This window comes from Ornithorhynchus anatinus, chromosome X5, assembly GCF_004115215.2.
Source record: "Ornithorhynchus anatinus isolate Pmale09 chromosome X5, mOrnAna1.pri.v4, whole genome shotgun sequence".
Lineage (NCBI taxonomy): Eukaryota > Metazoa > Chordata > Mammalia > Monotremata > Ornithorhynchidae > Ornithorhynchus > Ornithorhynchus anatinus.
The window spans coordinates 57,498,220-58,074,935 of NC_041753.1; the positions used below are offsets into that span (position 1 = coordinate 57,498,220).

The window sequence follows — 576,716 nt, forward strand, 5'->3', positions numbered from 1 at the left end:
TCCCATCGATTGAAGGGTTTCACCTGAATGAAGTCACATAGAGCAAAATGCTCCACCCCGTCATGCGATCACGCAACAGTCTCTCTTTGATAACTCGATTCAAAGGAAGGCATTAGCAAGTGTATATAGCGGTGAAAATGTTGTTATAGATGGGTAGGCCATGAAGCTCCTTGAGGGCAGAGATCATGTCTACCAATGCTATTGTACTCTCCCAAGTGCTTAGTACAGTGGGACAACAAATTAACCCCCTTCCTAGCACCGTGGACCACGAGAAACAGAAAACCAAGGAAACACTTAACTTCAAGACCAAGAACACACTGGGCTGAGTCAGAGACCAAACATTTTGAATAGAAAAGACTGCAGCATGTTCAAGGATGAACTTTCATTTGTGGGAAAACAACACAGAAAACACTGGATAAAATTAAACAGTGAACATCAATTATTAGCTGTGATCATTTACACAAAGTCTTTGTTCAGGAAAACAAGTTAATGAAGGTGCAAGGCAGAGACTAATGAGCATTGGAGAGATGATAACCTCACATTAAGTTGAGGTTCATTAACGAGGCCACTCATCATCAATCCATAGGAAATGTTCTACATCAAGGCTGCTATTGTTATTTCAAAGTGAAATGACAAATACATCGATGTATGGATTTTCCTTTCAAATGGATACTTCCATTTCAATTAGTCTGAATGGTATTTCACAAGACCAGAAAATAAATAAGGATCCTCCTCAAAATGAATGGCCTCATTCTGGGTTCTTTTCTATTTCTAAAAAGCATAGCCGAGTTCAGTTCCATCCCTCGGAATGACAGTCTTCTGAAGAAAGCGATGGATAAACCTTTGGGATTGAGAACCTGTTACAAGGAATTGATTATCAGTGTAGTGGTTTGCACAGTGTGTCCCTCGCACTCCTTCATTCTTACCAGTCATATTCCCACTAGGACATGCAGTGCGGTGAGTGAGCTAGGCATGTGGGGCTGTAGGCTAATAATAATAATGATAATTATGGTATTTGTTAAGCGCTTGCTATGTGCCAAGCATTGTTCTTAGCACTGGGGTAGATACAAGGTAATCAGGTTGTCCCACGTGGAGCTCACAGTCGTAATTCCCATTTTACAGATGAGGTAACTGAGGCCCAGAGAAGTGAAGTGACTTGCCCAAGGTCACACAGCTGACAAGTGGCGGAAAGTTGTCGTGAAGGGCAGGCAAAAGGTTTTTAGGGATGAGCCAACTGGGGTAGGATGAGAAGAAAGAGTGGGGGATTGCCATAGTTCACTGTGTGTCTATTGTACGTAGCACTCGGGAGAGTGCAGTGTAATAGACACAGTCTCAAATGGCCTCTTACCTCCCTCTTCCTTTTCCCCTCTTTTCCGTCTCCTTTTTTCTTCTTTTCTTTGTTCTTCTGCTCTCCTTATTGTCACATCGAATTATCTGCATAAGGACCCCTCCCCACTTTTGGGTTCCAAAACTTTTGTCCAAAAGTGTGGCTACAGTATTATTTATTCATTCATTCAATCACATTTGTTGAGTATTTACTGGGTGTAAAGCATAAACTGTAAATTCCTTGAGGACTGCATCTTTTATATCGATTCCCAAGCACCTAGTACAGTCCTCTGCACTCAGCAGGCACTCAGTAAATGCAGATGATGATGGTCAGGATGGTGTTCTGTCGGAAAACTCTCTCTGTCTCCCATCTCCTCCTCGTTCTCCACCTCCTCCTCCTCCTCATTCTTTCCCTTCTTCTCCACCTCCTCTTATCCTCCTCCTCCTCCTCATGCTCCTCCACCTTCTCCTCCTCCTTTTCATGCCCCTCCCTCCTTTCCCCAAGCTGAAGTCCACGCATTACAAGTCATCCCTATAGAAAGGCTAGGGAGGGAAAGAAATTCAGAAAATTCAGAAAATTAGATTAACCAAATGACAACTTCGGCTGAAAATTTTGAAGGGAGCTTTACTCCAAGCATCTGCCACTCCAAAGAACAAACAGTTGAGTAGGTAGATTCTTCAGGAATATCTTTTGCTAAAGTTAGAGACTCCAAATGGCAGGTAGAACAACCTCCACCATCATTCTGGAGAACTATCTTGCTGCAGTAATATGTTATTTTGTAGTTTGATATGTTTTACATCATTAAAATGCTTTTCAAAATGCCTACTTGAATTGACCCCCTCCATCTGTGACACTAATAGTAAGGGTTAGAGGTGGGAAATAACAGACGTCCTTTTCAGATCTTTAATGAGAAAGATGAATAGGGGAACATGTTTGCTTTTTATTTTCAAAATGTTTTTGCCTGATCCTAACACCAGCTCTGTGTGATTGATAGATGCAATAATCATGCCTTTTTTAGAAATGTAGAAACTGAGGCAGGCTGGCTAACCTATCCGAGGTCCCAGATACCATAATTTTCAGAACTGAGGCTAATAGTAGCAACAGTAGGATTTGCTGAAAGCTTACTGTATGCTGAAAACCATATTGAGTCCTCAGAGAAATACAAAATGCACCAATTCAGTCCTGGTCCCTGTCTCAAAAGGCACTCACGATCTAGGTCGGGGAGGACAGCTACAAAATAAAGAGAAATAAAGTGTAGACATCAAGCCACAGACAATGGGAATGTTTAAAATACTGGAATCGATAAGAAAAAGAAGAGATTGGAAGATAAACTGATAACAGTTCTCAGAGGGGCTAGTCGTACTGATGAGAAGCAGCATGGCCTAAGTGGAAAGAGCACAGGCCAGTGAGTCAGAGGACCTGGGTTCTAATCCAGCCTCTGCCACTTGTCTACTGTGTGACTTTGGACAAGTCATTTCACTTTTTTGGGCCTTAGTTTCCTCATCTGTGAAATGGAGATTAAATGGCCTGTTATGCCTCCTGCTCAAACTGTGAACACCATGTGGGACACGGATGAGGTTTACAAATTGTATCTACTACCCCAGTGTTTAGTACAGTGCGTGGCACATAGCAAGTGCTTAATAAATACCACAGTTATGATTATTAGTATGTTCCTAGCTCCAGGGAACATATGTGGTTTCCAAAGTGTCATAGACCAGTCAGTGTTTCAACATTTTTAAAGGCAGACAAGTTGAATGTAAGCTCTGGCTGTTTCTGGCCTCTGTGTCCTGTGGGGGAGGCGGGGTCCGTACTAAACTACAGCCGAAGTCTCTTGGTTTCTAATGCTCTACTCAAAAGAATCTGGTCTATTATCTATCTTTCTCTGAAACTATAGTGTTAGACTCATAGATCAAGAGAAGGAACGTAATGCACCTTTCGCTGGCTTCTTCACTGTCCTCCTTTGTGTCTCTGATGGAGAAATTTCTGAGCCCAAAAACGTGTCAAAATAATGCTCAATTTATAACCATGGTTTCAATAATACTTTGCATTTTAAAAGCTTTCCCTTGTCTTAAGATCAGTGAAATATCCAGATACTGTAGGTCTGGGGAGGCATTAATAAAACCACGTTATTGACTTCCAGTAGCGACTTACTGAATCAAGCCTAGATAAACATGGCTCGTTTTTTCAGCAAGTTTGATCTTGAACTAAGGCTCACTTCCCCTTCTGGGCAAATAAGGGAGAACTTCCTCTGGCTCACTCCCACATTCTTCCCCGTCACCCTGATGTCTGTCCAAGTGAAGAGGTGAATCAGCTGGCTACCTCTGGTTGCCAGCGGCTGGCTGCGGTCAAGCCTCCAGCAGAACCTTGGGTGGGTTCAGTGGCAGGCCTCCGGGTGGCAGATAGTTTTTGGTTTATTGGCCGAGTTCAGGTGAGGTGAAAATGATCCAATTTGGGGAGGCAGGACAGTCCCACATTTAGGCAGGACCACCATTCGTGCTTTAGGCCAGGGTGACATGACAGAACCCCTCTGCTGTGGTCATGATGGCGATAGCCTCAAAAGCTCTATTTGCAGCCACTGTATAAAAGGGGCAGTAATTGTCTTTAGTAATGTCAGCAGTTATTTCCCCCCCTACCCCCCCCCGCACACACACTAACTGAACCGGCCCATCTGGACTGTTGATGGGAGTTTCCGCTCCCACCAGAAACATGTCATCTGGCCATGTCACGACTTGGAGAGCTGTGATTGCAGCCCACTGCCACCATTACCATCCATTTGGCTTAGGTGGTAACAGCACTGGTAGCCAGTGCTGTCCCCGATGTTCCCCTGGGGGGTGGAGGGGAGGCCCTGAAAGTGAACCCACAAAAGCCACAACCTACTCTAGCATAGTTAACCAAAAAAATGAACCAACACGCTAGGAGATCCAAAGCAATGTAGTTTACCGGATACAGATGCACCAGGCCACCCCACAGACAAACCAACCGGTGGTTCCCATCCTTTACTAATTGTGGCATTTGTTAAGGGCTTACTATGTGCTAAGCACCGTACTAAGTGCTGGGGTAGATACAAGGTAATTGGGTTGGACAGAGTCCCTGTCCCACGCGGATCTCACAGCCCTGATCCCCATTTTACAGATGAGGTAACTGAGGCCCAGAGAAGTGACGTGACTTGCCCGAGGTCACACAGCAGATAAGTGGTGGAGCGGGGATTAGAACCCAGTCCTTTTGACTCCCAGGCCCTTGAACTATCCACTAGGCCACACTGCTTCCTATTAGAGTAGAGCAGAGCAGAATAAAGATCACGGTTCAACAAGCTCCTTTCACCTCTGCCAACATCCCTCATTCCTCCCAGGGTAGGCTTTTTTGCCTCTGACATGTTTCAGAGGTGGTGGTCACATGCAGAGGAGGCTGGTGTAATAATTGTGCTATTTGTTAAGTGCTTACTATGTGCCAAGCACCGTACTAAGCCTGAGGTAAGTCCCCCTCTAGACTGCCGGGCCACCCCCCTCGACTGTAAGCTTGCTATGGGCAGGGACTGCAGTCTGTTATATTGTTATATTGTACTCTCCCAAGCATCTATTACAGTGCTCTGCACACAATAAGCGCTTAATAAATACGATTGAATGAATGAATGAATGAATGAATGAATAGGCACTCAATTATTAGGATCTACTGACTGACTGACTGACTACAAGATAATCAGGTCCCACATGGGGCTCACAGTTTATGTAGATTAGACTGTCAATGGGCAGTGACTGTCTCTATCTGTTGCCAATTTGTACATTCCAAGCGCTTAGTACAGTGCCCTGCACATAGTAAGCACTCAGTAAATACTGTTGAATATGTAGGAGGGAGACAGAGTACTGAATCCCCATTTTGCAATTAGGGAACCAAGGCACAGAGAAGTGCCTCAGCCAAGGTCACACAGCAGGTCCATGATGGAGGTGGAATTAGAACCCAGGTCCTCTGACTCCCAGACCCGTGCTCTACTAGGCCATGCCACTTCCCTGTGGTATGATTTCATTTTCCTCCCTCCCTTTCTTCGTGGATTCAATTGATGAATCAATCAATGGTATTTTTCAGCCACATCAGGAATAGGTGATGAGAGTGCCTTCCTTTGATCCCGGAGTCTTTGAGGTTAAGCTGAAGCTACTTTCTCTTTTCACCTGCTCTGGTTGTTGTTGCTGCTCTCCACTTCATTGTAAGGACGTTGGGGGTGACACGGGTGGAGTGTGGGTGTGTTTGTGTGTAGGGGTCTTGGGAGGTGGTTTGTGTAAGAATGAACTGAGTGCATGGGGTAGTGAAGGGGTCGGAGTGATACTTTCAGGTCCCTCAGGTGAAACCTTGAACCACAGAGGTGGTTGTTGTCTTGCTGTCTTACGCCGTGGAGTCGTATCCGACCCATAGCGACACACTTCTCCCAGAACACCCCACTTCCATCTACAATCGTTCTAAATAGATGGTCGGTGGGAAGGAAGTGATTCCTCTGCCCCACAAGGAAAAGCCCCATTGAGCAGGCCAGGGGAGTTTTAACTTTCCACACTTATACAAAGGGAAACAGGATTGAACAGGATTCTGTAAGTTCCCCAGGGCCCACTCGTATGTTTTGCACGTTGTCGGCCGCTCATCCTGATTTGTGATGATGATGATGACACCTGACTCCACATCCCATCCTCTCTGCATAAAACTATCCTGCCCAAAATTACATATTGAGAGTTGTATTCCTGTAGCATTTTTTCAAAGTTGCTAATATTTTCAACAAATCCATTTCCAAAGGCTTTTCTCTCCTAGACAGATTGCTCACTTTTCTCTCCAGCCCTTACCTACAGGACTGTGAGTTGATACTGCCATCTTTAGGATAAAACAGTAATGTTCTCCCTTCCATAAGTTTTTCACCCTCTCCCCTTCATTCTTATTCAATACTAAGTACAATGAAGTCAGCCTGGCAGGTAATTTTGCAAAATACTTAGGCCTGCAAAAAATTCTACGTGACTCCAGATCTCCACTGCCCACCCACTCTTGCCAATAGTTTTATCCCCTCATTGCCATCATGAATAGAGAAATTAAGTAGCATCATGTCTACCTACTCTATTGGATTTTACTCTTCCAAGCACTTAGTACAGTGCTCTGTACTCAGTAAACGCTCAGTAAATACCAATGATTGTTGAAGTATTGAATAAATATGGGAGTTTCTACACAGGCTGCAATGAGGTAAGAAAAAGTTTCTTTTATTTTGCAATGGTACCCTACCTCATATCAATCAATAGTGTTGATTGGGCACCTACTGTGTGCACAGTGCTCTAATAAATGCTTGGGAGAGTACAATAGACTAAGAAGACATGATTTCTGCCCTCATAAATATTAGAGGAATTTTATATCTGAGGCTTTTTGTGCTCAACCGGAACAAAGAATGATAGGCTATAAAATTATTATTTAGGACCAGCTATATTTGCAGCATAGTTATTACAAATAACATTAATATACTAATTACATTTTTTAATGTTTGCATTCAAAATTACAAGCTACGAGCTAAGAGTTATTTAACGTGCTGTCCAATGCCCATACAATTTTATGGGGGAAAGAATGGAAAGTAAAAGCATGTCACAAATATGTTGGAGGGACTGGGGTTTCCCAAGCTTAACCCTTTCTCCCCAAAATAATAACAGTGGTAATCTCGTCTTGTCTTAACGCCGTTGAGTCATTTCTAGCCCATAGCAACACCACGGACACATCGCTCCCAGAACGCCCCGCTTTCCATCTGCCATCGTTCCAGTAGTGGATCCAGACAGTTCTCTTGGTAAAAATCCAGAAGTGGTTTACCATTGCCTCCTTCTGCGCAGTAAACTCGAGTCTCCGCCCTTATCTCTCTCCCATGCCGCAGCTGCCCAGCACAGGTGAGTTTTGACTTGTAGCAAATTGCCTTCCCCTTGTTAGTCACTGCCAAAGCTAGGAATGGAATGGGTAGGCCTCTGCTTGACTCTCCCTCCCTTAGCCGAGACTGGGAGAGTACTGGAAACTCTCCAGGTATGACCCTGAGAGGGGTAACAATGATAATACTACTACTACTAATAATAATAATTGCACTAATATCTCAAGCACTTACTATGTACCAAGCACTGTATTAAGCACTGGGTTAGGTGGAAGATATCAGGTCAGACACAGTCTCTGCCCCACATGGGGTTCACAGGCTATGTAGGGGGGAGAACAGGTATTGAGTCTCCATTTTACAGATGAGGAAACTGAGGCACAGAGAAGCAAGGTCACTTGCTCAAGGTCACACAGCAGGCAAGCGGCAGAGCCAGGATTAGAATACAGGTGATCTGATTCTCAGGCCTGTGTTCATTCCAATAGGCCATGCTGCTTCTCTAAAAATTTAAAATCCAGAGTTTGGGTGTCAGACTATAATTGATGATATCTTCATTCATTCATTCAATCGTATTTATCGAGGGTTTACTGTGTGGAGAGCACTGTATTAAACGCTTGGAAAGTGCAATTCGTCAACAGATAGAGACAATCCCTACCCAACAACGGGCTCACAGTCTAGAAGTGGGAGACAGACAACAAAACAGAACAAGTAGACAGGCATCAGTACCATCAAAATAGATAAATAGAATAATAGATATATACACATAATTAATAAAATAGAGTAATAAATATGTACAAATATACACAAGTGCCATGGGGAGGGGAAGGGGGTAGAGCAGAGGACAATGGGGAGGGGAGGAGGAGCAGAGGGAAAGGGAGGGTTCAGTCTGGGAAGGCCTCCTGGAGGAGGTGAGCTGTCAGCAGGGCTTTGAAGAGGAGAAGAGAGTTAGTTTGGCGGATGTGAGGAGGGAGGGCATTCCAGGTCAGCAGCAGGACATGGGCCAGGGGTCGACGGCGGGACAGGCGAGAATGAGGCACAGTGAGGAGGTAGGCGGCAGAGGAGCGGAGTGTGAGGGGTGGGCTGTAGAAGGAGAGAAGAGAGGTGAAGTAGGCAGGGGCAAGGTGATGGAGAGCTCCCATACCGGAATAGCTATAGTTTTGTATTACTGACTAGAGATGACTATGTAGATTGTACATAATACGGTAACTCTCTCCTTTATTGTTGTAAATTTAAAATCTCATTCTCCAAACTATGGCCCACTGGCCAAAAGATTTATCACTGCTCTGATGTGTTCTCATCCTTTCCCTGACTTTGTTCCCTCCCTCTCATCTGTACCCTTCTAGGGTAGGAGATTATGGGTCAACGATAACGGGTGGGTGAGAAGAAAGAAAAAAGAGAAAAATCAAGAAATAATTTTGCCTTGAAAATTAGTTGTGAAAAAACTGCCCAGTTTAGGATGGTTCCAAATATACAAGTCAGAACACCGAGCACTATAGGTGATCTTGTCCAGTCCCCTGGGACAGTGGAATAACTAAACCATTCTGTCTCCAGATGGAAACTCCATAACGTCCCTTGGAAGACTATTCCAATAATTTCTTCACACTCATAATGAAAGCATTCTTTCTAACATCGAATTGAACTCTCTCCTGCTTCAATTTAAACACATTTTATTTCATTTGTCGAACCTGATTAACTTGCATATCTACTCCAGCGCTCAGAACAGCACTTGACACAATAAGCACTTAACAAATATAATAATAATAACTACGATCTGTGGACATGGAGGACAGATGGGGTTACCACCTTCTAAAACTTTTCCTATATTTATTTGAAGACAGTATTGTTAATTAGGTCGTGAGCCCTCACATGGGGCTGAAGAGCATAGGCTTGGGAGTCAGAGGACAAGGCTTCTAATCCCGGCTCTGCCGCTTGTCTGCTGTGTGTCCTTGGGCAAGTCACCCCACCTCTCTGTGCCTCAGCCACCTCATCTGTAAAATGGGGACTAAGACTGTGAGCCCCACGTGGGACAACCTGCTTACCTTGCATCCACTCCGATGCTTAGAACAGTGCTTGGCATATAATAATAATAATAATTATGGCATCTAAGTGCTTACTATGTACAAAGCACTGTTCTAAGAGCTGGGGAGGATACAAAGTGATCAGGTTGTCCCACAGTCTTAATGCCCATTCTACAGATGAGGTAACTGAGGCCCAGAGAAGTTAAGGGACTTGCCCAAAGTCACCCAGCTGACAAGCGGTGCAGCCGGGATTTGAACCCATGACCTCTGACTCCCAAGCCCGTGTACCATAAGTATTATAAAAGAAGCAGAGTGAAGAAGGTATGGGGGGGGGTTGGTATTAGGGTTGGGGTTAGGAGAGTGAAAGAGACAAGGGGGCAAGTGATTTTAGTAGCTAGGATAGTGTTTCACACTTGGACCTTCGCACCTAGGGGCAGAAGGGTTGTTAGAGAATCCAGGAGAAGCATAATGGCTTGGGACGGGTAGAGAGAGGGTCTGGAGACTGTAGGTCTCCGTGGTAGCCGAGGACAGATTATGGGAGCAAAGAGATGTGGTTGAGGTTGCAGGTTAGAAGGTTCTAGACAGAGAATGGAATTTCAGAGTTGGTAAAGGTGAGGTCCAGGATGGGGCCATGTGGATGTGCAGCTGATGTGAGGTGGGATTAGAGGTCAGCAAAACGGAGGGCAGCGTGGAAGTGATTCAGCAGGATCACCTCTGTGGATGTTGAAGTCCGCATGGATCAGTGTGCAATGAGTAGGTGAGAGGGGCAACTGGTTCTTGCAGAAATGCTGAGGCAAGGTGCTAGAGAGCAGTAGTAGCTCCACTGGGTGGTAGAGGTGGAGGATGTGGATTTTGAATGATGTAGAGGTAAAAGAAACAGAGGGGGTATAATGGTCTGGAAGGGAAATTGGGAGACAAACGACAAGCAATCATTCAACGGTATTTATTGAGCGCTTATTGTGTGCAGAGCCCTGTCCCGAGCACTTGGGAGAGTACGACAGAAACTTTCCCTGGCCGAGAGAAAGCTGACTCTTACATCTTTTCCTGTGAGCTGGGGGTAACAAGAGGTGAGGCTACCTCTGGAGAGTAGCGAGGTATGGACTAGTGGAAAGAGCACAGGCCTAGGAGCCGAACGACCTGGGCTCTAATCCCCTCTCTGCCATCTGTCTGCACTGTGACCTTGGCCAAGTCACTTACCTCACTTTCCTCACCTGTAAAATGGGGATTCACTATTTGTTCTCCCTCCTACTTAGAATGTGAGCCCCCATGGGGGACTAAGACTGTGTCTGACCTGATTATCTTGCATCTACTCCAGCGCTTAGCACACAGTAAGTGCTTAAATACTACTATCACTAATAAATGAAGTTAAAACAGGGCAGGAATAGGTCCGAGATCAAGGGGAGTTTGCCCATGACAGCGAGGGGTGCCGGATACCAGAGGGAATAGAAAAACTGAATTTTAGGGGGTGGGTGGGCAGGTAGTAGCCCACTGAATAGGAATCAGATGGCAGTTGGCATTGTTAAGGGGGATTTGGTTTGGGGTGGTTGTGAGAGAAAATAGGGCTATGTCCTAAATGATTTATTTACATTAATGTCTGTCTCCCCCTCCAGGCTGTAAGCTCATTTTGGGCAGGGGAACCTATCTGCTAATTCCATTGTACTGTACTCTCTCGGGTGCTTACGACAGTGCTCTACACATCGTGAGCGCTCAATAAACCCCCTCGACCGATGGATTGATGTGGTGAAAGGATGCTTAGGAGGGTGCGGAGTGAGTTTGCAAAGTAGTCGAGAGGGACTGGACCACTGAATAGGGATAGCTACCAACTCTGTTCATTCCTTCTGTCGTGTTTATCGAGCGCTGAGCATTTATTCACTAAGCGCTTGGGTGACTATGATAGAACAATAAGCAGACATGTTCCCTGCCGTCCTCTCCCAAGCGCTCAGAACAGTGCTCTGCCCACAGTAAGTGCTCGATAAATACAATCGACTGATGACCGGGGGAGGGCCAGGATGACATAATAATAATAATGTCGATATTTGTTAAACGCTTACTGTGTGCCAAGCACTGTTCTAAGCGCCGGGGGAGATACAGGGTCATCAGGTTGTCCCCTGTAGGGTTCACAGCCTTCATCCCCATTTTACAGATAATAATGTTGGTATTTGTTAAGCGCTTACTATGTGCAGAGCACTGTGCTAAGCACTGGGGTAGATACAGGGTCATCAGATTGTCCCACATGGGGCTCACAGTCTTCATCCCCATTTTAAAGATGAGGTAACCGAGTCACAGAGAAGTGAAGTGACTTGCCCACAGCCACACAGCAGACAAGTGGCGGAGGCAGGATTCGAACCCATGACCTCCGACTCCCAACCCCTGCTCTTTCCACTGAGCCACATCTGGAAAATGGGAATAAAGACTGGGAGCCCCGTGTGAGACAGGGACCGGGTCCAACCTGATTAGCTTCTATCTATCCCATTACGTAGCACGTTGACTCGCTCATAGTAAGCCCTTAATGGAAACCATCGTTTTTACAGGGGAAGCAGCATGGCTCAGTGGAAAGAGCCTGAGCTTCGGAAGCAGAGGTCATGGGTTCGACTCCCGGCTATGCCACTTGTCAGCTGTGGGACTGTGGGCAAGTCACTTCACCTCTCTGGGCCTCAGTTACCTCACCTGTAAAATAGGGATTAGCTGTGAGCCTCACATGGGACAACCTGATGACCCTGTATCTACCCCAGCACTTAGAACAGTGCTCTGCACATAGTAAGCACTTAACAAATACCAACATTGTTATTATTATTATTATTATCAGAAGGAGGGCGCAGTAGGGGAGGGAGGAGTGGGGCAGGACCCTTGCCCCTTTGTAGGCGATCGATGGTTCCGGAGGAGTCAACCCGGGACGATTGGGGCCACTCCTCCCTCCCACCCCTAAGGTCCCGCTGCCCCACCGTCAGTCAGGACATCGCTAGGCCGCGCTGGAGCCTGCGGTGCCCAGGGGCCAGCCGGTGGGCCTGGAGAATGGGCGCCTGGACCGGGCCACCTCCTCCTCCTCCAGGAGGCCCAGTGGCCCGGGAGCCGGAAGGTCATGAGTTCTAATACTCGTCTGCCCTGTGGCCTTAGGCGAGTCACCTCGCTTCTCTGGGCCTCGGTTTCCTCATCTGTTAAATGGGGATAATAATAATGCTGGTATTTAAGCGATTACTATGTGCAGAGCACTGTTCTAAGCGCTGGGGGAGATACAGGGTCATCAGGTGGTTCCATGTGGGACTCACAGTTAATCCCCATTTTTCAGATGAGGTAACTGAGGCCCAGAGAAGTTAAGTAACTTGCCCACGGTCACACAGCTGACAAGTGGCGGAGCCGGGATTCGAACCCATGACCTCTGACTCCCAAGTCCGGGCTCTTTCCACTAAGCCACGCTGGTCCACCCGATTTGCTTGTGACTACCCCAGCGCTTATCAGGCGCCACAGTTTGGGTTGTTATACTGACTGCGAGCCCTACGTGGGACAGGGACTGCGTCCGACCCGATTTGATTACATCCACCCCGGTGCTTACTACAGTACAGTTATGAGGTAACTAAGGCCCAGAGCGGTGAAGTGACCGGCCCAGGGTCACAGGGCGGGGATTCGAACCCACGCCCTCTGTCTCCCAAGCCCAGCCTCTTTCCAGGCTGCTTCTCCACCTCTCCCCCCCATCCCTCTTCCGGCTCTCTTCCCTCTTCCCCGCGCAGGGCCGTTCGAGTTCCGATGAAAGCGAAAGCGGACCGCCGGGCCGCCGGGCCGCCCCGGGCCGCCCCCGGCCGCCCCCGCCATTGGAGCCGCGGACAATGGAGGCGGGGCGGGACGGCGCAGGCGCAGGGCGAGTCCCGCACGCGCGCTTTTTCTGCGCGGGCCGGAGAAGTGCGGGAACCGGAGCAGCCGGAGCGGCGGCGGCCCGTTGAGCGGGATGGCGGCGCCGGCCAAGAGGAAGCCCGGGCCCGCGGAGGAGCCCCCCATCCCCCGCAAGCAGCCATCGGCGGGCGGCAGCCAGGTCCCCGGGGCCCGGCGCTCCCGGCGCCCCCCATCCCCCAAGTGGCCGGCGGACGGCTCCATCGTCCGCATCGCAATGGAGAACTTCTTGTAAGTGGGGTGGGGGAAACGACGGTGATGACGATCGGCAGGGCGCCGGGGAAGCGCTCGCCCTGTGCCGGCCATCGATTAATAATGTTGGCATTTGTTAAGCGCTTACTATGTGCGGAGCACTGTTCTAAGCGCTGGGGGGGATACAGCGTCATCGGGTTGTCCCACGTGAGGCTCACAGTGAATCCCCATTTTGCAGATGAGGTCACTGAGGCCCAGAGAAGTGAAGTGACTTGCCCACAGTCGCACAGCTGACAAGTGGCGGAGCCGGGATTCGAACCCTAGACCTCTGACTCCCAAGCCCGGGCTCTTTCCACTGGCGAAGGGCTGACCCTGCGCCGGGCACCTTGCTAAGCGCCAGGTTGTTACACGGAACTCGGGTGGGACCCAGCCCCTGCCCCAAGTGGGGCTCATAGTCTCCATCCCCATTTTACAGATGGAGAAAGTGAGGCCCAGAGAAGTGACTGGCCCGAGGTCACGCGGCAGACAGGTGGCCGAGCCGGGCTTAGATCCCATGACCTTCCGACTCCCGGCCCTGGGCTCCGTCCACTGGGCCATGCTACTTAGGGAACACAGACCGCTCTCCGGCCCCTCGGTCCATTTCCCCATCGAGATGGGGCCTCTGGAACCCCGGCTCCGTAACGGACCGACTCCTCTTCAACCGTGACGTCCTCCCTCCTAATTAGTCACTGCCCCTCTGCACGGAGAGATCTATGTGGTTCACTCAAAGGTCACTTCCCTAGGGGGCCTGGTTTTCCCCCATTCCTTCTGACTCATAGTAATAATAATGTTGGTGTTTGTGAAGCGCTTACTATGTGCAGAGCACCGTTCTAAGCGCTGGGGTAGATACAGGGTCATCAGGGTGTCCCTCGTGAAGCTCACGGTCTTCATCCCCATTTTCTAGATGAGGTAACTGAGGCACAGGGAAGTTGTGACTTGCCCATAGTCACACAGCTGGCAAGTGGCAGAGCTGAGATTCGAACCCATGACCTCTGACTCCCAAGCCCGGGCTGTTTCCACTGATCCATGCTTCATGAGGAAAGGGAGAGGAACTGTCCTGCCCCCTTGTCTTCCTGTGGCACTTTCGAACCATTTTACCCCCCAGATCAAATCAGTGGTGTTTATTGAGCGCTTACCGGGTGCAGAGTGCCGAACCGAGGGCTCGGGAGGGTAAGATACACCAGACTTGGTAGACACGCTTCCCTGCCCACAAGGAGCTCACGGTCTAGAGGGACCCCCAAACTGCCAAGCACTATGGTAAATAAGGGGATAAATACAAGATGATTTGAACCACCAGAGGCCCCGGGCCCCCCAGGCTCCCAATCCAACTGGGAGAAGACAGATTAGAAACAATACCAAGAGTGAAGTTCCAAAATAAAAATCAGTTACAAGTTAAAGACTGAGATCACAGTGGTTCAGTGAAACAACTAACGGTTGTTCCAATAAGTAAAATAATAAGTCCTGGTAGGGAGGGTTCAGTCCTTATCTGCTCCAGGCGAGAGGTTTTCTTGAAGCTCATGCAGGCTCTCCAGAGTTTTGCCCACCGTAAATGCCCAATAAATACGATCAATTAATTGGAAAGATCTGAATGCATGTCCTCCAGTTGATGACGATGATAGTATCTGTTAAGCGCTTACTATGTGCCAAGCAATGATCTAAGCGCTGGGGTAGATACAAGGTAATCAGATTGTCCCATGTCGGGCTCACGGTCTTAATCCCATTTTACAGATGAGGTAACTGAGGCACAGAGAAGTTACGTGACTTGACCAAAGTCACACAGCTAAGTGGCAGAGCCATGATTAGAACCCACGACCTCTGCCTTCCAAGCCCGGATTCTTTCCTCTAAGCCACGCCGCTTCTCCAGCTGTGCTGGTCTGCGGAGGGGTGACTGGTTTGGGCTTGGGGTAGACCTGGCTGGCCTTGCGACCTGCAGATCTTATCGAGGGGCCAGACCTTTTGAGTCCCTTGCCCCGACTTTTTGAGGGCCAGGGCTTCCGTCATAGTGATCTTCGCAGTAGCCCCGGAGCTTCTGATCTTGTAGGAGCTTTGACCTGATGTGGTTAACTCTTGACATCTGCACCACCTGTTTCTAAACCGTTAGCAGCGCCAGGGGCTTTTTAGCGCTTTGGGAATCTGGCATCATGTGGCCGGGGCTTTCCTCCAAGATCTCCCCGTCTAGACTGTAAGCTCGTTGTGGGCAGGGAAGGTGTCTACTAACTCTGTTGTATTATACTCTCCCAGGCGCTCAGAACAGTGCTCCGCACACAGTGAGTGCTCAAGAAATAACATCGATGATGACTCGTTCATTATGCATTGCTTACTCTCTGCTCCAGTGGAGGGGTGGGGAAGGGAGGGATTTAGCAAACTGAAGGGCTTGATTGTACCGTCGGGCCCAGTTGGATGTATGTGTCGGGGGGCAAGGTATTAAACGATACATGTTGTTTTGGGGGGAGGTTGTAACCCCAGTATGTCTTTACCCCATGGACTACTGCGTGATTTCTATTATGCAGTTGCTGTTCATCTCTTCCAGGAGCTCTGGGTAATGTTACGTGTCAGAGTAGTGGCATTTATTGAGCACCCAACTGGGTGCCGTCCACTGTACCGAATGCTCAGGAAGTACAAAACGAAACGATATTTTCCCTGCACAAATGGAGCTTACATTCGAAGCGGGGAGGCAGCCGGAAACAAAGTTTCAGAATAATCAAAATAATCAGATATACCATCGAATGATGATGTATACCGAAGTGCCGAGGGTGGGTGTGAATAAGAGATTTCCAGTTCCCTTGAGTGCATTCTCTGTTACAATGTGTCTCTTCTGGCAGCATTCAGATCCCTTCGTACTATAAGCCATGTTAAACTCTTTAGAAACCCATTTTCCACTTCCTCCCAGAATCCTCTGTTGCCTTATGTCCCTTTGCCTGTGGCATTTGTATTCCTGTCAGCAAAGCATGAGAGCACTGTGACATCAAACGTGTAGGATGTGTCACTCCTCTTGAAGAAATGATCTCACAACTTTTTAGCAGTGGCCCTCTGTCTGTCTTTATAATAAATCCAACCCCTCTGGGTCTACCTCTGTTGTTCTCCTTGTTCCCGAGGAAGAATCGATTGTTGTTCCCCTTGGCAAGAAGCTCTTTGGAACCCTCTGTTTTGTATATGCCAACCATCTTTGCTTTACCCTAGCACTCCTATCTACCGGGAGGTCTGATGAAGAGTTTGTGTATTATGATTTGCCTTGAATAGTTTGATTTCTCTGGCTTTAACTATTGCTTCAGTGCTGTCCAGGTGGTAGATCTTGCTTGGGCCCCTGTTTTATGCCATTTTGAGCAAACTTCGTGGCTGCTATTCCCCCTCCATTTCAGCCAGGTGGGTCCTTGATGCCCCTTCTACCCTGGTCTCTACATAAACACCTTCAGAGGTGGTCAGGCCCTACCAGAAGATGCACTTAATAATTGTGGTATTAAGCACTTACTATATGTCAAGCACTGTTCTAAGTGCTGGGGAAGAGGTAATTAGGTCAGACACAGTCCTTGTCCCACACAGGGCTCACAGTCTAAGTAAGAAGGAGAGCACGTGTTGAATCCCCATTTTACAGATGAAGTAACTGAAGCACGGCAAAGTCCAAGTGACTTGCCCAGAGCCAAGCGGTAGAGCCGGGATTAGAACCCACGGGCTCTGACTCCTGGGCCTATGCTACTTCCATTAGGTCACATTGCCTCATCTTCATTTTGAGGGTGAAAATGTTGCTTAAATGGGCGGTGGCACTTCTTGGTGCTGTCTAGGACGAGGTCATCGAATCACTTCTGTTTTGCTTCATAATGACTGGAAATGATCTTGGGATGTTGTCTTTCAGAACATATGATACTTGTGAAGTATCTCCAGGGCCTCACTTGAATATGATCATTGGCGCTAATGGAACCGGAAAATCCAGCATTGTTTGTGCTATTTGTCTTGGATTGGGAGGAAAACCATCTTTCATAGGACGAGCAGACAAGGTAAATTGACATCATCACGTGCTTTTAATATCAAATCGGTTTCTGGATTATTTTTCCTGTGGGTCAGCCACACGTATTGGACAGATTTAAAAGTCTTCTGAGTACTACAAGCCTTTAAGTTGCCCTTTTGGATTATGAGGTGACTAGACTACTTATAGGCAGTAAAACTAGAGAGAAGTGAACTTGTGTTTACAAACATCAGGATTTTGAAAGTTACAGTTTCCGTGTTTACATAGCTAAGTGCATAATATTTACCCAACCTGGATTTAGGGTGTCTCTTGAGAGTGTCAGTACCTGCCCTTTGCTTTCTGTGCCTTTAGCCTGCTCTCCTCAAACTTCCAGGTAAACCCCGGGTTGAGGGCGGGAGGGTGGGCTACTGCACTTGGGTCTGAACTTGCTGGTTTGGGGGCCCAACGACAGCCTTGTCACGGATCTAATGAGGCTAAGTTGCTTCCCTGCTACAATCAGTCATTCGATCAGTGGTATTTACTGAGCGCTTAGTGGCCGCAGAGCACTATATTAAGGGCTTGGGGGAGTACAGTTAGAGTAAGGAGACCATTCCTCCCCTCAAGGCGACTCCCATTTGTGAATCAATCAATCGGTGGTATTTATTGTGCATAGAGCACTGCACTGACTGCATGGGAGAGTACAAAGCAACAGAATTAGCAGACAGGTTCCCTGTCCATAATGAGCTTATGGGAGGCTTAAATGGGTTTGGGAATCTGGGGTACTTGGCTCTGTGTCGGTGCTGGGATGGGGCTTGTCTTGCTCCTGGCTTATCAAGCGGCCTTACCCCCAAATTTGATAGAGTGACACCAGTGTGCATCAGCGGCCATGCATAGCCAAGCTCTGGTTTGGGGCTAGGCCACATCTGGATGCAGAAGTTTGGGAGAGGAGCCAGGAACAGAGCCCAGTCTGTTCCAGAGCCCACCAGTTGGGAGCTGGACCACGGTCAACATGCAGGGCTCCCAAACTTCGGTTTGCACTTCAGGGGGTTCTTTGGCTTAGACTAGGCCGATCCACGTCGGTTGCTTCTTGGGGGCAGGGACGGTGTCTTCATTTTTAGACCGTAAGCTCGTTGTGGGCAGGAAATGTCTGCCAACTCTGTATTGTTCTCTCCCAAGCGCTTAATACAGTGTGCTCCACCCACAGTAAGCGTGCTGTGAATACCGTTGGTGAGGATGAGGACCTCCCAATCACCTAGGAAGACGCTCTGCACCGAGGGGCTCAAGAAACTCTCATGATTGACTGACCTGTCTTCTAGCTGGTTGTACAGTTTCCCCACTCGTGGGGAGACTGGTTTGTTTCTCAGCCAGCCCTTGGGGAGCAGGGCCACTTGAGGAGGGGCTGTGGAGCTCTGCTCTGCCCCATTCTTGACATCAGAACAACCTAGCCTTTTCCACCCAAAGCCCCTCATAGATGGTTGAAGCAGCTGAGAGAGAACTGCCAACTATGGAGTCCTGCTTCCGCATGCCAGCATTGTTGAGTGTGCCAAGTACCTTTCAGCAGAACTGAAACTCTTTTGTTTGCCCATGAAACTCTTTGCTCGTTAGCAGGCTCAAGATCTATTTCAGTATTTTTTCATTCTGTCCCGAGCCCACTTGTGGTTTTATTTTTCTGGTGGAAATAGTTGCAAGCACTAGATACACTTTCAGAGACTGAGGTTGACAGGATTCTTGTCTTTGTCACTTATTCACTGTGAGACCTCGGGTGAGCCTCTGCCTCCTCATCTTGCTGACCTGAAGTGAATGAGAGTATCTGATAGTCATTCATTCAGTCATATTTATTGAGCACTTACTGTGGGCAGAGCACTGTACTAAGCGCTTGGAAAGTACAGTTCAGCAATAAAGAGAGACAGTCCCAGCCCACGCCGGGCTTACAGTCTAGAAGGGGGAGGCGGACATCAAAACAAGCAACCAGGTGTCAATATAAATAAATGGAATTATAGATATATGCACATCGAAGCAAATAAACAGACATCAATATAAAGAGAATTATAGATAGATATATAAGGGCTGTGAGACAGGGAGAGAGTGTCAGTAGTGCAGATGTTCAGATGGAGCCATACTGAATTTTCCCTCACCTCACTTTTCCTATAGATGTGATTTCCCAGTATCCCAATAATAGAATTAAAAAAAAAATGTCATTCGGTCACAGTCTGATTCCCTGCCTAGGTCCTAACCTAATGTCTTTCAAATGCCAGACCAAATGCGTCCATCCTGTTGGGCATGAACATGTATTTAGTTTTAGAAAATAGGCATTTTGAATTAGTTGAGACATTAGAAAAAAATGTTACTCTTTAAAACAGTAGTTCCCCATCTTTTCTCTCCTCAAGATGGGGTGGGGAGGTTTCCCCCTTTAAGGCACATCGGTGAATATTAGTAATATCTAGTGATTTTTCAGGTTCGAATCACATCTTCCATAATGAGCATTCAGGATCATCAAATTTTTCAAAGAAAGCTAAAGTCCATTTGTAAGTAGTACTTCAGTTGAATGAGTAACTTGAGCTTGAAGGCCCTGGTAGGGTGGGAGAGATATAGAAGCACTGAACCAAGAAATAGGGAAAGGATAAATGCCTTTATCCAGTCTGTGTCACGCTTGATGGATGTTGCAGAACACTAGTGGAGGAACTCTAATGCTCTGAAGGATAAGAAGCTCAGTGGGGGGTGGATAATATTCTTAACCCAATGGCAGGCTACCAAAACTGCCTAACTCAGGCTTTCATTATCATGGAGGGAGCCTATCTATTTGTGGGGCCTTTGAAAACCTTTATTTACTTTATAATGGTATTAGGTGGGTGCTTACTGTGTGCTCAAGCACTGCTATAAGCACTGAGGTAGCTACAAGTTAATCAGGTTGGACACGGGTCCCACGGGGCTCACAGTCAAAGTAGGAGGGAGAACAGGTGTTGAATCCCCATTTTACAATTGAGGAAACAGAGGCACAGAGAAGTTCATTCAATAGTATTTATTGAGCGCTTACTATGTGCAGAGCACTGTACTAAGCGCTTGGAATGTACAATTCGGCAACAGAAAGAGATGATCCCTGCCCAGTAAGGGGCTCCCAGTCTAAACAGGGGAGACAGAGAGCAAAGCAGGACAGAACAAAACAAAGCAAGTAGTCTGGCGTAGATATCACCAAGATAAATAGAATCATAGATATATACACATCATTAATGAAATACAGTAATAAATACTGTATACAAATATGCACAGTGCTGAGGGGAAGGGGGAAGAGCAGAGGGCGGGGGAATGGGGAGGGGAAGGGGAGCAGAGGGAAAGGGGGGCTCAGTCTGGGAAGGCCTCCTGGAGGAGGTGAGCTGTCAGTAGGGCTTTGGAGAGGGGAAGAGAGTTAGTTTGGCAGAGGCGAGGAGGGAGGGCATTCCACACCAGAGGTAGGACGTGGGCCAGGGTTTGGTGGGACAGGCACGAACGGGGGACCGTGAGGAGGTGAGCGGCAGAGGAGTGGAGTGTCTGGGGTGGGCAGTAGAAAGAGAGGTAGGGAGGAGAGGTAGGAGAGGGCAAGGTGATGGAGAGCTTTGAAGCCATGAGTGAGAAGTTTTTGTTTCTGGTGAAGGTCGATAGGCAACCACTGGAGGTTTTTGAAGAGGGGAGTGAAAGACCCAGAGCGTTTCTGTAGGAAGATGATCCGGGCAGCGGAATGAAGAATAGACTGGAGAGGGGAGAGACAGGATGAAGAGAGATCAGAGAGGAGGCTAATGCAATAATCCAGCCGGGATATTATGAGAGCTTGTACCAGCATGGTAGCAGTTTGGATGGAGAGGAAAGGGCGGATCTTGGCGATATTGTGAAGGTGAGACCGGCAGGTGTTGGTGATGGATTGGATGTGTGGGGTGAATGAGAGAGCCGAGACAAGGATGACACCAAGGTTGCGGGCCTGTAAGACGGGAAGGATGGTCGTGCCGTCCACAGTGACAGGGAAGTCAGGAAGAGGACAGGGTTTGGGAGGGAAGATAAGGAGCTCTGTCTTAGACATGTCGAGTTTTAGGTGGCGGGCAAATATCCAGGTGGGGATGTCCTGGAGGCAGGAGGAGATACGAGCCTGGGGGGAAGGGGAGAGAACAGGGGAGGAGATGTAGATTTGGGTGTCATCTGCATAGAGATGATAGTTGAAGCCTTGGGAGCGAATGAGTTCACCGAGGGAGTGAGTATAGATGGGAACAGGAGAGGGCCAAGAACTGACCCTTGAGGAACCCCTAGAGTTAGTGGATGGGAGATGGAGGAGGAGCCCGCAAGGAGATCGAGAATGAATGGCCAGAAAGATAAGAGGAGAACCAGGAGAGGACAGAGTAGACAGTGTCAAAGGCAGCTGAGAGGTCGAGGAGGATTAAGATAAAGTAGGAGCCATTGGATTTGGCAAGAAGGAGGTCATGGGTGACCTTTGAGAGGGCAGTTTCAGTGGAGTAGAGGGGACAGAAGCCAGATTGGAGGGAGTCCAGGAGAGAGTTGGAGTTAAGGAATTCAAGGCAATAAGTGTAGACATGTTCTAGGAGTTTGGAAAGGAAGGGCAGGAGGGAGATAGGCTGGTAACTGGAAGGGGAAGTGGAGTCAAGAGAGGATTTTTTTAGGATGGAAGAGACATGGGCATATTTGAAGGCAGAGGGGAAGAAGCCATAGGAGAGTGAGTGGTTAAAGATGGGAATTAAGGAGGGGAGGAGGGAAGGGGGCGATAGTTTTTATAAAGTGAGTGGGAATGGGGTCCGAAGCATAGGTGGAGGGGGTGGCACTTGTGAGGAGGGAGGAGATCTCCTCTGAGGATACTGCTGAGGAAGGATGGGAAAGTACGGGAGAGTGTTGGGAGCCCGGGTGGGCAGAGATGGAGAAGTGGGAGGGGTGACTTTTTGGGGAGCTCAAACTTGCCCAAGGTCACACAGCTGGCAGAGCTGGGATTAGAGCACAGCTTTAAAGCCTAGTCATAGCTCTCTTGCTTGATATTCTAAAAAATAAAGATTTCCGACATCCAACACTTCTCTACCCTCTGTCCCAGGAAGCTTCAGTGTCAGGGCGTAGCACCTTTGTGAGATCCTAGAACACCTGGAGCATGGTGCCTGTGAAAGCATTTTTGTCAGTTTGGGTACATCCCTGTAAAATAATGGTAATAATTTTTGAATTTCTCTGCCTTCCAATTGACCCATTGGACCTGATTTAATCACTCATTTGACATTTTTGGTTCCATAGGTTTCCTCTTTTGTGAAGCACGGTTGTAACAAAGGCCTGATTGAAATTGAATTGTGAGTATTGAAAAGGTCCAAAGTACACTTTTCCATTCAACCTCTTAATTTATGTTCATGGACTGCAATGCACTACAGATGTTGGCTTTAGCGAGGGCTAGCAATGTGGATCATATTTTGATGGTAACACTTTAAAATTGTCAGTATATAGATCATTTTTCTTTGATTGATTACACCACTTGCTTCTCAGGAAATACCAATTGAAAGCTTCAGTTTTTGCCCTAGTAAGTCAAGGAGTGTTTTGTTAGAGGAAAGGCGTATTTTTAAAAAAAGTATACGTCATCTCCCTTGGCAAGCGTAATCTCAGCTGCCGTTGCTATTGCAGGCGTCTTTTCTTTCCACTACGTAAGCTTCCAGAGAAGATAACAAGTAAAGCATCCCATCATGGTTAAATATTTGAGAATCTGCAATTTGCGTGGTGATGTGCTACCCAAAGAAATAGACGTGATCTTCGATGCTGACCTTACAAAATAGGTAGAGCGTAGACTGGACATGAAGAAGCACTGTGATCTAGTGGAAAGAGCACAGTCCCAGCAGTGAGGAGACTGGGGGAGTGAGGAGACTGGGGTTGCAATCCCAGCTTTGCAGGTTGCCTGCTCTGTGACCTTAGGCAAGTCATTTAATTTCTCTGTGCCTCCCTTTCCTCTGTCAAATGGGAATTCCTCAGCAGTCCTTCATCCCCTTGGACTCTGAGTTCCCTGTGGGACAGGGAATGTGATCTGATTGTAGTATATCTAGACCCCATGACTTAATAGGTGCTTGGCTAGTGAGTACTTAATAAATACCCCCCTCATTATTAGTTTGCTTTGTTAATCTGTGGGGAAACCCTGAGGCAACTGGGCAGGTTTATAGCCTGGGCTTCCAAAGGAAGCCACTGCTTTGAGGCGGGCTCCATTGCTACTTTACACCTGCAACTGGTCACTCCTGGGGAGCTCTCCAAAGGGAGTTCCAGGTAAGAGGAAGGATGTGGGAAAGGGGTCTGCGGAGAGATCGAGGTAGAGGGTAGGTTGATGTTAGAGGAGCTGAGTTGAGCTGGGCGGCAGAATGAAATGTGGACTGGAGTGGGGAGAAAAAGGAAGCGGGGAGGCTGGCGCAGTAGTCAATCCGGAACAAGATAGATGCTTGGATCAGCATGGTAGCAATTTGGATGGAGAGGAAAGGGCGGATTTTAGCAGTGTTGTGAAGGTAGAATGGATAGGATTCGGTGACAGATTGAATATGTGGGTTGAACGAGAGAGCTGTGTCGAGGGTAATGCCAAGGTTATGGGCTTGTGAGTTGGGGGTGGTAGTGGTGTCTACAGTGATGGGAAAGCCTCGGGGCGGACTGAGCCTGGGGAGATGAGGAGTACTGTTTTGGATCACGTTAAGTAAGTTTAGAAATATGGTCTTAATTAGTTAAATTGAAGTCTTCTCAGTTCATGTAAATGGAATAAAAGTAATTGTGTAAAAATAATCTTGCAAGTAAATTTTAAAAAATATCAAAATAAACAAAACTAAGGTGTCCAGAAAGAATGAAAATTGAGTTAAATTTTGTTGAGCCTTTTCTGTGGTTTCTGGCCCTTGTAACTAATTACTTTTTTGTTAACTAGGTTCAGGGCTTCTGGAAATGTTGTCATCAAACGGGAAATTCACATAGCAGGCAATCAGTCTTCCTGGTTCGTTGATACAAAGCCTGCAACTCAAAAAGTAGTAGAAGAGCTGATTGCAGGCCTAAATATCCAAGTGGGCAATCTTTGCCAATTTCTACCTCAGGTATGAAATAATTGTAAAGATTGAAAAATGATTTGTGTAATGAAAAAATGCATATAGTTTTGAAGTAGAGTCTTTGTTAATCTGATAGGATATTATAAGATGTGTCCTTATTGAAATTTGGTAGATATTGCTAGTAATTTTTGCAACTGCCTTTAGTGTTTAGGCTATGATTTTTTACAATTTCAACTGCTCTCATTAAGAAAAATTAGAAACAGCCTTTATTTGCTGCTTTCATTTTTACTACATAGATTTTTAAAATAATGAAGAAAGTCTTTTTTTCTTTTCATGGTATTTAAATGGTTACTATGTGGCAGACACTGTACTAAGCGCTGAGGTAGAAACAAGAGCATCAGGTTGGACGCGGCCCCTGTTCCACGTGGGGCTCAGTCTTCATCCTCATTTTACAGATGAGGGAACTGAGGCCCAGGGAGGTGACTTACCCAAGGTCAATTCTGCAGACGAGTGGCAGAGCTGGGGTTAGAACCCAGGTCCTTCTGACTCCCAGGCCCATGCTCTAGCCACTAGGCCACGCTGCTTCTCATGGCCTATGTGTTCCAGCTCCTTCCTTGGCCAGAGCTCCACCCTCGGATCAGCCTCACTTTGTCTGGAGGCAACAAGGGGGGTACTTGTGGGGGGCACCCTCTGGCCCGCTCGCACCTCATGGTGGAATCAAAGAGCTTTATTCCTCTGCTCCTCCCCTGATGCTAGTAGTTTCAATGGGGGAGGGGGGAGAGGGGAACAGATTTGCATAATCTTTTAAAAAAATTTTTCCAATGTTTTTATTTTTAAAGATGATGATATAAAGATTATAAGAAAAATTCAAATTCTTTTACAGTGGATTAAATATTTCAGGAAACAATCATAATTGAAAGGTATAGTGAGAGACTTTGAGACGGATGAAAATCCTCCCCTTATAAGAGGCTCAAAGGAAAGTGCAGCGAACTCTAATTCATCCAAAGATAATGAGGAGTCAATAATAACTGGGTAATTGAATTCGCACATAATGCTTAAAATTCTCAAAAATGTATTCTAGTTTTTCAACTTCTTTTCTCTTTTTTTTTTTTTTTAATACCCGAATATCTTGCCAGTAATGAAGTTGACTGATGTGAGTTTCGGTTTGAACTTCCTGCCTCTGTTCCCCCTCCGATGGAGGAGCTAAGCATAAGAGCCACCAGGTGGACAGCAGGAGCAACCCACAGACTGTAGTTGAAATACTGCTACTTGCTTTTCTCAGAGATTACAATATCTGCTCGTACCATTTATCGTGATTTGTGTTAGGGTTAAATTGGAATATTAAAGCAATATACATTTTAAAGTGTTACTTTTTGGTTTTTGTAGTTGATATTAAAAGGCAAATAAGTCTTCCAGGGAAATGAAAGTGTAATGTTGTCATGCTTCATGATTCAGTCGTATTAATTGAGCGCTTAATGTGCAAAGCACTGTACTAAGCGCTTTTGCGTAAGTAAAATGTGAGCTGGTTGTTACACTGCGTGATTTGACTTAGCCATTAAAATAGCTTATTCAGTACATGTGGTAAGCACAGAATACCTGCAAGGCCTAGAGAACTCATCAGAAGAAAAACTTAATTTAATCTTCAAGGTACTTATTTTTTTAGGGGATCTGTTAAGCTCCTACTATGGGACTCACAGCTTAAGTAGGCAAGAGAACAGGTTTTTAATTCCCATTTTACAGTTGAGGAAACTGAGGCACAGAAAAATGAAGTTACTTGCCCAAGGTCACACAGCAAGCAACCCAGGTCCTCTGACTCCCAGGCCCAGGTTCTTTCCATTAGTTTGCATAACGTAACGGAACTATGAATACATAGTGTTCTGTGACCATGGGTTTTTTAAAGGAACATTTTAAATAGGTTTAACTTTCAAATGTAACAGTTTATTTTTAGTAGCTTCTTATGTTCAAAGCTTTTCACCTACTAGACTCATTTTGTCTTTCTACTTCTAGCACAACTAATATTCATTCACAGATTGACCTGAATGAAGCAAGTGTGGGTGGCTCAGTCATCGAGCTAAGTCTGCCGTCCTTTGTAATTTAGTCAGTTTACGGTTCTTCATGCTCTGTCCTCTTTCTTCCTTCATACTGTTTTCCTGTAAGCCATTTCACTCGTTATTTGCATCTTCCCCCGGAGCTCCGCTTCACGTTAGCAGCTCTGATAACATGTTTGGTGGGAAGGGTATCGAATGACTCTTAACTAAAAGTGACTGTCCATTTCATTTCTCTGTCCCTTTCCTGTTGTGTCCTTGTTGACGGCTCAGGCTTCATAAAAATTCTTAAATTACTCCCTGTTCTTAACCCAAACTCAGGCAGATTTCCAAGATCGCTCAGTGATGAAACACCTTTACACCTGCAGTGCCGTTTTTCAGAGCTCCTTTACAGATAGTGGCAGAACACAGCAAGATAAAAGGATGGAGTTTGGAAAGGGGATTGCCTTATCGGCATCCTTCTTTACCCTCTGAGGAGAGCCGTAGGGCAGGAAGCAGTTGGTCTTAATCTCAGACAGTGTTGGGGGTGATGCAGGGTGGGAAAACGTTGATTTTGATTCAAAGTAATAACACTTATGGTATTTGGAAGCGCTTACTATGTGCCAAGCACTGTTTCAGCGCTGGGGTAGATACACACTAGCACAGACATTTGGTTTACTATATGACCACTCGTCTCCTTGACTTAGTTTCACTCTAAGACTTAGGTGTTTTAGTAGGTGGTCAGAGTGATTAAATCTTGAACTAAGTGGTTCTGTATTCAGAACTTCTTTTTCTGGATTAACTGTTGTGCTCTGCCCCTTGAAAAGCATCTATTCTTTATCCCTGTTTTCCCTTTCGAAAGTGATGAAAAAGCTCTCTGTGATCCTTGGAGGGAGAAACAGTAGAAGGGGCGATGTGTGATGTTCGTGTTTGCTGTGATGTTATATTCAAGTAATCATGCAGATGTTTAATTCTGATCTTCTAGGACAAAGTTGGGGAGTTTGCAAAACTCAGCAAGATTGAGCTTCTTGAAGCTACAGAGAAGTCAATTGGCCCTCCGGAAATGTATAAATTTCACTGTGAGCTCAAAAACTTCAGAGAGAGAGAAAAAGAACTGGAGGTATTTAATATCAGTAGTACAGAGAAAGCTATCATTTTCAGTTTCTGGGATTGATCTTGCAGATGGGTATCTGTCATTGAGAACGTCTCAATTGGTACAGCTATGGAGAGTGTTTGAATTCATTCATTCAGTTGCATTTATTGAGCGCTTACTGTGTGCTGAGCACCCTACTAAGCGCTTGTTTTGTTTTGGCTATCTTCCCACTCCCTAGAGACCTCCAGTCTGGCATGCAGTCCAGCACTGGTAAACTCTTTGGGCTCGTAGTTCAGTCGGCATGGCATCTCATAGAATTCAAAGTTCTGTCCCACTGAAGGCTGTCAGCCGGATTCATGGCCAGTTTTGAGGCTAGACAAGTCCACCCACTTCACCTATAATGCAAGGGTTGAGTTTTTGAGAAACCTCACTCCATAACACTCTCTTGTTCCAGTGTCCTACACTCACATGCACAGTTTCTTTAAGAACAAGGCCCACCAAGCCCCAACAGGCTTGTGTTGTCCAAAGAAGAGTTGTGGTTTTTGTTAACCGCTTACTATCATGTTCCAAGAGCTGCACTAAGTGCTGGGATGGTTCCACACGGAACTCACAGTAGGAGGAAGAACAGACATTGAATCCCCATTTTGCAGATGAGAGCACTGAGGCCCAGAGAAGTGAAGTGACTTTCCCAAGGTCACACAGCAGGTGAGTGGCAGAGCCAGGATTAGAACACAGGTCCTCTGACTCCCAGGCCTGTGCTCTTTCCACTCGGTCCCGCTGCTTCCGTAATTCCCTAATCCGTCATTCAGTCATGCTTATTGAGTGCTAACTGTGCATAGAGCACTGTACTAAGCGCTTTGGAGAGGACAGTGCAGCAGAGTTGGTAGACACGTTCCCTAATCGCATTCTAGCCAAAACACAAATCAAAAACATGCATTGTGGCCAAATTGACTTATTTCTGGGTTCCTGTAATTGGCATTTGTTTTGCTTTAATATCCCATCCCTTTTGGATGCATAACTTTTGTGTGATGTATTGCTTAACGCTCTTCATTTTGCCCAAGGTAAATGAAGAGTTAGAGCTCTGCATTTTAATCAATCATATATTTAATGTATGTTTGGGTAGAATTCATATAAGGAGAAAAACAACTTCCTGGATAAAATGAAACATCAAAATGAGCGATATAAGCAAGATGTGGAGAGGTACTATGAACATAAGCGTCATTTGGATTTGATCGAGATGCTTGAGGCAAAAAGGCCATTGGTGGTAAGATTTTTTTTTAGACAAAGTAAAAGCCCACATCCTCCGTTTAAAAAAAAAAAAAAATCGATATGTTGACTAAAACCTGCCATCATTTGGGGGAAATCCTCTACCTGTCATATTTGCATCCTTCTCTGTTTTTTTGTTCCCACATTAGTCCTTGTATGTCTCTAGATTCGCCTTTACATTTTGAGCTCAGTTTGATCCCCTCCTCTTCCTTTTTAACCCCTCTGAGCCCCTGGCCTTATCCTCCTTGCTGGCCTCGCTGAATCTCCCAATTTGCCACCTTTTGGTGCCTTAAAATCCCTTCAATTTCATCCTGACTTTTCTGTGAGCTCTCCCACCTTTCTTGGCCATTCTGAGTTTCTCCCCCACCCCCACCCTTCTCATTTCTGCTTTTCTGACTCATCTGAAGCCTCACATGCCTAACTTTGCACCAGCCTTCTTTTTCAGTAGTTGAGGTGTGACGGAACTTAACTGGCATAATGGATAGTATGTAGCAAAAGAGGTAAAGATTGCACCATTCAGCTTCTTTTCATTTTTATTCTTTGTCGTGTACTTGACCCAGACCGAGCCATTCTTGATCCGTTCGGGGAAAGTAAACCATTGAAATTCAGGAGCATCAGAATACCTACTGTGTGCACAGCACTCTGTACTTATCACTTGGGAAAGGACAATAGAAGCTAACCCAAACCCTGCCCAAGGAGTTTATGAATTAACAAGTAGAGTTGTAAAATAATATAGGTGGGAGCCGGGTGGGGGGTGGAGAGAGTGCACCATGAGGTCAACTTGGAAGAAATGGAGTGTGATCTGGGGTGCAGTAGGAGAAGAGAGTGGATAGAGCGGGGGAGTGAGCTGATGAAATGCCTTAAAGCCGATGGTCAGGAGTTTCTGTTTGATGGGAAGATGAAATTACATGATTTGCATACCCCATTATTTAAGCACATCTCCCATACTTATCCCCCTTTCCTTCCCCCACCTGTAAATTATTTCCTAGTGTATATCTCCCTTGCTAGATGGTAAGCTCCTTGGAGATCGGAACCGTGTCTATTGTACTCTCCCAAGCACTGCAGTGCTCTGAACATATAATAGGTACTAAATGAATACTCTTGTTTGAGTTGATTGAAGGGGTAGCCATTGGAGGTATTTGAGGAGTGGAGAGGCTTGTGCAGAATGACATTTTTAGAAAGCTAAACCCGGTGAAGCATAGGGAGCAGGCAGGGAGACCAGTGAGGAAGCTGAGTCAGGCCGGTGCAGGAAGGTGTTTGGACCAGGATGGTGGCTATTCAGATGGAAAGTATAGGGTGGATTTGGGAAATAACATGGAGGAAAAACCAATGAGATTTTTCGTGAGAATGAAAAGAGAGCGAGAAATCGTGCCACGGTTGCGGGCTTCCAAAACAGGAAGGACGGTGGTGTTGTCAACTCTGATGGGCGAGTTAAGTGGAGGAGAGGATTGAGGAGAGATGTTCAATTCTCTTTTTGACATGGAGCTTGAGGTTCTGGCGGGACATCGACATGGGGATGTCTTATAGGCAAGAGAAAATGCGAGACCGCAGATGGTGGAGAAAAGGCCAGGGCTAACAAGATAGATTTAGGAGTCTTCCACATAGAATTGGTAGCTGAAGCCATGGGAATGTTCCCCAAGGGAGCCGAGTATAAAGTAAGAAGAGTAGGAGGAGACTGGGAGGGCCATCCACAGTTAGAGCACAGTAAGTGCTTAATATGACTACTATTACTAGAACTAGAAAGAGCAGCTGGAGAGCTAAGAGGAAACCTAAGAGGGAACTGTGTCAGTTGAACCAAGATTAGGTTGCATTTCCAAGAGCAGGAAGTGATGAAGGAGGGACTAGAAGCCATTAGATTTGGTGAGGTATTGGTTTTATGGGCACTTTGGAGAGCGCAGTCTCAATGGAGTGAAAGGGGGAGGAAACCAGATTGTAGTGGAGTAAGAAGGGAGTTGGAAGAGAGGAAGCGGAGGCAGAGAAGGTTATTCAACCAACTCATTCCAGGAATGAAAGTAGGCAAATGGGGCAGAAGCTGGGGCTCCAGTGGGATCCGGAAGAGGCTTTTTTAGTAAGGGGGAGAGGTTATCGTAAGCAAGGTTGAATTTGAAGTAGTCAAGGTTAGCCTGGTGCTTGGATTTCCTCCAGGAGCGCTGTGCGGCAGGAATGACCAAAGCATAAGGTGATCCGGAAGTTAGGGGTTCCTGGTACAAGGTGGGTGGAGGGCTAGAGGAGTAAAGAAGTTGAATTGAGTGGAAGGGTTGGAGTTGAGGAGGTGGATTTTACAAATTACACTGTGTTTGTTTCAAAGCCTAGACTGAGACCACGTTAAATCCCCTATTCTGAATCCTTTCAAGGAATACGAACACGTTCGCAAAGAGCACGAAGAGGCAAAACAAAAACGTGACTCCAAAAAAGAAGAGATTCGAACGCTTAAAGAAGCACAGTTCCCCTTAACACAGAAAATCAGTGAAATTGATCAGCACAGTAAGAACCTGGAAACCCAAATCAAGGAGACGGTACTGTGTTTAATATGGATTTCTAGCCAGATACTTGCCTGTTAAGCAAGGCTAAAGCTGAATGTGGTGCATGGGATATGTTTCTTTTACCACTGTACTCATGTGCCAGCCGGAGGTGCACTTGAGTTTTTGCAGCGGTGGTGATTATTTGCCCTGAGCCATCCACGTTCTCTCTCCTAATCACTTAATGCCCAGGCCCTTATTTTTATTTTTTAATTTAGGGTATTTGTTAAGCACTCACTATGTGCCTGGCACGGTTCTAAGCACTGGGGTAAATACAAGCTATTTAGGTTGGACACAATCCATGTCCCACGTGGGGCTCTCAGTCTTAATCCCCATTTAGCGGATGAGAGACCAGAGGCAGCGAGGAGTTAGTGACTTGCCCACGTTCATACAGCAGGCAAGTGGTGGAGCCGGGATTAGAACCCCGGTCCCTCCGATTCCCAGGCCTGATTATTTGTCTGCTCTGTGACCTTGGGCAAGTCACTTAACTTCTCTGTGCCTCAGTTTCCTCATCTGTAAAATGGGGACTAAACACCTGGTCTCCCTCCTACTGAGATTGTGAGCCCCGTGTGGGACCGGGACTGTGTCCAAACTGATTATCTTGGACCTACCCCAGTGCTTAGTACAGTGCCTGGTACCTAGTATGGGCTTCACAAGTTCCATAAAACAAAAAAGCAAAACTGGTCAGTGTTATAATTACAGCCAATTTTCTTCAGATATTATTTTCCATGTGCCCACTGGCTCACCTAGTAGTCCTAGAATCATATCCCACCAACTCTGTCGCGTGTAGTAGTGAGACAATTGGATTTCTGTCATCCGTGTTAATTCAGAATCCTTATTTTAGTCACTGGTTTCAATCTACTTCCCCACCAACCTTTGTCTGTAACTCGTGATAAGTAGCAAAGGAGTTGAGCTTTAGTTTTGATTTTTTTATTATTTTTTTTTCCCTCCTTGGTACCCACTGGTTAAAGTGCTCATAGGAGTGAGCTGGCCAAAAGCAGGCAATCAGGCAATCAGAGGGAAAAAGAGATGATGACCCAGAATGTCTGGACAATCTGTAGACTGGATAATCAGCCCTTGACTCATCAGGTTTTGGCCGAGTATAAGCATTTTGAGAACATAAGCTATAGGTCCAAAGATAGGTGATGTTTTGGTATTATTTCAAATTTATGATATTGCCCTGACATTTTAAAAATGTAAGTTAACTCACTGAAAGCAATTTGCCTCAATCGCTTTTGGTTTAATCTTACAGACAGCAGCTGCCAAAGAAACATCTCAAAAGTGCAAAGAAAAGCAAGATGCCATGGAAAGGAAAGATAAACAAGTAAGGAAACGTAATGAGATGTTGCTTCTGTAACTTGATGATACAGGTATTGTGACCTCACCCTAGAGTGTGGACTCCTTAGGAGTGTGGGGACCGATCTGGAAACCCCTGTACCTTAGGGGGGTATTGCAGCGATTCCCTGAGCCTTGCCAGGTAAGCTCAGAGAGTCCGTGAATTCCTTCTGAGCTCATTCTGGGCTAGGCATTAGCTTTAGGCTTGCCTGACTTGAGTCGGGATGGGTTGTAGAATGGTGCGGTCTAGGCTTGGCCCAGCCATGCACCTATCATAATAATTAGTAATAATTATCCTGGTATTTGTTAAGCATTTACTATGTGCCACACACTATCCTAAGTGCTGGGGTGGATACAAGCAAATCAGATTGGACACAGTCCCTGTCCCAGGTGGGGCTCACCATCTCAATCCCCATTTTACAAATGAGGGAACTGAGGCCCAGAGAAGTGGAGTGGCATGCCCAAGGCCAGCAGCAGACAAATGGCAGAGTCGGGATTAGAACCCAGGACCTTCTGGCTCCCAGGCCCATGCTCCATCCACTATATCCTTCAATCAGTGGTATTTATTAGCACTTGCTATATGCCGAGCCCCTGAGTACCAACCGAGTTGGTAAACACCTACCCTGCCCACAATGAGCTACGTAGTGTTTCCCCTCCACCTGATCAGGGCTGTCGATGGTACCAAGCCAAATGCTGAGTCTCATGATTTTGGCTCACTTTGTAGCCCTCTAGCTCTTTCTCCCTTATCAGGCTTCTGGCCCATTTAATTTGGGCTGTGCCTTGTCTGTATTTGGCAAAGTGCAACAAAAATCAAAGAGGAGGCAGATTTTTCAGGGAGGCTCTGAAGATTCAGAAGGATGTCATCTGCTTTATTTGAACCTGAGGCAGGAGGCTTGACGGTGAGGTTCAGTACGGCGGTTAGCTTGGGAGGAACGAAGGGTGAAGAGAGCAGGTGTATAAGAAGAGAAATGTCGCTGGAGAGCCTTAAAGTCAGGAACATCTCTTGGATGGGCAGGGAGATGGAGAATTTTTGGTGCACAGCATGATGCGTTCCGAATGCCATTTTAGGAAGAAGATCTGAGCCCCCGAGTAGGGTAGATTGAAGATGGGAGCGGCATCAGAAACCATTGAGGAGGTCCATAAATTATGTCCCTAAATTATTTATATTAATGTTCATCTCCCCCTCTAGACTGCAAGCACGTTGTGGGCAGGGAATATGTCTACCGCCTCTTGTACTCCCCCAAGCATTTAGCACAGCACTCTTCACTCAGTTATTGACTGATTGGAAAATGCCTGTCAATTCCCAATATACTCAGCTTCTCAAATTCTCAGGTACTAGGATTTTTTAAATTGTGTTCTTTCAAGCACTTAGTACCACACTTTGCATGCTGTAAGCACTCAGTAAATGCCATCGATTGATGGATTGATGATTGGAAGATGTCTGTAGTCCCCCATATACCCAGCTTTTCTATTCCTCAGCTACCAGGACCCCAAGGAGGAGGGCTGGGCTAGCAGTGCTCATGTTGGTTGCAACTGCTCCCTTTCCCTCCTTGCCTCATCCCAGCCAATATCTAAAGAAGTCAGAGTATTTTCCTTCTTGGAGAAGCGGTGTGGCATAAGTGGCAAGAGCGCAGGTCTGGCAGTCAGGGGACCTGGGTTCTAATACCAGCTCCACCACTTCCCAGCTATGTGACCGTGGCCAAGGCCCTTCACTGTGCCTCAGTGTCCTCATCTGTAACATGGGGAGCTCTTCCTTGTACTCAGACTATGGGCTGTTTGTGGGACAGGGACTTGAAGTGTCTGACCTGATTATCTTGTATCTACCCCAGCACTTAGTACTGTGCTTGGCACATAGTAAGGAGTTAACAAATGCCACAATTATTATTATTACTATCATTATCATAGTTATTATGATTCCCCCGCTGTAATATCTTTCTCTAAAGCTGTGGCCCTATCTATAGCATAGGGAATTCTTCAGTAGTGAAGCTTTCACACTGTAACCCTACTGTGTCTCTTTTGCCACTTGAAGTATAAATTTAGGGACTGTGAAGAGTGATTATGTACTTTCTGTGTTCTTTTCAGAAAGCTTGAATCAGTCAATTACTGGTATTTATTGAATGCTTACTGTGTGCAGAGCACTGTACTAAGCGCTTGGAACAGACAGTATGACAGAGTTGGTAGACACCTTCCCTGCCCACAACAAGCTTATAGTCTACAATAGTTACTGTCTCCTTTAGTTGCTGAGGCGTAAACAAAAGCCCTTGGATACCTTTGTTGTTTAACTATTTTAATGTACCACTAATTTAGAGTACAAAGGATACAAATTAAATGATAGCCTGTGGAAAATATTTCTCCTCTTAATAGATTGAAGAAAGTCAGCAGGCTTTAAAAATAAAGCAAGTCCAAGAAATGGCCCGTCAGGAGAGAATCAGCAATACTCATAAAATGATAGAGGACTGGCAGAGTGAACTTAAAAACACAGGAAGCAGTGAGAATCTTCAAGCCCAAATTGATTTGGTTAATAACGATCTGAGATGTTTGGAAGCGGAAAAGGCAACAATTGATGGTGAAATCGCTGATCAGCAAAGAGAAAGAGAAAATCTAGAAAGAGAAAAACAAAGTAAGTTTTCTTCATCCTCTCTTTACTGGGCAAGCATGGTGTCTCTAAGCATCCTAAATTTTTACTGATGCCAAAGGTGAAATCTGGATGCTGAAGAGGAATGTCATCTTGAGCCTGCTTGGCTCTGAGTAGCGTAGGGGAAAGGATGACAAAAAAACTCAAAACCATATTGTTGGGGAAGGGAGGGCATTTTTGAAGTCCAGAGGAACACATCTGGGAGGGGCGACAGGTTTCTATCGTGGAGGACGAAATAACTCTCACACCCCCACCCTGGCCCCCGAGAGTCCTTGCTTGGGTGTCCCGGAAGGCATTTGAGTCCACATAGGCCAGGAGAGGATCCTAGCCCATATCTTTCTGAGGGCTTCTCTGATTGTGGGTGACTTTATAGTCCTACATGTTTAACGAGCCTTGAACAGCCTCTTTTCCCGTATATCAGATGAGTACAAGCCCCAGCAGAGAGTTAGTACCTCGACTCTAAACTCTTGTTCATACCTGGCACAGTGCTCATAATGAGGGAATGTAGGAAAAGTGCAAAGTTTGGCTCTCTATCTAGAGACCTATATTTTTGGACCTGGATGTCTCTAAAACTGGTTCGACTTGGGTCCTGGGGCTGGCCCAAGCGTCAGCAATCCTTGTTCCTCGCTACCTGTTTGTCCCTGCTACAATAACAATAATAATAATAATGATAATTGGTATTTAAGCGCTTACTATGTGTCAAACACTATACTAACTATAAGAGTAGATACAAGATAATCAGGTCCTACAGTCTAAGTAGGAGGAAGAACAGGTATTAAATCCCCTTTTTTGCAGATGAGGGAACTGAGGCACAGTGAAGTGACTTTCCCAGGATCATACAAAAGACGAGTGACTTAGGTCCCCTGACTCCCAGGCCCAGGCTGTATCCACTAGTCCATGCTGCTTCTATGCTCACGGCCTCACTTTCAGGGACTAGAGAAAGCAAAGCTGTTTGACTTCTATTCTTCCGTATTTGTTGGTGTTTTTGCATCCTTAATGACTTGCTGCATATACACCTCAGACAGTAGCTGGGTTGACATTCCGTGGTTGCATTAAGTACCGTGATCATCTAATTCTCCAAACAAGGTTTTCAAAAAAGTGTTGTTGTTTTTGATTTTTTTCCCCCCTCCAAAAAACACCACCAAAGGTATGACCGATCATATTCAAAGTTTGGAAAACCAGATGAGTCTGAAGGAAGAGAAGTTAAAAGGGAGATACCCGGACACATATAATGCTATAATGTGGTTAAGAAAGAACAAGGACAGGTTTAAACAGATGGTCTGCGAACCCATGATGCTTTTGGTAAGAAAAAATGGTTTCCTTTTTGCAACAGCTGCTAGTTTTTATCTCTACAGTCACAGGCCCATTTTGATTGAAATTCTTACAACAGAAATTCCTCAACTTCCAACCATTTGAGTTATGACAAACAGCACGAATGTCATTTCTGAATTGGTGCCTTTGTTTCAAGTTTCCAGCCCGAGAGCCAACTCTACAACTTCCAGTTTGAGTCTTAAACTCCGTCCCTCCCCTCATGGTTTTCCTGTCTCCCCCCGCCACCCACTCCCTCTTGATCAGTCCATTTCCGTCCTTCCCTGCCATCGCTACCATACAGGCCCTGCACCAGTCAGGCCCTAGAGGCCGAGAGGGACCCAGGGGTGGTGGAAGAGCTGCCGGCTGCCAAATACTGTGCTGTTTAAACAGTTTAAACCAGAGTAATTGAGGGGGATGAGGAGACGGGCTGGCCTCGGTGTGAGGAGAGGAAACAGGAAAGGGTGGGGGAGAGCAAGTAATTGCTGCATCAAGCTCCACAGCAAAGCTGTGTGAAAAAACTAGGTCAGAGTTCAGAGGGTACATACAGCTCTGTATTTTTGACTCTTATGTGATTTGGATGCCAAGAGGATCGCTCTTTGTAATACAGAATTCATCAGTGAGGGTATATTGTTCACCTGTAATCATCCGAGCACAAAATTCTAAGTCATTTTGGTAAAAAAAAAGAGTGCCTGATCTTGGTTCATGAACCAATAACCCACGCATAGTGTTGTCCCTCAGGAGAAAATTGACTCACTTCCAACATTTCATTCATTTAGTCGTATTTATTTGAGCGCTTACTGTGTGCAAAGCACTCTACTTCAGCACTATATAACAGTAGACACATTCCCTACCCACAGTGAGCTGACAGTTACAGACTGTAACATTTAGACTTAAGACTCACTTTTCAGGAGCTAATTATGCCATAAATCTGAGCAGCACCTGTATATCAAAGCTCAAACACTTTTACGTACATGAGGTTATTGCAAACGTGCTTAATGCACATTGCAATTCAGCGGCCAGAGTGAGTATTTTGTAAGAATAGCTATAGTGTGGTATAGTCTCTTGCTGTCTTTGATGTTTCAGGTAATAAAAAATGTTTGATACTATCTGTGATCGTTTTCTAAAGTACTTATTGAGCTGTGTCTGTCAAAGACTGGAAAATAATAGCCATAAATGCTATAAAATGGTGAAAAGAATGAAAAATATTGTAAGAGGAGGCTCGTGACTAAAAATTGACAATGAAGCAAGAATGACAGCAAATTCTGAACTAATATAAAATCAGGCAGAAGTAATGTTTTTGAAGAGCTGTTGGGTGTCACCCCTGTTCTTTTCTGAGAACTGTTGACTTAACACCTGGAGCTTCTATGAGCTTCTTCCTAGAGCTGTTCGGCGGTTTGTTGCATTTAGGATGTCTGGCATACACTCTGAAATCACAATCTAAGCCACTTAAAAAACACGAGGAAGCGTTAAGAAATTAGACCAAATGGGGAATTTTTGATGATCGAGTAGCTGTATAGAGTGAGTTAGTGCATTTCTGAGTGTGAGCAAAAATGCTTAACCAAAAAACACCACCTTAGCTCCCTTTTTAAAACCCTGAGTTTTTAAAAATATAAATGTAGGGTTGACTATATCTGGACCTTCTTTGGAGAGTGCGTATTCAGCAAGGATTGTTTTCTTCATTTTGGGCCTCAAGGTAATAGCAGTTTTCCAGCTGTCTTTTGATCTACAAAAGATTTGCATTTCATTTGTTACGAACACTTTTGGGGAAGCCATTTGATGGTCACAATAATAATTATCTGTGATATTCTTTTTATCCGATTAGATCAACATGAAAGACAATAGAAATGCCAAATATGTTGAAAATCACATTTCAGCAAATGATATGAGAGCCTTTGTATTTGAAAATCAAGACGATATGGAGACATTTCTCCAAGAGGCAAGTATTTATTGATACAACGTATTCAGGCCAAGACTTCCTAGGCTCCACAAACCTCCCCTCATAGAAGGGGCAAGGAAAATTGTTCTTTCAGGGGCTGCAGAGTCTTGTAACTGAAGAGGCGAATTTGGGAATCAATCATATGTATCGAGCACTTTGTGCAGAGCACTGTACTAAGCACTTGGGAGAGTTGAGTAAAATAGTCAGTAGGCCAAAGGAACTTATAGCCTAGAGGGAAGAGGACGGATGGGGTTTTTTTCTTTTTTAGCTATTTCTGTCTCTTTTCCACTGCCCACTTGGATATAGGGGAGAGCAGGGTGAGCAGACAAGGCAACTTGTGTCCCTAGGCAATAAATAGACCAGGTGGGCATGGTCCCAAAATGTATTCACGAGGCTGTAATCCCTTGGAGGGCGGTCACTGTGGGGCAAAAGGCAGCAAAACCTGACTCTGATGTAACAAAATAATTACCGTCGACCCCAGTTTGACATCTTTGATTCGGCTGTCACCCTAGGTGTAATAAGAAGAATTCTGGTATTTAAGTGCTCACTATGTGCCAAGCACTGTACTAAGCAGTGGCCCCAAAAGGAACTGGAGTTATGATACGCATTTCATATTCGATTTTAATAGGAGGAGTTAATTTCTCTTGATTTGAAAAGGCATCTAAAATGGGAGGAAGCAGCATGGCTTAGTGGAAAGAGCACAGGCCCAGGGATCAGGAGACCTGGGTCCTAATTCCCGTTCCACCACATGCCTGCCTTGTGATCTTGGGCAAGCCACGTCTCTCGTGTAAAAATGGGGATGAGATACGAGATGCCTGCTCTCCCTCCTACTTAGACTGTGAGCCCCATGAGACATAGAAGCTGTCTGATCTGATGGCACCAGCCCTCACTCAGCACAATGCTTGGCACAGTCAGGGCTTAACAAATGCCACAGTTATCATAAGCAGAAAAATAATGTACTGAAGGTTCCAAACTACTAGAGATGTACGGTAGCCTTATGAATTCTTACCATGGAAACATTTACTTCAGTGATGAATTTATTTCGTACATAAATCTGTGATTTAAAACCAGATTTTTCTTTTATGTCATTTGGTTTGGTTTCCTTACGTTTAGGTGCGTGACAATCAACATCTGAGAGTCAATACTGTAATTGCTCCCAATAGCTCACATGCAGCTAAAACACCATCAAGATCTCTGGACGAGCTGCGGTAAGTAGTAAAACTATTGCTTTAAATTCTTTACTGTTGTTGACTGAGTGATATTTTTGATTTTTACGTCCACTCAGTTCTGCCATACCGCATGTTTTCACTATGCACTTTGGCTAGAATGTTGTTAGGGAATTGGCATGTTTGGATATAGCATGCTGAAATGTTGGAAATTAGGCAGTTCTATGCCAGATAGGGTGAGTAGCCTGGATTTTCCTTGATGTGAGCTTCTGCAAGCATATAACTGACACATTATGGGAGAATGGGGGGCATGTTTTAAGTGTCAATATTCGTGATTGTTCTTGTGTTAATAGTGTAGGGCTGGGCTTTTTATGTAGTCTTTGTTTTGAATTTATCAAAATGCTGTAGAAAAGACTGACTCATCTATATGTGACATTCTTTTTTATTTCCTCCCTCAGGCAATATGGATTTTTCTCTTTCTTGCGAGAACTATTTGATGCTCCTCAGCTTGTGATGAGTTACCTTTGCTTCCACTATAACATTCATGAAGTCCCTGTAGGAACAGATAAGACCAGGGCTATGATTGAGCAGGTGAGGAAGTGCTAAATCTTGACTAGAATTATGTTTCTGTGGACAAGAAACGCCATTTCAGGTTTGAGTCTAAGTAGAATTGCCAGGTGTTAGGTAGGATCTGAAGGAGAATTTGTGTTCTCCCTAGGCTGAATTTGGAGCTGTTTCTCCATATACCCATAAGCCGGGATCAATCCCAACGATCCTGTATAAGAATCGAAGGAAACTAGAGATTTAGAAATCCCATCCAGGATTCCATTCATTTAAAAAACAACAAAATTTCACTGAAGTCTTTGCTGTTTTCCACTGGTTTCATACAACAACATGGTTAGGGGGATGTTGTAACTTTGTGAAGGAATCTCTTTATAATATATGGGTGGGGGGCATTGTGGGGGGAGAAGCTGATAGGCTCTAAAATTTTTCTCTTGTCCTTTGACTGTTCCATTCCCTGACCCATCCAAACATCAGGCAGGCAGTTGCCATGCAGCCTTCCTTTGCTATCCTCTCTTCAGTCTAGCCTACATAGAATTGTCTGCTCAATTCAGTCAGTGGTATTCATACCTCTTCATATACGACAGGCGATCACTCTCCCCACCTTCAGAGCCTTATTGAAGGCACGTGTCCTCCGAGTGGCCTTCCCTGATTAAGCCCTCTTTTCCTCTTTTCCCACTCCCTTCTGCATCACCCTGATTGACTCCTTTAATTCACCCCTCCCTCAGTCCCACAGCACTTATGTACATATCTGTAATTCATTTATTTATATTAATGTCTGCCTCCCCCTCTAGACTGTAAGCTCGTTGTGGGCAGGGAACGTGCCTACCGACTCTGTACTCTCCCAAGCGCTCAGTACAGTGCTCCGTACACAGTTAAGTGCTCGTAAATACAATTAACTGATTGATACAGGGCGAGATAGACTTTAAAATTAATTCATTCAATAGTATTTATTGAGCGCTTATTATGTGCAGAGCACTGTACTAAGCGCTTGAAATTACAGATCATCCTCCTAAAATGATATTCAGAAACTCCCGATCATCCCTCTAGACCGTGAGCTCCTTGTGGGCAGGAATTTTCATACTTTATTGCTGTACTGTACTTTCTCAGGTGCTTAGTACAGTGATCTGCACACAGTAAGCGCTCAGTAAATACGATTGAATAATTGAATTTCGCTCCAGGCTCTACTCCAGATTTCTCTTCTTCACCTTCCCCCCTCTTGTCTTCCACTGCATTCCAGTTCGTTCTGATCCCTCTTCCCAAGCTAACCTTCTCACTGTTAATCACTCTCACCTCCATGCCCTCTCCCCACTGGAAACTCCTTTCCCCCCACGAATCCACCAGACCATGTCCCTCCCCACCTTCAAACACCTCCTGGAAGTAGTCCCTGACTAATCCCCACCTCTTCCCCAACCACGTCATTCCATAGAACTTATACAGATATACACTTATTTAGTCCTCATTTACTTTCATTGTTATAAATTATATCTTTCACCCTTGTTCTTACGAAATATATACTCTCTGTGTGACTTTCTGCCTTCTATCTCTAATACACTCTGATGTCCAGATCATCTTCCTAAAACATCACAAGCCTCGCTCTTGACACTCTTGCTTAAAAAAAATCTTTGCTCACAGTCTTCCTCTCCCTGGAACTTCCCCCCATTTTGAATCTTCCAGACCAGATCACAGCCCTCACTATCTTCAGAAGCCTCCTGAATTTCCACCTCCTCCAGGAAGCAGTCCCTGATTGATTAATTTTAGTAGTGTTAACTGAACAACCACTCTTAGCACTTATTTATATATTACTCTATGTATTCCGCTGATTTATGCAATACTCTTAGCATTATTATTATCATTATTATTGTATTCCTTAAGTGTTTACTATGTGTCAAGCCCTGTCCTAAGTGCTAGGGTAGACACAAGTTAATTAGTTTGGACATAGTCCCTGTCCCACATGGAGCTCACAGTCTAAGCAGGAGGGAGAACGGGCATTGAATCCCCATTTTGCCAGTGAGGAAACTGAGACTCAGAGAAGTTAAGTGACTTGCCCAAGGTCCCACAGCAGGCAACAGGCAGAGCAAGGATTGGAACCCAGGCCATGGTGCCTCACCTCTTTCTTGCCTCAGCATCACTGATTGTAAATAATGTGTGTTGACGTGTCTCCTGATAGAGGGTGCACTTCTTGAGGACAAGTAGGGAAGTAGCGTGGCCCAGGGGAAGGAGCATGGGCCCGAGAGTCAGAGGCTCTGGGTTCGAATCTAGGCTCTGCCATTTATCTTTTTTTTTTTCTTTTTAAGTGGTATTTTTTAAGTGCTAACTATGTGCCAGGCACTGTACTAAATGCTGGGTAGATACAAGCTAATCAGATGAGTTAATAGATAAAGTCATTTGCCCAAGGTCACACAGCAGACAAATGGTGGAACTGGGATGATAAACCAGGTCCTTCTTACTCCCAGGCCCATTCTCTTGTCACTAGGCCACACTTCTTCGCTTTGCCTGCTCTGTGACCTTTGGCAAGTCACTTCACTTCTCTGTGCCTCAGTTCCCTCATTTGCAAAATGGGGATTCAGTGCCTGTTCTCCGTCCTACTTAAACTGTGAGCCCCATGTGGGACCTGATTAGCTTTTATCTACCCCAGTGCTTTGTACAGTGCTTGGCACATAAGGGCTTAACAAATATCATTAGTAGTATTATTAAGGACCATGCCTCTTTCTTAGATTGTATGCTCTCAAGCTCTACTAGGAGGAGGAGGAGGAGGAGTTTTTATTAAGCACTTATTGTGTGCAGAACAGTGCACTAAACACTGGAAAAAGAAACTACAGGAGGAAATTAAGACACAGACCCTGTGCCTCAAGGGGCTTGTAATCTAGGTGGGGGAAAGGACTGGAGACAAAGGCATCGGGATCAATGAAACAAACATAAAAGCAAATACGCAATAAGCAAAATAAAAACCAAAGTCTGTAGGGACCTGTGGTTAGAGGAGCAGAATGCAGAGCGATTCAGAGTCCACAGCATACCTTTATCCACAGCAACGGCTACCACAGCCACTAGCTTTCCTCAGACTCTCTGAGGTCTCGTGCTACAGGTGCTGTTCACATTCCCACTGGGGCAGTGGAAAGTGGGGTGGGATGGGGGTCTCCTGAATGGGGCGGAGGGGAGCCTCGGGGAGACAGCGTGGCTGGGGTACAGAGCAGGCTGCAGGCAGGGGCCCTGGCTGGTGGGGAGGGAAGACAGGTCAGACGCGGGGGGCCGCTGCTGGGGCAGGCGTGCCAAGGGTGTCCCAGGACACGAGGCTGGAGTTATCAGATGTTTGACGGAGCCGAAAAGGCTCCCTTGCGGCTTTTAATAATGTTGGTATTTGTTAAGCACTTACTATGTGCCGAGCACTGTTCTAAGCGCTGGGGTAGACACAGGGGAATCAGGATGTCCCACGTGGGGCTCACAGTCTTAATCCCCATTTTACAGATGAGGTAACTGAGGCACAGAGAAGTGAAGTGACTTGCCCACAGTCACACAGCTGACAAGTGGCAGAGCTGGGATTCGAACTCATGACCTCTGACTCCAAAGCCCATGCTCTTTCCACTGAGCCATGCTGCTTCTCTAATAATTATGGTACTTGTTAAGCACTTAGTATGTGCCAAGCGCTGTTCTAAGCGCTGGGGTAGATACAGCTAATCAGGTTGGACATAGTCCCTGTCCCACTTGAGACTCATATTCTTAATCTCCGTTTTACAGATGAAGGAATTGAGGCACTGAGAAGTGAAGTGACTTGGCCAAAGTCACACAGCAGACATGGGGCAGAGTCAGGATTAGAACCCAGGTCCTTCTGACTCCCAAGCGCATGTTCTATCCACTAAGCCATGTTTCTATCTGTCCTGGGGCATGCCAGGGAAGGCGGTTCACTTGGCTGCCGTGGAGGAGGTGGGCGAGAATGAGAGTGCGCAGAGGCTGAACTGCAGAATCTGGATGTTTCACTCAGCCATGGTGGTGGGGAGGGGCCGAGAAGGCAAGGCAACTGCTTTTTACACCATCAGTTGGCCCAGTGCTCTGCAGACGGGCATCTCAATAAATAACTGTTGACTGAGATTGCAAACTCCTCGAGGGCAGGGACTTTGTCTTCTGATTTCAGTGTATGCTCACAAGCACAGGTAGAGTGCTCTGCACACAGTAGGAAATTCATGCATTCTAATGATTAATCAGATTAATTATAAAATGGTAATTTTATAGAAAATGAATTGATTAATAATAACAACAATGCCATCTGTTAAGCACTTACTATTTGCCAAGCACTGTTCTAAGCACTGGGAAGGTACAAGGTAATCAGGTTGTCCCACATGGGGCTCACAGTCTTAATCCCCGTTTTACAAATGAGGTAATTGAGGCACAGAGAAGTTTACTGACTTGCCCAAAGTTACACAGATGACAAGTGGCAGAGCTGGGATTAGAACCCATGACCTCTGACTCCCAAGCCCGTGCTCTTTCCACTGACATAGTTCTGTAGACGAGCTGGAATTAAATTCTTAGCTCAGATATTTCTACTTAAACTTAGAAGCCCCAGGAGATGCTATGACTTCCCCCAAATTGCATGACTTTTTGGTATAGCAGAATTTTCAGGTCTCTTTTAAAAAGAGGCTTTAAAAGCCTCCAAAAATCTGTCCTAAACTCGGCCAAGATGTCTCCGAAAATAAAAATGACCTAGGGATCTTGGCTAGTTGCAGTTCATCCCTCCAAAACTTAGTTACTAATTTTCGTTCTATTCATCATCCTTTTAAAATATTCACAAGGCATAGTTACATCTCTGTTTAATCTTTGTTTTTCACTTGTAGGTTATACGGGAAACCAACTTGAAGCAAATTTATACAGCTGAAGAAAAGTACTCACTGAAGACTTCTTCATACTCAAATAAAATTATTTCCAGTAACATAGCCCTAAAAGGGGCACAGTTTCTCACCGTTTCTGTGGATGCCGACAAAAAAAAATATTTGGGAAAACAATTACAGGTTGGTGTTTCAGTTTTGATTATTAGAGAATGATGTTCAGAGCAGCAGTTGGTAATGAAAGATATCGTAGATGATGGAGCAGAAGGAACTCCTTTTAAAATGTATCTAAATTTTTAATCTCTCCCTTTTGCAGGAAATTGATAGAAAATTGCAAATACTAAATACAGTAATAAAAACTTTACGGGAGAAGCTCAGTTGTATGGAACCCAGAGGCAATGAACTCCGGCTGCAAAAGAAAGAGCTTCTTGAAAAAAAAACAAAGAAGAGACAGCTGGAACAAAAAATTATTTCCAAGCAGAATAGGTATTTTCACCAAAAACTCATAATGTTATTGTTTTTCCTCCCCCGTTTGGGTAAATGATAGATTACTAGCCTAAATCTACTCAAACAATGAATGATATTTTAATTCCCCGAGTCAAAGGTTTTGATGAATGATCTTAATCCAGTGCCTGTGATTGCTATTTCAAGGTTTTATTTTAGCAAACTGCAAAATGTCATGTAGGTCTCTGGCGAAGTTAATTTAGAAACTTTGACTCCAGCTAGGGATTAGCAACCTGGGCCTAGCAGGCCAAATCTGGGTGTGGATCTTAGATATGAGTCTGCTTTACCTGAAAACATCCGAGGGGCCGTGTGCCCACCGTTCAACCCGGTTACAGTCCTTGAAAATGTGGTTACGTCGTGGATCACGCTGCACTTAGAACAGTGCTTGGCACATAGTAAGCGCTTAACAAATACCATCATTATTATTATAAAATACAATTAGATAGGATCTGTTCCAGATCCAGCCTCGGTGGGATGACCGAATACTACCCGTAAATAAAAACTGCTTTTTTTCCCACCCCCCTCTGACCCTTCTTATCCTTTTTCTTTTTTTATGATATTTGTTAAGGTGCTTACTATGTGCCAGACACTGTACTAAGCACTGGGGCAAATACAAATTAATCAGGTCCCTGTCCCACATGGGCCCTCCCAGTCTTAATCCCCATTTTCCAGATGAAGGAACTGAGGCCCAGAAAAGTGAAGTGACTTGCCCAAGTTCACACAGCAGATAAGTGACAGATCCGGGGTTAGAACCCAGGTCCTGACTCTCGGGCCCTGGGCTCTATCCACCAGACCACACTGCTTCTTATCCCTCCCGACACTGTTTTCCTTTCTCTCCATTCCCTTCCTAGATCCCGGCCTTGATCTGTCTCCCTGGTCCCCATCACCTCTCCCATGCTCCAGTGATTTTCTTTTCTTTTGAAAAGCTAACCACAGTGACAGTTATTGCTGCAAGCAAAGCCCCCATCCCCCCACCCCACACTTCTTCTCACCTGCTACACCACTTCCTCTTTACCCTTGAGGGGAAGGAGGAGGAGGAAGAGGAGAAAAGTCAGAACAAGATAACCCAGCAGAGACAGTCCCATGCCAAGTGTAGAAAGAAGAGACTAGATAGGGGCTAATTCACTAACTGCCTATTGAATATGGTACTTGGGAGAGAGCAGTAGGAAGAGTAGAGCAGTTGGAAGTCAGAGGACCTGGGTTCTAATGCCGGTTCTACCACATGTCTGCCGTGTGACCTTGGGCAAGTCACTTCACTTCTCTGTGCCTCAGTTCCCTCATCCGTACAATGGGGACGAAGACTGGAAGACCCATGTGGGACACGGACTGTGTCCAAACAGATTATCTCAGATCTACTCCAGTTCAGGGCCTGGCACATAATAAACGCTTAACAAATACCATTAAAAAAAGAAGCAGTCAGATGGGTAGGAGGAGAACTTGGTGAGCACCATATGGGTAAAGGCCAAGGTGAGAGAGCATTTCCAGGAGTAGGGAATGGTCAGTATTGTTGAAGGTGTTCAAGAGGTCAAGGAGGATTTGGGCAGAATGTAGCCCATTGGACTTGCTATCGGAGATGGAGATTGATGACCTCGGGGAGTACGGCCTCAGTGGAGCCAAGCAGGTGAAAACCAGATACGCTCCTCCACTAGATTGTAAGCTCTCGGGGCAGGGATCGTCCCTATCAACGCTTTTGTATCGTACTGTCCCAAGTGCTTCATGCAGTGCTCTGCACCCAGTAAGTGCTCAAAACATACCATTGATTGATTGATTGAGAGTTGATGCAGCTTAGAGTGAAGGCAACGGGGATATACAAACTGTTCAAGGAATTTGGACAGGAGTAGGAAGGAGCAAGGAGATTGGGGGTAGCCACTAGGTACCGTGGGAAGCAGTGTGGCCTAGTGGAAAGAGCACGGGCCTGGGAGTCAGAGGACCCGGGTTCTAATCCCAGCTCTGCCACTTGCCTGCTATGTGACCTTGGGCAAGTTACTTAACTTCTCTGTGCCTCAGTTCCTTCATCTGCAAAATAGGGATTCAATGCCTGTCCTCCCTTCCTACTTAGACTGCGAGCCCCATGTGGGACCTGATGATCTGGTATCCACCCCATGCTTAGTATTCATTCATTCAATCCATTTGTATTGATTGACGGCTTACTGTGTGCAGAGCACTGTACTAAGCGCTTGGAAAGTACAATTCAGCAATAAAGAGAGACGATCCCTGCCCACACCGGGTTACATCATAAGTGCTTAACAAATCCCATTATTATTATTATTACTATTAGTATTCTTATTATTAGAGAGGGCTTTTTTCCATTAAAGAAAGGCTTGAGCATTTTTTGAAGGCAGAGGGGAGAAGCGAGGGGTTGAAGATAGCGATGAGAGTGGGAGCAGTGTAAAAGGGCATGGGGTCCAGGGCACAAGTCAAAGGGGAGCAATTTGGGGAGCAGGCTGAGAGACCTCTTGAGGCAGTTGGGACGGAAAAGAATAAGGGCATAAGAGCGCCCTGGTGAAGAGAGAGTTAGTACTTGGGGAAGTTCACTCCCAATGTAAAGAAGCAGCATGGCCTAGTGGCAAGAACACGGGCTTGGGAGCCAGAGGTCGTGGGTTCTAATCCTGGCTCCGTCACTTGTCTGCTATGTGACCTTGGGTAAGTCACGTCACTTCCTCTGTCCCGCAGTTTCCTTATCTTGGGGATTGAGACCGTGAGCCCCGTACGGGACAACCTGATTACCTTCTATCTACCCCAGTGCTTAGAACAGTGCTTGGCACATGGTAAGCGCTTAACAAATACCATAGTTGTTATTAGGTATCTCTTGCCAGTTAAGTAATCGGCAAAGTCATCCAGAATTAGAGAAGGAAAAAGGGGTAGGGTTCCTGGGAGCTTGAGGTGGAAGTTAAAGGTCTGGAATAGTTTGGTGGGGGCTACAGGCATCAGTGACAGATGTGTAGGCATGTGGCTGAGTAAAAGAGTTGGCTAAACAATAGTAGACCAGGGTGAATTGAAGCAGCAGCGTCGAGCCCCACGGTACTTACACACACTGTTTCCGCTGGCTGTGATTTATTTTACCGACTCGTGTGCTTTCCCAAATGCTTGGTACAGTGCACAGCACCCAGCAAGCACTCAATAATGAATGCCATTGAGGATGGATTGAGATGGATTCTGGATTCCCACCACCAATGCTCAGCCGCACACATGCGGGACCGGGGCAGAAGACTTGGGAGAGTGATCCAGAGCTGGCGGGTGGTGGTGCCAGAGTGACGGGGGAAAAACGGAGGATAAGGAGTTTAGCAGAAAGGCGGTGTTGAGGGCATAGATTTTAGCATCAGGGGAGGGTGGAAACTCTAGGAGTATAATACCGAAAACATAGTCTATACCTAATTAAGAATTTCCAAACAGTTGTGAAACTCTTTATAGGATGAAAGGAAAATTCAAGGTAATATTTCTACCCTTTTTATTTTTTTTAAACCAATTCTGATAGTGGTAATTTATGATAGAGTTACTGGTAAACCTTTTTGTTGAAGCATTTCATGATCACATTAATGAGGTTTCTCATATAGTTTAAAGCTGATGGAACAGGATGTCTTCAACCTTGAAGAGGCGCAGCAGGAGACAGATGCCAAAATCAGAGAAATTAACATCCAAAAAACAAAACTTGTTTTTGAACAAACACAATTGATTAAGGTATGGCTTTCTCTGAACTTCTGTGTCTTCTGAAAAGCAGTGGGGCCTAATTGAGAGACCAGAGACCTGGGAGTCAGCACACCTGGATTCTAATCCCGGCTCTACCACGTGTCTGCTATGTGACCTTGGGCAAGTCACTCGACTTCTCTGTGCCCCAAGCTCCTCATCTCTAAAGTGGGGCCTCAATACCTGTTCTTCTTCCTACTTAGACTGTGAGCCCCATGTGACCTGATTATCTTGCGTCTACCCCAGGTCTTAGTACAGTGCTTGGCACATAGTGCTTAGCAAAAACAAAAATAATAATCCCATTATAATTAAACAGGCTTCAGTGTATCTGGAGAAGCAGCATGGCCTAGTGGATAGAACACGAGCCTGGGAATCAGAAGGACCTGACTTCTATTCCCGGCTTTGCCACTTGTCTGCTGTGTGACCTCGGGCAAGTCACTTAACTTCTCTGTGCCTCAGTTATCTCACCTCTAAAAGGGGGATTAAGACTGTGAGTCTCATGTGAGAATTTTTGGACTGTGTCTAACTAGATTATCACATATCTATCTCAGCATCTAATACAGTGCCTGGCACATAGTAAGTACTTAAATACAAGAAAATTAAAAATATACTCTTGTGAATTTTTGCATGAATATGTATTTTATAACTTGAAATGGCTGGTGTTCAGTCTTTTCATTTCATGTATGTATCTCTTTGAGAGTTAATTTCCTAAAAAATATATCCTTTAAAATTTGGCTGCAAGAAGCGGTTGCATGGTCAACCACAAATGAAGTGCATTGTAAAATTATTCATTTGTTGTGTTTGATTCCTGAGTTCACCATGTATGAAAGAGGTAGACGTGAGCAAGGATGCCTTTGTCAAATCTGAAGACATTGTTTTCTGGTTTCCTTTTCTAGACGTACTTGAAATTGAACATCCGTAAGATGAACTTGGTTCTTCAGAACACTAACGTGATCTCTGAGAAAAATAAAGTGGAAGCTGAATATAAAGCAAGAAGCTCACAACTTTATATGTTAGAGGTAGGTTTTGACCTTTCATTCTTAAAAAGGCACGTTAAAATACAGCAGGTTAAAATTTCACTGTGCAACTGGCTACTGGTTGTTTACTTATTAAAATCAGAAGTGAAATATTGATCACTTTGCTCAAAATGTGGAAATTTTGCATCCTTCCTTTAAAAAAACTCCACCACTTGAGATAACTAACTAGATCGTTATCTGTGTTTACATCTCATCCCCTGGATACTGAAGTCTTCAATCAATATGTACTACCTGATAATGTATTTGATTGCTGTTTCTCTATCCTGTAATTACAAGTGAACAGCAAATTGCTGCCTATTTTTCAGCAGCACCTTTACCTTGCCTTTGTTGGCTTGTTTCAGGGGCTTTAGTATAGTGTCAATTTAAATCCATTTCTTATATGTTTACTGTGAAGATACAATAAAACCCGGGAAAACACACTAAAGTAACTCTAGAGAAATCATCATCAAAATCCAGAGATGACTGTCATCTCCATAGAGAGTTTTCAGAGGATAGAATGTCCCTAAAGTCTTGGATTATATTCTGGGATTACTGCTTTAGATGATTTCTAATTTTTTAATTTGTCCCTTTATTTTATAAATTATAGAAGTGAGGTTTTACAGGATAACATTTTGTTGGTTCTCTAGGAAGTGCCAAACTGAGTCAAGCCTGAGTCTCATTACTAACTCAGCAGCTCCTTCATTCTGGGGTTTTGAAGAATGCATTCCATTCTGTGTGTTTTTACCTTTTTTTTTAATATATAATTGTAAATTCACTGTGGGCAGGGAGCGTATCTACAAACTCTGTTATATTATGCTCTTCCAAATGCTTAGTGTAGTGCTCTGCACACAGTAAGCACTCAATAAATAGGATTGATTGCTCAGTAACTGTTATGCTCAAGATTCCAGTGAAAAATCAGGGTTGTGGATTACACGGCCTTGGGTGTGATTAGCAAACTTAGTGGTGTGAGATTAAGAAATCAAATCAACTGTAGTAAAACATTTAGGCGGTCCACATAGGCAAAGCCCAGAGCATCTGTCTACGGTAGGATCTCCCCCTCTAGACCAGAAGCGTCTTGTGGGCAGGGAACGTCTCTCCCGGCACTGTAGAGCTCTCCCAAGTGCTTAGTACAGTGCTCTGCACGCAGTAAGCACTCAGTAAATGCCATTGATTAACTGATTGATAGGTGAACTAAGCCAACATTTACTGGGCCCCGTTTAGACATACCATTGAGTTTGCTGGAAAGATTGCTCAAGAGTCAGTGGACTCTTGGTATAAGTGCCTTAGTATTGCACCTGTCAAAGGAAAGCTGGTTTTGAGAGCTGAGCTGAAATATGGCTGAGAAATAAGGGTTGATGCATGTATTCTCGATAATAATTATTATTATGGTATTTAAGCGCTTACTATGTGCCAGGCACTGTACTAAGCGCTAAGGTGGATACAGTCAAATCGGATTGGACCCAGTTCCTGTCCCACGTGGGGCTCACGGTCTCGATCCCCATTTTACAGGTGAGGTAACTGAGGCACAGGGAAGTGAAGCGCCTTGCCCGAGGCCCCACAGCAGACAAGTGGTGGCGCCGGGATTAGAACCCATGACCTGACTCTCAGGCCCGTGTTCTATCCACTATTGCCAGGTTGGTTAGGGAGATGACACCCTGGTCCAAAGTTCCAGGCCCTGCATTCGTCTCCCAGGAACACCAACGGGTCACAAAGTGCTGGGAGTGGGCCAAATCCAGCCCTCCAGTTGGTTTCATCAGGTTCATGGGCCAGGTCTGGACCACCCAGTCCTTTCACAGAATTGCAGCCGCTTCCACCTGTGGCGGCTGCTACTTGAATCCAAGCGGCAAGGGCTACATCCAGACCCACACGCCACTACTCAGAAGCAGTGTGGCTCAGTGGAAAGAGCCCGGGCTTGGGAGTCAGAGGTCATGGGTTCTAATCCCGGCTCCGCCACTTGTCAGCTGTGTGACTGGGCAAGTCACTTAACTTCTCTGTGCCTCAGTTACCTCATCTGTAAAATGGGGATGAAGACTGTGAGCCTCACGTGGGACAACCTGATTACCCTGTATCTACTCCAGCGCTTGGAACAGTTCTCTGCACATAGTAAGCGCTTAGCGGGTTCAGGGTTACGGCATGCCCGAGCAGCTGACTGTATCCATGGCTGATTTGGAGCCAGGTAGGAACCACTGTGGCTAGAAGCAGCTGCAGTTTAAGCCCCCTCCTTCTACCCCCTGGAAGCCCTTCACGCTGAGAGGCTAGGAAGGCAAGTGGGGTGTGGAGGAGAGAAAACCGTGTATAGTTGAAAGATGAAACTGCTTAAGAGGTTGGGCGCTAGGATGAGCCAAAAAGTCTTTGACTTGGCCCTCTCCTGACACACCCTAAATTGAGCCCCAGTCTAATCTGGTCGGGATTAGGAGGAGGCCAGACCTCTCTTTCCAGAAATATGGAAGGAGGGTCTCCTCAAGAAAGGCATTGGGGGCTTAGGGGGAAGAGCATGGGCCTGGGAGTCAGAGGACCTGGGTTCCAAACCCGGCCCTGCCGATTGCTTGCTGTGTGACCTTGGACAAGTCACTTTGCTTCTCCGTGCCTCAGTTTCTTCAACTGTAAAAGGAGGAGGGGTTAAATCCTACTTCCTCCAATTTAGACCAAGTCCCATGTGGGACAGGGACTGTGTCCACCCTGACAAATTTGTGTCTACCCCAGAGCTTAGAACAGTGCTTGACACATAGTAGGCGCTTAACAAATACCATTAAAAAACAAACAAGAAAACCCTTCATTTTGAGTGCAGGTTGAAAAGGTGATGGGGACTTTAGGGGACGAAATGGGGGCTCAAGGCTTGTAGGAGCTAAGAGGCCAGATAGCCATCGTTTTGCGTCTCCTCAGAGACAGGCGCTAAGCAGGGCTGAGGGTTTAGCTCAAAAATATGTGGAGGCCATTGTCCCCATGGAGTTGGCATTTATGGTCTGAAGACCTGCACAGTGAAAGTTCTGAATATGCCAGACTTGGGGAACCCAATCCAATCAGGGCCCTGACCTTCCCCTTTCTCCCCAAAAAAGGGTGGTTTTTTTTTTCATTTAGCGGTGATGTGGTATTTATTGAGTGCTCACTGTGTGTAGAGCACTGTACTGAGTACTTCCAGTGGATGAGAAGCACTGTCTACATGGGCAAAAGTGAAATCTTTGAAACTGACCTGCATACCATGCTACAGTGAAGTACCCTCTGCATATATCTGTTAATCCTCCTCACCTTTTCTTCCTCTGCACTGTCCTCCTCAGAGTAAAGCCAAAATAGAAAGTCAGAACTGATTGATGCTGTGGTTACATTTGAAAAGATTCAGGGAAGAATACCTGTGCCTGTAGGTAATAATGTTGGTATTTGTTAAGCGCTTACTATGTGCCGAGCACTGTTCTAAGCGCTGGGGTAGACATAGGGGAATCAGGTTGTCCCACGTGGGGCTCACAGTCTTCATCCCCATTTTCCAGATGAGGGAACTGAGGCACCGAGAAGTTAAGTGACTTGCCCAAAGTCACACAGCTGACAAGTGGCCGAGCCGGGATTCGAACCCATGACCTCTGACTCCAAAGCCCGGGCTCTTTCCACTGAGCCAAGCTGCTTCTCTCAAGTGAAGGTGCAAGTGAAGCTTGGAATTTTCCATTACTCAATTCTTTTGGTTTACAGGATACACGTAGAAATGCAGATGCCCCGGGTGGACCGTAAACCTATGCATCAGAGCTCTGAGTTGAGAATCTTTGTGTTTTTTAATGGTTAAATGCATTGTTCATGTGCCTCACTTCAGCCGTGCTGTAACTGAAAAATTCAAGCTGATTTGGGAAGTGAATTGAACAACTTTGTCCTGTGAAAAGTTTTCTACCCAATTTAGATTGGTAGCAAATATTTTATTGAAGGCATTTATTCGTTCTCCCACCAGAGGGCTCCCAAAGTGTAGGTTTTTTTCCCCTTTCATCTCAAACCCGCCTGCCCACGATATTTAGTAAGAATGATTTTTTTCCCAAGAGAAAACAGTAGTAGCAGAGAGTGAAATCCAGAACGGCAGGGTTTCAAACAGTGGGATCGCTTAAAGCTACCTGGGCCGGGGGTGGGGGGGATGGTCTCGGGGGGTCTCAGACCTCCCCCACCCCTGGGTGGTAGTTCACAGGGATGCTAGAGTCCTTTGAGGGCTACCTTCCCAGCAATATATGTCTACCCCACTTTGCCGGTCTGAGGTCATTATATGATGTATGATCAAGCAATATGTGTGTATTTTTAGAGATGTGTTCTTTCCCATGCTAATCGCAGTTCTTGTCCTGGTTTGCTGTTGCCGGTAAAAAAAAAAAAAAAAAAAAGACCAGTTGAGACGTCCTGGCTTATGCTGTCAAGTCATTTCCAACCCATAGCCACTCCATGGACACATCTCTCCCAGAGCACCCCACTCTCCATCTCTGCAAATCGTTCTGGTAGTGTGTCCATGGAGTTTTCTTGGTAAAAATCTGGAAGTGGTTTAGCACTGCCTTCTTCCGTGCAGTAAACTTGAGTCTCTGCCCTCGACCCTCTCCCGTACCGCTGCTACCCAGCACGTAAGTTTTGACTTGTGGCAGATTGCCTTCCACCCGCCAGCCACCGCTCAAACTAGGAATGGAATGGGTAGGCCTCTGCTTGACTCTCCCTCCCATAGCCGAGACTGGTAGAGTACTGGAAACTCTGCAGATGCGATCCTGAGAGGGAAGTCGAGACATAGTAGAAAGCAATTTTAGAGATGTTTTTCCTCCTTGTAGACAACAAGCACAAGTAGAGGATGAATTTATGGCTGTAGATAATTTGATTGCCACATTCTGAGCCGAAAAGTTCATGCTGAAAACTCCCATCTTTGCCAGAGTATATGTACTCCAGCAGTTCCCATTCTTTGGGGATGCTGCCATGCTTTTCCCTGCTTTCCACTTGTGGTGACTTTGCCCATCTGTTCCTGAGCTGGAAAAGCTGAGTCTTTGAAAGACTTCTGGTTGCACAGCTCCTTGACACTCAGAAAGAGGCCTCCGAGAATTGAATTTAGAATTCACTTTTTCCATAAAACACATTTATTTGGAGTGGTTTCGGTCCTGACCCATTTTATTAGTGGAGTTTGCATGTACTACATGTTGAAGTCTTTCCCTGATCTGTGCAAGTGTTTATCTATGATTCTCAAAAAGGCCAGAATTCAAACTTTGCCCCCGCCCCCACATAAATTGGAGAAATGTCTACTTAGTTATGCGAATTTTAAAAGTGAAATATAAATTTCAGCTATATGTTGAAATACTCTCTTTTTCTTTCAGAATTGCCCCTTTCAGTAGCTTGTTTTGGCCGAGTAGAGTCCTGGATTTCCTGTACCTATTGAACAAGAAGGCCTTTGATTAAAAAAGGGGCTGCAGTCCAAATCTCCAAAGCAATTTTATAACTTTCAGATTTTTCTTTTGGTTACAGCAACAGTATGTCGCCTTGGAAGAAAAGAAACGAAAATTATTGGAAAAGTGTAGAGAACTTCTAAGGAAAGCTAAGAATGTGTGTAACCTTAGCCCAGAACAATCTGTTCCTGTGGAATATCAGGCGGTAAGTATCTGTAACGCATAATGCAAAATATTGGTGCGACGATGTTACTAAGCCCGATCACTAACTTGGTTTATTTAAAAAGTTGATCTCCTTCTTCCTAGAATGTAGACAGCACTGATGTATTTTATTCCTCCCCTCAGCACTTAGGTATAACACTTATGAATAACTGTATTTGAATGCTCAGTTGCATATTCAGTTATTTATTTCATCCTGACATACTTGAACACTTTCTATTATATCCTCCTACTCACACTTTCATTTGTGTCTGTCCTTCTCTCCTATTCGACTCTGAGCTCTTTACTCTTTTATAATCTCCCAAGCGCTTAGATCTACTTATACCGTGAGCTCCATGTGGAACAGGGACTGTGTCCAACTTGATTATCTTATATCTACTTTAGTGCTTAGTACAGTGTTTGGCACATAGTAAGCACTTAAATACTATTATTATTATCATCAATCAACAAATGGTATTTGTTGAGCACTTCTTTGTGTGCAGAATGTTGTATTGAGCACTTAAGAGTTGGTAGATACAGTCCCTGCCCACGAGGAGCTTTCAATCTACAGGAGGAGATAGACATTAAAATAGACTAAGGTTAAGGGAATAGTAGAGTATAAGAATATTTACACAAGTACCGTGGGGCTGGGATGAGTATCAGAGTGCTTAAGGGGTACACGGCCAGGCGCGTCGTCGACTCAGGGGAGGATGGATGGGGAAAAAGGGTGCCTGACTGCATTTTCATGGACGCGCTGCGTGAGAGGTTCTCTCTCTGAAACACTCACACTCACGGATGTAGTTTTACCATCAGCAGAATAATCTAAACATCAACTAAAGGAGGTACTTAATGTCACTGCTGCAGTTCTCAACAGAAACAGAGTTAAACACAGTTAAGGCACCCAAGGAAGAATTTTTTTTTGCCACTCCTACTTTCAGAATGATTCATTTCACTCCCCAACTGTGTCATTTTAAAAATCCAAATTTTTTTTTTCACCAAAGATGTCCATTTTATCTTAGTATAAATGGCTGTTTTTGCTAAAGTTTAAAAGCTGGGGATGATGTTTCCTCAAGCCGGGGGTTGGGAACCCTAGGGTCATTGCAGGGGGATTTGAAAGAGGTCATAGAGACTGAAACTACAGAACCCTAAAGAGCAACAACAGGCAGGAAAGTTGTGCATGAGGTGAGTGTCTTTCTCTGGGCACCTTCCTTCTCCACTCTCCTCCAGCCTTCTGTGATGTGAATAATTGGGATGGGGGTTTTGTTTTGTTTGTCAGTGACGTTGTGGAATGTGACATGTTGGGATTCCCCCAGTCTTCTCCCAGCTGAGAGAACCCCAAGGTCATGGGAAAGAGAGCTCCTGGTTGCCTGATATCTACCAGTGTCCAGAAGCCTGCTGGCTTTGTCCCTTCCTGGGACAGAATCAGTCTTCGGGAGTCCATGACCCATACCTCTGATTTCACTGTCATCACCAGCTGGATTTTTCAGTTAGACCACACAAGCCAAGTCAAAGTCCAGCCAGCACACTCCTCATTCTAGACTGCCACTGGTGATAGCTCACAGAGATTACACACATTCCCCAGTGGAGTTCCAGTAGAGCATGTCTCTCCACAGTAAGCTTGGGTCCTTTTTCACTTCCCTGATACATCCACACCCCCAGATGAGTTACAATAACCAGTTTTGAGTGTGTGATGTGCAGAGCCAAATAGCAATATAAGAGAAATCAGTTGCACTCTACCTTAAGCTTAGATAGTTCCTGTTGCCACTTCAACTCTCCCTTTCACCCCAGCACCTTTCTTACGCCCCACTGCGAGAAATCTGGGGTTGTCTGTGGTCAGTCCATATCTGCAACTTGGCAATTTCATTGGCAACTTCCACCTTCTCAGGGGCAGCTTTCTTTGGCTCCATCCTTCCAGAGGACCAAAGGAGGTCAGAATTTCCATTTTTCTGCTTCTGTTTCATACAGTTGTCTTTTTTCCTGGCTGGTTCACTCCGCTCTTTCCAAATCCTCAGATTGGTTTTCCATGCAAGCGCTAGACTGTAAGCTACTTTTTTTAAAAAAAAATGGTATTTAAGTGCTTACTATATGCCAGGCCCTGTACTAAGCACAGGAGTCGATGTAAGCTAATCAGTTTGGACGCCATCTTAATCGCCATTTAACAGATGAGATAACAGGCACAGTAAAGTTGTGTCTTGCCCAAGGTCACACAGCAGGATGAGTGGAGGGGTCGGAATTAGAACCCAGGTCCTCATGATTCCCAGCCCCATGCTCTGTCCGGTAGGCCACGGGATCATCTATGCATACTCTTTTGTATTGTTCTCCCAAGTGCTTAACACAGTGCTCTGCACACAGTAAGCGTTCAGTAAATACCACTGATTGATTGTCCAGGAAGAAATGTTTGACTCCTGAGGCGGACTTCTTTTCTTATAGGATGGATATTTTCCTGTCCTGCAGTTTGGGTGTGGGAAACAGACTTCACATATCTCTTCTAACCACTCTTCTATCGATACCTGATTTCCTGTTCTCAGAGAATTGCTAGCTCTCTTTCTTCCAAGCCATTTTGGCTTTTACTTCCCACATTGTGACCTACTGTTAAATCGGACTGACTACCACCTAGGGGATAGGGGTGCTGGGATACCTTGAACTGGTTGAGTAATTGCCAGTTTGAGGTTGCCATATGGCTCAGTGGAAAGAGCACGGGCTTTGGAGTCAGGACTCATGAGTTCGAATCCCAGCTCCGCCACTTGTCAGCTGTGTGACTGTGGGCAAGTCACTTAACTTCTCTGGGCCTCAGTTCCCTCATCTGTAAAATGGGGATTAAGACTGTGAGCCCCACGTGGGACAACCTGATTCCCCTGTGTCTACCCCAGCGCTTAGAACAGTGCTCTGCACATAGTAAGCGCTTAACAAATACCAACATTATTATTATTAGTTTACCACTCAAAATATAATTTAAGGAAAAGTCACTATTTTACCAAAAGTGAGTACAGCTGGTTTGTGAAAATATGCAGTGCTTACTTCTGAAGGATATTAAACAGGCTAATGAGATTTGCGTGGCTCAGTGGAAAGAGCCTGGGCTTTGGAGTCAGAGGTCATGGGTTCAAATCCCGGCTCGGCCACTTGTCAGCTGTGTGACTTTGGGCAAGTCACTTAACTTCTCGGTGCCTCAGTTACCTCATCTGTAAAATGGGGATTAAGACTGTGAGCCCCACGTGGGATAACCTGATTCCCCTGTGTCTACCCCAGCGCTTAGAACAGTGCTCGGCACATAGTAAGCGCTTAACAAATACCAACATTATTATTATTATTATTATTATTAAGTCTTGAACCTGAGATTCATCATTCGTTCATTCAATCAGAGCACTGTACTAAACACTAGGGAGAGCACAATACCTATTTACTAATTTACCCTTAGTGTCTTTCACAAAAGTATGGGGAAAAACATGATTGTTGGGTTTAATTCATAATATTTTATAGTCTTTGGAGTCTCAAGTGAAATGGGTCAGTATGTTTTAGTGTAGCCCCAAAAGGAGTTATTTTAGTTGGATAATGCTGCACCTACTCGTGTTACTTTCCCACCTAAGTGGCCACTTCATGGGGACAATAGGCGAGGAGAGTAATTGTCTGTCGGATCACTCCCATCCAACCCCTTCCTTGGTTACTAGTCCATCCGGCCCCTTGGAACCGGAAAAGGACCTCCAAGAGGCCTTCCCTGACTAAACCCTCCTTTCCTCCTCTCCTTCTCCCTCTGCGTCGCCTTGAGTTGCTCCCTTTATTCATCCCCCTCCCAGCCCCACAGCACTTTTATGTACATATCTGTAATTTATGTGTTTTATATTAATGTCTGTCTTCCCCCTCTAGACTGTAAGCTCACTGTGGGCAGGGAATGTCCCTGTTGTATTGTACTCTCCCAAGCACATAGTAAGCACTCAATAAATATGATTGAATGAATCAGTGAATTACTGGAGATGGAGCCAGCAGGACACAGCTACTGGACTGATCCAAGAATCGTATACATTAAGACCCTTTAAGGCACTTACTATTCACCTCCACCCTCAGCCCCACAGCACTTATACTGAAAACTCATTGTGGGCAGGGAATGTGTCTATTATATTGTGTTGTACTCTCTCAAGTGCTTTGTACACTGCCCTGCCCCCACACAGTAAGTGCTCAATAAATACCACTGATTGATCCAAAATTTACTGTCTGCCTCCCCTTCCAGACTGTAAGCTCTTGGTGGGCAGGAAATGTGTCTGCTAACTCTATTTCATTGTACTCTCCAAGCATGTAGCACACAGTCATCATCGGTGGTATTTGAGTGCTTGTGTGCAGAGCACTGTACTAACCGATTTACAGTACAGCACACTGTAAGCACTCAAGTACCACTTATTGATTGATTGAACCTGTGGGGTTTCTGTGGTGAGCTAGGACTGTTCATCCCTCCTTCACCAATGCCCCTGGGAGGCAAGCCTCCTCCGCCAATGTCAGGCTGGCACAAGGAAGGGGTTGGCTTGGCCCCATGGGCTCTAGAGCGGCTTCCGGCCCCGGGGTGACCAATGAACCTAATGGAGAAGGAAAGGGAGGAGAAGGCAGAGGATGCCAGTGCCGCATTTTGGGGGTCTCTCCAGGTCTTCCACAAGAAGAATCCACCCACCTGGCTCCATCCTGAGTGGTACGTGCTGGCCGCTGGGGCCCCGTGCTCTGATCCCGCCGCCGTATCGTGGACCCCCTGCTGCTCAACGGGCCACTCAAGTCACCGTGCTCCTTTTGAATCAGGGCAGACAACCTCTCCCCGCAGGAGTCTGGAGTGGTGGGGGGTGTAGGGGGTGAGGACAAGAGAAATTGCCCCTTCTTGGCCGAGCGCACCCGAGCAGCCCTGGAACGCCAACATCCGGCCCTTCTCCCATGGGCCGCTTGCACCCAGACCCAGTTGCCCGGCAGTGGAGGACGGGGAGCAGCTCACCCCTTCGCCGTGGTCTAGTGGAAAGAGCCCAGGCCTGGGAGTCAGAGACCCTGGGTTCTCATTCCGGTTTCACCACTTGTCTGCACGTCACTTCACTTCTCTGTACCTGTTCTCCCTCCTACTTAGACTGTGAGCCCTCATGAGGGGCAGGAACTGTTTGACCTTCTTGTCTTGCATCTGCCCCAGCGCTTAGTGTGCTTGGCACATGGTAAGTGCTTAACAAATACCCCAATCAGTATGGTTATTATGATTTAATAAAAGTTGGCTCTCCTGTCTTCTCAAAAGCATTTCTTTTTCTTTCTTTCTTTAGGCATTCCAAGATCTCCCGAACACATTGGATGAAATTGATGTTTTATTAGCTGAAGAGAAATCAAGAGCTTCCTGCTTCACAAGCCTAACTGCTTCGGTTTGATTTTATTTCTCGCCACCCCTCGGCCCCCTCCCCACCCCACCACACACACACACACACACACTCTTGTGCTTACCTCCCACTCTGTACTAGAGCTCTTGGTAATAATAAGCTAGACAGCAGGGACAATGTGCTGTAAATGCCAGATTCTGAATCTATTAGAATTTTAAATAGATTCTTCCAAAAGAACAGAATGTTCTGTGCCTTTCCTTTTTATAAAGAATAGTTGGGCTAACCTGAAATGCTGAAATGTCTAACTTTTTTTTCTTCAAAAGACAAAAATGTCTTGTTTTTCATACATAAGGACTGCATAAGTTAATTGCATGTAAACAAATGCAACCCAACCGGGCATTTTTCAGTTAAGATTTTAATTGACACACATTTTTGTCTGATGTTTTGTACTCTGAAAGACTTATCTTAAAGTGCCTTTTGCTGCTAGGTTGTTGAAGAATACAGGAAAAGAGAACAGGAAATACAACAGTTAACAGCGCAAGTGAAGAAATATGAAGGTGAATTGGATAATTATAGGCAAAATATTACCCAGGTAATAATGCCCACTCTCACATTTTTCCATAAGGTGTTGCCGTCGTTAATGTAAATGTAAAAAAAATGCATAGGTGGAGTGATGTGCTGTACTTTAAATGGAATTCAATATTTCAAGGCATACTGATTGTTTATAAAAAGAATCAAATTGTATGTAGACGTTGTTTCATATAAGCGTTCCTATAGTGATAGAATCATGGTTCTTCTTGATGTTGTTTATTTTCAGGTTAAAGAAAGGTGGCTTATTCCTTTGAAACAACTGATAGGAAAAATAAATGAAAAATTCAGCAACTTTTTTAGTTCCATGCAGTGTGCTGGCGAAGTTGATCTCCATATGGAAAATGAGGTATAATTCACTCGATAGGTTTTTAAGTGTTACCTTTGTAAATTGAAGTTCTACAAAGGAGTTAGATGGCAGTATTCTTCATAATGTAATTTTATATAATGGAAAACTATAGTTTATTTTAAGATCTCAATTCTTCCACTGACGGTTATTGTACATTAATGGTAATTTTAAAACATACATATATGTTGTTCTTGGGTTTAGTCAGCTGCTTAACCGGAGATTTTTAAAGACTAGTAAGTATGTAACAAAGAAAGTTGGATTCTCAGGCATTTCAGTCTCCAAAAGCACAGTTTGAGTGATGACAAAAATTCCTTTACTGACTTGCTGAAACTTGAAAAGGTGGTTCTTCCAACTATTATTGCTGCTCCTGCTTTCCTCCAAGCCCCAATTTCTGTTGGGAACGTGGTGGTAGCCAGCCTTAAGGCAGAGTATTCGGCTGATACTCGCATTTGCTCTGCATTTCCGGATTCTGGGAATTGGCCCCCACCCTGTGTCTCCGATGAGGAGAAGGTAATAATAATAATAATAACAATGATAATGGTATTTATTAAGCACTTACTTTGTGCCAAGCACTGTTCTGAGCTCTGTGGTAGCATCGTGAATGAAGTCGGGGTGAGTTGAGTTCCACCAGACTCTCGGGCAGCTGCAAAAGTTTCAGGAGATTGCCAGTGGGTTATATGTCAATGTACCAAAACAATATGGAGCTTTTGCGGATGTGAGCCCCAGGAGGAGCAGGAACTGAGAAAATTCCCACTGTGTATTTTTTCCCAGTGCCCAGTTCAGTGCCCTGCACACAGTAAGCACTTAATAACTACTCTCACTCTATTACTACATGGGATTTGGGATGTGGTAATAGGTAAATGCCCATTTTCCAAGATCCCTGCCACCCTCTGTTGTATGCCCTTCTTGGGTTTCACATCTTCAGCCCCCAGCTTTTTGGAATAGCCATCCAATAATGAACATCCTCAAGTTCATTAGTCCCATTTTGAGGGGGCTGGTCATGAGGACCTGGCCCTAACTTCTTTCCCTCCTCTCTCCCGCAACAAAAAAAACCGTGTACCGTGTGTTTAGCTTCACCCCTCATGGCTTTTTGGGCAGAGCAGGAGCAGAGGCAGCATGGAGTGTTGGAAAGAGCCCAGGCTTGGGAGTCAGAGGACCTGCGTCCTAATGCCGGCTCCGCCACTTGTCTGCTGTGTGACCTTGGGCAAGTCACTTTACTTCTCTGGGCCTCAGTTGCCTCATCTGTCAAAAGAGGATTCGATACCGGCCCCCATTTCCCCCTTAGATTATGAGCCTCATGTAGGGCGGGGGCTGTATCTGATCTGATGGTGTTGTATCTTCTCCAGTGCTTAGTACAGCTCTTGGCATATAGTGGATGCTTAAATAGCACAGCAACAATAATAATAATTAGTAGTAGTAGTAGTAGCATGATTCTTAGTATTATTACTAGCAGAAAGGCATAATTAGCCCACTAACGAGGGTCAGCCGACCTGAGATATTAAGCCGAGATAGCTTAATTTTCTTAGTTATTGATTGCAATTGTTGAGCACTAAGCGCTGCAGAAAAGCACAAGGGTGAGCCCCATGTGGGACATGAACTGTGTCCAACCTGATTACCCTTTATGTACCCCAGTGCTTAGAACAGTGCCTGGCATATAGTAAGTATTTAACAAACACCATTCCAAAAAAAAGTGATCATTTAGCCATGTCCCTGGCCTACAAAAGGCTCAGTCTTTAAGGGCGAGGAACTAGAGACACACAAGGAAAGAAATGGCATAATAAATGCAGAAAAATAATAAATTTATAGCAACAATGACTAATCAAAGCTGTTCAGTATTGTCCAAAAGGCGCAGCTTTAAGGTTTCTCGTTAGTCCGGCAGGGTCGTACGAAGTTCAGCCGTCCCGGCCCTCCCGGTATTCCAACACTCCCCCCGTGGCTTCAATACCACCTCTAGGCGGGTGACTCTAAACTCTACCTTGATAATCCTAACCTCTCTCCTCTGCAGTCTCACATTTCCTCCTGCCTACACATCATCTCTATTTGGGAGTCCTGCTGCCACCTTAAGCTCAACTTACCCCAGACGGAACCACCTCCACCTTCCCTCCCAAGTCCTCTCCTTCTCCTAACTTTCCCATAACTTTTGACACCGCCACTATCCACCCGTCTCTTAAATCCATACCCTTGGCATTGTCCTTGACTTCTCCCCCCTCTTTGAAGCCCCAAATTCAATCTGTTGCCAAATCTCGTTTTCCACTATATTTCTGGCATCCATCCATTCCTTTCCTTCCAAATGACCACCACGCTGGTCCAGACATTTGTCAGATCCTGACTTCACAACTGCATCAGTCTCCTTGCTCACTTCACTGCCTCCAATCTCTCTCCTCTGCAGTCGATACTTCACGATGCTGCCCAGATCATTTTTCTGAATTGATATTCTGCGTCTGTCTTCCCAACTCCTCAAACACCTTCAACGATTGCCTGTTCTTCTCCACATCGAGCAGGAACCGCTGACCGTTGGCTGAAAGGCAGTCACATACCTCCCTCCTATTTATCCGCTCTTTTCTCATTACACGTCAACTTAGTCTTCTCTCATCTCAAGCCCACCTGTTTACTGGGCCTCGTTCTCATATCTCCTGAAGAGGTCAGTCAAGCAATCAATCCATGGTGTTTATCGAGTTGCTTACTGGGGCAGGGCACTGTACTCAGTGCTTGGGAGAGTCCAGTGTAATGGAGTTGGTAGACAGGATCCCTGCGCACGGGGAACATGCAATCCAGCTCCTGCCCACCATGATCCTGTGGGGCAGGTCTTGACCCTAGCAGTGATGAGCAGGGGAAAGCGGTGTCATGTCGCTTCGGGCCAGCAGGCCTGCAACTCCAGAGATGGACTGGAGGCTTTTCCAGATTTGGCCTAAGTCATCTGTGCACCAGTTGCCCCGGCCTTGCTCCGTACCCCCTACTGTGCATCCACAGTAAGCACTTAATAAATACGACTACTCCTATAAACGGGAAGGCCCATTGTGTCTTCAGTCACTCTTTGCATCGAGCATCTAAATTAACTTTCTTTTCAACCTACGGTCGGAAAGAGTGGGTTGGGAGGGGAAAATTCATTTGAAGTGGTAAAGGATTTCCTTTGCTATCCCTTGGGTGGAGTCATCAGAATAAGACTACTCTCAGAGTAGAGAGGGCAAATTTTCAAGCTTCTAGAACTCTGGGTGGGGCTTATGGGATAGAGGGCTTCCAGGGTCTGAGTTTTAAAATGACCAGTTCTCCCTTGTAAAATGATGATCAAAGCCTTGCAAGTTCTTATACTCTCTTCCCTAGCCGTTTTTTTCTCTCCTTCTGCTCTCACCGACTCACTGTTCTTGTTTTTTCCCCCACTCCCCCATGTTTCTCTGGTTTTTTCCTTCCTTCCATGACTCTTCTCCTCTTTCACCCCCCCCCCCCCCCGGCCAATCCCTTGCTCCTTCCTTCTCCTACTTATTCCTCTTCCTCCTGGGCCCTCTCTTCACATCATCGTCATCATCGTCAGTGGTATTTGAGCACTTAACTATGTGCAGAGCACTGTGCTAAGCACTAACATATCAGAGTTGAGCAGACACATTCCTTCCCCACAACGAGCTTACTGTCCATATGGGGAGACAGACGTCACTATAAATAAGTAATGCATAATAAAGAATTTGTAGATACGTACATAGTGCTGTGGGGCCAAGGTTGGGCCGAATATCAAATGCCCGAAGGTCACAGATACAAGAGCATAGGCGATGCGGAAGCGAGAGGGAGCTGGGAAAAAGATCGGGGGAAGCCCTCACCCTTGGTTTCCCTTTCTGGTTGCCACCAGGCCATGCTGCCTCTTATCGGGGTCCAGGTGGTGGGAGGGGCCGGTGTAATCTGGAAGCCCCAGGCACCAGCGTGGCCCAGAGAGCTGCCACTGCATCCTAAGGCTTCCTGAAGGGTTAGGCTAGACACAGTAATAATGGTTGTGGTCATGGTAAGTAGTAGTAAATAGCATTTATTGAGCAATCACTCTGGGTGCAGTATATTGTAAAGTACAAAACAAGCGACTCATTCTGTGCCCCCAAATGACTTATCCTGTAATGGGGGAGACAAAAAATAAATATATTCAATCGTACAGTCAATCGTTTTACGTATACTCACATGCTGAGGATGGCTATAAAGAGAAACATAAACGTTAGGGAAGGCGGATGAGTTGGTGAAACGTGGGATGCTGGGAATTAATTGGGGAAGGCAAGATTAGGGGAGGTGGAATTTTAGAAAGGCTTTGAGTATGGGTCTGAGGCAGAAGTAGATTCCCCACCGTTGTTTAATTCTGTCGTACTCTCCCAAGTGCCCGTACAAGTGCTCTGTATGAAACAGGCACTCAATAAGTACTACTGGTTGATCGGTTGATTCTCTATCCCTTCCCCACTCGCAGATTGGAAAACCGGCCATTAAGACTGAAGGTAGCGTGTACCCCTCGCTATATAGCTGCATTAAAATTTTCCCGGTTCTTGGGGAAATGTCCAAATTGAATGGACAGCTAAAAGCAAAAAAGGCATTCCCCGAGAGCTGCCTCTGGGCCATAAAAGCTCTGATCATTCCAGTAGCAGTCGGCACTCCTTGAGTTGATGATTGCTCCTTGGTTGAGAAATATTTTTCACAAAAACCTGTCTGCTTTTCAGGAAGACTACGATAAATACGGAATTCGAATTAGAGTTAAGTTTCGCAGTAATAGCAAGTTGCACGAACTGACTCCCCATCATCAGAGTGGAGGCGAGAGAAGTGTTTCTACGATGCTGTACTTGATGGCCCTGCAGGACCTCAATAAGTGTCCATTCAGAGTGGTAGATGAAATAAATCAGGTACGGGCATTGTCTCATGAAATAGCCTACCCTCTAAAGAGTTATCGTACAGTACGGTGAGTGGATTTTTGAAAATTATTTTTTGTCGTTCGTAAGGGAATGGACCCGATAAATGAGAGGAGAGTATTTGATATGGTTGTGAAGACTGCCTGTCAGGAAAGCACTTCTCAATACTTCTTCATTACCCCAAAGGTAAGTAATGGGTAGCGTGAAAGTGCCTCGTTTCTCCCTAGGGAGTAGCAGGGAATGTCTTGATGGAGGAAAGAAGTATGAGAACTCATTCTTATTGTCTTGAGAATTCTAAAAGGGTGTTGAATTAGGGAATACTTAAATTTGAGGGCCAGAGAGGCCCTATTTAGTCTCACACCCTTCCAGTCTAATTTCTTTTTTCCTAATTTCAAAGTCTATGGGATTGAGCAGAGCCCTTTTGTCCCAGTCCTGTGCCCCACCCACCCACTGAACTTTGGCATATATTTAATTCAGCTTTCAAAAAAGGAGAGGGTTGAGCCGAGAGTGAGAGATGCACTCTTCAAAGCGTCACCCACGGAAGCTAGGTTGGGCTTTCTTGTGTGAGGTGCAGCATTCAATGCCAAATGACTACGATCTTATTTTCCCTTTTAGCTCATTTACCTCAAGTACAATTATATTATTCAAGTTACCACTCAGGCGTGTTTGTCACCATGGCTGTGACTAGATAAGTGGCAGACAAGAATGGAGAAGCTTGTTGAGGCTGTCACTCATAAGTGTATGGTAGATGATCATCCGCAGTTCATGTGTTAATAAGGTGCTTATTTCAGGGGCAGCAAAAATGATCCTCTTTTTTGTTGTTGCTTTCAGCAACAGCTGGAAAAAAGAAAAAAACCAAAAACTTCCCAGTCCATTTGGGCTGTCCCTAGCTCAAGTGAACACTACCGGTTCAACAAATCATCCCAAACCAAATGCCCAAAGATCATTTAACAACTCTGTTTTCTAATGTTCAGTCATCAGTCAGTACTGGAGAGGAGGAACCTAGAAGGAAGCTTGTAGGTCCTCGGTGATAAATACTATAGAAGCGTGGTAAAGGACTTCTGTTACGCTAATGTTATGTGTGTGTTTCAACATTTCAGCTTCTGCAGAATCTCAATTATGCTGAGAAAATGACAGTGTTGTTTGTCTATAATGGTCCTTACATGCTAGAGCCTAACAAATGGAATTTAAAGGCTTTCCGTAGAAGGCGAAAGCGGATGGAAGATAACCCCCTGGATCAGTAATGAAATCTGAGGCTTTTGGACTTTTGCCGTAAAACTGTTTATAATTACAGAGCTGTTGAATGATCAAGAGGACACTTGCTTAGATGCAGTGAGTCAAATTTAGCTTTGGAAACCTCATGTCAAATAGAATTGGTTTGGTAAATTTGGAACTTTGGAGTTAATATTCCTCCTCCTCTAAAAACTGGTGGGTAGTCTGAATTCTTGTTAAATCTGGATCCCTCATACCATGGTGTTAGGTTACTGAGTTTCCCCAAGGTATTTTATCAGGTGATATAACCCATAAATTACCGAGGGTGTGGTTGGGGACCGTCTTCAAGAATTTCAATTGACTTGATAACCTTGAGAAATTAGTGTAGAAAAGACTTTGAATCACTGTTTGAACTAGAAATGCCTCTGTTTTCTTCCAGTAATCATGTTTAATTGATAAGGAAAGAGTGGAGGTAAATGTTTTGCCTTGAATATGCTCACATGACTTTGTACATCTACATCTATATATGTGCGTGTGTGTGTATATATATATATATACACACACATATATATATATATATATATATGTCTTTCCCCCAAAATGTGAGATTTGGGTCTGTGGTCTCTTCTTTTTTTTTTTTTTTTTAACAGAATGAAATATTCAGTTTTGAAAATGGTAGAGGAACTTTTTTTAAAGAGCCACAAGCTGGCTACTGGGGGTTGAACAAAACAAAACTAAAAAGGACAATTCTTTGGACTAAAAAAGCAAAGAAGAATTATGGGTGTTTTGTATAAAATGAACTGTTTTTCATCTTCTAAAATTGTTTAATTTAGTTTTTTTATAAGAAATATATATTTTTATAACCACTGAATAGGAAGGTTAACACATACTCATTCTCATTTCCATCTGCAATTTCTCAGTACTTTAAAACTTATTAGTTTAAAACCTGAAGACATGTTTTAAACTTATGATTGTGGTATTTCTAAAACATTTTCAGTCAGCCCAGTGCACTTGAAATCTACAGCATCTAATCATTCCTTTCATTTTTGTTTTTCCACAAAAGAAATCGGTTCATGACATCATTAAACTCGTCTTATTCCAAATGATAATATGAAACAAATTCTGCCCCATTTAAAGTACATAAATATGAGGAACTAGTTTATTCCAAAGGCCCCCTCCCTATTTTTCTGACCATAGGTTTGAATCTGTCAGCGGTGGCCAAGTTCTCTTCTGGTTGGCCTGGCCTGTAAGTTGAATAAGTAATTGAACTCAGTCTAAAATATAGCCCACAGGGTTAACATTCTCCCTAAAAGGCTCAAAAACTGAGTTTATCCTGTCTCTTAGAGGTTCTCTTTGGACGATAACTATTTGAACATATTAAATCTCTTAATGTTTAAAAAAAAATGAGGAGCATCCTTTTTTCAGCCCAATAAAATAACTGAAAATCAGTCTGTCCATCAGTGGTATTAAGCACTTTCTGTGTGCAGTGCACTATACCAAGTGCTTGGGAGAGTACAATACCACAGAGTGGGTAAACATTTTCCCTGCCCACAGGGAGCTTGCAGTCCAGAGGAGGGGACAGGCGTTAAATTACGGATGCTGGTTCATTCATTCGTATTTATTGAGCACTTACTGTGTGCAGAGCACTGTCCTGAGCCCTTGGAAAGTACAGTTTAGAGAGAGGCAATTCCTGCCCACAACGGGCTCACAGTCTAGATGGGAGAAGACAGACATCACAACAAGTAAACAGGCAGGGTAAGTGCCGTGGGACTTAGTGTGGGGTGAATATCAAGTGCTTAAAGGGTACCGATCAAAGTGCAAGAGTGACACTGGAGAGAGGGAGTAGGAGAAATGAGGGCTTAGTTGGGGAAGGTCTCTTGGAGGAGATGGGAATTAAGTAAGACTTTTAAAGCAGGGAGAGGGAAGGGAATCCGTGAAGTAAGTTCTTTTGGATATCTCTTTGCAGAATGGTTTGATATTTACCTGTTCTCTATCCTTTCTCGCCTCCGTCATACCTTGTGGAGTGGGATTTCATCAGGAAAGAATTGTTCTAATGTTGCTAAGTAGAAAATTCAGAATTTCAATATTCATTATCCTATGAGAAGCAGCTTGGCTTAGTGGCAAGAGCACGGGCTTGGGAGTCAAGGGACATGGGTCCTAATCCTGACTCTGCCACTCGGCTGCTGTATGACCTTGGGCAAGTCACTTAACTGCTCTGTGCCTCAGAACCCTCATCCCTAAAATGGCGATTAAGACTGTGAACCCCAGGTGGGGCAGGGACTTCGTCCAACCTGATGAGCTTGTATCTTCCCCAGTGCTTAAAACAGTGCTTAGCACATAGTAAGCGCTTAACAAATACCCTAATTATTATTATGTAAAGCACATAGGAGTTTTTGGTGGATGGGTAACCACTGGGAGGCTCTTGAGGAGTGGGGAGGCTTGGGGTGAACTCTTTTAGAAAAATGATCCAGGGTGCAGAGTAAAGATTGGAGCGGACACAGAGACCTTTCTTTGCCAAGTTGCCTCAAGTGGCCCAGGACCATTTTACATAGGAACCACTGGCTACTGCCCACCGGGACGCAGAGAACTCATTCTTGATCTCCTGGAGCTGAGAAGGATCCATTTCTCCAGCGACCCTCCCTTCGTTTTACCTCTTCCTGCACCTACTCTGCCCTCGGCCGTCTGACGTCTGATGACACAGTGAAAAACACAAGACAGGTGTGACTGTCACCCTGGTGACCGAGACTGGCCTTTTTACTTGACATTATCAACAGCTGCCTGCCTTCAGATCAACCCAGCCACCTGTTTACTCCTAAATAGTCTCCCCTTCCTCTCAAAGACCCAAGGACTCGCATTTAATTCAGGCAGTTAGTCAACGGAACCACCATATTAAGCTGTTTTTGCTGCTGATAGCCTCTCTTATAACCCGTAACCTCTGACCTCACCATGTTCCCTCAGTTCCCCCACTCTAATCAGCCCATCCCTGTCCTTCCTTCCCACCCCCTCTCCTCGTTCCCTCCCTCCCCCATCCCATTCCTGTCCTCCTTTCCCAGTTTCTGAAGTCCTCTGAATCTCCAGGGTAAGTTTTTTATTAAAAGTTGTAACTTTCCATCTTTGCTGAGTGGGCAATTAATACAGGTGTAATTTTGTTTATATTAGTGCCCGCTATTGTTTTATTATTCTCCGCAAGAGGGGCTTGAGGGAAGATCAAAAGTGCAAAATAAAGTGGTCAATTACATTTCAGTTACTTATGAGAATTGCTTCTTCATTTGCAAATATTCAGATTTCTCTACTGAGTAGAATGGTGTTTTTTTCCCCCCGAACGCTCAATAAAGAAGGGTACATTTCGTATCATCTTAGCACATCATTGGAAGGAGGAAAATAATCTAAGAAGGGGACTTACCTGATGTGTCACTGCAGCCATGTCTCTATCTGTTGCCGAATTATACATTCCAAGCACTTAGTACAGTGCTCTGTACACAGTAAGCACTCAAATACGATTGAATGAATGAATGAACCATGTCTTAAGTCTAGCTAGCACCAAAAAGCAAAATTGCCTGTTATTTGTATGCAGTTCATCCAATAATCAGATAAGCATTCAATAAACACATTTGATCGAAGATGCTCACTGTGGGCAGGGAACTTGTCTGCTGACTCTGTTCCGTCATCTGTAAAATGGGGATTAGGACAGTGAGCCCCATGTGGGACCTGGACTGTTTCCAACCTGATTATCTTGTATCTACCCCAACGCTTAGTACGGTGCCTGGCACATAGTAAATGCCTAGCAAAAAAAAGTCTGGCTCAATAAGCTTGTGGGGGTGATGCAAATTGACTATGCCCTTGGCTGTGTACCTCCTAAGCACTTTGATACTCATCCCAGCCTCACAGCACTTATGCACATATCCTTCTAATCTACTATTCCCTTTAGCTGTCATTATTTTATTCATTCATTCGATCGTATTTATTGAGTGCTTAGTGTGTGCAGAGCACTGTTGTACTAAGTGCTTGGAAAGTATAATTCAGCAGTAGAGATGATCCCTACCCACACCAGGTTTACAGTCTAGAGGGGGGGAGACAAACATCAAAACAAACAGGCATCAATATAAATAAATGGAATTATAGATATATACCTGTCTCCCCCTCTGGAGTGTAAGCTCCTTGTGGGAAGGGATCACATCTACCAATTCTGTTATATTGGACTTTCCCAAGCACTTAGTACAGTGTTCTGAACACAATACGGACTCAATAAATTCCATTGATTAGCTAATCGATCAGTCCAGATGGATTCTAAAGACCAAAACTATACACTTTGGAGGCCTGAATGATCTGATTGGGCTGTCCATTTGGAGAAGTAAGCTAGAAAATTGAGTTTCATTTGAGTTGCCGTAGCCAATAAAATCTCCCTAAGGTTGTTCTAACGTCAATTCAAACTGCTCAAGAAGTAAGGCAGAAACAAATATCACACTTTCATAGACGAGGCCACTGCCACAATAATAACTTTGGAGCTATAGACTAGCAATTCAATGAAATGTATTAGTCTAGGGAGAAAGTGTTCTTTGGGACGGGTGCCTGTGCTAAATTTGGACTTTTTTTCCACGTTTCAATTAAATCCAGTTTTCCTAAAATGCAAGGGCTGGGCTCTTAACCATGCATAACAGAAAAGTCATGCTGAAGTATTCCCAGGGTTTGTCTCCTCATGCATACATGTGTGTGTAAGCTCTTTCTTCCCACTACGACGTCCTGTGACCGAGCAATCTTGCGATGTCAGAGAATTGTTCCTTATTATCATCATCGTCGTTGGCAATTATTCAGTACTTGCTGGGGGCAGAGCACTGTATTAAATGTTTGTAAGAGTAGAAAAGAGTTAGAAGACTCAGGAGCTGCCCTCAAGGAGCTTACAGCCTAGTGGGGGAGACCTCCATTTAAATCAATTCTCATAAGGGTGAGTACCAGAATATAGAAGATATGAACATAGGTACTATGGGGGCTGTGATAACTAGAGTGCTTAGGTGGTGTGGAAAGGATATAAGGCAGAAAAATTAAAGATGATTTAGGGACAGCCTCTTGGAAGACATGTGAAGAAGGACTGAAGTGGTAGTTGGATATAAAATGGGGAAATTAGAGAGTAATCAGTTCATCCATTCAAGCAATCTGGGAGATCTGTGGTCTGTCAGATATGAAGAGGGAGGGAGTGAGCAAAGGGTCAACAGTGGGAGAGATGAGAATGAGATACACTGAGTAGGTTAGCTTGAGAGGAGAATTAATATTGCAAACTGGATGGTAGTGGAAGAAGAAAGTGGATAAGTGGGAGAGAGAGAGAGAAAGCTTATTAAGTCCCTAAAAGTCATCCAATAGAAATTTCTGCTTGATGTGGAGGGAAATGCGTAGCCATCGGAGGTGTTTGAGGGATGGAGAGACAGGCAGAGAATGGTGTTTTAGAAAAATAATCTCAGCGGAATGACGTATGGATTGGAGAGGGGAGAGACCCGGGGGTAAGGAAATCAAGCGAGGAGGCTGATGCAGTAGGTGGAATGTGACAAGCACCAAAACCGCTGTGATGGCAGTTTGGGTGGAGAGGAAGGAGTGGATCCTGGAAATGTGGGGGAAGAAGCGATGGGATTTGGTGACAGATTGGATGTGGGATGGGAAGAGAGGGAGGAGTCAATGATGATGCCAAGGTGTGAGCTTGAGAGAAGGAGGGGATGGTGGTGGTGTCGAAAGCGATGGGAAAGTGAGGTGGAGAGGAGGATTTGGGAGGGAAGATGAGGAGTTCATTTTTAGACGTTTCCTAATTCCCTAAAAGCTTTCCAGCCAAAACGCATAGTGAAACCATGTGTTCTGGAAGAACTGGGTGTACTTATAACTGCCTGCTTATATTTCATTAAACTTTCCACATATTAAAGAATCACCTTTTGGGATAAAATTCGAACAGAATTTGCAATAGGCAAAAACCCTGCCCAAGAAACCATTTGAATAGCAATTCGGAGGCAGCGAGGCCTAGTGGAAAGAGCACTAGGCTGGGAGTCAGGAGATCTGGGTTCGAAACCCGGTTCCTCCACTTGCCTGCTGTGTGACCTCAGGTGAGTCATTTCACCTCTCTGTGCCTCAGTTTCCTCATCTGCAAAAAGAGGATAAAATACCTTCTATCTAAGGCTGTGAACTCCAATGTGGAACAGGGACTGTGTCTGATATGATCTTGTAGCACAGTGCTCGACTCACAGTCAGCGCTTAATAAAACCCATCAACATTATTCATTCGTACCTTAATTTTTTCATATTCAAATCCATGAAAAATGGTGTTTTGAGAAATTATCCAATATTTCTCCTTGCTGAAGAAACTATTTTCTATGTAAAAATCGATGGCTTCCTCCAACAGCCAGCTGTGCAGATTTTCTTCCTACACTGCCCTCAGAACTGTCACCCATTGTTCCAAGAAGGTTAAACTGCTGGGCTTGATCCTTTGCAGAGAAGAAACAAAAGACAGTGATTTCAAATTTTCATGAATGCAGTGTTTGTCAGTGACTTCTAATCCTATCAATCCTGGACGTTCGAATTAGCCATGTAAAATGTAACGATAATTAGGGTGGATATTCATTCCTCAAAGAACCGTTCAGTTCATCCATTCAAGCAATCCTAGAAATAGCACATTGTCTGGGAGTGTATGCTGAGCGAGGTGTTGGGGTATTCCAAGGTGCTGAGATGGCCATCCCTGACACTGCGTTGCTATCCGGAGCCATGCCACAGCTCCAGAAACAATTAAGGACATTTTCTAAGCCTAAGGCACATCCTCCCGTTCTTTGAGCTCTACCTAAAAATAGCCCAGCCCTGCTCTGCTGTAGCTCCAGCCCCACTGAGCCTCTGCAGCAGAACGGGGCTGGGCTATTTTTAAGGCTTGGAGAAACACCTGAGAGGTGCCCTGTGCCTCATACTTGAAAAGGGCAGATAGCAAAGTTATCCTGACTTGCTAGCCTTCCTGCACCTATTGTTGGGACTTCTTGCTAGAGGGCAGACTTTGCTGGGGGCTTAGTACCCTCTGCTCTTTTTTCATTCCCAATGATTTCCAATCAATCAGCATTTATTGAGGGCTTCCTCTGGGCCAGGGGGACTGTCCTAAGCGCCCGGGAGAGTACAGTCCAGTGGAGTCGGTAGATTCGATACCTGCCCTCGAGGAGTTGACAACTGGGAGCCTCAACTGTCCTGCCAAGCCTCCACCTTGGCTCTCAGGAAGGTGGGAGGTGGCAAGAGCCATTGGCGAGAAGCAGCGTGGCCTCGTGGATAAAGCACGGGCCTGAGAGCCAGAGGACTTCAGTTCTAATGCTGGCTCTCCCATATGCCTCCTGTGTTACCTTGGACGATAATAATGACAATTATGGTATTGGGTAAACATTTACTGTGTGCCAGGCGCTGTTCTAAGCACTGGGGTGGATGCAAGCAAATCAGATTGGGCACAGTCCGTGTCTCACTTGGGGCTCCCAGTCTTAATCCCCATTTTATAGATGAGGTGACTGAGGCACGGGGAAGTGAAGTGACTTGCCCAAGGCCACACCGCAGACAAGTGGCAGAGCCGGGATTAGAACCCATGACCTGACTCCCAGGCCTGTGCTCTATCCACTATGCCATGTCACTTAGCTTCTTGTGGACAGGGAACGTGTCTATCGACTCTATTGTATTGTACTCTCCCAAGTGCTTAGTACAGTGCTCTGCACACAGTAAGTGCTCAATGAATGCAATTGATTCTCTGTGCCTCAGTTTCCTCAACTATAAAATGGGGGTTCAATACCCGTTCTTCCTCCTACTTGACTGCGCCTCCTGCAGGACAGGGACTGTATTTGGCCGGGTTAACTTTCACTCATTCAGTCGTATTTATTGTATCGAGGCAACAGTGGGAGAGATGAGCTGTTCCTTAGCCAGGGCCTCTTTAACCACTGGCAAGCTAGGTGGCTGCCTAGGGCCCCCCCAGCTTATCCATGATGCTGACTCGTCAGATCTCGTCTCATTCCCTCCACTCCCCCAACCTCCATCACTCGATTATCTTACCACTCTGCTCTGTGGTAGGCCAAAATCTCCCCAGAAATCCCCCAGGCGAGCCAGAGAACGGAGGCCGTGAACATGGCCGTCTGGACGTGGCCGCTCCGGGACGTGGAACTTTGGCCACTGGTTTCACAGTACAGCCTCAGCCGTGCTGCATACTGGCCCTGTCCCCAGGTGATCAGAAGCTGTCTGAACAGGCTACGGCAAACCTTGCGAAGAGTAGTTCGCCCTGAGTCGAAACAGTTTAGACTGCAGGCTGATTTTATTCCTTGGCCGACCTGTGAACTCCTAATGAGAAGGGTAAACTGAGTTCAACATCTTGTACTTATTTGGAAGGGAAAGAGCAGAAAATCATCACAGAGCCCAGAACTAAGCTTTACCTCACATTAGGGTATGCCCTGATAGAGATTGCAGTGTTAGCTGATACTTCTAAAGGTACCAGCAACTGCAAATGAAAGAACCATTTAGAGGAAGAAGTTGGGTCATTGAAGAGCTCTGAGAATGGCATATTTTAGAGATGTACAGATATGGATATATCTAAATTATTTACATTAATGTCTATCTCCCCCTCTAGACTCTATGTTTGTTGCGGGCAGGAAACACGTCTACCAACTCTGTTGTACTGTACTGGCTTCCGTCCCCTCCACTCTACCGAGACTGCTCTCTCTAAGGTCACCCATGAACCTCCTTCTTGCCAAATCCAATGGCTCCTACTCCATTCTAATCCTCCTTGACCTCTCAGCTGCCTTTGACACTGTCGACCATCCCCTCCTCCTCCACACCTTATCTCACCTTGGCTTCACGGACTCCATCCTCTCCTGGTTCTCCTCTTATCTCTCTGGCCGGTCATTCTCGGTCTCCTTCGCAGGCGCCTCCTCCCCCTCCCATCCTTTAACTGTTGGAGTTCCTCAGGGGTCAGTTCTTGGCCCTCTTCTGTTCTCCATTTACACTCACTCCCTCGGTGAACTCGTTCACTCTCATGGCTTTGACTACCATCTCTACGCAGATGACACGCAGATCTACATCTCTGCTCCTGTCCTCCCCCCTTCCCTTCAGGCTCGCATCTCCTCCTGCCTCCAGGACGTCTCCACCTGGATGTCTGCCCACCACCTAAAACTCAACATGAGCAAAACTGAGCTCCTCATCTTCCCTCCCAAGCCCGGTCCTCTCCCGTGGATGGTACGACCATCCTTCCCGTCTCTAGGGCCCGCAACCTCGGTGTCATCTTTGACTCGTCTCTTTCATTCACCCCACACATCCAATCTGTTACCAAGACCTGCTGGTTTCACCTTTACAATATCGCCAAGATCTGCCCTTTCCTCTCCACCCAAATGGCTACTTTACTGTTACATGCTCTTGTTATATCCCGGCTAGACTACTGTGTCAGCCTTCTCTCTGATCTCCCTTCCTCCTCTCTCGCCCCGCTCCAGTCTATTCTTCACTCCGCTGCCCGGCTCATCTTCCCGCAGAAACGTTCTGGGCATGTCACTCCCCTTCTTAAACACCTCCAGTGGTTGCCTATCGACCTCCGCTCAAAACAAAAACTCCTCACTCTAGGCTTCAAGGCTCTCCATCACCTTGCCCCTTCCTACCTCTCCTCCCTTCTCTCTTTCTACTGCCCACCCCGCATGCTCCACTCCTCTGCCGCCCACCTCCTCACCATCCCCCGGTCTTACCTATCCCGCCGTTGACCCCTGGGTTACGTCCTCCCGCGGCCCTGGAATGCCCTCCCTCCTCACCTCCGTCAATCTAATTTGCTTCCCCTCTTCAAATCCCTACTTAAAGCTCACCTCCTCCAAGAGGCCTTCCCAGACTGAGCTCACCCCTTTTTCCCTCTGCTCCCTCTACCCCCCCTTCACCTCTCTGCAGCTAAACCCTCTTCTCCCCCCTTTCCCTCTCCTCCTCCCCCTCTCCCGTCCCACCCCCTCAGCATTGTACTCGTCCACTCAACTGTATATATCTTCATCATCCTATTTATTTTGTTTATTTTGTTTAATGAGAGGTACATCACCCTGATTCTATTTATTTGCCATTGTTTTTATGAGATGTTCTTCCCCTTGACTCCATTTATTGCCATTGTTCTTGTCTGCCTGTCTCCCCCGATTAGACTGTAAGCCCGTCAAAGGGCAGGGACTGTCTCTATCTGTTGCCAATTTGTACATTCCAAGCGCTTAGTACAGTGCTCTGCACATAGTAAGCGCTCAATAAATACTATTGAATGAATGAATGAATGGTGGAAAGAACCAGGCCTGGGAGTCAGAGTACCTGGGTTCTAATCCTGGTTCTGCCACTTGTCTGCTTTGTGACCTTGGGCAAGTCATTTCACTTCTCTGGGCCTCCGTTTCCTCATCTGTAAAACGGGACTAAAACTGTGAGCCCCATGTGGGACAGGGACTGTGTCCGACCCAACTATCTTCTATCTACCCCGGTGCTTATTACAGTGCCTGGTACATAGCAGATACTATGGTTATTATTATTATTGTGTGCTTAGTACAGGGCTGTGCATACAGTAAGTGCTCAATGAACACCATTGATTGATTGATTAATTTTAGGCTTTTGACAAAGGAACGTGGAGTGTCGTCATGGCAAACCAACAGTGAGAGGAGAGCTTTTCCCTGAAAGTGGAGGGAACCTGGTTCAGTGAGTTTGGAGGAATCAATAGGTGGCCAGGACTGCAGTCAACCTTTGTGGATTGAAATGTTATATTGGGGAAATGAGCCATTTCCCTATTTCACTCTCTTGAAGCTCTACCCTGGAGAAAGATTCCCCCTTGGACCTCGTACGGGGACCCACAAACCCAAGTCTTAAGGAACAAGGCCATAGGGTGAAGTAGCAGATACAACCAAGTTACTTTAAGATCTGTTTCGTGAGTATGGGCACGCACCCGTTTAAACCGTTAGGCGATACAACTAGATAAATACTATTAAATGTGTTTCTCCGTTGATGCTGATGCAGTGTGTAGGTACGATTGAACAGACTCACAGATAATTCACTTTCCACACTGGGATTACACGTTATCAGCTGTTGCTCAGGTAAAGTGTCGTGGTCCTCTGCTCATAGGGTTTGAGGTTCCGCAGATATTTCCAGTGTATCATTCCTGATCCAAAAGAGCCCCTGTCCTCAAACCCTTGGGACTGCAAGTGGTGGAAAAAAACAGACTTGTATATGGCTTCAAAAAGGCTGTTCAGAAATCTCACTAGCCTTTTGCATGAGAGTCTTATTGATGTTGACGCTCACAGTCATGGACATCCCTAGCTTGAAGAAGGACAGTCAACTCTGGTGGGTCTTATTTTCAAGTTTTATTAAAATTCTTGCTTGCCCACATCCTCATTTCTCTAATAAAACCATTTTTTATACTCGAAAGCATTCTTTGTTGTTTCTCTAAGACTCAGTTTCTCCCTCCACATATACAGTTATTCTGATTGCCTCCACCCATCTCTTCAAACAGAAATGGGCCTGGGAATGTGCAATACAAAATTTGAAAAGCATAACAATAAAATCATCTCGGCGTTGGCCATCAAATTCTTGGGAGATCAGGGTCAATCGGGCTTTTTCCACTGCAGTAACTGAGTTTTTGGTCTTCACCATCACACAATACCTCAGATTTCTCAATCCATCTGTACATTTTATTATGCCTATTTGGACAGCTTTATTTACATATGTACAAATACCTACTGTCTGGATACTTTTTTTTTTTACAATTTCATTTGATTTACAAAAACAGAACCGCAAAATAACTTAGGTTACTAATACTGTACAAAAATAAAACTGATTAAAACAGTTGTGAAGATTGGAATTTTACAGTGTTACAGATCATTCATCTTAAACAATCTATCCAGGATAAATATGTGCTAAATATCTGCAAACGGACAACTAATCTGTTTCTGTAATTATACACTACCAAATATAGTTCTCAAAAGAAGCATGATGAATAGCTATACCTTAAAGTCATAGCATCCTTCCACAATGGTGAAGAGCTTTCCTTTTCCTAACCCAGAAGAGCAATTATCTTAACACTATTGATTTTCCAGAATATGACATCTACCTATAGCATTAGACAAAACTATTTTCTTCCTTTTTAACACTTGCAAGAGTCTTCCAAAATTCAGTTTGGTTAAAAAAGTAAAAAATATTACTATCCTGTGGTTGGATTTTTACAAGTTAAATCCATGGTCTTTTTAATATAAAAAGTAACCGTTTCATAGTTTTAGTGTTCAATGAACTCTAATAATCCTATTTGGACTACCTCAAGATAATAATAAATCTAATTAGAATGCTGGTTCCTATTTGTGAACTTTTAAAGCAGAATTTATCACAAAGAATAAAAAGTAGCCTTGAGTTTATACATCATTAAAACGTATAAGATCATATCAAGTCTGCGTGTTTTAGAACCACTTGTGAAAGCAATTAGCAACATTTTGGGGAAGTAATTGTGCATTTTTTTTTACAAGTGCTCCATTTGCCCAGATAACAATGCTGGACGAGAGCAGTGCTCCTTTTCAATCTATGAAGATTGGTCTGTCTTTGACTTTGTTTCGCTTTTAGGTTATTTTCGTTTGGTTTTGGGGTTTTTTTTTGTTGTTGGTTTTTTTGCCTTGGGGGAATTTGAGCTTAAAAAGGTAGTGAGTCGTTCCCTACTGGCAAAATTCGCACCCACTTTAATAGGTAACATTAAGAATATCAGAAAGCAGAATTGTTCCATTAGTTCAGCAGAAAATAGGCTGCATACCTATTTTACATGGAAGAACAAATGTCCTTAAAACTTACTTTGGACACCAGAAATTAAAGTTTGGTTTTAAAATAAGTGTTTCAAACAGCTGAAACAGAGGTAGAAAGTGTTCTTGATTTTCCTGACATGTTTTCACGTGAGAAAACTCATTCATTTTTAGTCCATTGACTGCGTAAAAGCAGTTCTCTTCAAAGGATTAATAATAAAATTTCACAAGTAAAAATACTATTGCAGGCATTTTATTTTTAAATTGGAAGCCAAATAAATACTACTGTGACATTTTTTCCTCTGAGCATCTCACATCTTTGTTTTTTTATTGGAAGAGGCGAAATGATCAGTTAACTGCAGGAATGAAACCTGACTTCAACTCGTTCGCACCCCGGATATAAACTCGGGTGTAATGAAATTACCTGCTTTAAAGATGTGCTGACAAAGATGCTCAGAAATTTTATTTCTGCAAAGAAAAATGTAAACATATTTCCCCACCATCGTGCTAATGTGCCTCAATTCAGGTCTCTTCTGGCATTTACAAGGCTGAAAATACAATTCTTTTTGTTTTTAAAAAAAGGCTCACCATTTATCTTAAGGATCAAAATAGACGTCTTCTCCTGTTATATAATTGATGGAGTGATGTAGTGGTCTTAGTTAACGGTAGACACGCGAATACAGCATACAGAGTGGTGAGGTCTATGCTGGAAACGATCCTCTGGTCTATTTGGTGGATTGTTGAGTAGTTCCAAATCCCTTCACTTCCTCCATTAAAAAGGGCTTTGTTTCAAGATCACACAGCTAAGATTATGTCAAAGGAGCCTCTGAAATAATTGAAGAAGTTTTCACTGGTTTTCTTTCTGCCTCTAAGTTCTATTTTTTAAAAATTCTCTCTCCTGTCAGGGGGAGTTTTGTATGAAGATGGGAAGACCGTTTAGAAAATAACAGTTAGAAGGACTCAAATCAAAACCAAGTCTATCCGTGGTGCTCTGGTACAGTCAGTGATGGGAACAGAAAAGACTGGAACATTTGAAAAAGTTAATAGTTAACACTTTTAGCTTGGAAACATTTTCTCCTCCAACAACATTTGCATTGTATAGTCCTGCTCTCTTGCCTTGTCCCTGCCATGCTCTCGTAGGGTAACGTCTGTTTAGCCTAGCAAGTAAAATAGAAGCAAATTATAATAGGCTGTCCCCGTCCCCCCCCTAAATTTTTGTTTAACTTTAAAGCATGTGCTTTACTTATATGACAGTTTTACTAGAAATTTTTAAAAGTGCAGCTTATGATCAAAAGTATACTTCATACAAAGGAAGCTTTAAAGGTTCTGTACTTAACAGGTTGTTTCTAGTTAAAAATTCAACTTCTGCATACCAATCAACTATACGTAACCCATGAACTTGTTTTCAAGTCTTTAGACGACAGATCATGCTGGAGTAGATGTGGTCTTGCTTGCGTAAAGACAGCTGTGCTATGGCGTTTTTTCTTTCAAAAGTTCAGTTAGTCGGAGGGTGGTTTAGGCTAAAGAAATGTAGCACAGGCAGCATTGCATTTAAAAAAAAAACAACACACACTCTTTGACAGCAAGCACAAATAGCCTGGAATCACTCGTATGATGCCCAGGTCAACCCACCCAGTCAGACATATGTACACCATTGTTGATTACAGTATACTCTCGATTATCCGGCCGCAGAAAATCCAGGGAGTTGAGAATTATCTGGGCCAATTTTTCAGAAAAAAAAATTGGCGGGGGGCGGAGGGGGGTTGTTATTTTGGGGTTATCTGAAAGCACTTTTGAATTTTCCAATACTGTACAAAAGACGCTTACAATCACTACGAATCTGGAGTCAATTCTACGCACAAACGCCGAAGGGTTGGAGGATGCAAGCTGGCAAAGGGTCGAAAGGAACCCATCCTCTGCTGGCGAGCAGGGCTCGGGAAGTGCAGTCAGAGTACTGTATCTTGGGCGGCAGGAATCCTTCCTCCTGACTGACAGCTCGTCCCTTGCGTTACTACGCATACTCACTGGGCAGTGAGCAGATCGGGGTGCGGGGGAGGGAAGGAAGTCGGGGGGGGTGGGGTAGGGGGCGGGGGACGGTATCCTGTCCCAGCAATCCGGGGATGTCCCGTTAGTTTCCACATGCAAGTCTCACCGGGAGAGTTTAATACTGTTCAGGGCAGAGCGCGTCCGCCGCTCGGGCAGCAGGAATCCTTGCTCCGGGTTGCCGGGGGTTCAATCTGGCCGGTCGGTACAGTAGAGAGGCAGTCGGTACAGTAGTCACTTGACCAACCCCTTCTTAAACATCAAGAGAAGTGAAGAGCAAAAACACAAACACGTCGTCATCCTCATGGAGCCAAAGCCGGAAGTCACAGCCAAGCTTGAGAAAGGGTCCTCGGTGAACTTGACGAGAATGGAGCTATTCACCATCGGAAAGCCGACGGTGCGCGACATTACAAAGCCGAAGACTGAAATCGCCAACTTCGTGCAAAACTGCCGACGGCTGAGGTGTGTTAAAAAAGCGGAAGTCCATGAAAGATCACTCACTGCATATGGAGCTTAACCCGGCTCTCTCTGAAGGGTTTCGCCCACCACGAGCAAATGGGAAGCCTTATCGCAGGACCGGCACTTGTAAAACGGTCAGATGTTTTTGGTTTATTTTTCCACACCCTAGGAATGGAAGGAGAGTTGGATGTATCTTCTGGTTGGCTCACCAGGCGGTAACAGCGCCGTGGCCTCAGAGAGTTGAGCAGCGATGGAGAGAAGCCGAGGGCTGACACGGAAGCTTTAGAGGACTTCATCAAAGAGTTTCAAGATTTCATTGCGGAAAACAACTTTCAACTGGATAAAAAAAACACCATGCAGATGAAACTGGGCTCGATTGGAAATGCCCTCCGAGAAGAACGTCGGCACTTGAAAACAAATGCCGAGCCCTCGGTTCCAAAGCGTCAGAGGAACGTACGACACTCCTTGGTTGTAGCAATGCAACAGGGTCCCGCAAGATGAAGCTGGCAGGTGTGGGCAAAGCAGAGAAGCTTCGCTCATTCACGGATTCTCCAGCCTCCAATCTACCTGTCAGCTACTTCAACCAGAAAGGAGCACGGACGGATCATACAATTAAGGATCGGCTCCACCTTAAACAGGTGCCGCAAACCGAGACCCGTTTGGGGGAATGTGGGCTGCCAGAACGGGCTGTGCTGCTTCTTGGCAATGCCCCATCCCAGTCTGATGCAGAAGAGCTCACATCTGCGGATGGGAACATTTTCGTGAAGTACCTGCCGCCCAACATCACAGCCTTGATTCATCCGAGAGATCAAGGTGTGATTGACTGCCGAAAACTGCAATATCATGGGGCCCTGTTGCAACGCCACATTGCCAATCAAACCTCCTTCAAGATTTTCTTCCAGAACTTTTGTCTCTTGGAGCGCAGTGGAGCATAAGTTCCTTGAGGGCAAGAAACATGTCCTTTTAGCCTCCAGTATACTCTCTCGAGCGCGGAGTACGGGGCTCGGCGTACAGTAGGCACTCAGCAAATAACACTGATCGATTCATCGCCTATTAGGCGATCATGGCAGAAGATCTTGCCTGACCCTGGGGAGGAGACCAGAATTGCTCAACCTGGTGGGGAGGAAGTGGTCAAAAGTTTCACTGAAGGGTGTCAATGGCTTGAGGACAGCAAGCAAAATGTGCTGGAATGGCTACCCTTGGATGGCGGTGACTACTGCTACAAGGAGGTGCTGACAAGTGAAATCACAGTCTACATCCAGGAACCTGAGAAAACAGCTCCTTCCGACGAAGAGAAAGACATCAGTGAGCATCTCCAAGACTACACTTACACTATAGAACAGAAACCACCGAGCTTGAGGTGGATGAAATATCAGTTTGAAGGTGATCAAGATCTATTGTTTTCAGCTGAAGCAGGGGATCGAAAAAAGCCTGAAAGGCAGGCTTCTACCAAAAAAGAAAAAAAAAACCCAACAAAGCCCCAAACAACAGGCTTTATTCGATTTTTTTCCCCCCTAAACCATGATGGTTTTCATACCCTATTCTACTATAGCTAATCACACAGTCCAGTTTTTTAAAATTATTCCCTGGACTATAGCAATATATTGCCGCCGGAAAGTAATGAGACATCAGTGAAACTACCAACTTCGACTAGGCTGTATGGAGCACAATTTATTTAAGTTTCTTGGATTTCCGGTTCAACCGATCCAGAGTTTAGCCCAAATAAGCAAGAGTATACTGTACTTGAGAAAATCCATCTGCCTCCCTCGAGCCAGAACTTATCTGCAGCCTTCCAAGGGGACCAAATATTGATTTTCAACTTCAGCTACATGTGCTTTTAAAAAACGCAGGAGAATTTGACTGTACAGCGGTGGAGTTGCTGTGAGATCAATGTGCATCTTTTGGGGGTGGCTGTTGCAGTTTGTCTTTGTGGTATTGTTTTGACAGCGTCCTTTCCACCCGGGCCTGGTCCATCCCTCAAAAGAGGGTAGGGTTGGTCTTTTTAGACCGCTTGATCATACTTGGGTGGAACTCGGTGTGGCGCCGGGCGTGCTTTGTCAGGTGGTCGCTCCTCATGAAGCGCTTTTCACAGAGTGGGCAGCGGAACTGCTTTTCCCCAGTGTGGGTTCGGTAGTGGCGGGTCAGCTCATCTGAGCGGGAAAACTTTTTAAGGCAGTCAGGCCAGGTACAAGGAAAGGGGCGTTCACCTAAGAGAAGGGAATCAAAACAACATTTTCAAGACCACGCTAACCCTACAGTTAACTTGAAAAAAGACAAGACTACTTGATTTTTCTGGGCCACATCCCCCAAGTCCCCAATCCTTCACTCTCTAGGTGAGTCTAGGTGACGGGTGAGTCATTCTGTGAGCGAACCAAGTTGTGTGGACAAATGGGAGTCTGGGAGGTGGGCTAGGCCTTTTGCGTCTCCCGCTTGATTTAACTGTTAATTACCCAGTTCCCCACGGAGTGTGGTCGGGAAACGCCGCCGCCCAGGCCTCAATCCTGGTTCTGCCCACCGCACTGCCAGTTCGGGTTCACTTCAACCTCAGTGCAGCATTGCTAATCGCCTCCCGATGCAGGGGATTGCTCTGTGTTTTTCCAGCGAACAACTCGAGACAATTATCTCCGGAAGACTGCAGCCCCAGATGCGAACAATGTTAATCTTAATGCAAGGAGGGAATGTTCTCCTAGACCTCTCCGATGAGGAAGATTGCTTTTCACCAATGGCACCGCTGGGGTTTTCCCAGAGGCCCCGCGATCAAGTGTCGGAAATGAGGTCCATTGAGTGCTATTTATTATCAGGACATTTTCAAGTTCGAATTTCATTATTGCTCCCCTGATGGTTGCCTTTTCTTAAGTTTCCTCTTTCTTATTCCTTCCCATGTACCCATTCTTCTAGATCATAAGGATAAAAGAAATGCCTGGGTCAGACCAATGGTCTCTATATATACACCAGTATTCTGCCTTCAAGAGCAGTAACCAAGGCGACTCGGAGGAACTCTTTGGTGCTCTTCTGACACCCATCCTCATGACTGGGAGACAGCAAGACCTCCTGGAAGAACGTGGGACTAGGCGTCCAGGAGACCCTGGTTTTGGTCCCGGTTCTTCCACTGGCTGTGTGACCTTAGGCAAGTCAACGTGACCTCTCTGGACCTCTTTTCCTCATCTCTTTAAACACGGGAACGACACCTGCTTTCCTACCTCTGGGACTGGGAACCCCGTTTGAAACAGAGACTGTGTCCGACCTGATTATCTGGTATCTATCCCAGCACGTAGCACAGAGTAAATGCTTAATAAATACCACTATTATTACATACCTTTTCCCTCTTGAAAGTATTTTCCATGAACCTATCTAAATCTTGCTTGAGCCTTCCATCATCCCTACCTTTCCCTCTATTGATCCTCTTTGGGCCTATTCTGCTTGAATTTAGCCAACTCTTCTCGAACCTATTGATGCAGTGAACTTATTTTTGCCTGCACAAATTCTTGGAGGAAAGAATTGCATATGCTTACTGTGGGAAAAAAATGTTTCCTTTTGTTGGTCTTACACCTACCAGTTCAAGCTATAGCCTCCTAAGGGTATTCCTTGTTCCCCCTGTCCTCACCCTTCCTGACTGTGCTCATTTCAAATCTGTCCCCTCACAGTCTTCATCTTTCCAGAAGAATTCTAATCTTTTCCGGCCAGCCTTGTTCAAAAGCTGCACCAACCCTTCTCTCTACAAATTCCCTTCTTCTGAAGAGTGTGATAGAGAGAAGAGAGAGTCACAGGTTTCGGGGAAGGATCAGGGAGAGAGTGAGAGCTTCCTGAAATCTGTGCTGGGCCAAATTTTGGAGAGAAATGTATACTCCATAGTAGTGGAAATGATTTGCTTCTAAATTGGTAAGCAGATTCTAAGCACGGGACAATTAATCAGTGATATTTATTGAGTGAGCAGTTATTGTGTGCAGAGCACTGTACTAAGTGCTTGGGAGGCTACAATAGAGTTGGTAGACACGATCCCTGCCCTCAAGGAGCTTACAGTTTAGTTTAGGGAAAGAGACACTGAAATAAATTATCGATAGGGGAAGCGGCAGAGTATAAGAATATATACATGAGTGCCGCAGGGGTGGGGGCGGGGTGAATATCAAAGGCTTATGGGATAGACCCAAATGCATAGATGATGCACAAGGAAAGGAGAATAGGATGGCCAGATGAGAGGTTAGTCAGGTGAGGCTTCTTGGAGGAGATATGATTTTAGTAGGGCTCTGAAGATGGGGAGAGTGGTGCTCTGTCGTATTTGAAGGGAAAGGAAGCTCCAAGCAGGAAGGAGGGCATGTGAAAGGGCTCGACGGTGGGATAGATGAGATCGAGATAGAATTGAAGGGGACCCAGACCTGACTCTCCAGGGGCCCTCATGGTCATGGAATGGAAGGCAGAGGAGAAGCCGGTGAAAGAGAATGACTGAGAAGGAGCAGCTAGAGAGAGAGGAGAACTAGGGGAGGATAGTGGCAGAAGTGGATTTGAACACTTTACTCCTATCTGAAGAACTTCGAGGAAGACCAATAGAAACCTGGATCCAAGTCCCTATCTTGATCATTTTAGGGTATGCCTAATACCTAACATCCATTTTTTCAAGGAAAAGGGGACAGGTACATTCTCTGCTGTGTCAGTAACATCAAACAAATATACACATTAAAGAGAAACTTGGCATAGTATCGTGAATGGTGGGAGCGAAGTTGGAGTCCTAAGGAAGTAGAAATTAAAGTGGGAGGGAAGGAGGGAACAAAGACATCTTCCCATGACATCAAACTCCCAACAGGGGAACAGAGGTTCGTTAACCTATGACCCAGACTTGGCCATTTTCGTTAGGGAATCCATTTGGTGACAAAACATCATTTCATGAAGTAATTCTCTAACCTGCCTTCCCTAGTACTTAACAGCAACAAGTCAACTGTAAAATGGAGATTAAGACTGTGAGCCCCATATGGGACGTGGACTGTGTCCAACCTGATTAACTTGTTTCTACCCCAGCGCTTAGAACAGTGCCTGGCACATAGTAAGTGCTGAACAAATACCACAAAAAAAAAACCCCAAAACCAAAGTCTGGCCGGACCCTAAGCACTGCCTTCTGCAGAAGGTGGACATATGTGCTACCTCTGCATTAGTACTTGACTTCTAGCACGAGAAGGAATCCTTTAAACTCCTGTGAGATTCTGTAAACTCCATTTGGACCTGTATTAGATGACAGCATCATTAGTGGTCAGCAGTGTTCAGCATACACAGTAATCTGTTCCCAAAATGGCTTCTGGATCTTTAGCTTTCATTTCCCCTCTGTAACTTCAGAAGGAACAGATGGAAGGCAGAGGGTATGTGACTTTCATTCAAAGGGATAGTCTTCTGGATAGGTCCCTCCCTATGCATTCTGACTTCAAAGGATGCTTAATTTTTTCTTTTAAGAAAATAAGTCTCTTTGGAGATGATTCTATTTTGTGATTGGCTGATTTTTCTCGATAAAATACTGATTCTGAAGTTCTGACATTTCCTCACTTGGTGTAATGGATGGGTTCCCCGCTCCAAAACGGAGAGGAGAAAAGTGTTTGATTAAAATCATTTCTGGGCCTTCTATGTGGGCCAGAATATTTTGCCCCTCGGGCAGGAATATACTACTTCAGAGGCTGTCCTCCCAAATTCATTTCCATTCCTTTCCCCCCTTTTTTCCCCTCCTCAAATCTAAATACACACCAAAAATCTGCCCTTGGTCATGGAAAGAAGATTTAAAGACCTAGTATTTCCATTTCATGGTGTTGTGGGAAGGGACTCTTGTGAACAGTGTTTAGTTTGAGAGCTTGTATAACTTTTTTTTACGTGGATACTCCTTCCCTATATGTGAAGAAAGCCTCAATCTATACAAGGAATAACCATTTCTGGTGGAATTGAAAAATAATAATAATAATGATACTTGTTAAGCACTTACTATGTGCCAAGCACTGTTCTAAGAGCTCGGGTAGATGAAAGTTGATCAGGTTGGACACGGTCCCTGTCCCACATGGGGCTCAAAGTCTTAATCCCCATTTTACAGATGAGGGAATTGAGGCACAGAGAAGTGAAGTGACTTGCCCAAGGTCACACAGCAGACATGTGGCTGAGCTGGGATTAGAACCCAGGTTCTCTGACTCCCAGGCCCGTGTTCTTTCCACTAGGCCATGCTGCTTCCACTAAGAAAGACTACGACCTTTTCTTGAGAGAGCCTGGACATTTTCTCTTTGCTTGAAGGCAGTTGAGAAATTCAATGCAAGTGAGAAATTCCTCACTTCACTCCAAGACGCCCCTAAAGTCCATCACGTTGAGCAGACGAGATGTTTGGGAAAATATTTCCACTGGGTAAGATTACCTTCTATTTGGAAATGCCGGGAATAGTCAGCGTATTCAAGCTGGCAGATTTGAACAGGGCTTCTCTTTTTTTGCCATACTGAATAAAATTCCAAAGTATAAGACAAGGCTGATTTTTCCTATGTTTAGTGCATCTGGGGTTTCCTCCTCCTCCTCCTTGCCCTCCTTCTCCTCCTCCTCCTTCCCCGCTTCCTCCTACTTTGGTATTTGCATTTGTAAAAGGAAAGTAGCCTCAACTACAGTAAAAATAAATCCTCCTTCAAGCCCAGAGTTGCCAAGCAGTCGTGCCAATGTTGCCAAACACAGAAGAGCACAGATTGGGAAGCTGAGGAAAGAGAGAAGGCGGGGGTAAAGAGGGAGAATTTAGGGAAAAGGACCAAAAGTTCTTGTCTCTTTTTGATGGCTGCTCCAGGTTTGGAAGTGCAGTAAGAAATCAGGCCAGCTTGGGGATCTGAGAATTTAGAAATGCAGTTATCCATTAACATCTGGCAGGCTTCCAGGAATAAGGTCATCGAGTACACAAAGATGGAAGTGAAATTTTCAGAAACTTCGTGTGCAAAACCAATCCAGTAAACGGCAGATGAGGAATTTTGTGGTACATTCAGGAATACTGCATATAACTCTCTCCTTGATGCATATCTTTTCCATTCATGTTCATTTTGAAAATCATCAGGGAATAGATTAGCCCGCTAATAGGAATAGACATTTGTTCTCCTGGAGAACTGATGCCTTCAATGCTGTGCATGCCTTGGCAATAATCAAATAGTTTGCTCTCTATTTTTTTCTATAGTATTTGTTAAGCACATACTTTGTACCAGGCACTGTACTAAACACCAGGGTAGATACAAGTTAATTAGGTTGGGCACAGTCCCTGTCCCACATGGAGCTGACAGTCTTAATCCCTATTTTACAGATGAGGTAACTGAGGCACAGAGAAGTGAAGTGACTTACCCAAGGTCACACAGCAGCCCGGTGGTGCAGCCGGAACTGGAACCCAGGTTTTTCTGACAACCAGGCCCATGCTCTCTCACATTACCTGGATATTATTCTACTCTCTCGTTTTCGGTTGTGAGAACCCCTTGCTTCCTCTCTTTGGCTCTACTATATAGTTTGCTACTTTTTCTACTTGCCTCCAATTAAAATGGCCCAACTGGCAGCTCAGTCACCAAATATTTCCTAGTTGGCCAGTTCTCCCTACATCCTTCAAATAACAGCTCTGAGTCGGCCCCCGGGGTGGGATGGTGGATCCTAGACTGCACTTGTCTACGGACAACAGCTGTAAAGCCTGTGAGCCCGTCATTGGGCAGGGATTGTCTCTTAACTGTTGCCGAATTGTACATTCCAAGCACTTAGTACAGTGCTCTGCACATAGTAAGCGCTCAATAAATACTATTGAATGAATAAATGAAGCCGCTTGATATCACCTGTGTAGAGACAGGTGATAGATATAACCTCAATCTTTGTGATCTTAACATAATATTCAAATGGGACACATGTGCATACATAGCTTTTAGATACAGTTTGTCCCAGAGTGCTCTCAGGATGTTACTGTTCAACCCAAAGCCACTGCCCCAGTGTATGAAGGGAAATGTCTACCAACTCTGTGCCGCGTGTGAAATAATGATCTGTGCCATTTGTTATGCACTTACACTGTGCATGGCCCACCCACTGAAGAATGAAGTGAGGCTTTGTGGGGCCCGGCCAGGTATCAGGCTGGGTGGATCCAGCTTGGCCGGGCCCCACATTTTCAGCCCGGAGAGGACTCTGTGTAAGGCAGAGCGTGGTCCACTACAACTAAGCAATCAATCGTATTTGTCGAACACTTACTGTGTGCAGAGAACTGTACTAAGCGCTTGGGAGAGTACAATGCAACAGAGTTGGTAGACACATCTTATGTATATTCATATATATTATATAGAGAGGGGGAGACAGATAATACAAATAAATGACAGATATGTACATGTGCTGCGGGGCTGAGGGAGGGGCGAATAAAGGGTGCAAATCCAAGTACGAGGGTGACGGAGAAGGAAGTGGGAGAAGAAATGAGGACCTGGTCGGGGAAGGCCTCTTGGAAGAGGTGTGCCTTCGATAAGGCTTTGAAATGGGGATGATGATCGTCTGTCGGATATGAAGAGGGAGGGGTTTCCAGGCCAGAGGCAGGATGGGGGCGAGAGGCTGGTGGTGAGATAGGTGAGATCGATTGAGTAGGTTGGTATTAGAGGGGTGAAGTGTGAGGGCTGGGTTGGAGTAGGAAATCAGGGAGGTAAAGAAGGAGGGGGCAAACCGATCGGTAGCTTTAAAGCTGACGGGAAGGAATTTCTGTTTGATGTGGAGGGGGATGAGCAATCATTGGAGGTTCTGGAGGAGTGGGGAAACATTCATTCATTCAATAGTATTTATTGAGCGCTTACTATGTGCAGAGCACTGTACTAAGCGCTTGGAATGTACAATTCGGCAACAGAGACAATACCTGCCCAGTGACAGGCTCACAGTCTAATCGACGGGCTCACAGTCTAATCGATGGACTGAATATTTCTGTAGAAAAATGATCCGGGCAGCAGAGTGAAGTATGGACTGGAGTGGGGAGAGACAGGAAGCAGGAAGTCAGCAAGGAGGCTGATGCAGTCATCGAGACGGGATAGAATAAGTGCTTGGATTAATGTGGTAGCAGTTTGGATGGAGAGGAGAGGGCAGATTTTAACGATGTTGTGAAGGTTCAACTGACAGGATTTGGTGACAGACTGAATATGTGGGTCGAGTGAGAGAGATGAGTTGAGGATAATGCCTAGGTTAAGGGCCTGTGAGCCCGAGAGGACAGCAGTGCTGTCTACGGTGACAGAAAAGTCAAGGGGAGGACGGGGTTAGGGTGGGATGATAAGGGGTTCTGTTCTGGACATGTTGAATTTGAGATGTCAGTGGGACATCCAAGTAGAGATGTCCTGAAGCCAGGAGGAAATGGGAGACTGCAGAGCGATCGAGGCTGGAGAGGTAGGTTTGGGAATCCGAACCAAACCTACACAGGAGGCTACCGCGCTGTTTGCACTCATGGGCAGTGTGTTGGGAACAGGAGCCGAGGTGAAATCAAGAAAAGATTCCTGGGAATGGAAACACAGATCTTGTATTCTCTATCTTGGGAACCACGGGTGACAGTAAGATCATTTTTGTTAGACAGTATATCCAAAGGGATCTGCTGCCGGTGATGTATTGGAAAATCTGCTTCCTCACCTCTCCTCCCCACACTGGTAAAACAACAGTAATAGGTCCCGATACTGCAATTTACAGTTGTGTTCATGTAGGGTTTTGAGGCACTCCTGTACACTACCACACTGGGGGGTTTGTTTTTGAAGGAGATGTTAGCAGGCTCCAATTTTTGCCCAAGGGGATTACTTTCTAGATTTTTCTCAGCACTACTGTACCCTGAACCTCTTTTTGAATTTCTGTGTGCATTTATAAATAATGAATTCAGCCCTGGGTCGAGTAGGACTCTATTTTCGGTTAACATATATTTTATTTCTCTCTCTGAGCAAGTTTTCAAAAGCAGCTGAAATGGTGAGCGGGAAAGTGGTTTCGTGGACCTGCCCCCTCCTTACGCACAGAACCATTAATCTGGCTACAGCGTTAAGTGCTGAATTCAGAAGCACTTATAATCATTACAGTCCAGGAGTTACAACTTCAGGTTCAAGCCGCATTTCGTTGAAATTTATGTACAGGTGCCCTTTCTCGAGATGAGTTTTTTCAAAAGTGGAACAGAATAAAAGGTTTTGAAAATTACTAAATTACTCAAGTATTAATATTACTCCTACTACTAAAAATGATCATGGTATTTGTTAAGGGATTACTCACCAGACACTCAGGTAGCCAGACACTCAGGCTAGACACTCAAGGCTAGACACTCAGGTAGCTACAAGGTAGTCAGGTGGGACACAGTCCCAGTCTGACGTGGGGTTCACAGTCAAAGTAGGAAGGAGAACAGGTATTGAATCCCCATTTTACAGATGAGGAAACTGAGGCACAGAGTAGTTAAGTGACTTGCCCAAGGTCACACTGCAACCAATTGGCAGAGCCAGGCTAGGAACCCAGGTCCTCTGACTCCTAGGTCCAGGCTCTTCCCGCTTGACCAAGCTGCTCTCTGTTTAAACTGGAGATCCAGAGCCTAGGGTTTCTTTTGTGGCAAACCTTTCTAGACAAGGGAAAGACCAGGCTTGCCTAGGACTAGTTTAGGCTCACGAGTGACCAACAGCCTTGAGGGAGGAGGAGCGGAGGGTGAAAACGGGGTTGTGGGGGTGTAGTCTAACTCCAAGGTGAAAGCCACCAAGGGGAACAGTGCATCATTTCTCCCATCTCTGGATCCATCCTGTTCTGACCCCACCCGGGGTGTGGGAGCCCGCGGGAGGGATTCTGGGAGATTGGCTCCAGTCCACTTCTGGATCAGACCATCTCTGGCTGAGAAGTGCAGGGTTTGGGGCTGGTATCATCCTCCTCCTCCTCTTCATCATCACCATCTTCATCATCATTATTTATGATACTGATTAAGCAAGTACTATGTGTTAAGCACTGGGGTGGATTCACGATCACCTAGATTGTAAGCTCGTTGTGGGTAGGGAGCGTGCCTGTGTATTGTTGTATCGTGCTCTCCCAAGTGTTTAGTGCAGTGCTCTGCACACAGTAAGTGCTCAATAAATACAACTGATGGAATGAATGAATGAATCAGATCAGATCCAGCCCCTGTTCCACAGAAGGCTCCCAATCTAAGAGGTAGGAAGAGAAGGCATTTAATCCTCATTTTACAGATGAGGAACTTGGGGCACATAGAAGTGAAGTGACTTGCCCAAGGTCACACAGCAGACAAAGTGGCAGAGCCGACATTAGAACCCAGGTCTCCTGACTCCCAGTCCCGTGCCCTTTCCACTAGACCATGCTGCATCTCCCAACTCGGTTGAGCCTGGGGTCCTAGGCTGAACTGGATCCCCTGGGATTGCCAACTAGAATGAACCTGAACCTCCAGGTTGACCTTGGGACCAACCTGTTTGGGCCTCCCTGGTCTAGGCTGCTACTTCCAGGCCTTTCTTTCTTTCTTTCTTTCTTTCTTTCTTTCTTTCTTTCTTTCTTTCTTTCTTTCTTTCTTTCTTTCTTTCTTTCTTTCATTCGTATTTATTGAGCACTTACTGAGTGCAGAGCACTGTACTAAACGATTGGGAAAGTACGATATGACAATAAACAGTGGCATTCCCTGCCCACACCGAGCTTACAGTCTAGAGGAGGGGAGACAGACATCAATACAAATAAATAAAATAACAGAAATGTACATAAGTGCCGTGGGGCTGGGAGGGGGGAAGAGCAAAAAGAGCAAGTCAGGGCGATGAAGAAAGGAGTGGGAGATGAGGAAAAGTGGGGCTTAGACTGCGAAGCCCTTTTAGAGGAGTTGTGTCTTCAATAAAGCTTTGAAAGGCAGGAGAGTAATTATCTGTTGGATTTGAGGAGGGAGGGCATTCCAATTGAGGAGGGAGGCGTGGTCAATTTCAGATCGGCCTAGGGCAGCTGGGAGGGAAGGAAGCGAGGGAGGGTGGGAAGGATGGTCCTTGCCCCATGGTGTTCGGTGTCGGCTCACAGGAGAAACAGAGGGCCAAAATGAATCAGGGGTAGAGGCAGTGGGAGGGGAGGGTCACACCCTAACCATAAAGGAATTGCCACTAGCCTCCCAGCCCCTTGGCCTCCCCTGAGGAGAGTGGAATGGCATTCCTAGCCAACCTCCTAAGGGCAGTAGAGTGACCATAAAGGAACAGAAGAGGGTTTCCAGGCAGGGCTCAAGGGAGGGCAGGGGAACCTGTCGGGGTGGAGTCAGGGAAACTCGCGGGCTCAGCAAGGGCAAGGACTGCTGCTAATTTTCCCGGTTTGCCACTCCATCCTGGAAAGGTTGGGGAGGAATGCAACTGCAGTCAGTTGGGCTAATTCATTCATTTTTGCTTTATACTTGAAGTTAGGGCCATGTGAGTCCAACATGTAAATGTATGCAAACTAATATGCAAATCTGCCCTTTGAGGCAAGAGCCCTGACCTTTTTTTTAAAACAGGACTATTCATGTGGATATGTAAGTTTTTATATTTGGTATCTCAGTTGTCAGACACTGAGATGTCCAGAATCTCCCCAGTTACCACTCATCAGATCTATGATTTAGGCAGGGATTATCCAAAATCTAAGCTTTCTAGTAATACTGTCATGGCATGATGAAGCCAATTATGAACCTTGTTCAGGTTCTAGTATTTTTCCTCCTCTAGACTGACCTCTCGTTCAGGACTGAAATGCTCTGCATGAAATGTAGGATTTCTTCAGGGAGTGGGAAGCCTCTAGACTGTAAGCTCCTTGCGGGCAGGAGATGTGTCTACCAACTCTCTTTTACTGAACACTCCCAAGTGCTTAGTACAGTGCTCTGCACACAGTAAGCGCTCAATAAAGACCACTGATTGAAGTCAAGGCGCCCAGACCTATGACTCTCCCCTTAGCCTTCTGGTAGATACACTACTGTGATTCCATTACCTTCCTCTGACTCGCAAATGAGTTATCTCTGTGAAGCCCTGGAACTGCCTTCTGTGGGAAGTCCCTTAAATCAATCAATAGTATTTACTGAGTGCTTACTATGTGCAGAGCACTGTGCTAAGCATTTGGGAGAGTACTCTAGATACAACAGAATTGGCAGGCACGTTCTCTGCCCGTAATGAGTTTACGGTCCCAAGGACTCAAACCAGGATGAATTTCCTGTTGTCTAGGATACTTTAGGCGTGGTCCTCCCTGGAGGCAAGGCGACGTCCATCTTGTTCTCCCAAGCCTGTTGAGCCGATGGTCTTGGTACACAGAGCACCAAACTCCTCCACTACTTGCTACCGGGGAATGGCTAAATCCAATTTCACAGGCTCTGAGCACCGTCAAGCATTAAACCAGATCTGGGTAAAAGGAAAGGAAGTGGGAAAGCTGCTCTGGACCATCAGATTTCTTTCCCTTTTTGCACGTGAGTCACGTTCTCTCTGAGAACCATGCTCCTTGCTCTTGCCCACCTGCTACTACCAGGATCGTGTTTGGACCCTCCAATTCCCAGCTGGAGGTGGGTACACTTGCTTAGAGACAGGAAGTTTTGGTGAAGCATGAGGAATAGGTGGTGGTGAAGAGGAGTGGGAGGCACCACCATGGACTGAAATCGTTTCAATACTACAGAAATTAAGCACTGAGGCATCAATTGATGGGTTGGAAAGTAAGTTCATACGAAGATGGTTGAGGTCATTTTTCAGGACTTGAGGATGGAATAATAGAAAAGTGACACCCAAACATTTTCCCTCAATGAACTCAGTGAAGGACCATTGTTCTCTTCTCTCACATGTCATATAATACTTATCCCTATGATAAATCATGGAGTTTTGCACAAGATGTTGTGGTAGGATGAGTTCTTGGAATACAACTGCAACTTTTAAACTGGAATATAAATCTGACCCCCATTTCAGAATCCAATAACACATTTTCCCCTGCTTCCATCCTTGTTCCTCCTTCAGATCTAATAGTATTGGGGTATTGTGATAAAAATGATAACTTTGGGCTCTAACTAGACTTTGTTTCCCATGAGAGTAAGCAGTAATACAGATTAAATATAATCTATAATATAGGTTTTGATGGTATTGACGCCTGTCTACTTGTTTTGTTTTGTTGTCTGTCTCCCACTTCTAGACTGTGAGCCCGTTGTGGGTTAGGGATTGTCTCCATCTGTTGCCGAATTGTACTTTCCAAGTGCTTAGTACAATGTTCTGCACACAGTAAGCGCTCAATAAATACGACTGAATGAATTTTAAAAATCCACCTAAGCAGGGAGGTCTTAGGTTATTCAAACTGCATCAGGCATGTAGAATATGGCATTTTATTTTATTTTATTCTACTGTTGTAACCTTCTCTTTCTCCCCTAAGATCTCAGAGAGATTTCTGCAACAATAAAGAGTATAATAATTGCCTCTGAATAGGTGTTGTTACTAAAGAGTTCAGTATATCTCTTGTTATTCTTATTATTCTTACAGCTCTATAGCTCTAAAGACCTATAGGAAGCTTAGCATCAGGATGGTGGAAGCAGGGTCCAGAGGGTGAGCAGAGGGCAGAGAGTGCATTATCGGGGGCAGAGGGGCGGTTACTGTCCAACTGCCGTTGTCGCTGCTACGACAGATGGAGGAACAAAGCCTAGAGCATAGATCTTAGGCTGATCCTCTGCCTGGGCCAGGTAGGGCCAGGTCCAAAAAACTCCCTGACTGGATCTGGGGCCAGGTTCAGATTAGGGCATGGTGACCGCCCCCCCCACCCCACCCCCACCTGTCCTACTGCTTCAAGATAGGGTGGGGCACCCCAGTAGGCATTGATATGGCACTTAATAGCCCCCTTCAAACCATAGGCCTAGGGCCTGGGCCTTCCTCAGCATATATGCCTAGACTGTAGACTGTAAACTCCTCCTTGTGGGCAGGGATCGTGTCTACCCACTCAGTTATGTTGGACTTTCCCAAGTACTTAGTACAGAACAATGCCCACAGTAAGTGCTCAGTAAATACCATTAATTGATTGACTGATGCCTAATGAGACTCTGCTTTAGTCTCTATCTGTATCTATACCTATATCTGTAATTAATTTATTTATATTAATGTCTGTCTCCCCCTCTAGACTTGCAAGCTCACTGCGGGCAGGGAATTTGTCTGTTTATTGTTATATTGTACTCTCCCGGGCACTTAGTACAGTGTTTTGCACACAGTAAGCACTTAATAAATTCCATCAACTGACTATTAGGACCTTGGCCTGTAGCTAAGAGCTGGTACCCTTTTCTCCCTTCTGCTAGAGGGGACAAGAAAACCTTGAATTCAACAGAACACCTTAATGTATTCCACAGAATCCTTTTAACATTTATGAATTTAGCTACCCCCTCCTTAGCATTCATGTATTTATGCCTGCTTTATCTGTCTGCCTCTCTAGCTGTAAACATTTAAGCTGTTTATGTTTGTTTCCCCCCTTAGAATGTAAACTCCTTGTGGGCAAGGACACGTGTCATTTTATTATCCTGTACTTCCTAAGCATCTACTGCAGTGCTTCGCACCAAGGGGATACTTAATCGACCAATCATATTTATTGAATGCTTACTGCATGCAGAGCACTGTACCAAGTGCTTGGGAGAGTAATAAAGCTTAATGCTTACTTCTACTAGTAATATCCTGAGGAAAAGTTGGGGGGAAGAAAGAGAGCGAGAGAGTGAGAGATCAGAATTATATTCCCATTCTGGAGGTGAAGCAGAAAAATGAAATGACTTGCTCCAGGCTGAAAATGGAGTCTCAACTACAGTTAGAGCCAAGATTAGGTCAGTGGTAATTTCTGCGTATGGTTGAAGCGGCCTTCCGAAACCTTGTTCCAGGGCATGAGTAGTGTCTGGGGCGACAGCCACCAGAAATACAAAAAAGGAAGCTTGGATTCCTGAGTTACTGCCAGGCCGTCCCGAGAGTAGGCCCAGTTGGGACAATCACCCTGGGCCTTGCACCCTAAAGGCCCTCTACCTCCCGGCCAACAGACCTTTGGAAAGCTGTGGCTTCGTGAGGGCAAGGGAGAGGCCATGAGGGCCAAAACTCCCCACAAAAAAATCCCCCCAAACTCCTTGGGGCAACCGCTCTTCAAAATCTCCCATTCTAGAGGCGGGTGGAGTCCCGACAGGAGGAGAGGGGTGGGAGGAGGCTGTGGCAGTGGGGGGGTCTCTTATCCTGCTGCTGCGGAGCATCGCTCAGAGAAAAGGGTGGGATAGTGTGAGAGAATCAGGGTGGAGGGCCCACTCTCTAAATCCTAGATACCTCCCTCCATCTCCCATCCCCTTCACCACACTGGGTTACTTGGCCTTGCCCCCTGGAGCCCCCCACCCCCACCCCCGCCCGGGTTACTCATGAGTTTAGGCACACTCTCCTCCTCGCCCCTCATTATCTTATATTTCTTCCTGCTCCCACCCGATCCCTTCCACCACCACCATTTAGTTCTGACACCCGTTTTCTCAGAACACAACAAAGGGTTAAGATTCATTGCTGTTTGTTTTCTGGCTCTTCAGTTCAATTTACCAATGGACAGCAGAATTCCTTACTAGCATTGTCATTCAATAGTTACAGAGAGGCTAGACTTGTGCCGTGAATGTAACTGGCACTTGAAACTGAGGAACATCTGACTGACTGACTGACTGACCTACTGACTGTTGATCTGGTATGTGGTTCCATAAAGAATAGAGGAAAGTCGACTGACACCAGCCAACAAATCTAGGTTTCCCACGGTAATACACCATAGTTTGGCCAACAAGCGTGACTGTTTTGATTACTCTTAGTTTGGAATTGGGACTTAGCCATTTCCTTTCCCCAAAAGGAGACTGAACTGAGTGTTATTTCCTTTTCCACTAACTACAATGTACATTTTCCTGGGCTGAAACAAGGCTAATTTTTAAATGGGCCCTCTTCGGTGTTCAATGCTGGTGCATTATGAATCTTACTATGGAAACTGCATGGGCTTGGCAGTCAGAGGACCTGGGTTCTAATCCCAGCTGTGCCAATGGCCTGCCGTGTGACCTGAGACAAGTCATTTAGCTTCTCAATGCCTCGGTTTCCTCATCTGTGAAATGGTGATCAAATACCTGTTCCCCTTCCTACTTAGACTGGGAGCCCCATATGGGACAGGACCTGTGTCCAACCTCATTAGCTTGCATTTACCCCAGCATTTAGAACACCCAGTAAAGCACTTAAGAAATATCATTTAAAAAAACAAAGTATCTTCCCCAGGGAGCATACAGAATCCATCTACATCGCTAAACACAGAAGAGATGACCAAACTGGAGGATTCAAAACAACCTTCTTTTGACACTTCATTACAGGAATTTGGTCCACACACAAGGACTCTTATTTTATGGGTTTGTTTTTTTTTTTTAACCTGTCTCTTGCTCCCACATCCCATTTACATGGATCAGTGTTTTTTAAAAAAACCCATTTGGGTCCCACCCATTCACACATAAATACATGACACGTGCAATCAAGGGTAGACTTTAGCACTTTAAACTACTGATGATTGTTAGTGGAAATATTTTTCACGACGGAGTTAATGTTTCACTTCATCTCGCCCCATCTTCTAATGGGTAAAACATCCTATTGAGCTGGTTGAGGCTAGTGCCTAATGGGCGATTAAAGAGCTAGACCCAGAAAGGGGCAACCATATTTGAAGGAACTGTATGCATTTGGAAAGCCACCAGATTGATAGGCTTGGGGTAGTGCAGTCACAGGTCACACCCCTCCCCCGGCCTGCTCTGCTGGTGAGCTTCAAATCCAGCCAGGGTCCACGTTCCTGAAACCTGAAAGGAGAGTTCCAGTCACAGATCCATTCCAGCCCCAAACCTCTCTTGGCTAAAACTGTCTGGGGGAGCTGATGGGGACCCCTGGCCATCAGGAACAGGTCTGAGATTCAAGACCACCCAAACAACTGTCAGATGGTAACAATACCCACTCAAGTCCAGTGATCTAGATTTGTTTAAATCAGTGATAATGACAATACTAATCCCCAAGTCTTCCATGCTCCTGTAGGCACAAACTTTGAAATGTCACAGAATATATATATATATATGTGTGTGTGTGTCTGTGTGTATATATATATCTATCTACATATACCATATGTATATCTATGTAGATAGATATACATGTATATATGTATGATAAAGGCAAATGAAACACATTCTTCTATTTGCCGGTGAAAGGAAGAGTTTAACTTGGGACACTAGTTCTCCTGCAGAAGCAGTCTTCTACTGAAATGTAAATAGGGGACACTATGACCTCACTTTCCTTTCCTTAAAGGGATTTTAAATCGGAAAGGATGAGTGCATCCCCTTGGAAGACTCAGCTTATTGCATTAAAAATTCTACTCGGTACATCTTCACACGAACCAAACAGTCTAGAGTGCCATAAAAAAAGAACAGAGAAGGTAGTTTCATTCAAGGGAGGGCCTGGGTTGCTGCATCGGGAGGACGGCACTCTAAAGATGGTGGATTATTGTATAAGAGTATTAACCACTTATCACCTCTCCTTGGCACGTCTTATTTCGTAGAACCAGATCTGGCTCATTCATTGTCTTTTTACATTGCCAGGGGAGGAATTTACCCTGTCACTTGGCCGGATCTTTGCTCTGTTGGCTATTCTGTAGTCTGCATTTTAATCATCTCGGAACTCAAGGTTCACATCATTGGCATGAAGAGTTCGCAGCACCGATCATCCAGACCTGGCCCGGGAAAGTCCCCCTCCCTGAGTGAGGCCCTCGGTGTGGGGGAAGGTTAGGGGTAAAAGCCCAAACTCAGAGGGGCCAATCAATTGCAGCTCTGAAAGTGAATTTCATAACCAACTATGAATCCAGCTCATTATCCATTATTTGGTCGAAATCCTCTGCGGTCCTCAGCGGTGTTATTTTAAACCTCTCAGGAGACTCTTGGCCAAATTTAAAGCCATTTTGGCAAGCCCTGAAAGTAGCAAGCATAAAGCTAAATGGGTACTTAGCCAACCCTAAAAGGCTCTGTAGAAAATGAACGGCTTCCTTTTGGTCTTTGCTACCCCACTGCAGTCCCACAAGGGTGTTTTTCTCCTTCCTCCCCCCCGACCCCCAATTTTTCATTTGCTGACTCGATTTGACTTCTCTGTTGAGCTGATGGTCTTCCCAGGTAAGGTATCCCCAGTTTGGGGTGGGGGGGTGGGGAAGGGAGGAGATGGCTGGGAGGGGAGGTTGGGGGGGGCGGGGGCGGGGGGGAGGGGAGAAGCAGCTCCCCGAAACCTCACCTTCAGAGCCATAACCGGATTGCTCCGTCACCCCCGGCACTCTCTACACCACCTGCCCGGATGATTTTTAATGATGTATACAGAGTAGCTTTAGAGGCGGGATGCAATAAAAAGGAGAGCGAGTTCGCAGCCCGCAACAGGAGCGAATCCTCTACAAATGGAGGCGGGAGGAGAAGAGTTAAAATAGTAACAGGGTAACGTTCCTTAAAGAGTTCGAGATAGGACCACCGCATTTTTTTTTTCCGATCGGTCTCCACCCCCCTCGCGCGCCCCCTCCCCCCTCCCCCACACTTCCCCCCTCCTCCCCGCCACATTTGGGCCACCGGAGGGTCCAGGACTGCGAAGCGGGTGGCACGGCCAACCCCCGCCAGCACACTTTCGGTAATTGAGAGATGCCCGCTAACCTGTATGCACTCTGTAATGGGCTTTTAGATGGGAAGATTTTCCATAGACTTTGCCACAGCCACTGTAGGGACACTTGTGTCTCTTTTCGGAGGCTAGTTTCCCCTTGGCGGGCACTCCGCCGTGAAGGAGGGAGAGCGAGCCGGGCACGCCGCCAGAATCCTGCCTCTCCTCGGGGCTGTGGGAAGGGCTCGACCCAGATTCGGTGGTCACGTCGCTGTCCGATCCCATATCCTCATCGGGACTCTCTATGCAGTCGCTGCAGATCGAAGGGGTCTGGATGGGTCTGTATTTGTTCAGGTCCAACAGACTCTTCGCAATCGCCACCAGCGTGCAGTAATCCTTCCACGCATCCCCGGGCTCGGCGTGCGGTTCCTTGGCCGCTTCTCGCTCGGGCATTCGCAGCCGCTCCGCCTCCTGAGCCCCTAGGTCCTGCACCGCGGCCCGGTTGGAAATGGACACCAGGCACTGAGCGGCCACGAAATCCATATAGGCAGCGGCCGACATGGTGAGGGAGAGCGACCGCCGCGCCGGAGAGCCCGAGGCCAGGCACCCGCACTTCGCTGCCGCGCCTCCCGGACTTTGTCAGATCGGGAGACCGCTCGTCCTCCGGCTGCGGGAGCGGCACACGGAGGGGAGTTGCGCTTCCAAGCCCGAACCGGCCGACTTCACTCCCTCATTCTTTACGTAACAATCGGTGACTTCAAAATGCAGCATCGACCACCTAAGGCTGCACCGTAGAGTCTCTCTCTCTCTCTCTCTCTTTCTCCTAGCTCCCTGATCTGGGACTCCCGGGACCTCCGGCTTGCAAAGCGAGCCCACCGACGATCAGAGCGGACTCTCTAATAAGCTGGTCTTGGAAAGAGGCCACACGTGGCGGTTGCAAGTTATCCTATAGAAAAAAAAAAAAAAAGCACCGAAGGTGTTCCGGGGGGGGGGGGGGGGTGAGGGAGGGGGAATTGCAGGAAGGAGCTCCGCAAATGTTTCCCGGCCGCCGTGTCTTCGTTAAAATTCTCAACGCATTCACCCAAACCAAAGGGACGCGGTGTTGAAACACCAGAATAAGATCCAGGTCTAGAAGACGCTTCCCCCCCCCACCCCCCAACCCTGGCCACTGACTGATTCACTCCTCCCCTCTCCTGCCCGGCCTTACTGTTCCGGCATTCTCTCGCTCGGTAACAATTTCGCAGAATCCCATCACGTCACACCCCCGACTCCCTCCAATTGGCCACGGGGGAAAGTGATTCACCTCTGTTTACTTTTTCTCCCTGCCAATCACAGTGTCCTTCTGGGGGAGAGGTGTGCCTAGAAGGCAGGCGGGTGGCCAATCGAACTGCTCCCCTTCGATGCCTCGTGTTACCTCTCCAGATTCACTGCCGGGATTTAAAAGGGCGATGGCCAGGTGAGCTCCAAACGGTGCCCCGCCACGCCTCCCCTATCGCCTCCAAGTCCCTTCCTCCCGGCCACTAGCTCATCCCGCAGCGGATCCCCGGCCCGTCGCATCCGGCCCGTCACCCGCCTCGCCTCGTCAACGGCAAGGAGGGCCTACGGTCGTCGGATCGGGAGGGTTTTTCGGTTTTTCTATGGAGTGGAGAAGAGGTTAAGTGTCTCGCTGCAAACCCTCCAGTCCCAGCAACCCGTCTTCCAATCAAAAGTAAATCGGCTGATGTCACAGAAATTGGCTCAGCCAATCGAGGACGACGTCCCCCCTCCCCCCCCCCCCCCCCCCAAAGCGAGTGCTCAACGTTTGTAAATCTGGAGAGTTGTAGCGAGACAGAACCGGAGCAGCGTTTTGCGTCTGACGGTAGTACAATCTGGGTTTGAATTAGGATGTGGCTGGAGACGAAACCCAGACTAAAGGTGTAACGTCAGACGTGTCGCTTCAACCGCGCTGGCTGCTATAATCCCGAAACCAGGTGGCACGCTATCGAATTAGTACTCCGGGCAAGCACCGGGGCACGGAAAAAGGATGATCTAGATCTCAGAACGTCCCGAGGGGGCAAAGACGATAAGAAAAAGAACCGAAAGTGATTAGCAAACATTTGGGAGGAACTTCTTCTGAGAAGTTCACTTAAGAAAGTATCATTCCACCTAGCGAAACCATTGACAGGGTCGGTTGATGACGTTATAGGCGCTTTTGTTTCCAATTAGAGTATCGGCACAGCGTGTTTCCAGAGCTTTGGAAATATTAAAAGGTGAGCATAAGCGAAAGGTAATCCGGGGCCTCAAATTCAAGGGGCGACCGTTGGATATTGGGACCACTGTTGGGTAAATCATTACTTTTTTATGGTATTTGTTAACCACTTACTTTGTGCCAGGCACTCTTCTAAGCCCCGGGGTAGACACAAGATAACTGGGTTGGACACAATCCCTGTCCCATATAGGGCTCCCTATTTTACAGATGAGGTAACTGAGGCACAGAGAAGTGAAGTGACTTGCCCGAGGTCACACGACAGGCAGGTGGCGGAGTCCACATTAGAACCCAGGTCCTCTGACTCCCGGGCTCGGGCTCTTTCCACTGGGCCGTGCTGCTTCTCTTTTAGGACACATTTATTGGCATCTCCCTAAACAGTCTCCTGATCTCAGCGCCGAGAGCCGAGAAAAGCTACCGATGTCAGTAGGACTTATCAAAAAGGAGGCAGCAAGAGAGGGGAGGAGGAGAAGGAGGAAGAGGAGGGGAAGCAGAAAACGTGGATAATTCATCAACCGCATCCAACCTGATTAGCTTCTCTCTACCCCAGTGTTTAGTTCAGTGCCCGGCACATCATAAGCGCTTAACGAGTACCTTGAAAAAACCCCCAAAGCAAAACTGGATAAACAGTCGGGTATAGATGAGATTTGACTGTATGTTACCCTTCAGTCCCTTCAAGCCCTGCTGTTGGTCTAGTGGAAAGAAAACTGCTCTGGGAATCAGAACATGCAGGTTCTTGTCCCAGTTCTGCCTGCTGGGCTATGCCGTCAGCGGTGAAGTTTTCGGTCCCAAGAACCACCTGAAGTGTTCTGGGCGGTATACAGGCCCAGCAGGGGTCCTGAAAAATAGCTAAGTGGGTGGCAAAGACCACGGCGGCTATCAAAGCAACTGACTGCTGGACACAGGGTTGGCGTTAGGCTGCGGACCCTTGGGCCATAAATGGGCCCTGGAAAGGGTCCCCAAGGGAATCCTGGGGAAAGACAGCATGGATCGCTGGCTCACTCTCCTCCTTGTCTCTGGCCACACACTGTACTACGTCTCCCTGGCTGGGCTTGCCACTGGGGGCTGCTCAATAGGAGCGCTCTGCCTGAATACTGAGAGGGATACATCTCACAATCACCCCTCCAGGTAGCCCCTCAAAAGGCTGCCCTGACGACAGCTTGCTTTCCTCCACAGCTGCAGGGAGAACTGGGCTTACTGTGATTAAAAATGCAGCATCACTTCCAAATGTTAATTGCCCTTAAAGCCTTTCCTCATAAAGTCTTGCCTGGGAACATTAAGCCTTGAAATTGCCATCAAAGACTTTTCGTTGACCATGTGACAAACACGAGGGACAGGAAAAGCAACCTAGCCTAGGGGAAAGAGCACGGGCCTGGGAATCGGAGGAGCTGAGTTCTAATCCTGGCTCCACTACTTGTCTCCTATGTGATCTTGGGCAAGTCATTTAACTTCCCTGTGCTTCAGTTTCCTCATCTATAACTTGGTGATTAAAAACTCCTCCCTCCAATTTAGACTGCAAGCCCCATATAGGACAGGGACTATGTCTGACCCGATCATACGCTTAGTAGAGTTATGGCCACTTAACAAATACCATTGTTATTTGCTTGTTATTTATTGTAATTGAAATGGCTTTCGATGGAACCTAGCATCTGGCATGGGGTTGAAACCCAGTGACTAAAGAGGTGGGCCGGCAGCAGCAAGCGGGGTAGGATGGGAGTTGAGAAATAGACCAAAATTTAGGAGAGGTGATTAATGATCAGCATCGACCTTCAGTTAGAAGTTCTGCAGGAAAGGGAGAAGAAAAGTCAGTTGGTAAAGTAAGACGATGTAAGTGGCATAGAATAACTGATGTGAGTGCGGAGTTAGGCATGAGGTGTTTTCTGAAATTCCTCATGCATGTTGCAAAATGTTTGGAATCAGAACCTCTAAACCTCGAGGTGCCTGAAAAAATTAGGGTAGAGAGGGTAGGCCAACAGCCCAACTGATTATTTAGACCTAAATCTAATATGATTTGTGGACAATTCCCCCTCAGAATTTTTTTTAAATGTATGTGATTTCTTCAGCACAGATTTAGTAATCCTGACCCTTTCACCTTGTTTCTTATAGATTCCAGGGTGGGTTATGAAACTCAAATACCCCCTAAAGTAAAAGAGATGGACAATTGCTATTCAAAGTAAAAGTCTGTTTTCCTTTGGATACGGAATGTGGGCACACGATTCAGAAAATTTGCCTTAGTTTCAAAAAGATTTAGGTACATTACTGCCTTGACTCTCTGATCATGAAATAGCTAAATCATCATTTACTCGAGGACCTGCTTTATAGAGCTGTGTCCCAATTTTTGTTTATGTAAGTAGAGGAAGGCAGTTGATTAATTCCATGATTTAATTTTGATTGAACTCAGATTTCTAATTCTGCCTCTGCCTCACAACAAGCTCGTCATGGGCAGGGGAAGTGTCTGTTTACTGTTATATTGTACTCTCCCAAGTGTTTAGTACAGTGCTCTGCACACAGTAAGCGCTCGATAAATATGATTGAATTGAATGAATGAATGTATGTACTGTGGTATTTGTTAAGTCCTTACTATGTGCCAAGCACTGTACTAAGTGCTGGGGTAGATACAATGCAATCAAATCAGATCAGATCCAGTCCCTGTCCCACATGGGGCTCCCTACTTTTACTTTAATTTCCACCACTCCTTAACTAAGACTGTATCAAAACAATTTGATCGGTTGCACAGAGCTGTTCGCATGGCTGCACAAATTTGCAGATATGTAAACTGTTGATATAACTTTGGTGGCACTGAAAATTTCCCTTGGAAACTCAACTCGACAGCCTCCTGTAGACTTCACTTATTCACATACGCCCATCCGTAGCACTTATGTATGTGTATGTGTGAATATACATGAGTATATATACGCATATGAAATATATATATTTTCATTCTTCGATGATGCCACTGATGGTGAAATCTGCCTGTGAGTGCATGTGTGGCTGAAAAGGCCCAAGTGGGATTCACAGTCCCGGCCACACTGTGCACACAAAAGGGCAACTCTTTTGCACCCCATTTGCAGTTCCTGGAGCTGTTTTCTCTTCTGCCTCCTATCTCTCTTTCCTTACCAGGCGTCTTCTCGAAAAAAGCCAATCGCCCCTCCCGAGCCAAGGAAACAAAAATAGAAAGAATACCAAGAAATACTTGCACCAACTAAAAGACCAAAATGGTTTGCCTATCCTGCTGCCCTTCCTCTGCCTAGATCTGGCTCTAGTTCTGGCTCCAGGTACGCAGTGGGCCAGTCAGGGGAATGGCCAGGGACCAAAGATAGGCAAAGTGGGAGAAAGTTTTGTGTGCTACTGGAATATAATAATAACTGTGGCATTTGTTAAGCACTTACAATGTGCCAAGCACTATAAGAAGCGCTGGGGTAGATAATCGTGTCCCACATGGGGCTCAGAGTCTAAGCAGGAGAGAGAACAGGCATTGAATCCCCTTTGCAGATGAGGGAAACAGGCATTGAATTCCCTTTGCAGATGAGGGAACTGAGTCACAGAAAAGTGAAGTACCTTGCCCAAGGTCACAAAGCAGACTAATGGTGGAGCCGGCATTTGAACCCAGGTCCTCTGACTCCCAGGCCCATGTTCCTTCCACTAGGCCACGGCTGCTTCTCATTCTGGTAACGCTCTGAGTTGCATAGCTCTGACTCAGGAGATCAAATTCCCTAATGCATAAGCTACTATGGTAGTATTCGGATATTATTCAATAATAATGAATAATAATAATAATAATAATAATATAATGATGGTATTCATTAAGCGCTTCCTATGTGCCAAGCACTGTTCTAAGCACTGGGGTAGATACAAGGTAATCAGGTTGCCCCACATGGGGCTCACAGTCTTAATCTCCATTTTACAAATGAGGTAACTGAGTCACAGAGAAGTTAAGTGACTTGCCCAAAGTCACACAGCTGATAAGTACACATTCCTGCTCTCAGATGCTACACAGGTAATACAGCGTGAAGCAGCATGGCCTAGCGGATAGAGCACGGGTCTGGGAGTCAGAGGTCACGGGTTCTAATCCCAGTTTTGCCACTTGTCTGCTGAAGGACCTCAGGCAAGTCCCTTCACTTCTCTGGGCCTTAGTTATCTCATCTGTAAAATGGGGATTGAAACTGGGAGACCCATGTGGGACGGGGACTGAGTCCAACCTGATAAATTTGTATCTACCCCTGTGCTTAGTACAGTCCCTGGCAAACAGTAGGCACTTAACAATTTTGAGAAGCAGCGTGGCTTAGTGGAAAGAGCACGGGCTTGGGAGTCAGAGGCCGTGGGTTCTAATCCCGGCTCCACCTCTTATCAGCTGTGTGACTTTGGGCAAGTCACTAGCCTTCTCTGTGCCCTCAGTTACCTCATCTGTAAAAGGGGGATTAAGACTGTGAGCCCCACGTGGGACAACCTGATAACCCTGTACCTACCCCAGCGCTTAGAACAGTCTTTGGCACATAGTAAGTGCATAACAAATATCTTCATTATTATTATTATGATTATTACAGCTTCCAAATGACAATCAAAATGTATGCCAAGCTGGAATGTGAAGAAACTCAAAGGGCCCCACCAGGAGTGGACTCTGTGGTTTACGATCGGGTGGTATAAAAAAACCTCTCCCAGTAGGGGCAACTGGAAGGAATGACAGACCGAAAGCCCCTCTGGAAAGCTGCGTTCATTCTTTCAAGCCACCAGGGTATTTTACTTACTATTCAGTAAGTTACTGCTTCAGTGTACTACATAAATAGTACCCTGGAGACCTGAAAGAGGACCCTGCAGTTTCCAAAGGTGCCTGACTTCAAAACCAATAGCTCAGGCACTGACAGAATCTTGTTCAAAAATCAATACCCTGGGTAGTAGTCTAATTAATGGAGTTTGCACTGCATCTTGCCGGGCGGGAGTTAACTCTGCATTCTAAACCTATAAAATAAATAAGAGGAGGTACTGCTACAGAGGAATAAAAGCCCTTTCCCATCCCTTTCTCGCTAGTAGCATTTAAAGTAAACAGTCTGACTTGTCCACCTGTTGCGTATAATTGGAAGAAACCGTCAATAAAATAAAAAACCCAGAGTAAAACAAAACAGTTGATTTTATCTGCTAAATGGATTTCAGTTAGATTTGGAGATTTGAAGAAGGAGTGCAGGAAAAATTTGTTTCTACAGAAATTTGATTCTTACCATAAGAAACTAGCACATTCTTTTCAATATTGATCTAATTCAATTTATCTAACTCCCGAGGTCCAGAGTTGAGGTACAAACCACCTAACTTTCTTTAGTTCAGACTTACCAAGAAATTTCACCCCATTTCCCTATGGTGGTTTCTCATCCTCTGCCCCTATAAACCTTCTCCCTACTAAGATTTACACAGTATCTATTCTTCCTATCCGAGTCTTCTGAGTTTCCTCTCCAATCGGAGCCACTCTTGCCTCACTGACCCTGGGAATAGGAAAGGCGTTGACTTTCGGAACCTATCGTAATAAGAAGTCTTAACGAATCAGGCTCTTGAGTTTACTTGACTCCATTGATTTTAATCCCAGGGGGTTATGCATTTTTATTATCCAAAATAACATGTCGGCCTGTCAGGAAGAGCTGTGACTGTAATAGAATTAATCTTAAATTTTTAAAGTGACTAATTTCACACGGTAACTATTTCAGTTTGCTGTTCCACGGTACTACATTATTCTTTTTAACTACAACTCTAAAATCCACAGCAAAAAAAAAAAGTGTGCTAATGTGATGGAATGTAACATATAAAAAATGTATTTGGTGTATATAAGCATATCTAGTTATTTACTAAAGTGTTTCTCAAAGCATTTATCTAAGTGCTCAGAGCAGCGCCAAAGGGCCATGCTTCCTCCTGACCGGTTTCTCTTTGCAGTTTAATAATTATTTATCATCACCACTAATGAGTATTAAACATGTTGACTGCTGATGGTTCTCTGCTGTTTTTCTCAGGGTGTATCAATAGAGCCAGTGGCAAGCAGAGGGTTTTAACCCCCCCCCCCCCCCCAACTTTCTTTGGGATATGTGAGGTTTCCAATTAGGTGAAAAGGAAAAACGGAATGTCTTTAGGAGTTCCGCATTAGTATGTAAAATACAGGCAGCCACAAAATTCAGCAAACCCATGCGAGAAGGGAGTGAATGCTCTTCTTTGTGTACGAGGTACCATACTTTCTTGGCTTCGTCCGCTTCCCCTCCCCCCCAAACTCTCCAACTCATCAGGGAGAGCCGTCGCGGTCATTACTCCTGCCTTGTCTGCTGGGTCCCTTCCCTGGGCTCCTCCATACGAAGAAATCTCTTTTCCTCTCGATCCAAGGGAGCTAGCAAGCAGAGGCAAGAACTCTGCCTCCCAAGACCACTGGTCCCGGGAGCCGCTGTAACAGCTGAGAGGCTGCCAGGGTCCCGGTGATGAACATGGAGAGCGGGTGGACAAGAGGAGAAGGAGAAATCCGCACAGGCAACATGCATCTTTTATCAAGAGGACCTTGCATATCTTACTGGGGCCTGTGTCATTCATTCAATAGTATTTATTGAGTGCAGAGCACTGTACTAAGCGCTTGGAATGTACAAATCGGTAACAGAGAAGCCTTATGTTCTCTGTTCTCTGGGGCCTCTGTCTTATGAGAAGCAGCGTGGCTCAGTGGAAGGAGCCCGGGCTTGGGAGTCGGAGGTCGTGGGTTCTAATCCCGGCTCCGCCGCTTGTCAGCTGTGTGACCTTGGGCAAGTCACTTCACTTCTCTGTGCCTCAGTGACCTCATCTGTAAAATGGGGATGAAGACTGGGAGCCCCACGTGGGACAACCCGATTAGCTTGTATCTACCCCGGCGCTTAGAATAGCGCTCTGCACATAGTAAGCGCTTAACAAATACCAACATTATTATTGGATCCGTTTTTCTACTACAAAATCAATGCAGAGGAAACCCTTAGTCTTTTTAAAACCAAACTTCTTTGGTGGAAGCCGCTGATAAAAGGCTCACCTTGAGCTTTCAACATGGGGCTGCTAGGGACATGATAACGCAAGCTAGTCGGCAATACTTTATTAGTATCCCATTAAAAAAACACCAACAAACGTAGAAAGGCTGGGGGTAGCGTGGGTATGTGCGTGTGGGGGGGGGGGGGAGTGGGCATGGCGGGGGGTGGGGGGGAGAAAGGAGGAGAGAGAAGATGACATAATTCCCGCTTGCTGCACCATTTCCCAGCAGCCACACACACCCCCACCCACGACACCCCACTCAAATCCCTAGACAAGTTCCAACCGGCCCCGCTGTGCGCAGAGTGAATGACGGTGGAGGTCGGCGGCAACTCTTCCCTCGCAGCCAGACGGTTTAGGGCGGGCAGGCAGGGCGGGAGCAGCGGCGGCAGCGGCAGCGGCGGCGGAAGCCTTCTGCCATCGCCCTTTTAAAAGTGTTCCGCAGGCAGCAGCGGCAGCAGCGGCAGCAGCAGGGGGAGGCGAGTTCATCTGAGGACAGTCCCAGTTCTCAGAAATCCCTTCCCCGCTGGAACACCAAGCTCTCTTTACTGCAGTTGAACAAACTGCCCTAGATTGGGGGCTGGAGAACCCGCCCCATACTCGTGCGAAGAGCTCAGGGCGCCCGGACCCACGTGAGCGCTCCTGGAATCAGCACCTACACCTCGGAGATGAGGCGGGGCGGGGTGCAGCGCGCTGCTTTTCTGACAACTCAGCCTTCTGTCTGATTTTTGGCTCCGGGCCGCGTTGGGTGTGTTCTAACTCTCCCTATGTCCCTGTTTCATAACTTCATCTTGGGTATCTTGGGTTGGATATTTCTGACTGTTGGCCCGTCCTTTCCCCCCCCCCCCACCAAGAAAAAATACATACACACACACCAGCACCACCCAGGAAAATGTAAGCCTCCCATCTGCTCACCCATTCGAGAACTGCAGAGCGGGGAGCCTGGGTGACATCAGCGTCTATACATAGCCACCACGCACCCCCTGTTCCAGGACTGGGAGTGAGGGCGTTGGAGGTGAGGGTGAGAGTGGGGGCGGCGGCAAGGGGAACCTAATGCAGATGGGGTGGAGGGAGGCTTTGCAGGAACCGTGGTTCCCGTGGTTAGAGGCACATAATACAATTCTCTCCGTTGGGCTCATTACCCCCCCCCCCCCGCCTTCTCACACACACACACACACACACACACACACACCCAAACAACGAAAGAGCTTTCCAGTCTCATGCATTTTTAAGGACAATAAAGCCATGGATTTTGCTCCCAGACACACTTTCTGGGAGTCGCACGGCTCCCCCTACCCTCTTGACCCCTGCCCCCCCAATCTGTGCCTTATGTATAAGGTTGCGCGGGGCTCGTCGCAGCCCGCAGCTCTCCCTGTGAGTCAGATTGATGTGTTTCCTGTGGTTGTTGTTGAACAGTTTGTCCTCCCCCCCACCCCGGCGCCCTCCCCCCCCCCCTTTTCCCTTCCATCTCCACCCCTTTGGTAAATATAGCGCTCACGTTTCATCATCTCTTTGTCCAACTAGCGCCAGACAGCGGGCCCGCCTCGCCTCCCCCAACCCCACCGCCACGATCCTCCCTCCTCCTCTCCTCCTCTCACCTCATATAACCCCGAGCTGCCTGCCAGTTCCCGCAGCTCCCGCCTCAACTTCGTATGCCTCGCCTCCAGCCTAAGCCAGCCCCCTTCTCTCCCGCATCCCTCCCACCCACCACTAATTCTCCGTCCACCTCCCTACTCCCCTTCCCTCCCCCCCCCCCCAACTTCCCAGAGGAAGACTCCCACCGCAGCAGCAGCCCCCATTCCCCATCCCTAGGTATCCCCCCCTTCCCCATCTACCCTGCGCTTCCCGGGCGGGGAAAAACGCTGTGGAGAGAGGGGCGATCACCGGGCTCTGCCTCTTCTCTAGCCTCGGGGCGGCTAAAGAGCCGATTTTCACCTCTCTCCCCTTTGCCCGTCTCTTCCCCGCCCCCATCCCGCTGTTGCCCTCACGGAACCGCACGCACATTCCGCTAAGCCTCTGCTAGTCACCGACAGCTGAACCAGTCTCCTTGGGGAATGGGGGGCACGGGTCGCTGTCCACCCTCGGGGTGGGGGCGAGGGGTGGGGAAGGGGATAAAAGCAGCCCCTCTTCATCCCTCCCTTCCTTTCCCACCTTTCCTCCACCGCCCCGCCCACTCCCCTCAGTTTTAAAATTTTATTTTCCACGCGGCTACCCACCCAGGGACAGGAGACGGCTGGTTTTCTGCGAAACCAGGCAACTAGCTCTCTGTGGTCGCCTCTGTTTATTTCCCACCTCCTCTCCGGGGGCCCCCTCCTTCTTCCCTGTCCCGCCCCTAACAGCTGTGAAACCTGCAGCGAAACACTGCAGTCATGAGATTTCCTAGACCCGAGGTGTTTACACTGTCGTGCATCCTCCGGCGGGACTGTTCCTTCTTGAAAAAGACAATCCGGCTCATGGCCTGAGGAACGAAGAGGAGGAGGGGGCAGGGCGGGAAGGAAGAACTTGTCCCCGTACTGCCCTTTCCCGTAGGCCTGGTACACTGAGTAAAGGACCTGTTGGGTTCAGACGGGCTGCCCTCTTAGCAGAGTGCCCATCCCTCGGAAGTGGGTGTCCGTCACCCTCTTGTAGGGACAGGGTAAGAACTGAGATCCCCCAAGGGAGAGGCTGCACTGGTTTCCAGTGCTACTCCAGGAAGCCATTGTGGGGCTAAGGGGGCTCTGAGGTGCCCGGTTGCCTGAGGTTCTTAGTTGGGACCAAATGATTGATTCCCCAAGAGACTCTCCTTTCTGGCCAGACCTGAAAGGTCTCTTTGTGTAAGGTTTCACGCCAAGCAGTTGAGCGCTCGGCTACTCTGCCTCAGCAGAGGCAACTGACCCATGAGTCGAGGCTGCTGGAGTGCGTGTGCTAGCCAGAATTTACCCTATTAATCCATTTCAGCATCACCACCTCCTTCTCCTCCTCCTCCTTTTCTCCTCCTCCTCCTCCTCCTCCTCCTCCAGTAGTACTGTGTGAGCCACCACAAGTGTATCCTGTTCCTCCACCCAGCTCCAGCTTCCTCCTTTCATCAGCACAGTGTTCCTCAGAGGCATTCTTCAGGACACCATCTTTAAAGACAGACCTAATGTAGGTCACGACCGGACTGCCTCCTTAACCTCATAGATTTATAACGGGGTAAGGTGAGTCCACTTTCTACAGCGTATGAAACTCCCACAAAAGATTCCACACGGCAACACTGTCCATCTCAAAGGGATGGTCCTCTCAAAAGCAGATTCTAATGGGGCAGGACTTTCATGTAAAACAAGGGGATGAAAAAGAATGATTTCAGATCACTTCAATCATTTAGTGGTATTTATTGACCCTTCCCTTCCTGTGGAAGCCTTGGTGCACTAATGCATTTCTGTGTCCCATCTATATATGCCAATTAAAAAAAAAAAGAAAAAGGTGAGATTTAGGAGCAGGAGCAGCTTAGCCTGGCGGAAAAAAGCATGGACCTGGGAGTCAGAAGACCTGGGTTCTAATCCCTCTTCTGCCTCTTAACTGCTGTGTGACCTTGGGCAAGTCATTTCACTTTGCTGTGTCTCAGTTTCATCAACTGCAAAAGGGGATATAATATTTGTTGTCCCTGCTATTTAGACTGATAGCCCCATGAGGGACAAGGACTGTGTCCAACGTGATTATCTTGTATTTACCCCAGTGCTTAGAACAGTGCTTGACACATAGTAAGTGCTTAACAATACCATAATTATTTAGATCAATCTTAAGAAATCCCTGTCAAGTGGTCAGCTGGGGAGTGGGGACCTATTATCCATGATTTCCAGGGATTGGCAAACTTTGGAAGGGGAGAAGGGAGGAATCAAGGAGGCACAACTTTCTGTGGTATTTTTATAAAGGTAAAGCTAATGTTTGGTGAATTCCCTCACAGAATTCCCTTGGAACAGTGACTCTACAGAAAAAATCCCAGGGAATTGCCTTTAATAAAAGCAACATAGACACCTGCATCGAACCCCACACTTGAGGTGACTTCCCTCTTCCCCATGACCAGTAGTAGTAGTAGCAGTAATAGGATTTATCTCCCCTCTAGATCGTAAGCTCCTTGTGGGCAGGGAACACATCTACCAACTCTGTTATATCGAGCTCTCCCACGTGCTTAATGCAGTGCTCTACAAACAGTAAGCACTCAATAAATGTGATTAAGTGCTTACTGGGTACAGAGCACTGTACTAAGCTCTGGGAAAGAATTCTCAGGTGGGAATTAGATGTGATGATGATAGTATTTGTTAACCGCTTTCTATGTGCCAAGCACTGTTCTAAGCACTGGGTTCTGCCCCTCAGGAGGACTTACAATCTAAAAATAAAAAGGGGGAGGGGCATCGACTGGCAACAGGTACATAAAGAAAGATAAAATAAAGTGCTAAGACAACATGAGGACAAAAACAGAGATCGGTAGGGTACTGGTGACAAGAGGGGCAGAATTTCTGGCCCTTCAAGGCTCAGAATCCAGTCACAACTGTGGCCACAGTGACTGCTACAGAAGCAGACTTCCTGAGTCTTCCTGAGTTTTTGTGGAGGTGGCAACAGGCTGTGGCTGCTTTTTTTATCCTGCTGGGGTGGTAGGGTGGTGGTCTGGTAAAAGAGGACGTCGAGGGCCCTGGATGTTGCAGTGGGAGGGTGGCAGTTGTGGAGGATTCGCATAGCTGCCTGGTGGAGAGAGGCTGGGCGAGCACCCTGGAAAAACGGCCATTTTCGTGCAGAGAGAGGCCTGGGGCATGATCTGCAGTGGCTTAAGTCCACTCAGCCGGCGGTGCATAAGGCATGCCGGGAGCAGGATCCAAAGTTCACTTCTTCCTGACCTCCCCAGAATATATTCTTGGGTTGATCTCCGGGAGTGTGTTGCCAGGACTATTTTAAACTCAGCGGCGGCAAAGGTAATAGCCAGGAGGATGGTTGAAGGTGTGCAGTCAGAATGGCCACTGCTTTAGCCCCCACCCGATGGCTCTGATAGTTCCCCTTTGTCAGTTTATGAGGGACCCCAGAGAGCAAGGGAGTTTCAGGCCAGGGGGAGATTGTGGGCAAAGGGGTGGTGGCAAGAGAGATGAGAGTGAGGTATAGAAAGTAGGTTGATGCGAGAAGAATGAAGCGTGTGGGCTGGGTTGTAATAGGAAATCAGCAAGGTAATGTGGGAGGGGGAGAGCTGATCGAGTGCCTTAAAGCCTTTGGGGAGGAGTTTCTGTTAGATGCAAAGGTGAATGGGCAACCACCAGAGGTTCTTGAGGGATGGGGGGATGTAGACCTAGTGGTTTTGTAGAAAAATGATCCAGGCAGCAGAGTGAAGTATGGACTGGAGAGGGGAGAGAGAGAGAAGGCAGGGAGGTCAGCAAGGAGGCTGATGTAGTAATCAAGGCTTGATATTATCAGTCAGTCAGTCAACGGTATTTATTGAGTGTTTACTGTGGGCAGAGGCACTGTACTCAGTGCCTGGGCAATTATAATGCAGGAAAGTTGGGCGACATGATCCTGGCCCACAAGGATCATTCAGTCTTCATTTACAGCCCAGAAGTGCTAGGATCTGCATGTCGTGAAAGTAGAATTGACAGGATTTGGTCACAGACAATATTTCATCTAAACTTCCAACCACCAGTCTGAAATCAGCTTTATGTATCAATTTATGATTGGTGGGTGGGAACTAGTACAGGACAGGGCAATCGTCCCCTTGGTCTCCTAAGTGCTTAGTACGATTGACTGACTGACTGACTTGATTAGTAGGACCAGCTTCAGCTGGTAAGCCAGGTAAGCCATCACCTCAGGGGGTGATGTCAGAGTGGGCAGCTGTATGGCCCTTAGCCAAGATGCTGGCCAGATGGTACTGCTCTGTTAGTGGGGGGCCTAAGTATATGTATAGGAGTCCTTTGTATTGAAAGAAGACGCCACTGATAATGAAGTTCACCGACGAGTACACATGTGGCTGAAGAGGTCGGCATGAGATCTACACTCCTGGCCACGTTGCACACACAGGAAGGTTGTACCTGGTTGTGTTGTGGTTTTTAATGCTTGCAGTTCCTGGCACTGTTTTCTGTTTCACCTCATTGTCTCTTTTTCCATGAGAAACGTTTGCTCAGAAAGTCACTCCCTTCTTGATGGCAGTGCACCCTACTGGGCTGTCCTCAACAATCCACTCCCAGTTTTCAGTTGGGTTGCAACATCATCCCAGACTCTGTTTTACCGTGTCCTTAAAGTGCTTCCTCTGTCCTCTTTAATAATAATAATTACAGTGGTATTTGTTAAATGCTTACTGCGTGCCAAGCACTGTAGTAAGCACTAGGGTAGATAAAAGATAATCAGGTCCCACGTGACGTGAACAGGTATTGAATTCCCATTTTGCAGATGAGGGAACTGAGGCACAGAGAAGTTGTGACTTGCCCAAGGGCACACAGCAGGGAGTGGTGGAACTGAGATTAGAACCCAGGACCTATGTCTTGCAGGCCTGCACTCTTTCTACTTGGCCACACTGATCCTTGCCTTTGTTTCTTCAAATTTGGCTGTTCACAATACAGCAGCTGTTTGGGTATTTTGCTGTCACTCATTCTCCTCTCATGTCCCATCCTGCGAACTGCATTAAGGGGAGCACCGCTTCAACGCTACGCAACTGACTTGGTTCCAGGACTTCATTGTTCGTGATCTTATCTTGTCATGTGCTATTGAGCCTGGCCTGCAAGTGACGCCGGTGGAACTGCTCAAGGAGCCGGATGTGGCATCTGTGCAGGGTCCAGGCCTCACAGCCATAGACAAGGTGAGCACGTGTGAGTGCCGTAACATAATGACAGCCCATGGAACAGCGGCGGCTGATTTTTCCCGCCTCAGGGCAGCGGACTGTCTGAGACTGTGAGCCCGTTGTTGGGCAGGGATTGACTCTATCTGTTGCTGAACTGTACATTGCACTTAGTACAGTGCTCTGCACATAGTAAGCACTCAATAAATGCGATTGAATGAATGAAGATGACCCTGGTGATTAGCAAGATTTCTATATGATAACCTTCCCTCCACTCCCCAGTTTCAGATTTTATCCTCGGAGATCCAAGTGTTTGACCCCTCTGGTTGTAACTTCATATGTTTACCTGCCCTTCCTGAATAATAATACTTGATATATTAATGTCTGTCTTCCCTCTAGACCGTAAGCTCGTTCTGGGCAGGGAATGTGTCTTTTTATTGTTGTCTTATACTCTCCCAAGTACTTAGTACAGTGCTCTGCACACAGGTGTTCAAATAAATACAATTGACTGACTGACAGTAACACTTGTGGTATCTGTTAAGTGCTTACATATACTAGTTGTTGAACTAAGTGTTGGGATAGATACAGTACAATCAGATCAGACACAGTTCCTGTCCCACAACAGGGTATGATGTGTCCTGTCAAAAAGAGAGGGAGAACAGGTATCTTAGCCCCATTTTTACAGATGAGAAACTGGAGGTAGAGAGAAGGGACTTGCCCAAGGTCATGCAGCAGGCAAGTGGCAGAGCTACTGACTCTCAGGCCCATGTTCTTTCCATTGTATCTTAGGTTATTTTATAAAATTAAGTGATTTTTTTGACTGCAAGGTACAGAGTCTTTTACAAGTATATTTGTCCCAGTAGCATTAATTTCATGGCAACTTAGATCTGGCATTTTTAATTTTTTATTTGGATGAGTACCAGGCAAAGGGGCTGGGAAACACACATCCAGAGATCCACATCCACTTAGTTTTTGTGTCAGTAAAATCTTCCATGTCCTGCTATTGTGCTATGGTTGGGTTTTTTTGGTGGGGTTTTTTTTTTTTTTTTTGCTTTTTGCTCACTCTCTCTCTCTTGAAGGCCCGTTTATTCCTCCTGTGCATTTATTTTCTGTTACAAGCCTACCAAAAGCAATACCAATAATATTCTCCCCAGGGTATCTGATAGCCAAATTTGGAAAGATAAGTGCTCAAAACATTTTGGATTGTATCAATGCCATTAAAGTCTGGCAAAGAAATAAACAGTCAAGGGAATGCTAGGGACTTAGGCAGGAAATCGAGACACAGAAGGGATTTGGAATGTGAGGTGATTCTATTTGGAGAGAAATGTCTAGCTAGACAACTCTACCCCAAACGGAAATCAGTATAGCAGCCATGGGAGGGTGCCCAGAGAGATCTCTATCTGTGGGCACAGATGGATGAACTTCAACTTCTAGTTACTGAATCAATCAATCAATCAGTTGTATTTATTGGGCACTTACTGTGTGCAGAGCATGTACTAAGCACTTGGAAAAGTGCAATATAACAGAATCGGTAGACAGGTACCCTGAATCTCTATGAACATGCTACCAGGTTTAAAGAAATCATAACCGTAGTTGTACACGAGACCTCCTGACTGTGGAAAGCACAGGACAGAAAAATAACAAAATCAAGAGCTCCATCTTTGAAGGCGAAGACTGTTATCGGACAATGGTCTAATCCAGAAGTGGAAAATGCATGACTCCAGGGACCAGGAGATCTGAGTTCTAGTCCTGGCTCTGTACGTCAGGTGATTCCTCCTGGGGCTATGCCAACAACGTTGAAGGCTGCTGACTAAAGGGTCGCATAGGGTATTCTGCAAAATGGACAAGCCCATTTTAACATAACCTGTTGATGTGGAGGGCAAAGATTGCAGCGGCGACCAAAACAACTGCATGCTGGGTTATGGCCCTCACCAGTGGATCTAGGACACAATGCTGTAGTCAGTAAATGGTTCCTGCCTGCAGAAATCCTTTCTATGTACTTTGCCAGATGCTGCCCGCCTGCCCGCCTACTCACTCACTGCATTCTGGACTCCAGCAGAAACACCATTAGCAGGAATGAGGGAGCGCGAGTGGCGCTGTGCCACCCGCGAGCACTTTAATCCATTTCTCTGTGCAGGTTCTCAGTCTAGAAGGCTCATGCTCACCACGGGGCCAGGGTATTTTAGGGGTGGTAATCTAGAGTAAACCGATCCCAAACGACAGCCCCAATCCAGGACTTGAGTTGGGGATAGGATTGAGCAGAGAGGGGTGATTCCTATGGAGTCACAGACACCCCTCACCTGTCTCAGTAGCCCTCATTTTAGCAGATCCAGAAGACTTTCATTCATTCAATAGTATTTATTGAGCACTTACTATGTGCAGAGCACTGTACTAAGCGCTTGGGATGAACAAGTCGGCAACAGATAGAGACAGTCCCTGCCGTTTGACGGGCTTACAGTCTAATCGGGGGAGACGGACAGACAAGAACAATGGCAATAAACAGCGTCAAGGGGAAGAACATCTCGTAAAAACAATGGCAACTAAGTAGAATCAAGGCGATGTACAATTCATTAACAAAATAAATAGGGTAACGAAAATATATACAGTTGAGCAGACGAGTACAGTGCTGTGGGGGTGGGAAGGGAGAGGTGGAGGAGCAGAGGGAAAAGGGGAAAATGAGGCTTTAGCTGCGGAGAGGTAAAGGGGGGATGGCAGAGGGAGTAGAGGGGGAAGAGGAGCTCAGTCTGGGAAGGCCTCTTGGAGGAGGTGAGTTTTAAGTAGGGTTTTGAAGAGGGAAAGAGAATCAGTTTGGCGGAGGTGAGGAGGGAGGGCGTTCCAGGACCGCGGGAGGACGTGACCCGGGGGTCGACGGCGGGATAGGCGAGACCGAGGGACGGTGAGGAGGTGGGCGGCAGAGGAGCGGAGCATGCGGGGTGGGCGGTAGAAAGAGAGAAGGGAGGAGAGGTAGGAAGGGGCAAGGTGATGGAGAGCCTCGAAGCCTAGAGTGAGGAGTTTTTGTTTGGAGCGGAGGTTGATAGGCAACCACTGGAGTTGTTTAAGAAGGGGAGTGACATGCCCAGATTGTTTCTGCAGGAAGATGAGCCGGGCAGCGGAGTGAAGAATAGACTGGAGCGGGGCGAGAGAGGAGGAAGGGAGGTCAGAGAGAAGGCTGACACAGTAGTCTAGCCGGGATATAACGAGAGCCCGTAATAGTAAGGTAGCCGTCTGGGTGGAGAGGAAAGGGCGGATCTTGGCGATATTGTAGAGGTGAAACCAGCAGGTCTTGGTAACGGATAGGATGTGTGGGGTGAACGAGAGGGACGAGTCAAGGATAACACCGAGATTGCGGGCCCGAGAGACGGGAAGGATGGTCGTGCCATCCACGGTGATAGAGAAGTCTGGGAGAGGACCGGGTTTGGGAGGGAAGATGAGGAGCTCAGTCTTGCTCATGTTGAGTTTTAGGTGGCGGGCCGGCATCCAGGTGGAGACGTCCCGGAGGCAGGAGGAGATGCGAGCCTGAAGGGAGGGGGAGAGGACAGGGGCAGAGATGTAGATCTGCGTGTCATCTGCGTAGAGATGGTAGTCAAAGCTGTGAGAGCGAATGAGTTCACCGAGGGAGTGAGTGTAAATGGAGAACAGAAGAGGGCCAAGAACTGACCCTTGAGGAACTCCAACAGTTAAAGGATGGGAGGGGGAGGAGGCGCCAGCGAAGGAGACTGAGAATGACCGGCCAGAGAGGTAAGAGGAGAACCAGGAGAGGACAGAGTCCGTGAAGCCAAGGTGAGATAAGGTGTGGAGGAGGAGGGGATGGTCGACAGTGTCAAAGGCAGCAGAGAGGTCAAGGAGGATTAGAATGGAGTAGGAGCCATTGGATTTGGCAAGAAGGAGGTCATGGGTGACCTTAGAGAGAGCAGTCTTGGTAGAGTGGAGGGGACGGAAGCCAGATTGGAGGGGCTCCAGGAGAGAATGGGAGTTAAGGAATTCTAAGCATCGATTGTAGATGACTCGTTCTAGGATTTTGGAAAGGAAGGGTAGTAGGGAGATAGGGCGATAACTGGAGGGGGAAGTGGGGTCAAGAGCGGGTTTTTTTAGGATGGGGGAGACGTGGGCATGTTTGAAGGCAGAGGGGAAGGAGCCCTTGGAGATTGAGTGGTTAAAAATAGAAGTTAAGGAAGGTAGGAGGGCAGGGGCGATGGTTTTAAGAAGGTGAGAGGGAATGGGGTCCGAGGCGCAGGTGGAGGGGGTGGCACTTGCGAGGAGGGAGGAGATCTCCTCTGAGGATACTGCAGGGAAGGATGGGAAAGTAGGGGAGGGGGTTGGTGGGGGGGAAGGAAGAGGCGGAGGGGTGACTTTGGGGAGCTCAGACCTGATCGTGTTGATTTTCGTGAGGAAATAGGTGGCCAGATCATTGGGGGAGAGAGATGGGGGAGGGGGAGGAACAGGGGGCCTAAGGAGAGAGTTAAAGGTCCGGAACAATCGGCGGGGGTGACGGGCATGGGTGTCGATGAGGGAGGAGAAGAAGCTTTGCCTGGCGGAGGAGAGGGCAGAGTTAAGGCAGGAAAGGATAAATTTGAAGTGTGTGAGGTCGGCTCGGTGCTTGGACTTTCGCCAGCAGCGCTCAGCAGCTCGAGCATAGGAGCGTAGGAGGCGGACGGAGGAGGTGATCCAGGGCTGTGGGTTAGTGGAGCGAGAGCGGCGGAGGGAAAGGGGGGCAAGAGAGTCGAGATGTGTAGAGAGGGTGGAGTTGAGAGCGGAGACCTGATCGTCGAGAGTGGGAAGAGAGGACAGGGCGGCAAGGTGAGGAGAGATGCTATTGGAAAGACGGATGGGATCGAGAGAGCGGAGGTCTCTGTGGGGCAGTAGCGAAGATTTGCAGGGGGAGGGAGTGTGAGAGATGAGGCAGGTGAGAAGGTTATGGTCAGAGAGAGGGATTTCAGAGTTGGTGAGGAAGGAGATAGTGCAGCGGTAGGAGATGACGAGATCGAGGGTGTGACCGAGTCGGTGAGTGGGCGCGGTATGGTGGAGGAAGAGGTCGGCAGAGTCGAGGAGGGATAGCAGGCGGGCGGCAGAGGAGTCGTCGGGTACATCCGTATGGATGTTGAAGTCTCCAAGGATCAGAGTGGGCATGGAGAAGGAGAGAAGGAAGGTGAGAAAGGGGTCAAGGTGGTTGAAGAAGTCGGAGGTGGGACCGGGAGGGCCGTAGATGACGGCGACAAGTAACTGGAGTGGGTGGTAGAGGCAAATGATATGGGCTTCGAAGGAGGGGAAGGAGAGGGAGGGGGGAGGAGGGATAGTGCGGAAGCGGCAACGGGGCGAGAGGAGGAAGCCGACGCCTCCTCCCTTACCGGTGAGTCTGGGGGAGTGGGAGAAGGAGAGGCCTCTGCTGGAGAGAGCGGCGGCGGAGACCGTGTCTTCGGGAGAGAGCCACGTTTCCGAAAGGGCGAGGAGGAGGAGAGAGCGAGAGAGGAAAAGGTCATGGATGAAAGGTAGCTTACCTGTAATAGAGCGGGGGTTCCAGAGGCCACACTTGAAAGTAGCTGTGGGTGCAAGGGGGGGAGGGGGGGAAGGGCGCGGGGAGGGGGGGAAGGGCGGGGGGCGGGAAGGGTTTGGATGGGAAGGAGGTGGCGGGGCCCTGGACGGGGAGAGGGGGATGAGGGGTAGTGGTGGGACAAGAGGACTGGGATGGGGCATGGGTGGGGAAGAGAGAAGGGGGGAGGGGGTGAAGAGGGGGTTTGGTGGGGGGAAGAGTAGGGGGAGGGGGAAGAGGGGTAGTGCTGGTAAAGTGGGGTTCTAGGGCGGGAGAGGGGAGCGGGGGAGGAGACAGAGGAGAGAGCGGGAAAGAGCTGAGCGAGAGAGGGGAAGGGGAAGGGGAGGACAGGAAGGGGCGGGAGGGGGGAGGGGGGAAGGAGGGACATGGCGAGGCCAGAGAGTGGGTGGCAGCACTGACAACAATAAACAGTAATAAACGAAATCGGTAATATAGCAACATGATACAGTATGATACAATACGGTAGTGCTAATATAGCAACATGATACAGTATGATACAATATAGTCGTGTTAATAAAAGGGGTGATGATCAGGGTCGGGGGTAGACTCGATTAAGGGGCGACCTGATCAAATTCAAAGTCTGACGACAATAAACAATGACAAGCGAGATCGCAAATATAGCAACATGCTACAGTAAGGCACACTACAATAGTGTTAATAAGCAGGCGATGACCAGGGTCGGGGGACGAGCCGACCCTACCCGATCAGACTCAAAGTCAAGCGGCCAGCGGCCGAGAGAGTCCCAGAGCTCATGACCAAATAACCCTGTGGCGGCGGGGGGGCCCTGAGGTTGTCCGGGGTGGGTGGCGGCCGTAGGCGGCGGCTAAGGTAAGGTAACATGGTGAGAACAAGGACGTCGTCGCCTGGGGCGGGGGCGGGAGAGATGAATCACCTCAAGAGGGAAGAGGGAGTGAGGCCTTCCCAAAATGGCCGCCTCAGGCAGAGTGGGGGCTTCCCAAAATGGCCGCCTCGGGCGGGGTGGGGGAGCGGTTGGGGAGCACAATGTCCCCGGGCCCGAGCAGGGGGACACAATGTCCCCCGAGGACACAATGTCCTTGGGGCCGAGAAGGGGAGCACAATGTCCCCAGGATCGAGAAGGGGAGCGCAATGTCCCCGGGCCCAGCGGGCGGGGGGGGCGGTGGACTGGAAGCTGGTGGCTGGGGGTCTGTGGGGGCGAAGATCCGTAGTGTCGGAGTTCCCGAGCGGGGGTGCGGAGGTCTAGGTTGCAAAAGGCTGAGGCGGGCGCAGGTCCGGACGGTCCGAGGCTCAGCTCCCCGGTGGAGGGGGAGGAAGCGCAGATGAGTCGGCGAGCGGTAGGCGAAGGGGGGCTTGTCGGGAATCGGGGCCGGGTGGGCCGAGGCTGCGCCTCAGGGGAGCAGAGATCCCGAGCCCACGAGGTAATGGCTCCAAGGGTCCGGGCGATGACAAGGCTCAGCTTCCCGGGAGAGGGGGGTGGTCTCGGCGTGGATGAGTCGGCGGTCGGCGGCCAAAAAGCCGCTAAAGTTGGCGGTCGGTGGCCAAAAGGCTGCTAAAAAGCTAGGCTGGAAACGGGGGGCAGGCAGCCCAAGGAACCACCACCTGGGAGGAGAGCTCCAGAGTCCATGTGGTGGTCGATTCGGCTGGGAAGAGGGGGCCCGGCGGTCTTAGACTTACCCCCAGGGGAGCAGAGATCCCGGGCCCACGTGGTAATGGCTCCAAGGGTCCGGGCGATGACAAGGCTCAGCTTCCCGGGAGAGGGGGGTGGTCTCGGCGTGGATGAGTCGGCGGTATTCTGGGCTTTTCTAGTCCAGCTGTGTCACCCATCCTCTGTGGGTAGGGAACGGGCCTACGAACTCTTTCATTCATTCATTCAATAGTATTTATTGAGCGTTTACTATGTGCAGAGCACTGTACTAAGCGCTTGGAATGAACAAGTCGGCAACAGATAGAGACAGTCCCTGCCCTTTGACGGGCTTACAGTCTAATCGGGGGAGATGGACAGACAAGAACAATGGCAATAAATAGAGTCAAGGGGAAGAACATCTCGTAAAAACAATGGCAACTAAATAGAATCGAGGCGATGTACATTTCATTAACAAAATAAATAGGGTAATGAAAATATTTACAGTTGAGCGGATGAGTACAGTGCTGAGGGGATGGGAAGGGAGAGGGGGAGGAGCAGAGGGAAATGGGGGGAAAAGAGGGTTAAGCTGCGGAGAGGTGAAGGGGGGGTGGTAGAGGGAGTAGAGGGAGAAGAGGAGCTGAGTCTGGGAAGGCCTCTTGGAGGAGGTGAGTTTTAAGTAGGGTTTTGAAGAGGGGAAGAGAATCAGTTTGGCGGAGGTGAGGAGGGAGGGCATTCCAGGACCGCGGGAGGACGCGGCCCAGGGGTCGACGGCGGGATAGGCGAGACCGAGGGACGGCGAGGAGGTGGGCGGCGGAGGAGCGGAGCGTGCGGGGTGGGCGGTAGAAAGAGAGAAGGGAGGAGAGGTAGGAAGGGGCAAGGTGATGGAGAGCCTCGAAGCCTAGAGTGAGGAGTTTTTGTTTGGAGCGGAGGTCGATAGGCAACCACTGGAGTTGTTTAAGAAGGGGAGTGACATGCCCAGATCGTTTCTGCAGGAAGATGAGCCGGGCAGCGGAGTGAAGAATAGACTGGAGCGGGGCGAGAGAGGAGGAAGGGAGGTCAGAGAGAAGGCTGACACAGTAGTCTAGCTGGGATATAACGAGAGCCCGTAGCAGTAAGGTAGCCGTTTGGGTGGAGAGGAAAGGGCGGATCTTGGCGATATTGTAAAGGTGAAACTGGCAGGTCTTGGTAACGGATAGGATGTGTGGGGTGAACGAGAGAGACGAGTCAAGGATGAAACCGAGATTGCGGGCCCGAGAGACGGGAAGGATGGTCGTGCCATCCACGGTGATAGGGAAGTCTGGGAGAGGACCGGGTTTGGGAGGGAAGATGAGGAGCTCAGTCTCGCTCATGTTGAGTTTTAGGTGGCGGGCCGACATCCAGGTGGAGACGTCCCGGAGGCAGGAGGAGATGCGAGCCTGAAGGGAGGGGGAGAGGACAGGGGCGGAGATGTAGATCTGCGTGTCATCTGCGTAGAGATGGTAGTCAAAGCCGTGAGAGCGAATGAGTTCACCGAGGGAGTGAGTGTAAATGGAGAACAGAAGAGGCCCAAGAACTGACCCTTGAGGAACTCCAACAGTAAAAGGATGGGAGGGGGAGGAGGCGCCAGCGAAGGAGACCGAGAATGACCGGCCAGAGAGGTAAGAGGAGAACCAGGAGAGGACGGAGTCCATGAAGCCAAGGTGAGATAAGGTATGGAGGAGGAGGGGATGGTCGACAGTGTCAAAGGCAGCAGAGAGGTCAAGGAGGATTAGAATGGAGTAGGAGCCATTGGATTTGGCAAGAAGGAGGTCATGGGTGACCTTAGAGAGAGCAGACTCGGTAGAGTGGAGGGGACGGAAGCCAGATTGGAGGGGGTCTGGGAGAGAATGGTAGTTAAGGAATTCTAAGCATCGATTGTAGATGACCCGTTCTAGGATTTTGGAAAGGAAGGGTAGTAGGGAGATAGGGCGATAACTGGAGGGGGAAGTGGGGTCAAGAGCGGGTTTTTTTAGGATGGGGGAGACGTGGGCATGTTTGAAGGCAGAGGGGAAGGAGCCATTGGAGATTGAGTGGTTAAAAATAGAAGTTAAGGAAGGGAGGAGGGGAGGGGCGATGGTTTTAATAAGGTGAGAGGGAATGGGGTCCGAGGCGCAGGTGGAGGGGGTGGCACTTGCGAGGAGGGAGGAGATCTCCTCTGAGGATACTGCAGGGAAGGATGGGAAAGTAGGGGAGAGGGTTGGTGGGGGGGAGGGGAGAGGCGGAGGGGTGACTTTGGGGAGCTCAGACCTGATTGTGTTGATTTTTGTGAGGAAATAGGTGGCCAGATCATTGGGGGTGAGAGATAATAATAATGTTGGTATTTCTTAAGCACTTACTATGTGCAGAGCACTGTTCTAAGTGCTGGGGTAGACACAGGGGAATCAGGTTGTCCCACGTGGGGCTCACAGTCTTAATCCCCATTTTACAGATGAGATAACCGAGGCACAGAGAAGTGAAGTGACTTGCCCACAGTCACACAGCTGACAAGTGGCAGAGGCGAGATTCGAACCCATAGACCTCTGACTCCAAAGCCCGGGCTCTTTCCACTGAGCCACAGATGGGGGAGGGGGAGGAACAGGGGACCTAAGGAGAGAGTTAAAGGTCCGGAACAATCGGCGGGTTTACGGGCATGGGTGTCGATGAGGGAGGAGAAGAAGTTTTGCCTGGTGGAGGAGAGGGCAGAGTTAAGGCAGGAAAGGATAAATTTGAAGTGTGTAAGATCGGCTTGGTGCTTGGACTTTCGCCAGCAGCGCTCGGCAGCTCGAGCATAGGAGCGTAGGAGGCGGACGGAGGAGGTGATCCAGGGCTGTGGGTTAGTGGAGCGAGAACGGCGGAGGGAAAGGGGGGTGAGAGAGTCGAGATGAGTAGAGAGGGTGGTGCTTAGTACAGTGCTCTGCATGCTGTAAGTAAATGCTCAATAAATAGTAATTATAATATTAATTGTGCTATCGGTTAAGTGTTTACTATGTGTCAGGCACTGTACTAAGCGCTGGGGTAGATACAAGCTGATCAAGTTGGACACAGCTCCTGTTCCACGTGGGGCTCAGTCTTAATCCCCATTTTACAGAGGAGGTAACTGAGGCAAAGAGAAGTTAAGTGACTTGCCCGAGGTCATACAACAGAAAAGTGGCAGAGCCAGGATTGAAACCCAGGTCCTTTTGACTCCCGGACCTGTGCTATATCCACCAGGCCACCCTGCTTCTCATTTCTGTGTAAGTGCAATAATACAGTCAAGCAATCACTACTGAGTGCTTACTGTGGGCAGAACACTGTACTAAGTGCTTGGGAGAGGACAGTATAACAGAGTTGGTTAGACACGGTTCCTGCCCACAAGGAGCTGATAGTCTAGAAGGGGAGAGAGACACTGAAATAAATTACAGATTTGTACATAAATGCTGTGGGGCTGAAGGTGGGATGAACCTCAGATACCCAAAGAGTACAAATCCAAGTGCAAATACAGGAAGTGATAAGTGCTCCAGTGTGCACGTGAGCATCAGCAACCAAACCGGCCTCTTAATTTTGGGCCATCCTGTAACTATAAACTCTTCTCGAAGAAGCATCTTCCAAATAAAACTGTCTTTCCCTCCTCCTCCCCCAACCTCCAACCCCACCACAGTGTGATTTTACATGGTGGCCTGGGTAAGAAACCTTATATGGCCTTAAAAATGCATGGTCTTCTGGAAAACTAATAGGGCAAAGACCCTACAGTTGCTTTCACGGAAGACATAGTAAGCTAGGCTTTGGTCACGTCAATTAATCACCACTGTAACTCTGTATGGCTTGTTCAGCTGCGGTTCACAAAAAGTTGGTTTATCTTGAGAGCAGCATTTGCCACAATATAAACACTGGCGAGTACAGCCTGATCCGTCTGAGCAAGGAGGAGCACTTGAGGAAACTGGAATCTTAACATTACTTATTTAGGATCTGGGCTCTGGTTGGTGCAGAGGTTTTTTGAGACTACTGCAAATTTTAATCGGTTGAACAGTTGCAGACTGGAGCTCCTGCCCGAACATAAATTCCTCTCAGTCACCACAGCTGGAAAAGTCCTGGAAAGAAAGCGTTGCTCTGGCAAAACTAGGGAAAACTCTTTGCAGGAAAGCAAAGACAGCAACGCGCCCCTCTTGTCAGTAGCCGCGGAGGCTCTCGGAGCGTGACCTCGTGGCCAGGCGGGACGCAGGGTGCAAGTTCACTCTGAGGTTTATGAGGTGTGGTGTTAGTGGGTGGCACTTTATATTTCGGTAAATTGCTCTGCAGTCATTTTGATTAGTTATCCCAGCTGTTGTTCAAGGAGCTTCCTGCAGTCTGGCCTTTCTTGGTTGTCTCGAAATTTGCTCCATATTGACTCATGTTGTGAAAAAGTTCCACCTGCTCTGAACAGCTTGCCTCTTCAACTTCAAATAAATAACCCAAACCCCTCAGGAAAGCAGGCATTGAGGTTCACACCTCAAGGTTTATAGGGTTCAAGCATGCTGTCCCACTGCCAGAGTAGGGTAAGGTCCCGGCCCTAGAGTTGGAGTGGATCAGGCTGCCCCCTCTTTTCCCTCTTGTCCCCGATCCTGAATCGCACTTCTCTTCACACCATCAAATTGAAATCACAGCCCAACAGTTCATAGCAGTATTAGAGCACAAATGAATTCACAAGATTTCATTCCTCCTTGTGTTCGCACAGTAGGCCAGCTCTGCACCCTAGGTCTCTGGGAGTAGGAAACCCTGGTGAGTGGCCATTGGATTTTCCGGGGCGACCCTCAGTTCCATCATATTTCAAGAGGGAAACTGATGTCATCAGTTCATTCATTCATTCATCCAATTGTATTTATTGAGTGCTTACTGTGTGCAGAGCACTGTGCTAATGCTTTGCCATGTTCTTGTAGATGTGCAATTAGAGGCAGAACAGAAGGTTGATTTTGGGGAAGCTAGTGGTGGATTTCAAAACCCACAGCAATGATAGGGTAAGATGGATCCTTTTCTCCCCCTGTCAATTACTTGCTGTCTGACCATGGGCAAGTCATTTAACTTCTCTGTGCCTCAGTTTCCTCAATTGGAAAATGGGGATTCAATACCTGTTCTTCCTCCTACTTAGACTGTGAGATCTTAACTTGTCCCTACCCCAGAGCTTAGAACAGAGTTTGACACATAGTAAGTGCTTAACAAATACCATTAAAAAATATTGCATAGAAACAGCTCTACAATACATTTGAACAATCAAATGTAAACCAGGCTCAACTGGAATGCTTAGATGCAATAAGGCTGTATCTTGAAAACTGAAGCTTTCCGGAGTTCTCACTTTGCAAGACCTTCAGTTGGTTGTATTAGGAAGAATCGGAAGTTAAAGGTAGAATACAGATTGGAAATGCAGGGAGGTGGTTGTGACAGAGGGGAGAGAAGGGGCTGCTTCAAAAATTCAGTCTGGCGGGTTCTCAGGTGTGTGAGTGTGTGTGTATGCATTTGTGCAAGCATGCCTGCCTGCTTATCTGAAAATCAGTCAATCAATGGTATTTATTGAATGCTTACTGTGTGCAGAGCACTGTACTAAGGTCTTGGAAGAGTAGTGGATAGAGCACAGGCCTAGGAGTCAGAAGGAGCTGGGTTCTCATCCTGGCTCTGCCACTTGTCTGCTGCGTGACCTTAGGCAAGTCACTTCACTTCTCTGTGCTTCAGTTACCTCATCTGTAAAATGGGGATTGAGACTGTGAGCCCCACATGGGACAGAGACTGTGTCTAACTCGATTTGCTTGTATTCACCCCAGTGTGCTTAGTACAGTGCCTGGCACATAGTAAGCACTTAACCAATACCACAATTAATATTATTATTACTATTACAGCACAATAGGTAGACACGTTCCCTGCCCACATCTAGTTTACAGTCTTGAGGAAAGGGCATGGTCTGAGAGTTGGTGGACCTGGGTTCTGATCTCTGCTCCTCCAGTTGCCTGCTGTGTGACCTTGGGCAAGTCAATTACCTTCTCTATGCCTCAGTTTACTCAATTGCAAAACGGGGATTCAATATCTGTTCTCCCCCCTACTTGTGAGCTCCATGTGGGACAGAGACTCTCTCTGGCCTGATTAATTTGTATCTACCCCAGCACTTAGAACAGTGCTTGACACCTAGTGACCGCTTAATGAAAACCATAAAAAAGGAACTGTGTCCAACCTTATTATCTTGTACCTACGCCAGGACTTAGTAGAGTCTTTGGCACATAATAAGCGAATAAAAAATATCACAATTCTTATTCTTCCTTCACCTGAACCCTAACCCCTCTCCTCCTGCTCTGCCCCTGTGAATTTTTCCTTTTGGCCTTAATGATGACCGAGGTACAGCAAAAAAAAAGGGAGGCTGTTGCTAGCCCCTGCTCACATGTATTATTTCCACCTGTCAGCTGTTAGAGATGGGGCACCCTGACTTCACCCTCCCGGGGGCATGCAATGTGCCACGCTACCATTCCCCCCACAACATGACTGCACCGGGCACATTTTTTTCTACTTTAAAGCTCTGCCTAAGTCGTTGACCAGGAGTCGGCCCCTTGGAGTCCTTGGAGTCCACGATTCTATGAAAGTGGAATAATGCCCTTACGTGGTGGTTAATAAGAGAGAACGGTGGGTTGTGCTCAGTTCGCCTGTTCGTTTGTTGCAGGACTTATTTTTAAAAGGGAAAAGTTATTTATAATAAGCTGAAAAAGGGTTTTGTGCTTCAGGCCATTAGGGTCTCTAATGGCATCACGTCCTCTATAAGAGTTACTTCATTGTGATGAGACTAAGTCTAGCAGAGGCAGGAGTTGGTATCTTGCCAGTTTTACAGTGAGCATGTCACTTCCCGTTCAGGTGGATTTGTGACCATACATGCCTAAAGTAGAAGGCTCTGGGACCCCAACCACTCATGCCCAAGTGATCAATGCATAAGCTGAATGACAAGGTTTTCAGGTCAGGGGCACCTGTGATGAGTTTCCCATTGTTTCAATAACACCGCCTTTTCAACAAAGACTAGAGCGGATATAACCGATGCCATCTGCCATGGTTCTTTAAATATCCAGCAAGGTTCAGAACGTATCATTTGTGAATTCACAGATGAGTGTTTGAGTAGACAAATTGGATGAAGTCCTTTCTACCCCACCAGTTCAATAGAACCTAAAGGCGGTTGCCAGCTGACATCTGTTCAGTGACCTGTTTGAAATCAGTGTTGGGGAACCTCAAATTGAGACGCAGCGTGGCCTAGTGGAAAGAGCACGGGTCTGGGAGTAGGAAGACCTGCGTTCCAATCCCGGCTCTGCAAATTGCTTGCTGGGTCACCTTGGGCAAGTCACTTTTTTTCCAATGGTCTTTGTTAAGTGCTTATTATGTGCCAGACACTGTGCTGAGTGCTGGGGTAGGTACAAGATGACCAGGCTAGACGCAGACCCTGTCCCACACGGGGCTCACAGTCTTAATCCTCATTTTACAGATGAGGTAACTGAGGCTCAGAGAAGTGAAGTGACTTGCCTGAGATCACGCAGCAGACATGTGGCGGAGCTGGGACTGGAACCCAGAGTCCTTCTGACTCCCAGGCCCGTGCTTTATCCACTAGGCCACACTGCTTCTCAAGTCTCTTATATCCCGTTCTCGTTATATCCCGGCTAGACTACTGTGTCAGCCTTCTCTCTGACCTCCCTTCCTCCTCTCTCGCCCCGCTCCGGTCTATTCTTCACTCCGCTGCCCGGCTCATCTTCCTGCAGAAACGATCTGGGCATGTCACTCCCCTTCTTAAACAACTCCAGTGGTTGCCTATCGACCTCCGCTCCAAACAAAAACTCCTCACTCTAGGCTTCAAGGCTCTCCATCACCTTGCCCCTTCCTACCTCTCCTCCCTTCTCTCTTTCTACCGCCCACCCCGCACGCTCCGCTCCTCTGCTGCCCACCTCCTCACCGTCCCTCGGTCTCGCCTATCCCGCCGTCGACCCCTGGGTCACGTCCTCCCGCGGTCCCGGAACGCCCTCCCTCCTCACCTCCGCCAAACTGATTCTCTTTCCCTCTTCAAAACCTTACTTAAAAATCACCTCCTCCAAGAGGCCTTCCCAGACTGAGCTCCTCTTCCCCCTCTACTCCCTCTGCCATCCCCCCTTTACCTCTCCGCAGCTAAACCCTCATTTTCCCCTTTTCCCTCTGCTCCTCCACCTCTCCCTTCCCATCCCCACAGCACTGTACCCGTCCGCTCAACTGTATATATTTTCATTACCCTATTTATTTTGTTAATGAATTGTACATCGCCTTGATTCTATTTAGTTGCCATTGTTTTTACGAGATGTTCTTCCCCTTGACGCTGTTTAGTGCCATTGTTCTTGTCTGTCCGTCTCCCCCGATTAGACTGTAAGCCCGTCAAAGGGCAGGGACTGTCTCTATCTGTTGCCGACTTGTTCATCCCAAGCGCTTAGTACAGTGCTCTGCACATAGTAAGCGCTCAATAAATACTATTGAATGAAGTCTCTTAGGTCACTTAAGTTCTCTGTGCCTCAATTTCCTCAACTGTAAAATGGGGATTAAATATCTCTTCTCCCTCCTACTTAGACTGTGAGTCCCATGTCGGACAGGGACTGTGTCCAAGCCGATTAACTCGTAGCTACACCAGTGCTTAGAAAAGAGCTTGACACATAATAAGCACTAAACAATTAATAATAAAAATAATAACTGATTAGGTCTCTATCCCACAAATATTGCCATCCATTTAAATCTCAACTGGAGGATAGGGCCCCAAGCCTCTGTGACCTCATTTCCAAGTTGCCTCATGGGTGGGTGGGGCCTTTGGCAGTTGTAGATCACTTGGTCATATAGTTATGGAGCTCCAAACCTACCCTGAGGTGGGAGTGTACTGGCTAAGCTCCAGAGCGCCTAACTATGCAGGCTACAGGAGGAACTCTGAATGTCACTCTTGTATCCCTGACCAGGTCTCCCATTGTCCTGGTTTGGGGATTTCCAGTAGGAACACTCAGCTGCGCAAGTGCAGAAGTGGGCATGTCACGGGCACAGAAAAACACAGATAAGTCTCCGATTCCTGATGACTCCTCCCTCTTCCTCCATCCCTCCCAGCCCTCACCCCCATCACAGACCCAGCAGTGCAATATCTCTGCGGAGAAGCAGCATGGCCTATGCACCCAGGAGTCAGAAGATTTGGGTTCTAATCCCAGCTCTTCCACTTGCCTGGGGATTCAATACCTGTTCTCCCTTCATCTTAGACTGTGAGCCCCATGTGGGACAGGGACTGTGTCCAACCTGATTATCCTGTATCTCCCCCAGTGCTTAGTTCAGTGCTCGCCATGTAGTAAACGTTAAACAAATAACATAGTATTATCATTATTATCATTAGTCATATGTCAAAACTCTCAAGCCCTAATCACTGTCCAGGTTAGCAGTAGCTTCTGTAGAGTTTAACTTCCCAACTCTATAACTTTTTGAAACCCTGCCACATCGCCTTTTAAAACACTTTTGCCTCCCCTGAAATTCTCATTACCAACCCTGATTTTGACGTTTTTCCCATGTCCATGTGGCATGCTTAGTCCTTGTTAATTGAAGCAGCGACATTTTCTGTTTGCAGAAATCAATCCTTGTTTTTCAGAGACAAGCGGTATGAAGGATTCTGTACTCTTGGAATAAAATTGGGGAAATGACTTCTATTTGGGCAGCCCAATTCAGTTTCAAGGAAACCTGAGGAGATGGACTTAATTTCTCACCTTGCAACTTGTTGAACCTTTGAGAGAGTGTTAGGTGATAAATCTTTGGATTCCCTGCTGGTGTCATCGATTCCAAAGAGGGTGTATGTGCATGTTAGATGTATCAGTGAGCATACGGAGAAGACGATGGCTGTGCTATGGCTAAAAAGGGGCAGAAGCCTATGGAAAAGACTGTCAGACAACCCACCAATGTATCCCCTTGGTATATCTGCATGTGCTGACTGTGACATGTTCCTGGATAAGCATCCAGAGGAGGAGTGTGGATAACAGAATGTGCCCTGGGTAAGAACACTCCCTGATATTTTGGTACCTTCCCAGAGGAGTTGGTAATATTGGAAGGTCAGCAGGAACTGAACCAGTCATTTCCAGAGAAAGATAGGATAAGAAGAGATAAGATAAATATCTAGCACATAAGCGGCTTGAACACTTATAGAGAAGTAGGCTATATAAAGAAGGCTTGTGGACTGAGATCCTCAGAACCACTCCATCATCTGAAGTTCTGTGTCTGGTGGTTTCCCAGCTGCATATCGACCTCTGGCCCTTAGCCTGGCTAGCTAAGGGTGTGAGGAGGTGTGTGTGTGTGTGTGTATGTGTGAGGAGGTGTGTGGGTGTCTGAGCATGAGGAGGATTGTATTTGTGTGCGAGGTATGCGTGTGTGTGTTAGTATGAGGAGGTGTGTGTGAGGGTGAGGAGGTGAGTCTGTGTGTGTGACTTTGAGGAAGTATGTATGTATGATTGAATGTTGAGGAGGTATATATGCATGTGCGAGGAGGTATATGTGTGTGTGAGTGTGAGGGGGTATGTATATGTGTGTGTCTGTGTGTGTCTGAGTGTGAGGAGAAATGTGTTGTGTGAGTGTGAGGAGGTATGTTTGTGTGCGTGTGAGGAGTTTTGTGTATGAGTGTGAGGAGGTATGTTTGTACGCGTGTGACGAGTTTTGTGTATGAGTATGAGGAGGTATGTGTGTGTGTGTGTGTGTGTGATTATCTCTCTTTATTGCTGTATTGTACTTTCCCAAGCGCTTAGTACAGTGCTCTGTACACAGTAAGCGCTCAATAATACGATTAAATGAATGAATGAATATATGTGTATATTGCGTATGAGGCAGTATATATATATATATATGTATATATATGTGTGTGTGTGTGTGTGTGTGTGTGTTTGAGTAGGTACGTATGTGCGAGTGTGAGGAGGTATGAATGTGTGTAGGGGGTATATACGTGTGTCTGTGGGCAGGTATGTTTGTGTGTGCGTATGAAGAGATATGTATGTGAGTATGAGTGTGTTAGGGAAGCATATTCTGGTATATAAAGAATAGATCAATAAAATTGTGATTTGCCTGTAGAAATACAGTTGTGTTGCTTGACTCAGGCTAGCATAACTGATCTGGGGTAAATCTAAGAGTGCCAGAAGATCCAGATCCCAGTGTTGGGGTGACACTGGCTGCTAACTGAGAAAGGAATGAGAGGTAGTGAATGGTTCTCTACTGTCATATAAACTTGCCTGGGCCTGCCATATCTTTTTAAAAAAAGTGAAAGGTGAGACAAATGAATTCAAAGACGTTTGTCTTTGACACTGAATAGCTATTGAGCTTCAATTCTCCTGGTGCCTATGTTTATTCCCTAATGTAACTTAGGCTTTGGGAAGAGCATTAATATTTTTCATACCCCTGAGTGTATGTGGGGCGGGGGGGGTGGGGTGGAGGGTTAGTTCCATGCATTAAACTCTGTGCAGTCACTAACTAGCCTAAGTTAATGTTCCTTCTGAAATGTCTAACTTCCTCTTGATACCTTTCCCACCCCAATCAGTTACAATGGTATTTATTAATAGTGAAAAAAACCTGCTCCCAAATGCTTTTTGTCCCTCTACCATATATGGCACTCTTCCAAAGTGCCTTCCTCTTTGCCTTACCCTTCAACAAGATTCACAACCAGGATTTGGGACAAAGAACAAGGGAAGAGGAACACTAGAGGCCTGGAGGGATCAGGGTTGGAGAAGAAGCTAAGGAGTCCTTTCATTCAGCACCTCAGGGTCAGTGAACTCTGTAGTCTAAAGCAGTGCTTGTCACTTTTTTTTTTTCTGAGAGTACCTCTGGTTGAAAAAATCCAACCTCTCTCCCTCTTAGATTATAAACTCCTCAAAAGCTAGAACCGGGATTGACTTTGTACAGAACACTATACTGAGGGCTCTGGGGAATTTAAAAACAAATTATTGCTCCCTTTGAGGCAGTGAGGTAGGTGAAAAGCCTTGCTATAGCCTTTTTCTTATAAGAAGTTCAAAGATCCTTACAAGCATGATTTTATCACTCTCTGATATCAGGTTAATAGTACTAGTAGTAATTGTATTTATTAAGTGCTTCCTGTTTGCAGAGCACTGTACTGAGTGCTGGGAGAGAATACAGAGGTGGAAATTAGATCCTGTCCTTCGGGGCACTCATAATCTAAAAGTGAAAAGAAGGAGAGGGAACTGGCAACAGACCCATAAGGAAAAATGAAAGAAAATCCCAAGACAACATAAAGGCATGGACAGGTCCATAAAATAAAAACCCAAATCGGTAGGATTTGTGTCTAATTCCCACTTGTATACTATTCCCCAGCTCTAGTATAGTGTTTTGTGCACAGTAAGCACTTAATAAATACAATTACCATTACTGCTAGTGCTCTTGTGGCTAGTGGAGCAGAATTTCAGGTTCTTCTCGACTTCAAGTCCAACAGTCACAGACACAGTGACTGCTACAGAGGCCATGAAGCTGATTTTCTGTCTTGCTGGGGTGATGGAAGGCAGGTCAGGATGCGGGCTCCTCGGTGATGGGGAGGAGAGCCGGTACTGGTTCCTGGGGAGGTACCGTGGAGGACCTGATCTGGTTACGTGCTAACCGAGGCAAGGGAGAGGAAGCGGTTTGTTCAAGGATACACAGCAAATGCAGACACCAGTGGCCTAATTCCCTATCCAGATCAATTGATCAATCATTCGTATTTATTGAGTGTTTACCGTGGTCAGTGCACTGTACTAAGCGCTTGGGAGAGTATTCATTCAATAGTATTTATTGAGCGCTTACTATGTGCAGAGCACTGTACTAAGCGCTTGGGATGAACAAGTCGGTAACAGATAGAGACAGTCCCTGCCGTTTGATGGGCTTACAGTCTAATCGGGGGAGACGGACAGACAAGAACAATGGCAATAAACAGAGTCAAGGGGAAGAACATCTCGTAAAAACAATGGCAACTAAATAGAATCGAGGCGATGTACAATTCATTAACAAAATAAATAGGGTAATGAAAATATATACAGTTGAGCGGACGAGTACAGTGCTGTGGGGATGGGAAGGGAGAGGTGGAGGAGCAGAGGGAAAAGGGGAAAATGAGGGTTTAGCTGCGGAGAGGTAAAGGGGGGATGGCAGAGGGAGTAGAGGGAGAAGAGGAGCTCAGTCTGGGAACGCCTCTTGGAGGAGGTGAGTTTTAAGTAGGGTTTTGAAGAGGGAAAGAGAATCCGTTTGGCGGAGGTGAGGAGGGAGGGCGTTCCAGGACCGCGGGAGGACGTGACCCAGGGGTCGACGGCGGGATAGGCGAGACCGAGGGACGGTGAGGAGGTGGGCGGCAGAGGAGCGGAGCGTGCGGGGTGGGCGGTAGAAAGAGAGAAGGGAGGAGAGGTAGGAAGGGGCAAGGTGATGGAGAGCCTTGAAGCCTAGAGTGAGGAGTTTTTGTTTGGAGCGGAGGTTGATAGGCAACCACTGGAGTTGTTTAAGAAGGGGAGTGACATGCCCAGATCGTTTCTGCAGGAAGATGAGCCGGGCAGCGGAGTGAAGAATAGACTGGAGTGGGGCGAGAGAGGAGGAAGGGAGGTCAGAGAGAAGGCTGACACAGTAGTCTAGCCGGGATATAACGAGAGTACAATATAGCAGAGTGAGTAGAAGCGATCCCTGCCTACAGTGAGCTTACAGTCAAGAAGGGGATGCAGACATTGAGACAAATAAATGAATTACAGATATGTACATAAATGCTGTGGGGCTGAGTGGGGGTGAATAAAGGGTGCAAATCTAAGTGCCAGGGTGACACAGAAGGGAGTGGGAGAAGAGGAAATGAGAGCTTAGATGGGGAAGGCGTCTTGGAGGAGATATGTTTTTAATAAGGGTTTGATTGTGGGGAGAGTGATCGTCTTTTGGATATGAAGAGGGAGGGTGTTCCAGGCCAGAGGCAGGATGTGGGTGAAAGGTCGGTGGTGAGAAAGACAAGGTCAAGATAGAGTGAATAGGCTGGCATTAAGGAAGTGAAGTGTGTGGGCTGAGTTGTAGTAGGAGAGCAGTGAGGTGAGATAGAACAAGGCAAGGTGATCGAGTGCTTTAAAGCTGATGGTAGGGAGTTTCTGTTTGATGTGCAGGTGGATGGGCAACCACTGGAGGTTCTTGAGAAGTGGGGAAACATGGACTGAATGTTTTTGCAGAAAAATGATCCAGGCAGCAGAGTGAAGTATGAACTGGAGTGGGGAGAGACAGGAGGCAGGAAGTTCAGCAAGGAGGCTGATGCAGTAATCAAGGCCGGTTAGGAAAAGTGCTTGGATTAATCCAGATGGGAACTATTGGCTTATGCCAGTTCCCAGTTCAGGAGCACCTGGGTTTGTTGAGCTGTGTATCATTTCATTAAACCAATAGGTTCTGCTATCCCATATGGTTTTGATATACAAATTGGACATATAATTTGGGGATGGGAATATCTGCTGAAATAATGTACTAGCAGTTTCTTCTAGCCTAATAGCTTCCTGAATTCTCCTGTTAATCTTCTGAGTCCCCTTCCTTTCAGGCCACCCAATCCTCATCTTTTCTTGGGGCAAGATGCCTTTTTACCAAAGTGATTGTTTGAGTGTCAGGCCTACCACTACTGCCCTGTGTATCTCTCTTGGAATAGCACCCTAGATAATGAATGAGATCTTGTGGAGATGGCAGTGAAGGTGAGCCACCACTTGCAATGGGTTTTAAACTATCTTACCTAGCAGTTTGGGGATGTTACTTGGCCCTATAGTCAGCACCCAGCCCTCATGTGCTTTGGGGACGTAGGAGCTAGGAGAGGGAAAGGAGGCGGGGAAGGTTAGGGAGACGGGGAAGGTGCTTCTTGGGGGTTGGGCTTGGCTCTCTGCTTCCTGCTCCTTCGCACCCCAGACGACCTCTCCTTCAGTCCCCACCTGATCCACTGAAATCCCGAGGACTAGAGAGCAGGTACTCTGAGCTGGAACAGCTTGTGTGTGTGTGTGACGTGAGCAAACAGTTTCCCAGGGTGGTGGGAAACACGAGTATTGCAGGGGGCCTGCTTACAGATGAAATCAGCGTGAGAAGCAGGGTGGCCAGCGCCAGCGCGGTGGGAGTGAGGGTCCCGGGGGTTGGAGGGCCTGAGTTTTGAGAAGCAGCGTGGCTCAGTAGAAAGAGTCCTGGCTTGGGAGTCAGAGTTCATGGGTTCGAATCCCGGCTCGGCCACTTGTCAGCTGTGTGACTGTGGGCAAGTCACTTCACTTCTCTGGGCCTCAGTTCCCTCATCTGTAAAATGGGGATTAACTGTGAGCCTCACGTGGGACAACCTGATTACCCTGTATCTACCCCAGTGCTTAGAACAGTGCTCTGCACATAGTAAGCGCTTAACAAATACCAACATTATTATCATCCCAGCTCCACCTCCCCTTGCCTGCTGTGGGACCTTGGGCAAGTCACTTTTAAACCTGATTTTCTTGTAAGCTTTCTCTAGACTGTAAGTTCCTTGTGGGTAGGGAATGTGTCTACCAACTCTGTTGTATTGTACTCTTCCCTAGAGTTTAGTACAGTGCTCTGAACACAGTAAGCGCTCAGTGAATAACGTTTTTTTAAGCACTTACTATGTACATAGCACTGTGCTAAACTCTTGGGAGACTACAATATAACCTAGAACCCAGATCCTCTGACTCCCATGCCTGTGCTTTTTCCAACTAGGCCACACTTTTTCCCACACTGATTGTCTTGTGGGCTTGGGAATCAGAGGTCTTGGCTTCTAGTTCCGGCTCCGCCACTTGTCTGCTGTGTGATCTTGGGCAAGTCACTTCACTTCTCTGGGCCTCAGTTCCCTCACCTGGAAAATGGGAATTAAGTCTGTGAGCCCCACTTGGGACAACCTGACTACCTTGTATCTACCCCAGCGCTTAGAACAGTGCATATCTACACATAGTGAGTGCTTAACAAATACCAACATTATCATTATTATTACCCCAGAGCCTAGTAAAGTGCTTGGCGCATAGTAAGTGCTTTACAAACATCACAGTGATTAAGGAAGGAGGGAGAGGTGAGGCTGGAACATCACAGGCATGAATAAAGTCTAGTTTTTATTAGTTATACAAAATATATAAGCTACATCCTGTGCATGGATTCATGAAGCTGAAAGAAAATACATCCCCTGACACTATATGAATGTAACAGACCAGACCAACGAATCTCATTGGAACCCACTAAATCCCTTTCTCTCGCCATGCTACTGATCCTGACCTTGCTTTTTCCCTTTTGTTTTCTCCCTCTGCTCTGCCCCCCATGCATGAGCACATTTGCCTGTTGAATCCTCGCTGCTCATTCAGCCTTCGTGAAAGAGAAAATTTCCCGGAAAGGATGACAAAGGCAACAATTGAAAACTCTTCAGCTCCATTGGCCATCCACTTAAGGACAACACTATAGAAACGTGACACTTAATATCAAATGGCAAGGCAGGCTCTCAAACAGCAGGGTTCTGGAATATAGTCAGTTTACCGATCGAGAGGCAGTGTTCATCACAGGTTTGACTGGGTGGGACGTGCAAAGGGAATGAACAGCAGAAAAACACCCAAGTTGCTGTTAGGTGGAGTGCTGAAGGGAGACGACTCCAAAGTAGCCCTATAGTAGATGTAGTAGACAGTACCGTTTATGGCAATCAGGAATGGGGTGGGACATTTTGAGCAGAGGCTTCGGGGTGTTCATGGTACCAGAAAATAAAAATGAAAACAGATCTAGGCACTGCATGCAAATCGCAAATGTAACAGTACAGCACAAAATCCACTCTCATTACATGCGACCCTTGCCCACATTCTCTCTCAGCCTGGAACTCTCTTCCCCTCCCCCTTTGACAGCCCACCACTCTCCCCACCTTCAAAACCCTCTGAAAATCACATCTCCTCCAAGAGCCGTCCCACCCTTTTATTTCTCCCATCCTCCCTCCCCTATGAGTCGACTACACACTTGACTGTGCAACCCCTTAAACACTTCGATGCTCACCCTAGCCCCACAGTACTTGTATAAATATTCTTATGCTCTACTTTTCCTCTCTCCATAATCTATTTTAATGTCTGTTTCTCCCTGTAGACTGGAAGTTCCTTTTGCTCAGGGATAGTGTCTACCGACTGTTGTATTTTCCCAAGCACTTAGAACAGTACACTGCACTCGGTAAGCACTCAATAAATACCACTGAACGATTGATTGATATGCAGAGTGGTTAAGGAACCGTTGATTTGTCTTTTCAGTCAAACCAGCACATACAAATAAAAATCTAAATCTCAGCAGTGTTAACATGATGTGCAAAATGCATGTGGGTAGGAGAAGGAGGGGAAGCAAATAACCTGGACAATCAACCCATAACAATGAAGAACTGTCTATCATTATTGTCCTGAATCCCTTCATCATTTCTGTTAAAAGTGATTCAAACTTGTTATTCATACACACTGATCAGTAATCAGCTAAAGTAGGTTTCTGGAGCCTTGGGACCTCTGATCTGTTAAGAAGAGTTTATTCTGAAATATTTGAATGGCATTTAACTAACCATATTGTTGACTCCCTCTGTTTCTTGCTGGAGAGATTATGGGTGGAGCAGCCGTCCAAAGCTCTAGAGTTTTCTTGTTGTGTAGTTTAATGAAGCATCTTAAATATACTCAATTACATTTTCATGTTTCGCCTGCATAATTAGTCATAACTTTGATGTACCCAAGTAAAAAAAAATCATCAAAACAATTGCTCCTGAAGTTTGTCCTAGTTCAAGCAAGAACAAACTTTCCAGGTCCCCTTGCTCTCTTACAGAGGTTTCTGGTTAAATAATGTTGGTATTTGTTAAGTGCTCACTATGTGAAGAGCACTGTTATAAGCGCTGGGGTAGACACAGGGGGATCAGGTTGTCCCACGTGGGGCTCACCGTCTTCATCCCCATTTTACAGATGAGGTAACTGAGGCACAGAGAAGTGAAATGACTTGCCCAGAGTTACACAGCTGACAAGTGGCAGAGCTGGGATTCAAATCCATGACCTCTGACTCCAAAGCCTGTGCTCTTTCCACTGAGCCACACAAGAGTCCCTTTCTATGAACCCATTGTACAGATGAAATCACTCTCTTAACAGGCAAGAGGAAATCTTACAGAGAGGGCAAGAGCACTGTAATGAATTCAAACATTCCTTCCACCATCAAGGAAGTGTTTGTAGGCTTCAAAAACGTATCAAAATATGAAGGAGTGACCATAGCCTAACTTTTGAGAAAGAAACTTCCACAGTCAGGACTATGAAAAATAGAAAAGCACCTTGAACTGAGGGCATTCCTGCCAAAATCCACAAAAGTGGGAAGCGAATCCTCAGACCTCTCAGTGAGATTCTCCTCAACATTTTTGAATGCCAGGAGAAGAGAGGATGACATTAATACAGAAGAGAAACCCAACCTGCAGGATTGTTAACCTGATCAGGTTAAGCTAAGCATGTGAGTGGGTACCTAATGGGAATTTGTCTTTAGATTTAGAATGACTTCTACATCCAGAGGGCCTTGACACCATCACTGCTATTTGCTGGAGAGAAGGGAGAAGACTGGAGTCACAGTGTGGGGATAATACTAGGCTGATATGGCAGAGAATGTGTCTACCCACTCGGTTATACTGAGTTCTCCCAAGCGTTTAGTACAGTGCTCTGCACACAGTAAGCACTCAATAACTAGTATTGATTGATTGATTGATATGGATTTAAAAGGTAGTTGGCAAATTAAGGAGGTGTTAGAGGAGAAGAGTAGATGTCTATTTATTGTACACTGCTCAAGTGACGTTTTCCTGTCGGGAATGACGGATGAACTTTGGTCCCGAGACTCAGAAACCAAGAACCTGCACGGAGGAACTGATTATGGTGCCGGTGGCCTGAACGGCACCTTTTGCACTCTCCCTCCTTGGTGACTCGTGTTCTCGCTGGGTCACAGAGGGGCCACGAATGAGTACCTGGGCAGGGGGGCAATACATTATGAAGAGCACACAAAGGTCAAGTCGGGGACACAAAGTTCGGGCAAGTCACTCAGCTGTTCTGAGCCTCAGTTTCCTCATTTGTAAAATGGGGATTATAATACCTGTTCTCCCTTCCCCTTAGACTGTGAGCCCTATGTGGGACAGGGGCTATGACCAATCTCCTTATAGTGTATCTACCCCAGTGTTTAGTACAGTGCTCAGGACTAATAGGCACATAACAGATACTACAATTATTATTAGTAGTAATAGTAGTAGTGAGGGGTCAAGAAATTCCAAATTGATCAGTGTTTTGTGTTGTCTTTGACACTCCTGGCTTTCTGGCATGACTAACTTTTTGTTCATCAGCCCTAGACACAGTGTTTCATCTGGATGCAGTAATAAAGTAATTTACGGAGCTGCACTAGTATTTACACTATGTTCAAATACATGAACTCAGTTAAAAAGAACAACTTTACATAAATACATTTGTGAAGCTTTTTCTTTTAAATAGGATATGTTTTGTGGACTTCTAACACATCACTTCAGTTTCATTAACAAAAGCAATTCTAAATTGTCCTCAGATGTTGCTGGTATGCTGAGAAGTGTCTGTTTACTTCCACCCTACAAAGATATCTTTAGTTCTATTTTCTGTTTCCTTGTCTATCATCGTATCATTAATCTGTGTACTACCTAAGTAAAAAAATGATCTGCAAGTATCTGTTTGGTGTGATTATGGAATTGGTTAAGTGCTTACTGTGTACTAAGCACTGTTTTAAGCACTGAGGTAGATTTAGAGCATGGACTTGGGAATCAGAAAGACCTGAGTTCTAATCCTGTTTCCATCACTTGTCCACTGTGGTAGGAAAGTCACTTAACTTTTCTGTGCCTCAGTTTTCTCAACTGTAAAATGAGATAAAGCCCTACGTGGGTCCTAAACTGTGTCCAACCTGATTAGCTTGAAGTCTGCTCCAGCGTTTAGTAAGAGCTTAACAGATAACATTTAAAAAAAAAAGTTAATCAGGTCAGACATAGTCCCTTAAAGTACTTTGGAATCTTTTTCAAGAAATGCATCATACAAATGTAAATAATAGCCACAATTAATGCAGACCAAGAGACTTCTTAATTAGAAAGCGAACAATTCTTGGGAAGCTAATGATCTCATTAGCTAGGTTTGCAGCTGAAAGTTATCTGCAAATCAAGGCGAAGTATGTTCTAATTGTCTTCAGCATTCCTCTTTTCTATGCAGCTGTCAAAGGCAAGTCTTCATTAACTAGGAAAGGGGCACTGACCTATTTCTAGTTCGCTCCTTTCATCGCCTGCACTCAAGCTGGTGTATTGTGAGGGCTTGGCGCTGTTCCGGAAAGGTTAAGTCACTGATTTTCTTACTAAAGGGTAAGTGTTAGCTCCTTCTCCCTACTCCCAATTTCAGGGATTACTTCTAGGTAGACCTGTAAAAGAAGGGCAATTTATAAGAAGACATTCCTCTGAAGCTTAAATAGAAAATGGGAGTACAGATGCAGATTGACTGTGAGTGTGAGCTGGTTGTTGGGCAGGGATTGTCTCTATCTGTTGCCAAATTGTATATTCCAAGTGCTTAGTACAGTGCTCTGCACACAGTAAGTGCTCAATAAATATGACTGAGTGAATGAATACTGGCACATCACGTAAGAGTGGCTTTTAATCCACAACAGGCATTTGAATGAGAATGTGTGTGTATGTGATTAGAAACTTTCTCTTTCATAAAACAATCCAAGGATTGAGGAGGATTTGAAAGCATTAAGAGGAAGGTAAAAACATTGTAGTCATTAACTGATAAAAGTGATCAGCTCATGAAAATGAAAGGACCAATCCATACAAAAATTCATTGCAACAATCAGCAAAGACTCTGTGCCCTATTATAAACACGCCTCTAAGAATCTCATAGCTAACTTCTCATCAACCCCTTTTCTGTCAACAGCATGTAGGCTGATAAAAACCCATTGACACCGGTATCTTTATGTATATTTTGAAAACAGGGATAAAGGGATAGGTCCTCTTCATGGAATAAGCAGGCAACAGTTGCTGCTACCCTTTGTTTCAAGGGTTCTGATTCCTGCATGGATTGTAAGAGGCAGCCAAATAATTTGTGTGGAGGCCTCTAGAAAGGGGGTGTCACCTGTTAGTTTCCAGTGAGTTACATGGGACATAAAATTGCCAGTGGAGCTAAAACTGAGAGGTCAAGTCAAATTGTGAAGGGAGCTTTTTGTGGCTCAGTTGTTTGCCCTACTTTAGTTTCTGTCTTCTTGAAAGCTGGTAGTCATCAAAGATAATCTTGGAAGGTTTCAGAGAAGATCCATTTGATCATATTTATTGAGCACTTACTGTGTGCAAAGCACTGAACTAAGAGCTTGGGAGAGCACAATACAACAATAAACAGACCCATTCCCCGCCCATGACGAGGTTACAGTCTGGGGCTGGGGGCAAGACAGATGTCAATACAAATACATAAAATTACAGATATGGACAAAAGTGCTGTGTGGCTGGGAGGGGGAAGAGCAAAAGGAGAAAGTCCGGGTGATGCAGAAGGGAGTGGGAGATGAAGAAAGGTGGGGCTTAGTCTGGGAAGGCCTCTTGGAGGAGATGTGCCTTCAATAAGGCTTTGAAGGTGGGGAGAGTAAATATTTGTCGGATTTGAGGAGGAAGGGTGTTCCAGGCCAGAGGCAGGACGTGGGCTAGGGGTCGGTGGTGAGATGGGTGAGATCGAGGCATTGTGAGAAGGTTAGCGCTAGAGTAGTGAAGTATGTGGGCTGGGTTGTAGAAGGAGAAAAGTGAGATGAGGTAGGTGGGGGCAAGGTGGTGGAGTACTTTAAAACCAATGGTGAGGAGCTTTTGTTTGATGCAGAGGTGGATGGGCCGCCACTGGAGTTTTTTGAGGAGCAGGGTGACATGTCCTAAACATTTTTGTAGAAAAATGATCTGGGCAGCACAGTGAAGTATGAACTAGAGTGCAGAGAGACAGAGGGCTGGGGGGTCAGCAAGGAGGCTGATGCAGTAATCCAAGTAGGATAAAATAAGTGATTGTATTAACATTGTAGCAGTTTGGATGGAGAGGAAAGGGCAGATTTTAGTGATGTTGTGAATTTGGGTCCAACAGGATTTAGTGATAGATTAATTATGTGGGTTGAATGAGAGAGAGGAGTCAAGGTTAACACCCAGGTTACTGGCTTGTGAGACAGGAAGGATGGTGGTACCATGGACAGCAATAGGGAAAGTCAGGGGGAAGACAGGGTTTGGGTGGGAAGATAAGGAGCTCTGTTTTGGACATGTTAGGTTTGAGGTGACGGGTGGACATTGGAGTACAGATGTCTTGAAGGCAGAAGGAGATGCGAGACTGGAGAGAAGGAGAGAGATGAGGGCTGAAGATGTAGATATGGGAATCGTCCATGTAGAGGTGGCAGTTGAAGCCATGGGAGCAAATGAGTTCTCCAAGGGAATGGGTGTAGATGGAGATTAGAAGGGGACCCAGAACTGAACCTTGAGGGACCTCCACAGTTAGGGGGTGGGAGGCAGAGGAGTAGCCCTTGAAGGAGGCTGAGAATGAGCGGCCAGAGATACAGGAAAAAAACCAGGAGAGGACAGAGTCAGTTGAAGCCAAGGTTGGATAACGTTTCCAGAAGGAGGTGGTCCACGATGTCCAAGGCAGCTGAGAGGTCAAGGAGGATTAGGATGGAGTAGAGGAGAAGATCTCATGGAAGATGGGAGATGCCACCTTTCATCTGACCTGGCTGGGTCAAGTGGGGGGATGGTTGTGAGGAAGGGTATGGCTGTGGCGATATCTGCAATCCTGGGGTGGGTGTATTTGCCTTCGTATTTGAAGAAGATACCACCGACGGTGAAATTCCCCTCTGTGTATGTGGCTGAAAAGGCCAGTTCATTCATGCATACAATCGCATTTATTGAGTGTTTACTGTGTACAAAGCACTGTAATAAGTGCTTGGGAGAGTACAATATAACAACAGACACATTCCTTCCCATAAGGAGCTCACGGTCTAGCCAATGTGGGACCCACAGTCCTGGCCACACTGTGTACTAAAACAGCTGTCCCTTGCTGTGTTAATGTTTACTATTTGTAAAAGCTCCCTGTTTTCTCTTTTACCTCCTTGGTGTGGTGGTGCACCAGTAGTCCTGAGGCCTGTAGAGTAACTTAAGGCTGTGATATAATGGTGGTATTTGTTAAGCGCTTACTATGTGCAAGGCACTGTTCTAAGCGCTGGGGGTGGGGAATACATGGGTGATCAGGTTGCCCCACGTGAGGCTCACAGTTTTTAATCCCCAATTTACAGATAAGGTAACTGAGGCACAGAGAAGTTAAGTGACTTGCCCAAAGTCAAACAGCTGGCAAATGGCGGACCTGGATTAGAACCCATGACCTCTGACTCCGAAGCCTGGGCTCTTTCCACTGATTCACGCTGCTTCACGTGACATTGTTGATGCCGTGGGGCAAGTTAAAGTGGCCAGTAATAATGATGGGATTTGTTAAGTGCTCACTATGTGTCAAGCACTGTTCACTGGGCACTGGTCTAAGTGCTCATGGCAGACACGGTGGCAGTCATCCATCAAATCCCAACCGTCAAAGCTTAGGAGTGGAAAGTTCAAAACAAGCCAAGGGAGACCCTTCTCGCAATAGGCTGAAAGCCTGTGGAGTCTGTGTAGGCGGAAAATATCAGTGGGCCCAAGAAGCATTTGAGCAAATCAATAGACAAGAGGTTCATAATGGGTTATGAGTGGGGAAGTTAGCAATGCTGGAAGGAAGGCACATCCCTATCCACGAGTGTGGATGGCCAGGAGGGGCAAGCCATTATGCCGTTTCTCCAGATTGCTACCTTCAGACAGAAAGCTGGGCTGAATAGAACTATGATTGTCATTTCTTGGGTTCCTTTTCTCTCATTTAGTGGTGTTTATTGGCAAGGGGAATATTTTGAAATGATGCAGGGAGTTAACTGCACACACCACTGGAAAGGGCTATTTGAGTTCCCTTCTTAAGTCTTTTGCATACTTAAGACCTTGATGATTCAATTGCTGAGCTGCTCTGGGATCTCTGGTACCAGTTAATTGCCCTCCCTGCCTTTCTCCTGCCTCTGGAAGCTAGCCAGAGAGATTGCGTCTTTCCTCCCAAATGCATGTCTCCCTCGAGTGGAGTCAGGCATTCTTGACTTGACGCCTACCTGAGCTTCTTTTCTCTAATGCGCTCTGCCTGGCTATACAGTTGGAAAAATGCCACAAGGTCATTAGTCCAGGCAGAGAAGGTCCCTAGTGCTAATCATTGGTGGAAAGTAGGGGTGAGCTGGTCCACGGGAGCAGAGAAAGACCAGAGTTCAGCTTTTCTGCAAAAACACTTTAAGGTTTGTTGTTTGCCTTTAAGGTCCTGGGTGGGCAGGAGTATTTAATCACCTGAACATTTCTCTGCTCTCCTGGCTTCCCTTCCTCCCTCCCTCCCTCTTTCCTTCCTTCAGCCCTTGCCTCCCCATCCTGTGCTCTGGCCCGATCTTGGAACTAGGCTCTTTTTCTATTTGATTTCTGGCTTAACTGAGTTAAGAAATGATTTTTATAACTCCCCTTGGTGACCTGCCAGGGCCTGGATTTGGCAGCAATCTGGGTACAATGCTAAGTGTTTGTATTTCCTCTAATTTTTGGCTTAATGTGCTTTGTTTTTGTTTCACTTGTATGGTTTACTGTGCTTGATTTAAGCAGTGGAGTCGGGTCACTACTCTCTTGTGTAGTAGCTGCAGTAATGTGGCCTGCAATGCCACTCAAAAGGCCACTTGTGTGACTTGTTTTCAAGTTTACAGGAACCCAGATCCTGAAGTGATAAAGAATATTTGCATTTATGCATAATAATAATACTCCACTGCTCTGTTTCTACACCACCGGAGCCACTATTGCTGACTTCTCTGGTGGCTTGACTCTGCCTTGCAGATTGGTTTGGGGCCCGAAAGAAATTAGGTTGCACTTAAGAGAAATCGGGCCGTGAGCATATGCTTGATAAAAAACAATCGAGAGATGGTATTTGAGCACGTGTGCAGGGCATTCTACTTAGCACCTAGAAGAGTACAACACGCTAAATTAGGTAGACACGATCCCTGCCCCCAAAGAGCTTCTTATCTATTGGGGAAAACATTCAGTAAAATTTATTACAGGGAGGGGGAAGCAACCTACTACAAGGATACATAGGTAAGTGCACCCAGAGCCCTGGTTCTATGGTTTATTTATTGTACTGATGGTGCCTCATTTATCAGTTGCATCATCTTTAGGCCTTTGGCCCTGGCTTGGCTATTGCATCTCCTGCCTCCCAGACCACCCTACCTCCAGTCTTTTAACTCTCCAATCTGTATTTCACTCTACTACCCAGGTCATCTTTCTAAAACAGTGTTCCCCACTCCTCAGAGACCTCAATGGTCACCCATTCCTCTCTGCATCAAATCAAATGGAAACTCTTGACCATTGGCTTTAAGATACTCAGTTGGCTCTTTCCCCCAAAACCCCAGCTTGCATGCTTTGCTCCTCTCAAGCCAAGCTATTCCACCGTGCCTCTTTCTCTTCTCTCTCACTGCCAACCCTTTGCTCAGACTCTCTCTCCCGCCTGGAATTCCCTCCTCCTGCACACCGCTGGTCTCTGTAACTTCAAGGCCCTTCTGAGATCACATCTCCAGGGGACCTTCTCTTATTAATCTCTCATCTCTCTATCTTATCCCTCCCACTATCACTCCAGCACTTACAGGTCACCTAAGCACTTTGGTACTTACTCTTGCACTTCCCCTCTTCTCCAACACCCCCAACATTGCACTTCAATGGATCTCTCTATATTGCTTCCCCCTACCTGTAATTTATTTTTAGTGCCTTTTACCCCAAACTAGATTGTAAACTCCTTGAGGGCAGGGTTCATGTCTACTAATTCTACTGTCCTGTCTCAAGTGCTTAGTACAGTGCTCTGTACAGAGTAAGTGCTCAATAAATACCATTGATTGATGTATGCCAATCCATTAGTCTCCAGTGGTGGCAAAAGAATAATAATAATAACAATAATAATAATTGTGGTATTAAGCACTTCCTATGTTCCAGGTACTGTACTAAATGCTAGGGTAGCTACAAGATAATTGGGTTGGACATGGTCCCTGTCCCACATGGGGCTCACAGTCTTAATCCCCAGTTTACAGATGAGCAAACTGAGGCACAGAGAAGTGAAGTTACTTGCCCTAGGTCACTTAGCAGACAAGTGGCAGAGCTCTGACTCTCAGGCCCGTGCTCTTTCCACTAGGTCATGATACGACCAGTCATCTAGAGTATATTCCAGGGATGGACAAGGCTCATGGACTGAAGAGATGCAAACCCCAAAACATAAAATCCCTTTAACTAGAACGGTGAGCAGGTGTTCCCGGGATGAGTGGTGAAGAACAGGCATTCTTGGAGGTGGGAATGAGTAGTGGCTGGCATGTGTTCTGGGCACTGGGTTTGTGTGAGTGGCAAGAGCAGTGTTCCCAGGGGTGGCGAGGGGTGTGGTAAACAGAAGTCATCCAGGGAAGGGAGTGAGCCTGGGGCGAAGCCCAAGCCTCTCTTGGCCTGGACATCATGTGGGCTCAGGAGCCAATCTTGCCACTCCTGCTGCAAGAGTTGGACCAGTGGCATACTGCAGTCTGCCAGAGAGACAGCAATGAAATAAGAAGTAATAAAGCATATGTCTGCAAGGTGCAGAACAAGTAAAGAGCTGCAGCTTGGGCCCCCTGGTATACTGCGTCTTCATTAAATGCTCATAGGGCCCCAGGGTCACCCGAGGCTTGAGAGTTTGGGCTGGATGAGCCTAGGGGCCGGCATTTGTCTGCAATTTTGCTGGGAAGGATCCGATCCTATTGTCTGGGCTCTCCAGCTGGGGCTTTGGTGCACTCTAGAGCCAACTCCAGAGGCCTGGACTGAACTAGGCTAGGGCCCTGGTGACTGTTGTCTCTCCTGAGGATGCCAAATCTCACTCCTCTTGGTGTCAACACTTGCGATAGCTAAGGTAGTGACTGATAGACTTGCAAGCTCTCGACACACCTTTGTGCACCACAAAGTAACAGTTGACCATGTAGAGTGGCTATTTAGGAGAAGCAGCGTGGCTCAGTGGAAAGAGCAGGGGCTTGGGAGTCAGAGATCATGGGTTCGAATCCTGGCTCTGCCACTTGTCAGCTGTGTGATGGGCAAGTCACTTAACTTCTCTGTGCCTCAGTTACCTCATCTGTAAAATGGGGATTAAGACTGTGAGCCTCACATGGGACAACCTGATTACACTGTATCTACCCCAGTGCTTAGAACAGTGCTCTGCACATAGTAAGCGCTTAACAAATACCAACATTATTATTATTAATTGTTTACTTTTCAGCTGGCCTATCCCCTGCCTGGTTCTAGTATGGAACCAGATGGTTTTCTCTCTTTTTTTTTTCGTGGTATTTTTCACGTTACTAAGCGCTGGAGTAGATATAAGTTTATCAGGTTGGGCATAATCCCCGTCCTACATGGGGCTCAGTCTTTATTCTCCCTTCTACAGATGAGTAACTGAGGCACAGAGAAGTTAAGTGGCTTGCCCAAGGTCACACAGCAGACAGGTGGCAGGGCTGGGATTAAAACCCACTCCCTTCAGACTTCCAGGCTGTAGCCACTAAGACACACTGCTTCCCATTTTTAAGTTTTTAAGTTTAAGAATCGAGTCTCCTTCCTCTGTGGCAGAGTTGCTGCACTAGACTTCACACTGCCCTGGGAAGGGAATGGAGAGGCTCTGGAGCAAATGGATATTCAATCAATCAATCAATCAATGGTATTTATTGAGCACTTTCTATGTGCAGAGCACTATACTAAGTGCTTGAGGGAGTATAATCAAGTAATTAGACCCAATCTCTGCCCTCAAGGAACTTTACTATCTAGTGGGGGAAAAAGATAGTAAAATGAGTTACAGGTAGTAGGGAAGCAACAGAGTATAAGGATATGTTTATAAGACATGAGGGGGCGAGGTGAATATTTAAGTGCAAAGGTGACCGAAGATCAATCAATTAATGGTATTTGAGTGCTTACTATGTGCAGAGCACTGCACTAAGCATTTTGGAGAGTACAACAGAATCAGCAGACACGGTCCTTGCAAAAGAGAGAGAGCATAGGGTGGGGAGGTGAGAGGTTAGTCGGGAAGGCTTCCTGGAGGAGATAGGATTTTCATTCAGTACACTACACATAAGTGCTCAGTAAATATCATTGATTTAATAGGGCTTTGAAGATGGGGAGAGTGGGCTGTTGCATATGGTATGACAGTATTTAAGTGCCTACTATGTGTCAAGCAATATTCTAAGCCCTGGAGGAGGGAGTTCCAGGCCAGAGGGTGGATGTGAGCAAGGGGTTGGAGATGAGACAGGATTGAGGCACGGTAGGTAGGTTGGTATTAGAAGAACGAATTGTGGGGGCTGGGTTGCATGGGGAAAGGAGAAGGGATAGGTATCGATCAGCCAATCAGTGGCACTTATTGAGCACTTGCTATGTACAGAGCACTGTACTCAGCACTTGGGAGAGTACAGTACAACAGAGTTGGTAGACAAGTTCCCTGCCGACAAGAAGCTTACAGTATAGAAAGGGAAATAGACATTAAGATAAATAAATTACAGATATATATGTAAATGCTGTGGGACTGTGGGTGGGGTGGATATCAAGTGCTTAAAGGGTACAGATCCAAGTGCATGGGTGATGCAGAAGGAAGAGAAAATAGGGGAAAAGATGGCTAAATTGGGGAAGGCTCCTTGGAGGAGATATGATTCTAATAAGGATTTGAAGGTGGGGAGAGTGGTAGTCTGTCAGATATGAAAGGAGAGGGAGTTCCAGGCTAGAGGGCAGATGTGGGCAATGGTGATTGTGGTCAGCGGTGAGATAGATGAGGTCCATGTATTCTGAGTAAGTTGGCATTGGAGGAGCAAAGTGCTCCTTGTGGGCAGGGAACATGTCTACCAACTCTGTTATATTGTACTCTCACAAATGCTTAGTACAATGGTTTGTACACAGTAAGTGCTCAGTAAATACCATTGATTGATTGACTGTGGGCTGGGTTGTAGTAGGAGGTAAAATAGGAGTGAGAGAGAAATGACTGAGTATCTTAAGTCCAGGGTTGATGAGTGTCTGCTTGATGATGATAATTATGGTATTTAAGAGCTTACTAGGTGCCAAGCACTGTTCTAAGCACTGGGGTAGTTACAAGGTAATCGGGTTATCCCACGTGGGGCTCACAATCTTAATTCCCATTTTACAAATGAGGTAACTGAGGCAGAGAGAAGTTCATTCAATAGTATTTATTGAGCGCTTAGTATGTGCAGGGCACTATACTAAGCACTTGGAATGTACTATTTGGCAACAGATAGAGACAATCCCTGCCCAATAACGTGCTCTTGGGCTTGACCAAGTTCACACAGCAGACAAGTGGTGGAGCCGGGATTGGAACCCATGTTATCTGACACCCAAGCCTGTGCTTTTGCCACTAAGCCACCTGTGCTTTTGCCACCAAGCGACGTGGCTTGATGTGGAGATGGTTGGGTAGCTATTGGAGCTTTTAGAGGAGCGGGGAGAAAATGATAAGGGCAGTCCATATGTCACTGGAGAGGGGAAAGTCCAGAGTCAGGGATGTCAGCGAGGAGGCTGATGTGGTAGTCAAGGCATAATGTAGCAAGCATTTGGACCAGTGTGATAGTCCACAGAGGAAAGGGCAGATTCTAGAGACGATGCAAAGAAAGAAAAGACAGGATTTGGTGACTGACTCAATATTCGGGTCGGAGAGAGATGAGTCCATGGTTCACGGATTCTAGACTGTAAGCCCATTGCGGGCAGGGATTTTCTCTCTTTACTGCTGAATTGTACTTTCCAAGCACTTAGTCCAGTGCTCTGCACACAGTAGGCACTCAATAGATACGATTGAATGAATGAATGTGGTAATGCCAAGGTTGCAGGCTCATGAGACAGGGAGGATGATGGTGTTATCAACAGTGAGGGGAAAGTTGTGGGGAGGAGAGCACAAGTTCAGTTCAGTTTGGGGGCATGGTAAATTTGAGGTGTTGGCATGAATATGCTTACTTCTGGAAGACGCTACCAGTTACAACAACATCATGTTCTGCTTCGTGCCCAGCATCACACGTGATGTTACTTGCATCTCTTTACTGGACTATGGATATCACTTCCCTCCTCCCATTCTCCCATGCCCCAGAGTCATTGTTTCCATCCAAGCCATGCGATTCAGAGGCAGTAACTGAGGTAGAGGCAGGCTGGGCACTCAAAATAAAATGCTGGACATAAAAGCGTCCAGTGCTGTATCTACACTGGATATGAGAGCCTCCGGTTATAAACTGGGTAACGAATTGCCACCATTTAGATGACGGAAAGTTTAGGAAGTGGGATGATAATGGGATGGGGGTGGGACAGATGACAATCATCACTAGGCTGGCTGAATCATTTTTATAAGTGTTATTTAAGGGCTTACTAGGTGCCAAGTGTTCGCGGAAGATACAAGATAATAATAATGAAGGTATTTTGATAAGTGCTTACTATGTGCCGAGCTACATTCTAAGCGCTAGGGTAGATACATGGTAATCAGGTTGTCCATCGTGGGGCTCACAGTCTTAATCCCATTTTACATCAGGTTGGACATAGTCCCTGTACCACCAGGGGCTCACAGTCGAGGAGGGAGGGAGAACAGCCATTTAATTCCCAATTTACAGATGAGAAACTGAGGCACGATGTGACTCAACTAAGGTCACACAGCAGAAAAGTGGGAGAGCTGGGATTAGAACCCAGGTCTTCTGATTCCCAGGCCTGTGCTCTCTCTACTAGACCTCTCTGCTTCAGAGAACTCTTCGTTGTCCACTGCCAAAAGAGTGTTCAGGGTTGGCTGACTAACTTAGACCGGGGAAATGCCACATTAACACCCCCCTCCCCCAACCCCACACACAAAAATTCTAATATAAAAACCCTTCTCTCACCTGAGCATGAGATCCTGAATAAAAGTTTTCCTTTTCCCCAAGGGAGGCCCTTGCAGATTCTTTTCACTTTCAAATGCAAAGCAGTTTATTTCAAATCTCCAAATTTCTTAAACTCTGTCCTGCTTTTAGGGTCTTCCATATCCTTGAATAGTCAACAGTGATATTTTTAGGCCTCAGAAAAACTTGAGAACAGGAAGAAAAGTTTTCTCTCTGCAGCCTTGTCTTTTTTTTTCCCAAAGTCTCAGAGAAACACCTCGTCTGATGGAGATGTCATTAGATTACTGACCATCTACCCAAAAAATAATGATGATGATGGTATTTATTAAGCGCTTATCATGTGTTAAGCATCAAGTCAAGACTGGGGTAGGTACAAGACAGATCAAAAACAGTTCCTTTCTCATCCCCATTTTGTAGATGAGGAAACTGAGGGCCAGAGAGGTTAGGTGACTTGCCCAAAGTCACACAGCAGACCAGTAGCAGAGCTGGGATTAGAACCCAGGTCTCCTGACTCTGTCTCATGCACTTTCCACTAGGCAACATTGCCTGCCTCAGTGAGTCAACGGATTTAGAGGCGCTGTAGGGATATTTTCAGGAGCACAAAAATAGACCAAAGTGACTTTTCTAGCTCTCTGATTAAGTGACGATGGAGTCTTCCATCAGGAGCATAAGCTTCAGAGCACCACCCCTACTTCTCTCCCTCCTGCCATTCGTGCTTCCTCTGACACACAGGGTGCAACAAGAAAGTGAAAGGAGGCAGGCAGGAGTGCAGCACATTATGAAGTGCAAGTATGTGGTCTTTGCCCACATTAGCCAGCCTCGTGTACACCTGGATCTCCTGACTCCCTGAGAGGGGCTCTTTCCACTGGATCAATGGCAGGGCTCACCGAAGATAGCAGAGGTTTGAATCAAAGTGCAGACACCAAAATATACTGGAAAACCTCCCAGCCTTTCCTGATCGGCAGTGCCCGAGGAAGTGGGACCGGGTAGGGGTGGGGGGGGAGGCAGTAGGGGGAGGAGGGGATTTCTTTCGGTTTCCTTGGAAATGTTTTGGCTAAAGTTACACAGAAGAAAAACCCAGTAACTTGCTTAACACTTGGCAGAAAAGAGGTAACAATTAAAGCTACTCGAGCAGAGAGTTGGTTAATTCCCCATCCTTGATCCCATCTCCATCTGTGAGCAATCTTTGGAGGTGCTGCTACTGCTGAGCTCATGTTGTTGATCTTGTTTTACAGCAGCCCTGCCTGTTGTGCAGAGTACAGAATGTTCTCTTCTGTGAACTGAGGTTGAACTTCTTCAACCCACTTTGTTTTAGGAACCACACGGATATACTGGGAAAGAGAAAGAAGAGAAATTCCCCTCACCCCCCAATCAACATGTTCTGCTCCAGTTTTTTTTTTTTTCTGTGTGTATCCTATTCAAGTAGAATTAAAATTCTCAACAATATGGATCTCTGAAAGGGCAAATTGTGTAATTTCAATGGACTGCAGACCCAAGTAAGGATCTAAAATAACTTTAATCAGAGCAGTCTGACAGTCTTGGATTTATTTTTTTCCTAAAATGCAGGTTTAAAAAAACACTCCCACCCTCCAAGAATAGCAAGAAAGAGGCTCAGAGTGACTGTGACCTCTCGTCTAGCCATTGTCAGAGTAGCCACATTATTGTAAATGCTGGTTCACACTATGCTGCTTGAAAGTAAATTTGAGCTGGGGGAGGGCCTGTCTCTTTGAATAGATGGGGAGGGAGAGGGGAGGGAGGGCATCTGAGCTGTCCTAGAAGCCTATAAACTCGGTTGCCAAATTTTAACACCTGATACATAGGTCCTGTGGGCTGGCTGGCTGACTGGTGGATCAGAAGGTCTGGCGAATGAGCCAGAATCCTAGCTCCCTGCTGGTAGTTTTCAGGAGCTACATCCACACAAAAGGAAGTCACCCACTCTTCACCACCAGCAGTGAGCCAACTCTGGTCTGAGGTCTCCCAAGTAGCAGAAGAGCACCTATTGGTGGAATCCTCAAGACATTTTTGTCAAGAAACAGCACACGGAGTCCTGGCATTTTAGTGAGATGGGACCCGGTTCTGATCCACTTCACCCTATCAACCGATCTGTAGTATTCATTGAGTGCTTACTGTGTAAAAGAGCACTGTACTAAGCACTTGGGAGAGTACAATTCAACAGAGGTGGTGGACAAGTTCCCTGCCTACAAGAAGCTTACAGTCTAGAGGAGGAGACTGATGTTAAAATAAATTACAGATAGGGAAATGGTGGTGGGTAGGGATATGTTTGTAGGTGCCGTGGGTCTGAGGACGGGGTGAATGTCAAGTGCTTAAAGGGTACAAATCCAAGTGCATAAGTGACCCAGAGGGGAGGGTGGATCGGGGAAATGAGAGTTTAGTCAGGGAAGGCCTTTTGGAGGAGATCATAATGATAATAATGATGTTATTTGTTAAGCGCTTACTATGTGCCAAGCACTGAGATGTGATTTTGGAGGGGCTTTTGGTCTGTCATATATGAAGCGGGAAAGAGTTCCAGGCCAGAGGGAAGATGTGCGAAAGGGGCTGGCAGTGAGATAGATAGGATTGAGGTACAATGAGTAGACTGACATAAATTATGTGTACCACATATCAAACAGTGTGCTAGGGGATGGGTCAGCTGTTGGACTATATTGGATAGTGTCTCATCAGCCTTGTGATGGTTTGGGAAGCATGATTCACCTAATAAATGTAGGTGCTTTGCATTAAGTTCTGGAGCATATAACACAATTCCCAAGCCAAGTTTTAACTAATCCAGCTAAACAGCAAAGAAGGAAGAAGGTAAATAGTTTAAACAATTGAGAGGTAGAAGATGAGACTGCTTTCTCATTCACTACAGTACAATAGGCCTTTATGTCCCATTGTTTGTACAAAGTGAAATCTTTTCATTTTTGTACCTGTTTGATATTTATTCAGTTGTCTATATTGTCCTTAAGTTGGTTTCGTGCCAAGATTGTCTTTCTAAACTGTAAACTAGGAGAGTTCAGGAATTTGTACGTTAAAATGTTTTGTGTCGCATCTACCTAGACGGGTGTCAAGTACTACTTGTTGGTCAGGATAAAAGCAATCAGTCAAACAGTGGTATCTGAGCACTTACTGCATGCAGAGCAGTATACCAAGCACATGGGGCCATACAATCCACTTGGTAGACATGATCCCTCTCTTCAAGGTGCTTACAGTCTGAATAACAGTGAAACATGTGCTTACACTAAAAAAGGTAACTATATAGGATAGGGGGAGGAAGAAGGTCAGTCTAGAAAAGAAGAGGTGTGAAGAAGCTATGTGACCAAGCTCTCTTGTTCCACTTAAACTCCCAACTACATGGCCTATAGCAAAGCCCAACCTGTCCTCTCACTGATCTAAACCTTTGTGTAAACACTCCATGAGACTAGAATGTGAGCCTGTTGTGGGCAGGTATTGTCTCTCTTTGTTGCTGAATTGTACTTCCCAAATGCTTAGTACAGTGCTCTACACACAGTAAGCACTCAATAAATACGATTGAATGAATGAACTTCAGATCATCCTGAAAGTTAAGCCTTCTTTTTGAGTCTGCCCTACCTGCTCCCTGGATTTTACTGTATCAGCCTCCTTGCTGACCTCCATGCCTCCTGTCTCTCCCCACTCCAGTCTATAATTCACTCTGCTGTCTGGATCATTTTTCTGCAGAAATGTTCAGGCCATGTTTCCCCACTCCTCAAGAACCTCCAGTCGTTGTCCATTCACCTCCATGTTGAACAGAAACTCCTTACCATTGGCTTTATCATCTTGCCCCCTCCTACCTCTCCTCGCTACTTTTCTATTACAACTCAACCCCGACACTTCACTTCTCTACTACTAAAGTACTCACCACACCTCTATCTTGTCTATTTCTCTGTCTACCTCTTCCTCATGTCCCGCCTCTGGCCTGGAATGCCCTCCCTCTTCATAAATGATAGATGATTACTCTTCCCCTCTGACCTTTTAAGGCTTTATTGAAGGCACATCTCCTCCAAGAGGCCATCCCTGACTAAGCCCGTTTGTCTTTTTCTTCTACTCCCTTCTGCACTGCCCTGACTTCCTCCCTTTATTCATCCCCCTACTCTTCCCCCCACCAAACCCCCTCCTCACCCCTCCCCCCTTCTCTCTTCCCCACCCACGCCCCATCCCAGTCCTCTTGTCCCACCGCTACACCTCATCCCCCTCTCCCCGTCCAGGGCCCCGCCACCTCCTTCCCATCCAAACCCTCCCCTCCCCCCGCCCTTCCCCCTCTCCCCCCCTTGCACCCACAGCTACTTTCAAGTGTGGCCTCTGGAACCCCCGCTCTATTACAGGTAAGCTACCTTTCGTCCATGACCTTTTCCTCTCTCGCTCTCTCCTCCTCCTCGCCCTTTCGGAAACGTGGCTCTCTCCCGAAGACACGGTCTCCGCCGCCGCTCTCTCCAGCGGAGGCCTCTCCTTCTCCCACTCCCCCAGACTCACCGGTAAGGGAGGAGGCGTCGGCTTCCTCCTCTCACCCCGTTGCCGCTTCCGCACTATCCCTCCTCCCCCCTCCCTCTCCTTCCCCTCCTTCGAAGCCCATATCATTTGCCTCTACCACCCCCTCCAGTTACTTGTCGCTGTCATCTACCGCCCTCCCGGTCCCACCTCTGACTTCTTCAACCACCTTGACCCCTTTCTCACCTTCCTTCTCTCCTTCTCTCTGCCCACTCTGATCCTCGGAGACTTCAACATCCATATGGATGCACCCGACGACTCCTCTGCCGCCCACCTGCTATCCCTCCTCGACTCTGCCAACCTCCTCCTCCACCATACCGCGCCCACTCACCGACTCGGTCACACCCTCGATCTCGTCATCTCCTACCGCTGCACTATCTCCTCCCTCACCAACTCTGAAATCCCTCTCTCTGACCATAACCTTCTCACCTGCCTCATCTCTCACACTCCCTCCCCCTGCAAATCTTCGCTACTGCCCCACAGAGACCTCGGCTCTCTCGATCCCATCCGTCTTTCCAATAGCATCTCTCCTCACCTTGCCGCCCTGTCCTCTCTTCCCACTCTCGACGATCAGGTCTCCGCTCTCCACTCCACCCTCTCTACACATCTCGACTCTCTCGCCCCCCTTTCCCTCCGCCGCTCTCGCTCCACTAACCCACAGCCCTGGATCACCTCCTCTATCCGCCTCCTATGCTCCTATGCTCGAGCTGCTGAGCGCTGCTGGCGAAAGTCCAAGCACCGAGCCGACCTCACACACTTTAAATTTATCCTTTCCTGCCTTAACTCTGCCCTCTCCTCCGCCAGGCAAAACTTCTTCTCCTCCCTCATCGACACCCATGCCCGTCACCCCCGCCGATTGTTCCGGACCTTTAACTCTCTCCTTAGGCCCCCTGTTCCTCCCCCTCCCCCATCTCTCTCCCCCAATGATCTGGCCACCTATTTCCTCACGAAAATCAACACAATCAGGTCTGAGCTCCCCAAAATCACCCCTCCGCCTCTACCCTCCCCCCCACCAACCCCCTCCCCTACTTTCCCATCCTTCCCTGCAGTATCCTCAGAGGAGATCTCCTCCCTCCTCGCAAGTGCCACCCCCTCCACCTGCGCCTCGGACCCCATTCCCTCTCACCTTATTAAAACCATCGCCCCTGCCCTCCTACCTTCCTTAAACTTCTATTTTTAACCACTCAATCTCCAATGGCTCCTTCCCCTCTGCCTTCAAACATGCCCACGTCTCCCCCATCCTAAAAAAACCCGCTCTTGACCCCACTTCCCCCTCCAGTTATCACCCTATCTCCCTACTACCCTTCCTTTCCAAAATCCTAGAACGAGTCGTCTACAATCGATGCTTAAAATTCCTTAACTCCCATTCTCTCCTGGAGCCCCTCCAATCTGGCTTCCGTCCCCTCCACTCTACCAAGACTGCTCTCTCTAAGGTCACCCATGACCTCCTTCTTGCCAAATCCAATGGCTCCTACTCCATTCTAATCCTCCTTGACCTCTCTGCTGCCTTTGACACTGTCGACCATCCCCTCCTCCTCCACACCTTATCTCCCCTTGCCTTCACGGACTCCGTCCTCTCCTGGTTCTCCTCTTACCTCTCTGGCCGGTCATTCTCGGTCTCCTTCGCTGGCGCCTCCTCCCCCTCCCATCCTTTAACTGTTGGAGTTCCTCAAGGGTCAGTTCTTGGCCCTCTTCTGTTCTCCATTTACACTCACTCCCTCGGTGAACTCATTTGCTCTCACGGCTTTGACTACCATCTCTACGCAGATGACACGCAGATCTACATCTCTGCCCCTGTCCTCTCCCCCTCCCTTCAGGCTCGCATCTCCTCCTGCCTCCGGGACGTCTCCACCTGGATGTCGGCCCGCCACCTAAAACTCAACATGAGCAAGACTGAGCTCCTCATCTTCCCTCCCAAACCCGGTCCTCTCCCAGACTTCTCTATCACCGTGGATGGCACGACCATCCTTCCCGTCTCTCAGGCCCGCAATCTCGGTGTCATCCTTGACTCGTCTCTCTCGTTCACCCCACACATCCTATCCGTTACCAAGACCTGCCGGTTTCACCTCTACAATATCGCCAAGATCCGCCCTTTCCTCTCCACCCAAACGGCTACCTTACTGTTACGGGCTCTTGTTATATCCCGGCTAGACTACTGTGTCAGCCTTCTCTCTGACCTCCCTTCCTCCTCTCTTGCCCCGCTCCAGTCTATTCTTCACTCTGCTGCCCGGCTCATCTTCCTGCAGAAACAATCTGGGCATGTCACTCCCCTTCTTAAACAACTCCAGTGGTTGCCTATCAACCTCCGCTCCAAACAAAAACTCCTCACTCTAGGCTTCAAGGCTCTCCATCACCTTGCCCCTTCCTACCTCTCCTCCCTTCTCTCTTTCTACCGCCCACCCCGCACGCTCCGCTCCTCTGCCGCCCACCTCCTCACCGTCCCTCGGTCTCGCCTATCCCGCCGTCGACCCCTGGGTCACGTCCTCCCGCGGTCCTGGAACGCCCTCCCTCCTCACCTCCGCCAAACTGATTCTCTTTCCCTCTTCAAAACCCTACTTAAAACTCACCTCCTCCAAGAGGCGTTCCCAGACTGAGCTCCTCTTCTCCCTCTACTCCCTCTGCCATCCCCCCTTTACCTCTCCGCAGCTAAACCCTCTTTTTCCCCTTTTCCCTCTGCTCCTCCCCCTCTCCCTTCCCATCCCCACAGCACTGTACTCGTCCGCTCAACTGTATATATTTTCATTACCCTATTTATTTTGTTAATGAATTGTACATCGCCTTGATTCTATTTAGTTGCCATTGTTTTTACGAGATGTTCTTCCCCTTGACTCTATTTATTGCCATTGTTCTTGTCTGTCCATCTCCCCCGATTAGACTGTAAGCCCGTCAAACGGCAGGGACTGTCTCTATCTGTTGCCGACTTGTTCATCCCAAGCGCTTAGTACAGTGCTCTGCACATAGTAAGCGCTCAATAAATACTATTGAATGAATGAATGAATGAATGAATCCCCCACTCCAGACCTACAACATTTATGTGCATATCCGTAATCTATTTATTTATATCAATGCCTGTCTCCCCCTCTAGACTGTAAGCTCATTGTGGGCAGGGAATGTGACAGTTAAATTGTTATATTGTGCTCTCCCAAGCTTAGTACAGTGCTCTGCACACAGTAAGCACTCAATAAATATGATTGATTGATACTAGAAGAATGTGGGTGGGTTTGCTCGTGTTTTGAGAGAATTTGGCCTTCATATGAGGTGAACAGGAGAGTCATTTAATTGCTAGGAGAGCAGCAACAGGTGTTCATCATACCTAAGGGGTGGAGAAATTTGGATTTGCTTTAATCTCTTTCTGCATTTCATTTTGGAATACAGTGGACTGCAAATGGAGGTAATCTTTAGTGTTCTTAGATGCACATTTTCTTTAATATTGGATGAGAGCCTAATTCACTTCCTGCACCACCCTCCATCATCTCTGAGGCACCCACTGCTTCCCATTCATTTTATCTTCTCGAGGAGCTAACGTGGCCTAGTGAAAAGAGCACAGATCAGGAGTCAGGAGACCTGTGTGGTAATCCTGTCTCCATCACTGTCTTGCTGTGTGTGATTTTGGGTGACTCATTTAGCTACTCTATGCCTCAAAATCTTCATCTGAAAAATGGGGGTTACATACCTACTCTCTCCCCGGCTCAGACTGTCAACTCCATGTGGGACAGGGACTGCGTCTGATCTGATTTGATTGTATCTACATCAAACATTAACAGAGTGCTTGGCACATAGGAAGCACTTAACAAATGCCCAAATATTATTTTATCTGTTGTCAGACTGTGATAGATACGTTAATCAGCTCAGACACAGTCCCTCTCCCACATGGGGCTCATGGACTGAGAGGGAAAACTGGGATTGAAACCCCATTTTACAGATGAGGAAACTGAGGCACAAAGAATTTAAGTGATTTGCCCAAGATCACACAGCAGGCAAGTGGTGGGGCTGGGGTTACAACCCAGGTCCTCTGACTCTCAGGCCCGTGATCTTTCAGCTAGGTCCTGCTGCCATCAGTAACATTTATTGGGCACCAGTGTCCAGCTAGTTGTTCTTAATAAGGTTCAAAACTCATCCTGAGTTTATCTTTCCCCCCACCCCATAGTTCAGTAGTCAGGTATTCGATATGTCTTAAGGGTTTTGGCTGTACTTACCGGTTCAGTCAGATTCACTCAGATAGGAAATCGATAACACATCCCTCACTCAGTGCTGCACAGCTCATTGTTTTCAAGGCATCCTAGGTCTTAGTAATGATCTTACCAGCTCCAGAAAAATGACCAGAGGCAGTTTCTAATCAATCATTTGTATCTGAGTGTCTGTTTTGTGCAGAGTACTGTACTAATCACTTAGGAGAGTATAATAGAATTAGCGAATATTGTCTCCATGCTTGAGGAGCTTATGATCTAGCAGGAGAGACAGTCACTAAAATAAATTACCAGAAAGGGTAAGGTATGTTCATAAGTGCTACTTAAGTGCTAAGGTGAATGAAAAATGGTGAAATGGCAGTTGAGAGATAAGATATGGAGACTTGCCAATCAGTGGTATTTATCGAATTCTTACAGTGTGCAGAGCACTATACTAAGTGCTCGAGAGCGTACAATGTAAGAGTTGGTAGGCAAGTTCCCTGCCCACAGGGAGCTTACAGTCTAGTGGGGGAAACGGACATCAAAATAAATAATGGACTTGTACTTCAGTGCCTGTGGGGATGAGGGTGGAGTGACTATCAATTACTTAAAGGGTACAGAGCCAACTGCATAGGTGATGCAGAAGGAAGGCAGAGTAGGAAAAATGAGGGCTTAATCGGGGTTATCCTCCAGACCTCCTGGAGGATATATGATTTCAGGAGGGTTTTGAAGATGGGATGAGCAATGGTTGACAGGATGTGAATCAATCAACCGATCAATGACATTTATTGAGTGCTTGCTGTGCGCCAGAGCACTGTACTGAGTGCTTGGGAGAGTACGATACAATGGAGTTAGTAGACGCGTTCCCTGCCCGCAAGGAACTTAGAGTCTAGAGGGGGAGACGGACAATAAAATACATTATGAAACACCCCTTCCTCTTCACCCAGCCAGCCAACGACCCTGTTCCTGGCACTTGTAATATACTGACTAGACAGCTGTCTCAGCCTCCTCATTGGCCTCTCTGCCTTCAGTCTGTACTTCACTCTGCTGCCCAGATCATCTCTCTGACATAATTCTGTACACATTTCCTTAGGTTTTGAAAACCTCCCCTCTTGTTTTCCACCACACCTCAGCTTGCACACTTCGTTCTTCTCAAGGTAGCTTACTATGCTTTGTTTGTGTCTCCTCCCCTCCTGCCAAATCTACCATACCGCAGTTTTGTCTACCTTTAAAGTCCTTTGGAAATCTCACTTCCCCTGGGAAGCATTCACCGAATTTAACCTTTCATCTCCCCAGATCATATGCTCCCAACTACCACCCCACAGATTTTGTACCACAATCACCCATAGGGCCCTTGAACTTGCAGATTTACCCACTCTACAATTTAAGTACTTACTCATCCACATATCCATCTTTCTATTCTCTTTTCCCCACTTTGGTATCCATAACTCTCAGTTTGTGCCTGCCTTCCCTATTAAACTGTTAGTTATTTGAGTGCAGGGATTGGATTGCATCTTCTAGGTCTATTGTACACTACTCTCATAAAGACTTATTCTAGAATGCTGCACTCAGTAGGTGTTGATAAATATGATTGATTTTTAATGATGGTAGGCCCCAAAAGTAAAATAACCAATAATAATTGAAAGTGCTTCCATCTGGTAATAAACTGGAACAGCAGGGATGTACTCTAACCACCTTCACAATACAACTTTCTAGCAAAAGTCTAAATAACCCGTTCGACACTATGTGCTTCTATATTTGAAGACATTCTTGGCCTGTCTCAGTCTTCTCTTAGCTGATGGTAAAATTTAATACCAATTTTACTAGTCTTAATGGGTGCTCACCTGTACACCCACCTGGCAAAGAAAAATCTTTTAATATTTAACTTGGTGGATGAGTGAACTGTGAGGAAGTAATAAGAATTTAAGTGAACATAATTAATTTTGTTCTGAATTGCTCCAAAATAGGGATGGAAAGAACATGCAGATTCACCTAAATTAACCACTATGACTTGCTGTTTAAAATCCTCCTGGCAGCCGCAAATCTGAAAATAAACTACTTGAACTACATCCAGATGGTCTCTGGGGATCCATGGATGAAATATGGTAGCCATTTTGTTGCTACATATGAAAACACTTGGGTAATCTTTGAAAAATTCTGCTGTTTTGTCAAAGACAGATTGTGTGTGCTACTTGTACTAATGTGGTACCCCATCTCTGAATTGCTCTTTTTTCCCTAGCTACTGTGTGTGTATGTGTGTTTTGGGTGGGGGGGGGGCGGGGCGGTGGAGGGAAAGCTGTAGCATGTCTTGTTGGTCTGACACACAATGATTCCCTGCCCCAACCTCCAGGATGAGAACCAATTTTTCCTTGACTGAGATTCTCTCTGGTAAAGGTTGATATATATTCTGGGCTGGTGTGAGGACATTTCCTCTGCTAACTTACTCTATGGAGAGGGATAGGATCGGAAAGGGGATGAAAATGAATGAAACTTCTTAGCCTTTGAAGCTCTCGGAAAATAGGACAGATGGTGACAATCCAAAAAACTGAAGTCACAAGCAGGAGGAAGCCCTTCATTCTTTCCCCTACTATTTCCACTTTTCCTCCTCCCACTCTCCTCCCTCCCTCTCCCCCACCCCCGCCTCAATCAATCAATCATATTTATTGAGTGCTTACTGTGTGCAGAAGAGCACTGTACTAAGTGCTTGAGAGAGTACAATAAAACAGAGTTGGTAGACATTCCCCTGCCCATAAGAAGCTCTAAGGATATTGAAAACCCTAGTTAGAATCAAGCTACTAGCGGGGCTTTGATTCTCAGAATATCTCAGAAATCAGAATGAGTGTATTTTTTGACTATTGCAGTATTTCACAAGGCTTTGTCTTATACTTCTTAGTTTGGAGGGAGGTGGTGGTAGTGGTGGTGGGGATGGGATGTGTGTTTCCAAATAACTATTTCCAACCACAGAGAAATAATCCAGAAAGAAGGGATGCCACATCTCCGAGTACAGGCTGACCTTTTCAGATGGCCACACGCCACCATCTCTTCAGAAATCTACAAAGCTCATAAAACCACATGACCGTAAGCATGCCAGGTGTCTACTGTGAATGACCCAGCCAGAATATTGTTAACCCACACAGCATCCTACCGGAGCATTCACAAAGGCATCCTCCCTCTGTGCTTCTAAATTCAGGCCCACCTAAGCCAGGGAAAGTAAATCAACAATCTGTTGTTACCTGATGCTCTGCTTTAGTAAGACAAGTTTTCTGCAAAAGGCCCCACTGCTACAAACTGCAGGCAGTATAAACATGGCTCTACCAAGCAGGAGTGGAGTTAAAAGGCAGGCTGCTTTTTGGGTTGATGTTTCTTTTTTCTTTTCTTTTTTGGTTTTATTCTGCTCAGCATCATGGAATTGTTTGGGTGAGGGCTCTGATCTCTGAAAGGAGGTAAATAGACCCTTGTGAAATGGCAGTCTCAAAACGGGACCAGGACCGACAGGTTGAGGAACATGGTTATCATTAAGAAGATAAGCTAGCAGGCTTGACTGTCTGGTGTTCAGGCTGCCTCTTAAGGTTTTCAGTACAGTGCTCTGCACACAGTAAGTGTTCAAATACCACTGACTGATTGTGACTACCCTGGGCAAGTTAAGAGCCATGAGCTCACTTCCAGGGGCCTATCCACGCATGGATGGGTGCCATGGATGCCCTAGTATTAGGGTGACAGCAAAAGCGGAAGACAAGTAAGTGTTGGAGAAGCAGGATAGCGTAGTGGATAGAGCCTGGGCCTGGAAGTCACGAGGTCATGGGTTCTAATCCTAGCTTTGCCACTTGTCTGCTGTGTGACAACTTCTCTGTGCCTTGGTTACCTCATCTGTAAAATGGGGATTGAGACTGTGAGCCCCACAAGGGACGGGGACTGTGTCCAACCTGATTTGCTTGTATCCACGTCAGCACTTAGTACAGCGCCTGGCACATAGTAAGTCCTTAACAAATACCAAGATAATTGTTATTATTATTAAAGGTCAGGGTGGAAATGACCTTGAGAGAAGCAGCTCAATAGTCAGCAGTCTTCAACTCTGAGGTGTGCCCTACCCTCCTCTGGTACTTGAATGCAGATGATGATTAAAGCTTCCCTATAATAATAATTAATAATATTATTATCTGAGAGCGTACCATATAACGGAGTTGGTAGGCACATTCCCTGCCCATAAGGAGCTTACAGTCTAGAGGGGGAAACAGACATTAAAATAAATTATGGGTAAGTACTTCAGTGCTGTGGGGCTGAGGGTGGGGTGAATATCAATTGTTCCACTACTTATCTGCTGTGTGACCTTAGGCAAGTCACTTCACTTCTCTGTGCCTCAGTTACCTCTTCTGTAAAATGGGGATTAAGACTGTGAGCCCCACGTGGGACAACGTGATTATCTTGTATCTACCCCAGTGCTTAGAACAGTGCTTGGCACATAGTGAACACTTAACAAATACCATCATCATTGTTATTATTATTCTCTAGGCCTCAGTCACCTCATCTGTAAAATGAGGATTAATACTGTGAGCCCCAAGTAAGTCATGGGGCTTACTTAATATTTTACTTACTTAAATATAACTAGCTTATATTTACCCCAGTGCTTAAATTTTTATGGTATTTGTTGAATGCTTACTATGTACCAGGCATTGTACTAAGCACTGGATGGATACAAGATTGGATACAGTCCACATCCCACAAGGGGCTCACAGTCTTAATCCCCGTTTTACAGATGAGGCAACTGAGGTACAGAGAAGTACATTCATTCATTCAATAGTATTTATTGAGCGCTTACTATGTGCAGAGCACTGTACTAAGCGCTTGGAATGTACAAATTGGCAACAGATAGAGACAATCCCTGCCCTTCGACGGACTTACAGTCTAATCGGGGGAGACAGGCAGACAAGAACAATGGCAATAAATAGAGTCAAGGGGAAGAACATCTCATAAAAACAATGGCAAATAAATAGAATCAGGGTGATGTACATCTCATTAAATAAAATAAATAGGGTGATGAAGATATATACAGTTGAGCAGATGAGTACAAAGCTGAGGGGGTGGGACGGGAGAGAAGGAGGAGGAGAGGGAAAGTGGGGAGAAGAGGGTTTAGCTGCGGAGAGGTGAAGTGGGGGGGTAGAGGGAGCAGAGGGAAAGAAGGGGGAGCTCAGTCTGGGAAGGCCTCTTGGAGGAGGTGAGCTTTAAGTAGGGATTGGAAGAGGGGAAGAGAATTAGATTGTCGGAGGCGAGGAGGGAGGGCATTCCAGGACCGTGGGAGGACGTAGCCCAGGGGTCGATGACGGGATAGGCGAGACCGAGGGACAGTGAGGAGGTGGGCGGCAGAGGAGCGGAGTGTGCGGGGTGGGCAGTAGAAAGAGAGAAGGGAGGAGAGGTAGGAAGGGGCAAGGTGATGGAGAGCCTTGAAGCCTAGAGTGAGGAGCTTTTGTTTTGAGCAGAGGTCGATAGGCAACCACTGGAGGTGTTTAAGAAGGGGAGTGACATGCCCAGAACGTTTCTGCAGGAAGATGAGCCAGGCAGTGGAGTGAAGAATAGACTGGAGCGGGGCGAGAGAGGCAGAGGGGAGATCCGAGAGAAGGCTGACACAGTAGTCTAGCAGGGATATAACGAGAGTCTGCAGCAGTAAGGAAGCTGTTTGGGTGGAGAGGAAAGGGCGGATCTTGGCGATATTGTAAAGGTGAGACTGGCAGGTCTCGGTAATGGATCGGATATGTAAGGTGAACGAGAGAGATGAGTCAAAGATGACACCGAGGTTGCGGGCCCGAGAGACGGGAAGGATGGTCGTACCATCCACGGGAGAGGACCGGGCTTGGGAGGGAAGATGAGGAGCTCAGTTTTGCTCATGTTGAGTTTTAGGTGGTGGGCAGAAATCCAGGTGGAGACGTCCCGGAGGCAGGAGGAGATGTGAGCCTGAAGGGAGGGGGAGAGGACAGGGGCAGAGATGTAGATCTGCGTGTCATCTGTGTAGAGATGGTAGTCAAAGCTGTGAGAGTGAACGAGTTCACCAAGGGAGTGAGTGTAAATGGAGAACAAAAGAGGGCCAAGAACTGACCCCTGAGGAACTCCAACAGTTAAAGGATGGGAGGGGGAGGAGGCGCCTACGAAGGAGACCGAGAATGACCGGCCAGAGAGATAAGAGGAGAACCAGGAGAGGACGGAGTCCATGAAGGCAAGGTGAGATAAGGTGTGGAGGAGGAGGGGATGGTCGACAGTGTCAAAGGCAGCTGAGATGTCAAGGAGGATTAGAATGGAGTAGGAGCCATTGGATTTGGCAAGAACGTCAGGGGTGACCTTAGAGAGAGCAGTCTCGGTAGAGTGGAGGGGATGGAAGCCAGATTGGAGGGGCTCCAGGAGAGAATGGGAGTTAAGGAATTCTAAGCAGCGAGTGTAGATGACTCGTTCTAGGATTTTGGAAAGCAAGGGTAGTAGGGAGATAGGGCGGTAACTGGAAGCGGAAGTGGGGTCAAGAGAGGGTTTTTTTAGGATGGGGGAGACATGGGCATGTTTGAAGGCAGAGGGGAAGGAGCCATTGGAGATTGAGTGGTTAAAGATAGAAGTTAAGGAAGGGAGGAGGGCAGGGGCGATGGTTTTTATAAGGTGAGCAGGAATGGGGTCCAAGGCGCAGGTGGAGGGGGTGGCACTTGCGAGGAGGGAGGAGATCTCCTCTGAGGACACTGTAGGGAAGGATGGGAAAGTAGGGGAGAGGGTTGGTCGGGGGGAGGGGAGAAGGGGAGGGGTGACTTTGGGGAGCTCAGACCTGATTGTGTTGATTTTTGTGATGAAGTGACTTACTCAAGGTCACATAACAGACAAATAGCAGAGCTGGGATTGCAACACAGGTCCTTCTGACTCCCAGGCCTATGCTCTATCCACTAGGCCATGCTGTTTCTCTACAGAGAACTCTACAGAGTTCAGTAGACATGTTCTCTGTCCACAAGCAGCTCACATTCTAGAGGGGGAGACAGACATTAAAATTATGGCTATGTACATAAATCCTGAGGGTGGGGTAAATATCAAGTTTTTAAGGGGTACAGATCCAATTGCATAGGTGACGCAGAAGGGAGGGCAGATTGGTGAAGTCAATCATTCAACTGTATTTTTGAGCACTTACTGTGTGCAGAGCACCATATTAAGTGCTTGGGAGAGTACAACGTAACAGACTCGGTGGACATGTTCCCCGCCCACCGGGAGCTTACAGTCAAGAGGGTGAGACAGACATTAAAGTAAATCGTGTATATGTACATAAGTGCTGTGGGGTTGAGGGTGGGGTGAATAAAGGAGGAGATGTGATTTTTAATAAGGCTTTGAAGGTTGGGAGAGCAACCACCTGTCAGATACGAAGGGGGATGGAGTTCCACACCAGGGGGAGGACACATTTGAGGGGTCAGCAGTGAGATAGATGAGATTTGAGGGACAGTGAGTAGGTTGGTGTTAGAGGAGCAAAGTGTGCGAATTGGATTATTGTAGGAAATCAGGGAGGTAAGGTAGGAGGGAGCAAGCTGATTGAAGGTTTTAAAGCCAATGGTGAGGAGTTTTCTGTTCAGTGTGGAGGTAGATGGGCAGAACTGGAGTGGGGGAAATGTGGACTGGATGGTTTTGTAGAAAAATGATCTGGGCAGCAGAGTGAAGTAAAGACTGGAGTGGGGAGAGACAGGAGGCAGAGAGGTCAGCAAGCATTGTTCCAGCATCACAGCGCACTGTATCCAGGCAGATATGCCTAATTGGTAAAAAGTTCCTTAATTCTGGATCACGTTCTATCATTCATTCAATCATATTTATTGAGCGCTTACTGTGTGCAGAGCACTGTATTAAGCACTTGGAATGTACAATTCGGCAACAGATTCTATCCAGAGTATGTAGTGAGGTAACATGTTGTGGTAGAACTGAGTTTACAACCAACCTGCTTCAGGAACTCTGAAGGCAGCACACTTGTTTGTTCGATGGAGAGACTGAAGCTTACACTTCCACTCCAGCCTCTTCCCTTGCCCCACTGCCTCCTTGGGGAAGGAGGAAAGGTTCAGAGTCATCTCCCAAGTCCAAACAAGCTGGTGAGGATGGGGGAATCTTGTTCCCCTTCATCCTGATTGGGAAATCAGACTAGGTAAGAAGTTTAGACCGATCACTAGCTGCTGCTGAATCTTTAACTGAGGTAAGAGTCCAGGGTTATTAATTTATGGAGAGCTATTTTGTTTAATAAAATGGGGCTCTTCTTCCCTCAATCCCCACGTAAACTCTAGTGTCAAAAAAAGAAAAGAGTAAAAAAAAAAAAAACCCTCTCAATGACGAATCCTTAAAAATTATCCGGAAGGCGGTATGGCCTAGTGGAAAGAGCACAGGTCTCGAAGTCAACAGTCCTGAGTTCTAATCCCAGATCAGCCATTTGCCTGCTTGTGACCTTGAGCAAGTCATTTACCCTCTCTATGTCTGTTTCCTCACCTGTACCTGTCTCTTTCCCACTTAAACTGAGAGTCCCAAATGAGGCAGGTACTGTGTCTAATTTGATTATCTTGTATCTACCCCAGTGTTTAGCACAATGCCTGACATATAGTAAGTACTTAGTAAGTAGCTTAAAAGAAAAAGTAGTAGCCAATTAGTGCGGGCAGATTCTTGGGCCAGTCAGAGTACATTCAAGAGCTCACACCCTCCCAATATGACTTTTCCTCCCTTGGAAAGTCAACGTGCAAATGCATTTTGTGCTTTCTTAAAACACTTTTACATTTCTACCTGAAGCTGCTCTTACCTCTTTTACCTTGCCCCACTGAAGGATGTGATTTTTCTGGAAAATGTTTTCTCTTAGTCCAATCTGATATATCTGGTTTTGGAGAAAAATGCCACCCCAACAGTTTAAATGATTTGGCTTTTACGACTGATCAATAAGATGCTTTCTGAACCATGTAAAATATTTTGCTTCATCATACGAAACTGGAACAAGTTCAGAACTTCAAAGGATATAATCTTGATAGGAAGTAGTAGCCTTGAAGGAGGAATTTTCTCGGTGTCTGTGAAGGCCCACCTAATTGTTTAGAGAAAATTGGATACTAATGTTCTGAGCAATCACTTTATTGGCATCTTGGTTCCCAAGGTTCACTCTGGTTGGGTTAACACCTTATCCAGTGGCCATCAATCACTGTTTTAACTTGGAAATGAGCATATGTAAAGTGTGAAAGTGTTGCAGTGATGAAAAATGTGGTAGGCTCAAAACATGGCTACTATAGCAATGACAAATGTTCATTGCAGTGCTGTCTCCACTTCTAGAATATCAGTGCCAAGTTCTACGATGAAATAATTCTAGGACACAAAACTATTTCAGCCTTCAGATGAGACAACCGAATGGTGATTCAATAATGACATTCACATAATGCAGGGCAAGAAATTGAAAAGTCCTAACAAACGAAAAGTAGAAGAACATCAAAGTTTAGTTACTGAAAAAGTCAGAAATCACAGTCAATCGATTGCTAGTGCAACAGCCTGGATCCTCAACCAGTCGACTGCAAGATCAAGCTGATTAAACTTGAACCAGACCTCTGCCACTCTGGCTCCTGGAGCAGGGACTCCACTTGCTACTGCTCCTCCATTTGAGTGGGGTCTGTCTAGTCCCTGGAAATTGGAGTCAATCGCTTTCTGGAAATCTGGTTACGGTGTCCCTGCTTATCCTTCTTTTCCTGCCTCTAATCTGTTTGCCATTTTTTTTTTAAACGATACTTGTTTAGCACTTACTACGTGCCAGGCACTGTACTAAACACTGAAGTAGGTACAAGATAATCAGGTTGGACACAGTCCCTGTCCCATACTGGGCTCACAGTCCAAGTCAGAGGGCGGTGGATTAAATCCCCATTTTACAGATGAGGAAACTGAGTCATAGAGAAATTGAGTGTCTTGGCCAAGATCACACAGCAGACAAGTGGCTGAGCTGGAATTAGAACCTAGATCCTCTGATTCCCAGGCCCATCCATCACCATATTTCCAGAAATTGATTGACTCCAATTTTTCCATTAGGCCAAGCTGCTTCCCACACTGGGCTGGGCTGGGGCTGTGGATGATTGGACATTTCATATTTTATCATTAGTGGTTTGAAAATTAATGACTTGTCATTATAAAATCATCTTCACATATTTGAAATGATTATATTCGTGTGTGTATGTGAATGATGATAGCTGAGCTCCATCTTCACAGAGAAATGTTGTCTGGGCAAAGAGACATAATAATAATAATAATTTTGGTATCTGTTAAGCGCTTACTAGGTGCCGAGCACTGTTCTAAGTGCTGGGGGAGATACAGGGTAATCAGATTGTCCCACGTGGGGCTCACACACTTTTAATCCCCATTTTACAGATGAGGGAACTGAGGCACAGAGAAGTTAAGTGACTTGCCCACAGTCACACAGCTGACAGGTGGCAGAGACGGGAGTCGAACTCATGACCTCTGACTCCGAAGCCCAGGCTCTTTCCACTGAGCCACGCTGCTTCTCAAATTTGACCTGACCTTGTAGATTGTTAGGCTCAGAATGGGCTACTGACGGTGGCTGTGGAAATAGTTTCTTGTGGATCTTTAAAAATAGGAGAGATACTCCAATTTAAGTAGACTCCAACCTGAAGGCATGGGGCAGACTAGGTAAACATTCAAGGACTCTTCCACTTCTTGATCGTATGATATAGAGTAGAAAGGAAGCGATAGAAGCTGGAAGCAAATGTTGATTCCACACCTGGCTCTCCATGCCAAATTTTAAAATGGTCTTGAGATTAACTTCTCTTAGAAGTCATGAAAAACGACTCGTTGACATTGAATTTGAAATGTCTTTTTACCTTGAAAGAACGGCCTAGCCAGAGCCCTGCCTTTTTGTTCTTGAGGATGGTGGGATCTGAGGGGTTATTTTTACCAATCATGGATTTCCCCCCACCCTTTTTCTTTTGTCCTTTTCCTGTTTTTGTGAATGTAATGTATGAAGTGAAAAATCAATTGTCAACATTATAATTGTTTACCGGCAATTTGCTCCCATAGGCTTTGTGACACAGTCTAGAACTGAAAGATCGCCCCCGTCACTGCATTTGTATAAGAAATTGAACTGCAGTTCCATATTCTAGTTGCTTTTTTCTTGAACTTCATCGCCAACTTTTCCATTTGCTGTTGGCTTCACTACACCGGATGGACAAAACCAGCATATCTGGCAGATAAATCTTTGAGCTACTGATTAAAAGCTGTGCCCACTGCTAATCTCATCCCTTCATTTCCTGAGAGAGATTGGGGACCTTTGCAGGTTGAGTTCCAAGTAGGATCCACTCTGTGCAGATGATCAATCAGTCAGTAATCTTTATTTAATGCTTACCATTTGCAGAGTACTGTAATAAACACCTGGGAGAGTACAATACAACAGAGTTGGGAAATACATTCCCTGCCCACGAAAAGATTACAGTTTAGAGGTGGGGGACAGACATTAACATAGAGTACAGATAAGTGTATAAGTGGTGAGGAGCTGAGGGCGGGGTGAATATAGGGTGCGCATCAAGTGCAAGGGTGATGCTTGCTTCTCTGATGCTTTAAACACCAAGTAAAGTTGATTGAATGAGAGGACTAGGTGGTGATGTAATACCTTTAGGGGGGGAATTCCTGCACCATTCATAGCTGCCCAACAAAGACCTCCCCACCCAAACCCTGTCCTACCCCTGTCTTTCTTCTCACTCTAGACACCACCACCATCCTCCCTGTCTCACAAGCCATAACTTTGGCATTATCCCTGACTCGTGTCTCTCATTCAACCCCCAGGTTCAATGTCACCAAGTCCTGTCGGTTCTGTGCTTCACAACATTGTTTAAATTAGCCCTTTCCTCCCCATCCAAACTGCTATCATGCTGATCCAAGCACTTGTATTACACCCTGGCTACTGCATCAGTCTCCTTGCTTATCTCTTTGCCTCGTGTCTCCCCCTGCCCCCCAAACACTCCCAGCTCTTACTTTAGTTTGCTCTCTGGATCTATTTTTCTAAAAAAAAGTTCAATCCATGTTTCCCACTCCCTAAGAGCCTCCAGTAGTTGCCCATCCACCTTCACGTCAAACAGAAACTCCTTACCATTGACTTTAAAACGCTTAATCAGTTTGCCCGTCCTATCTTACCTCACTGATCTACTACAACCCAACTTGCACCTTTTGTTCCTCTGACGCCAACAAGATCACTGTACCTCAATCTCGTCTAGCTCACGGCAGACCCCTTGCCCATGTCCCCACTCTGGCCTGATACTCCCTCTCCTTTCATATCTGACAGACTACCACTCTGCCCACCTTCAAAGCCTTATTAAAATCACATCTCCTCTAAGGGGCCTTCTCTGATTAGGTCCCCTTTTCCCTCTACTCCTCTCCCTACTGTGTCACCTATGCACTTGGATCTGTACCTTTTAAGCACTTGATATTCATCTCACTCCCAGCATTTCTGTATATATCCATAATGTATTTTAATGTGGACAGGGAATGTGACTACCAGCTCTGTCTTATTGTGCTCTTCCAAGCACTTAGTACAGGGCTCTGCACACAGTAGCTGCTCAATAAACAACTGTCTCCCCTTCTAGACTGTAAGCTCTTTGTGGGCAGGGAATGGGTCAACTGACTCTGAGGTTTCAGTGTGGTTCAGTGGAAAGAGCCCAGGCTTGGGAGTCAGGGGTCATGGGTTCGAATCCCGGCTCTGCCACTTGTCAGCTGTGTGACTGTGGTCAAGTTACTTAACTTCTCTGTGCCTCAGTTACCTCATCTGTAAAATAGGGATTAAGACTGTGAGCCTTACGTGGGACAACCTGATTACCCTGTATCTCCCCCAGTGCTTAAAACAGTGCTCTGCACATAGTGCTTAACAAATACAAACCTTATTATTATTATAAATCATACTCTCTCAAGTGCTGAGTATAGTGCTCTGCACATAGTAAGTGCTCAGTAAATACCACCGATTTATTGATAGAGTTGTTCTTCGGTTCATAGATGAAGCAGCATGGCCTAGTGGAAAGATCACAGGCCTATGCCTCAGTTCTCCTGTTCTCCCTCCTACTTGAAGGAGAAGAAGAAGCAGCGTGGCTCAGTGGAAGGAGCCTGGGCTTGGGAGTCAGAGATCATGGGTTCTATTCCCACCTCTGCCACTTGTCAGCTGTGAGACTTTGGGCAAGTCGCTTGACTTCTCTGTGCCTCAGTTACCTTATCTGTAAAATTGGGATTAAGACTGTGAGTCCCATGTGGGACAACCTGATTACCTTGTATCCCCCCCAGTGCTTAGAACAGTGCTTGACACATAGAGCTTAACAAGTACCATTATTATTATTACTTGGACTGTGAGCCTCATGTGGGACAGGGACTGTGTCTAACCTAACTAACTTGTATCTACCCCAGCACTTAAATCAGCCTGTGACACACACAGTAAGTGCTAAACAAATGCCATAAAAAAAAGGACTTGGTTTTTACCACCCAGGTTTGTGAAATAGGCAAATAGCTTGGTGCATTACCCACTGGGATGCAGGCCAGGGGTTGTCAATGTCTGACCTAGTGGAAAGTTGCCCATTTAAAAACAATGATTTCAGTGAAATTAGTTACTTGAATGTCTTTCTTTTTCTCCCCAGTGCTCTTTAACCAAAGTTCATTTAATATGCCTGTTGGTGAAGTGCCTTCCCTGGCAACGGTTAGGAATGGGCACTGTTTCAAAATCATCTCAGTTTATTCTACCACTGGATAATAAGCTGAATTTCTTAATTAGATTTAGCTTTTGGGGAATTGTTTTGGTGGCTGTTATAAATAATAGAATGTGGTCCACATGAAGAATTTTTATAATGCATTTCTGCTACCTGGAGCTGGGTGTCATCATTACTGTGAGGTCGTCTATTGGCAAATGCAGTACTATTGAGGAGGTCCAGTTACTAAGGTGACAGCTAGTTATGTGCTACTCTCCATGGAGAGTGATTTGGATCCAGTCCCGCTGACAGACATGACAGCATTCCTGTCGGTGAATTGCTCTAGAGTTTTCTCCATTTGAATCAATTAAATTCCTTCCCTAATTTATGTAATCTGAGAAACTGCCTCCGACTCTATCCCTATTCCTGAGAAAAACTGCACATTCATTATCTTTGCCATGATTCACATTTATCAGTCTGATAAATGTATTTTAGTTGTCGTCATGCCCCTTGTGAATGGCTCCTGGGGTCACATAGCAGAGCCCAGAGCAGTTTTTGCTTTTCCGTTGCAGCTAATAGTTTCTCCCATCTTCATTCATCAGTGCCGTTTTTTCCCTCAGGGCCACACCTCACGCAAAATCAGAGCAAGCTACATTTTGTCTCTGGAACTTTATTCCAATATTCTTTCATGCTGGGGTGAGATTCTGATGGACTAACACAAAGTGGGGGTAAATAAGTCAGATATTACAGGGTGACAGTAACCAGGCTTGGACATACAGAATTTTGAGGGCAGATGTCTAATTCAGAATTAGACATTCAGCAGGTGTTCAGGAAATATTCTGAAATGTAACCGGAAAAAATTCAGTGGGTGCTCAAAAGGTGGAGAGGTACAGAGTTTCTGAAGCCAAACATGGACTTTTAACATTTAAAGTAATATCAAAGTTCAGGTTTGAGGGCTATTACTTATCAACCTTTCCAAGGCAGTGAAAATCTCCTTACTGAAGTAAAAAGTGAAGACTGGCACCTTGGCAGGTGGAGGAAAAAGTCATTTGCAATGGTAAGTTAGAGCAATTTGTTCAGCCTTTGGGGAAAAATGGCCTTTCTCTGCATTTTCTGATCACGCTGGAGCACTAGGCTAAGTTGCGGAAATACCAGAGAGAAGGCCAATTGCTCTTATAATAATTTCTACCTTTTGAAGCAGGGAGACCTAGAAATATTGCAAGAATGATTTTTTTTTTTAATTTAAAAGAGCTACTTTCAGTCTGAAGAAACAGAGTCCTGTACTGGCATAGGAACCAACCTAAAGAGATGAAGCACTATCATAATAATAATAATAACAGTGGTGTTTGTTAGGCACTTACTATATACCAAGTATTGCACTAAGCACTGGGGTAGATACAAAATAATCAGGTTGGATACAGTTCCTGTCCCACTTGGGGCTCACAGTTTTAGGGGGTGGGAGAACAGGTATCATCCCCACTTTTACAGTTGAGGAAACTGAGGCCCAGAGAGGTTAAGTGACTCACCCAAGGTCATATAGCAGGTCGGTTAATGGAGCTGGGATTAGAACCCAGGTCTGCTGACTCTAAAGCCCGTGCTCTTTCCACTAGACCATGCTAAAAATATTTTGTTCATTTTATCAGTGCTTGTGAGAGATGCTCAGAGACCACCAGTAAATATTTTTTTGTTTGCTTTTATTTCAAGCACTGACAGAATTATTGGGAAGGGTAGGCAGGATGGTAAATTTTTGTATTCCCATGGACAGGCCTTAACAGAAGTCTGCTGGACTGTCCTCTAGAGTGTAAGCTTGTTGTAGACAGGTAATGTGTCTGTTTATTGTTGTATTGTCCTCTCCCAAGTGTTTAGTATAGTGCTCTGTACACAGTAAAGGCTCAATAGATACGATTGAATGAATGGACAGAAACCAGCAGATTATTTGGAAGTAGTCCCTATCCCATATGGGGCTCACAGTTCAAGGGAGGAGGTTTTAATCCCCATTTTAAGATGAGGAAACTAAAGCACAGAGAAGTGAAGTGACTTCCCCAAGGTCACACAGCAAGCAAGTGGCAGAGCTGGGATTAGAACCCAGGACCTCTGACTCCCAAGCCCATGCTCTTTCTATTAGGCCATGCTGCTTCCCAATATAAGATACAGTGTTGGTTTATTCCAACCTGGTGTGTGGGAGATAAAAAATTGTGTGATTTGTGAATTGTTTCAACAAGGTGTGGGTGTAGGCCGCAAAACTGGGGAGAGAGGACACAGAAGTATCTTGGTGTGGCACTGTAGAGAAATTGAGATAAGATCAACAAATGTCTTATGCTGTCGAGTTATCTCCAACCCATAGCGACACCATGGATACATCTCTCCCAGAATGCCTCACCTCCATCTGCAATCATTCTGGTAGTGGATCCATAGAGTTTTCTTGGTAAAAATCCAGAAGTGGTTTACCATCGTCTCCTTCCACGCAGTAAACTTTGGTCTCTGCCCTCGACTCTCTCCCGTGCCACTGATGTCCAGCATAGGTGAGTTTTGACTTGTAGCAGGTTGCCTTCCACTCGCTAGTCACTGGCCCAAGCTAGGAATGGAATGGATATGCCTCTGCTTGTCTCTCCCTCCCGTAGTCGAGACTGGTAGAGTACTGGAAACTCTCCAGGTGCGATCCTGAGAGGGGATCGATAAATGTAGGCTACTCAAATCCAACCATTACATTTTTGTCGACCCTGGTGCAAGTGTCTGAAAAATGGTGGCACCTATTATTTTTTATGACCTTTTCCCCAAGAAGCTCATTAGAATGGCTCATAATTTAGCTGACTCAAAGGTTGTGAAAATCTGAAGAGAATATGTGCATGGGAGAGAAAAGAGTGGGTCCAAATTTTTTTTTGGTGTTTAGAGCTCTAGAACAGTTGATTATGCCAGTCCAATGTTGGGATGACTGTTACTGCAGCATGTTCTTGGTTATATGCTGCATTTCTCTTTCAGGTGCTTTGCCCCACTGGCTCCTACTTGGCAGCAAGTGTGATGGATGATTCAAAGCTAGTCATTCTTTGCATCTCATTTGTCATCTTCCAGCTGAGTGTAGCCAATTCCCCCCCTTTTTAAAAATAAATAATTTGTGTCTCAACTCTCTTCTTCACCCCTCCCCCCACCACCCCCATTAGATTGTAAACTCCTTGAGGACAGGGATCATGTGTTTATTTATGCTGTACTTTCCCAAGTCCTTAATACAGTGTTTTGTGCTCAATAAATACCATCGATTAAGTTGAATTTTACAGCTACCATTTGTCAGCTTTTATTTTTTCCATGGGATCAAATGTCTTTTGAAGGTTTCATTGGGTGGAGTTGCACTTCTTAATAGTCCCTTAGCTGGCACCTATTCAGATTAATGTTCTCCATAGGAAAGTGAGAGGAATTAATGACAGATTTCATTGAACAACCACTAAGAAACACCACAAACCAGCATAAACAATCCAATACATGAATGTCACCTAGGAGAGATAATGGGGTAAATGTCAATATGTGGAGATGGATTTAGCCTGTGTAGCTTTATGCCTTAGAGTTACATAGGGAAGAAAAATCTGGCCACAGGCAAGAGTCCTGATGCTTCATCAATTTTTATACTGGAGAGAAATAAGAGAAGTTTACGTAAATGAGTGATTATCTGGCAGTCCCTAGACTGAGGCAGGCCAAACACTACACACTAAGCCAAACAGACAGACCACATGAGACAACTGGGTTTTTTGGCAACTCTTTGAGTTGATGGATTAGAATCCCTTGAGTTTTCAACAAGGTTCGAAGTTGTACAGAGCAATAGGCGGCTTCATTGACCTCTTTTGAGAACAGTTTTACTCATCCTTAATTTCAAACCTGAATGTCTCCATTCCATTTATGTCTATAAAAACCGAGAGGGAAGAGAAGAGGCTGTTTGTTTTCTTTGATGGTATTTAAGTGCTTCCTATGTGCCAGGCACCGTACTAAGCACTGGGGTAGATATAAGCTAATCAGGTTGGACACAATCCATGACCCACATGGGGCTCACAGTCTTAATCCCCATTTTGCAGATGAGGTAACTGAGGCCTAGAGAAGTGAAATGACTTGCTCAAGGTCACATAGACAAGTGGTGGAACCAGGAGAAAATCATGAGGAAATATTCATTTAATATTCATCTCTTCTCTCCTGACCCCTCCTAATTTGGAGGCCTTCAATAGACTTGATCCTTTGAGTGTCATCTTTAAATCTATATGCTCCATAGGAGGCGTGGTTGTGTTTGCCTGAAAGCAAAGAAAGTCAATGCAGCTTTGGAGGAGAAAATGATTCTTAAGATCTGACAGTGAGGGAGAGATGCCAATTACTGTATAGGAAAGAGTATTTCCTTCAGGGGAAAATGATCTGAAGAGCGGTGAGCAGGAGGGAAGATGAATCCAGTGAGTTTGGAAGCTCGGTTCCAAACTGGCCACAGGTCATGATGCCCACCATCTGTATTCTCTCTCCAGCTGCTTTTGATTGCCATCAGCTCTCCCTGGCTATTGTGTGACTGCCTAGAGACGGACAGACTCTTAGGATAGGATTAGTCTGTGACTGCACTCCTACACCCACAGTGTTCAAAATAGTCAAACGGGAGCTCCCAGTTCCTCGACGGGGTTAATATATGACTCATTTCCCTAGAAATGCATTCCCTGGGGGAGAGAATATGCCCACTAATAACCGATAGGATGAGATTTACATTTCAAAAAGTTGGGAGTTGAAATCATCCTTACCACCATCTGCAGCCCCCTTTCAATCCTTACTGCTCTCAAAATCCGCTGCCCTTTCAGTCACAATTATGAGTAGAGTTTTCATGTCAGAGACACCTGTTCCCTAGTTCTCGGACTGAGCGAGGATTTGCAGCTGACCTGGGTTGGAAACGGTGACAGACCACTAAACCTTTTATTTCACCCTGTAAGTAATCTGAGGCGCATGTAAGCCAGGAAAGCGGAAGAAATGATTTGAAGATGTAGCCAGGCACCATCTCTAACGATGGGGGTGGGGTCGCTCTCTTTGAGTCAAGGCTTCAACAGAGATTGATGGGGTGCTGAGAGGTGGCTTAAACAGGGGCAGGCCCTGTTTGGAACAGATCTGTTATTGATTTATATTAATGTCTGTCTTCCCGCTTCTAGAATGTAAGCTCGCTGTGGTCAGGGAATGTGTCTGTTTATTGTTGTACTGCACTCTCCCAAGTGCTTAGTAAAATGCTCTGCACACAGTAAGCACTCAATAAATACCATTGAATGAATGAAAGTGCTGGGAGAGATATGAGATCAATCATATTTACTGAGCACTTACTATGTGCAGAGCACTGTACTAAGTGCTTGGGAGAATACAACAGAATCAGCAGACTCGTTTCCCACCAAGTGGGTTGTACACGGTCCATGTCCCATGTGGGGCTCATCGTCTTAATTCCTATTTTGAGGATGAGGAGCCAAGTTTATTTCCAGGGCTGGAAAGATGATACTTGCAATGTTCTGATGGGCTTCAGGGTAATGGCTTAAAGCAGAAGAAATGGTAGACCCCAAAGGCTTGGTCCAAGGCCATGAAGACCAAAAATAGAGAGACGGGAGGGGCAAAAAAAGAAATAATTACAATGAATTTTCTGTCTTCTATGTATATTCCTTAGTACTAAGTAGAGTGTGCTAAATCTTGCTATTGGTTTAGTGGTTACAATAATAATGTATTTGTTAAGCGCTTATTATCTGCTTAGCATGGGGGGGAGGAGGAGGGGAGGATAAAAGGTAATCAGGTTGTCCTACGTGGGACTCACAGTATTAATCCCCATTTTACAAATGAGGTAACTGAGGCACAGAGAGATGACTTGCCCAAAGTCACAGAGTTGACAAGCGGCGGAGCCGGGATGAGAACCCTTGACCTCTGACTCCCAAGCCCGTGCTCTTTCCAGTGAGCCATACGGCTTCTCTAGCACTGCTCTGGGAAACAGGAGGCCTGGGTTCTAGCCCTGGCTCTACCTGTAGCTGGGAAGCATTGGTGTGGTGTGGTAGCGTTCATCATCCCACACTGCTGCCAGTCTACTTGCTTATTGTACACTGTACCTTGGAGATGACACGACTAGCAGGAATGAGAAAGTATGAATGGTGCTATTCAAGCCGTTAGCACAAGAGTTGATTCAGTGGCACAGGATGTCGAGGCTCATCTGTCATTCTTTAAGGGAGACTCCATCCAGCCGAATACGTTGGATAAAAGTCAGGTGTTTTTTTTTTTTGATGGCATTTGTTCAGTGCTTACTATGTGTCAAACGTTGTTCTAAATGCTGGGTTAGATACAAATCGATCAGGATGTTCACACTCCCTGTCCCACATGGGGCTCACGGTCTAAGTAGAAGGGAGAACGGGTATTAAATCCCCATTTTACAATTGAAAAAAAGGCATAGAGAAGGTTAAGTGACTTACCCACGGTCACACAGCAGGCAAGTGGCAGAGCCGGTATTAGAACCTAGATCCAAACTCTTTCCACTGGACCACACTGCTTCCCATGAAATTCCAGAAATTAATTAATTAATTAATTGGAGAAGCAGTGTGGCTCAGTGGAAAGAGCGCGGGCTTTGGAGTCAGGGTTCATGAGTTCGAATCCCAGCTCTGCCACTTGTCAGCTGTGTGACTGTGGGCAAGTCACTTAACTTCTCTGTGCCTCAGTTCCCTCATCTGTAAAATGGGGATTAAGACTGTGAGCCCCACGTGGGACAACCTGATTCCCCTATGTCTACCCCAGCGCTTAGAACAGTGCTCGGCACATAGTAAGCGCTTAACAAATACCAACATTATTATTAATTTCCCCAAATTAAGAATTAATAATCCCACACCATTTCCACAAGGCTTGCTGTTCTGGAATGAGTCCTAATAATATTAGTAGTCAAGATTATGGTATTTGCTAAGTGCTTACTATGTACTAAGTGCGGGGTCTACAAGTTAATATGTGGGCACCCTTTGGCTTTTAATGCAGGGGCAAGGGTGTGGGCAATTGAGTATTCACAGCTGCAGTTTCAGGACTCTTATGGATGGTAAAGTGACCAGGCAGCTCACTCAAAGGGTCTATCAGATACACCCTTTTAAACCTTTGGATGATGTAAGATCCTGAATATACATCCCGGTCTCAACAGGATTATGGTACTGTACCTTTTAAGGACATAAAGAGGAGGGGAGGAAAAAAAGTGTAGAATCTATTCTAATTTATCTACCTGGGATTGCTCCATTTTCCAGGTGTATTTCTGGACAATGACCATCTGAAGTTATGAGCCTGGACTCCTAGGACCAATCTCCCTGGATCTTTTAAGGTAGGTGGTCAAGATATGTTACTGCAAGGCTAATGAAGTACCATCATATAACGTCAAAACATATGAGAGATCTGTTTTAGTAAATGTGCCCTTTTTGACCAAAAACAGTGTGAGAAGCAGTGTGGTCTAGTAGATAGAGCACAGACCTGGGAGTTAGAAGGACTGGGGTTGTAATCCTGGCTCTGCCACTTGTCTGGTGTGTGACCTTGGACAAGTCACTACCCTTCTTTGTGCCTGAGTTACCCCGTTTGAAAATGGGGATTAATACTGTGAGCCCCACGTGGGACATGGACCGTGTCCAACCTCATTAGTTTCTGTCTAACCCAGCGCTTAGTACAATGTCTGGCACATAGTAAGTGCTCAACAAATACCATTAAAAAAAAATCATGTAAGCCTAAAGGACAGAAATGTCAGCGACTGACAAAAAGGACTCGAGTTTTCTCAGCCCATGTAGTCTCAGACACATCCTTCAGAGTTGATGTATCTTTAGTCACCATTCTTAGATGAGTGCTGCCGGTTTTTTCTAGGAAATCTGGCAACTCATATTTAAATACTGCTTTGCATAAATTTGCATACCCCCTTCAGCAATCCTTAAGTATATGAGATAAACTGAATTAGTGCTACCTATGGCAATGGTATTAAAGGCTAACATTTGATGATGGAGTCTCTCATCTGCAATGAAGGATGAGCTTTGCTCCTGAAACATCAATCAATCATTGGTATTTATTGCTCACTTGCTATGGATGTACAGTACACTATACTCCGTGCTTGGCAGAATCCAGTACAATAGAGTTTTTCGATGTGATCACTGGCCTTACGTAGTTTCAAGACTGAGAACCCCAGCGCTTAGAACAGTGCTCGATACCTAGTACGCGCTTAAACCATTAAAAAAAAATAAGCCAGCCAAGGAGAATTAATTATTGTGCTAGGGGTTTGTGTGGCCTCTCCTCCCTGCCAGTCATGTTTCTGTTGGGTGTGAGTAGGCTGGAGTAATTCTTCACCCAAATTAGCTATGAATAGGCAGAACTGGGACTAGAAGCCAGGTCTCTCGATTTCCAGAGCAGTCCTCTTTCCACTGACCAACAGAAGAGCCTGGGCCAATGGTTTAGAGCCACCATTAGCCTTCAGGATAAGGAGATGGCATTTCCAGAACCATTCCTAAAATCGATTACATTCTGGGGACACGGGGACAGCCTATGTTGCAATAGTAACTGTGGCATTAATTAAGCACTTACTATGCACCAAACACTTACTGAGCCCTGGGGTAGATACAAGACAATCAGGTTGGACTCAGTCTCTGTTTCACATGGGGGTCATAGCCTAAGAAGGAGGGAGAACAAGAATTTAATCCCCATTTTACAGATGAGGAAACTGAGGCCCAGAGAAGGTTTTTTATGGTATTTGTCAAGCACTTAATATATGTCAAGCACCGTTCTAAGTGATGGAGTAGATACAAGTTAAACAGACTGGGCACACTCTGTCCCAAATGGGGATCACAAACTAAGAGGGAGAACTATAATTTAATCCCCAATTTTTACAGTTGAGCAAACTGAGGTACAGAGAAGTGAAATGACTTGCCCAGGGTTACACAGCAAGCACTTGGCACAGTCAGGATTAGAATCCAGGTCCTCTGACTCCCAGGGCTGTGCTTTTCCACTAGATCATGCAGCTACCCCTCTGACTTGACCTACGTCACTCAGCAGGCAAGTGGCAGAGCCGGGATTAGAACCCAGGTCAAAAATCGGGTCTATCTCTGGAACATGGGGATGTCTTGTAACTCTACTCTCGATGCCACTCTTCTTATATTAGAAGGGTTCACGACAGGAGTACGATCTGCATAATAGTCATTTGGTTAGCTTGTTGGGCGTAGAGAACGTGCCTACCAACTCTGTTATAGTGAACTCTCACAAGCACTTAGTACAGTGCTTTGCACACAGTACGTGCCAAATAAATATGATTAACTGGTTGGATGACAAATTTGGGCATCCTATCGATTCTACTACTCATTAGTAGAAAGGGTTGACTTACAATCCAACATGGCACCACCTCCCTCTGCCAGTCATATGATGCAAATTGATTCCACTCTGGCCCCCGCCCACCTCTCCTCTCTCCCGTGTGTGTCCGTGCGGCCATGATGAAGGTATGGGTGCGGCCCTGCTTGGTTGGGCAGCGGCTACAGAACTCCTCCATCTGTTGGGGGTGGGGGTCACCCCCTGTGCCGGACCACTGCTGTGTGTGGGGGATGCATTTTTTTTTTGATCGGTGTTTTAAATACAAAGAAAACAAACACGAGGCATGTCGTTGCGTCTCCTCTCCCTGCTCTGGGACCAGGGCCAGAAGGGCCATGAGCTGACACAGAATTGCAGGTGCTTTGCTGTTTTCCCCGCTCTGGCCGCCTCTCCAGAGCCCGGACCATCTTGAGAGATTTTTGCCTGATTAAGGTGCTGTAGTGAAAAATACACCAATCTGTCGTGGAATCTATTCCAAGGACACATAGTCATTAATTCTTGATTCAGTCGGCATTCCCTTCGGTTTTAGGCCGACTGCACTGGGACTTCGCATCAACATGAATTCGTAGCGAATAAATACGCCAGGAAGCTAGAAAATGTTTTGAACTACATCCTTTTTTATTGCAAAACATCTGTTACAGAAACTTCAGAAAGTTTTACTGCGGTAACTGCCAACTTCTGCTTTGAATTACATATCTAAACACACAAGCTAAAAGTGCATTGTGAATCCAGTAGATCTTTTAAAAAAGAACGGATTTCTATGTATCGGTAGATATGTAAACCCATATCTACCCATATACGTAGAGGAAACAAGAGAGGTGGATCTAGATTTAACAAATCCAACTTCAAAACCTTCTTATTTATAGGAATTCATTTAAAAATGGCATTTTAATAATTTCTCTCTTTACAAACTTGTTATAGCATTTACAAATGAGAACCCAAATGAGATCACAAAATTGCCATGCGTTACAGCATACTGCGTACACTGTTCCACACAGCCATAGCAGCATTTAAACTCCTTAGGTAAGTCAGCTGCAATGGTGGAAGGCGGACAGACCTTTGATCCAATGCTCCTTCACCTCCTCCCTAATCTCCTTCCCAGCTGTTTAATCTACCCATCACGTGGTGTTTCACAACCATTGGATAAATGCTAAAAGGAAAAGTGATCCAACAGCAGCAGTGACACTCTTCCCCTCCTCCCACCCGTCCCTCCCCCCAGAAAGTTGTGACCGGTTCTCTACCTCCTCCCTCCCCCTTCCATTAACTCTCCAGATTGATCTGGGAAGCAGGAACTTTGCCAGCTGAGAGGAAGGAACTGGAGCGCCGCCGAATGGCAGTGCCGAGACGTAGGCTAATGGTGTGCCTCAAATGAGAGGGGCCCAAATGCTTCACGGGCTCTAATTTCCCTGGTGGGGGGGTGCGGGGGGGGGGGGGAGTTAGGTCGAAAGTTGGGACAAGGGAGCGATCTAGGCTCTTTGGATAGTTGGGTCAGAGAAGAGATTGGGAGCTGTGAAGGTCCCACACCCTGGCCAAACTATTTGTTTGGGACTGGTCAAATAAATAGCATTTTAATGGTAGTGGGCCTTTTTCGAAAGAGGCTGGGATGCTATTTAGTACTCAGGTGGTGGAGAAGCACTCCAAATGGTACCGTGTGAAGGGAGGAGAGCAGTAAACAGTGGTCCTGGCAGGAAATGATAGAGAAGACATATCCAACCCAGGCCCCCTCGCCTTGTACGCTGACCTTTTCTCCGGCACCTTCGGCTCACGTTATTGGAGGTTAGATGGGGGAGGTGGGGCTGGGGCTTGGGCTCAGTCTGAGGTAGCGCTCGGGCAGCACACAATTAGCCACCTTATGCTCTTTAGTCAGCCTGTACAATTCGGGAAATACACTTAGGGTTTGAGTATAGTGAAGATAAAATTTTGTGCAAAATGGCAGAAAAAAAAATGTCATGGCGGTTTAAGGGAGAAGATAGAAAAAAATTGGCCCAGCCCATAGGCCATATCACAACTCACCATCCACAAACTCCCCGCAAAACTACTTCCTGTGGAAAACTTGGAATGATTGCATCCCAGTTTCCCGAGCAAAGATAACCAAAATTAAATGACCTGAGCAAATGTAACATGGCTGTCTGCCTTGTTTGTCTTGGTTCTCTTGAATGTGACAGAACAGATACAGCGAGCATTTTCACTGGCCACTTCCAAGCTGGTAAAATGATCACTTTGGCCTTAGGGAGAAAGGGCAGCCCATTTCCCCTGCAGTCTCCAACTGCAGGTGGTGGACTACAGCTTTCTGTTTGCAACGGCACTCGCTGTATGACCCGTCCTCTGCGAGGCTCAATGAACTAGCTCCTATGCTTCCACATGTTGGGTAGCTTTCGGGAAAGAAAAGATGACTTCTCTGACATGAATGAAATTTACCCAGTCACCTACATTTTTCTCTGACCCATTCACCTGCCCATAAAGGCCCCATCCCCTTCACCAAAAGGCTTGAAGGAAAACTGTAAGCTACCACTCTAATTTCTGAAGCCTTTTTCAGTGATTTTTGTCCATTGTGGACTAATGAAGTTTTTCTACACTCTTGTTTAAGTTTAGTCATTTAAATCTTGTTGTCCTAAGCTAGCAGACAACTGTGTCCAAAATATCAATGAAGCACCTTAACCTTTCCACACCTGAGAGGTAGCTGTCTCAGGCGTCTGGTTAGATACACACCCTATGGTTAATACTTCATTTTATAATATTTGATTGTAGCTTTTAAAAAATAATAAAAAACTTGGTTACTTTTTTTTAGTCATTAAAAATTGAACCTAATCAAAAATCGTGTAAGAAGCCCAAAGACTTGAATTAATTCCTAACTGGTTTCATCATAACAGGCAGGCAATAGTAAACTGTTAAGCCTCAAAAGTCCAAAGAAACTCATGGAGCAGTGCATGCATTTTCATCGACACAAAGTAAGACTGGACTTAAGGAAGAGAAACTTCTTCAGTTATGTCACACCGTTATTATGAAATAATGTACTATGATGCAATATCTAGGACAAGTGTATATCCACCTACATAATAGCATCACTTAAACTAGATACAACAAAACAGATTACTACATGAAAATATTTGTAAAATAGCGTACACTGCTTCCTTAATTGGTCAGTAGATGTAAACCAACAGCTAATTTAACCGAGTTTCAAAATATTCACTGAAATTAATTTCTTAGTCTTTTGCATCACATGCCAAGTCATCTTTCACACTAGCACAACTCACCTATCACAGCTCACAGCGGCTCATTAGAGAATTATACATCAGCTCTTACAGACACTTACAGTGGAGCTACACAGAAGAATGTGGAAAACATTTAGCAGTTACAGATTGCAAACAAAAATGCATATTCCATACATAATGCTAATATCGTGGGTTTGAGAGCATAATTGTTTCTTGCAACATGGGCAGCTTTATTGAATGTTACAGATTTAGAAACACGCCACCTTACAATGCAACATTAAAGCTGTCCTGTAACGTTCATTAACACAATCACATGTCACAACTATGCTGGCTTTTATATGGAATACACATTTATATGTTTTAAATATTATACAGTATATCGCTCGGCATAGGCTATAGATATAACATGATTGACTATGGGATAATATTTATCGTTGCTAAAGAAGTTATAACAGTCCATGACATTCAGTAAGCAGACAGACTGTATAGCCTCAAAAGGAAGAATAAATGCACTATCCTGGTATCTATCATATTATCTATAGAAGCCGCATTTTAGAATATAACATGGTTTTTTTTTTTTTTACTATGGGCACTCATTTTTCACTGGTTATTATTTTAAAGTGGGAATTTTCAAAGTGCTTAGAGTCTTGTATTTCTAAACCTGGATTTTAAAAATCTAATTAATTAAAGTGCTGTATTAAAATCACTTCTTACAGCTTTGGACTCGGAAACACACATAAACTAACCATGAGAATCACAGAAAGACCTCTCTCCATCTTAGTCTCATTCGGCAATGAGAGGGTCACTAATGAATTAATGCTTCTAGCATATACCGGTTTTACCGAGGAAGGTGGAGTGTGTTAATCTGGAAAGCTCCATGGACATGTTCGTAAAACATTCTTAAATTGGGGAAAAAAACCCACCATAATGAAAGAATGACCTGGGACAAATCATGAACAGCAGGATACAAAAGTTGGCACATTTGAAGCAGATCACTCAACCAAAGCAGTTTCATCTCTGGTCCCTGGGTTTGGAACTACTTTATTAACTCTGTTAAATAATCTGCTCTCCACAATCATCTTAATTTACAGATAGGTAATAACTGTACCCTTGATCAGCAACATTGTGTTTCACATAAGCTGGTCCCAGACTTCAACGTAACAGACTCAGTTTAATACCTAGGTGGAGGAAAACCAAAAGGAAGGTTCCTCCAAGAGATGTGCATCACTGCAGTGATGTGCCTACATGAAAGAAATGATTAGGAAATGTGGTGCTTTGATTTTTGTGTTCTCATAATACGTCGGTGTATTTCAAAGACTTGATTTTTAATGCTGTCTCTAACCAAAAAGCTCCTTGGTCAGGACTGTTTAGTTCTTTGAATTAGGGGCAGCTTTCTTTGGGACTAATAATAGTCACAACATAAAGCTGAAAATTGATATTTCTGGCCCATGTTCCACCCCTTATCCTACTCCTCTTCCTCCTCCTCCAACTCCTCAGGCTCTCTTCCAACCTCAATTCCGTTCAAGAATCGATTTGAAAAGAGACCGTTTTTTAAAAAGGCTACCGGCATTCCCGGGATGCCCTGGTGTGCTGGGTTCCTCGTGCTCATTTCCATTTCTTATGTAGGCCTTCTGCTCTACGTGATCCAACCTAATGGGCACACATATTATTTCATCCAAACCATGGAAATGAACAAGTAGAAGACTTGTCCCAGCAGTTAACATCTATCCATCGATGAAACCAAACTTCTAAATTTTAGGAATGAATTTTCAAAACGAAAAGTGCACCTTCGAAATATGTGCCTTTTGTACATCAGGCGGGTGTTTGGACATTTGTCAATCAGGGACAAAGAGAGGTCCCAGTCGCTTCGCCTGGAAATTTCATATGTGCAACTAAGGCACTGTGTGATGCAGACTGAACCCTCTACATTTATGATCTCATCCCTGTTTACCTACCCAGGCCAGTCTGTTTATTATTATTTTTTTTTAATTTTTCTTTTTTCTTTTTATTTTTAACACTCTTATTTGAAAAACTAGCTTCCCCAAATCACTCACCCTTAGGACTCTACCTTCACAACCTAGTCACGTCCCGACTGTGACATCACTTGGCATTTCAAACCTTCCCAAGAGAGGAAGCTGTATCTACCTTCTAGTAACATACTCTATATGAAGATGCAGAAAACACATGCATCTTATATACATATACGTGTGTATAGTGTAAAACTAGTGATATGATTTATCCGTTTTGTATTTTGATCATTTGCATTTCTGAATATCTTTGTTAAACAGGAATAATTTTTATAGCATTGGTAGTGTACCTGCAATGATGGCCTTGAGTGGTTACCAACTGTTCCACTTTCACTCACCTCAAAACCCATTCATTGCTTTGAAACATCCCGGAAAAGATGCTTAGATACACCAACTATAAAATATATCAGTCTCCGAGAGACTCCAGTTACACTCGTGCCAAAATAAGAAAAGACTTATGTAGGTCTGAAAATGTCCATATGCAGTCATGTTCTATTATACAACATGGTCACATGTCAATATACATATGAATGGCATGATGAATTGGCAGTGGGATTTTAGAATAGAGCAGGTCACCTAACAGCCACGAGTGAATGAGGAATGAAGTATAGTAATGAACTGTACACATTACAAGGAGAAGCAGTGAGACTAGAGCTCACGGTGCTGGCGGTGATGATTTCTGCCCTTATTCTCATTGTCCCATATCATCATTTAGTGAGTAAATTCAATGGTGAAAGGTATGGTAAAAAAATAAATATACAATATTAAATTACATTCATTCTGAGCTTGCTCAACTGTACTACAATGCCCATTTAAGACCACAAAACACGGGACAATTACAAAATTATTTGTTCTACAGACGCTTTTTTTTTCATTTTGTTTGCTATACAAAAGGCATTTCTTTTGTTTCCTTTCTTCAAAGAGATAAACAGTTGTGGCACTAGAAGTGAATACAAGAGAGACAGGTGAACTATGACTGTTACCTTGTTTTTCTTTATAATGATCAATTACAGAAGTGTTGGCATGTGAAGGATGTGGGACGCAAGGACTGCTTGCTGCCGGCTTATACTGAATAAAAAGGATGCTCTTCATCAGTCACCACAATGATGGAACCAATGTAAAAAGAAAACAGAATGGAAGTTTAGCATATCAATCAATCAATGGTATTTACTGAGCGCTTATTGTGTGCAGAGCACTGTACTAAGCGCTTGGGAGAGGACAATACAGCATAGCTCATTTGCACGCTGGTTAGTTTTTCTTTCTTTTTGGGGGGCCAATTTAAGTCAGCAATCAAGATATGCCTTCTAGCCAAGTCAGAGCTCTGAATTCCTTCATCCACCACAACTCCTGACTTCATAAGGGGGTTGCCTTTCTTTAAAGAAAATCACCACACTTTTTCTCTCTCCCCATTTCTCCCTCCTGCCCTCCCGCTCTTTCCTTTCAAGTTGTGAGCATCAGTTTAGTCAAGGTTCCAAAACCTAGCACTTGGCAGTGGGACAAACTCCATTTGGACCTGACCACTGGCATAGAAGCCAACATATCATGACGGGATGCTTGTTTTGTTCTACTAAGAAAAATTGTTTGGGGTGCAGGATGAAGGATTAGGGATTGTGAGGGGTGTGGGGGAGGTGAGGATATGGGGAATGAGTCTCAGAGTTCCTGGGATGCTCATCTTGAAATGTAAAAGGTTTAGTTGTGCTTGCTCTCAAAGCTTTGGAAGGCTGCCGTTCTGGACAGTCTCCTCAGGGACACGCTGTCCCCTCTACTTTCTGGCCTGGAGGACTTACTCCTCTGGAATGGGTTTCGTAGGCCCACAGCGTTACGCTGCCTATCGAGTTTATCGCTGATTGATAGGCTCTTCCTGGTGTGTGCATAGAGGGTGCTGGGCTCCTCTGCCGAGTAGCTGTTGGCCCGCTCTATTTTAGGGAGGGTGATGTTGTTGGAGAGTGTTCTGGTTGAGCCACTGCTCTCTTGGGAGGATAAGGCATCCCCCTTCTTGTCTTTAGCTTCATTCTCTTCATTGTCAGAGCTGGGGTGACTTAGCTCGGCTTCTCTCTCTGGGTGGCAGCATACCAAGTCCTCCACTTTGTCCCCAAGGCCTCCGGGGAAAGTCACCCTGTCTACGATGGCCTGGGGAGCGTTGACGCACCTGGTATCTATACAGTCGGTAATACTTGTGTATTCTGCTGTCTTGACCGGTACCCCGAAATTGACGTAATAGCTCCGGGAGGGTGAAAACATGAAGCTATGAGATTTCACAATTGGGGTCTCCTCGAGGAGAAATGGAGCAGAGGCCAGGTAGCGGCTGCTCTTGGACCGCTCTATCGTGTGGTATAAGGGAGGATCCACGTCCCAGGGGTTTTGGCCCTCCGGGAGCTGGGTGTAGTCTGAAGAAAGCGACCTCGTCTCCATCATAGCGATATCCTCAAAGTCGATGCTACGGCTCGGAGGTCTTTCCACAGGAGTGAGCATCACAGAGGCGCCGCTGGTTGAGGTGGCAGACAGTGCTGGAGCTTGCAGGGCGGCCTCGCCGATCCCAAGGATGTTCATGGAGGCGTCCGGAGGTTCCAAGTCACCACAGTGGAGCTCATCCATAGCCGACACGTAGATGTCTATGCAAGAAGAAGGCCTTCTGGAGTCAGGGATGATGGACAAGGTGCTTAAGGGGACTGGAGGAGCCTTGGTCTCTTTGGACACAGAGTGGGAGCTAGTAGCCCGGTGAAGGCTCAGGGACCTTTCTTTAAAAATACTTTCCAACTTTTCTATCCCATTTTTGTCTTTCACATTCACCGAATAGAACGAGTGGCTTCGCATACGGGGCATTAAGGTGGGAGAGGTTGGGGACATTGACTCCTCACCTGCAGGGTCAATACTTTCTTGGAGCTTGTAGGCGTTCCCTTCCTGGCTATTGAAGCTGCTCTGTCTCACAATGTAGGCGGTGTCTGTACAGTCCGAGGAGGTCCGAGACCGTATCTTGTTGGACTCTGCCCTCTCCAGGCCAGTGAGCCGCTCCATTGCCGTGGCCATGCGTCCAATCAGGTCTTCCAGCTGCGCGAGCCTGATGTCGACAGTCTGGAGCGAAGCCTTCATGCAGTGCTCCCGTTCGTTCACCTCCTCCAGGCGCATGGACATATTCTCCACCCTTCAAGAATAATAATAATGATTATAAGATAATAAGTGCAGATAAGATGAGAACACATGGGTAATGAGCAGCAGCCCAAGGCTAAGCCCTGGTGCGGGAGTGGGGGTGGGGTCAGAGGGCAAGTGGGACAAAGCGGCAATGGGATTTGGTGCCTCCAGTTTCTTCTGTCAGGGACAAGGGGGAGACAATTATTCCACACTAAGGGTTCTGGAGTCGAATTCTCAGCCCAGTCACTCATCGCTGCTTTTAGTCTCTCAGGGACTGAATGTGTAAGTCAAGTCATACTTTATGTGTAATCCTATTTTTCAGTTGCTTAAGTGAAGAAGGAGAACGGCAACCCCACCCAAAGCTCGACTCTGGCCTACATTTTTCCCTTTTCAAAGTTGGCTCCCAGGCAAATCTTTTGGAAACAAGAGTGTGCCCCATTCAAGTGCTCTCCTGGAGAAGAAAAATGGACCTTTCCTCCCCCCACTCAAATCCATACAGGATCCTGGACAGGAAGAATGCAAACGGCTCAAATGTAAAACTTGAGCTCTCATATAATAGTGAAAGTAGTAGTATGGATCCCCATTTGACAAATATTTAAAAACAACTCATTTTTGTCTGGGTCCATACTTCTGGTTAGAAAGTGTTTGAAAGACTGTGAGACACCTTGGGTTGCCAAGGGACCTTGGAACAGGCCTAGAATGGTCCTCAACTGCATCTTGGCTTGGGGAAACCCTGGGCCCAGAGTGGATCAGACTTTCAGAAGCTGCTCTGGACTAGCAGCCCTAGGCTTGACCTGGCCTGAATGTGATGTGCCTAGGATCCCAAAAAGCCTACTTCAGGTGAACTCTGGGCTGTCTCTCAGAGAAGTCACATTACTCTGCCATTTGCCTCAGTGGGTTAACAAAATGTCTCAGGCCAGTGTACACGTGAGGGGCCCTTTCCTGGCTGGCGTGGGATCGGGCAGAGGTCACTGTGTCCTGCACGGCTCCAAAGTCTGTATGTCCAGGCAGAGGAATGAATCACTTTGTGAAGAGAAGTCAGCCATTGGGTAGACCAAAAAAGACACTCATACAAGAGGCAAAGGAGGTCTGGGCTGAACAGGGCAAGGATCATGTCGACCATTTTCTAGAAACCTACTCTAGGGTCCACCAAATCTTCTTTATGCTAACTAGAATACAACTAGTTTGCTCTCTGGCATTACTTAGATGGACACATCAGGACCTAATTAATAATGATCATATTTATTATGCAATTACCATGTACAAAATGCAGGCATATATGCCAGATAATAAGATCAGACACAGCCTCTGTACCACGTGGGGCTTGCAATCTACTTATGCCTCTGGTTGCATTAGCCAACAGTCCATTTAGATCGACTGCATGCTGAGACCTGATGACAGGGACTGTGTCAAAATATGAAAGATTGCAGTGCTGCTAAGTTGTTTGGGGACCAATTTTGGTTACGCTATGTCTAGGCTTTCATTTTGAAATCTGGTTCACAAGAAAAAATGTTCAGCTCCTTGAGCTCCCTAGCCGATGAAGATCATCTAGTAAAGGTGTGATGATTTCTTCTCTGCGAGCATAGCAACTGTTCATAAAGCATTACAAGGTGTAAAACATCTATGCTGTTCTATGTTTCCAGAGTGTTACCTTTCAGACGTTACACGTATCCTCTCGTCATTGGAAGAATTGAATCGGTCATCTTTTTCTCTGAAATATTCTTCTATGCACTGTTCTTCAAAGTCATGCACTTTCTTGAGCTCGTCATCCGTTATGAAAAGTTCTGTAAAAGCAACAGGAGGTATGAGGGACCAACAAAATAGAGAAAAAGGATGCTGAGTATCATTGGATTGGTTACGAAAATCCTCTCTTGCTGGGCAGACTGGCCCGGTTTCTTGACTGAACCTTGAACTAGATCTGCACTTTTCAGTCAGGCCTCTCTGGGTAACATTCATGACCCTCCTTCAGATTTCTGACAGGCTTGAAATGCAGATCTGGCACTTCTCCTGGGCTGGATGTTGGTCTTTGACTTTACGAATCCAAGAGCTTAGCTGAATCAGGAATGGGGAAAGGGATCACCTCCTCCTACCTCTGAAGGTGCCAGGATCAGCTTTGGACTAGCCTAGCAGGAATTCAGGAAAATGCACATGATGAGTGGACAAACCCAATGTTTGGTTTGTTAGAAGCCGGTGGAGGGGGAGAGGGGAGGTGCCTCCATCCAGTCTCTAATTCCACTGTCAATGACAGCCCATGGGCAGAAGAGATTTGAGGGTGGTGTGGGGCCTGGATAGGTGTTATTGCAGGCCTTCCCACCCTCGCCACAACCATCACCTACTCACACCTCCAGCGGTACTGAAGTAGCAGGATCAATGGGGCCATCGCCAAAGTTTACCATTTTCTAGGCCTCGGTTCTACCCATGTTAGTTGAGGAACAGTGGTAGTAGTGACATAGGCTTTGTAGCTTTATTGAGACCATACAGTTTGTGACTTGAGGCAGAAGTAGAGACTTCTGGAAAAAGAGAGCTTTGGCAACCTCCAACTTGGGAACAGGGACGGCTGCCATGGCTTCCATTTTTCAGCCCTTCCCCTCTCTGCTTCCCCCTGGGCTTCTGAAGCAGTGGTGCCCAAGCTTCTGTCCTCACCTTTGTCCAGCTGGCAGGATTTGGGTCCCTCACCGAGTGTGGGGCTAGGTAGAATTGGCCTTCTTGCCCCTTGGTTCTCCTTCCTCCTTCCTATCATGTGGAATTTCTCCACTCTCTTGGAGAAAATCCCTCCACTGAAATTTTGCCCTTAGGAAGTGCCTCTCACAGAACTTGGCCTGGACTGCTCTAACTAGCTACGTCAACCCCATCTAGTGTGTGAAAAATCAGAATACAAAATCAGGAGAGAATAAGGTGGTCCCTCAAGAATATCGGCCACCCCTTTGCTGACCTCCCAATCAATCAATCAATCATAGTTATTGAGTGTTTACTGTGTGCAGAGCACTGTACTAAGTGCCTGGGAGAATACAATATAACAGGATTGGTAGACACATTTCCTGACCAGTCTAGCGGGGGAGACACCCCCCCCCCCAACCCACCCACTCACCAAACAAAGGACAGACCAAATGGCCACCCTATCAGAAAAGGATGTGCCAGTAGTCAGACACCTTTCTTTCAAATGGAGTCTCCCTAAAAGAATAAATTGTTTTGGAGAATTTTTTTATGGAATTTTTTTTTAAGCACTTACTATGTGTCAAACACTGTTCTAAGTGCTGGGGTGGGTACATGTTAATTAGGTCAGACCCAGTCCCTCTCCCGCATGGGGCTCACAGTCTGAGTAGGAGGGAGAACAGGTATTTAATCCCCATTTTACAGTAGAGTAAACTGAGGCACAGAGAAGTTAAGTGACCTGTCCAAGGTCACACCGCAAGCAAATGGCAGAGCCAGAATCAGAACTCTGCTCTGACTCCTAGGCCTGGGGTATTTCCACTAGTCCACGCTGGTTCCCTAATTTGGAGAACGATTCTGTGGGAAGAGGAAGATGGAGTTGGAAGAAAGAACTAGGTGGCACATGAGCAAAAGTAAGACAAGACAGTAACTCCAAAGGATGAGCCCAACACCCACTCTTAGCTCCTGTATATTTTGTTTCTAGCCTTAGTACTCATCTACAAATGAATCATTTTATAGACATAGTTTTAGATATTTATCAGCACATCAAATTATATTGCTTCCTGCTTTGTCCTTGATTTTCCTCTGGCCTTCACTTATCTATAAATAATTCTTGTGTGTCTCCTCCCTGAAAATTGCAAGCTCCTCGCAGGCGGGGAATGTGTCTCTTGTTACTGCTCTACTCCGCCAAGCACTTAGTATAGTGTCTAGCATTCAGTAGGTGCTCAAAAATGCCACTGAAAGATTTCACTAAGATGAACGGTATAATGTGTTGCTCTGCACACACTGCTCAATAAATGTGATTGAATTTCACACTAAAAAGAGTACAAAACCTTCCACTATCTTCTTACACAGGGAAAGAAAACAAAGTATAGACAACAGCTTCTCCCTTTGTCTTTGCTTTAATCTAGCTTTATTGTTCCTTCCTTGAGGGTAGAGATTGGGTCTTCTGTCAACTGTATTCGCCCAAGGCTTAATACAGTGCTTGGCACAGAGCAGGTGCTCAGTAAATACAGTGGTTGGATCGATTTGCTTCAAAAAAAGAAAAACAAGGAGAAAAATCTATTGCAACAATAATGATTGTGCTATTTGAGGATCTTCAGGAGCTTGGCATTTGAGGCCACTGATGATAGTTTACCACCTCTGCCTAAATGCTGAGAACTAAAGTTCTGGTTAGCTTGATGTAATGCATAGGTCCATTACCCTGTTTACTCTCTTTCACATGTTTCATGTTTCACCTTTCCTAAATCTCTTCATGCTCTGAATTTCTCTTTGTGATTTCTTCCTGCTTCTACTCTCTTTGGGTAGTTATTTCCATCCCTTGCACACTACTGAGGAATTTGCTGCAACTACTAACAGAAGCAAGAGAAATATTCATGCAAAAATCCACCCTAGTACTAGAAGAAAAACAGTAATTTGTCTAAATTATTCAATAGCATTGGCTCCTCCTAGGGAGCTGCCCACTAAAACAGTCCCTCTACACTGTAAGCTCATTGTGGACAACTTGTCCGCCAACTGTGTTGTACTGTACTCTCCCAAGTGCTCAGTATGGTGCTCTGCACACAGTATGCGCTCCACAAATACCATTGACGAGAAGGCATCAGGCCCAATAACTCAAATTTTAAGACTTATACGCCTCCACAAATGCCCCAAATTCCTGGACCTGCAAGTGCAAAGGTCCTTCCCCAGCCCCAGTTTTTTAAAGGTCCCTGTTTATTTGGAATTACAAACTGAATTTGAGAATGGCCAATCAATCAATCATTTACAGAGCACTGTACTAAGAGCTTGGGAAAATACAGGGTTGGCAGACACGTTCCGTACTCACAACCAGCTTACAAGTAGCTTCCTTGCAACACGGCTGTCCTATTTTAATAGCTAAATATATGGAAAAACCCCAAGGATTTGTAGGCCGGAGAAGGGTCGACAAACTTCAGGACTCAGCAAAGGAGGAGTTGTTAGCACCTGATTCTGAGTACTTGTCACCAGAATTCCTGCCAGAGAAGCAGCATGGCATAGTGGAAAGGGCACAGGCCTGCGAGTCAGAGGACCTGGGTTCTAGTCCCAGATCCTCCACTTGCTTGCTGTGTGACCTTGGGCAAGTCATTTCACCTCCTCTGTGCCTCAGTTTCCTCATCTGTAAAATGGGATTAAATACTCATCCTCCCTCCTCCTTAGATCGTGAGCCCCATGTGGGACAGGGTCTGTGAACAGCCTGATTATCTTATATCTATCCCAGCTCTAAGAACAGTGCTAGGCACCTAGACACACTTAACAAATGCCACTATTATTATTATTATTATTCCTACAGGAGCCTAGATAGACTCTCCATTTAGTCCTGGGTGAGAAGAACGTGTCGGATGAGGACCTTCTGTTTTGCTCTCTAGGGTTCTGGGGCTCATTTTTTTTTCCAGCTGGAACCCTGTGAGGCCAGGTTTGTGTAGCTCTGTCCCCTTATGGCCCTTCACCATTACTTTCCTTATGATTGACCGCCCCTCCCCTCAACCTCGAAGTCCAGAACCAGTTTGCAGTCAGTGGCAAGTGAGCGGAGAGAGCAGCAAGTAGATGCATCTTTCTGGACTATGAGCAGGACTGGTACTAGAGATATGGTGGCCGATCACTCAGGCTCGTGGCCCTTCTTCCAGGTTCGGCACTGCTTCCGACGGTGGAGGTGGAAGGTGGGAGGTGGTTTCAGAAGCAGAACTATTTGCCGGTGCAGACGTTCTGCTTCTTAAACTGCCTCCTTTCTCACCCGCCTGCCGACCGAACCCGAGATCTCTTACTTCCAGGAGTCCTACACTGCTTTTTTCCTCTATCGGTGGCCCTTTGAAAGTCAGCAGCTCCGGGTGACCACCAGCTTCATCAGTCCCCAAAACCTATTTGCTCTCATCAATATGAATTCCAGTTTTGTGGTTTTTGAGGCTTACTCAGTCCGTAGTCTCTCTCATCCGGATCGCTTTCGTGTTTCCGCCATCGACAACAGAGGTGCTGGAATATCATTGTCATGTGGCTGAAGATGATCAGAGGCGGTGGCAGGACTGGCCTTTCATGAAAAGTCATGATCAGCTGATACCTCTGAAACTTCCACACTTGGTTGGATATGGATTTCACTTCAAAGAACGTATTGCTGAAATTAGAGAAAAGGGAAAACGGTGAGACTCCATCCAAACTCACTGTGGGTCTGCCCAGGCCAAACTTCTGAATACAAAATGTCACTTACTTAAAGACAGCAATGAGGAGGTTGACCAGAAGGATATTTGCCACTAAGAGGTAGCAGGCCATGATAGCTGGCACGATCCAGGCTCCGGTTTTGCATGGGGGCAACTGGATTATTTTGCCATCTTCTCTGGTTTCATTTTGTCCACAGGGAGCTGGAGGAAGCAACATAGGAAATAAATGAGAAAGCACATTTAGCTATTGGAGCTCGCTTCCCGAGGATTTGATGGGTACTGATAGTTTGCAAAGATCTCATGAGCCTCCTATGGGTTGCTACTCCATAGGAGGTTCCATTAAGGGCTAAGCTCATGCTGTTATCCAACATGTGTTCAAAAGGTTCAAGAGTGTAGGAGCTCCTGGCTATGGACACAGCACCCTAGCCTCTGACCCACCCTGAATCTGTCCTCAGGAAGCCTAGGGGGGCACTATCAGTGGACAGCTGATTTGTTTAGTCTCTGGTGGAAAGGCCAAATTACTTTCCAAACGGTTTTGTTTGTGTAAACAAATGAGAATAGGGTGCCTGCTGGTGTGGAGATAACATTTATTGATTGAGGATTACCACTTGAGGGGTAATGCATTTGCCTTTAGGAAATGTTTTACTGAGGTTCCTACTAAACAGAAAAAATGCAGCCCTCTTGGAAACTATTCAAAGTGTCTGTCATCTAGTAAGTTTGCCCTGGTGGGATTTTGTGGCCTGGAGAAGAGGCAAAATGGGACATAGCTGTTGAGACCTGTGAACAGCAGAATTGTCCCCTTATGAGAGTAAACCGACCTTTCGAATATGCTTTTCAGGGCATTCAAAAGAAGCCCAGCCCCATATAATGAATAAGAGGCCCAGAGGGCCCTGAGAAAAAGAAGCAATATGTGGGGTAGTGAGATCATAAATAAATATGTTTCTGAGTTCTCACAGTGATTTCTGATTTAAATATTAATGTGTGTCTGACTGGGAGCCGGGGAAGATGCAGGTGAGCTTGAACAGTTTTAAGTCTCAGTTTGTCACAGTCGTCTCTTCAGAAACAGCTGGAGAAGCTTGAACAGCTGACTAGGAGGTGAGGTTCACCCAGCCTTCACAGCATGTTGTTTCAATCAGACTAGCTCAGGTGGCTTCCTGAAACAGTTCAGAGGGTTGGATGGTAGAGCAGAGTGAGTGGCGTCTGGCTCACCTTGGGGTAACAAATGCCTTTTTTCCTTGATGTTTTCCTGTTCTGTCAGTCACCTTGTGGAATAGCAGTTGAGATTCCAATTGTGATTTTTCTCCAGGAAAGACCTGTTTTAAAGGCTGTTTGGTGTCACCCTCCTTTGGTGTACTGGCCCTTCTTTTTGTTCAGTCTCTTGGGTAGGTTAGGAAGGCTGAACTTTCTAAGCACAGTGGTTTAAAGGGACCATACCCTTTGCCAATAAGCAGATGTTCTGTTGCTCACACAAGACCCCAGTTGCATAGGGCAACTGGCCATTTGCTTCCTCACATTAAAAACCCGGGGATGAATGTTCTTGGCAGCCATTTCCACAATCAGTTTTGTTTCTGAAAGGCTTTCATGATACCACAAAAATTTCAACACCCATAATGGGGTCCTTGTGGAAGGGAAAGAAGTCAGCAAGGCCAAAGTAATGAACTTTCGAGCAGCAAATTTGAATAAGCTCAGGCCTCTGGGAGGAAAGGTTTGATGGACGGCAAATTTAAAAAACAAGGAAATTGGCTTTCCTATTACAACAAAAACAAGCAAATGCACTGTTCTATGTGCACAGAAACATACATATCCTTTTGGTCTCTCCTAAACACCAATCTCTCAGTACCAAATTAGCTAAACTCTGAACTATACAGAGATTTGAAGAGCAAATGGGAAAGCTAAAAAAGTGGAAATTAGAGCAGATCACCTTAGGGAAGGGCATTGAAATGGCACGATTGTGTGTAGAGAAAAGTTTAGAAAAGCTAAAGCCAGAAAGTGGATTCTCCACTCTGAGATATCAATCAATCAACAGTGTTTGATAGAGCACTTATTCTGGACAGAGTACTGTACTAAGCACTTGAGAGAGCACAATATAATAAGTAGGCATCATACCTGCCCTCAAGGAGCTTGCAATCTAGCAAAGGAGACATACATTAAAATAAGTTGCAGGTAAGACAAAGTGAGAGTTTAAAGATATTAATGGGTGCAGGGGGGCAGGGCTTAGTTTGTGTAGAAGTGCTGAAGTGGGGAGAGATATAGAGTGGGGAGATGGAAGATTTATCAGGGAAGGCCTCCTGGTGGAGACATTAAAAGTAACAAAAAATCTTCAATTGCATTAAGCAAACAAACAGGACCACAGAAAATCGCACCTATGTATTAGAAAGGGAAAGTGGAAAATAAATGCCTGAAAAGGCAGAGGCTTTTAAAGGCTTTATACAGACTTTCATCTTCATGAAAAAGATGAAGTGTGAACAGATGACATACATCATAAGGTATTTAAGGAATTGGCAGATGACAAGGAGATATTATTGCTAGACACTAACCATTATCATTATGAAAGATAGGAGTAGTGTTTGATGGACAAATGAGGTACCCACCTTAAAAAACTAGGGAGCTACCAGAACAAATCATCAAAAAAAATCAATTTGCAACTTTTTTGGTAGCGACAGGTGACGTAGATTACATCGACTGCTCCTCCCTTGTCTATTTGACTTCTGCAAGGCTGTTTTATCCCATTCTTCATGATCTTGTCCATAAGCTAGGGGAATAGGGTTAGACCATACTACCGATAGGTGAATTTACAGTTGGGTGGAGGGTTACACTTAAAGCGAGCAACCTGGAATATGCTGAGGGCAGTGGACAAGACCACGGACTGGAATCCCAAAAGAATGGGTCGTGTGGCTTTTTCTACTCAATTTGTATGGATGACCTAGATGAAAGGGTTAACAGTTTGCTCAAACTTGCAGATGGTACTAATTTGGAAGATTGGAATGAAATACCAACTGATTGAGACAGAGAAGAAAAATGACCCTGCTTAAACAGGATGAAATACAATAGGATCAAGGTAATGCACCGGTGGGCAAAAAGCAAATAGCAAGAGTCCAGGAAGAAGAAGGACCCACACTGGCTGGACACCAGTACAACAGAAAAAGACCTAGGTCATTGTTATCAGGAGCTGAATACAACGCAGTGCTATTTTTAAAAGGAGCGATGGCACTGGGGTGAAGCATGAAAGTCCAACCCCAGGAACTAATCCTTCTACTCTACTTCGTATGACTCAGTTCTCATTGTAACCAGTTTTGGTCAGTACATTTTAAAAAAAGAAGAAGATCCAGAGAAGAGCAACAAAAGCGAATCAGGAAATGGAGTTAAATCCTCTGAGGAAAAGTTAAAGAAATTGGAATTGTTTAGCCTAGAGAAGAGGTTTAAGAGAGATTAATCAATCATATTTATAGTGTGCTTACTGCGTGCAGAACACTGTACTAAGTACTCAGTGTTTACAATCTAGCTGGGGAGATGGACATTAAAATAAAAAATACAGGCAAGAGGAAAAAAATGAGTACTGTATACTCATACAATATAGGTACATAGGTGGTATCGGGGGAGGGCTGAATTGGGGGAGGGTACAAGATTGTTGACGTAACAAGGAAATCCTGAAGTGGCAGTTGGAGGGGAATAAGGTGGGAAGATAAGAGATTGATCTGCTGGAAGAGAGAAGATTTCGGAAGGGATTTGAAGATGGGGAGAGTTGTGGTCTACCAAATGTCAAAGAGGAGGGAGTTTGAGTCAGGAAGGGAAGCATAAACAAGGAGTCAATGGAAAAGCGGCACAGTGAGTAGTCTGGTTTGGGACATGAAATAACTGATATCAAGTAGAGGAAGAATGTTTAGTAGGATGATGACTAGCTGTTTTCCAGGTTCGCTAGCAAGATAAGTTTTGACTCGGCGAAAGGGAGAAGTTCTTTACACTAAAAGAGTTGTGGCATCTCCTTCCCTCAAGATCCTTAAGGAAATCAATCAGTGATATTTACTGCAAGCTTACTGTGTGAAGAAGACTGAACTAAGGGCTTGGGAGAGTACGATACAACAGAGTTGGTAGATGTCTTCCCTGTCCACAAGCAGTTTTCAGTCTAGAGGGGGAGATGGACATTATAATAAATTATGGCTATGGACAAAAGTACTGTAGGGCTGAGGGTGAGCTGAACATCAAGTGCTTAAAGGGTGCAAGTCCAACTGCAAGGTTGATGCAAAAGGTAGAGGAAGTAGGGGAAATGAGGGCTTAGTAAGGGAAGGCCTCTTGGAGGAGATGTGATTTTAGTAAGGCTTTGAAGGCGGGGAGAGTGAATGGTGGTCTGTTGCATATGAAGCAGGAGGGAGTTCCAGGCCAGAGGCAGGACATGGGTAATGTCCAGTCACTGTTAGCACTTACCTCAGGTTGTCTGTGTTGCAAAATTAGGCTATGAGCTCACTGGCCGGGAAGATGTCTGTGCCTATGTTCAGTCTTCCCAATATACTGTAAGCTTGTTGTGGGCAGGGAATGTGTCGTAGTCTTATATTGTATTCTCCCAAGCACTTGGTGCAGTGCTCTGCATAGTCCAGGAAGTCCAGTCCATAGTCCAGTGCGTACGACTGACTAGCAAGACTTCTTTAATAGTGAATTTCAAATAATAATATTAATAATGGTATTTGTTAAGCGCTTACTATGTGCCAAGCACTGTTCTAAACACTGGAACAAACAGTTTAGGTATAAGAACCAAAACCATTCCAATTTTCCCATGTTGGCTTTACTTAGAGTGCATTTGCAGGCATCATGAGAGAGCAAAGCTACTGAAGCCCCCTTCTCCTCTTCTTGCCCCTTAGGAGTTTCAAACTCTGTTGTCCCAAGGACAAGAGTAGAGCCCAGGGACTCCTTGGCCACCAGAGTTCCTGGTATCTCCCTCCTGCCATTATAAAAAAGGCAAAATCTCTTTTTCTTGATCAAGGGAAGCTAAATTTAGCCTCTTTCCTTCTATAAACCTTGTTCCTTGTGGTTCTTTCTAATGAGATCCTACTACTCTGATAATGGAATCCAGAATCCATGTGGGCTAATACAATTCCAGAAGGAGGTAAATTCATTACTGGAAGCAGAGTAGCAGTCAGTTCAACAGTGACAGCTTACCTTGAGGAAAACTACTTCCTTATTCTCTGGATGTCCCTGATTGAAAATGCAGTGAGAATGAACTGGGAGAAACTTCTAATTCTGAATAGAAGGGACTCGATTCCCTAGAACTCTGGCAAGCAGCTTTGCAGAGACATCATCTTGGTGGAGAGAAGAAGGAATGACTGAGAGGGTAAGTCTCAAATTTCTGCCAAGGTTTTCACCATCTGTGAAAACTCCAGTGGTTGCCCCATCCATCTCGGCATCCAACAGAAACTCTTTACCATCAGCACCGAAACACTCAATCACCTTGTCCCCTCCTACTCACCTCACTGATTTCCCGCTACAACTCAGCTCGCGTACTTTGCCCCTCTAATGCCAACCTACTCATTGCACATCAATATTGTCTATATCATTGCCAACCGCTTGCCCAAATCCTGCCTCTGTCCTGAAACGCCCTCCTTCCTCAAATCCGGCAGGCAATCACTCTCCCCACCTCAAAGCTTTATGAAAAACACAGCTCCTCCAAGAGGCCTTCCTCAAATGAGCCCTCATTTCCTCTTCTCCCACTCATTTCTGTATCACCTCTGCATTTGGATTTTCACCCTTTATTCACTGCCCCCCAACCCGCTGCCCCTCCCCCAGACCCAACCCTACAGCACTTATGTACATATCCATAATTTATTAATTTATATTAATGTCTGTCTCCCACTCTATACTGTAACCTCATTTTGAGCAGGGGATGTGTCTACCAACTCCGCTCTACTGTACTCTGCCAAGAGCTTACTACAGTGTTCTGCACATAGTAAGCGCTCAACAAATATGATTGATGGATTGACAGACCAAATGGGGCAAGCGGGTAGGGGTGGGAAAAGGCTGAGGGGGATTGCTGTCTTGTCTGTCTCCCCCGATTAGACTGTAAGCCCGTCAAAGGTCAGGGACTGTCTCTATCTGTTACCGATTTGTACATTCCAAGCACTTAGTACAGTGCTCTGCACATAGTAAGCGCTCAATAAATACTATTGAATGAATTGCTGTGACTGGGACCTTTAGTTCCATATCTGAAACAACCACCAAATTCTCTAAGTAGGCTTGAAGAGTCCTCCCCATGTGAATTTGACTCTTCATGATCCCATGTTTTATCTTCCCCTGGGACCAACTGGTATGTGTGAGGGTCCTTGTGTGGCCAGATGAAGGCTGAATGGGGCCTCTGAGTACTGAAGTGTACTATTAATATACATTGATATAACATATCAATTAATATATAACAAATATAGTGTGAGGTTTGTTCCACACTGGTCACCAACTCATGCCTTAGGAGTTGAGGCCATCCTTGGCTTGAGTGAGACCCAATCTGCCTCAGGCCCTATAACACTGCACTGTAGCCCTGGCTAACCATCTCACCATGTATGTCACTGTGCAGCACTGTCTCAAGCAGGAGTGTGGATGGTACAGTGCAAGCCACCCTCACGCTGAACAAATCAAGTGTGACTTGCTGATGGTAGGAAGTCCCCTGGGAGCATTGGCTTTAGGAGCAAAGGACAATTATATAAATAGGGGTTTCCATTTACTTCTCATATTGGTAGCTGCTATAAACATGATCTGCAGTCAGTCAGTTATCGCCATGACAGTCCTAATTGGCTAATTGGCAGCCCTGAATTCCAATAATTGATGTATCTGTTTAAGCATTTACTATGCCAAGTCCTGTGCTAAGCACTGGGGTTGATATAATCAGATCGGACACAGTCCCTGTTCCACATGGGGCTCACAGTCTAAGGGAGAGGGAGAACAGATATTTACTCCCCATTTTACAGATGAGGGAACTGAGGCCCAGAGAAATGAAGTGTCTTGCCCTAGGTCACACAGCAGGCAAGTGGCAGAGCCAGGATTAGAACCTAGGTCCTCTGACTCCCAGGTCCATGCTCTTTCCACTAGGCAATGCTGCCCCCCGGTTAAAATTCTAATAGTGACAATGGGAGACTGTGCAGGCCAAGAAAAAATGGAGCCTGGGTTCTAGGGAACTTGATAAGACTTCAGATCCTTTTGGTTTTCCTTTTAGTATGCTGCAAAATGTCTGTCATCCAAGGAATGAAGAAATGTTTTATGGTTGATTGATTATATTGCTGCAGGGTCTGATTTTCTATTTATTTCAAGTTCACATCTAGTGCCACCTTTAACCTGCAAGAACAGTCAAAAGGAAACAGAAAAAGAGCAGTGTTGCGTACAATTGTCAAGGGAAGGGAATCCTACTTGGCCCTTAGGGGAATAGCAGAAAATCTCATCCATGAATTCTGGACCTCAGCAGAACACAATGGTGCCAAATCCATGGGGTAAATCAATCAATCAGTGGTATTTATTGAGCACTTACTGTCTGCAGAGCACTGTACTAAACGCTTGGGAGAGTGCAATATAAGAGAGCTGGCAGAGACATTCCCTGCCCACAAGAAGCTTACAGTCTAGAGGGGGACACAGCCATTAAAACAAATTACAGATATGAACATAAGTGCTGTTCATAAGACAGGATGAGATTGACTGAGGGAGATATATCCTATCTAAAGTAGCAGGTGTCCCTCCAAAGGCATATCATGGACTCTTGTTTTATTTTTTGCCTTTGTATTTTCATTTTCTATAACAAAATGCTTTGAACGCATCTGGAGAGTAAATGAGCATAACCCTTTCCCAGGTTTGGCTGTAGGGAAGCATTGATTTATATCATTACGTGCTCACAGTATGCAGGCCCACATGTCCAATAGGATAAAATGCTTGGGATCCAGTCATAAAACACATACCTATAAATAAGATATATAAAAGACCCAACCCCCACCCAATATAATATGATCTATAACATCCTTATAAAAATAAAATGAAGAGTGACAGTTTCTGATGACTGTTCTCCCTCCTGACTAAGGAAATGTCTCAGAAGCCTCCCTCCTAGAGTAGGCAGCAGGAATAAAAAGCTTAGCCCAGGCACTGACTACGTTTATCCTATTTTTTCAAGAAAGGATTTTCAACTAAAAATCCAACTTGAAAAGATAACAAGACAAAGAAGATTTCTCCCACTCCTTTTGAAAAGCTATACAGTCTGTCACTGAGGCTTTAGAATGTCATTAACATAGCTCCTGCAGCTTTAAACCATGGATGAATTAGATTTAGATAACTTTTCACTCATTTCCTTTGACAGAATGCTATTCTAGTAAAGTCAGTGTGGAGGGTTTTCTTTTCTATCTGTTTTTTTTTCCAGGACAGCTTTCCAAAGGAGCCCCCTGCTTATGTACATAATTGGAGCCAACTCAGATCTCCCTATGGTCTTTCTCTAGCCAACTTTCAATTATCCGAGGCATTAGGGGACAAGAGGAACATGGCTAATTGAAAACGCAAAGATAATCCAAAAACCTCAATTTGGCCAACCGTTTTGACTTCCTAACCAACTCTATGCCCATGCCGATCTTTTAGCGTGGAGCAAAATGGATCGATGGCAGTTTCTCTTCTTTCCCTTCTCGCCCACCTACCCTCTTTTGGGTGTTCTAACAAGCATGGCTACAATGATGGAAGGAGAAGGAGCAGAAGCGAGAGGCCTGAGTAGTTCACAAAATGGGAAATTGGACCCTGGATACCTGAGAATTCACCAAATTTCCTTTTGGCAGCTGCTGCCCTGTGGACAGGATAGCGCTCTCTACAGCAGCAGGGGAAAAGAAACATGCAGAAACCAGTCGCACACGCAGCTGCTGCATAGTGCTCCCTGCTGCTCAGGGACAGTGTCTCCCTGCCAGGGGAACTGGGTGCCTACGCACTGACTGCTTCAACTTTGAGCTTTGAGCTATTTGGAAGAAAGGCATTATATAAATCCAAGGAATCTTAACAACTGCTATTATTATAATTATCATCACAGAGTGCTGAGGCTCTGGGGTGGCTTATTACCCTGGGTTCCTTTGGGAAGATGAATGGTAAAACTTTGGGGGTCCTTCTGAGACTGCTATCATTATTTATTGGCTTACACAATAACAAGTAAAATTCCCACTTCTGAGCTGCCAGTGCCAGGATGTGTGAGATTTTGGGAGTTAGAGGGTGTTTTTTAACACCACGGAAGTGTTCTCGGGCTCCTGCTGACTGGCTGTATTATTGCTCCTAAGGAGTTATACTGCATCTATTAAAAAAAATCAATACGCTCAAAAATATTTATTATTCCTTATAGAACAAAAAACCTTGAAAGCTCCTATTGACAATTTCTTACTAATGAACTTAGATAGATTTACTGCAGTGCTTCATCTTCATAATTCTCATCCTCTGTGTTCATTTTTTCTCCCTGTTCTTCCTCTTCCACTACCACTTCCTCCTCTCGCTTCTCCTCTCATTTCCCTGATCTTCTTTCATACTCTGTTCTCTCTGCCCTTTCTCTCCATCTTCCTACCTGTCATTCTTCTAGTTACCCTCTTTTCTCATTTTAACCAATGGACTTCAAACCTCAAGGAATGGGCGCAGATTCAGGTCATGTTCAACGCTGAACTTGGAGGCGTTTTGGTGGGGTAAGAGGAGAAGGGGCTGAAATTTCAGGCAAAACAATTTTTTCAGTCCTCTTCTGAATATAATAAATATGTTTTGTATAGTTTTCTACAGCAGGATTCTGAGTCAAAGGCTGAAACTGCAGGGGGAGACACCAACCTTCATTAAAAAGCAAATACAAGCTCCAAGTACAAATAATAATGTTGGTATTTGTTAAGCACTTACTATGTGCCGAGCACTGTTCTAAGCGCTGGGGTAGACATAGGGGAATCAGGTTGTCCCACGTGGGGCTCACAGTCTTAATCCCCATTTTACAGATGAGGGAACTGAGGCACGGAGAAGTTAAGTGACTTGCCCACAGTCACACAGCCGACAAGTGGCAGAGCTGGGATTCGAACTCATGAGCCCTGACTCCAAAGCCCGTGCTCTTTCCACTGAGCCACGCTGCTTCAAATGACAGCTGACAGTCAGGTGGACATGCTTGTATCAAGATGCTCAAGCCCAGCTAGAGGTTCTCAGTTTTGAAGACATGCCTGCCTGCACCAGAATTCTCCCCACAAGCCGTGAGAATTAGACTTGCCCCACGCATATTGTGTTACAAGTGTAATTTTCCATGTGAAATTCTTTTCAGAAACTATGCTTTGCTAAGAGCAGACTGAGCCAAAATGAAATGGGAAAATAGTAAATTAACCAAACAGATCAGTCAGGGAAAAAACTTCCACTTTGAGCTCTTCATAACCAGCTGTCCATTTCATTTGGTGTTGGGTAAGCTTGGCCTTCTGTCATCAGAGCTGTGCTATGGTGACATCACCTTAATTATAACTCTTCTCTGTTGGGTTTTTAATCTGAAATTAATAGCTTCACTCTTCTCCCTTCCAACCAGTTCATCAGTGGTATGTATTAAGTGTTTATGGAGTGCAAATCATTGTGCTCAGCACTTGGGAGAGTACACCAGAAGCAGGAAGCACATTCTTTGTCCTCAAAGAGCTTACAATCTTCCTGTCCTGCTTGACTGCCCCTTGATTGTCTTGTCCTATGCTTCTCTAGAGGCTTTAAACAAAAAATGAATAGTCTTCCACTGCCAGATATCAGGAAAGAAAAAGGGAAACAACTGCATGTACTTTCCTTTTCGGACTTCTTTAGACATTTCCAGATGCTCCCATAACTCACCTCAAAAAAAAAAAAAAGGGTTTGGGAACTACCCTGCCTTGTGTAAGTGCTTCGTGGCAGTCTTGCCTACATTCTGAAGCAGCCACCATCAGAACAAAAGCAGCCTTGCACTCTGACTTTGGGGGAAAAGTTTGTATTTTTTTTAAAGTTATTTTTTTAAGAGAAAGGGTGAAGACAAACAGGCCAGGTCTTTGCTAGCAAAGTACAGAAGAGAATTGGGGCAACTGCCCCCTGGGTTGCCTCAATTATCTGGATATTACAGAAGAAAGTGGATTTTTTGGGGGGGGGGGCGGGGTCTGACTTCTACATAAGCAAAGTTAAGTGGAGATCTGGCTGCAGAATGACTCTTCCTGATGTGTCGAGATCAGTAAGTGGAACAAATTGATGGCTTTGGAGCACATTACAGGCCGGCCTCGTTCCAACTGAACTGCTTAATTCTCACTGCTTAGCGCACACGGTTTGCATGCAGCACCTGCCAGACCCAAGTCCTGTTACTTCAGGTGTAGAGCCAATAGTCTCAAATTCCTCAGAGAGCAGGAACACAACAGAAATCTATGGTCAGCACTTTGACTGGGAATTTTCCACAGACATTTTCACACCCCAGCAAAACCCTGAGAAATGAAGCATCTAAGGGCTGCCTCTTTTATTATTTTTTTTAATTTTTCTTTTTCACAAAAGATAGAGGTTGTTTTTCCACCGACAAAGCGAAGTGGGCTGTTTATAAAACCTCAGAGCACACTGTGCTTTTTGTAGGGGCCCAAAGGCTTGTTGGCTACAATACATGGACATGCTGAGGGTTTTGCAAATAATGAGGTTGGCCTGCAGAGAAAGCACCATGTTCTCTGGAGTTTTCACAAATACTTTACATTGCCAGTGGAGAACAGCAGTCTATAAGCTAAAGCAAGTTCAATGGGAGGTCTGGCCTGAAATTTGTTTTTAAAGATGATCATAATTGACCATAAACTAGTGATTGTGTGCAGTGCCAATTTGGAATGATGATCCTAGGGTGCCATTTTCTTTGGCCATGAGAGTTCAAAGAAACCTGTGGGAAAGTTTGAGAATGAAACCACAAGCAGTATAAAAATTGGCTGGTCTCAGGGTCCCACACAGAAAAACCACAAATTGAGTTCTCCCTAGCTAAATCCCTTGTCTCACTGTTAAAGAAAGCTGTTTTGGGGACTGAATAATTCCCCGAGGGACCTACAGATGGGGCTTCTGCAACTGAATGTTTGGCTGGGCAACCTGCCTGTATGCTAGTCTATATCTCATACAGTCATATAGCAATCGTAGTAATGAAAGACATTTATCTTTCAAGCTCTGAACTACTCTCTCTCAAAATTTCCCTAGAAATCGGTACTTTGGGGAAGTCCAGATGAATTAATAAATGAGTGACTGCAGAGCTGCCACCAGTACTGTTTTTCCAAATTTAGCCAATGAAAAATCTAGTAAAATCTGTGCACATAATATACAAAACAGATACAAAAAGTCTCCCACCCCCATTATCCTGCACAAGTGGGTATACACATGCACACACACACACACACACACACACACACACACACACACACACACACACACTCCCAGGTTGTATGGAGGCAAGAGGAGCTTAATTTATAAGTGTTTTCCCCCAGTCCATTTGTCCTCTCTTCTTACTCTCCCAGCCAACTGCTTCAGAACAACTCCTGAAAAGGTCAAAGTACTAAAGCAGCAGTGGGATGTCAATCGTACTTGCAACTCCACACAGGCTCCAACTACACAACTCCACTCTGGATCTGGCACATACGGTCTTGGCCTGGGCTATAGAGGACCAAGACCCTCCAGTACAAGCTGAAAGAGACCGTCTGGCACTTGGACTCCACTTGTCCACACCCGGCTCAAACACAACATGCTTCAGGAACAATCATGGGCTAATCCTAATTGTATCCATTTTTGCAGATTTACTCAAAATGGATATACTTCAACAGCTATCCTCTATCTGTGAAATTCTAAAAAGATTTGATACTCTGTTAGAGCGGCAAATGGGATATGAGTGGCAATGTGGATCTGGGCTGCAAGTCTCTCTGCCCTGGCCACAAGTCGGGAATGGGAGTTCTGGGTCCTATCCATTCCTGGGCATGCTTTGGTCCCTACCCATTCACAGACTTGACTGGGGACAGGGCACTCCACTGCCTTCTCTGCTTATCCCCTTTGCCTTGTGTTTCTGTATTTCCCCCTTCTCAACCATCTAAATGTTTATATCCCTCATTTGTTCCCAGACCTACCCCCACTACACCCTTGAAATCCTGCCCCAGCCTCACCCACGTCCTCACAGAGAAACTTTGGCATTTGCCAGATCTTAATGTAGACATGCCAATGTGTCACATATTTCATCACAACTGACAGAAGAGTTACTGTATTTTTCTATGTAATAGCATATAATGCATGTGGGAGAGAGTATATTGCTCCCTTTTCAGGAAGTGCATAGATTCTCTCAGACTATGAGGGTACCCTTTAGAGGACTGGAAGAAGTAATTTGCTAAAAGGACCCTTGAGTCCTGAAATAATTCAAGGTACCTGGATTGGTTGTCTATATCCCTCCAATTCACCACATAACTGCACCTCTCCTCTTCAGTATGGGCTGGGCTGATTTGGCTCCAGAGGGAGTAATTAACTTAGGATCAGGCCCAACAGTTATGTATAACTGAAGAGGCTCAATGCTTTGAGTAGGCCCCCTACTTTCATACGGTCATTCAATATGATTTAGTAACGGCTGATTATTTTACAGCTAGATCTTAAGGGGGTGAAGAAATGGACAGAGAATAGACCACATACACCCAGTTCTCCTATAATGCTGGGGTTATGTTCTTGGAGAACCCCACATTAAGGAAAACTCACATAGTAATAGGCACCCAGCATCTGACACACAACCATTTCTTCCGACACCACGTCACGCTGAATCCAGACAGATGGGCAGTGTCAGGAGATTCTCTAATTCTGCCATCACATTCTACCCAAAATATAGAAAGAAATCACCCATTTGGACAGAAATGAAAGTATTCGGCAGTTATTCTGATTTACCCTCTGAGCAGGATGGTGGAGGGGAGTGGGAGGGCCTAGCAGAACACGGTGGGAAAGGGGAAAGGAGACTTGTTTTTCCACTTGGGAGTGAACAGAGCGACCCTGCATTAGGACTATTCTGTTATACCTGGCCCTTCAAGCACTACTAAAATCATATCTCCTGCAATAAGACTTCCCTGACTAATCTCTCTTTCCTCCCCACACCTATTTCCCTCCCTTCTGTGTTGCCTATGCACTTGGGTCTGTGCTCCCTAAGCACTTTGACATTCACCCGACCCCCAGCCCCACAGAACTTGCATACATGTCCTTATATGCTGACCCTTCTCCGGTCTGTAGTTTATTTGAATGTCTGTCTCTCCTACTAGATGGTAAGCTCCTTGGGGACTGGGAACAGATCTACCAACTCTGTTGTATTGTACTTTCCCAAGCGCTTAGTACAGTGCTCTGCACACAGTAAGAGCTCAATAAATACCATTGATTGAACAGTTAAATTGGGGGAAGGCAGAACTGCTGGGAGCTGCAATGTGAGTGGAGATTGATCCCATCCTCCTCCACCCTTTAGTTCCCTTGCTCAGCTTGTAAAATGGCACAAAGCAGCTTTCAAGTCAGTGCCCAAAATATGTCCTGACATCACGGTACTGATTCTCTCTTAGAGTTGGGTACAACCCGGCAGAGAATCCTGGAACTTGGGTGAAGGAAGAGGAGAGCTGTGCCTCTATAAATGGAATCTTTCTTGGACCATGTTGGGGGCATGACTGGCTTTGTGTGGCTTCGTAAATGGTTGTGACACATACTACTGGTTTTTGTGATGGTTGTCATGGCTACTGAGTGCTCCAACTGGTCCCAGGTTACAATAGCAACCACAGATACTGAGTTTGGAAATGTCAAGCTAATAGTGTGGTGTCCTATGTGTCAGCATCCTTAGCAAACCCATTATTTTCTTTCTCTGAGGCAAATGAAGAGGAGTGTAACTATATTCATATCCATTCAGAATATAATCTAATCTGTTTAGAAACAACTGTGGCAGGTTTCCAGTGACCATCAAATGTTCTCACATGTATCAAATTAGCAGTGAATAGATTATCTGTTCCACAGCAGTAATGACATTAGTTTCCCCTCATCACCTTGCTTCCAGCTGGGAATCGCTGCCTTAAGTTTCAGTATTTATCTGTGGGAGATGGACCTGACTTAAGATATTGGCCCTTAAACAGCTGGTTGTATGAGTTTGATTGGTCTAAATGGTTGTTCTGAAATTTGAGTGGTCTGAGGTAAAGATGTCTTATAGCAGCCTTAATCAGCACATTGCTGCTTGGTTCTACCCAGAAAGTAAGCCTGGCTGCTGCCAATCTGAATGTCACGAGTTGCTATTTCATCATTAGACTGTAAGCTCCTTGCAAGCGGAAACCACATCTTAAGTACTTTCTGAAAGTTGTCATTAGTTATTACATTTGCTGAGCACTGATCCTGAGTAAAACACGATACTAAGTCCTTGGGGAAAGCTCACTGCACCAGAAGTGCTCAATAAATACGAATGACCCTGATTAAAATGAACACCCTATCCTCACTATGAGGAACTTATTTTGGGGCAATAGCTCCTTCAGGTCCTTAGGGTACTGGGACATTAGGCCATGTGCCCTTAAATGGTATCCTGTACCCCTTCTAAGGAGTTTAGTTTGTGCCCCAAAAGAAACTTATGCCCAGTGTGGCTCTAGCAAACCCTGCATGAAATTCTCTGTCCAGAACATTTCTGGGGATGTTGCATGCGTTATGGTTTCCAAAAACAAGCACTTCTCGCTAGTTCCAGTTCACTGCAATCCCCTTCTGGAGTTTTGTCCTTCATTCAATATTACCGGTTTCACTGGCACTTATGTTTCATTTCTGTCATCTTCTGTTTCCTCTGCTTGCAAGTTCAGAGATGCCCCATTAATCTGTGTGCCTACTCCATCACCTCTGTTACCAACACTTCAGTGATGGACGTCATTTTGTCATAAAGTCAGAGATGGGCACTTTATAGCTTTCCTTGGGAGACTCCCTGCCTTCAAAACCCCGAGTGGGGGTACTGCAGAGAAAAATATCTTCCAGTAGGAAATGTTAGATGGGCAACTGGGAGATACCTCCTTGTTATGTGACCAGGGTCATCTGGGAGTCTGTTTCTGTTGGCCTTTAGCTCTTTGCTGGTGGAGAAAACTCTCCTCCTGCACCACCAATGCCTCCCATCTACCTAGATTGTCAATGCTCCAACAGCATGGTGTTCCCCACTGAAGCCACAGTATCCCATTTCCATTTGTTTACACAGTCAGTCAACAGATATTTACCGGGTTAGGCACAGTATGCCTGGCAGGACACTTCAGGATTAATTCAAGGGTTTTATAGCCAGTTTCAGCTGTAAGAGGATCATAATTATTAAAAGTGAAGCCTACCAAAGGAGACTCTCCCTCAGAATAATGGTCTTTGGCACCAGTACAGGTCTCTGGGATGAGAGTTTACTATCTAAAATTTATGCTAAGACAATTCTGACTTCCACTAGAGGTGATCTGGATGGATTTCATGGGAGAAGCAGGATCCAGGTTTCTGACTAAAGAATCACCCAGGGCATTCTGCAAGGTGGACAGTCCCAGCAGGAGTTTTGAAAAATGGAAGCTCATGGTGGCAAACACCACAGGGGCTACCAATCCAACCCCCTGCTGAGTTGGGATGCTATAGTACAACATCAACCCTATGCTGTGGTCACTTGGGCCAGAAATGGATCCCGCACTTTAAAAACCTCTCGAGTCACCTGATAGTATGCTGCACCCGCCTACATTCTTAATAAGCGTGGCTTCCGTTAAGCGCTTCCCACATGCCAACCACTGTACTTAGCGCAGGGGTAATTTCAAGATAATCAGGGTGGACGTAGTCCCTGCCCTACATGTGGATCATCATTTAAGGCTAAAGGAGACCAAATCTCCATTTTGTACTTTCCCAAGTGTTTAGTACAGTGCTCTGCACACAGTAAGTGCTCAATAAATACGACAATGAATGAAGATGAGAAAATTGAGGCAGAGAGAAGTTAAGTGACTTACCCAAGGTCACGTAGGAAGTAAGTGGCAGATGAGAAGCCCGGTTCTTTGACTCCCAGGCCCGAGCTACTTCCTTTAGGCTATGCTGCTTTCCCCATAGCATTTGTTCCAGTCTGTGACCCACTGAAAACAGGACTGGGTGCGATTGAGATGGTGCAGAGTAGCACCGTGCAAACCACTAAAAGGATATCCAATTCAATGGTGCAGATTCTTGGTCCAGAGGTCTCAGGCCTGAGGCTCACCCAGTGCTCTGGACTAGAGACTTTATTATCATCATAATGTTCCTCCAGTAAGATGGGATGTGGTGAGACTTTAACCTTCCTAAGAGTGGTTCTGTACCAATTCACTTCTCAGATGCAACTGACTGTTGCATAGAATCTGTATCATCCTTAAAAAGTCAAGCAACAGACTGGGGTCTCTGTTCTAAGGGCTCTGACATTTAGTAAAGCCGTACCAGCAAGCAACATGTCCCAGCTAGAGCCAATGGCTTTACCAAGTGGAACTATTCTCTTATTTTGGATGCAGTTAGATATTCAGGAGGAAAATCCAAGAGCCACTTTGACTGACCAGCTGTAGGACACTTCCTTTTTCCTCACCTCGGTGTAAAACCGAAAACAATTCTGTCACCTCTTTGAAAGGGCAACGGCAGAGCAGTTTGCCCAGACTATGATATTCCTTGCGAAACGGCCAAGTTTTCCCTCGTTTAACTTGAGAAGTCAGGAGCAGAGACTGGACTTAACCAGGATCAACTAAATCCTGGATGTTCTAAAGACAGACTTCAATCATTAGCTGCTTCTTGTGCTTCATGAAACTCAAGGTGGAATTCCTCAGGCATCAAGATGGTGCCAAATGACAGAAGAAATAACCTGTGTTACCTATGCCCATCTAGATAGTGTAACCAAAGTCGCTGTGACTTTGTGGTTTGCAGCCACACGCTGAAGTAGTAGAGGACTAAGGTGAAATACTTTAATGTCTGGCAAATGCCTTCTCATTGGTTTACATGCTTGAGGGTTCAGACAGATGTCAGTACTTGAGAGTGAATTTTGGCCTAGTTTTGAAGGCGCATTATGTGGAAAAAGGCAAGCTCCTTAGGGCTTTGAACTTTTAACTATCTACGGATGGCACCAATTTGAATCACTCAAAACTTCCACTACAGTTTTAATCCCAGTGGTAGTGTAACCCAGGACACAACATTCAAGTCTAAAATGGTGTTTTAGCGTTATCCTTTTAGCATCAGCCATCACACAGTTTGTAGAAACATCATGGGTGCCACTGTGAGAGATAGAACACGGTCCTGGATGAACCATTGGTCTGACCCAATAATGACACTGTTTACGTACATTTACAATCTTTGAACTATTAATGACCTTCCTTCGGCAGCCAGTTAATTGCAATGGAACTTGGGGATTGACTGGAGGGCATGTACTTTAGGGTTTCAGAATTATTTGGGCTCTGTCAACCTGAATCAAACATGTTATGCAAATAGCCTCCTTAAGATGCCAACCAATGCCAAATTTAACCATGGCTGACCTACTTTTCAGGGGATAGAGCATGGGCCTGGGAGCCAGAAGTACCTGGGTTCTAATCCCAGCTCCACCACTTGTCTGCTGTGTGACCTTGGGCAAGTCATTCATTCATTCAATCATATTTATTGAGCACTTACTGTGTGCAGAGTAATAATAATAATAATAATGTTGGTATTTGTTAAGCGCTTACTATGTGCAGAGCACTGTTCTAAGCGCTGGGGTAGACACAGGGGAATCAGGTTGTCCCACGTGGGGCTCACAGTCTTAATCCCCATTTTACAGATGAGGGAACTGAGGCACAGAGAAGTTAAGTGACTTGCCCACAGTCACACAGCTGACAAGTGGCAGAGCTGGGATTCGAACTCATGAGCCCTGACTCCAAAGCCCGTGCTCTTTCCACTGCGCCACGCTGCTTCTCTAAGTACTGTACTAAGTGCTTGGAAAGTACAATTCAGCCTTAAAGAGAGACAACCCCTGCCTACACCAAGCTTATAGTCTAGAAGAGAAACAGCGTGGCTCAGTGGAAAGAGCCCGGGCTTAGGAGTCAGAGGTCATGGGTTCAAATCCCAGCTCAGCCACTTGTCAGCTGTGTGACTTTGGGCAAGTCACTTAACTTCTCTGTGCCTCAGTTACCCCATCTGTAAAATGGGGATTAAGACTGTGAGCCCCACGTGGGACAACCTGATCACCTCGTATCCTCCCCAGCGCTTAGAATAGTGCTCTGCACATAGTAAGTGCTTAACAAATGCCATTATTATTATTATTATTAGAAGGGGGGAGACAGACATCAAAACAAGTAAACAGGCATCAATATAAATAAATGGAATTATAGATATGCACATATATACACAAGGGCTGTGGGAGTCACTTCACTTCTCTGTGCCTCAACTACCCTGTCAGAAAAATGGGGATTAAAACTGTGAGCCCCATGCGGGACAGGGTTTGTGTCCAACCTGAAAAGCTTATATCTATTCCAGCGCCTAATACAATGCCCGGCACATAGTAAGCACTTAAATACCATAAAAAAATTGTCAACACAGACTGGATCAATTAGAATCTTTTCAAAAAAATAAAACATTGTGTTCCTGCTTTGGATCAACGACAGACTGGGCTTGGTTTTTCTTTCCTAAAGTGCTTTGTAAAGTAATATTGTTTGTCCCATGAGGCACAGTAACCACTGTTGGCATGGCAAGCTTCTACACTGGCATATCCTTCTGTACACTATCTACCATGTGTCCATGGTGTCAGGCATGTTCTGCTGTGGATGTTACTTGGGCAATCAACACAGTATCTGTTAGTTCTTGTACATCTTTTTCCCCATTGCAAACTGTTTTACTACTGTAGATTTACAACTAGAAGGGTGTGGTTTTCTGTACTGGTGCCATGGTTAATCTATGACAAAAGACTACAGTTATTACTCCCTTGAGACATTTTCCTAAACCCATTTGAAAACAAGTGCTGAAGACTTTACGGGCTCTCAACATTTCAGTGCTGGCTACTGCCTTCCTTTTTAAGAGGTTCAGCTCAGTTTTATCTGGGCTCAATAACTCTAGGTTCCCCTTTAGTTTTTGGGTGAACTATGAATCCTGAAAATCTGGCTGACTTTAGGAAACAATAATAATAATAATAATGATGGTATTTGTTACGTGCTTACTATGTGCCAGACACTGTAGTAAGCAATGGGGTGAATACAAGCAAATCAAGTTGGGCACAGTCCCTGTCCCACGTGGGGATCACAATCTTAATCCCCATTTTACAGATGATACAGCTGAGGCACAGAGATGTGAAGTGACTTGCCAAGATCACACAGCAGACATGTGGCAGAGCCGGGATTAGAACCCATGACCATCTGACTCCCAGGCCAGTGCTCTATCCACAGCATAATATGCTCTGATTTCATCAGAGCAATATTTTAACCACTTAGCATTCATGGTTGTTTCACTGAATTGGTTGTCATAGAAGTAGATTTTCTTTGTATATAAATTCATTATGGATAGGGAATGTGTCTATCAACTCTGTTGCATTGTACTCTCTCAAGTGCTTAGTACAGTGCTCTTCACATAGTAAGCACTCAATAAATGCCACAGATGGTGATGAATAACCAACAGTGAAAGGTCATTACCTGCTGACCTCCAACTACTTTACCTGAACTGCACGAACAGCACTTCCCAGAGAGGCTTTTCCTGGATTTTGGTGGAAGTTTCTTGGGTGGAAGTGGGGCTCAATTGGTAAGCTACTGTAAACAGCATCAGGACCTCTCATTGCAGCACCAAAGCTGGGAATGGCAGAAGGCTAGGACCATCTTGATTTGGGTTTTGCCATGAGACTCAGCAGCGGTGAAATGCAATGGGTAGGAAACCCCGAATCAAAAGAACAATCACGTCCATCCAGAATCCCATTAGTGTCCGATCCCATTACTGATAGGGATAACCTTTGACTTAACTAGCTATTGTGCTTTAGGTAAGTGGCACAGTACCAGGACTGCAGGGACTTCTGCATGACTAGAATTTTCCTCTAGCTCATAAGTGAAGTCGATAGATCCTCTGCCGGAAGGCAGAATCTTTTGCAGAAGGAAACTCCATTCTGCGATGGAATCGACTACTGCCCTGGAAGTCTCCTCTTTTGTGATGGCCCAGTTAAGCCTTAATGATATCTGTACTCAGGTTCACCCTGCTCTTGGCTCAGGACACCCGGGGCTCATTTGAAGTAAACTGCCTGGGCACTGAAACTGGCCCCAGACACAAGTCCCTAGGAGTTTGGCACAGAAGGTGTGGAAGAGGAGACCCTGCACCAAGTGATTTCAAAGGCAAAACTACCCTCAGGCTGCTGGGGGGCAAAGTTCTACCAGAGAGCCTAATAATATTCATCTAAGAGCTTAGCGATTATTAGCCAAGTTAGCGAACATCACTGCAGTAACTGCTGGCCATGCACAGTCCGAGTGCTAAAAGAAACACTGGACTGTGATCTGGGTGCAGCTGGTTTAGAAGTCAGGAGGGAGGGGAATTCTAGATTTTTTCTTCACCGTGTTAAGAGCTCAGCCTTTTGGGAATAACTATGGTAGTGGAAATAATGAAAACTGCAATAATTTACCAAGTCCTTGCAGAGATTTCCATGCAGATGTTTGTGTTCCCTTGAAACCCTGCCTGCTCTACTTTGCATAAATAAACAGGAAACGTAAATAAACCTGGAATCTCCCTTTTCTGTTCCTTGATTTTCAAGAAATATTCTACAATTCCTTAATAGAAAAGAATGACAGGCCTTCCTCATTTTGGCTTTGGTCTGATAGGATGCTGTAAAGAAGTGGTGGGCATTATATCTTACTAAAATTGTTTGGGAGCCTGTCTCAAGTGACTCTTTCATTAGTTCCCTGATTCTGTTGCCCAAACCATTAAAACTCCTGGGTCTTCCCCCATTTTGTATAGCTGAGTTCACTTAATTATGCTTAATTATGAATAATCACAGCATTCTTAGGCTTGCCCGAGTTTCAGTTAGACTTTCAGAGTTGAAAATTGTATACAATAGATGGATGGAAAACATCTGCACTGAAGAGGGAAGATGGTCCCAGTCTAATTACATCAAAGACAAGGAAGAAACTTGACATGGCCACACCTTTTCAATAGTCTCTAGACTGTAAGCTTGTTGTGGCCAGGTAATGTGTCTGTTTATTATTATATGGTATTCTCCGAAGTGCTTATTACAGTGTTTTGCATACAGTAAGTGTTCAATAAATATGATTGAATGAATAGTCTCTATGACACACGTTTTAATAATAATAATAATAATGTTGGTATTTGTTAAGCACTTACTATGTGCAGAGCATTGTTCTAAGCGCTGGGGGAGACACGGGGGAATCAGGTTGTCCCACATGGGGCTCACAGTCTTAATCCCCATTTTACAGATGAGGTAACTGAGGGCCAGAGAAGTGAAGTGACTTGCCCACAGTCACACAGCTGACAAGTGGCAGAGCTGGAATAATGTTGGTATTTGTTAAGCGCTTACTATGTGCAGAGCACTGTTCTAAGCGCTGGGGTATACAAGGTAATCAGGTTGTCCCACATGAGGCTCACAATCTTTATCCCCATTTTACAGATGAGGTAACTGAGGCACAGAGAAGTTAAGTGACTTGCCCACAGCCACACAGCTGACAAGTGGCAGAGCTGGGATTCGAACCCATGACCTCTGGCTCCCAAGCCCAAGCTCTTTCCACTGATCCACGCTGCTTCTCTGTTGAAGGCTTATGTAGATACAGCACCTTTATACATATCCAAAATTCATTTCTATTAATGTCTGTCTCCACCTCTAGACTGTAAGCTCCTTGTGGGCAGGGAACGTATCTACCAACTGTGTTGAACTGTAATCTCCAAAGCACTTAGGAGAGTGCTGTGCACACAGTTACAGCTCAATAAATATCATTGATTGATTGAAGACAAGAAGACTGCAAAACCTAGAAGACCTTCCAACATGCAAAGACATGGCACTTGCACCAACTACTGAGGAAATCAATGCAGCAGGAAAACCATGAAAAATGGTATACATCTGGAGCTGATGGCATAGCCACTGAGATCTAAAAGCTTGGAGGGGACACTTTGCTTGACCACTAACACAAGGCCTTCTTCAACATATGGAACTCTGAGAAGATGTCACAGAATCTCATGGATATCACCATCCTCATCGTCTTCAAGAAGAAAGGTGTAAGCTCACTGTAGGCAGGGAATATGTCCACCAACTCTGTTTTACTCTCCCAAGCATTTAGTAAAGTGTGATCTGCACACAGCAAGCACTCAGTAAAGACGATTGATTGAAAAACATATTATTACTCTCCACTGCTGGCAAGATCCTAGTCAGAGTACTCCTGGATAGACCACTAAAGAATGTTCTTGACCAATGCTCCCCAAATCACAGTAGATATGATCTTTGTAGCACGTTAGATACAGGAAAAATGCAGGGAGAAGCACCGATACCCCCTCTTAAAGACCTTACAAAAACATCATCAGTAGATTTGGAAACTGGAAACTACATAGCAAATTTTGATCCTCTGAAAATGTTCACTAAGATTCTGAGACTACTTCATGATGACATGGCTGTCCATGTCAGAGCCAAGATGCCCTGTCCAATCTATTCCCTGTCGCTAATGAGGTGAAGCAGGGATGCATACTGGCCCTGGTCTTGTCCAATTTATTTTACACAGCCATACTGGAAAATACAACAAGAGACCCCCTTAGAAGTTGAGTGGCCTAGTGGCCTGGGAGTCATTGGACCGGGTTCTAATCCAAGTTCTGCCACTTGCCTGCTATGGGACCTTAGTCAAGTCTTTTCACTTCCCTATGCCTCGGTTTCCTCACCTGTACTAGGGGGATTTAATAGCTGTTCTCTCTCCTATTTTGTGTGCTTCATGCAGGGACTGTGTCTGACCTGATTATCTTGTACCTACTCAAGTGCTTAGTGCCGTGCTTGGCACATAATGCACACATAATAAATACCACAATTATCATTATTGGTGGCACACACCTAAGAAAACATTCAAATCCATTTTGCCAAATCAGCCAGGAGTTATGGGCCAACAACAGGCCCAAAGAAAACTGAGGTAATGTATCAGCCTGCACCCTGACTAACAATACAATAATAGACAAGGAAGCCGAAAACCAACTAGAGAAGGCCAGCGGATCCCTTAGGAGACTGCCAAAGTAGTAGAAGCATGGTATCAGACTCCAGACCAAATAAAAGAGTAGTGCTTTCCAATCTTCTCTTTGGCTGTGAGACATGGACTCCCCATCCAACTCTTTGAGCAGTTCCATTCGGGTCCCTTATAGGCTACGCTCAACACCGAAGGGCAGAAGAGGACACAAACAATGAATTCCAGAACAAAGTCACTTTCCTGTCCTTGAAATTATGCTTCAAGAACCTCCAGTGGTTGCCCATCCACCTCGGCATCAAACGGAAACTCCTTACCACCAAATTTAAAGCACTCAATCACCTTGCTCCCTCTTCCTTTACCTCCCTGTTTTCCTACTGCAACCCAACCTGCTCACCTCACTCCTCTAATGCCAACCTACTCACTGTATCTTGATCTCGTCTATCTCACTGTCGACCTCTTGTCCACGTCCTGCCTCTGGCCCAGAACACTCTCTCTCTTCATATTCAGCAGACAATTACTCTCCCCACATCTTCAAAGCCTTATAGAAGGTACATCTCCTCCAAGAGGCTTTCCCTGACTAAGCCTTCATTTTCTCTTTTCCCATTCTCTTCTGTGACAGCCTGATTGCTCCTTTTATACACCCCTCCCTCAGCCCCACAGCACTTATGTACATATCTATAATTTATTGATTTATATTCATGTCTGTCTCCCCCATCTAGACTGTAAGTTCATCATGGGCAGGGAACATATCTAGCAACTCTGTTACACTGCACTCTCCCAAGTGCTTAATACAGTGCTCCACACAGAAAGCGCTCAATAAATACGATCGATTGATTGCACAATGTGGTCCATACTATGGGCCCCGCATTAGTTTTTTCAGTCACGTGTGTTCACTCATGGGTGAATTTCCCCATCAGTAGTGTCTTCTTTGAGAATGAAGGACAACTCTGTGTGTGTGAATGTATCTCTGCACCTCTATTTATATACTGGCTTTGGCTTAAGTTGCCCACATTAGTCAGCTATTTCTCAAGATTCCTGCTGGGCCTGGCCACTTTGCAGAATGCCCAAGTGGTTCTTCATCAGAAGCTTTCACCAATGAGGGCACAGCCCCTAGAAGGAAGAACTGGGCATAGAACCAAGGCCTCCTGATTCCCAGAGCTGGGGGTCTTTCCACTGGACCAATAGCAGGTGCTGATGGAGTTTCCTTTTGAGAACCTTGGATGGGCCTCAGTGGACCAACAGGGTTAGCTAGTAAGGTACTCAATAAATTGATCACATTTATCGAGCGCTTACTACGTGAAGAGCACAGTACTCAACACTTGGGACAGTACGATTTAACAATGTAATGGAGTTGGTAGACACATTCCCTGTCCATACGAGTTTACAGCCTAGAGAGGGGAGACAGACATTAATGTAAATAAATAAATTAGTGATATGTACAAAAGTGCTGTGGAGTTGAGGGAGGGAAGGATTGAGGGAGGAAATCAGGGAGACAGAGGGAATGGGAGAAGAGGAAATCAATCGATTGTATTTCCTGAGCACTTACTATGTGCAGAACACTGTACTCAGCGCTTGGGTAAGTACGATACAACAGAATTAGCGGACATGTTCCTTGCCCATAATGACTTTATAGGCTAGAGAAAAGAGGGTTTAGTCAGGAAAGGTCTCTTGGAGATGTGCCTTCAATAAGGCTTTGAAGTGGGGGAGAATAATTGTCTGTCAGTTATGAAAGACAGACAAGGTAGGAACTAGGAGAAAAAATTCACCACTATGGGACTGTTTAAGCAACCCTGGCTACATTGTGCAGCCTTGCTGCAATGCACTAAATAGTTCCTTAGTGGTCAGAAAGGGTTAATATTCTTTCCAAAGTGCCTGACTTACAACCACATAGGCACCAGGAGAATTTGACTCACCTCTTAGTGTTTTGCCATTTACCTATCATATGGGCATATGTAATTTAGAAATTATATCTTTTGAGTTTCCTAATTCCATACAGTTTGGGTGGAGTTTTGTGTCTTGAAAGGAGGTTCCGACAATAGAGCTTTTAGTTTGGCTCACATGCCCGCCTCCTACCTGCCTTTCTAGTTTACTGACAAAAACAAAATTTTCATCCCTGTCAGCACTGCAGAGCCAATATAATACAAAAGAACTGGGCTGTATTCAAGTCAGTCTCTTGCATCATCAGTGAAACTGCTTGGTTAGCTTCTATTGTAGATCTCATGGTGATGATTTTCAGATGCAAGGTTGGTAACTGGCAATGGAATAAAAAATAACTTGTAAACTGGGCAGATTTGATGGGCAAACTGGGATGGAAGAAATGGACATAAAACACTAAGAGTTGCTTTTTAGTTCATTCATTCAATAGTATTTATTGAGTGCTTACTATGTGCAGAGCACTGTACTAAGCGCTTGGAGTGTACAATTCGGCAACAGATGAGACAATCCCTGCCCAATAACGGACTCACAGTCTAAACGGGGGAGTCTCTTCCTGCATCCTAATTTGGGAATTTTATCTAAACTAAATATTAAGCAAGGTGGGGAACATACATGTAGATGTCTTTTAAGGCTTCAGTGAGCATGATTGCCTCTTGCTCCCAGTTTAGAGTGAGTTTACAATATGTGGAAGATTCTAGATTGATGCTCTGAGCAGGGAAACATATTCTCTGTTTATTCAGAGAAAAGAGAAGCACCTGAGTTCAGGGATTGAGTCTACCCACTGCACTGTACTCTCTTCCAACTGCTTAGTATAGTGCTCTGTACAAAGCAAGCACTCAATTAATAACACTGTTCAATTGACTGATTGAATGATTGAGCTAGGGATTCCATTCCTTGCCTGCTTTTCCCCTTGGCCACCAATGAATAAAAAGGGATCAGATTTCAGGTCTGGTGAGATTTCGATTAGACTGTAAGCCCATCAATGGGCAGGGACTGTATCTGTTGCCAATTTGTACATTCCAAGCACTTAGTACAGTGCTCTGCACATAGTAAGCACTCAATAAATACTATTGAATGAATTTCCCCCAATTTCAGCACTGGCCTTGGCAGGAGTGGGCATTTTCTCATTTTCTCTTTTATTAAAGAGAAAATTATCTTGATTCCAGGACCCTGGCCACTTCATCTCCACTAATGAAATGATGGCTCCATTTTATGATTGGTCCATTCCTGGATTCAGGAGAGACCAGGATGCCAATGAGCAAGTTTGGACATTCAAAGCATTTGCATTTCACAAGGGCTATTAAACAGCCACTGAAGAGGGACCATACTTGGTCCATGACAATCAAGGCTGGATCAGACTGATTGGGAAACCCAGAGCTGGTCTGCAATTTGGAGTTGTTCCCTTTGCTTTGTCTTTTGAAAGCTTGATTCAAACATATTTGGAAGGTAACATTAAGTTAATGACAATGCCAACTGGGTATTCGCTAACCGCTTACTTTGTGCTAAATTCTGTGCTAAGCGCTGAGGTAGGAATGATATGATTAGATCAGATTCAGTCCCTGTTCCACATGGGGCTCACAATCTAAAGAAAAGGAAGAACAGGTATTTAATCCCTATTTTATAGATGAGGATATTGAGGCACAAAGAAGTTAAGTGACTTGCCCAAGGTCACACAGCGGGCAAGTGGCAGAGCTGGGATTAGAACTCAGGTCTCTTGACTCCCAGCCTCTGCTCTTTTGCTTTTTAATGGTATCTGCTAGTGCTTATTATGCGCCAGGCACTGTACTACTACTAATAATGTTGGCATTTGTTAAGCGCTTACTATGTGCAGAGCACTGTTCTAAGAGCTGGGGTAGATACAGGGTAACCAGGTTGTCCCACGTGAGGCTCACAGTCTTAATACCCATTTTACAGATGAGGGAACTGAGGCACAGAGAAGTTGCCCACAGTCACTCAGCTGACAAGTGGCAGAGGCGGGATTTGAACCTATGACTTCTGACTTGCAAGCCCGGGCTCTTTCCACTGAGCCACGCTGCTTCCCCTAAACCAGCTACTATGTGCTGGTTTAGATAACAAGATAATCAGTTTGGACACCGTTCATATCCCATGTGGGGATCACAGTATTAATCCCCATTTATTCAATAGTATTTATTTATTGAGCGCTTACTATGTGCAGAGCACTGTACTAAGCGCTTGGGATGAACAAGTCGGCAACAGATAGAGACAGTCCCTGCCGTTTGATGGGCTTACATTTATAAATGAGGGAACTGAGGCACAGAGAAGTTAAGTGACTTCATCCAAGATCTCACAGCAGACAAGTGGCAGAGCTGGGGATTAGAACCCAGCTCTTCTGACTCTCAAACCCGTGCTCTTTCCACTAGGCCACGCATCTCTCTTGTTCCGGAATGTAACGTTACGTTTGACACACTTTTAGCCAAAAAAATCAGCTAACGCTACTGAAAAAGTATTATGTCTCTAAGGATATATCAATGCAGAACACACGGACTCCCAAAAGTAAGATTATCAAACTGCTCTCACCTCTGAGTTCGAAGTCATAAAGTCGTATCTCAGAGCCCACTGTTATACATACATTCCCATTAAGATATTTCTTTTTGTTGTTTTGTCGTTCATGAAACGAATGCAACCATTTGGGGATAAAAATATATCGACACAGAGCACATACACCACGCTAGACATGAGTGACTTTGGAGGGGGGTGGTACGATGGGAGTACAGCAGTTTGAAAGAGGGAGAAAAAAGCCTCCCATAATGAGCAAGTACACTGAATGGGGAGACCATCAGTGGGGGTGGATCCAGGAGGACGCTAGATCAGAACACGCTGAAGGCATGCTTCACAAATCAACTTAAGCGTGGTACAGAAAGGAGGCAAGATAGGTTAGAGTAACATACTCAATTTGTACATTTCTCAAATCTCTCAGCAGTTCCCCAGAATGGGTTGGAACATGCCCCACTCCCAGAGAGCCCATCTAACATGTTAACGTGAGAGGAAATCATTAATTGGATTGTGTTTGATGACCTTGTACAGGTGGGATGGCAGATTTTTGGGTCACGCTTTCACTTCCATTTGAGAAAGTACAAATCCTCCATAGATCTTCAGACATAAAACAATGGCTGATATAGCTTAGAACAGAGTGGAGTGTTTTTGGCAGTCAATTTTTGTACTATGAAAAGGAAGGAGGAGTAGGGGGTGGGATGTCAAGAAGTTAACACCTAATACTGGGTCAATTAATCAGTGTGTTATTCTCTCCATTCCACATAATAGTAGCAGCATGTTGGGAGACAGTTTTATCCTCACACATGCATGGTCCAACAGATCTAATTCATGCCACAACATAAGAAATCTATTGCCATACTCCCCGCACGTGAAAAGACTCCCTTCTCTTTCCGTGGGTTTCAGGGTTCTAAACTACAATCAGCCCTTCGTTAAAAGAATAATAATAAAAAAAAATTTTAAATGGTCTCATTCAGCCAGACTGTTGCACTTGTTGCACTATGCTGGATTTTTAGTACAACATCAATAAATGGCCACTTGTAGAGGGACAGACTGCCCAATTCATAAAAGGGAGATACATTTAATGCCCGATGGATAGATCGTTAGAATACCCATGGGCCCAAGATAGTTTGTGGGAAGGAAAACAACCCCAGAGAGAAAAGAAATGGAGCAAAGTAGAAAGGCATTGTCATGGAGAAATGAGATGTTTTTCTCAAAAGCAATGGATGATTCTAAAAGGACTTTTCCTTGTTCTCTTGGATGGTCACCATCCAGTTCAAAGTGGGCAAAGGGCATGGGGGTCTTTGTGAAGGATGTAGGTGGACAATCCTCTGTCTGGTGTAAAAAGAAGCTATGGAAAGGGCTGAGTTAAATCCTTCTAGATGGGCAAGCTCCATGAAATGAACCTCTGCTCCCAGTAGATGGTCTAAAAAGCTTCTCTAACTGCAGGTAACTCATTCCTAGAGGGATAGGATTTTCCAAATACAGGGAAAAGGGGTATGGAAAGGGAAGGCCTTAAAGAGGAAGTAGGAGCCAAATATAGGCTGAGATCCCCAGTTCTCAGGTGGGTGGGTAGGTGGCAGGGGAATGGTTAGGGTAGGAGTGGGGGAGGCAAAAATCCACTGCTCCCTTTATACTTGGCCTTCACTTGCCTCAGCTGGGCCCTCAAAGTAATAGGTCACTGACTATTTTTAACTTTTGCTCTTAGTAAATCACAATTTCGGGGTTTTTTTTAACCTTAATCCAATTGATCGGCATATCATTAACCACAGTGTAAACTCAATCAAGTAGAAAAGGTGCTCCTTCTGGGACTAAACTCCCCAGGGAAAATTGGAAAGTTTCACTATGGGAATTAAACTCCTCTGTGCTGAACAGGGCTTCATTCCAGATGCCGCAGGAGTTTGCTCTCCTCCCAAGGGATTCTCCATGCCTGCTGGGCCTCTGTATTTCTTCCAAGTCAAAACCAAGTACTGTAGCAAAAAGATTCTGGATTTCTTGCATTTCTAAGCCACACTGAAGAGGGGCTACACCTTCTGAGAGTCAGCTTGCATTAAACTGGGATCTGCATGGGTCCTTCTAGCTTCTGTCCTCACTTGGCATCATTTCAGCAACTAGATGATCTTTCTAGCCAACAGATACATTGCTAACCTTAGGCTTTTCCCCCACCCTTACCAGCCAAATGAATATTCTGACTTTGCAGGCTCCAATGAGTTGCAATAGCACATGATTTAAGATAATGGGAGACTGCTGGTGGAGGAGAAGTTTCAGAGCAAAGAAAACACAGTGAATTTCCCCCACCCTGTATACTTATGACCAAATTGGGTGACAAATATTTGTTTTGAAATCAAACCCATGAAGGAAAAAGGAGGGGAGAGCAATGGTCCAGATATGTCAGTGCACTCGACACATAATCTTAAGAACCTTTTTCACCCTCAAAGGATTTAGATTTTTTAAAATGATGGATTGCTTGGAAATGACAAATTTTGGTGTTTTGGATTTTTGCCTAAATCATTCAGAAGATACCATTTGAATTGAACACATTAACCTGAGAGGAAATCATTAATTGGATTGTGTTTGATGACCTTGTACAGGTGGGATGGCAGATTTTTGGGTCATGCTAACGCTATCTGTGCACCTTCTGTCCCATTTTTTCCCCTCCAAGTATCCTACCTCTGAATCAGTCCTCTATCTTGAGCCATTTATTGAGAACAAACATATGATCTCAAAAAAAAACATCACCTGACAAAAGTTAAATACCTGACTGTGGTGTATGAGAATCATAAACTTGCTTACGGTCTATCTGGTCTGCAAACACTTCCCCATAGATCATCCAGTAAGGCATGTAAAAGATGTTCTTTGCCAGCTTCCATGAGGGCTCCTCGTTGGGAAAGAGAATCGCTTGTCTGGCAACCCCGAAGCTCATCAGCACCACCAACATGATGATGACAAAATACATCATGTCTATCATCTGGAAGGAGTGAAGAGTAGGACAAAAAAAAAAGAGAAAAAATAAGAGCGTTAGGGGCCACTCTGAAGGTGAATCAGCCACATACTGAGTGCCTTCTGTGCATGAAACACTGTACTAAGCATTTGCAAGAGTATAACAAAACACAAATCCCCTGCTTCTCAAGGAGTTAAATCTAACAGGAGGCAAAAAGTATTCACAACTACTGGAAGCACGAGGAAGAACAAGGATATAATGGAAAATATCACAAAACCATCAGGGTGAAATAGCAGGATTAATAACTGACTATAGAAATAAAAATATCCTTGATGAAATGGGAGTTCTGTGAATAAGATGGTTGCAAATGAAACTGTGTGATACAGATGAATGCTCTTGACAAGTTTCTGGGCACTGAAAAGAGAGATTTGGATGGATGGACATGTTTATATAAGAGCTGCCTTAGACTTTAGAACTAAATCTGGATGGAATTTATAATTCAAAATTTAAATTTTATTCCTTGATTCAAAGCTTAAGGAAAAAACAAAAAACAACAATCGAGCCCCAAACCCACCACTCAACAGAGAGAAGAAAAACATTTCATTTTTCACTTCTTTTCATCTGGCCAGTCAGCAGTATGAACAGGAGCAGTCCCTAGATGGCTGAGTGGGGGACTAGAATCCAAGAACTCATGAAGGCTCATTGTAGATCTACAACTAACTGGTTCTGGGTCTGGGGGAAATCCCAGGAACGGAGCGGGGAAACAAACCTTTCTGTGAACCTCGGCCAGCCCTAGGGACAGGAGAAGGGGGCAGTGGCTCCAAAAATAGGGAAACAAGCCCATCCCCTGTCTGACAATTATAAATCTGAGAAATGCTTGGGGGTAAATAAAACCTTCCTCCTCCCATTCCACAATATTATGGGTGGGGAAGGAGCAAAGTCTACTGCTGCCCAGTGCTGTGGTTTGGCTAAAACTAACACTCTTGGCCCTGGTGACCCACCTCCTTCAGCTACAAAATGGACTCAATGTAGGGATCTAATGTAAATATGTTACACCAGGATAGCAAAAAGAGCTTGTGAAATTCCAGATGTTCAGACAAGGCTGAGAATTCATTTGAAAAGTTCCTAAATATGGTGTGGTTGTTCAATTCCCTTAAAACTTTGGAGAAGTGAAAAATGACAGCGTTCATCAAATTCCCTTGCCTTTTCTCAACACTAATGCTGTCCATTTTTTCACTCAAGCATACCTCTTCTTTTCCCACTTTTATTTCCCTGACTTGTCCTATGATAAGCACATCTCTAGAACCACACACTTTTTCCCATGCACTAAGCCATCTTGCTTCTCCATCCAAAACACATTTCAAAAGACACCTCATCGGGGAAGTCTTGGTCAATGATACCTTACCTAGCCACCTACTCTCCCACCCCGACCCCAGCAAGTCTACTGAAACCTACTGGTGAAACGTAGAACTTTCTCTTTTTTATTTATCTATGAACCCTTGATTTGTTTCTTTTGGTATGGGCTTTCCTACTAGTTCAGTGTGTTGCCCCCACCTTTATTGAGTTAAACACTTGGTTTTTTTCCACAGATAATGGAGCAGCAAAATAGAGTGAGTCCTACGTCATGACCTATTGCTTGGCACATATGCCTTTCTCATTGCAGGCCTTCTCTTGACTCATAGCATCCAGGCCCAAGGTTGCTGTGGAGCAATTCCTTGGGGAAGGCCCAGGATGCAAGTATGAACAGGAGGAGTTCTGGGGAAACTGCTTTGTCCAGTGTTCTGCACACAGCTGTTGCTCAATCAATACTATTGATTAACTGGACCTATGATCCAGTTAGGACCCCCAGGAAACCTTGCACCTTTCTTTACACTTTTTCTCATTCCTCCGGCTCCCACTCCTTTAACTGACATTCTACACTCTATTTTTCTTATTTGTAGGAGTCGGGGTGGTGGTGGTGAGGAGGGTGAGGGGCAGGGAGGAAGCTGCCAGAGGCTCAGCTTGAGGGAAGAGAAAGCAAACACTTTCTTAATCGTTTGCTGGGTTCCACCCCCATTTCCTCCACAGAGACAGGGGAGAAGGATGAGGGAGAAAATAAAGTGTCCCAGCTCTCAACAGACCCAATGAGTATTTGTGAATAGTTACTTTCATCATGATTAAATAGCAAGGTTTGTTTTTTTATCAGTAAAAATGGCCAAAAAGAAACCTTTGTCAGTTTCTCAGCAAGATATTCTTTCCAAAACTTGATTCGTTAAGGCACTAATTGGCTCCTCCATTTGATATTGATTTAAATTGATGAAAAGGAGGGTGAAGATATGTGTAACATGGAAAGGAAAGGCTTTTTTGTTCAGTTCAATTTTGCCAGTAAATGAAAAACTAGCTCAAATGAATGGCTGGCCTTTTCTCGGTGCAGGCTGGCTGTGGGATCTGGCTGGTGGGATCTTCACCCAAGATCTAATTAGATAAGGAAACATCTTTCTCAACCACCTGTCTCAACACATCTAGATGGAGTCTCAGTTTCCACACATATATCACTGCTGGACCCAGGTTGAGAAAGTGGGATGTGGGAACAGAAAAGTCATTACTTCAGGAATGATAAGCTCCAAATCTAAATATGTAACATATTATAATTTATTTTCCCTGTTGATTTTTGACTGACTCATGGAAGAGGTAAGAACTTAGGCAATGCAGTGAATGCTTGTCACACAGTTCTTACTGCTCTGTTTCCTAGGAATGCGAGAGTGCCATTTCTTTCCATTCAGAAGAGAAAAGCAGATAATTATATCATTCTGAAAATAGAAGAGGTGGATTTTAAACAATCAAACTGATCTGGTGTGCTATTTCTCTCAGTTACTTTAACAAATACCTATTGGCAGTGCCAACCCAGTTAGCAGTGTTTTTTTGTTTAATTGGTCTTTTTAGTTTCATGTAGAAGAGTTCTTTCTCATTCCAATAGTAACTCCTTGAGAAGACTTGACTGAATACAATTTGGAATTTCCTACTGATTCATTTGAATTCGCTTAGTACTAGTTCTATGGGGCCTGAAATCCTGATCAAAATCTAAAAATCTGTGGTAAAATATACCTGGAAGATGATTTGTAGTTATGTAGTGTGTTGGCATGAACAGAAAGAACAGAATAAAAGTATGGTAGTGGATAGAACACGAGTTTGGGAGTCAGGAAGACTTGGGTTCTAATCATGGCTCTGCCACCTGTCTGCTGTGTGACCTTGGGTAAGTCATTTAACTTCTCTGTGCCTTGGTTACCTCATTGGCAAAATGGGGATATGGACTGTGTACAACCTGATCATCTTGTAAATACACCAGTGCTTAGTACAGTTACTGGCAAGAGGTAAGTGCTTAACAAATAGTACTTTAAAAAAAGTTAAAGACTCATTTATAGTCCAAAATTGGTTACTGAACAGGGGTGAGGCCTCTGGTAACCTGTCCCCTATGAAAATTACCAAATAAGCCCAACGTTCTCTTTCAAATACCTCTCCTTTGCTTTTGGAAAAAAGAAAAACAAAAATAAAACAATTTTCATGTATTTTTGGAGGGGCTGATGTCTCCTGGAATGTCTGGATTTTTAATTATCATATGTATTAAGCATTTACTATGTGCCAAGCACTGTGCTAAGTGCTGGGGTAGGGTTCTATTAGTAGCTTCAACTAGGTAGACTTAGATCAGATAGAGGTGCCCAGGCACATCTGTAATCCAATCAAATATCTCTTATGCAAATAGTACCCCTATAGCATACTCCTCTACTGACAGCTCAAGATTACAGTGAAATGGATACTACAGTACATAAAGCTTTTCTCCTCTAAAGTATATAATTAGCTAAAAACCATATTTAATACTTTTCATTCTGTTAATTTTGTCCTCTTAATTTATAGGTAATGGAATAAACATAAAAATATGAAAATGGCAATTATCCAGAATACCCCAGTCTCTACGCTACCCTCAGTGCACACTGTATATTCAATGTAGTTGGAGGTAATAAAGATCAGATAAATATTTATTATTACAAATATGTGTTACATTAAAAAATACTAATCCTGTAATTCAATCTGGCAACAAGCTGTCTGCAGCCTCGTGGTTGTGAGTTCTAGTTCCAATGTCACTTCTTACTCAAATATTTCTCTTGTATATAACTGGATCTGTTTATACTCTCTCTCTCTCTCTCTTTCTTACTTTCCTCTTTGCCAGTGTGAGTCGCCTGCAGCTCAGTTTTCTTACCCCTGGGGGAAGGAAAGTCCACTCAGAAAATGGTGAATGGGTGAGGAGAATCAGCTTGTGGATAGCAGCAGCAGAGAAATCTAAGGATGCAAGGGAGAGGAAACCACCAGTACAGTGGTAGCCTCAGAGAATCCCGGGGAAAACTGTTCTTGCATAACAGTGGGGGTAGAAGCAGCAGTGAAATTGCCTTGAGTAAGGTAGGTGGGAGAGGGACGGGTTCATTTTCTATCATTCATTACAGCGAGGTTATAATTAAGCCACTCTCACTGTAACCCTATACTTTTTCCCCACCTGCAGTACTATTTTTCCATGCCTTTTTTCTCATACATAATAGGGTTATAAACCCTATCTTCTACAATGAGATTTCATCCTTAAGAAAGATTGCAACACCAGTATGACGGAGGCAGGTTGCTTGTGATTTAATCCAGCAAAATAGCAATGGGTGGCATGGGTGTAAAGCATTCTGCTAGTGGTGGACAGAACAATGATATAGGAATTTGTATTAAAAAATGTCAGTCCCCACGGTAACCTTGAACCATTTACCCTCTAATCCACTAATTCCCATCAAATGAATGGGTACTATAATGCATTTTCCCATAACACGAAGGCTTTTTTTTTTTTGACAAACCCAACTACTGTTATAGCAGATAGGACTACTCTTTCCAGGGAAGCAAGCTATATGTCCAATTCATCCCCTCTCTTTGTGCCTTCCCATGCCTTCCCATGAGTATGGAGAGCTATGGAGGAATTTCACTGGAGTCCTTCTGGATTTTTAACCTGGGAAGAGGGGTAGGGAACCAGGGAAGAAAAGCCCTACTCAGGAATGAATGGAATAATTCTGTGCAACTCCATTTGGCCCAAAAGGGGATGTATTGAGGATATCTAGGGGGAGGGCTGGCAGCCACAGCTAAGTGGAAAGTTGGCCACTTTGTGAGGTCCTACTCTGCCTCCCCGGCGGGTGCCTATCACACCACACTGATGAAGAGGTACATCCAAGCTCATCTTGGAATTCTTGCAGAGAATTCCCAACTGCAGTGGGAGACTTTTTCTTTTCCATGTCCAAGAAAGCACATTCCTATCCTCCTCCTAGATACGTGGGGGAGAACTGAACTCATTAAGAGTTTCAGGAGCAGACACTTTCAGGAGTAGATACCCTGTGGAAGTTGGCCGTTCGTATGGCTACACTTAAGCTGGAGACGGAGGCCAGAAAAACCATCACCAGACCTAAGATATATTTTGAAAACAGTAGCTAAGTCCCTCTCCTCTTTTTCCTGCCACCATTTCTCTCCCCAAATTCCCCAACAGGAAACCCGAAGTCTTTTCCTACCATTTTTCCAATCATCATGACGTACGGTCCCAAGTACTTGTTCACACCGAAGATGTCCAGCAAGCGGATATACCAGTAAATGATGTTGACACAGTATATGACCCGTCCGTCACTCCTGAATGGCTGGTCTTGTAGACGAAGGATCATCCCAATGGAGAACAGGAGGATGGCTATGAGGTCTGTGACGTTCCAATATTCCTGAAGCCACACCTTTACCTTCTGTAACAGCTTTCCAGGTTCTGACATCAGAATCTAAATCACAGGGAAGAGAAGGAAAGATTGGTTTGATTTCTTCAATCAGTCAATCAATCAATCCATTAATCAATGGTATTTAAAAGTGCTTACTGCGTGCAGAGGTCTGTACTAAGCTCTCGGGGGGAGTACAATATATTATGGGTTGGTAGACATGTTCCCTCCCACAACAAGCCTTCCCACCTTTCTAGCTCCATGAGAAGGGTCCCAAATGGCCCTTTAACTTGTTCCCCATTCTTTTAAAGTTATACCACTTCAGCTTCTGGCTGGAGGCATGCTTCATCATGGGCTATTTTGCTTAACATTGTTAAGGTGTACACACATAGGAAATTCTAATCGTTGGTCTCTGAGTTGACTAATTTTTGTTCCTTCCTGCCACACATGTAGATGACAAAGGTTTGAACACTGGAAAACTCTCCATCCCAATTATCCAAATCTAGACACCTTACTGATGGTAAATTCCATGTCTATGTTATCTGTCCTAATGATGATGGTATATCCCAACTGGAATGACAGGCAAGCCTTGATCCTAAGACTTCAGGACCAAAAATCTGCGCAGAGGAATTGATTATAGTGCTAGAGACCTTCAACTGCAGCTTTTGTGAACTCCTGAGATTTCTCTTCCCAAAATTCTTACTGCCTACTAAGTTTACTACACCAAATGTGGCCGTGTGTGAAAAGGATGAGGAACCAGAAAGGAATGGGTTCAATCTGAAAGTGCCACTTCATTCAGTCACTCAATCATAATTATTGAGAACTTACTGTGTGCAGAACATTGTACTAAGCACTTGGGAGAGTACAATATAATAGAGTTGGTAGACATGATCTCTGCCCACCCTTCAGTTTCACCTCATGGCCCTCCATGGAGGTCAAGGACACCAGTAGGGTGGACTCTGGAAAAGCTGGCCACAAAGAGGCCAGAAAGTGGGAAAAATTTGGGAAAAAATGTACCTCTCAAATTCAGCTGTCCTGCATTCCCCCTGGACTGAACCCAAATATCGTGTCTTCGCAGTAGTGGTGGTCCCAGCTTCACCACCCCTATGCTAAATAATTTTTGGAAAATTGTAGAAAGAATAGGAAATGAAGTTAAGGGAACAAGATATTTGAGTGGCAGAAACTGTAGTGATATGGCCGAAAATGGAAGGAAAAGAGGCTAAAAGGGGGATTGGGGACTAGATGTATTTATTGGTAAGTTTTGATTTTTGTGTTGTGAAAAATATTATATTCAGTTTGATATGGTATTTTAAACATCTTTGGTTAGTAGTTGAAAATTCAAAATCCACTTATGACATCTTCCCTTGGAGGCTCCACTGAGAAGAACATTACAAGAGGAGAGGGAGGGAAACATGTTCCAACAGGAAGTTCTCATTTATGAACTCTCCTGAAAAGTTTAACAGAATAATAAACATGTTTTTCCCAAAGAGTATCCAATTGCAGGACACTCCATGACAACGTCACTCCTTAATAGTAATAATAGTGCTAGTAGTAGCTTTGACTGAGCATCCACTTGGTGCAGTTCTCTCTACTAGGCGCTTGGGAAGTGCAAAATAAAGAAGTGACAAGATCTTGTCCCAGAGAAGTGTCTCCCTTGTAGAGCTAAGTGTCAAGGACTCAGAGAATAAAATGCCCTAGATTCCCAAAAACTCCATCCCCATATTATCATTCTGAATCAGACAGTGGTCACTGTCTCACTGTGGTGCCCAGTAGTCTGCACAGTATTTATGTATTTATTTTTATAGTCTGATGCTCCCCCTAACTGCAATTTATTTTAACGTCTGCCTCCCTTGCTAGACTGTAAGCTCCTTGGGGGCTGGGGACATGACTACCAACTGTGTTGTACTGTACTCTACCAAGCGCTTAGTACAGTGCAGTGCCACAAGTGCTCAATAAATACCACTGATGGATTGATTGATGAGTGCTTTTCTGAAGAAGTAACTCCTATCCCCTTTGCATCCTCTAAACATGTGGCATGTGGCATAAATTTTCCCCAGGCTGCGTAGGAATGTTTCTATGTGTGTATGTGTGTGCGCGCGTGTGTGTTTCTGTGTTCCATGTGTCGGCTGACGGGGTTAAATTCCACCCTGGGATGGATTTCCCAATGGATTTGTTTTCTCATTTTCTGTTTATCAAGTCAATTTAAGGATTAAGGTAAAAAAGAGAGAGCAGCTTGGTTTAATTCTCAGAGTTCTCAGTAATGGTGGTTCCGAAAGGAAGGAGAGAGCCTCAGATTCAAGAACATCTCTCTTTTTGGAGATTAGCATTTTAGCCCCCACCCTTTTCTCTCACAGTAGGTTAGTGATTGTGCCAATACTCCTTTGACAAATACAGGGCAACTTTTGTCCAAAGGACCTCAAAGGACATTAGAAATTGCTAGGTGACAGTGGTATTCTTCATCCTGCATCATAGATGGAGTTTCCATGGACTTGCTGTTACCTAGGTGATTGATGATTGGACCCTGGATGAAAATTAAAGAGGCAGTTTGTAGGTTAGCCATGGGCAAGGCACTTCCTTTTTTCTGCAACAAGTTTCCCATATGCAAAATGGGACAGGACTACAAGCTTTCCACCCAAAATTAATTAGGTTAACAAGATGCTGAAGGCATTAGAGCAGCTAAGAAATCAACACAAAACTACAAGAGATTGTGATCACTTGGATAAGGTACTTATGGCTTGATTTCCTCCTTAACCATCTACTGCCGCCAACTGTATTATACTTGCCCAAGCATTTAGTACAGTGTTCTGCACATAGTAAGCATTCAACAAAAACTATTGATTGACTGATTTCCAAAGGATGGCAGGTTTTGATATAGAGTAGGAAACTCTGTATACAAAAACTGTGGCTAGAAAAAGCCTTATTAACTAGTATGTTTCTACCAACTCTATTATATGGTGCTCCCCAAGCACTTAGTACAGTGCTCTGCACACAGTAAGTGTTCAATAAATACCATTGATTGACTGATTAGAGGCAGGTGAAGGCATAGAGGCAATAAGTAAAGAAGGGCAAAGACTTCAAGTAGGGAGAGAAAAGAGAGAGAATTTCTCGTCAATACATCTGTCCTACGGACATACTTTAAAAAAGTCATCAGAGAAAGCCACAGATCAGTAAAGACAGGAGGAAGGTATGGCTAAACTCAGCCTCGGCATGGGACACAGAAACACAAACACACAAATAGCAGCGTGGCTCAATGGAAAGACCCGGGCTTGGGAGTCAGGTGTCATGGGTTCGAATCCTGGCTCTGCCACTTGTCAGCTGTGTGACTGTGGGCAAGTCACTTAATTTCTCTGTGCTTCAGTTACCTCATCTGTAAAATGGGGATTAAGACTGTGAGCCCCACGTGGGACAACCTGATTATCCTGTATCTACCCCAGCGCTTAGAACAGTGCTCTGCACATAGTAAGCGCTTAACAAATACCAACATTATTAAATACACACAGACACTCAGAGGAACACATTCCCATGTTTCCTGAAACAAGAGATGAATTTCATATCCTGACCACTAGGGAGAGAGATTTCCAGACTCCAAGAGCCTCAGTTGAAAAGCCAGGGTTTATTAGGGGAATTCCGTGGCTAATCAATCAATGGCATTTATTGAGCACCTACTATGTGGAGAGTACTGTATTATGAACTTTGGAAAATACAATTGTGTAAGGAGACAATAATAATAATGTTGGTATTTAAGTGCTTACTATGTGCAGAGCACTGTTCTAAGCGTTGGGGTAGATACTGGGTAATCAGGTTGTCCCACATGAGGCTCACAGTCTTAATCCCCATTTTACAGATGAGGTAACTGAGGCCCAGAGAAGTGAAGTGACTTGCCCACAGTCACATAGCTGACAAGTGGCAGAGCCGGGATTCAAACTCATGACCTCTGATTCCCAAGCCCAGGCTCTTTCCACTGAGCCATGCTCACATGATTTCTGCCCTCAAGGAGTTTACAATCTAAGAGACTGAAACACATTCTGAGTTAAGAGATGATAATAATGATCCAAATTATAGGCTATGAGCCTCATCAATCAATCAAACAATGGTATTTACTAAGCACTTACTGTGTGCAAGGCACTGTATTAAGCGCTTATGAGGGACAGGGACTATGTCCGATCTTAATCTTGTAACTACCCCAGTGCTTGGTAGAGTGCTTGGCACAGAGTAAGAACTTAACAAATAACTCAATTATTGTCAATCAATGGTATTTATTGAGCACTTACTGTGTGCAGAGCACTGTACTAAGCACTTGAGAAAGTGAAATGGGACCTCGTTGTTGGGTAGGGATTGTCTCTATCTGTTGTCGAATTGTACTTTCCAAGAGCTTAGTACAGTGCTCCGCACACAGTAAGCGCTCAATAAATACGACTGAATGAAAAGAGTCGGTAGACATGTTCCCTGCCCACAAAGAGCTTACAATGTAGAAGGGAAGATGGACATTAATATAAATACATTTTGAATATGTATGGAAGTGCTGTGGGGCTGAGGGTGGGAAAATATCAAGTGCTTAAAGGGTACAGATCCAAGTTGATAGGCAACAACAGAAGGGAGAAGGAGTAGGACAAATGAGAGTTTAGTCAGGGAAAGCCTCAGAGGAGATGTGATTTTAGTAAGGCTTCGAAGATGCGGGAGAGTGGTGGTCTGCTGAATGAGGAGGGGAAGGTAGTTCCAGGTCAAAGGGAGGATGTGGGCAAGGGGTCTGCAGCCAGAGAGGCAAGATCGAGGTACACAAGTGAGTAGGTTAGTGTTAGAGGAGCCAAGTGTGCAGGCTGGACTGTAGTAGGAAAGCAGGTAAGGTAGGGGGGGTGAGTTGATCGAGTGTTTTAAAGTCGATGGTATGGAGTTTCTGTTTGATGCGGATGTTTGACGTGTATAACATTATTATTATAATAATGTTCCTCCTGAACAGCTCAAAGCTCTCACAACCTTTATCCCATTTACGGCCCCAACATCTCTCTGACTTAGTAGCTCTTGCAAAGCCCAGTAGACGCTAAGGCAGAGAAGACCTAACAAAGAAGGTCTCTGATAGTAAGTTAGACAAACACCATCTCATTACAACCTTTCAAGCACAGGGTCCTTTATGTTCCTTTATGATTTTCTTCCTCTTCGAATTTACTGGTTTTTGGGGAGGGGAATCTCAGGTAGTGAGACTTCAGAGCCCTCTTGTGGCCTTTAAGGTTTACAACATCCATTTCAAGCAGGGCCCGGGCAGAGAAACAAAAACCGATTGTGGAAGAGGATTTTTCAACTTCTTCCTAATTTTTCAATGAGTGTATTTTATGGCAGATTATTTCTAAGAGATCCTGAATGTCATTTTGAAAAGCAAAGTTTATGGTGAGAAATGGACAAAATGAGGGCAAAAATAATCACCCTGCACCCTAAACTGGGTTGGGACTGGGGCACTTGTGGCTAGTCACGTGTTAATAGGGCCACCATTGATGTATCTCAGGAATGTGACATAATGTGAGTTAGCCTGGGCATGCAGTTTAATATGATGATCTCACAGGCACTCTCTGGCGAAGGAAGCAGCATGGCCTAGTGGATAAAGAACGGGCCTGGGAGTCGGAAGGACCTGGGCTCCGATTCCGGCTCTGCCACGTGTCTACTTTGTGAACTTGAGCAGGTCACTTAACTTCTCTGTGCTTCAGTTACCCCTTCTGTAAAATGGAGATTAAGATTATGAGGGCTATGTGGGATAGGGACTGTGTCCAACCTGATTGGCTTGTATCTACCCCTGTGCTTAGTACAGTATGTGGCACATGGTAAGTGCTTAACAAATACCATTAAAAAAAGGATGTCGAAGTCTCAGTTTGGCTGATCCCAGGGTCTTTCTCCAGGGGATCCCTTCACCTCCACTTGCTCCAATGCCATTTCATTCCCCTTCCAGGTCTGTCGGAACTTCTGTGCCATGGTGGTGCCACAAAAGTTGGCAGCAGAAGCCATGGTGGAGGGAGGCTTAGCACTGACAATTTAAAAATGGACATTAATGCATCCAGTTCTGTACCTGTACAGATGGAGGTCAGGCCAGCTGAAAACATTAATTGCCCAATATTAAACGGGAGGGATGAATTGCCACCCTACATGTAAGGGCCAATTGGAAGTGAGATGAAGGGTAAAGATGCAAAACAGGTTCATTTGAGGCCCTCGTGTCTAACCAAAAAGCCATGAGTAACCTTAGGGGCATTCCGGGAAAGAGAACAGTGTTAGAATCTCAAACAAACAACCACTCAGCACACCTTGGCAGACAAAAATAAAAAAAGCCTGAATGTGAAGCTCCCTCAGGGCTTATCAGTGTTGGAGAACTGCCATCCTGGGAGAAATTCCATTATTCAAGTGACAGCACCAGGAAAAGTAGATATTTGTTAAACTTTAACCTCCCTCCACATCCCCACATAACCATAAATGTAATTAAAAATCCCCTTCTCTTTTTTTTTCAGTCACATTCTCTCTTGAGAAGGGAGTTACCTCTCTCATCTTCTCTATTCCCAGTGTGAAAATGTAGGAGATGACTATCCATTCCTGGACAGAAGGCCAACGATCCATCTTCACCAGCACAATGTAATTGAAGAGCATCAGATATCCGATGTATGCCAACTGTTAGGGGACAAAAAACATCCCTCATCAACAATTTCGGGGCTGGGTCTCCTCAGTGACATGGGCTTAATTTATAATCCTAAACAGTTTTCTTTGACTCCAAAATGATTTTGTGGCAATAAATAAATCGGAGATCATTCTGAGCTGTTTGCTCATTTCCTGTTATTCAATGTAATAATTACATATAGGATTTTAAAGGGTTAAATAGTCAAATAAACCCTTTCTGGTCTATTTTTCCCCTCAGGCTTTCAGTCCTGATCAGACCCTCACTGCTTTATGACTCTTAATCTTGTATCTTTTCTCCATCCGTGTTATTCCCAAATGGGCCAAATCTTTTTGCTTGTGAGAAGTCACTAGAATAGGCTAAGGCCCCTCAGATAATGGGCTAAGTGAAAAACACAGTAGGGGCTCAATAAACATCAACACTGAACAGCAGAACAGCAAACAGGACAAGAAAAAAGGGATTTCTTTGAAAACAAAAGGCAGCCTTAACCCTGCCACCATCAGGTTTGGACCCTGGAATGCACCATTTTAGGGACTCTTTTTTGAAGAAAAGCAAGCATCCTGTTACTTTGGCATCTAAGACAACTTTGAGTTCTACTACATCATTATTCAACTATTATCTCTCCAACATTTAGCACCAGCACTCCTGATCCCATTCTCTCCTCCAGCTATCCCAAGTGCCAAATTTCCTATATTTAAGGTAATTAACTTGTCCTGGACCTCTTTCTCACAGTGCCCCTGATCTTCAGTAGTTATTTAATCTCTTGATCCTCCCTTAGCCTTTTGAACCACACCATGTGGCCTGGGATCCCCCTACACTTCACCTGCTGCTCTGCTTGTCTTTTACCTTGTCTTTATTCCCTTCTCAATCCCCATCCTAATATGCTCCCTTTTCTTCAGCTCCAAACCAAGACAGAAGACTCTTGTTTAAACCTCAGTATTGCAATTGCTTTCATCAGGGCTCTTTCCTCAGCCTTTCCTCATTCATTTTCAGAATACACCCACTCTAATGGGGCCTCCTTTTTCCTTCCATGATGCTGTTATCTACTCCAACCTCTTCTCCAAAATTTAGGTTTTTAAAATTGGACACTGCGATCGTAAAATAGGACCTTAGGAGTCTTCTTCAGCAGAACAAAAGAAGCCATGGCTATCGCCATGTCAACGATGTGAATAGAATTCAGCGAGTAGCAGCATTATCTAATGGAAAGAGCACAAGACTGGAAGCCAGGAGACCTGGGTTCTAATCCTGCCTTCATCATTTGCCTGCTGTGTGACCTTGGGCAAATCACTTTCCTTTTCTGTGCCTCAGTTTTGTCATCTGTAAAATGGGGATTAAATAACTATTCTCCCTCCTACTTAGACTGCGGCACAGGGACTGTGTCTGGTCTGATTTACTTTAGTCTTTGGCACATAGTAAGTGCTGAACAAATATCTCAATTATTATTGTTCTAAGAATCTTTTAACTTGTGCTGGGGATTCAATGTGGTTCAGCTTACTCTCCCCGAGAACTCTCTCACCTTTCCTGGTGGCCATCCCACTGAAACAACTCTTACTTTTCTTACCTTAGCTCTGATTTTTTTTTTCATTTTTGCATTTGCAGGCTTGAAGAAAACTGTAAAACAGTGAAGAGTTACAGCCACCTGACTCCCATTAATGTCATGCTGATATTTTATTTCATTATTTAGTAGCTTAATTTTTTTCTTTATCCAATTTATAGCCCTGAAACTACTAAACATACAGTACTGAGATTGTGATAAACTACCACAATAGGCTTTGTATCTTTTTGGATTGAGCTTTTTTCCTCCCTCACTGGGGAGAAGAGATACATAAATTTTGTTTTTCACTGAGGGTAAGCAGTTGGTCACAGTGGTTTACAAGCGGAGTATGTAGCCTTGAGTGCTGGCTTTCCTTCCAGTTTTTAGTCTGGATTTCTCCCAGTTGAACATTTGATATTGGATCTGACTTTGAGCAAGGCAAAGGTGGGGAAGCCAATTGGATGACAGCCCCTTTTCCATTTGCAATCTGCTCCTTATTCCAACACGGTAAAAGGGGCCCAAAGGTTATGCCGTTTTTCAAGGTACGGTATCATTTATCCTGAGACAGAGAGGATGTGTGGGGTGGTGGAAATTAGGTGTCCCATATTTTTCAGGGCCTGGGAAAAAGTGGGGGATATGCTTCAGAGTGGATCTCCTACTGGAGAGAGCTTGACCTTAAAGGAACATGGACTTCCAGATGAATCCACATTCTTTAATGAGTCATTACAGCATGCTTTTAGAGAGACAGAGAATGAGATAGAGACAGTGTGTCTGTGTTTCTGTGTTTGATACACCCCTCCTATGTTTTGACCCCCAGTCTCAACCTACCCATAAACTATTCATTCATTCATTCATTCATTCAATAGTATTTATTGAGCACTTACTATGTGCAGAGCACTGTACTAAGCGTTTGGAATGAACAAGTCGGCAACAGATAGAGACAGTCCCTGCCGTTTGACGGGCTTACAGTCTAATCAGGGGAGACGGACAGACAAGAACAATGGCAATAAATAGAGTCAAGGGGAAGAACATCTCATAGAAACAATGGCAACTAAATAGAATCAAGGCGATGTACATTTCATTAACAAAATAAATAGGGTAATGTAAATTTATACAGTTGAGCAGACGAGTACAGTGCTGAGGGGATGGGAAGGGAGAGGGGGAGGAGCAGAGGGAAATGGGGGGAAAAGAGGGTTAAGGTGCGAAGAGGTGAAGGGGGGGCGGTAGAGGGAGTAGAGGGAGAAGGGGAGCTCAGTCTGGGAAGGCCTCTTGGAGGAGGTGAGTTTTAAGTAGGGTTTTGAAGAGGGGAAGAGAATTAGTTTGGTGGAGGTGAGGAGGGAGGGCATTCCAGGACTGCGGGAGCACGTGGCCCAGGGGTCGACGGCGGGATAGGCGAGACCGAGGGACGGTGAGGAGGTGGGCGGCAGAGGAGCGGAGCGTGCGAGGTGGGCAGTAGAAAGAGCGAAGGGAGGAGAGGTAGGAAGGGGCAAGGTGATGTATAGCCTTGAAGCCTAGAGTGAGGAGGCAGCGTGGTCTAGTGGAAAGAGCATGGGCTTGGGAGTCATAGGTTGTGGGTTCTAATCCCGGCTCCACCACTTGTCAGCTCTGTGACTTTGGGCAAGTCACTTAACTTTTCTGTGCCTCGGTTCCCTCATCTGAAAATGGGGATTAAGACTATGAGCCCCACGTGGGACAACCTGATAACTTTGTATCTACCCCAGTGCTTAGAACAGTGCTTGGCCCATAGTACGTGCTTAACAAATACGCTTATTATTATGAAAGACTGGCGTTAGTACATCAAAAACCTAGAAAGATGGAACTAAGAAAAAAAGACATGGTCAGCTCCAGTATAACACATGTTTTTGCTATGCATTTTTTTCTGGAATGTTGTTCCTTCAGAATTAGGAACCATTTCTCAACAAAATGTGTTTAGATCGATTGCAGCACAATGCCAGAAATAACAGCTTTATACACTTGCCACATGCACAACCATTTTGTCCTACATTGAATCAACTTGTGTCCATTTGTGGCTTATGTTCTATCCAAAGCATATTTATGTTGTGGGACAATGTTCTCTAATGTTTCCATCACAGTATATCCAAATCATATAACGAAAGCATGTGTTCTAGCAGAACTGACTGCTAGAACTGCTAGAGAAGCAGCATGGCTCAGTGGAAAGAGCCTGGGCTTGGGAGTCAGAGGTCATGGGTTTGAATCCTGGCTCTGCCACTTGTCAGCTGTGTGACTGTGGACAAGTCACAACTTCTCTGTGCCTCAGTTACCTCATCTGTAAAATGGGGATTAAGACTGTGAGCCTCACGTGGGACAACCTGATTACCCTGTATCTACCCCAGCACTTAGAACAGTGTTCTACACATAGTAAGTGCTTAACAAATACCAACATTATCATTATTATTATTATTAGCTGACTACCCCAAAACACGAACATTACTTCACACCGGGTTCTTCAGGAACATAACCCTCATATTATAGATGAACTGACTATCTTTGAATGATGGTAAAAATCATATATCCATCCCCCCAAACTTCCTTATCTCCTGCTGCTACTAACTTCCCTTATGCTTGGAATATTACACACTCTGCAGACTGACAAATCTAAAAATGACATGGCAGCAGTCCAGAGCCATGATGAGTAATGCTGTGAATTGAACAGGAGATGTGCTGTCTAAGTACGGCATTTTACACAGTTTGTGTCATCTTGAGCTAAGTTAGAGTGGAAAGCTGAAGTAATCAGAGAAACAATTCAGGAAAAAAATCAACACTTTTGCCTCAATCACCTGCATTTTATGAAGTCTTTATTTGGTCTGACTCATCCAGATAATTTCCTCAATTTTCCACCTCGCCTTGCTGGTGTAGACTTATTCTATGTGTGGTGATTGAAAGGTGACATCAGAATGGTTTAAACTACTTACCTGAATTTCCCTGTGCTGTCTATTAGTCTTAGTGATTTGGGGCTTTTAAAAAAAATTCTTAATATTAAACTTCTGGGAATTTTAATTTTCCTTCTAGGTTTTGAAATGTTATTTTCCATTTTGGATGTTTCTTGACCTCCCCTGCATTTTGGAGACAATTCCCATCTTGGTCAGTTTTATTTGATTCCACACGTAGGGACCTACTGTAGCCAAGATGGCATAAATAGTAGGAGGAGTTATGGCAAAAATCTATTTTGGGGATTAAAATATCAGCTACAGGACCAAGTAGAAAAGCAACCCTCTAGTCAGGAATGGACTAGCCAAGACTGCCAAACTTCTACTTAAGTAGAAAATCTTTTCTTGATCTGCATATTGCACATTAAGATGAAGCAAAATTCTGGGCTTTGATGAGCAATGTTTATATTCATCAGGCTACATACCGTCTGACAGTTAAGGAGCGATTGAATGTTGTTTGATGATACATACCAGATTTGGATTAGTCAGTCACAAATGCTCCCCGTTAGATTTCCATTTCTGTTGATTTGAGGTTGACAGTGATGCTCTGAATGATGGTTAAAATCATATATCCATCCCCCGAAACTTCCTTATCTCCTGTTGCTACTAACTTCCCTATATAGGAAGTTAGGTATATTTATGGGTTTTGCCATAAAGCTCCCAAAGATACCCAGGGTCTTTACCAAAGACAAGACAAAAGCTTTTCTGACTCCTTGCTGAATCAAGAACAAAGGACATATACAGAATTATTTGTTGGTTTGGAGATAATGCTGCTGATGGTGTGAGATTGTATCCATCAATGTAGTCTGTAAACTCATTGTGGGCAGAGAACATATCTGTTAATTCTGTTGTATTGTGCTCTCCCAAGTGCTTAGTACAGTGCTCTGCACATAGTAAGCACTCAATAAATACCATTGATTGAATGACTGATTGATGAGTGTGGGTATGACTGAGAGAGAGAGAATTTTTTACAAACTGGCTCCTAAAAATCTAAAGCAAAGTCATTCCTGAGTCCGTCCATCTCTGACAGTGGCACACTCTGCTAGGGGGAACATAGTGAAGATGGCTGCTTCTTAGACAATTTATAGGAATGGAGTTTGTTTGCCGGATACAACCTGTTTTACTTTTTAAAAAATCTTTATTATCTGTTTCTCTTCTTTTGGCTCTGGGAAATATATAACTTGTCTTCTTGATCTGTAGAGGGGAGTTAAGCTCATTCCCCCTTCCTCCTGTATTCTCCTTGAGCTTGAAGGATACGGGTTTAAGCTTCCCTCAGTGGGTTTAACTGCAGCTGAATATCTGGTGTCTGGGTAAGAGACTTGGTCTCATTTTATTTGCAATTCTCTTTCATTTACCAAAGGCACAGCAAAGAAACCAATCTCAAACTTACAGTGATTGCCACAAATCAAACATTTGAAAAAAGTAAGGCCTCTCAACTTTCAGTGTTCTACCGGTTCTTCTGTTATGAAACTTCCACAATGATAATAATAATAATTATGGCATCTGTGAAGGGCTTACTATGTGCCAGGCACTATACTAAGTGCTGGCGTGGATACAAGCAAATTGGGTTTGGATACAGTCCCTGTCCCATGTGGGGCTCACAGTCTCAATCCCCATTTCACAGATGAGGTAACCGAGGCCCAGAGAAGTGAAGTGACTTGCCCAAGGTCACACAGCAGGCAAGTGGCAGAGCTGGGTTGAGAACTCATGACCTTCTGACTCCGAGGCCCATTCTCTATCAGCTAGCAACGCCATACACATAAATCTGAGACATTTTGTTTAACATTTTGTATTCATGATCAATAGGAAAGATAGTGGGAAAGATACTTACAGTGTAAAACCAGAACTTCACGATGGGTGCATTGTAGAATTCATATATCTTTCTTCCGAGGGGGATTAATCTGTGCCTGCTATGAACCTCCTCTTCATCCTTCTTCCGGGATGACTCTCCATTGTTTCGCCCCAACATTGCCTAAAATGAAAATGACAGGACTGAGATGTTTCTTTATGAATCCAGAGATACCTCTGCGTGGCTTAGTGAGAAGCAGCGTGGCTTAGTGGAAAGAGCCCAGGCTTGGGAGTCAGAGGTCATGGGTTTGAATCCCGGCTCTGCCACTTGTCAGCTGTGTGACTGTGAGCAAGTTACTCAACTTCTCTGTGCCTCAGTTACCTCATCTGTAAAATGGGAATTAAGACTGTGAGCCTCATGTGGGACAATCTGATTACCCTGTATCTACCCCAGCGCTTAGAACAGTGCTCTGCACATAGTAAGCGCTTAACAAATACCAACATTATTATTATCATTATTATTATCAGGAAACCAACCTCAGAAGGAATTACTACTTATGGCAATGAGAAAAGGAATTTGTCTTGAATCTTGCTTTGACCACTTTGTTTTCAGCTTAGTCTTGGGTTGTTCATTTGGTATATTGCAGAAGAGGGAAACTGCACATTCCCAGGAACTGGAGACACTGGACAGATTGTTGCTGCGTTCTGTATGGGTTCTGTGGGCCTTGCCTTGATATTGGCCTCCCTGGTCCCCCATCTCCTCATCTTTGGCTCCCTCTACTCTTCAGCCCCGACCCCTAGTCCTAGTCGAGTCTGAGCCCCACCCTCACTCTCTTAATCCCAAAAGTCACGTAGGTGTCACTGCTGGCTCCCTGCTCCCACTGTTGAGATGATGGGGTTGGATCCTATGCAAGTGTGGAATCTGGCACAAAAGTGCAGGACTTTGTTTGGGAGAACTGGTAGAAATGCCCTTCTGACTCCCTGAACTTGCCAATTCAATCAGTAAGTCAATCGACCAATCGATGGTATTTATTGAGTGCTAAAAATGTGCAGCTCACTCTACTAAGTGTTTGGGAGAGGATAATAATCTCATTCTAGGTCAAGGGCAGATGTGTTTTCTATTTCTAATGATTCTACTCAGGGCTATTTCACCACTGCAAACACCCCCAGAATCTTTGGGAAAAGTAACAAAAAACAAAACTGCTTTTTTAGTGTTTGGCTTTAATCAAGAGTTTGGATTCAACTGAGGTTAGTCTAGAGGTTTATTTTTGTTGGAGGTGGGAATTGTCTGAATAGTTTTTTTTAGTGGCTATCTATAGCAAAGGGGGCTAGTGTCATTTCAAAAATCAGCTAGAGTCATGATAGATATAGGGAAGTAGGAATCTGAGCAAAGCGCGAGGCCAGATCATTATGAATGTTGTCCCCAAATGAACCCCTATGCCTGCCAACAGAAAGGATTATTAAGCGCAGAACATGCCTAAGCATTTTCAAGGCAAGCATTTTCAGCCATTCTGTATTATTTAATTCAAAATGATTTGCCCCCTTCTCCATTTAGCCAGTCTACACTCTGCACTAAAAATTGGTTTGAAGACTATTTTCTGTCAAAAACAATATACATCAACATTGCAGGTTGCCCCTAGAAGGTTAAATGGTTTTGAAAAACAAAACAGAACAAATCTAGGGGCCTCTCTAGTGAAATTGTAGGCATCCTGGGGTTGCCTGGCCTAAACCCAGACCTATCCCCAGAACAGTGCACACTAAATCCCCCACTATTGACTCTAAAGAGTTATTGCACTTTCTATGTATTTAAAATTCCTGTCAAGGAAGGACTTTGGCTCTGGCAAGAGCCCCAGCACCTCTTTGTCTAAATCATGATTTGGCAGTCTGGCAGAAGAATGCTGTCTCTTTTTGTAATTGAGATAGGAGATTGAGATAGGAGATTAGGGAAGCAGTGTGGCCTAGTGGGAAGAGCACAGTCAGAGGACCTGGGTTCTAATCCCCACTCTGCCTGCTTTGTGACCTTGGACAAGTCACAACTTCTTTGTGCCTCAGTTCCATCATCTTCAAAATAGGGATTCTATACCTGTTCTCTCTCCTACTTAGACTGTGTGCAACATGGAGGATCTGATTATCTTGTATCTACCCTGATGCTTAGTAGAGTGTTTGGCACACAGTAAGCACTTAATAAATACTACCATTATTAAAGTTCTGAAGAGTCTTATAATATTATCATAGTTCAATGAAAGAATGAAAAGCACGTGAATAATATCACTGTGAATAGTGGAACTTATTTAGGAAATTTCAAATTTTACCTAAATTTTTTTTTAAAAAAAACTACCTTGAATTTTCAAGAGTGTCTCAGAATCCCTTCCCATACAAATACTTCCTGACAAGGATAATTTTTACCACTCTTTCCACCCCAATTACTTGTTGAAGTCAAGCATACTTAGACCAGAACTCCATAGCCAAAGCGAAGTGGAGCTAAGCAGTTATCTGGATAACTCAGGCAAAAATTCCAGTACTTGCCTTTACTATTCAGATATTTCAGAGTTAAGGCAAGTTGAAAAGTCTTTTTCTTGTGATTTTAAGATTTATGGCATTTATTAAGTGCTTGTACATTTAAATAAAAACTTGGGGAATTTAATAAGTTCAATTTTGAGCATCTTACTTTTCATTGTTTTCTGGAGTTAAATGTTTTTGGGTTTTGTTTTCCCAGCTTCTCCTTAAGCAGAGTAATTCAAAAGCTTAAATAAAGTTCCCTACCCATGAAGAGCAAAAACTCTGGTTTCTTGGCTGGGAGATTGTGAAGTGTCATAGTGGTTGAACATAAGTGGGGCCTATTTTCTATGGGCCTGTGCTCATGGTTGCAGATACGCCCACACACCCACAAACATAGTTTATAAATCTTCATTTGAAAAATGAATTCTATTTGGATTTAGGATGTGTGAAATGTCTTCCCACAGGATAGTTGCATCAAATAAGCCAAGCTTGATATGTCTGTGCATAATTTTGGAAGAGAAAAAATCGGAGCAGGCCTGACTATATTCTGTTTTAAACTAGAGAACATATTCGTGGCTCAGTTATAAACCCCAGGAAAATAGATTTCAGGAGCAGACAGAAATAAATCTCACAGGATCAGTGGTAGACTTCTAATTATTTTCAGGTTGATACAAATGCCCATGCTCCCAAAGCTCAAATACACCTCTTCTCACACAAAGACACACACACAATGATTCATACTGTAGCATTATAAGATGGGTGGTTAAAGGAACAGTTGGTCTGGGTGTATTCTTATCTTTAGGAAAACATTACCCTGATTTCCTCCCTCATTTTGGAGTGGGTGGGTTGGTGGTTTGAACTCTAAAAACACACTCTGTTCATCGTGAGGCATTTTCCCCATGGAAAAGGGAACTAATTATCCAGAACCACGGAGATTCTTTCATTAGAGAATCCCCTTTAGTGACCTTGGCAGTGGTCGACGCTCCACGCTGATCTCACCAGTCTCACTGTTCAGCTCCTCATTTAGTGTGCTTCTTTATTATGTCTGTGAAAAACACAGATCCAGGAACTCCACCTCTTGGGTTCTTTGGTTTGTTAAGGGTCAGATAATGACTGAAATTATTGCCTGAGTGGGATCTGGAAATAATCAGCCTAGCAACCTTCAGTCATTACTTCTACTCAAATGTAGATGGAACTGCAACCAGTCTCATATCTGGGAGTTCTACTTCTGGAGGCAGTGGGTCCCAGAAGTCACTCCTAGATATCTGTATGCCAGGAGTAGCTAGAATGCTTCTGGACTCTGGGAGGCCCTGTGGGCCTAGGTGGGCTGAATCAAAACCCTGAGGTCATAGAACTAGAACCCTCTTGGGAGGTAGGTGGACACATTGGCTGTGTGACCTTGGTCAAGCCATTTCACTTCTCTGTGCCTCAGTAACGTCATCTGTAAAATGGGGAATGAGACTCTAGGTCCCATATGGGTCAGGGACTGTGCCCAACCCGATTTGCTTGCATCTACCCAGTGCTTAACAAATACTACAATTATTATTACAGGACTAGCCAAGGCTTTTTGTCTGGGTCACTGGGACCAATTGCTCTCAGAAGAATCCTGCAGCAGCTGGGGACCAAATTCAAGCCTAAGGGATATGGGGAGGAATTGGTCAATCAATCAATCAGTTGTATTTATTGAGCACTGACTGTGTGCAGAGCACTGTACTAAATGCTTGGGAGACTATAATATGTGGCCTGCCCACAACGAGTTTACAGTCTAGAGGGATATGTTCAGCAGTGGAAGAAACTGAACACCTCGGAGAAGGAGACCATGTTTTGCTCCTTGAATCCAATGCTCGTTCCCAAGTCGCAGGAGCTGCCTGATTTAGGGAATGCTGCCATTCTGGAAGATACACGCTATAGCCCCACCACATCACATTCAACCCTACAGGCTTTCAGTGACTCACTGGCTACCAGTATGAGGAAAGTTTTACTGCTCAAAGTTAATCCAAGGAAGTTTGGGATCCATTTCTGTACTAAAGAGAGATTTCACCTCACACACAATTGCGGTAGAACTGTCCATCCCTCTTTTAGGGGATAAAGCTCTCATCAGGTTTTTAGAGGAGGAGGCAGGTCATCTGGTGCTGAGAGAAACCTTGCCTTTCTCAGAAAGAAGACTGGGACAGCAGTGCATCCTTTTTGTGTGTGCAGTGAGGAAAACCCTAAGGGAAATACATCACAAGCCAGGAGGAGGAAGTGCTCCCATCTCAGGGATGGGCTATACCCACCCTCTTCAGACTTTCATGCACAAGCCAGACTGCAAATTGCTTACTGGATTTTAATGAGCTGTGGATCAGACACTGACAGGAATCAATTGTGAAAGTGAAGAAGCAGCGTGGCTCAGTGGAAAGAGCACGGGTTTGGGAGTCAGGGGTCATGGGTTGTAATCCCGGCTCCGCCGCTTGTCAGCTGTGTGACTTTGGGCAAGTCACTTAACTTCTCTGGGCCTCAGTTACCTCATCTGTAAAATGGGGATGAAGCCTGTGAGCCCCATGAGGGACAACCTCATCACCTTGTATCCTCCCAGCACTTAGAACAGTGCTTTGCACATAGTAAGCGCTTAACAAATACCAACATTATTATTATTATTATTATCTTCAAGGGAAGGCTTTCCACCAACTCCGTGCCAGTTTCTGATCTTTCCCGAGGACAAGATCTTGCCTGCAGATTCAGTCCAGAAGGCAGGAATGGGCCTGTTTGGTTTTTTCTTTTTTGATAAAAGATGAATTAAGAAGCACCTATCAATTTACTGTACACGGTTGTCAAGGAAGCTCTCAGCAGACTTTTACTCGAAGTTTCAAAAGCTTTATGGCCTAGGAAAAAATGATTTTTTTATTGCTTGGACAGAGTTCAATGGAAGTTCATTTAATCAAAGTGGGATGATGGCAAAGTATTAGACTGCCTTGCCTCTAGCTACCTGAAGCCCAAAGCGCATTCCTCAATCAAGAGAAACAAAGTAAGTGTAACACCCAAACCTCAACATTCAATTAGGACTATATGTCTTTACCCTAGAATGAATGAAGAATAAATATGTGATCAGCAGAGCAGCATCTGAGGACTGAAATTGGCTGCCACTAACAGTATACAAGTGTCAATTCCTCCCTCCCCTTTCCTTGATAATGAGATTGCCAATCAGCCTGGCTGTTAGCCAGGCTCACTTATCCTAAGCTTTGGGATTCTACATTCTTGATTTTCATGTAGTAACAGTAGTAATAGTATTTAGTGAACACCCACTGGGTGCAATACACTGTACTAAGTGCTTGAGAAGTACAAAACAGAACTAGATATGCTCCCTGCTCATTAGGAGTTTTACCCTTTAATAGGAGAGACAAGCCCAGAAATATTTACAGAAAATAAAAGTGAGTAATTGAACGTATAATTGAATAGCATATTTACAAATGTGCTTAGAATGGCTATAAAGAAGTGCACTGGGGCTGGAAATGGCAGGTGGGTTTCTATGACAGAACGGTAGGAACTAATCAGGACAATTAATTGGAAGAGGTGGGATTTTAGGAAGGTTTTGAAGGTGAGGAATGCCGTGATCTCTCTGATGTGGAAAGGGAAGGAGTTTGAAGCCAGGGGAACAGCGTTGGTGAGGGGACAAAGGCAGGTGAGACAAAAGGGAGAGGGCTTGAAAGGCATGAAGAGAGTGAGCTGGGGAGTAGGAGGTGAAGACAGCAAATATGTAAGATGGGGCAAGTTGGTGAAGCCCAGGAGAGAATTTTTTTGCATGTCTGTCTCCCCCTCTAGAGTGGAAGGTTATGGTGTGGGCTCTTGTACTGTACTCTCCCAAGCATTTGGTACAGTACTCTGAACACAGTAAGCACTCAATAAATACTATTGATGGATTGATTGACATGGGAAGCCAGTAGAGGGTTTAGAAGAGTGGGGACTTGTGGACAGGAGTGCTCCAAGAAGACGATCCATGTAGCAGCAGAGAGTATAAATTGGAGGCTGGGGCCAGGAGTTTGACTACAGCTTGGACCAGGGTGATAGATGTGTGGGCAAAGGGAAAGGGTGGACTCATGAGGGAATACATAGGAAGAACTGGCAGGATTTGGCAGGATGTGGAATGTGAAAATTGAAAGACAGCGAGGAGTTCAAGACGACACTGAGGTGACAGGCTTCTGGAACAGGGAGGATAGTGGTGTTATCGATAGAGATGGGGAAATTAGAAGGGGTGCTTTTAGAGTGGGAGTGGGAGGAGATGAGTAGTGGCACTTTAGCCGTATTAATAATTATAATACTGATGGTATTAAGCGCTTACTATGTGCCAAGCACTGTTCTAAGTGCTGGGGTAGATACAAGGTCATCAGGTTGTCCCACATGGGGCTCACAATCTTCATCCCCATTTTACAGATGAGGTAACTGATACCTAATACCTAATGAGGTATTAAGTTTGAGGTGCTGCTGGGACATACAGGTGGAGATGTCTCGGAGGAAAGAGAAAATGCAGAACTGTCTAGATCCTTCAGAAGGATTCTGCTGTATTAAGTCAGTTATTTTAATATGAGGTGCTTACTATGTGCCAGACACTGTATTAAGAGCCGGGGTAATATTAGCTAATCAGGTTGGACACAGTCCACATTCTTCATTGGGATCATAGTGGTAGTCCCCATTTTACAGATGAGGTAACTGAGGCACAGAGAAGTTAAGTGACTTTCCCTAGATCACAGAGCAGACAAGTGGCAGAGCTGGGATTAGAACCCAGGTCCTTCTGGTTCCCAGGCCCATGCCCTATTGACTAGGTCATGCTGCTCCTCATGTATTCTTTCTTCTTCCCAAGTACAGTCACCCACTGGGTGCTCAATGAATGCTATTACAACCACTACAGCTACTATTATTACTGCCAAGATTACTAATACGCAAAGAGTTTACAATCTAGCGGGGGAGACTGGCACAAAATAATTTATAGGTAGGAAGAAGAGAATAAAAAGATGGCTACATGGCTGCGTAAGTGCTTAGTCAATATGAATAGAAGTGCTACAGATGGTTGTGAGTGCATAAGCGTGGAGGTGGTGCAAAATTGCCAAGCCAAAGGAACTAGGCTATCCCCGTCAAGAAGCACCAAGGAGGAGGGAACAGAGGATTTCCAGCATAGCGAGTAGGCGGATAGTTCTTCAATTACCGTCAGTTCCATGTCCTCCTCCTCCTTTTCCTTTGCGGGCTTCTCTGGCTCCTCTGGCTCCTTCTCTTGCAGGTGGATTTCATGGGCCTGAGACATGTAGGGCATGTCATCTTTGTTCTTGAACTCCAAGCTGAGAATTGAAGGAGGAAGTAGAATTCCTAGAATTACCTAAAGCAATGATAATGATAATAATAATAATCATCATAATTAACAAAGTAGGATGACAGCAGATGCTTAGTATCAAAGGGAACAGGGCCTTTGGGCCTCATGTGCTTGTGGGTCTGGATGTGCGTGTGAGTTTGAGAGGAGAGGGACACTCCGCGAACAGATGGGAAACATGCTGCATTTTGGAGCGCAAGAATCTCAAAGCTATTTACACACGAGTTAATTCACATAATCCTCTTTGATATTCACTTGGAAATGGGGAGAGGGTGGTGAAGAGAGGCCAAGTGGCTCATTTGTCATGGTTATGGGTCACCTTGAAACGCGAGACAACACTCCTTTTTACAATAAAAACAGTCAATAGCATTGCTCAGTGGTAATGCTTTCGCTATTTTGGCCAGCGGTGTGAATTATTTGTTCTTTCAGATGCTTCAGTGATAGATTTTATTCCCAATTAGACATTTGGTACAAGGAAAGGGCTGTCTACTTTAGAGCATGTTTCTAGCTGGGGTAATTAAAAAGCAGTACACAGGAAGTCCATAATTGAGAGTTGATACATTGTCCCTAAAATGGATCAGGCATTCCACACTTTTCTCCAATAAATGGAATGTGCTTCTGTCTCTGTGACAAAAATGGGAAAACAGACTGAACTATGAAAAAGTTAATTGTTTGAGTCAAATTACCAAAAGAAATGCCTTACCTTTGGGCTAATATAAAAGCTTTCCCCTGTTTATGTGTTCCCAGCCTCATTTATCAGCAAGGACTGGTGTTAACCCAACCCACAAGCCAAATATGGATCGAAACTCCCTTCTGGTCATGATGCAAGATGGTAGAGAATCGTTGTGGGCAGGATGTATCTGTTATATTATGTTGTACTCTCCCAAGTGCTTAGTACAGTGCTCTGCACACAGTAGGTGCTCAATAAATATGATCAATTGCTTGATTGAGGAAAAAAACAAAATACCCTTTCTGACATTTTCCAAAGGACTAGAGAAAGATAATGCTTTAAACAGGAAAATGCTATAGGGAAACAGTGTAGCCTGGTGGAAAGAGCACGGGCCCAGGAGTCAGAAGAGCTGGGTTCTAATCCTGACTCCACCACGTATTTGACGTGTGACCTTGGGCAAGTTGCTTAACTTCTCTGTATCTCAGTTCTCTCACCTGTTGTAACTTTGTTGTGGGCAAGGAACATGTCTACCAACTCCGTTATATTCTACTTTCCCAAACGGTTAATACAGTCAGTGAATCAGTGGATCAGTCAATTGTATTTCTTGAGCACGTTCTATAATAATAATAATGTTGGTATTTGTTAAGCGCTTACTATGTGTCGAGCACTGTTCTAAGCGCTGGGGTAGACATAGGGGAATCAGGTTGTCCCACGTGGGGCTCACAGTCTTAATCCCCATTTTACAGATGAGGGAACTGAGGCACAGAGAAGTTAAGTGACTTGCCCACAGTCACACAGCCGACAAGTGGCAGAGCTGAGATTCGAACTCATGAGCCCTGACTCCAAAGTCCGTGCTCTTTCCACTGAGCCACGCTGCTTCTATTCCCTGCTACACTGAGCTTACAATCTTGAGAGAGTAGAGTGCTCTGCGCTCTGTGAATACGGTTGATTGATTGATTGCAAATGGGGATTCAATACCTGTTTTCCCTCTACTTAGACTGTGACCCCCATGTGGGACCTGATTATCTTGTATCTAACCCAACACTTAGTACAGTGCTTGGCACATAGTAAGTGCTTAACAAATACCATAGGTATTTTTATTATTGATCTTATTACCATAGATAGGGAACTTTACACACATGTACACAAGGCTGACCCTTTAAAGAGATTAGAGGCAGGAGATTGTTTCAAAGGCAACTGCTGTATGCAGAAATTTGTAGGTGAGGGTCTGCCCATCCCAGGAAAATTCCTTTTGGCTCTGAGTCTGAAGGCCAACCCCCTCATTAAGTAACGTTCCAGGTAAGGAGAGTTGTAGATGCTTTTCTTTCTCTCTATCCAGGCTCCTCCCCACCTCCCACCCCATCTCTCACTCACCTTTCTCCTGACTGATACCCAAGGTGGGATTTGTGGATGGAGGTGGGCAAGCAAGATATGCAAGACCAGAGAAGACTTCGCAGTGGCTATACTGTGTATGGGGCACGGCACTGGGTGGGATAGCAATTCAGCCTAAACAACAGGACTCTCCTAAGCAGTGGCGACCGTTGTGGCACCTTGATACTCTTCTGGGAGCTATTCTGAGTGGGGACCATTGGGTGGGTCCCCTCCTATCCCAGCACCTCAAACGTGCCCTTTCTTCCACCCATAAAGCTTAGCACCCCAGGCGGTTGCTTTGGCGGCCTGCCCTAAGATTTGACCCTGTCAACTTCTCTCAAAGCATCTAGCTATGTCTCCCTTCCCCATCTTTCCAAGGTGACTCAGAACTTCCTCTTCCCTTCTTTTTCTCATCATTCTTCCCTTCTTTCCCCCCTCTTCCTACTCTCTCTTTTTCCACTTTTATTTCTGTCCTTCCTACTGTTCCTTCTTTCATTTTTCCCATGAAGTTGCCAGCATTCTGACATAGAACAGAAGGCACTAGTTTCATTTGAGCAGTGTTATTTATTGAATGCCTACTGGGTGCAGAACATTGCACTAGGCATTCAGAGAGTACAAGAGTACAACGAAGTACAAGACCCAGTCCCTACCCTCAAGGGGCTTAAAATCATACCCCTCAGTGAGGGGAACAAAGACTACGCTGGCTATCAAACAGCATCTGGGCACGTTGGAGGTGTCTTTTTTTTTTTTTAATGGTGTTTGTTAATAGCTTACTATGTGCCAGGCACTGTACTAAGCCCTGGAGCTAATCAGGGTTGGACACAATCCATGTCCCACATGGGGCTCAAACATGAATCCCCATTTTAGTCAGTCAATTGTATTTATTGAGTGCTTACTGTGTGCCGAACACTGTACTAGGCACTTGGGAGAGTGCATTTTAACAATAATAGCAGACACATTTCCCACCCACAAAGAGCCTACAGTCTAGAGGGGGAGAGATGAGATGGGCCTCGGTTACAGATGAGGTAACTGAGGCCCAGAGAAGTTAAATTAAGTTCAGGGTCACCCAGCAGACAAGTGGTGGAGTCAGGTTTAGAACCCGGTCTTCTGACTCCCGGGCATATGCTCTATCGACTAGGTCACGTTGCTTTGTAATGTGATATGTATGTTTATGTGATATAGTTACTGCTGGCATCAATTAGGCCTGCAAAGAATAAACACAATTTTCTTAATAGTAGTTTAAGTTAGCCAGTGCTGACCTTGAGACCCGAATTTTTGCGCATCCGAAGTCGGCCCATCCACATGTCAGTGAGCAGCATCTGGCTGCAGGTGTGAGCGATGAAGTCCCGGTGCTTAGCCGCAACGGCAAGCTGCAGGCAAGTGGCATTGCTCCAGTTCTTCAGTTCATAGGTCAGGAGCTTCATTGCCAGCTGCTCGTCCTGCTTGTAGGACTGGTCCAGCAGCTCCACGGCCAGTTGCCCAAAGTCCCTGCAAAAAAAGAAACCATTTATATGAGTCTCTCAGGCTGGAGCAAAGGGAAATGGGACTCAAAAGGAGCAGTGTTATTGGTCAGTTGAGCTCTTGTCATGAACTTGCAATGGGAAGCCATCGGGCTGAGCTCGTTGTGGGCAGGGACTGTGTCTGTATATTTTTCTATTGTACTCTCCTAAGTGCTTAATACAGTGCTTCACACACAGTAAATTCTCAGTAAATATGATTGAATGAATACGAGCTCTGTTTTACTGTCTAGGCCAAGCAAGACTGTGGAGGTTCAGCCTCAGGCTTTACCAAAGGGCTTTGGGTACCATCAAAAGGATGACTAAATCATTGAAAAACAGCAGCAAAGGGTAGACATCAGGCAAGATCTCCCTAAATTCCCCCCTCTTCCTCTCCAGTCCATTCCTCCTCTTGCCCCTTCTTCAACTCTCCCACCTTTTCCAGCAGCATCTCAAGGCAATCCCCCATCTCCTCTCAAAATCTACCCTCTCCACCTGCACCTCCGACCCCATCCTTTTGTACCTTATCAAAAAAAACACTTGCACCCTCCCTTCTCCCCTCTTTGGATGCCAGCTTCAACTGTTCACTTTCCAATGGCTTCCCCTAGCTCGCTGTGGACAGGGAAAGTGTCTACCAACTCTGTTATATTATTATATTGAACTCTCCCAAGTGCATAGTACAGTGCTCTGCACACAGAAATTGCTCAATACATATGACTGATTTCCAACACGCTCGTGTCTCCCTTATCCTACAAAAATCCTCCCTTGACCCCATCTCCAAGCACTGCCCCATCTCCCTCCTACCACTCCTCTCCAAATTCCTTCAGTGAGTTGTCTTCACCTGCTGCTTCCACTTCCACTCCTCCAGTTCTCTCCTTGATCCCCTCCAATCTGGCTTCTGTCCTCTTCACTCCACCAAAACTGCCCTCTCAAAGGTCACCACTGATCTCCTTCTTGCCAAATCCAATGGCCTCTACTCTATCTTAGTCTTCTTCAACCTCTCAGCTGCCTTCGATACTGTGGACCACTAACTTCTCCTGGAAACATTATCCAAGCTCAGTTGCACTGACACTGTCCTCTCCTGGTTGTCCTTCTATCATTCTGGCCCCTCCTTCTCAGTCTCTTTCACGGGCTCCTCCTTTGTTTCCCACCCCCTAAATGTGGGAGTCTCTCAAAGCTCAGTGCTGGGTCCCCTCCAACTATGTCTGCTCCCTTGGAGAATACACTGGCTCCCATGGCTTCAACTACCATCTCTCTTTAAATGATTCCCAAATCTACATCTCCAGTGCTGATCTTTTGCCTTCTCTTCAGTCTCATATTTTCTCCTGCCTTAAAGGACATCTCCACTTGGATGTCTCGCCGACCTCTAGAACTTAAAAGTCAAATACAGAACTCCTCATATTCCCACCCAAACCCTGTCCTTCCTCTGACTTTCCCATCACTGCAGAAAGTCTGACCATCGTCCCTGTCTCACAAACCCACAACCTTGTCATTATCCTTGACTCATCTCTCTCATTCAACCCACATATTCAATCTGCCACCAAATCCTGCTAGTTCAACCTTTACAACATCGCTAAAATCCACCCTCTTCTCTCTATCCTAACTTCTACCATTTTGATCCAAACATTGATTCTATCCTGCCTTGATAACTGCATCAGCCTCCTTTCTGACCTCCCTGCCTTCTGACTATCCCCATTCCAGTCTATATTTCATCCTTCTGCCCAGGTTATTTTTCTAAAAAAAAGTTCAGTCCCCGTTTCCCCACTCCTCAAGAACCTCAAATGACTGCCCATCCTCATCCATATCAAACAGAAACTCTTTATAATTGGTTTTAAAACACTCAATCGCCTTGTCCCCTCCTATCCTACCTCGCTGATTTCCTACTACAACTCACCCTACACATTTTGCTCATCTAACTAGGCTACTCATTGTACCTTGACCTTATCTATCTCGTCACTGACCCCTCGTCCACGTCCTCCCTCTGCCCTGGAACTCCCTCCCCTTTCAGATCTGACAGATCACTACTCTCCCCACCAAGAGGCCTTCTCCAACTAAACTCTCATTTCCCCTTCTCCCTCTCCTTCTGTGCTGCCCTTGTACTTGGATTTGCACCCCACCCTCAACCCCACAGCACTTATGCGCATATCCGTAATTTATTTTCAAGTCCGTCTTGTCCTCTAGACTGTAAGCTCCTGGGGGAAGAGAACATGTCTACCGACTCTGCTGTATTGTACTCAAAAGCTTAATACAGTGTTCTGCACCTAGTAAGTGCTCAATAAATATGATTAATAATTGATTGATAGAGGTACTGAGATCATTTAGCCTGAAGGGAAGACTGAAGGTGATTTTATCACAGTCACCACTATTCTGAGCACGTGCTAAGTAGTCATCAGGCACCACACCCTTAGAGGGTGCAGAAATGGAAATCTCCAGCTCTGTTAGTGGCCTGGCCTGCAGTCAGCACTTCAATCGATCAATTATAATTACTGAGCTTTTATTCAGGGCACTGTACTCAACACATCCCACATGTTCCATCATGACTACTGCTTCCTGATGGGAGGTATGGATGACCCTAAGGGAAAGAGGTGCCTGGAGACATTTATGTGCAAGCTTGCATGAAAGCAGGACTTTGGATCATAGCTTTGATGATAATAACACTTTTAGTACTTATTAAGTGCTTACTTTGTGCCAAACCCTGTACTAAGCAATGGGGTAGATACAAGATAACCTGGTCCCACATGGAGCTCATAGTCTAAGTAGGAGGGAGAACAGATATTGAATCTCCATTTTTCAGATGAGGAAAATGAGGCACAGAGAAGTTAAGTGACTTGCCCAAGGTCACACAACATTTAAGTGGCAAAACTGGGATTAGAACCCAGGGCCTGTGCTCTTTCCATTTGGCCACACTGCTTCCAATAACACAGGGATTACTTTCTAGATGAACAACTGTGTTAAAGAAAACTCACATTCTAGTACAGCATTGTGTGCAAGTGCACAACTGTTTACCCTGATATTCCATCCATTTCTATCCAGTTAGATGTGTATTGTCAGAAGGATGCTCCCTAATACCCTAACAGCATGCTATTCCAGATGAGTAGTTAAAAGTATAGTTTGAGGAACAGAGGGTGAGAGAAGCAGCAGCATGGCTTAGTGGAAAGAGCCCGGGCTTGGGAGTCAGAGGACATGGGTTCTAATCCCGACTCCACTGCTTCTCTGCTGTTTGACCTTGGGCAAGTTACTTCACTTCTCTGTGCCTCAGTTACCTCATCTGTAAATTGGGGATTAAGACTGTGAGCCCCATGTGGGACAACCTGATTACCTTGTAATAATAATAATAATAATGTTGGTATTTGTTAAGTGCTTACTATGTGCAGAGCACTGTTCTAAGCGCTGGGGGAGACACGGGGGAGTCACTCCAGTGATTAGAACTGTGCTTGGCACATAGTAAGCACTTAACAAATACCATTATTATTATTATTATTCTTATTAAAAAGCTTTTCACCTGTATCTGTTTGCCTCCTCCTCCCCATCCCAATCTCTGTAAACTTCTTGAGGACAGGGATCATCTCTACCAACTCTACTGCATTGCACTCTCCCAAGCACTTACTAAGTGCTCAGTAGGTACCACTGATTGATTGAGGTACCACTGATTGATTGATTGATTGATTGATGGACTGATGGATTGCTAGCCTATCTTGAAGGTCCTCTGCTATCCTAGCTTGAGGGTCTCCCTTCACACAATAACCAGACCAGAATTCTGTTAAACAGTGGCAATATTTATAGAGCATGGGCCTGGGAATCAGAAAGTCATGGGTTCTAATCCCTGCTCTGCCACGTGTCTGCTGTGTGACCTTGGGCAAGTCACTTCACTTCCTCTGTGCCTCAGTAGTTACCTCATCTGTAAATTGGGGATTGAGATGGTGAGCCCCACATGGGGCAGGGACTGTGTCCAATCCGATTTGCTTGTATCCACCCCAGTGCTACGTGTCTAAGAGTTTAACAAATACCATAAATTGAGAAGCAGCATGGCTTAGTGGAAAGAGCATGCACTTGGGAGTTAGAGGACATGGGTTCTAATGCTGGCTATGCCACTTGTCTGCTATGTGACTTTGGGCAAGCCACTTAACTTCTCTGTGACTCAGTTACCTCATCTGTAAAATGGGGATTAAAACTGTGAGTCCCATGTGGGACAACCTGATTACTCTGTATCTACCCCAGGGCTTCCAACGGTGCTTGGCATCATAGTAAGCACTTAACAAATACCACCATTATTATTTAGGACATCCTTTTCTCAGTCACCTACACAGCTTTCTAGATGTTTCCCCAAATCCCCAACGGCCACATGCTAGATCTAGAGAAGTTCAGAGGGCCTCTGCTTCCCCACTTCCTGGACTCCCTTGTTGCTTTCCTTCACTTCTAAGGGTACCCTCTATTCCAGGTGATTTCTATTCCCAACTCCACCAGTGTGCTTTCTCAGAGGGATTTAGGCTGTTGGTGGAGAAACTGGTTGCAGAAGATGGTGGTGACAGGGAGCTGAGAAAAGCTTCTTCAGACCAGAACCAGCTGTGGCCCTGTTCCAGGCAGTGGGGAAATGTTTTCTGATTCCTCACCCTGAGTCTCCATCCGATCTATTAAAATAGCACCTTGTCTTTTCCTGGACAGATTCTTGGGGATTTCAAGCTCAACCCTCAACCTTGGTCCAATTATCCATTTCTATTGTCAAATGGTGCCAATTTCTTTTCCTGAAGTCTGGATCTAATTTTTATAATGCCCCTGCACTTCTCTATTACACCCAATCCATGTAGGACAGGGACTATGTCAGAGTTGACTGCATTATTTTGCTTGGCACAAAATAAGTGCTTAATAAGTAAGTCATTATTATTATCATTATTACCCTGGGCCTAGTCAAAGAGCCCTTCAGGCTTGGGATGGTTGCATTTTCTGTGGGAATTCTGGCCTCAATACAAGCCTTAGAATAAGGCAGTGGAAAATGGTTATCCTCTTAGGAAGCCAGTCTCATTCTTCACTTCTGCCCCTAGGATTAGCAAAGTGTATATAGAAGGAATTATAATAATTGTGGTATTTGTTAAACACTTTGTGTCAAGCACTGCAGTAAGTGCTGGGATAGATACCAGATAATTAGGTCAGACACAGTCCCTGTTCCACATGAGTCTCACAGTCTAAGTAGGGAAGGCAGGTACTGAATCCCAATTTTACGGATGAGGAAACTGAAGCACAGAGAAGTAAGTTACTTGCTCAAGGTCACCCAGATGGTAAGTGGCAGAACAGGATTAGAACCTAGATCCTCTAACTTACAGGTCCGTGCTTAGGCATCTCTAAGGAAACTTTGCCAAAGTTTCCTCGCTTTGTTCTAGAAGATGTTAAGTGACTCTGTTAATGTTTCCAGATATTAACTTTTCATTGGTTCTGAGGGATCAAATGCCTTTTCTCACAAAACTTTTAGTATCTGAAATGATTTTTTTTCTATTCCCTCCTCCCTTTTCTTCCTTAAACAACCCATTGGTTTTCACACAAAAGTAAATCAACCTGGAATTGTGGTTCAGCTCCTGGGATATGTCATCCACCATGTCATTCTCTGATGCCTCGTGGGCCATTGCTTTGCAGAGCTTACAGGCCACTAGGGCCTTCGCCATGGCCTCCTCCCCATGTTGCCAGAAGAATAAGGCCATCTTCTGCCTCTTCATTAGGACAGCCCACACCATCAGCTCGTGGAAAGGAAAAGGGAAGTGATTGATCTCAGGGTCATCCAAATCAATGTCCACTTCTTCCTCTCGTTTCTTGGTTGTTTTCCTCCCTCTCCTCAGGGGAACATCATCCTGTTAATTGAGGGAAACAGAATGGCTTATGAGGTACAAATGGATTGTACACAGTCTTTCAGATACTGCACTCTAGGGGAAACAATTTGCCTTCTATCTTCTTTCCTTCCTTCCTTCCCTATCTTTTCTAGTTTTTCTGAGCTTGAATAGTCAATGAGATGAGTTTCTCTCAGTGCTCTAACTTCCTACCAAGGTCCTTATCTGTAGCTCTCCAGCTACTCCACACTTTCTTTGATACCAGGGGAGTGAAGTTGAATTTTATTTAAATAAACCAAGAGAAAAATTGATTTACGTGTTAACCCTCTTCCAACCTTTTTATCGAAGTGACCATCAGCTTTAACTGGGGCTTGACTTGTGGTTAATGTAATCAATGATATACTAAGGGGTAGAAGAAAAGCTGAGAAACTATGGTAGGCTGCAGGTGAATTTGACTAGGTTAATTTAAATTTGACTGGAAAACTGGGTTTATTATCCAGAGTGGGACATTTATGAACATTTCTTCATAAAATAATAAAATGATGAAAAACAAAACAAAATTGAATACCTAAGAGTCCTGTTCACTTTACACTTGAGCCATCCACAGGGACATTTATAAACCTCAACATGAGAAAATTGATAATGATTGTAATTAGAGAAGATTGAATAATATAAATGATGAAAAATAAAAAAAGAAATAGTTCTTATATTTTCTTTAACAAAAAATTGACAAATGAAGCCAAACCTTTTAATAAGTGAAAAATTCAAGCTCCTGTGTCAATCTCTAGGCATTCTCAGGTATAATTTTTCATATCTCTGAGAATCATGTAAAGGACTGTAGTGAATTCTCTTACCATATTAAAATAAAAGCATGTCAATATATTAAAAGAGGACTGGACATATGCATCCTTACATTGAAAATGCACCTGAAATCTATTATGTAAATTGGATCCATCTGTCTTTTAAGATGCTCTTGACAAAGAGCAGCTCATTAGCAGTGTGAGTCTTGAAATCTAATTGCGACCTAAGGAGGAAAAAAGCCTCCTGAAAAGGAGACAATTTAGCCTAAATGAAACTTGTTTAGGATTTTCCCCTTCTGTTTGAAAGGGAATCATTTCATTTGAAATGCAAGTAGATGTCAGGTACCTCTTTTCTTTTCTCTTTTCTCTCCCTCCCTTCCTTCCTTTCCTTTCTCCAATCTCTATTTCCTTTCTTCTTCTTTCTCCCTGTTGTGCTGTCCCTCTCCCTTAACCAACCTTCTCACAGCATCTGATTCTACACCATTTTCCCGCTCTGCACATACCACACTTTTTAGCTTTCCTCTCTCCTTTCTGCTGCTCCTTTCTTTCCACCAGAAGAACATTACCACCCTCAAGCAGAATTGATTTGGAATCCCCGGCTAGGGGTTCCCTAGAAAAGGGAAGAGGCAGACACTGCATCCTAACAGTTTATCTACCAAACCCTTCCCATATCCAGATACTTCCCATCAGAAAGATTTTTCTGGAGCTTTAGAAATTTTAATATTATATTAAATCTTGATTGTAAGAATGAACTTAAACTTCCAATTGCCCTCTGTGCGTGCCTCCACTTATAAATAGCCTCATGCCTTTTTTAATCCTGTCCACCTCCTGCTCCTTCTCAACTGTCCTCTTCTTTCATGGTCCAGGATTAGAAGTCAGCTAACAGTTTCCCCAGTACCAATCCTGGGTATCATCAAAGCGAGTGAGGAAAGCATGGTATTCTGTCAAAGTGTGTATTTTAAGTCTTTTAAAATGCTGGTCATTTTCAAACCTACCTCAACAGATTTCACCAACTAAAGTTTATAGTTGTTTTTTAAATTTTATTAGCCAAAATTTCTTTGTACATTTGCAATAAGGACAAAGATTTAACTTTTTATCCCAAGCAAATAAGCCTTTCTCACCCTGGAAAGCTATTTCCTTACACTGGGCTGTGCATCAAGATTGAAGATGATACTCATTTGATTTAGGGGAGGAGAAGGAAAGAGAATGAAATAATGGTACTTGTATTTTATGTAATCACTCACCTCCATTCCCAGCAGTTTCAAGGCTTTTGGCTGTACAAAGAAAGAGTTAAAAAGTAAGTTTTATATGTTTCTCTCTCTATATATTTTCATAGATAGGAAAAATTCCTATCTGAAACAAATAGGAAAAAGTCACAATCAAAATAAAGCATTATAAGGGGAGTCATATGATTTATTTCTAAATATTCTAAAGATTATAAAGATAGGTGGGAATTTTTATAAAACACAGCAAGCTTTAGGGTGGGATGGTGGTGAGCTGGGGAATGGGAATTCCTCTACGCTCCTTGGAGCTTCCCCGTTGTTTCACTGAGAGTAGGGATCATTTCTACTAATTCTATTGCACTCTCCCAAGCATTAAGTGCTATGTAATAATAATAATTATGGTATGTATGCACTCAGTACTCAATTAATACCATTGAGGAAATTTCCATCAAGCTCCTTGTGAATGGTTACTTTCTACTATGGTCAAAGGCTTTCCCTATCCCTGGCCTGCCACCTCATTCTGGGTGTTCCTGGATGGTAGGAAATGAAGAGTGGATGAAGCAATTCAGATTGCCCTCTCTAGCGACAGTTCACTGTGAGTCCAGCTGATGGGTCTAGAAGATAATATCATCAATACAAGGTATTTTATCCATGGCAAGTGCACACGATTACAAACATACACACTTTTTGGGTTGGGATAATGTGGTCATATAGACCGCATAATTTGACTAGGATCTGACAAAAGAGCAATGAGTTTGTTCCATTTTTTGAACTATCCCAGAATGGTTGGTTTGAATGTTAAAAATGTGTTAAGAAAATGGTTAGTTCCCTTCCAAAGTTTAGTTGGCCCTTCTCCACAACTTCATACACAACTCATTCATACTTCACACACCACATGGTTAAATATGCTAATTTTTATTGTTTCATTTTTACCTGACTGTAAGCTCACTGTGGGCAGGGAATGTGTCTGCTTATTGTTGAATTGTACTCTCCCAAGCACTTAGTACAGCGCTCCGTACACAGTAAGCACTCAATAAATATAATTTGATGAAAGAACATGACATTTTTGTTCTCCCTCACTACCGGATGTTCAGTTGGTCTATTCTCCGGTTCTAATTTGGTCCAGGAAAAATCTGTTTGGCCTCAGACCAAGGGCAAGAGCTAATTTCCAAGACTGGTTTGGTGGGAAGACTGGAAAGTAGGGGGGAGGCAACAACCTATAACTAGCTGGCTGAGTCATATCAGTCAGTATCCTCAGAAGAAAATGAACATGCCTCACCCTCTTAGGTCCAAACAGGTTGTGGTAGAGGGTTCTGAATCGCTTTCGAGTGTAGTTGCAGCGATAAGCTCCTCCCATCAGGTACTCAATCACCAGCCCAATGTCGATCAAGCTTATCCTGTAATCCGGAGGCAGGTTCCCCTATACCAAGAATGATTAAACAATAGCAAAAAAAACAAACAAAAAACAAAAAAAAAAAACCAAAAAAAAAGGAAACAAAAAAATCCGAGAGACAAGGATTTACTAGGGATCCTGTTCCATGTTTTCTGTAACTATTTTAGAGTAAAAATAATTAACAAAACACACATATGAATATATTATTATGCTGGTTAATTAATTCACCTTAAAATAGATCCAACCGAAACCTGGATATTCTCGCTTGGAAAGAAGACACAAGTTAAATAAGAAGGTGCAATAATCGTTGGCAATAACAGAACATAATGTCAAAAAACGGTATTCAATTTCTTCAGTGGGGGAAAAACACTACTACAGCATGAAAAGCACAAAGACTAGACATGGTTCAAAGGTCACTCCCACCTCCTCCAACTTGGCCCACCCCAACAGCTCACTGGCTCACTCACACTACTAGAGTGAGTTGATATTGCCACTGTTCATTTTGCCTTTTTAGTGTTGGGGAGAGATCACTGGGAAGGAAGATTCCAATCAGTTTTGTTTTCTGTCGCGAATTAACAACCGTTGGTAGCACAGAGACCCCTTTTATTTCATCACATCCATCATTAAGTGATGCACTCATTAACTGAAGTTCCTCTTCCCCCATCCCAAATGCATTAGTTAAAATTAGAGCTTAAATCCAGTGGGACCTCTGAGCTAGTAGCTATCTTTCTGATTGTTTTAATTTGCTGCCTTTATGTGGGGAAAAGAAGGAGGTCCATTGAGAACCCCCTTCTGATATTATGAGGTAATGATGAGGTAATAGAGGTACAGAGAAGTTAAGTGACTTTCCCAAGGTCACGCAGCAGCAAAGTGGCGGATCTGGGATTAGAACCCAAGTCCTTCTGACTACCAGGCCCGTGCTCGTACTAGGCCACACTGCTTCTCTATCCTTATTGGTCACCAGCTACTGCACTTTTATTTCTGTGTTTTATAGCAAAATAGTGAATGGTGATATTTGTGTCAGTAGGGTTCCTAGAAAATCAAGAGATCCTTAGAAATTAAAACTAAAGGTAGCTGAGTTCTGAATAGGAAGAGGGCCATTTGTCTGAAACATACATAGGAAAGATAACTATCTGGTAATCATTTCCATGGAAGGGGTCTGAAAAAACAGAATGGGTTACTCATGTAGGTTATGCGATTACCTACTATAAAGGTCTTGAAAAATAAAATTAGAAAAACCATAGATTTGGGATGTTAGAACGGTTCCATCTGAAAGCTGTTCGATGGAAGCACCAATCACAGCTATGAGTTCTCAGGGACTAAAATTGAGCTCACTCTCCTGTGTGCATGCAGTTGAATAACCACAAAGGGGCGATATCCACCTATAACAAAAGTAACCAAATTTCCTTCCTAAGTATGAGTGCATTCTTTCAATGATAGTGCGAAGAAAACAAATAAAATTGAGGGATTTCTGGAAAGGGACAGGTTCCTTCATTAAAATCATTACCGATAAAGGTAAAATGCCCTTTGTCAAATAATATGCATCACAAAACTGCTTATTATTGTGATCGTTAGTTTTTCTTCCTGAAACCTTAGGAAGCAGATAAACGAGTTGAAAATTTTGTTCCAGAACCTCTGGAAATACCCAAAGAAAAATTGTACTTTATAAAATCAAAAACAAATTGTCTACAACATTGATCTTCTCTGTAAAATATCCTATTTCAAAAGAAATCGTGGCATTAGGAAGAAATCTTAAAGACTTTTTACCAATCATTGTCAGAGAGGAAAAGTTTAAAGTAACACAGTATTGTAAAATGAATTCAGATTTTTTTAAAAGTATTTTCCTCTCTTGCAAACGTTCACTTTGGATTAAGTAATTAGACATTTTTCATAATTATTTTTAATTCCATGGTAGACTAGGAAAAGTAATTTAAATGATTTAAGCTATGAAATAAAGCAACTGGCTCATGTGAGAATATGCATTTGGGTCTTCTGTAATGCATGGGCTCACTACACACTCTGGACAGAACGCTGTGAGGGAATGAGGGAACATTCTTCCGACGATGCGTATCTACCCAGCTAGAACGTGACTTGATATCAGAACAAATGACTGCACAGATGGGCGTCGAGGCGGTGTCAATGCATACCATAAGGTGTTTTTTCCTTAATGCAGGGGCTGTCTAGAATGTGACCCCCATATTATAGGAGAACTGAATACATATTTGGCTGGCTCACTCACACTATTAGAGTGAGTGGCACAGTGGGACAGTGACACACTACCCAGTGACAGTGACAGTGACAATGACAGGACAGTGACAGTGTCCAATGGCATAGTGGGCTCAATCAAAGTAAATACCACTGATTTGATTTGGCAGGTTCTCCCTGCTTTGTACTTAACCCAAATGGCAATGTATTATTATTGTCACCTCTAGTTTATACATCTATTATGAAAGAGTGCTTTGAAATTATATATAAATCTCAAGTTTACTTACCCTGCTAACAAGTGTCCCTAAACTAATGGATCAGCATTAAACACAACTACAAGCCTCTGACATTCAAAATGAACCCCTTCATCTGTCAAAGTCTGACATAATCCAGTAGGCCTCCATTTCCTATTGAAACCTTTTCATTTTAAATCTGTGTCAAATCTCCAAAAGATTGATGGAGTGATGGGGTAGAATAAAGTATCGGTGAAAGCAAGGGCAATATAATGGCAGGCTGTTGGATCCCTTCTCAAATGACTAAAGTGAATGTTCACCCCGGGAAAGGGGAAAAATGGGCTAACTCTAGGCCAGTGAATGAATGCCATTGGCTCATCGGTAGGAGGTTCCCATAGCCACCACCAGTCTTTGCCCTGATAGCCATCAACAATCACAATCTACACTGTCAAAATGTGATTTTTCCATGAATTAAAGGTCATCTTGAACAGAATATGCTTTTAAAGCTTGTTGCATTTGCGGCTTGGGAGATCACTTCCTTAAAATATTTTCAGTAAAATATTTTGGCAGATGGGGTTATGAAAATCTTGTCCTAGAACCTCTGGAAATACCCAAAGAAAAATTAGGCTTCATAAGATCAAAAACAAATGGTCTAGGACAAAATCTTATCCAAATGGGCATACAGATACATTTTGATCTGTATATTATAAAGTTTTCTGAGCCTTTGAGTTACAGGTACATTCATTTTAGATTATCACCTTTGTATAACACCACCTCTTTACAACACTCAGAATCAGCCTGCATAGAAACCTGGTTGTAAAGAGGGTGCAGGGAATTGGAAAGAGCACATTTAATCCAAGAAACAGAGAGTAAAACTTCCAACATTGAAAGGCACACAATGAGTGGACAGTTAACCATCAAAATGTCAGCTTACATCTCACAGAGAAGTACAGGAAAGCAAACATGGAGGTCACTCATTCCTGATGTGGGAGCTTGACTACATCTGAGGGATTTATGCATGAAAACGACTCAGCTCACATAACTAGTTTTCATGACTTTTTTTTAATGGTTTAAGTTCCTGATTGTTAATGAGTACTAATCACTTCCCTTCCACCAACTTCTCCTCCCTGCTAAATAAAAAATTCAAAACCCATTGAGAAGGAATTCTTCAAATCTGGGTAACTTTAGTCTTGGGTGGATTTCTCTGGTTCCTTCATCACCTTTGACCTGCATTCTCTTGTCTGGCAATTATAGCACAGAAGCTCGAAACCAGCTCTGAGTGCTGAAATGGCTCTTGGGGAAGATCTTTATTGCTAACACATCCCCCACTTGTTGACTGGCTTATGGGAGTCAGGAGAGGTGTGAAAGGGGGAAGAAAGAGGGAGACAATTTCCTTTCAGAAACTTTCTAGAGACAGTACTCTTGTCCCCTCTGTCAGAAACAGGGAAAGGGCTGGGTAGTAAACTGATGAAATGCCTTTCAGGCAGGCTTGCCTGCCCCTCAGCACTCCGATGATGATAAACTTGTGCACTCCCAAGCCAGTCATGTTTTACAGCCTATACTAGCCAAAAAATATACAGTGCAAGCACTTAGTACAGTGCTCTGCACACAGTAAGCGCTTAATAAATATGATTGAAGGAATAAAAAATAACAAGAAAGGCCAACAGTCAGTGAAATAGGGAGTAGGGATTCTTCCCAGGTGTTATATTATGGGGTGACGCTTTATTCTTCAAGGGATACATTTCTTATGGAGTAACCCATTAAAATGGTGAGGTGGCGTCCTAAGGCTCAGTAGTCTCTTGCTCACTCTTGCTGAAGTCCTGACTTTATTTATTTATTTTTTTAACAAAACGAGAGGCTGAGGTTTACAAAACAAGCTTGCCAAAAGTCTTTCAAGAAGACCGGAATGAGGCCCGAGGGATGATACGGCCACATCAATGTGTCAATATGCTTTCACTGAGGTTCTGCTTCAGCAGATTTATATGGTCACTGATCACACTGCCGTGGGCAATGGAAACATTCACTTTCCGTGCCCTTTGGCAGGAAAAACAAAGGCAACTACTGGAGTCCAAAGGTCAGTGCCTCATCTGAAGTTGGTGACTTCAGGGGAAGTTTTCCAACGAGAAATGGGTGCAGGACAGGCACTTGAAGTACCTCCCACCTAATGAATTGTTAAAAAGTAGGCATCTAATTTCCGCTTGGGTCTATGGAATCCAGATACTGATAATAGTATTGCTTTACTATTGCTTCTTTTCCTATACCATCTGGGATGGAAATGTTTTGTGCTTACATGACACAACTAAAACTGCTGCAGTGAGTTAGGATTCAGCAGATGGAGGTACATTTTACAGGCTAACAACATGGAGACTATCTTTCAAAAACAATGAGGGACTATGTAAAAACACCAACCACAGCATACTTTCACATGGCATGAAGAAGCCTACAATTCTACTAGCCAGAAGCACTGTGAACCAATAAGCATCGAAAACCACTCAGACAGCAAGCCCAGTTGCTTGGTCATTGCTGCACGCTCTGTGCAGATGTGTCAGAGTCAATATAAACATGAACTGCGATCTGAAATGGGGCAGGAGAGGGGCAGAGAGGAGAACCCTCCAACCAGAAGCTCATGCAGAACAGAGACTGACTTTAAAGGCATGAAGCGGTCATGACATGGCCTCTGACCTGCCGTCAAGAGGGTTCTTACCTTTTTGACATCCCTGACCAGGTGGTACAGAGTGTTGGATGGCCCATGTCTCTGAAAATGACAAAAAAAATAAAATAAAAAAATAAAAATCAGTTTGTTTGCCAGAGAGGCTACTGTTTAGGGCAAGATGGAAATTTAGGGAGGGATCCAGTTGGCATCATCTAGTCTTTATTTAGAGATAGTCATTATCCCAGTTACTCCGTTTTACATGGGGTTTCCATAAACCCCACATTTGCAGGCCTTCACCCTGTATTTCTACCCGAGTTAACAATACTGATGTAGCAGGTTCAAGCAGCCTGGGTGTTCCATTTTGGAGAAGAAAGCCAAGGAGAGGGTTGACAGTTTGGCTAATGTATAATTTAAAGGATAGGTTTTCAGCTAGTGTGGAGACCAACTAACTGGAGTTGGGCTCTTTAGAACTTTTGCTTTTCCCACTGTGAATTGCTATTTATTAGCCCATTATGGCTAATTATATGAATCATGGGCATGGTTCCTGGGTCCCTACTCAGCTCATTGCAAATGGACAGTGGCATAAGAAGCAGCGTGGCTCAGTGGAATGAGACCGGGTTTGGGAGTCAGAGGTCATGGGTTCAAATCCAACTCTGCCACTTGTCAGCTGTGTGACTGTGGGCAAGTCACTTAACTTCTCTGTGCCTCAGTTACCTCATCTGTAAAATGGTTATTAACTGTGAGCCTCACGTGGGACAACCTGATTACCCTATATCTACCCCAGAGCTTAGAACAGTGCTCTGCACATAGTAAGCACTTAACAAATACCAACATTATTATTATTATTATAAAACGTCAGTATCATGGGTCAGAATAGTAGCCAAGGCCAACAGAATGGTATCAGTTGTTTTCTGTCTTTTAGGTTATTTCCAACTGTTCCCCATGCCTTCCACAGTGTGCTCTCAACACCCTTGCAACCCTGCAATCTGCTCTAAACAGAGGGGGAATTAACTAAAGTATAAATCCCCAAAGCTTTTAGTCCTGCCGAAGTTTGAGTTCTTTTTCTTCTGAGGGGTGCTTATAGTGTTGATTGTTGACAGACCAAGTAGGTGAAACATGACAGACACCCTTAACGTATGTCTCCCATCTGAGGGAGCGATGCAGCCAAGTCAGGTCTGTAGAAGAAGAGTGAAGTAAAATAGTAGAGACAGTGTGAGGGGGAAAAACCATGGCTTGTTTCCGTCACGGGTGTGAGTTAAGAGCAATGGGGAGAGGAAAGCGAACAAAAACAAACAGAGAAAAAAGAATTGCCTTAGCTTGGCCCTACCGTATTGTACAGTTCCTCTAGCCTGGAGATGGTGAGAAAACGATGCATGCTTACTCCATTCTCTATGAGTAATTTCACAAAATCCACTCTGTCCAACACCAGAGCATCCAACATCGCTTGCTCCAGGGACCCCACCTGCAAATCAAGTCTCTGGGTTAGACTGTCCCTTAGTCTGAAGGGGACAGCTCTCACTATGCTGGCACAAGGTTGACACTGGTCCGGTATTCCCCTGGACAGCCCAGAAATCAGGGTTTCATTCCAGTGCAGGCAGCTACCAACTGACAATCCAGGAAAGTATGCTGGGGCTGGAAGCCCCTAACTCCACCTCTTCTGGCACTGGTTTTTCCCAGACTTTTGGGCTGTCTGGCTGACTGGAATGCCGTGGTGGTGGATGGAGCTTTCAGCTCCAAAGGCTCTCCCTGGTCCCACCCATGACATTCTGCTTTTCCTGGAAGCTGGGGCAGACGGGTGAGGAGGGGTGGCATGTACTGGAGAAGGGAAGGAGCTGGAGAGGCCACCTCATCTATCAATCACCTACATCCATGCCGAATTCTACCACTCCAATCCTGGGTTAAAATTGGCCCTCATCACAGCTTTGACATGTACTCCTTGGGCTGAAAGGTAATGGGCCAAATTAGCACAGTGGGCTTTACAAGACCCGTATGAACTCTAGGTGGCCTGATTGGAGGGGCTGGTTGGCGGAGGGGAGGGGTGTGGAGCGGGTAAGGGAAGGGCTGGGGCGGGCCAGTGATATGAGGATGTGAGGCTCCATCTAACCAGTAGAAATAACTAATTGGCAAACCAAACTCAAAATCCATCACGTTTCCTCTCTCAAGACCTGGGGACAATTCAATTCTCTTTCTTTTTCATTAGACCCCCTCAGTGCCCCTCAATAGTACAGTTCCTCACTGTTGCTCTGACTTTTTTTCCCCCACTCTCGAGGGACACCAGAAATGCTGGGTTTAATCATTTAATGAGTTGATGAAGACAGTGTGATAGCCACCTAGTTAGGGACTCTGTGAGGGAGCTGAAGTGTAAGAAGGAAGGTGCTATCAGGCGTAGGAGAGGTTCTGTACTGCCCATTCATCCCGCCAGGCTGCACACACAACCACCCAAAGTGAGGGGTGACAAGGTTTCGACATTCAAATCGGGGAATCAAACCAAGTAGAGTTATATAAAGCTCAGCTTCCTTTTGTCTTGTTCTCTGGAAGAGACAGAAGATCCTGTACTGTGACATGTGGTACCAGATGGTACCTGTCATATCTCTGGGAAGCCTGAGGTGCTAAACCAGAACACAGCTCAGGGTCTTCAAAGCCACCAACCTCTTCCATCCTGCACCCCTCAAACCCCAATGCAAAGAAAAGTCACCCGCAACTCGGTTTCTTCCTTTTTTAAAATGGGATTTTTTTTTGGCTTTAAAAAAACCCCCAAAAAAATCCATGTCTGTTTTTGCACCAGAAGGTCGGAAGATGAAAATTGGCAGCCATGGAGCCTGTCTGGCATGGGTGTGCTTCTGAGTCTTTGGGAGGTGTGCTCAGCGGATGTTTCCACTAGATGGTGGTCTTTCCCTAAAGACAGGGAAGAGGCCATGTCATGCAGCCCACCTACAAGTGCCTGCCCAGGCCAAGAACACTGTGTGTTCGACTCAACTCGGAACACGTTGTGGGGGGGCTTTCGGAGCCCCTGCCTGAGGCTGGTTAAATATACTCCCTTGCTGGTGAGAGACATTTTAAGCCTTTTCAGTAGAGGATGATGTATACTGTACCGGCCACTGTTGCCCATAAATAAAGATCTGACTGCGAGCGATGTCTACCCTGTTCCAGGCTAATGCCAGGCTCAATTGGTCCGGAGCAGAGGCATTAGCTCCTGTAGACAGATGGGAGGGGAAGAAAGAGAACATAAATCAGGTACACAAAAGAGGGACCAGTCCCAACACCACCTCCCACCCAGAACCTCTCCCTCCCCCTTGCCAAGAATATCATTGTATTTGTGATCATATTTTGCATTCGTTAAGCACTCCTGAGGCTCCAGACAGAACAAACCAAAGACAGTTTCTTGGGGACAGGTACGGATTTCAAAGCATCATACTAATCGGTTATCGACTTCATTTAGCGGGGATGTTAGGAGGGTCAAGAAGGGTTAAATAGATACAAGGATGATGGGTTCATGATGGGTTATTAGAAGGAAACGTTGGGGATGTTAGAAAATACATCCCTAACTGGGAGGACAGACGTCGAGGAGGGCAGTCGTCACACTGTTCCTCCGAGCATCTTTCATCAGCATGGTCAGAGGCAGAATACTGTGCTGGGTCAGCCACAGGTCTGACCCAGTGTGAGACTGCTTATGCTCCTACAGCTGTCGCTCTAACAGAGATAGTGGGTCAGAGTCTTACCCATATAATTAATGAAGACGGTAACTTGATTCAGAGATGGGCAAACTGAGGAGAGAACATTTGGACTCTGCCTCTGCCCTGCTCCTAGTCTCATACCCTAGTGGCATCGCTTCAGATGTACTTCCCGCTCCCAGGAAATGCTACACCTCTGAGCTCAGCCCATGGCTCGGCACCAGGGAGACTGGCTTGGCCTGCTGAGTGGAGGTCATCCCACACTGAAGTTTTTTTTTTTTTCTGAGAGACGGCAGTTTTGGGGCCAGTTTGGGTGGGCTGTGTTGGTCAGCTGACCTGCTGTGACTTTTTAAAGGTTCCTTTCAGGACCTTCGCCACTATCCAGTTTACACACCACCAAAAAGAATAAGGCAAATTTCAGTTGCCACCAGAGAAACTGGGCATGCAGATTAGCAGGGGGCTACGGGCCTGCCAGAAAGAAATTAGGCTAGGCCTAAAAGAAATCAAGCATGACAAAAGCAGGAATTGTTATAAAAATTGAAAGTACCTCACAGAAGGCTGGTACAGTACAGCTTCAGGCAACATGCTTTGTTGCCATGACAACGATCAGTGTGAAAAGGGCAAGTGAAAATCTTGCTGGTTTAAATGTTTGGGGATGTTTGGTTATCAGTAGACTCAATAACCATCAATTCAGTAAACAAGGCTCTTCTGTAATAAAAAAATAATAATAATTTCCTGGAAGTGGGACAGGAAAGTGAGTACGGCTTTGACTTTGGTTTCTTTCCTGATTCCAGTCAGCATTATAGTGAAGCCTGGTCCTATGGAACTATAAGAACTTTGAAGCTGCCAAAGAAATGAACACAGGCCCAAAGGACCGGGGCCTGAAAGAAATGAGGCTGTGGGCAATTTCAATGAAATGTTAATTAAATGAAAGCGAGACTCTTAATAAAAGCAGATGCTCTGATCTACAGCCCCAGTACTGATGGTCTGGGTGAGTGTGGCTCCCTGCTTTCAGATACAGCATTGCTGTGAAACCAGTTAGGTGTGAGATGGGCTGTCCTGCTTTGCATTTGCTTTCCTGAGCTTTCTCTGAACATGTGGAACCCGGAGCATCTCACAGATACCAACATTACCACAATCTTTAAGAAGGCAAATGAGAGGACAGGCTGCATTATCTAGCACAACATCACAGGGCTCTCCATTGCTGGTAAGATCCTGAAAAATATCATTAACCAGGAGCTCCTGGAGTTAGAAGTTGGCTATAGACTGGAACTCGAAACAGTAGACATGGTCTTTGGAGCAAGTAAGATATAGGAGTAGCACAGGGCATAGCACCAACTCCTTCATACTGTATTCACAGACCTTACAGACGTGATGGACACCATCAATAGATTTGGGCCTGGAAACCACTAGAAATTTCAGCTGCCTTGAGAAATTCACCGAGATCCTGAGGTTAATTCACAACGGTGTGATTGGTTTTATCAAAATCGAAGTCGCCTGGGCTGACCCTTTCCCCACCTCCAATGGGCTAAAACCAGTTAAGAAATATATTCAGTTTTGTCCAATTTTTTTCACGCAACTCTAAATCGACTCTTCTCACTCAACAGACTAGGAGCATCATCGAAAGTCCTCAAATCAGTCATCCAGGAGTGGTTTCAAACACCCAAGAAGACACGGGTGAACTGTTCTCCCACACTAGCCCAGAGGTATGGACTGATGATAAACCTTGAGAAAACCAGGATAACCATCAGTCTGCATCAGTGAAACCTGGCACCCCTCAAGAGGATTTCACCAGCACCACAGAGCTGAGATTTGCCAGAGTATTCTGATATCTGGGCAGCACACTGTCCAAGGATGCACTGAGAGATGAAAAAGTAGAAAATTGAGTCAAGAAAGTCTCCTTTGGGAAACTCATAGCCAGAACCTGTTGACATTTCGGCATCAAGGTCAGACCAAACCTAAGGACTAGCTGTCATGCTGGCCCACCTATGTGGCTCTGACACTTGACCCTTTCCCAGACATTATATCTGGATCCTTCAGCAGTTCCATTAGCCTACCTACATGCTGTAGTCAACATCACATGGGGAGGCAGGGCAACAGATACAGAGGTCCTGGAGTGCAGTCAGTTTAGCGGATCTGAAGCAATGCTCATTGAAATTCAGCATTGTTCAGGGAGATGTCTGCATAGATCACGTGAAATTATTGCTGTATGATAAGCAGAAGTGGGTTGACCGAAAGCAGAGAGGACAGAGAAAATATTTGGAAAATAGAGTGCAACACACCTCAGACAATGAGTCATGGCAAGAGACTGTTGGGAAACAACAGTGGCAGACAGACTAGTCTAGTAAGCGAAAATTAGGAAAAGGGTGACTTTTGAGCCAAGGCTTTGGGAGGGTCAAGGCACTGAGAGGCAAAACTGAAAACAGCACCAGGGACTGCCAATTGCAAACACATCAGAACTACAGGGAACAGTCTGTATGTGTGCACGGTATGGAAGGGACTGTCAGTCATGCATTGGGTTTTTCAGCCAGACCCAGACACATGGGAAATTTTTCCTCAGTGGTGTCGCCTTTGAGTATAAGAAATAGAAAAGAAAACCAAAGACATCGATTTGCCACTCTATGGACTATGGTACAGCTGCACCTGGAATAGTCAGTGCCGTCTGGTTGATGCATCTTAGAAAGAGCATAAGAAAGCCGGGGAAAACACAGAGAAGGCTACCAAGATGATTGAGGGATGGAGAGGCTTCTGTAGGGGATCAATGGAAGGACAAAAGCTAAGTGGGGATGACACAAATCTACACAGCCTCATGAGATGTGTAGATAGGGTGAATGTGGAATTGTTCAAAAAATCCCACGCCACCTGGGTAAGGGGCACCCTCTGAACTTTGAAGAGAGAAGTTTTCAAAAAACCAAAAGAAAACCCTTCTACCTAAGATGCCCAAACATGGGTTTCGTTACCATAGGAAGCTAGCTGTACAGTTTTAAAAACATTAGTAGGTTCAAAGAAGGATTTGGATGAATTCACTGAATTCACATTCATATTGTGTTACTAGAGGAAAAGTGAGGGATGGGAGAGGAAATAGGTAGGGCTACTAAATGGTACATCCTTAACCATTAGGATGGATGTCCAGGAAGGCAACCATCACACTGTCTCTTCAAGTGTCCTGCCACCATAGGGGTCTATTGGTTTAAACCAATACTGGCAGGTCTCATCTTCTAGAACCTGGTGTCAGGACACCTTAGTGGATCTCAGAGAGAACTCTGTCAGATCCCTTATATTTTAGCTACCCTGCTAAAGGGAGACAGAACTATCTCCTGTACTACCCATTTTAAGAATATGCCTAAGGAGAATTGAGGACAGGGATCGTTCCTACCAACTCAGTTGTATTGTACTCTCCCAAGTGCTTAGTGCAGTGCTAGGCACTCAATAAAACCACTGATTGATTGAGCATTGTAGTGTTTCCATGGAATAGTGGTTCCCCAAATTGGATTGGAGACCCTCACAAATCCACTTTTTGAGGTCCCCTCATTCTAAAGTATAATTGAACAGGCATATTAAAACAAATATTTTTTCACTGGGACCCATTTTTAATAGGTACTATTCAAATTTATTGCAATGATCGTTAAAGTCGGCCACAAGCTGAGATCTAGGAGAGAATGGAAGGAGCCTACTCTCCCCTTTCTGGGTCCTTAGCATGCATTACTGCTTTTGGGAGAGCTATTGGGCGCACTGAAAGTTGCCTCCATCTTTTCATGCATCTTTGTGAGTGAGATGCAAGGGTTTGAGGGGATATAAAACAGGGGTGTCTTGGAGCCAGCGTCCTCGCATTCATTCTTCCACTCCTCTTTTCTCACAACAGGGGAAAGATACAGTCCCTACCTTGGTGCATGATCTTTCAAAGAACAAGAAAAATTTGGATTCTTCAGATAATAATGATCTGATTGATCAAAGGGTCATATATCGTGATAAAAGAAAACAGTTCAGAGGAAGTGCCAGGTTCTGATGGACCAGAAAAGCTATACATTATCATGCCAGAAGACAAGGTCTTTTCCCAAATCAGTTTTAATTGTTTGAGCCCACAAGCTAGGTTCCTCCAAGGTATCCCCAGAGTACTTCTGGGCACTCTTTTTCTGAACCATTTCTGTAGAGAAAGAAAACGGAGAAAGGTTTAGCACCAAATAGGTGCATTTAAACAGCCAAATGTGAGGACCAATCACTGAACAATCTGTGTAGGGGAGATTCAAAATATTAAGCATCTAGTTTGGCCAAGTAAAAGAAAAAATTGGAACTGCATTTGCCTTGAAAAGAAGGGTTAAGAGATAAAAATAGTTGTTCGGTTGAATTCTCAGGGGCTTTTCCCACCCCATAAGTCTTGGATTTTCAGGAATACTGTCACTCACTGGGTTGCCAGTTCTGGTTAGAATGGTATTGTGAAGCTTTCCTTCTCTCTTGGGTATCTGTATCTTCTGTGCGCATGCGCGTGCCCACACACACACAAACTCACTTACACACAAACACACACTCTTAGGGGGCCATTTTATGGCCTTTAGTTGTGTGACATATTCGGAAATGTGCTACCCCCCATCAGTTTATTTTATTAAGAGTATAAATACTATTTTATTATTGCAAATGAGATCTATGGCATGTCAGTGGGGCTTTGGTACTTCTAATCAAAATTAATCCATCCTTTCGTAAATCAGTTTGGCACTCGGCATCTGATTCTCTGTCTTCAAGAAAACCATTAAAGTGGAAGGAAATGAAATCAAGGGAGAGGCACTGCTCTGCAAACTGCCATGTGGTCTGTGTTGCTAGGAAACACTTTCAATTGTCTGTCCATGTTGGAAAGCTGCCTGCACTGGTAAGCAACTCATGGGAATGTTGCCGCTACATCAGAGGAAAACAAAATGAAAGGTCTAAAATACACGTTTAGAAGGTATGGGGATTTCAGTGTAATTTAGTCTTTGCTCTATTTTCTTGGCCCCAAATCATGGAAATTTGTTTCTTCCTCATAGAAACAATTTACAAATTCTCTCAAGAGGAATTTCTAAGAGATTGTGAGGACAAAGTGAATTCAGTTCTACTTGGGCTGAAGAAATTCATTTTTAGCATGCAAGGGACAAATGAAGCCCAGGCGGATGGGTGAGAAAAGCAATTTAGTGAAATGGGTCTTCCTCTATTGGCAGGATTTTCAGTCTTTCAGTTAAATACCAAAGTGACAGTGGTGTCAGCGGCAGTGCAGGCAGTAGCAAATGGGGGTCCTGAGAGACGATCAAAGCCTCATGAACTCCACCCCGCCGAGCTTCGTTCTCCTCCCTTCCTTCACACTTGAGGGAAGACAATAGGGAAGACAGTTCAGCGTGAAGAACAGCCATTTGCTCCAGTCTTTGCTCACCTTCCACTTTGGTCCTGCTTTGATGCTGGAAGTCCTTTAAACCAAGGATGATTGTTGAGACTAAGGTGGACTCCCGAGGGGTTTTGGATTAGAACTCATATGCCCCTTTCTCTCTTCCTCCTCAATCCCTTTCTCCCCTCTCTTTCTCACCTCCACCCGGTGGTTCTCACTGGACCCATTCCACTCAGCTACATAGAGTTCTTAATTCGCTTTAAACTCTTGGTAGGACTGAGTCTCTCACCATTCCAAAGAAGGAGAGTCTGAGCTCTTGTAAATGTCCCCTGGCATGGCCAGTTCAAGACTGTAAGCTCATTGTGGGCAGGGAATGTGTCTGTTCATTGTTATATTGTACTCTTCCAAGCACCTAGTACAATACTCTGCACACAATAAGTGCTCAATAAATACGACCGAATGAATGAATATTATTGGGTGAAGGAGGGAGGAGATTGTTCTCTGTTTTTGTGGTGGCATATGCATGGAGCACCTCAGTCCTCAGAGTCCTGTGTTCTGTGACATGCCTTGACAATTCCCCTTGGTCCCTATGCAGGACTTTTCTTATGTATATACATACAGTACACAGGGAAAGTCTTACTGTGGAGGGCAGTCGCAGGGCTCTTGGATGGGGTGAGCTTCTTCCCCCTTCAGCCGAGCATAAGTAAAAGGTCTAATTGGAACAAACCCACGTTTTCCCTTCACCATAAGTTCTTTTTAGCATCTTAGACTTTGACAGTCAGCGATCTGCCAAGTTCACCAGCCCTGCCCTCAGAAGTGACCAATATACTTACTCTTGGGATGGTGGGCAACAGCTGTTTGCATTGTTTGGAAGCCAACACTTAGAGTCAGAGTACATGATTTAAAAAGAGAAAAACAATCTCCCTAAGAGGATTAAACTGTCTTTAAGTAGGAAGATGAAGTGGAGGCAGGGTGATAATCCAGAAAATGGAAGAAATTGGGGCCATTATATGGTATAGCCTGACTGGACATTCCTAGAGGTGACCAACTGGCAGAAATATCAATCCCCATAAGTTTAGCTTCAGGCAAAACATCTTCAGATTTTTATGGCTGTAGCTGATATAGCTTATCACATTCTTCAAATCTGGCATGGAAAGAAATGCTGTTCTGCACTCTGCAGCTATGCTGTGTAGTCAGAAATCATGACTTATTAATGAGCTGCAAGTAGCACAGAAGTGGCAAGTTTGCATTAGCCTAATGTGCAAATCACTGAACACATCCTACATGGAGTGTGCTATTTCCAAGATGCAAACAAGTCCAAAACCCAGAGGACTCTTCCTCGCTAGGTGTCGTGGGAGCTGAAAAATGAAGCCACCTGCCATCATGCTATGGGAGCCAGTTTGTGAAACATCACTAACTCTGGAAGATGGGTCTTTGCTGAACACCCGAGTCTGAGTCAGTGGGTGCTGTGAGTTGTCTTTCAATTTCTTACTCCTTTTTCCTGTATTTCCAAAACTATGGGCACTTCAGGTCCTAGTGTTACAGGGATGACACTTGGGTTTGCAAGAGCTTTGGCAAGGAAAAAAAATTGCCAGATACACTGTCTCACTGAACGTTATTTCTCCAAGTGCTCAAGAAAGAGCCTCCAAAACCAAACTCTTTAAGAGAACAATGGTGCATGAATCATAAATTGCTGTGGCAACTATGAAGAATACCTTGAATGTTTGTGTGGAGACCACGCCTGACACTATTTTTATAGTGTAGTAAATTAGGCCAGAGAAAGTGCTTCAGTCAAGGGAAGCCAAGATGGTACCTTGTCAGAGGGGCATACAGACCAGCTGTTACTGACCAGAACATCAGAAATCTCCCTCTGGTTGCTAGCTGTTGTCCAGGTGAGCCATTAAATCTTTTTCTTTACTTTCCCTGCTCCTCTTTTCCCACTCCCCTCCCCCAAACTCTGCCCATTTTTTTTTTTTTTAATTTGTAGCTGCCTTTCCCGCCCCTTTTCTGCCATACCAGTTCCATTCCAGCTCTTTTTGTCTGGGTCCCCCCAAAGCTTCACAGTGGTGGAGATGGGACCAGAAGTGGCTGGGGGGGGTAGAGGAGAGGGGAAGGCAAGCTGGCAACTGCCTCTGTCTTTGCTAGCTCCCTCCTAGGCCTCACTCCCCAGTTCCTATATAGCAGGAACAGCAACCCTCTTGCCCACCTCTCTGGCTTTTGCATGGCTTTGGGGCTGCAAGAGGACTGGTGAGGCAGGGATAGGAATGGAGTTGGAGAAAGTAGGAAGGATTATTAAAAAGAAAAGAAAAGTGAGTGTGGCTGGGGGGATGGGGAATCAGGGTAGGTGTCTAAGGAGAGTAAGGAAAAAAAAATTAATGGCTTACCTGGGTGACAGCTGGCAGCAACAGGAAGATTTCGGGTGTCCTGGCCAGCAACAGCTAGCCAGTATGTTCCTCTCACAAGTGCCAAGATCACCACAATAAATATCAGCAATGAATATTCATTGAACATCCATAATGTTCTAAGTGCAGAGTGGAACAGAACATAAAAGAAGGTGGGGCCTGCCTTTGAGTTGGTATTCTCATGAACGGATACTGTCTTCAAGAAAATGAGGCTTTCAAATGTGTCTCTTGGAGTCGGTTTTAGGGATGGAGAAAGAGAACTATCCCTGGGGCTCTGAAATTTAAGGGATCGTCGGTTGGCTAAGATGCAGTGTAGATTCCTGGGAATAAGAGATCCTAGCTCAGTTTGGGGTGGGAGGGGAAAGAAGAATGATGATTTATGGAGCAGAACTACTCCACTGACAAGTAGTTCCACATTTGAAACCTTTTGCCTGTTCCTCAGCCTCCCCCTATCCAAAGTGATGTGGTTCCAGCCCAGGAGTGGAGAATGATCTGCCCAGGGCCACCAAAATGTCTGGCACTGACCCTGTGCCTATGGCTAAAAGATTTTTAAAAATGAGAATACTGTTTGATAGGGGTTTAAAAGGCAAACATCATGTTAATTATGAATCAGCTAATCATGACAGCTTTCACTTCCCAAAGTGATTCTCAAATGTTGCTTTGCTACTTGCTAGGGGGAATATTTTATCTTGGTTTCTGGTTGTCTCTCTGACTCCATTTCAACTGTTTCCCTTTGCTTGGTCATAAAAAATTATGGCAAGTCCCACCCATGGAAATCAGCATTTAATATGGGAGGGAAATGAGCATTCCGCTGCACCTAGGTAAAAAGAGATTTCTGAAAAACAGAGAGAGGAAGGGAGAAGGGGGAGGAGATGAGGATGTGTGCTTGTGTGTGAGAGAGAGAATGGTATGCTTAATCAGGAACAATGAGTTTAAGGAGATCTTTTGCAAAGAAGTGGCAGTATAACAGTGCAATTTCTGTATCACATTGTCACCCTGTCCAGGTGTCTTGTGAAAATCGGTGAGCAACAAAGGGTGAATGATTTTTTTTAAAGTAGTTCCTTATTAACAGATCATGATTTCTAGCTTTTTGAATGTGGTTATGGCACTCAGACATTTATTTTTCAGACATATGAAAAATTCTTATACCTACGTTTATGACCTACTGTTCTCCATCTTTACTGAAACAAGAGAAAATGGAGCATCTTTGCAGGATGGTGGATGAGTTAGGTGGAAGGAAGGAATTACTGAGAATGAAAGTTCTTAGGGGATGTGATAAGCCACTGAAAGAGGTTGTGGGATTTGTTTGAAAAAAACAGGAGAGGATTTCCTCTGAGACCACTTAGACATGATTTCACTTGATGATCAAGGGAAGTACCACTCAAAGTCCCTTTGAGCCCTAGGAGTCGATGTGCCTAACTCGGTGATACAAATTATTCTTCCTGCCGGAAATATTGAGCCTTGTGGTTCCAGAGGGCTTAGCCATATAGGGGGGTACAGTTCTCTATCATTCTGCCTTTGAGGTAAGGCAGGTCTGGTATATTTCTGCCTCTACTTTGGGTTTGGAGGAGAAACTAGGCTCTGGCTGTGTCGAGTGAAAGCAGCCAGAGCCAACCATTCTACTGTGGACCTAGCTAGAGTGGCAGTAGGAATGGTATTTATTAAGCACCTACTGAGTGCAACAAAGTCTATGAAGTACTTGGGAGAGTACAATAAAAAGCAAAAAAAAAATTCTCTTCCCACAAAGACCTGACTTTGTAATGGGAAAGACAGACATTGAACATATTTACAAATAGAGGGAGTAGTAGGAAGAAGGACTAGATAGAGAGCGAATGACTACACCAGGGTGAAATATCTGAATCAATCTGAAGAAATAACTGAATGTGCACTTGAATAGACATGATTACCTAGGTCCTGAGGATGGTGATAAATCTATGCATGCTAGGGGTGGCCATTGGTTTGATATGATTTAGAGCATTAGGAATTACTCATGGAAGACATCCTGGAGGAAGTAGGATTTTTAGGAGGGCTTTGAAGCAAGGAAAGGCTGAGGTCTGGCTGATTTTGAGTCGGGAGGGAGTGGAACAGTGTGAGCAAAGGGGTCGACACTGTAAGACGTTTAGCTTGAGGGGGAGTCATGAGCTAAGCAGGGTAGGAGAAGAGAACTGATGCGTAAGATGGCGAGAGCTGGTGGAAAGCCTTAAAGCCAATGGTAATGTGGAGAGAGATGGGCAGCAATTGGAGGCTTTTGAGGATTGGAGAGATGGGTGCTGAGCAACATTTCAGGAAGATGAGCCAGGTAGCGGTGTGGAGAATCAACTTATGCGGGGACCAGCTGGAGGCAGAGAGACTAGTGAGAAGACCGATACAAGAGCTTGAATCAGGGTGATGGTGGTTTGGGTGAAGAGGAAGTGGTAGCTCCAGGAAAGGTTTTGGAGGACAAACCAACAGGATTTCAAAGTTGAATGAGTGTGAGAGCTGAAAGAGAGTCAGGAATTGAGCACGACGCCAAGATTATGTGATTCTGGGGCAGGGAGGCTGGTAGTCCTTATCAACACAGATGAGAAGGTTAGAAAGAGAAATGGGTTTAGGAGGGAAGATGAGCAGTTCAGTTTGGAACGTGTTGAGTCCTAGGTACTAGTGGGACATCCAAGTGGAGATGTCCAGGAAGCAAGAGGAGATGAAAGATTGACTAGTAAGAGATAAGTCATGTGGAAATCACCCACCTAGAGGTGGTAGCTGAAGCCATGTGAGCACATGAGCTTCCCAAGAGAGTGAGTGTAGAGCGAGAAGAGTATGATAAGAGGTCCTGAGTAGGACCCCTGAGGGGATCTGAGCTGAGACACACCAGTTCCTGGTTTTGAGAGCCCCACAGTTTCCTGGAAGCTCACAGGATCCTGGACCAGTTCTTTGACAGAAATGTACCTGGAGGAGTGGGAAGAGGGGGCTGGTTCTGAGACTCTGTCCCCACCACCCTGCAGATCCTCTGAAACCGGGAGCTGGTTTGGCTCAGTAAGGCTCCCCCTGAGAGTAGAGCTCTCCTCTAAGGCATCACCAGAGGCCCATGGTGCCTTGGGAACCTAGAGGTAGGTGTTCAGGACTCAGGGACTCTAGGCCCCCATGCAACATCAGTAATGCATCAAGAAAGGCATATTACTGACAGTGCGAGAAAGGCTTCTGGACAGTTCTGCTCGTATGGCAAGATGACCACTGGAGCAAAGTGGCTACCTGCCCCTGGCCCCGGGCCCAAGTGGCAATGCCCGCTGTCTCAGGGGTATTCAGAAATGAAGAACAGGGCCATCTTCAGGTGGGAGACCCAGTCTCTCTTCCCATAACAATTAATGGAGGGCGTCCATCTTGCATGTACATACTTTCATTCTTCCCACTTCACAGGAAGGGCACATAGCTCAATCAATTTACGCTAGGGCTGATGTTGGATTTTCATTAGTCCCACCCTGATTTCTCAAAGGCCTTGGGTTAGGGGGCCTTAATGCTTGTTGTCATGGCTAACTCCTGCAGTTTCCACTAACATCCTCTCAGTGCCTTGGTTTTCTCAGCTAAAGGGCGAGGATAATCATTTTGACCTTCACAGAGACATTATGAGAATGAGCTAATTGAAAAGCAATATGATTGCAATAAGTGGTCAGCGGCACTGAGTTGTAGCAATCAAAAGTTGAATCCTGCTCCATGTCTTTTAAAAGTCAATGCAGAATATGTTCTTTTATACAACAGCACATCTTATGCCACACATAGAATGTCAGGTAAAAGCATATTTGATACTCTCTCAGATCAAGAGGATTTAGACCTTGGGACATTTAAAAAGCTGTCACAAAACAGAGCTGACATTATAATCTTTTAGTGGCACAAGCCTCTGTTTAGCATCAACTGCTGCATAAATAATGCTCATTACAGTAATTGGAATAGATATTTTCTTAGCGCAATCATAATTTCTTTTAATCATCCATGATGTGTACTACCAGATAAATCTCATAGATGACTACACTTGGGGGTCCTTATTCGAAGTCCCTTGGGGTAATCCAAAGAGAAAGAAACGACAATCCATGGACGAGATTACATAGGGCAGTAAACCCAGGGATGGGTGGAAAGGAAGATGAACAACTTGAGACAAAGCAGGCTTCTTAATTTTACGGCCAATTGTGATATTTCCTGGCTGCCAATTGGTTTCTCTTCCAAGAGACAGTTGTAATTTACTGCTCCTTTCTTTTGCCGGGACAGGAACATACCCTGCAGTATGAAGACAGTCAGCTGCCTCGGATTTTTGCTCTCATTGATAGGGCTTTGATGGAAGGAGAATGGTATCCAATCTATGATAAGTGGCTCATTCCATGGTCATTAAATTGCTCCCTCCACCGTATATGTCATCTTTCATTTCATCTCAATAGACTCTTAGCAGAAATGCTCAGAAGTTAAAGTGTTGGAGGCGGAGAGCGGCAGCCCCACTTCTGAGTTCAAAACTTGGCTCTGTCACCAAGGCACTGGGCAGCTTTGCACAACTCCCCCAGTCATGGTGTGCCCGATTCAGATACTTGAATGTGCAACTTATCTTAACCACAAATGGCTTCTGAGGTGCAAACGTGGTGGGGATAATGACCCAAATGGAGTGAGAGAAATGGAAACCAACGATTGCTTCTTGTTTATAATCTACAATTCAAACCCTATCCAAGCAGCTCAGACAACACAGACCAGAGGCAGGGATGGACTAGGGGAAACGCAAACTCATCTCTGTGTTCTAAGAGAACCGAGAGAGGGGAAGAATCACTTCCTCCATTCTCAGGGAGCGATCCTGCATATGGGCTGTCAATAAAGGAGAAAGTTGAAGTAAGCGATACCCGGGATGGCTTCCGAGAATATTTACGGGCTGGACAGGTACCTCCAGTCATCTGGGGCCAGTCAAGTTAATTCACTTGGATTTTTTTGGAACTCACTGGACAGACATGAACATTCTTTTACCTTTGAGCAAAGCTGTCAGGATAGCTAAATCAATGTCCTGGTGTCCTTCCGATCCCATCCGAAATACCGTAATCTGCAATTTGAAACAAGGTGACCATTAGAGACCCATTTTTTTTCTAATCCAGAAATTAAATCAGTAAAGCACCTGAACTCAGAAAACCTCAATATGGATAAAGGGCTTTTTTGAACCAGCTAGCAATCACACACAGTGAGTGCAGCAGTCAACCCAAACATGATGGGATTGCCTCCACAATTCATTAAGAGGATTGCCACAGTATCAACAAGGTAGCCACTATCTAGTGATGCTTTTTACATGTTTACAGTTGTGTCTTCTATAAAATTAAAACAATTACTCTGAATGTAGCTGTTGGAGGCCAGGTTCCAAAAGAAATTGCAAATCCACCTTCTTGGATTTGCAAGTAGTTTCATATAAATAATAATAATGATAATAATAATAATTGTGGCAATTGTTAAGTGCTTACCTCAGTTCTAAGCACTGGGGAAGATACAAGGTAATCAGGTTGACATCGTCCGTGTCCCACATAGGGCTCACAGTCTTAATCCCCATTTTACAGATGAGGTAATTGAGGCACAGAGAAGTGAAGCGACTTGCCCAAGGTCACACAGCAGACAAGTGGAGGAGCTAAGATTAGAGCCCGAGTCCTTCTGACTCCCAGGCCCACACTCTACTGCCTACTCTAAACTGAGAAATCATCATTTCTAGGAAGAGCTAATTACTTAATTCTGACAAAGTGGCATCTCAGTTCCATCAAAAAGCAACCTGAGTCCTTAGGTAGTCAATAGCAGGACCAACACATTCTCTCAGGGGCCTTAGGGCCAGAGATAATTGGAGATGGCCCGGAACCTTCAGGGCTTTGTCAATCACAATAACTTCCTTCAACTCCCATCCCAGCCCATGTGCCCCCTCTCTGACTCCCAGCCCCAAAGAGCCACCCCAGGCTGGAAGAGCCTAGACTGTAAGCTCACTGTGGGCAGGGAACATATCCACGAACTTTGTTATATTGTTTATATTGTACTCTCCCAAGTGCTTAGTACAGTGCTCTGCACACAATAAGCGCTCAATAAATGAGATTGATTGACTGAAGAGTCCTGACACAAACTCAAGGAACTAGTCTGCCTTTATGAGTGTAGCAGTAACTTTGTACAACTCCAAAAATGGCTGGTGAAGAAAACAATTGATCGATAATGTGCTCAATTATCATTATCATTATTCATATTATTAACAATTATTAAGTGATTGTTTCCAAAGCTCACAGCTAAGCATTATGGGTAATTACATGCAAATCAATTAAGAAACAGTCTCTGGCCCCTATGGGATCCATAATCTCAACTGGGGAAAACAGACATCTAGAACACTGAAATACACTCCAATCACATGTGAAAATTCAACAGTTCAAAAATATCAAGAGGAAAAACATGGTAATGAAGCACCTTTAGGAGAGGACAGCCTTCAGGCACGACCAGTGAGACACTGCCTCAACTTCCCAGAAATTACTTACATACTAATTACCTTTTCCTGTCACTGTGGTCTCATCTTTCCTCCTTTCCCTGTGTTTTTATTTATCTAATTTTTTTGCATGTCTACTTTGATTGAAGGTTCCTTAGGTAGGTCCCATGTGTAACCATGCTCACTGTTGGAATTCAAGGAGCCCAGTTGACTTCCTGTCACCATTCCCTCCAACTAACCATAGGTACAAAAATTGTTTGCAATAAGGAGAAAGTAATTTGCCTTCCTGAGCACTGGAGGAGGGTTTATGGGGTTTGGCTTCTCCATTAAAGTACAGATGTACCCCCAGGATGTCACATAGAACCTCTTATGGAAATCAGCAGACCCTACAAGATGTCCCCAGGGGCACCCCTGAGGCCCTCCCCCACCAATGCTACCACTAGCTCTAGAGCAGTTTCAATCCCTCTCAAGATCCTGTACTTATTCCTAGCCGTGGGACTCAGCAGTAAGGCAAATGGAGGATGGGTGTTTCCAGGACATAAAGGTGTCCAGTGCTATTGCCTTACCAGACAATAATAATAATAGTTACGGTATTTGTTAAGCACTATGCGCCAGGCACTGTACTAAGCGCTATGGTGGATAGAAGCAAGTCGGGTTGGACCCCGTCCCTGTCTCACGTAGGGCTCAGTCTCAATCCCCATTTTACAGATGAGATATCTGAGACACAGAGAAGTGAATTGATTTGCCCTAAATCACACAGCAGACAAATGGCAGAGTCAGGATTAGAACCCATGACATTCTGACTCCCAGGCCTGTGCTCATCCACTATGTCATGCTCCTTCTCATGCCAGTGGAAAACCGGACAAACGGCCACCCTAATTAAAAGGCTCCCTCTCTCAACTGCTAAAGAGTGAAGTATGACTTTATTGTGAGGAATGCCAAGAACAATATGGGAAGGGAATGATTAGAGGCTCTTCTCCATTCTAGTGTTCAGCTAGAGGAGAAAATAAGAAAATTATATCAATAAGAATACTAATCTTCAAAATAATAACATTTGGTTATATAAGACGAGTTACACTGGAGAGAACTGAGGAAGAAAAATAAGTGCCAAATAAATCTGTTCATCCAATACAGCTCTAGCTTCCTTTTAACAAACAAGCCTTGGCCTAGTCTGCTTGGGACAAAGCCAATGCTTGTTTGAAAGAAAATACCAAACCCACCTGTTTTTTTTTTAAGGTGAAAACAGCTGTGGTCTTGTTTTCAAGAGAACAAAAGGGGGATTTGTAATTTGTTCTTTTTGTTGTAATTTATATGGATTGGCTGAAAGACATTTCTGTGAGGCAGTACAGATGGGGTTTTTACTCTATGAAACTGATTTTGACTGTAACTTCCTATTGGGTCAGGGAGTCTTCAATCAATCATTCAATAAGTGGTATTTACTGAACACTTTGTGCAAAGCCCTGGAAAGTGCTTGGGAGAGTACAATAAAACAGAGATGGCAGATTTGTTTCCTGCCCATAAGGAGTTTACAGTCAAAAGGAGAGATAGACAATAAAATAAATTACGGGTAGGTATATTAGTGCTGTGGGGCTGAGGGTGAGATGAATATCAAGTGCTTAAAGGGTAGAGATCTAAGTACATATGCGACACAGAAGGGAGAGGGAATCTTTCTGCTGGTGTTCCCTCTTTAGAGGAGATACTGCAAGATGCAAAACAGGTTTTTTTTTTGCCTTCTGATGGTCATGACTTTGTTGCTCTGACACAAATGATTCCACATGACTTAGGAGTTATCTATTTAAAGTTAGGGAATGAAATGAATCAGGTCCTGGTGTCCTTCACCCAGTAACAGGGACAAAGTCAAGAGCAATGATCCAATTCCCAATTGGTAGTGGTATAAATAGTTTGGAAGAAACAACTGTGAAAATGTAAAGGGCACAAGCAGAGTGGGGTCAACTGGATTGGGGCTTGGCCTTCAGCCAGGCCATGATCACCTAGGCATAGACTCTCACTGATCTTCAGCAACTCCTCTCCTGTTCTCCCTCAAACTGTCACATGATGCTGCCTCTTGCTTGCTCCATATCATAACCAACCTCTCTGTTCCTCTATCTCCCAAACTAGCCCCTTGGTGGGTTTTTTTTTCCTTTTCTCCTAACCTTTTAACCTAGCCCTCACTAGCCTGTCTCTTTCCCTTCCAGTCAGTTCAAACACTTAGTGTAAGCTTCCATCTTATGTTCCTAAGCTCCTCGTACAGAGCTCTGCCCACAGTAGTTGTGCAATAAATACTGTTTGTTTTTGATGATTACTTCTTTTCTCATTTTCTCCTCTATCCATACTATAAGCCAGTTGGTTCAATTCTTCCTTAACAATATTTCATGGGTTCACCTTCTTCCTGAAAGAAATGCAAGAGGTGAAATCCAAACTTGACAAATACAAAGACCTTTCCTAAGAATCACAGATAAATGTTATAGTTATATGTGAGCCTAAGGGTCAGGGAGTGAATGCAAATTAACTCTACTTACTGTACTTCAATCTCATTTACCTCATCGCCAACCCCTTTCCCATTTCCTTCTCTGTCCTGGAACTCCTTCCCCCTTCATATATATATATGACCACTGCTCTTCCCACCTAAAAAGCTTTCCTAAAATCATATCTCCTCCAAGAGGCCTTTCCCGACTAAACCCTCATTTCCCCCACTCCCTCTCCCATCTGCATTTCCTATGCACTTGGATCTGTACCCTTTAAGCACTTGCTATTCACCCCATTCTCAAACCCACAGCACTTTTGTACATATCTCTAATTTATTTTAATATTTTAATAGTATCCCCATCTAGACTGTAAGCTCTGTGAGGGCAAGGACCACATAATAATGATAATTATGGTATTTGTTAAGCACTTACTATGTGCCAAGCACTGTTCTTAGTGCTGGGGTAGATACGAGATAATCAGATTGTCCGACGTGGGGCTCACAGTCTTAATCCCCATTTTCCAGATGAGGTAACTGAGGCACAAAGAAGTTAAGTGGCTTGGCCAGGGTCACACAGCAGACAAATGGCGGAGGCGGGATTAGAACTCATGTCTTCTGACTCCCAAGCCCGTGCTCTTTCCACTTAGCCACACTACCAACTCTGTTGTACAGAACTCTCTCAAGTGCTTAGTTCAGTGCTCTGCACAGAGTATGGGTTTAATAAATACCATTGATTGATTGATTGTAACTGCTGTGAAGGCAATGATATTTTCTTTGGGATTGAAATCACCAAACCATGTAATACATGATCAGTGATGAGGTTTGATGACTCCTTGGTTTTACTGGTGGACTCCAATATTTTTATTTGCCCTTTCTTCTTAAGTAATGTCTTAGAAAAACTGGCCCCAATTTAACATATATATGACTAAAGGAGTGATTTAGCACACAGATAAATTAAACTTAATTTAGTTTCTCAGAACTTGTTTCACAGTTCTTTGGGGAAAACATTTATAATTACCATCTGTGGTTTTGGTTTAGAGCAACTAAATTTCTTATCATGCTGTTTTTCATTAATTTTATAGAACAGACCAGGGAATGAAATCTATTATGTTTATGTTATGATTATGTTTAACCATATTTTATGCAAGCTTTGCATTATCAATAGCAAATCACTCAGGTATGTTTCTTGGGACATTTATCAAGTTAAGTAATCATTTTCTCACTTGAGCCTTTAGCAAACATGTTTGGCTTAAGTTTGTTATAGTTTTACCTGGTTTCCAACAGGCTAAATTACATCTACACATTATGTTCTTGACCACTTTTTTTGGTCATGATGATTAATTTCCTTTACCAACAGAAATCTGTCTGTAACAGGCTCCCTTAAAAGCACGTCTTCTTTTAGGCATCATTAATTCAATCCACAGTTGGATGTTTTTCTCTGCAATCGGATAAACACACAGCTCCTTTGAGTTTGAGTCTGTGTTCCCAAATGCAACAGTTCAACCACAGTCAAGTGGCAGTGCCTTTGCTGCTCTGTTGCGCAAGAGTGAGAGAAACAATCCAGAAGCAGAAGACTCAGTGGTAAAACCGCTGATGAAAAGCCTTAAAGACAGGTCACAGTGTTCCAACAATTGGCTACAGGGACACTAGGCACCAGTTGAAAACCAAGAACCATCCCAGGCTAAAAGGGACATCTGAACATTCTAGGAAAAGGTTACACAATATATACTTAGAGCCAGTGGCTGGAAAGAAAACCTCTCCACTAAAAAAAGCTAAGAGGAGGGGCAGCTTTTCTTAAAGTGCCCACCACTCTTCTGCCATCGTCAAACAACTATTTAGGGTCACCCTGTCCTGGCCTTTAGGGTGAATGATATTGAGAAAATTTGCCCTCTTCTCCATCCTCGTCTCGCAGCCTTGCTCAGACGCAGAAAATCAAGAGTTCCAGATCCTTATTCTGGAGAGAAAAAAGTCCTGGATGCTACCGAATCAAGCTCCCCAATAGGTGGTGCTATGTACATTGGCTTTGCTCCCAGAAATCCCCTCTTCTCCTTCTTCTCTTTCTCTAACAGCCACGAGAAAGGATTAGCCGGGGAGGACTGAAGGCTTCAAATATGAATAGTGGCTGGTTTCAAGCCTCATCCTTGACATTAACGAATGCATTTTCTCATCTAATTTAGTACACCCATCTTTACTTCTTTCTCTAAGCCATGCTTGCCAATACCCAGAGCTCTATCACGCTGGGCCTGCTTCACTGAAAGAAGAGTTGCAAATTATATAAATATTCATGGTTGCAAAGAGAGGTTCAGTTAAGGGAAGATGGCTGTCACATTATGCAGGGTTATTGCTGTGGATCTCTAAACCTCATTCACAAAGATCAGCACACTAAAGGAAAAGGGAAGTACAGGTCTTGCTCTACATACAAGAGGTAACATTGGTTGATTGATTCAAGAAGATTAGTGAACTATTGCATGGGCAGAGCCCAAGTTATCAGTGGCTTCCTATGCAAGCAATCAATCAATTCATCCTATTTAATGAGGACTATTTGCAGAGCACTATACTAAGCGTTTGAGAGAGCATAATACAACAGAATTAGCAGACCTGAGCTTACAGTCCAGAGGAGGGGACAGTCATTAATATGAGAGCTGGATCAAGGCACCCTAGGCCTCCCTGGAGACTCCCCTAATTACTTCCCTCTCAGGTCGGGATCCCAACCCATTCTCTTCTTAGTGGTGGTATAATCAGTGGGTAAAAGCTACCTTCTCCCCAGGTCCCTCGCATCTTCCTGGTCCTTGGGTGTTCTATCTGGCTCTCTGGCATTAGTCCCTCCCATCTTTGCTGCAGCTCTCCATAGCTCTGAGTACAAGGAACAGTCCATCTGATGATTAAGAACTGAAGGCTGCTCTGCACAGAAATTACTGGAAGTAAGAATCCCTCTATCATAAATCATCATTATCATCACTAGGAGATATTTGTTCAACACCCACAATATAACCAGGTGGGGGAAGGAGTAGATGCCAAGACACTTGAGAAGAAATGTTGACTAGGACAGGACTAAATGATTGACCTCCTGGCTACATTAGCATGCAAATCAATTCACAATATGTAAATTATTTAACAATGATATCATCCGGATTTCCAGATATACTCATTTTCATTTCTATCACTGATGAGAATTGTTCCAAGTTCCCAAGAGTGGTTCCAAACAAATCCTAGAGAGGAGAGGTGGAGAAAAAGGCTTTTTCCCAAGAGTAACGTACAATGCTTGCTTAGTTTAAGGGAGAAGGCCAGAGGGGAAGCAGATCAAACTTTTCTCATGCCATTTCCACAGGGAAATGTCAATGTGGCTCTCCAAAGGGGAAGGATGTGGCCAATAACCTATCACCTACTGTTGGATAGGCTTATATATTTTCTGTCTAGTAATGGAGTCCACTTTTTTCATTAGTTTAAAACCTTGGAATGCAAAACCTCAGATGGTGAAGTTGACAGATGCTACAGTTCTAAGGATGAAATTTCCAAAAGCTTTTAAGCTAAAGGTCCTTGTTAATAGAATCAAGAATATTTTTTAACAGCCAGCTTGTCAGCCAACCATATGGGTGAAAATTCACTTTTACTCAGGGCAATATTTTTAGGTTGCAGGAAGGAAGATATTAGATTTGGAGATATTTTTGTGGGAATTTAGTTCTTACGTAAACTGATCGGCTCTCTGGGGAGATTTCTCAGCCCCACATATGGCTCTTCTGTGCTGGTGGTCTCTACTGATTCATTATGATTCTTAGCTTTCCACTGGGGGATTGGGCTGAATGGGCCTTGGCATGGAGGTCAATTTTATTAGTAGATGTGATTCTTCTCTACCTGCCTCCCTACTTTGAGAAGCGACCACAAGACAGTAGCAAATAAGCTCCATGAATTGATGGAAGAGATAGAGGCAACTCAAAAGTGGATTGACAAAAAGGGACAAGGGACTCTTCAGTTCATGCCAGTGGAAGAGGCATCCCTAGTTTCTCTTCTTCATGACACTCCCCCCCCCCCCCCCCCCGGACACACACGCAGATGCAGGTAAGAAATACTGCCATGTGTAAGTTTTTTGAGAGCATGGATGGAAGTATTCAGATTTCTTTTCTATCTAGTGCATACCCTAACCCAGGCAGGAAAGCACTTGAGTAATATTCCTTCTGAGCTGGTGAGACCACACTTCACTGAAGGCCTGAAAGAGTATTTTTAGGTTTATTATTTGCTTTTATATGTACAGTACACCTGGTAAAACTCTTCCAATCTGATGCCTTAACAGGTTTGCTGTATTTTATTACCAATTGGTTTATTTCTCCAAGTCATTCAACAAGCAGGCTGACCAGTTTGATTTGAGTGTTTTACTTAGCCTTATGGGTCAAGACTGTCTTTAGATTTATGTTCTACCACACAATGGTGTGATTGGCCATAACAACTGCCTTCTTTTTGGCCCAACAAGGCACCTAATGGGAACAAACATCACCCTTGGGATGCAATTTCTTCTCTGCCCTTTCCTCTCCATCCAAACTGCTACAATGTTAATCCAAGCACTTATCCTATCCCACCTTGACATCAGCCTCCTTGTTGACCTTCCTGCTTCCAGTCTCTCCCCACTCCAGTCCATGCTTCACTCTGCTACCCGGATCATTTTTCTACAAAACCGTTCAGTCCATGTTTCCTTAAGAACCTCCACATTTGCATCAAACAGAAACTCCTTGCCAAAGGCTTTAAAGCACTCGATCACCTTGCGCCCTCCTATCTTACCTCCATGACTTCTTACTACAAGTCAACCCACAAACATCTCTCCTCTAATGCCAACCTACTCGAACTTTGAAATTGTCTATCCCACAACCGACCTCTCACACACATCCTGCATCTATCTTGGCATGCCCTCCCTTTTTATTCATTCATTCAATCATATTTATTGAGCACTTACTGAGTGCAGAGCACTGTACTAAGTGCACAGGGAAAGTAAAATACAACAATAAACAGTGTCAGTCCCTGCCCACAACGAGCTCAAAGTCTGTCTATAGCCAACAAGTGATCCCTTTCTCCACCTTCAAAGCCCTATTAAAAGCACATCTCTTCGATAAGCCTCATTTCCAATTCTCCCACTCCCTTTTTCATTACCCTTCCACTTGGATTTGTACCCTTTATCTACCCCTCCCTCAGCCCCACAGCATTTGTGTGCATATCCATAATTTATCTATATTACTATCTGTCTTCCCCTCTAGGCTGTAAGGTCATTGTGGACAGGGAATATATCTACTAACTCTGTTATATTGTACTCTCCCACACACTTAGTAATTGTTCAATAGATATGATTGCTTGGTTACTTGATTAGAATTGGAAGTGGGAGAGTGGTAAATGGGAACTAGACTAGTGGGGATCAGTACAGTTAGAATAGGGCAGAGCAAGTGCCAGGCCTGATGAATGTCCAAATGCCATCTCCTATGAGGGAGGCTCGTCCAGTTTCAATCCAGCTACGGAGGAGTTGTTTCCTGATTGTTCCGTGCTGTTAATTTTACTATTATTATTATTACTAGTCTTGTATTTGTTAAACATTTACTATGTGTCAAACACTCTTGTAAGTGCTGGGGTTGATACAAGGTAATCAGATTGGACACAGTCCCTGTCCCACATGGCACTCACAGTCTAAGCAGTGGGGAGAACAGGAATTAAATTCCCATTTTACAGATGAGGAAACTGAGGTCCAGAAAAGTTAAGTGACTAGCTCAAGGTCACACAGCAGGCAACTGGCAGAATGGAATTAGAACCCAGACACATACTCTTTCTTCTAGGCCACGGTGCTCTAGTACAGATTGCTAACATGAAGGGTAGGGGATAAGGCCATTTTCTGATGTCCATCATAGGTTTTGGGTCCCCTTGAAGGACAGCCTGAACATTCTTTGCTAACTGCCTTATCTCTTCCCCCGTTGTTCCAGGTCTACCCTTGAATGTACCTTAGTATGGCGATTAGTCAGTGCTCTCCACACAGTACATGCTAAATATGATTGATTGATGGATCTAAACTTCTAAGACTGGGTGCAATCAAACTGGCCAGCAGAGTGAGGGTCAGGGAGAGGTTCATCAGGGGATATTCTCTCAGCAATATTGGATTTCTGGTTAGGAATCAGAGTTTGAGCAGCTAACCGATTTAAATGGCCTAACCAGACTATTGGGTGGTCAAGAATATGAAATAATTGCCACTAAAATGGGGAAGAAACAATAATGTTCACTTCTTCCCTGTTCTTAAGCAAGTAAGCTGTCCTCATTAAAGAAAACTAGATAGGCATCCACTAAGAGCTATTCTCCTTTCAATCAATCATATTTATTCAGCACTGTATTAATCGCTTATTCTTTATCTGATAGGCAAGGTTTTTTTTTTCCTCTAACAAGAGAATCGGAGGATTTCTTTTTGCTACTATTATTTCTCTGCCGCATATAATAGTCATCAGGCAAGTGGAGATAATCCTTCCAATATATTCCCCCTAACAGAGAAGAAACAAAAAAAACTTCTTTTCACAGAAACTCTGGATAACTCTCACTTGGGTCAGTACACGTTTGTTTCTGACACTGAAGAGAACAGACAGAAATGCTTGGAGGCAACAGGGAAACTCTTAGTACGTCATTTGCTGCATCCCACCACCATCCTTCCTGCCAGGATTGATAGTTCCCTTCGGTGTTGAAAACCTTGTCTAGGTTAGTTGAAAGAGACAGTTCTCTCAGCATTCCCTGAGGCTTCTATTCTACTGCCTCCATCACCTCTCACTGAAGAATTTCTTTACTACCAGGCAGGCTCATTTCCCTCCTAATCACATTACTCTAAAGGAAGCCTCCTTGGGCCACAGATACTTTAGTCTTTTTTGTTTTGTTTTGTTTTTTTACAACTCTGTTTAGCTTTCCAATGGTTGGTGATCACTGTGGTTTGGACACATTTTTTGTTATTGGTGTATCGTTGATTGTATTCTGGGCTGCCAAGCGTTTTGAAACAATATATTGGCTAGATGCCAGTCAAATGCCTGGATGTATAATTTGTTTAGTGTTTGAAGATTTCAGCATTCATTTGCAAGCCATATGGAGAGAATGCTTTCCTTTCGGAAATATCTCGGTTAGCAAGTGATACTCTTTCTTGAAGCTTTCCCAGAGTAAATCCTCCTGATGACAATGACCACCAATCACACTGCTTTCCCGATCGATTAGAGGGACATCTGCATAAATGATGGGCATGTTTCCATTACTGGGTTACTATGGTTGGGGCTGCTGCACTCTGAGCTGCCAGAAGCTGGAAACTCTACTCTTCTGGCCACAGTTCCTTTTTGCTTTTTTGCGTTTATTTTTGTATTTATTCCTGGCTGTGTCTTTTATTTTTTTTCTTTGCTATTATTGTATTAATATTTTCTTAGGTGTCTGTTGCCAACTTCTTTCTTCCTTTTTTTTTAGACTGTGATGCCCCAGAGGGTCAGGGATGGTGTCTAATTCTAAAACATGTATTCTTTTCCAATGCTTAGTATAGTGCTTTGCATCAGCCGTATACTGCATAAGCATCAGCCGTATACTGCATAAGCATCAGCCTACCTCTGCCTCAGCTTTTGCCACCACGTTCCACAGCTCAGAAGTGTTTTTTTTTTAATTATGGCATTTATTAAATGCTTAGTATATGCCAGACACTGTACTAAGTGCCGGATTAGATACAAGACATTCAGGTTGGACACAGTCCCTGTCCCACATAGGGTGCAGTCTTAATCCTCATTTTACAGATGAGGTAACTGAGGGCCAGAGAAGTGAAGTGACTTGCCCGAGGTCACACAGTAGACAAGTAGCAGAGCTGGGATTAGAACATGGGGACCTGCCAAGAGAATGCAATGGCTCTAGAACAAGCGTGTATATAGTTGTCGGGGGAGGGCAGGGGCCCAGACCAGAGTTTTTGGCAGCCTCGGGCAGACTTCTGCCAAATGGTGTGCATACCAGCATTACATTGAGCTGACTTGACATGCAACTGTGTGTCTGGAATCCACTAAAACCCTAATCCCAGTGTTCATATGGCTGAATTTAACATTGAAACTCGAGTACTATAGAGCAGTGCCACCTTGATTTTATGTTAATTTTTACTCTGAAATCGAATCTAGCAGAGAGGTTTAGCTAGTGGAAAAGAATGAAGTAAACACACATTTTTAAGGGATGCCTGTTTGCTAAGGGAGCTAAAGAAAAATGCTCTGGGAGGCCAGCTGTTAGCCACTAGAATTTGTATTTCTCTATTTGAAAGATGAGAAAGAGAAGCAGAAAGCAAAAGGAAGGGAGAGGGAATGTTCGAGCATGTTTGAGACCAGAAAGGCAGGAAGCAGATGTACTCTGAGTTAATTTGTATCTGAGATTAATGGTGTTAGTTTCAAGTAAATAGAAAGTTGAGGATTTGGCCCAAGCAGCAACAGTGTCAGGGATATTTTTTAATGATGAGAGAGGCTGGTAAAGTTCCTCTGTTTTAAAATCATTCATGCAACATTTCCTCCATTCCTGTTTAAAATGCATTCTATTGGTCTCTTATTCTGTTCATTCAGGAAAGACGATTCCTAACCCTTTTTTCCCATTCCTCTGCTTCCTCTTCCTTGCAGTTTGGAATTGCAATACCCCTCACTTTCACGGCAAAACACACAAAAATCAAGTGCTTGCCCCATTTAGGACAAAGACTGTCATATCTGCATACATAGTATCTACTCCAGTGCTTAATACAGTGCTTGGCAAATAGTAAGCATTTAACAAATACCACTATTATTATTATTATGATTTTTTGCTTGTAAAAGAAGAAACAGGGTTATTGAGACACTCTGAAACTGTTCTACATTTGTTAGAAGAGAGTTAAAGGGCTCCAGTGCATTCTAGCACTGGTATTTCGACGCAGTCTGAATATTGAATGGAGAATTCTCCCCATACCTGACAGCAGCAACAGATGTTAATAAACACAATCCATCAAAAAAGGTCAGTTTTGAAAAAATAAGGAAAAAAATGTGGAAAATAACTTTTTGGCACTGACTGTGATCCAGTTATTTAATTGAAGAGAGGCTGCTTTGAGTACAATTTAATCATTTTCCACCCAGAATCTTCCAGCCTTAGAACCTAGCTATCACTTTGGGGATTCCGTCCTGGTTATATCACCAGGAGTAGGGATTTCTAATTTTTAACTGATTCCTCACCAACAACCTTTTGCAGTGAAATATCCATTGTAGTTTCAAACTGGATAGTTTCAAACTGTCAAATCCCAAAGATGGCTTGCCCACTACCTACCAGGAGCTGCTCTTTCTTCCGACCTCATTTTCAAGTCACTTATGAGGTGATTTTGTACCCTTTTTTTAATGAATGGCATTTGTTAAGCGGTTTCTATGTGCCAAGTACTGTTCTAAATGCTGGAGTACATACAAGATAATCAGGTTGAACACAGTCCCTGTCCCACATAGGGTTCACAGTCTAAGTTGGAGGGAGGTGGATTTAACCCTCTTTTTACAGATGAGGTAACTAGGCACACAGAAGTTAAGTGACTTGCCCAAGATCACCTGGCAGACAAGTGGTGGAGCAAGGATTAGAACCCAGGTCCTCTAACTCCCAGCCTCATGCTCTTTCCCCTAGGCCATGCTGCAGAGTGGATTTGAGAAAATCCAATGTTGCTTTTTTTCTTATGTCTGAGACTATGGATAATTGTTGCCAAATTTGCAGCCTCTAATTTAAAGGTGCCTTAAAAAAAACGAGTTATCAAACAGATAAAAAGAAGTTTTACTTGAATTGTGAGAAAAGTTAGGAGCCTGAGATGGCCTGAAATGGGTATCTTGTTCTCTTTTTGAGTAAAAAGGGAAGCTGAGATAAATGGGACCTTCTTCAAGACTGACCACTCACTGGTATTGTAGTTTTCTCCATTGCCATGAGAAAGGCAGTTGTTATATGACCAGAAGAAAGGTCAAAAACATTTTCTGCTAAAATTACTTAAAACCAGAAGCAGCAAAATATGTCAGTAGCAAATTGGAAACAGAATGTAGTGGTAGAATGAATTAAACATTGTGATCTTACCTTTTTGGAAGCTCATTAGAATTCTGAATAAAAGGAAAATTTGTGGGTATAAAGGAGGCCTAATGGATAGTCTTACCCTCATGACAGCGGAGCAGGTTTCTTGTTCACTTGGTACAAAAGAAAAGCAAAATCACTGGGCTTAAATTACAAGATTGCAGTTGCTGAGAAACTTTCTCTAAAGCAAATGGGATCCAGGCATTTAAGACATGAGACATCACAGTTCAACACTGCCTTACTGATTAGCTTGACTTTGTAGAGTCAAGGTCAGGAAAAAATAAGGGGAAAAAAACCCAATATCCTAAAGGGAATTAGGTGGTGGGTAAGACTCCTGATCAAAAGGGAAAACGTAAACCTCGAGATTGCCTAAGCAAAAGAAAACCCAATTAGATGCTATTATATATAAAATTTGCTTCTGGTAGACTTCACTTGGTATTGGTTCAGCTTGCTTTTTTTAGGGCTTAGCATATGGTGCCTAGTCAAGTGGACACTTAAGAAACTAGAAAAAGAAGGTGAAGGAAGAAGGAGGAACAAGGAGAACTGAGACAGATGAGGAAGGAGGAGGAAGGTGAAGGGAAAGAGGAAAGGAGAGAAAGGATGGGGAGGAAGGATGAAAAAAGGGGAAGGGGGAGGGAAGTAGAGGGAGGCAGAGGGAGGAAGGGGAGGAGAATTCAAAAGAGGAAACAAGAGAAGGGAAGACAAAGAGGAGAAGACAGCTTTCTGGAACCCAAATGAAACCCAAGGGAAAACTAAGAGTTTGATTTATCAACTGAGGAAACTGCTACCCAATAAAACTTTAATGCAGTAAATAAAAGTGGGTCCTTTGACACAGTCTAATAGCATTCAACATCAAGTTTAAACAAATGTGTTTAAACTTTCTTCATAAAGCTTATACCCCATCTCTATTTCATCATGCATAGATGCAAAGTTAGTAAGATCATGTCAGGTAAGTATTTTTTGAATGACTATGGTGAAACGTTATTTTTTTAATGGTTTTTCAATGAGGAAGCAGCCTGGCCTACTGGAAAGAGCATGGGCCTGGGAGCCAGAGGACCTAAGTTCTCATCCCAGCTCTGCCCATTGCTTGCTGTGTGACCTTGAGAAAGTCACCTACCTTCAACGTGTCTTGTTCTCCTGTTCTCCCTCCTACTTGTACTAGAAACTCCACAGGGGACAGGGACCGTGTCCAACCTAATGAACTTGAGAACCTCCAGTGGTTACCCATTCACCTCCACATCACACAGAAAGTCCTTACCATTGGCTTTAAAGCACTCAATCACCTTGCTACCTCCTACCTCACTTGGCTACTCTCCTATTACAACCCAGCCCACATGCTTCACTCCTCTAATGCTAACCTTCTCAGTGTACCTCAATTTCATCTATCTCACTGCTGACCTCTCTCCTGCATCCTGCCTCTGTCCTGGAATGCTCTCCCTCTACATATCCAAGAGACAATTTCTCTCTCCAACTTCAAAGCCTTATTGAAGGCACATCTCTGGCCATGAGGATTTCCCTAAATTCTATTTTCCTTTTCTTCCACTCCCTTCTCTGTCACCCTGACTTGCTCCCTTTATTCATCCCTGCTCCCAGGCCCACAGCGCTAATGTACTTATCTGTAATTTTATTTATTTATATTCATGTTTGTCTCTCCCTCTAGACTGTAAGCTCACTGTGGGCAGGGAATGTCTCTGTTATTTTGTTATATTCTCCCAAGCACTTAGTAAAGTGCCCTGCACACAGTAAGTGCTCAATAAATACACGACTGACTGACTATCATAGTCATATCATATCGTAGTGCATAGAGCATGGGCCTGGAAGGTCAAAAGGTCATGGCTTCTAATGCCGGCTCCACCACGTGTCTGTGGTGTGACTCTGGGCAAGTCATTTCTCAGTTACCTCAACTGTAAAATGAGGATTGAGAGCGTGAGCCCCATTTGGGACAGGGACTGTGTCCAGCCTGATTTGCTTGTATCTACCCTAGTGCTTATTACAGTTCCTGGCACATAGTATGCGCTTAAATACCATAATTATTATTATTTTGTACCTACCCCAGTGCTTAGAACAGTGTTTGACATATAGTAAGTGCTTAATAAATACCATAAAAAAGAAAGACCATATCAAAACATAAGGGAAAATGCGGCCTCATATATAGAGGAGGGAAAATCTCCACATGGAGAGCTTTTTCATCTCAGCTGAAAATGTGTGCAGTGAGGGTCAGTTATAAAGGAAAAGATATGCTTGATGAATATAATTAATAGATTGGGGATTGCATTTGTCCCCAAAGCTGCTTGAGTTAACACGGCAGGCACTGTTATAGTCTTTACACATGCCCGAAGGGACTGTCCTCCATTTACTATGTGCGCCCCCCACTGTGCTGGGTGTTGGGCAGTCCAAGGTCCTGATGGCACTTGACTTTCCCAGTGGGGGTTCACTGAGGGAACTTATTTTCTCCTGCCACAGGCCACAAGCCAAGCATTAGTTGAAGAAGTAAAGACCACAGTATCAGACAGGTCACAAGTGGCTTCTGTCTGCTTTTGTTTCACTTTACACAAATAGTTTCCACTGAAGTGCAGATTCCTTCCATCTCTGACAGCAAAAAGAACAAAAATAACATGAAGCTGGGTGCTGTCTTGGGGTTTAAAAAACCCTAAGCCTATAGCTCTGTGTATTTCCAGGTCCAGAAGGAGAAGGACCCTACTAAGACTTAACAGGAAACCGAACAGCTTGGTAATTGGTATGTTAGCACCCAGGAGGTTTATTGTGAATCAGTTCATTTCACGTTCTAAATCTGTTAGAATGTTTTGATGGGCGAAGGGCCAGTTGTTCTCACAACCACTACTGTAAATCGCTATTTCCCCAAGTAGTCTCTTTTCTGCCTCAAATCTTCATTACCAAAATAAATGTGGTTCCCAGTAGCTGTAATCCTGCTTAAAGTCAAATTTTGTCACTATGGAATGTTCCATTTCCACAGAAAAAAGCACTGTTTCACCTATTTCACCTCAAGTATTCTATTGGTTCATGAGATTTTTTTAATCAAAAGGGCATTAGAAGTTTTGATGTACTATTATTGTTATAATAATAATATTACTGTTATTTTTAATGTGAAGAGGGAGATACTGCAATAAAGAAGCAGGGAAATAGGGAAGCATCATGGCCCAGTGGATAAAACACAGGAGCCAGAGGACCTGGGTTCTAATGTTGCCTCTGCTACTTGCCTGCTGTGTGACCTTGGGCAAGTCACTTAATTTCTCTGTGCCTCCGTTTCCTTAACTGCAAAATGGGGATTCAATACCTGTTCTTCCTTCTCCTTAGACTCTGAGCCCCATGTGAGACAGGGACTGCATGCAACTTAACTTGTATGTACCCCACCGTTGAGAACAGTACAGGGGGCGGAAAGGAAGAAAAGAGGTTTCTTTCAATATGTCTGAAGGATTTTAAAACTCCTCTCATGGAAAGAAATCTCCTAACAGAGCACTTTAAAATACCATTAAAAAATGTACTGTGTTCTGGGAGCAACACACTTGGTGAAAGAAGTGTCTGCCTGGGGTATACCTAAGGTGCGACTGAAAAAATGTCATGGATTCAGGTACATCTTAATTGTATGTGACTCCTTTTCCCGTTAATGTTAAAGGAATTTAATGCCAGTATTTTTGTTGCAATTCAGCACTGTAGGGATAAAAAACAATCAGTGGCAGCCACCAAGCAGACGGGATTTTGGATGTGTTTTGTGTCCTCCTGGGTATTTCCTAATGGGCCTGTGAATCTGGCTGATTGACATCTCCTCAGAGGTGCTGGGCTATTCCTCTGACACCACCAGGATCCTGGTTGGACTCTGGGACTTGTCTTGAGGCTTCTTAGATAGTGGTCGGGTGAGGAAACACAAACAGATTGTGCTGTCAGGTTTCCCAAAGCAGGCTTTAAAGAAGAGATAAATAGGCTGTGGTTCATAAAAACCTTATCCTGCCTTCATGGTTCAATCCCTGTTGAAGTTGACTTGGCACCTCTTATTTTACCTGCCTAGTGTAGAATTGATCCCCAAACAGCATTTTCTGTGGAAAAATTCTTTTAAAATATATACCAGGCCCTTAATGGACTTGGCCTCTGTTCACTCATTTCCTGTATAAACTGCATTTCTGGACAGCATCTAAGTAGGGAAAGGGAACTCCATTCAGATATAATATTCCTAAAGCTCAAGAAACTGCAACTGTTAAGAAATAAAGAGAAAAGGAAGGTAGATGGGGCTGAAGGGAAGAAAAGAAGCTTCTTTCAGTGTCTGAAGTATTTATAAACTCGTCTCATGCAAAGCTCTTTCATTTGAAGATGAACCTTGGCACATGGGGTGAGGGGTTGGGGACTGAATCCATTTGGTCATCCACTAAATTCCCACCAGAGCAACTCCAGAGGGTGCCAAAAATTTGTCAGGAGGAGTCTGGGGGAGTGGGGAACAGGATGACGGAGCCCTTGATGGGACTCTGCACTGCTTTCTCTTCAAGTAAGCTGTGTCTCAAACTTATTTTATGAGACCTCTGCACGGGTGTGACAGAGCAAAAATTGTCATGTTGGACACGACGAGAAAAATGCCTTCTGGCTTATGATCTGACCCAGCTAAAATCACCACTCCCTTTCAACGGTGCTCACCACAAATTAGCTGTTTCCTGCAAGATGCACTCCAGGAAGCCAGCAGGGAGGTGAGATCAGAAGAGAGTTTGGCATTTTTAAGGGCAGAACCTTGAGCAACCCAGATGGATCTCTGACAGTCAATATAAGAGGCAGCAGAATCTTCATTCTGTGGTCCCCAGTTAGGGGGAAATTAAGGGTGAGGGACCTTGATTTCCTGTACTTTGTTCTTAAATTTACATTTAATTCTTAGGGATTGTTCCTTGGGAACTGCCACTACAGGGAATATATATATAGATATATCTGAGAAGAAGCTGCAGGAAAAATCCCTGAGAATTAAGTTTTTCCTTCAGAAACAAATTATGGACAGCTGTTGTCCTCTTCCATTTCATTTGCTTTCTGCCACTCCCCTATCCACGACCCCTGTGGAAGATCTGTTATGGCTTCACAGTCATATTTGCTTGTATTTTGACCACATTATTTTTCAACATTCTCTATCCTAGGCTTGTTGGTAGACATGTTTTTATTGCCCTACTCTCATCCTAGAGGAGAGAGGTAGGCATTTACAAAGGTGACTTTCCTCCTTTTCTTTTTATGGTACTTGTTAATCACTTACTAGGTGCCAGGCACTGTACTAAGTGCTGGGGGAGATACAAGATAATCACGTGGGACACAGTCCCTGTCCCACCTGAGGGTCACAGTCTAAATGGGAGGAGGATTTAATCCCCATTTTATAGATGAGGAAACTGAGGCACAGATAAGTCATGACTTTCCAATGGCCACACAGCAGGCAGGTGGCAGAGCTGGGATTAGAACCCAGGTCCTCTGATTCCCAGGCCCATGCTCTTTCCAGTGGGGTACACTCATTGCCATGACTAGACTTTGCAGTCACTAAAGCTTTAAACTGGGTCCAGAGGCCTCACAGAGTTTTAAGATCCTAAAAAAAATGCTAGCAGCATCTAGATACTTTCCAGAGGCTGGGGTTAACTTAGGCTAATATTGGGCTATTGTTTTTACCGGAGATTACAACTTTACATTTAGTGGCACTGGGGCATTGTGGTTGGGGCAGACTGGTCTTAGATTGTGAGCTCCAAGTGGGTCACGGACTGTGCCCGACCTGATTATCTTGTATCTACCCCACTGCTTAGTACAGTGCTTGGCACACAGTAAATGCTTAACAAATTCTATATTTATTATTAGTCAAGTCAGATCCTGATGGAGTTGCCATTTACTGGCACCATGCTCAGGAGAGTTCAGGTTTCTTATCAAGCTTCATGCTTCAGTCAGATTATGAATTTTGGGAAAAAACTTTTCAAGGGGAACTATTTCCTGATTTTATCAGTTTCCACTGAGCTCTGATCACATATGCCCATGTTTATTTGTTTACTGCTTGAGCTGTGTCTGGCATCTGTTCCACCAGTTTCTGCCTTTCCCAGTTCCCTTGGTGCTGGTGCCCAGAGAGTGTCAGTGTGTGCTTGTCTTTGTGCGATGAGAATGTGTACAAACACAACCCGCTCACGAAGTCTTTCTTCTTTGAGAGTTCTGAAGCTACAAAATGATCCCTGAACCTACTGAGGGTTAGGATACATCTGAAGGAGAAGAAAAAGCAGCTGAAATGGGATTTTCTGCTATTGAGAGGCAACAGAGGGAAAAAAATGGTTTGTTCCGGGGCAATATTTCTGGTCCAAGTAGAAACCTAGTTTCTGGGAAATTTGCCTTGGCTCAGCTGTGCCACAACCATCTGTAATTCTGGAATGAGATTCACATGAATAGGTTAACCCATAAGATTCTGGCAATTACCCACTTTTGTGCCCAGCACCCCTTGTGGCACCTCTGCTAACAAATTCAACTTGTGGGCTGGTCCTTATTATCTTTGAATAAAATACATTTGGTCACTAATGACCTCCTTCCTGCCAAATCCAAAGGTCTCTACTCCATTCTAATCCTATTTGACCTCTCAGCTGACTTCAACACTGTTGAGCCCCCTGTTTCTCCTGGAAACATTATCCAACTTTGGCTTCACTGACACTGTCCTCTTCTGATTTTCCTCTGAACTCTCTGGCCACTCATTCTGTCTTTAACAGGCTCCTCCTCTGGCTCCCACCCCTGACCATGGGAATCCCTTGAGGCTCAGGTCTGGGTCCCCTTCTGTTCTCCATGTACACCCACACCTTTGGAGAACTCATGCACTCCCATGACTTTAACTACTATTTCTATGCAAATGATTCCCAAAACGACTTCTCCATCCCTGATCGCTCTACTTCTCTGCACTCTTGTATTTCCTCCTAACTTCAGAACAACTCTACTTGGATGTCCCACCGATACCAGAAACTTAAATGTCTAAAATGGAACTCATCTTCCCATGCTAACCGTGTCATCCCTGTGACTTTCTCATTACTGTAGACAGCACCACAATCCTCCCTGTCTCACGCGTAACCGTGGCATTATCCTCGACCCATTTCTCTCATTCAACCCACGTATTCAATCTGTCACCAAATCCTGTCATTTCAACCTTCACAACATTGCTAAAATCTGTCCTTTCCTCTTCATCCAAACTGCTAGTGCATGGATCCAAGCAATTACCATATCCTGACTTGAATGCTGCATCAGCCTTCTCCCTGAACTCTCTGTTTGTTTTGTTCTGTTTTATGGTATTAGTTAAGCACTTACTATGTGTCAAGCACTGTTCTAAGTCCTGGGGTAGATACGAGTTAATACTGTTGAATACAGTCCCTGTCCCAAATGGGGCTCAGAGTCTAAGTAGGAAGGAGTAGGATTTAATCCCCATTTTACAGTTGAGGAAACTGAGGCACAGATAAATTAAGTGATCACAGAGCAGGCAATTGAAGAGTTGGGATTAGAACCCAGGTCCTCTGACTCTCAGGCCCACCCTCTTTCCATTAGGCCACATTGCTTCTCCCTGTCTCTCCCCTCTTTAGTCCATTCTTCACTCTGCTGCCCAGATCATTTTTCTTAAAAAAAATTAATCCCCAATCATGCTTAAACTGAGAAGCGAGGCCTAGAGAAGCAGGATGACCTAGTCGAAAGAGCCTATGTTCTAATTCCACCTCTGTTACCTGCCTGTTGTGTGATCTGGAGCAAATCACTTAACTTCTCTGTGCCTCAGTTTCCTCATCTATGAAAAGAGGATTAAATACCTGATTTCCCTCCCCTCTAAACTGGGAGCCCAGTGTGGGAGAGAGACTACCTCTGACCTGATTATCTTGTATTTACGCCAGTGCTTAGTATGGTGCTTGGAACATAGTAAGCGATGAACAAACACCACAATTACTATTATTAATAATAGTGACTATATTGTAAAGCCAAGGCTGTTTATTACTTTTTAGCCACCATGACCTGGGACTGATGATGATGACGATGATGGTGTTAATGATAATAATAATAATAACAATAATATTTAAGTGCTTACTATATTCCAAACATCATACTAAACGCTACGGCAGATACAAGATAATCAGGTTCTATATGGGGTTCACAGTCTAAGGAGGAGGGGGAACAGGCATTGAATCCCCATTTTGCTGATAAGGGATCTGAGGCACAGAGAAATAAGTGATTTGCCCAAGGTCACACAGCAAATAAGTGGAGGATCTGGGATTAGAACTCAGGTCCTGTGACTCCCAGTCCTGTGCTCCTTCCACTAGGCATCCGGCCTTAAAAATCTACAACTTGTTTTCTAATGAAGAGAGTTATCAATTGCATCTACCAAGGTAATCCCTAATTCTTCAGAGTTGGATCATTGTGTATAGATTAGTATAACTCAGTATTTGTTTGCAATGATCAACTAAATTGGGCAACAGTTTAAAACTGGGCTGCTCCAAATCAACCTGCTTGGATTTTTCTAGGACAAAGTGCTACAGCCAAAGCTACGGGAATCAGCATGGCCTCATGGAAAGAGTTTGGGACTGAGAGTCATGGGACCTGGATTCTAATCCCGGCTCTGCCACTTGCCTTCTGTGTGATTTGGGGAAAGTGAAGTGACTTCAATTAACTTCTCTGTGCCTCAGTTCCCTCATCTGCAAATTCAATACCTGTGCTTCCTTAATAATGATAATAATAATAGTAATAATTATGGTATTTGTTAAGCATTTACTATGTGCCACGATCTGTTCTAAGCACTGTGATAGATACAAGGTAATCAGGTTGGACACAGTCTCTGTCCCACTTGGGCCTCACAATCTTAATCCCCATTTTACAGGTGAGGTAACTGAGGCACAGAGAAGTTAGCTGACTTGTCCAAGGTCCCACAGCATACAAGTGGCAGAGCCAGGACTAGAACCCACGTCCTGTGACTCCCAAGCCCGTGCTCTTGCCACTAGGCCACGCTGCTTCTTCTTCCCTTGTACTTAGAAGGTGAGCCCCATGTGGGAGCTGATGATCTTGTATCTACTCCAGGGCTTAGTAATTGTGCTTGGCACATAGTAAGCACTTAACAAATACCAGATTTAGGATTATCATTATTATATCTCTCATGCTTTAAAAATCTCAGGTAATGTCCTTCATTCTTCCTGACTGAAAGATCAAAAACAAAGGCTAGATCTACTTCATTACTTGGTTTATGTGGCATAATATCTACTGAATGTTTGCTAAGCCTTCTTAAGCTCTTGTTTCTTAAGGAGGTTGAAATGGTAAAGTGGTTTTTCCTAAAGGCATACAACATGTGAAGGGCAGAACAAGAATTGGAGGTGTCATGTACAAATGGATGACCTGCCAGTTGGGCCTTTCTAAGCCATGCTCCTTCTGGGGAGTTGTGTTCCCTAGTCTGCAGATTCCACTTGGCAGGAAACCTAGCAGTAAAATATAGAATAATAGGCTACTGGAGGCATCTCTTTTATGTTAATGATTGCACATATTTGAAAAAATAAATTAGAAAAATAAATCAGGGGACTCACCCATCGAACACAAACAGGAAGAAATTTAATAGGGACAAACGTGTGATAATACAGGCCCCAAAATATTCAAACACAAGATGAGGAGAGATACATGAGGCAGAAGATGACAGTAGTATCTTGGGCAATTTGAACAGGAGTATTACCTAGAAGAACCAGGAAGTAAGCATTCTTCTAAACACAATACTGGTTATTAGACTGTTTTGTCTAGCTTTGCTCATCCCATTTGAAAAGGAGGTGAAGAGACTAGAGAGGGCCATCTAACCTAGGCTCCTTCTCAAATGTCATGGAAATGCTTTCTGAGATGTGCTACATAAAAGTACCTCCCCTTTTACTCAGATATCCACCTAGCTTCTGCCCTGGGACTCTCCTACCCAATTCTCTCATCCTTGAATACCAGTGGAATTACATCATAAATTTAACTGGAAACAGTGACACAATTTGGATCCTGCAGAACGATGCTGGAAAAAGAGAACACTTAAGTGTCTGGCTAGAAAAAAACATATAGGCATGCTGAAGTTCAGGGGAATGCTTAAAGAAAAAAAACCACAGGCATGTGAGAAAGAACTCCCCATATACTGCATGATATTCACATACCAATTCCTTCTTCTTCATGCACTCCATGAGGATTATGAAAAGATGCTGGGCCTGGGTTCGAGTGTAGGTGAAAGTCTTCTGGATTGTAACTAGCAATTGGTCCCTCAAAGATTCATTAATGAGACTGAAAGTCAAAAAGAGAGAAAAAGGAAAACATCGTTAGAACATGAAATCAACACAAAGTTGACATCAAATCTATGGCTGAGAGGAAAGAGATAAAGATGGTTAATTCATCTCATGCCTATGCTCCATGTAAGGGGGAGGGGCAGCTTCCTGAAACTGTCAGGAAACTTCATTGGTTGAATGGGGAAAATAGCCTGTCTTTCATCTTTGAGATCTGGTCTTAATTCTAGTCCATATTCAGGCTCCTAGAAAAGGGTAGGGGGGAGGAGGGGGTCCTTATGAAAGCAGGTCTTACAGTTTCTGATCAGGATTTGGATTTTGGGAGGGAGCTGAGATGCCAAGGTGTCCACTGGGCTACTGCAACTTGTATTTAGGGTGTCAGAAATAATTTCATGACTAAATAAACTCCTTGATCATAAGCAATACATCCCACACTATTTCATAAAGCCTCGCTTCAGTAACTCAAAGGGTGACAGCCACCAATGACTTTTGTCAGACTTGCTTTACTAAAGAATGCTTTCTGCCCTGTATGTTTGAAGACCTCCATAGAAAAAGATCCTATTTAGATACAGAAATGCCTGAGAGTGAGGTTTGTTCAACATTGGACTGAAGCTCCAAGGGAACTTTTTCTGGAGGTATTTTAAAATCTAGGATTCGATTTTCATCAATTTAGGATGGGTCAAGGACAGGGGTGGGATTTGACCACTCGAAACCATTTTCCCTATGGAAAATGATAATGCCTTAGATGAGTGTTTGATCCCAAATCTGCCACTTCCCTACTGTGTGACCTAAGGCAAGTCACTTAATTTCTCTGGGCCTCAGTTTCCTCAATCCAAAAAATAGAGTTCCAATAGCTGCTCTCTCTCCTACTGAGACTGTGAGGTCCATGTGGGACAGGGACTTTATCCAACCTGATTATATTGTATCTACCCCAGTGTTTAGAACTGTGCTTTATTCATAGTAAGAGCTTAACAAATACCATAATAATTATAATTGTTATGAGCAATTTACTATCTTTATGTCTTTGGAGGAGAGAGAGGTTGGCTTGCGGGTCCTCCCTCTAATGAATGGATGGCTTCCTGGCTTCCTTTGCTAGGAACCTCTGAGTTTCTCCTTAATCTCTGGGTGAGATGACTCTCCTCCTCTCCTACCCAAGGGAGGCTAAAACTAAGAGATTAAAACTCCCCCAGTTGCAAAAAAATAAGGTCAAGCTGCAATGGACTCCCTGGGGAGGAGGAACCTGGGGAAAGATAGGCAGAAGATGATGAAAATTAGGAAGGGTAGAAGGGAAGAACCACCTAGGACTGGAGATGGAGGAATGTGTGTCAATGTAGGTAGAAAATGGCAAGATTATCCATGTTGCAAAAACTGTAAACTTAAACTCCTGTAAACTTAAACTCTTAGTGGGCAGGGAATAAATCTACCAACTCTGTTATATTGTACTCTCACAAGCACTTAGTAAAGTGTTCTGCACATATTAAGTGCTCAATAAATACAATTGAATGAATGAATTAATTAAAAACTTCCCTTGTGGTGGTGTATTCTTTGGTTTTGCCCAACAGTTCACTAGCAGGGGACATGTCTTCTGTTTCATGCTGCCAGGTACCTAGGAGACTGCCCTGGACACGGTCGGGACTTCATAAATGCTGTTTCTGATAATTATGATGACAGTATCATGAATATTCCAGATTATCCACTTGATATGGAGATTCACTTTCTGATCATGTGCCTTTCTCAGCTAACTGTGGGGTTACAAAATCCTTCTTCCTCTTAGTCACTAGGGATTTTGGGGACTTTATCTATAAAACAAGTTAGCTCCAGAATCTCGGGCAAAGATTTATGGTCAAACTGGTGTCCGTTTAGTTATGAGAAGATATATTACCCTGCAAACCTGTTGGCTGAAGTCAGCAGCAGAGTAGTGTTAGTTCAATCACCACTTGCTGTAGCTCAGCACTGAAGGTAGGATGATCACTGAGAGTACCCGCAGGTACCAGAAAAAGCAACACGTGCTGTCACATGTGCTAAAATGGGCATGCAGTGTAACATGACAGCAACACGTGTGCCATTTTGCAAAAGTATGCCAAGTTCACAAGAACCTAAAGCTTTTCTCCGTGGGTCTTGTGCTCATCCTAACCCCAAATTTGCTCTTAGCATTCTCCTCATAGGTCTATGAGAAGAACGTATACCACTTCCCAGGCCCAGAATTCAGTGGACATCACACTGGACACAAAGGCATCTAGTGCCATATCCATACTGGACAGGGGACAGACCAATTGAAAACTGGACAACTGGACACCCTATAGAAGGCAGGGAACCAGTGGTTAATAATCCCTATAGACCTTAGACAGTTCTGCAACTGATCTGTTGATGCCATTAACCTCTGTTCCTTCAGGACTACACTCTTACTGTTAACTTTTTTAAAAAAAAAATATTTAAATTGCTAGAGATTCTTGTAGTAAAAACACAATTAGGACACCCAGCACCCATCTCCTCAGCACCAAATATGTGGCGATAACCGAAGGGTGACCATCATGCCCGCAGGTACACACACCTGCTAAACTTGGGATGTCAAGACACATTGGAAGATTCCTTCGCATTTCCTGAGACCAGTCTCTTCCAAGGGCAGCTTGGAAGCCACTGGCAGGAGGACGATCATTAATGTAGGCACTGCCCTCAGTCCTGCTTAGGATTTGCACCTGGGCTTACTGTGCAAGAGTATTAGGAGAAGTTGGGCGGATACTGGACTGTGAAGAGCTCCTGAATTACAATTGCCATTCCCCTTCAGATTTAACTGCAGATCTTTGAGAAAGTCATTTATTCTCCCCGTGCCTCCACTTTACTAGCTTTAAAATGAGGAAAAGATCATTTCTTTGCCTCTCGGAGCAGTAACAAATGGGAAATTGCAGGCTGAAAAGTCATAACAAGGCTACCACAGTGATAGGAAAAGTTTAATTTTATATGGGATTATGTTTTAAAAGTGTGTGAGCCAACCATCTCCTCTTGTCTTTTATGTTCCTTTATTCTGACAGGGGTGATGAAATCAGAGTATTTTTCAGAGCCTCTGCACAGACCTGTTAGCCATGAAAATAAGCACTGGCCCATATGGCTGGGTCTAAAAGAGACCAGGGCTGTCCTAACAGAAATCAGGCAGTGGGGTTGATGAGAATCGGGTGGTAGCCCTAAGCAAAAATGAAAGCAGTGTAGCTGGAGGAATGAGCACAGGCCTGGGAGTTAGAGCTGGGTTCTAATCCTGACTCTGCCACCTTCATTCATTCAATAGTATTTATTGAGCGCTTACTATGTGCAGAACACTGTACTAAGCGCTTGGAATGAACAAGTCGGCAACAGATAGAGACAGTCCCTGCCATTTGATGGGCTTACAGTCTAATCGGGGGAGACGGACAGACGATGGCAATAAATAGAGTCAAGGGGAAGAACATCTCGTAAAAACAATGGCAACTAAATAGAATCAAGGCAATGTACAATTCATTAACAAAATAAATAGGGTAATGGAAATATATACAGTTGAGTGGACGAGTACAGTGCTGTGGGGATGGGAAGGGAGAGGTGGAGGAGCAGAGGGAAAAGGGGAAAAAGAGGGTTTAGCTGCGGAGAGGTAAAGGGGGGATGGCAGAGGGAGTAGAGGGAGAAGAGGAGCTGAGTCTGGGAAGGCCTCTTGGAGGAGGTGAGTTTTAAGTAGGGTTTTGAAGAGGGGAAGAGAATCAGTTTGGCGGAGGTGAGGAGGGAGGGCGTTCCAGGACCGCGGGAGGACGTGGCCCAGGGGTCGATGGCGGGATAGGCGAGACCGAGGGACGGTGAGGAGATGGGTGGCAGAGGAGCGGAGCGTGCGGGGTGGGCGGTAGAAAGAGAGAAGGGAGGAGAGGTAGGAAGGGGCAAGGTAATGTAGAGCCTTGAAGCCTAGAGTGAGGAGTTTTTGTTTGGAGCGGAGGTTGATAGGCAACCACTGGAGTTGTTTAAGAAGGGGAGTGACATGCCCAGATCGTTTCTGCAGGAAGATGAGCCGGGCAGCGGAGTGAAGAATAGACTGGAGCGGGGCGAGAGAGGAGGAAGGGACGTCAGAGAGAAGGCTGACACAGTAGTCTAGCCGGGATATAACGAGAGCCCGTAGCAGTAAGGTAGCCGTTTGGGTGGAGAGGAAAGGGTGGATCTTGGCGATATTGTAAAGGTGAAACCGGCAGGTCTTGGTAACGGTTAGGATGCGTGGGGTGAACGAGAGAGACGAGTCAAGGATGACACCGAGATTGCGGGCCTGAGAGACGGGAAGGATGGTCGTGCCATCCACGGTGATAGAGAAGTCTGGGAGAGGACCGGGTTTGGGAGGGAAGATGAGGAGCTCAGTCTTGCTCATGTTGAGTTTTAGGTGGCGGGCCGACATCCAGGTGGAGACGTCCCGGAGGCAGGAGGAGGGGAGAGGACAGGGGCGGAGATGTAGATCTGCGTGTCATCTGCATAGAGATGGTAGTCAAAGCCGTGAGAGCGAATGAGTTCACCGAGGGAGTGAGTGTAAATGGAGAACAGAAGAGGGCCAAGAACTGACCCTTGAGGAACTCCAACAGTTAAAGGATGGGAGGGGGAGGAGGCGCCAGCGAAGGAGACCGAGAATGACCGGCCAGAGAGGTAAGAGGAGAACCAGGAGAGGACGGAGTCCGTGAAGCCAAGGTGAGATAAGGTGTGGAGGAGGAGGGGATGGTCGACAGTGTCAAAGGCAGCAGAGAGGTCAAGGAGGATTAGAATGGAGTAGGAGCCATTGGATTTGGCAAGAAGGAGGTCATGGGTGACCTTAGAGAGAGCAGTCTTGGTAGAGTGGAGGGGACGGAAGCCAGATTGGAGGGGGTCTGGGAGAGAATGGTAGTTAAGGAATTCTAAGCATCGATTGTAGACGACTCGTTCTAGGATTTTGGAAAGGAAGGGTAGTAGGGAGATAGGGTGATAACTGGAGGGGGAAGTGGGGTCAAGAGCGGGTTTTTTTAGGATGGGGGAGACGTGGGCATGTTTGAAGGCAGAGGGGAAGGAGCCGTTGGAGATTGAGTGGTTAAAAATAGAAGTTAAGGAAGGGAGGAGGGCAGGGGCGATGGTTTTAATAAGGTGAGAGGGAATGGGGTCCGAGGCGCAGGTGGAGGGGGTGGCACTTGCGAGGAGGGAGGAGATCTCCTCTGAGGATACTGCAGGGAAGGATGGGAAAGTAGGGGAGAGGGTTGGTGGGGGGGAGGGGAGAGGCGGAAGGGTGACTTTGGGGAGCTCAGACCTGATTGTGTTGATTTTCGTGAGGAAATGGGTGGCCAGATCATTGGGGGTGAGAGATGGGGGAGGGGGAGGAACAGGGGGCCTAAGGAGAGAGTTAAAGGTCCGGAACAATCGGCGGGGGTGACGGGCATGGGTGTCGATGAGGGGGGAGAAGAAGTTTTGCCTGGTGGAGGAGAGGGCAGAGTTAAGGCAGGAAAGGATAAATTTGAAGTGTGTGAGGTCGGCTTGGTGCTTGGACTTTCGCCAGCAGCGCTCAGCAGCTCGAGCATAGGAGCGTAGGAGGCGGACAGAGGAGGTGATCCAGGGCTGTGGGTTAGTGGAGTGAGAGCGGCGGAGGGAAAGGGGGGGTGAGAGAGTCGAGATGAGTAGAGAGGGTGGAGTTGAGAGCGGAGACCTGGCTGCTGTGCAACCTTGGGCAAGTCACTTCATTTCTCATTGCCTCAGTTTGCTCATCTGGAAAATGGGAATTAAATATCTATTCAATTGATCGATAAATGGCAATTACTGAAGTCTTATTATGTGCAGAGCACTGTATTAAGGACTTGGGAGAGTACAGCACAACAGAGTTGGTAGACATGTTCCCTGCCTTTCAGGAGCTTACAGTCTAGAGGGGTCCTAACTACCCATTCTCTCTGATCTCTTTCCTACTTAGACTGTGAGCCCCATGTGGGGCAGGGACTGTATTCCCTTCAATCGTATTTATTGAGTGCTTACTGTGTGCACATCACTGTACTAAGCACTTGGGAGAGTACAATACAACAATAAACAGACACATTCCCTGCCCACAGTTATCTTACATGGTCTAATTATCTTGACTCTATCCCCGTGTTTAGTCCAGTACTTGACAAATATCACAAAAATATCCAGTAGTACTCTGCTTCTCTTTTCTATTTCCTTTTGGGGCTGGGATGAGGACTGTGCTTTTGTTGGCAATTTGTCTTCAAATTTAAACTTGTTTCTCTAGTATTTTCCTCATGGTGCTAGATTTTTTTCTTGGGGATTTTCCCAGTATGTATAGTGCTCTGCTCACAGTAAGCGCTCAAAAAATATTGATGTTTGATGAGGTCTAAGCATTTAAAGTAAATGAATGGAGCTGACTGTCAGTGCTGATAAACTGGCCAGTTTGGCCATAACAGGCACAATCCTGCAGCCTCTCTCAATTGTTCTGAAATTTCGTGGGCAGCTGACAAAAATCAAGGACTATCCTGACTACACGGGCATTCATGGTCAGCCTAGATGTCGCTTTAAAAAAAAATATTTACAGTATTCTCACAAAACCCAAGATTCCCCCTGCCTGACTCAGGTAATTCAAAGCGATCAGGTAGCTGAGAGCAATTTTGGTTTCGTTTTATTGGGCAAAAACCTTAGCATTTGAAAAGTGCCTGACTCCAGTACACGGTAACATTATAGTTTCAACCCATGAACTCAGGCTCTGCCAATGTAGTGCCAAATTAGTTAAACAATTAATTTGTTTTTTCAATGCAGCACTGCTATTTCTAATGGGTCTCAAATTAGAGGGCTTAGCGATTTAGGAAATATAATCTGTGAAATGTGGAAATCTTAGTATTATGACAGTTTTGTTTCTTCATTTAAAAGGTTGTATTTTTAGTGAAGGGCTTGTTAGATAAGGCAAGATATCAAAGGTGAGTCAAAAATAACCAACAACCAACAAAACTGAACAGATAATTATTTGACTTCTTAGATGCAAGCAACACAATTGATACCCCCAAATATTTTATCCAAAGGGATTTTTTTTGATGAATCAAAAAAGATGAATTCATTTATCATTTATCAAAAGGACCTGGTGCAGCATGAATAATCAAACCCGGATTAAGGTTAATGGGTTGGTTAAAAAAAGAGTTCATTTTGTACATATTGCAAGAACAGGTTAAAAGGTTTAATCTGGGAAAATGAGGGGTGCATATAAAGTATCAGAATTATTAACAATTACACAATTTTGTACTTGAAGGGCAATTTCAACTAAGAATTTCCAAATGCTTTTAGAACATTGCTTAGAACAGTGCTTGACACAGGAATTGCTTAATAAACATTATTATTTTTAAGCAGATATTAAAATTTTCTCATTTGCTTAAAGCAGATGGTATCAGTCTGTGATATGTACAGGTATAATGCATGGTGGAGGAAGGTTAGGTGACTTGTCCAAGGACATTTACTATTCCAGCCATAAATTTGTAACTCTCTCAAAAATATCACTGTTACTTGGGCCAAAATAGGATAATAAATATTTATGGTACTTGTTAAGTGTTTTACTATGAGCCAAACACTGTACTAAGCACTGGGGTAGATACAGGAGCATCAGGTCGGACACAGTCTCTTGTCCACATGGGGCTCAGGGTCTAAGGAGCGAGAACAGTTATTGAATCCCCATTTTACACATAAGGAAACTGAGGCAGAGAGTAGGTAAGTGACTTGCCCAAGGTCACACAGGTAGCAGAGCCAGAATTAGAACCCAGAACCTCTCTCTTCAAGGCTAGTGCTCTTTCCACTAGGCCATGTGGCTTCTCTAGTGTGTAACAGTGCACAGAATGTGGCATCTAGGAAAAGTTGGTGAGAGAATGCAGCCTTGTAGATTCTATTATTATAGAATTTGTCAAGCCAACCAGCATGATCCAACTCAAGTAACACTGTAATCTTCAGTGACCCTAACAACTCCTAGCATCAGGCTGGGACACTGGTTCTTAGTTCAAGAAGCAACAATCACCAGTCAATCGTATTTATTGAGCACTTACTGAGTGCAGAGCACTATACTAAGTGCTTGAGAGAGTACGATATAATAATAAACAGATCAAACAATAAAATGTGGGTACATTCCCTGCCCACAACAAGTATACAGTCTACCCCTGCCTACTGAGTATGGAATTCAGTTGAAACTAGTGTACTTTGGGAAGATATGTGATATCAAGATGTTCCCCAAGATAGAATTTGAACAGGAGGGAATAAATGGGTCGGTAAAAATGCCATTTGTCCCAAAAAGCCTGTACTGAATCCATGCACACCTATTGATGCCATCCTCTCCTCTTCACCCATTGGTATTTGCTTCCACTGCCTCATGTCTCTCCAGATTAAATGTGCATCACATACCAAATACCCATAAGAGTCTCCTGAAAATTAAAAAAAATAAGAAAAGAAAGCAGAGGTAGGGAGCATTATGTTTTTGCTCGGTCCACTTTCTGATTTTCAAGAGTCTGACTGGGAGTTTTCTTTAGGCTCTGGGTAGGTGATTCATACTTGTTTTCCTGACTTTTGATTAAAAATGAAAGTTGCCATAAAGATGCCTAATCAATCAATAGTATTTATTGAGCACTTACTGTGTGCAGAGCACTGTACTAAGCAGATGGGAGAGCATTACTATAACAGATTTAGTAGACACAGTCCCTGCCCACAAGGAGCTTACAGTCTAGAATGGGAGACAGGCATTAAGATAAATAATTTACAGCTATGTACATAAGTGCTGTGGGGCTGAGGGTGGGTTTAATATCAAGTGCTTAAAAGAAAGCAGCAAGACCTAGAGGAAAAAGCACAGGTCTGGGAGTCAGAAGGACCTGGGTTCTAATCCTGGCTCTGCCACTTGTCTGCTGTGTGACTTTGGGCAAGTCACTTAACTTCTCTGGGCCTCAGCTACCTCATCGATAAAATGGAGATTAAGACTGTGAGCCCCTCTAAACTGTATGCTCATTGTGGGCAGGGAAAGTGCCTGCTAACTCTACTATACTGTACTTTCCCAAAAGGACAGGGTGAGAAGATGAGAAGTCCTCACTTAGCAACTATTACTGACTCAGAATATTATATCAGATGCATACAGAATTGGAGGAGGAGGAAAATCATCTAATTCTAGGAAAAAAGTGGTGGCTAGGATTTTTTTAAAGGGCATCTAAAAATGTGGCTTTGACTGTGCTTATCAAAGTGCACCATACTTGGGCAGTGAGCACAAAGTTGTTTATTTGCAAGTTATAACCTTCACCATATCAGTGTAGAAGCCAAATTTGATTTTCACTTGACTGGGACATTTACTTTCCTCTTGTGTGATTTCCTGTTTGAATCATTTCTCAGTGCAGCACTTAGTGGCTGAAAAGGAGCAGAGTTCTGAGCAAGTGATTTTATAATATGGTGCCTCTGGCTTACTTACAATGTTCCAGCATGCTGACAAGCATTGCCCTGGGGAAGCAAAGTGGGTGAATGGGGTGTCAAATAGAAATGGCATTCATGCCAATCAGTGCTGTCAGACCATGGAGCCCCTCAGCCCACATCATCCAAACACCAATCTGACTATGGTCTAGGGATTTAGACTGGTGTTGGGCAGAGACCCAGAGATAGCTTCTGGGGCACCATTTGGTCATATCTACTGAGGAGGATGTCCTCTACTACCTGCTAGGAGAGGTGGAATCTGGAGATTGTGGATCCAACTGGGCAATTTAATAATATTGTTATTACAGTATTTGCTAAGTGTTTACTATATGTCAAGCAATGTACTAAGCACTGGGGTAGATTCAACATAATCAGGACAGACACAGTCCCTGTCCCACATAAGGTTCACTAAATGGGAGGGAGAACAGGTATTGAATCCCCATTTTACAGATGAGTCATGCCAGACACAGAAGTGGAAGTCTGTTTAAACAGGCCCTGGAGGGTCTGAGTTGGGGAAGAGAATGAAAGAAAAGATGCTTAGAGAATCATGGTAGCCTAGTGGAAAGAGCACAGAATGGAGAAGCGGCTTAGTGGAGAGAGCACAGGCCAGGGAGTCAGAAGGACCTGGGTTGTAATCTCGGCTCTGCCACGTGTTTGTTGCGTAATCTTGGGCAAGTCGCTTCACTTCTCTGGGCCTCAGTCCCCTTATCTGGAAAATGGGGATTAAGACTGTGAGCCCTATGTGGGACAGGGATTGTGTCCAACCCAAATACCTGCATCTACCCCAGTGCTTAGTACAGTGCCTAACATATAGTAAACACTTAATACCACAGTTGTTATTATTATTAATTGGGAGTTTGGGGACCTGGGTTCTAATCCTGGCTCCGTCACTACATAGCCATGTGGCCTTGGACAAGTCGCTTAATGCTTCTGTACCTCAGTTTTCTTATCTGGAAAATGAGGATTAAATACCTGTTCTCCCTCCCCTTCAGAGCTGTGTGGCCCATGTAGATAGGACAGTGTCTTACCTAATAAAAATGCCGGTATTTGTTAAGCACTTGTTTTGCATCAAACGCTCTTCTAAGCACTGGGGTAGATACAAGCTAATCAGTTTGGACACAGTCCATGTACCACATGAGGCTCACAGTCTTAATCCCCATTTTACAGCTGAGGTAACTGAGGCACAGAAAAGTAAGTGGCCTGCCCAAAATGACACAGCAGACAGGCAGAGGAGCGGGGATTAAAGCCAGGTCCTCTGACTCCCAGGCCAATGCTCTATTCACTAGGCCATGCTGCTGATTATACTGTATCCACCCCAGCTCTTAGCACATGGTCAGTGCTTAACAAATACCACAACTATAATCATTATATGCTAAACCACTGGTTAGCAAGGGCACAGGTTGGTAAAATTCCTCATTGTTTATCAAAGAAGTACACAGTGCTAAAGCCTCTACCTATTATTGCATGGATGCTAAGTTTTCACTGTCATCTCTGAAAAATTAAATAAGCCAGACTAATGATTTGTAGAAGAGTTTTACTCTATTATGCAAATAAATGAAAAGGCTCTTTGAAATAAGTTTTCTAAGCCCCACTTATTGAGTTAACACTGCTATTCTAGTCTTAATGCACCCTATGGTGATGACTGAAGGTAAAAGAAATCTTTTCACAGCATGTGGGGCTCCTGTTGCATATATATTTCCCCTTCATACTGTAGTAGTTAATTACTGTCTGTAACCTGCACTGGGATCTTTGCATGAAAGATATTACACATGTCCAAAATACCATTCATTTTTAATGACACCACTAGCTTAGACAAAAAGTCCATCATTTGTTTTTAAATAGTGTCTGTTAAGCGCTTACTATGTTGTCAAGCACTGTGGTAGATACCAGCTAATCAGGTCAGACACAGTCCCTGTCCAACACGGGGCTCACAGTCTAAGGGGAAGAGAGAAGATGGATTGAATCCCCATTTTACAGATAAGAAAATTGAGGCACAGATTAGTGAAGTGCCTTGCTCAAGGTCACACAGCAGGCAAGTGGCAGAGTTGGGATTAGAACCCAGGTCCTCTGCCTCCCAGGCCAATGCTCTTTCCACTAGGCCCCACTGCTTTCCAGGAGCTAGAGGTTCTGGCTGGAGAACCCGGGTATCCTTTTTCTATGTAAGTTGATTTAGGACAGTAGAATTTACAGCCTAAAAGACAGAAGTCAGAATCCATGTGAATATTAAATATATTACTGCAAAGATATCTATGATGCCCATACAGTGTCCTGTTTACCTAATAAATACTAAGAAATTAACAGACAAATCTGGCAAGGGGCAAGTGGATTTTTTAAATGACATTTTCACTAGAAATATTCAGTTTTAAACAAGTCCACAAAAGGAAAAAACGGTTTATTCTTTGTTCAACCCATGTTTGCTGGTATGGCCCCCAACAACCAATGGAAATGGTTTTGGAGCCACCTACCTTGAGTCCCACCTTCCAGATAGCCCTGTAAACCTGGACATGAGCACGTCTGCTCGACTGACAGTCTGTGGCCCTGTCTTACCTTCATACCCCTGCCAGCCTGGATTTCCCTGGGGCTGTTCCTAGAGTTCAGGAGGTTAAGGAGGGAAGCTGGAACTCGGAAGCAACAACTGGCTTTAGGGTGAACTTCCAAGCCATTCAGAAGTGAGCGCAAGAATGCCAAACTCCTTGCCTATGTGAATGACCTCAACAGAACAGATGTTTGCTGTCCTGGAGGGAAACAGCTGTGGCAAACACCCCCATCTGTTGCTAGAAAAGTTTCCATTGTTGTAGTTTGCTTTTTTGTTCTAAGATTATAAACTCCTTGAACACCAGAACTACTTCTCCAGTTGTATTTTCTCAAGTGTCTCATACATTCTCTGCTTATAGTTCAACAAATACCAATGTTGTTGTTGATGATGATGATGATGGTTGATTTATCCCTTTCATACATCCTCAGAGAAAAGATTGGAATAAGTGGGAATGGTGAGTGAGGAAAGAGACAATAAATATTGATGATGATAATGATGATGATGATGACTGTGTGGGTGCTGCAACCAAATGAAAATCTTAATAAATGGTACATTTCCAAATAAGTCCAATATGAGTCATCCTTTTCATTACAAAGCAAGATACTTCTTTTCCCTATAGTAATTAGGTTATATTCTGCTTGGAAAGGGACTATTTCTTGACAAGCAATCATTAGAGAAGTAGCTTGGCTTGGTAGAAAAAGCAAGAGCTTTGGAGTCAGAAGACATGGGTTTTAATCCTGGCTCCACCACTTACCAGCTGTGTGACTTTGGGCAAGTCATTTAACTTCTATGTGCCTCAGTTTTCTCATCTGTAAAATGGGGATTAAGACTGTGAGCCCCACATGGGACAACTTGAGTACCTTGTATCTACCTCAGCGCTAAGAACAGTGCTTGGCACATAGTAAGTCCTTAACAAATACCATCATTATTATTATTATTTTTATTATTTGGGGAGAAAAGGGTGAAAATGATGCCTGGGAGGAGTAGGTAGAGCACATATCCAACTAAGTGGAATATAGATTAGCTGTTATTTTAAATGGCTCATAGACAGTGCTTAACAAAGACAATTATGATTTTATTATTATTAACCATTAATATACTACACTATTCTATAATTCATTATAATTCTTGCTCTGTTCTCATTTGGCAGTTTTCCATCTTTAAATCATCATTATGTCTTGTGAAGAGTAGCAGCACTGCCTACAGTGAGTTCTGTCATCTCAATAGATACACAGACAGTAAATTTACTGAGGGCAGGAAACGTGTCCACAACTCTGTTGTATTGTACTCTCCCCAGCTCTTAATACAGTGCTCTACACAAAGTAGCACTCAACAAATACCACTGATTGACTGATAAACAATACTGGGGGGCTCTGAAGAGAGTGGTGGGATATCCAGCAAGATATCAATTAATTCTTTTTTTTAATATGATATTTGTTAAAGCTTACTACATGCCAGGTAGTGTTCTAAGCACTGGGGTAGGTAGAAGCTAATCAGGTTCGAAAGAATCCATGTCCTACTTGGGACTCACAGTCTTAGTCCCCATTTTATAGATGAGGTAACTGAGGCACAGAAAAGGTAAGTGACTTGCCCAAGGTCAAACAACAGACAAGTGACAGAGCTAAAATTAGAACCCAGGTCCTTCTGACTCCCTGGCCTGTGCTCTATCCACTAGGCCTTGTTGCTGGGACTGGAATTGGAGGAGCCTTTGAAGACCCAGACCTATCTGAGCCTTCTTTGGTCCTTAGAGACCCAGAGCAGACCTCTGAAGGGGCAGATTCAGGCAAGAGCAGGTCCAGGCATTGGAAGTGTATTCTGAGCCCTGACACATCACCTAACCACAAAAATGTATTAAGGCTTAATAAATGCCATAACAAATTATAGTACTGTTTTATTAGAGGCAAAGAGAAGACAGGGAGAGTAAGGATAAGACAACTGGAAGAGAGGTCTAAATGAAAAGAATGAAGTGAGAAAAACAGAGAGAATGAAGAAAAGAAAAATCCATTTCTTTTGATTGTTATGTATCAATCACATACATGTTTGATGATGTACAACACAGCTGGGCGCAGAGCAATAATGAGATCCATTGCTACCAGCCCTGTTAAAACTGCCAGTCCTTCTTTGGGTTAGCACTTATCTACACAAGGCAGTGAAAAGCCTACTCTGCCTGTATTACTGTAGAATCAGTTATATACCATTAAATTCCTGAATCGTGTTTGCTTCTCATTTTCCTTCCATTTCTATGATGGCTTACCCATCACAGGTGTAGTGAGAATTAGCTAAGGTTTGTAAAACCTATGGAAATTGCTCAACATTCCCCACAGGCATTAAGCATTTTGATAGGAAGAAAACGCAACACTGTATAATGGCATTTGCTTAATGCAGAGATAACACATTTTCCAACTTCCATTTTTCAACTTCCCATCCCTAATCACAGGATTAAAAGGACACTTTTAAAATGTAAAGGCCCATGAAATAGCCCATTTAATAATTATAATATGGGAAGATTATTTTCCTTAAATAGTTAACCCATCAGGAAAGTCCAGTGAAAATGTGGAAGAGGCAGATCAGCAGCTAGATGGATAGAAACCATAACATAGAAACATAGATGGACAGAAGTCATAACAGTGGTAACGGAAGAACCGTTAGCAAGGTTACAGATTATGGTGGAAGATAGGATGTTCAGGAGAAAATATGTCCATAAAGTTGCTATGAGTCAGAAACGACAACGGCATTTGATAATAATAATAATAATAACCGAGAGTTTACTTAGTGCAGAGTACTGTAGTAAGCACTCAGGAGAATACAATAAAGATGGCAGACACAATCCCTGCCCTCAAGGAGCTTACCAACTAGTATGGGAGACAGCCATTAAAATAAATTACAGATAGGGGAAGCCTAAGGATACCTGTAATATGTGCATATCTGACTATAAGGATACACGCAGTACTGCTGTGGGTGGGGATAGGGTGAGAAGTATTGATTGTGTTTTTTTTAAGCACTCACTATACGCCAAACACTGTACTAAGCCCTGGGATAGATACAAGTTAGTCAGATCATATGTAGTCCCTGCCCAACATGGGGCTCACAGTCAAAGTAGGAAGGAGAACAGGTATTGAATCCCCATTCTCTTCTGGACCCCCTCCAATCTGGCTTCTGTCCCCTCCACTCTACCGAGACTGCTCTCTCTAGGTCACCCATGACCTCCTTCTTGCCAAATCCAACGGCTCCTACTCCATTCTGATCCTCCTTGACCTCTCAGCTGCCTTTGACGCTGTCGACCATCCCCTCCTCCTCCACACCTTATCTCACCTTGGCTTCACAGACTCCGTCCTCTTCTGGTTCTCCTCTTATCTCTCTGGCCGGTCATTCTCAGTCTCCTTCGCAGGCACCTCCTCCCCCTCCCATCCTTTAACTGTTGGAGTTCCTCAAGGGTCAGTTCTTGGCCCTCTTCTGTTCTCCATTTACACCAACTCCCTTGGTGAACTCATTCGCTCTCACGGCACTACCATCTCTATGCAGATGACACGCAGATCTACATCTCTGCCCCATCCTCTCCCCCTCCCTTCAGGCTCGCATCTCCTCCTGCCTCCAGGATGTCTCCACCTGGATGTCGGCCCACCACCTAAAACTCAACATGAGCAAGACTGAGCTCCTCATCTTCCCTCCCAAGCCCTGTCCTCTCCCAGACTTCCCTATCACCATGGATGGTATGACCATCCTTCCCGTCTCTCAGGCCCGCAATCTCGGTGTCATCTTTGACTCGTCTCTCTCGTTCACCCCACACATCCTATCCGTTACCAAGACCTGCCAGTTTCACCTTTACAATATCGCCAAGATCCGCCCTTTCCTCTCCACCCAAACGGCTACCTTACTGCTACGGGCTCTTGTTATATCCCGGCTAGACTACTGTGTCAGCCTTCTCTCTGATCTCCCTTCCTCCTCTCTCGCCCCGCTCCGGTCTATTCTTCACTCCGCTGCCCGGCTCATCTTCCTGCAGAAACGATCTGGGTATGTCACTCCCCTTCTTAAACACCTCCAGTGGTTGCCTATCAACCTCCGCTCCAAACAAAAACTCCTCATTCTAGGCATCAAGGCTCTCCATCACCTTGACCCTTCATACCTCTCCTCCCTTCTTTCTACTGCCCACCCCGCACGCTCCGCTCCTCTGCCGCCCACCTCCTCACCATCTCTCGGTCTCGCTTATCCTGCCGTTGACCCCTGGGCCACGTCCTCCCGTGGCCCTGGAATGCCCTCCCTCCTCACCTCAATCTAATTCTCTTCCCCTCTTCAAATCCCTACTTAAAACTCACTTCCTCCAAGAGGCCTTCCCAGACTGAGCTACCCCCTTTTTTCCCTCTGCTCCCTCTGTCCCCGCTTCACCTCTCCACAGCTAACCCCTCTTCTCCCCCCTTTCCCTCTCCTCCTCCCCCTCTCCCATCCCACCCCCTCAGCACTGTACTCGTCCGCTCGACTGTATATATCTTTATCACTCTGTTTATTTTGTTTATTTTGTTTAATGAGATGTACATCACCCTGATTCTATTTAGTTGCCATTGCTTTTATGAGATGTTCTTCCCCTTGACTCTATTTACTGTCATTGTTCTTGTCTGCCTGTCTCCCCCAATTAGACTGTAAGCCCGTCAAAGGGCAGGGACTGTATCTGTTGCCGACTTGTACATTCCAAGCGCTTAGTACAGTGCTCTGCACATTGTAAGCGCTCAATAAATACTATTGAATGAATGAATGAATGGATGAGGAAATGGAGGCCCGGATAAGTTTTTCATCCACTTTCAGGGCTGTGTTTACACTAAGTGGGAAGTTAAGCAATTATTCAGTCTCTTCAACCAATATGTCGATTAGGGGAGAGAGCTAGACTGCTAGCATTTTCCTCATTTCTTTCTGAGTTTCTGGAGACACAGGATAAAGGTTCAGGGAATAATGTCATCAGGAAAAATGAGGACCATAAAATCTCTTAGAATTCTATCTTGATTTTAATATCAAAATCAAGGATCAAGGCATACATATCTGGACAGTTCTTGTTTGACGATGATGATGATGATGATGGATCTGTTATCCAATGAGGAAGATCGGCCACCATTGTCTGCTACCTGTCACCCAGGGCCTTTTAAATTTAGAACTCCTTTGCCTGGATTTGTTTTCCCTTCCCGTTACAGGGTTGCCCAAGGTCACACAGCACACTGGTGACTGAGCCAGGAAGAGAACCCGAATGTCCTGACTTCCGGTGCCATGCTCTTTTCATTAAGCTACACTGTTACTCTTGTCCCCGTTTTACTACTTTTTTTTGTCTCACTCATTGAGCTTTCCATGAAAATTAGTTTACTTTTATCAGGAGTTTTAAACTCTTCTGTAAGCTTGTTGCAGTCAGGGAATGCATCTTCCAACTCTGTTGTACTGTACTCTACTCTCCCAAGCACTCAGTATGTGCTCTGCACCAAGTAAGCATCCTCATTAAATGCAAGTACAGATGAATGTATCTAATCTTTAGGAATTTACCACTGATTGATTGAATTAGTGATGAAAGGGCAATAAAAGCTTGTGCATGATTTTTTTATGTGCAGACCCCGCTGCCCAACAAATTCCAGAGATACTTTTCTTAATGGTATTTATTGAGCGCTCTCTGACACATTCCTTGCCCATAACAAGTTTACAGTCTTGAGGGGGAGACAGGCATTAATATAAATAATTTATGATAAATAATTTAAAGATATGCACATAAGTGCTATGGTGTTAAGACTGGAGTGAATATCAAATGTCCAAAGGTCACAGATCCAAGTGCATAGAAGAAATAGAAGGAAGAGGGAGCTGGGAAAAAAGCAAAACCATAATCTGATGGCAAGAAGACCAAGCTAGTTGTAAATGTATTTTTGCTGGCAGCTTTCATTCACCCTTGTTGCTGTTGAGGTTTTAAGATCTCAAGGAAGCAGTGTAGTCTAGTGAAAAGAGCATGGGCCTGGGAGCCAGAGGACCTGGATTTTAATACTGGCTCCGCGACCTACCTACTGTGTGACCTTGGACAAGTCACTTAACCTCTCTCTGCCTCAGTTCCCTCATCAGCAAAAAGGGGATTCATACCTACTCTCCCTCCTACTTGGACTGTGAGCTCAATGTGGGACTGAATCTGATCTATCTTCTATCTACCCCAGTGCTTAGTATAGTGCATGGCACAAAGTAAGCACTTAAAACCATTTTAAAAAGACCTATTCTATCTGCTCCTATTCTATCTGCTCATCAACTAGGGATTTGTGTGTGTGTGTGTGTGTGTGTATTTCTGAATTGCATGAATGTGCTTGCATATTTATGAATGCATTTAAAATAGCATCAAACTCTGGCATCACCTCAGTGAAAAGGAGATGAAATGAATATAAACTAGGTGGACACCTGAAGCAAATATGTTCAATTTTTGTTTCCTACATTCTTTCTTTCTCACTTGACATTCCAATTATTTCTAAATCATGCTGGAAGACTAAACCACCAGGATCAATTACTCCGTTTGGGCAGATCTGATAGAGACATATAATAGGCTTTTGACATCCTTCTGTCTGGAACGGAAAACTCTTTTGAGGTGAAAAAGAAAACATGTGTGACCCTAAATCACATCACAAATTTTCAACTCTACAGAATGCTGTGCTCCAATGAACACTGATGATGAATTTAAGGATTTATCCTGCAGCCATCTTTCTAAAATGTCAAGTTAGGGCTCTCTCTTGATAGCTTTTCCATCAGCTTTGGTCACATTGAAACTGAGTTGGAGATATGTGCTTCTGCTAGCACTAGGCTAATATTCTTGGTTTAGCTTATATGGGACCAGGTGATTTTTTTTCCCTTCTCAATGATTATGCATTTCATCCATGCCTTTGAATAAAACATTGGAAAGATTAGTGATATACCCAGTGTACCTATTTACCAAATTATACAAAACTAAGGATGATGGTTAGGATACGTGGCTAAAATTGCTAATATAATTGAGCTATGTAAGTAGGAGTCAAGGCACATACTAGGTGCAGTTCTCAGGAAGATGAAGCAATATGATTTATCCAATTTAGAGGATCCTGTCACAGTGAGTATATGTACTTCAGCCTAAACCTTGGACTTTCTTCTGCAATGTGTTTGTACTCTAGAGTGAGGAGCAAAGGGGAAGCTCAAATGTCTTGGGTGTTTTCTTTGAGTTACAGTAGAAATGGGTGGTTCAAAATGACCTTTGATTTAAAAATCAAAATAAATCCGAGAAACTGTAATCTAAACAGAAAGTGTAACATGCATAATTATTCCTGGGCTACATTTAGTGCTAATCACCTGCATCTTCGAAAACATATGCAAGCTAAATATGTAAATGGACAGGCAATTAGAGCAAAATATCCATTTACCTCAGTCAAGCCTCAAAAAGAGCCAGGGCTTTATGACCTAGATAAGGACAAATGCTTACAGGATCCGCTACATTAGTTAATGTGTTGTCTGCAGGTAGTAGGCAGAAATGAATGGTTTAATAATATTGATAAAGTAATGTAACATAGCAAAGGTGAATGCCTTGTAGTTTCTTTGTGTTTCAGTGAAAACTGGGATGCAAACTGTTAGAAAATACCAAAGAGCTTCTTGAAATAGTCTCATTTTTTCTTTGATACACTTATAAGGCACAGAATGGACATGGAGAGAATAGAAGAAAAGGTAGAATAATTGAATCGCTAATGCCAGTCAGGCTATCAAAGTCTATTTGCATTATGAAAGACACGGTTTGTCTTTACTTCAAACAGTCTGGTCTCGAAGAGATTTTCCGTTCCACCAATTGCATTTAGTTTCCAAAATGACTCACTCTCAAATTCACATTCTTGTATTGTTTTATAGTCTCTGGGCATTCAAAGTTTAGATTGAAAAAAAAATCCCAAAGGTTAAAATAAGGCTCAGGAAAGAAAATTCATTTTTAATAAAAATCCAAAATAAACCAAAAAAGCCTCATATTGGAATTACATTATATGGGTCTATGTGATTATAACTGCAGAAAATGGCAATTTGAGAATGATTGAAAAAGGCAATTCTAGTTAGGCTAAAATGTTGAGATGTTGTGTCAAAATGATACAACAGGCCTGGATTAGACCTAAAAATATGATAATGCTGGGACAGGTTTGGCTAATAATAATGTTTGGCTAATGAACATATGGTAGAAGATAATTAGTGGGAATAATGCTTTCCCATAATCAAGGGTATTGCTAATCATTCATTCATTCAGTCATATTCATTGAGCACTTATTATGTGCAGAGCACTGTACTAAGCGCTTATTCATCTTGCTTTGTTGCTGCATCAAAAGTTCATTCAAGAAGGTGACTCAAAATGGAAAAATAGCAATACAAATGTTATTTTTCCATTTTCACCCATATGTAGGTCTCAAAATGGTAAAAAATATAAAGAAAGGGATAATTCTGCACAATAATTTAAATGAACTTTCAAACATGCTAAGTCTCTCCCTCACTGAAAAATCTTTCTCTGAATCCCATTCAACTCTCCAGTTATCACCCCATCCCCTTGCTCCATTCTTAACCCAAACTCAATGAACAGAGTGTGCATACCCACCTACAAGCTGGTTTTAGCCCCCTTCACTCCATTGCCACTGTGCTCACCAAGGTCTCCGATGACCTCCTTTTAGCCAAATTGTATGGACTCCTAACTTGTGCTAATCTTCCATGACTTCTTGGCTGTCTTTGACGATTTTGAGCATTCCCTTTTGGAAACATGACCTGTTCTGGGCCCCCATCCTTCTCACTATACATTCTAGACAGTAAGTTCCCCCTCTACACTGTAAGCTCCTTGTGGACAGGGAACATATTTACCAATTCTCTTGCACTGAACTCTCCCAAGTGCTTAGTAAGGTGCTGTGCAGACAATACGCATCCAATAAAGACTACTCATACTCTTAGGGAACTATATGTTTCCATGGATTCAGCCCACCACCTCTATGCAGAAAATAATAATTATGGTACTTGTTAAATGCTTACAATGTGCCAAGCACTGTTCTAAGCACTAGAGTAGAAACAGGTCAATTAGGCTGGACAGAGTCTTGACCCACATGGGGCTTATGCTTTTAATCCCCACTTTTACAGATGAGGTAACTGAGGTGCAGAGAAGTTAAGTGACTTGCCCAAGGTCACAAGCAGACATATGGTGGAGCTGGGATTAGAACCCAGGTATTTCTGTCTCCCAGGCCTGTGCTCTATCCATTAAGCCATACTGCTTCTCTAGCGCTGACTGCTCCATACCAATTTACACATTTCCTCTTGCCTCCAGGATATTACTGCGTGGATGTCCTACAGTTAAACCAAACTCAACATAGCCCAAACTGAATCCTGCATCATCTTTTAGACTGTGAGCCCGTTGTTGGGCAGCGATTGTCTCTTTTGCCGAATTGTACATTCCAAGCACTAAGTACAGTGCTCCGCACACAATAAGCACTCCATAAATATGATTGAATGAATGAATGAATCTTCCCTCTTAAACCTTACCCCCTGCCACCAGCAAACCTCATTAGAGTTTACACCACCACCATCTTCCTTGTCCTTCAGGTTTACTGCTTTGCTTTTATCTTTGTCTTTTTCCACTTAACAGATTTCAGTAAATCCTGATGTTTCAATATTTCCTGGATACTCCTGCTTTTTTCCACCCTTACAAGCACCACTTTGGTTCAGTTCTGGGTCCCTTTCTATATTCTCAATCTGTACTCACTCTCTTGGGGAGCTCATCAGCTCCCACAATATCAACAACCATCTCAATGCAGGGGATGCCCAAATCTAGCTCATTAGCCCCAACCCCTCTCCTCTGCAATCTCACATCTCCTCCTGCCTCCTGGAGATTTCTACATGGATGTCCCACAAGCAGCACCAGTGCAAGTGTAATTATTTATTTATATTAATGTTGGTTTCCCCCTTTAGACTGTTCACTTGTTTTGGGCAGGGAATGTGCCTGTTATATTGTTGTATTTTACTGTCCCAAGTGCTTAGTACAGTGCCCAACAGACAGTAAGCCTCAATAAATACGATTGACTGACTGACTGTAACATGTCCAAAACTGAACTCGTTTTGCCTTATAAATCCTCTCTTCCACCTAAGGTGTTCATCATTTCTAACACCACCACAATCCTCCCCATCTCTCAAGTCTGCAACCATGGCATTTTCTTTGACTCTTCTCTATCCCCATTTCATCCTTTGCTCTCATCTCCCTCCATCCCTCCTACCTGCTCTATCCAACCCCCTACCAGTTGTCAATTCAGCACTTCCAGGTCACCTAAGCCCTTGGGTACTGACACACACCATTATATACATATCTTTACACTCTGTTGTTTCTATAACTACTTTTTCATGTCTACTAAATTTATTGTATTCTTCCAAGTACTGAGTACAGTGTTCTTCACAGAGTAAGTGCTCAATGAATACTATTGCTTCACATTCTCCCCCACTGTCCAGCTAGATTACTTTAACAGGCTTCTTATTTCCAGCCTCTCCCTTCCTTAGACCATACTAAACTCTGCTGTACAAATATTTTTGTATGGTATTTGCTAAGCACTGACTATGTGCCAAACACTGTTCTAAACTCTGGGGTAGGTACCAGTTAATTAGGTTGGACACAATTCCTATCCTGCATGGGGCTCAGAGTCTAAAATAGGAGGGAGAAAATGTATTTGATCCTTCATATTGAAAGAGGACACCGCTGAACTGTGAAATTCATATGCCTGCGCATGTGTGATTGAAAAAGCCAATGTGGGACCCACAATCCTGGGCACAATGTGCACACATGAATAAATGAGCTTAGTTAAGAGCAATATAACACATTGGCCAAATTGGGGCTGGGGTGGTGGGGAGGGTAGGAATGCAAGAACAGATGCCAGTAAACCCATCTTAATGAGTTGAAATACAGAACTTGGGGCATTTTCATTGCTCATGTCATATAACTTCTGTTTAATCTGAGCTCAAACAAATATGTCATAAGCCTAACTACAGGTTACAATGCCGATTTTCATTGGGTATTAAATGAATATATTTGTAAATTCCAAATCACAATTATATCAGATTTCTAGGGTAATAATGTGTTTCCTAAAAGCAAATGGAAGGCTTAGTTGAAGAAGAAGAATTACAACCCAGAGAAATTTGGCCTGCCACAGGTCCATACTCTTGTTTGATTTCTTCACTACGCTGTGTAAATTGGATGCATCTACTCCCCTGAAAATACTAGAGGCAGGTATGAACCTGGCACTTTAAATAAAACTCTTATGATGTCTATCACTATAGGCATGGCCCTAGGATTTGGGCAAGGTACTTCTCCAGCTATACAATGAGCTACAATTTTTTACTCTCTAGAGTGAAGCAAAGATTGATGGCATGCAAGTTATTTTGAATTCAAGTGCTATAGAAGGCTCAGTAACAAATCCCCAACCTAATGTCATCATCGAATCAGATGTGCAAAGTGTCATGGATTTATGGAGGCTTCTGCAACCAAAACCATAAGCTTCTGCAACCAAAACCATATGTATTATTTAGTCAGAAGGATACCACTTGCTACCATATGTAGCAGGAAAGCAATTAATCACCAATAGGATTAGTGGAGGCCAAGTTCCAATGATTTAAATCATTTCAGCAAGCATGATGGTTTCCAAGTCTCAAAAATAGATCATTCCCAGAACTCTTGCCCTGTGGAGGTTCACAGTGTTACCTACCCTCCTTCTTCAGAATATTTATGTCCAAAAGCAAGGATGTCAGATGCCCGTCCACTCCCATCACAGACCACCACAGGAACTGGTGGAGTGTCTCTAAGGTACTCCAGAACAATGGAGATTACATTTGGTCCACCTTCCACAATGAGGGCCACGACAGGAACTCCTTGGCCAATTCCTGTAGTAGAATTCGAAAGGAAAAGGAAAAAGAGAAAGGAAACCAAGCAAACCAAAGAAATAAAAAGGAAAAACAACAAAAAAATTCAAATCAGAGAACTGTGTCTACTAAATACTTCAGAAACATTGTCAAAATGGGTTCTAGGTAGGCAGCAGAATTTCCAACACAGAGGTCACATAGAGATACATCAGTCTCATCCTTAATGGAAAGTGAAATTAAAGTCAGGCATATATACACAGTCTGTATATAGAGTTCTCTCTCTCCCTCTCTCTAGAGAGAGAGGGAGAGAGAAGAGGGAGAGAGAGAGTTACCATGATTCACTGTGAGAGACTGGGCCTCATTCCCAGATCTACTACTTATCTATTGTGCATCCTAAGGCAAACCAATAAGCCACTCTAGTTATAATGGGGATAATGCCAATAGGCACCATATTGAATCATGGGTGTGAATCCAGGAGGGGCCACACATGGGCTCATGCTTGCCTCCTTCCCTTTGTGTCTCCCCAGGGCTTTCACGTTGCAATGCTGCAATATTCCAGGCCCCTTGCCAGGTTTAAAATCCGAGGCTCACACTGGTTACCTGCTGCCAAGCTTCTCCTGAAACTCTGTAACACTGAGATGACTTAGGAAATAGATATTGTTCAGGGCAGTCTAGGGCAGGTTGAAAAAAATGAGTCAATTCATGGATCTCAATGCTACCGATGATTGCTCATTCCTTTTTCCTTCATGGATCTCAATGCTACCGATGATTGCTCATTCCTTTTTCTGTTCATTCATTCATTCAATCGTATTTATTGAACGCTTACTGTGTGCAGAGCACTGTACTAAGCACTTGGAAAGTACAATTTGGCAACAGATAGAGACAATCCCTACCCAACAACAGGCTCACAATCTAGAAGGGGGAGACAGACAACAAAACAAGTAGACAGGCATTAATAGAAGCAAAAGAGATAAATAGAAATATAGATATATATACATCATTAATAAAATAAATAGAAAAATAAATATGTATAAATAAACACAAGTGCTGTGGGGTGGGGAAGGGGGTAGAGCAGAGAGAGGGAGTAGGGGCAATGGGGAGGGGAGGAGGAGCAGAGGAAAAGGGGGGCTCAGTCTGGGAAGGTCTCCGGGAGGAGGTGAGCTCTCAGTAGGGCTTTGAAGGGGGGAAGAGAACTATTTTGGTGGATGTGAGGAGGAAGGGCATTCCAGGCCAGAGGTAGGACATGAGCCAGGGGTCGACGGCGAGAAAAGCGAAAATTAGGCACAGTGAGGAGGTTAGCAGCAGAGGAGTGGAGTGTGTGGGCTGGGATGCAGAAGGAGAGAAGGGAAGTGAGATAGGAAGGGGCAAAGTGATGGAGAGCTCTGAAGCCAATAGTGAGGAGTTTTTGCTTCATGTGAAGGTTGATAGGCCACCACTGGAGATATTAGGGATTTGAGTTTATAGCAAAATCAGTTGTTAAAGAACACGACAGCTTGAATGGGTCACTGGAAAAGATTACAGAGTCTCTCCCAGAAAACTTCTTTGCATTAGTTCTATTCAGAACGATGCACTTCAGAACAGCAAGTGACAAGGGCTTAGTGTTTGTTCTGTATTATTTGGGGGGGGGGGGGTTATTTTGATATTTTTCAAGTGTTTTGGGTTATTTACTGAGATCTGAAGTTTCTCAGTCTGAGGCTACTGAGTTACTGGCTGAACCACCCAAATTCTGTCTACTCTGCTTTTGCCTCAACCTCATTTTGTAGTTCCTCATATTCTTCTAGCCTTTTGAGAGACCCCCAGATTTATCTGATTGAAGCTACTGCCCAGATTGTGCTTAATAGCTTTGTGTTCTCCCTCACCCCAACCTCAGCCTGCCCTGACAGAGTGGTAGTGGTGGTGAAGGCGGGGAGGGAGAAGGAGGATTAGGGCTGATAGATGGAAATGTCTCATCCATTTAATGGACTTGATGATAACAGATTTCCTGGGTGGCTGGGAGGTAGGACAATTAGCAGGTAGCTCCACCAACATTCATCCGATCTGCAAGGCACACTCCCCTTATCATGACCTACTCTATCGAACTGGATTTTCCTAAGGTCTTAATATGGTGATCTGCACACAGTAAGATCTCAATACATACCAGTGATTCAATGTCATGTTTATTGAATGTTTACTGTGGGCAGAGCACTGTATTAAGTGCTTGGGAGAGTAGAGCATAGCAGCAGTATAGCAGAGTTGATAGACAGGTCTCCTGCCCATAAGGAGTTTACTGTCTAGAGAGGAGATTACAATCTACAATCTGATTGACTGATTAGTTTACTGCCTAAAGTTAGACTTGCCCTGGGCATGTTCAAGCAAAATTGGGTATTTTCTGCAAGAAGATTCTTAAAAATACTGTACAGCTCCTGCAACTTCAGTCCGTGTCTGCAACGCTTTCTCTATTAAACACAGTATCACACATTTTCTTTGATTTAGTGCCAGTTTACTAGGTGTTGGGAACCGTTCCCTTGATTGTCATGATGGAGGGCCAAAGGAGATTCAATACATTTTCCCAGCTTTAATAGACACTCATGCATTATTATTGTACACTTATTAGTTCTCTCTTATGTAACATGGGACCATAAAAATATTAAGTTACAGAAGCCAGTGTATACTCTATCACTATCTTGCAAAGGATAAAAAGATCAGATTAAAAAAAAACAACATAATGTATCATTTCTGTAAAGATATTATAGTGATAAATGTGTTTTAAAACAAGTTCAACTTCTCTTTGAGAAGTTTTAGAATAGGATAAGGAGCCTAAGCTCGCTGCAGACACAAAGATTCGGTGATATAGGGGAAATAACTTTAATCCTCTGTTTTTGTTTTCCCAACTATTAAACCCTGATATTACTGCCTCTTTTTCCAGCAGGCTCTAAGAATTAAGGAGATCCTGGCTGTAAAGCAGTTTGAAGATAAAATGCTAGTAAGTCTACCATACTACTATAGCACGTCTTCCTCTTGGAGATTTGACATTTTACAATGTTGATACCGGGAAATCCTTATTTATATTTCCAGAGAGAATATCTGGGAATATGGACTATGCTTTTATTCCATGATTCAGAAAGTTGCAGGTTTGTAAAACGTGGAAAAGACTAGGCATCTTAAATGATACACTGTCCATATATAATAGCCGGACCAAGGCCTGGGGATCAAAAATGAAGACTTTTCAAAGTAAGAAGGAGTGGTTGACCAACAAAAATGCTTTTATTGCTTCGCCTTTGCAGGCATACCAAATATGAGATTCTTAATATTTTTGGGTTCTTCCAGGAAAAATGGCTAACAATGACATCTCCAAATTTTAAAGTTTCAACTGAGATCATACTATATGGCTCTGTGTCAATATTCATTGCCAAATTTGTTTAAAGTCAAGGGGAAACCATGCTTTAAGTACGGTGTCACCTTTTTCTGATTATGGAAGTGACTCACTTCCATACCAACATTTCCTTGGAATTTTTCTCATTTGCAATACATTGCAACTGGCCAAACAGTAAAGTCCTCCATGCCCTGTCATTAGGGTTGCCCCTAGACAAGAAAAGACTCGTGCTCCTCTTTGGCATTGGAGGCAGGATAAGCCTCTTGTTCTCGTAAATGGTAACCCCATCACAGGGCTCCATGAAGAGAACTGCATGGAAGTTGGAAAAAGAAATAATAAAAAACATTAATGATGCCTGCATCCCTCCCAGCAATACAAGACTAACAGCAGGCAAAAGATGAATTGGTCATTCCTATTTTAGGGTCAGTCCATTACACATAGGATTTAGCAATGTTGTATTGAACTTGGTCTGATCTCCCAGCCATGGGGTCACTTCCTTGGGCATCCCTTCCCAGGAAGGCCCAGATGTCTGCAGAATTCAGTTGCTGGCAGGGGATGCTAGCAGATGATAGTGACCTTAATCATTCAATAGTATTTATTGAGTGCTTACTATGTGCAGAGCACTGTACTAAGTGCTTGGAATGTACAGTATGGCAACAGATAGAGACAATCCCTGCCCAATGACAGGCTCAGACCTTATGCCTTCTGCCACACCCCTGGGCCACTCTGTGTAGACTCTGGGGAGTGCCTTCAGGTCAGTGTGGCTCAGTGGAAAGAGCCTGGGCTTCAGAGTCATAGGTCATGGGTTCGACTTCCGGCTCTGCCACTTGTCAGCTGTGTGACTGTGGGCAAGTCACTTCACTTCTCTGTGCCTCAGTTACCTCATCTGTAAAATGGGGATTAACTGTGAGCCCCACGTGGGACAACCTGATTACCCTGTATCTCCCCCCAGCGCTTAGAACAGTGCTCTGCACATAGTAAGTGCTTAACATATACCAATATTATTAAATAGTAGGGCAGCAGTATAGGTGGTAGAAAAGTCTGAAACACTCTCAATCAGGAATCTGTCCCACCACCCTATGGGAGGCATAATAGACGTGAGAGTGGTAGTGAAATTGGGAGGAAGAAGATGAGGAAGAGGAGGAAAATGGTGACTCCTGGCATCCTCTCTACCCCTCCTCTTTTTTCTCTCTGGTATCTGCATCAACCACTGACCCCACCCACATCTCTGAGAGAAGAGAGAAGCAGCGTGGCTTAGTGGAAAGAGCATGGGCTTGGGAGTCAGAGGTCATGGGTTCTAATCCCAGCTCTGCCAGGAGTCTGCTGTGTGACCTTGGGCAAGTCACTTAAGTTCTCTGTGCCTCAGTTACCTCATCTGTAAAAATGGGGATTAAAAAATGTGAGCCCCACATGGGACAATCTGATTACCCTGTATCTACCCCAGTGCTTAGAACAGTGCTCTCCACATAGTAAGCGCTAACAAATAACATAATTATTATTATCTCTGCTGTGGCTGAACTGGATGACTCTGGGGTTATTCGTGCAGCTGAAACAACATCTTTCTGGCCAGGCTGGAAATTTCCATAAATGGCCCCGGGATGGGCGAAGTTCAATCTCATTAGTAGTGGTGAAGGCAACAGGAATGGGAAGGGGATGATGAAGACGACCAAGAGGAGGAGAAGAAAAAGGATGAAGAGAAAGAGGAAAAGGAGGAAGAAAGAGTAGGTAAGGCTGAGAAGCCTCGTTCCCTTTCCTTCTTTCTGTCCTCCTCAGCTGCCATTTCTGAATGAGTGACCTCTTTAGCAGTGGCAACTCAGTGAGTCTGCCTCCTCCTTTCTTTTCTCTTGTCCCATTTTCCCCAGAAATTTGGCTACTCTGTAATAATAATAATAATGTTGGTATTTGTTAAGCGCTTACTATGTGCAGAGCACTGTTCTAAGCGCTGGGGTAGACACAGGGGAATCAGGTTGTCCCACGTGGGGCTCACAGTCTTAATCCCCATTTTACAGATGAGGGAACTGAGGCACAGAGAAGTTAAGTGACTTGCCCACAGTCACACAGCTGACAAGTGGCAGAGCTGGGATTTGAACTCATGAGCCCTGACTCCAAAGCCCGTGCTCTTTCCAGTGTAAAGCTAAATTATGGATTGTAAAGTTATTAAAAAGTCATAGTCATTTAGAGGAATCATTCCTTCAAATGGAATCAAATTATTGTTGAGGAAGGATTCTTCACTGAATCTCGACCTCACTTAGGCTGATTTTCTGAACCTATTTTCAAGGTGGCTGCCACTGCAAACTACTCATTATAATTTGGGAGGCCCAGAAGACATATTCTCCTGTTAATGTCTCTGTCAGTAACCTCAAAGTTTCTCAAAATCTGCCAAAGGAATATTTATGATCAAAGATAAATATTTTAATAAAACTTTTCCTTGGTTTAAAAGAAAGGAATTTCAAGTAATTGATGCTCCTTCTTCAAAGCGTACTGTACTTCATCCCGCAGGGCATGATAGGGTGAGTTCAAATCTCTCAGAGTTCTGATGTGATAAACAAAGTCACTTGGTTTTAATTAAAAGATCTCCAACTTTGCACTGCAGCCTCAATGTATTTGGACACCGAGGGCCATCCATACCCTGTAGTCTTTGGGAGGTAGGCTATTCTTTATATTTGAGGCAACACAGCTATGGTTTGAATGTGCCTGCCTTACTTTCAAATAAATTGTAAACACAATTGAGTTTTTGATTAACTCAACCTCAAGAGGAGTTTATTATGAAAAAGACCCACTAAGAGATGAGCTAAGAGCAATATGGTCATTTTTAATTAATAGCCTCATTTAGCTTATTCTTCCCAGAGCTCACAGCCAAACTTCTGACAAATAAAACTGGCGGGACAGATTTTGAGTGAAGATGCTACTACAAAGGGCCAGAGAAGGGCACTTCGATTCTGCTGTATTGTACTCTTCCAAGCACTTAGCACAGTGCTCTGCCAGAGTAAATGTTCAATAAATACCAATGATTGATTAATGCTTGTTTCTAAAAATAGTACTAATAGTATTTATTAAGCACTTACTGTTTTCAGAGCACTAACTAAGCCCTGGGACAGAATACATCGGTGAGAATTAGTCATGGTCCCTGTCCCTCAGAGACCTAACAATCTAAGACTATAAATGGGGAGAAGAAATATAATATAAAAGGTGTTTTGTATTATTGCTAGTTGCCAGAACAAATGGAAGGCTTTATTAGAAGGAGATTTTACTGAATTTGGAAACAGTGGGGTCTAAAAGAAAGTAAGTAAATGCCCTCTGATAACAACAAACAAACAGACAAAATCTCCCCAAATTGAAGACATAACCACCAGCATTGGAAGTCCATGACTCCATTTTGCCAATTCTCCTAGCCATCAGCTGTATTAGTGTGTTGACAACTGTAAGGAGAAAATGTTGTAAAGGCTGAGTAAAGTGCTTCCAGCCTGATAGATTTCTTGAAACTTTTTCTAAGTTTGCTTTGTAATGTGAAGATTGGGCTTTAATTTTATGTCATAGTTTAGCTGCATTATGGAGCAAGATACAGTCAACTGGCAGTTGTTCAGTCTTAAAAAGTTAGCTACATGAATTCTGCTTTTCCTGGTGATCATGCCAGTTCATATTTATCTACATAACTCAAGTTCTAAACCTAACTCTTAGTAGGTTTTACTACAAAAAAAATCAGCTTTCTATCCAAATTTTAATGATTGCATTTAGAAAATGCAGGTGTAAATAACAGTAGATATGCATTTAGAGGCAATATTGGGTCCATAATAGTCAAAGGGCATTCATTCAGCCATCTGGATTTGCATTCTTTTAGGCAGGCTTTCAAACATACAAAAATCAAAAAATCATCTTACCACATAAACAATACCTGACCAGGCAATGTGGATCTACTGAATACACAATGTGGATCTACTGAATAAAAAATAACATAGCATTGGTTGTAATCACTATGAGTGAAAAACTTCACAGTAATAAGCAAAAACCAAAAAGGAGGGTTTTCAATGAATTAATCAAAAAAAAATTGCAGTGTATGTTGATAGAAATGTGGAAAAACCATTGGGGTGTGAATGAAAGGTTTAACCATTTCTCTGGCTAAACCCTTACCAAACAGAGCATATCTGATATCAAAAGCACTTGGCCCCCACCTGCAAAAATCCTCCCATTTTTCTGCCAATATGCTTTGGACAACAATTCTTGTTGGAAGTCATCCCCTGGTTAACTAAATTTTTGGGGCCCATCTCAGCTTTCCACCAAAATCCCTTCAACCTTAGAAGTCATAATGTATATTGTGACAGAAGAAAAAGTAAATGCTAATTAACCAGAACCATCAGCAGGTTATTGTGATCGTCCTCTGAAGTAAACTGTACACACAGACTGTAAGCTGCTTGAGTGCAGAGATCATGTCAATTAATTCTATTGTACTCTCCCAAACACTTAGTACACAGGCACTTAAAAATAAATTATCAATATCGATTGTGTTTATTAAGCACTTACTGTATGCCAAGCACTGTGCTCAGCCCTGGGGTAGATTTAACATAATCAGATTGGGCCCAGTCCCTGGTTCACATGGGGTTCACAGTCTAAGAGGGAGGGAAAATAGGCATTTTACCCCTATTTTACAGATGAGGAAACTGAAGCACAGAGAAGTTAAGTGACTGTTACACAGTAGGCAACCTCTAGTCCACACTGCCTCTCCACACTGATTGATTGATCTCATAGTTTTGGTCTAGGTTGTGGAAATCATTTCTTCCTTAAAGCAAGGACTTTGATTAAATTCTGTAAGCAATAAAGAAAACATGATGCAAGGAGACTTCTACTCCATGTCATATTACACAATGCGGCATTTCCCAGGGATTATTCCAATAGAAAGCTTAAGGCCAGCTCTAGTAAAGTATTACTTTCATAATAGGAAAAAGCCAGAGATAAATCAATCAATCAGTCAAGAAGCAGCAAGGCCTAGTTGAAAGAGCATGGGCCTGGGAGTCAGAGGATCTGGGTTCTAACCCCAGCTCCACCACTCGTCTGCTGTGTAACCTTGGACAAGTCATTTAACTTCTCTATGCCTCAGTTACTCATCCATAAAATGGGGACTAAGACTGTGAGCCCTGTGTGGGACAGGGACTGTGCCCAAACTGATTATCTTGTATCTGTCCTAGCACTTAATAGAGTGCCTGGCACATAGTAAGAGCTTAACAAATACCATAAAAAATCAATTATACTTACTGAGTGTTTGAAGGGATTTTTAATATAATTGGTCTTAAAAAAATATTAAAGTTACAGCTTTCCTGGGGAATTTTAAGGACGATATTCTAGTCAGTATTTAAAAAATATAAGAGTTCTCCTGATTCAAGGCCATCAGAGTTGCTTTAAACCATGCTTCAGCCTGTGAGGAGTATGCTCCAGTTCTTTTGCTCTCTGAGGAGAGAATTCCAGAAGTGCAGGCATGGGGAATGAGGCTGTTATAAAAGCAGCAATCTTAGAGGTATCAAGTGAGCATACAGAAAAGGGTAAAGAGTTGGAAAGTGACATCAAGTGGGGAAATGGTCAGAGACATTTAGAAATTTCTTCAATGTTTGGAAAGGACAGAAGAAAAAAAACCCAACAAGCCCTCTCTTCTACTAAACACCTACTTCCTTTACAAAGTCTCCCCAGTTTAACCTTTTCCTAGTCTGGTCAAATTAATTACTCCAGCTGCCTCTTAGCTCACTACCAAATGTTCCATTCTATAACATGGAGGTCATATTCTTAAAAAACCCCGTATAAGAAAAGCTCATGCTGTATTATCCTTTCTAGTCCCACACGCTTGTGCACAAATCATTTCTTCCATCAGAGCTATCTGCAAACAGAGCTGCGCTGTTGGATGAATGTACCCGAACCCCTTAAAAGTACTCTAGCATAAACCCACAGTGACAATGCCAGCTAAAGCTAAACTGTGTTTACCTTTGTAAACGATCATTTCTGTGTTTATGTTTTTGACACTCTTGTTAATCTATTATTCGAATCCTCTCTCATTTGTTACAGATACATATATGTATATGTATCTGTATATATCTGTATACCTCTCAAGGTCGCACCTGGAGAGATTCCAGTACTCTACCAGTCTCGACTATGGGAGGGAGAGTCAAGCAGAGGCCTACCCTTCCATTCTTAGCTTGACCAGTGGCTAGTGAGTGGAAAGCAATTTGTTACAAGTCAAAACTCACCCGTGCTGGGCAGCAGCGGCATGGCAGAGAGTCGAGGGCAGAGACTCAGGTTTACTGGGCAGAAGGAGGCATTGGTAAACCACCTCTGTATTTTTACCAAGAAAACTCTATGGATCCACTATCAGAATAATGGCAGATGGAGGTGGGGCATTCTGGGAGAGATATGTCCATGGTGTCACTTTGGGTCAGATATGACTCAACAGCATAAGTCAACAACAACATATATCTGTAATTTATCTAATTATGTACTTATATTGTCTTTCTCCCCCTATAGACTGTGAGCTTTGTGGTGGACAGGAAATGTGTCTGATGTTATACTGTACTCTCTCAGGCACTTAGTACAGTGTTTTGCACACATTAAGTGCTCAATAAATACGACAATATATTCTGCCTGTGGTGGATGCTCACTGATTCAGTACAGTGATTCAACCTCTGGGTAAGAGATTAGTGGGAAGGAGGAGGTTTGTTAGCTAGGAGGTATGGAAGTGTGCATCCATGAGAAGCAGCGTGGCTTAGTGGAAAGAGCCTGGGCTTGGGAGCCAGAGGTTGTGGGTTCTAATCCCAATTCCACCACTTGTCAGCTGTGTGACTTTGGGCAAGTCACTTAACTTCTCTGGGCCTCAGTTCCCTCATCTGTTAAATAGGGATGAAGTCTGTTAGCCTTACGTGGGACACCCTGATTACCTTATATCTACCCCAGCGTTTAGAACAGTGCTTTGCACATAGTAAGCACTTAAAAATGCCATTATTATTATTATATGCTCATGTTATCTTTTTTGTCATAGGGCCATAATGACGGTAAGGGAACCAGGAAATAAGGGCCTTGGTAACCCTTCCCCCAGGCTTTTGGCTACAGTACACCTTTGATTTCCACATCTTGAAGAAACATGGCAACAACTGCTTTTAGAGCAAATGTCATTTGGGCCCCATTGCTCTGTCAAATTGCAAATCAATAACGGCAAATGGCTGGAAAAAAATAGCACATATCCTGGGAGACTGATGCTGTTTGTTTCTAAATGAATTGATAGTTTCTTCATTTGTCGAGAGTACCTAAGTTAGGATTCCCTTTTCCTTATTCATGCAAACATCATACAACATAGGACCTCCCTCCATTCTGCTTAATTACTGAGTAGCCTTAGTGCCATGCCTACATGTGACACTAATTTAATCTGACGAATTGTTTTAAAACTGTGGCCCAGGGACCTGTTCCGATTAGTACAGGGGTATGCACAGAATAAGCACTCAATAAATGGAACTGATTGATAGATTTTCTGAATTTTTTTTTTTAAAGAGTTCTCTGCCTATTACCTCTATGGGTTCCTCTCCCATTTTGCCTGGCATTCTCCATCTCGGGTAATTTGTCTGCCCAGTGTTCCAAACCATTTTTTGACTTGCTATGAGTTTGAAAGCAGAATGTTAAATCTTTTCAACTGCATCTTTTCAGTCACCTTCCACTTCATCCTTCACTGATGATCTAATGTCTCTCTTTTGATCAAAACATTTCTCCCTCTATCTCCAAGGATTTGCATTTTATGTTGGTCTGTGGAGTATTTGTTTTTGTTCTTTGGTGTTTAAAATATGTTAAATTATGCATTTTAAAATTTCTACTTGGCTTTCTGTCTCACCAACTTCTCTCCTGCTCCTTCCTTTTGCAAGTTCTCCTCTTAAGGTAGTATTAGTGTAGAGGAAGGGGTTTTTCTTTTTATTCTCCCTACCTTGACAGATGTGATTCCTGTTAGTTGGAGAAGAGAGTAAACCCAATCCCCTTATTTTGTCAAAATCTGAGCAGCTTGGGAAACTGAGTCAGTGAAAGAGGATGTCATGTAAACTGCAGGGACTTGAGAAGGATTCATTTTTCCCCTCTCCTTTCTGGTGGTCTCTGTATTTCTCTTGGAAATACGAGAAACATTTGGCCTTGCTCATTTCCACTGGGAAAGCAAGGAGCAAGTGAAAATCCTTTGAGACTGACAGAAGATAAACAATTACCTACATCAGGATGGGAACACTCCCAGAAAGGGAAGTGTGAGGGAGGTTAGGAAAGGGACTGCAGCAGGCCCTCTAGAATTGAACTACCATCTTATCCCATCCCATTCTGTGGTCCTTGCCAATTTCCATTACTTTCCTTCCCCTATGCCCAACCTCAAGGCTTTTTCATTACTCTCATTCTCACTTTCTGGTAGAGGTCCCTTGAAGCAGCATAGCTTGGTGGAAAGACGCCTGGGTTTGGGAGTCAGAGGTCATGGCTTCTAATCCCAGCTCTGCCACTTGTCAGCTGGATGACTCTGGGCAAGTCAGTTCACCTCTCTGTGTCTTGGTTAACTCATCTGTAAAATGGGGATTAAGACTTTGAGCCGCACGTGGGAGAACCTGATGACCTTGTATCCACCCCAGTGCTTAGAACAGTGCTTGGCACATAGTAAGCGCTTAATAAATACCATTATTATTATTATTAAAGTGCCTTGGAAGTGTCCAATGGAAAATATGCTATTTGGACCACATAAACAAAGATTCCCAAAGGGCCAATCTCACTATATTGACTTTGGTTTTCCCACTGTGTCATCCCAGTGAGGGAGCTCAACATGTAGGTACTAGGAACATATGGAACCCAGTGAATTAAGAAAGTTTTGCCCCAAAGGATAACTGACCTTCCCCTAGCCTGTGCTCTAGCTGGACTTTGCTTGGGATCTTTGCACAACTTTTGTAATCTGCCCAGTCTTCCACTGGCACAAGGATCTGACCAGGGGGCCTTTTGCCTCTTCAGAAAGGGAAAATCCATTTGCTTCCCTGTCTGGAAAACATCAGCTATTTTTGCATATCAGCCTGGAACGTCAGGATCGAACTAGGTCCACTTTTTTTGGAGCTCATCAGCTGTAATGGCTCCAATCAATCAATGGTATTTATTGAGTTCTTACTATGTGGCAGAGCACTGTACTAAACACTTGGGAGTGCACAGTACGATAGAGCTGGTAGATATGATTCCTGTCCACTCAAGATGGCCCAAGTCACTTTATGGCATCTCTTTCTAGAATCACTGACCATGTGCAGGAAGTAGGCTACATGAAGCCTACTTCTCCCATGAAAAACAGATCACACAGTGTTCTAAATACATCCAGTGAACCAGTTGATTGAATTTCTTTAATGTCTCTGTGCAGGACTCTGAACAGTACTTGGTGCTTGGGAAAGTACAATAAGAGTAAGAAATACTTCCTCCCTCCCTTTCCCTCTGCTCCTCCTCCCCTCCCCATTGCCCCTACTCCCTCCCTCTGCTCTACTCCCTTCTCCTCCCCACAGCACTTGCATAAATTTGTACATATTTATTGCTATATTTAATTTATGATGCGCATCTATCTATGGTTCTATTTATCTATTTTGAGGTTACTGATGCCTGTCTACTTGTTTTGTTTTTGTTGTCTGTCTCCCCCTTCTAGACCGTGAGCCTACTGCTGGGTAGAGATTGTCTCTATCTGTTGCCAAATTATACTTCCCAAGTGCTTAGTACTGTGCTCTGCACACAGTAAGCGCTCAATAAATACAATTGAATTGAATGAATGAAATCTAGTCCCTGCCCGCAAAGTGTTCCTGTAATAAGAATTTATGCCCCATAAAGTAATGTACCACTAGATCTAGAAAGACCTTTGAGATATCACCTAAATCCATCTTCCTTAGGTAATACTCCACCCATATCACTCCAGGGTGAAGATAATACTCCCAGCTTTTAAAGACTACTCCAGAGATGGAGATTCCACAGCCTCTTTGGAGAACCCATTTTAGGATGGGCTATTCATTTCAAAATGGTGGCAGAAAACTCCCTCAGACAGCATCAACTTATATACTTTTATGTTTCTCTTCTAAATTCCACAATGAGCTGTTTATGCACTGTCTATTTATTGTACAGAGTCCCAAAACATTGAACCATACACCCTGGCTTATACTGGACAGCAGAGCAGGGCCAATTATCTGAAATATGAAAAAATCACTGGCATAATTCAATCCTATTCCAATGAAGAGATTCCATTCAGAGTTAACAACTGTATTTTGTTAGCGGGTTGAAGGGGCTTGGGCTAAAAGGCTTGTAAAAAGAAAAAAAAAGCTCCTTTTTTTCACCCTCTCTTTTGCAATTATGTCTACAGCCTTGCAAAATGAGCTTCTACTTGGCAAGGATTAAAGAAGACTGTGTTCAGTAATTTTATTCTACATGTAGGGGAAGGAAGGATGAGCTGAAAAGACACGTTCCCAACTGATAATAATGATAGTATTCGTTAAGCACTTATTATGTGCCGAGCATGGTTCTCAGTGCTAAGCACCATTCTAAGCACTAATCACTGTTCTAAGAGCTTGTTTCTGAGGCTGAAGCACTGCTTATACTACTCTCAATCTATAACTGATTCCTCAGGGGTAGATAATGAGTGGAGCTGGAGATCCAAGAGGAATGGAGGTGAGAACAGCTTTGGTGTGAAGTGTCTGTTACAGGCCGGGGATTTTCAGGTAGACTTGTCCTTTTTCTGTGTGAGTGACAAGAACCAAGCAGTGGTGGAAATAGGTGGGGGTGTGGGTTGAGAGAATGAATAATGCATGGAAATGCTGTTCAGAGACCTCCCAGTTCACTTGTGTGCAGCTCAAATTGAACACAATGATTTACCCAACATAAAATTGGTGTTCACAGATTGATTCCAGTTTCCCTTCCATCACTGGGTATTTTCAATTGTTCATCTATATAATTAGATCATTCTAATTGAGGATCACATGGGTGGATGTACACATGTTGTAAAGAATATGCTATTTCTTTTTTTTTTCCTACCTGCCATGGCTTGTAGTTTTCAAATGTTTTTCACCATTTAGTTTTGATTCACAGCTTCAAGCTGGGCCCACCTGCTCTATTACTATAACTAAAATCCACCCTTTCCTTTCCATCCAAACTGCTACCACATTAATCCAAGCACTTAATCAAGCCTGCATCAACCTCCTTGCTGACTTCCCTGCCTCTGGTCTCTCCCCATTTAAGTCCATTCTTCACTCTGCTGCCCAGATAATTTTACTACAGAACCATTCAGTCCACGTTTCCCCACTTCTCAAGAACCTCCAGTGATTGCCTATCCACCTCCGCATCAGATAGAAACTCCTTACCGTTGGCTTTAAAACACTCAATCACTTTGCCCCCTCTTACCTTACCACTCTGATTTACTACTGCAACCCAATCTGCACACTTCACTCACTCACCTAATGCCAACCTACACACTATACTTCAATGTAATCTACCTCACCACCAACCTCTCGCCCACTTTCTGCCTCTGGCATAGAACTCCCTCCCCCTTTATATCCAACAGATGGTCACTCTCCCTACCTTCAAAAATTTAGTAAAATCATAGTGTCTCCACGAGGCCTTCCCCAACTAAGCCCTCATTTCCTTTTCTCCCACTCCCTTCTGCATCACTCTGCCACTTGGATTTATTCACCCCACTCTCAATCCCACAGCACTTATGTATGTATTTGTAATTTATTTATGTTAATGTCTGTTTCCCCCTCTAGACTGTAAGCTCCCACGGGCAATGAACATGTCTACCAACTCTGTTATACTAAACTCTCCCAGTGCTTAGTACAGTGCTTTGCACAGAGTAGGTGCTCAATAAATATCATTGGTTATTAAGGTGGATTGAGAAAAAATGAAGGTCAGTATTAGTTGCATTAGCGGGAAGATAATGTAGAGGCATTAGGGGTAAAAACATTACCCACCCTGGCTCAGAATCCATATTTCAGTCACTTAAATTAACACTCGTATTATATCCTCCCAGTGAAAATCAATCAATCAATCAGTTGTATTTATTGAACGCTTACTGTATGCAGAGCACTCTATAAGCCCTAGGGAGAATACAGGAAAAAATAGAGTTGGTGGACACAATCCTTGCCCTCAAGGAGCTAACAACTAGCAGGGGAGAAAGATGGTAAAATAAATTACAGGTAGGGGAAACAACAGAGTATAGCGATGTTTACTGAGTGTGGGGTGAGAAACAAAGTGTTCAGTATCAAATGAATTTAGTGCATTTGATGTGAGGGAGAATGAGGTGGAGAGATGAGAGATTTGTCAGGGAAGGATTCCTGGAGGAGCTATGATTTTAATAGGGCTCTGAAGAAGGGAGGAATGGTGATCTACATTAAGTAAGCCTGCGTTCCCCCTCCATAAGACAGGGTCAACCTCAGACAGTTGGCGGCCCTGAGGTGGGGAAAAAAATTGCCAACTCTCCCTAGGTTGTGGTTACTGGACGCCTAGACACACATGATCCTATGTGCATTTTCCAAGGCACATAAGCATAACACAATGATGGCATGCAGCTATCCACCCAAGTCTCCAGTGTTTCTTTGATAAGAACCCTGGTCTCCCTGTGGCTCCAGACCCACTGTATTCCCATCCCAGGTCCGTGTTAACAAAGTTAAAACTCCAGAACTGTGGGAGTCCAGAGTTGCAGATTTTTCAAGTTTTCAAATGCTCCCATCCCATCGCCCTTTAGACGGTGCTTCCCGAGGTGGTTTCCTCTCTCTTACAGTCTGAAGGCGGCCCTGCCTTGAGGGTTCTCATATGTCTCTTGTGACCGATCATTCTGAAGTTCTGCAGTAGGCACTTCCTGATAAAATGCATACTAGACAAATATGGAGATGTAGCGATGACTGTCCAGAGTATGAAAGAAAGACTGGCGGCAATGAGATTCCCGATGCGATTAATGGTGGTGCAATGATCAAAGAAGATGCTGGTGATGACAGTTGAACGTCCCTTTGCCTTCCCAGCCCCCTTCATATATTCTCAGGCATAGGATGACAAAGGGAAGCCCACGGGTCACATGGAGAGAGATAGTAGTCATGGTAAACAAATTCCCCAAACCATCTACCTCAGCGTCATCTCCACCCATCCCTTGCCTACAGCTTGGAGTCCTGAATGAGCCCATAGGTGAGTTAACTTGCCCTACTGGCTCCTACAACTAGGTGCCATTGCCCTACTTCATGCAGATAATCCAATTTCACCCCGGATATTTAACTCTACATTTTCTCGATCCCCATAAAAGTATCTGCTCTCAACCTTTCTTGTTGACTAGTAAAATGATGCCATTTCTCCCAAGACATTTCCTTAGAGCCAGTCCAGTATATGAAGCCTTTCTCCTTGGCTTTCATTGGCCCCCACCAGGAACTTCATCCTGGGGCTAGGGTCATGATGAAGTTTACCCTTGTCGAGTTTGTCAATTAACCATTACAAATCTTTGACATGATTCTTGAAGAGGACAGAGTATACCAACCATTTCCATTGAGGATTCAACGTTTTCAAAATATCAACTAAACCATAACTCTGCTTTTAAAAAAAGAATTCCTGAGGGATCCTTGGGGCTATAAATCTGACTGGCAAACATAGGCTTCCCATGACCTGATCCTTTACAGTGCCACTGTTGGATCAATTAGTCCCTTTATACCAGAAGCTAAACATGCTAACCAAACACAAAATTAGGTACCATCAAAAATGTTCCCTGGAAATTTTGTACAAACAGTTGTCATTCGAACAAACACAAAATTAGGTACCATCAAAAATGTTCCCTGGAAATTTTGTACAAACAGTTGTCATTCGAACAGAGCAAAAAATTGGCTTAGCCACTGCTTTCATGCAGTGTTAACAGCAGGCCGGGGAATTTTTTGTATTTACTTGCCTTTTCCAATTATATAAAAAAACCCAGTTACCTTTAGCTAGAAATACACATTTCAGCCCCTGTGGAGATAAACCTGGGCAGTCAAACAGCAGTGACATTCCAAAGTACTCCAATATTTTGATATTTCAAAGAATATTAATCATAGCTTCAGCTGCCACAAATGCTTCCTTCACACAGACATTTCTCTTTTTCCCCAGACAAAGGTAGGAAGTCAAACTTGAAGGGAAAAAAACTACGGAGCAAAGTGCTAAATGATTCACATTGCTTCTGATATCAAGCAGGGGCACGGAGTGGGCTCTGAATAGTTCCTTATTATTGGTCTTAGTTGCTTGTCTTGGAAGAGCTTACCCTGCTGGATAAAAACTTAGGAATAATTAATATTGCACATTCACACTCATCTCTTGAGAGGAGGGGGTGTGGAGGAGGGACTGGAGGAAAAATATAGAGAAGGAGAAGAGGTCAAACTGGCACCTAGAATTCCATGAACTGGGAGCCCGATTCTTTCTGTCAGAACCTCTGAAGCCCCTAGGAAAATATGGCTATTTATAACCTGGGACAGTTTGCCACAAGTTATGAGGAACCCACCCTCCTCTTCCAAGAACTCTTCATTTCTTTAACTTAACACTGTTATCTGAGTCAGTGGACTCTATTGCTTACCATCCATAAACTAATGTTACTGTTCCTTCTAGACTAAGAGCCTCATGAGATGCAGGGACTGTGTATGGTCTAATTATACTGTACCCACTCCAGGACTAGCCCAGTGTGCAGCTCATAGTCCACAAGTCGGCAAATATAGGTGGATTCAAAAACTCATATTTACTCTTAAGGAAAATCTTGCTAACAGGGTAAATTGAGCCCATATGCTTATCATAACAGTACTTGTCACTTTGAGTTTGTTCACTCAAATAAATGTAACTAGGCCTGAGCAGTGTCATGACAGTAACTGAACCCCTTGTGTTTATGCAGAGATGAACCTATCCTTTATGTTAACAACATTTTCCACGCTTGATCTTTAAGAAATAAACACCAATTTCCAGATATCATCATAAAATGATGATCCCTACAAAGGGAAAATGAAGAGCCTTTTCTACTTAGAAACACCCTTGCTTTTTCTCTTGTCTCTCTCTCTTTATAGATATATGTATATATGTGTATATACATATATATAAATAAAATCTTCTACAGGGCCCAGGGAATTTTAAAAATCTCAGTTAGTGTCAGTGTGATAACTATGGGCTATTGACTGAGATCCTTACAGTTAGCAGCTGATCTCCTTGAATAGCACCAGGCATTTACACCCCCTATAGAGGACTCACAGCTGGGACTGGGGCACAGGTGAAGGAGAGCAGGAAAATGGAGCCTGCACTATGCAACTCTTCCCCTCAGCAAGGCATCAAGAAAGTTTTGCTTTTGATAAGTCTGATAACTGCTCATTACAGAGGAATGGCTATGTGCTCATTTGATTTGCAGATTAAGCGGCCGGTAACACTGGTCTGCACCTTAAATGATATTAAATGCTTCTTAAACCAGAGGAAGGGATCCTATAATGGGTCACAGGGAAATTACAGTAGGATCATCACGATCCAAAACAGTTGTTTGACAGCGGTGGCAATCCGTAGATGAACAGGATAAGTCAGCCACTTACATTTTGTTGATTTTTTTTTATGGTTTTTGTTAAGCACTTACTAAATGCCAGGCACTGTACTAAGCACTGGGGTAGACAGAAGATAAATCAGATAGGAGACAGCCCATGTCCCACATGGGGCTCACAGTCTTAATCCTCATTTTTTACAGATGAGGTAACTGAGGCATAGAGAAGTTCAATGATTTGCCCAAGGTCACACAGCAGGCAAGTGATGGAGCCAGAATTAGAACCCAAGTCTTTCTGACTCCTAAGACCATGCTCTATCCACTAGACCATGCTGCTTCTCTGGGCTGGGGGATTCTCCTCTAACCCAGAAGAGACCTAACTGAATTCAGAGCCTGACCCCTTATGACACGTTGACTTTGCCAAATGCTACTTTGAATCTCTTTCCTCGAGGGAACTTTACCCAACAAATGATAAGTTACAGCAACCATTTGTGTTTCATCAATCAATCAATATTATTTATTGAACATTAACTGTGCGCAGAGCACTGTACTAAGAATTTCATTGGCAGCTATCCCCAAATCCACAGCAGAGCCGCAGTTAAGAGACAAATGCCAAACATCCTGGTAATAAGTGCCTACTTTTCATTCATTCATTCATTCATTCATTCATTCATTCATTCATATTTATTGAGTACTTCTATGTGCAGAGCACTGTACTAAGCGCTTGGAATGTACAAATCAGTAACAGATAGAGACAGTCCCTGCCCTTTGATGGGAATCTCTAATACATATTTGATAAAAAGCTCCATCATCTGAGTCATTTGATGGGCTGAGCTCATTCTCCCTTCTGCTCTCTTAACATTTTCCAGAACAAGAACAAAGATCCAGCTATAACTCTCTCTCCAACCCCGCCGAACTAACTTCTATCCCAGTGTCTGTTCGCAAGATTAAGATCATATTTGGGGCAAAATAAAGTGGTTTGTTGGAATAAGATTTTGAAATAGCAGCTTCAAGGTGAGGGACGTTGACAAAGCAACCCAGAATTTATCCCTCCTGCTCTCTTTTATTTCTGTTTGTAGGAAAATATCTGCAAATGATACCCAGTTGCTTTTGTGCTTTTACTTGATACAAATCTACTGTAAAGTGCCCAAACTTGGAGGAGAATAATAGAACAGGAGGATGTTGAGTGGCCTGAAGAACATAATTTGATTATTTTACTAAGGAACCAATTTGGATGCTTACCCCAGAAAATATGATGGAATTTATAAAGCTCTAGTAAAGCTATTCCCAAAATTTCACCACGATTAATGTCCATTACTTGGAGTGCTAGAGAATATCTGGCTGCATACCTCTCAGGCATACAAAAGAGAAAAGGGTTGTAGTATGAAATATTCATCTTAACCCTGACCCCCTCTAGCCATTAGGATAATTGACTGATCTGTTTACTCACCTCTGAAATGGCTTTCAACAACTCTACTTCTCACATAATAAAAACAAAAATCTATAACCTGTGATATGAAGTCAGAACATTGTAAATTAAAGTTTCTCTCATACACCATCACCTCAATTCCCGATTATTCCCTTCACCTTGTCGGCTCCAAGGACCTTTCCTCAGGTGTCCAATTTATTCAGTCTTTGATGCTTCTTCATTCTATGGGTTCCTGTGCCACATTCCCAGCACATTTCTATAATGGTTATCTCTCCAGGGGAAAATTTTGATTAGTGCTAACATTCTTACCAATACCTCTCTCTTTCCCCTTCCAGTCAATCATCTTTGTTACTGAGTACTCACCCAAGTGCTTAGTACAGTTCTCTGAGCAAAGTAAGTGCTCAATAAATAAGATTGATTGATTGATTGATTAGGAGCAGCATGGCCTGTAGAAAGAACATGGTCCTGGGAGTCAGTTCTAATCCCAACTCTGCCAACTGCTTGCTGTATGACTTGGACAAGTCAGTCATTTAATTTCTCTCTGCCTCAGTTTCCTCAACTGCAAATGGGGATTCAATACCTATTCTTCTTCCTACTTAGACAGTGAGCTTCATATGGGACAAGGACAGTGTCCAACCTGATTAACTTGTATTTTAGTACAGTGCTGAACTCATGATAAGTGCTTAACAAAAGTCATAATTATTAGTATTGTTTATCATTATTATTGTTATTATGTATTGAATGCCTTAGATGCACTGTACTAAGTACTTGGGAGAATACAAACAATAGAGTTGGTAGACATGATTCATGATCATTAGGCAATGGAGCCTACTTATTTTCTTGCCTTGTTCATTAGTCATTGTGGGCAGGGAATGTGTCAGTTTATTGTTATACTGTACTCTCCTAAGTGCTTTGTACAGTGCTTTGCCCACAGTAAGCACTCAATAAATACCATTGAATGAATGAATTACACTAAACCCAAAGACTCAATCTAGTCATTCACCACAGGATATTATGTTTTCCACTAGGAAGTGACTAGTTACAAAATACTCACCTAAAAATAAGAGCTATCTTATGGCAGCATAAGTAAGTCTGATTTATTTCTTACACAGTACATGGCACCTAAATGCCATCAACATCATCTGATATTTATTTGCTCGAGTGATCTTTACAAAACCAATAGGATTCCTGAGAAGTGTGTTTTCAGAGGAACCAAGGCAAGTTTCCAACCCCAGATAAAATTAGAAATTGAGAACCAACACCTCTATGCATATAATATTCAGGGACATTCAGGTGACTAAATGGGTTGACAGCAGGGAGGCCGAATCTACTGCTAGATGAATGAATCTTGGTTCATGGGTATTATTATGGTATTTGTTAAGCACTTATTATGTGTCGAGCACTTTTCTAAGTGCTGGGGTAGATACAAGTTAAACAGGTTCTTGTCTCACATGGGGCTCACAGTCTAAGTAGGAGGAAGAACAGGAATTGAATCCCCATTTTACAGTTGAGGCAACTGAGGCATATGGATGTTAAGTGACTTGCCCAAGGTCACACAGCAAGCAATTGGCAGAGCCAGAATTAGAACCCAGTTCCTCTGACCTCCAGGTTCTATGCTCTTTCCACTAGGCCATACAGCGTCTCTACTACACTAATACAAAGAGTAGCTATGAATGCTTCTATAACCCGAGGACCACTCACCAAATGGTATACCACAGGATTCATCATATTTAGTATTTTTATTAATGTCTCTAATGAAAAACTGAGAACAAGGTCACCACATTTGCAGGTGAAACAAAGTTGTAGGGCCTCAGTTGTAGGGCCTTGAAAGACAGGCAAAGAATGCAAAACTACCTGGGCAAACTCACAAAGCCATACCCACAAAAAGGATGGAATTCATTTGGCACAAATGCAAAGCAGTACACAGAGGGATGGTGAAAGCCTAGCTAGGCACATGTGCTGTAGAAAAGGACCTGATGGTCACAGTGCACCACAAGTTGAATATATGATTGAATAAATATACATCACCATTATATTGTCAATTATTAAAAGGCCAGCACAGTCTGGGAATCTTAACAGAAATCTGCCTTGTGAGTGCCAGGTAGCAATCCTTCTCCTTTACTCTGCAGTGATCAGACCTTTACTAAATTTTAGTGTCCAACTTGGATCACTGCACTTCAAAAAATGGTGCAGAAAAATGTGTGATCGAAGAGTCACAAAAATGATCAAAATTAGGGAAAATAAGTCCTATGAGAAAAGGTTAAAGAAAATAGGATTATTTAAACTAGAAAAGAGAAGACCAAGGGGTGACAACCATATTTGCTTAAAAGCAGCATGGCCTGAAAGGGCACAGGCCTGAGAGTCAGAGGACTGGGGTTCTAATCCGGACTCCGCCACTTGCCTGCTGTGCGATCTTGGGCAAGTCACTTCACTTCTCTGAGCTTCAGTTTCCTCATTCTCAAAATGGGGATTCAGTGCCTGTTCTCCCTCCACTTAGACTGTGAGCTCCCTATGTGACAGAACTTGGGTCTGGCCTGATGATCTCTTATCTACCCAAAGGCTTAGTACAGTGCTTGGCACACAGTAAGCACTTAACAAATACCACTATCATCATTCTTATTAGAGGAGTTTGGCCCAACAGCTGCCTCCTATGCACTGAACCATAATCAGACAGATATGGGGTTCCTAGTTTCCCAGCAGTCCATGAAATAACTGCCTAGGCTCGTAGAACCCATGGGAATGGATTCAGACTCATGTCATTTCTGAGTTCTCTTCTGGCCTAGCCAGTCCTGGGCTGGCTTGGGCTCAGGCTGGGATTAGGTTGAGGCTAGGTCAGGCTAGGCCCTGGATTGGTGAGCAGTCACTCTCAATCTCCACTGAAGTCAGGAAAAGATTTAATGTGTTTGAATTGCGGCAGTACGGATTTAACTTGGATATAAGAAAAAAGAATCTGATAGTGCAGGCTATCCAACACTCAAATTTATTAGTAAAAGGTGTAGAGTCTGTCAAGGTTCTTGAAAAAGAAGACTTTTGAGCAGGATGAAAATCAAGGAAATGGATTACTGAAAAAGATTCTCTAAATGTTCTTCCCAAGAGCCAATAATGTAGCTTGGCAATTACAAACTCATCTTGAGGACTATATCCAGCACAGATACTACAATCACTCTGCACTGAACTCCTCTTCATCATTTTCTGAAGATTGCCCTCATAAGAAGATTTCAAAAGAATGGATACTGCTCTAGTAGACACTAGTCATTTCAATTTGAGCACACCATTTTCTCTTTTCCCTTCCACCAGAGCCTACACTTTCTAATCCATCAGCAACCCATTCAGATGGCAAATCAAATCATTTCCACTTGCCTATAGCAGTTAGCTTATTTAAAAGCACCCGTGAATGCAGAAAAAAAAAGTTGTTTTGGTTCTATCTTAAGGCCAAATACTGAAGCATGTGTTCTGAAAATACTCCTAAATATCAATGCTCTCAAATCCCCCATTTTTTTTTTTTATGTTTTATGAATCCTCCCTTCTTGCCTGCTGTTTGTTTCTTTAGAAAGGGCAAAACTGTTTTATCCATGGCTCTATTTGTGGTAAAATGCCTCTGGAATGACTCAGTAGAGAAGGCCACTTACAAATATCAGACATGTCTCTGGGACATAATGAGACAGAAACCTAATGCTCTTTCAAATGCTGAATATAAGAAAAGCACCAGCAGCAGTTGAAGGAAACTGGTAAAGGAATGCCAGCCAAAGGATCACTGGTTACTCTTCCAACAGAGCTGGCAGATTTTCATTCAATCATATTTATTGAGCACTTACAGAGCACTGTACTAAGCGCTTGGGAGAGTATATTACAACAATAAACAGTCATATTCCCTGCCCACAGCGAGCTTACAGTCTGTCTAAAGATGATCCTGCTCTCCCTTCAGACCTTACAGGGTGCTCGAGTCAGAATCCCAAATGGCACAGACAGTAATTTCTTACACAAACATCCCAGGATATAACTAGGACATCCGATCTGAGTTTAACAAAACAAAAAAAAACTTTTGGTAAAAACATCACCTGGTGCAGTGAGGGTGGTAAATAGGCATGACTGAGTCAGACAAAAACTGAAGTCCAGTTCTCATTCATTCTTTCATTCAATCGTATATATTGAGCACTTACTGTGTGTAGAGCACTGTACTAAGCACTTGGAAACTACAATACAGCAATAAAGAGAGACAATCCCTGCCCACAAGGGGCTTCTCCTTCTGGATCTAGGAAGAGTGGATTGGCTAAGCATGCAGGATGTCCTGGACATTGTAAGGGGAAGGGCAGGTAGATAAATATTCATCCATATCTTTCTCACCTCCTCATTTACTTGAGCATATTAGCCATATGCAGCCATATTACATTAGTCGAAACCCTGAACTACAGAAGACTGAACGAGGGCCTGGTTTAGGATGCATTGAGAGGGCGGTGATTAGGTGAATATCCGTGACCCAAGTCCCTTACCACTAGGACTAGGCTCTGAGTAGGGGCCTTATGCCCCACTTTTACCCCTCCGCTCCCCCTCCCCCCCAATTCCCCCAACTAAGGAAGTATAGCACCTAAGTCCTGCTTCCCCACAGGAGCAGAGGATGGGTGAAGCATGAACATGGCTTTTATATACTTTAGAACATTGGGATAAACCTGTTTACTGGACTGTGGGGATGGAAAGAGAAGGGGAAGGGGATTTCCTGGCTATTCTGAGGGAACTCACCAGGCAGCTCCTTCTTTCTGATATTTGTTTGATTAATAGATTGAATACATAGTATTGTACAGCTGATTGAGCCTATGTTTATCTTTCTGCTTGAACTGTGAACTCCTTGAAGTCGGGGACTGTGTTGAATTATTTTTCTCTATAGATTCCCAAGGCCTATTTCAGTGTTCTGAAGGTACATAAAAACTAAATAATTTTTGTACCTGTTCATCCCTGTTCTGATGACACTTTAGGGGCACACTCCTAGCCCTAAAGTGGGCTCTTTACTCCTCTTCCCCTCCTTTTACGAGTTTAAAACTCCTTGATGTTGCCTATTTCCTTTCTGTAATTACTGTGATTATAATCACTTTGTCCCTAATAGTACCAATAATAACTGTGGTCTTCATTAAGCACTTACTATATGCCAAGCATTGTAATCTTGCTACGGTAGGTACCAAATAATCAGGTCAGGCAGTCTCTGTCCCATTCTGGACTTTTACAGATGAAGGAAGTGAGGCCTAGAGAAGTTACGTGATTTGCCCAAGGTTGCACAGCAGGTATGGCATAGCCAGGATTGGAACCCAGGCCCCCTGAATTCCAGACCTGTGCTCTTCCCACTAGGTCATGTTACTTTTATGTAAATTCAGTGTTTGTTTTAAATGTTTTTCTGCTGGGCACAGGTGATGTTGATTTTGAGAAGGATGATAAGAGAGCTTTCGGGTGATTTTGTGAAGGAGCAAATTTAGTTATGAACTTTTTTTTTTAAACCTACATGTGAAAATTTTCAAATGGGTGTTAGTTGGCTAGGTGCTACTGGCATCACTGAAATGTTAAAAAATTAAGTCTATGCAATGGAAAAGATGAGTCATATATGCTGTTGAATCTGATGAAAATATGTTTCCTGACCTTTTAATGCCTGATTAAGCCACTTTTATAATGAAATGACGGAAGCCCTGCAGCCCAACTGGCTTGGACAGAGCTGTCTTCCCCTGCTCTGGAGGGAAAGGATGGGTGGCATGAAAATAAAATCAGATCCCCATTTTATGGACTTTGCCAGGGGCATCCATCAGGTGCCTGTGGCATCTGCCGAACACAGAGAATCAAAAGGAGAAGAACTCACAAAGAATAAGCTTATTTTGTGGACCAGGAAAAGTAAGACCTCCACCTGTAATAGCCTGCTCCACGAATGGGAGCCAGACAGCTTTCCTGGGCTAGCACGGGGATTGAGTTCCTCTGAGAGGTGTGATGGGAGCTACTCCATCCCACCTGGAACTCAAAGTCTAAGGTGGAGAGAGGGAGATTTAATTCCCGTTTTGCAGATGAGGTAACTGAAGCACAGAAAATTATAATGTTGGTATTTGTTAAGCGCTTACTATGTGCTGAGCACTGTTCTAAGCACTAGGGTAGATACAGGGTAATCAGGTTGTCCCACGTGAGGCTCACAGTTAATCCCCATTTTACAGATGAGGCACAGAAAAGTTAAGTGACTCCATTTTACAGATGAGGCACAGAAAAGTTAAGTGACTTGCCCACAATCACACAGCTGCCAAGTGGCAGAGCCGGGATTCAAACCCATGACCTCTGACTCCCAAACCCGGGTTCTTTCCAATGAGCCATGCTGCTTCTCTGAAAAGTGAAAGGACTTGTTCAAGGTCACACAAGCAGACAAATGGCAGAGTTGGGATTAGAACCCAGGTCCCCTGATTTCCAGGCCTGTGTTCTTTCCAGTAGACGATGCTGCTTCCCCCTTTCCTTCTCTGCAATCTATCTCCTCCTACCTCTCTATATGGATGTCCTGCCAGAACCTCAAATATGTCCCAAACTGAATTCCTCAACTTCCCCCAGCCAAATCCTCTACTCTACCAACTAACTTTCCCATCACGGTGACCACACCGCTGCCCTCCCTGACTCTCAAGCCTGCCGAATAAATACTACTGATTGACCAATACCATCCTGGCCATCACTGCATCATCAGGATTCAGGGTAATTAGAAAAGAATATTTCTGAGTTCAGTAATGTTTTCACTGTCTAAGATGCATGATGCTATTTCCAGGTCAAAACCAAACTTAATTGTACTTTACATTTCTGAACTGTTCTCAGTACTGTGCGCAAGTACCCACAATTGAAGCATAATAAATGCAGTTACGATCCAATAAAGATTTTACAAACAAAACATCACATCTCTAACTGATTTGAATCAATCTACAAAGGTACCTAGGAAATGAATTTTAACTGCAGACTCCAGTTTTTCATTGATAATTGAATTCAGAGTCTTTGCTCTCACCCTTGATATTTCATTTATGTCTAGGTCAACATGTTTCTTTTTCCCTATCTCAACTCTGTTATAGAGCCTTTTATGCCTCGGCAATGGGTGGTCCCCTGGCTGCTGACTACTTAAAAATTGAAAATGGAAACATGAATGTTCAGCTGGAGCCACTCCATTTTAGAAGCTGTTGTTCTCTCTCCAGGCCATGGAGATCACTTTGTTCCTAAACTTTGCGAGTTCTAGGACATGAAGATACCAGAATCATTGAGGAGCTGGGGTCGATTGAGTTTACTGACAATTGAGTACAAGTGCTTTAATTTTGTTTTTAGAAGGCCTTACTTTTTTCTCACAGGCATGGCCACACTGCCAATAGTTTTGGGAAGGGTGGTTGGCTTATGTTTTCGAAGGTGACACTACTGATGGTGACCTCTGATCCCTTTGTGCGAGTGTGCCTGTAAAGACCGATGTGTGAACAACAGTCTCTCCAGCATTTAGATAATGGCTTCCCCATGCGGACCCGATCCCAACTTTTGAGCATGCCTCTTTGCAACCCGATCTTTGTGAAGCTTTCTGTCGAGCTGAGCAATTCGTCTCCTGATTACTGCCCACCAGTCTGGCCTGTCTGCTGTAGCAGTTTCTCACCTTAATCCCACTCTTAAACCAAAACTTTCTTGAGTACCGTGAACCCTGTTCATCACTGCTAATTTCATTCATTTGAGCTGCTAAGTTTCTAAACCTTGATTTTCCTAGTATCCTCATGTCTCCGAAGTCAGTCAGTCAATGATATTTACTGAGTGCTTACTGTGTGCAGAGCACTGTAGTAAGTGCTTGGAGGAGTACAACACTCCTCTGTACTCGGTATATCCTTTGTCCTGAGTGAGTAGCACTGCATAGTGGATAGAGCATGGGCCTGGGAGTCAAGAGGACCTGGATTTTAATCCCGGATCCACTACTTATCTGCTGTGTGACCTTGGGCAAGACATTTCACTTCTCTGGGCTTCATTTCCCTCATCTGTAAAATGGGGATTAAGACTGGGAGCTTCACGTGGGATGGGGACTGTGTCCGATCTGCTTAATTCATATCTACCCCAGCATTTAGTACAGTGCCTGGCACACAGTAAGCACTTAATATTTCTGGTATTTGTTATTATTATTAAGATTTATCCATAGGCCTTCAGATACTGTACTGAGCTCTAGGATCTTCCCATTGAACTTTTAGACTTCTGCACACATTTGATGCTTGGGATGAAAATGTGCTCAAGTGCAGGTGTGAAATCTGGAGATCATGCTATAGAGATCTAGTGCCACTGGTATTTCTTTAATCCCTTTAGCCGAAGAAAGTTTTAGGGAGAAAATGGAAAAAGAGAAGCTACAAAATACTAGAACTGTAGTGGGGGAAATCACTAGATGGTAAAGTACTCGAAGGTAGGGACCAGATCTTTCACTCTTCTTTTATAGTCTCAAGTTGCCAGTCAAGGGCTCTGCACAAAGCTGTGCAGTAAATGATGATGAAGATTTTGATAATGATGATCAAGGCATAGTACAGGAAGGGTGCATTATTCAGGTGGTCAGACAAGGGGAAGAGAGGAAGAACAGGTTAAATGAATTTGGATGAGGCTGATCCACCTTTTAAAATAAGTGAACTATCCAAAAGCCTCTCTAACCAAACTAAATCTCAGTGTTTGTAACTAAAACTAGTGCAACACTTCACATAACTTGGGTGACACGTTTCATTATGTTGTCCAACACTCCCTTTCCCCTTTACTCCGCCACAGAAAAGTCATCTGTTGGCGGACAGCAACCTGTAATTCCCATGGCGAGAATTTCCTAGGATGTTTCCCCAGCTCCTTGAGCTCACCACTGGGACAGTGGTGTTGAAAGAAAAAGGCCCACGGGTTTGTTCCCAATCAGATTTACTGCCAAATTTAAAATGTTTATTCCAACCCCAATCCTCGCTTGCCATCCCGGAATAGCAAATTCAAATTACACACCGGATCTATTTTCAAAGGAATGGCAGTAGATACTTCCTCCTCTGCTCTTTGTTCAATGAGGTGGAGGAAAAACAACTAAACAAATGACAAGGAATAGCTAGGTTTCACTGTTATGTCCTTTTACACACTTTGGAGTGAAAGAGAATTCAATTCTCTCCAAGATAGGATTTTTCCCATTGGTAGAGGAACAGCAACATATATAGCTCAATAATCCTCCTGATGAAAAATCACATGTGTGTTTGTGTGAGGGAGTGTGTATACTCTCTCATACATTCAGAGTCATAAAGTTAGACAAATGAGCTGCCTCAAGCATTCTAATCCTTTGTAAAGCCTGGGAGGTAAAACTATGTTAGGTTCAAACATTTTGAGTCACCAAAAAAGCTTGCTAAATGGAAGAAATTTTTCCAGTATATCTTTCTTCTCTAGAGGGCTGTGAAGGGATGAAGAGATGTATTTGAAAAAGAAGATTATGCAAACAACAAACCTCAAAATCAAAGAGTTTCTCAATCAAAATAAATAGCTGCACTCTACTAATTTTATAACGATTTCCTCTCTTACAAAGTAATCTGCCTCTAGATGTCTTCTAATTTGAGATACAGTCCATTACTTCACAATACTAACTTACTTCCATTTAATAAGTGTTCTATTTTGGGATGTTCAAATGAGTCTTGTGCATTATGTATTTTTTTTGAAATACACAACATTAAAGTAACATTACTTACTTGTGTTTATCTTCTGCAGTGAGATATGCTTTTCCAGCTGTCTTCTCAGTTTCACTTCTGCTCCATATTTTCCTGTGGTCCCATTGTCAGCCAGAATGAAGTGGGAATGCATACTGTTGAGTACAGTGAGTTTACTCATAGGATTGGACATGGTCTGGTATGGACGGACAACCTGCATTATGAAAGGGGATGGCAGGAGGATGGAATGAGAAGAGTGGGATAGAGGGAGTTTTACATAAAAATATGAATATATATATTTATGCATAAATACACACAAAGGACAGAGAGATAAAGAAAGATGAGAAATTAAGATAAAAACAGAGAAAAGGGAGGGAGAAAAAGGAAGAGCGAGAGAGATGAGAGAGTGGAGAGAAAGAGGAATGAAGAGAGGGAGAGAAAGGGGAGAGAGAAGGAATAGATTAATATTCAGTACAGTTCAAATACAAAACATACCCTGCCTAAGGCTTCTTGTGGAAGAGAAGAGATTTGTGATGAATTCATTTTAAAAGCATGGAACAGAAAAGTTGCAAGAGTGCTTAGAAGGACATCTTTCATCCTATTTTAGAAAGGCCAATGCTACACTAACATATTATCTGGAGAATGAAAGTCAAAATGTACACATTGGCCTTAATTTTCTGGTTATCTCTGTCACCTTCAAAAATGACCTTCACTTGAAATATTTGGATAATTGAGGTCAAAAAGAGTTCTTGGCCAACATTTCTAGATAATGTGCATGACAACAGCTGACCTGGGATGTTACGAGAAGCAGCGTGGCTCAGTGGAAAGAGCATGGGCTTTGGAGTCAGAGGTCATGAGTTCGAAGCCCAGCTCTGCCACCTGTCAGCTGACTGTGGGCAAGTCACTTAACTTCTCTGTGCCTCAGTTACCTCATCTGTAAAATGGGGATTAAGACTGTGAGCCCCACGTGGGACAACCTGATTCCCCTGTGTCTACCCCAGTGCTTAGAACAGTGCTCTGCACATAGTAAGCGCTTAACAAATACCAACATTATTATTATTATTAGAGTGGCATCCATGACAGTGCTTCATAGGATGGTCAATAAGTGGAATGGTTTATCATTCCACTTGATAAGGAAAAAAGTAGTTTTCAAACCAATCTTCTACTACTACTTCCTCTCATTATACCTTCATTGTGCAATGGTCCATTCACTGGGAAAATAGTTGTAGCATTATCTGGTAAATCCTAGTCAGGACTTCAGAGATAGTTCTATTTTGCCTCAACATTATTCTTTTATTGGCAGGAAATCTAATTGAGAGTATCAGCACTTTAGCCAACATTTCTAGAGACTGCCATGTGATAGTCATGAGCCTCCTGTGTGATCATGGCACGCTGAATACGTGGCTGCGGGGTGCCGATCACGTTATCAGCATGTGACAGCCACACGATCAGTGTGTACTGAGCCCGTGACAACCACATGCCTCCCGAGTGATTATGGGTGCTGAGTACGTGGCTGCCACATGATGGTCACATGCCCCTCACGTGAACAAAGTTTGCCCACCATGTGACTGTGATGTGCTAATCATGTGACCTCCAAGTTATGGTCCCAAACTGCCACGTGATTACCCTTTGCTGATCACTTGATCACTGTGTGATATTCCCAGGCCACCCATATGACCGCAGGGTGCTGATCGCGTGACCACGCACCCAATAGCATGTGACCATCACGTGAAATGCCCCCATCACCCACATGCCAGCTAGGTGATCTAATGATGGTATTTGTCTTCCCCCCCATTTGTGTGTGTGTGTATTTATTCATTTTGCCTTCCCTACCCGCGAACATTCTATTTGTCATCCTCACTAGAGTCCACGCCTCTTGCATCTTCTTCTTAAATCCCTAAATGCACTCTAAGAAGGTCCTATGTACTTTTCATCCATTAATTTATTCAAACCCATGTTCAGCCCGAAAGCCATTGTTTTAAAAAGAAATTCCTGTCCCCTTCTTTCCAGCCTGGGACTTATCAATTATGTCTCAATACCTCACTCCCCCACCGCAGTCCCCTTTCCTGTTTTATGGCCAGCCGGATGATTGCCCCTCGATGGACAGGATGCGTCCCTCCGGCCCTGTTCTGCAAGTGGCCAGCTTGGCTCCAGGACTGTGAGACGTGTGTTTGTGGGGGTGGACAGGGCGGTGTCGGGGGGAAACAGAGCCCCCAGAAGAAGAGGTTTGGGCTGTTTCGGTCCAGAGCCACGTGCCAAGGGGGAGGGTCTCTCCCCCCCCACACCATGTGTCTCTTTCCCAACCTCATTCCGCCACCCGTGTCCCGAGGACTGCACAAGGAAGGGATGGCCCACCCACCCCATCAGCAAGTAACGATTTGCCAGCCCTCATCCATCCACTCCTAATAGCTGACCCAGGATGCCTATTAGTGTGGGGTCCATGTCTGTGCACCACAGAATGGCCAATCATTAAGTTAACCATTCTACTTATTAATGAAACAAAATGGGCTCTCAAGCCAATATCTTCTTCTGTTCTTCAATCACTTCCACTTACTACATCTTCATCGATCTAACTAGTGCAGTAGTCCATTCACTGGGAAAATGGTTGTAGCATAGTTCTATTTTGCCTCCCCATTATTCTTTAATCGGATGGAAATTGTGAGCGGGTCAGCACTTTCTCATGCAAACATAATAGTATCTGCACTTCTTCAAACACAAAAGTGGTCTATTTTCATTTTAAATCAGGTTAGTCATGAAAGAAAATACAACCCTTTAAATGAAAATAGAGGTTGACCAGTTCAAATAGGGCTAAAGATAACATCTCTTTTGAACATAGAGGACAGTTTTTATTGAAAACTGTTAACAAACAGTTGTTCCAGACATTTAACTCCCTCCTCAGGCCCCCTGTCCCCCCACTTCCCCCATCCCTTGCCCTCAGTGACCTGGCCACCTACTTTATTAAGAAAATTGCCAATATCAGGCAGGAACTCCCTAAAATCACCCCTCCCCCTCCCCAGTCCCTCCCCCTTCTGGCCCCTTCCCAACTCTCCCATCCTTCCCAGCAGCATCTCAGGAGATCTCCTACCTCCTCTCAAAAGCCACCCTCCACTTGCGCATCTGACCCCATTTCTTCATACCTTATCAAAACTCTCATCCCCTAAAAGCCATCTTCAACCGTTCGCTTTCCAATGGCTTCTTCCCCACTGCTTTCAAACATGCCCATGTCTCCTCATCCTAAAAACCCAACTTTCACAACATCACTAAAATCCATGCTTTCCTCTCCATCCAAATTGCCACATTAATACAATCACTCATCCTATCCCACCATCAGCCTCTCTACTGACCTCCCAGCCTCTTGTCTCTCCCCATTCCAGTCCATACTTCACTCTGCAAAACTTTCAGGATACACCATCCTGCTAGTCAGAAAACTCCAGTGCTTGCCCATCCACCTCCACATCAAACAAAAACTCCTCACCATTGGCTTTAAACACTCCACCACTTTGTCCCCTCCTACCTCACCTCCCTATTCTCCTTCTACAACCCAGCCCGCACACTTTGCTCCTCTAGTGCTAACCTTCTCACTGTGCCTCAATCTCGCCTGTCTGGCTTCCAACCCCTGGCCAACGTCCTGCATCTGGCCTGGAACACCCTCCGTCCTCAAATCCGACTGACAATTACTCTCCCCCTATTCAAAGTCTTATTGAAGGCACAATCTCCTCCAAGAGGCCTTTCCTGACTAAGTTCTCTTTTCGTTTTCGTCCACTCCCTTCTGTACCACCCTGACTTGCTCCCTTGGTTTTTCCATCCTCCCAGCCCCATAGAACTTATGTACATATCTGTAATTTATTTGTATTGAGGTCTGTCTCCCCTCTCTAGACTGTAAGCTTGTTGTGGTCAGGGAATGTGTCTATTATTGTATTGTGCTTTCCCAAGAGTTTGGTACATGCTCTGCACACAGTAAATGCTCAATAAATACAAATGAATAAGTGTTCCATGTGGGACATGGACTGTATCCAACTCAATTAGCTTGTATCTACCCCAGTGCTCAGTATAGTGCCTGGCACAAAGTAAGTGCTTAACAAAATATTATTTTTTTAAAAAGGCAGTATTAGAATTCAGGTCCCCTGTCTCCCAGTCTTACCATCTTTCCACTAGGGCATGTTGCTGCTTCATGCTGAAGTGATAACCAGATTTTAAGGGAAAGAAAAATAAGAGTAATTCTCCATCTACACTGCTAATTTTAGTAGCAAGTCCACATACTTTCTGCTCTTGATTCAGTCAGAATTATGGAATGGAAACATTCAACCTGCATGTAAAAAGACAACATTGTTGTCCCGTTGACTAGATGCTATCATTGTATGAGCAAAACAAAATAGATGTAAATGAGGAAAAGATTACTTGGTTTGGGCTGACTACTTGAGCCGTATTTTGATATACAAACCCATGCTCATTTATTGTCACTCATAAATCATAAAGAAACCATTAGAGAAAAACAAATGACCAACTTAGGGAAGAGATTATAAAGCAATTTAATCGCAGTTGAACATCATTTTCTTCATATCAGGCACTGTTCTTTTGGGAACTGAGATTTCTATGGTTTGGGGGATATGTAGTTGTCATTGGGGAAAACTTGGAGGAGAAATGTGTTCTTATTCATAAACTGAAAATCCCCTTGATCTTACTGTCACTAGAAAGATGGATCAAATCTAAAATCAAGATATGTAATAATAACAAACATCTGAAATTTCCTCCATTAACCTTTCATGTGATGTTTGAGGCAAGGCTTCATTTTTATTTGCCCAGTGAAGACAAAGGGAAGGTGGAAGACTTCAGTTACTGTTCTGAACTCTCACAGAGTGACTAATATTCAATTAGTCATTTGCCTGGCCAAAATAAGGGATTTCAAAAAAAGAGTGGAAAATTATTTGTGGTTTCCCATTTTGGGGGATAACTGTTTTCCAATAATAAAACATTTATTCTCCAGTCATGCACAAGTTAATAAATACTACTGCTTGGTTGAAAAAGACTCACCAGAAAAATGATCTCATTTTGAAAGTGACCATGTATTGTGTTCTCCGAAAAAATAAAGATTTTGGTATTTAGTTACTGTTATTTCTCACAGCTGCTCTCACGAGGAAACCCACCAGAAAAGAAGGGAATGGAAAGTAATTCCATAAAGGGCTGAGGGTTTGGTTGTTTACTGCCTCTGGGCATTCAGCATGAAAGTCGACTTATAAATCAGAGCTTCTAAGTCCCTTGGTCTGGACCCCAAAATCAATTAATCAGCCAGTCATATTTACTGAGTGCTCACTGTGTGCAGAGCACTCAACTAAGCCCTTTGGGAGAGCACAATACAATGGAGTTGGTAGACACGTTCTCTGACCACAACAAAAACAACATTTCATTTTTTCTCTGCAATTATTTAGTTTCTTCTCTGCCCTCTCCCAGCACTAGTTTCCCAACCCCACCCTCCTTTGCGAAACCTTACTGCTCTTTAGATTGAATGATATATGTCTGACCCTGGAAGTTACAGAAGTGTTGGGGATGCGGGATTCACCATTTTAACAAAAGTAATCTTTTAAGAAAGATTAGTTGGGTTTCTTTACTTGATTTAGTTTACATTTAAACAAAAATGGGGAATCTATGTCCAGTAAGAAATCCAAGTAATCTTTCATGAAAGAGTCAGGGAATGAAAATGACATCAATCAATCAATAGTATTTATTGAGTGCTTACTATGTGCAGGTCTGAGGCAAAGTTAGATTTACAACAAGCCAGGGAAAAAAATAATCAGGAGATTGAACTGGGGAAGTTTCCACACTACATGACTATTACTTCTATCATTAATGATAAGAGTTCAACTTTGAACAAGATTTCTCTTTCTAGACTCTGAAGCTGACTCCTTGTGAAATTAGACTATTATATTCTACAGCAATACCCTAGAAAAGGACGAAGCCAGGAATGAGGGTTATATTCTATAGTGCCTCCAAGGAATTTACATTTCTTAATCTTACTGATCCCTATTTCCTTTGACCTTTCTTGTGTAGCTGACAAGCTAGGTGGCTTGAGTTCAGTTTAGTTTCTTATTCCTGAATAAGAAAGAACATTTGAAAATGTAAAGTATTTTAATTATTTTTTTAAATTTGTCCCTTACTTAACCATATATAGAATGTATAGGTATGTTATATACATACATATATATACACACAGAGAGAAAGAGAGGGTGTGTTCTTACTGGGTGCAGAACACTTGAGTATAACAATTATCAATCAATTATATTTTTGGAATTCTTACTGTGTGTAGAGCACTGTATTAAGTACTTGGGAGAGTACAATACAACACAGTTGATGGGCATGTTCCCTGCCCAAAAGAAACTTACAGTCTAGAGAGGAGACAGATGATAACTAGTTGCTGTGATAATGAAAGAGCAAGTGAGAGAAGTGAGATCTAAAGAGAGGTGTGAAGGTAGAGAAAAATCAATCAGAAAATCAGTCACTGTGCAACTTTTTTCTCTGTGCATTTAAACACTTTGCTCAATGCTGATTATCTCAAGAATGTTCAATAAATGTTTGCTGACTGATTTATATGAGTAACAGGATATTCAGATTATTTAGAGAGATACATTTGGCCCATCTCACAACTCCCCAAAAATCTACTCAGTATTCTTCACAACAACACACAAGAACTGTTTATAATTCCCTAAGTTGTCATTTGCATATCTACAAAAGATTTGCTGATCTAACTCTTTATTTTATGACTTTATGTTTTCCAAATAGGAACATTACAGTCATGTTCTATGAATATCAATGCATTTTCCCCTTCACCTAAAGTATTGAGGGCAATCCAGATATTTTCTTAAGAGCTCATTAAAACCAGTAGGATTAGATCTTGAATGAAAAAATGGATCAGAAATGACATTGAAATGAGCACCTGCTACCTGCCCAGAATCTGTAGGCATTAGAAGCTTACTTCACTATCTTTGGACAACAATACATACTAATGTAATTGTCTCTTCTCCTTTGAGATTAGCCAGATAGAGTCAGTTCTCCATTTGGATGAAAACCTGAAGGAAATACTAGGCTATCATGGATCCAGTAGGAAGTCTGGTTTAAAACTACTTTGTATAGTTATTTTAATGTCTGCTTTCCCCTCTAGACTGTGAGCTCCTTGTGGGCAGGGAATATGTCTACCAACTCTGTTATATCGTACTCCCTCAAGTGCTTAGTACAGTGTTCTGTATGCAGTAAATGCTCAGTAAATACAATCAAGTGACGGATATTTTGCTACTTACCATTTAAGCTCCAATTGGATATGGCATCCTTCACTCACATACCTAATTTATAGCACTGCTATGTAAGCTCTACAAATCACTCAGCTAATGCAAAAATTAGTTGGAGAGTGAACATACTTCCAAGGGAGGCCCCTCTTCTTGCACTTGTAGGTATCAGTGACTATATTTTTACTGTCTTGAAAACATGGACCACATCACTTCTTTGGTCTGTGATTTGGGGGAGGAATGGTGAGTTTGGGCCACTGTGATCATGATGTCACTCTACCAGAGGTTTCTGTTCAACCCAAGAAGTCTCACAGAGTTAGATACAAGGAGATGTAGAGAGAGCCAGAAAATAGTGGGGCAGGGAGACAGCAAGACATATAGAGACACACAGAGAGACAGAGACAAAGAGATACAGAGAAACAGACACACATACACACATAGAGGGCACCAGAAAGCAAGTGAAAAGGAGAGACAGAGAGCAAGGAAGAGGGAAAGAGTGGGAGAGCAAGGAGGAGAGAAGATGGGAGCAGAGGGAGGGAGAGAGAGAAAAGGAGTGGAAGAAAAGAAGAAGCAGGAGAAAGAGGTTCGCATCCCAGTATTCTGTTCCTGCCTGCAGCAATGGGATGCCCTTTATTCTACCTAATTAATGGCATTTATTGAGCACTTACCATGTGCAGAGCACTGTATTAACAGCTTGGGAGTGTAAACAGAGCAGAATTAGCAGAATGTTCCCTACCTAAAGGTCATAAATGTAGTATTAAACACTTCATGGTATTTAAGCACCTACTGTGTGAAGAATAGCATACGAAGTGTTTGGGAAAGTACAATAAAGTAAATAAACATGATGCCTGTCCTCCAGAACTTTACAATTTAACAGTTACATCCCACAGCTGTTTTTCTCAGTTAGTAGTCGGCCTCATTGTGGTATTTTTGTAAGGGCTCTCCTTTATCAGTTTCATCCTCAGTTTCTTTCCAAATGGCTCAGGTCAGGGTGACTTAAATTTTAAAATTTCAGGGCCAGGTTTAGAAAAACCTAGGGAGGGAGGCACTTCAGTATTATTTGCAACCCCTTGACATTCTGAACCCCAGGCCTTACAGATTCCTAAGTATGTCTCAAGGATTTGTGCCTTGGCCTGTAGTTGTAATCTTTCTCATTCAGCTAAGTTGAAGAACTTATATTTTCAGAGCACGAAGGCTAACCACCTGTCTCTTCCCAAAAGGAGGGACAGTGAAGCCACTACAGTTTTAGATCTCTTTGAAGGAGAGAATGTTTCTCTGAGTCTGGTCCTTTTAAGGTAATGGCCCAGTTGCATACCCTAACATCCTTTTTTCCTGACCACTAATCAGGTTTGGATGGCGAGTCATCTGAAACTACATAGATGCAGAGAGGGAACCAGCCATCAGATAAATGGGATCAATTAATGGTATTTATTGAGCACTTACTGTGTAGAGAGCATTTTATGAGCACTTGCACTGATCGTTGCTGAGGGGGGAGTTAAAGACAAAATCACTGGAAGGCAGGGAGAGCCCCTTGAAGGGAAGCACCAGTTTCTAGGAGGAGGCTTTCAAGTTTTGAGATGTCATAATGAAAGGAAGAGGAGCAGAAGAGGAACCTTCTGTGCATTAGATAAAGGAATATGCATGCTAAGGGAAACAAATGAAAGGAGATGCTGTGTGTTCATATATACTAATCACTCAGAGTATTAAGCCAATTGAGGCACTGACTTATTTTTCTTTCACTCATCTGCAACTTGAGGGGAAAAGCAGGATCTTATAGAAATCCAGATGCTCTCTCCCAGATGAGTAATATAGAGAAGCCCACAAATCAAGGGATGCAATTTTCAGAGGACCCAGATATGTGTAATAATAATTACCACTGTGGCTTTTATTAAGCTCTTACTATGTACCAAGCACTGTAATAAGCACTGGGGTAGATACAAGATAATCATGAGGCTCACAGTCTAAGTAGGTGGGAGAACAGGCACTGAATCCCCATTTTGCAGCTGAGAAAACTGAGGCACAGAGAAGTTAAGTGACTTGCCTGAGATCACTCACCAAGCTAGAGACAGAGCTGGGATTAGAATGCAGGACCTCTGACTCCCAGGCCATGCTCTTTCCACTAAACCATGCTGCTTCCCCAAGTCTGTGACCATTCTCATGGACTTGACCTACCCGGGTACTACAAACTGCACTAAATGAGAGGGTTCAGAGAGGACAATTTCTTTAGGGAGCCACTTAATTAATCAACCAATCAATGGCATTTATTTGGTGCTTACTGTGTGCAGTGCCCTGTACTAAGTGCTTGGGAGAGGACACTTCAATAGGGTAGATATAGACACGATCCCTGCCCATCACATTGTTTCCTCTACAAACTTATTCTTTTGTTTTGCTCTTTTCGACAGTCAGTATTGGAAGAGGGTGGCTTGTAAATAAGGAGTTAGCGCAAAACCTGAATGCTTTCACTGAAGCAAGCATCTGAGTTGAGTCAAGAAGAATGAATCAACCTGGAAGTGGACACAATGGATTCATCATTAGTGAGAGTATTCATCCTCTTCAGAATCTGCCATTTGCCTAATTCCCAGTAGCACCATCTTGAAGTAAATCCATCTGAATACTATCAAACGAATCCAATAAAAAATATGAAGAAAAACAATATGTAATTTTCTGAGCTTTTGTAAAATGGAAGCTATGATTGGCTTACCCCAGAGAAAACAGACGGCATTACGGCCATGTATATCAAAATTAGATTGAAACCATGGTTTAGGTTTGATTTGTCTTGAGCTGATATATAAAGTTGGTATCACAAATATACCTTTTTTATGGTATTTGTTAAGTGCTGACTGTGTACCAGGCACAGGCTTAGTACACTAAGGCTTAGTACTCTAAGCACTGGGGTAGAGTCAAGATACGATCACTGAAGGATCAGGAATTTCATGTAAGAGGGTAAATTGTAGTGTAGAAATCATGGTTTATGTAAAATGAAAGTAACCACCTCCATGGTGAAGCTGAATTTAAAAATCACTCACTGATTTTTATCAATCAATCAATGGTATGAATTGAGTGCTTACTGTGTGCAGAGTAATTTACTAAGAGCTTCCACATTTCAATGTTTCTTCAGTGCTTTCGGTATCATTTTAAATTTTGTCCAAGATACTAGCAAACAGGATTTTGATCATTTATTACAATAACATTAGTAATAACGATGACTGTGGTAGAGAAGCAGCGTGTCTCAGTGGAAAGAGCACGGGCTTTGGAGTCAGAGGTCATGAGTTTGAATCCCAGCTCTGCCACTTGTCTGCTGTGTGACCTTGGGCAAGTCACTTCACTTCTCTGTGCCTGTTACCTCATCTGTAAAATGGGGATGAAGACTGTGAGCCCTACGTGGGACAACCTGATTCCCCTGTGTCTACCCCAGCGCTTAGAACAGTGCTCTGCACATAGTAAGCGCTTAACAAATACCAACATTATTATTATTATTATTTGTTAAGCAGTTATTATGTGTCAAGCACTGAGCTAATTGCCAGGATAATCAGGTCAGACACCCCATATGGGTCTAAGTCTAAATAGGAGGGAGAACAGGCTTGAATCACCATTTTACAGATGAGGAAACAAAGACACAGAAAAGTTAAGTCACTTGTCCAAGGTCACACATCAGGCAGGTGGCAGAGACAAGATTAGATCCCAGGTCCTATGACTCCCAAACCTATGCTCTTTCCACTAGGCCATGCTGCACTGAGGAAACAGTCCAGAAAGAGAAATGAGGGCCTTAGTGAATCACAAGCTTCATGAATCATCACTGTAGTGTGTTGTTAAAGTGGCAGACATGACCTAAATATAGAACGTAGGAACTGGGTGGTGATTTTCCTGCTCTTCTCAGCATTCATTAGACTTGTATTAAAGTTCCTTGGCTAGTTTGGATCTTGAGGCATAAATGAGACCAGGAGAGGGTTCTAAGGAAAGCAGACAACATTACATTGATTAGGAGCTATTTAGATTAGAGAATCAAAGGGGGCAAGACTGTAGCCTTAATTAGCCTCCAAAGTGTATAAAGTTGATATTTTCAGTGAAAATGGAAAACAGCTAGGATCATTTATAAAAGTGGACAAAGGTGAATAGCCTTAATCTGAAGTAGAAGGCTTTTAGATTCGGCATTAGGAATGGAATGTGCTTCCAAGGGAGGTTTTGGACTTCCCTTTGATAGTACTCACATGGATTTACCTCACAATGAAGCCGAATAAAGCTAATTCCGCTATACTGTGGCTCTCCCAAGTGCTTAGTACAATGCTGTGCACACAGCAAGAATTCAATAAATACGATCGATTATTAGGTTATTTTTTTCACTTTGTCATGTTTTCATTCATGCAATTTCTGATTCAACTAATTATAGCTTGAAAAATAGCCTGAAGGGACTATGCTCTTCTTTTACATTAAATTCCAAGCACTGATTTTTCTTTTTTTTTATGGAAATGCATGGTAGTTTGGCATACTCAAAAGTTCCATTCAGAGAAGTTCTAAAATGTTGAACTTGGATGTGAGTCATTAAATCAGATTTATTTTGTGTGTGTGTGTGTGTGTGTGTGCACGCGTAAGTGTGTATGTATGGGTGTGTGATGCAGGGGGTGGGAGGGGGAGGATGTCCCTATCTTCAGGTAGCAGCCACAAGCATTTAACATGTAAGGTATTCATAGTCTTGGACTAGGTAAATGAAAATAAAGGAGAACACTGAAGTAGCCCAGAGACCTTTTAACTGCAGTAGAAAAGGACAGGACATGAGAGGACAAATGATTTGTTAAGGGAGTGGGCAGCAAGTGGCAGCTGGAGAGATGAAAAGGAAGCTTGAGGGAGAAGAGCAGAGAGACGTCTCATTCCAATCAGTCTTTCTGCCCTTTGTCCAAGAAACCCCAACTGCCGGTTCTCTCCCTGATCCTTCTGCTACAGGATATTGATGGGCCAGAACTGCCAAACACACTCAGACATTTCTGATACCTAAAAAACATCACTGCTGCACGAATTGGGATTCACTACTAGAAGAGTATCTATGTTGATGTCTTTTCTGGGCTTTAGATGACTAGGAAACAGTTTAAAACTAAATTATGGGGTTGGAGAAGGCAACAGGAAGCTTCCTTGTAAACTAATGCCTGCATAAAGTTGAGTAGTGACCTGAGGGAAACATGCTAGGTATTAAAGAAAAAACCTTCTGCCTAAAGAGACAAGAACAAAAAATAAAACTGGTGTTTAACTATCAATGAGGAAGTCTTTACAAGAAGTATTTGGTGGTGGTGGTGGTAGTATTAATAATAAGCCCTCCTTTCCTCTTCTCCTACTCCCTTCTAGGTCGTCTTGACTTGCTCCCTTTATTCATCTGCCCATCCCAGCACTTATGTACATATCTGTAATTTATTTATAATATATAAATAATAATGTTGGTATTTGTTAAGCACTTACTATGTGCCAATCACTGTTCTAAGTGCTGGGATAGATACAAGGTAATCAGGTTGTCCCACATTCCCACGTAGGGCTCACAGTCTTCATCTCCATTTTACAGATGAGGTAACTGAGACACGAAGAAGTTAAGTGACTTGCCCAAGGTCACACAGCTGACAAGCAGCAGAGCCAGGATTATTCATTCATTCAATAGTATTTATTGAGCGCTTACTATGTGCAGAGCACTGTACTAAGCGCTTGGGATGAACAAGTCGGCAACAGATAGAGACAGTCCCTGCCGTTTGACGGGCTTACAGTCTAATCGGGGGAGACGGACAGACAAGAACAATGGCACTAAACAGCGTCAAGGGGAAGAACATCTCATAAAAACAATGGCAACTAAATAGAATCAAGGCGATGTACAATTCATTAACAAAATAAATAGGGTAACGAAAATATATACAGTTGAGCGGACGGGTACAGTGCTGTGGGGATGGGAAGGGAGAGGTGGAGGAGCAGAGGGAAAAGGGAAAATGAGGCTTTAGCTGCGGAGAGGTAAAGGGGGGATGGCAGAGGGAGTAGAGGGGGAAGAGGAGCTCAGTCTGGGAAGGCCTCTTGGAGGAGGTGATTTTTAAGTAAGGTTTTGAAGAGGGAAAGAGAATCAGTTTGGCGGAGGTGAGGAGGGAGGGCGTTCCGGGACCGCGGGAGGACGTGACCCAGGGGTCGACGGCGGGATAGGCGAGACCGAGGGACGGCAAGGAGGTGGGCGGCAGAGGAGCGGAACGTGCGGGGTGGGCGGTAGAAAGAGAGAAGGGAGGAGAGGTAGGAAGGGGCAAGGTGATGGAGAGCCTTGAAGCCTAGAGTGAGGAGTTTTTGTTTGGAGCGGAGGTCGATAGGCAACCACTGGAGTTGTTTAAGAAGGGGAGTGACATGCCCAGATCGTTTCTGCAGGAAGATGAGCCGGGCAGCGGAGTGAAGAATAGACCGGAGCGGGGCGAGAGAGGAGGAAGGGAGGTCAGAGAGAAGGCTGACACAGTAGTCTAGCCGGGATATAACGAGAGCCCGTAATAGTAAGGTAGCCGTTTGGGTGGAGAGGAAAGGGCGGATCTTGGCGATATTGTAGAGGTGAAACCGGCAGGTCTTGGTAACGGATAGGATGTGTGGGGTGAACGAGAGGGACGAGTCAAGGATGACACCGAGATTGCGGGCCTGCGGGACGGGAAGGATAGTCGTGCCATCCACGGTGATGGAGAAGTCTGGGAGCGGACCGGGCTTGGGAGGGAAGATGAGGAGCTCAGTCTTGCTCATGTTGAGTTTTAGGTGGCGGGCCGACATCCAGGTGGAGACGTCCCGGAGGCAGGAGGAGACGCGAGCCTGAAGGGAGGGGGAGAGGACAGGGGCGGAGATGTAGATCTGCGTGTCATCTGCGTAGAGATGGTAGTCAAAGCCGTGAGAGCGGATGAGTTCACCGAGGGAGTGAGTGTAAATGGAGAACAGAAGAGGGCCAAGAACTGACCCTTGAGGAACTCCAACAGTTAAAGGATGGGAGGGGGAGGAGGCTCCAGCGTAGGAGACCGAGAATGATCGGCCAGAGAGGTAAGAGGAGAACCAGGAGAGGACAGAGTCCGTTAAGCCAAGGTGAGATAAGGTACGGAGGAGGAGGGGATGGTCGACAGTGTCAAAGGCAGCAGAGAGGTCAAGGAGGATCAGAATGGAGTAGGAGCCATTGGATTTGGCAAGAAGGAGGTCATGGGTGACCTTAGAGAGAGCAGTCTCGGTAGAGTGGAGGGGACGGAAGCCAGATTGGAGGGGGTCTAGGAGAGAATGGGAGTTAAGGAATTCTAGGCATCGATTGTAGACGACTCGTTCTAAGATTTTGGAAAGGAAGGGTAGTAGGGAGATAGGACGATAACTGGAGGGGGAAGTGGGGTCAAGAGCGGGTTTTTTTAGGATGGGGGAGACGTGGGCGTGTTTGAAGGCAGAGGGGAAGGAGCCCTTGGAGATTGAGTGGTTAAAAATAGAAGTTAAGGAAGGGAGGAGGGCAGGGGCGATGGTTTTAAGAAGGTGAGAGGGAATGGGGTCCGAGGCGCAGGTGGAGGGGGTGGCACTTGCGAGGAGGGAGGAGATCTCCTCTGAGGATACTGCAGGGAAGGATGGGAAGGTAGGGGAGGGGGTTGTTGGGGGGGGAGGGGAGAGGCGGAGGGGTGACTTTGGGGAGCTCAGACCTGATCGTGTTGATTTTCGTGAGGAAATAGGTGGCCAGATCATTAGGGGTGAGAGATGGGGGAGGGGGAGGAACAGGGGGCCTAAGGAGAGAGTTAAAGGTCCGGAACAATCGGCGGGGGTGACGGGCATGGGTGTCGATGAGGGAGGAGAAGAAGCTTTGCCTGGCGGAGGAGAGGGCAGAGTTAAGGCAGGAAAGGATAAATTTGAAGTGTGTGAGGTCGGCTTGGTGCTTGGACTTTCGCCAGCAGCGCTCAGCAGCTCGAGCATAGGAGCGTAGGAGGCGGACGGAGGAGGTGATCCAGGGCTGTGGGTTAGTGGCGCGAGAGCGGCGGAGGGAAAGGGGGGCGAGAGAGTCGAGATGAGTAGAGAGGGTGGAGTTGAGAGCGGAGACCTGATCGTCGAGAGTGGGAAGAGAGGACAGGGCGGCAAGGTGAGGCGAGATGCTATTGGAAAGACGGATGGGATCGGACCCATGACCTCTGACTCTCAAGCCTGGGCTCTTTCCACTGATCCATGCTGCTTCTCAGACATTTATATTATGTCTGTCTCCCTCTCTAGACTGTAAACTCACTGTGGGCAGGGAATGTATCTGTTTGCCATATCGTATTCATTCATTCATTCAATAGTATTTATTGAGCGCTTACTATGTGCAGAGCACTGTACTAAGCGCTTGGAATGAACAAGTCGGCAACAGATAAAGACAGTCCCTGCCGTTTGATGGGCTTACAGTCTAATCGGGGGAGACGGACAGACAAGAACAATGGCAATAGAGTCAAGGGGAAGAACATCTCGTAAAAACAATGGCAACTAAATAGAATCGAGGCGATGTACATTTCATTAACAAAATAAATAGGGTAATGAAAATATATACAGTTGAGCGGATGAGTACAGTGCTGAGGGGATGGGAAAGGAGAGGGGGAGGAGCAGAGGGAAATGGGGGGAAAAGAGGGTTAAGCTGTGGAGAGGTGAAGGGGGGGCGGTAGAGGGAGTAGAGGGAGAAGGGGAGATTAGTCTGGGAAGGCCTCTTGGAGGAGGTGAGTTTTAAGTAGGGTTTTGAAGAGGGGAAGAGAATTAGTTTGGCGGAGGTGAGGAGGGAGGGCGTTGCAGGACCGCGGGAGGACGTGGCCCAGGGGTCGACGGCGGGATAGGCGAGACCGAGGGACGGTGAGGAGGTGGGCGGCAGAGAAGCGGAGCGTGCGGGGTGGGCGGTAGAAAGAGAGAAGGGAGGAGAGGTAGGAAGGGGCAAGGTGATGTAGAGCCTTGAAGCCTAGAGTAAGGAGTTTTTGTTTGGAGCGGAGGTTGATAGGCAACCACTCTCCCAAGTGCTTAGTACAGTGCTCTGAATGAATGAATAGTAATAGTAATAGCATTGAGTATCCACCTGGTGTGTAATACTGAACTACACACTTGGGAAAAACAAAATGATATATTCCCTACCCACAAGGAGAATACAATCTAACAGGGAGACAAACAAAAATATTTACAATTAGAGATAATAAAACTAACTAAAGAGGGTGAATGCTAAGTAGGGTGTAAATAAGCACATAAATGCTAGAGTTGGCTGAAGGGATGATATGGTGCAGAGTGCTGGGAAATTAAATGGAGAAAACTTGTTGGAGGTGAGACTTTAGGAGGAATTACAATGTGAGAGAGCTGTGGTGTGTGTAATGTAGTTTCAAGACTTTTAGAGAGTTATGAAAAGAAGTTCAAATGGATGGCCATGGGTTACTTGAAAATACAGTTCATTTAAGGAACACTTTCTTCCTTAAGGGAAATGATGGTTAAGTGTACAAAGCAATAAATATGGTAGGATGAGGAGAAATGCTCAGTAGTTTCCCTGCAGTCAGGTAAATTAATGCTGATATGTTAATGCTTTAGCCCTTTATTATGGCTTATTTATACTTATGGAAGTATGAGGAACTAGGGGTATGTAGAAAAGCTGAGGATGGAAAGACAATAACAGCAGAGAAGAAGGAAGAGGAGGAGGATGGAGGGAGAGGACGGAAGAGGAGGAGGCGAGCCATGGGAGGGAGAAGAGTGAAAAAACACACAAGAGAATAGTGGGAATGGGTGGAGTGCAATCCAACTAAATCAGGTTGGATGAGCTAGTGGGATACTGAGACAAGTTGGGAATGCATTTTTCTTTTGGTCTGGGCACATGCAACCAATTGGAATAGTGGCACAGGGCCAAAAGGTAGTTGCACAGTGACACTCCTGTTACCCCAGTCATCAAACCACAGCTTCGTTATTCCCAATGCAGGGGCAGATAATATACCAAAAAAGACTGATCTAGAAAAGGTGTACAATTCCTTCTAAGATTCGCATTTGGTAACAAAGAAAGGGAGACAATATGCAGTTTGGATGAGCTATTGCTGTTTGTCAAGACAAAGATAATCAATGTATTGGAGAATGCAGTATTCGCTAGGAGCTCATTTCAGACCTTGAAATTATATTATCTCAAACTAAAGCAAAACAAGAACTGCCTTGGGCAGCTCAACTTCTCTCCCAGACCAGATTTTCTTGTTCAAAAGGTTGGCGTGAATGTCAATAACTGGGAACTGGCAGTCGAAGAAACCCCCACCTAGCACAGTATGTGATGAACTCTGAGGACACTGCCCCTTCAAAGAAGAGATGATCCAGCACTATCCACCCCATGTCGAGAAGAAATGGTTCACGTGGTATTCACCAGTGTGACAACAGCAAACGAATATCTGGTTTAAATGAGAATATATCTAGGAAAGTAGATGACTCCCCTAGGCATCTGAATCACCCAAAAGAGAACACTTTTTTTTTTTTAACCATTTGTTTGGTTGTTCCTGGAAGGAAAGCAGTCCTAGAGAGACTCAAGACTACTTGTTTTTTAAAATGAAAGGCTTTACACTTCACCTACTGTCTCCATGAGAGAAGGGAAAAGACAATGAAAACAGTACTTCCCAAGCACTTAGTACAGTGCTCTGCACACAGTAAGTGCTCAATAAATACAATTGAATGAATGAATAAAATGAGGCCACCACTCCAACTTACATCTTTCCCAATCAGATCCTCCTGGTTTTCCACAATCCCCCAGGGGGCAATTCCTATGGTGCATATCTTCCCTCGTGATTTTGAGGCGTGATCCTTCAATGCATCTCCAACATGCCGAATGACTCCTAAAGTAAAGAGAGTGAGAAGCGAAATGAAGAATTACATCTTTAAAAATGATTTAGCTTCCCAATATCTAAAGGTAAAGTAAGTTGATTTAAGGTATACATTATGCTGTTTTTCAGACAAGGATGAAATACATGTAATCTAACCAAAGAGAAGCAGCGTGGCTCAGTGGAAAGAGCATGGGCTTTGGAGTCAGGGGTCATGAGTTCGAATCCCAGCTCTGCCACTTGTCAGCTGTGTGACTGTGGGCAAGTCACTTAACTTCTCTATGCCTCAGTTACCTCATCTGTAAAATGGGGATTAAGACTGAGCCCCAGGTGGGACAACCTGATTCCCCTGTGTCTACCCCAGCGCTTAGAACAGTGCTCTGCACATAGTAAGCACTTAACAAATACCAACATTATTTATATCCGTGATTCAACATTGAGGTAGCACAAGGCACAGGTTTCATTCATTCTGCTAACAATAGCTACACAGGTAAAATTAATCTTTTTCTGTGGGATGCATAGCCTGATCGGTTTTTTGATGAACAACCATATACTAATTGACACCATCTAATCTTGGTTTTTCTGACATAGTTCTTTCGTGGTTTTCATCTTTTTTGTTTTAGTTTATTATTTTTGTGGGATTTGTTGAGCGTTTACTCTGTGCCAGACACTGTACTAAGCTCTGGGATAGATACAAGCTAATCAGGTTAGACACAGTCCCTGTCCCACATGGGGTTCACAGTACTAATCCCCATTTTACAGATGAGGTAATTGAGGCACAGAAAAGTTAAATGACTAGCCCAAGGTCACACAGCAGACAACTAACTGGTGGAGTATTAGAACCTAGGTCCTTCTGACTCCCAGGCCCATGCTCTATTCACTAGGCAACGCTGCTTCTAGCTTATCTGACTGATCCTTCTGAGTCTCTTCTGCCAGCTCTCCATCTGCTTTCCACCCCCTCCCTGTGGGTGTCCTTTAAGGCTCTGTGCTGGGTCCCTTTGTTACCTCAGCCCACAATGATTCCCTTGCAGGGATCATTCACTTCCACAGCTTCAACTAGCACCTCTTTTAGAATGACTCCCAAATCTACCTCTTCCCTTCATCGAAATCTTGCATTTCCTCCTGCATCCAAGACATCCTTAAATGGGTGTCCCACCAGCAACTGAAACCTCAACATATCTGAAACTGAACTCTTTTTTTAAAAAAATGGTATTTGTTAAGTGCTTACTATATGCCAAGCACTGTACTAAGTGCTGGGGTAGATACAAGTTAATCAGGTTGGACACAGTCCATGTCTCACATGGGGCTCATAATCTTAACCCCCATTTTACAGATTAGGGAACTGAGGCACAGAGAAGTTATGTGACTTTCCCAAAGTCACAGAGCAGACAAGTCCTTCCCAAATCTTACCTTTCACCTAACTTTCCCATCACAATTGAAAACACCACCACTCTCTGTGTCACTCAAGATGATAACCATGTCATTATCCTTGACTCCTTTCTTTCTACCCCTGCACTCATTCTGTCATCAAATCCTGTTGGTTCTTCCTCCACGACATTTCCAGGATTTGCCACTTATTCTCCATACCAACAGCCACCACACTGGTCCTGGAACTTGTAATATCTTGGCTTGACTACTGCATCAGCCATCTTGCGCATCTCCCTCCGTCCAGCCTCTCCCCTCTCCAGACCATACTTTCCATGGCTGACCATGTTATTTTTCTGAAATGTTGTTCTACACACATCTCAATCCTCTAAAATTTCCAAAGTCAATCAATGGTATTTATTGAGCACTAACTGTATGCAGGACCCTTTAATAAGTGCTTGGGAGAGTGCAATACAATAGAGTTCCTGATTCCTGCCCTGGAAGAGCTTACAATCTAATGGAGGAGATAGGCAATGGAATAAATTACAGATAGGTGAAGCAGCAGAGTATAAGGATATGTACATGATGTAGGTTGCCAATTTCCCTGCATTTCAAACAGAAATTTCTGACCATTGATTTTAAGGTACTCAGTTCTTACCCTCTTACTTTACACTCTCTTCATCCAGTACAACCCAGCATACACTCTTCCTTCTTCTCAAACTGTTTCATTGTGCCTTGCTCTCATTCTTGTGTCACCAAGATCTTGCTCACCCTCTCTCCCTTTATAGCCTACAGATTACAGCTTTCCCTATATTCAAAGCACTGGAATTACATCTCCTACCTCCTATGGTCTGTAAACTCCTCATGAGTAGGGATTTCTGCCAACTCTATTGTATTATACTCTCTTAAATATTAAGTATAGTGCTCTGCACACAGTGAAGCACTCAATAAATACCACTGATTGACTGATCCTCTAGACCCTCTCAAATTTATTTCTACTCTCCCCACAACTGCCACCTCTGTGCCACCTTAAAGCACTTATGTTGTCACAGCCATTCAAAGCACTTCTGCACATACCTAGTACTTCCTCCAATCTGCATTCACATGCCTGTCTCCCTAGCTAGATTGCAAGCTCCTTGAAGACAGGGATCACATCGGCTAATTTTGATATGATCTCTCAAGTGTTTGATACAGCCCATATTAGGAGCTCGATAAATGCTATTGATTGACACATACTTTAATTTCCAATGATAATTTTTGATTAAAAAGATTTAATTGCAGTATATGACTCACAAGGTTAACAGAACCCAGCATTACATAATTATGTTCATGTGTGAAGAAGAAACAGAAAAACGCAGTTCTTTGATTAAAGCATTTTTAGGTGCAGAAGATACCAATAATTTTAATTAAGTGCTTTAATTGATATGATTGACTTTTTGGTTAAAAGAAAATAGTGCAAAAATAATATGAGGATCATTATGGCATCTTCTTTATATGATACACTATAAAGGTTAAAATTTCATGAGAGGTTTTTATGATGAATTTCAGATAATTCTAGAGAAACACTTTCTAAGGGGAGGGAAGGGAGAAAGGGAAACAGAGACAGAGATAAACAGAGGGAGGAAATGAGGCTATCATATATCTAAGCAAACATTGACCTTATATTAGAGTTGGTTTAAGGCTTGCAGCAGCTTCAGTTGAATTAACTTAGATGAGCTGCCATCTGACAGACTGACTTGCCATTTTCCACGCAATGTAGGTAAGCTGCCATCTCTAAGACTGACTCTCTTAGACAATTTACAGACCTCCAACAAACAAATTTTTCCATATTAGAAATTCATCACAGATAAGCACCTAATCACTTGTGGGTGGGTATGGACTTGAGATCACCTGCATCACAGTAAATATTCAAATTTGGCAGGTAGAAAATAACTGGATGTCTGGGTTTTACAAAGGGGACATTTGCTAACCATGCATTCAAGTGGAAAATGAACAGAATTATAGAACAGCTGACTTCAACATAAATTTCTGTCAAGGAAACTGGAAATTTGTGGCAAAGATTGAGGTAATTTTGGGAACCCAAATTAGTATTATTTTTGAAGCTACACAAGAAGCATTTCTCCTAAACATAGGGTGAGCATGACTCTTTGAAAATAAGTTTCTTTTCAGAAAACAGAACTTTCTAACATGACACTCTAGGTCACAGCTCCAGTGGGGTGCAGCTAAAGAGGACTTGCACCTGTTCCCATCATGGCATATGGGAGCCAATGGGAGTATTCAACACTCGGCCTATGGAATACTAAGAAAACAGCCAATTACAGGCCATTTAGGTTTGGTTAATAATAATAATAATGTTGGTATTTGTTAAGCGCTTACTATGTGCCGAGCACTGTTCTAAGCGCTGGGGTAGACATAGGGGAATCAGGTTGTCCCACGTGGGGCTCACAGTCTTAATCCCCATTTTCCAGATGAGGGAACTGAGGCACAGAGAAGTGAAGTGACTTGCCCACAGTCACACAGCCAAGTGGCAGAGCTGGGATTCGAACTCATGAGCCCTGACTCCAAAGCCCATGCTCTTTCCACTGAGCCACACTGCTTCTCAAACTGTGAAGCTTGGTTGTAAACTTGGTTGTAAACTCAAACTTGATTGTAAACTGTGCTCAGAAGCTATGAACCCTATGATAACTAGTGGTTCCCTAGGCTAAAGAATGGTTTGGGATGGCCTCGGGGGTTAATTCCAATCTATTGGTATTCATGGGGGATCCAGTCTAAACAAGAAGACTTTTCAATTCTGTAAACTCTTATGGCACCAGTGAGATGGCTCACGGGAAACATCTCAGTATGTTAGGACAGTTCTGAAAACCCATTCCAGCTTTTTCTTAGGTGCCAATAAATTATCCCTAGATATACACACCCGGGCACAACTGAAGGCCTAATGAGGCCACCCCAAACTCCAGGAATAATGAGACTCTTCCAGGCCATTACGGGGTTTGGAATCTGTAGGCTCGATTCTGGCCACATCAGAGAAGTGCGTATGGGCAGTCACTGGGTTGGTGGCAACTGGTATATAGCAGCCTCCTCACTCCTGATCCTTCCCTACTTTATCTGCAAACAGCACTCATTTTCCCTTCCCTTTACCTAAAGATGGAGATGATTCTCTCTGAGTTTTTGTGTTCCTAGTATATCCCCTAGACGGTGAGAAAATGCTAAGCTTCCTGTTAATAAATGTTAGGGTCATATGCTGAAGCTAGAAGTTCCAGATGAATATTTAACTGATTTTTATTGGTTGAAAAAATTAAAATGCTTTGTCAGAGGATTTTAAAAAATTGATTCAAGTAAGCATTTCATTTCTTGACTTGACCACATCTTCTTTTGCTTAAAGTAACTCCCTTATTTTTTCAGTTTGACTAACTAGTTTTCATATGAGAAAGTATAGGATAGAGAGATAGAGAAAGACAAGGGAAAAAGAGACAGACATACACACACATAAGGGAGCGCACACAAGATTATTCAAATCTAGTCTTACTATTATTATCATCAATAGCAATAATAACAATAGTAATAATGTCAAAAATAGAGACAATCTCCTTCATGGCCCAAAGCAACATTACTATTTACCTGTGTTGACTCCTCCAGTGAATATCCACGCTCCAGTTGTCATGGCAGCTTTGATTAGGCCTTTCCCAAAGACTTGCTTGAGTTTTGGCTGGAGTTCGAAGTTCTGGAGGCCTCCATGAACCGAGATGAGCAGCTTGGGGAGCTCTAACTGCCACTCCTTAGTCAGCAGGTGTAGAAGAAGATCAGGCTTTGTGTCATAGGACACACGCACGTACTGCCGAAGGAAAGCAAGGCACAGGTGAGGGAGGTGGAAGACTGGTTCACCTGAGTTTTCTAATTGTTATTGTTTTACCAACAAGGACCCGAATTGTTAGTATTAGTGACAACGGTATTTCTCCAGCAGCCACTAAGTGCAAAGCACTGTGGAAAGTGCTTCACAATCTTTTATGCTTTTCTGACATTAAATCAATACGACTAATAAGCCCCACAATTCAATCGGGTCATATCCCTGGGAAATGTGGCTTCATTGTGAATAACTTTACCATGGATTATGTTTTTCCATAAATTTATATGCAACTTGTGTGATTCTGCTCCAAAACAGTCCTGCTCTGGCAGCTGAGCTCTCTAGATAAAATCTCAAATAAAAATCATTCCTTATTTCCCTGTTGTCCTCTTCTGTTCCTAGTGGATTTCCTTCCCTACCACACCCCGAACTTTCTCCCCTTTCTCCTGTATCCTCAATTGCCCAGGCCCTGCTCCCCATGCTCCATACAGTATTATGTGTTCTTTATTTGAATTTCTGGGAAAAAAACAAACCCCAAAACAAAAAACAAACAGCTGTTGCTCCAGGAACAGCTGCCACCTCCAGTGCCATTGCCTCACTCTGTCCCTTTTCCTTCTCCTTCCCAGACTGTAAGCTCATTGTGGGCAGGGAACATGTCTTCCAACTCCAGTATACTGTAGTCTCCCAAGTGCTTAGCACAATGCTCTGCACACAGTAAGTGCTCAATAAATAAGACTGATTGACTGAACCCCCACTTCTCAGCCCCAGTTATTGATACGTCAGGAAGTGAAAGGGAGAGGTGAGGTGGCCGGTATTTTGGTAACCAAACCCACAGCAATAGCTGTTGCCCCATCCTGCCCGGTTCCTCACTATCATTACTCTCATGGGAGGGAATGAATGAGGGGGGTGGGGCTACAAGTGGGAAGGGGAAAGGGAAGAGTAAGGAAGAACAGCTCCTGGAATTACTATAGTTAGTGTTTCTGTTTTTGTTTTTAAAGAGTTGGGGCATGGGAGACAGGAAAAGGGAGGCTGAATTTGGGGTGCAGGAGAGGGGCAGGAAAACTGCTGAGAACAGAGGACAGCAGGAAGAGAATGGGGTAAGAAGAGTATGGAACAAGGAGGGAATTGACATCTTTGAAATGGCTGGATATAATGTCAGAGGCAGGATTTAAGGATGCTGTGGTAAATCAGCAAATTGTGCAGGATATAGCCTCAAACTGCATTTATGGTAGAGTTGCGGTATCCCAAGGACCACCTGTATTTTAACAAAACCAGCAGATAGTCAATAACTCAACCAATTTTGTAATATAACTATTTCTAGATTAGATCTAAATGATATTTCCCCCATCATAATTAGATCTTCCAAGAAGCAAAATATTCCAGAATGGATAGGTTGAGAGAAAAGATAGATCCATTAATGTATTTAGTCATGTGAATTTCTGAAGAGTTTATGATTCTGGAAAGAAAACACTTAAGCATCATTTTGTAAATGAACTCATATTCCAGATTTAAGTAGATCAAGGATATCTAAAGCTAGGCCTGCACTCTTCACAACAGTGTTCTATTTTAAAATTTCATCATGAATTCTGGGAAAATATTTTCATTGAAAAGCAAGGTAAAATGTTTTCAAACTAGAAGATAGACTGTATTACTTTTATCAACAGGAAAAGGGCTTGGGAACATGCAAGCTATCAGTTTCATTCATGATGAGATTTCTCCACCAGCTAACTAAAAGTATTTAAAATATAGCAAAAATATGCCCGATTTACTGGAGTAACTGTCTGTATCCTACTTTACCAACGTCTCCATAGAAGGTTATCTGGAAAGAAATATTTAATGATATACATTTTAAAAGGGAATCACTGAAACTACCATACTCTATCAATCAAAAGTGTTTTTTATCTGGGCAGCCTTAGACACATTCTTTCAGATGCTATTAGATGATTCATCTATACTTTCAAAGCAATGAGAGTAAGCAATACACAATACAGATGCTTCAAAACCCAACATTTTAGAAGCAATTTTAAAGTTGCTTTAACATATCTAATAAATCCACAAGAACTCATAAAAAGGAGATTTAATGGATGCGATTTCAGTGAGTAGGAAGAATCCAAATGAAAACAAGGCAGAGCTCTTCGAAATACAAGAGCAGCTGTGTTTGTGACTTCTCCACTCAACATTCAGTTCTTTACCTTCCCAAAATGCATTATGTGTAGCCAGGGTAAAAATCTGGTATCCTGAACAAAAAGAGCAAGAGCCTCCTCTGAAGCCTTTGAATAAGAATGTGCTAACATGGTGCTAAGATATTATTTAAAATTGTCTTGCACAATTCCACATCTTGCATTAAGCATCAGCAAATATAAACTGCTTTTTTATCCTATTTCCTGTGAAACATTTCCTTGCTAGTATTTATTTTTTACTGTAAACCCCTCGCAGGGTATCTTAACACTGCAGCCTCACATTGAATCCCCATTTTAGAAATGAGGTAACAGACACAGAGAAGTAAAGTGATTTACCCAAGGTCACACGGCAAACAAGTGGAGGAGGAGGGATTAGAATCCAGGTATTCTAACTTCCAGGCCTGGGCTCTTTCTACTAAGCCACACTTCTTCTGACATTGCACATCTGCTTGGATTCACTGTGATGCAGTGAGAAGAAATGGTTTGTGTGCATGTGTGCTGCATTGGACAGTGAATACTACAATGCGAGTCCTGAGGACTCTCTATGGTCCAGATTTTCCTTCTGTAAAATAGAGTGAAAATATATATCCCTTCCTACCTCTTTGGAGAAAAAAGAACCAATGTAATGAAGTATTTTCAGAGAGGAATTACTTCAAATAGAATTATGAAAGCTTTAGAAACTTGCCTTCACTCCTGACTAAATTGCTCATTTTTCATCTTTTCCTCAAAATTTCATGTGAAAATCTCTATTAGATTATTCACCATAAGAGTGGATCTAATCTGGCCACCAATTTGCAATATGCATTGAAAGCAACCCTAAGGAGATTGCTAAAGTGCTCAGATTTTACCTGGGTCTGAATATGATGGAATTTGTCTCCTGAAAATGTTAGAAAGAGAGCAGATTAACCTAGGATTGTGGGATTCTTTCTAACTCACTGTGCAACCTTCAATAAGCCACTGAGTCTTGAGCCTGTTCAGGGAAATCCATCAGTGATTTTACTCTCTCATCAAATATTATTGGCTTTCTAAGACAGGAGTAGTTTCTTCCAGGCAAAAACTTCCTTTGAGAGCAACACACAGCTCTTCACCTTCATGTTCCCAGGAAGCTTTAAGACTACAGTAAGATTTTTGATAACATGGAGCTACATTCTGGAAGAACTCTGCACCAAGAAAAACACACTTTGCCACCCAGACATCTGTCAACCATTTCTATTGATACTGATCACATTCTCTCTAGACAGAGGCACGTTAATAAAAGAACACTCCTCAATTGTTCCCAAATACATAGTGAAAACACCCATTATGGAAGACCTATTTAATTTTTCTCACTTAAAATCTCCTACAAGAAACACAGGTAGGTATTGTTGCAAGCTGCTTCAGGGTTGAGTTGATTTCTTTTGGGTGTCAGGATAGGGAGAAGTAACACTGTGTCCCCTATTACTGAAATTGATGAAATTGCAGCTGCCTACATCCTGGAAGTTTTCACTTTAGCATCCGTATGCCCCTCCAAACTTAATTTGGCTTTCAGGTAATTCTGAATTTTGAAGTTTGGACCAATACAAAGTCGAATTCCACCAGACCTGAACTGGATTTGACTTTCGGTTTTCTCCCTATTTTATGCCAGGAGAGCTGGTGAGGTATGGCAGCTGCCCCTAAGGGAGATGCAGGTCATTCTTGGTTTGATCTGTCTCAGAGCTGGACTGGCCTTGGATGCTGTGGTGCTGGGCTCCAAGCTCTGCCCTAAAATTTCCAACCTATGGTGAGTTTACATTCCTGCCTTGTCTCCTGAGAACACTCTATTAGCTTTACGCAGGGACAATGACACACAAATAGCTATGTGCGATGTTAATCAGGAAAGCAGAGTTGCACTGTTCACTTCGCGCATATTTAATGCCAACTTTGCCTCTTCACATCCCTAACTGACCAGCTGTTCATAGGAGAATTAGGCTCATTAAGGGGTATTAAGGCTCTTTTAGAAAAAAACATTATATTCTGGGACAATTAATTATTTAAAGTGTGATTTTCTCTACAGTATAAGGTGCTGATCTTTTATTTTGTTTTTTAATATTTAATGGTATTTGTTAAGTGCTTACTATGTAGATAGAAGATAATCGGGTTGGGCAGATAGAGCTCACAGTCTTAGCCCCTATTTTACAGACAAGAAAACTGAGGCACAGAGAAGCTCAGCAACTTGCCTAAGGTCAAACAGAAGACAGGTGGTGGAGCTGGGATTGGAACTTAGGTCCTTATGACCACCTGGTCTGAGCTCTACCCACCAGACTATGCTGCTTCTCTAAAGAAGTGCAGCAAGGTGAATCCTTTATGTCACTTGGACTTTGAACTTGCTTAACTGGTCAATTAGTGATGTGTATATATCTATAATTTTATTTATTTATATTGATGTTATTGATGCCTGTCTACTTGTATTGTTTTGTTGTCTGTCTCCCCCTTTCTAGACCGTGAGCCCGTCATTGGGTAGGGACTGTCTCTATTTGTTGCCGAATTGTACTTTCCAAGTGCTTAGTACAGTGCTCTGCACACAGTAAGTACTCAATAAACATGACTGAATGAATGAAGTCGGGAAAAAGATCATTCCAATGACATTTCAATGGGTGACCAGCGAGGTAGAGTGCAAAACTGGCAAGATATGTGGACTACTGACATACTGTAACACCTAAAGACTGCACCTAAAGAATGCACAAGAAGGTTTGGGAAGGGTATGGGGTTAAGGATTTTTTTTTTTCATCCTGAACCTTGTTCAGCTAACAGCGTCTCTTTTTAGTAGATGAGACCCCTAGTGCCATGTTACAATCATTTCTAAGACCACCCTCTTCTTGAAAATATCTCTTGACAGGGGACATATCGGTTAGGAATATGATCCAACTCTACAGCTGTGAGAAATATAGACCAGAATGGTGTAACATCTCTTCACAGGGGACATATCGGTTAGGAATATGATCCAACTCTACAGCTGTGATAAATATAGACCAGAATGGTGTAATCTGGGTGATGGCAATACTGGGTAAAACTTCGGCCAGAGACCAAATCTTGATCTTTATTGTTCATTTCTCCCTTATCTGGGTAAAATAGAAACTGTACCTGAGATGGGAGGGCAGAAGGGCAGCCACACTAAAGTTTATACAGCTTTCACCAGGGACCAAAGCTGCTAGTAAATCGTTGCTTAAGTACTGAGACTCAGGCAGCTCCAGGTTGGAAAGGGAAGAAAGGAAAGGGAGCAAGGTATTGGTCACACTGAAGTCCTCTGTGGTGGGGAAGACCATTATTATATCTACCTCAGCCTTTAGAACAGTACTGGACACGTAGTGAATGCTTAACAAATACAAAAATTCATAATAAGAGTGATAACAACAATACTGAATATAAAAGTTTTAGGATTACCATCGCTTTGTTGGAGTGGCCACCACCCTGGAACTCAATTGTTCCAAAGGCATCAGTCGGGCTAAGTTGAGTGTGCTTGCTGATGGACCACTTCTCAGACTGGACATCATTCCGAGAGAGTCGACTTTCATTTTTCTCATTCTGAATCACCGAGATACTTGGGGTCAGCCCAACATGCTGACCGATTAGACGGCCACAGCAACACCTACAAAATAAAAGCCCAAATGATGTATCTTTCTCAGACCAGTAACAAAATATATATTCTTAAAGATTCTTCTTTTCTCATTTAAAATTGAATGCAATCAGGGCTTCTTTGTTTAGTATTAAAACCTACAAACTGAAGTCTTCCAGGTCCCTCCAATTCCTAGCCATCAAATTTCCTGCTGAGAACACCAGGCAGGAATGAATGAAATATACTCAATGGACGATAAGTCACTTACTCATATGTGACTCACGGGCTAGCTACCTTATGTATTCCAAAATGATGAAAAATCTACAAATCCACAACATTTCACAGAACAAATTTCATTTATGAGAGATTTCTTAAAAAACAAACTAAAAATTAAACCCCACCACCACACAAGATGGACTTCCCATTTCACTGAGGGTATTGTTCATTTTGTGCAGCAGTTTACATTAATTTACTTCAAAGATGTCCAGTTCTAAAACCAATCTTGATCTATCAAAATCAATTTGACCATAGTTTCATAGGTTTCAAAAAAAAAAAGGTCATGTTCACATTCACAAAATGGTAATTCTACTTTTCTTTCTCATATGAAAACATCTTGTGAGCTTACCTATGAGGATCTTTAGTGCTGGGTATGATGTGAACACATTCTCTCTTGTAAAATGCTCTTTCTATCCAGGACTTTTGAGCCTAAAAAATAAAAAAGAAGAAACACATTTATTAACACTTTGGTCTACTATGCAAAATTTTGAATCAGTATAAAGGAAGCATCACCATAATTATAAAAAGACTGTTTTTGGTCACCCATCCATCCTGTATAACATGAACATATTTAATGTGAGGACATTTTCAGAATAAATTTGGTTAAGGAAATAAGACCACATTTTAATTTTTCAATGTAAATGCCAAGCACATACTTCTGAAATACCCTTTCCTAGAATAGCAATCGGCTCTTTAAAATGTAAATGATCCCTATTTTCTTGGTGGCTATCAAATAATACCTTGTAAAACCCTTGATTGTCTATCCTTCTAAACACTTAAGTGGAATATAAACATTTGAGATAAACAAGAAATCAGTTGTGCAAATTTATACTCAATTCACAGTACGTTTTCCCTGTATTCATAGAGCAAAAAAGATTCAGGAGATAGACCAGAATGCTTTTCACACAACAGGAAACAGGATACACCTGGCAGGGGAAAGAATACCTACCAAATAAAATTGAGGTTAAAATTAAATAATCCCTTATAGAAGCTCAGGCCTGCTCCAGGAGAGAGAGAGAGAGAAAGAGAGAGAGAGAGAAGAGCCTGGAAAATATACCTTATTAAGCCAAAATGGTCTTATTGAAACCAAATATGGTTTCCTTGAATAGTCCAATTTCCCAATTAGAAGAACATGGGCATTCATATGTATACATAACCACCACCAGTCTATACTAAGAGCTTGTGAAGTACAAAACAAGGTTACCTATTCCCTGTTCACAAAGAGTTTACTACTACTACTACTACTGCTAATAGTATTTAAGTGCTTACTATATGCTAAGCACTGTTCTTACACTCTAGAGCTTACACTGTAATGACAGCTTAGTACAGTGCTGAATACAGTGCTCTGCATACAGTAAGTGCTCAATTGATTGACTGAGATTGATTGATTACAATTGATTGGGAGACACAGGTATTAAAATATTGATTAATGAAGTAGTCAAAATAATCTAAAGTACAGTTGAATAAACATACATAGAAAAGAGCTGAGGATGGGTATAAATCACGGCTGATGGATTTATATAACTCAGGGATCTGGGAATTAATTGGGGAAGGTTTGTTGAAGAAAGTGGGGTTTTAGGAGGGTTTTGAATGTGTGGAGAGGTGAGTTCTCTTGGATTTGGGGAAGGAGAGAGAGATGGAGTTCTAAACTGGGGTAACAGCATGAGTGAGTGTTACATGGCAGAGTCAAGAGGCAGATACTCTTGAAAAGCAGCGTGGCTCAGTGGAAAGAGCACGGGTTTAGGAGTCAGAGGTCATGGGTTCTAATCCCATCTCTGCCACCTGTCAGCTGTGTGACTTTGGGCAAGTCACTTAACTTCTCAGTGCCTCAGTTACCTCATCTGTAAAATGGGGATTAAGACTGTGAGCCTCACATGGGACAACCTGATTACCCTGTATCTACCCCAGCACTTAGAACAGTGTTTGGCACGTATTAAGCACTGAAATACCAACATTATCATTATTATTAACATTATTATTATTAGATACCCTTAAAAGGTTAACTTGGAAGGAACAAAGAGAAATAGTTGGGGAATTGTGGGTAAAGAGGGCAGGTAGGTAAGGTGTAGTAACTTGACAGAGTCTTGAAACTCTTTGCAAGCCACTTTTACTTGATTCAAAGAGATGCAGAAATCCAGTGGAGGCTTTTGAGAAGAGAAGAGAGGTGGGCTGAATGAAGCTTCAGAAAGATGATCTGTGCAGTCTGGAGACGAGAGGCAAGGCGATAAGTCAGGAAGATGATACAGTAGTCAGGCGGTAATATGAACTGAACTTGTACGAAAGCATGGTAGCCCTTTGAGTGGAGAGGAAGGGGGAGATCCAGGAGATGTTCTAGAGGAAGAACCAGCAGGACTTTAGTATTAGATTGAACATGAGAGTTGAAAGACAGTAAGGAGATGAAGGTGACACCAAAGTTGTGAGATTCTGGGACAGAGAGGATGGTGGCATTATTGATTAAGATGGGAAAGTTGGACAGAGTATGTTAGGGGGAAGAGCAGGAGTCCTGTTTTAGAAATATTTAATTTCAGATGACAGTGAGCCATCCAAGTCAAGATTCTTGGAGGTAAGGAGAGATGCAGAACTGGACAATAATGAGAGGTCAGGGTTAAAGAGAAATAAAATTGTATGTCATCCATGTAGAAGAGTTAATTGAAGGGATAAATAATATCAGAATAAATATGGAAAGATAAGAGACACCTAGTTTATGGAAGAGAAAGAGAAAAATCTCCTCTCATCTTTGGGGTTTTACAATTCTTTAAATTATCAAGATAGTCCAGTCGCATAAGTGCCAGTAACTCATTCAGAAGAGCTGGGAAGATGGTAAATAATTGCTATAAAATATTTTAGAATAAAATGCCATAATAAAAATATAGTTTTATTTCCAAATTGAATTGCTCAATTGCCAGAGTGGAATAATATTTTAACATCACCTTAGAGTGATGACAAAGCAAATTACAATGTATTCAAAGATTCAGGGGAATCTCTAGGCATATAAAAATAGCTTCAGCTCATTTTCATTGTGATGCAAGATCACATAAGAAAGCTAAAATGAGATCTAAGAGAACTTGTGTTTTAAGTTTATGATAAGTCTAATCCTATAAGACCAATTTATGTTATCCTTTGTTACATATAAAAATATCAATTCTCAACCCTTTAGGTCTTTTTAAGACATCAGCCTAATTTCAAATAATTCTTCAGTCTTCCTGTAAAATAATAATAATAATAATAATGGTATTTGTTAAGAGCTTACTATGTGCCAGGTACTGTTTTAAGCACTGGGCTGGGTACAAGATAATCGGGTTGGACCCAGTCCCTGTCCCATATACGACTCACAGTCTTAATCCCTTTTTACAGATGAGGGAACTGAGGTCCAGAGAAGTGAAGTGGCTTGCCCAAGGTCACACAGCAGACAAGTGGCAGAGCTGCAATTAGAACCCATTAGAATTAGAAATTGAATTCGAAATTAGAAATTGTCTCCCCCGATTAGACCGTAAGCCCGTCAAACGGCAGGGACTGTCTCTATCTGTTGCCGACTTGTTCATTCCAAGCGCTTAGTACAGTGCTCTGCACATAGTTAGCGCTCAATAAATACTATTGAATGAATGAATGAATGAACCTATGACCTTCTGATTCCCAGGCCTGTGCTCTATCCACTAGGCTATGCTACTTCATAAAAGAAGCAGTAGCGTAAAACTGTACACTGGCTGGCAGTATTACTGGGTTCTAGTCACTGTTTCAGCCCTGGATTGGCTGGCACACTATCGATCTTGCTCACAGATTGCCTAGTGTGGCAGGAATATGCTCTGTTTCTCTTGTCAGTGCATGGAGGGAGAAGACCCTGTCATGGCGGCCATCACTGCAAACCAGACAATTGAGCCACTGACATTTTGGAGAAGGAAAGTGTATCATTTGCCTTCTCCTTCCCCAGAACACAAGTCATTCCTCGGGCTGTGCCATGCAGCAGTAGAGGACTGACTGGGGAGATGGAGAAATCAGAGGGAAGTCACTCTCTTTGTTGGGATATGGTCCTGGGAGCACCTCCACTCTTCTTGAGTGAAAGGGGAGAGGTGCAGCCAGTGGGGATAATGACACCTCTGCTAGAGAACAGAAGACAACAAGCAGTCTGGGAGTCTTCTAGGAGAGCGATATTGGAAGGCCTGCTAAGAACATCCTGTGATGCACCTGGGAACAGAGCAGAGCCAAAGTAGGCTAGGTAAAAAAAAAAATGCGAAAGAGGGAAAGAGAAAGAACAGAGAGAGAAAAAGAGATTTGAGAAGAGAGGGAGAAAGAGAAAGAGCACTAGCTATAGCAAAGGATAAATAGATGTGATTGCAAGGCAATAAAAGGCATAAAATGAGAGGGAATAGAAAAATCCAAATATTTATGGGAACTGGTAAAGAGGTCTAAAAGGTGAGAGAGAAAAACAGAAGAGGAGGTGATTTCCTCATCTATGAAATGGAGATAAGATTACTGCTTTTCATAACCCTTTTTGGGACGGGGCAGTATTCGAGTTATCTTGCATCTACTCCAGTGCCTAGTGCAGTGCATAGCACATAAATTCCATAGTTACCAATATCATAATAATAATAATGTCTACTGAGCTCTTACTGTGTGCAGAGCACTGTACTAAGCTATTAAATAGATAATATAAATGCAATATAATAATGATAATAAAGTGAGGCAATGAAAAGGGATAGAGAAAAGGAGGAAAAGTACAGCACCAATCTGACCCAGCCAAAGACCAGGTATTTTTGCTAGCTTCTAAAATTAATCTTCTCAAGAATAGCTTCAGGGGGGAAAAACACTACATCTTTTGATGAATGACCATCATTTACCATGGCGACAAGTTTATTAAAGAATCACATATTATGATTTTCAGGTGACATAGAATCCTATCAACTAGCTCGAGAAAATTAAAACTTCTTTCCCTGTTGGTAATTTGAAACCTATCTCTCAGATTGGCCCTCAGGAATCAAATCAAAAAGATGGGATCTGGAAAGTTCTCTCCATCTATAGACTCACAGAAAACAATTACCATCACTCTTAGTCATTAACCTTGGCTAGAACCTAGACTAAAATCTCTATGTAGAAGGCAGGAAGGTTATACATAAACCTTCTTCTTCCTTTGGGCTGGTGGATGGGAACCAGAGTCCATGTGGAATGGAGAAAGCAGGGAGAGGTAACATGATGGATGGGGCTGACTCAATTCAAGACTTGTTAAATTTGGGGCTCAGACAGGCATGAGAATCCACATTACTGCAGAGCTTTTGGTCGTCCTTGGTCCCAAGAACCCTAGGGTGTCCATGTCAATGTAGGGGCTTGGGTCTTTTCTAGGGTCAGGATCAATCCCAGATCCATGAGGAGGCCCATAACCAAACCAAGTTCCTAGGAATCTCTTGAATCAGGCATCTCAAACCAACTCAAATAAGCAGTGTGGTCTAGTGGATAGAGCACAGGCCTGGCAATCAGAAGGACCTCGGTTCTAATACTGACTCTGCAACTTGTCTATGTGACCTTGGGCAATTCACTTCACTTCTCTGTGTCTCAGTTGCCTCATCTGTAAAATGAGGATTAAGACTGTGAGCCCCTCTGGGGACATGGGTTGTGTCCAACCTGATTACTTTGTATCTACCGCAGCTGTTAGAAGAGTGCCTGGCACATAGTAAGCACTTAAATACCATAAAAAAAATTAAAAAAAACCTCTGGATTGGTGTGATGTTACAGGTTAGACACCCTATACCTCAGAGGTAGGTTCACAACCAACCTAGTCTCTGGGGATGAAGGTTTGCGTACTGTTCATCTCCCTGCTTTCTCTGCCTGATGGAAGTGGAATACTTTAAAAAAAAAAAAAAAAAAAAAGAGGAAGGAGGGAGAGAGAACAAACACAGAGTAAAGGAAAGTAGAGGGAGAGACAGACACAGAGAGAAAGAATGAAAGGGAGAGAGGATGGTGGGGGGGAGTGGGCGGGCAGAGAGGGAGAGCATACAATAGCACCTCAAGGCCAAAGAAAACACCAAATTTGAGAACCTTGGGGTAATGTGGAAAGGAGCACAAGAGTGTTTAGAATTTCACTGTAGATTTTACTCTTGTTTTATTTCAATGATGCTATTGAGAGGGCTGGAAATTTTAGCCAAATCATTATAGCAAAAATATGTGAGAGCCACTTCTTGGTACACCTTGTTAGAGTTAATACTGAATTAACAGATTTTTTAGCTTAGCTATTTAATTACCTTTTCACAGCTAATGAACCATCATATTATTATTTTGCCAGATTTTTAATGAAGCTTAGAATGAACTTCTTTAGCTACCATTAGAAGATTTTCATTCACTTTTCATTCACAGTCTAGCCTTCCCAACCCCAGAAGTCATATACTTGCACTTAAGGGGAATAAAAAAATCCAAGCACCATTCAAAACTGATTTTGATTCTCATATTATAAAAAGTGGTAGTTATAATGGAAAAACTAACTACCTTGATAAGGTATTCACAAGGTTACTGGTTATTCATTGTATTGGCTAAATACCCCTATCTTTATTCAGCTAGTAAAAATGGACAGAAATCACATTTTAAAAATGATTTCTTTGAAATTGGAAATTTTAAAAGGTTTTTAGTTAAACACATCCATAAAACACTTTCCCCTTCATCCACTCAAAGGAACATGCTTTATACTATTTCATGCAAAGTTTTATGATGGACCTTTAGATGTAAATGCTGAAAGCATGAACTAGCTCTGATATGCCATATTTCTGGATGGTTTCCTAATTCATTTGCCAAAACAAAACGTCGATTAAATACTAACTCCTCCTTACTGGTAGGGTTCCCTCAAATATTATCATTTCAAGTATATTTTCAAAGTTCTAAGTATTTTCAAATACTTAGAGAAGACAACTTGCTTCTATCCTTACCGTATTCTAAGGCACAAATACAACACATCAAAAATCTCTTTTATGAAAGCTGAATGGTCAAACTACAACATCTGTGACTGTGTAGGGCTGCTGACTTCTTTGTGTTTCTTGCTTTCAGCTCTGGTTACGTGCAGAGGGAAGTCTTTCTCCAAGGATTTCAAATTAACAGACATTTTATTTAAGGCAAAAGCAAAGGTACAACAGAATCTGCTCTTTAAGTATATCAGAATGAATATTTTTGAGGACTACAATTTGAAAGTTCATCTCCGTGCCTAAGGAACTAAATGTTTGGAAAATGAAAGGTCAATAAACACAGAGTTCTTCATTTACAAGGTGGCAGGTTTATACTGCTTTCACATAAAAGGTTTAGTACTTAGCCTGCCACAGATCCAACTACCAACATTAGTGCTAATTGTCGCATAATTCATTTCCAAATTGCCCATTCCCATCATGCCATTGCAATGCACAGAGTTAAGAACATTTTGAAATATGCATCATTTCACCAAAAAAACAGCCCAGTACACAGTGTATGAATTTATTTCAACCCCCAAATGAATGTGATATAGCATTCTTCACTCCAGCATAAAAGTAGAAATCATCTGCCCAAACAACAACCAAGCCTTTAAAAGACAGCCACATATACAGATTTAAGAAACACAATTCTAAAATTCAAACAACTCTATAGCAAAGAAAATTTGTGGCGTGTTCATTTTCTGTTTTTCATTATGCCACAAGCAATACCTCCCCTAGTAAATTAGAAAAAAACATTTACAAATCAATCCCATGTGCTGAATTCATAAATTCATTTTGGCCCTTTCGTCTCTCCTCCCCAGTTTTACTTTATTCTTACTTTAGGATCTCTAATAAAATACTTTCTAAGTGAGAAACCAAAAGACAAAGATTCATTTTTTTTTACCTGAGCGTCAAATTTGGGTGGTATCTAAGGCAGCCCCACAGCAGTTTATGTTGGCCACATTTTGCTGCTGCTGGTCATTCTGTTAATAATGCACTCATGACCGCCCACTAAAAAAAGTCATTCAGTCCACTCTTACCCCAAGAGACATTAAAGTAAGCAATGAACTCGCGCCCATTAGCTACTTGGAATGTGCTGTTCTGGGATTAGCCTCATTAAGAGTTCTATAGACATTCACCCTCAGCCACCAAACCCTGCTTAATTTGAACATCTAATCTGATGCCAAAAGAAAAACAAATCCCCTGAGAGCTTGGATTTAACTGGCACAAGCCCTGACAGGCTTTTTTTTAATTTTCAGAAAGAAGCCTTGTGAAAGTGTGATAAGGTGTTCAGAGTTCTGAAAGTTCAAATCTGGAAAGCAAATCCCTCAAAAGAAACAGTGTATTAAGGCTGGAAAGGAACCTGTACACACAAGAGACATTGTTAATCTCCAAAGAATGAAACTCTTGTGTTTACTGAGTGACGGCTAAAAATCCATAGACAATGCTAAAAAATATTTCACTTAATCAACAAGGGTATTTTTCCAGGCAGCCTACATTTTGCCACTGGTTTACCATGATCTCTGCAAAATGGAGAATTAACCCCCCCTTTCCCAGACCATAAACAGGTGCAAAACTTCAACTCTGACTCTTTTCTTCCAAACTGCACTGTCTTTGGTGGGGTTAAAAGTTAATTCTGTGCTGTTTATTTAGAATGTCTCCAAATCAGTATATTGATCTGGCATTCAAACAGAATGGCCTCTAAAACATGACCAAGTATGAATTTGTCAGGTAAAAGCACCTCTTCACCAGGTGAGAGAATGAATGCAGAAAAACAACACAAAAAACCTAGAAGCCATCCAAATCTCAGCCAATCCTCACCATGATCTTGACTTCATATAATTTTCATTTTTAAAAGACTATGTGGTTGCTAGCTTGATAACCCTCAAAGTATCTTTGTCAGGCAGGAGAGACAGAGAAGGAGAATTTTTCTGATATCCCTTTTGTAAGTGAGCTAAATTTGACCTTCAAAAGTTTTTCATGTCTTGACCAGTTTCTGGTCAACTGTACCACACCATCATTCTATCATTTCATTATTAAATCTTGAAGCAGATTTTGTATTCATATTTTTCTGAATTCCTTTCTGGAAGCAACTAGAGCACTGCCAAGATCCATTAATTAATTACTATATATATCCTGATTCTGCCGGTAGCTGGCTCATGTGGGTGAACACCACAAATATATTTCTCGGTGTGATTCACCCCTACCAGACTATTGGCTTGTTGCATTCTGTACCCCAGCAAGAATACATCTGGACAGAACGAGAGAGTGCCAGTGATGCTTTGATAGAAACTAGCGCTCTAATTGATTCTTCTGTGCAGGATCTTGGTCCTGAAGTCTCAGCACTGAGGTTCATCCATTGTTCCTGATAGGAGACTCCATGATTGAATTTTACAGTGTTTTAGTTTCAGTGGGAGCTAAGCACATAGAATTTGTTATCACAGGAAGCGCTAGAATAGGTCAGAGATGTATACCTGGAAATGGGAGGAGGGGGAAAGTATTGCTTGGTTCAAGAAGACTTGGAATGAATTCATGGGGAAGAGGTGCCAGTGGGATCATGGGATGGGTTGCTAATGGAAAACTGGGGACGAAAATGGCTCAAGATGCTTTAAATGGAATAGCAGACAATAGATTCATAATTAATCAATGGTATTTATTGAACATAGTGTGTTCAGAGCACAGTACTAAACACTTGGATGAGTACAATACAACCAAGTTGGTTAGACCTGTACCCTGCCCACCAGGATCTTTCAGTCTAGAGAGGGAAATCACCATCAACATCCTCAAGACAGGATACTTTAAATATTTTGATCAATGTAGTAGTGGTTTGGATGAGGAGAAAAGTATGCATTTTAGTGATGTTGTGAAGGTAGAACTGACAGGATTTAGTGACAATGAATAAGTGGGTTGAATGAGAGAGATGAGTTGTGGATAATACCAAGTTTATGGGCTTGTGAGACAGGGAGGATAGTGGAGGAAAAGCTCCCCTTTTCGTCTGCTTCCCGCCCCTCCCCTCCACATCACCCCTACTTTCTCCCTCTGCTCTACCCCCCTCCCCACAGCACTTTTGTGTATGTACATATTTATAATTCTATTTCATCATTTGTATTATCATTATCATTATTTCATTAATGATGTGTATATATCTGTAATTCTATTTATACTGATGCTACTGATACCTGTTTACTTGTTTTGTTGTCTGTCTCCATGTCCCCCCACCCCCTCCATCTAGACTGTGAGCCCAGTGTGGGCAGGGATTGTCTCTGTTGCTGAATTGTACAGTGCTCTGCACACAGTAAGGGCTCAATAAATACGACTGAATGAATGAATGAATGGTGCAGCCTACAGTGATGGGAAAGACATGGGAGGACAGGATTTGGGTGGGAAAATGAAGACTTCTTGTTTTGGACAAGTTAGTTTTGAGGTGTTGGTGTAGCATCCAGATAATGATGTCCTGCAGGCAGGAGGAAATGTGAGATTGTAGAGGAGGAGAGTGGTAAGGGCTGGAGAGGAAGAGTAGGGGATCATACGGGAGTGAATGAGTTCTCCAAGGGAGTGGGTGTAGATGAAGGATAGAAGAGGACTCAGAACTGAGCCTTGAGGGGCTCCCTCAGTTCGAGGGTGGCAGGCAGAGGAGGAGCCCACAAAAGAGACTGTCGAAGTTAGACTATTAGCCTTTATAGACCACTGATTTTAACCAACTTGACATTTATGTTCTTTTATGAGTCCAGCTGTCCCATTTTTTGGTGACACTTCCTGAAATAACAAAAATTTCTCCGGGAACAAACACATTATCCAGTAACTCTAATCAGAGAAGCCTCTGGAATCCAATGGCATCAAGCCAAATTTTTGAAGAATAAAGACTGAGAGTATGCGTGACCTAGAGGGTGAGAGATGAACCAAGTGAATGTGACCAAACTAGAGATATAGAGAAACCAAATGAAAGAAAAACTGAATATGAGAGAGACCAAGCACAAGAATGTCTTAGCTTTTCTTGAGCGACAGGTTGTTCAAATAGCTAGAATAGGTCCGAGATGTATACCTGGAAATGGTCAAGGAATTGAAGGGAGTTTAAGATCAAAGGACCCCTCTTAGATTAGAACAAGATATTTGGAGGTGAAGCTAATGTGAGGAATGAAGGGATAAGGAGTGGGTCTTGGTCTCGTTTCTCTCGCTTCTGACCTCTTGCTCCCACCTTCCCTTCTGTCTGGAACTTTCTTCCCCTTCACATCCAGAAGACAATTGGTCTCCTCATTTTCAAGACTTTTTGAATCCATATCTTCCTGCTCAGTGGAAAGAGCACGGGCTTTGGAGTAAGAGGTCATGAGTTCAAATCCCAACTCTGCCACTTGTCAGCTGTGTGACTGTGGGCAAGTCACTTAACTTCTCTGTGCCTCAGTTACCTCATCTGTAAAATGGGAATTAAGACTGTGAGCCCCACGTGGGACAACCTGATTCCTGTGTGTCTACCCCAGCGCTTAGAACAGTGCTCTGCACATAGTAAGCGCTTAACAAATACCAACATTATTATTATTAATCTCTCATCTCCTCAATCTATTTCCCTCCTATTGCCATCTCAGCACTTCCATACTACCCAAGCACTTAGGTACTTATCCCTCCACATCCTCTCATAGATCTTATGCACATATCTTTATACTCCATTGCTCCCCCCTACTTGTAAGCTTATTTTAGTGTCTGTTGTCTCCCTTGCTAGACTGTAAACTCTTTAAAGATAGAGATCATTTGAACAGAGTAAAGGTTCAATAAAAATATTGACTGAAAGGAGCTTTCATTCCCTGGAAGGAGAAAGATGAGAAAGAAAATACTGAGGAAAATGGAGAGGGAAGATAATTTAGAAGTTCATTCAATAGTATTTACTGAGAGCTTACTATGTGCAGAGCACTGTACTAAGCGCTTGGAATGAACAAGTCGGCAACAGATAGAGACAGTCCCTGCCATTTGACGGGCTTACAGTCTAATCAGGGGAGATGGACAGACAAGAACAATGGCAATAAATAGAGTCAAGGGGAAGAACATCTCATAAAAACAATGGCAACTAAATAGAATCAAGGCGATGTACATTTCATTAACAAAATAAATAGGGTAATAAATATATACAGTTGAGCAGACGAGTACAGTGCTGTGGGGATGGGAAGGGAGAGGGGGAGGAGCAGAGGAAAATGGGGGAAAAGAGGGTTAAGCTGCGGAGAGGTGAAGGGGGGGTGGTAGAGGGAGTAGAGGGAGAAGAGGAGCTCAGTCTGGGAAGGCCTCTTGGAGGAGGTGAGTTTTAAGTAGGGTTTTGAAGAGGGGAAGAGAATCAGTTTGGCGGAGGTGAGGAGGGAGGGCGATGCAGGACCGTGGGAGGACGTGGCCCAGGGGTCGACGGCGGGATAGGCGAGACCGAGGGACGGTGAGGAGGTGGGCGGTGGAGGAGCGGAGCATGCAGGGTGGGCGGTAGAAAGAGAGAAGGGAGGAGAGGTAGGAAGGGGCAAGGTGATGTAGAGCCTTGAAGCCTAGAGTGAGGAGTTTTTGTTTGGAGTGGAGGTTGATAGGCAACCACTGGAGTTGTTTAAGAAGGGGAGTGACATGCCCAGATCGTTTCTGCAGGAAGATGAGCCGGGCAGCGGAGTGAAGAATAGACTGGAGCAGGGCGAGAGAGGAGGAAGGGAGGTCAGAGAGAAGGCTGACACAGTAGTCTAGCCGGGATATAACGAGAGCCCGTAGCAGTAAGGCAGCCGTTTGGGTGGAGAGGAAAGGGCGGATCTTGGCGATATTGTAAAGGTGAAACCGGCAGGTCTCGGTAACGGATAGGATGTGTGGGGTGAACGAGAGAGACGAGTCAAGGATGACACCGAGATTGCGGGCCTGAGAGACGGGAAGGATGGTCGTGCCATCCACGGTGATAGAGAAGTCTGGGAGAGGACCGGGTTTGGGAGGGAAGATGAGGAGCTCAGTCTTGCTCATGTTGAGTTTTAGGTGGCGGGCCGACATCCAGGTGGAGATGTCCCGGAGGCAGGAGGAGATGCGAGCCTGAAGGGAGGGGGAGAGGACAGGGGCAGAGATGTAGATCTGCGTGTCATCTGCGTAGAGATGGTAGTCAAAGCCGTGAGAACGAATGAGTTCACCGAGGGAGTGAGTGTAAATGGAGTGTAAATGGAGAACAGAAATGGCTTTGACTACCATCTCTACGCAGATGACAGTGCTCTGCACATAGTAAGCGCTCAATAAATACTATTGAATGAATGAAAAGAGGGCCAAGAACTGACCCTTGAGGAACTCCAACAGTTAAAGGATGGGAGGGGGAGGAGGCGCCAGCGAAGGAGACCGAGAATGACCGGCCAGAGAGGTAAGAGGAGAACCAGGAGAGGACGGAGTCCATGAAGCCAAGGTGAGATAAGGTATGGAGGAGGAGGGGATGGTCGACAGTGTCAAAGGCAGCCGAGAGGTCAAGGAGGATTAGAATGGAGTAGGAGCCATTGGATTTGGCAAGAAGGAGGTCATGGGTGACCTTGGAGAGAGCAGTCTCGGTAGAGTGGAGGGGACGGAAGCCAGATTGGAGGGGGTCTAGGAGAGACCCCCTAGTTGTGGGTGGGCATGTGTAGGTTTCCAGTTCACTGTCAAAACTTTGAAGAACCACCTGTAAATTGATTCTTTTTCAGTTCTCTTCGGCAAACTCAGCTTACCCAGCCTCTTCACTAGTTCACCTTACCCAACAACTTGCTTTACAATCTTTGTTTTCCAAGGACAAAAAAGTGTCATTTTAATGTCACCTAAGTTAGCTATTTTTTTTTTTTTAACACATCCTTCTGTGTTTTTCCTTCCCGAGATAATAGTGCAGTAGGAAATCAAATCAAAAACAAACAGATGTGGACCAATGCTTTATCGACTGTAATGGCAAACTGACCCAAAGCTGGCACTGCAGAAGTCTGATGGGTAGACATGTGAGGTAGATTCATGACACACGAGTTGCCAAGACAGATCTGCAATAGGTAAATCTGGCAAAGTAAGAGAGGTAAAGTTCATCACCTCTTCTCCACTTTCCGAAACCCTCAACTCCCTCTACCCTCCTTTCACCTTCACATATAATGAGTAAATGGGTTGTGCTGCTTATCAAATGTCTGTTAGTGCACTTCCTGCTGAGGGCAAAAATGTACAAGGCACTTTCACTGAGGTATAAAATGTTTTAAGGGAACAGTACAACCCATAAGTAATGTCATATGGTCCAATGTGAGACAGCAAATGCTTTTCAGGCTATTTGGAACTGGGAAGCCACTGGGTAATTGATTCTTTAGAGCTCTCTAGGTCTGTTAGAGTCCATATGAATCTCCTTTACTTTCAGGGCAATATCCAACAAATCTCTTATCTAAGTTTTTTTTTTGGAATATAATTAAAATCTTATTCTCCCACTTTTCCAGCAAAGCTACCCTTACTTTAAAAGCCACAGATTTAAAATTTACAATTTTAAGACAGTTAATTGAAATAATAATTCCTAAACTCAATGGTGGTGTTTTTGACAAGGGAAACTCATTTCTCCTTTCTGATAATTATGGGCACTAAAGTTTTCTGTAACTCCAGCATGTGAAAGTATGAAAGAAAAAAAGCATACATAGAACACTCTTTCCAAGCACTTAGTACAGTGCTCTGCACACAGTAAGCGCTCAATAAATGTGATTGAATGAACTCTTTTCTCTCATATTTCAATTCAGAGCTAATCAGTCAGAAATACTAGAATATTATGGTTAAGTTCAAAGTGTAACAGCTTCAAATCAACAGTTACTGAACTGGAAATAGATTATTAGTACTCATCTCTGAGTTGGTGATTCATAAATCTCAAACAGAGTTTTGGTTATTCTCTTCTTTTCTTGGATTCAAGTGAAGAGAATACTCAATTGTTTTAGAAATAAGCCTAATTCAGCACATAGGAGGCAAAAGAAGGTGAAATTTGTCCTCATTCTTTACTTGGTTGCCCGTGCTTTCATGAATTTGGGAAAATTCACACCAAAAAGAAGTCAAATCATCTTTTTTTTTTGCAAAAGATACTCCATCCGCATCAAGCAGAAACTCCTTACAATGGGATTATCTAGTGAAGATTCACTATGAACTGCCAAAATACTTCGAGCACTACATCTTAGCTCTCTCTTTCATAGGACCTGGGGCTTAAAACCATCTCTGCCACTTGTCTGCTGTGTGACCCTGGGGAAGTCACAAATTCTATTGGCTTCAATTTTCTCATCTATAAAATGAGGATTCAATATACGTTCTCCCTCCTACTTAGACTGTGTGCCTCATGTAGATTGTGGCTGACTTGATTGTCTTGTCTCTACTCCAGTGCTTGGTACATAGTAATCACTTTAAAAATACGACTATCATTATTATTCATATGAAAAGATTGATAGGAAATAGTTTGCTTGGCAGCAAAGTACAATAACCAAAAGAGAAGACATAATTACACTGAACTCTGCCTTGAGTTCCTAATACTCTCTCTTGCTGACTTTAGGAATGGACATAAATCTCTCAAATTGTCTGCCAGATCCTCTCAGTACAGAATTCACTCTCTGGGAATAAGCTAGACACTTTTCCTCTCTAGACTGTAAGCATACTTATGGGCAGGGAACATATCTGCCAACTCTGTTGTGTTGTACTGTCCCAAGGCCTTAGTACAGTGCTCTGCACACAGTAAGTGCTCAGTAAATACCACTGAATTGTTGATTGATTCTGCAAGGACACCTGGTCTCTAGGCATCCAGATCCTATTGTAGTGAGTGCATAGTAACAGTGATTTACTAAGCAGTATCCCAATTATCTGGAGAGTTAAATGCCCTTTTAAAACATTTAATTGAAATGACTTATTCATAGTTTTTGTAAGTGTGCATGATAATATTCAAGGAACTTATTGGAAACTCCAAAATGAACAATAAAACCAATGTTTCTTACAGAGAATCCTGGAATTTTACATTGACAGAGGAAATGAAAAGCAAAGCTTGATGTTGATGTAATACAAAGTTTGAGATTGGATATTTCCCCACTGGAGCAGTCAATTCAAAATTGGGGTTCATATGGTGCCAGACTAATACTAGGACAATAAAGCCTAAGACTCTCAGTAAAAAAAAAGAAAAAACACACAACACTACCTATGTCCAAAGAAAGCTGAGTCACAGGGCTTGAGGGAGCTATCACTCAATTAAATATAATGTAAATTTCAAACCAGAGTGATGCAGGATTTCTAACTTTCATAACTCATTCTTGTGTTTTTCTGAACTTGTCAGGGGCCAGAGAAATCTATAAAATAAATAATAATATTAGGGAGGCCACATGGCCTAGAGAAAAGAGTCTGGGACCAGAAGATCCAAGTCCTAATCCCTGTTATGCCACTGGCCTGCTGTGTGACTTTGAACAAGTCACCTAACCTCTCTGGGCATCCATTTGTTAATTTGTACAATGGGGATAAGATACCCCCTCTCCTTCCCCCTTTAGACTGTGGACTGTGAGCATTGTGACATGATTATCTTCTCTCTACCCTAGCAATCAGTACAAGACTTGGGATATAATAAGCATTTAATAAATGCCTAATAACAAGAATACTTTATATAGAAATCTAGAATATAACAGGTGATGCTATAGAGTCAGAAACTCATTTTTATCCCCATTTATTTCTTTTGCAGGAGAATTTCCACATAAATGGAGGTACAAGATAAGGTAGCGACTGATCGAGTTGCTGTTAAAGATGGAGAATAGCTCAGAAAATCCCAATTATAGTCTTATTTATACTTTCTTTTTTCTCCTTACCATCACTACCATTGTCTTGTAAGTAATCCTGGAGAGAGCAAACTAATGGTCTTTTCCTCAGCTAAGGCAGTTTCTCAAACTGTGTTCCATGATGGGACTGCAGGTCAGTCAATCAAGAGCAGTGGATGAATGAAAACTTTTTGTGTGCAAAGAACTATACTAGAAACTTGAGAGAGGACAACAGACGTGATACATGTCCTCAAGGAGTTTACTATAAAAGTTGAGGATGCGGGGAGGGAAGGAATGAGCTAGACAGATACTCAAGTACATTACAAATAGGAGGACAGAAGAGAGAGTACATAAGTGCTAAGGGGGGTTATAAGTCCTTAAGGGGTATGAAAATGTTAATATGAAAGTTTGGGGATAATATAGATCAATCTGGGAAGGCCTCCCAGAGGACATTTCTTGCTCCAGACATTCCTATCACTTTATACACCACCATTAACCTCCCTGTTTCGCCAGCCCATAATTTTGGCATTATCCTCAATTCTTCTCTCTCATTCAAGCCACAAATTCAGTGTCACCAAATCCTGTTGGTTTTACCTTCATAACATCTCTAGAATTACCCTTTCCTCCCCATCCAAATTGCTATCATGTTGATCCAAACATTTAGGATATTCCATCTGGACTACTGTATCAGCCTCCTCACTGATCTCCCTGTTTCTTGTCTCTCCCCACTCCAGTTCATACTTTGCTCCGCTGCCTAGGTTATTGTTTTTAAAAAAAAATTTCAGTCCACATCTTCCCACTCCTCAAGAACCTCTAGTGGTTGCCCATGCACCTTCGCATCAAACAGATACTTTAGGTGCTTTAAAGCACCTAATTAGCTCGCCCTCTCCTACCTTACCTTACTGATTTCTTACTACAACCCAATCTGCTCCTCTAATGACAACATATTCACTGCACCCTGAGTTCATCTATTTTGCTGCTGACCCTTTGCCCATGTCCTCCCGCTGGCCTAGAACTCCTTCTCCCCTTATATGAGACAGACCACCACTCTCTCCACATTTAAAGCCTTAGTAAAATCATACCTTCTCCAAGAGGTCTTCCCAACTAAGCCCTCATTTCTGCTACTCCCTCTGTCTTCAGCTTCATCTATGTACTTGGGTCTGTACCCTTTAGACACTTGCTATCCACCCCTCCCTCAGCCCCACATTACTTTTGGGCATATCCATAATTTATTTTATTGTCTCCCTCTCTAGACTTTAAGCTCCTCATGGGCAAGGGATGTGTCTACCAACTCTATTGTATAGTACTCTCCCAAGATCATAATGTATACTCCAAAATAAATGTTCAGTAGATATCACTGATCAAAGGATTGATCGATGATGAAGATGACGATGATGCAATCTTCCATCAAGAAGGATGCACTCAGTTCTGACATTTGAGGCCTGGGAAACTGAGCAAAGGAATTGGAGTACTAGTGGTTTGAGCAATGCTAATTGCATTCTACCATCCCTGTTAGTTATGTTTCTATTGGGAAAGAGAGTGTTTCAAGTGAGTAGGTAAGCAGGGTTGCAGAACAATGTGAAATGCCTGCCAAGGCTTTTTTTCAGGTTATGAAACTTGAAACTTGGAGTAAGTTGTGCTACTGAAAGTTGGAAACTACCAAAAACAAGCCCATTATCCAAGACCAGTGAGTTGCAACTGCTTTAACAATTTTGCCAGATTAGAATTGAGACAACTTCCAGAACAGGCTTGTCAAGGCCACACGTTATGCGAAGCAGCATAGCCTAGTGAAAAGAGGGCCTGGGGGGTCTGAGGATTTGGGCTCTAATCCTGGCTCCACCATTTGTCTGCTAAGTGACTTTGGGCCAGTTACTTCACTTCCCTGTGCCTCAGTTACCTCATCTCTAAAAAAGTGGAATAAGACTGTGAGCCCTAGGTGGGACAGGGACTGTGTCTAACCTGTATCTATCCCACATCTTAGTACAGTGCCTGGAATATAGTAAATGTTTAACAAATACCATGAAAAAGGTCACTTGAGCAATGAGTAAGAGAATAATCCTCTGTAATTTTAAAACCACACAATTAGAGACAGAGACAACAGTGTCTAAAATGCAGGAGGGCACCAGCATTTTAGAGCCAAATACCCTGATTTTAACAACTGTATCAAGTCAGAGGTGAGAATTTATATAGGAAGTCTGTTTTATAAATCTGTAACTAACAGTTGACATAAGAATCAATTGAAAAGCAGGTGGAAGCCTCTGTTGACAAAGAATGGGAGGGAAGCAGATCCTGAATGATGAAGGCAGAAGAGTGAAAGAAGGTTCAGTAGTAATAGCAGCAGGAGTAATTATGAGTGAAAATCATAAGGAACAACCACTGTCTCACAGTCAAGCATTTCTACTGCACCAGAATACTGCACCGACTCAATAATGTAGACTGTATCTCAGAGATACTCTATTTTATTTATCCTACCTTCCCCATACGCCCCCAAAAAACAATTGGCGAGCATAAGGAGCTCCATGAATGATCAGGTTTGTCTCTAAAAGGGACACGAGTCCCAAAATATACATGTTTTATAAATGAAAGACACATTCACAGAAATAAGCTCAGAGGATCTTTACACTCCCCCTTAGCATGTCTAAAAACAAGTGAAGTTAAAATCCGAGACAGAAGTGAGAAAGCAACTTTAAAAAAAAATCAAGTAATCTTGGAACACAGCTGGGAAGGCATATCTCAGACAAACAACAAACAATAAACCAGTCAAGTAAAATCATTATTCAAGTTATCTGGATAACTACTCATTCATTCATTCATTCATTCAATAGTATTTATTGAGCGCTTACTATGTGCAGAGCACTGTACTAAGCGCTTGGGATGAACAAGTCGGCAACAGATAGAGACGGTCCCTGCCGTTTGACGGGCTTACAGTCTAATCGGGGGAGACGGACAGACAAGAACAATGGCACTAAACAGCGTCAAGGGGAAGAACATCTCATAAAAACAATGGCAACTAAATAGAATCAAGGCGATGTACAATTCATTAACAAAATAAATAGGGTAACGAAAATATATACAGTTGAGCGGACGGGTACAGTGCTGTGGGGATGGGAAGGGAGAGGTGGAGGAGCAGAGGGAAAAGGGGAAAATGAGGCTTTAGCTGCGGAGAGGTAAAGGGGGGATGGCAGAGGGAGTAGAGGGGGAAGAGGAGCTCAGTCTGGGAACGCCTCTTGGAGGAGGTGATTTTTAAGTAAGGTTTTGAAGAGGGAAAGAGAATCAGTTTGGCGGAGGTGAGGAGGGAGGGCGTTCCAGGACCGCGGGAGGACGTGACCCAGGGGTCGACGGCGGGATAGGCGAAACCGAGGGACGGCGAGGAGGTGGGCGGCAGAGGAGCGGAGCGTGCGGGGTGGGCGGTAGAAAGAGAGAAGGGAGGAGAGGTAGGAAGGGGCAAGGTGATGGAGAGCCTTGAAGCCTAGAGTGAGGAGTTTTTGTTTGGAGCGGAGGTCGATAGGCAACCACTGGAGTTGTTTAAGAAGGGGAGTGACATGCCCAGATCGTTTCTGCTCCCTTGCACTGGATGACTTAAGCAAAGATAAATCAGTAGACATAATAAATACATGCATGCAAAAATTATGTGCATTTTTAAAGGACTACTAAAATAGAAAGATAGCTGGAGGAAAAAAAAAATCAGTACTTTCAGAGATCTCAAAAGAAATAGTTCCAGAATTGCAACAGAAAAAAACCCAAACATTATATTCAGTGTGATACCAAGAGAAGGTGTTCAGATATTCTTGTCAAGTATTTAGGGGTTCCCTAAGAGCTATCCCACTAAAGAAGAAAAGAATCTAGACAGATGCAATCATACAAGTGTCAACTTCTGGAATCTTTGAACAGGAGGTTACTAAGGCAAACTGGGTAGTTATTGGAAAGCACCAGGGCCTGCTACGTTGCAGAACCTTTGACTCAAGAAGTTCATAACAGCCATTAGAGTAAGATATTTTCTTGAAAATATTGTGTGAGCCAGAAGAAATGCTTGTTTTTGTGACCTCGGGACACAGTTTTCTTTTTCCCAAAAGATAGCAATACTTCAAATGTGATGAAGTATAGAATGATAACATGTTTGCCTATCTTCTACAAGTTAATGGCTTACCCACATTTTGGGAGAAATAGTGCAGTGACTGAAGAACCAAGAGCAAATCACAATTGTGCTAGGGATGTAAATAAATCCTGATTGACTTGGCAATAAGTTAATAAAGCTATTAAGAAACAGCCAACTCACAGTTATTGCAAGCACAACACCCTCCCTCCCCCTCAAAAAAAACTAGACAGTTTTTCATACATATCTACAGGAAAGTGAAGAGTGCTCCTCCACTGGATTGTAAGCTCTGTGAGGGTAGGTTATGTCTACCAACTTTATTGTACTCTCCCAAGTGCTTAGTGCCATACTCTGCATAGAGTCTTGTCTTATGCCGTCAAGTCATCTCCAACCCATAGCGACACCATGGACACAGCGTGGCTCAGTGGAAAGAGCACGGGCTTTGGAGTCAGGGCTCATGAGTTCGAATCCCGGCTCTGCCACTTGTCGGCTGTGTGACTGTGGGCAAGTCACTTAACTTCTCTGTGCCTCAGTTCCCTCATCTGTAAAATGGGGATTAAGACTGTGAGCCCCACGTGGGACAACCTGATTCCCCTATGTCTACCCCAGTGCTTAGAACAGTGCTCGGCACATAGTAAGCGCTTAACAAATCCCAACATTATTATTATTATTATTATTACATCTCAGAATGCATCACCTCCATCTGCAGTCATTCTGGTAGTGGATCCAGAGAGTTTTCTAGATAAAAATACAGAAATGGTTTTACATTGCCTCCTTCTGTGCAGTCAACTTGAGTCTCCGCCCTCGATTCTCTCCCATGCTGCTGCTGCCCAGAACAGGTGAGTTTTGACTTGTAGAAGACTACCTTCCACTCACTAGTCACTGTCCAAACTAGGAATGGAATGGGTATGTTTCTGCTTGACTCTCCCTCCTATAATTGAGACTGGTAGAGTACTGGAAACTCTCCAGGTGCGACCCTAAGAGGGGACTGCATAGAATAGGTGCTCAATAAATACTATTGATCGTCTTGATTGATTTCTGGAATTTTTTTTTTGCAGTATGCAACATGCAAATGAAATAGATTGTATCCGTAAAAAAGAAAGACCACTTAAAGGCCATACTGAGGAGGCAATGTTCCAGGGAAAATTTCTAAGTGTATTATGTTAAGTCTGAGACACTAGACAAGACTTTAAGATGAAACGTGAGGTTGAACAAATATAGTATTGACAACTATGACTGAGCTAAAGTACAGATTTAATTTGATCAGAAGTTATAAAAACTCTAGCTTTTATATCCAAATGGCATTTGCTACGGATAAAGTGGCATGGCCCAGATGAAAAAAGCAGCATGGCCTAGAGGAAAGAGTACAGGCCTGGGAGTCAGAGGACCTTAGTTCTAATACTGGCTCTGCCACTTGCCTGCTGTGTGACCTTGGGCAAGTCACTTAACATCTCTGTAGTTCAGTTTCCTCAACTGTAAAATAGAGATTAAATACCTGTACTAACTCCTACTTAGGCCGCGAGGCCCATGTGGGACTGGGTCTAGTCTGATTAACTTACATCCACCCCAGTACTTAGAACAGTACTTGACACATAATAAGCACCTAACAAGTATAATGATGATAACAATGATAATAATATCAATGATAAAATTTTAAAAAGTACAAATTGGTACAAATGGTAAAAGAATAATCTACTGAACTAACCAGGGTCACTGTAAGTAAATAATGATAACAATACTATTACTAATAGTACTCATTAAGTGCTTAGTATGTGTCAAGCACTAAACTAAATGTCCCCCTTTCTAGACTGTGAGCCCGCTGTGGGCAGGGATTGTCTCTGTTGTGAATTGTACTTTCCAAGCGCTTAGTACAGTGCTCTGCATACAGTAAGTGCTCAACAAATACGATTGAATGAATGAATAATAATCAAATTGGACACAATCTTTGCCCAACACTGGGCTTATGGTCTAAGAGGGAGGGAGAGCAGGTACTTAATATCCATTTTTACAGAGGAAAAAACCAAAGCACAGAAAGGTTCAGTGAGTTGCCCAAGGTCACAATGCAGTCAAGGCAAGTGGTGGAGCTGGGACTAGAACCCAGGTCTCTCGACTTCCATCCCATTCTCTTAACACTAAACCACACTACTGCTTACCAGATAATTGAAGGAAGCTTACCAATGCTTGAGCTTCCTAATGAAACTAGGAATTAGCTACACCACAATAAACAAAAGGTGGTAGAAAAATTAGCTCAATATAGGCAATAGTCCAAGAGGATTAAAATCAGGCTACCAAACAAAATGCAGCTATAGAGTAACTAGTTCTTGAATATTCTACAAAAGAATTGATTTAACACAATATGCTTGTTATCGTCACAAAGTGGGCAAGTAAAATTTCACATTTTCAACACCAGTGTTTAATCTGGCTTTGATCAATCCCTACTTATACCTTGATGATTACGGTATTTGTTAAAGACTTACTTTGCGTCACGGACAATTATTACTCCTACTGATGCCACTACTACTGAACCTTCAAAGCCCTATTAAAGTCATTCATTCATTCAATAGTATTTATTGAGCGCTTACTATGTGCAGAGCACTGTACTAAGCGCTTGGGATGAACAAGTCGGCAACAGATAGAGACAGTCCCTGCCGTTTGACGGGCTTACAGTCTAATCGGGGGAGACGGACAGACAAGAACAATGGCAATAAACAGCGTCAAGAGGAAGAACATCTCGTAAAAACAATGGCAACTAAATAGAATCAAGGCGATGTACAATTCATTAACAAAATAAATAGGGTAACGAAAATATATACAGTTGAGCGGACGAGTACAGTGCTGTGGGGATGGGAAGGGAGAGGTGGAGGAGCAGAGGGAAAAGGGGAAAATGAGGCTTTAGCTGCGGAGAGGTAAAGGGGGGATGGCAGAGGGAGTAGAGGGGGAAGAGGAGCTCAGTCTGGGAGGGCCTCTTGGAGGAGGTGATTTTTAAGTAAGGTTTTGAAGAGGGAAAGAGAATCAGTTTGGCGGAGGTGAGGAGGGAGGGCGTTCCGGGACCGTGGGAGGACGTGACCCGGGGGTCGACGGCGGGATAGGCGAGACCGAGGGACGGTGAGGAGGTGGGCGGCAGAGGAGCGGAGCGTGCGGGGTGGGCGGTAGAAAGAGAGAAGGGAGGAGAGGTAGGAAGGGGCAAGGTGATGGAGAGCCTTGAAGCCTAGAGTGAGGAGTTTTTGTTTGGAGCGGAGGTCGATAGGCAACCACTGGAGTTGTTTAAGAAGGGGAGTGACATGCCCAGATCGTTTCTGCAGGAAGATGAGCCGGGCAGCGGAGTGAAGAATAGACCGGAGCGGGGCGAGAGAGGAGGAAGGGAGGTCAGAGAGAAGGCTGACACAGTAGTCTAGCCGGGATATAACGAGAGCCCGTAATAGTAAGGTAGCCGTTTGGGTGGACAGGAAAGGGCGGATCTTGGCGATATTGTAGAGGTGAAACCGGCAGGTCTTGGTAACGGATAGGATGTGTGGGGTGAACGAGAGGGACAAGTCAAGGATGACACCGAGATTGCGGGCCTGCGGGACGGGAAGGATGGTCGTGCCATCCACGGTGATAGAGAAGTCTGGGAGCGGACCGGGTTTGGGAGGGAAGATGAGGAGCTCAGTCTTGCTCATGTTGAGTTTTAGGTGGCGGGCCGACATCCAGGTGGAGACGTCCTGGAGGCAGGAGGAGATGCGAGCCTGAAGGGAGGGGGAGAGGACAGGGGCGGAGATGTAGATCTGCGTGTCATCTGCGTAGAGATGGTAGTCAAAGCCGTGAGAGCGAATGAGTTCACCGAGGGAGTGAGTGTAAATGGAGAACAGAAGAGGGCCAAGAACTGACCCTTGAGGAACTCCAACAGTTAAAGGATGGGAGGGGGAGGAGGCTCCAGCGTAGGAGACCGAGAATGATCGGCCAGAGAGGTAAGAGGAGAACCAGGAGAGGACAGAGTCCGTGAAGCCAAGGTGAGATAAGGTATGGAGGAGGAGGGGATGGTCGACAGTGTCAAAGGCAGCAGAGAGGTCAAGGAGGATCAGAATGGAGTAGGAGCCATTGGATTTGGCAAGAAGGAGGTCATGGGTGACCTTAGAGAGAGCAGTCTCGGTAGAGTGGAGGGGACAGAAGCCAGATTAGAGGGGGTCTAGGAGAGAATGGGAGTTAAGGAATTCTAGGCATTTCACACCTCCTCCCTGAACCCTTCCCTGACTACTTATCTCCCCATCCTATTCTCCCTCCCTTCTGTATTGCCTACGCGTTTGGGTCCATATCCCCTAAACATTTTGATAGTAATCCTACCCCAGTCCCCAGACACTTATGTACATATCAGTATCGCTTCCCCCATCTGTTATTTATTTTAATGGCTCTAATCTCCACTTGATTTTATGCTCTTTGAGGGCAGGGACCGTATCTACTTACTCTACTGCATTCTCCCAAGGTCTCAGTACAGTATTCTGTTCACAGTAAGCACTCGATAAACATCATACAGTGACTGATTATTTAGTAATGTTAGAAGATGCAAGCCTGATTAGGAGGGTGGATGTGATGGAAGACAACCATCACACTATTTGTATAAAATTTCTTTGTTGTCAATGACAGCCAGCCCCAGATATGTCTTCGTTTTAGCCCTCTTAAGTGACTTTTTGAATAGTAATTCTGGTACTAATTCCAGCACTCTCTAACTTTGATATGTGGTAAAGTTTATCTTGGTTTAAGCACTTCCATTCTCCTCCATTTGAAATATTTTGACTGAGCTTCAAAGAATCACTATAGCCCATTTCATCTTAGTGTTAGACAATGACGTCTATTTAGCAGATATAATGGCAGAGCTCATTTGTTAGAATGTGTGCTTTTTTGGTGAATACAACTTTCATTCACTCAATTGTATTTACAGAGCACTTAGAGTGTCCAAAGCACTGTACTAAGTGCTGAAAATGGAGTACTCTATTTACATTTGCACACATAGATGATTTAAAATCTTTATTGGTACATATTCACATTACTATTTCATCATATATCTGTACTTACTCTGTGTTTATCACTATTTTTAATATATTCACAATGTTTTAGTCCATTTTATGGATCTTGGGAAAATATTTCACTTTATATCCTAAGGGAAGCTATACTTCATTTAGCACTCTTATTTAGCACTACTTTCATGGGACCAATTAAGAGTGGTACCCAGGCTGTAGCAGTACTGGGCTGAACGCACAGGGCATTACTTAGGTTCTCATTCTAGAGTCAAGACAGATGCTTACTTTCAGTGAAGCTGGGAGGCAAAGTTAAGAGTTCCAAGACAACACTTTTAAAGATGACCTCAAGGATAACTTAAAAAAAGTAAACAGATAATTTGGGGATGGGGTGGGGGTGTCCTGACCAGAAAGTGTTAAAAAAAAATGTAGCTTGGATCTAGCTTTGTGTATCCTTGACCTGCCAAGGACATAGAAATCTGAAACAGCAGGGAATTAAGATCCTTGAATCACCCCAATGGAAATATTTGTCCAAGCTCTACTACACTTCTCTAGTTCTGCATGGGCTTTATTAGTCTCATATGAACAAATGAATAGCCCTAATAAAACCCAAAAGTCACCCTCATTTATGAGAGATTCCAGCTGCTGCTGCTGCTGTTGAGGAATAGGAAGGATAAGGCATTGGGGAAGACACTAATACCATTAGACACAGACTTGATTTGAAACCTCCTGCTGTCATGACAATCATAAGATTGCTATGGAAGGAAAATCATAGATATTGTCTTGGCTTTTATAATGACTCTGAGTGAGCTAAGGCAGCCTCAGTTTCCCCATTTGTAAATTGGAAAAAAAATCCATGCATGTTTGTCTAGATCAATGAAACAACACATAAAATGCCATGAGTTCTTCTGACATAAAGCACTGGATGTATGGAGAGATTAATTTAGCATTGTAGTTAAGGCAAACAATGTAAAACAAAGTCTTAGACTCAAAACCTCTACTTCTACTGTTACTAACAACAACAACAACAACAATAGCATTTATTAAGTGCTTACTATGTACCAACCACTGTACTAAGTGCTGGGGCAGATCCATGATAATCAGATTGGACACAGTCCCTTTCCAACATGGGGCTCACAGTCTAAGTAGGAGGGAGAACAGTTATTGAATCTCCATTTTACAGATGAGGAAACTGAGACACAGAGATGTTAAGTGACTTGCCCACAGAGCAGGCAAGTGGAGGAGGTGGGTTTAGAAGCTAGGTCTTCTGACTCCCAGGCCTGTATTCTCTCTATGAGGTCAACTGGCTTTTATTAATCAATCAATGGTATTTGAGCATTTACTGTGTGCAGAGCACTGTACTAAGCACTTGGGAGAGTACATTATAACAGAATAGGTAGACATGATCCCTGCACACAGGGAGCTTACAGACTACAGTTCAAATGTATTTTATATAAGAAGGTAAGAGGTGCAGCTAAAATTGGGGCACTTGAGAACTTTTGGGAAGCAGCATGGTGTAGTGGATAGAGCATGTACCTGGGACTCAGGAGGTCATCGGTTCTAATCCCAGCTCCACCACTTGTCTGCTGTGTGGCCTTGGGTGCTTCTCATCTCTGTGCCTCCATTACCTCATCTGTACAATGGGGATTGAGACTGTGAACCTCACATGCGACAGGGGCTGGGTCCAACCTGATTTGTATCTGTCCCAGTGCATAGTACAGTGCCTGGCACATATATAAGCACTTAACAAATACCACAGTTATTATCACATTCTGGCTTTGACTAAGGATTAATGCTAATTCTATTTGCCTTTCAAAAATACAGCATATGAATAAATTTATACATGGAAAACAAACCTAAGCACTTGAACAGATCATGCATTTTTAAGGTATTAAATACTGTGGAATTTTATGTTATAGTGCATTACAGATATTAGCCACAGCAGGCAACAGTATCAGGACCTGCTGATTATTACTTAAGCATTACTTCTATGTGAATTCATGAAGGATTTCACTGAATACAGATTAGTACCCTTATAAAGATGCTGATAATTGAAACCCTGCAGTCTCACCAAAAACTGCTCAGTGAGTGGATTAGTTGGTTTTAATTTGCTGTGAAAAAAAAAGGCTGAAAAAGTGATTACTTTTCCTCCATGGCTAGTAGGGGGTGACATAACTATAATATTTGATAAAATTCCTGTGGAATTTCCCATTTCAGAGTTACAGCTCTGATTTCCTGAACCTGAGTATCATCTACTTCTATTGATACACAAACACACGTTTAATGTTTAAATAATGAAGCTTAAAATGACCTTAAAGAAGGTCATGCTAATTGTTTCATTTGCATTTGAAGATTTTATTCTACTGGGCTATCATTATCAGAAATCATACTTCAGGAATGATTTTCTTCAAGCTTCTGACATGCAGTGTTAAGAGGCTCATTTTTATTAATGAATAGTTTTATATAATAATATGCTAATAATGGCATTTATTACATACATCCTATGTGCTAAGCATGGGGTAGATACAAGTTTATCAGAATGTTCACAGTACCTGATTCACACAGGGCTCACAATCTCTCTCATCACCACTTTACATAGTTGGGGAAACCAAGGCACGGCAAGCTTAAGTGATTTGCCCAAGGTTACACGGCAGAGCTGAGAGTAGAACTCAGGTCTCCTGGCTCTCAATCCCTACTCTTGTCAGATTTTTTAAAAATGATTTTTAGTCATTATACTAAAAAAAGATTTAAAATTTATGAAACAATTTATTCTACAAATCAGATTGAGCATAAGGTTTTTGTGAGCAGGGAATGTGTCATTTCATTATGTTTGTATTTCCCAACCATCCAGGACAGTGTACTGCAATAATCAAAAGATGCTGCTACAACTACATGCAACCAACCTAAGCCCTGAAACATTAGTCCAGACAGCTGATAATTTTAACAAACACAGCAAGTAATACATTAGAATTAACATGACGTTCATGCGCATGGTTGTTTCAACTGTGGGCAGATCATTAGGTTCATAATACCTAACAGTCCGCAATAACATCTATCCGGAAATTCACTTTAATCATTTAAACATTTTAATGGTTCAAATCATCACGACTTGAATCGACTTTTCAGTAGCAGAATATTTAGTAGCATAGGATTGGTCATGGTAAATTCTATATATTTTCTTTGGAACAACTCTGGGCAAATGAATTCTGTGTTGGAAGCCAAAGAATATGTAAGAAACCTTCATGTCGTGCACAGATTTGAATGTGTCCCTGGTAGCCTGGTTCTCTGAATCAATTACCTAAATTTGCTAAAGGTTTTGTCATCTCCTAGGCCCGTGGAATGGGATGGGCTGGTCAGTCAGGGATGCACCCTTCGAGGAAGCTCTGCTGAGTGAAGGGGAAACTGTTTCCCACCAGATTAGGAGAGAACTGTAGCTGAACCTGTGAGTTGAAGCTGTTCACTAATTGATTAGCTGAGCTATACGGGACCCTCAGGCATGCTTGCTCCCAGAGTATTAGGTGGTGCAATTACAGTAAAAGCTTTTTCTGAAGTTCCTTACAATATTTTACCAAATGAGTGGGGTAAGACATTGACTGAGCATGTTGAGCCCTAGAAACAAGCCACTAGTTTAAATGCAATGGAAAAGCAATGTCTCTCCCAAGGACACCTTACAGTGTTCAAGAGAGATTTTAAAGTGAGCCACAATAAGAGTCACTTGAAAAAGTACTCTAGAGCTAGTCTAATAGATTTCAAACAGTTGTATTTATTGAGTGGTTTCTGTGTGCAGAGCGCTGTAAAAAGCACTGGGGAAAATACAATAGAGTTGGTAGATGTGATCCCTAATGACTAGGAGCTTGCAATCCTACCCCTTCCTACTTAGACTGTGGGCACTGTGTGGGACAGGGACTGTGTCCATCCTGATTAACTTGTATCTACCTGAGTGCTTAGAACAGTGATTGACACATAGTAAGTGCTAAAATACAATAACAATCATCGTATTATTAATATAATGGAGGTCACAGTCTAAGTAGGAGGGAGAACAGTTATTAGATATAGGTGGGCTCCATTTGGGAAGAAGACGCTACTGATGGTGGAGCTCACCAACGAGTACATGTGAGACTGAAAAGATCCCTCTCGTATTGTGTGCATAAAAACGCTGTCCTTGCTGCCTTTTCCTGTTTGATGACTGTAATGCCTGTGCTATTTTTGCTTTAATCATTACAGTGACTAAAAAAGGCCCCAGATAACTATATCTGCTCAATTATGTCTCAAATCAATTTTCAACAGGAGCACAGTTAGAACATTGGAATAAATAATATTTAAGTACTTACTATGTGCCAAGCACTGCATTAGGCCCTGGGGAAGATAGTAAGTGCTCAATACATTCTACTAATGGATTCGGGAGGACAGGAAAGAAGTCAAAGTGTCTGCATAAATCAATCACTCAAAAAATATGACTGATTGGCTAGTTAGCAGTATTTTTCCAAAACCTATTCCCCAAGCAAGCCCTAACACAACCACCAACCTAGAGAAGATCTCCCATACTGGAAGCCATCACCGTAATGATTAGCTAAGAAACTAAACACTCTTCTGTGAAAAACAATACTCAAAGGATGGTTATTATAGGCTGGTTTACTACCTCTATCTTAAAAGCAAAAAACCTCTCCCTTGACCCCAGAGTCCTCTACATTGTAAATTCATTTTGTGCAGGGAATATGTTGGTTTATTGTTATATGGGACTCTCCCAAGCTCTTAGTACAATGATCTACATAGAGTAAGTGCTCAATAACTATGTTGAATGAATGAATGAAGATAATCAGATTGGACAGAGTCCCTGTCCCACACAGCTCATTGTTTAAGTAGGAGGAAGAAGAGGAATTGAATACCCATTTTACAGATAAGGAAACAGACACAGAGAAGTCACATGACTTGCCCAAGGTCACATAGCACATGGCAGAACAAGGATTAGAGGGATCCAGGCAGGTCCCCTGACTCCCAGACCCAGAGTCTTTCCCTTAGCCCAAGCTGCTTCTCAAGTAGTTGTTACTTTGAATGTCCTAAAGGACTTCTGTGAAATGATTTTTTTTCCCAGTAATCTTCAGGCTAAAATGTCTTCTGAGTGTTTCTGTTTCTGGTCTGGCTGTTGACTGCAGTGGTTATTCAAGATCTGTAAACACTAGAGGACCTAAAGAAGTAAAATACTTACCTTCTGTTCCTCATCTGCAAAATACCAAATTCTAGTTCACATAGTATACCATTTGACATTAGGCCAGTCCATTTGCCCAAAACCTCTTCTCCAGGGTGCATGTTTTTCTAACACTGCAGGATTCAGACCTGATCGGTAAGCCCTAATGAGAATGGAGAGGAGAGGAATGGACAGAAACTTGCACGAAACAACAACAACACAAAACCCATGATCATCCTGAAGAGAAAGATTTCTTTACCAGAAACTATTTCAGTGTCTGGTGAATAGAAGATAAACCTTTGGGAAAAGTGTCTGCAACCTGCACCATACAAGAGGGATTGTAATTTCCTAAATGGGAGTGGGGTGGACTCGGTTTCAAGCAGGGAAACTCCAGGCTGGTTTCTTGGCTGTGGGGGGATGGGACAGGTTCTTGGTGGGGTCCATTGGGCCATGAAAGCCAGTGAAATCAGATCATGCAATGCTAAGCGGTGACCCTGATTTGGATCACAGTGGCACACCTGTCCCACCACTCCTTATATAAAGTGGGAAGATCTTCCACAGAATGTTATTATTATTGAGTATTTATTGAGCACTCAGCCTGCCTTAGGTTCTTTACCATGGCACATTTTTTTGGTTGGCCTAGTAGAAAAAATATGAGCCTGACCATCAGGAGACCTCCGTTCTGATTCTAGCTCTTCCACTTGCCTGCTGGGTGACCTTGGACAAATCACTTTTCTGTTTCTCAGTTTCCTCATTTGCAAAATGCAGATTAAATACCTGTTCCCCTCCCCCTTAGACTGTTTGTCCATGTGGAGCAGGAAATGTCCGATTTGATTGTATTGACAAATGGTGTAGAGCACGGGCCGGGGAGTCAGAAGGTCATGGGTTCTAATTCCAGCTCCGCCACTTGTCTGCTGCGTGACTGTGGGCAAATCACTTCACTTCTCTGGGCCTCATTTACCTCATCTGTAAAATGGTGATTAAGATTGTGAGCCCCATGTAGGACAGGGACTGGGTCCAACCTGGTTTGCTTGGATCCACCCCAGTGCTTAGTACAGTGCCTGGAATATAGTAAGTACTTAACCCTATTAAAACAAAATATATATATATTTAAATATAAAGTAATTTCCTTTAAAGACTCATCATTCCTGATGGCTCACTTGGCTAGGACCCTGGACTTCTTTTAACGTTTGCAATGATCTCCCTCTTTCAAGTGCCAAGAACATGCAAAGCTGCATTAACTACTCACCCAAGAACGTGCTGAGGCTATATTTTCTGGGTGACAGCAGCATGAGGAGAGGAATGTAGCCAGAATCAGCACAAACCATGCTGAGTTTCACAATGTGCCATGCTGCACAGCTGTTTTCTGCCTCTGATAAACTTGGTAGATAGGAGACAATTTCACTTATCTATAGGCAACACTCGACAGAAGGCCTTACTACTGGTATTGATGCACTGGAGGAAACAGACTGTTTTCCTTTGCCTAGAGTAAGAAACTGAATCCCATTTAGACCCCATCACCTCCACAGAGGGCAATCCCTTCAGGTGCACAGGCATAGAATCAGCACACACCCCACAGGGAATAATGCGGTTCTGTCTGGTGAATGTGGGCAGACTATCAGAAAATGCCCAGTCAGGTTCTTTTTGTATACTTAACCAAAGCTACTTTAAATACTGAGAGGGGAAAAAAAAACCTCCACAAAGGAAAAAAAAAAGGATACTAAGACTATTTTCATTTTAATGAACTTCTTTTCCTATAATAGAAATGTCATGCCATTTTCTAAAAACACTGATCCTGTTGCACTGACAGTACCTGTTACTTTAGCATCTCTACTGAAATTTTAACAAAGGGAACTCCTACAGAAATCCCCCCTGCTTTTAGCAATTACCATGTTCTTTGCTTAACAATTTCAGTAATTTGCTGCAATTAATTTGTCTCCATTTTACCATCATTGCCTCATACCCTTACTATGTGTCGCCCAACACAAGCATGAAGTTTATCGTAATCTACCTATCTCAGGCACATACCTAAAAGACATCTGAATTATTCCTTTGAGACTATAAATTGATAGCTGCCACTACCACTCAAAGAAGACTGTGTAGGTTAAAAGCAAACTCCTTGTGGGCAGAGATCCTGTCTACCAACAGTATTTTATTGTACTCTCCCAAGTGCTTAGTACAATTCTCTGCACATAGTATGGTCTCAACAAATACCACCCTGATTGAATATTACACTAGGGGGAAAAGGCATCTACTTCAAACAATACTTCTTTACTTATAAGGCAATGAGACCAGAAAGGGAGTAGAAGAAAAACAAAGCCATAAAACCTGTGCCATATAAGAGAAATTGTGTTTTCCTAATTAGGAGTGGGGTGGTCTTGGGTTCAAGCAGGGAAACTCCAGGCTGGGAAACTCTTGGCTATGCGGGGGGGCGATGAGACAGGTCCTTGGTGGGGATCATGGGGCCATGAAAGCCAGTGAAACCAGATCACACAGTGCTGGGCAGTGACCCTGATATGGATCACAGTGGCACACCTGTCCTACCACTCCTTATAACCAAAGAGAGTGAAATCTATGTCCAGCGTTCAACTGCTTAAAAAAAAATTGGTGAGATCTAGTGTCTGTCAACATGCACTTCAAGCAGCACCGTGCTCTCCCCCACTAGATTGTGAGCTTGTTGAGGGCAGGGATTGTGTCTACTAACTCTGTTGTTCTTTCAGTATAACAAGCACTTAGTACAGTGCTCTGCACACAGTATATGCTCAATAAATACCATTGAGTGCTTGTGTTTGTGCTTGGGATTTGTTCAGTCCTTACTATGTGCCAGGTAATGTTCTAAGCAATGGGGAAGTTACACAAGGTAATCAGGTGGGACACAGTCCAGGTCCCACATGGGGCTTACAGTCTTAATCCCCATTTTACAAATGAGTTAACTGAGGCACAGAGAAGTTAAGTGACTTGTCCAAGGTCACACAGCAGACAATTGGCAGAGTTGGGACTGGAATCCAGGTCCTTCTGACTCCCAGGCCTGTGCTCTACCCACTAAATCATCTGTAAAATGGAGATTAAGACTCTGAGCCCCAGGTGGGACAGGGACTGTGTCCAACCCAATTTGCCTGTCTCCACCCCAGCACTCAGTACAGTGTCTGGCACACAGTAAGCACTTAACAAATACCACAATTATTATTATTGTTATTATTAGGCCATGCTGCTGCAAATCAAGCACCCCACCAAAAAGACTGCCTGGAATCTAAAGACAACTGAGGATGCTTGCTTTCCTCCAGGACTTACTCCCTATTTGAATAGATTTGCAAACCCAACAGATGGGATTTTGTTTGATTGTATTTACGGCAAAATAAATGGCATTTCTATTCTAAATGATCCCAGAACAGCAGTTCCCTAAAGATCTACAACAGCACTAACAAATAACTTTCTGTGGCAGCAACTATTTTGCTTTGTCCCAGCAGATATAGTTCTTCTTAAGTTCCACTTAGTTGAACTAAGAAATCAATGCAAATCACTCATCTTATTATTTGCATGATTCGAAAACATCTGCTTTTCAAAAGTGATTCTTTTTTCTTACCACAATCTCTCCATTAGAGACTGATTTGCTCTTTTTCCTGAAAAAGCCTTTTTCCCCAAATGTATTCTGGTGGGAGGGTAGGTATTACAGCACTTGCAAAAGCACTGTGGAGCTTTCCCCGAAGCCACCATCTGAAGAGAAATAATGCTAACAATTGGGCAATCATGGGATGACAGGTGTCAATGCTCTAATTGGTCTACCGGACCAGAAAGATGAGATTTTTTTCTAGTAATGTCACTTCTAATACATTAGAGCAATAAAGAACAACCAAACAGCCTATTTCCCACAGATATCTTCAAAGACCCACCGACTGCCATTTGAACCATTCTTTAATTGCCCTTGGCACCGGTTTGAGCAAGCTCCAGGCAGTCAAAAGAAGGCACCATTCACTGGATTTTGCTGCCACTAAATCCTTGTAATTATGAGGCTTCATAAATTTTAAGGGTTGCTGGGCAAAAAATCTCTGCTATGCAGGATAACCACTAATACCGGAGGTAAGTTGAGGGAACTTGGAAATTTAGGAGATTTTTGATGCTCCAACAACTAGTACTACTAGAAGTTGAAATTATGCAATTCGGGATATATAACTGACAAATTAAGATGAAGAATCTTTTGGAGTATACAAATGAATCAATACACATATACTTAGGTTGTCTGTCTTCCACTCTACATTGTAAACTCCTTGTGGGCAGGAAGCACATCTTCCATTGTGCTTATTATTTTCCAGGCACTTAATACAGTACTCTGCGCACAGTAAGCGCTCAATAAATACCTTTTATTGATTGAATTTTACCGGCACATTACAGTAGAAATCAATAGGGACCGTATCTAATTCTCACTTGTGTATTCTTTCCCAGGGTTTAGTTCAGTGCTCTGCACAGAGTAAGCACTTAAGAAATACTATTATTATTACTACTGACAATAGCCTTATTTAGGTTCCATTGAGCCTGGGGCAGAAGCAGCTCAGAGTTTGCCCCCAGTTGAACTTCCTGAAGCAGATGGTACTGCTGAGACAAGAGAAAAGGGTGTGTGGGTGGGTGTGTGTGTGTAAGTGTTTGAGTTTGAGAGGGCCATCTATTTTTCTCACTAATGAAACCAGCTATACAAACATCTTAGTGTTATTTGATCTTAAAGAGAACCACTAGGTCACTGCCTTTTTTCTATTAAATCCTTTCGTGGATCATCTTTGCCAGCAAAAATAATGTCAATCAAATTTATTATTTTCTTCCTTCCTGCGCCAGAGAGGCCAATTAAGGTTAGAGAGAAAGAGAGCTCCTCCTGAGGGAGAGGGGCTGTATCTAATTCCCACCTGTGTATTCTTTCCCAGGGCTTAGTACAGTGCTCTGCACACAGTAAGCACTTAATACTATCACTACTAAGAGGTTACACATTTCCTACAGAGAAAAGCTTTCATAAGAAATGACCTATCAAGTCTCCTATGTGAAAGCTAATACAGTTAGTGAAAAATGAAGTCTTTCAATTCCTCTCAAAATACTAAATGTATCTGCCAAAATCTACCATCGTTTTTGCAAGAATCACTTTGGTCGGAGAAACAGCTCAGAAAACCCTTTGAGGTTATAAGAGCTGCAAACTGAAAAACCATGACTCCTCCATGGGTTAACCCTTAACAGTCCATGCAGGAAGATTTGACCCTACTCCCCCCTTCCCACTATCTCCCCCCACTTCACCATCAAAGATTCCTAGGATATTTCAATAGAAATGTATCTAGGCTACCCAAGCTATTACTCAGGATGCCGAAGAGGATAAAGCCCATTTATTTTATTCATTACAAAAAGAAATGATCAACTCAAGAACATAGATTAGTTTACTGTGATAGCAAAAAAATTTTAAAAAATCCAACTTTACCAGATTAGACTAATGATAGAGATTGACAGCAAATGATACAATGAATATTAAAACAGGATTACATTAAGAAAAAAAACTTTACAAAGGATTAGTTTTTCTTTCTTCAGAAAAAGGCATGAGGACAAAAATTCTCTTGTGAAATATATTAAGCTTCTCAATAACTTTAAAGAGAGCTAAAACTATGACTAAGCATTAATGCTCTCCCCTGGAAAACCTCATGCCTAAATTAAAATCCATATATGAAAATGTAGAAGAGTGATTCACATGGCAACAAGCAGCCAGTATAGTAGACAATGAAGAGTTTTGGGATCAAGTGGTCCCTTAGCTCACTTAATGAGTCATGGTGAGACACTTGTATGAGGAATCTAACACCCAAATGACTGCAAGTTATCAAAAACTTTAGGATTATGAACTGTTGTCAAGGCAGTTATTAAGGGGAACTGTTATACGAAGAGTGAAAAACTAAAATGCTCAAAGATGTTTGAACGAATGGTTAGCAGTCCTGTAATTGGTTTGCAAAAACAGTGTTAATCACATTGTAAATGCATAAGGATAATGAATAGTCAAAATGTCCCAAAAAAGTGATGAAGAAATGTTTTTGAAATAAAGTAGAAAGAGGACTGTGATCCAAATTTGTGTTCATTACTGAATTATTTAAATCATTTTAATACAAGTTTACAAATTCCATTCAGGTATTTGGGAAAGGATTAGGCCAATATGAAAGGATTAGGCCAGTTTTAATTATGTTTGAAGCAAATAAACAACAATGAAGTGATTTGCAACAACTTGAGCCCAAATCAGAAATTTTGTACACTTAAAGGCACGTCTTCTAGGTCAAAAATCTAAGAACATACCTAAATCCCTCTAGCAGATGGAAAGCCACCCTCACTGTTCTACACTCATCGGAAGTTGCCTGACATTGACAGACTTAATGGTGCTGAGAGTTGTTGGTAAGGGACCGAGTAGTAGTAATAGTAATTATATTAGTAATACCAGTAACATTTATTGAGCACCAACTTGGTTTGGCCCACTGTACTAGGAGCTTAGAAAGTACAGACAAGTGGCATGTCCCCTACCCACAAGGAGCTTACATTCTAAATGGGAAGACAAACATAGAACTACAACACTATCAAAATAAAGTGGCATATAATCAAAATTGCTAAGAAGAGTATACATAAATTTGTAAGAGCTAGAGTTGGCAGAAGGGATGATAGTGGTTCATGGTTCTGGGTTAGGATGAGAGGGTGAACGTTGGTGGGATGAGAGGAGCACTTGGTGGGATGAGAGGAGCACTCTCAAGAGGAAATGCGTAGGGGATCAACAGGGCTGGGATCGTGCCTTTTACTTTTGTTCCATTGTAGTATAGCACTTTGCATCCAACGGGCACTAGATAAACGTCCTTGATGATATCCAGTAGAGACAGCATGGACCTGGGTTCTAAACCCAGTTCTGTTACCAGCCTGCTATGTGACCTTGGGAATAATAGTTAACGTCTCTAGGCCTTTGCTTCCTCATCTGTAAAATGAGGATAAAATACCTTCTCTCCCATGAAGACTGAGTGCCACATATAGGAGAGAGACAATGTCTGTTTTGTAGTGTGCGCTTGCTGTGGGCAGGGAATGTGTTTGACATTATACTGGACTTTCCCAAGTGCTTAGGATAGTGCTTTGCACATAATAAGCGCTCAATAAATATGATTAATAATAGTGTTCAGCACAGAGCTTTGGCCTGTACTCAATACAATTATCATTATTATCAATAATTATAATAAAAATGAATAAAATTGAGTCCTAGTATGGAATGAAAAGACCAAAGGGTTGAGTCAGCATGGGAGGTTTGAATGTGGTGGGAAATTCATGCAAATCATTACTTTCAATAATGAGGGAGTGGGGGGGAAGAGCTTGTAAAAAAATTGCCAACCTGACATCTACCCATTTTAGCAAGCAAGGAAAAGGGGTTGCCAGTGCACTTCTACAGAAAATTAAGTCTCATTAACTGAAAAATGCTCCTGTGTTAATTTGTGCTGTTTCCAGCATTGAAGTGGTGACATTTTCAGACCCTGTGTAAGTGTCTTCTTTCCAGGTCACCAAGCATAGACAATACCTTGGGGACATGTTTATGTGCTGCACTGCAGCAGGGCTTTGGGCTTGAAACAATAATCTAAGCTATCATTACTGTTTACATCAGACCTCATTCATTAAGCATTTTTTAAAGGGTCACTGCGTTATTACAGTGAGAAATGACTGACAGGTTTGGCCGTAAGGATTATCACCATTATATGCAAGTGTCAAGTCAGCACTACTAAAAAAAACACAAAAAAAAAAACCCACAAGGGATACCCGGGAACTTTTCCAATGTCCAAATGGGAGTCAGGCTCTGCTCATCCCAGGACTACCAATCTTGGTTGCTTTCATTTTTTTTATTTAAAAATTTTAAATAAGAAATTATAAGCAGGGTTTTTAACATATAGTCATTGGAAGGGAACACATTTTTCTTCTTTTATATCTAAGCCAGAGGAAGGGCTGTTACCAGAACATATATCCTTTTTTGATTCTACAGCCAAAAACTATCTGGATCAATCTGAATTAGACTTCTTTTCCATTTTGGTTATCACTTTTTCAACATGAATCGAATTGAATTAACCTCAAATTCATGTTATATTCATGTTATAGCCCTAGCTACATAAGAAAAATGCAAAAATGTCTCTGTGGCTGTAAATTTTCAGCTGGAAAGTGACATGATAAGCCACTCATTTGCTATTCACGTATTCCGAACAAAAATAATTGGTACAATGGACATACCTAGAAAACATTGAACTAATGGCTGGATGCTGTACTTGATCTTCAAGGATTTTAGAAGTACAATTTGTCATTGATATTTCAATGCTTCAGGTGCCTCTCATTTCCATCACTTACAAGTGACAAGCTTTTCCTATGTTTTTGTTGTATCATTCTTTCCCAAGCGCTTAGTACAATGTTCTGCGCATGGTAAGTGCTTAATAAATATGAATGAATCAATGTGATGAGGATGATCTCACAGTGAGTGAAGGTTACATCATCTGTCTCACTGACTGCTGTGTGACCCTGGGCAAGTCACTTAACTTATCGGTGCCTTAGTTACTCATCGGTAAAATGGGGATAAGAATTTGAGTCCCATGTGGGACAGGGACTGTGTCCCAGCTGATAAACTTGCATCATCCCCAGTGTTAGAACAGTGCTTGGCACATAGTAAGGGCTTAAGTACGATAATAATAATAATAATGATTAAGTGGCTGAACATTTTGGCTATACTGTAAAGGGTATCTCTATACATAAATGGTATGTACATCTCTAGAGATCCAGGCACATAGGAGATGTGTAAGCTGAAAGCTCATCTCTAGACTGTAAGCTCATTATGGGAAGGGAATGTGTCTGCTAATTCTGTTTCAGTGTACCCTCCCAGGAGTTTAGAACAGTGCACTGCACATAGTAAGTGCTCAATAAATGCCACTGATTGATTATTGAGATACATGCACATTCCTTAGGCCTTTCAATTTGGAATGAGAATTAAATGAAAATTGTTTTGTAGGCTTCTTTTTCCTTAGTTGAATTTTCAGTGATAACAAATGTGATGCAGTTTGGACTTTCTTCAGTAAATGGATGTCACTGAAGCAGTGACATCCTGGAGGAGAAGTCAGAATGTGATACACACATAACGGTGAATAGCTCTGATATGATGGGAAATTTTAAACCTGTCGGTAATCAAAGTGCATTTTTAAATAACAATAATAATAATAGTTGTGATATTTGTTAAATAATTACTATGTGCCAGGCACTGTTCTAAGCACCGGGGTAGATACAAAATAATCAGGTTGGACAGAGTCACTCTCTCACATGGGGCTCTGAGTCAGTCTTCATTTTACAGATGAGGTAACTGAGGCACAGAGAAGTAAAGTAACTAGCCCATGGTCTCACACAGCAGTCAAGTGGCAGAGATTAGAACCCAGCTCCCTCTGACTCCTAGGCCCTGTGCTCTAACCATTAGGTCACACTGCTTTAGTTAGATGAGCAGCACTATTACTGTGGGGGTAGTGTATCACCATCAATCAGTGGTATTTATTGAGTGCTCACTGTACACAGAACACTAAAGTAAATATTCTAGTCTTATTTTACAGTAGCTTCAAAGAGCATACCTGGAAATTAGAAGTGAACAATCAATTTATCTCTAAATTCAATCTCTATGATTTATCATATGAAAGACACTGGGTTGCTCATTTCAATTACTGGGTCTGGATCCTGTTAGAGCATCTGTTTCTATCACCTCTGAAATTGGCTGCCATTCAGTACTTTCTCTCTGCACTTTGGCAAAAAGTGACATTTGCAGTGTACTTGTCATACAAAGTAGATTTGAATCTTTTGATGTACAAGCAAAGGCAGAAATTTGGTTCTGAATTTAGATCGGAGAGATTGTACCTCAGGACTGTGGGGAAAGAGGAAAGCCAGTGGTGGGGATAAGGAGTGGTATGGCTTCAGTAATCAAAATGTCTTACCATTAAAAAAACCTACACACCCATCATTTCTGTGGTTATGGTATATATTTTGCTGAGTCCCAGTAATACATTCTCAGGTTGTGAATTGTGCTTGGTATTGCTGTTCTATGAGAGAAACAGATTGTACAAAATATGCAAGTTGACTAATCCATGAATCCTAAAGCTCCGTGTAGACTGATCCATCAGAGTACAGATTTAGAAGACAAGTTATCACTTTTTTTAAAAAAAAATGGTATTAAGTGCTTTCTCTGTACCAGGCACTGTACTAAGCAATGGGGTAGAAACAAGCTAATCAGGTTGGACACAGTCTCTGACCCACATGAGGATCACAATCTGAATCCCCATTTTACAGATGAGGTAACAGGCACAGAAAAGTTAAGTGACTTGCCCAAGGTCACACAGCAGACAAGTGGAAGAGCCGAGACTAGAACCCGGGTCCTTCTGATTCCCCAAACCATGTTCTATCCACTAGGCAACACTGCTTCTCTTATTGGTCCAGATAACTGAACCATCAAATCTGAAGATGCAGCAGAAATTATATTCATTCTTGCTGATAGTTAAATTATTGAAGCAACGGGAAAACTTAATTCTAGAAACAAAAATGGTTCATGTTTTTCCTCTCACCAAAAAAATGCCACTACCATTTAGTTTCTCATATATTCCTGACTTTAAAATTCCAGTTCTTTGTTTTTCCAACAGTGATGGACCATAAATGAATCATATTGGTTTGTACCACCCCATGAATATTTTATTGGTTAAAAGTACCAAGAAAAGAAATTTAGATCATTTCATTTGGTTTATGCTCTCATCATACTGAATTTCAATAGGGCAATAAAGGCAACAAAAATTCCATTCTTTCCCGCTCCCAGGATGTATCCTGCATCTTCAGGAACGTGCTGCTCAAGCTTTAATGCAGTCTGTAACCTTTTTTTTTTTTTTTTAATGTTGTTGTTGCTGCACTGAGGAGAAACACTGTTCCACTTGGTACTTTATATTTCTCTCAACATCATTAGAGGTAATGATTTAGAGAGCATTTTCAATAGCAAGAATTGCACTTGCCAAGTAGTAAAGGACAATCATAGACGGAATCACTTATTTTAAGTCCAACACTTCTCAAATAAGGAACCAGAGAGCATAAACACATGGAATATTAGTGGAAATAGTGATGCTATTGTAAGTGTTGACAGGGCAATGAATTAGGCTTTAGTAGTTAAATGTGATCCCAGCTCTCGCTTAGGCTGTAGGTGAATCACTTTCCCTCTCTTTGCCTTACATCTATCAGTAAAATAAAAATCTGATTCACCACAGCTGCATCTTGAGAAATAAGCAAAATAAAGCCAGAAGAAAAGTTATCATTTTTGTTAATATGCAATGATTGCAATGAAAAATAACTACCCTTCTAGATGGCACTGTAACCCAAAAAGGTTACGATAGCTCTTCGCAGCATTCAAAAACTCGGAGAGAGAGAGAAGAGGAGGAAAGGAGAGAGTTAAATATTTATTCACTTTGGGTCTCAATCTACAAACCAAGGAAAAAGAGCATTTATGAGAGCCTTTTCACATATTCAGTGTTATATATCCATTAAATTAAGAGTCTATACTGGTGTTGATCTTAAACTATTCCTAAATTAATATATTTTTATAGACGTCTACATACGTTGTGGTAGTTACTGAGTGAGGATTGGCTGGGCAAGTCTTGAAAAACAGCTTTTCGTTTTTGCACTGAGGAACATGAAATTGGGTTGCATTCAAAGCCTTATGGCTTCCTACCCAAGCACAGTTCCAGCAAAAGCACTGCTCTTGAGGTAATGAAAGTGAGCATTAGATTGAACTTGCGTAAATGTAAAATGCAGCCATCTGTGCTGTTTCAAGAACTGGACCACCTGCTGCATGAAGAAAAGATGGAATAGTTCAAATGCAATGTCTCTACTTGTATGAAAAGGTTGTTACTGAGACTGAAGTTTAAGAAATGAATCTGACCTGTTTCTGTATCTTTTATGAAAGTCACTTGAATGAAAGAGTAATGTTGAGCAATTGTCTTCATAGTAAGAAGCCCAAGAGCTCATCCTGTTTGTTTTTTTAAAAATTGTATTTGTTAAGCCCTTACTATGTGCCAGGAACTGAACTAAACACTGGGGAAGACATAAGCTAATCAGATTGGACACAGTCCATGTCTTACTAGGAGCTCACAGGCTTAACTCCCATTTTACATATGAGATAACTGAAGCACAGAGCAGTTCAGTTATTTGCCCGAGGTCACACAGCAGACAAGTGGCAGAGATGGGATTAGAAGCCAGGTTCTTCTGACTCCCAGGCCCGTGCTCTAGTCACTAGGCCCTGCTACTTCTCATTCATAAGAACCAGACTCTGAACCCTCTATAGAATCAAATGCACAGCTTCAGCAGCAACTTTACTCTAAACGAGGGCTATCTAGTTAGGTTTTTATCATTGAGAAAGTCCATCTGGTTTGATCAACATTCGAAGTCAAGAAGACAAGAAGGCATGATAACTCTGATGCCCTGATTCTAACCAAGTTCTATGAAATAGAGATTAAATCTGAGATTGAATCTGAGGGACTCAGAAGGGATAGGAGAAGGTAAGGTGCATATTGGGAGAAGCCTCAGGTTTCCAGATCAGATTCTGTTTGGAACTGGAATGAAAATGGATAATGGCTGCTGCCCACCAACCTCCAGCCATTCTCAAAGAGAAGAGTTGCTGCAGTGAGGTTCAGGGCTTCTCCTTTCCACAATCCCCAACTGATTGAATTTTTCTCCTTCGATCCACTTATGCTAACCCAACATTCCACAATAAGTTAATATCTTCTGCGAGACCTTATCTGTTGAAAAGGCTATTTTAAATAAGTTGACAGATACAGTTATAGAAAAGAAAAAGGTGGCTGAACAAAACCGAAGTCAGTGAGTTATCTTTTGCACAATCCCATTTTTTCCAGAGAAGGAAAAGTTTCAGCCCCAACATTGTACAAAGACAACTTAATTGGTATATAGCTCTGCCTCGATCATATCACTATCTTGGTGCTTAATGTGAAGTAAAAGAAGGATCCTCTGGAACTAGACATTAACTACAAAACACCAAGGGTTATTTTTGCCTTATAAAATAGAAAACAATATTATTTTATATTTGCAAGAACTTGATGAACCTGTATGGGTCTTGGCAAGGGGTTGGGGGAGTCTTCTTCCTAAACTGTGAATCTCTGACTCACTGAAATATCCCTGCCCTTCTGCAGCAGGTGGCACTGCAGTTCCAGTGTTTTCATTTAGCTGTTAGGCAACAACTTCAAATCCCAAGTGAACTTCTTGGGATAGCTGGAGAAATCTAAGACAGTTATGAGAAAAATTGGGAAATGAGTAGAAAGTTTCCTTTTTTTCCCCTCCTTTCTCCATAATCATATAATGCTTTTTGAGCACAGATTTCTCAAGGGCTTTAAATTAAGTCTGCTTAGTGGTACAGGACTCGGCATAGAGATTGTTCACAGGTCAAAGTTAGAATCTGAAACTGCACATTCCAGTTAGAGTGAACAAAATATTCCTCTAATATTATTGACAAGTCATTTCCTTCATGTCTAAGTCATTCCCTGAGAGTGATTTATTCACTTTAGCGGACCAATTAACTCTTTTGCAACACCTAAAAGGGGACAATTAATGCCTGCCATAGGAGTGGCTTGAAAGAGTTGATAAACTCAATTCTCCCAAGTTTTAAAGTTATTCTCTGGCTGTAGGCTGGGCCCTGGGGAAGAAGCATTAATTCATTTAGACTGATAGGTCATTGTTTAGTGCACTGCAGTACTGGATACACAACAAAAGTAGCAATGTGTCCCCTAATGGTCTGAACAAATACTAGTCCTCCTAAAGGCCCTAATAGGGAGCAACTTTAGGTGATGGGAGAATTGGGGTTAATCTGCCTCATTAAGCACCTGATTTACTGCCAGAGAGGGACCTAGGCAAAGGGAAGCATAGAACATGCTACAAAATTAGCTTAAATTCAGGTGCAAATCTAGAGGTGAAATCCATTGTGTTTTCCGGACTATTGGTGTCAGTAGGATGACTAATCACCATCCCCAAGCAAACAAAATCTGCCTTGAGATCCAGAAGAAAATATTTGGCTTGAAAAATCGAATACAGAGAGCCAACTTGTTGCAGGCTCTGAATTCCTTCAAATGCTAATATCAAAAAAAGGAAACATGAGACTAGTTAGTATTCTGGAAAAAGGCGGCTGCATGTATCATGAGTCATGAAGAGCTCCTCAGATCTAGTTCTCTTAAAGGCTGCCCTCAATTAGCAGCAAGCAGCAAGGCCATCCTCCCCAGACCCTCACCCCCTACCCTACTCTTCATATGACAGGAGATAAGGGGTGGGGGTGAGGGGTGGAGAGGCATCTCTGGATTCCAAAGAGACTCCAAGGCTGACCCTTGAGCCCAAGCGTGGTAGATCGTTGTTTTCAAGAAGCAAGTACTGGATACGTTCATCAAGGAGAATGGGATTCGTGGAGGCTACTTCTTGCCTGGAAAATCTTTCTCAGTGGTTCATTAAACTGGCTACCTGATTTCAGATAGTGTAAGAGATGAATCTCCAGATGAATTAAATGTCTTTTAGGAAACTCAGAAGGAAGGTTACTCTCTTCATTAGCATTTGTCAGGATTCTCTCAAAAACCCAAGCAAGGCAATCAGGCTATGAGCAACATCTGTCTAGGTTTAAGAAATTAGTCAATGGAAAATCAGCTGCCAAGGGAGTGAGGGTTCAACCCAAGTCCATGAGAGCAGATCAGGATCATTGAAAAGTTGCAACAAACAAGTTACCAGATTCAGATCTCAAAAGGTTTGCTAGTTTCTGATAACATAAGCAGCAGAAATTGTAAATTCTTTCTTTCAGACATCAACAACTGAATGTCGCTGAATTTAAACCATCAAGGCAGTTAGCAGTATCTTGAGAAAGCATTTGGAATAGATCAAAAGACTTCCAGCTCAGAGGTTTGGGGCTTAACCTGAAAGACAGCAAGTAAGTCCTATTTCCCTGCTGAATAAATGGGTGAATAGAGTGTGGATAGAATGGAAAACTACACTGAGAAAACTAAAGAGGCTTGCAGGGCCAAAACTCTGTGACCTGACCTGGCCCGACCCAAACTCATCTGAGACCCACAGATAATTTCAGAGGAGAGACCTTCCCCAAATGTTTGAGTCTGAAGCACAGAATTAAGGCTGAATTGTATGCCTCGGAAATTCAACCGGGACTCTTGCTATGTTCTCATAAACTTCCCAACCACAATTATTATAGTTTGCCTTATGTGCTTCCATTTTTCTAGGAATTATTTATTCACCCAATTTCTGCCATTGCTACTAATCTAGTACTTTGTTTCCCTGAGGAAAATCAATTGTTGTTGCACATTGCACCAGGAAAATGTATTCTGACTGTACTAAAATCCAAACAGGCTAAGAGATGAATAGCAATTTTTACTCATCACCAATCTTGTACTTCAGGTTGGGCCTTGCTTCATGAGTGTGGTCGAAAAGGGCAGTGGCTAGTGTCCTTTGCACAATTTAGGACCACGTATCCTCTGCTTTGTGGTTAGAAAGCGTTGTTTACAGGGTCTGTAGCTCTGACCAACTTTCCTCACAGGTGGCAGAAAGCCTGTACTCTAAATGAAGTGCTCCACCTCTGAATCCTTAGACCCGAGAAGAAGACTCCCATACTGGTTAGGCTTGAGATGGGAAACAGTTACTAGGAACGCCATAGGGATGAGAAAGCAAGAGGATAAGGGTATAGTACTTAGGACAGTGCTTGGCACATAGTAAATGCTTAGCAAATGCCATCATCATCATCATTAGTACACTCAGTTCTCCCATTAAGCAGAACATTTTTCACTGCACATTTTGCCTAAGGAGTTGGGGAACTTCTGCCCGACCACAGCGTGCTATGATGTAGGAAGCTACGGATTCTGTACCCAGCACCACAGCACTGATGTGCATATCTGTAATTTATTCATTCATTCAATAGTATTTATTGAGCGCTTACTATGTGCAGAGCACTGTACCAAGCACTTGGAATGTACAATTTAGCAACAGATAGAGACAATCCCTGCCCAATGACGGGCTCACAGTATTAATGTCTGTCTCTCTGACTAGACTGAAGACTGCTTGTGGGCAGGGAATGTGTCTACCAACTCTGTTGTATTGTACTCTCCCAAGCTTAGTACAGTGCTCTGCACACAATAAGCACTCAATATATACCACCGATTGACTGACCAACTGATAGTGTGTACATGCATTTGGCATTGGTCACAGCAAGTACAACATAAGTTTCTTTCATGTGGGGTTTTGTAAGAACACAATCCAGGTTCTACAATTGGGTGCAGTTATAAAAAGTCTTAAAATATGCACAACTGCTTGTCCATCTCTGACCCGCCTGCGAAGAGGGAAAGAAATTGAAGGGATCTCATTTTCATTCACAACCTCACTCCCTGAGGGCCAGTGATTCATTTTGGGCTTCTGTTTCCATGCATATAATATAAATTAAAATTGTCTCCTCCCTAGCTCCCAGTCTTACTACTCCTCAAACAATTTCCAATGGCTGACCATTTCCCACAGCATCAACCAAAAACATCCTACTGTTGGCTTTGAGGTTCTCTTTCATATAAAATTGCCTTCTTCATTTTATACATCAGGTCTCTTCACTCACTACTTTCCAACTTACACTTTTCACTCTTCCCATCATCACCTTCTATCGGTACCTCACTCTCAATTCTCCCACCTCTGATCCCCTGCTTACACTGTATCTCTGGCCTAAAACTGCCCCTGACCTGCACAAAATCTGCTACACCTCATTCCTTCTATCTTCAGAGCCCTCCTAAAAATCCTCTCGCCTTCAGAAAGCTCTCTCTGATTAATTCCCCAATCGCAACTCGTATCTACCCCAGCACTTAGTGCCTGGCACATAGTAAATGCTTAACATATACCATCATCATTATTTACTCTACAGTCATGCTTAAAAGCCTATATGTGTATCATACATATATTCTTTTATAATGATATTGGTTAAGCACTATGTGTCCAGCACTGTTCTAAGTACTGAGGTAGATACAAGATAATCAGGTTGAACACAATCCCTGTCCCACTTGGGGCTCACACCAAGTCAGAGGGATGAGGATTTAATACCCATTTTACAGATGAGGTAACTGAGGCTTAGAGAAGTGAAATGACTTGCCCAAGGTCACACAGCAGACAAGTGGTAGAGTCAGGATTAGAACCAGGTCATCTGACTTCCAGGCCTGTGCTCTTTCCATAAAGTCATGCTGCTTCTCATATTCAATTGCACATTCAATTCTTTATTCTGCTACTTCAGCCTGGCAAATTGTTCTACACCCTAACTGATCCTTGTTCTTTCTACTGGTCCTATTATTTATAAATGTCTGTTTTGATAAGAGCTTTCCCACCTTAAACTCTCATTGAATACCTGAAGAATGGTTACTTGACCGATTCCTCTTAACCCACCTGCCATTTCATAGAGGTAGGTCACTGGTTAGAAAACAATGAAAGACCCATTTGGTCAACTCCCGCTTTCAAAACTATCAGGACACTTATGTCAGGTCTGCACAGCCATAATTCAAATTGTCATCAGGCCCAAACAGCCCTTCTTTGGTCTCAGTTACCCACATCATATGCAGAACTAATTGTAGCAGAGAGATCTGGCTAGAAAGAGCCCCAACTTTCTTCAGCCTAGCAAAAGTCTCTTGGCCTGTGATCCTGTAGATGAACATAGGAATAAAAAATGTCTCCTACTTTCATTACATATGCCTGAAATGTACTTATTCTTCAGTCACTATCATGTAAATAGAGGTTAATCCTGTGATACTTTATAATTTAAAAAGTTAATGGACTGTGAAGATATGCATGCTAAATGGCAGAGAAGTACACAGTACATCAATGCAAGTGCTCTACTTAAATAAGTGGAATTATACGATACATCCTCTCCCACGATAGAGGATGTCCGGAAAGTTATTTCCTAGATGCTGCAACAGTAAAAAAATAAAATAAGAATGGCAACATATGAATTAGGTGAGCAACATACAAAAGTGAGACATAATAAACACATTCAAAAGGCAAGAAGATTGTGCATTTTAGATGCTCAGTTAAAAAAAGCACAGGATACCTACAAATTGGTAATTGAGAGATGTCCCCTCCTACCTTACCTTGTTGATTTCCTACTACAACTCAGCCTACACACTTCCTCCTCTGAAGTCAAGCTGTTCCCTGTAACTCAACCTCACCCAGTGGAAAAAACACTGGCCTGGGAGTCAGAGGACCTGGGTTCTAATCATCTCCATTACTTACCTGCTGTTTGACCTTGGGCAAATAATCACTTAACTTCTCTGTGTCTCAGTTCCCTCTCTCATCAAGTAAATGGGGATTCAATACCTGTTCTCCCTTCTACTTAGACTGTGAGCCCCACGTGGGACCTGATTTTATGGTACTTGTTAAGCACTTACAATGTGCCAAGCACTGTATTAAACACTAGGTTAGATACAAAATCATCAAGATGGACACAGTTCTGGTCCCACATGGCACACAGTCTAATAATAATAATGATGGCATTTGTTCAGCACTTACTATGTGCCAAGCACTGTTCTAAGCTGTGAAGAGGGAAAAGGATTTAATTAATCCCCATTTCACAGATGAGGGAACTGAGGCACAGAGTCATAAAGTGACTCACCCAAGGTCACACAGCAGACAAGTGGCAGAGCTGTGAGCTGTGAATAGAACCCAGCTCCAGTGATTCCTAGGCCCATGCTCTTTCTACCAGGTCACATTGCTGTGACTTTTTATTTCTGCTGTTCAGAGACTCTCGATGGTTGACAGGTCTCCCCTCAGGTGAAGTAAGCAAGGCCTCAGTAGTTTTTCAACTCAGGGAAGCACTGCTAACCTTCTTGCCAAATGAAGTGGTGAATAAGGAGGTGCACAGAAGTTTGAGGTTGCACCTCCTGTATCTGGCCCCAGTGCTAATGAAGGCTTAATGTGAAAAAGTGGTTCAGGGAACATCTTAGAAGATGTGGACTTGATATTAAAATTCTGAACTGTAGATGAGACATTTGCATTTTATAATCTCTAGTACAGTTCCATAAACCCCATGAGTACTTATTATATATTTGTGGATGCTGATTTTAGTGTCCTTGTTTTTGGTACCGAACATTTTCTGATTTTGAAAAATAAACTAGTCTGGGAGGAATAAAGCTTTTTCCCCCGGCTTAGCTGAGGGAGGATCCTTTTGGATTTTTTTTTTTTTTTTTTGGTCAATTTGTCTTTGGGATTTTCTGGATTTGAATCAATAAGAAAAATATCCTCCACACATAATATCTTTGTCCTCTGATCATTTCCAAAGTGCCTTGTGAGTCCACCCGTTTTCTCTGTCCTTGCTAACTGCCGTATAAAAGCTCTTTTCAAATAAACTACCTTAGAGGAAGATAAAGGCAATTCTTCCTTTTTTGAAGTACCTGTAAGATCACCTCTGTAGAATGCACAGGAAAAAGTTTTTTTGTACAAATCATCACTCTATCTTAACTTGACACGGCCACAATATACAACCCCATGTGCCTCTTCTTAAACCTTCAGGATAATGGAGAGTTTGGGCTCTGAGGAAGTAGAGTAGACTCTTGTTAGCCTTGTCGCCAGTTGAAAGAAGGTTTGCAAAACCTATGGGAGAGTGCAGATCCTGTCCCTCCACTTCTGATGTCAAAACACCAGGCAGTTGATGTTGCCTTAGCAACAGTACCTCAGCTATATCTTTGCCTCCCTATACGTAATCTGTAAGAAAGAGGACTTTATTAGATTGGGCACTTGTCTCAAAGCACAACTTTAAAGAAAAAAAAAAGCCATGCTCCCAAGATACAAAAGTATTGCACGCCGACATGCTGCACGCATGTGTTATTTCAAAAGATCAATGTCAGAATAACGATACTACTTTACGTTGATACGATTTTCAGAGAGCTCAAAATATTTCTTGAAATCTCACTAATCCCATCATCAAGGAGTGCAAATTAGGCAGAAAGGCACCCCCATTTATGGAAAGGGAAGACCTGAGGCACAGAATACCCTTGGGATTGGATCAGAGGTTGCAGACACAATTAGTGACTTCTGAGGTTAAGTGGGAACCATCACCTCTCACCCTTCATAGTTTCTATCTTTCTCTCCCTTAACATACATAGTCCCCCTAATTGATATTCACCCCACCCTCAGCCCCACAACACTTATATACATATCTGAACATATGAGAAGCATATGGGAAGCAGCATAGCCTAGTGCAAAAAGCACAGGCCTGGGAATCAGAGAACCTGAGTTCTAATCCTGGCCCCATCACGTGTGTGCTGTGTGACCTTGGGTAAGTCACTTCACTTCTCTGTGCCTCAGTTATCTCATCTGTAAAATGGGGATTAAGACTGTGATCCCTATGTGGGCACATGGACTATGTTCAATCTGATTAAACTGCATCTACCCCATTGCTGAGTACAGTGCTTACCACATAGTAATTGCTTTAAAAATGCCATAAAAAATCAAAAATCTGTAATTTATTTTAATGTCAGTCTTCCCCTCTAGGCTGTAAGCTCTTTGTGGGCAGGGATCGCGTTTACCAACTATATTTTGTACTCTCCTTTCCCAAGTACTTAGTTCAGTGCTCTGCACACAGTGCTCAATAAATACTATTGATTGACTGCTCTATTGTTTTAAACACCTTCTATTTCTAAGCCTTTCTATTTTCAGATAATGGGTTTTTAAAAGGGGGAAATGGGAAAGTGGGCACTGATCACCTTGCCCACAGTTAGATTTGGTGCCAAACATTACCTCTGCAGTAGATACAGAGGCAAAATAATCAGTGTTACACTGAAACTGTGGATGTTTCAACTGAGTCCAGGTTTTGGAAATGAAAACTGAAATAGATCTCTCTTCTATGACTCATAGCTGTCAGAGACCAGCAGATTTCAAACTTCCCAAACAATATCCAACTCCCCATTCATGTCCGGTTTTTAAATCAACAACATATCAAATTCTGCAACACAGACTGTTCTCGCCTTTTACTTAAAAGTGTTATAACCAGGAAGCAGATGTCATGAGGGTGCTAGGTAATTTTTAAAATGTTCAGATTTTGAGAACATGTTGCAACCTGGTGAAAGTTGAGAAGATGACTAACCTTTATAAAGAAAACTAATTTAAACCAAACTATCTATGAGGAGTTAAAATTATGAACTGATTCCATGGCCCCTATTTATTCTAAAACTTTCATTTCATTCTAGGCATAAGACTATGCTCAGAATTCATGATAGAAATACTTTCAAAGAAATAATTCCTCAGTCATTTTGGCAAATAATTTGGCACAAAAAACAGAGAGCATATGCTTGATAGTGCTATTCTCCTTAAACTGTTAACCCTGCCTAGCAGACTGAAAATCAGTTTATTTTTCTTAATTTGTTTCTTATGCAGAACAGAAATACAAATGTGACTTCTTTGCTTTCTAGTAATAAAAATAAGAGTTGTGGTCTTTGTCAAACACTTATTGGTGCCATGCATTGTACTAAGTGTTGGGGCATATATAATACAATCAGCTCAGACACAGTCTCTGTCCCACAAAGAGCTCACAGTCAAAGCAGAAAAGAGGTGTTTTTGTTTTTTTTAAATGGTATTTGTTAAGAGCTTATTATGTGCCAGGAACTGTTCTATGCACTGGGGTAAATAAAAGGTAATCAGGTTGGACACAGTCCATGTGCCACATGGGGCTCACAGTCTTATATTAAATATATATATATATGTGTGTATATATATATATATACACACATATATATATATAAAAATATGAATGTTAATGTCTGTCTCCCCCTCTAAACTGTAAGCTCCTTATGGGCAGGGAACATGTCTACCAACTCTGCTGTATTGTACTCTCCCCAGTGTTTAGTACAATGCTATGCACACAGCAAGGTAAATGAATGATTAATAAAACCCGATTGATGAAAACAAAGCATCATGATGTAATGGATAGAGCCCAGGCCTGGGAGTTAGAAAGTCATGGGTTCTTATCCAGGCTCTACCGCTTGTCTGCTGTGTGACTTTGGGCACGTCACTTCACTGTACCTCAGTTACCTCATCTGTAAAATGGGGATTGAGACTGTGAGCCCCATGTGGGACAGGGACTGTGTCCAACCTGATTTGCTTGTATCCACCTCAGCACTTAGTTCAGTGCCTGACATATAGTAAGCATTTAACAAATACCAGAATTATTAATATCTTACAGCATTGTACCTTCCCACAAAGAAATTATATTTGCAATTTTAAGCCTATTATTATTAGCATATTAGTGATGCCAAACTCAGTTTTCCTCGGGCATATGTCTGTGCACACTTTCTCAGATTGCTTTAGGAACCGTAACCGTTACACAACATCCTCTGGCTTTAAATACCCAGTGGAAGGGAAACATGGCTCTTGAAGATTCATCTGTCCAAATGAGACACAGGTCATGAACCCTGAAGGTTCTCTAGGCCAGAATTTGACATTTGAATGTTTACTTTGCCCATGTGGTAGTTTTTGTGGCATTACATTATCATGTTGCTGAACTTAATACTAAATTGTGTACAGATTAAGGATGGAACATATCTTGAACAACTTTCTCCTTTCATATTTCTCAAATCAGTTGTCCAAACACAGATTATCTTTCATGAGAAGCAGTGTGCCCTAGTGGACAGAGCACGGGCCTGGGAGGCAGAGGACCTGGGTTCTAATCCTGCCTCTGCCACTCTTCTGCTGTGTGACCCTGGGCAAATCACTTAACGTTTATGGGCTTTACTTTCCTCACCTGTGAACCCCAAGTGGGACATGGACTGTGTCCAACCCCATTATCTTGAATCTACCCCAGCATTAAGTGCATAGTAATTAGCACATAGTAAGCACTGAAATACCATTATTATCATCCTTATTATGAGAGAAACCTTGCAAACTTTCAAACATAAAGCCTCAGTGACCAAGCAGTTCAAAATTTCCCAGTAAAGGGTCTTTCTTGCTTTACAGGTGACACAATATCCAAAAATTTAAGCTATGTGAAGACTCATGAGAATTTCAGTTAACACTACTAACTGTATAATAAGCATTGAAGTTCCTCTCAGATGACTGTGCACAGTCTCATTTATCTTATGTTAAATTACTCAGTAGAAATTATTGACTTTTTGGTCATACCGTATGGAAACTGGTCAAGCCTATACCTGTGTTCTCACCCCTTTTCTCCTAAAAATCAGTTGTAGTGATAATAATAATAATAGTAATAATTATGGTATTTGTTAGCACTTAAAATGTGCCAAGCACTGTTCTAAGCACTGGGGTAAATACAAGGTAATCAGGTTGGATACAGTCCCTGTCCCACATGAGTCTCACAGTCTTAATCCCCCTTTTACAGATGAGGTAACTGAGGCACAGAGAAGTAAAGTGGCATGCCCAAGACCACAAAGCAGACAAGTGGCAGAACTGGGATTAGAACCCATGACCTTCCGACTCCCAAGCCCATGCTCTATCCACTACACCATGCTGCTTCTCTAGCAGCCGAAATTCAATTGGTAGAGTTCCCTGGGGCAGGTTTTAAACCCAACAATGGCATGGAGCTACATAAGAAATCTATGTCCCTTTGTGGTAATGTTCAAAATCCACTCTGTGGCTACTGCAGTTTGTCAAGCCCTCCACAGAGGTGGTGTTCAAAGCCTACTCCAATGTTCTGTTGCTCGGCTTCAGGCTGCAAATTATTGAGTCCTTATAGTGAGTTCTCCTAGGAATTGGGGGAATTAATAGTTAACTGTGTTCATTTGTTAAGCGCTTACTATGTGGCATATCCTGTACTGAGTACTTGGGTAGATACGATACAATCAGAACACAGAGCTCACAGTCTAAGGAGAAGACCCCAGGGGGAGGGTACACCATAGTAGGTTTGTCATTTGCTAATCTATGACTCCCACAATAAATAAAACCTTCTGGGAAACCTTTGCTGTTTCAAGTCTTCCAATTAAAACACTGGTTCACAATCTGCCCCACTCACCCTTTCCTCTGATTGGTTTCCCCAGGCAGGTTCTGATGGGTGGACAGATTTTCCTGTTGAGTTTTCACCATAATTGGATTTGAGGGAAAAATCTGTCTGTGGCATCCCCCATACCAGTAATCCAATCCCCTAGACTGAACCCGGGGCAGTGTGGGTGTGATCAGTGGAGTTTCCGTACCTGGTGAAATTCAATAATAAACTGCAAACCAGTGGAAGAGAGAGAGCAGACAATAGTATTTCCTCCCACAGCTTTTCTCTTACCTCTCTACAAATCTTCTGCCCACCTCCCTTCTTCACTAGCATTGCCCAAACCGTGCTTTAGTACCCTCAAGAAAGGGAACAGTCACTTTGTAAAAACACTTCTAAAACAATCAAACTTTGGGGAATTCACCAAGCATGAGGATTCCTGTCTATGAAGTTGGATTGACTTCATGGTAACAATTAGAGACACAGTTCTTGTGCTGAATATTTTATAATCTAATATGGTAGCCAAACCAACAAAAATCGACAAAGACAGCCCCAAATTGGAAATCCAAAGGAGAGGTAGCTTAGCGGAACAAAATCTGAATTGTACCCTCAAAGTTCTAAAAATCTATTATACTTTCCAAATTCGCCCATCACTCTTCCTTCATTTCAGGAAAATCGTCTCCATCTTTGACCCATATTTCCCTTGAAGAGTCAATAAAGGGACTTGATAAAGTTAAATTCAATTAGGGCTCTCTATAGAAGAACAAATAGCTGGGAAGGTAATAATATCCTATGATTTGAATATCTTAAAACCAGGCTCTGTAGCTCTCTCTTGGATACTGAGGAAATATTTTTCTGCTTAGTTTCAGAGGTTGATTTTACACCCTCACTGGGAAAATTATAGCTATTAGTAATCATAGTAGCTGTGTTATTTATTAAGAGCTTTCTGTGTACAGAGCACTCTACTAATGCTGGGAAAGAGTACACAGGTGAGAAATAGACACAGTTCTTGTTCCTCAGGGGGCTATTGCTTTATCTGCCAAATATCCAAGCAACCATCCAACTGGTTCATATTCATGTTAATCTCTCATTTTTTAACAGAAAGCTTCCAAAATACCATGGTTTACTTGATAGCATATGAAAAGACAATCAGCACAAGAAATCACCAATACCTATGTAAATAATAGCATTTGATTAACTGCCTTGCTTGGCTATCTCAACTCATCTTAAAGATACCGGGGGAAGCAACCTTAATTTTTCAGTCTGGCCTGAAGGAAGGAGCATCTGAAAGACTAGGTTCTTGCTAAATTTGTACCTATAAGAATAAGTACATGTAGATGACAGAAACGTTTTGTCTGGTATCAATTCACCTGCCAACATAGAACACTTCAAAAGAGATGAGGAACTTTGCATTGGTGAGGTGATTGAGCAAGAAATGATTCAAGGTAGCACCTGTGCTAATCATCCCTGCACAATGAACTCTTGATTACCTGACATCCAAATGTCAACGATAATCCCATGTTTCACAACTTCTAATGGTGACCCAACTGGTCGTTTTATACCAATGTGGTAATTTATTTGAACTAATTTTCATTCATTCAAATACTTTTCCTTGAACCCCACAGAGGGCAACGGACAATGTTACATCTATGTAGGTATGCCCACAGACGAGCAAAAAATGTGAAAGGTCTGGAAATATATATAGTAAATACGACTATTCAGGGACACATGGTAGTTAAAAGTTTGGCAATATTTTAAAGCAGACTAAATGCATCTTTTATCAAATCCTGTCATTGTTTTGGTAATTTTCATTTTTAAGAGTGTAATTAGAAATACAGCTAAGATTACCAACTCCTTCCCCTGAAAACAAGCAAAACTAAGTATAATCCAACGCAAACTTGAAGAGGCTTAAACATGGTCATATTTCATAGAAAATGGTATGTTATCTGATTTAATCATATGTAACTTCAGTCAACAGTGGGATTTAGGTCACTCTTAAAATTATTGTCTGGATAAAACATTTTTATCAGAAAGTCACAGTGAAACAATTTAAATGAATGATTCAAAGAAGGCAAAGTTAAGAGTGTCCTACATAAAACCAAATTTCCTAACTTGGGGGGCTGAAGACCTGCTAGTTGCTTTCCAGGTTTAGTTACTTTCTAGAAAGCTAAATGTGACTGTAACCATGACCTAAAACAGTGACTGACAATCAAGAAGGACCACATCTAGATATTTTTGAGCCTGAGAGGGGCTGCATTTTTGGGTTTTCCTCCTTTCAGTCATTTGTTCTTTCCTTAACCTTTATCCTCATGGTCCCCCACCCCCAAACACACCCTTGTCTAATCCTCAGTGCAGCTCTGTGGCAAAATTCTCTCTCAGAGAAGATAAAACCCAAGATTAGTCTACTCGTATCTGAGGGCTGGATATGACCAGCCCTCTAAAAGCCTGGGGGTTAAAACATGGAGCACTAATGGCAGTGGAAGGCATCATGCTAAACTGACATCAACCGTGGAAATCTTTGAGATAGAAACACTAGCTTCACATTTAAAGAAAAATAATGATGACATGAAGACAGAGATTCACTGCCCAAAGAGCTTGAGAACAATTCAATATCAGAACAACCAAGAATGCTGACTAATTTTAACTCTCTAACATCCAGAGCAAAGTGAGCAATAATCTTAGTTCCTTTCTCCTGTATTAGGTCTTCTACTGTTTACTATGTGCCAGGCACTGTACTAAGAGCTGGGGTAGGTACAAGCTAATCAGGTTGGACACAGTCCACATTCCCACCTGGGGCTCTCAATCTTAATCCCCATTTTACAGATGAGGAAACTGCACCCCAGAGAAGTGAAGGGATTTGCCCAAGGTCATAGAGCAGACTAGTGGCGGAGCTGGAATTAGAACCCAGGTCCTTCTGACTCCCAGCTCATACCTATATCCATTAGACCATGCTGCTCGCTTAATTGCTGTCTTTAAGAAACTGAAGTTGAATTATATCTCAGCTCTGTGGGTTAGTTACTAGCTCAAAGAAGATAAGGAGAAAAAGGATACAACAATCTGACACACTTCAAGCCACCCCTGAGGGTTTCAAGATGATTTGTTTTGCCAGACAATAATCCTTGGGACTCCAGGGAGGCAGCATAATATCAGTACAAAGAGCCAGCACACACTGAAGAAAGGAGTCATCAGGAGTTTTAAGACTTCGTTCACCACTGATGTATAGAAAGATGACAGATAAAATACTGACTGTTCCAAGTGAGCAAACTTTAGATATGCAAGTTTCCTGAGCTTCCACCAAAGCCTTTTGCATTGAAGCAGGATAGGAAAGGGTGGGAGAACAAATCAGATAGGGGCTTCTCCTGGCTTGTCTTTGTAGGGGATTGAGGAGCCACAATAGAGCGGCTGTGTAGATCCCCACAATTCAGATCCTTGAAAATGTTTCTCCTGTGCTCCCTCCTTGTGCATGGACAGTTTCTCCTAAGACATTTCCACATCAACTTTAATCTTCACCTTTCAGATCTCGACTATTCCCCCAGCTTCATCTCTTCTCTCACTTCTTGTTCTAGTCAAATGCAGCTTCCTGTCTGCATCTTCATTACCATTTCCCATTCTTCTTCTATTAATTTTTCCTCAACTTTCTTTCTTTCCCTCCTACTCCACACCCTCACTAAACTTCCAACCTCTTCTGAGGTGCCAACTCTGACCTCCTTGCATGCCTCTGAAGATGTCCAGAATCAGCACAATGTCTCTACACAGTCCTGCCTTCTCTATTTTGCCTCAGAATGCCTGCTTCCTCATCCTTGCCCGGGATTTATTTGCTGTCTTTCCCTCTTAATGAAATACAACTGCTGAAACAGCCCTTTGGTATCTGCAGCTGCATTTCGGCTGCAACTGCCCTGAATTCTGGGATCCATTTACAGAGAGTTAAGGTTTTGACCAGTTTGGTAGATTTTCAGATTAAGGATGAATGAATCCATTAACAGTTGAAGAAGCTGCCTTTTCATTCATGGTATACACAGCTGAGAGCATACTAAGTAAACATCAATTTCATTAGGGTTCTCTGCTACTCACAGCACTCAGTAACTGAGTCACTGTGCTGTGCAAATGGCCCAAGTGACCTGAGGCCAACTTTGCCCCCAGAGTCCAGGCTCATGAAGTATGTCGAGTTAGAAGACAGGAACACAGAGAAACAGTATGATAGGCAGAGAACCCATTTCAACCCTCATAACCCGTGCATATGCCAACTTCATTTTTCCACTAGTTTATCATCTAATGCCAAATACTCCAGGATGGATGTGCAAGAGAGATGAAGGAAAAAAGACTTAGAGGAAATACCTCATAAGCTTTTAGCTACTCCCAGTAGCTTTTACAGGAAGGGTAAATTTGTACCACAGACTTCAAGGGCTGGGCAGAAGCCCTCTGCTCTGGAATCTGCACGCAGAGGAGAAATGAAAGTAGCACCAGATTATAGCGACAAATGAAATAAGGTATAATGACAATGTCTGGAAACATACGTTCCAGGGTGGCCTTGGGAGGGAGGAGCCGGCTTGCTCAGCACTGCCGCTGTGGCTGCTCCTTAAACTCATTGTGGGAAGGGAATGTGTCTATTTATTGTTACTTTGTACTTCCCCAAGGGCTTAGTACAGTGCTCTGCGCACAGTAAGCACTCAGTAAATACGACTGACTAACTTATGAATGAATGAGAATGAAGATTCTGGTTATAATTTTTTTTCTTTTCAGCACTGCAAGGACCAACTTTGACATGCCCAAAGGGTGGGAAGGAGTACTAGTCATGGTTTGCTCTGCATGCCCTAGTGGATAGAGAACAGGCCTGGGAGTCAGAGGATGTGGCTTCTAATCCTGGCTCTGCCATATATCTGCTGTGTGACTTGGGAAAGTCACTTTACTTTGTTTCAGTTTCCTCATTTATAAAATGGAGATTAAAATCTACTCCCTCCTATTTAGGCTGTGAGTCCCAGGTGGACAGGGACTGTGTAAAATCCGATGATCTTGAATCTAGCCGAGCACTTACTACAATGCTTAACAAGCACCACAGAAAAAGCACCAATTTAAAAAAAACCCTCATACACTGAGAAAGTAATTAGTGGTGTCTTTGACCATATAGATATCTAGAGTGACAGATGAGTATGATTTTAGTGCAGATCCTTTTCAATGAACAGAATGTAAAACCTGCCATTACTAAATCAAGCCAATAGTCCCTTCAGTCCAGAATTCTGTTTTTGAAAGTGGCCCCATGCTACTTTTCTAAGAACATCGGGATGGTTGTCCTCCTCAAAATTAGTCAGTGTTTAGGGACATATTCCTTCTGTTAGCACATTATGGCCCTCTCATCCATAGGTTTATCCAAATCCATTTGAACCTGCCAATATTTTCAGCCTAACAATTTCTTGGGATGAATAAATTTCACATTACCACCCACTACGTGAAGCAGTTTCCTTTTGTTTGTTTTGAACCTGTCACCTTCATGCTTCACCTTTGTCCTGTAGTTGTGGGATGTGGTGAACATCAATTCCATGTTCACCCCATTCTCACCTTGCATGATTTTGCAAACTTCAATCACATCCCCTATCAGCCTTTGTCTTCTCAGGTTGACATTGCGTAAAAATCAGAAGCAATCGGAATGCAAATATGACATTGCTGTCTAGAAAGATGCTAATGCAGTTCACATCAGAATGACTGATGAGCTGTACGCTAACTAGTTCCCAAGATTTTTATGTACCTCTATGAAACACAACCTATGCCACGATGACCTGCCCCCACCTTGAGATGTCACAGTTTTTACTGTTGCAATTACCAATAAATCTCTCCCGCTAAAGCTGTCTTGTTTAAACAATTTAACAGTTATTCAAATAGCAAAGGCTAGAGGGCATTTTTTTCCTTAAATAACACCAGTGTGCCCTTAAATTAAGCCCAGGGTGAAACTTGTATCCCAGAGAGATCTTCCATAGAAGCTTTTTTTTTAAAAAAAAAAGGATGACCTGTCAAGAACCGAAAGGAACTCTAAAGGATACACTAGCAGATATAAAAACACAAGGTTGAGTTAATTTGACAGTGCAAATGGAAAAGAGCTCATAGCATTGAGATACTTTTGAATGCCTGTCATGGGAATGACTGCAAGACTGCAGAAACTATATGCTCTGGGAGGAAAACATACAAGCTCCCACTTGATGACTGAGAGCCAGGTTATCTTGTGGTTAATAGGGTGACGACCAGAGTTGAGGCAAACGAAACTAGCCAAAATGAACAGGAGAAAAATGAAGCGAGACTCATGACTGATAGAATCACAAGAATTAGAGATGGAAAAAGCTTATTATGGTCTCCTCAGTTCATTCAACCCTTCCAGTCTGCATATAGAATATTTTCCCAGAGGCACATACAGCCCATGCTTTTTCTAATCTATTTTTCAATTACTCAAACTGAGGTTTCCATGGCTCCCTCAGAAAGAAAATTCCAGTCCAATCAACTTTGCTTTTAGGGAATGGAATTTCTAGGTTTTGAGATTGAGGATTACTTTAATTATACCCTCGTCTACTCTCCACAAGTCAAAAGGGCAGTGATGAGAGACATCATGGGCATTTACTCATTTGATAGGAATGCTTTAAATTCAGAAAAGCAGGGAGTGATCAAAATCAATTAAACTATTTTAACATTTTGTTGTCCTGCCTTCGCCCCAGTATAACATGCCTGCCCAGAATGAAACAAAGCAGTTAATGAGATGAACTAGATTCTGATATTATTACTTATAAAAAATAGCACCATTAATACCTAGTCTTCCCAGTCCCATCACCATATGAACTGGGAGGGTTCACTTACCTCCATTCTATCATTTGGAAAGAGAAGCACAGAGTAGTTAAGAGTATGCCTGGATGTCACTCAAAAATAAATCAGTGACAGAGCTAGGATCTAACCAGAGCTTCAGTGAAAGGGAGGTTCTGCCCAACATGACAACACAGCCAAAAGCTTAATGTTTTTCTCATCTTTCATAGACAACTGCACCTGAGCCAATAAGAGGCTGACAGAGGGATGGAAACAGGCAGACATCACAGTTTTCAAAGTAAGCTCTGGACAGTGCAAACTACCTACATGTCTTTGTTTTTAAAACATGAGGTTGTCGATGGTGAGATGCACCTCTAGACAGCCAAGCTCCCGGCAAGCAGAGAATATATCTACCAGCTCGGTTGTATTGTACTTTCTCAAGCATTTTGTACAGTACTCTGCACACAGCAACTGCTTGATAAATACGAATTGCACTACCCAAGTGTGATTACATAGAGCAATGCATGATCCATACTCCCTTCCACGTTGTGTGTGCATTTCATCCTCACTGCTCATTAGCTACTCTGCTAGTCTCTCTGGATAAATGATACTAAGAAACAGGATTCAATCATTCATCAAAAAACTCTGCAGTAGATTTACACCATTCAGGAAGTTTTCACCCTAAGAACCCTGAATTCAGGCATATCTTAATGAATCAATGAAACCTGACTGAATTTTATTATATGAGGGAACTGAGAATTTAGAAGACAAGACCGGCATTCAAAGTGTTTGTAAGTGTTTGTACTTAGTACAGTGCTCTGCACACAGTGAGCACTTGATAAATATCACTGAACAAAACATCTTTCCACCCAAACCCTGTCCTCAACAATACCACTATGCTCCACGTTTTATAAGCCCATACATTTGGCATTATCCTCAACTCATCTCTCTCATCCAACCCACATATTCAATCTATCACCAAAACTTGTCACTTCTACCTTAGCGTCATGATTAAAATCAGCCTTTTTCATTTCCCATCCAAATTGCCATAATGCTGATCCAAGCACTTATCACATCCTTATCACATGAGAAGCAGCATGGCTTAATGGATAGAGCAAGGGCCTGGGAGTCAGAAGGTCATGGGTTCTAATCCCAGCTCCACCACATGTCTGCTGTGTGACCTTAGGCAAGTCACTTCACTTCTCTGTGCCTTAGTTACCTCATTTGTAAAATGGGGATTGAGACTGAGCCCCACATGGGTCAGGGACTGTATACAACCCAAATTGCTTGTATCCACCCCAGCACTTAGTACAATGCTTGGCACATAGTGAGCACTTAAATACCATTACTATTATCCTTCCTTGATTACTGCACCAGCCTCCTCACTGACCTCCCTGCCTCCTGTCTCTTTCTACTCCAATTCCACTTCATTTTGCTGCCCAAATCACCAAACAGGCAGCTCTTTTCTATGCTTGTTGTAGGCAAGGAATATATCTGTTTATAGTTGCATTGTACTTTCCCAAGCACTTAGTACAGTGCTCTGTACATAGGAAGTGCTCAATAAATATGATTGAATGAATGCCCCAGATATGCTCTTTGGACTCCGTACTTCCAGAAGTCTTTTGTGCAGTTTGCACAGTTCATTCTAATCGTCTAATTACTCAGAACAACAACAAAACCTTATTGTGTGAACCCTTTCATGTCAGAAAAGATTCCACAATATATGAGGTATAAACTATTGACTGATATAATCTTTGTGAAAATGGTGGTTTCTGGGAGAAATGCTTAGTCCTTAACCACTGAGGCTTGAAGAGCAATGCAGTTTTTGGAGCTAGATGCAATGAAGAAGAGCAGCAGGACTGGGAAAAGAGAAGGGCCAGTTATCACTGTCATTGCAGGATGATAAATGTTGGTGTAAAAGTTGAAAATAAGGCATTGGGCAAGTTGAGCAATTTTCAAAATGAATGAATCAATCAATTGTATTTATTGTTTACTGCATGCAGGGCACTGTAATGATAATAATGATAATGTTTGTTAAGCGCTTACTATGTGCCGAGCACTGTTCTAAGCGCTGGGGTAGATACAGGGTAATCAGGTTGTCCCACATAAGGCTCACAGTCTTAATCCCCATTTTACAGATGAGGTAACTGAGGCACCAAGAAGTTAAGTGACTTGCCCAAAGTCACACAGCTGACAGGTGGTGGAGCTGGGATTAGAACCCATGACCTCTGACTCCTAAGCCTGTGCTCTTTCCACTGAGCCATGCTGCTTCTCTACCACTAGGGAGAGTACTTAATATCTGTCTTACACAAATGATATGCTTTGTAGTTGCCAGTTCTGGAGGGGATCACGTTGCAAGAAAATTTATTTCCCCCTCCTGATGTTACTCAGAAATACTGGAGCAAAAAGGTCCCTTCCCCTTGTAGAGAACCTAAGTGTCTTGTCCAAGGTTACACAGCAGACAAGTGGCAGATTCATTCAATCGTATTTATTGAGCGCTTACTGTGTGCAGAGCCCTGTACTAAGTGCTTGGCATGTACAATTCGGCAACAGATAGAGACAATCCCTGCCCAACAACAGGCTCACAGGCTAAATATCCTCTGACTCCCAAGCATAGGCTATTTCCATTAGGTCATACTGCTCCTCCTTTCCTCCTCCCACCACTCTCCCCTCTTGAACCAAATCCTCCAGGTACAGAGTGGATGCACCATTGGTGAGGAGAAGGAAGATGGGGATAATCATTTCCTGAGAAGATACTACTAATGATGAGAACTTGAAGTGACTAGTTTTTAGTGGATTGCCTTTCTTTGATATTTTGTAAAACTAGCAGGCACTCTCAACTTTCTGCTCAGGGGAACAAAGGTTCTCAGCAAGCTTTAAGAAATCGATTTTGCCTTTCAGAGTAAAATACTTCTCTGAAGCATTGGGAAGGAGCTAAGAAATAAAAGTAGATTAATGGAAATGAAAAAAGTGTACAGAAAAGAGGGAAAATACCAGCCAATTTCACAAATAGCAGATATCACAACCTATTTTGGTACTCTCCTCTCATACCTAATTATTTTACTTTTGTACATCATGAGACCTTTATCATTAAAGGATCCCCTCACCATCATCAGAGTTGTGGGATCAACTCACTGACTGGGATGGGACAGTCAGAAAATGGTACTACCTCATCTACTGAATGCCATTTACTTAACATTTTTTTCCATCGTAAACCTAGGATGGCATAAGATCTGTCCAAATATGGACAGCTTATTCCATTTCCATTTCTGTGACCAGTTGACTCTGCAAGTGAAAGTGAAACCTACACCAATGCCCCACTGTCAACTTGAGAATTACCTTAGAAGCCAAAGGAAATGGTTTCAACAGACAGCCTGGCTTCATCTTTGTGTTTTTCCTTACTTTTATAGGAACATCCTTGGTGACTCTGGCTGATGATCAGGAACTTCCTCTGGCCTCTCCAGATCTGCAGAAACTCCTTACCTTTGGCTTAAAAGCACTCATTTATCTCTTTCCATCCTACCTGACCTTATTTATCTTCTGGTATAACCTAGCCCACCCACTGTACCTCGATCTTCTCTCTCTCGCCGCCAACCCTACGTTCATGTTCTCCCTCCTGCCTGGAACATCCCCCTCCTTCATATCCAACAGACCACCACTCTCCTCATCTTCCAAGCCCTACTAAAATCACATCTACTACAAAAGGTCTTTCCTAACCTCTCGTTTCCCCACCCTATTCTCCCTCCCTTCTGTATCACCTATGCACTTGGGTCTGTATTCCTTAAGCACTTCACTATTCACCTCCTGCCCGGATCACAGCACTTATGTAAATATCCCTTATACTCTGTCATTTCCCTTATTTGTAATTTCTCAAAATGTCCATCTCCCCCCACTAGACTGTAAGCTACTTGTAGGCAGGGAGTGAGTCTACCAACTCTGTTGTATTGACTTTCCCAAGTGTTTAGTACAGTGTTCTGCACACAGTAGGTGTTCAGTAAATACCATTGTTGATGTACTACCATCACGGCTTATTTCCCCAATAACCCTTCACGGCTTATTTCCCCATCACCCTTATTTCCTGACTGGTGGTTCTATTGCTAAAAAAAGGGAGAGAACTAGCCTCCAATGAAAAGGAAAGACAAATCCATTCTGAGGTTGCTGCAGAGGAAACCCACAGAAAATTACACTGAAGGAATGAAAAAAAACACGCGAGTCTCACAGCATAAAAGTGATTATTAAAAAAGTGATGAAATTTCTTTCCATGGCAGGAAAGTTTATGAAGCACCAGATTCCCAGTAAGGCAATATGCCAGCTTAATGAAAAGCAACACCACTGATAATCCCCAAGAGTTTATCATTTCAATATTGTCCCAGGAAACTCACAGTGCATCTACAGTGCAGTCAGTGGATGCAATGTTTGGAAAAGCAGTTAAAATCTAAATTTTAGCCACCCATCAGGGAACCCAATTATCTAAGAAAAGAGACATATTTAGAGTAGATTCAAAATTGATGATGAATTAATGATAAATCACCATGCTTAAAAATAAGGATGCAGCAAATGAATTCAGAAAAAAAAAAGAATTAAGCCTAAAGAAGAAAGTGAATTTGTTACTTTTCTCCAAGAATGGCAGCAGTGAGTGCTAAAGGAAAAATGAAAGAATCTGTCCACTGACCATTTCACATTCATTCTCCCATTCGCCTCCCAAATCAGGGCACAATTTACAAGAAGAGAGCCGGCAGATTTAGCTGTCACTATGTTCCGTGCATGTCTCTCCACTCCTCACAAACCTCCAATGATTGCCCATTCCTCTTTATATCAAGCAGAAACTCCTAGCCACCGGCTTTAAGGCATTTAATCAGCTCTCTCCTACAGATACCATAAAAAAGGGGGTTTCCTGTCTTCAAGGGCTGTTCTCCAAGACCAGGCAGTTACAGGGAGCACCAACTGAAAAACCAGGATATCCAAAAGGACACTACTTCCCAAACGTTTCCTCATACTGTTTCCTAATCCACATCTTTCCAGTCTCTTGCCACAGGAGTCTAAATTAGTTGCAGCAGGCTGGACATTCCACACTCCTCATACATAATTATGGTATTTGCTAAGCACTTACTATGTGCCAGGTACTGTACTAAGCACTGGGGTGTATACAAGCAAACCAGGTTGGACACAGTCCTTGTCCCGCATGAGGCTCACAGTCTCAATCCTCATTTTACAGGTGAGAAAACTGAGGCCCAGAGAAGTGAAGTGACTTGCCCAAGGTCACACAGCAGACGATTCAGTCACTATAACTATAGACCATATTGCTTGACTTTGTGGCTATCAGTCCAGTCCACCATAGGGCAGCATTCAACTATATTTTACTGTGAGCTCCATGTGGGACACTTGAACAGGGTGCTTGGGCCATAGTAAATGCTAAACGAATATCACAATCATTATTACTAAACAAGCTAGTTACCAGGAGCAAATGTTCTTTAGCCAGGATTGAAATGGACATCTGTAATTTCCTATTTTGTTCACTTCAGGTCTCAAAGGGTGTATCAGTACTATTATCTATCAGTCAATCAATGGTATTTATTGAGTACTTACTGTGTTCCAAGCACTGTGCTAAGCACTTGGGAGAGTACAAAATACAAGATTCGATAGACCCAATCCCTGCCCACAAGGAGCTTACAGTCTGGTGGGGGATGCAGACATTAAAATTAATTACAGAGAAGGGAAAGGGTAGGGTATAAGGACATGTACAAAGCTGCTGTGGGGCTGAAGGTGGAGTGGATATCCAGTGCTTAAAAGGAACAGATCCAAGTTCGTAGATGATGCAGAAGGTAGAGAGAGTAGAGGAAATGAGTGCTGTGTCAGGGAAAGCCTCTTGGAAGGGATGTGATTTTAATAAGGCCTTGAAGGTGGGGCTATTGTTGGTCTGTCGGATATGAACAGGTAGGGAGTTCCAGGCTTGAGGTAGTATGGGGGCCAGCAGTTGGCGGCAAGATAGGTGAAACCAAGGTACAGCGAGTAGGTTGGTGTTAGAGGAGTGAAGTGGGTGGGCTGGGTTGGACTGGGAGATCAGCAAGGTAAAGTAGGAGGTGGCAATTTCAGTACAATTTCCACCACCTGTTCCTCATTAATTATAGTCAGGTTTTGGTTGAGTTTCCACGTGGAGTATATTTTGGACTTCTTAGCAGAAAGCCCTTGGAAGTGTTTACAGTAATCTGGTTTTAATTTCATCTCCGTGAACTTTGCCACTAGAAACAATCTGCTCTACTTTCGCACTCGGTGCAAAATAGTTAGGTGGGTGGTAGCTTTGCCAGCAGTTTAATTTGAACAGCTTCATAAAACATGCTATGAAACAAAAAAGCATTCCTTATGGTGGCAGAATGCTCCATTCTATGTGACAAAGTATGCCTCAAGCTCGTGGGCTTTTTGGGTCCCTCTGTCAAACTCACCTCAAAATGCAACCACATAACTACTCGCATCTTTTTTTTGGTTTTGTTTTGCTGTCTGTCTCCCAGACAGTCTCTGCTGACTGTGAACCCGTTGTTGGGCAGGGATTGCCTCTATCTATTGCCAAATTGTACATTCCAAGTGCTTAGTACAGTGCTCTGCACACAGTAAGTGCTCAATAAATCTGATTGAATAAATGAATCTCCTCCTTCCCCCTGAGGATTTTTTGAATCGGCTAGTTTAATTTTGAGTGTTCCCTCCAGACCCAGAAAAGCAGGATGTGGTGGAAGATGCCACTAGTAAGGATGACCCGCCCAGACTCAAAACCTCTGGGGTAGGTGAGGTGTCCATTTGTGGAGACAAGGACCCCAAACCCCATTCCACTCAGATGGAGACCGGTGCCACAATCAATCCACTCAAGCAGCGTTCAACCTTCTCTTCCCTCTCTTCTTTCACACAATGGGCAATTTTGCTGCAGTTTATTGCAGCATACATTTTATGACTGAACGGGAAATCCCTATTTCCCTGAAGTTACAAAGGGCCCTGTTTGTCCAAATGTGAGTGTTACCTGACATACTATCAGAAAGATCAATACTTAGTATGCCAGACCCTCAATCCTTATTTTCCAGCTTGTGATCCAAGATTGAGGCTCCAGATATTTAAAAGAATGAGAAAACAAGAAAAAAGTGAGAGAAGCTGTTAAAAAAAAACCACAACAACAACAACCGAGAAATCCAAACCTAAGGTTATATGTGCTATATCAGTTCTCTCTAGAGCTAATCATAAATTTCCACCAACGAAGGAATAAAGACTTTCCCTGGAGGCTTCCCAAAAGTAATAGAGGCAGAGTATTTGAAACACTATGATGTACTGTCAAGACAGTCTGTGCTTCGCTCAGTGCTTCCCTGACAGCTCTCACGGCTGTCCTTCTGAAAAATGCACTTAAAAGACAAATTCTCCTTTGGGGCTTCTCAAAAAATTCAGAGTATTGACATCTAGAATCTCCAGAAGTTCTGCAACTAAACTATTCTGTTTCATATTGATACTGAAAATCCAGCACACTGTTCGTACCCCATCATTCATCATGCTGACAATGGAAAAACCAAAAATAAGAAGTAAAGCTCAGATTGAGGAGGGCTGATAGGATGGAGTGCATAAATGGAAGCTCTGTTTTACTATGTCACGCCTCAAAGACATACCAATCATAACTCGGTCACTTTTTCTGCTTAACTAATGCTAACTTTGCACGCTTAATAAGACTGAAGATTTAAATTGTTCAGCTGTATTCCATTCACTACTGGCTTCATAAATATTTTTGTAATGTCTGTTTCCAAACAGAATAGTTCAACTTTGAACGCATTTATCCTTAGATTTTGTTTTAACAAGTCAAAACAAAATATTTTTCATTGGCTCTAACTCAGGAGACTTGACAGAGGAATGAGCCAGTTGGAAAGACCATGCCATATTTTCCTTTCTGTTCTGGCACAGGAGATCATAAAGGAGCCTGAGAATATGACCAAATGATTATGAATTCCAGCTACCCAGTTCAGAGTTCCCATGGTTCCCAATCTGTAAATTGACTGAGACTAGAAAGATGTAAACCACAAGCCAATGTATTATGTCGAGGTGGTAGTTTCTCTGTTCCTACCTCAGAATAATAATGATGGTATTTGTTAAGTGCTTATTATGTGTCAAGCACTGTTCTACGGGCTGAGGTCCATACAAGCTAATCTGGTTTCTTTAAATATTCCCTAATGAATTTTACTTGAAGAACCTAACGCTATCCACCAGGTGGCATGAAATGCTGTGGGAAGAAGAGACAGAATCGGGTAAAAGGAAACCAATGTGCTCTCAGTGTTGACAAAAGACAGTGAAACCAAGTGACCCTGGATTTGCAAATAACAATATAAACCCAATATAAAGGCTAGAAAAGAGAGTAAAGGCTGTGTGGGTAAAGAAGACTCTGAAGCAGAAAATACTTATTAAAATTCTAGAACAACAGACATAGAAATTAGCACTACGTTTAATAAATGTTACTTCAGAAAATATAAAAGAGGGCAGATAATGTGGCAAGGCAAGGAAGACAGTATGCAGGTTGAGATGATGAATAAGAGGAAAAAGGTTTTGGAAGGAGACTGAATGGGGTACTGGATGATGGAGATTGAAATAATGGAGAACAATTATAACCCTGGTAGTAATAAGCATAAGTGGTCAAAAGTGCCCCAATTTCCAAAGTTCTTATAATTAGCAATACTGAGCTTAAAGGATCAGGAAATTGATTTTCTTGTTGAATGGATTAATTCTTGGTACTTTCATGATGAAGTATGTATTTTACCATTATGCCCAGGGCCCATCATCATTATCATCAGTAAATTTGGAAAAAAAACAACACAGAAAATATAATGAACTTAAAATTGCAGGAGAGAAATGCAGTGCTTATGAATCAGCAACATTTCCTTCTCTTTTGAGAGCAGATTCCCAAAATATGCAGGTCACTGGGCACTGCCTTTTCTGAACGAAAACCTTTCAAAAACAAGAGAAAATGGTCTTCTAATAGCCCGGTTTTTTTTTGTTTTTTTCTGAGAAAACTCAAGGGAAAGAGTCTATAGATTTTTCCAGAAGCCAGACTCTATTCTCTCTTTTCTATTTCTTCCCAGACAAAAGGACCTGACAGAAAGTGGCCCAACACAACTACTCTTCAGCAAATGAAGGAAAGGAGGGGCTGCTGGAAGCTCATTCAGTCCAGGAAACCCCAGGTTTCCAGAAAACTACTAGCCATCATCTTCCCTCCCAAATTCACTCCTCCAGCTAAATTTCTCATCATGATCAATTACACCACCAGCCTCTCCATCTCCCAAGCCTTCAACGTTGGCATCGTCCTTGACTCCCCTCTCTATTTCGATCCCTCAGATTCAATCTGTCACCAAAACCTGTCAGTTTTACACCACAACATTTCCAGAATCCACTTCTTTCTCTCTATCCTAAGGACTGTAATGTTAGTTCAAGGACGTGCAATATTAGTCAATCAGTACTATTTACTTATTGAACCCTTATTGTGTGAACAGCACTGTACTAAATGCTTGGGAGAGTAATCAGTCAGTCAGTTGTATTTATAGAGTGCTTACTGTGTGAAGAGCACTGCACTAAGTGCTTGGGAGAGTAGGACATAACAATAGACACATTCCCTGCACACAATGAGCTTACAGTCTAGAGGGGGAAATTACTGATATGCGCTGTGGGGGCGATGGATAAAGGGAGGAAGTCAGGGCAATACAGAAAGGAGTAAGAGAAGAGGAAAGGATGGGTTTAGTAAGGGTAGGCCTCTTGGAGGAGAGTACAATCCAATACTCTTGGCAGACACGATCCCTGGCCACAAGAAGCTTACAGTTCCAGATGAGGAGACAGGCATTAAATAAATTACAGATAGGGGAAATGAGGAAGGGTATGAATCTTTATATAAGTGAGAAGCAGCATGGTCTAGGGGATAAGGCACACCCCTGGGAGTAAGAAGGACCTTGTTTCTAATCCTGGCTCTGCCCTTTATCTGCTGTGTGACCTTGGGCAAGTCACTTAACTTCTCTGTGCCTAAATTACCTCATCTGTAAAATGGGGATTAAGACTCTAAGCTCCATGCGGGACATGGACTGTGTCCAACCTAATTAGTTTATATCTATGCCAATGCTTAGCACAGTGCCTGGCACACAGTAAGTGCTTAACAAAAAAAAATTAAAAAGAAAAAGTTAAAAAAATTAACTTTTAACAAAAATTTAAACAAAGTGCTGTGGGCCTGCAGGTGGGGTGAATGTCAAATGCTTAAGTGGGACAGATCCAGGTGCATCGGTGACAAAAAAAAGAGAGGGTGAGTAAGGGAAATTAGGACTTAGTTCCAACTTTACTACATCCCCCTCTTCACAGACCTTCCTGCCTCCAGTCTTTCCCCACTCCAGTCCATTCTTCACTCTGCTGCCTGGATAATTTTTCTCAAAAATAAAAAAAAAAGTTACTGCACATGACTGCCCATTCCTTTAAAATCTCTAATAGCTTTCCATTCCTTTCCATATCAGGCAGAAACTCCTGACCACCATTTTTAAGGCACTCTATCAGCTCTCTTCCTTTTCTCTCATTACATCCCAGCTCAAATTCATCATTCTCCTCCAGCTAGACTATTCATTGTGCCTCATTCTTGTCTCTCTCACTGTCCATCTATTGCTCAAATCCTTCGGCTTTACTGCCAACAGATCACAGCTCTCCCTATCTTCAAAAACCTTCTCAAATCTCATCTCCTCCTGGAGGCCTTCCCTAATTAATTTTGAATATTCCTACCTCATACTCCTAAATTTCCACTTCAGCCCTTCTGCACTGCCTAAGCACTGAAGTACCTTCAAACCACTGTAGCACTTATGTACATATAATTTATTTTCTATTATTTCCTATCTGTTATGTATTTAATTAGGGAAGCAGCATGGCTCAGTGGAAAGAGCATGGGCCTGGGAGTCAGAGGTCATGGGTTCGAATCCCGTCTCTGCCACTTGGCAGCTGTATGACTGTGGGCAAGTCACTCAACTTCTCTATGGCTCAGTTATCTCATCTGTAAAATGGGGATTAAGACTGTGAGCCTCATGTGGGACAACCTGATTACCCTGTATCTACCCCAGCGCTTAGAACAGTGCTCTGCACATAGTAAGTGCTTAACAAATACCAACATTATTATTAATGTCTGTCTTCCCTGCTATACGGTAAGGTCTTTGAGGACAGAGATCATGTCTATTCCATTGCACTCTCCCAAGCAACTAGTACAATACTCTGAACAAAGCAGATAGTTTTGAATGGGTGGATGAGCCTGTGGGCAGGGACCGTGTCTATCAACTCTACTGTTATAACTGTACTCCCTCAAGTGCTTAGTACAGTGCTCTGCACACAGTAACTGCTCAATAAATATGATCGACTGATTGACTGCATTAATGCATAAAGTGCATTATGGTGAGTAAGGGGAAATGAGAAAGGGAAAACAACAGCGTTGGAGACCAAATCAAAACAGGAAGGAATATCTAGAGCTCGAGAAATCTGAAGCTTGTGAACTTTCTTTCATGGAGATAGTCTTTGTTTATATTCAAAAATGATACTACTGACAAGATACACATGCAGATATACAATCACAGTTTCAACACACTTTAATGGAACATGGATCTAATTAGAGAAGCAGCGTGGCTCAGGGGAAAGAACATGGGCTGGGGAGTCAGAGGTCATGAGTTCAAATCCCGGCTCAGCCGCTTGTCAGCTGTGTGACTTGGGGCAAGTCACTTCACTTCTCTGTGCCTCAGTTACCTCATCTGAAAAATGGGCATTAAGACTGTGAGCCCCACGTGGAATAACCTGATCACCTTGTATCCTCTCCAGCGCTTAGAACAGTGCTTTGCACATAGTAAGTGCTTAACAAATGTCATTATTATTATTATTCTTTGCTGCAATAGAAACATAATTTCTTCACAACCCAAGCTCTTGCTTTCTCCTGACTAAACTATTTAGAGTAGCTCTTATTTTAAAAGTGTATACATATTCATATAACTCGTTGCATTTTTACTGTAATTGTATTTAAAGCATATGGAATGCATCATGAAACATTATCTAACTTTGCCTTCATTGACACTGTCCTCTCCTGGTTCTCCTTCCTATCTCTCTGTCCACTCCTTCTCAGTCTCCATCACGGGCTCCTCCTCTGCCTCCCACCCTCTAAATATTCCCTGAAGGCATATTTCTGTGTCTCTTTCCATTCTCCATCTACACCCACTATTTTGCTTCCACGACTTCAACTAACATCTCTAGGTGGTTGAGTCCCAAATCTGCCTTTCCAGCCCTGACGTCTCTCCTCTGCCGTCTTGCATTTCTTCCTGCCTTCAGGACATCTTTACTTGGATGCCCTGCCAACACCTCAAATTAAACATGTCCAAATCAGAACTCCACATCTTCCCACTCGAGTCCGGTCCTCCCCGTCTTTCCCATCACTGTAGAAAACATCACTATCCTCTTTGTCTCTGAAGCCCATAATCTTGGCTTTATCCTAGACTCATTTCTCTCATTCATCCCACATATTCAGTCTGTCACCTAGTCCTGTCAGTTCTACCTCCATGACATCGCTAAAATCTGCCCTTTCTTCTCCTTCCAAACTGCTACTATACCGACCCAAGCACTTATCCTATCCCACCTTGACTGCTGCATCAGCCTCCTTGCTGACCTCCCATGCCTTCTGTCTCTCTCCCCACTCCAGTTCCACTTCCCTCTGCGGCCTGGATCTTTCTTCTAAATATATTATTCAGTCTACATCCCCCCCTCCTCAAGAATCTCAGTGGTTGCCCAATCACCTCTGCCCCAAACAGAAACTTCTTACCATTGGCTTTAAAGTACTCCATCTCCTTGACCCCTCTTATCTTACCTCACTGATCTCCTACTATAACTCAACTCACAGACTCCACTCTTCCAAAGCCAACCTCCCTTGCCTACTCTCCCTACTTCCCTCCCACTCTGGAAGTCCAAGACCCTGGGGTCTAATTCTGGCCCTGCCACTTACTTTCATTCATTCATTCAATCATATTTATTGAAAACTTACTATGTGCAGAACACTGTACTAAGAGCTTGGAAGAGTACAATATAACAATAAACAGACACATTCCCTGCCCACCATGAGCTTACTGTCTAGAGGGGGAGACAGACATTAATAAGTAATAATAATAACAATAATTGTGGTATTTGTTAAGCGCTTAATAAATGCCAAACACTGTTCTAAGTCCTGGGGTAGATGCAAGGTAATCAGGTTGGGCACAGTCCCTGTCCCACATGGGGCTCACTGTCTTAATCCCCATTTTACAAATAAGGGAACTGAGGCCCAGAGAAGTTAAGTGACTGGCCCAAGGTCACACAGCATGTGGCACAGCTAGAATTAGAACCCACATCCTCTGACTCCCAAGCTCACGCTCTTTCCACTAGGCCATGATGCTGCTCTGTGATCTTGGGCTAGTCACTTAATTTCTCTGTGCCTCAGTTTCCTCATCTGCAAAATGGTCATTCAGTAGTTGTTGCATTTCACTGAGCCACACCTCCTCAGCACCATAAGAGAAAAAACAAAGTGGATGGATCTGGTCAAATGCTCCATTGCTAAATCCTCTGAGAAGAGAGCAATCTAAGCTCTGCCAGGAAATTTGGTTTTCAAAAGATTATCTACAGATGTTCAGTCTCTTCTGGCCTACTAGTGGTTATAGTATTGCTGCAGTGGGTCACAGAGACTTAAGCTTATCCTTTCAGGCAAGGAGTATGCCAGGAAAATGTTTATTATTTCTTCCCCTGAAAGCCAAGTCCCCAGTAAATGAAAGTTTTCTTTATTAAATATTTTAATCATTTCTACTTTCTCTTTTCACTTACTACATAGTTCTGGTTTCCAATTTCAAGATTCGGAGCTTACACAGGACTGAGCTTTCATTGTGGGCAGGGAATGTATTTGTTGTTATAGTGTACTCGTCCAAGTGCTCAGTACAGTGCTTTGCACACAGTAAGTGCTCAATAAATATGACTGAATGAATCATATTTTAAAATTCACTTAGAATGTTGGGCTAGGTCTTCTCTAAAAATCTTAATTTTTCTACAGTAATTCTTTTCTGAATTTTTTCTCTCTGTTTTTAATGTGCCAAATTTACTGTTTTTCTCCTATTTTTTCCTCAGTCTTATTTCCTTTGCTTTCAGTTTCTTGATCCTTTTGCTCTGTTTCAGTGGTGGGAGCCCTGACTGTATTACTGTGAATTTGTTCCCATTATAATGGATCCAGAAGATTCCAGAACTGCATTCCCACTGACTTACTCCATGCCTCTCACCCTCCATTCCCCACGCTCTCACCATTCCATCTCAGGAAGCTCCCCTCAGAGATGGCTGTACCAAATCTTTATTAGTGTCAGGATAAACAATCAGCTTGATCTAGGGGAAAGCACACTGAACTCGAAGTCAAGAGACCTGGGTTCTTATAATAATAATTCTAGTATTTGTTAAGCACTTACTATGGGCCAGGCACTGTACTAAGCATCGGGGTGGATACAAGTAAATCAATTTGGACACAACACAATCCCTGTCTCACATGGAGCTCACGATCTCAATCCCCATTTTACAGATGAGGTCACTGAGGCACAGAGAAGTGAAGCTACTTGCCCAAGGCCACTATGCAGACAAGGGGCAGAGCTGGGATTAGAACCCATGACCTTCTGACTCCCAGGCCCGTGCTCTATCCACTACATCATGCTGTTCCCAGCTCTGCCCCTTGTCTTCTAGGTGACCTTGGGCAAGTCAATTCACTTCTCTGTGCCTCAATTTCCTCATCGGTAAAATGGGAATTAAATGCCTTTTCTCCCTCCCCCTTAGACTGTGAGCCCTATATGGGATGGAACAGAGGTGGTGTGTGATCTGATTATATTCACCCCAGCACTTAGCATATAGTAAGTGTGTAACAAACACCACACATTATTATTTCTTTTCCCTTGCCTTTTCACTCAGACCATTTTCCTCCCCAGCCACTCTTTTCCTTTACTCTGTTCCAACATGAACAAACCTTTCTAGAGTTTTGTCTTTACTATATCAAGGTACGGAAAGGAAGAGAGGGGATGCTGAGAGAGGAAAGGGAGGAACCTCTACCTCCTAGGAAGCTCACTAGGCTCACAGTCTTTGTTTATGCTCTCCTACTGGACCAAATTAAAAATTATTTACCATTATTATTATTATTAACAAATGGTATTTGTTAAGCCCTTAGTATGTGGCATGCACTGCACTAAATGCTAGGATACGTACAAAATAATCAGGTTAGATACAGTCCCTGTCTTGCATGGCACTCGCAGTATAAGTAGGAGGAAGAACTTAGTAATTAGTATGTTAGTACGTATGTAATTAGTATATTAGTTATAATTAGTATGTTAATAATAATAATAATAATGGTATTTGTAAGTGCTTACTCTGTGCCAGGAACTGTTCTAAGTGCTGGGGCAGACACAAGCAAATCGAGTTAACTTGATCTTGGTCAACAGCTTGATCAACAGCTAGACGTGTCAATGGAGAGAGAGGGAAGTGACTATGTTGCTAAGTCCTGAGTGGAAGGGGAAGAAGAGTTGCAGTTACTTGCCAAACTTTCAGGAGTGGTATTAATAATAACAATAAAAATAATAATAATTGTGGTATTTGTTAAGCACTGACTATATGCCAAGCATTATAGGAAGCACTGGGGTGGGTACGAGATAATCAGATCCCACATGGGATTCAGTTTAAGTAAGAGGAAAAACAGGTGTTGAACACCCACTTTGCAAATAGGGGAATTAAGGCACAGAGAAGTTAAGTGACTTGTCCAAGGTCACATAGCAAATTCTAGATGTAAGCTCATTGTGGGGAGGGAATGTGTTTATTGTTATATTGTAGTCTTCCAAGCCCTTAGTACAGTGTTTTGCTCACAGTAAACACTCAATAAATACGACTGAATTAATGAAAGTGGTGTAGCCAGAATTAGAACTCAGGACCTCTGACTCCCAGGCCCCTGTTCTTTCCACTAGGCCATGCTGCTTCTCTTTGCTTCCCCCTAGTCTGTTCTCTGTGAGTCTTGGGGAGGTGGTCTTTCATACCCTTTATATGTGCAAAAGCAAGAGGGTAGTTTAGTGGGTAGCTAAGGAGCAAATGAGGGTGAGCTGACAACTGGAAGCTCCAGTATAATTATTCTTCTTATCCTTTGTTATGCATGGAGTCATGAACTGTGCAGTATATAATAATTGTGTGTTATTTTTAGCAACGTGGCATTTTTATTCTTTGTTCTCCTTCAGTAGTATTATAAATACAACATTTGACTCATATGTTGATCTCTGATTATTTTTATCCTCTGGTACCTTCCCGAAGGAACACCAGATAAAGGTACAGATCTTTCTGGGCAGCTCTTCCTCCTACAGACAGTCTAAAATATCGGGAAGGGACAGCATTTTTACAGCTGGGATCCTGAAGATTTCATTTTGAGCAAAATTTGGTCTTTTTCTCCAGCATCAACATTCAGCGACTTTTTAAAGCAATATCTCTCCAAATGCATGTTTTTCAGCTTTTCACACTGTAATTTGGCTGGTGTTTTTCTGAACTCACATACTCAGAAAGCTGTCACAAAAAGCCCCTGAAGAGACAGTTGACCCAAATCATTACTCTTTTCAGGACAGAGAAACCCCAGCAGGACCAGGCAGAAAACAGTCACCCTCCATAATATATCCCATTAGAAGTTAATATTTTACTTTCAGCTCAGGGCAAGGCAAGAGTCCTAACTTTGTCAAGACAGATTTCTTTTCACAGAAGTCAAATCAGAACGAATCAGCATATAGTTCAAAGCAAAAAAAAAAAGAAAAGACTGTTTACCTATGCAGCGAGACTGAGGCTGAGGCTTTTATGACAGAGTTGGCAACCTGAGAAAGTTGCCTTAATAGCTTGTGTTACCTATTTTCAATCCTTTCCTTCATAACTACACTTTGGGCCAGATAGTCCAGGGAGACAGTTCATAACAATGCAGTTATGAAGTCTCTGTCGGCCTCCTTGTTGACTTCCCTTCCTCCACCCTCTCCTCTCTCCATTCCATACTTGGCTTTTTTGCCTGGATCATTTTTCTAAAACATTGTTTTGTGCACATCTTCTCACTCCTCAAAAACCTCCAATGGTTGCCCATCCCTCTGTGCAAAGAGAAACACCTCACCATCGGCCTTAAGACATTCAATCAGGTCTCTACCCGCTATGAGTCTTCACTCTTCTTCCACTACAAATCAGTCTGCACACTTTGCTCCTTCAACATCAACCTACTTACTGTGGCTCAATTTCATCTCTCTTTTGCCATCGACCCCTTGCCCACGTTCTCCCGCTGGCCAGGAACTTCGTCCCCCTTCATATCTGACAGAGCACCACTCTCCCCATCTTCAAAGCTTTACTAAAATCATATCTCCTCCAGGAAGTCTTCCCTGACTAACCACTCCTCTCCCCATTTTCAAGACTCTTTTGAAATAACATCAATCAGTTAAATTTAATTAGCCACAAGGAGTTAACAAGCTTTCAAGGAGAGCTTCCCTGATTAATCTCCCCTCTTTCCATCCTATTTTCCCTCCCTACTGTGACTTCAGCACTTTCACATCACCTAAGTACTTGGATACTCATCCCACCACACCCACCCCAGCGAACACTCAACTCGGCACCACAATAGCACTTCGGTCTTGTCTTATAGTGTTGAGTCACCTCTGACCCATAGTGACTCCATAGACACATCGCTCCCAGAATGCCTCACCTCCATCTGCAATCATTCCGGTAGTGTATCCAGAGAGTTTTCTTGGTAAAAATCTGGAAGTGGTTTACCATTGCCTTCTTCCATGCAGTAAACTTGAGTCTCCGCCCTCAACTCTCTCCCATGCTGCTGCTCCTCAGCACATGTGAGTTTTGAGTGGTAGCAGATTGCCTTCCACTCACTAGCCGCTGCCCAAGCTAGGAATGGAATGGGTAGGCCTCTGCTTCACTCTCCCTCCCACAGCCGAGACTATGGGAAACTCTGGAAACTCTCCAGGTGCGACCCTGAGAGGGCAGCACTTCGTACATATCTTTATATTATCTTGCTTCTCTCTACCAGCAATTTATTTTCTGTCTCCCCCACCTGCGATTTTAAATTCCTTGATGGAGGGGATCTTCTTGTCTACTGACTCCACTGCTTTCCCCCAAAACACATAGTTTCCCCCTGCACAAAGTTAGCAATCAATAAAATTGATTAAATGGAGAAGCAGTGTAGCCTTGTAAAAAGAGCACAGGCCTGGGAATCAGAGGCCCTGGGCTCTAATCCCTGCTATGCCACGTGTCTGCTGTACAACCTTGGGCAAGTCACTTCACTTCCAGGTGCCTCAGTTACCTCACCTGTAAAATGGGGATTAAGAGCTGTGAACTCCATGTAGACATGGACTGTACCTAACCTGATTAGCTTCTATCTACCTCAGTGCTTAGTACAGTGCCTGGCACGCAGTACGTGCCTAACAAATACCTTAAAAAATAAAAATAAATAAATATCAATGGACTTAATTAAAGTAGCAGTAGGTAATTCCCTTCTTTACAGGCTCTCCATTATGATCCCAGTGCCAAGAAACACCAGGTTGCCAGAGGCCACTAAATACTCCAACCCCACAGCACTTTTGTATATATCTATATACTCTTTTTCCCCTATCTGTAATTTATATTAACATCTGCCTCCTTCAGCATGGCTTAGTGGAAAGAGCACAGGCTTAGGAGTCAGAGGTCGTGGGTTCTAAACCTGGATCCTCCACTTGTCAGCTTTGGGCAAATCACTTAACTTCTCGGTGCCTCAGTTAGTTACCTAACTAAGAAGAAGTTAGTTACCTAACTAGTTAGTTACCTAACACGGAGAAGCAGCGTGGCTCAGTGGAAAGAGCACGGGCTTTGGAGTCAGGGCTCATGAGTTCGAATCCCAGCTCTGCCACTTGTCGGCTGTGTGACTGTGGGCAAGTCACTTAACTTCTCTGTGCCTCAGTTCCCTCATCTGTAAAAATGGGGATTAAGACTGTGAGCCCCACGTGGGACAACCTGAGTCCCCTATGTCTACCCCAGCACTTAGAACAGTGCTTGGCACATAGTAAGTGCTTAACAAATACCAACATTATTATTATTATTACCTCATCTGTAAAATGGGGATTAAGACTGTGAGCCCCATGTGGGACACCCTGATTACCCTGTATCAACCCCAGCGCTTAGAACAGTGCCTGGCACAGAGCAGAGCACAGTGCCCATGGTATTATTTTGATACCACAACTATTATTATTATACTTGGTAGACACATTCCCTGCCCACAACGAGCTTACATTACTTATTTTATTTTTGCCCTCATGACAACCCTATGTGGAAGCTGGAAAATGCCAGCCACCTCCTAAACTGGCTCCGCAGATCAGTGTCATAGGAATATAATGAAAACAGAGCATTCCTTCACTTTAAAGCTGATGCTACTTTGAGGTTATATATTAGTATGCATCACAGCAAAATTTTCAGCTTTCCCACACACTTCCCAAAATAATTTTCAAGATATAAAAGCATCACTGTACAAGTAAGCATCAGTTGCTAGAAAGACATTTCTATGTTAAACTTCAGGACAGAGCTATTATTAACGATTTCAGTTTCCTAATGTGGAGAAATGCAGGTGTTTGAAATCACACAAAGAAAAAAAGCCCCTTTTAGTCTCACCTGTGAGCCCTTCCATGAGCTAGGAAATGTTTAGCTGGGTACCCAAGCCTGTGTGATTGTTACATGACTGATGAGAAGCAGCATCACGTAGTGGAAAGAGCACGGGACTGGGCGTCTGGAGATTTAGGTTCTAATCTCAGCTCTGCCACTTGTCCGCTGTGTGACCTTAGGCAAATCACCTGACTTCTTTATTCCTCAGTTCCTTCATCTATAAAATGGGGGTTAAATACTTGTTCTCTCTCCTTAGACCATGAGCGCCCTGTGGGACAGAGATTGTGTTTAATCCGATTGCATCTATCCCAGGGCTCAGCACATAGTAAATGGTTTACAAATACCATTATTATTATTATTTGATTGTTTTATATGAGTGGTCTGGGTAGGGTTGAGCAGCTAATAAGATTGCTTCCAGCCACCTCTGCCCTGCCATTGATTCTATGTCTACACACGCTGTCCTGTGGTTCTGCATACCAACAGTGCTTAGTGCTCCTTAGGGAGGTGGAAGTTGGGGACAAAGAGGAAGAGATCTGCACAACCCCTATGAAAAATCATGCATCCTATTACTCCTGACATACAGCTGAGTGTGCAATACAGCTTGAAAGCTCTTAAATCACAGAAAATTATTTTGAATATTCTTCATTTACCATAGCATTGTTATTTGTATTCCTTTGATTCCCTGGTGCTTTCTTCACACTCTTGCTGAGTCTATCCTGATTTTACCGTGTTTCTCGATGTTGATGTGATTACTCTGTAGCCATTTGCAAAATGCAATTAAAGGTTTAATGAGAAGAAAATGAACAAAAGATATCATTTCGCCATTAGAAAGGATCTACCATACCAGAAAGTTTAAGTGAAAAGTGGGTTTCAGGGAACCCTTCTGTTAAGGCAGTGAACTTCACACCTGCTGGGTTTTTTTTTTAATCTCGAAACATGAATATTAATACTTGGCTACTCTGGAAATCAAGTTGTTTTTCCTCAAAATCAGCTCCCAAAACATGCCCCATATTAGATCACAGAAAGCCCAACTAGATCTTCATCATCAGGAGAATGCTCCCCATCTGACAATTTGCATTACTGCTCATAAACACATAGAATCTGAACACCTCCTTATTATTATTCTGTCAGTTCTTCAACAGGAGCAGAGCTTTTTGCTACAAATTGGCTGAGCAACAGCATAGCCACTGCAGATTCCATAAACATAAAATGTGTACCTAATTATCTTCACACTTTAGTCATGTAATGCCATTCCCGACCTTTGTTCTGCATATTCCTTTTCCATCTGAAGGCAGGACTTCCGGAGGATACAATGAAGACAGGACAGCCAGAAATTAGCCTGAACTTCAAACCCAACCAAGAAAGTGTACTGGGAGATTAAGTACATCTCCAGAAAACTCCTCTCTATTTTTTTTTTTTTGCTATGATGACATTTAAAATGGAGAGAGGTCTATGCTCCCTAATCTTGTTTTCTTTATTACTTATTACAGTCTAGCCATATGGGACCTCTTATATTGTTTCTGGCAACTCCTTCGACTAGCCAGAGGTTTGGATGCAAATGTAGATTAAAATAAAAAGGAAAGGAATAAGAAAGCGTGTCATTCAAATCCTACTGGGTTCCTGACTTTTTAAAATTTCATATAGACTATTCTTCTATCAGATTGAGAGCAAGTGCTGGGCGATTCCTTGGATATGATTTCTTCCAGCATATGAATAATGATAAAATATCAAAAATGTAGCTGACAAGCAAGCCGTCAGAAATGTATCATCAGCCATTAGTTTTCAGTGCTAAGCATCTTTCACACATCCTTTGCATGTTTTGGGGTTACAGATATGAACACAAAGAGTTATGAGACTGAGGTCCATTGCTCTCATATTTGAATGGGGAAGCAGTCAATGGCTAATAAACTAAAAATACATTCCTTTTTATTTTGCTGCTAAGGTGTGAAACTAATTCCAAACCTGTTGCAAGTATCACACACATACAAAGATAAACTTCTACTATCTAAATGCTTAGAATTAGGGCTGGTTGGATATGCCTATACTGTATTACACCTATGTATACTTCCGTGAGAAGCAGGCTCAGTGGCAAGAGCCCGGGCTTGGGAGTCAGAGGTCATGGGTTCTAATCCCAGCTCCACCACTTATCAGTTGTGTGACTTTAGGCAAGTCACTTGACTTCTCTGTGCTTCAGTTACCTCATCTGTAAAATGGGGATGAAGACTGGGAGCCCCTCGTGGAACAACCTGATTACATTGTATTAACCCCAGCGCTTAGAACAGTGCTTTGCACATAGTAAGCACTTAACAAATACCATAATTAGTATTACTACGCATACTGCATTACCTCTAGACTGTAAACTCATCGTGGTCAGGGAACGAGTCTATCCCCTTGTTGTACTATCCTAAATACTTAGTACAGTGCACTGTACACAGTAAGTGTTTAGTGAATACGATTGATATGTATTCTGGCTAACTGAGCATTCCCATTTTTTCCTGTTTGTTTTTTTTTTTATGTTATTTGTTAAGTGCTTACTATATGCCAGGCACTGTTCTAGGCACTGGGGTAGATTAATCAGATTGGAAACAGTCCATGTCCCACATGGGGCTTACGGTCTTTGACAGATGAGGTAACTGAGACACAGAGAAGTGAAGTGACTTGCCCGAGGTCACACCTGGCTGGGAGGGACCACTGACCCTAGAGACACCTGGAGGGAGGAGATAAATGTGCTGGTTGCCACCATTTCCTTTCCTTCGTTTCCCAACCCTTGGATGCCATTCAGATCCTGTCTTGGGGAGCCAGTCGGAGGAAGCGATCTGTAAACGTCCAGCAAAGCAATGTTTCAACTGGTGGAAGATTATCAAAGAAAGTTATCTGGAAGTCTATAGTTTCTTGTGTAGGGTCCTACTTGAGCAAACACAAACTAAAGCAAACACAAACTAACTCTTATACCTGAGCAAAGTGGGGATGGGAGAGGATAGAGGATGGAAGCATAGAGACTAGTAAGGAGGCTGATACAGTCTGTGACTGTGAAATGAAGAGACTAGGGTCTGCTTTAAGACCCATTTTCTGCAGCTGAAAGAATTATGGGAGGTTTGCGTCAAATAAAAAGGGAGTAACGAAGCAGCGGGGGAAACACCCGGACACATCACTGCAAAAAGCATCACTACAAGGGGGTTAGAGAAAATACATCAGATTGAAACATATACATAGGAAATGGCATAAACCCTCCCATTTGGTGTAGATCCTAATTATCTTCAGGAGTGTTTAATTTATAAACAAAGGATGGAAAAAATTCTAATTTGGGAAAGGTAAGAGGAGAAAATGAAACACAGCAAGATAAGGAGTGCTCAAAATGTTCTGGAAAAGACTTCACTATGCAGATAGGACTGGGGATTAAAATTTCATGGGAGAGTTGAATTATTTAGGAATAAAGTATAGGGTAGGCAAACATGGTGAGAAGGGCGGTATTCGGGAGAGAGGGGGACAGAAGTGAATTAATGTGGAAGGTGCGAATAAAGCGAAAACTATTTAAGCTGGAATGCGAGAGATAGTATATTTTTAGAACTGGTTGCCATAACTTCTAAATCAAGTTTTCTATACACAAAGGAAAACAAGTAACAGTGTCATAGGAGGCTGTTTCCCGTTTGGTTGGCATTAAGCTTTCAATTAATGTGAATCAGGTGGTGTACCTTCAACTCAGAGCAACGCACTCAGAAACAGGCAGAAGAAAGGGAGGAAATTCATCTGCTGAGGTGGGAGAAAGATAGATTCCTCTGTCATTTTTTTCCCATCTGTCTGCCCTTTTAGAAGCCCCGTCTATGAATAGTTTGCCTCCAAGACACTGATTCATAAAATTATAATTTTTCATTTCTTTTCCACTTGTTCTATTTGATTATGTATCAGGTTATTTTTTACCAATAATTAAGAATTTGGCAGTTTGCTTTTTTAATTTGAAGAATGACAACTTGGGATGTATATAATAATAACGATAATACTAATAATAACAATGATGGTGCTTGTTAAGCACTTGCTTTGTGCCAAGCACTCTACTAAGCACTGGGGTAGATACAAATGAATCAGGTTGGACACACAGTGCCTGTCCCACATGGGATTCACAGTCTAAATGGGAAGGAGTAGGATTTAATCCCTCTTTTACATGAGGAAACTGAGGCACAGAGAAGTTAAGTGATTTGTCCAAAGTCATACAGCAGGCAAGGGGCAGAGCCGGGTTTAGAACCCAGGTCCTCTGACTCCCAGACCCATGGTCTTTCCATTAGGTCACACTGATTTTTGCATAAAAGCCACATAAAAGTCTTACCTGTTGATTTTTGCATGCCAGCTTTTGCTGATGGTGAGGTTAGGTGAGAGATGCTTTATCAGTTCAAGGTATTAAATTTTGGAACTTTTTGCCATCTGTAATGGAGTTGACTACTGCATTAGTCATATAAGGATTTGGGATTCAACAACACTGTACCTGGAATCTATTAGGTCATTGTTTAACTCAGAGTAGTGTACATGGAAGTGTTTAAAAATAATTCACGGTGTTTTGGGTGGCAATGCAGATGACTGGGTAAAGTAAAAAAACTGGTGTACATCTGAGATTGAAAATACTGGGCTTTAAACTTTGTTGACAGACTCAAACCATGAAATGTGAGTTTAATTACTTGGCTGGCACATTCTTTTTGGTTCTCATGACAATCTGTTCCTGGAATCAGAAAAATAGAAGAAGTCTCCATGGCTACTCTGATAGGGTTTCAGGAAATGTCATCCGCTTAGGACTGAGTGTCATTTTTAGGTAAGGGATGAAAATCGCTTTGGAGTGCCTGCTAACTAACATCTTCAAAGCTCACTGATGTTTTCAAATGTTCTCTTGAAACATTCAGGCTCCCCATAGAAGTTAAGTTGCTATTAAATATTCTTTCAGAATGGTTTACTAGAAAGGCCACCCCACATCATTGTTTCCAATATTTTCCTTCATTAGAATCCCAAATATAAATTTTGTTTTCACATCACATAACTACTACAATGGTAATAACAGTGCCAAAATACAATTATGATTCTGTGCAAGCATTTTTCACACTCAAAGGCAACACTTGAGACCCAAACAGTTTTTGACATACCCTATTCACTGCTGATGACTCTCTGCCTTTATGCTCTTGGTCCTGCATTTCTGGTTCTCTTATTTCAAGAAGAGGAAGCCACGCCTCCAGGTATTATACTCTTCTAAGCACTTAGCATAGTGCTCTGCACACAGTAAATGCTCAATAAATACTACTGATTGATAGATTGATTGTTAGGACTGGATCATGGTATTCCACTTGAGCCACTGCTGTGCACTGCAGATGTTGAAATGGCTGAGTCAGGAAGGCCTGAATGAAGTCATAGTAATAATAATGATAATGGTATTTATTAAGCACTACATGCTGGGAACTGTACTAAGCATTGGGGTGGATGCAAGCAAACTGAGTAGCCACATGAGGCCCATAATCAATCACCATTTTACAGGTGAAGTAACTGAGGCACAGAGAAGTGAAGTGACTTGCTCAAGGCAACACAGCAGATAAGTGGTTGAACTGGGATTAGTACTCAGGTCCTTCTGACTCCCATGTCCATGCTCGATCCACTAGGCCATGCTGCTTCTCCACCTTTTTTCAGGCAGAGCAGGCTATTTAGCACCCAGAATAAGGAAGAAAACAATTCATCTTCCTTCTCCGGCCCAGCAGAAACCACCTTCCACTGTTGCCTCTGGGTCATTAGGTTTTCACCAGCTTGGAACAGCTTGTTAATATGTTCACATATAAGGATATCATATGCAAGGACCCAATTGCAATCTATTCAAAGAGGATCCATCTTTTCTCCAACAAAGAAGTTCTGAGCTCCAGAACTCATGACTGTTTCACGAGTCATGTTTCGGTCTTCTGGTTTCAGGCCAGGACTGCTCTTTCAGTTTTTATGTGCTCTTAGCTGGTCTCTTATTCTCCACCTGAAGGAAGGTGTGAGTTCTGCTCCCTCTCCTGTTTCTTTCTTATACGGGCAGGTTGGGTCCTCCTTGGCCCACGATTCTCAGTTCTTTATAGAATTTTGGCTAACAGAGTCTTAGAAAACACACCTCAAAGTCATCCATTTTGAAGTTTATAACAAAATGTGCTAAAAAATCACAGATGCAAAGTGTTTCCTAATAAAAAAAAGATATTCACAATTTATCCTCCCACACATAAATGTAAATATTATGTAAAAATGTGAGGGAAAAAAAGCAAAATGTGGCAGTGAAATTTGGCTAGATTAAATTTTGAACAGTAAAGAAGTAAATCAATAACTTTCATTGTGTATAATGCGGATGCCTTCAAGAACAATGCTTGGACCACTCCAAGGGCAATTACTGAGTCTAGGAAAAAGGGATCTATCATCAACTATCTCCTGACGTTTGTTACAATGTTAAGGCAGCACTGGAGATGATTTGATTGGCTATGCAAAGATAACTGGTATCGCAAGCGACACTTAACTATATGACCATTTCAGAGGACCAATATCAGTAAGCATAACAACGCATTATATTTAGCTAGGACTTTTTTTTTTTAACTGGAAAGATCAAGTTCACCTACAGGCCGAACATATTAAGGGAAGATCATCTCCTCTCCGGGAATTGTAGTCATGCCTAAATTGGATCTTTTTAACAGCCACTACTTAACAACATCCAGTATGATAGTACCATCCACCTTCCACTAGGAAATGTGGTCTTGGTTTGAAAATGGAGTTACTCAAATAGGCTTTTGATCAGGATACTGAGATTTACACCTGACTTTTGCTTTGTGCTTCTGCGGTTGAATCATATGCAAGAAAAGAGATTGGCAGTCTCCTCTCAAAGGCTTCTCCTCCAAGAATTTGATTAGCTATTGCACCTGCTGGGCCACTGGCATGCCCCAAAGTAACCAAGAAGGGTAAGGATGCACACTCAAAAGTTGTAAGAATACTATTGAATAATCACACAGTTTGGATGAGTCAGGCAAGATCTACCCCTTTTTCCCTTTCTTTTTTAAAGGTACTTATTAAACTCTGATTTTATGCCAGGCATATAAGCGCTAAGCGCTAGGGTAGATAAAAGATATTCCATTTGGACACAGTCCCTCTCCTACATGGGGCTCAGTGTCTTAGTTGGAGGGGGAGTATTTAATACCCATTTTACAAATGAGGTCACTGAGGCACAGAGAAATGAAGCGACTTGTCCAGGGTCACACTGCACGCAAGTGGTAGGCCTGTGATTAAAACCCAGGTCCTCTGACTCTCAGGCCCGTGCACTCTGCACTAGGCCATGCTTCTTCCCTTTCCACAGCTCAGACTTACCTTTGAAATTTTAGAAAGTTACAGATAAAAGAAAACTGTCAGAATTTATCCCTTTTGTGTGCTAATTATCTTCAAAAATTGATAATATTTGGGGATGGTGTTTGCTGTATTCATTGGGATGAGTGTGTGCAAGCTTACTGGAGACTTTTTGGGGGCTGCCCTTCTTTCTTCTCTCCCTAACTTTCCTATCTCACTACCCTCCCTATCCTAGAAGCCTGAAGCCATTGGATCACCCTCAACTCTAAATTCTCATTCATTTCTCACATCCAGTCTACTGCCAGATCCTGCTGGTTCTTCTTGAATAGCTTCCCTGATCCACCCCTTCCTCCCTACCCAAACTGCTACCATTCTGGTACAAGATCTGGCCTTACCCCAGCTGGACTATTATGTCAGCCTTCTGACTAGTCTCCCAGCCTCCAGTTTCTCCCCATTCCAATCTATACTATCTGCTACTTCATGGATCATCTTCCTGAAGCATCACTCTGCCTGCATCTTCCCTCTCCTCAAAACAGCATGGCCTAGTTGGAAAGAGCACAGGCCTGGGTTTCAGAGGATCTGGGTTCTAATCCCACTCTGCCAACTGCTTGCTCTGTGCCCTAACTTCTTTGTACCTCAGTTTCCTCAACTGCAAAATGGGGATAAAATACCTGTTCTCTCTCCTATTTAGACTGTGAACCCCTGTCGGACAGGGATTGTGCCAACATCATTAACCTGTACCTACTCCAGCGCTTAGAACTATCTGCCAATATTCTTCCCCTTGACTCTATTTATTGCCATTGTTCTTGTCTGTCTCCCCCGATTAGACTGTAAGCCCGTCAAACGGCAGGGACTGTATCTGTTGCCGACTTGTTCATTCCAAGTGCTTAGTACAGTGCTCTGCACATAGTAAGCGCTCAATAAATACTATTGAATGAAAGTGCTTAACAAATACCATAAAAACATATTTCCCAAACGCCCTCCGCAGTGCACTGCACCAAGTAGATGCTCAAAAATACTCCTCATCCTGATCTCTCCATGGACTTTCCCATCTCCTAGTAATCATAATAATCATAATGATAATGATAATATAATAATTGTGGCATTTAAGTGCTTACTGTGTGTCAAGCACTGTACTAAGCAATGGGGTAGATACAAGATAATCATTTCCCACATGGGGTTATAGTCTAATGGGACGGGGGGAGAAAAGAAAATATATCGAATCCCCATTTTGTAGGCAAGGGGATTGAGGGCCAGAGAAGTTAAGTGACTTGCTCAAGGTAACACAGCAGACAATTGGTAGAGTGGGATTAGAACCCAGCTCCTCTGACTCCCAGGCCCATGCTCTTTTCACTAGGCAACACTGTCTCTCTCCTCTTCTGACTAAATCATCCATCAATCCATGGTATTTACTGAGCATTTACAGCATGCACAGCACCATACTAGGCATTTGGGAGAGTCCAAACCAACAGAATTAGAAGACACATTCCCTGTCTACATGCCCTCTGGGAGCTTTTCCAATTTCCTCTCCTCCCAAATCACTCCAACAGGACCTCTTCTGTTCTCCCAAGAAGCTCTCTCTCACCCAGTGTGTGCAAGGGCTTTCCTGCTCCTTCCCCAATCAATCCATCAATCAATCGTTTTTGAGGGCTTACTGTGTGCAGGGCACTGTGCTAAACGCTCAGGAGACTACAAATAACAATAAAAACGGACACAGCCCCAACCTGGAAGCTTTCCTGAGCTCAGAGCTGGAGCTCTGAACATTTTGCTGAGCCTTCTAAAAGGCTTTTGTGACTTCTCTTCTGACTGCAGGGCTCCCTCTGGAGACTTCCCTGCTTGATGTCAACCAACTCTGACTGAGGCTTGAGATAGAGTAATGGCTCAAGAACCTAGGGGAGTGTGTAGATTAAGGAATATTTCCTGGAACTAGAATCAAGGATGCGGAGCAGCAACAGCCAGAATATTTAAGAAGAGAAATTGTCACTGCTGTAGCCCTCTCACTCTCAGTTCCCAGCACAGGCTCAATTTCTAGGAAGCTGGCATTCATTGCAGCAGAGGCAGAAACTTTTTCTTTTGACTATTTATTTCATCGGAAAGCAGTGTAGCCTAGTGGAAAAAGAGGCCTGGGAGTCAGGGGACCTGGGTTCTAATCCCAGCTTTGCCAGTTGTCTGCTGTGTGACCTTGGGCAAATCACTTGACTTCTCTGTGCCACAGCATATGTAATATGGGGATTAAGACTGACTGTGAGCCCAATGTGGGGCATAGACTGTAACCAAACTGATTAGCTTGTATCTACCCCAGGGCTTAGTACAGTGCCTGGCATATAGTAAGTACTTAACACACACCACTGGATAAAAACATATGGCAGGAAACCATAGGAGGATCATCTCTAAATATGTACATCTCCAAATATGCATATAGATGTATTTTATAATTAAACATTGTCCTTTCTTGACATTCACATTCAAAAATATACTGGACTTGATGCAGGTATAGGTATAGTTCATTCTTCAGTTTCCAATTTACTTTCATTTTATTAAAACTTTACTTTAAATCAGTCTTTAATATTCATTTTGAATCCTATTCAACAAGCAGAATTGTACTGTCAGATCCTGGTCTCACTGGAATCTCTTTGGAGCTCTCAGGAAGCATGCATGCATATTAACAAGTTATACACAGCTTTTCAAATGAGGGTGTCTAGCCTGCATCCCCGGAAAAAGGGGCAGAGATATGAATTAAGGAAGATGAACAAGCTGACTGTGGAAGAGAGGAGGCTTCAGTGGGAGGAAATTCATTGCTGAGAGAAACAGAAACATGAGGCAGAATTCCACTTAACACTAAATCCTTTCGGGAATCCACAGGTTGAAAAAGTGTAATCCAATTCATCATCCACCACAGGAGACCTTTGGTGCCAATATCTCAGGTTTCTTCATCACTGTCTAGGCCACATGACTCTTTGTAAACAAGGGTGTTTGGCAGATTGGGAACAATGCATTAAGAACTAGGAGCATTTGCTATTTCTTCATCCTCACTGCCAAGCAGTCTTTTTCCTAAACACGGATATTTTATAGTTAATGATGCTTGTTCAAAGGCAAACCGATGAAACGCTTGTTCTTGAGGACCCACATTTAGGGCCAAATGCCTCTGGCAAGACAATGCAGACTGATCCCTCTCTCAAGGTAAATGACTTAAATCTTGACCCGAGAGCAGTAGGGAGGAAAGGCACACCCATCTGTGGGAGAAATACAGATCCTTCCCTTGGATACCAGCATGCAAACAACCACAGAATTTACCATTCAGAGAAAAAATCAGCAGTCTCTCACATGGCTGTTACTGAGGTCAGAAAGGCATAGTATTTGCCAAATAAGGTGATGGGAAAGGAGAAATGGACATTTAATTTCGTTTGTTTTCTACCATTGGATTTTCAGCTCTTTGAGGCAGCACATTACCACAGGTTGCAGTAGTCAAACTGATAAAGATAAATATAACTTCTAGAATGAACTGGTATGTGTGTGTTCATTTATGCTGAGGGATGGAAGACTCACATTTAAAAAAAAGTGTGTGTTGTTTCAATCTACCCTTTTGAAATGCTAGGATCCATAATGATGATTATATAGAAAATGAATGCTAAATTCTTCATGTAGGACTCCCTTTACCCTCATATATGACAGACCACCAGTCTCCCCACCTTTGAAGCCTTATTAAAATCCCATCTCCTCCAAGAGGCCTTCCCTGACTAAACCTTCATTTCCCCTACTCCCTTCTCCCTTCTGCATCTCCTGTGCACTTGGATCTGTACCCTTTAAGCACTTGCTATTTGCCCCACCCTCAGCCCTACAGCACTTACATAAATATGATATTTCTTAAGCACTTCCTATTTGCCAGGCACTGTACTAAAGTGCTAGGGTGGATACAAGCAAATCTGGTTGGACACAGTCCTTATCCCACGTGGCGCTCACAATCTCAATCCCCATTTTAGAGATGAGGCAACTGAGGCCCCGAGAAGTTAAGTGACTTGCCCAAAGTCACAATGCAGACAAGTGGAAGAGTCAGGATTAGAACCCATGACCGTAGCTTATTTTATAGCCTATAGACTATAAAGTCGTGGTGCTCACGGAACAATTCTACCAACTCTGTTTATTGTACTCTCCCAAGCACTTAGTGCAGTGCTGATGGTATTTGATGTGCTCTGCCCACGTACAATTGATTGATTGATGAGTCACCTTAGGTAAAAAATATAACATATGAAAATATAAGGCAGAGGTGCAAAGTTGTCCCTGTAAAAACATACAGCCTGTGGCTGCACCAAAATAAGATTTGAACTATGTTTGCATAGCCTACTTTCAAGCAATGTGGCTTAGTAGACAGAGCACGGGCTTGGGAGTCAGAGGTCATGGGTTCTAATCCTGGCTCTGCCACTTATCAGCTGTGTGACTTGGGTGAGTCACTTAACTTCTCTGTGTCTCAGTTACCTCATCTGTAAAATGGGGATTAAGACTGTGAGCCTCATTACCTTGTATCTACCCCAGCCCTTAGAACAGGGCTTGGCACATAGTAAGCACTTAAATACCATCATCATTATCATCAGATAGAGTTTTCCCTGTTTTACTAAACCAAAATGTGCTATCATCATGTCTTCAAGATGCCTGCAGGTAGAAACTGCGGTAACTAAACCTGGGTTTCTTAGCATGTCATAATTCAAAAGATTACAAAGGTAAATATTTCACAGAATTTTAAAAGCAAATCCTTTTAACTGAATAGCTGCTTTTTAACTGATACAGCTCCCCTGACTCTCTCAGCAGTTCCACTCTCCCATCTAATTAACACAATCACAGCTAGATTTTCAAGACAGTTGTTTCTCACACTGTAAATGAAATATTTTTACTTCAGTGGTGGCATTTTAATAAGTGGAGATGAACACAATCATTTTCTCTCCAGATTGACATATTTAAAAATTTGTTTCCGTTGAAAACCCTGATTTAAAAAAAATGCTGTCATTACATAAAAGGAAATATTTATAGTTTCTGCCCCAAATCTGTTGCTCTTGTACTCAAAATCATTACTCGTCTCAGTCTTAACAGTCTTCTTCCCTCTAGATTGTAAACTCGCTATGGGCAGGTAACATGTTTACCAACTCTGTTATATTGTACTTTCCCAACGACTTAAGATAGTGCTCTTCACACAGTAAGCGCTCAAGAAATATGACTGACTGATTGTAGTACAACCCTAACAGAGGCACTGACTTTCATTTTGAGAACGAGGGCAAACTTGGGGTGGAGCTCTGAGGGGATGGGACGAAGGTGGCAGACATTAGAGGGGATTGGGGAGGAGGAAGCGAAGTGAAAGGGAGGAAAAGCAGGCAGGAATGGAAGAAGGCAAAAGGGAAAGGAAGCAGACATAGGAAGGAAGGAAGACGACCTCTAGAAACCCTAATGGGCACTAGAGTTGGATGTGCCTTTGTCCTTTCCCCAGACCAGTAGGCCTTCACTGAACAATCCCATGTTGTACAAGGGTACACAGTTGCCATGGTAACTGTACCAATCCCCAGCCAGTCTCCATATGCAACCCCCTCTCACAGTCCTGAGGACCTTAGCCCCCTTCTGTGCTTCACCCAGCCCCCAAATCATGCTGTGAACATCCCAGGTCCAGCTCACACATAGAGACCCCTTGTTTGTGCCCTAATCAAGACCCTAGCCTGAGACCAGCTCCAAGGATTCCATCCCCAGCTGGCAGGGAGCAAAGGTGGAGCCACCATCTTGGCTCTTCCTCTGATCTTTTTCCCAATCCAAAGAGTAGGAAAGCTACCTTTCCCAATTGAAAAACTGGGGACAAAGCTGACAGTGTCACCCTTTACAGTGCCAAGCCCTCATTTTCCCCATTTCTCAAAGATCATTCTGCCCTATGCTTTTTCTTCTAGATTATGATACCAACTGACTCTGTCCCTGGTCATATTCCCTTTTGAAGCTGTACAGTAAAATTTCATCACAGCATTGTGGGAGAGCAGTCTTCCCCCCAGGAAAAGCTGGGTAGGGTCTTTACTGCATTATCTGTAGATTTATAACAGCCTGTTCTCCCTTCCTTCGTGTTAAAAAGCAAACTCCAAGAAAATCATGAAAAGCAGCATGGCCTAGTGGAAAGAACATGGGCTTGGGAGTCAGTGAACCTAGGTTCTATTCCCAGCTTTGCCAACTGCTTTCTGGGTGACTTTGGTCAAGTCACTTTACTTCTCTGTGCCTCAGCTGCAAAATGAGGATTCAATACCATTTTTGCCCTCCTATTTTGACTGTGAGTCCCATGTGGGGCCGGAACTGTGTCTGACCTGATTAACTTGTATCTACCCCAGTGCTTAGAACAGTGATCGACACATAGAAAGTGCTTAAAAATACCATAATCATTATCATAATTGACAGTTCTTCAGAAAGCACCATGATATGTTAAAAATACAAGTAATGAAATTGCAGCGTCATGAAGAAAAGTGGCATAAACACTGAAATCCCTTTTGAAACTTCAAGAGATGCTTTCATTTACATTTTCTGGGATTACACGAAAGTGTGACAGTAATAGAGGGAAGCACATACTTATTTTGGGACAGATTCTTCTCATTTAAGATGCACGACTAAGAATTTTTATATTTGTGTTGAACAGATTTTGAATCCTAAATATAAGACTACTATATTGCGCCAAAAAGAGGATGGGCAAGGCGGAATGGGCAACTGCCATTAATTGTCTTGACTTGCACTGAACTGAATATGAAACCATCGGTTACCAATCTGCAGGGAGTACATCAAGCATGTGTTAAAACATGATCAGTGTGAAGGGAAAAGACAGGAATACAGAGACTAAGAATAGTAATAGTACTCACTCAGCGCTTACCCTGTACAAAGCACTATACTATGAGGACCCTGTTGAGATGGGGAGGGAATAGGCAGTGGAGCACAAATTCAGACAAGAGGTATCTGAGGAGGTTCTTGAAATGCAGAGTGAGAAATCTGAACTCCATGCGAAGGGGAGCTAGGTTGGTCTTAATTTATGTCAGAGGCTAAATCCTGGGACCTCAGGGCTGGCCATTCAGACAAGTAAAAATGCCATCTCAACTTTTGATTTGTCAACATCTTAAATGCAGTCAACTTCACTGGCAGTGGGCTCTCTACTCTAAATATCATGACAATCTGCTCATTGAAACAGTGATGTCCAAACTGTTCAAAGAAACAAAAGAAAATAAAAAGGTATCTTGGGTAGAGAGCCTGTAGATTAACATATAAGGAGAAATGCTCTAATATTGCTAGTCCTTGAGAAACACTCTCTGAAATTATCTGACGGCAAATCACAAACTGAATGAACCATTGAAGACCTTTAATGATAATAATAATAATTTTAAGCACTTACTATTTGCAAAGCACCATTCTAAGCTCTGGGGCAGATAAGAGATCTTCAGGTTGGACACTATTCCTGTCTCATATGGGGCTCAGTCTAGCTAAGAGGGAGTAGGATTGAACCCCCATTTTACAGATGAGGAATCTGAGGCACAGAGAAGTTAAGTGATTTGCACAAGGTCAGGTGGCAGAGTCAGGATTAGAACCCACGTCCTCTGACTCCCAAGCCTGTGCTCTTTCCACTAGGCCAAGTTGCTTCTCATATGTGTCTTTCTCCAGGACCCTAAAGAGCTGGTAAAATATTGAACATAATCAATACAGTTCCCTCATCTATTTATTAATCAGTAGTGTGGGAATTGGTAGACCAAAATTGGAAGCAGTACGGCCTAGTTAAATGGGGATTAAATCATATTCCCTCCAATTTAGACTGTGAGCCCCATGTGGGACGGGAACTATGTCCAACCTGATAATATGGTATCTACCCCAGTGTTTAGAACAGTGTTTGGTACATAGTAAGTGCTTAACAAGTACAATAATAATAACAATTCTAACAGTAACTATTATCATCAGTGGGGAGTACAGTGAGCTTGGCGGGCTGATCAGTCTGGAGCTAACATTGGCTTTGATTAGGTTATTTCAAACCAAACCTGGAATTCTAGACACCAAAGGTTCTGCCTTAATTGAGTTATAATAATAATAATTGTGGTATCTGTTAAGCAGCCCTCTCAGGGTTGCACCTGGAGAGTTTCCAGTACTCTACCAGTCTTGACTATGGGAGGGAGAGTCAAGCAGACACATAACCATCCCATTCCTAGCTTGGGCAGTGTCTAGCAAGTGGAAGGCAATCGGCTACAAGTCAAAACTCACCTGTGCCCGGCAGCAGTGGCACGAGAGAGTTGACGGCGGAGACTCAGGTTTACTGGGCGGAAGGAGGCAATGGTAAACCACCTCCGTATTTTTACCAAGAAAACTCTGTGGATACACTACCAGAACAATTGCAGATAGAGTTGGGGCCTTCTGGAAGAGATGTGTCCATGGTGCGGCTATGGGTCGGAGATGATGACAACAGCGTAAGACAAGACAAGGTTTGTTAAGCGCTTACTATGTGCCAGGCACTGTACTAAGCACTAGGGTAGATACAAGACATTTCATTTGGATATAATCCCTGTCCCACATATAGCTCAGAGTCTTAATCCCCATTTTACAGATGAGGTAACTGAGGCACAGAGAAGCTAAGTGACTTGCCCAAGGTCACACAGGAGACAAGTGGCGGAACCAGGATTAAAATCCAGGTCCTTCTGACTACCAGGCCCATGCTCTATCCACTAGGCCAAGCCATTTCTCTACCGTGCTTGATGAAGTATAGAACAATAAATATAAGTGCAACAGGCCCATACTCTCAGAAACAGGATCAACTTTGTGTTCAATTTTGGCTTCTACAGATTTGGTGTCCTGTACCAAGTGCAGCTAGGGAGTTTGGGAGCATTTGTGTATGTGTTCATCTTACAGCTACAACTGAAGAGGTTTTTGCTCCCCTTAGGAATAAGGTTTCATTTATAATAAAAATCCAAATCCTTCCAAAAAGGAAAACATAATCTTTATGTCAATATGAGAGGAATGACCCACATCAATTTCAGTGAATAAAAACTGGAAATTATACATGTAATATCAGCAGAACATTTCACAGCTATGCCAAATGTTTTGTCTAAATGACCAAATAGCATTGACATTGGAACTGCTTATTCAATGTATTTGTTCCCATTAAGGACCGAAAACCCTTGGAATATATACTTTCTTTTCAAAATCACATCTGAACTACTGCTATTTATGAAATCATTCTTTTTCTCCATCAGAAAAATATTCCAAGCAAGTTTATACATCACCCCTAGAGTAGCATGCACTTGTGCCACAATGGGTAGGATCATCACAAATGCTACCCTCTTGATCTTTCATGCAACAGATTGGCTGGAGGGAAATGCCAAAGTTCTGCTTCTAACTAGGAGCCCAGTGCTAAGTGATGCGAGACTGGTATGCAGGAAATGGCAGCAGTGGGGCACAGCTGCCCCTGGCTTCCCCGAGACCAAGAGAAGGCTCACCAGTTGGATGACAACAGGAGCAGTGGCTGTTAGCAGTACTGCTTAGTGGAAAGCACTTGGGCCTGGGAGTCAGAGGACCTGGGTTCTAATCCCAGCCCCGCCGCTTGTGTGCTGTGTGACCTTAGGCAAGTCATTCAACTTTTCTGTGCCTCAATTTCCTCATCTGCAGAATGAGGATTCAATACCTGCTCTCCCTCCTATTTAGACTGTGAGCCCCATGTGGGACCTGGTTATCTTGCATTTGCCCCAGCGCATAGTACAGTGCTTAGATCATTGTAAGAGCTTAAAAATACCATAATTATTATTACTATTGCTATTATTTTCCTGTTGTTACTTTGTTTAGCATTCAGTATCTGCACCCACTCCCATGGAGAATTAATTTGCTCCCAAGGCTTCAACTATCATCTCTATGCTGATGATTCCCAAGTCTACCTCTCCGGTCTTGACCTCCCTCCTTCTCTGTAGTCTCATATATCCTTCTGCCTTAGGCTCGATGTGGGCAGGGAATGTTTCTGTTAGGTTTTTGTGTTGTACTCTCCCAAGCACTGAGTATAGTGCTCTGCACACAGCAAGCACTCAAAAAATACGATTGATTGATTGGGGATCTCTCAACTTGAATGTCCCGGTGATACCTCAAACTTAACATGTCCAAAACAGACTTCTTCATCTTCCCACCCAAACACTGTCCTCCCCTTGACTTTGCCATCACTGTAACCACTATCCTCCTAGTCTTCCAAGCAGGCGGTGCCGCTGAGAATTTGAGAACTTAATATCACAAAACTGTGGACTCTATGGGCAAATGGCAACAATGAAGTGAAATGGCAACTGAGACTGTGAGCCCCACGTGGGACAGGGACCGTGTCCAACCTGATCTGCTTGTATCCACTCCAGCACTTAATAGAGTGCCTGGCACACAGTTAAGCACTTAACAAATACCATAATTATTATTATTAAATGAAGTGAAGGACTTGTCATTATTAGATCATTGGCTCCATGATGACACCCAGCAAGATCTTTCAGGCTAAAAAACCCACTCTGGGGTCTGAAAGATTCAATCAGGCTGTCCACATTGAGAAAATCACCCAGATAATTGCTCAATCTTCCACTTCAAGGGGTGTGCAGAACCAGCCAGTGAATCAAGACTAAGCCCTCAGCCACTACAACAAAAGTGATTATTATTTGGAGTGGTAAAGAAAAAGTATGAATGTTATTCAGTATAATGCCATTACCCGAGTGTGGTAGGAATATTAAGATAGCAATGTTGTTGTTTTTTCCATCATCACCTTAAATAGTACAGTAAACATCTCCAAACTGAAGCTACAGAGTATGAAAATACAGATATGCACTCTACAGGGGTGATAGGGAGGACCACCCCTACAACTTTTTGAGCTGAACTCCCAAACTCGCTCAATCCAGGTCTCTGACAAATTCTGAGCATTTCCCATCAGGGCTAAAAAGGCCCAAAGTGATGATGATCTGGCCTTTTAGCTCTTTGAAGTCTGGCCCCTGCCAAAACCCCTGACCCTATGTCCAAAATGAAAAGTTGGCACCTCAGCATGAGACAACATACTTTCCACTACTATTAAATCGTGTAGGCCAAAGCTATTCCATCCAAAAATTCAGGATATAAAGGTGACCAGCCACCACTAATGACAAACAGGGGGAAAGAGAGGTAGAGAGAAAAACAAAAAAAACCCAGAAACCTATGAAAACAGTTCATATCTGGGACCAGAGAGGGAGAGAAAATAATTTGTTGAATGTTACGTCACTAGTGGATCGGTTTATAGGAACAGCCAGGGAGTGTGATTTAATGTATGCCCAAGCATAATTAATATAGTGGGTGATCAAGAAAAACCATTACCCTCTACCTCTACTATCATTCCTACTACCACTGTCCCTACTACTAATAAAGAAGATTTGGTTTGCAGAACCAGGATGCAAGATCAAAGGAAAGATTTGGCTCCTTAAGCGGTTACCTTTGGAAGTGACACCTACTAAGATCGTTCAGGCTAAAAACACTTCGCAAGTTGCCAGAAGCTGAATGAAACAAACGGAACCTGATTTCCTTGATGGGATCCATTGTTACTGACTTTATTATACTGTATCTAAAGGCTTCCACTTTAAACAAAGAGAGACAACTACGTTCTAGGTCGGGTAGACAGACCCTTCCCCAAATTCAAATCAATTGAAAGTGAAGTCCATTTTATCATATTCTGCCACACCTCAACAAAACTGTTCAACACTGACACCTTGGGGGGAAAACAGACACTGAATATTTTTCTTGTTCCCTCACAGAACATTTGTGCCTAGCAGAAATACCAGGTCTTTGCCCAGATTAAAATACAGTGATACCAACTAGAATTCGATTAGAACTTGGTGTTTTCTTTTACAAAGTTCTTGCGCATCAATTACCTCACCCTATGCTCATCACCTCCCTGTAAGGTAGGGGCCAGGGGAATTCTCCCCCATTTTATAGCTGAGAAAACTGAAGCACTGAAAGGTTAAGCAACTCACCCATAGTTACACAGTAGACAAGTGGAAGAACTGGGAAAACACCTAGGGCTCCAGATTTTCAGATCCATATGAAGGTACTTGCTAAATACTATTCAGTGATAACAGAAGGTGGAAATCTCCGTAGTTTGGAGTATCGATCATTCAGCCAAGCTTGGGAGGCACTAAGCAAAGATTTTTTTAATAGGCTGAAGTCAATTTGCTGTGCCATGAAAGCAAAAGACTCTAAGTTGCATATAATTCTTTCCAGGATGGCAGCATGCTGATTTGTTGTTGTTGGTTTGTACTCCTCTAATTCTCTTTAGAATAGTTTCTCTTCCCTTTCCTATAATGGAGAATGCCTGCTGTGAGGATATTCCTTTCAAAAAACTCATTGAAGTCCTATACACTTGTTTATTCTGCTCGTGAGACTCACTACTGAGAAAATGGTAAGATATGAGAAAAGATGTTTCTGTTTCTGAGGATACGTGAGGATGCACTGGCAGCAACTGCAAGGCAAAAAATCACCAAGTTCCCAGCACTTGTGAACTAATTTACACCTTCCTAAATCCATATATATATATATCAGCTTTATTTATCTATTTTTGACCTCACCAGTTGTAAATACTGTTATGTTTATCTCCCCCATTAGAGTATAAGCACTTTGTGGGCACAGAATGTATCACGTCATTATTCCACACTTCCCAAGCACCTAGTACAGTGCACTGCACCAAGTAGGCGCTCAATAATGCTGCTAATATTACTACTTCCAGACCAGGAATCATCAAATCCAGGAACTCACCATCAAAAATTGAAGCCCATTTGTCCACAAAATTAATCATTGACAACCCAGGCCTACCCTTTTCCCTGAAAACAGTTGGGTTTAAAGGGAAAGGGTGAGGTAGAAATTGGTTTGTGCAACTACTGATATTTGGGTAATTGGATGTGTTGATCCTAGACTATTTGATTTAGTCAGTTAGAGCAAGCACTGATTCAATGTGAATTAGTAGGTTAGGGAGAAATGGTTCAAAGATATCACCATAACTGGCATTTTTCAATACGGTTGTTATATCCACATCTAGCAGAAGGCTTTACTCTCTTGCCACAGGTTGCTATTTTATGGCATTATTTTCAGTTTGCAAATACTCAAAGAAACACAGAGTACTGTACCTGTACAGTGCTCTACGGTAAGTCTGAGACAGAGGCTGGGAAGTGTCACGGTACCACCTCTTCACTGATGCCACACACGTGGGCACAACTATTTTGGTTCTATCATTATACCCTTCCTCTCCACACTACCCCGCTGATGCAAGCACTTACCCTATCCCACTTGAATTATTCCATCAGCCTCCTTGCTGACCTTCCTGCCTCCTGTCTTTCCCCACTCCAGTCCATACTTCACTCTGCTGCTTGGATCATTTTTCTACAAAAACATTCAGTCCATGTTTCCCCCACTCCTCAGGAACCTCTAGTGGTTATCCAACCCACTTTGTATGAAACAGAAACTCCTTACCATCGGCTTTAAGGGACTCCAGCAGCTCTCGTCCTCCTACTTTACCTCACTGATTTCCTACTATAATCCAGCCTGCATATTTTGCTCCTCTAATGCCAATTTACCTCAGTCTCATCTACCTTTCCACCTACCCCTTGCCCGCATCCACTCTCTGGCCTGGAGTTCCCACCCCTTCACATCCGACCGACCACCACTCTGCCCACCTTCAAAGTCTTTTGAAAATCACTTCTCCACCAAGAGGCTTTCCCTGACAAATTCTTAATTTCCCCTACTCCCTCTCCCTTCTGTGCCCCCTATGCACTTTGATCTGTACCCCTTAGGCACTTGGTATTCATCCCATTCTCAGCCCCACAGCACTTATGTGCATACCCCAGTGTTTTGTTTTTTTTAATGTTTGTCACCCCCTCTGGCCTGTAAACTCATTGTGAGCAGGGATTGTATCTACCTACTCTCTTGTATGGTACTATCCCAAGCATTTAGTATGGTGCTCTGCACACACTAAGCACTCAATAAATACTACTGATTTGCTTGATTCCCAATCTGAGTTGCTGCTCTTCACTGCACTTCATGTTGCAGGAGAAAGTGAAATTTGAATAGGGTTTTCAAAAAAGGGAAACGGCTTGACAAAGAAGAGTGGAGAGGGCATTCAAGGCATGTGAGATGACATGAAGGCAGAAGAGGTATTGTTTAAAGACTACAGTTCTTTCTAGCATTGTGGGCAGGGAACATGTCTACCAACTCTGTTATACTGTACTCTCCCAAGTGCTTAGTATAATAATGCTTTGCACTGAGTAGGCACTTGACTGATTGGTTGGGTCAAGGAATAGTTACCAGATTTTCTTGGCTAGAATGGAGAGGATGAGGTGAAAAAGACAGGGAGAGTCAATACCCATCACGGTAGCTAATAATAATGATTATCATGGTATTTGTTAAGTGCTTACTGTCAGCTGTGTGACTTTAGGCAAGTCACTCAATTTATCTGTGCCTCAGTTACCTCATCTGCAAAATGGGGATTAAGAGTGTGAGCCCCACATGGGACAACCTGATTACCTTGTATCTCCCCACCCCCAAGTGCACAGAAAAGTGCTTGGCACATAGTAAGTGCTTAACTTAGAGAAGCAGCGTGGCTTAGTGGAAAGAGCCCAGGCGTGGGAGTCAGAGATCATGGGGTTTGAATCCAGGCTCTGCCACTTGTCAGCTGTGTGACTGTGGGCAAGTCACTTAACTTCTCTGTGCCTCAGTTATCTCATCTGTAAAATGGGGATTAAGACTGTGAGCCTCATGTGGGACAACCTGATTACCCTGTATCTACCCCAGCATTTAGAATAGTGCTCTGCATATAGTAAGCGCTTAACAAATACCAACATTATTATTATTATTAGCAAATATGATTATTATTAGTATTAACATTATTATTATGTGCCAGGAACTGTACTAAGCGCTGGGGTAGATACAAGGTAATTGGGTTGGAATGCCCTCTCCACTCTTCTTTGTCAAGCTGTTTCCCTTCTTTGAAAACCCCATTGAAATTTCCCTGTCCCATATAGGGCTCAGAGTCTTAATCCCCATTTTCCAGATGAGGTAACTGAGTCCCAGAGAAGTCACACAACAGCCATGTGGAGGAGCCGGGATTAGAACCCAGGTCCTTCTGACTCCCAGGCCCATGCTCTACCCACTATGCCATGCCACTAGTGAATATCTACTGAGTGCACGGCACTATACTAAGCAACAGGAGCATGTGAGAACTCTGTCCAAAATAATCTTGCATTTTAATGGACTAGCAGGACCCTAGAGGTTTTAGAGCCTGCAGTCAGTCCACCTGTATCATTCTAATACTGAGGTCTGTTCCCCCTGAGTAACTAAAACATCATTAATATTAATGTAACATTTTAAAACATTATTCTGCATTGTCCCGCTCCTCCCAAATGCCCAATGATTGACCATCCATATTCATATCAAGTAGAAACTCCTGATCATTGGCTTTAAGGCATTCAATCACTCCTCTCCCTGCTCCTTATCCTGGCTCCTCTCCCACTATAACACAGCCTGAACACTCTGCTCCTCTAATGCCAATCAGTCATTGTGCCTGTTCTCATCTCTCTTGCTGCCAACCATGCCCTCCCTCTTTCCGGGAACTCCCTCCCCCTCATTTCCAAGACACCACCACTCTCCCCATCTTCACAACCCTAATAAAATCGCATCTTCTCCAGCAACCCTTTCCCTAACCACTCATCTTTCCACCTTATTCTCCCTCTCTTCTGCACCTCCTCTGAGCTTGAGTCTGCATCCCCTAAGCTAAGTACGTGGGTACTCACCCCACTGCCCACCCCAAAAGCATTTATGAATGTACCATTATATTCAGTTGCTTCCCCGACCTGTAATGTATTTCAATGTAGATCTTCCCCTCTAGATTATGAGTTCCTTGAGGCCAGGAATTTTGCCTACGTACTCTATTGAACTCTTTCAAGGGTTTCATACAGGTGCTCTACACACAGTAAATGGTCAATAAATATCATTGATGGATCAATTGTTTGAATTACATTTTCCTCCTGCAGAAAGGAGCTAATGTAAAATCTAATCTGAGCCCAGTTGGTCATTTCCAAATAATTAAACTAGGTATGACATAGCAGAAAATCCTATTTTCATTTGAAAACCAAGCAGTATAGCTGCAAAATGTTAGCTTGACTGAGGTTTTGTACTCTGTTTCTTTATCCTTCAGCTGACTCTTGTTGCTCTTGAAAGGAAACTCAGAACTGGAAAAAGGGATAGAAAGAGCAAAACTCTGTACGTGCTAAATGGTTTCCAGATTATTTTCACAGAGATTTCTGCGATACCCTCCAGAGAAAGCCAAAATGCATTTGTCATCTTTCATATACCTGAAGTCTTAGACCCTGAGGAACCCCAGTCATGGTCGGGGGCTGCAGTTCTCACGATGAGGCCTCGAGTCCACATGTCTTGGAAATTCTGGAGTCCATGGGGATTTCCAACTGCCCGGAACAGCTTCTTGGCTTCCCCCAACCTCTGTGGAAGTCTTCCTCACATTTAGAGCATTAGATAGCTTCTGTGGTTTGAAACTCTTCACTACTTCCAGTAACACCGCTATCTGGGTTTATTGAATTTCTAATTAAGTGGCCTTAGAAATCCACTCCTTCTTCCCTGTATCCATCTTCCCCACCTAGATTGTGAGTCCTGTAAGGGACAGAGATGTGTGGAGACTGTGTCCAACCCAATTTGCTTATATCCACCCCAACGCTTAGTACAGTCCCTGGCACAGAGTAAGTGCTTAAATACCGTAATTATTAATATTATCTGATCATTTTATATTATCCCCCTGCTTCGTACAATGCTTAGCATATAGGAAGAACTTAATACCTAGAATTTTAAATAAAACTTTTATTTTGCAATTGCTTTCACATTATTTACCTCAATTTTTTTCCTCACACCATCCCCTGAAAAGGAGGAAGAGAGCAGGGGCAAAGCAGCTATTATTAACTCCATTTGTATAAGTGACATAACTGAGGCCCAGAGAGGCTAAGTGATTTGCCCAAGGTCACTCAGCAGATCAGTGGTGGAGCAAGAACTAGAACCCAGATCCTCCAACTCCCTTACCCATGTGCTTTTCACTAGGCCATGCTGTCTCCCAGTAATACCAACAACTGCGGCATTTGTTAAGCACTTAATATGTACCAGGCACTTTACTCAGTGCTATGGTGGATACAAGCAAATTGGGTTAGGCATAGTCCATGTCCCACATCACGTTCACAGTCTCAATGCCATTTTACAGATGAGGAAACAGGCACAGAGAAGTAAAGTCATTTGCCCAAGTTCACCCAGCAGACAAGTGACAGATCTGGGATTAGAACCCAGGTCCTTCTGACTCCTAGGCCTGTGCACTCCCCACCGTTCAAATCCCTCCTAAAACCCGCTTCCTCCAATAAGCTTTCCCCAATTAATTTCCTAGCACCCCAAAACCATCATATTAACTAAACAGGCATCTCTAGCCCTGACATATTTATGCCCATCCTCAGCCCTTTGGCTTATATGTGTATTGATTTGTACATTCAATTATTTACCTTGATTACTCTATTTGCAAATTTTTTTTTTGTATGTCTGTCTCCCCATGAGAGTGTAAGGTTCTTGTGGGAGGGGAGCCTGTCACTTTGTTTTATACTTTCCAAGCGCTTAGTACAGAGCATTTCACCAAGTAGGCATTACTACCAAAGATCAGAGAAAACAAGCCAGGCTAGGAATGGACCCTGATCCCAAGCAAGTTAGAGAAGGCCTTGGATGGAGACGACCTCTACTGGGAAATCAGTGTGATTTTCTTGATAGCCTTCCTGAAAGATGGCTTCAATCAAAACATACGAATGAATAAGATTTAGGTTGTTCACAAGAAGGATATTTCCCCCACTAACGTGAAGTAGCAAAGTTTTGCTACACTCATGGCTCCTGCCCCATACGTGGAGAAGAGAACAACCTCCTACTTTCTGGGTTGTTGTTTTTTTTAATCCATTCCCAGTACTTCAGAGTCAGAAAACATCTGCACTAACACACACAGCTGGGAAATGAAATTTTAAAAGTTCGCACTCACTTTTTATGAAGATACACAATGAATATTCAACAACCTCCTGCAACCCTCTGAGCCACTGTGCTTGATCCCCAGCAAACTCATTGCCTGCAATGCTTCAGAAATCCAATTTAGAGCTGCTTGATATTTAAAATTAACATCACAGGAATGGAAATACAGGATGGGCCACCAGGTTCAACAGAGGGATTTGGTTTCCTAATGATGTATAGGGTCATCTAATTTTATAGTTTAAGTTTTCTCCTTTTATGCATTGACTTTAATGTTTAGGATTACGATAAATGTTCTCGGTCTTCCTACTTTGTTATCCGCTATTTATTTTAAATGCCGACAGTGTAATTTCATTAGAGAATTACCAAAGATGGATCCCCGCAAACCGTTTCTCTGCCCATTTCACCACAGCTAACACGAAGATGCTACAAATCATTGCTGTTGTGTTCTTAATAGTCTATTTCCTTGAGTAAATGCTCACTATGATGTCCCTGGGAGGGAAAGACAGCTCTAAAATATTGATGAGGTGCGCTCTGGCACTGAAGAAAATTCCCTCCTTTTGAAGCAATGGACTATTACAAACCATATTACAGTTCTTGGATCTTGCTCTACCTGACACAGAAAATAAAAGTACTTGTTAAGGACTTACTATGTGCCAAGCACTGTTCTAAGAGCTGGGTAGGTACACAGCAGAAATGGGATTAGAACCCAGGTCCTTCTGACTACCAGGCCTTGGCTCTATCCACTACACCATGCTGCTTCTCTAACTACCGAGGCTAGATTCTCAACCCCAGACCTGCCCTTGGACCAGCAGGACACTCCCAAATGTTTTCAAAAGACCAGATCTGCTTATGGATTAGATATGTATTTCATGGCTCCCTGGAGGGTTATAACTGTTCCATGATTTTAACCAGGGAAAGTTTTGGCTTTTGACATACAGGATGGGAGGGAGTGATGGGGGTGAGGAAGAGAGAAGCAGCCTGGCCTAATGAAAAGAGCATGGGTCTGGCTCTGCCACTTTACCATGGGCAACTGACAAGCAGCATGGCCTATTGGATACAGCATGGACCTGGGAGTCAAGAGGACCTGGGTTCTAATCCCGGCTCCACCATTTGTCTGCGGTGTGACCTTGGGCAAGACACTTAATTTCTCTGTGTCTCAGTTCCCTCATCTGTAAAATGAGGATTAAGACTATGAGCCCCATGTGGGATATGGACTGTGTCCAACCTGATTAGCTTGTATCTACCCCAGCACATAGTACAGTGCCTGGCACATAGTAAGCACTTAAATACCATCAAAACAAACAAAAAAGTGACAACTTCTCTGTGCCTCAGATTCTTCATCAGTAAAATGGGGATTCATATCTTTTCTCCCCTTTACTGTGAACCCCAGGGGAGGCCAGGATTGTGCCTGACCTGATCTAATCAATACAGTGCTTGGTACATAGTAAGCACTTAACAAATACCACCATTAAGGAAGGAAATGGTTGAAAGCAGAGTGGCTTGCTCTCGCTAGACATGTTTCTCCTTTCCCTCTGCCAGGTTCACAGCCTAGGGGGAGAAAGGAGAGCAGGTATTGAATCCCCATTTCACAGATGAGGAAATTGAGGCACAGAGCCATTAAATTCATTCATTCATTCATTCAATGGTATTTATTGAGCGCTTACTATATGCAGAGCACTGTACTAAGCGCTTGGAATGTATAATTCAGCAACAGATAGAGGCAATCCCTGCCCACTGACGGGCTTACAGTCTAATCAGGGGAGACAGGCAGACAAAAACAATAGCAATAAATAGAATCAAGGAGATGTACATCTCATTAACAAAATAAATAGGGTAATAAAAATATATACAAATGAGCAGACCAGCACAGTGCTGAGGGGAGGGGAGGGGAAGGGAGAGGGGGAGGAGCAGAGGGAAGGGGGGGAAGGGGGCGTAGCTGAGGGGATGTGAAGGGGGGTGCAGAGAGGCAGCAGAGGGAGCAGAGGGAGAAGGGGAAGCTCAGCCTGGGAAGGTCTCTTGGAGGAGGTGAGCTCTCAGTAGGGCTTTGAAGAGGGGAAGAGAATTAGTTTGGCGGAGGTGAAGACGGAGGGCACTCCAGGACAGCGGGAGGACGTGGGCCAGGGGTCGACGGCGGGATAGGCGAGAACGGGGGACGGTGAAGTGGGCGGCAGAGGAGCAGAGCCTACGAGATGGGCAGTAGAAAGAGAGAGGGAGGAGAGGTAGGAGGGGGTGAGGTGATGGAGAGCCTTGAAGCCTAGAGTGAGAAGTTTTTGTTTCGTGCGGAGGTTGATCGGCAACCACTGGAGATTTTTAAGAAGGGGAGTGACATGCCCAAAGCGTTTCTGCAGGAAGATGAGCCGGGCAGCGGAATGAAGAGTAGACTGGAGTGGGGAGAGACAGGAGGAAGGGAGATCAGAGAGAAGGCTGACACAATAATCCAGCCGGGATATTATGAGAGCCTGTACCAGTAAAATAGCCGTTTGGGTGGAGAGGAAAGGGCGGATCTTGGCGATATTATAAAGGTGAGACCGGCAGGTCTTGGTGACGGATTGGATGTGTGGGGTGAATGAGAGAGCCGAGTCAAGGATGACACCAAGGTTGCGGGCTTGAGAGATGGGAAGGATGGTCATACCATCCACAGTGATAGGGAAGTCAGGAAGAGGACAGGGCTTGGGAGGGAAGATAAGGAGCTCAGTTTTGGACATGTTGAGTTTTAGGTGGCAGGCAGACATCCAGGTAGAGATGTCCTGGAGGCAGGAGGAGATATGAGCCTGAAGGGAGGGGGAGAGGACAGGGGCAGAGATGTAGATTTGTGTGTCATCTGCATAGAGATGATAGTTGAAGCCATGAGAACGAATGAGTTCACCGAGGGAGTGAGTGTAGATGGAGAACAGAAGAGGGCCAAGAACTGACCCTTGAGGAACTCCTACAGTTAGAGGATGGGAGGGGGAGGAGGAGCCTGTGAAGGAGACCGAGAATGAACGGCCAGAAAGATAAGAGGAGAACCAGCAGAGGACGCAGTCCGTAAAGCCAAGGTGATTTAAGGTGTGGAGGAGAAGGGGATGGTCTACAGTGTCAAAGGCAGCTGAGAGGTCAAGGAGATTAGGAGAGAGTAGGAGCCATTGGATTTGGCAAGAAGGAGGTCATGGGTGACCTTTGAGAGAGCAGTCTCGGTAGAGTGGAGGGGACGGAAGCCAGATTGGAGGGGCTCCAGGAGAGAATTGGAGTTAAGCAATTCTAGGCAGTGAGTGTAGACGACTCGTTCTAGGAGCTTGGAAAGGAAGAGTAGTAGGGAGATAGGGCAATAACTGGGGGGAAGTGGGGTCGAGAGAGAGTTTTTTTAGGATGGGAGAGACATGGGCATGTTTGAAGGCAGAGGGGAAGAAGCCACTGGAGAGTGAGCGGTTAAAGATAGAAGTTAAGGAGGGGAGGAGGGAAGGGACGATGGTTTTTATAGGGTGAGCGGGAATGGGGTCCGAAGCACACCACTTGCCCAATTTCACACAACAGGTAGGTGGAAGAGTCAAGATTAGAACCTAGCTGCTCTGAATTCCAGGGCTTCCCACTAGATCATGCTGATGCTCTTCCCCCAAGAATCACAAAGCACAAAATGTCAGAGGTACTATTTTCATATCAATTTTTACTATTTAGGTGAATTATTGCTTTAATATAGCTATTTAGGTAAACATAAATACCTTCAATTCTAATTAAGAAACAGTAAAGTCAACCAACCAATATTGTCCACATCCCATTCGAGTAGTTAGCAAATGAAGAATTTTATGAGAAATAGAACCATTGCCTAGAAACCTTCATTTCCCTTCTCAATGAAGATTTCCCTATAATAGTCCAAATTTCAAAATTCAAAGAAATGCATTCCATGAAAACTTTGTAAGAATTTGTTCTCCGATTCTACATTGACTGTATAAATGACAAGCACCAATATGCAAAAATATGATTTTAGTTCTAACTTTTCTGAATTGAAAAAACAAAACAGGAGACTTGTTTCTCACAGTATTTTGTAAACTCTTTGCAGCTTCGCAGAAATCTTGACACTCCCTGAAGATTATTTTCATTGGTGTCCATATGAAACTTAGAGAAGGACATAAAAAGGGTCTATTTAAAGAGCCTGTCCCATTTTATCTTTCTGTCTGATTGCTCCACTTTTTTTTGTAAATGGCAGTGCACACTGACAAATCATATCTGACTGCTACTGGAGCCTGTCATGTTTAAAAGCTTTCTGATCTTTCACACGAGATGCAGATGTTACTGGGCTGTGCATTATTTATTTCTAGCATAACCCTTCTCTCTTGGGCCCCTTTCAGAAGGTTCTCTTCCTTTCAGTCACCTCGCTTGCTGATTCCTCTTCATATAGGCTTCTTAAATCAATCAATCAGTGGTTTCAGCCATAATCGAATCACCAGCTACTGTCCCTTAGCTCACCATGCCCACCTTTCTAGCATTCATTCATTTGTTCAATTCATTTGTTCAGTATTTACTGAGCGCTTACTGTGTGCAGAGTACTGTACTAAGCACTTGGAAAGTAAATTTGGCAACAGAGACAATCCCTACCCAATAATGGGCTCACAGTCAGGAAGGGGGGGAGACAGACAACAAAACAAGTAGACAGGTATCAATAGCAGCAATATAAAGAAATAGAATTATACATATATACACACTATTAATAAAATAAATAGAATAATAAATATGTACATATATACACAAGTGTTGTGGGGCGGGAAGGAGGGTAGAGCAGAGGGAGGGCGTTGGGTGAGGGGTAGGGGAGGAGGAGCGGAGGAAATGGAGGCTCAGTTTGGGAAGGCCTCCTGGAGGAGGTGAGCTTTCAGTAGGGCTTTGAAAGGGGGTAAGTGTGCTAGTTTGGCAGATATGAGGACAGAGGGCATTCCAGGCCAGAGGAAGGACTTGGCCTAGGGGTCGATGGTGGGACAGGTGAGAACGAGGCCCATTGAAAAGGTTAGCGACACCAGTGGAGCCGAGTGTGCAGGCTGGGCCATAGGAGGAGAGAAGGGAGGTGAGGTAGGAGGGGGCAAGGTGATGGAGAGCTTTGAAGCCAATAGTGAGGAGTTTTTGCTTGATATGGACGTTGATAGGCAACCACTGGAGATTTATTGAGAAAGGGGGTGACATTCCCAGAGCATTTCTGTAGAAAGATAATCCGGGCAGCAGAGTGAAGTATAGACTGAAGTGGGGAGAGACAGGAGGACAGGAGATTAGAAAGGATGCTGATGCAGTAACCCAGTTGGGATATGATGAGAGACTGTGCCAACAAGGTAGCGGTTTGGGTGGAGAGGAAAGGGGGATGGAGAGGAAAGGGAGAGAAGGGGAAAGCAGCACTTAAATGTGATGGGAGGGGAAATCATACGGATTGTCAGATCCTGCCCCTTTCACGGGCGGGAAAGGGAGAGAGCGTTTGGGTAGTATTCCGTAAACTGGCTCCGGGGAAATTGGTTGTTTTTGTTGTTTCTGTGTTCCCTCCTATGCCACTGCTTAGAACAGTGATTGGCACATAATAAATGCTTAATAAATACCATAATTAATTAAGTGAATCATGTTCCCTGCACTCAAGGAGCTTATACTCTAATGGAGGAGTCAGGAAACAAATGGAGTTATAATAATTAATAATAATAATTGTGGTATTTGTTAAGCGCTTACTATGTGCCAAGCACTGTACTAAGCACTGGGGTAGATACAAGCAAATCGGGTTGGACACAGTCCCTGTCCCACATTGGGTTCACAGTCTCAATCCCCATTTTATAGATGAGGGAACTGAGGCACAGAGAAGTGAAGTGACTTGCCCAAGGTTAAACAGCAGACAAGTGGCAGAGCTGATATAGAACTCATGACCTTCTGAATACCCAGGCCCTTGGCTCTATCGACCACGCCATGCTGCTTCTCTGTTCCATTGTTCATTTATATAAACACAAATGGTAATCGTTTTTGCATCACAAGGACACAGTTTACCAGTTGTGGTCTCTTGGTGACCCCAGGTTGGCTTGGACTGATTAAAAAAAAATACATATGTGAAAGTATAGATATGCATATGTGTAAACTCAGAGGCAACTCAGATATCACTAATTATTTCTGAGAGACAGGCATCACTTAGTTTTGGTTTAATATGTATAATTGCCTTTCCAGAACTTCCTTTCAGTGGATGAAGAGTTCGATTAGCATAAACACACTGTGAGAGGTAGGAAGAGAGAATAACCTCATTCTGGGAAAATGAGTTCTTCATGGAAGGGTGCATCTTCTTAGTTAATGCACTGAGGAGTTCCCTCTTACTAATGTTTGGAGGAGTTACATACTTATATCCTTTGCACAAAGTCAAAATCCTTGGGGGATTGAGTTGTGGGGTTCAGGGCCTCACAGTGCCAGTTTATATGCTAATTTCCTACACTACAGACATGCTACTGCTTTCAGAAGTGGGTAGGGAGGGGAAGGGCATAGCTCCACTAAAGTGAAAGGCTATTTCTGCTGGGACACCTGCATCAGATTTCACCCCAGCATCACTCCTATTTACATTTGTTTCCCAAGTACCAACGAGGGAGAGAAGTATTGCCTCAGGCCAAGCCTCCCACAACCTTCCTTCAAACTTTTCATGAGATAAAGGGGCAGCGATGAGGTTCAAATTTCCAGGGAAGCCTGTGATGATTCCACACATCCACACCTTTGGATTATCAGGTTTTCATGTATACTTTTATTGCCCTTCTGTGTCCCTATCCTCTATTACCCCCCAAAATTTCCAATTTTGACCACAGACTAACAAACCCACCTTGGCCACCACATTTATTCATTCATTCAATAGTATTTATTGAGCGCTTACTATGTGCAGAGCACTGTACTTGGGATATACAATTTGGCAGCAGATAGACACAATCCCTGCCCAATGACAGGTTTACAGCCTAATCGTATATTTAGACTGTATTAATATTAATATTAAATATCTAATATTTAGGAATAACAAGGAACAGCATGGGCCTGGGAGTCACAGGACTTGGGTTCTAATCTAGGCTCCACCATTTGCCTGCTGTGTGACTTTACACAAGTCACTTATCTTCTCTGTGCCTCAGTTCCCTCATCTGTGAAGTGAGGATTAAATTCCTGTTCTCCTCCCTCTTCTACTGTGAGCCTCATGTGGGACACGGATGGTAACCAAGCAGCTTACACCATATCTATATCAGTATACTAGAGTGGTTGGCACATAGTAAGTGCTTAACAAACCTAGTACTATTATTATTACTAGTACTATTATACTTAAGCACTTACTATGTGCCAAGTTCTGTGGTAGATGCAAATAATCAAGTCAGACACCATCCCTGTCCCTGCATTTGAGCTTTGTTTTGGAAATAACTATCCCAATTATTATTATTACCATAATTATTTAAATGAATTATTTTATTCACCCTTACCAATTATTAAAGAAAAAAACACTATCTTTCCCCATTTGTTTTCCAAATTTTAGGAAAAAAAGTAACCTGCTTGAAGCATTATGATGGGAGTCGGGGAGGAATTTGTTTCTAAATCTGAAGGAAAAAAAATGACCAAGGTCAGCAGAAAGTGAAATAATCTTATTACGAATTTACTCAGGTAGCATGATTTCCTCATTGACTGCCATGTACTTTGCTGGATAGGATCATGAATGATGCATAGTACTACATTAAGGTCATCTATGCAGAATTCAGCAACTTGGATGAAATAGTAAAAGACTTTTAGAGGAATGATGCAAATTATTCTTCCTTCACCTTCCTGAATTAGGTACTATTTTCTGAAACAAATGCATCACATTTTCTGGTACCTGCTTTCCCTAAATTATTTTAGGCACTCAACTGATCGTAAATGCCTCTTCCATATGAACTTCAGAAAACTGTTACTTTGGAAAGGGAACATATCTGCAAACCACACAGTTCAAGAAGCAGGCCCTTTCACATTAGGGGAAATTACAGATGTTTTTATGGTATTTGTTAAGCACTTACTAAAGGTCACGCACTATTCTAAGTGCTGGGGTAGATACCAGATATTCAGGTTGGACACAGTCCCTGTTCCACATAGGGCTCCCACTCTAAATTGGAGAAAGGAGGATTTAATCCCCATTTTACAGAGGAGGTAATTGAGGCACAGAGAAGTTAAGTGACTTGCCCAAGGTCATACAGCAGACATGTGGCACAGCTGAGATGAGAACCCAGGTTTGCTATGAGACATCCCCACTCTCTCTCCCAGTCACACTTTTTATTGAGCACCTGCTGTGTGCAAAGCACTGTGCTAAACACTTGAGAGTAAAACAGAAATGAAAAACTCTGTGCCCTAAAGTTGCCTATAGCCTAGTCTGAAAATATAGGTCTATTCTACAATTGAGCAGCCTTCTTAGGTTTAAACATCAAATCCAAGATGATCAAATATGCTTCCTTTCCAATCTGGAAATGTGTGGCTAAAATATATCCACCCCACCTCTATGTTCTAGCTGACAATGGCCAGAGGAAAAAAATTGGAGTAAAAAACTGTCTCCTTCTCCCTAATGTGTCTTATTTCATTTATGGACTTAAATTCAAGGAGGGGGAGAATTTATGAACATTTTATGCATTACAAACTGAGTTTGATGCTTTGTCACTTGGAAGTATGTGGCATAGGTTGTTGTAATATACTTGAAAAAAATTATAGTCCAGGTGGTTTTCTAGACCTCTCATGCAATCCATAAAACTGCATTTATACATCAAAATATGGGAGATTTTGGCTCAATCTCATGACCTGATGAAAGTGAAAGACAACTCAAAACAGTGAGATGTGATTTCCATCAATATCATGTAATAAGTATCATTGATACTTACACCAATCAAATAAATCACTGGTATTTACTGAGGACTCACTGTGTGTACAGCACTGTGGTAAACTCTTGGGAGAATATAATACAACGTAATTGGTAGACATGTTCCCTGCCCACAGGAGCTTACAGTCTAGGAGAGGACCTCACAGTCTAAAGAATTGTATTTACTGAGTGCTTAATATGTGCAGACCACCAAACTATGCATTTAAGGGAGTAAAATAATATTATTGGTAGACACATTTCCTGCCTACATTACGCTAACAATTACAATAATTACCATTGCTAGTCTGTGTTGTGTTTACAATGGGTAAAATTCTGTATTAAACACGGCAGATCCAGCTCCTGGTCCACAAGGGCCTCATAATCTAAACGTATAAAAGCAGAGGAGAGGGCAGACCCACAAAGCAATGAAACTATAATCCAGTCAAGCAAAACAGGTTAAAATTTAAAATGCCAATATTCAAAATTTCCAGCAATTCAATACATCAGTGTTAAACACTCCCTGAGAGGGAGAAGCCTTTGGGCACCTTGCATCTTCAGTCAAAATGGTCCTCGGTGAGTTGAACGCTTCCCCACATTGCAAATGTAGTAAAAGTAAATTCTGCCCACCACTCTCCCAAATGATCTTTAAGACAAACCCTCCTGAAGAGCTAGCTAGTGGAGTAATTTGTGGGGCAAAAACAGGCCCGAGGGTAATATCATCTGCACGTTCTTCAAGTGAACTGGTTTGATGGTCAAGACTGTAGGCTGTAAACTCCCATCGACTGTAAGCTCGTTGTAGGCAGGAAACGTGTCGACCAACTCGTGTTATAGTGTACCCTCCCAAGTGCTTAGTACGGTGCTCTTCACCCAGTAAGCGCTCAATAAAAATGATTGATTTTGGGTCAGTGTGGCCATTAACAGAGTGGCTACAACTGAACGATGTTAAAAAGAAGAAAAGGACTCAAATGCTCTAGGGGGATTCTACATTTTACATAGGTCTAAGGGTATGTACAGTGCTTATCTTGGTCTTATTTCCCCAGAAAGCTCTCAAAAGTCTGGGAAAACACTATTTTAAGGAAAATAATATATTTCTATTTTCTAGCAATTACACTAATTCAAATGACTTTTATTGGACTCTCTCCATTTGGCAGATTGACTATTTTGATTTGTAAAGAGGATCTGTTCAGGTTTTTAAAACAACAGACGTCCTCTAGGGTAGGATGTGTGTTTGGAGCATGCAGATTAACAAAGGACTTCATCACAATTATGATCGTTAATAATCAAGCCTCAGCAAACTGTAATTATTGCTCTTCCTGTAAATGTCAGAGCAGGGAGTACACAATCCCCCCATTGTTACAAAGTACTGTCAAAATATTTGCCAATATGTATCTGGGCAGGGGTATTTGGTCAAGAAGCAGCTGGAGATTGTCCTACCCAAGTTCACTGCATGAACAAAAACCACTACTCCCTCTGACTCCCAGATTGGCTAGTTACTAGTGGTGATGATAGTGGTTATGAGCATTTAATAATGTTGGTATTTGTTAAGCGCTTACTATGTGCAGAGCACTGCTCTAAGCGTTGGGGTAGATACAGGATAATCAGGTTGTCCCACGTGAGGCTCACAGTTAATCCCCATTTTACAGATGAGGTAACTGAGGCACAGAGAAGTTAAGTGACTTGCCCACAGTCACACAGCTGACAAGTGGCAGAGCAGGGATTCAAACCCATGACCTCTGACTCCCAAGCCCGGGCTCTTTCTTTAGAGAAGCAGCGTGGCTTAGTGGAAAGAGCCTGGGCTTGGGAGCCAGAGGTCATGGGTGCTAATCCTGGCTCCACCACTTGTCAGCTGTGTGACTTTGGGCAAGTCGCTTAACTTCTCTGTGCCTCAGTTACCTCATCTGTAAAATGGGTATTATGACTGTGAGCCCCATGTGGGGCAACCTGATTACCTTGTATCTACCCCAGCGCTTAGAACAGTGCTTGACACAATAGTAAGCACTTAACAAATACCATCATGATTATTACTATTATGAGGATGGTATCCCCTAGGCTTTGCCTGGCTCCAGGGCCTGGAACACAGATGTGGGAGCCAAGGGCCCTGGGTGCTAATCTCAGCTCAGTCCCTTGCCTGCTGTGTGACCTTGGGCAAGTTATTTAACCTCTCTGTGCCTCAGCTTCCTTATTTGTTAAGTAGGGATGAAATGCCTGTTCTCCCTCTCCCTTAGATTGTGAGCCTTGTGGGGGCAAGGACAGGGTCCAATCTGCTTAGGTTCTAGCTATTCCAAGGATCAGAACAGGGCTTGGTACATAGTAAGTGCTTCACAAACACCACAGTTATTATTATTCTATTAGGGTTTGGCCATTTGGAAGTTAATTTTGAGATAGTTCATTCTTTCAGTAGTATTTATTGAGTTCCTACCGAATTCAAATCATTACACTATATGCTTGGAAATATGCAATAGAAGTAGTACCTGCAATTAATTTTAATGTCTGGCTCCCCCTCTAGACCATAAGCTCCTTGTGGACAGGGAACATGTCTACCAATTCTATTATATTGTACTCAGTACAGTGTTCTGCACTGAATGAATACCACTGATTGACTGACTGCTGCACTCTCATCTTTCTTGTCATCAATCCTTTGTTCACGTCTCTTGGCCTACCTGGAATTCCCTCCCCCTTCACACACCTGACAGACCACTACTCTTTCCACCTTCAAATCAATCAGTCTTAATGGTTGAACACTTACTCTGTGCCGAGCACTGTACCAAGCGCTTGGGAAAATACAAAAGAATAGAATTGGTAGATGTGATCCCTGTTCACAAGGAGCTTACAGTCAGCACTACTAAAATCACAGCTCCTCCGGGAAGCCTTCCCAGACTAATATCTCATTTCCCCACTCTATTTCCCTTCCCATCACTTCACCCATGAACTTGAGTCCTTATTACCTAAGCACTTAATCTTCCCACCTCCAGCTCCCACAGCACTTATATACACATAATAATAATAATGTTGGTATTTGTTAAGCGCTTACTATGTGCTGAGCACTGTTCTAAGCACTGGGGTAGATACAGGGTCATCAGTTTGTCCCACGTGAGGCTCGCAGTCTTAATCCCCATTTTACAGATGAGGGAACTGAGGCCCAGAGAAGTGAAGTGACTTGCTCACAGTCACACAGCTGACAAGTGGCAGATCCGGGATTCGAACCCATGATCTCTGACTCCCAAGCCCGTGCTCTTTCCACTGAGCCACGCTGCACATCATTATACTTGGTTGCTTCTCCTGCCTGTAGTTTATTTGAATGTGTTCCCCCCGCCTCCACTCCTCTCCCCCTGCTAGATTCTAAGCTCCTTGAGAGTAGAAATCATATCAACCTACCCTATTGTACTCTCCAAAGTGCTAAGGACAGTGCTCTGCACAGAGTCAGCACTCAATATATATCATTCATTGATTGATAGAAGAAACAATCCCTGCCCTCAAGGAGCTTACCGTCTACTGAGTTCAGTGCCTGTTGGGTATCAATTAAACCTGAAAAAAATTAAATAATAATAATAATAGTGGTATTTGTTAAGTGCTTACCATGTGCCAAGCACTGTTCTAAGCAATGTCACTAAATTAAAGGTTGACTAAAAGCCATCTGAACATTAACCAAAAAGAATTCCAACACTGGCTATTAGAAACTCCTTCACAAGTCAACTAGGAATAACACTGAGGAGGATGAGAAGGACAGTCTCCCAAAAAGCCTGAGAAATGAACCTCGGTCTTGCAATTTCAGGAACAAGAACCTGCACCAAATCCTCAACTCATTTCTCTCACTCCACCCACATATTCAATCTGCCACCAAATCCTGTCAGTTCTATCCTCACAAAATTACTGGGTCCTCCAATTCCCCTCCATCTGGGTTACTACTACGCTGATCCAGGCACTTACATTGTCCTGCCCTGACGGCTGCATCAGCCTCTTACTGGCCTCCCTGCCTCCTGTCTCTCCCCACAATAGTCTGTGCTTCCCTCTGCTGTCTGGATCATTTTTCTAGAAAACCATTCAGTCTATGTCTCCCCATTCCTTGGGAACCTCTGGTCGTTGCCCATCAACTTCCAAAAACAGAAACTCCTTACTATAGGCTTTAAAGCACTCACTCAGTTGACCTCTCCTAACTAAGCTCACCGATCTCCTACTATAGCCCAGCCCACGGGCATCACTCCTCTGACATCAGCCTGCTCACAGTGCCTTGGTCTCATCTGTGTTCACCACTGATCCCTTGCCCAGATCTTCCCTCTGACCTGGGACTCCCTCCCCCTTCAGACCACCACTCTTCCCACCTTCAAAGGCTTATTTAATAAGAGTAATAACAATAATAATAACTGTGGAAATTGTTAAGCTCTTACTATGGGCAAAGCATTGTACTAAGCGCTGGGGTAGATACAAGATAACCAGGTCCCATATGGGGCTCACATTCTAAGTAGGGGGAAGCACAGCTATTGAATTCCCATTTTGCAGATGAGGGAACAGAAGCACAGAGAAGTTAAGTGACTTGCCCAAGGTCACAAAGCAGGTTAGTGGTGGAGCTGGTATTAGAACCAGGTCCTCTGACTCGAGGGCCCGTGCTCTTTCCACTAGGCCATGGTGCTTCTCTAAAAATCACATTTAAATAAATAAAAGTTAAATCTCCTCCAAGAGGCTTTCCCCAATGAAGCCCTGTTTTCCACAACTCCCTTTCCCTCCTGTATCACCTATGCACTTGGAAGCAGCGTGGCTCAGTGGAAAGAGCATGGGCTTGGGAGCCAGAGGTCATGGGTTCGAATCCCAGCTCTGCCACTTGTCAGCTGTGTGGCTGTGGGCAAGTCACAACTTCTCTGGGCCTCAGTTACCTCATCTGTAAAATGGGGATGAAGATTGTGAGCCTCATGTGGGACAACCTGATTACCATGTATACCCCAGCGCTTAGAACAGTGCTCTGCACATAGTAAGCGCTTAACAAATATAAAAATTAAAAAAAATAATAAAATCTGTACTTTTTAAGCACTCGATATTCATCCCACCCTCAGCCCCACAGTACTTACATTCATATCCGTAATTTATTTTAATGTCGGCCTCCGCCTCTAGACTATAAGCTCCTTGTGAGCAGGAAACGTGTCTACCAACTCTATTGTATTGTACTCTCCCAAGCATTATTACAGTGCTCTGAATGCAGTAAGTACTCAAATACAATTGATTGACTGATAGTAGACCAAGTGGCTTGTACAGCAGCACTCATGTGCTCTAATCCTGGCCAGTCCTTTACTGACCAGGGTACAGAGTGCAACAAGCAAGTAGACAAGCAGGGGTGCTGTGCAATACGCAGAAAGATTTTTAAGTGCAGGACCGATTCACCGTCAAAATGATCGCAGAAGAGTGCCGATGCTGCTCCATAGCGCCATTTTACATGATGGCTGGTTGCCATGGTAGCAGCTAAGAAAACTGCTTTTTTAAGGAAGTTTTCACACCAAGCACCACAAAGCAATTTGCCCTTTTGTGTTTTATGCCACATACAGCACAGTTCAGGGGGAACAGAATAATGAAAGAAAAGATAGCATTGAGGAAGATGATCAAGATTTAAGAAAGCATCAAAAAGTTTTTATTTAGCATTCAATTATAGCTACCTTGACAGGAACAGAGGAGATGTTTCATATATCATTATGCAAGTGTTCCAAAAAACAGTCCTCACTAAAGTAATGAGACATGACAGACAATGCAATTTTCAGAAGCCACTGAAAGCTTTGGGTGCCGATTTGAGGCATGTGCTTAAATTCCCCATGTGAATGCAGCTATCCAAAAGGCAAAATCTTCCCTAGAAATTCACTGCCTGGAATGTCTGAGTAATTGTTTGAAAGGGAAATCATTTTTACCAAAGTTAATAAATGTCAGACTGAAATTGCTAGTAAAAGCTATTGCTAAAAGCCAAATCAGAAAATGCAGAAAGTTAAGTGGTAATGTCTAAAATGCTATAAATACATTCCATGCTTTTATTCAGAAAACGGGTAACATTTTTAGTGCTGTAATCTTTATCTGTCAGTCTAGTATAATGACAAATCAAGTGTCATAACAGTCACTCTCAGCCAACTTTCCAAGCAAGTTGCAAATAAGAGAAGGAAACATGGAGGGAGAGAGAAAGCCTTAATTCCTCTTAGTTCTCCCATCTGACTGGGTTCCCTGTAACCTCTCTCCTTCCTCCAACCCCAGAGTCAGACTAGGAGAAGCAGCCTCTCTCTGCCTTCTGCCTGTACAATTAATCGATCAATAGCATTTATTAAGCACCCCCTTTGTGCAAAACACTGTCTTAAGTGCTTGGAAGAGTACAATAGTCAAAAGATCCTACCCTCGAGGAATTTGCAATGTATTTGGGTGACAGAGGAAAAATAATTTAATAGAATTTGCAATGTATTTGGGTGACAAAGGAAAAATAATTTAATATGTACAATACTATGTGTGGTTGCGAGTGCATAAGTACAGTTGGTGTTAATTGCAACTCAATGGTATTTGTTAAGCGCTTACTATGTGCCGAGCACTGTTCTAAGCGCTGGGGTAGACACAGGGGAATCAGGTTGTCCCACATGGGGCTCACAGTCTTAATCCCCATTTTACAGATGAGGGAACTGAGGCACCGAGAAGTTAAGTGACTTGCCCAAAGTCACACAGCTGGCAAGTGGCAGAGCCGGGGTTTGAACCCATGACCTCTGACTCCAAAGCCCGTGCTCTTTCCAGTGAGCCACGCAATGCTTCCCTGCATCCTTTCTCTCACCTCTCCAGTCTTTCCTTCACTTTTCTGACCAGATCATTTTTCTTTCCTCTCCTCAAAAAACTTCCAATGGTTGTGCACCCACCCCTGTAGCAAACTGAAACTCCTTGCCAACAGTTTTAAGGCCTTCAATCACCTCTCCCTTTCCTACTTTATCTCTCCGATCTACTACAATCCAATCCGCACACTTCACTCCTACAGCGCCAACCTACTATCTGTACCTTGATTTCACCTTTCTTGCCATTGGTCCCTTGCCCACGTCCTCTCTCTGACCTGGAACCCCCTACCCTTTCATATACGACAGACCACCACTCTTCCCACTTCAAAGCCTTATTAAAATCATATCTCAAAGAGGCTTTCCCCAACTAAGCCCTCATTTCCCCCACTCACTCTCCCTTCTGCATCGCCTACACTCTTGGCTCTGTACCCATTTGATATTCACCCCCAACTTCAGTCCCACAGCACTTATGTATACCATGCAATTTCTCCTATCAGTATTAATTTCAATGTCTTTCTCCCCCTCTTGACTGTATGCTCCTTGTGGGCAGAGAATGTGTCTACGAACTCTACTGTGCTCTCAAGTGTGTTTGGCATCCAGTAAAGGCTTAATAAATACCACTGATTGACCTCAGTGCAGAAAAATTGAAGTGATGTTTGAAAGGTAATGACAGAGAGAAGAAAAATGAACTGGGGAAGGATTTCTGGAGGAGGTGGGATTTTAGAAGGACTTTGAAGACGGGGAGAGTGGTGGTTTGGTAGATTTGATGGGGGAGGGAGTTCTAGGTAGGCCATAGGGTGTGACAAATGGGTTGGAAGCAGAAGAGATGAAAACAAAGCACAGTGAATAAACTAGCTTGGGAGGAATGGAGAGTGTGATCTGGGTTATAGTGAGAGAGGAGAGTGGATAAGTAGGAAAGGGAGAGCTGTTGATGGGCCTTAAAACCAATGATCAGGAGTTTCTGTTTGATGTGAATCAATCAATAGTATTTATTGAGCACTTCCTTTATGCAGACCACCATAGTAAGTACATGGTATTTATTGAGCTCTTACTGTGTGCATACCCTGTCACAATGAACTTACAGTCTAAAGGATTGATAGACACAATTTCTGCCCTCAAGGTGTTGACAATCTCATGGGGGGAGACAGACAATAAAATAAATTTCAGGTAGGTGAAATCAACAGAGATTAAGTGCTATATGGGAGGGGGAAAGAGAGGGGGTGAGTGACCCAGAAGTGCTGGAGGGGCAGTTGTTGGGGAAATAGGGTGGGGAGATGAAATATTAATCAGGGAATGCCTCTTACAGGGGTTGTGAATTTAGAAAGGCTTTGAAGGTGGGGGTAAGATGGCCCGTTGGATTTTATGGGGAAGGGAGTTCCAGGTAGGAGGGAGGGTGGAACAAGAGGTCAGAAGTGAGAGAGAAGAGACAACAGACAAGAGCAAGATACAGTGAGAAGGTTGTCTTCAAGGTAGCAAAGTGTTGAGCAGGGTTGTAGTGGGAGAGAAACAAGAACAAATAGTGGGGAGAGAGGAATGGGTAACCATTGAAGGTATCTGAAGAGTGGGGAGATGTGTGCAGAAATAATGTTTTAGAAAAATGATCTAGGCAGTAGCATGAAATATGGATTGGAGAGAGGAGAAACTGTTGGCAAGGAGAAGAGTGAGGAGGTTGATACAATAGTCTAGGTGGGATATGAATAACACTTGAAAAAACGTGAAGGTCTAAAAAGCAGTAATTTTGTTCATCCTTCTATATGGCTGTGGGAGCCAGTTCCCTGAGTTATGTTACCAGTTTTACCTACTATAAATTGATTGCCCAGATTAACCATGCTAATAATCCAGAACAGTAGCCTGAGGACACTATATGGAAATGGTTCTAAATAATGAGAAATGTAAAAATGAAAAGGATACCTTAAACGGTGCTTATTGTTTAAAACAAGTCCCCTTTTCAAGAAAACATCTCCATAAGTCTCAATACATACATACATCAGTCATGGAACATGATGTACCACTTTATTTTGTCTCTAAAGGCAGGCTCGTAATCTAACGATAATGATGCTTTATTTGTGCAGCCCTTTTTAACGAAGTTTGGGCATTTTATAAACATCAGCATGTTATTAGGTATTCATAAAGCATTTATATTTTCCAAGGGCCTCATAATCGTTTCATTAGTCATCTTTTAACACTGGGAGGAAGCTCGGGAAGGAAATTGAATTTCAGAGTGGATGAGTGATTTGTTCTTATGGATGCATTCATGGGTGAATGGTTCATTAGAGATTACTACAGGGAAAGTTAAGGATATAGAAGGCAAAATTTATATTAGATAATATATCCCTAAACATTAGGATGGATGCAAAGGAAGGCAACCATACAATTCTTCTAGCCATCTTGTTGCCACTGTTGGAAGTAGACTATTAATAATAATGATAATAATAACAATAATAATAATGGTATTTGTTAAACACTTACTATGTGCTGAGCACTGTTCTAAGCGCTGGGGTAGATATAAGGTAATCAGGTTGTCTCATGTGGGGCTCACAGGTTTAATCCCCATTTTACAGATGAGGTGACTGAGGCACAGAGAACTTAAGCAGCTTGCCCAAGGTCACACAGCAGACAAGTGGCAGAGCCGGGATTAGAGCCTATGTCCTCTGACTCCCAATCCTTCCTGGCTCTGCCACTTGTCAGCTGTGTGACTGTGGGCAAGTCACTTAACTTCTCTGTGCCTCAGTTACCTTATCTGTAAAATGGGGATTAAGACTGTGAGCCCCACGTGGGGCAACCTGATTCCCCTGTGTCTACCCCAGCACTTAGAACAGTGCTCTGCACATAGTAAGCACTTAAATATCGACATTATTATTATAGAGAAGCAGCGTGGCTCAGTGGAAAGACCCGGGCTTGGGAGTGAGAGGTCATGGGTTCGAATCCCGGCTCTGCAACTTGTCAGCTGTGTGACTGTGGGCAAGTCACTTAACTTTTCTGTGCCTCAGTTACCTCATCTGTAAAATAGGGATTAACTGTGAGCCTCACATGGGACAACCTGAGTACTCTGTATCTACCCCAGCGCTTAGAACAGTGCTCTGCACATAGTAAGCGCTTAACAAGTACCAACATTATTACTTTTTCCACTAAGCCGACTATTGAGCTGGGTCGATCAATGGACTGATCCATAAGTGAGATTTCTTGATTTATGGGAAGCAGCATGGCCCAGTGGAAGAAGCATGTCAGTGGAAGTCAGGAGGCATGAGTTCTAGTCAAGATCTACCCCTGGCCTGCTGAGTGACCTTGAGTAAGTTACTTAACCTCTCCAAGCCTCTGCTTCCTCCTCTATAAAATGGGGATAAGAATTCTGCTCTCCCTACCTCTTCAATTCTAAGCCATGTGTGGAGACAGGGACTGTGTCTAATCTGTCTTGAATCTACATCTGTGTTTAACACTATGCTTCACCAAGAACTAAAGTCTTAATGTTGTTATAATTTTTATTTTTTATTATTAATAATGAATCATATTTATTGAGTACTTACTGTGTGTAGAACATTATACTAAACACTTGGGAGAGTACAATATAACAAAGCTGGTGGAGCATGTTCCCTGCCCACAATGAGTTAAACATCTAGATCATTGTCAATCCATCAGTGGAATGTATGAGGCCTTACTGTGTGCAGAACACTGTACTAAAGTGCTTGGAAAGGTATAATATAATAGAATAGGTAAACATGATCCCTGCCCTCAAGGACTTTACAATCTAGTAGATAACTGGCATTTCTTATGTCACTGATTTTATGGAGCAAGGCTAGCACTTAATCCATAATCCATGACCGTGATTCAAAGTCACCAAGCTTCACTAACTGAACCTGGAGTACCGATATTTCACTCATAAAAAAAAAAAGAGTCAGGATGATTTTACTTGGATCTTATTTCAGTATTATCGTTATTATTATATTCGTTTAGCACTTATGTATAAAACATTGTTCCAAGCTTGGGATTGCTACAAAATAACCAGGTCAGACAAGTCCCTGTCCCTCATGGGGCTCACAATCTCATTGGAACATTATCCTAATAATAATAATAATAATGTTGGTATTTGTTAAGCTCTTACTATGTGCAGAGCACTGTTCTAAGTGTTGGAGGAGATACAGGGTCATCAGGTTGTCCCACGTGGGGCTCAGAGTCTTCATCCCCATTTTCCAGATGAGGTCACTGAGGCACAGAGAAGTGAAGTGACTTGCCCACAGTCACCCAGCTGCCAAGGGGCAGAGGCGGAATTCAAACCCATGCCCTCTGACTCCCCAGGCCGGGCTCTTTCCACTGAGCCACGCAAAGATCGACTCTCCTTCACCTCCATCCTCTTTTCAGACAGGCCTCAGGAGAGTGGAAATCATTAAAAGATATGGTTATGCAGCATCATGAAAAGGAACCTCAAGGATTATTCTGGAAAATGTAACCTCCAGGACTGCCCCAAATCTCAGACTGAAAAGTGCCTAACCCTCTTGACCTGAATGGAGAGAGATGACTGCATGGTAACCTATTTGAATATTTCACGACTCTCACTTGACTAAAACGGAAGTAAAAATGCATAGTTTGTTTCTGGATCTTGGATTCTCCGAAGGACTACAGTGGTTAAGGGGAAGAACTAAGAGCAGGAATCTGCCTTTGCATTTCTGATCCAAATATTTCCTCTCCAAATCTCCTCTGCCACATAGCCAAGTCCAGCAGTGTCTAACAGGTGGACTGCTGACAGCTCTTTTTGGTGTGCTTTTTGTCTTTCCCACCCCCCACAATCAGCTTTACTGTTCTCTAATGGAAGTTAAAATCCTTTCTTCTTTCTGTCCTTTCTGAACATTCTCTATCATCTTTATCCAGCAATATAATCTCCACTGCTTTAAGTTAAAATCCTTTCTTCTTTCTGTCCTTTCTGAACATTCTCTATCATCTTTATCTTTATCCAGCAATATAATCTCCACTGCTTTAACCTTCTTCAAAGGCCTGTCAATATTGATTTACGAAATTCTCACAGGACAGCTAGCACACTGCAAGGGGTGCTTGGCATACCCATTCAGGAAGAGATCGGCCCTGCCCTCAAGGAGTTTTTGCTTCATTCCTCTCTACCTTCCTTTAAAATTTTCCACATCTCTCAAGTTGGGGAATTCCAAACTAAAAATGATATCCTAATAGGGACCTGAACGATGCTCAGGTTGCTTAAGGATTTTCACTTGTATTCAGCACAGTCAAACTGTGATGTTTTAATAGTATCAATAGCTTGTGGGGAACCTCCAATTATTCACTGCAGATCATTCAAATTACAAATTATCTACTACGTCTTTCCTACTTCTTGTCTAAAACAGCTGCCATTTTCTGAGCAAATGGCTCTAGGGAGGTTTTCATTTTCCCTCTGCTTCTGGCATTCTTGCACACTTTTATGTGAGTGCTAGTGCTCGTATGGAAACACACACACACTCAACTCAGTAGCCACTCAGAAGACAAAGCTCCACTAGGGGCTGCATCTTAATAATCTGCCACTGAAATTGAATTACTGGCAAATGCCATATAGATTTCCTGAGAAGTGGAACCAAAACACAACGAAGCACTTAGGCAGGGGAATGTTCCAGTTTTGTGGCTTCATAATCAGTACCACTTTTTGTAGGATTTTTGTAGGATTTTTAGGCTTTGAGAGACAAAGCCCAGAGGGAGGAAATTATTAGTTTGAATTAACCGTTTTTTCCAGCAAAGGGATCGTCTCCTTTAAAGCAGATAATTGAGTGTGTACCCATCAATCGATTGTATGTATAGAGTGCTTTCTGTGTGCAGAGAACTGAACTGAGTGCTTAGGAGAGTACAATGCAGAGTTGTTATAAATGTTTCCTTCCCACACCATTTTATAGTCTAGAAGGGACCCTAAGGATAACGGTGGGTTTTGATCCTTCTGAAGACAGCATCTCTTTCACTCTTCACCTCTCTCTTTCTTTCTCCATCACAGCCTCAAGTAGCACTGTAACAAATAGTGGGTAACAACACAGAGGGCTCTAGATATGAATGAGCGATTGCCAAATACCATCTACTCATTTGTTTTAGGAAAAAAGAACTAATTCTAAAGCAATCTCTTTCACTCCTCCCAGTGATCCTAAGCAGTAAACAAGGTCAGCAGTGCCAGATCAGATCAACAGCAGCTATCATGAACATAATGAGCTTAACTTATCAAAACAGACAGCTGACACCGGTCCCTTACTCTGGGAAGATGGACTATATGATCATCAATCACTTAGTGAGTTCCTTTTCCACATCCAGGTCTTCATTCTGACCGAAAGGGGCCAAGGAAATAGAAAGGAATAGGAAATGTCACTATAATCACGGCAGGATGAATCTGATCGGGAACTGATGAAGGGCAGATTTATCTTAGTGTTGTTAACTGGCCCAGTTCTCTTGCCCTCCATAAAACTGTGTGGCTCGCCTGGACATGGAGCACTCTGACATTGCTGGCCTTTTTTTTTTTCCCTTTCATTTCCTTGAAGTCTGCCAGGCTAGGCATCCAGAGGAAATATATGGCTTATGCACAGGGGATGAGAATCAGGCTGACTGTTTTGAATACTGCTTAAGGGCACTTCTTGGGAAAGGTTAGAAAATGGGATGTTATGAGTTGGAAAAGCTGCTTTCGGGTTTTTGCAAAAATAATCTTCAGGAGAAGGAAGCCTCTGCTGCCAGACTTGGAAATTTGGAGCTTTGCTTAAAAAAAAAAAGCTGCCCATTTTAAATCCTTGATTCCTTTTAAAACTAAGAGTTTCTTCTAGTTACCTATTCTCGTCCAAGTTAACTCTGTCCAAATAAAAGCCATTTTACAGGATTAATTCTAGAAGGCTGTGGCCCCAAGTGGGACAGGTAATGGTAGAGAGGGCCCATTTTCTCTTTCTGAATGCAAGGCAGGGGCCTCTGCTGAAGCTATTTATCATTATCATTATTATTATGGCATTAGTTAAGTGCTTACTATGTGCCAAGCACTGTTCTAAGTGCTGGGGTAGATACAAGGAAATCAGGTTGCCCCATGTGGGGCTCACAGTCTCAATTCCCATTTTACAGATGAGGTAACCGAGGCACAGAGGAGTTAAGTGACTTTCCCAAAGTTACACAGCAGACAAGTGGTGGAGCCGGCATTAGAATCCACAATCCCTGACTGTATGTTCAGGCCAATCCTGATGGATACCAAAATAAGAAAAAAATTTGAAATCTTTAAAGTGCAAATGCAAAAATGCAATTGGTGATCATAACATCACAAGTAGACACGGGCATTTTAAGCCAAGAAGAGAGATTTCAAATACTAGATCGGGTTTCAAAAATGTAAAGTTGCTCTGATGGACCATGTTGAAAATAGGAAATAGGAAATGCCACCAAATGAAGTCCTTCTGCCTTCCAATATCACCCCAAAATATTACTAAAAAGTCTATTTGATATAAACCCTATTCTCTGACCTCAAGGCATTTTGCCAACATTATCTGGTGGCAAATATTTCATTTCACAGGATGATTTTCAGCTATTATGCTGCCAAAAGATCTTCTAATACACCCAGCATGATGCCATATTTTATTTCCTTTTACAATTTCAGTATCCAACCTAGGGAAACCAATAATGCCAATCTTAATCAGGAAGCAGTAGATGATTTCTAGGTACTTGGAGCAGAATTTTAAATCAATTCAACAGTCATAACATAGCAGCAGTGATTGGGGGCAAGAAGCAGAGAGGAGGGAAATTATTGGAGTTCTGAGAAACTCTTTAAACACAAACCTGAAGGGACTGCATAGAATTAGTGAAAACGATTTTTTTGTCCTAATTTAGGAAATTGTATTCATGAAAATCTGAAAGAATCCTTTGCAGACAACAATTTGGACCAATTAATACAGCTGAATCACATTCCAGGGAGCACAAATGTGATTATACCACATCATACCACAGTCGGCTGGTATAAATAAATAAAGCCTGCCCTCCTGTGCCCAGAGGCTTGCTTGAGCACTCAGCCCATGCTAGATTGGAGTGAGCACTAGGAAGTGGCTAACCCAATTTCCTGAGATGTGGAGGATTAGGGATTACCTGAGACTAGAACATTCAAGATTGTTCCAGACTGGGATGTTCCCTCAGTTAGGATAGTGCACCTTTAAGAGAAGGAAAGTTCTAGAGAGTCAGGAATTACATTGCCAAGAACCAAAAACCTGAAAGGGACATAGCGGAGTTATTTTGTTGCTGAAGAAAGGATGTGCTGTCGGAATTGATTTTCAATGAAGACAGCAAGAGCTCTCCTTCCCTCCTCCCATCTCCTCTCCCCTGGGGTAACAAGGTCAGGAATTCCACTTTGGATGTGGAGATTATGACTGGCTGTCCATACCACCACATAATAATCATAATACTAATGATAATAATTATTATGGTTCTTGTTAAGTGCTGGGTGCCAAGCACTGTTTCAAGAGCTAGGGTGATACAAGATAATCAGGTTGAACACAGTTCTTGTCCTATGTGGGGCTCACAGTCTTAATCCCCATTTTCAGATGAGGGACCTGAGGCTCAGGGAAATTAAGTGACTTGCCCAAGGTTGACTTGCCCAAGGTCACACAGCAGACATGTAACAGAGCCAGGATTAGAACCCAGGTCCTTCTGACTCCCAAGCCCGTGCTCTAGACACCTATTGGTGGGACCCATTAGCATTCCACTTTCCACCATATGGCAGGAGAAGGTGAGAGATAGCGTATAGCAGTTTGACAGCAGGGAGGTGGAGGAGAGACCATCCTGCCTCCAGCCCTCTCCTAAAGCAGCCCTCTGGCCTGCTACTGCCCCAACCACAACTGAACGGGCCTTCACTGGGCCATTTCTCAAAGCTTCTGAGCTGCCAGTGCCCATATTTTCAGACAAATGGTAACCACAAGATACCGCTAGTGGCTGTTAAGGCAACGGACACTGCAGCTGTGGCCGTTGCCTGGACTAAGACAGCCCAAGTGCTGGCAGAGGGCTGCTGTGGCAGAAAGTGGATGGGTGGATTTTGTTCCTCACCTTCCCAGTCCACCCTCTTTGCTCCTCTCTCCTACATTCTCCACTTTGTTCCTTCTCTCTTCTATCAATCAATATTTTTGGAGCACTTACTGAGTGCAGAGCACTCAGCTTGGAAAAGTATAATACAATATAATAGATCCATTCCCTGTTCATAATGAACTGACAGTCTAGAGGAAGAGACAGACATTAATTTAAAGAAATATATTATGGATATGTACACACATGCTGTGGGGCCAGGAGAGGGGATGAATTAAGGGAGCAAGTCAGAGCGTCACAGAAGGGAAGTGGAAGAAAAGGAAAAGAGGGTTTAATCAAGGAAGGCCTCTTGGAGAAGATGTGCCTTCAATAAGGCTTTGAATGGCAGGGGAGAAACTGTGTCGGATACCTCCTCTGTCCTTCTCTCTGTGTCTCTCTCACTCCCAACTTCTGTGTCCAGCCTCCATCTTGACTTGAGTCCCCCAAATACTTGTCACCTTATTCCAGGGTCCATTCCAGATTCCCACTTGGACCACTCTCTCACCCAGATGTTCTTTGGTCTCCCACTCCAGGAGTCTGTCACTTGAGAGAGCTCCTTGGGCTACTTCTGGGTCCAGCCAACCCTGGAAGTCACTATGTGCTTTTCAATGACCCTGTTCACTGACAGCTACAAGCTAAAAACATTTTAGATTCCCACATGGATTTGGTGGATATGTGGGCATTATTCCATTCAAAAGAATCACATTAGGTTCTTTCCACGCACACAGTATCTAAATCTCAAAAGCAGGATAAATAATGATAATAACTGTGCTGTTTGCTAAGCACTTGCCATGTGCCAAGCACTGTCCTAAGCTTTAGGGTCGATACAAGATAATCAGGTCATATCCAGTCCCTGCCCCACATGGGACTCACAGTCTAAGAGGAAAGGGAGACAGTTACTGAATCCCCATTCTACAGATGAGGAAACTGAAGCCCAGAGAAGTGAAGCAATGTGTCTAAGCTCACACAGCAGGCAGACAGCAGGAGCCAGGATTAGAAACCAAGTCCCCTGAGTCCCAGGCCCATGTTCTTTCCAATAGGCCACACTCCTTCTCGTGCATAGTTAGAAAGATAATTAGATGTGTAATTGCCCTCTTAAGTTGCTACTCTGAATGACATTAATTTGATATTTAAACAGCAGATCAAAACTTCCCAAGACAGATACATGACAAGCAGGAGTCTTTTAAGCATTGTTTTAGGTACATTTTAACACACAGTGAATTGAAAAATGAGAATTTCTATTAGTGACACCCTGCACACATTGAAGTAGGCAGCATCTAAGCAACCTCCTTGCTGCTTCTAAATTCATGTATCTCAATCTTGACTGCCATTGACCCCTGTCATTCAAATCCTGAAATTATCTTAAAAGAAAGACAGTCATGCTGAGAAATCAGGTTCTTAGGAATCGGGATACTTTTCATCACTCATCTACCTGTACCTTCTATCTGTAAAACGGAGTAGATTTTAGTCTATTCAACTTGGCTTTTGGTAGCTCAGTAGTTAATGCAGTTGCCATCACTTTTTGTCATAGGTGTCATTTTGAGTCTCTGGTTACAGTAATTAGCAAATACATAAGCAAACAGTCCACTCAGTCTCTTGCTAAACCCAGTAGGTTTTTCCTCCACAACATTTCCCTATCTCGCCGCCAACCCCTCGCCCACATCCTGCCTCTGGCCTGGAATACCGTCCCTCCTTAAATCCAACAATTACTCTCCCCACTTCAAAGCCTTATTGAAGGCTCATTTCCTCCAGGAGGCCTTCCCAGACTAAACTCCCCCTTTCCTCTTCTCCCACTCCCCTTCTGCATTGTCCTGACTTGATCCCTTTATTTATCCTCCCTCCCAGACCCACAGCGCTTATGTACGTATCTGTAGCTTATTTACTTATATTAATGTCGGTGTCCCCCCTTCTAGACTGTAAGCTCGTTGTGGGCAGGGAATGTAGCTGTTTATTGTTGCACTGTACCCTCCCAAGTGCTTAGTACAGTGCTCTGCATAAAGTAAGAGCTCAATAAATACAACTGAATGGATTTCACAGGTTTGACACTTTCATTCAAACCAAACCACCACCACAGTCCAGGTGCACCTCATATCTTGGCTAGGCCACTTTTTCAGTTATTTCACCGGTCTCCCATGTCCAGTCTAAACTTCACAATTTTAGCATCCACCTTTCCCCTCCTCAAAATCCCTCAGTGGTTACCCATACCCCTCAGATGGGACCTCTCCTGTTCCATATGGCTTGCCCAAGGCCATACAGCAGGCACGTGGTGGTGCCAGATCTCCTGACTCCCAGGCCTGTGCTCTTTCCACAAGGCCAGGCAGCTTCTCTCAGATCACTTTTCCAAAAATATCTGCTATGTGATAAGTCAGGGAGCATGCGCGGAGGACAAAACTTTATGTAATCATTTTAAACATCCAGATCGTTGTTCTCTACTTAATGGACAACAAGCCACTTACAAGATTGTGGACAGCTCCATTTAATTTTTTTTTAAATATCTGTAGCCATTAGTCAGCCAACTCAGCTGGTTACCATAGATGTAGAGAGCCATTTCAGATTTTTGTTGGAACAACTTCTTAGGAAAGACCAGTACTGTTCTTTCCCTATATAAGGAATACTTGCCAGCATCAGCGACCAAGTACTCCGTAGTTGTGATGGAAAAGGCGAGGTACTAGCATGATGCTTCCTTTTTAATGAATCCATCTGGCTGTGATCCACTTAAATGCCAAAAGGTATTCCACCAAAGTTTCCCTACTGCTTTCACTGGAGGACGGGGGACCTCTTATTTGTGGAGGACCATATTTAGAGTATCATTGAATTTTGCATTTTAAAAAATTTAAACTGGGGTGTAGCATGAAAAGAGAGTGGACAGATAAGAGGGAGAGAGCTGATGAAGAGCCCTGAACCCAGAGGTAAGGAGTGAAATAAAATATGAAATGAGTAGCCAGTGAAACTTTAAGAGAAAAGGGATGATGTCTTTTGCCCAGGCATTTAAACAAAATCATAAGATAATAAGAATAATGAATAATAATTGTATTTGTTGAGCACTTACTCTGTGCCAGACACTGTACTAAGTGCTTGGGGGAAACAAGGTAATTGGGTTGGACACAGTCCCTGTCCCACGCTGGACTCACAGCCTGAATCCCCATCATACGATCATGAGGTAACTGAGGCAGAGAGAAGTGAAGTGACTTACCCAAGGTCACATAGCTGACAAGGGGTGGAGTTGGGATTAGAACCCAGGTCCTTCTGACTCCCAGGCCCACGCTCTATCCAAAAGGCCATGCTCCTTCAGATGGAAGAGGGCTTGAGGCAGAGATCAATAGTCCCACCTAGCATTTATCAAACAGGCACAATTGTCCCAAGCCTTATGATTTAGGGGCACTGCTTCTCAGTTCCTTGTAAAATCAATCCTCAGAAACTACCGCATGGGCTCAGTCCAGGAGAGACCATGAAAGAAGCAGAACTCCAGCACCACCTAGTTCCACCCCTTATATTGTTCCTCCCTCTCCTTTTCCTAACATCTTGTATCTGCCCACCTGGAAGCAAAAGGCCATACCAGCTGATTTGCCTTGGGCTTTCCCAAGGCAATAACCCAATAACACCTGTTTGTGCATAACCAGGTTACTGCAATAGAAAACAGCATGGGAAGCATTGTGGCCTAGTGGTAAAAGTACGGGCCTGGAAATCAGAGGATCTGGGTTTGAATCCCAGCTCTGCCACTTGTCTGCTATGTGCCCTTGGGTAAGTCACTTAACTTCTCTGTGCCTCAGTTTCCTCAACTCTACAATGAGAATTCAATACCTGTTCTCCACCCTACTTGAACTGTGAGCCCCATATAGCACAGGGTTGCTGTCCAACCTAATTAACATGTATCTACCCCTGTAGTCAGTCAACTGTATTTACCGAGTTCTCACTGTGTGCAGAGCACTGTATTAAGCACTTGGGAGACTACAAGACAACAATAAGCAGACACATTCCCTGCCCTCAATGAGCTTAGAACAGTGCTTGACACATAGTAAGCACTTAACAAATACTATTTACAAAAAGACTAAACTGGCATATGGATATTAGAAATGAAGTAACTTCCTTAATGATGATGATAATAATAATAATAATAATAATAATGGTAGCTCTTTGTGGACAGGGAACATGTCTACCAACTCTGTTGCATTCTCCCAAGCACCTAGTACAGTGCTCTGCACATAGTAAGCTGGAGAAGCTGCGTGGCGCAGTGGAAAGAGCATGGGCTTTGGAGTCAGGGCTCATGAGTTCGAATCCCAGCTCTGCCACTTGTCAGCTGGGTGACTGTGGGCAAGTCACTTAACTTCTCTGTGCCTCAGTTCCCTCATCTGTAAAATGGGGATTAAGACTGTGAGCCCCACGTGGGACAACCTGATTCCCCTGTGTTTACCCCAGCGCTTAGAACAGTGCTCTGCACATAGTAAGCGCTTAACAAATACCAACATTATTAGTAAGCACTCAATAAATACCACTGATTGATTTTTGTTATGCCAAGGTTTATATATGGGGGAAAAGATATAGGATAATGAGGTTCACATAGTCCCTATGCCACGTGGGGCTCACAGTCCAAGGGGGAGAGAAAACAGGTGTTGAAGATTCATTTTCCAATTAAGAAATTGAGGCTCAGGGAAGTTAAGTGACTTGCCCATGGTCACACAGCAGGCAAGTGGCAGAGCCGGGATTAGAATCCAGATCCTCTGACTCTCAAGCCTGTGCTCTTTCCTCTAGGCCAGGTTGCTTAAAGCAGAAGCTTCTTGTAACTTGTCCCTGAATAAGGTACTTGTTTTTACTTCTTTCTGACATGGATGGAAAAGAAATAGCCACCCAGATGGCAAGTGCTAATATGAGCACACTCTCTGACCTACTTTAGTCTCTGGCTTGCTTTCCAAAGGTCAAATGTACCTCACGCTCTAGTGAAAGTTACAAATTTCAATACTACTTAGCTCATCAATTCTTTTGATAATACTTCCCCTGTGAGAAGTTTCCATTCCAACTTGCACCTATTTTATTACTGATAATAAAACTGAAAAAGGCCTGCAATCAGATGGAGTCCCTCATTGCTTCCCCAGGATACCATGGGCCAACATGGGAGAGGCAATTAAATCAACACTATGTGCCAGCTGGACAACGGAAGGGGAACTTTTCCAATCTCTGTGCTTTTACAGCTTATTCTGTGGAAGCTGGATTTGTTGCCCTGGGTGCTTTACTTTTTTCCCCCTCAGCCATATGCCTCCTAAAACAGCATACACATAAGGAAAGATAAAATATAGGAATGTTGAGTTAAAATATAGTTGTGTTGAAGCAGTATGGCCTAGTGGAAAGAGCACTGGATTAAGACCTGAATTATACTCCTAGCTCCACCACTTGTCTGCTGGGTGAAATTGGGCAAGTCACTTAACAGTATCTTTGTCTCAGATACCTCAATTGTAAAATGGGGATTCAGTTGCTGTTCCCCCTCCTACTTAGACTCTGAGCCCTGTGTGGGACAGGGACCGTGTCTAAACTAGTATGTATCCCAGCAATTGAACAGTGCTTGACACATACTAAGTGCTTAACAGATATGATAATAACAGTAATAATGCTCTATATCTTGAAATTTCTTCACTTGATTATTTGAAGCTGGGAATGGGAAGAATACTCTCTCTCTTTTTCTCCCTTCACCCCCCTCATCCCCCACCCCCCACAACCTCCCCATGATTGGTTCTCTGGAGCACCTTATCCCAGTGTTTTGGTTGACTAGGATATCTCATAGGTTGCCACTGGCTGAAAAGGTTGGAGTAGCAAAGATTCATTCTTTCAATCATATTTATTGAGCGTTTACTATGCGCAGAGCATTGTCACTGCATAGTAAAGATCACTGCATAGCATACATCTTCTTCCCCATGCCATCCCCCTCACCATTATAACTCACTCCTGCCTATTGCAGTTCTACCTCCAAGATGAGAGGAACATCAATAAATATAAGCTAGATAGAATCTGGTTATTGGCCCTCTTGCCCACCAACTGCCTGCCTGTTCCAACCCCCTGCCCCCATTTCCATTTCACCTAGATTCTTCTCCAGGCACCTACTGCATTTTTCTCCTCCTTTCTTCCAACTATCTAAGGAGCTCCTAATTCCTGGCCCTCCTGCCTCCTCTTTTCGCCATTACTTCCTCTCCTGAGAAATGGGTTGGAGGCACAAGAGTTGAAAGTGGCCGATAGGCGGTTTGCTTGGGAGAAGCAGTATGGCTTAGTGGATAGAGCATGAGTCTGGGATTCAGAAGGACCTAGGTCCTAATCCTGGCTCCTCCACTTGTCTGCTGTGTGACCCTGGGCAAGTCACTTCACTGTGCCTCATTTACCTCATCTGTACAATGGGGATTAAGATTTTGAGCCCCATGGGGGAAAGGGGACTGTGTCCAACCCGATTTGCTTGCATCCACCCCAGTGATTAGTACAGTGCCTGGCACACAGTAAGCACTTAAGAAATACCTCAATTATTATTATTACTGTTAACTGAGACTGAGGTGGGAGATTGCTTAAGGAACTGCTGGGGACAAGCAGACTCCTCTTTCACTCTGCCCCATTCCCTGTGATGTAAAGGGCAGCATCCCATTTAAAAGCCAGACATGGGCATGGGCTGCCAGGCAATGGCCAATTTGAGGAAAAACCCCATTGTCATAATTCCCCAAGCAGCAGTTTCGTCTTTAAGGTGTGGGCATTTGGGGGCTTTTGTCGAGGCCCTGGGTTTAAGCCCTTTGAACCCAGCCTTGATAGAAACTCTAAAGTGGTGAGATGTTTACAACCTATTTGCTTCAAGGGATATCACTGTCATCTCACTTTCCACTGATAGGGCTCCGCCACCCATTCCATTGTGTTCAGTGGAACATAACTGTGTTCAGTCAGGGTCAAGGACAGTGGATCAGCTGGGAGCAGAGGCAGGTTCCTTGTAAGTACTTTTGCTTCTGCTCTCAACCTCCAATCAATCAACCATATTTACTGAGCAATTACTGTGTGCAGAGCACTGCGCCAAGCTCTTCCTTCTCCCTCCCCACCACCTTGCAATCAAATCCATCAACCAGAGCTTAGTACAATGCTCTGCACACAGTAACTGAATTGGTAGATGTGGTCCCTGCCACAAGGAGTTCACAGTCTAGAGACTGAAACTAGAGACTTCAACTGGCTAGGATCAGGCAAGGGGTGATATAGTCCTTTCTTTACTAAAAATTCCAGGAAAAGCCTGGATTATAGCCACTCCTTTCCACTTTCCTAGATGGAATGTTCCTGCTAAACCAGAATATATCCTTCAATATCTGCTTTGGACTGCAGCTTCTTAATTGACCTGAGTAACAAAAAGCCCATGGTTCCAATTTAATGCATTTTATTTTTACCCTTTCATTCATAGTATTTCCAGCCTTTTGTAATGGATGAGTTTGATTCTCAAGTATCTACACTTATTATCTAGCTTATTTCTAGAACTGGATCAAAGTCTTCTGCTTTTCCTCCTATTGCCTCACTGGCTGGGGTTCCTTTCAACAGTGGCTCATTGAAGGCTCATTCATTTTTTGAGTAACGCCACAGTATGTGAGGAAGAGGGAGGCCCCTCTGCTATTTTTGCCTCTCTGGTGTTGGATTCTGCAGTCTTACTCATTCCAAATGGAGAACAAAACAGTTCTAGAGGAAAACCCTCTGAGCCACTCTGTTATGCTCGGGCTTCATGGTAAAATCACTAACCTCACTCTCCAGTGGGGCAATTTTCAAGGGAAAAGTTTTTTTTTTTTTTTTTTAAGGTGACATGGTTATGCTAATTGAAGGCATTTTGCACTTCTACAAATTAAACTGTCAGGACCTAATAGTTTAACTGTCATTTTTTTCCTCCCCTATACAGTACAATTTTCTGATGGGATCCTTGGTGACAGCTCATTCTCTGAAACATTTTCAGGGAATGAGCAGTTGAATAGTCACTTAGATTGCCTAGAAAAATGATTATTCACCTTTTTTTTTTTGGTCAGGCTCTTGGATTATATGGTCTTGTCCTGCAGGGACAAACAGTAAAACCATTTCTAGTGATATTGACCTATTCCCATACAAATGATTCCGATGCCTATTTCCCATTTAGGACTTGGTAAATTGAAATTCATAGGTTTCTCAAGTCATAGATGTTTGATACAATAGGTGACCAAGTTACTACAAAAAAAAATACAAAAAAACAGAGTGCGGTTTATCTTTTGAACAAAAACAACATGAAAATAACCAGTGTTAAAACAGTGCCCTTTTCATACTCAACAGTGCAGTTTTAACTAGGTGATTGTCAAAGTTATTCATTGCCCTGCAAGGCAAAACATTCAGTATGGCACTTCGTATGCTTCCAAGTTTGACTTTTCCAAACACGCTGATGACACAGTTAATTTTTTAAAAAAACAACTAAATTAGTAAAACAGGATATCTAAGAGAATATCCACCGAATTAAGGAACATCCTTCCTGTGATTTAATCAATGGATGCAATTTCAATTGCTCTCTCACTCTCTTTCTCTTGCAGTAAACGTTTCAGGAAGCACACATCTGGTGCTACATAATCACCAATTCTTCTTAAAATATGCTATTCACTTTAACTTTCTCCAGATGCAAACTATTCCACTTTTTGACTTTTCTTTTAGTTTAGAATTGGGGAAAATCCAACCTCACATTAAAGAAATTTCATAATCACCCAAATGTATCACAAGCTTAGAATAAAATTTTGCCTTCTCAATTTTTGTCTTCATCATGTTGACTCACTGGGATGTTCAATAATTATTCGACGAAGTTTAAAATTGAACTTTTCATTTTTCTTCCCAGATTTTCTTTTGCACTCCAAACAGCTCTATAAATGCACACACAAATGTTGGTTTATATGCCCCCCATTTGGTACCCTTAGCGTGACTCCTGAGTTCTATCTATTTACCCTAGGAGGAGGAGTGTGGCTTAGTGGAAAGAGTACGGGCTAGGAAGTCAGAGTTCGTGGGTTCCAATCCCATCTCCACCACTTGTCAGCTGTGTGATTTTGGGCAAGTCACTTCACTTCTCTGTGCCTCAGTTACCTCATCTGTAAAATGGAGATTAAGACTGTGAGCCCCAAGTAGGACAACCTGATAACCTTCCATCTACCACAGTGCTTAGAACAGCGCTTGGCACATAGTAAGTGCTTAACAAATACCATTATTATTACCACCCTAGGTCAATATAGCCTGCATTTTTCATTAGACTGCAAGCTCCTTTAGGACAAGGACTACATCTTCTAAGTTTACCATTCTCTCCCCAAAGTATAGTGCCATGCTCTCCACACCGCCAGCACTCAATAAATATCATTAATTATTAGTTTCTCAGATCTTCCCCAAACCATCTTTCTCCATATAGATAAGTATATTTTCTTTATGACTCAATTGCTCAGTATAATGCTCAGATATGCAGCCCCAAGAGGTGGGGTTTGGAGATAAAGTATCATTTTTTCAAGGAGTGACTTTGAGTTAGGTTGTCAGATCAAAGATTTATGCCATATAGACTCAAATGAGTACCAGTAGCCTGAGTCATTCCTTCTGATAGACAGTATGAATTGAATTTTTTTATCAATAACATGTCACTTCAAATAGTGCCTTAGAATACTTGAAAGAATCAGTATTCAAGAACTGGGTCATTTGGTCTCAGGTCTAATTTATGATTTAAAAGACAGCTGTGATCCCCTTCCAATTTGGAGCAGAGACCTGTAAATCATTTTGTATGCCTCTCCCTTAGATTGCAAGTTCTTTGAGGGCAGAGACAGTTTCTTCTACTTCTACTGTACTCTTCTCAGTGCTCAGTACAGTTCTGTGCAGGCAGAAGATGCTCAGTAAATAGTATTGATAGATTGGAAAAATGTGACTATTTGTCCTGTGGAAGAACTACCAAGCCAAATGTGAGAGGAGGCAACAATATGAGTATCCTCTTACAGTTGAGAACATCAAATATCCAAGGGGAGGGGGACAGGAAGAGTCAGAGGGAATTCAGGGCAATATGGCCTACGGCTGTACCTCATGGGGCCCACTGTTTAAGTAGAAGGGTGAACTAATATTTAATACCCATCTTAGAGATGTCAGAAGGACCTGAGTTGTAATCTCAGCTCAACTACTTGTCTGCTGTATGACCTTCGACAAATTACCAAACTTCTCTGGGCCTGAATTACCTCACCTGTAAAATGGGGATTAAGACTGTGAGCCCCATGTGGGACATGGACTGTATCCAACCTGATTAGCTTGTATCTAACCCCAGCACTTAGTACAGTGTCTGGCACATAGTAAGTGCTTAGCAAATACCATTAAAATAAAAGATGAGGCAATGGAGGCGTGGAGAAGTTAACTGAATTGCCCAAGGTCACACAGCAGGACAGCAGTGGTGCTGGGATGAGAACCCAGGTCTTCTGACTCCCAGGCCTATGCTATTTCCATTAGTCCACACTATTTCAAGAAACCACTCCTAAAGAGATACATTTCCATTAGCTAAAGGTAGAACCAAGCATGGCAATTTGCATTAGTCAAACGTATGATTATGCTAATGTTTTTAGATTCCTACATCTCCCTCTGACAACAATTTTAAACCTTCTTGATAGAATTGCCAGGACATTCTTACTAATTTCTATGCATTAGGTCATTTCTGTCTTCTCATTCTGATTTTTGCACTTTAATCCTCAAATTGAATAAAAAGAGCACAATATCACACTATTGTGCTTACAAGAATTGGCATTTTCCTAAAATGTTTTGCTGGATAAACAAATTTCTCTATCTGTTTCCCCATTGGCTTCCATCTTCTAATTGGTTTCATTCCTTCTCCCTCAGACTACCTTGGAGCCATCCCCAGAAGGAAGCACTGAGGTTGCATGTGGAGCGGGAGGAGAGGCAAAATTAAAACCAATAGTCCTGATGGTTCGAGCTGTTATTCTACACTCTGAGCCACATTTCCTGCTGAAGTCATCCCGGCCTCAGATATTGTCATTTCTTGATCAAACAAAAATTCCTAAATATTTGCTCCAAGGCTCTTCACCAGAGGTCTTCCTCTTCTCTTTCTGTTCTCTTCTTCTGCTATAGCCCAGTTTGCACTCTTTGCTCTTCCCAAGTAAAATACCACCTGGCCCCAGAGGACCTGGATTCTAATCCCAGCTCTTCCAACTGCTGGCTGCTAGAGCATGTCATTTAAATGATCTGGGCCTCAGTTTCCTCCTCTGTAAAATGGGGATTAAATACCTGCTCTCCCTTTCACTTAGACTGTGAGTCTCATGTGGGATAGGTACTATATCCAACCTGATTATCGTGTTTCTACCCCAGTGCTTAGTACATAATAAGCACTTAAATGTCATAACAAATGTCATGTCTGTAGCAGATCCAGGTCTCACAGCTGAAAGACATGACATTGCTATTGTTTTTTGTTTTTATTATTGTTTTGACATGACATGACATGGTGACATGAAAGGGGGTGAAAGCTTGATTGTAGTAAGTGAAGAAAATTGGAGGGAGAGGAAGTTAAAGCGCAGGGGATGTTCAAACCCATCATAGAGTTTGGATGGAATCGGGAGCAGAGAGATGGGGCAATAGCTCAAGGGGAGCTTTGGTGTACAGAAAACACTTTTTTGGTATAGATCGACTGATCACTACCACTGATAAATTCCACTGATTGGCATACAGGAGATTTGATTGTGTTTAAAACAGAGGTCAAGGAGCCATTCAAAAGCAAAAAGTGGAAGACAGTGATAAGGGAAAGGAGGAGATTAGGATACATTTTTTTGAGAAATGAGAGTGGCTAGTACAGTGGGGAGGAGGAGAGGGAAATATGTTGAGAAAGGGATGGAGAGCCATGTTTGGTGGTCTTAATTTTACCCACAAAATAGTTGATAAATTCATTCATTCATTTAGTCACATTTATTGAGTGCTTACCTTGTGCAGAGCACTGTACTAAGCACTTGGGAGAGTACAATACAACAAGCAGACATATTCCCTGCCCCCTAAATTAATCAGGGGCTGGTGAGGGAGGTGATGGGATTGATTGGCTGATTGGTTGATTGATATCATTCATCGTTGGACACCTCGCTGCCTAGGTACTGAATGGTGATTCCAAACCGTTGCCTCACAGATTTTTGATGATCTTCCCAGCCTGTTGAGCTGGAAGTGTTTCCTGGTGGACTGAAAGCACAATTTGGTTCCAGCTTATAGATCTCTCACTGCATCCTCAAGCATGGCAATTTCCACAGCCCTGGCCTGTTGATTAGCTTTTAAATCCCGAGGGCTGCACCCCAGATGGACACGGAGCCCAGGGAGGGATGAGAGAGGATCCCAGGAGGTTTGGAGCCCAGCGGCTACAATCCCTGAGGGGTGAGGCTCCTGCTCCTGAGAGGGAGAAGAACATGGGGTCCTGGAGGTAGGGGAAGTTGTATATTCAGGGAAAGATGGCTTGAACTGGATTTGTTTTGGTTGTTACCTTACTAAGAACATATTAAATATAGTAGAGGTTCCAGGTGTTGGTGTCTGCCTATGGTAGGAGCTCTGGGTGCTGGGGAGACATGACTTAGGGAGCTGTAGGCAGGAATTCTTTTTCTGGAGGCTTCCTTCATTCATTCAGTCATATCTACTGAGTGCTTATCGTGTGCTAAGCACGGTATTAAGCGCTTCAGCCAACCCCAGGAAAGGAGTGGTAGGCTAGTCCCTGATGACCTCTATGTCTCTGGGGAGATACCTGGGCTATGGCCATAGAGTGGTGGCAGCAATGAGGACGCAGGGACTTGGGGGTCAGTGAGTAGGATGGCCCAAAACCTGAGATAGTCATTCAATAGTATTTATTGAGCGCTTACTATGTGCAGAGCACTGTACTAAGAGCTTGGAATGTACAAATCTGTAACAGATAGAGGCAGTCCCTGCCCTTTGATGGACTTACAGTCTAATCGGGGGAGACAGACAGACAAAAACAATAGCAATAAGGTCTTTAGGGCCCAGTGGAGGCTGATCAGGAGCTGGGTGCTCAGGAAGTGACTTCGGAGGCAGTATTTTAAAATAATCAGCACGTCACAGAATGCAATGACAGAAGGAGAAATTGTAAGGAGGGAGGCCAGCGAGGAGGCAGATGCAGCAGTCTAATTGTGAGACGATGTGAGCTTGAACCAGGCTAGTGGCTATTTGGATGGTAAAGAAGGAGGCAGCTCTGGGAAACACTGTGGAGGGAAGAACCGGCAGGATTTTGTGACAAACCGAATGTGAGAATTAAACGACAGCGAGTAGTCAAAGATGACACCCAGGTTGAGGCAGGGAGGGTGGTGGTGTTACTGACTGTGATGAGAGAGTTAGGAGGGAGGGTGAGGACTAAATTTTAGATGTCTCCAGTTTGAGGTGCTGGTGGGAATTCCCATGCAGAGATATCCTGCGGGCAATGAAAAATGCAAGATTCTATAATAGGAGGGAGACCTTGATATAGTTCTCTGCATTTCTCTCATAACTGAAATGCAGTATAGATCACGTCTGTTATGCCCTGCTGCGGTTTGAAGCCACATTGCAATTCTGAGGGGGTGTGGTTAACGATGTAGTTGATCCAAGAATCTAGACTCTTACCAGCAGTGGAGAGCAATGAGATCCTACTACAGTCTCTGTATTCAGCTCTCTCCTCTTTCTATTTGAAGACATAATTATGGTGACACCCACGAAATCCTCTGTCCTTTCCTATGCGTTTAATACTTTGAGAACGAGCTGCCTGTCTTTGCTCATCCATCTCATTCGGGAAGCCTTGTTGTTCTTTTAATACATATAAGTGATTTTCAACGTATTGGCTTGCTTTAAAGAAAGGGGCCCTTGAAGTGATCATTTTTCTGTACTGTTAGACAGATCAGCTCAAACATGTCAACTATTAAAATTTCCTCCATTTTTTTTTATTCTTTTCCTTCTTGCCTCATCACTTTCTCTCGAGTCAACACACAGGGACTTTGACTCCTTTTAAGAGCGTATCTGACTCTCCACTCTGGAATAGCTGTTCCCTAAATTGCGAAAATTTACAAAAAGCAAAAACTTGCCTAATAAGACAAGAGTAAAAGACAGGTTGTTGTGGCTATTGTGGGTGTATGTGCGCCCAAAGCATAGGCACTGGAAAAAACCTCTCCTATACTTTCGGCAACCTGGTGTGAAAATGAAGTAGGATTATTACTTTGCCCGAGGGTTTCTACAAAATCTCTTTAAATGTCATTTTTCCAACACTTCTCTGAGTCAAAATTAGAAAGATTTGGCTACATGAAAATGATATGGCCAAAGAACAGTGCTGTTTTCTAGTAGTATAAAACGTACATATGCCCAATGGTAATTGGGTAGGTAACCCATGCTTCAAATGTAGAACTTCTCATTCTTCAGTATTCTGTTTCTCTGTTGGAAAATGTAAACTAAAAACATGGAATTATAAAAGCATTTCTAATCATGAGAGTATTATTGAAGGAAGTTATAAGAGAAAGGCATGTCTGCAAGAAAAGCATAGCAAATAGAGTTGAATAGAGTCCAGCCTCTCAACATCTGTGAATGATTTTAGTTCAGAAAAAAAAAATCAGGGCAAATAACATGCCTGAATTGTTTTTACTGTCAAGGTAGTTATATGGGGAGATAGAGTGCCCTGCTGAATATAGAAATTATGATGTTTGAATCAATTATTTTAATACATTTCCAATTAATCAGTCTTTCTTCCTGCGGTGAATAGATCAACCTAACAGTGGAAAGGAAGGAGGAGAGGGTGGGGGAGAGGTGTTGATTTACTAGTCTATTCATTTGGAGATTACCCAGGGAAGAGAATTAACCAGAGGGTAAATTATTTCCCCCTTTTAAATAAATGAATCATTATGTTAGATGAATGAATTAGAAATGATAACAAATAGAGAAGAGATAAAGAGCTGAGGAAAGCAAGGCTATCAGATCACTGATGATCCAGGAGTCTCATGATTTGTCAAGCTTTTAGCAAGTGTTTGCAAGGTGGGTGGCACTAGACTAGATGTTTTGGCATCTGATATGCTTTCAAGGAGCTTGCAATCTAGTGGGGACAAAAATCCCACCATTCAGGATTATTAATACTAATAATGATAATAATAATAATGGTATTTGTTAAGCACTTACTAGGTGCCAAGCACTGTTCTACTCATTTTCACATGATCAGAGGGGCTTCTCCTTGCCATGTTTTCCTGAAAGGAGCTACTGGCAGTAGGAGGGAGGATGTGCAGTGACTGGAGTGGTCAAAGAGAGAACTGTCCCAGCCTCCTACTGGCTAGTTTTCTTCTCAAGACCCCAACAAATCTTTTCCCCAAACTCCAAGAGCTGGCTCCTCTGTAGCTCATTAGTAGGTTGGATGAGGACTGGTCAGAAACTCCCAAGGTACAGGCGAACCAACATTCATGCTATAATTAAATAATAGAACAGAGTCTGGAGTAGATACAGTTTGTCAACAATGTATAATGATGATGAGACATAAGGATAAAATCTAAGTAAGGCATTTTCAGAAAATTTACATGAAGCCAGTCACGGTCAGTAACACAGTGACTCTCAAACTAAGTGCTAAATAAAGTCGGAGACAGAGGTTAAGAAATGTGCTTGAGAGAGCAAGGTGTTACCTGCAAAAGCATGTTTGTTACAGTCATAAAGCAATTATTACATGTTCAACAAACCAATCCATCAGTCAATGATATTTCTTGAGAACTTACTGCCTGCAGAGCACAGTACTAAGAATACAAGAGATTGCCTCAGAAGCTATCAACTAAGTAAGTCATAATTAGCCTACTGGGTCTGAGGCAACAAATTTAAAATATAAATGCTCAAAATATTCACCCAGCATTTGCCCTGAAACCATGTGCAGTGATGGAAAAACTGTACACAGAGGGCAACATTCGTCTGTCAAGAAAAACATCACGATATAATCCCTGTGGTATTGAGAAGCTGATCTATTTTCCCATCTGGAAGAATTCTTTCTCTTAGGGATGGCGCTAGTAGAATGAATTAAGTTAGTTATGTTTCTGCTATTTGAGCTGATCTTGTAGATTTTTTCCTCCCATTCTAGGCATTATTCACTCTGGTTTGCATGTTAGTTATTCTTGTGGGAATCACACTTTCTTTTTTTTCCCTCCATCCTCACTCTTACTCTTCACTTCCCGCTCCTGGGTGATCCAAATTGTAGCCTCACAAGAGCTCATCTTGTCAAGTAAACCTCTGTCAATGAAACAATAAGCTCTCAGTGTAAATAAGCATATAAGAAGTGAACACTGCATTTAAAGGTGAGGGTTCCATTTCACAATGTCACTGAACTACAGAAAACCAATTACTGAGCTCAAACTTGCAAGTTAAAAGACAGTCATGAAAATTTTCTGAGAGCAATGTACTTAAGGGTTATTTCACAAAACACCTTATGGTAGCATGTCCCTCCTGCTCTAGAGGAGATATTTCCCATTCGAACACTGTTTCATTTTTTTCCCCTCAAAGTGCTGGATGATCAAGCAGGGTTATTTTGGAGATGTGGGACTTGGGCGGGGTGGGGGACAGATTATTTATACCCTCAAAAAAAAAAGAGACTAATGTATTACAGTAGTACTAATCCAGGTACTGCAGTGCTCTTTCATGTGAAGCAAATCCATTAAAGCCTCCCAGGTTCTGTTTCCCACTCTTTTATCGTGAAGTTTCAACACGACTTTTCTATCACATCGTTATTGAAGGAATTGACCTTATTTGGGAAACTCAAACCTTTAAACTGTGCTTAAAACTGGGCCAAGGATGCTATTCTCTGGTGATGGCTGTCCTCTGCTATCCTAAATAGGGACTGACCACGTCCTTAAAGAAAGTCACGAGAATCCTTTGTTCTCTCACCTCAGTTCCATTCAGAACAAGAGAAGGGGAAAGCTTGCCCTGTGGGAGCAAAAATGACTAGAGGACCAACAAGCCCTTTGAAGACTTTTCACATCTCTGCAGAAAAATTTACTCCCCAGCACTCCTCCTTCCTTGCTAAAGGAGTGCATCTGATTCATTTTCTAAGAAACAGTGAAGACATAATTGGACAAAGCAATCCATCCGGTTTAGCAGTCTCTCAGTCTTACCTCTCTTCCACAGAAGGAGAAGAGTAAGCACCTCTAAAGCTAAGGGATGCAGACAAAGCAGTATACAGGACATACATTTTTGGCAACCCAGAGGTGTTTGCCGGGCTCCATGGGCTCCCCAGCCAAGTTGAAAGAATTTCTGGATCACCCTCCAGGAGTATGGTCTGAAACACTTCCAAAAGAGGCTAAAAACAATTTGAGGCAACATGCTACTATACCTTGAGAAGTCTGACAGATGGGAGAAAGGCAGCATGGCACAGCTTTCTAATGGTCCAGTTTAGTGGTCGGTGAGCATCATTAGGATTCATGACCCCGCTAAAAATTCCTCAGGAAAAAATGAACCGCAAACCTGGAAATGCCTACAAAATTTGCGATCCACCACAGTCCTGACTTCCCATGGTCAGCTCCAGACCTACAGTTCCATGGGGCCAAGGCTCCCTGGAACTCTGGAATTCTAGCAAAGTGGTTTTGCCTTCACTACTGCTCCTCCTTAAGAAAGCAACCTCCTATCTTGGAGCAGTAGTGCTCATGCATACCAAATGTAGCTGAATGGAAGCAATCAGCCTGCTGCTCAAGGGAGGGATGCACGGATTTTAAAGGAGAGGGGCAGCCGGCAATGAAAAAGCCTGCGGTAAGAACAGCCTGCTCTGTCGCTCACACTCGCTCCCTCTCTTCAGAGTCAACACAGGTCAGACATCGTGAGGGAATATGAGCCATTCGCTCTGCTCGTGGGGGGGTTGGGGGGGGGGACGGTGGTAGGGGAGATTAGGGGAGGATCCTCAGAGAGACCATAAATAAAACGGGAAAGGGTGCTGCCACTTTCTTTCACACCGCATCAGTGAGAAGATGGAATCCAGCAGAGGGGAGGGACTAACAGATCTAGAAGCGAGGTATATTTGAAAAGATAAATCCTCTCTTTTTGATTTGTCTCCTATAATAAATTGAGAGCTCTTGTAAAATTGATCCATTCCAGTGCCCTGTCACATTCCAGGAATTTTATTCCCAGCACCTGGCCAGCAATCCCCTGCTGTGAGAGTTGCTTCTTTCATTAAATCCCAGCCACAAATAAATTTCACCTTAATTTCGGGACTCACCATTGGCAGTGGGTAAAAAGCCCGTGAATTATCCTCCTCTGGAAAGCCACTTGATAGCTACCATCATTTCACTCCTCAAAGAGTCTCGCTCCTATGGCATTCTATGCAAAAGTGAAGTTTTCTTATTATTTCTCCACAGAGTGTTACTGGGCTCTAGAAATCTTAGGGCATAATCCCTGGGTATCTGGGGGATAGCAGTTTGAAAGCAGTAACCAGTCACATCCTGACAGGCAGAGAGGGTTATGATTCTGCCAAAGAGTGGGGCAGGTAAGAGAAAGCGGGAGTTCAATTTCTATTTATGAGACTAAATCTCTGTTCATGGTCCCCTTAAGACCCTGAAATTGATCATGTTTGCTTTGGTTTGAAACTCCTCTCCGCTCGGGGGAATTCTTAACTTCTTTCAGCACTTTCATCTTCCTCTTTGCCTCTAGTTCCCTTTCTACTAATTATACAACATCTCCAGTCTTAATTAACAAAAAGAGAATGATAATTCCCAATACATCAACTATTATCAATGTTGAAGCACATTTTAAATGGAAAAGGTGAGATGTATAGAGTAACAATTTGAAAACGTATCATGAAATAAGGGTGTCTTATTAGTGAGCTTTGTGAAGATTTTGGTATGGGGTGGGCTCTTGGCTGCCAGGAGCTCTGACTCTTAGGTGGTGAAATATTGGCCTTCCCATCAGGCACCTTTAACTCCACACATTCTTTGCACTTTGGATTGTAACTTTAACAAAGGGTACAAGCTAAAGAAATTCAAGGGAGACTCAGCAAACTTGAAAAATTCCTCCGAGCAACCCTCAACCCAATAGGCAAGAAAAGGAGCCAAATAACTATGGAGGTAACTGCTGATTTTCCCATGATGCTCTGCGTAGGGACATTTTGCCGACCATGGTATACTGTCGTTAGCAAGCGTAAGCAGCAGTCGTTCCAAGTTCCAGAACAATTTTGTTATGATTGAGAAAAGGGCTGAACCATCAAAATCCCCAAATTCTGCAATCGGACCATTCAAAAACCAAACTATTATCACCTGAACCATTTCTGATCTCTCCTTTCCACATCCACCTTTGGTCAAGTGAAGCGAGTAAGAACTGCTGGTGGGGAGGAAGCCAGAAGATTGCTTTAGAATGTGAAACGAGAATGGGAAATGAAAGTGCCAAACCTCTAAGGGCCTTGGCAGAATGCACAACCCAACAGTTGAAAGTGAACAAAGCATGGCAGAGCAAAGAAGGTTCTTCCTCTATCTTGCTCATGTCTTGCGGTTAGAGTGCTCCTATCAGACCCCTTCCATACAGTAATAGCAAGACATTTGATATAAAGAGCACTTTAACTTCCAAAGCTCTTATCTACCATCTCCTTTTATTTTCACAACATCCCTGAGGGGTAGGCAGGGCCAGTGATTTCTGCAGAAGGCAGACCTGCAAGGGGGTGGGCAGAAACCAGGGAGGGCCTGCTCTCCTTTCCACCACAGATTGGTGCATTTTGTGCTATGCCAGGTTGGTCAGGCAATCCTCCAAAGTGACCTGATAAATATGCTGCTTATATCAGTTCCTGATAGATTATCTCCATAGTTTAAATTATGAAATCGCCTCTCTCTCAACAGGAGGTGGTGATGCTGAAGGAGGTAATAATAATAATGTTAGTATTTGTTAAGGTGAGACATTCCTCCAGAGCTGACCCCCATGGCAGGGGCAAGGGGGATAGAATCTGTCCTGGGGTGAATATAAATTGCAGGGGCAGGGAGTGTACCGAGGGCATGTGCCCTGCTACTGGACCTCTTCCCCAGAGCTGATTCCTGCAGCACAGGCACAGAGGGCTGAACCTGTCCAGAGACTTGTATGGATTTGGGGGACATGGAGTGCACCAGGGAGCAGGCACAAACTGAAATGGCTCTGTCCTGGCTCCTTGGGAGGGATAGGGCCACCCAGGGCAGTTCCTTCCATAACCCCCAGCCCCCAGGACTGCTGACCCTCCAGGTGGAGCAAACCATCCTCTGGGGATGTGTTGGGTGGGGAGGGCACACCAGGCTGGCATCAGATGGTTTCATAACAACTGGCAGATGTCAATCATAGGGGATGCAGTGCCATGTTGGTCTTAGTTGGACCCCTTCTGCTAGGGATTGGTAGAACCAATAAGATACCCAGACACATTGGTAATCCAAACAAATGCCTCTTATGCAAATTGTCCCCCTGCGATGGCCCCCTGCTTCCATCTAGCAGAAGATTTGAGAAGGTCCAGATACCACGTGGCAAATATGAAAACAACAAAAGCAGATGGCAAGCACATCAACATAAAAGGGATGATTTTTATATACAGAGTGCAGAATGGGTTCTAAGTCACATGTTGGTCTTTTCAGTCAAATGCACACATCTGATGTGGATCACCTCAGCAGCAGCACCATCTTCAAACATGAAGAGATTGCACGAACACACACACACACACATACTCAGAGACAGAAACTGAGACACAGAGAGGCGATGGGTCTATAATAATGATGGTATTTGTTAAGCGCTTACTATGTGCCAAGCACTGTTCTAAGCACTGGGGTAGATACAAGGTATTCAGGTTGTCCCCCGTGGGGTTTACAGTCTTTATTCCCATTTTGCAGGTAACTGAGGCACAGAGAAGTTAAGTGACTTGCCCAAAGTCACACAGCTGACAAATAGTGGAGGAGGGATTAGAACCTATGACCTCTGACTCCCAAGTTCGGGCTCTTTCCACAAAGCCATGCTGCTTCTCTGTCTGTAAACAACTGATAGAGCCAGAACTAGAACCCGTCTCAATTCCCAGACTAGCTTTCTATGTACCAGGCAATACTGCCTTCGCATTTTACTCTGTACAGAGAATGCACTCAAATACCAGTAACTGATCTCACCACCTCCTCCTCCTGCAGGCCTTCCCTGACTAAGCCATCATTTCCCTTATCTGCCTTCCCCTCTGAGTCATCTATGCACTTGGCTGTGTACCCTTAAGCACTTTCCTGTTCATCCCAACCCCACAGCAATTATGTACATAGCCTTTATACTGCATCTTCCCTATCTCTAACTTATTTTAATATCTGTCCCTCCCTGTATACTGTCATCTCATTGTGGGTAAGGATCATGTCTACCAACTCTTTTGTATTGTTCTTTCCCAAGCTCTTAGTACAGTGCTCTACCCAGAGTAAGAGCTCAATAAATATCATTGTTTGACTAATTGTAGGGTGTCAAAAAGAGAAGTGGTAGAGAGGAAGCTAAAGTGGCAGATATGTAGAACTCACATTACTTAGCAAATTCATTTGAGATTTTTTTTTACAAGTGTTATTCTGCAAGGCATTTTCTTACATAAATGAACTATCTGCAAACAGTAGCTGTAAAGTAAATTTTCCAATCTATGAGACTACTAATACCAAATTCATGGACATCTGGACACTCATTCAACAGATGTCCTAATGCTTTCTATATACATAATATGGTCATAAAGTAGAGGAATATTGCAATACCATTTTTGTGAAGTGTTCAAAATTTACTCAGTTACTTAGCTAGTGGTCACTTCATTCCCCTCAACATCAGTATCTCAGAAGTCAGTTTAGGCCAGTGTTTTCTATTGTCCATTTGTATGCCGAATCCTCAACGAATCAATCAATAACCTATACTGAGATCCTACCGTGTGCAGAACACTATACTAAGCTCTTGGGAGGCTATAAAAAGTTAGAAGACATGATCCCTGCCCTCAAAGAGTTTAAAGTCCAGTGGGGAAGACAGACAAACAAATTACTGGTAGGTGGAATAATCAATCAATGGTATTTATCAAACACTTACTATCTTCACTAGGAAATGAAGATATCAGTCAATCATATTTATTGAGTGCTTACTGTGTGTAGAGCAGTGTACTAAGCACTTGGGAGAGTATGACAACAATATAACAGAAACATCCCCTGCCCATAACAAGATAAGCGTTTAGAAGGAGAATCTAGGTATTAATATAAATTACAGATATGTACAGGATACGCACATGTATGCATATATGTATGTATGTATATGCACATGAATGCAGTGACTGTCAGTGAAGATTCACAATTCTTCCATCCCTGTAATTTTATAATTTTAAAACTGGATGTGTTTCATCCTCATTGTAAGTATGCTCCCTACATCATCCTCAGTTTGGCCTCCACACAGAAAAACTGCCATTCACAAAATGTACACTTTTTTCCTTTCTAATCCTGAACATTTAACGAGTCCTGGGAGACTTTTTAAAATATATGAACTTCAAATTAGCATTTCTAAACACTTAATATTCATAGTCTTATATCCATAATGTAATTCATCATTCTAACAGTTCTCCTTATGCCTTGGTCCCAAGTGTGCCAGAAAACCCAGAAAGCTTATAGATATTTTAGATAAATTTTCATTACAAAAACCATAAATCTGACTGGCTGTGGAAACTTCTGATAGTTATGAATAAAAGCATTTTTGATTTAAGAAGGGAATAACCAATTACCGTGTGAATAAATTATATGTTCTAAAGGGAATTTGAGGATTTTCTTACTAACAGTCTAGAGTAAGTCAGATTGTTGGACAACAAATGCCTATGTCACCAACATCCAAATATGAAAACTGGAACCTAAAACAAACCTTCTCCCATTTCATTTAAGTGCCACTAGTTGCAAGAAGTGAATCAGCCTCCTTCAACCTTGATTCTCTGCTTTGGGTAGCCAGGCTCATGTTGACTGGGGCCAACTCTCATTTTGACCATAAGATATATAACAGAATCATGCTATTACCTGGAACTCCTACCAAGTGACATTACTATCCACAAGGTGATTTGGGGGAGGAAAGATAATGAAGCATATTGATTCTTCATCTTCCATGCTAACACTGCTGGTGATATCCTCCTTCAGGCCAGATTTCTTTCCACCAAGAGAACTTCTGAATTCATAAGAGAAATTGTTTAGTGGGACACACTTTCTATACTCCAATAACCAAACCAAGCAGGTAGCAGAGTTTAAGAATCACTTTAAAGTAACAGACAAGATTGTGTATAGTCTATAAGCTAAAGCTCAGGATTTAGAAGCTTTGGATACCCTTTCTGGCTTTATCAGTAATGTATGAGTTTCAGAAAAATCTCTTAACCAACCTTTGCTTCAGCTTCTTTCACCTCCAAACTGGGTAAAAGTATTTTAAACTGCCTATCACATGTTCAATTTTGAAAATAATCAAATGTGTTATTTTGAATATTTATCTACATTTAAAAGGACAAAACACTAAGATACACTAAACACATTAAAAAAAAGTATTTGTCTTTACATCCAGTGTAGCAGTGTACCTCTTAGAAAGAGAATGACTAAATATGCTGAAATTCCTTACCCAAGAGGTCATATTTGTCAAGGATGAAAGGAAAAACTCCACTGGTAAATCCCTTCTGCCCAAGTTGTTTGTTTCATATCTTAATCTACTTTCATGACCTAGCCCCACAGAAACAAAAAATTGGCAACACTCAGGAATCATTTAAACACTTTACGGTTCAAATGTCACATTGTCTAAACTTGATCTCTTTGACTTGTTTGATGAAAAAAAAAAGCATTTCCCTACCCAAGTTTCCTGTTTAAGTGTGCTCTCCTTGAATGAATACTGTGTGCACATAGATGCTCTATGGCAGGAAAAATTCATACGCTTTCTGTTCATTATGTCAGGAGGGACTCTCTCTTTATAAAAGTTACCATTTCCAGGCAGATCATTCTCAATTTGCCATCTTAAAAGTTTCTTCTGTTTCACAGAAATGCCAGCAATATTGGTCTAAGTTAATCACTGTAGACATTACTTCTCACAAGCCTGTAACCTTGGAATTATCCTTGACTGATCTTTCTCATTTAACCTGCATAGTCAGTCTGTCAGTAAATCCTGTTGGTTCTACCTTCACAACATTTCTAGAATACAGCCCCTCCTCTCCATCCAAACTGCTACCATGCTGATCCAAGCTCATATCAAGGTGATCAAGTAGTCAAGGCAAGTAATCCTGCCTTGACTACTGTATCGGCCTCCTTGCTGACCTCCTTGCCTCATATCTCTTCCCTCTCCAGTCCATACTTCACTCTGCTGCCCAGATCATTTTTCAAAAAAAAAAACACAACAAACCCCAACAACAACAACAACTAAAAAAAAAAAAATTCAGTCCACATCTTCCCACTCTTCAGAAACCTCCAATGGTTGGCCATCCACTTCCATATCCAATGGAAACTCCTTACCATTGGCTTTAAGGCACTCAGTGGGCTCTCCTCTTCCTATTTTACTTTAATGGTCTCCTAGTACAACCCAGCCCGCACACTTCGCTGCTCTAATGCCAATCTACTCACTGTACCTTGATCTCGCCTATCTCGCTGCTGACCCCTTGCCCATGTCCACCCATTGGTCTGGAATTTCCTCCCTGTTTGTATCTGACAGACCACCACTCTCCCCATCTTCAAAGTTCTACTACAGCCATGTCTTGTCCAAGAGGCTTTTCCTGACAAAGCCCTCATTTTCCCAATTCACACTTCCTTCTGTGTTGTCTATGCACTTGGTTCTATACTCCTTGAGCACTTTGATAGTCACCCCATCTTGAACCCCAAAGCACTCATGTACGTATCCTTATACTCTGCCATTTCCCTATCTGTAATTTATTTTAATGTCTGTCACTCCTTCTAGACTGTAAGTTCATTGTGCACAGGGATTGTGTCAACCAGCTCTACTGTACTGTACTTTCCCAAGCATTTAGTACAAGGCTCTGCATACAGTAAGAACTGAGTACCATTGATTGATAACCATCAAAAGAAATCTATATTCCCATGAAGTGGCACTGCAATTCCAAAGGAAACTTATTCTACTGTTGTTGTAACTTGATCAAAATGATGAAGCCGAAGGAGGAGGAGGACAAATCAATGGTCATACATCTTTAGAAATGCTTAAAGGACAAAATGTCAGCCCTCTTTGAATCCCACATATTTCTTCTTGACAAAGCAGGATGGAGCAGGAAATCAAAGTCCACCCTCATGATTTTCCCTTGCTCCATATTCCCTAAATCAATGGACCTAAAGTTGCCATCCCTGATAGTGTAGTACAATGATATGGATGGGTCTTTAGGAGACAGTGTTCCAGAGATTAGGAAAAAGTATCAAGTGCCAAAGCCTGACCATGAATGTGAAGAACATATTCAAGCTAGAGAAAATACAAGCTGTTCTTATCATCATCTCAATAAATGGTTTGGTCTCAGAAGGTTTGATTACTGGCAACTGTCGAGAGATTGGGAAATCAGATTCAGATTCCTGCTGCTCTGGATTCTGCCAGAATCATCCACTGAGAGGAAGGTAGTGCAGACATCAGCCCAGAACGGTTACCTGGATGATGGGGAGCCCCCAACAGTCACTGGAAAGCAGTATAAAGAAAATATATTGGGCACTCACTATTGTCTAGTAATAGGTCCAGACATGCATCCCCTACAACCCTCCCCCTCCCCACCCTTCTTACACACCCTCCAAAAGTCTGCCTTTAGTGATTCTTGCTTCGCATATCCCCACCTCCACTGGTAGACTTGTTGGGAAGACAGTAAACACTTAACTCCCAATGCATTGTGGTTTCCCTGATTCTGGTACTACCGGGGAGGAGGTGGAATGTTTGGCTTCCTTGTCCCTGTCCCACATGGGGCTCACAGTTCAAGTAGGAGGGAGAATGGGCATTTAATCCCCATTTTACAGATGAGGAAACCAAGGCACAGAAAAGTTAAGTGACTTGCCCTAGGCCACCCAGAAGACAATTGTCAGGGCGGAATTAGAACCCAGGTCCTCTCACTCCCAAGTCCGTGCTGTTTCCACTTGGCCATGTTGTTCCTCTAAACTACCCTTCTTTCTTAGTAAAAGAAGGATAACCACATTAACAGTGTAAAAATCTTAACAAGCAATAATAATAATTATGGTATTTGTTAAGCGCTTACTATGTGCCAAGCACTGTTCTAAGCATTGGAATAATTGCGGTATTTGTTAAGCACTTACCATGTGCCAGGCACCATACTAAGCGCTGGGTTGGATACCAGCAAATCTGGTTGGACACAGTGCCTGTCCCACAAGGGGCTCACAGTCTCAATCCCCATTTTACAGATGAGGTAACTGAAACACAGAGAAGTGAAGGGACTTGCCCAAGGACACACAGCAGACAAGTAGTGAAGCTGGGATTAGAACCCATGACCTTCTGACTCCAAAACCCATGCTCAGTCCACTACGTCACACTGACACACTGTAATGACTGGTTCTAGCATCATGAAATATTTGAAAAGCTTAAAATCAGAGCAAGGTTTGAATCAGGATTCAAAGCATTTGGAGATATAGTAGTAAGAATCGTGGTATTTATTCAGTGCCTACTGAATGCAGTGCACTGGACTAAATGTTTGGGAAGTATAATAGAGCTGAAAATGGAGTCAATACCTGGAACTGAATTAGGAGATAAGTAACAAAAGAAGAGAGAGCGGTTATTTCTAAAACTGAAAATAGATACTTTATCAGCCAGATGTTCTTTCAGCCCTAGGCCCAACAGAGTGCATTGCTAAACTGTAATTCTACAGTCTCCTTTCTCCCCTGTGCCTCTATTTGATAGGGGAGAAATGAAAGCATTAGCTGGTAGATTCAAAGATTCCTTCTCAGGCCTATACCACCCTTAAAATTGAATAGTGAGCCACTAAAATGTAGGTTTTGAAAATCAGAAATAGTGATGATGTTAGTACACAAAACCTACAGAAGTGATTGAATGGGCAATAACTCCGGAAAACTGAGTAAGTCAAATAAAGATTCTTCATTCTTCAGTTGACTTTTTTTTCATAGTTTAGGCCCAAGACACATTGTTCACTTGAATACCTCCTCTCTTTCCATAATGAAAAATATTTTCTTTCAACACTGAAGAAGCATCATTCTCTAGGAGTGTATTTAGTTATGCCAAATATTACTCTTTTCCAGAGGGCTTCCTTTTTATGTGAAAAGATGATCAGGGGATGGACCACTAATAGTAGTAGTAATATTATTCAAGTGGCTCCTGTGTGCACAGCATTCTACTAAAAGCGGGAAAAAAGTACACAGGAGGGAATTAGAAATAGTCCCTGGCCCTCTGCAGAGAGGAGGAAGGGCTCACAATCTAAAAACCAAGAACAACAACTGCTTCAGACTGGGCTCTTTTAGGTTTGTGATGTTGCCCTTGGTAGAATTCAGGAGAGGTTAGAATAGGAACTATTGAACTCCAACAACACAAGGCTTTTGGGCAGTTTGAAAGACAAACACCCAAGGGACAATAATGATAGCTGTCATATTGGTGAAGCGCTTACTGTGTGCCAAACACTGGGGTAGACACATGATAATCAGGGCCCACATGGGGCTCACAATCTAAACGGGAGGGAAAACAGGTATTGAATCCCCATTTTGCCAGAGGAGGGAACTGAGACACAGAGAAGTTAAGTGACTTGTCCAAGGTCCCCAGCTTGTAAGTAGTGGAACCAAGTAGTAGAAGCCAGGTCCTCTGACTCCCAAGGCTCGTGCTCTTTTCAATAGGTCATGCCACGTCCCTTGGACAAAGACAGGGACTGTTCTAATTCCTTCCTATGTAACCAATCAATCAATGGCATTTATTAAGTGCTTACTGTGTACAGAGCACTGTGCTAAGTGCTTGGGAAAGTACAATATAATAGAATTGGTAGATGTAATTCTTGCTTACAGTGGGGCAGCAAAGCAGCATCACCTAACATATAGAGTACGAGCCTGGGAATCAGAAGGACCTAGATTCTAATAATGGCTCTGCCACCTGCCTTCTGTGTGACCTTGGACAAGTTACTTCCCTTCTCTGTGCCTCAACTTCATCTGTAAAATGGGGACAGACTGTGACCCCCATGTAAGATAAGAACTGTGTCCAACCTGATTAGCTTGTATCTATCCCACTGCTTAGTACAGTGCCTGGCATATAGTAAGTGCTTAACAAATACCATAAAAAAAATCAAAGTATGTATATATGTGTATGAACATACATATATGTATGAACATACACATATGTATGAATATACATATATTTATGTGTGTACATATATGTATGAATATGCACATGTGTATGTATATACATTAGGAGCAGCGTGGCTTATTGGAAAGAGCACGGGATTCGGAGTCAGAGGTCATGGGTTTTAATCCCAGTTCCACCACTTGTCACTGTGTGACTTTGAGCAAGCCGCTTAACCTCTCTGTGCCTATCTCATCTGTAAAATGGGGATTAAGACTGTGAGCTCCACATGGGACAACCTGATTACCTTGTATTTCCCCCAATGCTTAGAACAGTGCTTGGTACATAGTAAGTGCTTAACAAATACCATTATATATGTGTGTGAATATATATATATATAATAATAATAATAATAATGTTGGTATTATAATGTGTCACTGAGACACAGAGAAGTTTAGTGACTTGCCCACAGTCACACAGCTGACAAGTGGCAGAGCCGGGAGTCGAACCCATGACCTCTGACTCCGAAGCCCAGGCTCTTTCCACTGCGCCATGCTGCTTCCCCTAAATATATATACACATACATACACATATCCACTTTTGCAAGGGTAGTATCACACCATCAGTAGAGTCATTGAAAACTTGATATAAAATAAAATATAAAATAAAAATACATCTAGGGAAAAATATCAAAATGTCAAATAACTATATGCTACACTTGAAGGAGAAGGCCATTTTAGACAGGCAGAGTGCAGTATAACCCCATAAGTATTGCCTCTGCAAATCTCCTGAAGCATTTTTTAACAAGTTTTTTGATCAAATCCTAGCATCCATTTGGAAGTATCAGACCGGGCAAATGGAGTGATCAGTCCAAAGTATGACCAATCTAGAGTAGCAGGATCTGAGTTTGTCAGGTTTTTCCTCTATTGATCAGAATGAATAGCTAATGCCTACACATGTATAACTTTGTGATGTGGATTTTCAACAGCTGAATACAAAAGCAATGAATATTTTGCAGCCACATAGGGCCATCAGCAAGATGATCCCTCAAATTTACCAGAGGTTGGGGTTGAACCATGATTGGCTTCAGTGCAGGGGGGTCTTGTGTATAGAGTCCATATTTTCTGGAACCCAAAGTGGGACAGGAGATGGTCTTCTGTGGGAAAAGTCTTCCAAGAGGGTTGGGGCTAGTGATCCCAGATCAGTGGGGAGAAAAAGGCAGGAAAGGGAGAAGAGGCAGAGGGAGATACAGACAGAAAGAGAGAGACAGATCTAACGATTTCTGTTCTGAGGAAAGAGCTAGAGCAGCAGGTCATCTAGGAGAACAACACAACTAGGCTGACCCTCCTCCTCTCCTAAATTCCTAGCTTCAGCTGGCAGCCCTGCCTTTGCTCCTGCCATTCTGCTATTTCAGGGGCTACTTCCCAGAGAGGTTTCCAGTGCTGATCAATATGAAACCCTCAGAGAGCAACCCCTGACAGCATCAGTAAAACTGGAAGCAAATGCAATCCAGAGCAGAAGACGGGCTGCCAGCCATTGCTGAGACAGCAGATGTGGGGGAGGGGCAGCCTCCTGTTGCTTCTCTCCTCTTCACCTTCTTTTCCATTTAGCTGCTGCTGCTTGCCAGCTGTCTTGACTGATCCCACCATTCTGGCCCAAACTGGGACATCTGGGGTGAGGAAGGGCTGTCCTGTTAGCCAATTTTTGGATGGTGGGGCTGGGCACTGAAATTTGGGTATGTGCTGCCTAATGTGAGCTTTCTGGATATTTAGACCTGTGTGCATGAGGGGCTCCGGTCCAGTCTGAGGTTAATCTAGATGCTCCTCCACATCTTCCCCACACAGGGCTGGTGGTTCTGGAGTCTTTGTAGGAGTTCTGATTGGACCAGGAACTTCCAGGGATGGGAGACGGTCTGGTCCTGCCTGAGTCTCCCCCTAGAATCTCCCTGAACAAGCCAGTATGGCCTCGTGGAAAGAGTACGGGCTTGGGAGTCAGAGGACCTGCATTCTAATCCTGACTCTGCTACTTGCCTGCTGTGTGACCTGGGCCAAGTCACAACTTCTCTGGGCCTCAGTTTGTTCATCTGTAAAATGGGGATAAAATGCCTGTTCTTCCTCCCTCTTAGACAGTGAGCCCATGTGGGACATGAATTATGTCCAAACTGATTATCTTGAATCTACTCCAGTGCTTAGGACATGGCGTAACAAATACAATTATTATTATTATTATTATTGTTATTATTAGGACTTAGGTGCCAGTCGCAGGGGTTCCATAGACCTATATAGACTCATCTCAAACAGCTGTGACTGGAAGCACCTCAGCCACCGACCCACTCTCCGTTGCACCTTCCAATAGTGAGATGTTGGCAGGAGGCCATTGCCATGTGTTACTTTCAGGTTTTGGCAAACTAGTTGGTAAACTGGAAAGCCTCGGCCATCCACATGTCACTTCATGAGTTTTTCTCTTAGCCCTGAGAATCTTTGTAGAGTCAGGGCCACCCACTTTAGTCCAAGACCTGGGTAGTCCTCGAGTGGTTCCTTGGTTGCGTTGCCTGGGTTTCATTTCCATCCACCAGAGGTAACAGGGTGACCTGCCCCTGGCTGCATAAGTATGTGAGAGTCTCAAGGACAAAGACTGTAGCTTTTGTTAGCTTTGTACAGTGATCACTACATTATGGATAATCAAAAAATATTATGCACAATTACACTTCAGTGGGCCAAGGCAGTTCTGGTCTTCAAGTTTTGAAACACAAGCATCAGTCTTTATTTCCCCAGGGAATCTATTTCTAGCAAGTGTAAGTTGCTCCGTATCAGGTCAGCAGTTCCTAAATAAGTCCTCTACATTGTCGATTTTTTTTGTCCTTTTACAGAGAAGGGTGACCAATTATTTTGTTCCAATTTTCACAATATTTCAACTGCTTGTTATCAGTTTACACTAGGGAGACTCCCTTTTCCACTAATGATCCTCTGACCCAGACACAACAATAAGGGAATTCCTGGTAAACCACTATGTGCAATACCAGGAGCCAAGAGTGAAATTGATTTTTCTCCTCGAAGCTATCATATTTTTTAATGTGAAAGCATAAAAAAAACTTTCCCAGAGGCCACTGAGAAAGTTATACTTGCATCTGGTACAAAAGTCTTTTGAGATATACATGTTAAGGTACTGTTGAATTTTCTGGCTTAATTGACATGGTTTCTGGTTTGGCTTTCTTCTATTCTTCTTGCTTTTCTTCTTTTCTGAAAATCTTTTCCCTCTTATCCTACTTATGTGATTCCCTCATCACATGCCATTCCTTTCATATAATGAACCTTCATCAAGACTTCTCATGCCTCTTGAATAATTAGTGACTTCAAAATAAAGTTGAGCCAACAAGGTATTAGTTGAAATACACTTCGCTGAGCACCAGAGGCTAGGTAGAAATGACTGTCATGTAGAGCCAATCAGTCAATTAACAAATATTGATTGAAGGCCTCCAGATAATGCAGAAGAGAAGTTTCTGACAGGTACTAGAGATGCTTCTGACAAGAGCATTTTAGAAATTATGAAGCCTATTGCTTAGATCAAATTAAGTCTTGGAAAAAGAACAGAACAATGCACAGACTCCTCTCTTTTCTTGATGGATGCTCTTTCAGTAGGTTGATTTAATCTTCCTGCTGCTTATAAGAGGGTGGATCCACTCCTCAGAGTTGACTAGGCTATATTCATCATTATGGCCTTTAGGGCACAAACATGGAGAGGAATCAAAGAGGTAGGGCTGACACCAGGGAAAGCATTGAGCGGACTTGATGTGGAAATAGATTTTTACATACGTGAATTCTACATATGTGAATTTGGAAATAGATTTTTACATACGTGATTCTACATACGTGAATTTGAAAATGCTATTTTTCAACCTGACCCACACCCACATAAACCTCCCTTTTCCACTGCCTAAAGCTAACATCATTTTGGGGTTATCTGTGAAGTTTCTGCAGCTGTTAAGCAGTGAACGTGGCACTGATAACAATATGACTAATATGAATCTGTATAACAATGCTTTGCCTTTGGGAAAGACCTATCCTACTTGTAACTTACTTTGAAGGATAAGTTCAATGGAAACCCTCCTGAGCCCCCAATCTGCTGCTCCAGCTGCATTTTATATGAAGGTTGTGCCTTCCCTAACTGGCAGCATGAATTTCACATGTCTCCATTTCTGCAGTTACACAGTCTTAAAATGAACACCACTCCTGAATTTCTCTTTGGTACATGATTTCTGTTGTTCCTTGCAATGCCACTCTTTTCTCTTCTTGGAAACCCTGGCCTGGGTTTCAAACCATCTAAAATATGTTTTAAAAAGATTAATGGCTAATAAACTTAAGGGGGAAAAAATCTAAATCTTAAACCCAGAATAATTAAGACTTCCACCTTCCTTGAGCTCCCTCCCACCCTCTCCTTGTCTGCCTGCCTGTCCTTGGGTGTTCAACAAAGCTCCCCTCACAGTCTTCTGACACCGCTCCTCTGCCACTCCCTCTGCTTATATGATGATGATGGTATTTATTAAGTACTTACTATGTGTCAAGCACTGTTCTAAGCGCTGGGGTAGATTCAAAGTAATAAGGTTGTCCCACATGGGGCTCACAGTCTTAATCCCCATTTTACAGATGAGATAACCGAGCGTGTCAGATGACAGCTGAAGGATTTCTCCCAGGGTCCTGGTGGGGAATCTCAACCCTGCTCCTAAACACTAGTACACAGATAATATTCAAAACCTATTCGGCACATTGGGCCCATCAACTCAGAGGAAACTGTCAAGTAATCAATCGTATTTATTGAGTGCTTACCGTGTGCACAGTACTGTACTAAGCATTTGGGAGAGTATATCACAGAATTCATAGGCATGTTCACTGCCCCAGAGGATCTTACATTCTAGAGGAAAAGTAAATTTAGAGGGGAATGTAGGAAGTAAATCCCAGGATGTAGTTCAGCCATTTTTAGATTCTAGCTCAAAGTTGTGCCCTTTGGCTCTAAAATATCTTTGAGGAAAAACAAAGAAAAAAAGGGATGCAAAGCATTTAGTGTAATAATCATAATCAATCAATGGTATTTATTGATTGCTTACTAAGTGCAGAGCACTGTACTAAGCACTTGGGAGAGTACAACACAACAGAATTAGCAGACATGTGCCCTGCCCATAATGAGCTTACAGCCTAGAGGGGGAGACAGACATCAATATGAATAAATCATTTATAATATCTAATTTAAAGATATGTACATAAGTGCTGTGGGGTTGGGGGTGGGGACAATATCAAGTGTCTAAAGGTCACAGATCCAAGTGTATAGACGACACGGAACGGGGAGTGAGTCGGGGAAAAGAGAGCTTAATCGGGGCAGGCCTCATCTCCTCCAAGAGGAGATGTGACCTTGATAATGCTCTGATGGTAGAAAGAGTGGTGGCCTAGTGTATATGGAGGAGGAGGGAGTTCCAGGCTAGGGGGATGTCGTGGGAAAGGGGTCGGTGGCAAAGTAGACGAGATTGGGGCACAGTGAATAAGCAGGAGTAGAGGAGTGGAGAGTGCAGGCTGGGCTGTAGTAGGAGATTAAGTGAGGTGGATGAGCTGAATGAATGCTTTAAATCCAATGGTAAGAGGTTTCTGCTTGATGCGGAGGTGGATGGGCAGCCATTGGAGGTTCTTGAGGAATGGGGTGACATGAACTGAACGTTTTTGTTGATAAGAGATTTCTGCAGCAGAGTGAAGTATGGATTGTAGTGGGGAGAGACAGGAGGCCAGGAGGTCAGCAAGGAGGCAGGTGCAGTAGTCAAGGCAGGAATAGGATAAGTACATGGTTCAGCATAGCAGCAGCTTGGATGGAGAGGAAAGGAGAGGATTTTAGCAACGTTGCAAAGGTAAAACCGACAGGATTTGGTGAGACGTTGAATATGTGAGTGGAATGAGAGCTCTGAGTCGAGGACAACACCAAGGTTACGGGCTCGCGAGCTAGGGAGGATAGTGGTGTCTACAGTGATGGGAAAGACAGGGAAGAACAGGGTTTCGGGGGGAAGATAAGGAGTTCAGTTTTGGACCTGTTTAATTTGAAGTGTCGGTGGGACATCCAAGTAGATATTTCTTGGAAGCAGGAGGAAATGCGAGATTGCAGGGAGGGAAAGGGGTCAGGGCTGGAGATGCACATTTGGAAATCATCTTCATGGAGATGGAGTACAGTGCTTAAGCACTTAGTACAGTGCTTTGCACACAGTAAATGCTCAATAAAATACGATTGAATGAAGTCATAGGAGCTCATGAGTTCTCCATGGGAGTGGGTATAGAGGGAGACTAGAAGGGGATCTAGAACTGAGCCTTTGAGGGACCCCTACCATCAGAGGGTGGGAGGCAGAGGAGGAGCCAGCAAAAGAGACTGAGAAGGAGCGGTCAGAGAGATTAGAGAACCAGGAGAGGACAGTGTCAGTGAATCTCATTACAACATCTATCTTTTTGGGAAAACTAGTTATGCACTAAAAATACATTGTCGGGCTCATAATAAATTGATGAAGAAAGTCTCCGCCATGTGTGTATCCATGACAACCTAGATTTATATTTTGAACTCAAAATTCTGTTTTACCATAACTTACATAAATTACCTTAAAGGATGTAACACGAGAAGATAGTTTGCTTCCCACATACTCGGTGTAAAATGCCAGAGCCCAACAATAACATTCAAACAACTCTCAGCAAAGTACAAACTGGGGAGGAATTGATTGGCGCATAACTCTTTCCCTGGAGAAACAAATGATAACTTATTACCAAGTGAATGTAGCCTGCTTTACTCTTTCTTGCCTTTTTTTAAAAAAAAACACAACACTAAAACGTTTCAGCTCCTCTACCATTTAAGCAATGTTATTTATTCCCCTGACTTCAAAAGCCCAGAGAATGAAGAGTCCCTTAGATCCGGTGTAGAAAGATCTGTGTGTTTTAGGGCTGCTTTTACCAGAGAGTATTGAAAGAGCGATTTCACAAGGTGACTTGCAGAATGAAGGGTTTTTCACAACTAAAGTTATGCTTTGTCCACTGCCTGATAAAGATAATCAGTTTCTAAGGGTGCCTTTATTTTTCATTTTTATCTATTTATTTATTTATTTTTTATGGAACTACCTAATGAATCCCTCAGAAATATTCTTTTATCTTAAAAGACTAACCAGCTCTGAAATGACCCCATAGTTTCTAATTTAGTCCTAAAGAGAACTCAAGATTACTTTGTTTGGGGATTTAAATAGTGGAAACAGGTCTCATGATAGGACTTTGCTCCCACAAGGCATTTGTGATTAAAAGATGCCATTACAATCCAGATGTACCACCCCCAATGCTTGTTGAGAAACCAACAAAATTTCCATCATCTGGTTCTTTCCCCCTCCCCTTGCCTGCTCCCCAAAGAATTAAGGAAAAAAAGAAGGGAGCCAGATCTGGGAAAGAAAGGTGTTAGCAGGAAATATAGTAATAGTAATAAAAAAAAGTTGTATTTTTCCATCTCTCTGTATGTCCCAAGCACTGTACTAGGCACTGGGGTAATTGCAAGATAATCAGATTAGACACACTCTGTGTCCCTCATGTAATTCACATTTTAAATATGAGGCAACTGAAGCACAGAGAAGTTCATTCATTCATTCATTCAATAGTATTTATTGAGCACTTACTATGTGCAGAGCACTGTACTAAGCGCTTGGGATGAACAAGTCGGCAACAGATAGAGACAGTCCCTGCCGTTTGACGGGCTTACAGTCTAATCGGGGGAGACGGACAGACAAGAACAATGGCAATAAACAGCGTCAAGGGGAAGAACATCTCGTAAAAACAATGGCAACTAAATAGAATCAAGGCGATGTACAATTCATTAACAAAATAAATAGGGTAACGAAAATATATACAGTTGAGCGGACGAGTACAGTGCTGTGGGGATGGGAAGGGAGAGGTGGAGGAGCAGAGGGAAAAGGGGAAAATGAGGCTTTAGCTGCGGAGAGGTAAAGGGGGGATGGCAGAGGGAGTAGAGGGGGAAGAGGAGCTCAGTCTGGGAACGCCTCTTGGAGGAGGTGATTTTTAAGTAGGGTTTTGAAGAGGGAAAGAGAATCAGTTTGGCGGAGGTGAGGAGGGAGGGCGTTCCAGGACCGCGGGAGGACGTGACCCAGGGGTCGACGGCGGGATAGGCGAGACCGAGGGACGGCGAGGAGGTGGGCGGCAGAGGAGCGGAGCGTGCGGGGTGGGCGGTAGAAAGAGAGAAGGGAGGAGAGGTAGGAAGGGGCAAGGTGATGGAGAGCCTTGAAGCCTAGAGTGAGGAGTTTTTGTTTGGAGCGGAGGTCGATAGGCAACCACTGGAGTTGTTTAAGAAGGGGAGTGACATGCCCAGATCGTTTCTGCAGGAAGATGAGCCGGGCAGCGGAGTGAAGAATAGACCGGAGCGGGGCGAGAGAGGAGGAAGGGAGGTCAGAGAGAAGGCTGACACAGTAGTCTAGCCGGGATATAACGAGAGCCCGTAATAGTAAGGTAGCCGTTTGGGTGGAGAGGAAAGGGCGGATCTTGGCGATATTGTAGAGGTGAAACCGGCAGGTCTTGGTAACGGATAGGATGTGTGGGGTGAACGAGAGGGACGAGTCAAGGATGACACCGAGATTGCGGGCCTGAGAGACGGGAAGGATGGTCGTGCCATCCACAGTGATAGAGAAGTCTGGGAGAGGACCGGGTTTGGGAGGGAAGATGAGGAGCTCAGTCTTGCTCATGTTGAGTTTTAGGTGGCGGGCCGACATCCAGGTGGAGATGTCCCGGAGGCAGGAGGAGATGCGAGCCTGAAGGGAGGGGGAGAGGACAGGGGCGGAGATGTAGATCTGCGTGTCATCTGCATAGAGATGGTAGTCAAAGCCGTGAGAGCGAATGAGTTCACCGAGGGAGTGAGTGTAAATGGAGAACAGAAGAGGGCCAAGAACTGACCCTTGAGGAACTCCAACAGTTAAAGGATGGGAGGGGGAGGAGGCTCCAGCGAAGGAGACCGAGAATGATCGGCCAGAGAGGTAAGAGGAGAACCCGGAGAGGACAGAGTCCGTGAAGCCAAGGTGAGATCACTTGCCCAAGAAGCAAGAAGTCACTTGCCCAAGCTGACACAGCAAACAAATAGGGAAGCCGGAATTAGAACCCAGGACACCTGGCTTTCAGGCCCTTGGTTCTCTCTACTAGGCCAAGCTTTTTATCAGAATGACACTACTGAAAGGCAGCACATGAAAAAAACAAGAAAGAGAAGTTCTATTTATCAGCATTCCAGGACTCCAGGAAAACCAAGTTAAGATAGTATTTAGGAATTCAGCCAGTTTGAAGTGCTCTGCTCAAGAGACGGCCAAGAAATAACTTCAGTGCCTGCCAACGTGATTGCCACTGGGATCTCGAAAGAAACACAAAAAGCAAATGCAGCTTTGAAGAAAGATGGCATCCACAGTCTACCATTTAGGTTTTGCTCTTTGAGTTTCAGCCACTACACATCAGAGAGGAAATTAAAGGTAAAGCTGGAAGAAGGATCCACCTTTGAAATTTAAGATTATTGAGAATTCAATACACTGACAGTTTAAATACCATGGCATAGCCATAAAATACTACAGTGAAAACTAGATGCCTTTATTTGCAATAGCATAACCAGAAAACAAGCTTTTCTAAGTCCAAATATTTATATAAATTGGAAGGCCAAACACCATGCCAGTACCCTGACCTTTTCAAATACATTTCTGGGACAATTCTGTCTCCCAAATCAGAAAGATTCATCATCAGTAGGGCTACTGAATCTCATACTGGAACAATGAAAAGTAATGGGTATGTCAGAAATTTAACTAGGCTGTGACTTATTGAGCTTCTGATTTCCCTGGAAAACTGATTTTTTTTTTTAATTTTTTACCTGTAAACTGTAAAGAGTGGAACTGACTAAATATGAGGACCAAGGGCCTCAAATAATTATGGGCTGGGAACTATAGCGCTTTGGGTGGAGTGGGGCGAGAAGTAGTGAACACAATGAGAAATTGAGATCATGAACCAGGTAAAGTACAAGGCCAGGAAATGCCAGGGCTACAGAGCCTTTAAAGAAAACACCAGGGTCGTGGCGCAGGGAAGACACATAAAGCCAGAAATCCAGGAGACCACAGAGAGGGTATTGCTGTGGAACCCCAGTGGGAATGGGAAGAAATGAGCAAGAGGTTAGATAATAGGAAAACTCTTGGCATAAGACACTGACTTCATCTCGGTTTATTTAGTAACAGGAATGATTTTATGACGGCTAAAACTGTATTCCTCTTCCCTCCTCAGTCCACACCTCCTCCCAAGTTTTTCATCACAAGCAACAACACTGCCAACCTGCCATCCCAGAAGCTCACAGCCTTGCTATCACCATTTACTCCTCTCTGTCTTTCACCTCTAACATTCAGTCTGTCACAAAATCCTGCTGATTTTCCCTCCATAACATTTCCCTTCCCTCTCCACCCATAGAGCCCTGGCCCTGGTTCAAGCTCTCACCATCATTGGCTCTTCCTGGCTCCAGCTTCTCCTCTCTTCAGTCTCTATTAGACTATGAGGCCCATGTAGTACGGGGACTGTGTTCGACCTGATTATCTTATATCTATCCCAGGGTTTAGAACAGTGCTTGGTACATAGTAAGTGCTGAACAAACACCACAATCATTATACTCTGCTACTCTGAGCATCTTTCTAAAACATCACTCCAGTTCCCAAAAACCTCCAATGTCTGTCCACCTGTCTCGTCATCAAACAGAAGCTTCTAATCATTAACCATATCCTTAACTATTTGTTCATATCTTTAAGTTATTTATTCCTATCTTTAAATTATTCATATTAATGCCTGTCTCCCCCTCTAGACTGTAAACTCATTATGGGCAGGGAACATGTGTGCTAATTATCTTGTATTGTACTCTCCCAAGCACATAGAACAGTGCTCTGCACATAGTAAGCGTTCAATAAATTGATTGATTCAAAGCTCTCCACCCATTCTCTCTTTAAATGTCATCTCTATTTTCTCATTGAAACCCTACCTTGCAGTCTTTGCTTCTTCCAAACTACTCTTATTGTACCCTGCTGTGGATTCTGGGATTGTCTCTCTTTATTGCTGTTTTGTACTTTCCAAGTGCTTAGTACAGTGCTCTGCACACAGTAAGCACTCAATAAATACAATTGAATGAATGAATGAATTCTCCTGTCTTCGACCTCTTTCTCACATCTTGCCCCTACCTGGAACTCTTTACCTCTTCAATTCACCAGACCACATGATTCACCATCTCCAAAGTCCAACTCTGCCAAAGACATTCTTTATTTTACTTTTTTAAATGGTGTTGTGGTAGCGGGGAACCAAGTTCACACTCTAGACTGTACACTTATTGTGGGAAGGGAACGTGTCTGCTAACTCTGCTGTATTGAACTCTCCCAAGCCCTTAGTCTAGTGCTCTGCACATAAGTGCTCAGTAAATAACATTGATAGAAATTTGCTATGTGCCAGGCACTGTACTAATCACTGAGGTAGATACGAGATAATCAAGTTGGACATAGTCCCTGTCCCACATAAGGGCTCACAGTCTTCATCCCCATTTTACAGGTGAGGTAAATGAGGCCCAGAGAAGTTAAGGGACTTGACCAAGGTCACATAGCAGGCAAGTGGCAGAGCTAGGATAGAATTCAGGTCCTCTGACTCCTAGGCCCATGCTCTTTCCACTAGGCCATGCTGTTCCTTAAGTCCCCAACTGTTTGCTACTGTCCTTCGTGTTGTCCCTACATATACATGTGTGTGTGTGTGTAATAACGATACATGAGTGATAAAGATACATGGGTTTAGATATATAGATATATGTGTGTATGTGTACTTTATTAATTTCAGTTTTCCCAAACTCTTGCTATTACCACATATGTTTAGATTTTTCTCTTTGTTCCCATTGTATGTAAACAATTTGTGTCTTTTTGCCCTCAGGGCAGGAATTTTTATTATACCCTTCCAGTTGCCAAGGACAGTGCTCGTCATGCAGAAGGTGCTCAATAAATACTATGAATGAATGCAGTAAGCCCGCAACTAAATTGACAGAAGTATGTGTCCACTCACAAATAAAACCAGCCTGCATTTAAGATGTGACTTTTTATAGCTTTCTGCAACTTTGTTACTGCAACCTCTGCATTAAGGGAAGAAACTCTATTCTAAACAAAAAAGGGGCATGTTTTCCATGCTATTATCAACCAGGCAGCCAAGTCATTGAACCTGGCCAAGCAAAGTCACCAATATTAGTTCAGTGCAAATGACCGACTAATAACACTTTGCATTCATGATGACTCCGAGAAGAATCCATCATTTAATCGGTAATATCTATTGAGCGCTTACTCTCGGCAGAGCTCTGTATTGAGTACTTTGGAGAGTACAAGGGAATTAGTTGGCATGATCCACATTCTCAAGGAGTTATAGTCTAGCAAGACGAAGAGCTCTAAGGTTATACAGCTCATCATGAAACTAGGAAGTTCTACACATTGTTAAAGATGTCACACAGCCCTGTACATGCCAAACTAGCACATCTGAAAATGGCTCCAGCCTCATTGCAGATGAGGAGGAAATCCTCAAGTGAATGCAACAGCATTTCAATATTCTTCTCAATGCCCCTTCAATTTGAAGAGGAGGACCCGCAAAACAAAAATTTTTCCCATGTGGCACAGCACTGCCTAGTGGAGCGAGCACAGGTCTTAGCATCAGGAGAATGGGGTTGTAGTCGCAGTTCTACCGCTCCCCTGGTAGGTGGCCTTGGGCAGTTCACTTATCTGTGCCTCAATTTTCTCATCTGTAAAATTGGGATAAAATATCTGTTCTCTGAGCCCCATGTGGGACAGGAACTGTTTATGATTTTAATTGTCTTATGTCGACTCTGGTGCTCAGCCTAAAGCTGAGCACATAGCAAACGTAAGTTTAATACCATCATCATTATTGAGAAAGTCACTGCAGCAGTCAAAGCCATGAGAAATAGTAAAGCAGCTGGTCCATATGGCATACCAGCTGAGAGCTACAGACATGGAGGCAGATCCTGCTTAAACACTGACACAGACTCTTTCCCAACTATGGAAGTGTGATACCACCATTACCATCTTCAAGAAAAAAGTGAAATGTCAGACTGTGGCAAATTTTGAGCTCATCATTTAACTCTACCGATGGACTGACAGGACAGATAGATACTCTGTTTACCAGGAGAAGGTTACCAGGGGAATGGAGAGGATGAAGACTCAGAGGAGAAACAAGACACCCCAAGGGAAAGGAAAAGACACCAAAAGTGGGTAGGAATGAGAAGATGAGACACTCCTCCCATCAATCAATCAGTGCTATTTATTGAGCACTAACCTTTTTTTAAAAAGGTATTTGATAAGTGCTTACTATGTGCCAGGCACTATACTAAGCACTGGGGTAGATAGGTTAGAAACAGTCCATGCTCCACAGGGGTCACATAGTCTTAATCCCCATTTTCCAGATGAGGTAAGCACAGAGACAGGAAGTGACTTGCCCAGGGCCAAGCAGCAGACAAGTGGCGGAGCTGGGATTAGAACCCAGGTCCTCTGACTTCCAGGCCCATGGTATTTCCACTAGCCCAGAGAAGCCCTGAACTAAGAACTTGAGAGAGTGCAATATAACAAGAAATAAACACGTTCCCTGACCATATTGTGCTTACAGTCTAGGGGGGAGACAGACTCTGAGCCTTAGGACAGGGACTGGATCCAACCTGATCAGCTTGTATCTATCCCAGTGCTTAGTTCAGCGTTTGGCACATACTAATGCTTAACAAATACCATTGAAAAAATAAAGAAATAATGTAGAGATAGGTACTCCCATGCCTGGATACACCCAGGCACCAATTCACATTCATGCATTCACTTCTCCATGTAGAAGCAGTGTGTCATAGTGGAAAGCGCACAGGCTCGGAAGTCAGAGAATGTGGGTTCTAATCCCAGCCCTGCTACTTGTCTGCTGTGTGACCTTAGGCAAGCCACTTAACTTCTCTGTGCCTCAGTTACCTCATCTGCAAAATGGGGGTTAAGACTGTGAGCCCCACGTGGGACAACCTGATTTCCTTATATCTACCCCAGCACTTAGAAGCATGCTTGGCACACAGTAAGTGCTTAACAAATGCCATTATTAGTATTATTACTATTTCACATGCCATTTACATTCCTCTTCACATATAATTGAATGTAGCAACATTTTATGTATATACATTTATATGTCCCTATATACACAGTAGTGTTTCCTTTAAATTGTGTGTACATGTGTGGTATTATAAAGCTCAAATGTGGTATAATACATATGCATAACATTTCAATAGCATTTTTTTCCTCACTC

The 576,716-nt window shown here is 43.6% G+C and overlaps 3 protein-coding genes, 1 long non-coding RNA gene and 5 other non-coding genes across 14 annotated transcripts; 3 read left to right on the top strand and 6 right to left on the bottom strand.

Annotated features, from left to right (window-relative positions):
* The first annotated feature begins 13,100 nt into the window (after positions 1-13,100).
* Positions 13,101-69,494, top strand: SMC5 (structural maintenance of chromosomes 5). 2 transcript variants are annotated; one of them, XM_001505331.5, is made up of 24 exons: positions 13,101-13,321; positions 17,172-17,313; positions 22,512-22,564; positions 24,154-24,316; positions 27,278-27,412; positions 28,509-28,649; positions 31,006-31,167; positions 32,423-32,494; positions 34,870-35,125; positions 36,288-36,442; positions 38,274-38,387; positions 39,501-39,595; positions 40,012-40,144; positions 44,941-45,114; positions 45,248-45,417; positions 48,990-49,113; positions 50,016-50,138; positions 55,590-55,715; positions 60,982-61,077; positions 61,520-61,624; positions 61,850-61,969; positions 66,649-66,828; positions 66,925-67,020; positions 67,935-69,494. In XM_001505331.5, the coding sequence occupies exons 1-24, from the start codon at positions 13,149-13,151 to the stop codon at positions 68,076-68,078; spliced, it is 3,252 nt and encodes a 1,083-aa protein (XP_001505381.1). In that variant the 5' UTR covers positions 13,101-13,148; the 3' UTR covers positions 68,079-69,494. The 2 variants fall into 2 exon arrangements, with proteins under 2 accessions (XP_001505381.1, XP_007653731.1); XM_007655541.3 differs by lacking the exons at positions 13,101-13,321; positions 17,172-17,313; positions 22,512-22,564; positions 24,154-24,316 and adding an exon at positions 25,181-25,300.
* Positions 54,720-54,857, bottom strand: LOC114808251. The gene has a single exon (XR_003756098.1). It is a non-coding gene; the product is annotated as a small nucleolar RNA SNORA7 (small nucleolar RNA).
* Positions 69,495-79,360: 9,866 nt separating the features above from the next.
* KLF9 (Kruppel like factor 9) lies at positions 79,361-104,528 on the bottom strand. Of its 5 annotated transcripts, none has more exons than XM_029056042.2 (4): positions 104,150-104,528; positions 102,903-103,792; positions 102,499-102,649; positions 85,413-85,500 (listed from the first exon to the last, which is right to left on the bottom strand). In XM_029056042.2, exons 2-3 carry the CDS (start codon positions 103,405-103,407, stop codon positions 102,501-102,503), a joined length of 654 nt encoding a protein of 217 aa, XP_028911875.1. In that variant the 5' UTR covers positions 103,408-103,792; positions 104,150-104,528; the 3' UTR covers positions 85,413-85,500; positions 102,499-102,500. The 5 variants fall into 5 exon arrangements, with proteins under 5 accessions (XP_007653726.1, XP_001505314.1, XP_028911873.1 ...); XM_029056041.2 differs by lacking the exon at positions 85,413-85,500 and adding an exon at positions 100,522-101,033 and having other exon boundaries at positions 104,150-104,527; XM_007655536.3 differs by lacking the exon at positions 102,499-102,649 and having other exon boundaries at positions 79,361-85,500; positions 104,150-104,526.
* A 118-nt stretch (positions 104,529-104,646) lies between these two features.
* LOC114808171 lies at positions 104,647-108,318 on the top strand. The gene is made up of 2 exons (XR_003756029.2): positions 104,647-105,095; positions 108,212-108,318. It is a non-coding gene; the product is annotated as an uncharacterized LOC114808171 (long non-coding RNA).
* A 73,502-nt stretch (positions 108,319-181,820) lies between these two features.
* On the bottom strand, positions 181,821-181,959 carry LOC114808319. The gene has a single exon (XR_003756165.1). It is a non-coding gene; the product is annotated as a small nucleolar RNA SNORA7 (small nucleolar RNA).
* A 7,253-nt stretch (positions 181,960-189,212) lies between these two features.
* Positions 189,213-402,421, bottom strand: TRPM3 (transient receptor potential cation channel subfamily M member 3). The gene is made up of 25 exons (XM_039910775.1): positions 402,339-402,421; positions 396,537-396,750; positions 391,444-391,568; positions 373,538-373,709; positions 343,409-343,583; positions 319,622-319,745; positions 295,510-295,582; positions 282,211-282,311; positions 280,446-280,580; positions 279,170-279,220; positions 274,256-274,291; positions 273,914-274,054; positions 272,656-272,685; positions 270,346-270,635; positions 264,562-264,790; positions 261,103-261,270; positions 253,471-253,611; positions 247,025-247,153; positions 240,326-240,577; positions 234,617-234,791; positions 203,351-203,501; positions 203,058-203,257; positions 198,635-198,767; positions 196,713-196,996; positions 189,213-196,466 (listed from the first exon to the last, which is right to left on the bottom strand). Exons 1-25 carry the CDS (start codon positions 402,339-402,341, stop codon positions 195,544-195,546), a joined length of 4,455 nt encoding a protein of 1,484 aa, XP_039766709.1. The 5' UTR covers positions 402,342-402,421; the 3' UTR covers positions 189,213-195,543.
* On the bottom strand, positions 202,786-202,901 carry MIR1415 (microRNA mir-1415). Its single transcript, NR_034909.1, has one exon. It is a non-coding gene; the product is annotated as a microRNA mir-1415 (primary transcript).
* LOC114808540 lies at positions 352,995-353,131 on the top strand. Its single transcript, XR_003756387.1, has one exon. It is a non-coding gene; the product is annotated as a small nucleolar RNA SNORA7 (small nucleolar RNA).
* A 21,958-nt stretch (positions 402,422-424,379) lies between the features above and the next one.
* On the bottom strand, positions 424,380-424,517 carry LOC114808311. The gene has a single exon (XR_003756157.1). It is a non-coding gene; the product is annotated as a small nucleolar RNA SNORA7 (small nucleolar RNA).
* Positions 424,518-576,716: the final 152,199 nt, after the last annotated feature.

Excerpts from the sequence above, each read along its gene's own strand:
- KLF9 (XM_007655536.3), bottom strand. The coding sequence starts at position 103,407 with ATGTCGGCCGCTGCCTATATGGATTTCGTGGCCGCTCAGTGCCTGGTG. Across the intron at positions 85,501-102,902 it reads CCATTACAGAGTGCATACAG|GTGAACGCCCCTTTCCTTGT; the intron begins GTTAGCGGGCAT and ends CCCTTCTCTTAG.
- TRPM3 (XM_039910775.1), bottom strand. Across the intron at positions 261,271-264,561 it reads GCAAAAATTCGGGTCTCAAG|GTAATTCTAGGAATTCTACT; the intron begins GTCAGCACTGGC and ends TCATTGCTTTAG. Across the intron at positions 203,502-234,616 it reads GTTTGCAGACCAGATAGACC|CTCCCTGTGGACAAAATGAA; the intron begins GTAAGCAAGTTT and ends TGCTTCCTCCAG.
- SMC5 (XM_001505331.5), top strand. The coding sequence starts at position 13,149 with ATGGCGGCGCCGGCCAAGAGGAAGCCCGGGCCCGCGGAGGAGCCCCCC. Across the intron at positions 38,388-39,500 it reads TGGAGACATTTCTCCAAGAG|GTGCGTGACAATCAACATCT; the intron begins GCAAGTATTTAT and ends CCTTACGTTTAG. Across the intron at positions 39,596-40,011 it reads AGATCTCTGGACGAGCTGCG|GCAATATGGATTTTTCTCTT; the intron begins GTAAGTAGTAAA and ends TTCCTCCCTCAG.